The sequence below is a fragment of the Aquila chrysaetos genome, chromosome 5 (genome assembly GCF_900496995.4).
Source record: "Aquila chrysaetos chrysaetos chromosome 5, bAquChr1.4, whole genome shotgun sequence".
Classification (NCBI taxonomy): domain Eukaryota; kingdom Metazoa; phylum Chordata; class Aves; order Accipitriformes; family Accipitridae; genus Aquila; species Aquila chrysaetos.
Genome location: NC_044008.1, coordinates 72,243,861 through 72,807,137, shown reverse-complemented (window position 1 = coordinate 72,807,137; position 563,277 = coordinate 72,243,861). Strand labels below are relative to the sequence as shown.

General features: G+C 40.1%; 15 protein-coding genes, 1 long non-coding RNA gene and 2 other non-coding genes across 70 annotated transcripts; 11 read left to right on the top strand and 7 right to left on the bottom strand.

The window, feature by feature from the left end:
- Nucleotides 1–7,957: 7,957 nt before the first annotated feature.
- CACNG5 (calcium voltage-gated channel auxiliary subunit gamma 5) lies at nucleotides 7,958–28,214 on the top strand. Its single transcript, XM_030014462.1, has 8 exons — nucleotides 7,958–8,109; nucleotides 9,217–9,408; nucleotides 14,501–14,837; nucleotides 21,537–21,880; nucleotides 22,644–22,730; nucleotides 23,503–23,643; nucleotides 24,286–24,431; nucleotides 24,854–28,214. The coding sequence occupies exons 4-8, from the start codon at nucleotides 21,673–21,675 to the stop codon at nucleotides 25,109–25,111; spliced, it is 840 nt and encodes a 279-aa protein (XP_029870322.1). The 5' UTR covers nucleotides 7,958–8,109; nucleotides 9,217–9,408; nucleotides 14,501–14,837; nucleotides 21,537–21,672; the 3' UTR covers nucleotides 25,112–28,214.
- Nucleotides 28,215–50,447: 22,233 nt separating this feature from the next.
- On the top strand, nucleotides 50,448–104,776 carry CACNG4 (calcium voltage-gated channel auxiliary subunit gamma 4). Of its 2 annotated transcripts, XM_041123766.1 has the most exons (5): nucleotides 50,448–50,457; nucleotides 60,600–60,794; nucleotides 94,175–94,258; nucleotides 99,436–99,576; nucleotides 100,413–104,776. In XM_041123766.1, exons 2-5 carry the CDS (start codon nucleotides 60,641–60,643, stop codon nucleotides 100,949–100,951), a joined length of 918 nt encoding a protein of 305 aa, XP_040979700.1. In that variant the 5' UTR covers nucleotides 50,448–50,457; nucleotides 60,600–60,640; the 3' UTR covers nucleotides 100,952–104,776. The 2 variants fall into 2 exon arrangements, with proteins under 2 accessions (XP_040979700.1, XP_029870316.1); XM_030014456.1 differs by lacking the exon at nucleotides 50,448–50,457 and having other exon boundaries at nucleotides 60,471–60,794.
- A 4,492-nt stretch (nucleotides 104,777–109,268) lies between these two features.
- On the top strand, nucleotides 109,269–119,115 carry CACNG1 (calcium voltage-gated channel auxiliary subunit gamma 1). The gene is made up of 4 exons (XM_030014463.2): nucleotides 109,269–109,677; nucleotides 115,673–115,747; nucleotides 117,887–118,024; nucleotides 118,774–119,115. Exons 1-4 carry the CDS (start codon nucleotides 109,437–109,439, stop codon nucleotides 118,998–119,000), a joined length of 681 nt encoding a protein of 226 aa, XP_029870323.1. The 5' UTR covers nucleotides 109,269–109,436; the 3' UTR covers nucleotides 119,001–119,115.
- A 7,271-nt stretch (nucleotides 119,116–126,386) lies between these two features.
- On the bottom strand, nucleotides 126,387–218,418 carry HELZ (helicase with zinc finger). Of its 3 annotated transcripts, none has more exons than XM_030014430.2 (31): nucleotides 218,160–218,418; nucleotides 200,802–201,028; nucleotides 198,942–198,978; nucleotides 195,464–195,588; nucleotides 192,887–192,943; nucleotides 191,976–192,024; nucleotides 191,513–191,588; nucleotides 188,299–188,497; nucleotides 187,098–187,205; nucleotides 186,482–186,779; nucleotides 182,850–183,117; nucleotides 177,736–178,069; nucleotides 172,254–172,384; nucleotides 169,612–169,791; nucleotides 168,974–169,078; nucleotides 161,813–161,991; nucleotides 160,118–160,236; nucleotides 158,180–158,325; nucleotides 155,502–155,649; nucleotides 152,569–152,752; nucleotides 151,366–151,594; nucleotides 146,958–147,162; nucleotides 142,835–142,886; nucleotides 141,819–142,012; nucleotides 139,184–139,394; nucleotides 138,610–138,686; nucleotides 137,884–138,451; nucleotides 137,280–137,520; nucleotides 135,597–136,110; nucleotides 132,453–132,705; nucleotides 126,387–129,192 (listed from the first exon to the last, which is right to left on the bottom strand). In XM_030014430.2, exons 2-31 carry the CDS (start codon nucleotides 201,009–201,011, stop codon nucleotides 128,861–128,863), a joined length of 5,829 nt encoding a protein of 1,942 aa, XP_029870290.1. In that variant the 5' UTR covers nucleotides 201,012–201,028; nucleotides 218,160–218,418; the 3' UTR covers nucleotides 126,387–128,860. The 3 variants fall into 3 exon arrangements, with proteins under 3 accessions (XP_029870290.1, XP_029870291.1, XP_029870293.1); XM_030014431.2 differs by having other exon boundaries at nucleotides 168,974–169,075; XM_030014433.2 differs by lacking the exons at nucleotides 198,942–198,978; nucleotides 200,802–201,028.
- Nucleotides 218,419–225,434: 7,016 nt separating this feature from the next.
- On the bottom strand, nucleotides 225,435–234,962 carry PSMD12 (proteasome 26S subunit, non-ATPase 12). Of its 3 annotated transcripts, XR_005932330.1 has the most exons (12): nucleotides 234,767–234,962; nucleotides 232,913–232,972; nucleotides 232,541–232,669; nucleotides 231,014–231,121; nucleotides 229,950–230,054; nucleotides 229,355–229,504; nucleotides 229,050–229,184; nucleotides 228,374–228,486; nucleotides 227,811–227,985; nucleotides 227,212–227,289; nucleotides 226,334–226,433; nucleotides 225,779–225,876 (listed from the first exon to the last, which is right to left on the bottom strand). XR_005932330.1 is itself a non-coding variant. In XM_030014455.2 (11 exons), exons 1-11 carry the CDS (start codon nucleotides 234,872–234,874, stop codon nucleotides 225,667–225,669), a joined length of 1,371 nt encoding a protein of 456 aa, XP_029870315.1. In that variant the 5' UTR covers nucleotides 234,875–234,961; the 3' UTR covers nucleotides 225,435–225,666. The 3 variants fall into 3 exon arrangements, 1 of the variants encoding a protein (XP_029870315.1); XM_030014455.2 differs by lacking the exon at nucleotides 226,334–226,433 and having other exon boundaries at nucleotides 225,435–225,876; nucleotides 234,767–234,961; XR_003923397.2 differs by lacking the exon at nucleotides 226,334–226,433 and having other exon boundaries at nucleotides 227,212–227,344.
- A 1,750-nt stretch (nucleotides 234,963–236,712) lies between these two features.
- PITPNC1 (phosphatidylinositol transfer protein cytoplasmic 1) lies at nucleotides 236,713–329,605 on the top strand. 5 transcript variants are annotated; one of them, XM_030014461.2, is made up of 10 exons: nucleotides 236,713–236,782; nucleotides 279,137–279,285; nucleotides 283,025–283,113; nucleotides 283,547–283,554; nucleotides 295,316–295,387; nucleotides 307,583–307,678; nucleotides 316,954–317,109; nucleotides 317,842–317,905; nucleotides 322,033–322,151; nucleotides 325,122–325,365. In XM_030014461.2, the coding sequence occupies exons 1-10, from the start codon at nucleotides 236,729–236,731 to the stop codon at nucleotides 325,125–325,127; spliced, it is 813 nt and encodes a 270-aa protein (XP_029870321.1). In that variant the 5' UTR covers nucleotides 236,713–236,728; the 3' UTR covers nucleotides 325,128–325,365. The 5 variants fall into 5 exon arrangements, with proteins under 5 accessions (XP_029870321.1, XP_029870317.1, XP_040979231.1 ...); XM_041123297.1 differs by lacking the exons at nucleotides 236,713–236,782; nucleotides 322,033–322,151 and adding exons at nucleotides 238,830–239,543; nucleotides 248,246–248,284 and having other exon boundaries at nucleotides 325,122–329,605; XM_030014457.2 differs by lacking the exon at nucleotides 322,033–322,151 and having other exon boundaries at nucleotides 325,122–329,605.
- LOC115342360 lies at nucleotides 293,828–293,939 on the bottom strand. Its single transcript, XR_003923746.1, has one exon. It is a non-coding gene; the product is annotated as a U5 spliceosomal RNA (small nuclear RNA).
- Nucleotides 329,606–331,198: 1,593 nt separating the features above from the next.
- Nucleotides 331,199–344,110, top strand: NOL11 (nucleolar protein 11). Of its 2 annotated transcripts, none has more exons than XM_030014443.2 (18): nucleotides 331,199–331,382; nucleotides 332,732–332,845; nucleotides 333,720–333,776; nucleotides 334,384–334,529; nucleotides 334,795–334,852; nucleotides 335,398–335,536; nucleotides 335,935–336,132; nucleotides 336,857–336,933; nucleotides 337,684–337,807; nucleotides 338,465–338,568; nucleotides 338,836–338,913; nucleotides 339,595–339,779; nucleotides 340,037–340,162; nucleotides 341,115–341,336; nucleotides 341,852–341,930; nucleotides 343,007–343,099; nucleotides 343,407–343,514; nucleotides 343,813–344,110. In XM_030014443.2, exons 1-18 carry the CDS (start codon nucleotides 331,233–331,235, stop codon nucleotides 343,924–343,926), a joined length of 2,172 nt encoding a protein of 723 aa, XP_029870303.1. In that variant the 5' UTR covers nucleotides 331,199–331,232; the 3' UTR covers nucleotides 343,927–344,110. The 2 variants fall into 2 exon arrangements, with proteins under 2 accessions (XP_029870303.1, XP_040979227.1); XM_041123293.1 differs by lacking the exon at nucleotides 331,199–331,382 and adding an exon at nucleotides 331,423–331,989.
- Nucleotides 344,111–349,054: 4,944 nt separating this feature from the next.
- Nucleotides 349,055–406,354, top strand: BPTF (bromodomain PHD finger transcription factor). Of its 18 annotated transcripts, none has more exons than XM_030014415.2 (32): nucleotides 349,055–350,018; nucleotides 362,363–363,185; nucleotides 370,324–370,547; nucleotides 371,265–371,465; nucleotides 372,069–372,182; nucleotides 374,928–375,101; nucleotides 375,227–375,432; nucleotides 376,662–377,017; nucleotides 377,311–377,442; nucleotides 377,988–378,117; nucleotides 378,903–379,038; nucleotides 380,255–380,476; nucleotides 380,800–383,194; nucleotides 383,427–383,551; nucleotides 383,789–383,917; nucleotides 384,207–384,357; nucleotides 384,779–384,902; nucleotides 386,278–386,530; nucleotides 386,960–387,121; nucleotides 388,106–388,254; nucleotides 388,614–388,737; nucleotides 389,272–389,495; nucleotides 390,749–390,971; nucleotides 391,205–392,091; nucleotides 392,848–392,930; nucleotides 394,625–394,850; nucleotides 395,292–395,647; nucleotides 399,028–399,201; nucleotides 400,101–400,293; nucleotides 401,311–401,395; nucleotides 403,272–403,458; nucleotides 405,449–406,354. In XM_030014415.2, the coding sequence occupies exons 1-32, from the start codon at nucleotides 349,379–349,381 to the stop codon at nucleotides 405,483–405,485; spliced, it is 9,645 nt and encodes a 3,214-aa protein (XP_029870275.1). In that variant the 5' UTR covers nucleotides 349,055–349,378; the 3' UTR covers nucleotides 405,486–406,354. The 18 variants fall into 18 exon arrangements, with proteins under 18 accessions (XP_029870275.1, XP_029870276.1, XP_029870272.1 ...); XM_030014416.2 differs by having other exon boundaries at nucleotides 371,994–372,182; nucleotides 384,779–384,821; XM_030014412.2 differs by having other exon boundaries at nucleotides 371,994–372,182; nucleotides 388,614–388,722.
- A 3,637-nt stretch (nucleotides 406,355–409,991) lies between these two features.
- On the bottom strand, nucleotides 409,992–418,188 carry C5H17orf58 (chromosome 5 C17orf58 homolog). 4 transcript variants are annotated; one of them, XM_041123296.1, is made up of 5 exons: nucleotides 418,075–418,188; nucleotides 413,289–413,888; nucleotides 413,087–413,167; nucleotides 411,277–411,468; nucleotides 409,992–410,676 (listed from the first exon to the last, which is right to left on the bottom strand). In XM_041123296.1, the coding sequence occupies exons 2-5, from the start codon at nucleotides 413,491–413,493 to the stop codon at nucleotides 410,489–410,491; spliced, it is 666 nt and encodes a 221-aa protein (XP_040979230.1). In that variant the 5' UTR covers nucleotides 413,494–413,888; nucleotides 418,075–418,188; the 3' UTR covers nucleotides 409,992–410,488. The 4 variants fall into 4 exon arrangements, with proteins under 4 accessions (XP_040979230.1, XP_029870312.2, XP_029870314.1 ...); XM_030014452.2 differs by lacking the exon at nucleotides 418,075–418,188 and adding an exon at nucleotides 417,716–417,836; XM_030014454.2 differs by lacking the exon at nucleotides 418,075–418,188 and adding an exon at nucleotides 415,803–416,553.
- On the top strand, nucleotides 417,741–426,744 carry KPNA2 (karyopherin subunit alpha 2). 4 transcript variants are annotated; one of them, XM_041123294.1, is made up of 11 exons: nucleotides 417,741–417,854; nucleotides 421,148–421,263; nucleotides 421,361–421,498; nucleotides 421,919–422,007; nucleotides 422,851–423,119; nucleotides 424,281–424,375; nucleotides 424,464–424,727; nucleotides 425,381–425,614; nucleotides 425,701–425,883; nucleotides 425,992–426,141; nucleotides 426,251–426,744. In XM_041123294.1, the coding sequence occupies exons 2-11, from the start codon at nucleotides 421,189–421,191 to the stop codon at nucleotides 426,341–426,343; spliced, it is 1,590 nt and encodes a 529-aa protein (XP_040979228.1). In that variant the 5' UTR covers nucleotides 417,741–417,854; nucleotides 421,148–421,188; the 3' UTR covers nucleotides 426,344–426,744. The 4 variants fall into 4 exon arrangements, with proteins under 4 accessions (XP_040979228.1, XP_029870308.2, XP_029870310.1 ...); XM_030014448.2 differs by lacking the exon at nucleotides 417,741–417,854 and adding an exon at nucleotides 418,501–419,097; XM_030014450.2 differs by lacking the exon at nucleotides 417,741–417,854 and adding an exon at nucleotides 420,057–420,264.
- Nucleotides 418,138–418,210, bottom strand: TRNAR-CCG. The gene has a single exon. It is a non-coding gene; the product is annotated as a tRNA-Arg (tRNA).
- A 14,999-nt stretch (nucleotides 426,745–441,743) lies between the features above and the next one.
- SMURF2 (SMAD specific E3 ubiquitin protein ligase 2) lies at nucleotides 441,744–509,334 on the top strand. Of its 5 annotated transcripts, none has more exons than XR_005932565.1 (20): nucleotides 441,744–441,915; nucleotides 470,471–470,509; nucleotides 472,117–472,225; nucleotides 480,589–480,722; nucleotides 481,939–482,004; nucleotides 485,869–485,953; nucleotides 487,271–487,354; nucleotides 488,715–488,917; nucleotides 489,091–489,175; nucleotides 491,941–492,099; nucleotides 496,408–496,618; nucleotides 498,150–498,253; nucleotides 499,795–499,909; nucleotides 500,367–500,545; nucleotides 501,026–501,163; nucleotides 501,395–501,515; nucleotides 502,951–503,152; nucleotides 505,024–505,099; nucleotides 505,395–505,821; nucleotides 507,236–509,334. XR_005932565.1 is itself a non-coding variant. In XM_030014441.2 (19 exons), the coding sequence occupies exons 1-19, from the start codon at nucleotides 441,864–441,866 to the stop codon at nucleotides 505,492–505,494; spliced, it is 2,262 nt and encodes a 753-aa protein (XP_029870301.1). In that variant the 5' UTR covers nucleotides 441,744–441,863; the 3' UTR covers nucleotides 505,495–509,334. The 5 variants fall into 5 exon arrangements, 3 of the variants coding, with proteins under 3 accessions (XP_029870301.1, XP_040979914.1, XP_040979915.1); XR_005932564.1 differs by having other exon boundaries at nucleotides 505,395–507,023; XM_030014441.2 differs by having other exon boundaries at nucleotides 505,395–509,334.
- A 1,971-nt stretch (nucleotides 509,335–511,305) lies between these two features.
- Nucleotides 511,306–531,954, bottom strand: CEP95 (centrosomal protein 95). Of its 7 annotated transcripts, none has more exons than XM_030014434.2 (23): nucleotides 528,408–528,425; nucleotides 527,233–527,386; nucleotides 526,871–526,999; nucleotides 525,792–525,899; nucleotides 524,765–524,875; nucleotides 523,363–523,471; nucleotides 522,773–522,882; nucleotides 521,891–522,025; nucleotides 521,416–521,630; nucleotides 520,909–520,978; nucleotides 520,197–520,243; nucleotides 518,873–518,994; nucleotides 518,423–518,555; nucleotides 518,128–518,242; nucleotides 517,121–517,299; nucleotides 516,749–516,841; nucleotides 515,710–515,860; nucleotides 514,397–514,557; nucleotides 513,835–513,909; nucleotides 513,167–513,319; nucleotides 511,928–512,074; nucleotides 511,758–511,829; nucleotides 511,306–511,684 (listed from the first exon to the last, which is right to left on the bottom strand). In XM_030014434.2, exons 1-23 carry the CDS (start codon nucleotides 528,408–528,410, stop codon nucleotides 511,508–511,510), a joined length of 2,769 nt encoding a protein of 922 aa, XP_029870294.1. In that variant the 5' UTR covers nucleotides 528,411–528,425; the 3' UTR covers nucleotides 511,306–511,507. The 7 variants fall into 7 exon arrangements, with proteins under 7 accessions (XP_029870294.1, XP_029870295.1, XP_040979913.1 ...); XM_030014435.2 differs by having other exon boundaries at nucleotides 518,423–518,552; XM_041123979.1 differs by lacking the exons at nucleotides 527,233–527,386; nucleotides 528,408–528,425 and adding an exon at nucleotides 531,447–531,954.
- Nucleotides 528,709–529,717, top strand: LOC121233363. Its single transcript, XR_005932566.1, has 2 exons — nucleotides 528,709–529,034; nucleotides 529,449–529,717. It is a non-coding gene; the product is annotated as an uncharacterized LOC121233363 (long non-coding RNA).
- Nucleotides 531,955–532,222: 268 nt separating the features above from the next.
- On the top strand, nucleotides 532,223–539,508 carry DDX5 (DEAD-box helicase 5). 4 transcript variants are annotated; one of them, XR_005932560.1, is made up of 13 exons: nucleotides 532,223–532,377; nucleotides 533,930–534,095; nucleotides 534,242–534,338; nucleotides 534,424–534,557; nucleotides 534,680–534,745; nucleotides 535,199–535,340; nucleotides 535,419–535,579; nucleotides 535,756–535,928; nucleotides 536,130–536,240; nucleotides 536,489–536,550; nucleotides 536,629–536,688; nucleotides 537,584–537,718; nucleotides 537,941–538,044. XR_005932560.1 is itself a non-coding variant. In XM_030014189.2 (13 exons), exons 1-13 carry the CDS (start codon nucleotides 532,346–532,348, stop codon nucleotides 539,126–539,128), a joined length of 1,812 nt encoding a protein of 603 aa, XP_029870049.1. In that variant the 5' UTR covers nucleotides 532,223–532,345; the 3' UTR covers nucleotides 539,129–539,508. The 4 variants fall into 4 exon arrangements, 3 of the variants coding, with proteins under 3 accessions (XP_029870049.1, XP_040979908.1, XP_029870050.1); XM_030014189.2 differs by lacking the exon at nucleotides 537,584–537,718 and adding an exon at nucleotides 538,746–539,508 and having other exon boundaries at nucleotides 537,941–538,165; XM_030014190.1 differs by lacking the exon at nucleotides 537,584–537,718 and adding an exon at nucleotides 538,746–539,508 and having other exon boundaries at nucleotides 532,226–532,353; nucleotides 537,941–538,165.
- Nucleotides 539,509–542,182: 2,674 nt separating this feature from the next.
- Nucleotides 542,183–552,330, top strand: POLG2 (DNA polymerase gamma 2, accessory subunit). Of its 6 annotated transcripts, none has more exons than XM_041123977.1 (10): nucleotides 542,183–542,901; nucleotides 543,342–543,468; nucleotides 543,617–543,722; nucleotides 544,110–544,283; nucleotides 545,351–545,491; nucleotides 546,353–546,433; nucleotides 547,036–547,136; nucleotides 548,059–548,196; nucleotides 550,417–550,471; nucleotides 552,257–552,330. In XM_041123977.1, the coding sequence occupies exons 1-9, from the start codon at nucleotides 542,352–542,354 to the stop codon at nucleotides 550,454–550,456; spliced, it is 1,458 nt and encodes a 485-aa protein (XP_040979911.1). In that variant the 5' UTR covers nucleotides 542,183–542,351; the 3' UTR covers nucleotides 550,457–550,471; nucleotides 552,257–552,330. The 6 variants fall into 6 exon arrangements, 5 of the variants coding, with proteins under 5 accessions (XP_040979911.1, XP_040979910.1, XP_040979912.1 ...); XM_041123976.1 differs by lacking the exon at nucleotides 552,257–552,330 and adding an exon at nucleotides 550,952–551,418; XM_041123978.1 differs by lacking the exons at nucleotides 550,417–550,471; nucleotides 552,257–552,330 and adding an exon at nucleotides 550,598–550,625.
- On the bottom strand, nucleotides 549,415–554,759 carry MILR1 (mast cell immunoglobulin like receptor 1). 2 transcript variants are annotated; one of them, XM_030015547.2, is made up of 8 exons: nucleotides 554,553–554,759; nucleotides 554,419–554,463; nucleotides 553,293–553,580; nucleotides 552,675–552,959; nucleotides 552,045–552,158; nucleotides 551,499–551,588; nucleotides 550,357–550,419; nucleotides 549,415–550,003 (listed from the first exon to the last, which is right to left on the bottom strand). In XM_030015547.2, exons 1-8 carry the CDS (start codon nucleotides 554,584–554,586, stop codon nucleotides 549,951–549,953), a joined length of 972 nt encoding a protein of 323 aa, XP_029871407.1. In that variant the 5' UTR covers nucleotides 554,587–554,759; the 3' UTR covers nucleotides 549,415–549,950. The 2 variants fall into 2 exon arrangements, with proteins under 2 accessions (XP_029871407.1, XP_029871408.1); XM_030015548.2 differs by having other exon boundaries at nucleotides 549,415–550,000.
- Nucleotides 554,760–563,277: the final 8,518 nt, after the last annotated feature.

The following is a 563,277-nucleotide window of genomic DNA, read 5'->3' as shown; positions in this document are numbered from 1 at the left end:
GGAAAGGGGTCCTGCGAGCTCAGTACTGCCAGACCTGCATCTCCCACCACCTTGGCTGCTTAGGCAGGGGCTGGGTGGGATTTCATTCCCAGCCACGGCCTTCAGGTTGGACTCGGGAGTTGCGAGGGGAGCACTCGGCTCCCGAGATATACATCCTTGGGATGTTTGGACCTGTCAAGGCTCCTAATACCCTAATGATCGTTATCGATCAATACGAACAACGCGTCCTTTAAACCTCTCAGAAATGTTATCCCAAATGTTAACAAACTCTTTGCAGTCTCAATACCAGGCTCTTAAGGCAAAAAAAAAACCCCAAAACCTCAGCCTTTCGTAGCTCATCTCTGCTCTGCTTGCCAGCGAAGTGCCCAGATGGTGGGCGCACACGTGTCCCGCTCTCCGGCTGTGGCTCAACCAAACCACCGGCGGTACGGCAGCCGTTCACGGGGTCATCGGGTTTTCGGGTGAGACAGAACCTCATTAGATGAGAGTCTCTTAAAACCCTCCAGACTTGTCCCTGGGGAAAGGCAAGTCCGGCGGAGGTGTGCGTGGGTGGAAAATTACTCCAGCCTGACCCGAATATCGGTAACAGGCATCTGAGGAACTGGTGCTTTCGGAGCAAACTGGCTGCAGGTCGTCCTGCTCCTTTGCTGCCCCGGACGGGGGTGGAGAGGGACTCCTGGGTGAAAGGGAGGCAGCTTGTACAAACTGTGCATTTTTGTTCGACTTTTTCTAAGCAGGCAAGATTAGACTGGTGGTCCTTGGGAAAATTAAGAGTTAAAGGCTTCTGCAGGAGAGGCTGAATCTTTCCATGCCACCCGCATCCCATACAGGAGAGCATCTCTGTTGGGAACGCTTCCAGCGCCCAGCACTCTATAAATCACAGCAATTACTCGTGGCCACCACCTGCAGCTGAAGGCACGTCGTCCCTCTCCCAGCCCCAACTTCTCTTTAGAGATTTGGGTATTTGACTTAGAACTCTCAGAATATTTTTACAGACCTGGTACATGAGTTGCAAATATAACCATCTCCTCTGAGAGCTGCTAGGGTAGCTAAAATGATGACTGCATTAATTACAGCAAGGTAATTATAACCCCACCTGCTTCGGCAAACGCAACCTTTGCTGCTTGGCCGAAAAAAACCCTGAGTAAGCCCTGGGGAGCCGTGGTAAAGCTGACAAATCAACGAGGGGCCCACATCGGAAAAGCTCTTGCCACACGTGGATGGCTTGTCCTCAAAGGGATGTTTTCCCCAACTGCATCTGTCACTTGTCACCTTCCCAAAGTGATGCTAAACCCAAACAAATGGGGATCTGACCAGGAGAACAGGCGGTGGCAAGTCTGGACCCACAGAGTTACCTGCAAGGGTTTCTTTTTTGCTTTTTTTTCCCTGCTTTTCCCAAAGGAGGAGGTTGAAATGAGACAGATCTCATGGGAAATGAGTCAACGCTGTCTCCTTCTCAAGGGATTTGCCGCATTCGCTGCCAGGGTGACGGTGTCAGACACCAGCTGCCACTTCCAGTGTTCATTACTGGTCCCTGAGTCAGAGCCTGACATCCCACCTCAGGAGACGTTGCACAATCTGATGAAAGCGGGGAGGTGGAGGAGGGGGGAATTCCAAAACCAATGTAAAGTGCAATACCTGAGTGAGAAAAAAACAGCCACCCCCGCAATGGAAGTTTGCTTAGAAGTGTTTTAGATCTTATTCTCACCCAACAAGGCTGACAAAAATCTCCCATCTCTCTCTCTGCCACAGCAGAGCCTGTGATTCACATGCTGGGAATGCATTTCCCTTTCCTCAGAGGACACAGACCCTCTCCCCATAGCACAAGGGCTGAGCTGGGAGCAAAAATTCAGCTGTCCCCCAAAGGCAACAGCAACGTGGCCGTTTCCTGGGCTGGCGATGGGGCTGTTAACGTCACATAAAGTATTTGGCCCATGTGGCTGGATGTTGCAGCAGATAACGACGAAAGGCCTGACTCTGCCTCTCGGGAGCACGGGACGCACATGCTGTAGTTACTGAGGAGTATTGGGGTTACTGCAAATTTTCCGTTAAAGCCATTTTTGAAAGGAGCTGGGTTTTGGAAGGCTGGGAACACATACTGATGTTTCCTGCGTTAGTTTAATGAAAACTAATTCACGTCTGCCACCCCGCAGTGAGGCCAAGCCAGCGCTGCTCAGAGGGGTTTGCAATGCTCGTGGGGTTTTGCAGTACCCAGAGGGGTTTGCGATGCCCCTCGGGGTTTGCGATGCCCCTCGGTTCTACAAGACCGATGGCTTTGTCCTCGTTCATGCTTTTCCCACCCCTGCCCCCCGACTCTTGCGAGCTCCAGGTGTATGTGTGTGTTACAAATACCCAGGAAAGCGGAGATGCTCGGGGCATCGGGACGCTCAGATGTTTGTAGCAGCATTTCAGCTGCTGGGTTTGCCCAGGAAAGTCTGGTTTTCAGGGACTGGCCGTTTAGCGAACCTGTGCTTATTCCCTACTTGCCACTCACGTGGGGCTCCAGGAAGCACAGGTAACTGGGCAGCCTGGACACAAACCAGTTGTTTCTCAGGTTACAAACCAATGTTTGGTCCGCATCTCTGTTATTTTTCTTTCAGCCTTGAGGACTTGATCCATCATCCCTTATCTCGCTCTTCTATTCAGAGCACTTAATAAAACTCAGTGTCCATAACAGGGAGACTTCCGAATCCGTATAAAACACGCTGCAACAATCCATAGAAAACTTCATTAAAGCTTCAACATTTTCAGTGACACCTCCAGAAACACTCTTCTTTTAACAGGATTCATTTGCTTCTCTTGCAAGTGTAACCATATCTGAGACACTGATTCGGTGCGATTTCAGGAAAAATCCATCAGAAATGGTTATAAAAGCAACCAGCAGTGAGTGCAAGGGCAGAAGGAGGGAAAGAGCACAGGCCAGCGATGAGAGCATCCCAAAACTCCTTGGATCAGTTCCTGGTCCTTTTGGGATAAGTCATTTAGCATTCTTGTGCCTGATTGACACTAACATCATTAAAAGATTGGTAATGAATTTCAGTGCTATATAAATCACATGGAAAACTATTACCCTTAATACAAGCGTTACGAGGCTTTAATAATTAATGTCATCTAAACTGTTTTCCAAAACATGACCTTTTAAATCTGATTGCTGTAGCCAGAGCCATCCCTCATCCTGCAAGCAGCCTGTTTTCCAGCCAGCCTTGGTGGCTCCGATGGGGCCATGCTGGGGAAACTGGACGGGTCCCAGTCCCAGAGACCGGACGCAAAAGCGGGTGTATTGCCGGTACCTCCGCTCCTTTTGCAGCGGGTTAACAGCAAACGCCAGTAGTGAGACCAAACTTACTGCCAGCATCAATTCTAGCTTGTCTTACTGAAGGATGTGGCCCTCTCGGATGGTGACACGGTGGGACACGGGCACTTCATGCCCTTCCCAACCTCCTTCCCTCCGGCGGGGTGGACGCGCGAGCCGGGCAGGCTGGGACAGTGGTGCCTGCTGGGCGAGGGCTAAAGGATGCGACTGGCCAAGCTGCTGGGGCGAAACTCCTGAACTGGCACACCCTCGGCTTTTATTAGCCAATTTAGGCCCATATGATTGCAGAGGGTGTTTTATTTTAAATAAAGTGTATAACTTCCGTTCGCACGTGCGCCTTTGTTATTCCGTGAGTCAGAGCCTCTCGGGGAGGCTGCCTGCTGCGCTTTTTTTTTTTTTTTATAAGCTTTCGCACAGCATGTGGGTGCGGAGATAAAAATAATGTTGCACCTTTTCTTGCGCTTCCTCCCAAGCAGCGGCTCCAGGCGGAGGGATGTGCAGGAGAAACAGCAAACGGAGCTTCAGCTCCAACAGCCCACAGGAGTTAATTCCTTTAATTTAGTCATGGCACAAGCGGGATGTGAAAACTCTCCCCGGAGAGGGGAGAGTGGCTGGTGTTCTTTGGTGCCATGAGTTTTTCCTCTTTTCCTACCTGCAGCATTTGAAAGCTAAAAAAATAATAATGTTGCTGCTGGAATAAGGAGCAGATGTTGTACGAGCGTTTGCCGACTCCTGCCACATAACAGGTCCCGGCTGGAGCAGCCCATCCCAAGGTCGCATCCCACCTGCCCAGGAGCCGTGGGTGCCACGGCTGTGGATCCCAACCCCAGGCTGGTGATGCCAGTTTTGCTATCCAGTGCGAAATCTCTCCCACAAACACCCCCTTGTGGGAAGAGAAAATCTCAAAAGTCTCTCTAGCAAGTGGTTCCCAACCTTTGGTACCCCTGAGCAGCGTGCCGGGGTTGCTGCCCATCTCTCCCATGCTCCGGCATCTCCCCAAGCCTCCCCCCGGCCGTGCTGCCCACGAAACGACAAAAAATAGCAAGCGCCAAGGCAGCTGGCATGGAGCATCCATCACCTCCCACACAAGTCACAGCAGCTTCAGCATCGCGTCGCCAGTTCCTTGCATCTACCTGCTCTCTTTCCTCTTTCCTTGGGCAAACGCTCCAATTTCTGGCTGGTGCAGACTTTCCCTTCCTGTGCCCAAAACACTTCTTACAGCCTGATAAACAATTAAAATTGGTCGATAGCTGTTGTCCGACGGCGGACCAGAGCCACACGTGGGCTCGAGGGGCGGCTGCCCACGGCCCAGCTCATCCCGGGCTGCTTGCTGGGCAGATTTGCTGTCTGAATAATTCAGCAGGAATTAGAGGGAGTGGGAGGGGAGGCAAACCTGAGGTTTTCTATCAGTTCATGGCCCAGGTTGACAGGATCAGACCTTTTATGGTGTAATGTCCTGAGTGCCTTCAAGGTGACTTCTGCTGGAAGGGAAAAGAGCAGGGAAAAGGTTCCCTGCAGGTGTCACCTGCAGGAATTAAACACTTGTAGCCGAGGCAGGCCCTCAGCACCCCGCCGCACCGCTGACTGCCCTGGGAGAGCTGCTGTAAAGAATTGCTTCTGCTCTGGGCCATTAATGAAGCTTAAATCCCTCCTCACTAATAAGATTTGACCTTGGGTTCATCCTAAAAGCTGCCTGCTGAGGTGTCCATGGAGCTTCGTGCTTCCACACTGGTTCTGAATGTGGTATGAAAGGCTGCTCCGCCAGCACGTGGAGCTGCTCCGGCTGGGATAAACTCCAGCCTTGCAAGGGCTGGCACAGCTGCGTAACGTCCTGTGATGTGCAAGATCCCACCCGGCTTCACTCACCTCACCTGTGGCTGCGGCGAAGGATCCTCCTTCTCGAGGAGGAGAGAGCTCAGCAGGGAATAGTGAAAAGTGGGGAGGTCAAAGGGATGCTGCTCTGGAAATGCTGAGATGGCACCAGATGGTGTTATACTAAAAAAAAAAAAAACAAAAAAAAAAAACAAAACCCAAACCAAACCAAAACCAGCTGTTGCAGAATTTGGCCCCAAGTTTTGGAGGATGTTGAGAAGATGCCAAGTGCTAATTGTCCTGCCTGGGACAGCCACACTGAGCTCCTGGCCAGGAGAAGGGGTTGCCGCTTCATCGTCTTTTGCCATTAGCAGGGAGACAGGTGTTATGGGGAAGGAATTATGGATAGCTGCTAACGAGGTAGGAGAGTTTAGCTCTGCTTCTGGGGTTTTGGGAGGCATCACTGGTGCCCTCTTGCAGCCTGGCCCTGGCATGCCAGTGGGAAACGCTCCTGGTGCGAGTGCTGGCATCGTGCACGCGCTTCGCCCCGGTGGAACTTGCTGTATGAGACAAGCAGCAATGGAAAATCCACCCGAGTGTTTTAGCCTAAGTACATTTGCATAGAAGCAAAGGGGGCGGGGGAAAGAGACTGAAGCCCAAAATGTGTATTTCTAATTGATTATATGCATGGCTGCTGGGGGCCTCTTACACTGTAATGGTTAATTATGTCACTGGCTGTATGTGCTGCAGCCTTTATTCGTGTTGTATTCAAATAATCCTGCACAGTGCCCAGGCGGCTAATACAGCAGATTGCCTGTCTGGAGAAAAATGAAGGTCTGCTTTGTTTGGTTTCTTTTTTAAACAACATAGAGAAAAGAAAAATGATGAACAGCCAATTACTGTATTAAAATAATGTACCCTGACAGAACATGATGAATGTCCAGGTCTAACCTGCCTCCTGTAGCTGTTCGACTTTATTGGTAATTCCCTGCTGATTAGCTTCATCCCAGGGAAGCCTCCTCCTCCCTGGGGCTGCGTGGGGCCGGGGCTCCTGGAGGGCATCGCCTCTTCCACCGCCTTTTTCCAGTGCAGAATCCATTCTGCCCACCAAATCCCTGCTCTCTCCTTACCGTCCACCTCCTGATGGATTTGCTGCCTTCAATTCTTCCTCAAATGCGAATGAGAGGTACTGAATACCTTTGGGGGTTGTTTTGAGAGCTCCAGCTGCAAGGAAGGGTACACTGAAAAAACGTATCTTTGCAACGCCAGCCAGTTCTTCCTTAGGGGGCTGAGACATGAGCCTGGGAAAACATGCTGAATTCGCTATAATTTAAGTATCACTGTAATTTTGTGTGAAAGAACATATGCGGAGGTGCAGTCCCTCAAAGACAAATAACCAGTATGCTTTGGCTGCCAGCTGGGGTCCTACTGGGAGGCAGGTTTCCTCACTGGGGCTTCTCTGTATTAGGCTCCACCATGTTCTTGTTGAAGAAATCAAAACTTGTACATCTGCATCGGCTGCTATTATTTCTATAAATCAAAACAGAGCTCAACAAGCCAGAGCACATGGCTCCATTGACTTCAAACAAGCCACCCAACCAACACCTCCTCTGCATCTCATATCGCACTTTAATTTGAATTATTCTATTTAAGTTAGAATTGTTTTGCTAACTGAGGACGCCTCGGGCAGCGATGCGGCACGTTTTAGCCGGAGCGCTGGGAATCGGTGACCCAGTACTTATTAGAGGCTGAATTTATTAGACTTGTAATTAATACATTACTTTTGTTGTTTTCCTGCTGGCAGATCTCAGCAGTGCCTTCCCTGGGAGCCACCCTGCCGTCCTGCGCCGCTGCTGTCACTGCCCGGCTCCCTCCTGCAGGGACCCGGCTGGAGGAGCGACCCCGGCATGTGCAAAGCCCTTGCACGGAATAAGCTCTCGCTGCAGAAATTGCTGTGCAAATCCGAGCTCCAGGCGCTGCGATGGTGGCCGTGAGCCACCCTCGGCCCTGCTGCCTGGGCTGGCAGCTCACGTAGCAGGAGTTACCCGCACGGTGTGTGACCCTTTTCTTGTCCTTCCCGCCGGATCCAAGGAAGCGTCCCATTGCTGGCCACCTTGACGGAGCTGTGTCCTTATTCTTGGCTCTGTGGCTAATTTTCTATGTGTTTTGGCTGAATCACTCGGCCTGGCCGTGGTTTCCAGAGCCCACGGCATCTGCCCCTGCGTCCCTCTCTCCTTTAGCCCTGGCTTTCTCCCTGCCCTGGTCCCAGCCCTGCCAAGCTGGCTTTCTCCAGCACGCTGGCTTGCTGCCCTCCAGTCCTCCCCGCTGTCTGCCGCGTCCTCAGCTGTGGATTTGTTTGACACTGGTGGCTGGAGTCAGTTTTCCCTTCCCCAAATCCCAAATGAGTCGGGTCCTGGGAAGCGCAGCCCACCCGGTGCTGCTGCCCCAGCCAGTCCCACGCCGGGGGGGGGCCGTGTTTTTCCAGGTGGGGGGTGCAGAGGGGTTGGGGGGTGCGTGGAAGGGAGGATGCACAGAGGGGCAGGGGCAACGCTGGCTCCCACCCCAGCTCTGGTGGCGAACTGGAGCCCCGAGGGACTGGGGACAGACGGATGGAAACGGGGAGAAGGGAAAGGAGAGGACCAGAGGAAAAGAGGGGGGAATAGAGGGAAAGCGAGGGAATAAAGGGAAAGGGTGAAAGGAGAGGGAGGAACGGGGAAAGGCGGGATAGAGGGAAGGGGGGGGAGGAAGGAGGGGTGGATGGAGAAAGAGGGAGGGAGGGAAGGGGGAGGGAAGAAGGCGAGGATGGCTGAAGGGAGGGATGGCTGAAGGGAGGGAGGGAAAGGGGGCACGGAGGGAGGGCGAGGTGGGCTGTCCCCGCCGGCGCCATGTGATGCCCTCTCCTCCCCGGGCTCTCCCGGCCCTCCCCGGCGCGGAGCGGAGCGGAGCGGAGCGGAGCATCCCCGAGGCCGCCGGCCGCGGTGCCGGTGAGTACCGGGGGAGGGGGGGGAAGGCTCGGGGGGTCCCTTCCATGTCCCAGCCAGGCTGCCCCGGGGAGGGGGGGGAACGTAGTCTTGGAAGTGACTTCGGGGGAGGAGGAGGGGGTGTCCCGAATTGGGTGTAAAACCCTGAAAGTTTAAAGGGGGGGGTGGTTTGGGAGCCGCCGCCTGGGTGCGGAGCTTGAGGGCATATATTTCCATATTTTTCCATATCCCTCTCGGAGTCAGAGCCGGCTGTGCCCTCGGTAGCTCCCCCCGGGGTGGGGGGGGGGGCACCGGCAACCGGGCACCGGGGGGTGGGACAGAGGCACCGGGAGGGGACACGGGCACCAGGAGGGGACACCGGCACCCTGGAGGGGGGGACACCGGCACCGGGGCGGGGGGAACCGCCCCGGGCAGCAGCCGCCGCCCGGCCCCGGTAACGGAGCCCGGGTCCGCCGTGCCGAGGCGGTTCGCCCGGTTGCACCGTCCCCGCTCCACCGGGAACCGGGGTTTGTCGGAGCCCCGAGTGAAAGGCCCAGGTTGGGATTTAGCAGGTGGGGAGCCGGTAAATCATCGCAGGGGTTGTTGTCCCCCAGGCTGCTGGGACACAGAGGGCATCTCTTGGGCACTGGGAGCATCCCTCTCCTCACCGGTGACTTTGGAAGGTTGAGTGGGAAAAGGAAGCGTGTTTTTCACAGGGAATAGAAAGTCCGCTGGAAGTCAGGGGCTGCTGATGTTTTTCAGGGTGGTAAACCCCTCGGAGAAGGGAGTGGGAATTCAAGTGAGGCTATGTGAGAAAAACCTGACGTGGTTGTTAAGTGAAGTAAAGTAGAGGGAAAAAAAAAAACACCCAACAACAACAAAAAAAAAACATACCCAAAAACTGGATCATGTGTTACCATATGAACAGGCGAATGGGGACATGGAGCCTGCCTTCACTTCTCCACACTCTACTTATTCATATCCTGTGAAAGGTGGTGAAACATGAAATGTGGTATTTCAGCCGCCACGGCAGCGAGCAGAGAGGGTTTCTGACACACCGTTCGGCTGTTGATTAATTGCTTGGCATTTTGTAAAACTTCATCAGCCCCTGACGCGTGATGATTTTTGCAGCTTTTAGGGCTGGGTCTTCCAGGCGCGAAGCAGCTGAGGTTCCTCGGCGGTGTCCAGAGAGTGGCTCTGACCTGCAGCATCGCTGTCCCCACCGCTGTCCCCACCGTGTCCCTCGCACCCCCCAAACCTCCGTGGGGGAGAGGACAACAGAGGAGGCCTCGCCAGAGGTGGTAGGTGGTCTGCGTGGTGGAGGTGAGCCTTTGGGAAGGGCAGCAAGGGCATTGCGTTCGCTGAAAGCGGCACTAAAAAGGAGTATTTCGGCTGAAAAAGAGTGTTTCAGCTGAGTTTTGTACAGTAGCAGCGGGTGCCGGTGGCGTGAGCCGGGCAGGCAGCTTTGCTGGAGGAGCGTTCCCACATTTCCACCACTTCTGCCCTTTGGTTTCACAAGTGCCGTGCATTTGGGCTTCTTTCAGAGGCTCATCTGCTGCTGGATTTTTCAGGGCACTGGTTCAGTCTGTTGCATCGTGACCCACGTAAAAAGCCAAAGGGCAGGAGACTGGCTCTCAGCGCTCGTCCCGCTGCCATCGTGCCTTCCCTTGGCCGCCCTGCGGCTGCTCCACGTGGCATCCAGGGGACAGAAATGCTTCTGTGCATATATTTCCCCAGTCCCTTGCTGTATTATTGTAGCTGTTGAATATATTCATTGAGCTGAATGAATCCCCACCTGGCAGCATCCATACCGCAGCATTTGCAGCTTCAGCTTCATTTATGGAGAGGGAAGGGAATATAAAATACAAAAGGGAAATAATGCACAAGCCTGCAGAGGCTTCAACGGTATCGGCAAGCTGTGAGCTGCGCAAGTGTATGGCTGGAGAGAGCGCCGGGAGCTTTTCATAAGTCAGCTGGGAAGATTTAAAGCCCTGGTTTTAAGGTGGCATTTTTAAAATAACTAGATGATGGAGTCTAGGTCAAAAGTTATCTGGGAATCTTAATCTCACAGAAATTAAAGGGAACTGGGGTTCTAGGTGTGCTCTAGAAAGAGGATTTGGAATCAAATTCACGGCAATTTTGTTGCTGTATAGCCACAAACTTCTGACATTTATAGTAAAATATTTACTGGGAAAATGGAATTTGTCAGAGGATGACACTGATGCATCATCAAGCTTGGAAAATGGGCTGTTACAGATGAGTGGGCTTTGTGTCTGGTCCCTTCGGAAGATGGGACTTGCAGCTTTTCCTTTACTATGAGGGAGGTATTGTTGCTCATCAGTGAAAAACGTCATTAGAGCGGTACTCATGGCTGCACTGAGAGGGGGATTATTTGAGCACCACGGCAGATGGCATCCACTGACCCAAGACAACTTGCGGATAATTCATTTTCCCACCGGGTGCCCATCCAGTGCTGCTGGGTGACGTCCCCAGGGAGCAGAGGCTCAGGTCTGCCGGGGCAGGACCTCGCTCACCCTCGAAGCCCTACAAGTGGGCAGCCCCACGGCCCTGGCTTCTTCTCAGGGGACATTAAACGCTTGGTTACAACAGATGTCCCTTGTCTGTGTGGCAGCTCTGGCTGGGAATACCTCTGCTTGCTCAGAGAGGTGCGGTGGGTTATGTTTGGTAGATGTGGCCCAAGAGTGGGATTGCAGTGGGGTCCTGGACGGGCATCCGTGTCCCCCCACCTTCTTCCAGCCCCCAGGACAGCAGGGAGAGCAGAGCTGGGAGCACGGTGGGTAGAAACCTCCCCTTTTGTGGCAGTCAGAAAGTCAGGTGTAGATGGGAGGGGAGTCTCTGTATGGGTTTGGTTATTAAAAATTCAGCAACGGAGGTTGATAACATAACGTCAAGCCCAGGTGAGACTCACACAGGCATGTGATGGATTAGGAGGAGTTGAAGCTTCACCCAGTAGAGAATTAGTAAAACTGGGGGGGTGGGAAGCCCAGAAACAGCAACCATTGCTTAGACACATGCCGATAGGAAGAGTTTTCCAGTCTTCCCTTTCCCAGGGCAAAGTCACTCCCTGGGTGCCATGTCCCAAGCAAAAGCTGAGCCATCTGTTTGTAAGGATTAGCACTTCAGGGACTGGGATACAATATATCACAGAAGAAAAATGTTTTAACTATTTGGGAAATACTTAACCGAGGTGATGCTCAAGACACCGCAGACTGTACCGGAGCCAGGTGAGAAGCACTGATGTGGGGGCCCACGGCAGGTCCTGGCACAAGGTGGGATGGGAAATCCTGGAGCATCCTCCACCAGGCTCTCACGGAGGGACGGACCATGAACATCCCGCCTGCCTCACAGCTGAAAGCACGACTCGAAGCCCGTTGTCCGAGAGCCCTTCCAAAGACCACGGCAGGGTCTGGGTGAAGCCGCGGTGGGACTGGCGGCTTTCCCTTCATCTTCTGCCACCGTGCCTTTTACCCAAGTAAGGGTGGATGCTATCCCTTCCTACAGAAACAGAAAGCTTTGCCTTTGGCATTGCCAAAATACCTGACCCAAGCTGGGGCTCTGCTTTCATTTCTTGCCGTCCCCAGCTTCCCTCATGTCAGATTTCCCCTGGTTCCTGCTGCCATGGCAGCTCAGTGGTGGTGGCTCTTGCAGGGATGCTCAGAGCTGCACTGACTTTATATTCGATAGAAAACGGTCCTCTCCTGGGTGCTGTCGGGAGACCCTGGAAGCTGCAGACGGCCAGAAGCAACACAGCAAACTCAACCTAGAAAACTGAGTGATTTGGAAAGTGTTAAATCCTTCTGATGATGGAGTTGCTGCTTGGGAAGCAGCACGTCTCTCCTGAAGCACAGAAAAGGTGAGCTACAGGCAGGAAAGAAATTGGGACAAAACCGCCCTTTTCTGTACAACGACTTAAGGAGGGTGGGGATGGCTGAAGAAGAAAGCAATGTCAGCGTCATGTGTGTCAACTGTTCTACAGTTCTTACTGTAAAACAGCTTACAGACCGCATGGAGAAGAAAACATCAGGTCATTCTATAGGTGGTAGGAGAGGTGCTGCTGGGTGGGTGCCGCATGGTGATACAAAGGGACGGCGTGAAGAGGAGAGGGGTGTAGGTAAAGACCAGCTACACACAGTCAGGCCAAGTTTCACCTGGTAATGGGTGCTGGTCTGGGGGAAGGATGGAGAAAGAATGAGACCGAGTCTATTCCCTGCCCGTTCCCGCAGACTTTCCCAGCACATGGCTGCGCTTCTCCGTGCTGAGCAGGGCAGGCAGCCGATGTCCTTCCGAGGCCACGCTGGGCTTCGTACCAACCCGCGCTCCTCTGACCGGGCCATGCTCCCTGTGCCTGGGCTCAGGCTGCTTCGTGCCCTGCATGGTTTTTCCTACCCTGTCTGCTAGGACATTTACCATTAAATCCTGGAAATGGCAATGAATCTTGCTAAAATCAGGGCAGTAAAGACTTTAATATCTCCAATGATGTGTAAATGCTGATTATGTACTTTAAGATCACATAACCTGACTATTAAACCCAACAAGCTACACAAAGCAAAGACCTTTCCTATGTGAAGATGGGACCAAACTTCTGCAGCTGCTCAGCATCAGACCTGGAGAGCTTGTGCACCAAGACCCCACCACTGGCATCTGAGGAGTTGTGTCCCAAACTGCTTAAGCAAAGCTGGATGGAGCAGCCCTTGTGTTTGGTAACTGGGTTTAATGGCAGCCACGAATGGCACTTGGGTTATTAAGAAGTTTGCTTGAGGCATGGACGATACAGCCCTTCTCCGCTTTCTTTATGCCATCGTTTCAGTACTCAGAAGCTTTGCTGCAAAGCTGCTTTCTAAGTGGGGAAAGGGGAATGTAATCTCCCGGCCAACAAGGCATCTGCTTCATGCTAGCAATCGTGTTTAATCACGTCGAGGGGACGGTGGTCTCGGCGGCGGTGGCCGGCACGTGCAGCCTGCCCAACGTGCCGCTTGTCGGTGGCCTTCAGAGACGCCAACGGCGCTCGGGGGATTTCTTGCTTTCTCTCGTTTATCTCACTGCAAGTGTTCCTAAAACCACTCCAGCTGCCAGCGCTGGCGAGGAGAGCTGCAGTGGCAGGGGCAGAGCCGCGGTGGGCGCGGGTACGCGGGGCTCGCCTCTCTCCGCCACCGACACAGGGGAGGTGGAAGAGTTTTAATTAGCTCTTGATGCTATTTTTTACCTCCCAGCACTGCTTAATTTAGCTCAAGCTGTCATACACTGATGGTTAAGGGGAAAAGAAGAAAACGGGGGTGTTAGCCCCTCTCTGCTGAGCAGCTTGGCAGGAGCAGCCACATCTCCTGAAACCTGGGCTGCTAGCTGGGGCTTTTCTTAGACCTTCTGTAGCCATAAAAGTTTATTGCCCAGAGAAATTTCATGCGCTGGCATTCATAATACATGGCTCCTGCAGGGCTTGCGCTGCATTTGTAGGTTCTGTTCACACCCACTTCAGTTTAAACAACATAAATATCTTATGGAAAAGGCGCCTGAGATCTTCAATCATGCTGTGACCTGCCTTGCCGCTGGAAGGACACAGAGACCTTGAAAAGCTGTCATTGTGCAAGGAAGAGGTTTATTCTCCTCTCTGTAATATGCAAGGCCATTGCAGGACTTTGTGCCGTCTTAAATGACACGTGGAAGTGAACAAGAACCAACTGTTAAAAGATGTAATATTCCCTTAGGCCAGCCCAGCCTTGGTCCTGGTGTGAAGTGGATGCGGGCGGCTGAGCCAGCCGCTCTCCTCCAGCCATCGCATACGCCGTGAGATTACGTTGCCTTCGCTTATCCCTGCTGCTGGGTCTGCTCAGGCTCCTTCTGCACCAGCCAAGGTGAGCAGAGAGAAGGACTACGTCGAAGCCAGAAGAGGGTCACTGGATCGTCAGGTTACTGGAGTTTCTGTGTTTAGGATATAAAGTACAACCTGTAATGTACAGCACGCAGAGGTTAATAGGCAAGCACCGCTCCGCGCAGCACACAGCAATGAGATTTCTGCAGATCTTACAGCAAAGTCGCCAGCTGGTTTGCTTTGCAGCACTAGAAATCCCCCTTTTATTCTGCTTTTGTAGCTCTTCGCAGGGTATTGAAACCAGCAGTTTGACTCATGTCCCTGACTGCGAGCACTCTGACACGATGCAAGTAGGTGAATATTGTGCGTCGGCTTTGATATGCAGAGGGTGAGAGGGCATTGGGAAGGGCTCTGCGAAGGAAAGGGCTCAGCTATTGTTAGTGATGGAGACTTTGTGTGTGTATATATATAGTTTAGACCTGGAGAACTGGACTTGGGTGCATGGGCAATATTGCACGCTCAGAGCTTTAGCTCCTATTTCCCTCTTGAGAAATGCACTTCGTGTAACACTTCCCTACAAAACCACAGGGTAGGAGCTGCCGGCGCGTGGATGCGGAGCCGTGCCCGCCATCCGCCTGTCCCTGCGTCCCAGCCTCGTGCATCCCTCGTGTGAGTCGGTCGGAGGCGGAGAGCCGAGGCTGCGTCCTCTCCTACGGTCCAGGAGCTCTCCCGTGCCCGCTGCCAAAGCCACCCCGCTCCCAGCTCCTCCCAGAGCCGTCCAGCAGCCGAAACATCCATCGAGGACCCTCCTCGCTGTGACCCTTGCCTCGCGGTCGGTCTGCCAGAACGTGAGCTTCCCACCTTCGCAGCCAACGTCGCAGGTTTTCCGCTTCCCAAAGCGTCGCTTCAGCTGGGATTAAAAGAGGTAAGAGCCTTAAACACCAAGGAGAAAGGAGGCACGCAGGCGGGATGTGCTCTAGAAGAGGTTTGGGGGGGGATATTTGTGGATCCAGAAAGACCATGTGAATGAGCACTAGCTGTACGCACACCGGCTGTGCCAGCAGCCTGTGAGCCTGTACCAGGGAGGCTGTTCGGTCAATGATTTTATTTGTTGAAAGTTGCTGGCATCATCCAAAGCCATTAGTGTGAATGAGCTGGAGAGGAGCCATTGCCCCGGCGAGCACGGCGGCGCGGGCACGGCAGAGGCTGCCCGTTCGGGAAAGTGTCCGGTTAGAGGGCTGGGGAAATAAATCTCAGTTGCTGCTCCTTTGACCTTGGGTATATCATTTGATCTCCTTATATTTGGTGCTGGAGCTGAAGGTGGGCTCAGTTAATCAGTAACAACCATCCTTGCAAACCTGACCCAGGCAAAAAGGGCAGGTTTTGAGCAGACCACAGCAAAAAGGCTGCTGTATGGTAATGAAGGAGAGGGAAGAGCAGCCGTGGGTCAGCCCTGGGGGTTCACTAAGCAGGCTGTGGGTTCAGCAGAAAAATACGGTACTTTCTATATAACATTTCCTTCACTGTTGCACTGCCACAAAAGGATTTTTGATCAAGCTTAAAAAAATAACTTGGACAAGAATGAATCATGGGAAGTGCTAGGGAAAAGGGGAATTTCTCAGAAAAATTATGGAAGTCAAGTTTAAGAGAAAAAGCCCAACTCATAAAGTTAGTTAGTGGTAAGCATTACAGTGTGCTGCAGCCACACGTCATTTCTTCCAATTGTATTTCAGGTGTTCCTTGTGTCCGATGACAAGCAAAAAATTAACAGGTTTATGATTGCTGTGGCTCAATCTAGGTTTAAATAACTCATAACCAGCCATTTTTTTTTCTTTTTTTTGTTTTAAAAAAAAACCCCTCTCTGGAGAGCCTGTGAGCCCAGTGTGCTCAATTGATTCAATGCTCCTGTTTCTCTCCGGCTGTAATGGCAGTGCTGCGTGCGGGGCTGGCTGTGCAGCACCGCTGTTAGCAGCCGAGGGGAAGCTTTCAAGTCCAGTATTGATCCTTTCGAAGTTTATGGCTGCTTGTAGTCGCAGTTACTAGTGCTTGTTCAAACTGCCATGGGATGGACTGTTTCATTTCTTAATATCAGGCTAAACCTCCTCCACATCAGAAAGATTTATTCCTGTACTTAATTTTTCCGATACATAATTTCTCTCTCAGAAATCGAGCTGAAATTTCTATATGACACTAATGCAGCTCTGTAAAGCTGCCTTATATATTTCTGTCTTCCCATGTACCATGTGAGGTGGTGGGTGCCGGCAGCCCAGGACGGGGCTCCTGGGAGCCCTATGGACCAGCTCCGACACACGTCCCCTTCGGCCATTTCCCTCTCAGCGTACCAGCCCAGGAGATACTGCTCTTCTCTGCAGCCATCCCTGCTCTCCTTTAGCTATTGTATGGAAGCAGAGCAGCTTTGTGTTTCTCTCCTACCTGCGGTACACCTTTTCCAAGCTTCAGGAGGGGCTGGTGCTTCCCAAGCGGTAATTCCAAAACCAAAACTATATTTGCCAACCGCCCAGTTTTCCAGGTCAGGTTTGTGGAGCTGCTTCTCCTGGGTCCCCAAACGGAGCAGCGGGCACTGCCCACACCACCTCCTCCTCCTCCTCTCCTCTGCTGAGCTGCCTACGCCCGGCTGTGGCTAAAGTCATCTCACCGCGTGCTCCTCGCACCGGTAAAACCCCCTCTGCGAACCGATAGAGCATCAGTTCGAGTCAGCTGGACACAGGCTGCGTCTTGCACACTCTGTTTGATGACCGAAGCGTTTGCACCCTTTGGGAGCCCCGTAAGCTCAGTGGGAGCTTCTATGCCGTTTTGTGACCGCCTTTCTATTCCGTTGTGGTTATTAATGATCAAATCAGGCTTTTCTGGATTTGCCCACGAGGGAGGCAGGGTGACGTTGTGCTGTCTGAAGGAGGGTGACGACGCGGCGGTGGCCTCAGCCAGCTCCCTGGCACGGTCCTGCCTGCCCAAGCACTGCTGGCTCTGAAAAGTTCAGCTCTGAAAGAGCCACTCTCCTTGACCTATTTATTTTTGCCCACGTTCGTGGCCTGCGTTGCGTCCTGAGGAAGAGATCGTGCTGTTTGAAGGCCCTTTATTTTTAGGCAGCCCGATTTTCTTGTCGTAGCTTAGTGGGAGCTGATCCTTTCAGTTCAGCTCCATCACATCTCACGCTCTGTGTTCGCCTGCTCTTTCCCAGGTCCCCGAAGTTCTTTGTACATCGATCGCTCGCTCAGTGGTTTCCTACCCCCCCCTTCCACTGGGCTTCGTTCCTTCTCCTTTATGTTCTGCTCAGCCTCTCCCACTGCTCCAGGGCCATGGCTTAACCTCTGATTTCCCTCTGCCCTTGGCTTGCAGCAGGGACCAGGCTTTCACAACCGCAGAGGCAGGTCGCCAGGCTTGTCCTGGAGCCCAGCAGCCCTCCACAAACAAAACCTTCCCTCCCGTCTGCTCCGATAACCTTGGCAGTGCTTCCCCTCCTCACAAATGTCAGGAAATTGGAAATGATGCTCTAGCCACATAAAAAATCAATAGCTGCCTCCTTGGCCTGGCTTGGCCCTGTTCTTTCTACCTTTACCCAGGGCAGGAGGGAGCGTTGTTTTCCGCTGAACTCAGAGCAGTGATTTATTGACAGGACCCACCCTGTGCGGGCAGTTGACCGGCAATGTATTTATTTATCTCAGCCCATCCACGTAGCCCAGAGCGGTGGCTTGGGCTCGGTGTTAGGTCATGGAGGTGTGGGCTCAGAAATCTGGACCAGGATAATATTTTCTTTTTGTGACCATGGAGTAATAGGTAAGGACTTCAACACACTCCTAGATCTGGGTGAACTGCATTAGGAACAATGCCAATATTCATTTCATTTTCCGAAGGGGTCAGTCCCGGCGAGGGCCATGTGCAATTCCCATCAGAAGCTATGGCTCCAAGACAAAAAGAAATTCATTATGAGGACTGCAGATTACATTGCAGACTGCCTTTATTATTCCCTGGACTACTACCAGAAGGCACAGTGTGATTGAAGGAGCAGGAACAGTTCTAAGGTCCTATTTCTTGGAAATCTTTGGGGCTATATTGATTTAATTTAAAGTACAGCTACTTTTGGAAACCGAACAGCATCACCTTTTCAGCTGTAGGAAGCATAACACAATTGGTAAAGGTTACTGGGGACTAAATCCTTGCTGAAAATCAAGCCAGCTCCTGTTCGTGTCCTTGAAAAAATCTTTCTCTTGGGAGCCCTGCTAATTCTCCAGGCGCTGGACATAAGGGAAGGTTTGTTCCGAGCGGCTGCTCTGCACCATCACTGCCTCCTGTCCCCCACCGCATTGGGCTCGATTTGACGTGCCAGCAAGGCAGCAATAGGGATCACTCTCTAATGCATCTGTGATTACATGGAAATTGAAGTGTGAGCGAGAAAAGAAATGAGGCAATTGAGAGGCGTGACTCTGATGCCCGACCCCTCTCCCTGCTGCCAGTGTCACCCCAATGACCAATATAAATGATGCCAAATGGATATATTTTTCAGTGCCTGGAGTTGATAGGCAGCAAATCACAGGAAATACTTAGCTATTTCCCTCTGAATGGCTTTATCTGCACCTTCACACACTCCCTACTTTGATTTTTGGCTCCTTATTAACGAAAACTGTGCAGGAAGGATGGTTGTTGATGATACACAAGCCAAGAATAGACTCCAGCTCCTTTTACCATTTTGGCACCAAAATGTCAAGAGGGATGAGACACCTTGTAGTAAACGCTGTTCATTTTGAGGCAGCCACTAGATACTATGGCTCTGATTGAGTTAGGCAGAACTGATGAGCCAGAGGATCTGTGCTTTGCCTGGTCATATTGCTGGCTCAAATGGGATCTATAAAGAGATGGGAAATGGCATATCCCCATCCAGTGAAGGGGTAAAGTGGCGTCCTAATGTCTACAGCTCTGCCAGTCTCTCACCTTGACAGTAAGGTTGTCCTCAGGATATCAAGGTGCAGGGCTACCTTTGCAGGACGTGCTTCTCTGCCCCATAGCTACCAGTTTCTTCTTTAGCTGCTGCCTCCTAATTTCTCGGGAAAAACAAATCTGAGCATCTCCTCTGCGCATCTCGTTCCTCGCACCCCTGGCAGGGAGGTGTCCTTCCTGGTAACGCATCCTGCTTTTCTTGAGCTGAGGAAAACACTAAATAAGAACTTTAGAAATGAGGTTTCTTAGCAAAGCCAAAGGTGGAAAGCTTGCAGCAGCGTGAGCTGGAGCATTTGCTTGGGCTGTCTGTAAGCGACAGCACTCCCCTTCCCGTAGGTCGGTACCTTCTGGGAAACGGCTCAGTGTGAACGTAGGAAGAGCCAAATCCTTAATTTCATATGGGAGAGAATTGTCAGAGCTGTTGCAGCGCTTGAGGGTGCAAGTACATCTGCTTCCTACCAAGATGTACTTGTCTGCTTTGGACTCAGGGTAGGATGCGATAATAAAAGTCTCTCTCTCCCTTTCTCTCTTTCGCTCAAGAATTTGCAACTCTTTCAGCAGCATTCCCTGCTTTTCTCTCGTATTGCTGCCCAGAGCAGCGAGCTAAAGGTACAGACAGGCCTTGGGTGTTGCACCCATTCAGTAAACGCAGTTATTTGGACTCCACAGTAACTACAACTTTCCTTCACATCGATTTTGTATGAAACTCACTGCAAGATCAGCCCAGGACCGGGCTGTCGGGGACCTTGGTGCTTTGTATTTGTGCTATAGATGTGCCAGGGATGGGCCCTGCAAGAGCACAGAGCTCCTCGAGAGAGCCCGGCTCACGGGCGGTTCAGCTGCAAGAAATAACTATATCAGCATCGTCTGCTTGTATTAATCATGAGGGACCTATGGCAGAACGTTATCTTTGAAGGCTTTCAAGTGTAAAAGTGCAAGCTATGAGGGCTTTTGGCATCTCTGAGAGTCACTGTAAGCGAGTAAGTATTAATATATTCTCATCAGAGGTGCAAGAAAAAAAACCCTCCTCCAGTCCGCTCGCCGGCCAGACATGTCAGAACAGCGAGCTGTCATCTCCCGGCCCAGGCAGGAGCCGATTTAATCGCTAAATCCCACCACCTTTGCCACAGTGATAATAGCAACAAGACTTCTCTTCCCAAGAGCCCGTTCACCAACGCGTGCCGTGATAGCAGACACCGGCTGTGAGTACAGGCGTGATGGAGTTATTCCTGCATAGGTTCAAAAGCTGACGCCCGGGGAGACGTACGACATTCGTGCCCCCGGCTCTATTGTTTATCCATCATTATTTGGGGAATTGGTGTTTCAAATGAAACGTGTGCTTAGGAGGGCTCTGCCCTCCTTCCCAGGCAGTGGGACGCGGGTGCTCTGCCCCCAGCCTTCTCCCATTTGTTGTCCCTTGAAACTTCACGCGGCACGAACAAGCCTTGTGCAATTTTTAAGGGAGCCCAAGGAAGATGCATCCTGCTGCTACTGTGTTAAATTTGGTAGCTTTTGTTGTCTAGCTGGATTTACATTTTTTTTCCTTATTGTTTGCGGTGCCGAACAACGCAAAATGTGCCTTAGAAAATATACATGACAGGGCACTTCTCTGTGATTCATACTGCCTTTATAAAAGCAGTCAATAACGCTATCTGCCTCATTCCCACTCCCCAGAAAGCCATCTCTCCTGCGTATCTTTTCCTTCTTGCTTTTATTCCTCTAATCTTTCATTTCTGTGGCTTACAGCCCCCCCCCCCATATTAATTGCACTTTTTCTCTGCTGCACCAAGAGCTCTGATTTCTGGTGACATTTTATCAGTCTGCAGGGCACTGTGAGAACTGCTAAATTCCACAAATTAGCAAAAATAAAAGGAAAAAAAAAAAAAAAAGAAGATTCCATCTGTAAGCGACATGGGGATGAGGGAAGTTTTTTTCACCTCCTCCTTTAATGTTTGCCCAGGGCCTGACTGCAGCTCTTTGGCCCCATTTCCCTGCCTCCCCCTGAAGCACAAGCTGAGTTTGGACCAGTTCAGTGTGTGCGTTCAGCCGACACCGGCACTGGCAGCTCTGATCCAGCAAGCGCAATAAAAAGCAAAAAAAAAAAAAGGCAAGCTATTGCATCGCGCTGCTCTGCTTCGAGGCATTTGATGGTGTCAGCGTGCGTAAACGTAGCGTGGTTTTTGCAAAGTCGGGAGCTTGATCCCCCAATGGGTAATTCTACCTTGGAAGAGGAAAAAATGGCAATACTGGGGGGAGCGAGGTGGTGACTGGAGCTGCTCGGGAGCGGGTTTTGTTTCAGCAGCTGAAAGTATCTTTGACGATCCCTTAACACGGTGTCCGTGAGCCTCGACAGGCTCCTGTGCTTGCCCTTCGTGGGAGCGTTAGGTAAGGCTCTGAGGATGGCAGATGCCGCGGTTCGGCTACATCCTTGGGGAGACGCGTGCCAGGTTTGGCTGGTCAGCAGGAATTCACCTGCAGCAAATAAAACGGGAGCCGATGAGCTGCTCCCGGCCAGCCCATCCCGCACCGATCCCACCCCGGCGCCGGCACCCGGCGTTCGGCACATCCGCGAGCCCTCGGCCGGCGCGGGGCAGCAGTCGGGTGGGATTTGGTTCAAAGTCTCCATCTGTCAGGGCCCGCTGTGATTGTTTTAATGGCTTACTTATTTCAGCTCGACCTACATAAGCAATTAAGGGCAGAGGGCAAAGCTTTGACACATCCGTTCCCCCAAAAAGCCGTAGACGGCTCCGTGCTGACGGCCGCGTCCCCTCTCCCGGCAGCCGTCCCCATCCCAGCCTCGGTCCTTTATGCTGTTGGGAATGAGCGCCTGCGGCAGGAAGGCGCTGACCCTGCTCAGCAGCGTGTTCGCCGTCTGCGGCCTCGGCCTCCTGGGCATCTCCGTCAGCACCGACTACTGGCTCTACCTGGAGGAGGGCATCGTCCAGCCCCAAAACCAGACGGCGGAAATCAAACTGTCGCTGCATTCGGGGCTCTGGAGGGTCTGCTTTCTGGCAGGTATGGCCTCCCTCCCAAAAAACGTCCCCCCGCTAAGGTGATGTTCGCTGCGCGTCGGTGTCGTACCGTGGGAAAGGGCCAGGGAAAATAGGATTTTTAGAGGCTCTGACTATCTTTGCTTCCAAACTTAGGCACAACCTGAGTAACGCCGTCACTCCATGCCCAGCTTTAATGGTCAGATGGATAAATGTGCCTTTGCATGCAGGCTTTGGGTGAGTTTGCTGCTGCTGTGCCAGTCCCCGTTGTCCCCCGTCCCGCTCCATCCCAGCACTGCGGCCACAGCGCCTTGGGCAGCAGCTCAAAACTTTCCTTTTTGTCCCTGCAACATTTAGATTCAGGTCAGCTGGACCGTTCCCTCCATCCGCGCCAAGTTTGATGAAGCAACTTGGCTGCAGGGACGGAGTTGAACAAAACCCAAGGGAATGGGAATCTCAAAGTGACCGATCTGAAATGTCACGAAGTTTGAACTTCTGTTTTGAAAAAGTCAGGGGAGTGAGGAGCTCTGATACCACCCCGGGGTGACCTTAAACCCTCTGGCTTCAGGGTTCACGTTTTTGTGTACAAGGGAATCCTTTTGCACAAGGGAGATGGTAGTTAAGAGATGTCTTTCTTCAGCCCCAAACACTGACACCTAAGACACAAGCAGCACTAAAAAGCAAGATTGTTTTTACACGTGCACTGAAATCAATTTTAAAGCCACTCTCTCCCCCACCAAAAATAAACAAATACACTGCGGGTGTGATTTGGTGTCTGTTTGCTGCAGGTGAAGAGCGTGGCCGGTGCTTCACTATCGAATACGTCATGCCCATGAACATCCAGCTGACATCCGAATCCACAGTCAACGTCCTGAGTAAGTGGTCCGGTGGGGTCTTACCCTTTGCGTCCTGCAAAGCACCAAAGAGTCACTAGGGATCCCCCAAGAAATCCTCTTTGTGTCCTTGCCGAAGAAGCTCCTAGTTCCTCGACAGTGCTACCATGCAGGGATGCAACTACGTGTTTACTCTGTGGATTACCCAATGCGCTCCTAAGTTTTTGGGGACATCCCTTTCTAATGGCAGGATGCTCACAGAGGCTCTACGCCATACAATTTCCTGTCACTGGCTATTCAGCGCTGATGCTTATGGAAGTATTTGGCTTTATAGCCTCCTCTCTGTAATTTGCAGCTGTATTTATGCTGTAGCAGTCAATTTTACACATTACATGGTGGGATGAATTAAGGATGGAGCGTCACAGCTCTCACAGTGAATACTGCAGTCATTTCTGATTTAATAAATAGAAGTGTCCAGCAAACAGTTTTGCAGCGAAGCTAAAGAAAAGTGCAGGTTCCGATGTTTTTTCCTGTGTAAGACTTCACATAGAAACCCTCAGAAATGCAAACATCAGTAGACATTTCCGCAGCCAGCCAGAGTCACCTCTTTACTCAATTCATTAGCAAAGAGGGGAAGCCCTGCCAGGGGCTGGGGAGCAGCGCAGGGGCACCCACATTAACCAGGAGCGAGGAAGGGCACAACGTGGTCAGAGAGCAGCAGGGTTGGAGCCATCTCACCCAGCCGAGCCCATTTCTCAATGCTGTGTGGGGAGGATTGACCTGTTCTCGCTTTCCTCTGCTCCTCTCCCACCAGAGATGATCCGCTCGGCCACCCCCTTCCCTCTGGTCAGCCTCTTCTTCATGTTCATCGGCTTCATCCTGAGCAACATCGGCCACATTCGGCCTCACAGGACCATCCTCGCTTTCGTCTCGGGGATATTCTTCATCCTGTCAGGTGAGTTTTCCTAGCCAGCTTTTCTCCTGAAAATCCTTGAGCCTGGAACACATTTGCTTTCGTAGCTGCTGGTGCTCTCCTAACCCGCTGTGGTGGCTCCACGTCGGAGTCATCGCCCGCGGGGGCTCCTGGCTCGGCCCCGCAGCCTGCTTGGGCTTTGCAGGATGGAAAAATCATCCGGTGCAAAACTTGCTTGTGGCAGTGGCAAGGCGATGTGGGGGAAAGCACCCACAACCCCTGCAGGAGCAGCTGCTGGGGGAGAGGATGCCACTCATGGCACGTCGGTCACAGGAGAGATCCGAAACTTCAAACTGCTCAGTCGGGATGTTTCTACGTGAGACAAGTGAATGTTTTATTCATGGTGTTGTGCTAGTGTTAAACAAATAGCTGTGACAGCTGAGCTTTGAAGCCAGCTCCTACCCGGTGCACACAGACTTGCTTGAGCAGGTAACGGTTTGACTGAAATGAGAGGAGTGCCCTGGGCTAGCTCTGAAGGAAAACTGCCTCTTTCCCCAATTATTTCAAGCACACTTCCACAGTTTTACGCTTTCACCCACAAGTAAGGTCCTAAAGGAGGGCACTTCTTCGGCAGCTTCATCCCCGAAGCGTTTCCCACCATCTTTCTCCTTGGTTTCTCCCCAGGTCTGTCCCTGGTGGTGGGGCTGGTCCTCTACATATCCAGCATTAATGACGAGATGCTGAACAGGACCAAGGACTCGGAAACGTTCTTCAATTACAAATACGGATGGTCGTTTGCCTTCTCTGCCATCTCGTTCCTTCTCACAGAGGTACCCGGGAGCTCTCACATCCCTGTAATGAGTGTATCCTGTTCTCGGGGCGGGTATTGAGGCTGTGAGCAAAAAGAGGACTCCGATGGGGTTTAAGGGTAGGCTATGAGGGCAGATGGGTAATATAAAGTATGGTGGGAGACATATACAGCGGGGACAGTCCCCAGGCCTGGAGCACTGATGGGGCATTTGATCGCCATTTGATGCCAAGCACGGATGCAGAGGAGGAGGAGACTCGGTGGTGCCACCTTGTTTACTGCAGGGACCCGGGGCACAGGGCAGTGAAATGACTGTCCTCGAGAGCCCTTGTGCATCGTCAGTAGAGCAAAAAAAGGGATTTATATTTCTGTTCTGTTTTCGTGGCGGTGGAGAAGGCAGCCATCAGCAGGGTGAGCATCAGGCCGTGTCTCTCTCCCCTGCAGAGCGCCGGGGTGATGTCCGTTTACCTGTTCATGAAGCGATACACGGCCGAGGACATCTACCGACCTCACCCCGGCTTCTACCGTCCCCGTCTGAGCAACTGCTCCGACTACTCGGGGCAGTTCTTGCACCCGGACGCGTGGGCGCGGGGACGCAGCCCTTCGGATATCTCCAGCGAGGCGTCCCTGCAGATGAACAGTAACTACCCGGCTCTGCTCAAGTGTCCCGACTACGACCAGATGTCCTCGTCCCCGTGCTGAGCCCCGCCACCCCTGCGCCCGCTCCCACCCGAGCGCCCACACTCGCCGCGTCCTGGCTCCGTTTGTCATTTATTTTTTAGGCCACTCTTTCAGGGCAATTCTCTATTTATAGGAGCGTAAATATAACCAGGGAGATTGGTTATATAACCAATAATGTAACCTAGAGAATTGGGATATTTTCCTTTCTTTGGTTTTTGGGGGTTTTTTTTATTATTATTATTATTCCCTGCATAACTAAAAATCTCTCCAAAGTCCTCTTCTTTCAGCTCATCCCGCTGAGCAAACAGCAGTTCTGCCTGGGGGATAAATCCAGGGCTGGACTTGAGAGCAGAAAAAAGAAAATAGAGTAGAACTAAGGAAAAAAAAAAAAAAAAAAAGTGGGTTTTTTTTTGGTTTAGGTAGGCTGCAAAAGTTTGTGCATTTGCCTGTATCATTTAATTATAAGTTTACTGGCCTAAGTGCCTGCAGGCATAAAAGATTTGTGTAAATTTCCAAGAAATAGCCATTATTAGAAAAATATAAATTTTGTCTTGATTCAATATTTACTGATCGATATATCTCTTTGCTGGATATCACTTTTAACCAGGCTGTAACGGGAAATAGCCATCTTTCTCCTCTATACCTCAGCAGGCTTAGACACAAGCGGGTGGTTGTTTCTCTATGGCCACTTGCAAACTGTTGCTTAAATATCCCGTGTTAGACTGGAGGCATTAGAGCCCTGGGGTGTCTGGGCTGTTGGGGTGGCTCAGGCACCCACCCTTCCTTCGCCATCCCATAGACTGGAAGTCTGAAGAGTGACTGGGAGAATTTCAGTGCAGCGTTGAGTGGGAAACTACCTAAAATCTTCCCATAGGAAACATTAGGCGCAGGACTTAGGGGAAATTATGGCCAGAAGTGCAAGTTACTTTGGTGAAAGGCAAGATCCCAAATCGGTGTAAAGTGATGTAGTTGAAATTAATGGCACTAGTCCACTGTAGCAAAGTAGTTGGCTTATATTTCATTTTGACAAGAAAGTGGTATTTTAGCTGCTTTTTTTGTGTGTGCATGAACCTTATTTTGAGGTTTTCAGTTTTAAAATTTCATATGATGCTTTGGCATTTTGGTCTTAGAAGACTTGACAGCTGCCAGGGTGAGCGCATCACTCTGATTGAAAATGAAGGGCAGGGAGGAAAAAGCCGTGCTCCCTCGTGCGCTCCTGTGCAAGCCGTGACCTTGTCCCCTCGCAGGAGAAAGAGCTTTGTCCAAACTTTGTTTCTGTTCTTGTTATTTTAAACCTTTCTGAAAATTTCCTTTCTGTAAAACAAAACCTTCCAGGGATTCTTGGTATATTTGAGCTTGTTTTGTCTTACTGTAGTTGAAACAAATAGAATATACGCACTTTTAACCTCATTTGTAGCATACCATGTAATGAATGTTACAGCTCTTTTTAATTATTTATTATTTATTTATCATGTATTATTTATAAACTATTCCAAAATAGGGTCCAAGTCCTGGTGCAGCACCACTACTTGCGTCAACTCTGATGCCCATCCTGTGGGACCCCGTGTATATCCAGCCAACTCTTGAACAGGATTATTTCCTCTCCAGTCTCTTCAGATGAGCAAGTAATGTATATCTAGTGTCACTGATTCCTAATTTGCTATGTTTTAAAACCAGGGCATCTTTTTGTATACACAGTAGTATTTACCCTTAGTTTTTGTATTACCTTCAAGCATCTGTTTTCTCATTTTAAAACCCAGTTTGTAAGTGCTGTGTGACAGGTTCACTGCTGGGAAGGTTTAAGCATTAAAGCATAAACCAGCCCCACTATCCAGCGATAAAGCTTGCTGGCCCTTATCTGTTCACCCCAGCCAGATAAACCATCAGTTTTCTGCTGGGATCTCTATGTTCAGTGGGAATTATGCTCCAAGAAAGCACTGGAGTTCACACATCATGATCTTGCATTTGCAGAGCCCAATCTAATTTGCTGGGTTTGATGTTAGCGGTTTCTGGGGGCTCAGACACAGTTGCCTTTGCATCCTCCCCGTGATGGATCCTTTATATTCTCAGCCCTTCTTGGAAGAGGAAACCTTCAGGATCACCAAAATCACTGATGCTCAGAGGCGCGAGGGCTGTCCCACACAGCTACGTTCTCCCACGCTGGGGAGTCATTTAGTGCAGTTAATCCTGTGCAGCATCGTGAGACGTCCCTGTCCCCGAGTGGAATTTTCCTTTGTACTGATTAAATACAGAATAATTCATTTTATAAATTAAAATGTCTGCCTACATAAGCAGAAGAAATGGGAAAAAAAAAAAAAAATTCATACCTTCCTCAAGGCCCCAGAAGGTTTAGCAGAATCTAGGGGCAAATTAGGAAAGTAATTATTTCAATTCGTTGGAGAGATTCTCATCATGTGGCTGCATTTGTGAGCCCAGGAGTTCACACGTTCACCCAGTGAGCACAAGCCCTTTGTAAGTAAGTGCAGAACTGCCGAAAGAAATCTGTCAAAATAAGTGTTTGCTGTCGGTTCAGTAAATGCTGATTTGGGGCAGGAAAATGTGGTGCTTGGTAAAGCACGGGCAACAGTGGTTGTGCCACCGGGTGGTGTTGCTGTCCCTCTAACAGTGCCCGGTGTGGCAGCAGCTCTTGGCATGGATGACTGTGGGCCTCTAAATGCAAATATCACACTTTCCTTGACCGGGGAGAAACTTCTCCAGAGCCTCTGAGGCACGGAGACATGAGTGTGGCGTGGGCGAAGTGGTGGGGCGAGCTGCGGAGCCACCCTGCGAGGTCCTTCTCCCCCCAAGCATCATCCTGTGGTTGATGTTCTCCACAGCGATAAATGCTCAATAAATAGATGTAGTACCCTCTTAGGACACCTATTCATCATTTAAACACCTCTCCTAGTCATCTGGCATGGTTTCACCCCACCTTAGTCTCTGTTACACCACATCCTTCCCTCCTTGAGTAACACCGCCCAGTTGCCTCCTTTGGGCTCTCTCCCACCCCTGTTTCAGTGCTGGCATCCCGCTGTGTTCTTTCTGTGTCTGTTGCTTGGATTGTGATAAATAAAAAGTGAAGCTTGAAGATAAACTAGCAATTAAATTACAGGTTTAACCCCTATGAGGCTGAAGTCCCTAAATTTGCCCGATGGGATGAGTCAAGCTGCTCACGGGCCCGTAGGAAGGTAATTGCTCGTCTGACGCTTGGCAGAAAATTGTTTGCACTTAGAAGCAAAAAAAAAAAAAACAAAAAAACTCTTGTTTTGCATGAATGACTAATTTGTGTCAGACCCTTTATGCACGTGGCTGTGTCTGCTTGAACTATAGCGTTAGAGCAAATTACTGGGATTAAGGGTTAAATAAAAACCCGGCGCTGCCTGATCCACGCACAGTTCGCTGCTCCCTGGTGCAGCTCAGGACTGCAGCGGGCTGAAGCTTTTTCTGTCCCTGCCATCAGCCTCCCACGCGGCACATCCATCCATCCCACAGCCTGGGTGCCATATGGAGTTCACGGCACTGGGAGGAATGGATGGTAACTGAAGAAACTGCACGTGGGAGGCGAGCGAGCCCCCAGCCCGCTGGTTGGGAAGACGGGTGCTCTGAGACTTTCTCAGGGAATTCCTTGGAGCCACCCTCCCACCGTGTGTTTGGGGTTTTTTGAATTAAACAGCCCTTTTGTAAGCCCAGAGAGGTTTTTTCTTGCCTGTATGTCCCGGGACATGAAAGCTCCTCTCTGACAGCGTCTCCCCTCCCACCCCCAGGACATGCTCTCCTTGTTGCACCCTTACACCATGTCATTCCCATGGCCCCAGGTGTGATGGGGCCCTGGTGGGAACAGGTTCCATTTGCCCGTTAGGTAGAAGTGTCCTGAAAACCCTTATTGAATCATGAGGTATGGATGCAAGAGGTTCATTAGAGACCAATCAATCACGAGCAGTAATTAAGTAGCCAGGAATAATAAGGCTGTGCTGGGTCATGTCCCCCCCTCAGTTGCTGCTGGAGCAGCTTGTGGCTTCAGAGCCCTTTCTTGCACAATGGAAAAAAACCATCTCTCTAGATATAAACCTACATATAGGTATAGCTGAAATGCCCTGCAGTGCTGCTCCCCTTGCATCGATGTTGCTAGTGGACACGAGGAGCCGCCGGGAAGGTTAAGGTGAGGCAGGAGCTCCCACTGGGCAGTGACCCCCTCCGGGCAGGGATGCAGACCAAGAGCACGGCTGAGCTGGTTTGGCTGTTGGTGAAGGTGCTGCTGTGGCGAGGTGAGGTTTGGGCAGGTGTTTTGGGGCAACCTGGTCCTGCTCTTGCCCAGGAGGATGGCATGGAGCTGCTGGTTGGGAGGGGGAAGAGTAAATCCCTACAGCTGGGGAAGCCTCAGATGAACCCTGCTGTTGCCTTCTCTGGACACAGGACTGAAGACCTGTGCCCCTCCATCAGCTTTGAGCAGACAAGACCCAAAGGTATTTTATTAGGGTGGGTTTCAGCTACATATCACTGTGGCAGGGTAAAGAGCTGACTCAGGCACGGTGTACGCAGTTTGGGGGTTTCTAGTACACGGTGCTCTGTTCGCGAGTCCTTGTGTTGCATTATTAATGCTATTTGTCAGGGTTGTGTATTCATTTTCCCAAATGTGAGTTAGCCCCATGGGCTATTCAAGGTGTGCTAAGAAATTAAATAGTCTTATTCCTCCCTGCTGATAGCTTGTTAGCTGTGCAGAACCAGCATGTCTGTGGTGGGGATGCTGTGTGAACAGGAAAAATATTCACCCAAGTAAATACTCCTCCACTAATGAGAAGTAGCTGAGAGATATTTATTTTCTTCTTCTTCCTTCTTTATAAGACTTATTTATTTACATCCAATTTTTTTCCCCACTGCAAAAGATTGACATTCAAACCTAACTAGAAAAAACAGCCTTTTCCCTCCTCGCTTTCCTCGTCCCGTTGTAGGGCTGACTGGTGGGGTCTCCTTCACCCTGCTGCAGTATCCCTTGCTGCAGCATCCCTTGCTGCAGGGGCCGGGTTGCTCTGCCAGCATTCCCTCCCCGAGAGCCACATCGGCTCTTTTAACTTTTCTTTCTGCAAATTGGCTGCACCATAGCTGTCCCGTACATATTAAAGCTGTGACTCCTGGGGCAGGGAGCTGGGTGTCCCCAGCACCCCAGCTGCTCAGTGGGTGCCACCCCACATGCCCCACCATGGCCGGGATGCTCAGCTGACCTTTTCTCCCTGCACCACAGGGTTTCTGTCTATTGCCATTGTGTAGATATCAAATCTCAACATGTTCCCATGGATACAGTAGATTATAGAGAAGGAAGAGCTGCCTCTTTGCTTTATCTTCATGTAAGGTCTTATATACCTTAGATTTTGGATTACGGTGACCTCAGCAGGCAGTGGTTATAATGGGTAGGCGATGGCTGCAGCGATTACCATGTGTATCCTTAATTGCAAACCAGCCCCCCAGATGTAACCCTTGAAAGGAAAGGAGAGGTGGCTCTGGGCGGCGTGGGACTGCCCGTTGCCTGGCCCTCCCCGCGGCTGCAAAACGTGTGATTAGCAAAATATGTGCCCAGGTCACATTGATTTTAGTGACAGGCACTGCGGGGCTGAGTGCGCTCCTAAGTTGTGCCCCCGTGTCCCTATGGGTGATGCACGGAAGGGCCTTTAGCCGATTACTCACGCTGGCTTGTGCCACAAATGATTCCAGTGAAAATAGAGATGGATGAAGAAGAGATGACACTGTCAGCATTGCTGTCCTGCAGCCTGGTGCCCATCGCCGCAGCAGCTGCGGTCGGTGTGTAGCATCACGGTGCCAACATCCTTCTTGTTTTCACACTACTTCATCTTGGAGTCGCTGGCCAATTCAGTCTTCTAGTAAACTTTGTAGGGGAAACATTCTTTTTTTATATATATATTATTACAATTTGCAACACAGGAAAGCAGTATTTCAACCGCAAGATTAGCCCCGCTCTGCTGTGTTGCCAGACTCCTATCCCAAGGGCTGTATTTGAGGAATACATTGGCTCTAACTGGATGTTTTCAAGCCCTGAGCAGTTTGTACCGCAGTGTTCTGCAGGCTCTGTCCGGCATTTTTAATGAAACCATCTCGGAAATCCCCAAGCCTCACCCCTCTCTCCATTTCCAGTGAAAGGAGAAGTATTCACACACAAATTGTGATTAATGCGCCTTGAAAATACGCAGCGCCAGCATTCAAGGTTATTCCCCAATAAGCCATCATTTTTGTCATCAGCTCCAGATAAATCTTCTGGCTGTGATGAGATGCAGCTGCTTTTAATCTTTAATGTTAGGGCAGCGTGAATTCATTTTTCTAAGAGGCAAACCACGTGTGACTGGGGTGCAGAGAAGGTGTTTGATGACTTGGGCCCGCTCAGGTTCGCAGCTGCTTAAACTGAGGCTGATGCAGCCCAAAGGGCTGCGTGAGCCAGCGCGTTTGGGTTCTGTCTAAACTCCTCGTTTTGGAACAAAGTCCCTGTTACCCCAGCTAGTCCCAACTACCATCCAGCACCTATAAATCTGCATGTAGACAAATCCCCAGACCTGAGCTTCAGCTCTCCGTTGCTAATCAACGAAGAGCGTAGGCACGTGTTGAAATCCCTTGGACTCCAGCAGGATCCATCTCAGAGCCAAAATTCAGCCCGAGCGAAGCTCTGCTGAGCAAGAGCTGTCCTCGTGGGCATGTTTAAAAGCACCTGGTAGTTGGCTTCTGTGCTAGAGGAGCTGGAAGGCACAAAAGAGGAGATAGTAAAGAGACATGACCATAAATTCATTTTCCCTTAGTGATAACATCTTTAATGAGGTGCGTGTTCACGAAAATAGAACCCTGAGGTTCTTGCATCTGCCTGGCGTCTTGACACACACCGGCTTCCCGCTGCAACTTCAGGGGGAAAATCTGCCAAGAAAGCTGAAAGGTGTTATTTAATTAATAACAGCTAATTTGAATAAGTACCGAAATGTCACTCAGCTCCTCTGGAGGTGAGCTCGGTGATTTCACCTCCATGGGAAAACGGGAGGTTTCTGAAGCCAGGGACACTATCAGTGTCACGCACGCGAGCAAGGAGCAGCAGTGTCGTAAGTCTCAGCATGCTGTCATGTCAACGCAGGTCAGATCCTGCTCATTTCTTTACATTTAATAAGTAAATCTATGGTATTTAGATTTCGCATAACTGTGTGGGCCTTAATGCTGGTTTAATCTGTCTTCAGCTCAGCTCATCAAAGGCTGCTGTAAGTGAGGGGATAAATGAGGCATCCCGTGGCACTTGCCAAGGCTGCATCATGCCCAGCCAACATCTTACGTTGAAATAATACGGCTTTTAAAGCTGCCTTGCTGCAATACTAGACAAGTTCAAATATCTGAGTGAAAGCTCTTATTTACCCTTGAAAAGCAAATTGTGTTTTATTTTAGCAGGAATTACGGGGTCTGTTCCTTGAGAGAGCATCTCCAGTTCTTGCTGGGCTTAACGAACTTTGGAATGACCCGTGTTTGTCCAGGACAATAGGACTATATATTATTTAGTGTTGTTATTTATAATTTAGATAAACAGAGAAGGTCTCTCTAGCCATGGAGAATGAGTACATATAAAATCCCCTTCAAATTATTTATTTCCATATAAATTATGTACTGTCAAAACTGCTCTACTGATCTGAAGGTTAAAGGCTTCATCACAGAAATGTAGCAGCTCCCAGTCATTTCAATCAGAATGTGATTATTTACAGAAAAAAGCATCCTGGTGGTTGTGGATTTCCTACTGATCTGCTTCAGCAGCTCTGTCTGACTTTGAACAGTCGAAATAAACGAAATAAATAAAAATACAAACCTATGATTGTTCTATCTTCCCATAGAAAGTAGGTCATATCCCCAGCTGAGCTGTATTTTATTCATGTAAATACATTTTTGCAATTAAAAATGCAACAAAAACTACATTCATGTCAACAGAGCTGAGGCTGGTGAAACTGGGTTAGGGCTGATGCCCGGGCTTCCTCGGGCAAAGCCCTGCTGCCAGACAGGCAGGTCCCTCGCTCCTCTGCCACGGACCTGGGGCCCCAAACCACCAGTTTGGGAGCAGGAAAGTCAAGCAAATCAGGGGAGGAGTGAAAGCGCTTAAAACTCTCCAGATTGAGCTCCATATAGGAATAATTATGGCTGCTATTTTAAGAAGTTGTTTAATAATGTTAAACTGATGACAGCCTGAGATTATAACACTGCCACCTCCGCACTCCTGGGGGCTTTTTCTTTTCTCCTCCCCCCCCCAGCCCCCTATCAGCTCTGGTATATTTGTATTTTTCCAAGCCTGTGTTACCAATTGTCATTCTCAAAAGGCTCCTGAGCAAGCTGGGAATCACTTTGCACGAGAGGAGAAGACGAGGCATTGAAGTACAAGAGCCGTTAGCCCCTCTCCCGGTATGTACCTAGAGGGGGTCTATGAGTGCGTTCAGGAGCAACATCCACATTTTCATTTGGTCCAGTAAAATATTTGGGGGCAAATCAGAGCTGCTTCCGATGGGGCTGAGAGGTTGCCCTACAGGTACCATCCCGTGCAGTGACCCACGGCGTGCGTGGGGCTGCAGCCTGTGGGAAAACACCCTTCTGCAGTAAACTGTGGTTTGGCTGTCTCAGTTTCCCGATTTATAAAACAGAAATTGTATTATTGATTGACATGTTGGTACTTTGGGAAGTTTGGATGAAACGTGTTGCCCTTAGTATGCATACAGAAAATTAATAAAGTTTTTTCTGGAGGTTTAATGTTTCGTTTGCGCTGCATTGTGATTAGCTGAGCTCCTCTTGGCAGGATGCTCCCTGCCCAGTGCGGGGCTGTATCTTACCACTGCAACAGAAATTGGAGCTGCTTATAGAAACTACCGTAAGAGGGATGTCAGGGCTGTCTTGGGGACCTGCACCACCAGAAAAATGAGGAGCCTGAAACAGAGACAGAAGGAAAAAATGAGCTAGAAAGAATGGGGCTTTCTACCACATTTTCCTCTTTTTCTGGTACTTCATTTGTAATAAAAGCAAAAAAAAAAAAAAATAGGGTTAGGTCCAGCTGGCCTTTCTTTGAGAAAGAAGGTGGGAAGGTGATGCCCTGAAGTTCGAGAAGAGGAGGGTGTGAGGAGGGTTTCACAGCACCAAACCCAGCACCAAGGCTGGGGTCTGGCCAGCACCTCCTCTGCAGGTGTCAGTGGGTCAGTAATGGAGGGGAAGAAACTATTTCCTCTCTTTGACCAAGTCTGTTCTTGTTCCAGGTGATGCCATTGAGCTTTTGTATACTGGGGTTTGTCTTGTTTGGTTATTTCTCTTTGATGTCGTTGGGGGTGGAATTGTCCTTTCCATGCACAACGCCCTTTTCCAGCCAGCAAGGGACGGCCGTCCCTCCTGCTCCATGCTGTACAGGAAGCAGGAGGTTGGGAGGATTAAAATGCAATTTAAAGTACAGTGAAAACAGATCTGTCAACCTGTCCCATTTGCTTGAGGGTCTTTGGTTTTTGTTTGGTTGGGTTTTTTAAGATGTCAGGAAAGATGCTTGAAAATAAATTAGGTTTCATTTAGCTCAGAGTAACAATTAAAACTTGGAACGGTCAGGGCTTGTTTAGGTAAATCAATTAAAAGATTGGCACATAAATGATGTGTACCTTTGTCTTTCACTGTCCTAATCAGACCGGGATGCTCAAAGTTGAGGCCACTAATCCAACACGTGTTCCCACTGGCCAACCCTACAGCTGTCCTTTATGACCTTCTGCCTGGTCTCTAACCTGTGATATTACAGCCTTCTCCCTGAGGAGGTTTTCTCCTTCCTCTCTCCTCCTTTCTCCTTCTCTCTTCCAGTCTATTTCATTTAAAGCAATTTCATTCTGCATCTCCAAATTCATCCCCAGGAGTTTGAAGGAGCAGGCACGTCTCTCTGCCCGCCGGTAGCGCTTGAAGGCATCTGCACATCCCACCCCAGGGGCGATGGCTTTCCATCAGTGAGGTATCCCATGGGAAGGGTGCGAGCCTAATTCCAGTGGAGGGGATTGAAAAACTTTTAGGAAGTATGGTCCCTATTTCATACTCCCTCAGTGGTGGAGTTAACTTTTTTCACGATTTACAATGAAACTGGGACAAGGCACCAGCTATTTAAAACATCAGAAAGAAGCTGGGGAGAACACGGGTCATAGCGCAGAAGACATTGGACACAAGAGGACCCTTCAGTCCAGCAGGTGAAGACAGCGCTGGGCCAGAAGAAGCTGGAATAGGACAAAATCCAACCAAAAGTTACAACTGTTAAAGCGAAGCTCCTTGTCTTGGCTTCAGCCCTGCTTCGGTGCCGGTGTTAAGGCTCTTGGGCTGCTCACCGTGTCCTGGGCACGCAGCGAGATGTTCAGCAGCAGGCACGGGAAGACCAGCGGCTTCTGCGGCATCCCAGCTGCAGCGCTCATCGCATCAAATATTCACGATCCAAATGGATGCAGAGAGCTCCCCCAGCCCGCGACCGCCTCGCCGGCAGGTCGCACTCCTGACAGCCAGCATCAGATCTGTACTGGCTGCTCATCGGGAAGGACTTGAGGGACCTTCACTCACAAGGCTGAGGGAAGCCCCGCCGATTGAAATATTTAAGAGTAAGCAAGACAGTTCCCTAGTAACTACCCCAAAGAGACCAGTCCTGCCCTTGGCAGCTCTGTGTGGGCTTGCATCCGTAGCTGCAAGAGAGGAGCCTCCTAAAAGCAGCTCAACAGCTCCAAATGGCGATGGGCAACGCTTGCTGAACCATTTGCAGTGCGGGTATCGGACAGGGCTGTGTGACAGCACCCAGCATCACTAAACTGCTACCACCGGGGCCTCCCTCCCCTAACGTCCTTAGGGATTTCTCGCTCCAGAGAGGTTCTGTGCAAGGAGCTACAGTGAAAGCTGGGATAAAACCTGCTTCTCCTCCCCTTTCAGGGCGCAGGATCTCCTGCCTGCCCCTGCCCAACGCATCTCGCTGCCCGCGGGCTCGCCAGCGGCCAGGCTCCATGGACAAAACAGGGCGTCAGCATGTTCCTTGTGCTCCCTGCCCAGGTTATGCTGGTTTTCAGCACTGAAAATCCGTGATATTTGGTTTTCCCTTGCAAACCAGGGTAGCTGGATGCCAAGTGCCCAAGCGAGAGGTGCTGTCGCCGCTGGGACGAGAGGGGTGACAAGAGCCTGACGGGCCCTTCTGCCTGGCGTGGCTGTGAGTAACACTTTTGCCAGCTCCAGCGTTTGCGTTTGGCCCAGGCGGGGATGGATAATTAAATAACAGCCACAAGAGAATCCCCACCCATTCTTCCTTCATGAAAGACACAAAGTTCATCATTCATTCCAGAGACAGAAAAAGCTGAAAACCAGAAGGTGTAAAATGTGGTTTTATGAACATTTTCATCTTTTTTTTTTTTTTTGAGTTAAAAATTTTGCAGAATAAACGCGTGGAGCAGTTTCCACCCTGAGCTCATCATTGAGATGCTGAAACGTTGTGTTAGAGAGACTTTTTAACCTTCCCACACACACCCCCCTTAGGAGAAAAGGGCTTTTGGGGGGCTGGGGGGGGGGCCGGTCCCCGTAGCAGCATCTCAGCCTCCGCCGCTTGTTTCGCAGCTCCCTCTCCTGCTCCGACGGCGGAACAGCAGGGCGAGAAGGTGGGGAGTGTATCCCAGAAATTGCTTTTTCCACCTCCGGTGATCCTGTAAATCCTCCTCAGTGACACTGAGCCCCACTGTTAATTTCTGGGAGCACAGGCTGTTGAAAAAGCAGCTGAAACTCCTTCTGGAGAGGCAGCGGTGGTGTTGTCCTCTAGAAATTATGCTTCTCCTGCAGAAAGTATTTTTTTTAAACAGTAAAAACAGAGCTCAGAGTCCTCCCTTGGATGTAAATCCCATAGACTATCGGGATTTTGCCAGAGCAAAAATATTTTTTAAAAAACCCCAAAGCCTGAGGTAAGCTTAGCTAAAAAATATATGTGTGTAATACTGTTTAAGAGCAGAAAGGAATTAATATAACCCATTCGACACCAGGGAAAGGTGCTGCCGCAGCGGCACACGGGTGTGCGGCTGGAGCAATTAATACAGGCAAAGAAGTGTAAAGTCACTCGGCCGGTGACAAAAAGCGTTGCTCTGGGACCAAGCAGTGACGAAGAGGAAGTAACACCATCACCATCTCCGCGCAGCGCAACCGCTTTGGTCCTGCGCTGTCGCAGGCACGGTGCAATCTTTCGCGGATGCTCTCGCTCTGATATAAACCAGCCACGTTGCTGAATCAGCAGAAAACTGGGGCTGCTAGAGGGATGTGAAAAGATTTGTTAGGGAAACATACTTTCACAAGCAGTGAAACAACCAGAGCCTGGTTTCTGATGGCCATGTGGGTGGATTCGCTGATGCCTGGTGGAGATGCATTCCCACAGCAATCCAGGAAGGGGCATTAGCATCCTCATCTTCTTTCATCCAGCTGTTTGCAGTGACTTTGTAGCATTCTGATGTTGTTCCAGTTTGTATCCTACATCAAACTGAGACAGCTCAAAGGTTCAAAAGGTATGGAGCGAGACTGACAGGTTAATAGTCATGCAAAGTTACGGATACACAAACACGCACAGAGCCAGCATTGCGGACTGACCGCACAAACCACATTTTCTTAGGAAGGAACGGTTTAAAAAAAAAAAAAGCTGAAAGTTTTATGAATTCTTAGCAGACAGGGAAGATGCTGTGAATGGGAATACAATACGAAAGAGCTTTACGGCCAAATGAAGGACCATTAAAGTGCAGCTTGAGTAGTACCGTGTTTGAGCAGACAAAGAAGCCAAACAGGAGTGTGGGCTCGGAAAAAGGAAACGGAAAGCATAGAAGCAAAGGAGCCGCTTAAACCAGCATGGAGAAGGCAGAGGGAATAGGGGCAGCACCCAGTCCTGTGCTGGCAGTGGCAGAAAAAAGGGATCAGGAACTTTCTGGAAAAGAGGCAAAAACATAGCAGCAAATAACCAGGTAAAAGCTTTCCTGCAAGCCTGAGAACACACTGCATGGCTGGTCTCACCAATTCCAGCACGTCTTCTCCCCGCTCTGCCCCACACACCATGGAGGGCATCTTGGAGCTGAATAATTGATTTTGTTCTGTATTTTCCACTCTGAGTACCGGGTCTGGCAGGAAACCCTGGATGACATGCTGACTGCAGGTGTCAGGCTCCAGTTGCCAGATGCTGTCACATGCGATTACTGAAGACTTCAGTGTACCTGGACTTTCTGCGCTGTAGAAATGCTGCTTTTATGACATTCAGGAAAAAGGTATCTCACTCTTGCCTTTGTTTAGACATTGGGGATACTCTGTGTTTACACTGTTGGGTATGGGAAAGCAGAATAGGAGCAAATGCCCCAAAGGAGAAAGAGCCTGCCACGGGGAATATCCTGCCCTTCTCGGGGTCCATAGCTCCAGGACAGGAACTTTAACATATAGTAACGGAGCAGTTTTTATTCTGGCAAAAGAGATGTGTCGATAAACACCTCTTTGGTGCGATTTCTGGCAGCTGAACTTTGATTTGCGTGGCCTCTGCAACTACCTCGGGGATACAGCTACACATAACACATGGATTTTTGCTGATAAGAATTGAATGCTTCGGTGTGGACAGAATTGACCCCTTAGTAAATGCTGCCCTAATAAAAGCTGCCTTGCATCAGCCAGGCTGAACACTGGGCAGCTGAAGATGGGCTGCTCCTGCTTAAACTTGGACAGCCTGGGACATGGGGGTGAAGGGAAACAACCTGACCAAGTCATCTGACAAAGGCTGGAGGAGGGGGGACGGGACAGAAAATGTCCATCATGTACAAGAGCTGGGCGAGTGCATCCTCCCACATCCCACAGCGGCTCGCTGAGGAACAGGGCATGGCAGGAGGAGAGAGCTCAAAAAATTCCTTGTAAACTAAGGATGTGCTGAGACCAAGAATCCCCCCCGAGTTTTCCTGTTGTTATTTTGAAAAGAAAACAAATGAAAATGTTTTTTATTATTAAGAGAGCCTATCGCAGGAAGCTGAAGACCTCCTCAAAATCTGCTTGCATTATTAAAGGGAATGAATCATTAAATGCACCTTGAGATGCAGTCACAGGTATCAGGACAAATCAGTCCCCAGGAAAGAGAAGCATCAGCTGAGGGTTTTATTTGCAGCTCCTCTTCAGAGCAGTTTCGAGCTATGCAGGCCCCTGCTGCAGGAGGGCACGTGGTTCCCTTAATATTAATAACCCCCATGCAGCGCTTGGCAGCACACAGATCTCGAGCGATGGGGAAAGCTGCTGTTTTCTGTACAGAAACCATCATCCACGGAGGAGACCAGGGCTGGGTTTGAAACATAGCACACTCTCTTTGTAATGGTGCTAAAGGAAAAAAAAAAAAAAAAAAAAAAAAAAAAAAAGCACCAACTCTCAGCAATAAGATACATTAGCATGACAGATGGCTTGCAGAAAAAGAAAAACTAGGGGTTTGAGATTTGTGCTGACTGCTCCACAGAAAGGAACTATTCCAATTAGCATTTGTACAGAGTAATTGAGGAGCACTGAGAGTATCAACCCAATTTGCCGCCATTGTCGAGCAGTCATTGTTCTTGATTATTTTTCTCAACTATCCCTTCAGTCACAAGTATGGGACACAGAAAATTCCACTTTGGGTTTTGCCTTCCTGTGCCTGTATCCATTCTCCCCGCTCCCTTCCCGGGAGGGCACGCGAGGCGTGCCGAGCAGCTTTCCGGGCTGCGGCTCGCATCCCATCGGCAAAGGTAACGCAGCTTTCCTGGGTACCCGAGGTTATTCCTGCCTGGGTAAGCAAGTCCATCACGAAGCAAACATTGTGATTCATCAATATGGCTAAAGGCAACCGAGTTTTTAGCCATACGGCCATGTGCAGCTGTCATTTTGCATTGCTGTAATGCAAAACCAGCCTGGGCTTTCTCCGGAAGGAAATTCCTATTGCCATCAAATGTACCTGGGGGAAATGCCTCTCAGCACACGTGCTGGAAGCCACGGCCCTGGCACCCATCATTTATCTGTCTCCTTCTGTTTGTAAATTAGCCCTGAAATGCAAATGCTTTTTCTGCTTACCATATTTACGTGCTGTGGCTGCACCCCAGGCTCGGGGCCAGGGCATGGGGGAGCCAGAAACCAGCCCCTAACTGCAAAAATTCCTCCCCCTCATCCCTACCTACCAGACCTGCCCAAAGAAAAATGGGAAAATACTCTTCCATGGAATATTTCCATGGAAGTTATATCCTTTCAGGAACAGAAGGTGGCACACGAGTTTGCTTTGAGTGCCTGGCAGAAGTAGCTGTGATATTACTCAAAAGTTAAAAAGCATTTAATTTCTCGGTGCAGAGCGTGGCGGCGATGCCCACAGCCCGAGCCCAAGGCAGCAGCCCCGCAGCGAGGGAGGAGCTCTCGGGTTTACGGGCGCTTGGCACCGGGTCTGTATGGCAATGCCGGAAAGACAGCACCTTTCCCCTGGATGTGCTAACCTTGAAAACAGGCCTGTGTTTGTTAAAGTCTGTGCATTTCTATGCTAAAAAAAAGAGTATTTGCTATTTGTTAGCTTTTAGTGTTCAAGCTACAGGCATAGCAAAGAACTGGGCAAATCAGGACATGATAAAACCTTTCAATTTAAGACTTTTTTTTTCAGCGAGTGCTTCTTTTGTAAGGTGCCCGTGTAGACAGCACCTACTACACATCTGACAACAGATGATGGAACTAATCCTGACACGCTCCATGCAAGAGGCAGCACTCCAATGCAGGCAGAAGGAAACCACCTTTTTTTTTTTTTTTTTTTCCCCTAATGCATCTGCACAGGACAGTAATTTTTCCCAGTGCGGAAAAAGAGAAGACACCAAGATACCACTTCCCCACAGACAGCTTTGCCCCACGGGCTGCCGCAGACTCCGCCGAGGGCTGGAGCCGCAGCACCCACAGCAGCGGGTCTCGTTAGCAAAAAAGGGCAAAGCGAAGGCAGCACCCACGGGTGCTCAGCCTGCTGCGTCCTCCCAGCCCCGCTCAAAGCTCTGAGCTCGTCGGCGCTGGCAGCCTCACCTCGCGCGGTCCCCTGAGTTCTTGCTTGCTGTAGGCAGCCGGGTTTGCTTGCAGGCTCCGGTGGGATTTGGCCCCTTTAATTTGGGCTGAAGAGGTGGGAAGCGATAAAAGGTCTGCAGTGATCAGAGGGGCACCTGTGAAGGGTTTCTGCTCTGCCTGGGCAGAGCCGCGGCAGTCCTGCCTTGCTGGGTAGAGGAGGGCAATAGCTCAGGTAAGAGTCCTCCTCTCTGCTCTAGTATTGCTCCTTTTCAACTGGAATTGCTCTCATCTCCCTCTATCCTAAAATCTGATTTTTTTTCTCAGGAGCCTCTGCAGGCATCAGCAGAGGTCTCCTGCTGTGCCCAGTGGTGCTGGAGAACCTGCTGGGGCTGCAGGCTGAGCCTCTGCAGGAGAGCTTCTTGCCTAGGAGGAAAAAAAAAAAAAAGAAAAAAGTTAAACCGGGGTAGCAAACCCCATGTCTCGTGGTCTCAGCTGCTGTGAGGTCCAGGTCGTTTGGGCAGCTCTCTGTGCTGGACTGTGTCATGGGCCCAACGGGAAGGAAGAGGGTTTGTTGATGTGAAGGGCTTTAAGTGAAATGAAAGCTGCTATTTGTTAGCTTTAAAAGCCGTATTTTTGTGTTCCTGTCTTCACAAAAAAAGAAAAGCTCTCTGCATATGTATGTATAGACCACGTGTGGATAAAAATGAGAGATGTTGTCCCCTAAGCAGGAGCAGGGTGGGGGAGATGGGCCAGAGAAAATAATTATGGTCCTGGTGAGGAATACTTTGATTAAAAATATTAATGAGTTCCTCCAACTGTCAACCGGAGAATACTGTAATCAGGTGGTAAACTCCTGAGTGGACAAACCACACTGCTAATTCCTCTATCCATCTTCCGCTGCAGCAAAGCTTCTGTTACAGTTGGGATTTTCAGCTTTCACCTAATCATCGGGCTGCAGCTTGACATTGCTCATCACCCATTAATACTAGCTTTAACAAGAAAAGATGGTAAAAAATTGATGTCCCAAGAATCTAATTCCCTAGCTTCAGAAAAGTCTCTTTAGAATTTACATGTGGAGGGAGCTGCTGCTTCACCTCTGCTCTGTGGCAGGGCTAAACTGTCAGTCGTTCACCGAGAAATCAAATCTGGGGGCAAATCCAATTTTCAGGAACGTTTGGCTCCAGCTGCTGTCTCCCAGAACAGGGAATTTCACGCTTCCAGGTGATGATGTAAAACTCTGGTTGTGCTTTCTCTCCATACCAGGATACTATTTTTCTTTTGTTTATCTATGGCTTTTTCCAAATTCAGATGAAAGCCTTGAGCCTAGCATAGAGCCGGATCCTTTGAGATCCCTGGTGGAGGTTTTTGACCAAAACCCTTATTTCTTCAATGCCTGATCTTAATAACACGCATTGATATTATTAACAAATAAAGGTAAGTAACAAGCCTTCCCTACCCAAGTTAGACTAATTATTGGTAGTTCAAAACTTTAAAATGAAAGACAACTTTCCTACCCTGTATGTTTGGAAAATTGGTAGGCCATGCTCCATCTAGAGACAAACAAGACAGCGGTAGGGGTGTATCTTCTACTTGGTTCCCCACTAATATCCAATTTATAAGGAACATATTTAGCTGGGAATTGTTTTCAACTGAGGTGCATGGGTACTGGCAAAATGAGCTGTATTGCATTAATGTTCTCTTAAAGATTCAAAAGTGTTATGCAACAAAAAAATTGCCACTTCACACCACTTTTTTAATAGACTTTCTAATGTATACTTTAAAAAATAAAAAAAGCCTGGATTGTGGAGTTTTCTTCTCGAGCTGTCTAGGCTTGCTATCAGGAACAGCTTCAAAGCCATTTTTCTTTTCATATGCTTGTCTGGTGTGTCTAACTGAGCATGATTACTTTTTCCTAAATGAATAGGTAATTTTGCCTTATAAATAAGCAGAACACTAGGATTTTTTGTCTTTGACGCTATTGGGCTGAATCTCAGGATGGCTTAGTGTAGTGTGTGCTCATTATTTAATGAAATTTGTTTTGTGGGGTTTTTTCTTCTACCTGAATTTTTCTGGGTAATATATTTTTGCCATAGCGCATTCGAACACATTGAAATATTAATGAGGCAAGCAATGGCCCATTTCGATTGAAGTTTGCCATAATATGCAAGTAATCCTTCACAGGTCTCTTTTAGTAACAATGATGATGGAAACATCTAATTTTCTCCCCAGCCAAGTATTCTGGTTGGGTTTCAGTGTGTGACAGTTGTTAGCTACACAGTGGCTGAACTCATTACAACAACTGCTGGGAAAAGGGCTCTTGCTGGTGCATGAGTTCTTGATGCAAAACTGCTTTTTTGGGCCACGCACTCGCTTTTGGTCAAATTTCCAAGGCCCTCATTAAATAGATTACCTGCTAGAAAACCTAGACTGACTCATAAGATGGTGAAATGCTTTTATGGCCATAATGATTTCTGGTCCAAAGCTTGAAGTTTTGCCACCCCAACTTGGGCAGATGTCTGAGCTTTTCCTGGGACCAGCAGGGAGCCGAGGGTTGGATGGAAGATGAGACTTTGACTTGACGTGCCGAAGGGGTTCTGGGGGGATGTGCTGACCCCCCTCATCTCACTATGCGTTGCCTGGACCAGCTGCTGCCAGCTTGACGTTATTAGTAGAAGGCCCCCGAAATGAAGTTGCCTTTGGGGAACTTGCCTTAAAGGGTCAAGATGGAAAAAATGGAGCTCAAAAGCTGTCCGTGGAGTTCAGCGTCACTGGTGGGATGGCTCCTCGCTGCAGTTGCCAGCTCAGAACCGAGGGCAAGTGTCTGAAAGGAGGATGAATGCGCTATGGAGAGCTCAATCTCCTGGTTTTACAAGCGGTTGTGGTAGGACCTCTGCCAATGTCATGGCTTTCCTGGAGTCTCAAACCTGTCAGAGCTGCCTTCTAGGAAATGCAGCCTCCTTTGTGACCCCAGAGGAGAAAATAGGTTTTGAAGACATTAAGAGGCTCAGCGGCTTCAGAGTGAAGCTGTGAGAGCTCTGCATCACCTACAAACCCATTTTCCTTAGATCACTGACTTCTTTCAGGACTGTCAGGCTGGTTTGTGCTTAAGCTTTATTCAGACCTCGCAAGGAGAGATCCCTGTATCTGGGTGCGTTGCTGTGAACTTGGAGCAAAAGCTGTTTGGGTTGGGATGGCAATGCACACGCAAAGCCCTTTTCTGAAGCCCTGCCCGTGGGTTTGGTCTGCCAAGGGCTACGGTGAGGGGTGTCCCAGCCAGCGCTGGGTTATCCATTGGCACAACTGAATGAGAAGTAAATAAGATTGACTGTAGGCTGCGAATAAAGGTGCCAACAGCCTGAGGTCTTTGGGCTGCTTGAATTATGTATCAGGCCAGAGTCATTCTGCATTTTGTGCATGTTTTGGGAAGGCAGCAACCCCTCCAGGATCAAGGTGTGTGGCTGGGAGCGCTGCTCTTCTCTATGTAACCCCCAAGTCCTTTCCCCTGCTCTCTGTGCAGGGATGGAAAGCAAAAGGGAAGAAAAGCAAGGTGTGGATATCCCTGCTCCATCAGGGAAAATGGTTCTGAAAATAAACAGCTTCCCCAGGAGACAGGAATATGTCCAAATCCTGGAAATATGTATGTCACTGTAGCAAGTGTAAGCCCTGTTGGGGAGAGCCAGGGACCTCTTCTAACTCCTGGCTCCGCTGCTGATTTGCAATGAAAACGTGAGCCTCGAGAGGGTACCCGGAGAGGCACGTTTACGGGAGAAATCCCAGAGCTGAGGGGTCTGCAGGAGGACTTGGAAACCTTATACTCTTAAACCAGAGATCAGCAGCCATCCGTTCTTCCCAGAGCCACCAGTCTCTGGGTCAAGTGAGCTGCCATATTTCTTGCTTCCAATCTCTTTTGTTTTCCATTTGTCACTGCTGGCTGACTATTATGGAAATTATCGTGGTCCCGTTAGTACTGCGGATGCGTGGTACATGCGTCGCTGGGTTTGCAGAATTACCACAGGGATGAGCTGGCGAGTCGCTAGCATGTTTGAGCTGGTAGTTTGGCTCCAAAATTGTTGTCATTTCTTAAGCTGCTGTATGAGAGAGGGTCTCAATGTACTCATGGCAGAGACGCAAACACTCCACCTCCTTTCTCAGAATACCCTACACATGGACCTGGTTAAGGGATTTTTCTATATTTTCTTATACAAAGCCAGCTTTGTTTTTCTGCTGCTGGGCATGGGTCTTATTCTGGTCTCGTTTACACTGCTGTCAAGTGGAAGTAACCCCTCTGAAACCAGAATATAAAATGAAGCTCCTTGCCACGTTTACATATTCTACTCCTTACAGCATAATTTGTCCTAGTTTAAGTACTGAATGCCTTTGCAGGAATTTCATTATAAAGCGCAAGTTTTGTCAAGTGCATTCTGCTAGTTTTGCTGGAGGTTGCTAAGCATAGTCTATTTTTTCTGAATCCTTTGTACTGATAAGTATATTTGCCCATGCCACACACACACATAAAAAAAAAAAATACACCATGAGAGAAAATACAGCTTTGTGTCACGTTCCTGGAAAAAAAGACAGGTTGTTCTTGCCGGGGAAGAGCTTTCTGTACCAGGAAAACTATCTCCAGTGGATCTTTGGGATGCAAATATGGACAATGTGAGGGTAATTTGGAGGATCTCAGACTTCTTGCCCAATAGCACAGCAGTCAGTGCTGATAATTGATTTCAACCCACCTGTGAGATGAACACCTGCTGTGCAATATGGCCCTGCTAGCATTATTTCTCCCTGCATAGCTGGAGTAAAATCTCCATTGTTGACCACAAGATTGGGGGAATATTTGATAAAATCTGAACGACATCCTAGTGCAGTGTTAACAGTTCTGTTGCAATATGTTTTAAATACTTGCCTTGACACTTATGCATTTTTTGTGGATTTTTAATGGGCTTCTTTCTTTCTAAGCAAATTTAATTCCACTACTAAATAATTCATTTGGCCTCCAACCTGACTTGTGCTAATTACTCACGTGCTGAATGGGTTTTAAATCTTGTTTGGAAACACTATAGAGTTTATTGTCTTATTAAAAGCACCTAATGTGAGCTTTTCTTTTTCTTTTTCTTTTTTTCTTTTTTCTTTTTTTTTTTTTTTTTAAGGCTGCAATTGGTCTCTGGTGAAACCAAACAGATAATGCAATAATTTTTCACTAAACTAATTATCAGAGCGGAAGATGCTAATGTGTTTTGCCAACTGTGTCTCGTGTCTCCTTGGTTAACGTGCAGCATGGTCACGGCTGTTCAGCAAGACTTTACATCTCTGGAAGCAGAAAACGGAGGCTGAATTAAGCTCACCCCTTGCTCGCACTTTTGCAGCCATGTTAACGTGTTCAAGCTCTCGCCTCTGCCTGCACTTACAGTGTTAATCAAATGGGTTTTTTCTTCCACAGAGAACTTGCAGGGACATCATTTACCTGGATTCCTAAGGGTATTGGATTTCTGGGTTTCCTGCTTGCAAAGGTCCCAAGTACCCAATCTTCAAAAATTACACTTCTTCATCTGTGTTGGAAATTGAGGTACCCAAAGTCAATGACCATTTTTGAAAAAATTCATGAAATGTTTCTTCAAACATTGAAATAGGTCTCTGTGCACAAATATGTGTGATCCCAACCACATATATGTGCTGGGGTTGACACATATTACCAAGAATGACTTCTCATTTTCAATTAACTGCAGTATGCAACAAGGGTGGGCTTTAAAAAGTGACAAAACAAATTAAGAGTCTGCAGAAATCCTGCCCCTAGATGTGCAAAGCCTGCAAAAAGCCCTGAGTGCTGAGAAAAATGGCCTTTTTTTGGAAGAAAAAAATTAAGAGTGGAAGAAAAAAGTGAGGTTTCACCTTGAGCAAATGCAGCCTGTGCTTCTCTAGCTTTCCTCGGAGCAGGCTACATTTGAAAACAGAATTGCAGCTTTGGTAAGGGCTGGGATTTGCCCGTCTGATTGCTGTTACTCCCCAAAACAAATAAACAAGACACAATTATCTTTGAATGTTACCCAGGCTAATGTGTAGAACCGGCACTGGGGAGTAAAGAGTGGAGGACACCAGGCTAAAATCATTAATTGGTAATGGAGTTTGTATATTTGTCAACAAGACACTCAGCTTGGAGAGGTGAACAAAAAGCAAGCAAGCTGCAGAAAAACAAATGCATACCAAGCCTTGTCACTGATATTTATTTAGCAGCCTGTCACAAGCAGAAAATGTGGATCAAAGGTAGGAAAGTCAAGGAAGGAGCAGTTTCAGTCCAAGGCATCCGTTCTGCATTGCATCAGGGTTCACTTCTGGATCAGGGTATGTTCTGCCACATCGTGTTACATCAAGCGAGTTGTGAAATGATGGAGCCTAATGCAGAGTGAGTGTTGGGAATGGGAAGTAAAACAACAACCCGTTGTTTTCTTATTCATTACTCACCATGGGTTTGGGGGTTATCCAGGAACAGAGAAGCTGTTTTAAGCGAGGCGGGGAGTTAAGATTGCCAGACTGTGCTTGGTAAGAGAGCACTGCAAATTGCTTATGGGATTTGATGTTGTCCTATCCTGCCTCCAGAGCAAATCACGCTGGTAGGGGTTTGGGGTTTTCCTTTTTTAATTGTTGGAAAAACCTTTACAAAAGAACCCTTCACTTGAAATTTAAAAAAAAAAAAAAAGTAATTGTCTTTTTTTCTTCTTTCTACATTCTTTTTCTTCTTAGACTCAGATCATTTTACTGGGCTGCACCTTACCCTTACACAGCTAGAAATGTTGCTCCTGCCCTTGAGTGTGAACACACAGGGTAAGGCTCCTCGATCTCTGGTGATGGAGGTTGTGGTGTATCACTTCTCTGCTGGGGGTGCTGCTGGAGAGCTGTACGTTTCCCCTTTGGCCGCCTGAGCAGAGGTGACTGCTGGCCCCAAAGGACCTGCAGAGGTAACTGCCCTCAGAGGCGTTTTCTGCCAAGCAATCTGAATGGGAAGCTTAACCGGATAGGGAGAAGAGGTGGGAAAAGATGGTGGTGGGAACAACTGAGAGTGCAGAAAGAGACAAAATGCCAGTTGAGAAATAAGCATTGTTCAGCTATCAAAGAACAAAATGAACTGGCAATTCAACTCATAATTTTCACGTCTTTGCATCAGAAAATAATTTGGGAGGGGAATTGTATTAAATTATTGGAGTTCCTTTCAAAAGTTTTAATGGCAAATGCTCCTCTTCCTTCTTAGCCAACCCCATGCTAAGATGACGAATGATCAGTTAGAGAAATTGCAGCAAATAATGGAAACAACTGATTTATGATTTTTCTTATTGTACTCTGTCAAACAAAACCACTTTGTGTACCGAGCAGCTTAAGTGAGCATTGTTCCTTAAATTTAGCTCATCTGCATCCACTGAAGATGACTGTGCAGGTCTGTGTCTGGCAGCAACGAGCTGGCTTGGTGACTTCCCGCTTCCATTTGCGGCGCTGATGGAAGCACCGGCCACCTTAGCCGTTGAAGCTGTGGTTATTAATCACATCCTCCAGCTGTGGAGCCCTCCGGGCCACGCTCACGTGCAGGAGACATCACCTCCAGGATTAATTGGTATTGATGAACTTGCTTAGCAACCCCACGCCAACAGGCACCGATAGCTGGGGATGCTCAGCCTCCCCCATCCTTGGCCAAAAAGATCAACCCTGGGGCAGGGTAACCCCGAGGGACAGGAGGCAAACGAGGATGGGCTCGTGCGAGCCCCTCCGTGGCTACCGCTGTGTGGCGGCGGCAATGCAGGCTGCCCGGGTGTGCAGCAGTGGTGCCGTGGTTTATGTTTGAACCCTCTTTACCCTCGGTCTAAGCCTCGACTGGCAGCTCTAATACCCAGCTGTTGGCTAACCAGAGCCAACACCTCTGGTTTCAAAAATGTTTCTCGTGTTTCATTAAACTGATGGCTTTGGATAGGAATTGCAGCGGTAGTATGATCCACATGCCGACAGTGCCCCTGGAGACTCAGGCTGGGGATAATCAGATCCTTTTTATACTGCTAATAATTAACTATTAAAACAATTTACTAATGGATGTAGCAGCTTCTTTAAATGATGAGATATGGGCTTGATGCAAATATTAGCGAGTGCAAAGCCAGCCCGCATTATAGCCTGTTGAGGTCAGAATCTATTAGCCGTAATTCCTCTTAGCCTAAATTCTCTTCATCTATGGAGTTTTTCCTGCAGAAATTATTCAAAAACCTTCAAAAGCAGAGCTGCATGTGCTGTATGTACGTGGCATATGGCAATGTATGGTCTCATCCACCAAATGGAGGAGAGTGGGGTTTGTATAAACTCTACCCAAAAATACAGTAGTATTACCAAACATAGTAAGTTTATCAGATATTTTAGCAAAAAATGGATGAACTTTGTGTGCATGAATACACAAAATTATATTTACTGGCATGAATTGAATGGGTCTAATCAGAGCAATAGCTGTTGAATGGGTGTAACATTTATTAATTGAATATGGAAACTAGTTTTACCTGATTCTTTATTTTAATAGGCTTCCAGTATTTACACAACATAACTGTCATAGAAAGTTTAATTAGATATCTGAGATCTCCCAGATCTTGTCAAATTAATTCCTGAACTCCTGACGTTTCTGCAACAGTACTGTCCTAATTCTTCTTGTAGCATTTTCTTAAGAAGACTCTAGTAACTAACAGTCATGTTTGACAAACTAAAGATAAGCTGATATTTCTCTTGAAGAGATGACAGTTCCATTTTTCAAAAGAGAAGGAAGGGTTGCTCACTGTTTTACTTCCTGCAGCAGCAAAATTTTCAGATGTGGAACCGGCAAAACAAAGAGTTACTTGCTGTAGGTAAAGGGTTTTTTCTTTGCATCTAACCATTGCGCTTGGATGGAAAGGTCAGGTGTGTCAGAGACGGTTAAGGCTTTGAAGAAGACAGATGTGCGTACGCAGAAAGAACATAAAGGGGATAAGCAGAATAAGCAAAACTGGAAAGATCTGAGCTTTAAACTTCATTCTCCTATTGAAGTAATTTTTAGTGCTCTCCCCCACTGAGGAAAAAATGTCTTGCGGGGGGGGGGGAACCTGAAAAAATGGAATATTAAATATATTTTTTTGGCTATCTCAGCTGCTGGAATTACAACAGTGAAAATTACTCCAAGCTTTTAGCAACTGAGTAGAATCCACTTCACCTTTCTTTCCTCTCCAACCTCGTTTCTTCTCCAGCCCTGGGTTGGGATGGTGGGAACAATTGCTGGCTGTGCAACAAAAGTGGCGCGGGGAAATACACCCTGCAGGCTACAAGCCCAGAGAAGGGGGTGCGGGGTGTGCAGCCTGGACCTGGCTGTTCTCTTAGTCGCGGCAAGGCAGATTTCTATATAATAACTGAGCTGGGTTTGCTTAGATGTTTAGTAATGAAAACCTTCTGGGTTTAGCCTCCTGCCCATCCGAAGAGGGAGGGAGCCCCTGTGGTCCCCATACCATGTGGCCGGCACCGGGATCCTCTTGCAGGATGGCAAAAGCCTGGCATCCCCAGCCCTCTGTGTGCACGGTATTTTCGTCTTATTTTAAAATATCATTTGGGGAGGATGGTGTTGGACCACTTGCTCTACCCCATTACCGAAACCCACGAGGTCTATATGATATTTGCTCCGTTTAAGACCCTCTAATCAGGTGGGCATTACCTAGCGCTCTCCGGCATCTCGCGGCACCGTGGCTGCCAGCCGGGAAACCTCACGCCCTCTCCCACCTCCACGAGGCTGCGAGCGTGCAAAGAACTGTAAATAAAACAGTATGGTTTGTCTAAACAAGAAGAAAATCCCCAACATATAATTAGTTTATTGCAAATGGGAATGGCTTCTGGCACTTTCTTTCGCCAGGCTGCAGTCTGGGGTGTGTGTGGGTGTCTCGCATCAGCCGATACTCATTAAATAATCCTTTCCGCCCATGCTGCCCCGTTTGGTTTGTCTGCCTCGATGATGTTCCATGAGGGACTGATTTTGGAGATTGAAAAGCTTCTGCATCTTCTCATTACCCCTGCAATGTCCCCTCTGAGAGGGGATTTGAATTTCTGGTCCCTCACATGTAATCTTCGGTGTGCCATATTCACCACTTCTATTTATTTTCCATTTTAATGCTTGTAAGACTGGAATGGTCCTTTTTATAGAGGCATTACAGTTATGGGTAAAAAGTCAACATCTGCCAGCTTTTTCAGTAGAGATGCTGTGGGGTTTTTTTTTTTTCCTTGCTACCTAGAAACCGTTGTATTAATAGACATCTTAGTGGAATGCTTTCCTGTAAAAAATGTAAAAAGACAAAAACATTTTTGCTAGAATCATTCCCTAATAATGCAAAAAAAAGGGACCTGAGGTGGGATAGGGTGGGGAAGGACCAGACATTCATATTTTGGATTTCCAAGTTCCACGTAAGAACACGTACAAATTTCAAGAAAAGTAGGCACTTTAATGCAAAAAAAAAAAAAAAAAAAAAAAAAAAACCACCCAAAAAAAACCCCAAAAACCACCACTAAATCTCAGTTGAAAGCATGGTTTTCTTTCAAAAAAAAAAAAAAAAATTTCCACAGGACAAATTTAATGAGCCTAATCATGAAGTTTGACAGTAGATGTTGACCTTGTAATGGGTCTCTGCTATGTGAAAAGAGGTTATTTACAACCAGAAAAGCTGTTGTTATTCTTCATTCTACTAAGTAAATTGTAGTAGAATTACTCACATGATACCATTGTTGTGTGGAGCTCAATGGAAAGTTAATTCCTTTCAGGTTTTTGAAACCTTATCCTCATTCTTTAACAGTTTCCTCATGGAGAGATAAAAAAAAAAAAAAATCTAGTTGCATCAACGTACGTGTGATGAACCTAAAACAGTATCTAGAGATTTATCTATTGAATTTCCTAGCCCTATATTTACCGGATACAGCACAAAATAACACATTACTTATTTGTTAATTGAATTGAATAATTTTTCAACTGAGTCTCATGAGAGGAAAATTTTTTCTCCATTAGCAGAGCTAAAAGCACATGGAAAACCTATAGGTGTGTTCCAGCCCTTCTTTGCATAGATCACTCAGAAAATAGTGTCTTTTTAATAGTAGTGGCAGTAACCATCTAATAACCTGAATTAGGAAGGCTCTAGCAATTGGCAAGCGTTCTCTTTTTCTCCGTGTTAAATATTTTGGCAAGGCTTTTCACAACTCTGGCTGCTGCAATTTCTCGTCTTTCTTTTTTCAGAAAAAAAAGTTTCCGTTTTTCTTTTGAACTGATGAGACTTGCGCTCTCTTGGGCAAAACCTCCTGTCTCCTGGCCGCTCTTCGACAGCCCTTGAGAGCGGCGTTGGGCCAGCGCAGCACCGACCCGGTACCGTGAGCTTTGGTGGGTACAGCCTGGCGTTGACCCTGCACGTACCCGGGAAGGGAAAACCGAAACAGGAGCTCGGGGGCTGCAAGCCCGTGATTTTGCCCACTCCACCATGGGGATGGGTCTCTGCTGCTCCTCTGGTAACTCTTAGCTACTCTCGCACTTCCCAAACTGATGACAAGTCGTCAGCCCCTGGGGTAAGGGCAGCGTTTGGCACAGCCTCGGCACACCCCATCCATCACGGCGGGGATGCTGGTGGCACCGGTGATGCCACCTTGGCATGAGAACCACTGAAGGACTGCAAAGTCCCGCCAGACTGTCCAGAATTTTGCTAATCTCTTGCATATTCTTCTAATCATCCTTCTGAGAAGAGTTTCTTGGTGGGTGAAAAGAGAAGGTTGTGTTGGCTTGTGATCTTATTCTTTCAAGGTGTTTCTGACTTCTTTTTTGACAATTTCAAGTATGGGGGGGGGGGGGTTCTTTTGCATTGCTTTTGATTTGCAATAGATTGGCTGCTCTAGCAAAAGCCCTCCTACAAAATTTTCTGCATTTACAGTTTACTGCTAAATGCCTATTGTAGCGCTATTTGCCCCCCAAAAATCCACACCACCATGGGAGAAGCATTTAAACATAACCCGCAGATGTTACCGGCTAGACGTACTTAATCACTGTGTTGAGTGTAGAAACTTCGGCTTAAAGAGTACCAAGTTCAAACAATTTTATACATGGCATTAATAGGATGTAAAGCATTATGGGTCCTACCAGCTTTTCCTCCAGAGCTTTCTGTTACATTGGCATCACCGTTGGGACTCTGTGGAAAAAGAAAGGGAGGAGAGGAAACCCTTGGGACCTTACACTGATTAAAGATACTATCTTTGTCCCAAGGAGTTTATGGTTCAGCCATGGAGTAGGTGTTTGCTGAATAAGTAAGCGTGCTGTGACCTGGCCTTGAGCAGACAGGCAGCATTTGAGGTGTGAAGAGAGATAAAAATCAATAAATAGACCACTTACCATTTACTCAGCCCAAACAAAATACTTCATCGAGACGCTGGTGTAGCTTTAAAAAGTCATAGCACAAATTACGGTTCCACTGCAATGTGTATGGCAGGGTTTTATGGCATTCTCCTGGCCATATTTACAGCTCATGTAAAACACTATGTCAGGGTGTTTTGTTATTATCGCTACTGCTTTTCTTCCTCTCCTTCTCACTGATGCTATCGCATAATAGCCTGTGGAAAGGGGTTCCTGCCACTCCATGTACAGTTGCTAAATGAGCAAGAGGTGCACGGACTCTTCTGGCATTTATTCCACCTCAATCAGCTCGTGAATCGGGAGTGGGTTTAAAGTTCTGCTCTTCTTCTTGGCAAAACTCGCCCTTGGGTTCCCCTGTTTCTCACCTGCCATCTCCCCTCGCTTGCTGGTCTTTCTATCTGAGAAACTAATTGCATTCAATGGGGAGAAGAGCAATGAAATGAGAAATCCTTGACAGAGACAGGCTTAAAACCTCTCAGTTTAGATAATCTCAGTCCAGTGGAGATAGGAGTCTCACAGCAAAGCTTTGATTATATCAAATATCCATCTCCCAAGCCTGAGTCTATGGAAAAATTGCTCTTCAGACCCATAAGTGCTACAAACATCTGATCAAGAGCATGTTTTTGGTAACTTGTGCTCAGCACCAGAGACTGCAGTCCTAGCTATCGCAGCAGGCTGATCTAAAAGGATTTCCTGGTCTCTTCTGTAGGAAAAAAAAAAAAGAACTGGAGCACCGGGAAGATCAGATAAGCCTCATTCTTCTGGATGCTTGTTCGATCACTGACCTCTCAGAAGTAACGGCTAGCTTTAATTTTACCTTCCAATTTCCTTTCTTAGTAGACTGAGTGTTCATAAAACTTTTTCAAGGGAGCTGCTGGGGTGTGCTCCTGGAAGACCATCTCTCTGGTGAATAATCGGCTGAAATTCTAATGAGAAAATCCTTTCACTGGGCAACAGCCTTCCTACTCAAATGCTGCATTATCAGCTCAAAATTATTCAGGCAGATCTGAGGAATTTACTTTAGGCAGCTTAGGAGATAAATTCAGTGCAGCAAGTTATTGTGATTGATTTAAGTATTTAAGACTTACCTTAAAAACCTGTTTCACTCAATCCGCCTCCTAACACATTCCCATTGAAGCCCTTCTTTTCAGGTTAAAATGCAATCTGAGTGCAGCAAGCAATTTCCCTCTCACTGGCCAGGGGTAATTCTCCTCCATCCTCTGGGTTGCGCGGGTGATGCAGTGTTTCAGAGGCAATAACCTCCCCGATAGATTGCTTCATTTTACACTTCATGTGACTTCAGCGAGCTTCGCCGTGCCTCTCTGCTTATGGCACCTTCTCCCTTAGGTCTGAGAAGGAACATTTGTTTGAAAGAGGATTTATAATTTTTTTTTTTTTTTTTAAAAAGGACATTAAAGAGACTAATGTAGCTTTGTTTGTGGAGCGATTAGGAACTGGTGCTCCGGAGTCCTGGCAGTGATCAGCAGGATGCGCACACAAACGCGTGGGCTTGGAGAGAGCCCTCAGAAGTGCAATCCATCACGGTGACATCTGACTCCCTGTTTCATCTTTTAGTCTGTCTGAAGTTCGTGTATGGTTGTGTGGGGTAGCTGCGTGTGTGTTTGTGTGTATAGCATAAATAGCCTGTTGCTGGGCTGTTTACAGGTGCATAATTCTTTCTTAAAACTGCCTGGTAATGGGTGGAATGAGAAAACCTCAAAGGCATTTTTATTCCCTTTCCCCGCCCCGCTCATAGTACCATATTCCCAAGGAGAATTTGGATTTCCTTCCCAAGAACTAACGCAGCTCATTCCGGTAGCGCCTTGTCTGGATGAACCCTCAGTCAGCACACCCATTTCTCCACCATCAAAAAGATAGTGAGTTTTTTCACTGCACTCCTAGCAGGTCTCTTGTGCTAGAAACTTCCCATAGTGTCTCATCAGGATACTCTCTAAATCCTTTGAAACGTGATGCAAAATCAAGGCTCTAGTCCTATTAACCCCTTGTTCTTTCTCCCGCTCCCTTTTACACTTTAAACTCATGAGTAACCCCCACTCACACTTTTAATTCATACTCCAAATAATCTTTCACGTGGCCTTTCCAGCTGCAATGAATTTCCCAGCTCTTAGGACATGGACAAGAGGTAGGACTTGAGAGATGAAATTGCATGACAGGTAACGGGCACAGTGAACTTTAGATCTGTGAGATGTGTGCAATATTAGTTCATTCTGTAGCTGAATGTGAACGCTATTGATATTTAATATCTTACCAGGAGGGATGAGTATTTGAAGGACAAGCATTCATAATTTGCTTTGACATTTGACATGATCAAGCAAGTAAAGGAATAATATTCCGTTTCTCCATTGTCAAAAAGATAATGAGTTTCATAACCATTGGTATTATGGGAAAAATACAGCCAATGTAGTGTAAAATGTGTGAGAGCTGCTATATATTCTTCTATAAATTGTGTATATCGCGTTCTTTTGATGGCCCTATTCAAACACAGCATGCCTACCTTTTTAATTTTCTGGTTTGCTGTGCAAGTCTCTAGCAAAAGAGACTTTTTTTTTAAATGAAAAAAGTTTTCTTCAAATTATTTATAGAAAGAGCACTGCTGTCATCGAGTCTGTCTCATCATATCATTCTTAGGTATCAATTTCTAGGCTCAGATGACAAACCATAGCAGCTACTTTTCCAATAGCAGCATCTGGCTTCCTGGCAAACTCGAAATGCAGTTATCTGGAAAGCTTCAGAGTTGTTTCTGAGCACATTTTATTTATTAGAAAGCAGTTGTGTTGCTTTGCTTCCCATGACTAAGCCAAAGAATATTTAATATATTAAAAGGAATAATAGAATCGAGGCCAAACTGTTGTCCCTCAAGTGGCAAGAGAATGACAATATTTTTCCTTTAAGATGACCGTTTCTTCAGCTCTGAAGGACAACCTGAAACTATTCGTGCTGACCTCAGATGATCCTTTATAGGAGTAAAAGAGAAATTCAGCCTTATAACTCCTCGAACAAAATTCAACTTCACCTTTTTCTAGACTCAGCTCTCCGAAATGTGATGGTGACTCCTCTGCCCACCTTCCCTTGCTGGAGGAAGCAGACCCTCCACACAGAGTGGGGTCCTCGGAGGTGAAAGACGCTATGTCCTTGCAATATACGACGAATGGTAATAGAAGGAACAGGTGAGGTACTGTACCAGCCCTCAGAAGAAGTGAATTCAGCCTTTGTTTTGCCACGGAATTTACGAGCTTGGCAAGTCATTTGGATCCAGCTCGGCAAAGGTCTCCTGATGTAGTTTGGTAGGTATCAAGCTAATCTGTAAGAGTTGATCCAAGGTATATGAAAATATAGTTCAATGAACTACTTTAATATTACTCCTTCTTAAACATAGCTGTGATGTAACTGATACCTTCTGCCACGTCCCGTACTCTTGCAAGGTTCTTTGGTCGGGCTGGAGATCTTTGCACTTGTGAAGCTCTGCTGCTGATGTGGTGAGTGGAATCGAATCCCACCACTGCCCTGTGTATAAAAGGACGTTATCTGACACCGTACAAAATGTATGAAACATTTCTTCAGTTCTTCATACATAGCATAATCTGAAGGAAATTATTAAGGATTATTTTTTCCTAGTATCAGCATTGAATTAGATAGGGAAGATATCAAGACCCACAGGAGATGACAACAGTCAATTATATAGATGTCCTTATAGCTTTAGGACATTCCTAGATGCTAAAATTCATTCTCACATGCATAGAGCTAAAAGCTGAGAAAGGACAAGGGAGGATGAAATATCTGTTCCAGGCTTTGATGACGGTTAGACTGTATCTACGTCAAAGGCTCTTTTTAATTGAAGTGATTATTTTCATTCTGAGAAGGAGCTCTCTTGAGTTTTTCTTGAGCAATTTCCAAAAGTTTCTTTTAGTGAAATTCTAGTGTTATTTTTCTAGATGATAGATTTAAAAAAAAAAAAAAGAAAGCCTAATCTATTAAAGTCAATGTGTTTGACACTTAGCAGCAGAAGCAGTAATGTTAAATGGTGACATCTTGCAGTTTTCTTCTGATACCAGTGGTGCCTCTGGGGCAGGATTTTATTAGTGACAGCTCTCACTGAATTCAGTTAAAGCCAAAGTTTCATCTCCAAAGTAACTGTTACTCAGTTCAGAAATGAAATGATCAGGCACGGGACTTCATTTGAAGCTTTGAACAGCAACATCAAGGAATCAAAACAATTCTGTTTCAAGCTTCTGCTTCTCCGGTGTAAAAAATATTTCTGGGTTTGGACACTCGCCCTTGCACGGTGTCGTCTGGGGCGGGGGGCTAAATTACAGGCAGAAGCTGTGGGGCTTTCTCTTCTCATTGCCGTGAGCTTCTGTCTCGGGTCTGAGCTTGGAACAATTGGGTCTTAATTCTGATTGAGGACAGAGGATGCTACTGCAGTGCAAAACACCCTGCCAAGGCTGCTTTACTGCTACATTCAATGGCAGTATTATAAGGCTGTATCATAAGCAAAGTCTGCAAATCAAAGGTTACGCGATGGGCAACCTTTACTACATACAGTGGGTCAGATAGCTTTCGCGTTTAAGAAGAGACTACATGCCTTTTTGCTATTGAAGAGCGTAAGCACTTTTGCCTTCCTTCCGCCACAAATGGAGATTATTCAATGGTTGGATTTAATGAATTCAAAATCCTTAGAAAATCACTAGAGCCAGACATCAATGTAAAATACTCCACCAGCTTTCAGTAGTGGAATATAATATTAGCTCTCCCACAATCTACTTCATGCATTTCAAAAGAATAGAGAACATTTTTAAACTAAAGAAGATAGCTTGGGCAGAAAATGATTGTCTGCCTTGGATGCTTCTCTGTAACCCTTTAGGAGCCTGAGTTATTTCTCACAGGGCAGTAGAAACAGAAACAGACGTTTTCTTTGCAAAAATGCGGGGGGGAGGAAGAGGAGCAAGAGATTTTATTAATAAATTCTGTTAATGTACTGTTACCTTGCACAATCAAGAGGGCTACGTGGGAGGGTTGCCCCAGGGCTGGTGGCTCTGAGCCCATGGAAGACCCTGCAGTTGGGTGTCCCCTTTCTGCTGGCAGAGGCTGCTGAGAACCCACCAGACCAACCGCCATTCATCCCATTTCTTGTTGCACGTCTGGACTGGGAGCACTTGAGGAGGATAATTCTCTGCCGAGTGGGAGCCCTGCCCCAGTTACGGCCCACCCAGCCCTTCCGCCGCTCCTCACCATGGAGAGCCAGCCATGAGCAGCTCTCTTAGGCAATACAGTAATACAAATAAATAATATTAATTAAGGCTCAATAGGTTTAAAAAGCTATGGAAATAGCTTCTCTCCTGCTGTTTCAGTATCTCATTTTCCCACTCTGTCCAAACCCCCAAAGCCCAGAGGTACAAACATATATTTTAAATGAGAAGTTTGTTGAACCTCATTAAACTTAAATGCTCGATCCAGTTTTGCTGAACGAGGCTTGGCTTTGCTTTTGAGTTTACCTGGCTTCATTCTTCCATCCCTAATGGAGACAGCCATTTAGAAGGTGATTTTGCAAAGGCACTGATAGACCTACAAACTACCGCTGAAAAGAAAAGCATAATTTACATGCTTAAACCCAGTATCTAACTTTGGAGCTCTTCTATGCTCATAGGCTTCACGTCTGAGCAATTTGCCGAGGTCTCTGTGAAATAAAGACCAGCTTTTAATTTGTATTTGCTTTTTGCTTTCCCAGTTTTTATGAAAAGGACGAGCAGCTGAAAAGCATCTCTGCGTTGGTATGCTGAGCAGTGGAGTCACACAAGCACCTGCAGCCATCCACGCACTGCTCGGGAAGAGCGCTGTATTTCTCGAGGTTTGTAGCTCTTGTCCTCCCACTCCCTAATTCATATACATAAAACTGGTGTGCTGCCACGTTCCCTCCACACAAATGCATTAGCTGATCAGGAAGGCTTCCCATTCATCTGGCTTGTCACTTGGATGAGGTGGAGGCAGGACCCACTTGTCAACTCGCGGTGATGAGAGTCAGGGGTGGAAGGCAGGATAACACGATAAAAAACGGTGTAGATATTTCTCCCCTTGGTTTTCCAAAGGAAAATATTTTCGGGTGCTGGATTCTCTCCATCCCCTTCCAAACAGGAGAAAACCAGCAACCCAAATACTTGCCTACAACCTCCTTGCGTAACTGATCGCAGAGGGAGGCTGCAGGAGGAAACCATGGCTAAACCCCCGCCTTTGCGGTAGCTCCCCGACGATGCGGGCACCCTCCTTGGGACCGCCACGCTTTGTCCCCACGTATTTGGCACCATTTCTGCCGTGATTTCCAGGGCGGCACAAGGGCGGTGTGCGTGACCCACCCGAGCGCGAGCAGCGAAAGGTGACGGAGCTTTGCACCCATCGGGCGGCCAACACCTTCCCGAGCTCCAGATGGATTTGGACCGGGCTTTTTTCCACGTGCGAGCTCCAGGGCCGGACTCCCACCCCCCTCACCCCTTCACCCACCCCCCGGCCAAGTGGCCACCCAGACGTGCCCCACGGCTCCCCCCCCCCCCCCCCCCCGGCAGAGCCCACCCACAGCCCACGAACAAAGCGATGCTCCAGCCCCACCGGGGGGTGGGGGGGGGGACACGACTGCGGACCGGGGGGGTTTCACCCGGAGGAGCGGCAGCACCACATCGGGGGGCCTATGTCTGTGTGTGTGTGTGTGTGTCCCCCTCCCGCCCCATCGCGGACGGGGGGGGGGGGGGGTCCGCGGCCGGCCAGCCCCTCCCTCCCCGGTGCGGCGGGGGCGCGGCTGGCGGCGGAGCCCGGCCCCGCGGCGGCGGCGAGCGGCTCCCCCCCCCTCCAACACACACACACACCCACCCCCCCCCCCGCCCCTTCCCCGTTCCCGCCGCCGTCTCCGTGTCCGTCCCCCCCCCCCCCCACCCGCCCCGTGACTCGGCTCCCTCCCGCGGGCGGGCGGCGGCGGCTGCCGGGCGGTGTCGTGCGGCCCCCCGCGCCCGTTGCGGGGACTATGAAGCACCATGGTGTGGTGTGACCGTGGCGTCCAAATGCTTCTGACTACGGTAGGCGCTTTCGCCGCCTTCAGCCTCATGGCCATCGCCATCGGCACCGACTACTGGCTTTACTCCAGCGCTCACATCTGCAACGGGACCAACATCACGGCGGACGAAGCGCAGGGGCCGCCGCGGAAGGCGAGGGGCGATCTCACGCATTCGGGGCTTTGGAGGATTTGCTGCCTCGAAGGTACCGGGAAAGGGGGGGGGGGGGGGGGGGAACACGCCGAGAAGCGGAGGGGGAAGCAACTTCCCCGGGGTCTGGGGGGGGGGGGGGGGGACACCGGCTGCGCTCCCGGAGCCACCGGGTAGAGCCCCAGGCGGAACCGGAGCCGCTGCCTCGGACACGGCCGAGGAGGAGGATGGCGTTACCGTGGCAACCGGCATCTCCGAGATTGCCATGGGAACAGGGCGGTGGGATGCGGAGCTCGGCCCGGGGGAGCTTTGCCCAACGGGGTGACCTCGCTCCGTGGACGTCCCCCCCCCGCCCTTTTCCCCCAGGGCTTCAGGGTTTTGGGGAGGGGGGGGGGGGTGTCCTGGCGGGGTTCGGGGCTTTTTTGGGGTGCATTTGAGCGCTGCAGGCTTGGGGGCTGGGGACACCCCCCCCCTCTCCCCGGGGCTTTGGCCTCAGGGGCTTTGGGGCTCAGCCACAGCTCTGGGGCAGGACGGTGGAAACCCAAGTTCCTCCCCGTCTACCCTCAGACAGAGACACCGGGAACCCGGTTGAAGGTGGCGTTGCCAGCGTTCAAGCGCTTCAGCGTGGACTCGGGGTTACTTAATACAGCCCAAGGGTCAGGCTGAATAGTATTAGCTGATCAAAAGATACATGTTTTAGTGGCTGAGATGGGTAGCAGGACACCCCGCTCCCCGCAGAGGCCAAACATGTGGCTCCTTCTCTGAAAATGGAGTTGTAGAGAAGGCGCGGCGGGTAACTGCCGGGACAAAGAAGCACATGGGTGTTTAGAGGATTTGGCACGGCAGATTGGAAAGCCCAGATGGGAAACAACATCTGTCAGCCGAGCGCGCGGAGCTCCGACCGTGGGAAACCGGCACGTCCCCAGGAAAGGGCCCCACGCCGCGGGCAGGCGCTGGCAGCGGGGGCCGGGGGCTGCGGTGGCTCTGAGCCCCCTCACCTGCTGGGTCCGTTCCCTCCGCACGAACAGCTAAGAGAGCCTCCGTGATGGTGGATGAAAGGGAGAGCGGAGAGGGAAGCCGTTGACTTTTGCCGAGCTGCTTTGTGGCTCATGGCGGGGTGGGGGTACGCTGGAGTCTTTCTTCCCACAGTAATGCACTTGGCATATCGGCTGCTGTGCACCTAATTCCATCAGCACAACTTAGCACACACGAACTTTACAAACCTGGTTTCCTGGTTTATTCTAACTGACAGACAGCTCAGCCCAGTCGAGCCCAGCTATAGTTCAGAGCCCAGCAGCTGTATTCGGAGGTTTTTTCCTCCCCAGAAAAGGCTGTAGCATGGTAGAAGCACCTCATCCTCACGTCTGTTCTCACCTTCTCCTTTTGCTAACAATTTGAGGCTACAGTGTAACATCATTTTTCTCTTAAAATACCAGATTTGCTACCGAGCAATAGTATGCATACGTAGAATAGCTGTAGGACAAGAAAATGTTTTTAGACAATAAAGAGAGTAAGAATTACCGAAATGTGAAGCTTTACGGGTAATAATAATGCTTGGCTTTATGACTCCTAAAGGAAATCTAACTCTCGGTATGGGCTTTTATGACACCTGGCAAATGAGGGCTTGCATCTGAGAGCTCCTGAGTTTGCTTGAGAGAGGCTGAGCATCTCCCACTTGAACCGAATCTTGTGATCTCCACCGAGCTTGTTCTAGTGTCTTCAGTTTCCGTTCTCCGTGGAAAATAAGTTTGTTTGCATCTTGCGGGAGTTGCTGAGCTTGATCTGCTAGACTGGGCCTGTCGTCTCTGGGAGAAATCCCTGAGTTTCCCAAAGTCAGGATTTCGGTATGGTCTTCCAGGAATCTCATTCATAGAAATGAAGTGCAGCTTTGACTGAAACTGGTGCAATTTTTGCCTTGATTTCAACTGGGCTTAAGTCAGAACTTATTTAAAAAAAAAAAAAAAGTCGTCAGTGAAGTCATGAGAAATGGGCAGCATCGCAAACAGTGCCCGGTAATGCTGGCTGATCTCCGGTCTCATTGCATCACTGGGGCAGCACCTTCCTGAGCACATTTTATTTGCGAGGCTATCTGTGGGAAAATTGCACCCAGCACTTGCGTGCAAGTGAACCTTGAGTCCTCATCAATTTAGGAGACGAAAAAGCATTTCATGGGACCCACCTATCCAACGGCAATTGAGCTGTTCTGCTCAAAATTCAAATGCTCGTAATCAAATTACAAAGTTAGAAATTTTAAAGTTGTCAAATATGTGCTAAGAATGGACAATTTGAGAAAGCTGTCATCTGTTCACAGATATGAGGAACAGAGACTACATTCTCTCCTACATTTTCAGTATGTTCTGTCTTTGTAAGATAAAATCTATAGAGACGTTAAAATATTCATGTTTTAAACCATATCATGGGACTTTGATTTCGACATGGAAAGGTTCCTTTGTTTCATAAAATAATAAAACCGTTTCTAGAAGCTGATTTAAAGCAACACCCCCTTGATTGTTTCAGAGCATCACTCCTTTGGAGTGGATGGGTCTTTTAGTAAAATCAACATAACAGTTGCAACTCTGAGGAGACACACAGCAAGAAAATAATTTCAGTTCTAGATTTTTGTACATGATTAAATAGTCTGGCTTCAAACCTATTTTTAAACCTCTTTTCGTGTTTTGGAGTAATACTTACAAAAACCTACTTGATTTATTTTAATGGTCTTAAGCACCATTTCACTCTTACCTCAAAAAGACAAATCTAAGACACAAATGTGCAAAAGCTGAAAATACCTTAAATGGCCTCTCAAATTGCTTTTGACATGAATAAAGCATTTCACGGAGTAAATTTCAGGTCAATTGAAATTTTCCATTAAAATGTTTCTCAACTAGATCCATAAAGCACCCTGTATGCTGGATTTTGAACAATCACCTGTTCAGTGTCCCCAATTCCAAGATTTCAAACAAAATTGTTGAAACAGAATGGAAAAGGATAGCCTTCTAATCAAATTATTAGGTGTTCCTCAATGTTTTCCTGTTTTTCTTCTTTAAGACAACATTTTACAACAAATTAGCTTTGTAATGATAACGGGAGTGATACAGTTTAGGGATCCAGCATATTATCTTTATTTGGAGCTGCAGTTGTCTTGGGGATGAAATCATGTTTCAGTACTAGGAGTCGATACTACTATGGAGCTTAGTCACTCAAGAAGTAGCATTAATGATACATCAGTCAAACTCCTGCCTGTATAACCCCAATTTTGTTCTTTTAGCGTGTTTGTCAAAGGTGGAGGTAGGAGGCTCATTGAGTGGATTTTAAATAATAGCAGTATTTCTGCGTGGATTTTTAAAACTTATATCCAAGGTAATTGCCTTGGGTAGGAAACTGTTTAAAATAATTCTTGGTATGAATGTGCGTGTAGCAGAAGTGGATGCGATTCGGCTGAGCCTCTGCAGTAAAATGGCCCAGGGGCTCCCTGGCAAAGCTGGTTTTTGGTTTTCTGGGGCCACGGCATCTACAATAACTGCAGTTTTGTCAGCTAAAGGTAAACTGTCACTGGAGTAAGAAGTTTCTGATGAAGCCCCTGTGCAGCCATCCACACCTGAGATCTGCACCCCAACCCACAAATTAATAATAAGAGCAAACCAGCCCCATGCCAAGTGGCTGCTCTTATGTCCCGTGTCCACACTCGAGCTATGGTAGTTGTCACAAGCTCTGGGTGTCTGTCAAGATGGTGCAGAGCAGAGTCTTGCAAACACAGCAAATGCTGTCTGTCTTATGAATAATCATTTCGTGGTCAAGCCAACCTGAGACAGAGAGATTAAACCACCATCATTTTCCAGCAGCCCCCATTCCTGTGGTAAATGTGCAGCACAACTGTGTAAACCTTGCACAGTTTTATTCTCAGGGAGGATCTGCTATTAAAATATTTGCCTAGGAAGAAAAAAAAAAAGGATTTTAAAAACACCACTTTATCCACTGAAACTGCTTATCTTGGTGAACAATCGTGCTGAAGTTAATAGGACAGCTCACAATAGAGAGCTCTGCAGGCTCTGTGACATCAAGATATGAAATCAAGTAATGTACTTGTAATTTAAATTTATTCAAGAGTATTTTATTAAACACTTCAGCATATGAATCTCTTAGAACCCATTGTGTCTACTGCTTTTAGTATTCCCTGTTTGCCATTTACTTTTCAAGTGGTGCAATTGGTTATTTAGTTCACGTGGAACCACGCGTCCTTCTTGACTGGGTGGTTGGAACATTTATAACTGGGAGGAAGGATCGAGTAAATCATTTATGACTTGAAAACTTGCACAAACGCACATTTGCACAATTATTTGCGAGTCTTCTGGCCTGGATGAATGCACACAAACATGGGAGCTGCAGCACGCGCATGCGCTGCTTCCATGGATACTCTTGAAAAACAAAATAAAAATGCTTATACAAATGTTTGAGGCAAGCAAATAAAGGAAGGCTGCTATCCATCAACACTGCAAATTCACAGCTCATCCAAAAAGAATGAATATTCTTTAGTATTCTCAAAGCAAAGCTGTGAAGTCCTAGCACCACCACTGTTTGTAATAAACTAAATACAATGCAGACTTTCTATTCAAATGCTATTACCAAAGTTTTATTTGTCAAAGAGCAAATGTTGTATCACTTTAATATCAGACATGACCTGCCTTGGAGGTTATATCCACAGGCATGTTAAGAGATGGCTGGTCTTCTCGTCTTTACAGACATGTGAGCCTATATTCCCACTGTGAAAGAAAGTAGCTGCAAATGGAGAATACACAAATGGGTGTCTCTGCCCTGAAAAGCTTATTCAGTGTATGCTGTAGCCTGCTTCTAGGACAATTTATACACAGTTTGTACATGCATTATAGGTCCCGAAGAGTGAACTTTCATCCATGAATATTTCAAAACAAATGTAAACACGTTAGAGAAGGACTTTTCTGAGATTCACCCCATGTTTTCATCCTTTCTTTCCATACATCCTACTCATACCATCTCCGTTTCCTTGGTAAAACACGTGCTGTTGAAAAAGTGCCTGTGCTGCACTCATTGCTTTTAAAAGCAGTTCTTAGAGCTCCAACGTCGTTTTTGCAACAGTGTTTGAAGCAGTGCAGTTTTGCCAGCAATTGATGGAGTGATTTTTGACAGCCTTTTAATGTTAATTTTTTTCAAAAGCATTCCATTTGCTAGAGAGAGTTTCTGAATTTGGAACAATCTTTAGGGATGCAGAGTTTAATCTCTTTGAAATATTGTCCATAGTATAGCATATTTTAAAGTACTGAGAAATTTTGTGCAGGAGGAACTGTCACCAGAAGATGGGTTAAGGCATTATCTATTCTCTTCCCAAATAAAAGAAGCACAGATCTCCTAAATGCACCTCTTCGAACATTTGTAACAGAGGGTCTCAAATGACCGTATTGATGTAACAAAACATCCATTCTTCCTGAGACGCTCTATGAAACAGGGATCTGAAGCTAATTGACTGAATATATGTCGCTTTAATGAATTAATTTGCTTTCTTGAACTCAATCTACTATATAGCCAGTAGGGAGCTATCAGGCTACAGGAAGGTTTTGGTTTTTTCTCCGTGGCTCTCAGCATGTCAGATATCCCAATGCAAAACTTAGAACCCAAAGACTTTCTGTGCATTAGCGATACTCCCCGAAGGCTGTAAACCAATGAAAGCACATTTGTAGTCCAGCTGTAAAGCTTCTTCATCTGTGCAAGATGTAGTGTGGATAATATTAATCTTACTAGGTTTCAGAAATGTTTTGTGAAGAGTCAAGGAGACATTGGGCTATACAAATAGGATACCTGTGGCTGTGTTGCGCTATAGTTACTTTTCTGTTCTGCTTATAATTATACTGCACATTGTAGGTGGTTGATAGATGGCATTTGTGGTAGTATCTGTCAGAGCCATAGTAAGCCATTTTGGGGTTCGTGGGGAGACCTCTGCAGTGTAATGTAATGTAGTCTTCGGGCTTCTTCCACCAGCCGGTACCTTTAACTGATGTGCAACCTTTCAGGCCAGGTTGGATGGGGCTTTGAGCAACCTGGTCTAGCGGAAGGTGTCCCTGCCCACGGCAGCGGGGTTGGAACTAGATGATCTTTAAGGTCCCTTCCAACCCAAACCGTTCTATGATTCTCTGATTCTGCCATGGGCTTTTATTACTCTTTTACCTATTGGCAGGAACTTGTAGCTGTTGCACCTCATCAGGGCTTGCCCTGCCTTCTGGCCCCTCTACTAACCATCACTGGTGTAAACTGGCAAAACAGGGAAATATGACAATGTATTTTTTTGTTCCTGTACGATTTCAAGACAGTAATTATTTCTTCGGTCTCTCCTGTCCCATTCGCTGGGTGACTCTGCGTTACTTCTGCCCAGGTCGTGCTGTCCAACCTGTAGCTTTGGTCAGAGTCTTGCCAGCCGCAAAACACATGAACCTTCTTAAAAAGCTGGGGAAAAAGGGGAGTATATCTGATATCTCCATTCTGTAGCCTTGTGTATCTTTACAGAAAGAGAGAAAAAAAGAAAAAATATTGGGAGGGGAGGCTAGTGCTTTCATCTCATTTTTAATTCTTTTGAGGAGGTAGGAGTACGTAGGTACTGAGTGCAATTTGAAGTCTGTTATTAATACCTCTCAGCACCCAGATATTTACTTGGTGTCTGTGTGGTTTGTGTGTCAGAGCTGAGCAGTGATTTCTGTATCGCCAAACGGGAAATGGAGAGGGAGGAGGAGGATGGACGGGCTTGTGGGTCTGGGCTTCGCTAGGTTTCCTGCCTGATTTGCGGCCAGTTACTTTATCTTTCTGCCCCTGACTAGGAGGGATAACTGTGCTTCCTTCCCACCCACTTTCCTCTCATACTAACAATAAAAGGGAAAAGAAGATGCGGAGAAACTGGGACATGGCGATAGGGCTGCCCAGCTCAGAGAAAGTGCGTGAACACTACTTTAACTGGGTTTGAAGCATTTTGCTTGCAACTTATGTTTTATACATGCAGTATTTTGTGTTTAAGCATGTCTTCCTTGAGGGACAGGATTACGTCTGATTCTCCACCTACGTAAATTTAACTGCTTTCTAGGAAGGCGGTGGAATTATGCCAATATGAAGCCAATATAAGAGAAGGGATCATAGATCTGTCCCTTCAATTGGACCTTTTCCTGCTGGTCCTTCTTTACTGAGCCAAGACTCATCTTGGGAAATAAATCTTATGATGGAACTGAAAAACTGGTCCTGCTTCCAAACATTACTTTGTGCTTATCTTCATTTTAGATTTCTGTTTACTGGTATTTATTATGTCGCAGACTTATGGTTCAGCATCCAAATTCTTACCAACAGATGGCAAGGCAGGATGCACAGGAGTAGTAAAATAAACAGGATAAATGCACAACTGCCCATATGTCTGAGAGGCTGATACACATTTATGACTTCAGAACAAAAGGATGTTTTCAGTAGACAGCTCCAGTGCTGTGCAGGGCTTCTCGCTGTTTTCTGCCTTGTCCTGAAGTCTCTCACTTCTTCAGCGTATTTTGATCAGTTAAATTACAATATATTTCATCCTCTCTCTTCTATTCCCAGATAGTTGTTTCCTTTGGTTATTTGTCTCCACTCCCAAAGTACATCAGTTCATTTTACCTTCAAAATTTTGCGGTGGAAGGTAGTTCTTTCCTGGGCTTTGGCTCATGTTTTTTCTTTCGGAGTGGTTGTTTTGGCTATTTTGAGGGGCACACAGAGGTGCTGGGGACCACAGCAATATTTGAGACGGTGACTTTCGCTATATAGGGATTTATTATAATATTAATGGTAAGTGGCCTCTCTAATATCTCAAAATAGCAAGCCTCAGGGCGAGCTGCCTGCAGGATGGATAGCCCAGCCTAGGCAGACTTTAGCTAGATTTCCCTTCAAATCTGGGGGCATTTTTGCCAGTTGTTGCATGTGTGTGTCAAACGCAGTGAAAGCATTGAAGCAGTTCTTGATTTAGCCTGGCAGATAGTCCAGCCCCTCTTTCTCCTCCTTCTTGTGGCATCCTGTTGTCTTAACATCTTTGTTCTCTTGCTCTTTTTGCCTTTCCTTGCTGAAATGTTATAACTTTCCTTCTGCTAAAAAGGTACCTTCTAAATTAGCTTTTCAATGACGGTGCGAGAGTCTTTCTTTAGGAAACTGGTAGATACTGCCCCAGGTAGAAATTTAGGATTTTTAATTTCTCTTCTTAACTCTCGAGCATCCCTGTGCCATCCTGCCAATGAAAAATGTATCATCATGTACTTGTCAAAGGTATGAAGTTTGGGATCTCTTTTCTCTACCTGTTTTACTTTGTTTCCCATGTGTTTATCCAGGCTCCTGCTTACTTTACAAACAGCACTGCAAGTTCTTCTTCAATAGAACTGAGTCATTTTTTGTCAAATGTTGTATGTGAAGGAACGCCAGATTGTAAACATGCGGTCATGATATTGAGAGACAGATGAAGGAAGAGCGCATTATGGAATTACAGTATTTCCTGTGCAGATTGCCAGGCCCTGACGATACAAATTAACCTCTTTTATTGTTCTTTTTCAAGCATTCCACCTTTTAATTGCTGTTTTGGAATTGTGCCACTTAGTTACGCCCTTTGAATCCTTCCCACTTAGGCAGTCCTGTTAGCTTGATAATGCCAACTATTTCAAAGATATTCAGAAGCAACAAGCATCCCCTGTTCGAGTGGGAGAGGTACCCAGTTCAGTGAGGAATTACCACCCTTGTTTAGCTGCCAGGATTTTTTTCAGATTTAGTTAATAACCATTTTTAAGTCACTGCCAATTCTCTACTGGAGGTTTTAGATCAGTTTTCTCCCATTTATTCATTTTAAATAATGCAATTTTGTGTAGAATATGGATGACTGAATATTTTCTCCTGTCCAAATATATAGCATTCAATAATGTTAGGATTGTTATTGTGTCTTACTTGCATCCCAGAGGCACAGTTTATCTATTGTTGCTGCAAGGCATTAAAAAGGAACCATGACATGTTGCAATTATGACTTGAAATAGGATCTTGCCAGAGGTACGTTGCCTAAATATAATCAAATCTAAAATACAACTTATTGCCTATACCTATCTTAAAGCTGTGCCTACCTATCTCATGGCTCACTGAGTATCAGTGACGGCTATTAGCGAGACACTGGATAATTTTGTTGTAAGAATTGCCATGCTGTTGGGTTTTTTTTAAAGCTCAGCCCCCAGCATTCAGCTGCCCACAAGCAAATGAAATAAGAAACTCTTAACGCTGGAAGACCTTGTGACTATTTAGACTGAGTTTTCAAAGGTAGCTATATATGAAAGTTAGTAATATTCCTTTGTATGTGACTCACTAATGGCAATAGTGGGCTTTAATCATCTTTGTCCAGTGGATCTTCTGAACTCAGGAAACATAAGCAATGCTCCTTTACATACTTGCATACATTTCAATGCAAAATTGGCTAGAGTTGGTTTCTTTGTTTGTTTTTAGCAGGCTGATGAAACAGCAAGTTGCATTATGTCGCATCACATTTTTATCCACATGGATCACGAACAGGGTCGAAGCCTGAACTCTGAACTCTGTTACTTGAGCCAGTGGAGTAAATAGCCCAAAACGGATTGTCATCCTCCAGATATGCCTCTGCTGATGGTGGGTAGGTTCTTTGTTGGCAGTTGTGAACCACCAAAACTTCAGGAACAAGGTTTCTGGTGCAGATTGCAGGGGGGAGAGCCCCAGACTCTTCATCTATTTCCTCCCAAATTTAACATCCCCTGGTCCCGCTCTGCCACCTGACGTACACCCAGCTGACAGCGGTTTATTCCGTGTAATTCAAGCTCGGCAGCAATATTAACGATTTCAATTGGGTTTTATTAGGGCAATTACCGGAAAACATCAGTACCAAGCAGAGCTATTCTAGACACGATAAAATATCAATTAATAAATCAGGGAGCTAAGTAACAGTTTGGAAATAGCTTCTTAAAACTAGAGTTGCTAACCCCAAGCAGTTGGGTGCTTATCTTTATCCTCCTGCCGGCAGGCAACAGAGCATCAGTTATTTGCCATTACAGCAATTTTGGGTTCACCAGCGTTCTCTTTGCAGACAGACCAACCTCTTCCAGACAGACCGGTAGGACGCAGACGGCCCCAGTCCAAAAGCCCCTCTTACATTTATGCATGCACTGAACCCAAGCCAATAAACCTGGCAAGAGGCTGAGTTTCTTGGCTCAGGCTTCGCGCTGCTTGGATCTGCCCACGCTGCGTTTGGATCAGAGCTGGTCCACGTCCCCCCAGCTCTGCCCACTGCGAAAACACATTTTTGTCTGTCGACAAAAGATGCTCCGAGATGATGAGTAGTCTTTTCAAAGACCGTAGCTTATGAACTGTAACCGTATTTCCAGTGAAGCTTTGCCTTCGAAGCTTACATTGCATTGGGAGTCAGTTTTTTCAATTTCATTTTTTAAGTTACGTAGGTGTTTCCAAAAATATTTATCCAAGACTATGCCACTATCTGCTAATCATGAGATTAAACACCCCGTGGTTCTCCTCAACAGAGTGAAGGTTTGCTTCAGAGGTCTGTAAGCGTTTCTCCTTTGCCCTGCACGTTTCGCTGTACTCTTGTCCTTACCTTTAGCGGTGGCAAATGCAGATGGATTTGGAGATGCTTTGGGATCCTTAAAGACGCAAGACCTGAAATAAAACACGTAGTATTTAGGAATAATGCTAGGGCTGTATTCACAGTATCACTATATTCATAATCACTAATTATAGCTGTTCGAACAATTCATTTGCAATGTCCCACTATGGTAGTACTTATTAAAATAGAATCCTCTTTATAGTTTGGCAGCAAATTAAGAAAGAAGGAAAATAGCTATCCCATTCCATCCGATGTGTTTGAAAGAGGTTTACCCTCATAACTTGCTTTCTAGGGATATTCCCCTTGTTTTTACTTGGACTCCTGGTCTGATTTTCAACGACTGACTTTGTGTCTCTTGGTAGCCAATTCCCAGTGACCTTTTTCCTCATTTTTTTTTTAATTTCTGTACATAAACGGCAGCGTTCTAGCTGGAGACAGCCTTTGGGCACAGCAGCAAAACCCCATAGAGAAGGAAAAACAGGCCAGATATTTTCCACCTGAATTCTAAGTCTTACCCAGGGCTTTGGCCACGCAAAGAGCCAACACGCTCGACTCTGCAGGATCAGGGGAGCGCTCACACGCAGAAGCTGGACGAAGGGCAAGTGGTTCAGGATCAGGGCCAGAGCCGGGCAGCCAGGACCTCGCCGTTGGCATCTCCAGGCGTCAGAGCTGGGTGCAGCTACTCCCACAGGTTTTCCCTTTTTCTGGCGTGACTGCTCTGCCCCGGGAGGGCTGAGCAAGTGGTTGCAGCTGGCCAGAATATGGGTACACAGTTCCTAATGCTGATTTCATAGCATTAATGTGCACCTGTTTTGGTGGCCAACTGGCACCGCGTTCAGCCTAAAATGTCTGTGTAAGCCCCGTATTAGAAGAGGCATAAGAATTAGCACGTATCAAACATGTCATTAGACACGTGCCTGGTAGACATAATGTAGGATAATGAATATGATCACAAGAATAAATTAATAACTGAAAATATTTCTTGTACGTATGCACACTTAAAACAGGATAAGAACTAAGTGACACTTGTGTCACCAGTTTATAATTAAAATGCAGTGCTTGAATGAAAATGTAAGCTTCAATTAGCCAGCACGACCCTGCTTCCGGCTTTACTTCCCACTGAAAAGCAACGATAACAAGCTCACATTTATTATCAGAGTTTTTCCTGGAGCTGTGCACTGAAACATGCTCACATCTGAGCCCTTTCACTGAAGACATTTTTTCGCTTCAGCAGTTTGGCATGCCATACAAAGGCTCTCTGATTTTTAGTGATGTTCACCTCCTCTTACATAAAAATGTTTTCTGTGCATATTATTTGGTTTTAGTTAAAGTCCAGGTGCACGGGTTACTGAAGAACCAAAAGGATGGCTCATCACATAGCACAATGGGTAATTATTGCTGAGCTTCACTGTATTGCACAGACAAATCCTTTCTTGGAGCTCAGCATTGTAGCTGTGAGAGAGAGAAAATACCTACGATCCAGCCCAAAGTCCTACAAGGGTAAGAATAGATCCTCTGGTACATGCTTTGCCCATTTAATTTTTAACTATCTCAAGGGACAGAGCTTCACAATTTTGTTTAGAGACACTATTTTGCATTTTAATTTCACCAGTGGGAAGTTAATACATCTATAAATTATGAGGTCTCATGTGTTCCCGTTTTCATCCCAGGAGTCTCGCTAGTTCTGCTTTTCGTAAAATGGTTAAATAATTCTCTGGGTTTGGCCCCCATTTAAGCCAAGATTTATCTTGATTTATGCATGATCCAGACAAAGTTTGGTGCTGCGTTGCCTCGGAATTGAGCTTGTGCTTTCTGGAAGACAGGGCAGGGTCCTTGGCTAGGCAGCCGAGCTCCCTGTGTAGGCAGGCAGGAAGAAAACCCAGCCTGGAAATGCCTTGAAAGAGCCATTCTGGAAATGTGTGTGCTGGGTGGGGACCTGCCCGTGTCAACTTGCAGCGGGGTTAATGCTCCGCTACATCTTGGCTCCTGCCCATCTATGCAATTTGGGTACCTGGCTCGGCGCTCCACGCAAGGGGCAATGCCATCCACCTGAGATCCGGATCCTTGAGGTGCCTCTCAAGAGCTGCTGACAGCGATGGTGCCTTTCCCAGACACTAATCTTGCCAATGCCAGAAAAAATAGGAACCTTTTAGTCTAGGACTTATTCAGCCTGAAGCGGTCTGTCATGAGGACATGCAGTAGGTGCTCAGCTAGAGATTTTTGCACCCTTCAAATTGGTCTACGTGTGGACAAGGCTACAGGAATAAGAGTCCAAAATCAGGCGGCTAGGGAATGCCCTTCTCAACCAGGGCTTAGGACAGCTGGTGAAAGGGATACAAACCCTAACCAGCCCCAAAATGTCAACATAGAGCAGTTGAGCCTCTGAAAGTCTAATTAAGGAATCTGTCCTCTCTGACGGAGATGGGACCAAATGTCCACATGGATATCTTTTGCAATGCCCCCTCCAATATTTTAAGCAATTTCTACAGGCAGAATTCTTGAAACGTAGGAGTGGATGTCAAGCCAGGATATCTCAACTCGGAATAGATATATGCTCTTAGCTTTGGGTCAGGCAGTGATGTGTGGTGTGGTTACAGCCCCCAGGGACTCTTCAAGTTGTAAAAACTACAAACCTTCTGGTTTTTCACTGGTGCTATTCACGTGGGACAGAGTGACCTCTCCAGAAAGCCTTTCCAACAGCAGCAGCAATCTCTCTCAACAGCGTTTAATAACTACCCATGGAGAAAATTACACTCTATTTAAAAGGCCAGAAAAATCATCTTCAGTTTAACTCTGCTGACTTTGGTAGAATTACACCAAAAATGAGTTTTGTCTGATATCCTTTCCCATACTAATGTTCAGTAGCTGGGCTGAAGAAGCCTTTCGAAGGCAGATTAAACAAGTCCAAATGGTGAAATATTCTTTTAATTTTCCTTCGCACACGTTATTTTAGGTGTAGCTTGGAACGCTGCCCTTACTAGAGGCATCCCTTTAAATATTTATACAGCATCAGTATGTAGCCACCTTCATACGTTTTTAATGATATGTTCCTTTTTAAATTAACCATTGGGTAACCCTGTTCTATAGCGTTCCATATTTTGGACTGCCTTTACGCTACCCTTGGATTTTTATTTATTTATTTCGCTGTGGAACAATGAAGATGTCAAGGCAAGGCCCAGGGGCACCGTGGAAATCAAATTCTTGGAGCACCGCTGCTGTTGCCATGGTGGACACGCACTCAATAGCACACTGTGCTGCTCTGCAAGCCAAGGGGATTAAAACCCCGGCTCCGCTGCTGGGCCATGTCAGTTCACCGCTGTTACAATGGAAGCTCTTCGTTTCCATAATTGTAGTTCCCAGGATCAGGGGGAAAAAAAATATTGAAGCAAATCCGAGCAAAGAGGGCAGGGCACTGTGAAGGGCCAGGAAAGGATATCTACTTTCTGAGGTTCTCCCTGGGAACCACAGTTGTGTCTGGCAGGTTTCTGGCTTTTCCAGAGGCTTTTCTCTTTCGCCTTCTCATTTTGTGTTAGTTAGTAAGATGCTACGGTACGCTGAGGTGAATAGGACAAAGCCTGACGCTGTCAACTGAGTCAAAGTTCTTTACTATTTCCTCAGCCCTGATTCAGGCTGATGAGTAAAAGGGTTGGCACAAGTCATGGGTTTTTATAACGGTGGGATTTATGAGTCTTGTTTAATTATACCACATTATCATCGCAAAATGATTTCTGCAGAAGCTGCTCATGGCTTGTTTCCATTCTGGTTTCCCTCTCTCCAAAGGGGACCGTAGGAGATGGCTGCACCATGAGATCACGGCCGCATAACCAAAAGCTTAGCGAAGCCTCGGCAGATTGACAAACAGCACATGCACCCCGGGTTTGGTAGGGAGATTGTTCCCCTGACAAAAACCAGAGACATCAGAGCTTGTCCTATGCCCTGTTACACTGAAAGCAAGAGCGAAATATTCCTGCACGCTGCTTTGCAAAGAAGAGTTGCACACTTTAGAGCTGAAATCCAACGTCTCCTTCTCTCGCCTGCTGAAGGAGCCGTATCCTGTACTTGTTTTGTAAGTAAGAGCTTCGGTTAAGTCAGTAGAGATTTTGTCTGAGGATAATGGGCTCGACGAAATACTGAAATGCAATTTCCCTGAGTTGCAGTGTATTGAAGAAAGAGATTGAGTCACAAGCAATCCCCTTCCAGCGACGGAGCTCAGTTCCTGCTGTACACATTGCTGAATCAGTCCGAGTAAGGATGTCACCCTCTCTTCTGCTGGCATATAAGATACTTTATAAAAAGCACAGGGGTATTTTCGTATCTTCCCTCCTATGAACTGAATCTGGTATGATTTGGCTCCAGCAGTGACTTGGTTTGCTCGGTTTTTAAATGTACTGGTAAAGGGACATTGTTTGCTCCAAACAAAAGCTGTCTGGGCTTGGCATTCCCAACGTGTGCCTCGGTAAAAGAAGCCAGGCAGCAGCCGAAGTACAATGAACTGCTCTCTTCCACCACGGGAAAGGCAAGGTATGGCCAAGCTTAAATCGTGCCGCTATTTGAGGTTCTTCTTTGGGTTGCAGAGGCAATTTTTTCTCAGTGTTTGCTGCAAATATGTTTAAATTTGCTCTGTTTTGGAGGCAAGTAGTCAATGCATCTGAAGTGCATATGTTGACATATGTTTCTTTTCACATGCTGTCCTCCATTCGTTTCATGTAGCAGATGCTCAGTTTACCACTTTAAATGTATTCTTATTTACTAGAAATTATTTTAGAAAATAGCTGTTTGGAACTAAACATTTCCAGCCCTTCTTCTGGGAGCTGCTTTTTGCAGCTGTCCTGTGTGGCTGCATGCAGATGTTGACAGGTTAATTTGCATTTGAAGAGCTGGATGCAGTGAGCTAAGCAAGGGTTTTTCTTCCCTGTCTCTGAAGGCAGTCACTTAAACGCTCCCTGCCAAATTTAGCCCTGATGCTACTCTTCTTAATTAACTAGAGCAACATCCAAGCTGAGTTTGGCCCATTGTTAGCTGGCCATTTATTCCAGGGTTGAATTAAGCCCCCTGACCGCGTAAAAGAAAGGCTCTTATTCTGAAAAATGATTGTACAAGAGTGAAACGCAAGGACAGTGCTAATCACAGCGAGGCGGTATGTACAAGCTGGTTTATCTGATTTCCACTATATTGTCCCATTGCCAGAAACTGCACGTCCAAACCTTCCAGCTGAGGTTTCTGGTTTACCTGGCTGCTGCATACTACTGGAGTCAGAAATGTTTTAGTAAGAAGGAAATCCTGCTATCAAGAAAAATGTTCAGCTTGCACTGCTTGATCCCCCTTCCTGGAGAGCACTCTTTGTTGTTGTTGTTGTGTGGGGTTTTTTCCCCTTAAAATAAGATTGCATAAAGACTTTCAGCACAAAGACCCAAATTTAGACTTCAGTCCTCCCACTGATAAAGAAAAAGGCAGAAGTCTTGATCCACAACCATGCTGTCAGCCTCTAGAAACTATTGCTTCTGGTCTTTCATGTACGTGATCCATCCACATTGCCTCAAAGCACGATTTAGCAGAGACCAAAAACTTTCATGCTGTAGCAGGGAGAAAAGCTAACATTCAAAGATCTGTAGCCCTGTCATGATCAAGGCCCGTACACTTTGCTTCCTCTTCATTTTCTTTTCTTTCCTTTGGATGTTAAAAACTGTCAAGAGAAGCTACCTCCAGCAGGTATTAGAGCACCGTACTGAACCTGCAGAAACATAGGAAGGTGTAATTAAAGTTGTCTCGGTTTTTTCCCACCTTCATTTCACCACACTTCTGTGCTTCCCAGCCATGTCCCTGCTGTGACCTGCTGTGGGCTCGTGCTGGTCTCGCTTCTCTCCCACAATCTGGATTTCAGCAATTTTCCAGTTTCCTCGTGCTGGTCTAACACAAGTTACAGCTGCAGCTGAGTTTTGCTGCACATCCCCCTGGCCAAGGCTGCCATGGGGACAAAGTTACCCACCTGAACTTTGGCAGTTTCGATGTCTACACGTAGGCGTTGTAATGAACACTAATAACACGTTGGACTCAGTCTGTGTTTTGGAGCATTCATGGCAAAATTCTTACTGGTGACAGTCAAGTACAAACTAATCCATCACCCCAACTGTGCATGGGCGCGGTATGAAAGACCGCTGGCACAGTGCGCTTTCTTAAAGCGTTTCCTCCGGTCCATCATTTGCATCATGCATGAAGATTTTCTTGCAGATATCTTTTTTTCTATGTAAGAACTTAAAGGGAGGGGATAGGAATAGAGAATGTTGCTGTTACACAGGCATGATTCAGGTACCCATGGCGACATGAGATCACTCCGCATTGTCACCAGCACAAGATTACCTTATACAAGAATAACTAAGAACTGAATTTTTGACCTTCAAGATTTTCTTATCTGTAAACATTGTAGGTGTATAGCAATGCAACCCAACTTGTCAACAACAAGAAATAAAAGAAAAATAAAACTAATTTAAAACCCCACAGTGACAGTAGAATAAATTCATGCATTTATCATTTCAGAGGTTCCCATCGCTCCTGCCTCTTTTCCTGGAAGGTTTAAATTATTAGATTTTTTTTTTTTTTTACATTATGTTTACTCTCCTAAGAATAGAATACAATTTACAGAAGCTCATATGGATGAAAAAGCATTTTCCTCTTGCGCTGCTGCTCACACAGTAAACACCTACAAACCTGCACCTTCCAGCTTTCCAAAACCTTGGTTCAAATGGTGTCAAATAAATTAATTCAATATTCAGAAATTTATTTTGAAATCCTTAAAAGAAAAAGGTTTATTACTTGAACTTTCACTTAAGAAATATCATGTGTCTCAGTGTTTGGTGCAAGACTTTATCTAGTCCAATTAAAGGGGCAGATTCTTCACAACACTTCCATGTGCAGCTGGTCCTGCCAGCGCTAGAATTGGAGATATTTGCATGAGAAAAGAGCCTTAAAGTGAAGAAATGCAGGATGAGGACCTAAGCTTACCATAACAGCTGGAAAGAACCTGGTAAAATGAAATTTGATAGCTGCTGCTGTAGATCCCCCAGGTTTTAAGCTTCCGAGGCAGAGGGTGATTTTTAAGCAGAATTTTAACTTGCACGTACATGAATTATTTCTAGTGACTTGCTCAAAAATAGCGATTTGAGCCTGACTCGCAAGGTACTTACACAGGGCTGGAGTGGGACCAGGCAGCCTGCCCATGCCTGGGAACACGAAACTTTCGGGTTTCACACCTGAACCAAATACCCGGCTTGGGTCTGGCGCTGCGGGCTGGGGACGCGCTCGCGGTGTCAGCGGGGAACGGCCGGAGTTTGGGGTCCAGACATCTCACTAAGGTCTGAGCCAGCGAGGCAGAGCCGTAGTTTGTTGCCGACAGAGGCTAACGGCAAAGTGCTGTCCCCCGGGAGCAGGGGAGCATCATGCTGCGTGACTCAGAGGCGCAGCTGAGTCACAGCCTCCCCTGGCTTCTCCTGTGATGGGAACGGGTTAGACGCCGTATTCAAGATTGTGCTTGAAGTCACGATCCAAATCATTGTGTTCAGGCTCCTCGTTTGCTTCACGGGGAGAAAGTATGTTGCACTTCTCAGAGAAGAAAAAGGAGACCGTAGTGCGAGAAAAGCAGCTCCTGGGTTCCCACTCACTAGAGCACTGTCGGAAAAAAAAAAAAAAATCCAACAAAAACCACCTTTAAAGCACGCGGGGATGGCAGTATCTCTGCTGGAGCCCCTCAGAAGCCAATGAAGGCACACCTGGCATAGCGAATATTCGCTGGTTAGCAGGACGCATCAGCTAAGATCGCCTGAGGCATGTGGAGCTGCTGCAGAAAAGCATTGACGTCTCATGAGGGTACGGCTCTCCTACTCGAGAGCAGCAGGAGCAGATCTGCAGAGGGCTTTAGGTGTTGCCATGCCTAAAAAGTAGAAACTCAGCCTACAAACCCCAGCGCCCTGGACAAGAAATGACACCAAAGAGCAGAGCTCGGGAGCTGGACCCTAACGGTGAGCGGGCTGGCATCAGACCTCAGCTTTGCAAACCCCCAGGGCCGGTGTTCCGGGCTGTGCTCATCCTGAGGATGGACATCACATTTATGAGTCCTCTGGCCAGAGTGACAGCAGAGCAGGCATGCATCGGTGCATCCCCCTCAGACGCTGGCGCTTCCCTTGCAGCACCGTTAGAGTTAAATGACACAGCAGATCCTCACTCTCCAGTAGGTATTTGCTGGCACATAACCCGGTGAATCCAGTCTATGGAGCGTGAGTGATCTATAGTCACTAGGCAAACTTTCTCAAGAGCTTATTTAGGAGAGAAAGCCCTGATGCATCGGCAGCGCTGTGTGCAGGAGAGCTGCTGGAGCCAGTTGATATCTCGACACGACTGAGTATTTTTAGAGCCATCCTATGGTGCAGGATTTTTAACTTCCATTTCACAGCCCTTGAAGCCTGGCAAACTTTCATTAACATTTGATGCCTTGAAGTCATGCGAGGTCTGGGGGAAAAGGGAGGGGAAGGAGGAAAAAGAAATATACCTTTTTGGAGCATGTAGTTTGCAAAGTTGCTGTGAAGCTTAGAAAAAGTCTCCAATCCCTCCTTGTTGTACCAGGTGCTTTTAAAGTACCCAAACCATTCAGAGAGCATAGCTAGAATCCCAAACTATGGCTGTGTGGGAGAGTCTTGCTTAATTAAAAGATAACTTAAGTTAACATGTTAAATACCTGGAGCCTCTCTGGCCCTTGGGGAGACTGAAGCACTTTTTAAACAGAGAGCTCCCCACCTTAGAAGGATTATGCCTCTCTTCTTCATCCATTATTAGGCAACTTTGCTAATATAGGGCTCTTTGATGCATAAATCCCCAAATTATTTATAAAAGTCATCATGCTTCCATCCTAGAGAGGAGAACCTGGGACACGGAGCAGTTAAAGGATTTGCTCCCAATTCCCACTGCACGCACTGCCATTTCTGCACAGCACAAGGTAAGGCTTTTCTACCCAAATTCATACACGGTGAAAACACTGCTTCCCTGGCTACAAGGCAGACTTTCAACTGGAAAATAAATTGATAGAAACCTTATTCCCCCCCCCCCCAAATACACACAGGTATACACACACAGAGAGTCTCTTTGCACACAACTGAGATTTTTCATAGGCTGAGGGAGCAGGAAGAAGAAACATATTTTTGTCTCTTTGGCAAAAATATATTGGCAGCATATCACTGAGTTGTAAAGATTGAGTAAGTACCAGAGCGTGGCCCCGTTATGAGAAGCTGGTTTTGGAAAGCTGCCCTTCGGCTGCCTGCACCCGTCTGCCAGGACCATTGCAGGGATGCTGCCCTGGGAGAGGGGGCTCAGCATGTGGGACCCCAAACAGCCCGTACAGGCTTCTGTGGAGGAAGAGGAGTTTGTAATACCTGGAACTGAGGAGCTGTCAGCTCTGCATCACACCAGATGAAGTGTCTGAAGGGGAGAGGAGCTGTAAATCTCCCCCTGTGCATGGCACCGTTCCCGGGCGGTCGGAGCCGCTGCCTGCCTCCTGAGCCGCATGCTTCTCGGGAGGTCTCGCCAAGGTGCTGACAAACTGGTCCTCTCCTGCTTTCAAAACTTGGGAGGAAATATAGTCCCCGAGATGCTGTTATACAAGGGCAGGGAGAAAGGTGGAGGACTGACGAGGGAGGGCTGTGAGGGAGTCAATGGCACAAGAGCCGGTGCAGCCGGGCAAGGGGGCACCTGCCTTTTGTCCAGTCTTCCCAGCAAAAGGAAAATTTCAGCTGTAAACCTTCCCAGATGCTTCCATGCCATCCTAGGACAGCAAAAAGCAATAAGCATTTCTGGTTACAATGGAAGATGTGCCTGATGCTGATAAGGGTTCGGATTATCAGATACATTATTTAAATCTAATTCTGAGTTCCCAGATTGGATTGCCCAAAGCTACCACCACCATTATCCTTCCCCAGTGCAGGTAGAGACATTTCATAGTAAAATGCAATTCTGAAATACTGAAAGTAAACTCAGGAATCTCGACCATAAAATATTTATGCATCTGTGCTTTAGTGCATTGTAGTTTTGCATGATATGCTTTGCTTTTCAAGACTGACTAGATTAAGGCACTTCTGATTCATTAAACACATTTTCCCAAATGCTCTTTCTACAAATATTGTTGGGCCATTGTGCTTTAGTTGTATTTATTAGCTGGTGTAACAAGGAAGTTACATCTTCCATAAACCTGAAAGGAACCTGCTTAAATATGTTGCTCTGAATCTCAGCAGAGAAGAAAACAGTTCTAATGAATAATTAAAGCTTAAAGAGGTCATGCTGCTTTTGCAGTCTCGTTTTTATTTGTCGCTGCTTAGTTTGCATTAGGAAACAGAAAGTTTCAGGTGCAGGAGCCAAATGAAATCTCTACTGCATGTGTTCATTTAAACAGATCTGTTTGGTAGCTGCCTCCATTTTTATACATTAGGTCATTTGTTAACTGTAATAATTTAAATCAGTCCTGGGAATTAAAAGTTTCAGGCTCTTAATTTTCATCAGGCAGTGGCTTTGTGCATCCCCTCGCCTTCTGTCAGCAGTACGAGCACCGACTCTTCGGCCGGGCAGGGCTGTGGATGCAGCAGAGCTGCTCGGGGAGGACCCAGGTCGCCATCTGGTCCCCGTCTCCACAGGCACCACCAATCTGCCAAGCTCCTGCTCTCCTCCTAGGCCCTCTCCTTGCCTCCGGCCACCCACCGCCCACCCTTCTCATCTCCTCCTCCTCCTCCTCGGCTCTCTCTCCCTCCCACTTTCTTCCAAGCCTCCCTTCCTCCTCCCCTGCAAACCACCTCCCGTTCCTCCCCGCTCTGCCCCAAAGCGCTCCTTTTCCTCCTCCTTTTTTTTGGCGCTGCTTTCTGCCTTCCTCCCCCGGCCCCTTATTCTCCCAGAGCCGCTCATCATTTTCCTTCCCCTCTCAACGCGCCCCAGTGAGACCAGTCTGCCCCATCTCCTACACGAGGCTGGCCGCAGGCAGGGACACGCCGTCCTGGCTGCCGAGGCACCCTCTGCCACCAAATGCCAGAGACGCCCGACCCTGCCAGCACCTACCCTCCGGGAGGGTATGGCACCTTGCGGGTTGCACATACTGTTGGGAATCAGGAATAACCAAGTCAGTAATAATTCTAATTCAAGCTAAAGTCCTTCATATTTCCTTTATATTTTCTTGCAGGATATATTACAGTTGCAGAATATTTTTGTTCCTTTCGTTTTTTCACACCGGAACCTATTCTTTCTAACCAGCAGCTCTGTTGTTTGTTCCCAAGGTTAGACATTAGCCCTGAGTATTCAACTAGACAACACGGTCTCTTGGATGCACCGCACTAATCTCTGCTAGTGCAGTGTCTTTTCCACTAATACATCGTGCAGATGATTTGTGAAACCTTTGCCTTGCACGTCCCAAATCCAGCCATTAGCAGGGTTTGGCAGTTACGCCCCTTTCTCCTAACCTTTAGATTCCCCGTTTTCATCTGCCTTGTTTCAGTCCCGCGTCACTGATTGTGCATGATCGATCTCTAGAGGTTTAGCTTCTATGTATAACTCAACAAGCTGGCATAGAAATGAGGAAGACATGCTCCACAATAAATGCAGATCCAACTCAAGGTCAATGCATTATGAAGACAGACATATTGCAAGCATTCCCTTCAATTAAGATGATTTATGGAGTGAAATTTCCCTATTGCTTCTTCAATATCCAACTTTTTTTCTAAATGCCATCATCTTATGATGAATCACCATGGACTGAAGAGACATGGAATCATTGCAAGATTCCAGGAGTGTCCAAATATCCTGCATATTCCTAATCAGTTAACTAGTGAGCAGCTGTATCACTACTTTCCAGTCTCGCTTTTTTTCATTAAAAAAAACACTTTGTGGTGCATGAATGAGCCAAAAGAAGATTTCTAAAGAAAGAGTTCAGTTCTAGATGTCAGGTTAGAGACGTTCCCTGGTATTAGAGCAGACAATAATTCATTTTATGCAGAGAGGTAATTACGTGATGCCTTGTAAGCTTCTGCTACTTCAAGAGATCTCACAAGGAGTATCAATAATATGAACCATTTTTCTACGGACTAGATCTGGAGGATTTTTCCATTACGGAAGAAGACACCAGGTGCATCCTGTGCATGTTACCCCAAACATCCCCAAGGATTACCCAGGTCCTCATTCTGGAGAGTTGTTTCTTGGACTTTAGACTGCTGTATGACAACTGCAAACCTTGCCTGTTATGAAATGCGGATGTTTCGGGAACCTGAAAAAATGGCATTTTAAGAAGGCCTAAAAGTAGAAATTAAGAATGAGAAGGCAATAGCTCAAGGCTGCACATGTATGAAAGTTGAAGTGGCAGAAGATACAGGGAACAAAGCATCACCCATTAAACTGGGTATGTTCCATCTAGTTCAAGAACAGTATTCATTCCCCAGATGTGACCACGACTATGCCTCAAATTGTAAACTCAGTAGGGACTTTGAAGAAACATGAATGTCCATTTCCTTAAATTTCCTCCCCAGGTAGTGACGAGCCATGATACAGGCTTTATAGACATGCTGTGATCGTAAGAGGTGAAACCATCAAGCCCTGGTTGATCACTATGTTAATGAGGGAGAACTGATGACTTACTGAAGTAAGGAAAACCAGATGGATAAAAACCAAACTATCCCTTAAGGGAAACTTGATTCCAATTGTGCCAACACAGGAAAAAAGCACAGTTTGACAATGTGAAAATAAACACAATTTGTCATTTTGCAGCATATGAACACTTCATCAGACAAAATGACTCTCTGTTCTCAAAATTGCATCCGGTACAATTTGGCTTTTCAGCCCTCTCATAACAACTGATGGACTGGCAGCAATCTGCCTGAATGAGCAGTCTTTGTACCAGTGAATGTATGCCAGGGTCAAGAATATTGGGGAAAGAAAAGTGGATTTTGGTCCAAATCAAGATATACCTGAATCCTGGCTAGCATATAGGCCACCACAGCTTATTCCCACTGCTCTCTGAGGCGTTGGAGCGATGACGGCCACTGCGTACAGTTGTGAATAACAAGTTAGTCTCTGACCCATTGTGCCACAAGCACTGCTGGTTACTAAAGTACCTCTTCAAATTAAGGCATTTTGGACCAGAACGTAAGTAAGTGCTGGAAAATCGTTGGAGAATGACTTTCAGTTCAAAGCTCTGATGGGTGAAGATGCTCACCTAAGAAGCCAACACCAACTCCTCAAGTGTTAGACCAATTTTAGCTAAGGTAGAAAAGCCAGCTGCAGAACTCTAATGGAGGTTTCTATCCAAGCTCCAAATTCATTTAAAAAGGACGAGGACGATTGTATCAGCCACCCAGAAACAGCTTTGGCAAAATGGCAGCAGAGCAAAGTATGGAAATGGGTGGTGAGACAAACTTCTGGGCTGCCGGGATAAAGGACTGCGGCATGAGATGCAGGACGAGCCGAGGTGTGAAGGCAGAACACAGCAAGTGTGGGCCGTGGTGGTAGATAGAAAAGCAGACACAGAAAAGTGAGTTAACAACCCCATGACAACTAGAAATGTTGACAGTCTCTTGGGACTGAGCCAGGCATGGGAACGCTTGCCGTGGCAGGGCTAACTTAGCTCTGACTTGAAAATGTTCCTCAAGCAGCATCACCAACAGTGCCCCAAAAAAATCATGTCATACTCAGGTTGAGGAATTGCCCCCTATTTCCCTGTGCAGACGATTTACAAAATGCAAACTGAACATCAGGGCTGGAAGTATGTCAGTGTTTCTTCCTAGAAAACACAGTCATTCCCTCAATAAGCTCCATAAAAAGGAGCAACAAAAAAGACTAAAACAAGCCACAGAAGCCCCCCAAAATTTCCCCCCACTTTGCCATCCAAGCAGCAGCACAAGAGGGCACGGTTAATAAGGAGCAAACCGCAAATGGTAGTAGGAAGATCATCAGCAACGCACAGAGGGGCTACTAGGGATGCCTGAGCAGTGGTGGTAGAATAACACAGCACGCTCTTTTATCCGCTGCTTGGCTAAGGAAAGGCAGCTGGAAAAGGGGCAGGAGCATTGCTGAATAACTTCAGTCATGACTTCTGTGGCCAAAATGCTGATTTATGAGGGGAACACTCGAAGAAAATGGAAATTAAGTAGCTCAAAACAACATGTAACATACAATCAACTCTCTTACCTACTTTGCTGCTGTCCTACATTTCCCTGATACTATTGGTATTCACTGTGGTAGCACAAGGACACTTAGTACTTTTGGCAGCAGCTTTGTAATGACAGAAGAGAATTCAAAGGACAGCAGCCAGACACTGTGATGTGTTTTATTAGCTCCCAGATGTGCAGGTGAGGTGAATCTTCGGGAAATGAGTTTCGCTGCCACGGATTTTCTAACATCACTCAAGGTCTCAAATAAAATCTTATAATGGAACAAAAGGCTGTCATAGAATTTTTAAGTCATCTTTGGCAAAGCGTCTTTTCTACATCTGCTCATTTCGTACACAGAAGTACAAATGCACAGCATCTTTGATGATATTTGCCCAGCTGAAAACAGAAAGTCGGCTGCTGAGGCTGTATATACCCACGTGAATTATAACTGACTAAGCCTCTGTAGGCATTTCCCCGGATGACTTTCTGGTGTAGGTGATGCAGAATCTGGAGATGCTTTACCAGGCTGTACAAATTAGCATTCAGGTGTTACGTCCTGGATTGCCGCACGCCAAAATAATATCGCTCAAAGAGTGAAATTGTTCAAGCCAGAACTAGAAGTCACTACCCAACAGCAGACTTCTTCACCACCTAAGCAAGCTATGTCTTCTCCTGTGTGGCTAACTTCTTTGGGCAACGGTGAGCATCCACTAGTATCTGGAGGAGATCAGCTAAGGCACCACATCTGGGCCATGGGAAACTCAAGAGCGTTAGAAAAGAAAAAGGTGGGTCATGACGTGAAGGTCAAACTGCCCAAGCGGGAACCTCGCCGGTCGCTATTTGTGGCTGTGAAATTGGCACTCAGGACAGTGAAGATGGCTCTTCTGCAATGCGGAGCATGAGCTCCACTACAGTTTGAGACCACTGTAGAAAAAAGCAGTGCAAGGAATAGAGCAACACAACCTTCGTTCTGCGGGGATATGGTGAAAGGAGACGCTGTGATCCGCCTCCGCTTCCAACAGAGAGGGCTTTGTAGAGGAGCACCAAGGAGAGGCTGCAGACGGCAAAAGGCAATCAGGTCAGACACTGCCACAGTGCAGGCAAGTTGGGGAAAGCAGATTATAATATCCTAGAGTAAATACTTGAGAGTGGTGGTATAAAACAGTCTCTTCTCTCATAGAAAGTCTACGATAAATACAGGAGGGAGCATTAACTGCTGTACGAAGGTAAGAGAAGAAGTGGAGTGAGGTTAATGGTGGGACTGACCATGTCAAATGACTAGATAAACCGAGACCTGTTCCTAGAGAAAACACGCTTTTGCCAGACTTGAGGGGAATGGCGAGCGCTAAGAATAAAGGCCAGGGTGAGAGCGGAGCGCGATCCCCTGCCAACACCAGCTCATTTGCAAGTGCGTGGGCAGAAGCAGCTGCGAGCTGCTCCGGCGTGCATCTCCTCCCGCGCCGCTGCCGCCGGGACGGTCTGAGCCCTCGTGAGGTGTTAAACACACCGGGAAGGTGTTTTGCGTTTAAAAACGTTAAAGAGGAGCGAGATGGAGCAGGCAGCAAAAGCGACCGGTAGTTAAGCACGTGGCATCGAGGGGACTGATGAAAAGCTCTGAGCAGCGGAGGGTCTGTAGGCAGCGGAGGGGGAGGACTGGAAAAGGGGGAAATTCATGTCACAGCAGAAGATAAGAAAATAAGAGACTTGAGGAGGAGTTTTGCTTTGCCCACCAGACAATTGAAAATAGATCAAAAGAAGAACCCAAAGGGTTTGTTAGAGCTGACAGCTCCTAAGGAAGAAAGTGGGGCAAATTTCATACATTTCAACATTTTAAAATAATTTTCTTTTTGCCCGGGAAGTAGAGGGGGAGCAAACAAAGGGAGAAGACCAGAATCTGATGTCACTGTTACCGGATAAGACAGATTTGAGTCCGCTGCGCTGAAATCAGAATCTGGCCCTTAAGTAGGCAGCTCAGCTCCCCGCAATGAGAAACAAGTAAATTGAGTTACAGGATGAAAGAGAAAGAAGGAAAGGGCTTTTATGAGGAAAAATAAAAGAGCATTGTTTCGCTGTCTCAACACCTGTAGAGAAACATGGTTAAGATTCAGGATAAATTCCTTTTAAAGACTCAGCTGAGCTGAATTTGCTTTAGCCCGACTGTGACACACGCAGACAGCTAGTGCCGGTCAGCTGGTTTATGGTACCGTGCTAGCCCACAGTTGTGGGAATGGACTTCTAATCTTTTCAGGTCCTAAGCATCTTCTGAAGACAAGACCTACCCTGGCGAAAGTATGACAATAACCCCAGGTACTAGCAGTGCTCTTCATCAAATTCACCTTCAGGATGAAACAAAAATACAAACTGTCATATGGACAAATATTTCCCGGACTGGCAGGACTCAGGGGGTGTCAGACAGCGTCTGTCTCAAAAACAACCTATGCTTTGAAGTTCCCAGCTTCACGAGGCTGTCACAACAGCCAAACCTTTTTCAAAGGCAGACACCCAATAAACGTGTATTTAACCTCCCGAGGCTTCTTTCTCTGCTGGCTCCACCCTCCGTGGCGATGAAGGCAGCACTCCAGCAGCAATGTGGGGTAGCAAATTCACATGGGGTGTATTTTGCACACGACCTGCATCAATACTTCATGATTTCTTTTATAATGACAGCATTAAACGTCCTCTGGCAGAGGCTCACAGGATCTGTGCTCATTCAAGTAGCTTAAGGACAGGCTTGTGAAACTCTCAGCAAACAGCTGGAGACAAATAATCGAACTCGGGACAATTTAACATAGAAAGTGCCAAGTTACAGAAAAATATCTAATGCTGCTCCTTGTGGCCTGAGTGGAGAGCTCAGGACCGTAATAGTCCGTGTTTGACCAGCAGCACACCACAAAGTAAACAAAACCACAAAGCAGGTTTTGAAAGTAAAAGGAGGTGCACCACCCTTTCCTCTCTTCAAGGGTTATTTTAGGAGGAGAGGAATGAAGAGAAAAGGAAGTTAACTCGGCAGCTGCATGCACTGTTGTGTGTCAATCCAGTGAGACAGGGGAGTTGTACTGGTAGAAAATCAAAGAAATGAACATAGTGCACAGATAGACTCTGTGCTATAAATTTTGCGGAGAGGAACATTTTTTGGCATGTCTGATCTCCTTTGCTCACTATTGCTCAAATCACGCAGCAAAGATTTTCAGAACTTGTCAGCAGAGAAGTCTTCCTAAGGAAAAAAATATACAACTGTTTCTCTTCTCCCCTGGCAAAGTCCAGCGCTGACACACTCTCACTCACTATAAATAGAGGTTGTCCACTGTTGTCCGAGGGAAGTGTAAAGCCATGCCATTAAGGAAACCCAGTCCCACACAGCATGCTCAAATGGACACTGTGTTCAGGCAACTTCTGTTACGAGAGCCCCACTCTGCATGTCACGCTTTTCTTGTTGTCTGTGATGTTATCTGTCAGTCAGCCTTCTCTGTGCTGATATATTCAGAAAACTTGTCATTTAAACATTCAGATATTCAAGCGTTGCAGTAAATCAGGCTAACAGTTGGCTCCGGAACTGAAGCAGAGCATTTCATCACAGAATAGATGCAACAAGCAGAACCATTGGGCCAAATTTCCCATGGTTCCTTACTAACTGCCTTATTTTTAATACACGGTCAGGTCCTTGCAACTTGTATTCCCTGTATCTGCAAGCACTTGCCGTCAAATGATCTTGAAAATCATTTCCTTCCACATCTTCAAACCATCCCAGAAGACCCACATTTGCCCGAAAGAAATCAGCTGGTTAGTGGGATTTTTGGCCGGACAATTATGGGGTGTCTTTACCTGCCCGCAGGTAATTGCTGTAGCCACGCAACCACTTCTGCAGCTGACATTCATAACACTCATTCCATCAGTATAACCCCCCTCAGGAGAAAACCCTGCTTAACTCTATTAATAGCGTGCACGTGTGCGCACTAAGTATCTGTAGCTGCTCAAGAGCTACAAGAATGTGGCGTGTTGGCAGGGGAGAGTTTGATCCAAGGAGGTCACAATGTCTGGCGTCCCATGAGAAAACAAGAAAGGCTTCTCAACCAAGTCCCAAAACCGATGTTTTACTGCACGGTCTCCCCAGCAAGGGCAGGCGAGAGGGCTGGAAGATGAAATAGTTAACTGAGCAATAGCTCTGCAGAAGCTGTTGATGGAGAAGGAGGCAGCAGCTTGACCCATCTATCCTCATGTGTCTCCCACTGCTATCAGATATCGCCTCCCGTAAGCTCGTGCTCAGAGCAAGGAGACGAAAATTGCTATTGACAGAAGTACCCCGCAGACAAGGTCCTCTGCTGCAAAGCTGCTAGCGTCTTGCATGGTGGAAACCTATTTTAAATGACAACAGAACACTAATGTTATGGAAAGATCTTGTTGTATATAGTTCTCAGGATTAGGGGACGGAGAAAAGAAAAGTACAGCCTGCCTTGACAAATATTGTCAGACATTTAAGTGCTCTGTCTTCCAGTGCTGATTTGTGCAAACACTTCCAGGGCATCGGGGAATGTTGTCATTGATAAATACTAACCATGGCAAATGGTTGTTTCAAAGACATGGCTGATGGTATGGCCAACAGCAACGTGATCATGTAATACATGGCCACAAACAAAGTTAATAAGCAATTACATCCTATAGCATTAACTATCGCTTTCAGTCATCAAAAAATAAAACCCTAGTGAACAACTTTGCAATGGGACAGGCAGGATTATTAAAGGATTATTTGAGAAAGAGCAGGGAGAAGGTAGTATGTCATCAGAATTTGGGATCGCTACTTTGATTTACTGTTGAAAACTCTATGTACTTTGAGATCTCAAACCCCAAAACAAAGCTTAATCTTCATTTAGGCACTACAATTCCCTCCCTTATCACATTATCCGAGTACATCACACTCTAATTATAGTTATCTGAACAACACTTAGTGAGATTGGGAAGTACTAACCTTGTCGGAGAAGCCCTTGAATACAGAGTAAAACCAAGTCAGAAACAATTTTTAGTTTTTAAATGCCAGCTAAGTACGCTGCAACCAGTGGAAAGAAAATGTTCTTACACCATCAGCAACACTTCAGAAAATTTGTCCTCTTCATTATCATTAACCCAGTTCCTGAAGTCCTGGCTCAAAATTCAGAACAAAGTTATTATTATGAGGAAAATATTCATTATAATATTTGTATTTCTAAAAGCATCATTTAAAACATATTGGTAATCATTCAAAGAAAGGATTAGTACTTACAGCATCTCGGTGGGATACTATATCTTACTCTCAAGAGGTATCCAGAAGTGGTTCTCAATATTTTAGTATCTGTTAGGCAGTGATTGCAGTTTATTTATCCCTCTCTAGTGGGTACAGAAGTAGAAGTTAAATATTCCATCTTCCTCTCCAAAGTATATAAGGGACTGTATCCTCATACTCAAGCAAAGAAAAAAAATCTCTCTTCCACATCGGATCCTGGTGTGGAAAACAGCCCATGTGTGCCTTACTGAGCGTGGACCAGTGGTGACATTTGTCTACACGTTTCTTCAGGGCATTCTCTGTGAAGCCTTTGAGAAGAGCTTCAAGGAGTTCGGGTCCTGTGCAGATGCTGTAGAATAGTTGTTACCGAATTTAACTGAGGTGTTTCCTTTTCTGTCCCCTCTTCTGTTTCGTGGCTTTTATTCTTTTGCATTATTTTACATGCTAGGGCATGGAGCCGGGTATTTCACCAAATCTCAGTTTTGTTTTGTTTTTATTTTTTGTTTAAGTACAAGTCAGACTCTGCTGTTGTGCTTTTAAAGCTGACCACTGCTCCAGTAGCTTCCACCCAGCTAGTTTTCATTTTTCCCAAATCTGAGTTTCTAAGGCCATCGTTATGAAAAAAAGGTGTTGTTGCATTTCCTAGCAAGACTTTGTTTCTGACACTTTGTGGATTAAAAGAGCCCTCAATACCCTGTAGATAACCAGAGTTCTTGATAGCAACTTCAAGCCTCACTGAGAGTTTAATAAGCTGCTGCTGAGTTATATGACACCTGTTAAGTTTATGGAAAAAAATTATCCAGTCTGCTGCTGTTATTAGCTATCAAATACCATAGACACCAGAGAGGACCCTGAACCAATATCTATGATCTGAACTACAGCAAAAATATGGGGAAGAATATTTCAGGTTCCCAGGCTTTGCTACAGGTCCAAATTTCACAGTCATTGCTATTCCATAAAAAGTTGGCCAGAATGACCAATCTCAGTATTCCTAAAAACTGGAAATAGAAAGAAACTCTCAGGCTCGTCTAGAATTTTCTGTTTGGGGCTAATTGTGCTCTTTTTTCACCTCTGCTAGACTTGCTAATACTCTTTCCTGTGAAAGGCTACAGATATAAGCACCAGGAAATGAAGGTCTCCAACCATAAAAGAGGAAAAGCCCCGACACTGCTAATACCAACCCACCCTGTCCTGCTCAGGCATTTCAGTCCTGCGGTGGAAGGGATGGCTTCACGGCCTCCGTGTGAGAGAAAGTTCTGCTGAGGGGCTCATTTCATTGAGAAGTTTAATAACGTAAGGCCCGAGGCCAAAACCTTCCATCAATCCATCAGTGCTGCAAACACCAGAGGCTTGGGGAACATTTCAGTCTTGCAGACTTCTTGTCTCTTAACTGAGTTTCTGGAAGTGGGACATTTATTTGGGCTGTCGCCCACGTCCATGCTCTGTGAACATTCAAGTTCACAAAGCAGCCTTCGGTGGACAGAGCTGTCTCCTTCATGCATCTACGTGTTTGCAAAGAAGTTGTGGGAGCTCAGTTACCTGTGATATTTCTACTTGTGTATCAGCTCTGGATAAATTCAACCAACTACCTTAAAAGTTATTGGAGAAGTACATACAGACTGAGAGATGGCCCTACCTATACACACACAAGCACAGAGTCATTGAAAAGCCTCTTTCCATAGGAAATTAGGGTGAGAAGATTATTTAGACTTTTTCCTTAATGAATAGGAGACGATAAAAATCATACTCTGAATGTATTTCCTCTAAATTGGCACACCGTAATGAAGAGACTTAAAGAAATGACCAGCCAGTCTCAGAGGCCCTGTTATGCTGGGAGTGATTTAGTTTCGTTGCGTGAACCGCTGTAAAAATAAGCACTGGGATCCTTAAAATCTGAATTTTGGATTGCCTTGCTGGAGAGCCATCAGGAGCAACAAACCAGCTGATGGCAAACGGAGGGATGCACGGGCAAACATGCTTGGCAGGAGCAGCCCCAGCTGAAGTGCTCTCCTCCGCCTGGCAGACAGGACAGGTGTGTCACTTCCAGATGTGACGTGAGCCACTTACTTCTTGTTCACAGCCTTTGAAGTGCTGTGCAGAGAAAGGCTGAGTCGTTATCGCAATTAGAGTAGATACATCATTTACTGGAAGAATTAAATGCACTGTAGTAGCAAACCTGCAGTTGACACTCACAGGGTGCAATTGAAATCCTCCAGATTAGTAATTCTTTTGAGATCTTTGTAATCATCGGTAATAGGTAGTGAAATAAATCCACATTTATATCCTACAGACCGCAGCTGTGCTTCTGTTAAAGTAGTATTAACTGATGGTTTTTAAATCCTGCTGCCAGCTCGAGCTGTAAGCATCGAAACTCCTGTGCAGAGGATAACTCATCCTGGGTGATGTATGTTCCTGAGCTCGGAAGCGCTGGTTAATGAATAATGAAAGCACCGAGGCAGAATCACACCTCGGGGCTTTGCTCCTGCAGTAAGGGCTCTGGGGAGAGGTCCCTGTGCAGCTCGCTGTGCAACAGCGGTCTCAGCTACCCCACCTGCAGCTAAGGCTGGATGTGGCTATGGATAACCGTGATAGAAAATAATACAAAATACTAACATAAAGCTTTACCCAGATGGACAAAGTGCTGAACCTCACCTCGATCAGTCGAGCGAGCGGTTCATACGGCCAGCTCTGGCATTGCTCCGCCAGGTATCAGGAGTGCACTCTCGCACCCTGACTTACTGCGCAGGCTCCCAGTTAACTAAACAAATATGCCATTAAAAGCTGAGCCAACCTTGAGGGGGACATATGGGTTTAAATTACAGCAGGTAGAGATTTATGGACTTGTTTTCCGAGCCTAGAGAGTAACTGAAGAGGCCTCAGACGGTTCAACATTTACCAGCTCCGATAAGGGAAGCCAGCACTTCACTGGGGACGAGACAGGAGGGGTGATGGGCACCAGACTGGCACTTGGCTTCGCTGTGAAGCCCCAGCCATGGAGCAGGGACCCAGAGTGACAGTCACTCTAGGAACAAAAAGAAGCTTTGCGAATTTGGTATGCTTGTAAGGTAAGCACGGCACTGATAAAGTAAAGCACAGAGAGATTAAAAAACTCAAGAGAACGATATGACTGGCAGACTGAAGAAAAGAGCCCGGGAATCCTGGCTCTCCCTTCCTTCAGCTAGGCTTCAGCCCAATCTGACCAAAATTCATGACCGTAGAGATGGTTTCCTGATAGCATAAAAAAAATCAGTGACCAACCCTACAGGAGATTAATTTACTTATGCAGCCTGGGAGGAAAAGGAAATAAAGCACAGCTGCAGAAGCGCATTCACCTGGTTCCATTCCTTACATGTTATGTTTGCTTTGTTTTCATGTAGGAATCTACAAAGGACATTGCTTCCGAATCAACCACTTCCCTGAAGACAATGACTATGACCATGACAGCTCAGAATACCTTCTCCGTAAGTGAAAAGTAATACCTAATACACAGGATTAACAGACATGGCCAGAGAGACTTTCCTGGGTTTCTCTTCTGTAGAGGGCAGCCCAAGTCTTATCCATTGCAAGAGACTGGCCCAAACTGGGTGGCACAGAGCACTGGTGACATATGTCCAGTTCATGCTGCAGCTGACACAACCATGACCCTTGGGGACCCCCATTTCAAGGGTTTCCTTCAGCCAGGGCAACACTCATGATTGTGGTGGCCATTCTCTAAACATTATATGGAAAATTTTCAAATGAAAACTACAGCTATCATTCCCAGGTTGACGAGGATATTTTACAGAGGGAGTCTTTATCTGATTAGTGTATCAAACCAGGTTTGAGGAGTGGGTTCCAGCCCATTAGGAAGCTTTTCCTAATGCTTAAACCCAACCCTTCTGCAAGCTTCATCATTTGCAGCTGCTGAGCCACCTCCCCCTGCAGTGAAATTACTGCATTGTAGAAAGGAAGCTGAAATTTCTGCAGCTAACAGCAAAATCTCAGCATGAACATGGGCTGTGGCTTCCCTGCACGGACAGACAGCCATTGCTGCTCTGTGCTGGTGTGTAATCTGCCACAGAAGTAATTTCATCCACCAACCTGGTGCTTGAAATAAGGGCAATCGTTTCATCTCCTCCGGATGACCATTCGCTCTGCTGATAGGAAGTCTTGGAACCCGAGTGTGAAACTTCATGAATCCTGCAAAGTTTGAGTGAGATTTCCCCTTCCCCTGAGGACGTCTTGCCTAGTTATTCCTTTTGAACAAAAGAACTGACCAGCCAAGCTGAAAGCAGTGCCCTTTACCAGAGAAAGAAACTGCAGTTCACAAGGTGTTGGGAAAGCTTCAGGGAGCAATGAATGACACTGCTGGCTGATACACCCAGCAAGACAAAACACTCCTCCGTTACACTGCTATTAATTACCTGAAACACCACTTAAAGAACCACTCTGCCCTTCTGCTCACTTCTGGGAAACAACCTCTAGTTGCTAAGACAAGAAGAAAGAAAAAAAATCTCTGAAAAGTACGCTTTAGCAGAAAACCCAGATTTTTTTTTCATCTTTACTCTTGTCAATTCAGATCAGTCATAGCGCTTGGGTGACGTGATTTCAGCACTCAGGCAAAGGCAGGCTAGCAGAGTGTGAGCACAGCTGCATTTATCTCTCATACAAAGCCTTGGAACTAATGTTAAATTAATGCCAAGTCAGCTTTAGGAAAGAAACATCATTAGTAAAAGGACTGTAAAGGGAAGAGGAATTAAGTAGCATCTTGATAGAAGCGTATTATGCCGCCTTTATTTGGAGAAAAGGGAGAACTGGGAAAAACAGTCTACAGCTCCGCAGTAAAACATGAGATTGGTAAATTGTTTGTAAGTGTACTTGCGACTGGTGTTCCTAAAAGCTGTTTTCAACAGTGACTAAGTACAGACCTTAAAAACAAGTTGGTCGAACCCTTTACATCTTCTGCAAAATCAGTCTTCGGCTGCTCCCCCCGCAGAGGCGAGCTCATCCTCGCGTAGTCTGCACAGATAACAGGGCTCCTCTGCTGTAACTTTTATAAGAAAAACTGCAGCTCCACTTAAAATGCATACGGTTGATTTAGAGATTGCTGAAAGGTTATGTACCTAAATCCAGAAGAGATGAGCTCATACGTATATGTAATAGGGACCAAATCATTGTCTAAGACAAGAGGATATTTGCATCCTGTTTCAAAGGAGACGTGAGACCTTCCGTCCCATTTTTGCCCTCTGTGCAACACCTTTGCAACCTGCTGTCTCCGTATCATTCACCGGGCTTTTTAGCCGTTTCTTGGCACAAGATTCTCGGAGGGTCATGTTGGGGGTAACCCTTATTTTTCCTGTCTGGCTTAGACAGAGGCACCAACGCTGTCTGCATCTTGTGCTCCTGAAAGAGCAGCATGAGGGGTCTCAGCCTGCTCCACAGTGACCAACCTAATATAGGCTTCAGATAAATGTAAACATTTTGGTGCTAGCAGAATCAAGCCCTCGTTCAAAACCCTATTGAAGTCAGTGAAAAAATGACTGATTTTAGGAGACTTTGGTCCAGGGCGTGGGCAGGAGCAGGAGTTTGGGGTTTGCCCTTCGGCTTTCAGGCTGCTCCCTGCAAAACCAAGCGAACGACAGCCACAGTGACAACTAACACGTGCAAAGGAGCACAAAGAAGACCCCTGCTATTGAACCTTCCCCGTGACAACACACACCAATCTATCCGTCTTAATAAAATCCCCTTCACGTGTCTGTGTAGAGCCCCAGCACGCGGCAGGGGTATCGCTGCCGTGCACAGAAAGCCCATGCCGTCCCCAAGGCTGCCGCCCGCGTCGCCCAGCCGCCCACGTGTGCTCCAGCTTTCCTCCTCTCCTGCGTTTCTGCAGGCACGCAGAAACGAAGCTGCTCCGATCCAGCATTGCACGAAGCGCATGCACCTCTCCCTTTGCAGAAGAGGGGATTTCGGCCGTACTCATCCTCGCTGCGCGCGTGAGGCTGTCGGGGCTCTGCTGTGCTGCAAAAGCGCAGCCCTGAGGAGGGGGACTGGGGACCCCAATTCAGGGGCGTGTCTATACTTGCATGCACTTCTTCCCCACATACTGTAGCATCTCCTTTTTAAAGCCGTGTGCTTGGCTCCTGCCTTTCGGAGGAGAATAAAAGCACGAGCAGAGCGCCGGGGCTCGCAGCCCCGTGGGGAGGAGGAGGAGGACGGCATGCTGCGGCGCTTCACCGAAGGAGGTGTCACAACGCATAGCGGTGCAGAACAGCCGATGCAAACAGACAGGACGGTAAACAAGAAAAAAAAAAAAAAAAAGCGGGGGAGAAAGCAAAAACCAGATTGCCTTAATGTTTTTTGATGTGCTGTCATTTTATTACCAGTATCAGGAGACATATGTAAATTCTACATGGTACCTGTGAGCTTCCTTTTAAATTTCAGAGCTAAAAGTACACATTGTAGGAAAAAACATACTGTAGAGTTTTACAGGAAGATAACACTGTGTGTTTTGTTTCTCTTCACATTGATTACCTACTATAGAAAAATTATCTCTGGAGATTATTGCTACAAGTAGAACAACCCACCCCCCTATATTTGGCACGTCTGGCAAGTTCCTTCTGATGATATCACTGAAGCATTTTAGGATCATTCTTTGATTTAATAGAAATCATTACAAACAGCATGACCATAAAATACAGGACACAACAACCTGAAAGGATGGGCCACAGTAGATTTTAAGTCCGTGCTGCCTTTTGCCAGGGCACTAACAGACAGACAGTGATTTGGGGTGCCCTCATGTCCAGCAGCACAGAGACTGACATATTGAATCTTTTTCTAATAACTGACTAATAATTTTCTAAAAACTGACCCAAAAGTCGAAGCACTGTTACTTCATACCACACCCGTGGGGATACACCCAGGGCAACAGAACAGGCTCTCAGCACTCAACGGGCTTTGATCAGAGACCTTGCACCCTCATGGCTTGGATTTGCCAATTATTGCAAGACACTGTCTGAATAGTAATGCATCCGACTGAATTGGGTTTAGATCCGGTTAGAAAATGCCCCATCTGTAAAGGACGCGTGCAGCGACGTTGCCAGTTTTGGTAGAAGACGGACTTTTCTCGCCGTTGCGGATCGATACAGGCATAAGTTTCCCAGGCAGGGACTGTCTTTTTTGGTTTATGTTTGCACCATCCTAATTCGGGCTGGGCCCGTAGCTGGGGCTCCCGGGGGCTTTGCGGCGCACACAAAAGCCACGCTGTTATTAAACGCCCAGCCCTGTCCCTCTTGCAGTCAGTGGGAGTTTTGCCACCGGTTACCGGGGGAATCGTTAGGAAGCGATTCGCTAAATTGAGAACGCCACGGCCATCGAAAGTAAAATGAGAAAGCGTCAGCTGTAACATCTGGCCGTTTCTCCTCGGGAAACGGGTGCCGCTCGCTGTGCATGTCAGCCAGGAAGATGGCACCCGGGAGAGACCGCGTCGCTAATGGCACCGCGTCAGCAGATCGGTCCAGATGGTGGTTTTTTCTCCTCTCTCTTTTCTCTCACTCAGCCCTGGGGGTGCCCGTGTCCTCCCGGTGTGCTGTGGGGTTTCCACCCCGCTGTGAGAGCAGCCGCTGACCCCCACCCGCCTCGGGCATCCCCACGCCCTGGCACCCGCTCCCCCTGCCGCGACTCCCCTCCGCGCCTTCGCCTTTCCGTGGTCCCCACCTTTGGGGACCATTTGCTGTTTTCCGCAGCAGTATTCAGCACTTCGTCTCCCCTTCTTCAAAAAAAAAAATCCTCTCTGTATAACAGCAGAACTCGGAGCTCTGCCTTTCAGGAACGCCTACCAGCTTTTACCCCTTTGGTTTTTACAATACAGACATCTCTCTTCTTGTGCTTGTTTATTTTTTTCTCAGCACTTTTGTTGCCTCACTGCCGCTTCCCTTTTGATTGCTGCTTAGTCTCGTAGTGACCCAACTTTGAAAGCTGGCTTGAAGTGGTGTTTTAATTTTTTTTTCCGGGGATTTTATAGCCCACGCTGGTGAATGGACTGAAGTATACAGAATTTTAAATTACTCTACTTAGCTGTCAGGAAACTAAAAACAAACATCTGAGAGACACTTGTTAAAATTTCTTCCTTAGAAATCTGAAAGGTTTCAATGACCTTAATATTCAGCAAAAGAAAAAGGGGGTATTAGCTGTGCTCGCTGGCAACGTGAATGCTGCAGACTTCAAGAGCTGTAATTTGCTCACCTTGCACATGTACCAAGGAACAGATCCGTCTGCTCAAGCCATCCCTAAATGTTGTAGGGTTCACAGCCAGCTCATGAATTTTTCACTGCCGCTCCCTGCGTGATGCTGGGTCTTACTGTCACTTACCTCATCCTTTGCCAGAAATGTTCTGTACGTGGTGGCATCAGGTAACGGCGATAACGCCGGACTTCCTAGGAGAAAGCTCAAAAGATTTAAGCTACTCAGTTGAGAGGGTCTGTGCCACGTTGGCCACCTACCCCCGGCCTCGGCTCCCAAAAACACGCCCAGAAATGCAGAATCACTCATAATTCCAGCAAAAGCCAGGGGCTTTGAGACTTTGCAATCTCCACACTTGCACCCGAGGAGGCATCTGAAATCATTACTGTCCGTCTTGGTTTTCTACCTGTCTCCCCTCCAGGCATTGTCCGTGCCTCCAGTGTGTTCCCCATCCTAAGCACAATATTGCTGTTGCTGGGAGGACTCTGTGTCGGAGCAGGAAGGATTTACAACAGCAAAAACAATATTATTCTCAGCGCTGGGATTCTCTTTGTTGCGGCAGGTATGTTCTCCTTAAATTGAGTCCTTAAGTGCTGCCTTTTTAAACTGAACAGGACTGTGGAAAAGCTTGCTGGCAATTCTCTCCCTGTACCCCTTTCCCGGATCGAGGGCACTAGCAACATCACACTAGGCAAATTTCTTAAGACAAAAATATGTTTTTGAAGCTCTACAATAAGTATATTCTAGAAAAGCTTTTAGTTTTCCTGAAAAAGGAAGCTGAAGTCAGTAACAAGCAGGTTTTACACTATTTAAAATGTATTAAATGTTAGATGAAGCAGGTGTCTCTTACATCAAGGGCCTTTTTCTTTTCTTTTATATGATGGCAGAAAAGATTCACCTATGATAGGTGAGCCCATTTTTCACACTAGAAACTTCTGAGAGAGTCAGCCACATTGTTAATAGCTTTCCCTGAAGCTCGGATTAAGCATGCTGCATTTAGATGAAAATTCAGCAAGGTGGAAGAGAACTTATCTTGATCAAGGTGAACAGACATAGCCCTGAGCTCAAAATGTATTTTTATTATTATTCTGAATGTTAGAGTCCCACTAACAATATTAGCGAGCTCCCATATGCTACTTCTTTCCCACCATGGCAATGAAGAGATGGCAACAAATCCTGCTGAATATTTTGGGATCCACGCGAGCATATGTGACCCAGATGTGGATCTATTCTTTGTTTTTCAAGAATAAATGAAATCTTGAGATAAATGAAAGGGTACATAAATGTAATAAAATTTCCTGGTTATAAACTTTGAACCATTCAGGTCCAGAAAGTAACGTGGCTTGAATTTTGTCTTCCCAGCCACATAACCACTGATCTATGTTTTTCTCTCTCTAGGACTAAGTAATATCATAGGGATCATTGTCTACATATCAAGCAATGCAGGTGACCCAAGTGACAAGCGAGATGAGGACAAAAAGAACCATTACAACTATGGTTGGTCTTTTTATTTTGGAGCCTTGTCTTTTATTGTGGCCGAAACCATAGGCGTTCTGGCTGTGAACATTTATATTGAGAAGAACAAAGAGCTGAGGTTTAAGACCAAGAGGGAATTCCTTAAGACTTCTTCCAGTTCTCCTTATGCCAGGATGCCAAGTTATAGGTACAGGAGGCGGAGGTCCAGATCCAGTTCTCGATCTACAGAGCCTTCTCCATCTAGAGACATTTCTCCGGTTGGCATGAAGATAGCAAGCACCATTCCCATGAACGAAATTTCCATGTACACTCTTTCCAGAGAGCCTTTGAAGGTTACGACGGCTGCCAGCTACAACGCAGACCAAGAAGCCAGTTTTCTGCAGGTTCACAACTTCCTTCAGAAGGAATTTAAGGAGGGACTCCATGTCAACATGGTCAACAGGAGAACAACGCCTGTTTGAAGTACCTTCCTTCCTCGCAATTTTTTGAAGAAATACTGAAACAGAACGGATCTGTCATGAAAGAGAAGGAGTGATGTTAAAATACCCTCTCACCTCTTTAATTGTGACATGTGTTGAGGTAGCAAGTGGAGATCCTCTGGACCAACATAAAGATATTACATGCTCGTAGCTTTTTTTGAAGCTATTCGGAGTTTGTTTCTTTCAGTTCTTGGTGTCACGAGATGAAGGCAGTTCAGTTCATGTTCCTGCACTTCTGTAGTGTGTACAAAGTCTTGGAGAAACTGCAAAGGACTTGCCACCAGTGTGTTTTACAGGATTACAGAAAAATTGTTGTACGACTTTTTTTTTTCTAATATTGACATCCCTTAATACAAACTTGCAAATATAATTTATAACCAAGCCCAAGGATGGATACGAACTACTCATCAAGTGAGCCACTTTCCTTTGACACAGCATAAGCTTTGCCTCTTTCAAAAAAAAAAAAAAAAAAAAAAAAAAAAGAAAAAAAGAAAAAAAGAAAATATTTTTGAAGGCAACACTTTCTAAAACTGACCTGTGCTACTGAAACCGTAGAGCACCCACGTACTGAGCATTACAGACTCCCTGATGGGGTGGTAAGGGGGTCTCCCGTTTCTGGGTGTAAGGCGTCCCTCGGGGCAACGCAGGCGGGGGAGAAGAGGGTGGGTGCATCTTGAAACACCTAGAAAGGGAAGAATTAAAGTAGGTGGGACTTGAGCATATTTGCGAATATCATTTCTTGCCTAACATTTAGAAAACTTGAATTCTCATTTCGACTAGCCCTAGTGCCTGATCCGGCAAGGTGCTGAGTGCTGTCTGTCAGGAGCCCCTATAGACTACTTATAGCAAGAACGAGAAGCAGAGCCGAGCCGGGGTGGCCCGCGCAGGCGAAGCCGCCGGTTCCCTGCGACTGCATTCCTGTTTTCCTTACTGCTTCACAAGTGCAACACTAACGCTACTGGAAACTAAGATATCTAAGCAATGTGCGTAAGAAAATGAGAAGCTAATACGTTCGGACTAGCAAAACTTCCTGCAGCGATGGGAACGGAGTGTTAACAGAATGGATGACAACTTTGTATTTTTTAAAATAGAACAAAAATAATCACCGTTTATGAGATATTTATTAAACTCTTTTTATTATGAATAAGTGCCGCATGGTGCAAGGTATAGTTGCTTTTAGATGGAAATGATGGTTTGACCTAATTTAATTTATTTTGTAATGATGAATCTACTTACGTGCAGAGAGCCCACAGAAAACTCTATGCATCACCTAAGGGGGGAACTAATTTGTACCCTTTGCTTCTGTATGTTTCTAAAAAAACTCTGATTTTTTTTTTTCTTTTAAATTCCTGCTTTCATTTTTTACACTTAGGCTTGGAATCTCAAAGCTCGAGGGCCTGACTCAAAGGTAATTTAATTGAATAGTATTCATGTTGATTTTAGTGACCACTCGACCAAGCCATATGAGAATGCAGTACCCAATTCCCCTTGGATGAATTAGGTGCAGTGAGAGAGGAGCATCTAATTCCTGTAGATTCCTTTGAATATACCCGTCGTCTTTGCCCAGAAAATCTTGGCTACCAGAAGACTAGAGAAGTGGTGACAAGAAAAAAAATCATGAATTAGAAAGCTTGGCTCACTGATGGTGGGAGATCTCAGCCAAACTGTTAAAACCACTTTAGTCTTAATTTATCCTGCGATGGCCGCAGCATCAGTGACTCGGCGATGTTTAGGATACGAGGCTTTCAGCTAGTGGAACCAAGTCCTCCAGGGAAATCTCGGAGGAGCTGCCTTAACATCCCAAAAAAGCAAGTTGAACCCCCTCTGCCCCCCCAGGTAAACCCTGCTTAAGCCTCTCTCCTTGCAGGAACCAAGACACAATTCTCAATTTTAAATGAAAGTCTTCCCCTAGTCGCTGTCAAGCTCTGCCTAGCCCTCAGCCTGGCAGAGCGACATCGTTATTTTGGCAGAGGTGGGTTGGAGCCTTCATCCCTGCTTATTAAGAGTTTCCATTCAGGTTAAAACTCTGCTGGGATCCTTTTTCAAACCTCTGAACTCTGAGAGCTAAAGCGAATGGAGCAATGGGAACGATTTAAAAGTAGAAAATGTTGTGCTACTTTCTGTATCAACACACTATGGAGAAAAATGTTACACAAGCTTTTTAAAAAAATTCAAACAGAGGCAGACAAGAAAACTTTTTTACCTACTTTTCGGCTAGGACAACAAAAAAAGAGTTCTAAAATTATTAAAGTTCTTGATGAAAGGTTTTTTTTACAAGAATCTTTATGCTTTCAAACAATAAATTATTTCCTACTTTTTGAGACTTCGTAATATTAAAATACTTTGATTAGCTATGATAGAAGTAGAAGTTTGCAATGAAAAAAAAAACCTTCTGTCTCATTAGTGTGTCATACTAAGTGCTAATTAATTTACATCTAATTATAGTCAATGTATTTTTCAAGTGCAATTTCCCAGAACTATTTGTTTCCCACTGTGTTAATAAACTAATAGTTAGAAATAAGTCCTCATCCGTGTTTACTGTAATTAAGAATAAAACCATTCCCGTTAAAACCAGGAGTTAGATATAGGCTGTTTTTCTAAACTCATGTCCATCGAGCTGGAAGTCGACAGTGTGAGGTTTGCTTCGCGCTTTGGTTTTGTTCTTTTAATCATCATTCTCCAGTCAATGTGTTTAAAACCAACCACCTGATTCCAGCCAAAGCCCGAGGCTTTTCTACAGCCAGGGTCATACCTGCAGAGGCACGTGCAGTATTTTTGCACCACGTCGGCAAAAAACGTCTTGCCGAGCATTTCGGGATGTTCCTCTTTGCCAGAGCAGGGCTGGTTTCAGCGGCTCTCCGAGCGCGATGCCCCGCTTCGGTTCGAGCCGGAGCATCTGCTCTTTTTCCAGTAGGCACCTTTGAAAAATGGAGCTGGAGTATTCATGGGATGCTCATGGGACACAGGGTCTGGACAGGAACAAAGGCACAAGGAGATAACAGGGACCAGAGCTTTCGTCCTGCGGGAGAACGGGGGCTGCGATTTAGAACTCGTGGTCTACGTCAAATCGCAGCGCAGTAATTTGTTCAACCAAAGCAAAAAAATGTTGTTTCATTTGACAATTCCAGTAAAAAGCAATCCTTCAAAATTCAGTCTTTTCTTGTGGAAAACTTTGATTCTGACAAAACTGAAAAATTTGCAGCATTCCTACCCATGAACAGTGTCTTGCTCCATGGCTGATCTATCTTAACAGAATTAGATTGTGCCCGGACTTTGAAACCACTCAGTGATATTAAAAAAAAAAAAAAAAAAAAAAATCTGTTCTTTCACATTTCTCTGGCTTCCCTGGACAGCATCAAACACAAACTAGCCCCCCATTTCTCAACAAGGCCTGCAGATATCACCATCATATCATTAACAATAATAAGTCTTTTGGTATTATCCTATAACATACTGTAACAGCAGACCTAAAAAAAGAAAAAGCTATTGGATCAGATTCAATTTTCCGAAAACCAAAGTTTCAGGTATATCATCAGCTCTCTCTTCCTAGTTTCTCATACACAATAGGAGTAATAGGAGAAATCACTTCATATGCCCATACATGTAACAATAACCTATTTTTATATTTCCTTTTCTTTCTGTATGGATCACATATCCACAAGGGCTAATATATCATGTCCCTTGAGGTTACAGTTCTGTCTGCAGTTCTAAAGTGTTATTTCCACTGTGCTTCAGTTCTACTGGTATAATCACAACCATGTATAATGTACTTAATCCTTACTTTTTAAATAAACCATTTTAAATGTATTCATTTTTGTGTGGAGAAAGGTATATAGATTTTTAACTTCCAAATTCTCTGAGCTGAGATTTCTGTGTTTATTTTTTCACATTTCTACCTATTTTGATTGCAGCTGGGAATGTTACTGGAAGCCAATATAGCAGAGGAGAAAAAACTATTCTTGTGGTCTCACAGACCACAAAATCTCCAAGATAAGCTATCTTCACAATATTTCCAGTCATTTGGGTTAGAAACTAAGAAAAACCTTCTGGTTTCCAGCTTAAACTTGGCCCATATGAGACACACTCTGGTTTCAGTGCCGGGTTTGAGACTGGTATGGCGGCTAGAGGCACCACAAACCACCATCAAGAAAAATAAGCCAGCGTCTTCTGAAGTGCTAGCCCCGAGCATCTGCTTTGCCTCCACCTTTTGAGGTTTCACAGGAATTCACTTCCGAGCATCCTCCTCTCCCTGATCTTGTCCATTTTGCCTGAAGAAAGCTCGACCCTGCCTGCTGAAGCTCCACGAAAGCCTTGCTCTGATCACCGCCGTAAAATCCCGATGGTACGAGCGGTGCCGAACACGGGTTGGCAGTTCGGCAGCCTCTCGCCGCTCCCAGACACCCCGAACCGTCTCTGTATCAGAGACAGTATTTTGTCTTCAAATACTTCTTTTAACTTTACCTTCCCAGTTCCCAAGCCTCCAGATTGTCTTTAAAGATGAAGACTGCCTGCCTTTCTCTATCTGCCTGCCTCTCCCCGTACGTATGATCAATTGGCACGTCTGGAGGGAGGCAGGGGATTCATCTTTTCAAATGCCTCCGACATTTAGTAGTGACACCCAGTAGTGAAGCCATTTAAAGCTCAAGCCCAAAGCTGGTTGCCTTGAACTAAAATAAATAGAGGCCCTTCCCCCATTGCCGAGCAAGTCTGCGGGTAAATAGTGACCCCGCGAGCTGCGCCTGCCCCGCTGCGGACAGGGATCTGTTAAAAAGAGATGTTGTTTGAGGGGGAAGCAAAGACAGAGTCCTTAAGGCTTTGGAAAGTGGAAAAAGAGTCCAGTGAGGAGGATGTGGCATTTCCTCGGAATGAGAAAACTAACGAAATGGGAGGTGCCGAAAATAAAAGGGAATGAAGAGTGCTCTGCACCTGTCTGCAAAACGGCTCGTCTTACAGCCGCCGCCGCCTTCCTTCACCAGAGCCGAAGGGATCGCTTACCAAAACGGCACACCCGGCACGGCCGTCGGGTATTTTAAGAGAACGAAGCTGTGGCTCAGCCGCGCGGGCAGTGGCGGGGATGGCCAGCCCTGCCTGCGCTCCATGGGGCTGCTGCCGTGAAAAGGCTGGGCTGTGTGCGGCGGCGCGGGATCGCATCTCCTTCTTCACGCCCATGGGATTCTATTAAAAAAAAAAATTTAAAAAAACCCAACCAAAACACGCACGCACATTTTGCTCTTGCATTCAGTGATGGCAGGATTTCAGCCCCAGAATTAGGGAGCTTTTGGAGGGTGCCATCGGCAGCACTCCCAGGTATCGGCTATGCAGAGCTGACCGTGACCACGGTGGTCTCACCACACCGGGGCAATGCGGGCTCAGGAGCTTGAATATTGCTCAGGAGCTCTCATTTGAAGAAAACTGTTTGCTGAAGATGCATTTGACCTGCGAGGAGACCAGGCGCAATCTCCTCTGCTCTGGGTTATTCTCACCTGGGAAGGGTCTTCTGCGGAACATCGTTCTGCAAGAAGGGAACCACAGAATTTGGTTAATCTGGTTGTGGTAAATACTGAGGCTAGTCTGGAAGAAATACAGAAAGTGCAAGTGCTGGGGAGCAGAGCCAAGCCAATGCCTCTGCTAGGGAAAAAATAATGTAATAGTTGGTCTTGAGACACCTCCTTCAGCATTTTCTCCAGTAGAGAAACATAATTGTGTCTCTTACTCACTGCTGCTAAAGCGCAACTAATTGCAACCCTCCCTGCTTCCCAACAGGTCCTCATTAATAGTCTGTTTATATTTCATGTGATATTGATTTTTAAATGTGAATACTTGCCAGCTGACACAGGGAGACTGCAGGAACCATTCCTAGAGGATTAGGTATCGTGGTCTTCTGGATGTGCAGAAAACTTTTGGGGTTTCCCTTAGTCCTTTGCTCCTCCAGAAACCGGTTTTGTTTCTGCATTTGTCATTTGGGTGCAGCTCATCGATGCCCACCAGCCCCGCAGGGAGGGCAACTTCGCCTCCACACCGAGACAGGAGTTCCCCGGCTGGGGACAGACGCTCAGCCCATGGGCAGAGGAGCCTTTTGGCTCTCGCCACGGCGGTTGCAGGGGCCGCAAGCGGTGATCACCAAATACCTGCCAGCAGTCCCCAAAAACACACCGAGCCTGCGCTGGGAGGAGGAGGAGGCAGGAGCACCCTTGTGATGCAGCTACATCAGCTTACGTAGCAAAGCCACAGAGCCCATGGGGAGCAATAACCCCACAAAATAGTTTCTTTTCCCTTGGAACGGTGGCTCTAGGTCACTTTTTGGGGACTGGGGACAATGTTTCACCTCGGCTGCAGTAATGGGAGTTTTCAGTCTCCTGGCAAGCCGCTGCCGCTCACATTGAAGCTCATCGAAGCTCGTTCACACTCCCAGCTCCGCTCTGCAGGGGAAGGGAGGGAAGGAAGAATTTTTCCCTTCTGATTTCGCCTTAGTTGTTTCCGAGATATTAGTAGGAAACTCAAAACAAAACCAAACCCTGAGGAACTTAGCCAGATCAGAGGACCTAAATGAGAACAAAAAGCATGATTCTTGCCAACACTGGAAGAGACACAAACACCAACAAAAATACTAAGGGGTTCCCACCCCTGCAGTCCTTGTAGGTTGCAATTAGTCTAAAGCATGATCATTAGCACTTGCTTCCTCAGCATGCAGAACCTTGCTTTGTGCCCGTATTTGCAAAGTCACATTCCCTTTCCTCTGCCCAACTTGTGGAGGACCTGTGGAGTTTGTAGCATCAAGGAAGCGAAGTCAGGATGCAGCTCCTAAGATCGAGTGACGTCTAGAGAAATTTAACAAGAGACTAGTTCAAAAGAAAAGGCATTACATTTTTAATGCTTTCCTTTTCTGGTTTAAAGTCTGTTCCCTTCAGGTTTTTCCACTTTCACGAGAACTCTTGGTTCTGGTTTAAATGTAAATATTTCTCCCAGCCCCAACATGGCATATCGCGGTCCTACGCAAGGCTGCGAGCAGCTTCCTTCGGATGTGCCCGTGGCCTCTGGTCCCTGCCTTGCCCCATGTCCCCAGTGCCCTTCCCAGTCCCCTTCCCCTCTCATTCTGTACCACGTACCTTCGCTCTTTCCCAGAGCTCCCACCTCCCCGGCGGGACCGGGGCACCAGCTGCTGTACCGGGTTCAGACGTGTCACCCTGCTCCCCAGGGGGGTCCAAGCCAGCCCTGTCACACATCAAGCAGAGTGATGTTAACCCCTTTAAGTCATATTTCAATTACAGTTATTTTGGATCAATATTTTTTAACTTATTCTTTATTTTCTCTCCCTTTCCCACACTCCCCTTGCACCTTAACTCCTTGCTTCAGATTGTCCTCATTAATTTGAGCTGACACCTCTGCACCTTTATTTTGACATCAAATTGGGGTGTTCATAAAACAGGACTGGAGTAGCTTTGACATTATCTTGACGTGATAACATGATATTTGCAGCTTTCCACTGGCATTTTTTTTAACCATTCTTTTGACATTCAGGTACCGTCATCCTCCTCAGTTTGACATCGCAATTGTAATGTCATCTCCATAGTGGCCTCTGCATTGACATTATCATCAAGTTAGCTTTACGATCAGCTGAAATATCAAAGGGAAGGAGAGAGGTTGGTCCCAGCCCCAGCAATCTGGGTTCAGGGCGACAAAAGTCACTTCTGAAAGAAGGAAAGGATGTGCCGAGTGGGTGCTGGAGTTACCGTACGCATCGAGGCAAGCCTGGATGGTGGGAAAGCAAGCGAGCACTCGAGAGGTTTTGCATTAGAAAAAACAGGCACAAGGCCAAAAAAAAAAAAACAAACCACAACACCCAACCCAAACCCCGACTACTCGGAATACTTCAGGTTAGTTAAAATAATTATATTAAAAAAACCCAATAAAATAATTAAGCTTGCTCATTTTACCACGGCGCTCAGTTCTGGAGGGACGTCCAGCTCTGCCCTCCTCGCAGAGGCTGCCGCAAGCTGAAGGCGTAGGCGTGCAGTTTGCGGGCTCCGGGGCTATTAAACTATTTAGGATCAGACTGAACTCAGGCCCGGCGCTATTATAAACACAGATGTTTTTATAACCTCGCTGAAAAGTTAATCACCCTATTAATGCCTATTTCTGGGCATGCCGCAAGTCAAGAGATTACAGCCTTTGAACGGCGGCTGTAGCGACTCTGGGCGAGCGCCCGCTCGCTCGGCTCGTGGGAATCCAGAACAAACCGGGTGGGATGGGGCAGAAAGCTGAGCTCCGCCGGGCGCTGCTCTCGTTACGTGCATTAATAACCTCCTCGCTACGCTACGGCTGACACAGCCCAGCAGCTGTCTGCGGCCGCCCCGCTCTCCCCGGGCGGCGCGGAGCTGACATTTGCCGACGTTCAGATGCGCCAGGATTTCGAGAGACCTCGCGAATCACCCGCCGCGCTCCGCCGGGAGCACCGGTCTGGAGCGGGATGGACGAGAACAAACCCCTGAAGGTCCGGCTGACGTTCTCCGTGATCCTGGTTGGCGTCTCGCTCCTGTTTGCAGCCGTAGTGACTGACCACTGGGCCGTGCTGAGCCCCAAAGTGGAGGAATATAACGCCACCTGCGAAGCGGCTCATTTCGGGCTATGGCGACTCTGTACAAAGCGGATTTTTATGCAGGAGCAAGGTCCCAAAGAGAAGGGCTGTGGGCCGATAAGCCTGCCAGGAGGTAGGTGACCACCCACCAATGCACGGGAGAAAGCACCAGGCGGTCACGCCAGGCTTTGCTTAGGAGGTTGCAGGACGTGGCAGAAGGAAAACCAGGGTCCGTGTTCCCGCGGCACTTAATTTGGCGTGGGGCTGCATGGGGCTGTTTTCATGCTGGTCTGCAAACACACCTCGTTGTCATCTCTCTTGCTGTAAGTGCGCGCCGTGTTGCCTTGCGCGTCCGTTTGTGACCATGTTTGAGTCTCCTGTGCGACAACGACAGTGGCAGGGAGAAGGGGAGGAGGATCGGACACAGTGGCAATCGCAGAGTGAAATTGGGATGGAGGAAGTTTTGCTGACATCAGCCAAGGGTCCCGCAGCACGAGGGCACGCTGACGGCAGCGGGCAAGAAAGAGGATTTATGGGTCCAGAATACATAGCTGGATCTGGAAATCCTAAAGATCCAGCTTTCACGGCTGGCATTAGGTTATCTCCAAGCTATTTCAGTAACAACCGTTCCTCAGGGCAGGGAGGAACAGGGACCTGCAGTATGCTTTGCCAACTTCCAAAAAAAAAAAAAAAAAAAGTCATAAACTGAGTTTGAAGCAATTTCTCAACGACTTACTGAGCCTCCTCACCTCTCGGCAGAGGCTGCCCGGTCCCACACGCGTCTCCACCACGGGCTCCTGCGGTGCAATCGATAGGGAGGGCAGCGGGGGAGCGGGCACGGCTGCTTTCCGGGAAGACCGTTACATTCCCATGGTAAAAGGAGCTCATTATGTTTTTGCTGATCGCAAAGTCAGCAACATTCGCGCCATATGCACTAATACACTCCCTCCGTGACTGAGCTCCGCTGCTTTTTTAGAAGGCTCACAGGGTACTGGATGCTTTCCAGAACAGAAATAACAGGATTGCCTTCACGTTAGACTCGCTGCTTGAAATGAAATATATATGTTAACACATATTTGAAAATTTCCTGTGAAAAATCTTACTGCCTGGGCTCACTGTGTATTCCCTGTATTACCGCAATTCTTTATCACTTTGGCCAAATTACGTGTTCTGAAGAGAGGAGCTCAGCCTCGGCGTTTGGATCTGCCTCTAACCAAATTTGGGAGTGTGTCATCCATACACTTAATGTCTCTCATGAAGGTGCTTACGAGCCTAGAAACATATTCCTCACTGTACGCCTTTCCTCGCACGCAGAGGAAAACTCCCACAAAATGAAAAACAATAGAAATTGGTGGATAAACACCCAAAATTGCACAACCGCGGGGTAAATATAAAACTCATAAATATCCAGCTGTCTGCAAAAAGCAGATTCGCAGGCAGGGCAGCATGAAAGCAGCTACTATCTTTGACAGACATCAGCATGTGCTTGCATGGGCGTTGAATCGTGTCCCAGCGTTGCTGTTCTGGCGGGCACAGCAAATAACTGGGTGGTGATGGAGGGGCTGAGGCACCCGCCCCACCCCAGAGGTGGTTTTCCAGTTTTTAAAGATATTTGGGAATTTGGTTGACATCCTGTGTCATAATCAGCATCCGAGGTTTCAAAGGGTGAAATGTGCACCTGAGTTATAATATAAATATTTTAATCCCCGTTTTACTGACGCGGGGAAGACAGCGTGGGTTGGAGGGGGGAGAGCGCAGCCCCCGCGGATCCGGGCTGCTGAACGATGCTGCGTCCACACGGCTCGCGTTAGATTGATTTCACACTTCTGGTAAGAGATGTCGGCAGGGAAACACCGGGGTTGTGAAACCTGCAGCCGTCGAGAAAATGGGAATGAACAAACATGCAGTAAAAGAGCAGATGTGGGCACTGGTTTTCCTGAAAATCATGACACATAACCAGACATTACTGCCAGGACTGGAAAAGAAACATAAGAATTTATCACTGCATTAATAACCATTTACCAGTCACTCCCTGAGGAGGAAATGGATGGCACAATTAACATTATTTATTAGGTTTTGAGCTCAGCACAGTGCAAAATGGGGAGGATGACTTGGCTCGCAGTCCACAAAGCAGGACTGTGATTTAGGCAGAGCTTTAAAATTTTACAGCGCTCTTCCGAGGATGTTGACAAATTGGAAAGGGTTCAGCATCCTGCTGTAAGAAATAAAAAGATCAGGGAAATGGCTGTTAAAACCAGGCAAATTCAGATTAATATTGAGACGTTTTTAGCTGTGGTCAGTGGGCACCGGGGCAGTTTACTACCGGCTGTAAACCGAGTTCGCCTTCACTGCCAGTAACTCCGGCGTAGGTGCTGCCCTACCAAGCGTGCTCTTGTGTGCCTGCACGCTGGGCAGCAGCAGCGGGGATGCTCTGCAGCTGCGTGGGGTTAAAGAGGTCCTTGTCGATACGGGAACCTGAGTTCAGGCAACCGGAGAGGAAAAGCGCTCGAGCAAACGGGTTATCGGCAGGGCTGTCTCGTACAAGAGACTCACTCTGCAAGACCGGTATGAAATTAAATCGTTTGGAGACACCGTCTCCAAAACTCCGTGTGTGTCAAAGGCCTTCTCCTGGCTCGCCGGCCAGGTCGGAGCCCAAGGTCTGGCCCCGTCCACCGCTCAGCCCTCACCTGAACACCTCCTCTAAACACAGCAGCAAGTCCTGCCTCCCAAACTTAACGCAAGCGGAATCCAGGTTTTTTTCCAACCATCCAGCCTGCCACAAAACCCCGCACGCTAGCGTCCACCTCAGGTTCAAGAGCAAGGCGGGCTCCAGCCCCTTCCCAGCCCGTCACCCCAACGCCCACGGGTGACAGCTGCCACCTCAAACTCCGCACGGCCCGAACCTCTCGCGCCCTTCTTCTTCCCCCACGAGGTCTCCGCATTGCAGACCCCCAAAGGTTCAACCGTAGTCCGATGGGATCGCGCTTCCGACGGGATCCGGCCCTGTGGCAGCGAGCGGCACACGAGAGGTTGGCTCTGCACGAGTAGAGGGAAGATGAATTGGCCCGTTTGCCCCCCCCCCGCACAGCGGTCCTCCAGGAATGGTGGGTTTGAAGGAAAGGGACCAGGAGGGCTGTCAGGGCGGGTGACCTGGCAGGGGGAGGACGCCGCGTGATAAACCACGGTACAACCCTGAAGTTCACGCGAGCCGTAACGCACAAAGCCCCTGGACTGTTCCCATCAGCACACTGAGGTGACCTCGTGGCAGAGATAATGCAATCAGGGGTGGAGAGAAACAGAGATTACCACACAGTTTTCATCCATTATAAAACCCATTTTAAATCCTATCCATTATGTAAATGCGGTGTGACACAAATGGGCTTTTCTCTTATTCATGATGGCACCAGAGAGGTATTGAAGTGCCTCAGTTCTCTTGAATAACAGGGAGCCTTGTTGAAACAGATATTCCCAGCTCAGCAGAGCACTGAAGCACGTTTAAAACAATATATCATTTCACCAAAAACAATCTAGTTGTATTTTTCAGCAATAAATGCATTTGCCAAAAACATCTCCCCTAGAGCCAACCCACTTCTGTGATAACCCCATTCATCATACCTTGGCAGAGCTTTGCTATAAGCCACAAGACACAGAGGCAGCACTTTTCCTGCAGACAAGTCCATCTCTAAAAGAAGGTTTTGTGTGCGCCCCTTGGGATGAGCCTTCACGGACCGGAGGGTGGACCGGGCTGGTTTGGTTCACCTGCAATGGACACGAAGCTGTGCCGTGTCCCCCATCGCACCACGTCCAGATGGCTTCACCTTGGGCTTTGTACAGTCAACATGCCTGGGGACTCCTTTGAGTTCAGGCTTTTCAGCGAATTAATTAAAAGCCAAATGAAACAATCCAAAATAAAGTGTCCCAGTTTCATCCCATCTCCCTCCCCTTTAGCACAGGAGCCAAAGGATCCCCAAACTGGGATCACCAGACATGATGCTCAGCCTCGGCCACCACTCAGTCGCTGGCAGAGGCACACAACCTCCGATCTGGGGTTCAAAATTTGTAATTTCAGTCATAGAGGTCTGAGTTCAAATGTTTCCTCCAGTCGTTTGTAAGGATAATAAAGAACAGGTCAGGAGATGCCAGAGCTGAACATTAGCCTAGTCTCCAGCAAGGAGAAGCTACAGACGAAATAAAAGTCAGCTTATAAAATTAAGTAGATAAGACGGTCTCAAAGGAATCTTCCACTAACGGGCCCAAAAACGCTGCTTTACAATTGCCTATCTCCTGGGAGACAGAAAATAAATCCTCCTTGAATCAGTAACTCCAACATCTGCCATTTACATAACAGGAAAAAAACCACAAGAACCAACAGGTAACGTACAGTACGCTGGTGCCTTCTTGCCACTAGAAATTAATGCTGTAAATAACCACCAAAATGCACAATGTGCAGAAACCCGCAGTGCACCCTGCGTGCTCCTGCACCCGGGACCTGGCTCGGGCTTTTCCCCCGGGACCTGCGCTGGGGCAGCCTGTCCCAGCCTGGATGCTGGAGAGGACCACAGAGTCCTCCCAGACTTTCTCCCAGCATCTCCTGCAAACTGGTGCTAAAACTCCGTTACTTAATGGACGAGAGATGCTGGTGTTAACCACGTGGCCCCTTGCTGCGGGCAGCGCCTGTATTTTGTGCAATCTTGGCACGATTTCCCGGTCTGACGGGAGTCCAACCTGGGGTGCAGGAGGGGTGCTGGGCAGGCGCTGAGCGTGTCCTCTCCAGCCCGGTTCAGCAGAATAGCGCAATCAGAGCTGGCGCTGCTCGACACGTCTCTGCGATTGCACCCTTCCAGCCAAATTCCTGGCGAGCAACTGTTCTCCCAGCTCCGCACCCCTTCAAACCCTCAATTAAATCAGTTATAAATAGCGAGAACACCCTCCACCCTAACCCTGCTGCTGCCAAAGCTTCGAGTCAGCAGGTCCTCACCAGACCCTTCCCCATCCCGCCGAGACGCTGAGGCTGAAAGCCTCCTCTCTATCTATTGAGAGCAATGACATCGTTTCGCTGGCTGACTCCCACTTAGGCTGAGTACGAAACGATATCGTGGCCATCGAGAGACTCAGCTAAAACTTCTCCCAGTATGCCCCTGCTCCACAATCTTGATCCCTGTTCACTTCATAACCACTCTATAAATACCCCATGTACCTGGCAGCGTGCTCACTTTTAAGTCCGGACAGAGGAACTTCATAAAGTTCCTGCTATCTAACTCTGCTAGCTTATCAAATTAACTTAATAGACCGCTCTGATGGGAGCGAACTTCGGTAAAGCCAGGTTGCGCGAGAGCCTCTTTGCCCTTGACGCGAACGGCTTTGATCAGCCTTCCCTTCCCCGCACAACGGTTTGCGGCTTCCGATAGCTTTTGTCTTTTTTTACTGGCAGCCAAAAAAAGGCCCTTAGTGTCCCTATCGTAGTAAAACACCACGTGCTTTGCTGCGTTCCAGCAGCCTCATCTCTCGGACCCCCCCCGTAGCGTGGTGACACCCCCTGCCCACGCAGCAAACACCCCCGCGGCTGCTCCCCGCCGCCAGCCGCTGCCACGCAGGGCTCTGCGAGCCGGAGGAGGGAAGAGCCAGGAGAAGGTGGATGCGGACACTCCATCCTCCCTTTTTTGGAGTCCAAGCTCGCCCCAGGAGCGGTGACCCTCCTACCGATGCCGCTACGGAGCGGGTTGGCGGTGGCGAGGGGAGGCGAGCCGAGATGTCCCATCGCCACGAAATACAGCTACACGGAGAGGCAGGAACGTGTGACGGCCAAAGACAGAATGAGAGAAATGATCTGTAATTCATATTTTCGATAGATGAGCAATCAGCGTGCAAAGCTCTTGGAGGGAGCAGCCCACAAAAGGTATCGGGGGGGCTTCAGCCTTGTCCGTGCTGGAGCCGGTGGCCTGGCATGTTCGTGCCACTCACCTGCTCCCGAATAAAACAGATCCAACTCCAATTTCTCGGTATCACCAAGGGTAGGGAACCTTAAAAACATTGCAAATTTGATACATCAATAAAAAGCAAATTCTGTTTTACTACATTTTATCAGAAGTTTCCAAGCACACAAAATTACATTTCCTTTTCTCTTTCAGAACACAACTGCTCCTACTTCAAGCACTTCACTCCAGGACAGAGCTCGGAGATATTTGAAGTAACCACCCAGAAAGGTAAGAATGATCCTGAAAAATATTTTCCTAACTGAAGTGCATACAAGATCTCAGGGAAAGGGGTTCCCAAAATGCGGGTTCAACCCTGGTTCCACTGAAAGCAGTAGAGGAATTTCTATCGGATACCACCAGCTGGGAAAAATGTAAAAAAAAAAATGCTCTGAACAAGGCCAACTTCCTGGGAAGAATAATTTTTATATACGATCACATTCATAAGTGTGATTTTACTTAAAGTTGTCCCACAAATATATAACAATGTCAATGCACATGAAAACTGCAAAAAGTCTTTTCAGCCTAAAAATTACTTTACAACATTGGCACTATCCGCGACACACTGAGCCTTTGCCATCGAAGGAAGAAGACATTAATAAAATCTAAATTAATAAATCCTACCCCAAGCAGAGTCTTGACCCTGAAAAGAAGTACAGAGACTCTGTGAAGACCATTAGGAATTTTATGCTTCATATTGATTTTATATGAAAGTCATGTAAAGAGCAGGGTGATCAATGGAAGGAAGGAACAGAGATCCTACAAAGACACACACAGTCAGCGTTTACAAAGCATGGATTTTTGAAAACACTCTTTCACAGACAAATTCCATGTTTCTAAGAAGTCCCTGATAAAGCCAAATATTTTTAGCACTCATCTGATGCACTCCCCTCTCTTCCTCATCCTCTTATTAACGACAAATTCCTTTCTAGTTTGCCACACGACATATTTTGCTGTAGAGTAAGTGAACTGATGATTACGTTACACATATTAAACAATCTGCTTTGCTTCCCATGGAAATTATAATGGTGGAAAGCCCTGCACAGAAGTTTTCTAAAAGAGCAGTTTCCTAAGACAGAAAAGACTGGGAATTTTAAGTGGCTAGAAGAGCATATATCTGAACTACCTGCTTTTGCTCATTTATACTATCAGATCCAGCCATCTGATCTTAAAAATGCACCCAATGCCGCCTTAGTCATTTCAGAAAAAAAATCAGGAAGAATTTCTTTTCTTTGGAGCAAAAGCAAAAGCTTAAGCCCCAGCAAAAGATTTTACATTGAAACGAACTCTTTCAGGCAGTTCCAGCACATAGTAAAGAGAAACATTATTAAGGAAACATAATTAAGGAAATTATAATAAAACAGTGGTATGAAAAGCAATGAGAACAAAGACTGATCTGCTGTTCCCTTTCGCAGAAATAGCTACATTTTGATGGGAGCTAATTAGTAACAGGCAAAAAAATTCTTCATGATTTTGCCTGGGAGATATTTTTTTTTAAATGGCTTGAAAGGCAAATATCATCAGGCACTATGATGTTCACGCATGGCTACATGTGTTAAATATTAAACTAATCTGAAAACGAATGCAATATGTAAATGAAGGCCTGAATTATTCAATTAGCAATTTTTCCCCTCCATTCAGGCACTGAAGTGTGCTTCAGCTGGGGGAAGTGTCCAGCGCACATCTTAGCTGGCTTAGCAAAAACCAGGACATTTTATGGAGGATTTAATCCTATGCCCTGAAGAAGCTGGGTTTTCACAGAGCTGGAAATCATTGTCTTTAAAAAAAAAAAAAAAAAAAGTACTATGCAACACTTCACCTCTGGCCTCCTGCCTGCTTTGCCTGCTCAGATTTTGAGCCCTATGGAACATACAGCTGTCTTTCTGCATCGCTACAACATCGGCACCATGCGCGGGGGCCTTGTCGGGGCTCTGCAACACAGACGTGGAATAAAAATAGCCTAGAGCCGTCCATTTACTCTGAGAGCCGAGTGTGGAGTGATGGAAGAAACGAGAGCGTGGAGCCCAGTAAGGCTTCAACAATAACATCGATGCAGCAGAGCTAAAACGACTCCAGCCTAGAGCTTCATCTGACCAACAGAGGTGCCATTTGCTCTTTCTGTAAGCGTTCAGAAAGCGTTCCCTCCTCCTGCTCTCTTTTTATACCCTTCGCGTTCAAAAGGTACATGGCCAATACTTGCCGCTGCTTTTATCTGAGGGAAATACTCAATTCACCAAAGCCACCTCTCCGCAGCAGCAAGGAGGATACATATTTCTCGGGGTGACCTACTGCAAAGTCACCACAGCTGATGGGAGCATGCTCAAAATTTGCATACATTTGCATTTTTTGGTGTTTGTTTTGCTTTGGCAGAATACAGCATTTCAGCTGCAGCCATTGCCATCTTCAGCGTTGGCTTTGCAATCATCGGAACAATCTGCGTCCTCTTATCCTTCAGGAAGAAGATGGACTATCTGCTGAAGCCAGCATCCATGTTCTACACCTTCGCAGGTAGGAGGCTCGGTGCTCACATACTTGCACTCAATTCATGGGACAACGCAGAGAAATTTAGATAGATCCTGGGAGGATGGAGACACTTCTAAAAATGCCCTGAAAGCGGAGTTTTCTTCCTAGCCACAGTCAGACTGCAAGTCCCTATGCGGTGCCCCAGCTGAACATGTCCTGCTTAGCAAGCATCACCCAGCAGCTTGTCCGTGTTTTCTCCAACTACCTTTAAAAGGGGCATTTCTAGCATATTCAGTGCCAGCCCCAGTCTAAGCCAGGTACATACACTATTCTGTCTCATTTATTAAGACTCAAACCAAAGAAACAGCTGATCCAGGCCCAAAATACACAGCTGTCTCCCAAACCCACGAAGACCGCATTTTTACACGAGCTCGTAATACCTTGACGCATCACAGCGACTGAAAGACAGAGGTGCAAATTGTCACCTCAATAAAAAGCTTACTCAACCTTTGGAAAAGCTCCCTAGGGAATGCAATTATTCCTCCACCACTTTGAGTTTCCCATCCAAGCCTGCCTAAAAGATCACACTCAACAAGTCACCGGCTGACTTGGACGGCCTGCGGTATAGCAGAGCTCTAAGCAGCTGCGAGCGTTGGTTCCTTCACACATCGAAGTCGGTGACTCACCTGCGAATGTCACTGCAATTCCTGTATGCAAAAAGACAGATGAGGTGGTTAATTAAGGATGAAAAATTGACAGGTGGTTATTCAACCCACTGCTCCTATCTCCTCCAGGTCTCTGCATCATCATTTCTGTTGAAGTCATGAGACAATCTGTGAAGAGGATGATTGACAGCAAGGAGACGGTCTGGATTGAGTACAGTTACTCCTGGTCCTTCGCCTGTGCCTGCGCCTCCTTCGTCCTGCTCTTCATCTGCGGCATCGCCCTCCTCCTGATCGCGCTGCCTCGCTTCCCCCAGAACCCCTGGGAGACCTGCATGGATGCAGAACCGGAGCACTGATGTTCCCAGCACCCATGAAAAAAAATCCAGAAAGCGTTCTGAAAAGATTTGTATTTTGTAAAATGTCTGGGTCTCACTATACAACGTGCACTCCATTAACAAAGTCATTACTGAACCAAGGCATGTTCAATTGTAATTATTGCTTGCTTTTTTTTTTTCCCCCCCCCCCCTTTTTTTTTTTTTTAAGAAAGCAGAAAGAGCATTCAGCACCAGCGTGGGTCGTGGGTGAACGGCACTGCTCTGTGCCAATTTGGGGATGCCCTGTGCTGATGCGGTTTGGGGAAAATCTGTGTGTGAGACAGCTCGTGCCACAAAGACAGCTTGCTTAGGGAGATGATGTTGGGTGTAGATCCGTGAGGGGTATCGGGCTTTTACACCTCACTTGGTCAGAGAGAGACAGTGAGAAATTTTAGCTCTCGGGGAAGTCTGTTTCCCCATTCATGCCGTACTCCCCTACCTCCCTAAGAAGGGTTAGCTCACCACTCTGGACTAAGTTGGAGATCCTTATGCTATTCTATTAAACTGTTAAAATTTGGGGGGGTGGAAAGACCAACAAAAAAAAAACAAAAACAATTTTGCCTAGCATTGGGATAAAAATTTCTCCTACAATTTCATACCCTGCAGTTCCATTCTTTTGAATTAAGCACGAAAAACCCGCAAGATACATTGGTTTTGTTCTGCTTAAACTTCAATGGCAAAGCCAAGGAGTACTGAACATTAAGAGCGATATTTTCCTTCAATAAAAAGCATAATCTTCCAGTACCATGATTTTCTGGAAAATGATTTTGACGGATGAATCACTTGGCCCATCAAATTCTGCTAGGTCCAGAATGACAGTGTAATTCTGGATGGTATTTACTGTACAGAGTTCTCATTTGTTCCTTGTGAATGGGCTTTTTAAGAATACCGCACTTTGCTCACTGCATACGTGTATATAAAACTACATTTTAGGAAAAAATCCTTCGTAGCTGCAAAGAAGGAAAGACAGACTAAACCACCCAGGAGAGTCAGCCCTGAAAATACAAAAGTACATCGCTGTTTATGCATGCCTGAAGGAATGTACACCCGAGGCATCGCCGATGGGGGATGCTGCGGAGGCTGGTCGTCGCAGAGTCCTCGCAGGGCTCTGCTGCGGCCGCCTGCAGCACTGGGGAGGGACTGGGGGTCCCCCAGTTCCACGTGCTCACCCAGCCCCTCCAGTCAAGCCCTTTGCACCATCACAGTCCCACAGCACTAAGACATTGAGTGTCTTTTTTTTTTTTTTTTTTTTTTTACAGTTCAGTTTGCAGATTCTGCTCAGCATTTCCCCCCCCCCCCCCACCCGCCCCAAGTAGGAAAACGTATGTTTTACATTGTGTTTTTTTCACCCGATAATTTAAAAAGCAGGAGAAAAGGAAGCTGAAGTGTCCTTCCCTGCACGCTCAGCTGTCCACAATTCTAAAGAAAAACAGAATTTGGAATGGAAACTTTCTGATAAATTTGAAGAGATCTGAAATCATGACACGTTCAAGCATTTCAAGGAATTGCCCAGCAATTTTGTGCTGGTACGAGGGGCTGCCCATGGCCCTGCTGTCAGCCAGACCCCGTCCAGGCACGCTGAGCCCCAGCAGCCCCCAGTCAGACTCAGGCACGTCTCCATTTTCCCATCAGTAGAGTGGCAGTGAGAACAGAAGCCTTTTGTGAAGTTGCATTAATATTTTTCAAGCTCTTTGAAGTTGAAAAGCACTACAAATAACACATATATTATGAAGTTTTGGGATAAAGCATTCATTGGTGCTCAGATCTGAGCATGAGCTTGGGAACTCTTGCCTGTCTCTCATCATGAGAGACAACTGCAAGTCTTCAAGTTGTCACCGAACCACTGTGAAATGCTAAATGGTTTCAAAATCTTATTTTTGGGTACAGAGCTGACATTCTTAATTTGCATTTTCATTGTTCGGGAAAACAGAGGCTAGTTTCTAGGGATCCTTCATACGCGACAACAGAAAGGAAAGTAGCTGGTGTGACCCCTGCGGTGGCTGATCCCAGGTTGGAATATCCAAACATACGCAACGCAGATTAATCTAAGCAAAGCAGCCGGCAGGCACAAAGGCATTCCTAGCTCAGGCATCACCATCAAAATGACCTCACCTTGGACATGCAACAGGTTGAGGTAAGCGAGGTTTGGGGACGTGGGTCTGAGTTCATCACTCCGTGCTTTTCTGAAGCACCATCCCTCTCTTGCAATGCTTCTTCTGGGACAAAGTAATTTCTAGGTGGCTTCTTATCCTGATGGGCCAATTTGTTGTTCAGCCAAGGAGCTGCTTACTCCCTTTCATGATATTCAAGAGCAAAACGTACATATTTGAGATAAACAGATCCTGGAAGGTCTCGCCCATCTCATGCGTGCTCCCGCTTGTGTCAGGGCTGAACCGCTTCGTCCAAGCCCCAGTGAGGGCAACGGAAAGATTCCCAGTGAGTGCAGGGGTTTGGCCTGGATCCAGAGGTTTTACAGCCTCCCTGGACTCACTTTAGTCACGAGGCAGAGAAAACACACAGCTCACAGCAGCGAGACCCTACATCCACAGACAGCAACTCGGGCAGCTGAGCTAGATATCTCCTAAAGCTCCTAAACTCGCTGAGCTTTATTCTCTGTCTGCTCAAAGTTGAGGCTTTTTGATCATTCGCTACTTCATATGGTCCCCGGAAGACTGAGAAGCATGCGGATGACTTCATTTTCTTTTTCCAGGTATTAAGAAATGCTGATGAGGGACCCGTCCGTTAAATTGGTCATTGGTATTCACAGTGGGAAAGGCGCTGCTCCTACAGCAGGTTTGTTCTGCCATATCTAAATCTCTCTGCCAGGGAGCCGCTAATGTTTTTTGAGAGAGTTAATGAAAGTAATTGGCCTTCATAAAGGAAAAAGAATATAATGTTGGGGGCGAGGGGAAGCTGTAAGCAGTTTCAGTTTTCATTCTCTCAACTGAGCAAATAGCACGGAATGGCCACCAAAACTTCAGGAACATAGCATGAAAACGTGAAAGAAAACGTCCTCGCTGGTAGGGACTCATCAGAGAGAAACAGGGATGGGAACCCAGCTGCTACACAACCAACAGGAGCACACGCGGGTTTGGGACACGGCCAAGGAACCGAGTGGGAAACACGCACCAGAGAGAAGAAAAGGCAAATTAATTTGCAGCACAAGGAACTACCACCAGCCACCATGAAATCCTGAGCGTTGGTCCTGCCACTACCAGACCCATGGACACCGTCGGTCAGGGATCCCTTGGGCACATGCCATTTGCCACTCCAAAAACCAACATCACTGCCCATCCCCTCCCCACGGCACCCACACCGAGGTGCCCCGGGGCATCGCACATGACAGGGTATTGCGAGATTTCGGTTGCTGAAGTCTGCCCACTGCACTGCAAAGCCCAAGTGTTAAATCACAGAGCCAACGCAACAGAAGACGTGAAGTTTTTTTATGTTAAGAGTAAGATTTGCCGTTAGGCACAAGGCGCGGAGAGAATCTGCTTCCCTTATTTTTAAATGCTGTGTTGTGTGAATTTAATGTGCAGAAAAGGTGCCAGACTAACAACCCTGAAGAACAAAACGGCCTGTTTAGCAAGCAGCTAGCTGAGCTCTCCAAAGAGCGTTTATCTGCAAAGCGGTACCGCAGCAGTAACCACCCAGCCCCAGCCAGGCGGGGGACAAAGAGCTCGCCCCGAGCTCGCACGTCGGCCGCGTTTACAGCACGCGAGGGAGCACAGACGGGCGCACGCGGCGAGGGTTTCATTCAGAAATCTTGGTACAAACCCCTACTCTTCCCTTAGTCCATGCCTGAAAAGGGCCAGCACGTTCACGACGCTCGGGGGTTCGACCACCTTGGCATGTAGTTTACAAAGGCACAGGTATACTTAGCTACTTCTTTTTTTTCCGCTGATCCCCTTCCACTCTGTCGCTTCCTTGTGGCCCTCACCTCTTTTTTCTCCTTGCTTTGACAGTTGTGGAAATGATTTCCAGAAAGTCCCAAAGATCTGAGAATTTTTCTCCCCCTGCAGTGAGATCCTTGGCCCCGCTGCAGAGGGGCACCTTCTCTCCTGGGCTTGATAGCTCTTGAGGAACATACCCGATACAAGAGGTCATCAACATGGAGAGACGGCTGTTCGCAGCGCTACATCCCGCCAGCCCCGGGGAGGGCCTTGGAGATTAACACCGAGCCCTTGGGCTCCATCAGTGTGCTAAAGTCAGACATTTGCATGCCAGGAACCTGACCGATGTGCAGAAACTGTTCATAGAATAAAGCTCAGTTTAACCTTCATTTAAAATAAGCTTCCACTTTCCACAGCAGCACAATGCCCCTTTGAATGTTGCATTATTTTTAAATACTGGAGTATTAGGCGGCTCTGTACCATAAACTGCACACACAACAATAGGACCTGTTTTAAATGCACCCATTAAATTATTTAAATTATTTCCCCTTTCCATCATCACTAAGGGGCAGGAAAAGAGCATCACATCTTTGTTTTGACTGAAGTAGAAGATGAGATCGTTCTTGCTTTGTCATACTTGATAGATGTTCTAGCTCCACTGAAGCTATTGAACATAAATTCAAGCCACAGAGACATCACATACGCACACTTTGCATCTAGACAGTGAGCTGCTTTTCTGCTTTCTACAAAGAAATGCTGAGAAGGGAATAAACTGATTTCTGGCCTACTTTCTTTTTAATAGAACCAGCAGCGCAAGTCTGTTTCGGCAGGGCTGCACCCCAGGGCGCCGGTTCGGCTTTGTGCCCGCTACCACTGGTCTCACGGAGAACACCGCGATGGCTTTACAGCTGGTCTCGTGAAAGTATTTGCCCTTCAGGAGGGAGCAAGTCTTACGGAAAATGGACTGACAACATCTTCTAACTAGTCTTGGGTAATTCAGATCACAGAGCGTTTTCTGTAATTTATCAGAAGCATCTATTAAACCTTAATGAGGTAAAAAACTTTTTCAACATTTCTCAACTACAGCTGAAGTTGCCAAAAAAACCCCCACGCCGAACTGACATTTCCATCACATTTGTTGTAAATCCTTTTACTTATTTTGAATGAAAGGGAAAAAAAAAAACTAGAATTATTCAATCCTTGCTCCCTGACACAACTAACAAAAAGATACTGGCACAAGTATTGCTATGCCAACAGAAATAGCCCATATTTCATGCCAAGGAATATGATGTGCAAATTTTTATAGGCACCATAGATGATCACCATCCGTCTTGACAAGTTAATTGTCTGCAGTTTTTCTAGGAAAACAAAACTTAAAAAACTAACAAAACAAATGAAATTAGTTGAACGATGATATGGGCAGAGCATGAAGCATCATGGGTTTACTGCTCTGGAAATGTGCGGATTCTGATATGCTTGAGTTCACTCCAAAAAGAAAATTTAGAGTGGTCAAAGACACTGCTCTCAGTCCTGCTTATAGCAGCAATGTTACATACATAGCAAAAGAACTGCTTACGGAGCATGATCTCTGCAAAAAAAACCCAGCTGAACTTGACAAATCTGGGAACAAAACATTAATTAATCACAGTAGGGAATAGTACTCACAGGGTTTGTAAAGTCCATGGCAGTAATCACATACTGCTAAGGGTCAGTAATGCCATAGCTGAAGTCAACGGCGGTATTCACATACTGCTAAGGGTCAGTAATGCCACAGCCCATACAATTAAGTAAAACAGTACAAGTTATACTAGATGACAACTTCCAGAAGAAAATATGGATGCAAGGACTTTGGTTCTAACTAGCCAGCTTTTATGCATAAAAGGTATTTATTAGCTGTACTGTGGGAACACTTAAGGCTGCCATTTGAATAGCAGCTAAGCATTGTAAAGGGTGAAGATTTATGCTAGACAGAAGGGAGAGGGGAATTGTCCCTATGACATGCTCTCGGTTACGAGCAGCTTGACGCTGTGGACAGATCCGAGAACGCATCCCCAGGTGGATCCACTCACTTAAGCGTCATACCCAGAAGGGAGACCAGCACCTTGCAGAAGAGCCTGTGGCAGCCAGAGAACTAACGAAGTGGGACAGGGACGTACCTCGAAAGCTCTGCCCGAGACCCTGGCTGCAGCGGAGCTCTTCTCAAAAACAGGGCGATGCCTGCAGGCAGGAAAGGCAGGAGCGAACCCGGCACGCTGTGGACAAGCACGTTCACATCCCACGCCATAACAAAGTCTACCCAGGACGCCAGAGCGAAGTACTATACCCTCAAAAGGTGTAAACGTTATTTCAGAATCCATCTCCAAGTTACCTCAGCGCTCATGGAAGAGAGCAGCATCTCCTTCGGTGTCTTTTTCTGACTTAGTAAGGCCAAGTTTAAAGCTCACAGTTTCCTAAGAATTCAGTCTTCAAATATATACAAGGAAACCTACCAGCTGCATTCACTAAGAAACTTTTTAAAGGGTAGAAGCTCTATTTGAAATGCAAAAAAAAGTTTAATTTTTTAGAGTCCAAATAATTTTTTTAAATCTTTCTCTCAATTCTTTATTAGTTCTTAACACCACACTGACAACCTCCCATGAGACATCCAGATTTTTCTCATGAAAAACTGGAATTAAAGAAAATAAAACCAGAACTTATTCTTAGTATTAAATACAAGCTTCTAAATTTAGATCTGGATGACCTTGTCATTTAAATTTTCCACAAACAATGGTGGTTTATTCCTGGACAAGGAGCACGGGATTTGGCATCAATTGTATTTTTAAGTATAAAAAAGTCAAGGAGCCAAATACTCAATTGATGTATATGCCCAAACCTCCAGTAGTTTCCTCTGAGTCGAGACAATTTATACAAACCAAACTCCTAATTTTGAATTTTCACTGTAACTGCAACAGCTCCATATTAACAAAGTAGCCCAAGCCAGTGCCTGCTGGAGCCATCTGTAAGGCTTAATTTGATTTCAATAAGAGTTCGATTAAAGCCCTAGAAGAGTTTACAATACAGTTTGGGTTTTTGGGTTTTTTTGACATCTACGACTTCAATTAACATTGGATGATTTGCTCTAAAAAAAAAAGATTCCAGTCAGGGCTATATAGAAGACATTCCAAAACAAATAATCTTTTGGAAAAAAATTAACTCTAAGAAATGTACCTGATTCATGCTAAACATTTCCAAAGCTGATAGTCAGAAGTTCTCTACCATACCATCCTCAAACTCCGGGGTGAGAGCACTTATGAAAATTTATAACCAAAACCAGCAGGGATTTTCATAAAGTTACAGAAGTGAAATTGTAAGTCAGAGAGAAAATGCTCCTTTATCCATAATATTTTCAGTGTAGATAAAATGCCAGCGTAAAACAGAATAAATTGTGGTGAGATGTGACCATCTCCCCCTTAACTAATTGACAGATAGCAGTAAATTAACAAGTGATGTTTATTAGTTTAATATTCAAATATGGTGAACAGAATCAAAAGACTGCTCCATATAAATGAGTGATTTTGAAACCCCTGAAATTACAATGCCGACTCGGCGAAGTGAAGTGCATTTGAACCCTACCTCTCCTCTGTCATAGCCTTGCACATCTCATCAAGAACTCTCACAGACTACAACGTTCAGGCACACAGATTCTTCTTCTCTCAGAGCAGTGCCAGGTGCTCTGTGGAGGAGAACTGGCACAGTTCTGCGGAAATAAAAAGACTGAGGCTAACTTACACTGAGCACACGCCCGGCCCTTGCAAATGAATTTCCCATGGACCTATTTCTGCAGCCGTCAGCTTGGCAAAAAACCATTTAACAGTATTTTTGCTTGATTCAAGGTTGCAGAATTTGGCCTCTACTCATTTTTGGGTCCTCTTGATTTGATGCCATATGCTGAAGTGCTAAGCATAACTTGGCAGGGGCTTTCCCCTCCCCCAGCATCTTTTGTTTGGTATAGACATTAGGAAATAAATTAATGAGTTACGCATGCTTTTCTTTACAGCAAAGAGAAGGAAAAAGTTTTTCAGATAAGTTTCTGAATCATAAACCAGCAAAGATTTATAATAAAAAATTTATATGCAAACCTCTGCAGTGTACTGAGTTTAAATCAACCCCATTACATAAAGACCTTTGCCTTAAAACATGAAGTCAAATGCAAAAAAACCCCTGATTGTAACCAGAGCAAAAATCTGATTGAATACAGCAGCAGCCACTGCTCATTAGTAAGGTGTCCCATGGACAGCTGTAAGAAGTCTGAAATCACCCTACACAGCTCTAAAATTTTAATTCTTGTATGTAATAAGCGGAAGAATACTGCAACTATACCCAGCTCAGTCCCTGTAAAATATTTAAAGTTATTTCAAGTGTAAAAGGAGGACTACTTATCTGGAGGAACTACACAAACACCCTCTCTATCTCCCCAGCTGCAAAAGTATGAACAGTGTGCAAGACCAGAAACCTTTATGGACAAAGTTTATCTTCTGAGTTTATCTTCTGAGTTTTCATTCACACTTGTTTCTTTAATTTTTAAATAGCCCAGAATTTCAATTTTTTTTTTCAGTTTGTATTCCTAAAGGGCCAGGTTTGTGGAGAAATTAGCAGAACTCATAGAGATCAATAACCTGGTAACCATTCTTATCCCCAAAAGATTTAGATTAATTTGGATACAGCTTTGACAAACATTAAATCTCTTCTTTAATGATGTTCCTCAAACAAAACAGTTAGCAAAATATCTGAATTTCCTTGTATAATGTCACATTTTAATGTAAACATCAAATAATGTACCAAAAGTTTTACCGGGGGGGAGGAAAAAAAAAAAAATTAAAGCGGCACAATTCTTTATACCACTGGAGAAGGGGGGGAGGAAAAAGCCAGATTACAAACATTTACACATGCATAGTGGAAAAAAAACTTAAACAAACAAACAAAAAAGTATTTTACTAAATTCACGCATTTTTTTTAAAATAGTTATTAAATCTACTAAGCACCAACATACCTAAAAATTTATTTTCAGCTTCATGATTCATTTAAAAAACCTATCAAATTAACTTTTCAAACAAGCTTATATTACTAGCTTGTCCAAAAATAAAATGTAGAGTTTTTTGTTTTTTTGTTTTTTTTGGGGGGGAGGGGGTGTTTTTTTTTTGTTTTGTTTTGTTTTTTGTTTTTTTTTTTGTGGGGTTTTTTTATTGTTTTTTTTTAAAGTATACCAATACTTTTTATCTGAATGTTTCCAAACAATGGCATAGGTGTCTGCAAAGAATGCCTTTACTTTACCCTACAGTGGATGGAAAATACAATACCACATCATACAGAATCTAAAACTATAAAAGTCTGAGAATGCAGCATCCCTTCACAAAAAAGCTGATAAAACTGAAAGTATTTAGAAGATGCTGCACCTTTATTAAAAAAAAAAAAAATTAAATGAATTTAAGCAGAAATAACATACATTTTTACATTAACTGGCCATTTCTGGTACAGAAACCCAGCATAGTATGCTAATGTTATTGAATAAATGTAAATGCTACTTACAATCTTCTTAAATACAATTTAGACAAACTTTTTTTTTTTCCTTTTTTTCTTTTTTCTTTTTTTTTTTCCTTTTTTAAAGTTGTACAGGTAACCTCTCAGCTGCTAGTTTAATGCAACATATCATTAACATTACACAAATTAAAAAATAACATGTGTGTGTTTTCCTACAGAAAAGCTTCCAAAAAACCGACCCACATCAAAAAATGCAAAATAATGGAATATAATTAAAAAAATTAGTTGCAAGTCTAGCAGCAAAGCAATTAAGTGAGGATATATTTACTAATATAAACAAAGGGAATATTTGCAACTACAGGTGAAGCCCCAACTATCTTAGATCTACTGACACAAATAAAAATTAAATTCTCTCTAAAAAAAATAATCTGATTATTTAAAATAGGAGTAAAAGCCATTGCTACCTGATGAACTACCTAGGCTAAGTTCCTGAAACAAAGACAAAGGGTCGCTATTCTTTTTTGTCTGCTCAGGAGGAGGTTTGGGCTTTGGCGGAGCCCGCAGAGCACTTGCGTAGGACATGACCGGCTTGCTCCCACCAGCGTTCTGCTGGCTGTTGCTGTTCGACTCGACGATCTGCTTGTTGGGCATGAGAGGTGGGAACTGGCCAAGATGTTGTAGTACGCTGTAGTTGAAGGAATTGGATAGCTGTATGTTCTCGGCCTTCAGGTGTTCCTCTGGGGGCTTGACCGTCTTCGGTGGAGCTGTGAAAGGAGTAACCAGAGTTTGTCTAAATGAACAGCTCTGACTTAGGACATCTATCTATAGCAACCTCAAGGCAAGTCCGGAGGGGTACTGAAACTACTTCTCGTAACCTTCCCCCACCCAGTTTTCTGTGTTTAGTCACTCTGGGTCCTAGGAAATTTCCTATTATTAAGTTATCCAGCTTCATTTCCAGCTACTGGATCTTGTATTATCCTTGTCAGCAATGCCAAGAACACTGACATTATTAAACGTATTCTCCATGCGCGCATACCTACAGAGTTCGTAACACTGAACCTGCAATTCTGCACAGGCGGATTTAGCAGATGCACTGAAGGTAAGCTGCTTCAGAATGGGATATACTCTAATTTAAACACTTTATCCACTGAGACAGCACAAAGAGTATTTCATTCTTCTTGCTTTATAGCTTAATAGGCTAAAATTAAAGTTTACAGCACCATATATAATTCATTCTCAAACAGCAATTCAGACTCTTGAATGCCAACCAACTAATCATTGATATTTGAGTCTGAATGCATTCCTGCTAATTGATATGTTCTTGCTCCACATTTAACAACTCCTATAACTACCAGAAAAAATGGTGCTTTAAACCATAGGTATAAAACCACTTTCAAGTGAATTTCCTGAATCCTAAGGAGGTATCTTACTTTTGTCTGGAGAATTCTGCTGTTGTCTTACATAGCTAGAGAAACTCTACACTGAAATGCAGGTATACGTTCTATCTAAAATAGGCGAGGAGTTAGGCAACAGATACATTCTGTAATTATTTCAATCTTTAAATGTATAATGTTATTTTTAAAGTGCACATACAAAAATGTACCATCGAATGAGTACAAAAGTAGAAAAACATAAAGTAGAAAAACATAAAGTATATAGTTAAGTTTCTCACTGGAAGCGTCACACACAGGCTTTTGGTTTTGACAAAGTACACTGGGGGCAGGGGGGGTGGTGGTGCAAAATCCAACCGGTAGAAGAATGAATATGGAAAGAACATAAGCAAAACAGTTTTGCTAGGGTTGTTACGATTAAAAAAACCACCCTAGAACACAAGCAAAAAAAGTCTCCCAAAAATAACTGTAGCACTCAAGAGAAGACAAGTAATGAGAAGCAGGGCCAGAGGTGAAAGCTATGTGTGGTCGAGGTGTCTACCAGAAGAAAAAATATGAAATAAACACCTTGAATAAGGACTTAAATAATTTTCCTTCTATCAACAGAAAAAGCAATGTAAATCAAGTCTTCAGATTGCAATTTTGGAAAGTGCCTGCGTATAACAATACTGAGCAATTCACAGCAGCTCTCCTTGCACTCCATAAATCCACGTTGATATAACCCAATACTTGTGCCGCAGCGCCATTTCTGATGTACAGGAAATATAAGCCCTTGAACGGTCTGGTGTCATGATTGCTCACTCTCAGGCAATGAATACAGGCACAGGACTAGTTCATAGCATCTCATTCTCATGGGTTTTTATTTCATGGATAAAAATCAATAGTAACCAGAAACACTGAAGTTACTGGTCATTAACCCTTAGCACTATAAAACGCATTTGGGCTTTAAATATGATCATCATAGCCAGTGAGCTGTAAATGCAGAAAAGCACAGCAGCCATAAAAATGGAGATTTGTTTGCATGAACTATTAGATACAGGGCAATGTTGCGTATACATTTATTTACAAAACAGAAACCATGCTTAACTACAATAAAAAATATTTTCATAGCAAATGCAGATACTAGTCAAAACTTGCCCCCTTCATTCAGGATTTATTATTTGACAGCAAATGTATAGATATGGTCCGTTTTACATACACACATTTACTCTGAGGATTTTACTCACATGTTCTTAACCTCTACATTAAAGCAAAGAAATGTGGTATCAGCTGATCCCAACGTAATTTTGCCAGGGCTCCTGAGCTCCTATTAGATAACCACAGAGTCTAGAGAGCAACTTCAGAGATGAATGCCACTCTTGATGACACATAATATCACGCATTCAGCTCCTTGATTTTCAGTAAAAATATAAATAGATTGAAGGAGGTGCCCGGAACTTGAAGGTTTGAACTTAGCACAAAAGGTGCTGCCATAAGTATGGTTTTGTAAAATAACGTTTTCATGCTTTGTAAATGAAAATGCACATTAGGAACTTAACTCTTGAGTGCTGTCGGTGATATAAACTGCTTTGTTTCCATTCAGCCTACACTGCATGTTTCTACTTCACAATTACTATACTATGAAATTACAAGATATTTCAGGTTTATAAAATTTGTCCAAAAGCAATTAGATCTTTTAAGGGCAATAAAACCAGCTTATAAATATTTTTTCACATTATTAAATGTTTTTAATATTTGCACTGGAGGATTGTTCATATTTTTATTAATTTTTATTTTAATTATCCTTGGAGATCCTTAAAGCAAAATCATGGAGAAGAAACTGTACTATCCTGGTAATTTTGTTTTTCACAAACATTAAAATATGGAGAACAGAAGAATAGCTGCACTGCTCCAACACTCTACTTGCAGCTTTTTTTAATCACTGAAAAGTTAATTTAGTTTCTCTCTGCTAAATCAATCAGCAGAGAGATTGCTACTACCACCAGGGAAGCCAGGTTCCAGTGTGATTCTTCCACGGTGAGAGTTTAAACTTCATCATTACTTTGATGAAGTACCAGAATTTACTAGGAAATACACTGAGATTACTAATTCAGTTTATGTTGTTTCTCCCCCAGACAGTAATATCAACAAGAAATATCAAGGATTCTGAAAACAAATAATCTATCTTGCAAATAAATCCCACCAGTTACCTTAGCTCCTTTTAGCAAAAACTCAGTTGCACTTCAACCCACTGTAACAGAATATGTGGGTTTACTAGAACTTTTGTGAGAAGACTAAGCAGTGTTGCTTTTTGTAGACGAGGAATACCCAACAGTATTCTTCCTTGGACATCAGCAATGTAACCGAATGTTAACAAGATAGCAAATGAAAACAGGATTATTCTAAGCAAACCTTTAACTACCAAAACAATGAATATTTCAAAAAATCTTTGCTTAAATTAGTTTCAGGATTTGAAGAGACAGCAGAAAACATTTTGTGAAAATTAAAAAACAAAATAAAACAAAACAAAACAAACCCAAACACAACCAACAACCAACCAACCCTTTCATTTAGACTTGCTCACTCCAGCCTAAATAGTCTACTTAATGGAGCAGACAGAGAGGCAGAGAAGCAAACATCACGTCTGTACCTACCTAACAACTCCCGGGGTGGAACTGCTCTGTTGGCTCCATTGCATGGAATGTTTGGGTATGGGGCAGAGGAGGAGGAGTTTATCCACAACTCAGGTGATGAATAGTTGAAAGATGACTGGTTACTGTGGTCCTGAAGCTCTTTACACTGACCAAGACTGTCTTGAGGAGTGCTTAATTCTTCAGAACAAGCCTGGACTGAACTAGAGGAAATTCTTCTTTGGTACAACGGCCTGCCTGGTCCTCTTGGTTCATACTGTGAACAAAAAAACAAAACAAAAAAGAGGCCTTTTGCTCCTTTTATTCAACTGTATGTATCAAATACCATTTTTCCATCCAATTTTTTTCCCTGCAATGCCTTACAAATAAAAAAAAAAGTCCCTTGCATTTAGAAAAAAAAAAAAAAAAAACTAATACATTTCAAGTTATATGTTGTATATTGCAGTCACTGATAATGTATTTTAATCACACAAACCAGATGCAGAATTTTAAAGGAAGTGCAAAAAGTGTCAACTGAGATTCCTTAATTTTTCTCAACCTTTACATCTCACACTCCTACGTGGGAGATGTATCACATAGTGAGGAGGAAGATACCCAGCATTTACAAATGAAGCAAAGGAAGCACAGAAACATACAAGAGCAAGAGAAAATGTCCAATTACAATGTAGAGAGGAAAAAAATGGCTTTTAGTTTCCGAAGGACAAATAAGTGACTTGTATACCAGGATCTGGGGAAGCCTGATACATTTGTATACTGGATTTTGTGTACATACACACAAAACAGGAGAAATAATGCAGAGAATTTTATCTGAAACCACAGAAATTACTTGCTTCCAAAAACCCTGTAGGTCATGTACATGAAAATGGCAGGAGGTCCATTAGTTAACCTGTTGGCTTGAAGAGTTCAGATTTAAGGACACTCTAAACTTTCTCAAGATTCAAAGTAAGTCTGTTGTATTACAGTTTATATATTTTTTTTTAAAAATAAACACAGTATTTGCTCCCTTCTGCACTGTACTAACAAGAGCACAAATAACAGAAGAGTCGTAGAAGTAAATCTGTATCTGGCAAAGGGAAAAGTAAACATCCTAATGAAACGTCATAAAAAATTAGCTAAATGAACGTCAAATAACTTGCTTGCAATGCCCCAATATTGTTATTATATCATCCACAAAAAACAGACAGGGGAAAAAGAGACTGCATGAAAGAAAACTGTAATATCTCATTATAGCCACCACACTATTATGATATATCAATGGAACAGCACTTAGATATCCTGTCACTCTACTCTCTTGAGGATCTTCTTCAACAACAAAAACAACAAAATTCAGAAATTACTGCCTGAATCACAACCAAAAGTATATTTTTTATTGAGTTTAATGGGCAATTTTGGTAAGCAATCAGGAAGTTATCAAAGTTGTGGACACTTGCAAGTCGAGGACCAGACAGAATAACTTAAGCATTCCCTTTGATATGCAGTTCAAATCTGGTTTGACTAAACACATGCAAATGCTTTCAAGTATCAAGTCAATGACCAGTTATAAATGGTGATTGAGAAAAAAGTTTAGTAAGGATACTAAAAGTCATGACATCTCCCCTGATACCTGCCTTATATGAGGGATCTCTGTTAAAAATACACCTAAAACTGCATTTTTTTTTTTGCATTTCTTTGTGTATTCAGTCCTACCTACCAGCTGAACTAGCAGTCTTGGAAACTTTACAAGCAAGTCTCTGCCTTCTAACACTTTCACTGTATTTGGCATTTCTGTCACATATTTTGAAAGGAAGAAGAAATAAGAACTAAAATGAATTTGCACTAATTACATAAAGGCTCACTCTATTTGTCTTCAGATAGCCGGAGCTGTCACAAACTCTATAGTAATATTTATTAGTTTATTACTGCTGAAAAGCCATTGTTCCTATGTCCCGCTGCACCGACGGCCATTAACCGTTGTCACAAAGTACTAGATTTTATACAAGGTGGTATGGCTTAATGGACCGAGACATAGAATTTCTAAATGTCTATAAAACCAAACCTTACTACAGCTCTAGCTGGGCCTGAGGACTCCATTAACCTCTCTGGATCCGTATAAGACAGAAACTTGTAAAATGCACTGGAATTCAATTTTAGTTATTTTGCTCAGGCACATAAACTAAATATTTTCCATTTTCAGAAGTCGAAAGACAATTAAATATGCATTATGTAGGACAGCAATGAGCAGGGATACCCCCACATCTTCTGTAAAAACCTTGACAGAAATGCATCACAGAACAAGCCACTTAACTTTATGTACAAATATTGGATTACACACAGTCAGTGCAAGATTATGTGAGAATATTAATTCTGACATTCCTGGAATACAACCTGGCTCCAGCATACTCCATGTCTACATATCATACACTCCTTAGCACTCCAGATTCCAACAGGGATTAAAAACTCCTGCTCAAAACGTGACCTGTCCTAGCTATATGTTCTTGCATAGTCTGCATCCCATAACACACACCCTTAAGAGTCCAGAATAAAAAAGATCGAGAGGGACAGAGCTAGCTCTGGTGTGGCAGGGTTTGCGCTGGACCCAGATTCATGCAGCGCAGCTGGATATCTCTGCACTGATTTCCACCAGTTTGAGCCCCCAAAATACACAGCATGGCTTTACACAGAATTATCTCAGGCCAGCTGGGATTTATTAAATCAGGTTTTGTACCCTGTTGAAACAACTGTACTGCTCTGGTCTCAAGTTTGTACGAAAAGTAACTCAACCATATTCAGTTTAATACTGAGCCAACTGGCTGGCTTATTCAAGCTGACTTTCCAGAGAGTCATTTCATGAGTTTTCACCTGGGGTACAGTTAATTTGCACTCCAGATAAATGGCATGCAGATAATAGAGCAATGATTGCAAGAAAACTCAGAGTAACATTCAAAAAGCCAAGACCTCCTGTTTAGTACAGAAAATGTTATACCTGCAGTGATGAGAACCACAAATACGCACAGGATGAACAGAGAAGATGTAGAGAAAATTTTTACCTCACAGAAATTCCCAGTGTGAGCTTTTAATACGTGAGGTATTTTGCACTCATAACCACTTCAAAATAAAATTTGATATTAAAATGACATGACAGTTGCATATGCAGACAAAAATGCCTACCTCTTCTAAGCTGTGGAGCGAAGAAGCAGATACTGCTCGAGATGCGAGTGGATGAAATGGCTCCTGACCGACTGCATGCTGATGATTCTGTATTTGTATAAAAGGGTTTTGTTGCGACCTATGGGGCAATGGAGGTATACCATAATGAAAGCCCTGCCCCATAAGGTGATTCTGCTGCAGGTTAGCATAAGTCCACGATCCATCAGGTTGCAGGTATTTCAAGGGAGATGGGGTTATATGTTCAGATGGCATTGAGAAAGGGGGATTGTATATTTGGGGTAAATGCTGCTGAAATGCTGGGTTACTGGGTATTTCAATGTCTCTGTTGTTTTCAGTGAAGTTAGGAAAGTGACCACTGTGGTTAGAGTTGCAGGAAGGAGAAGGGAGTGCTGGTGGGCTTCTGGGCTGAACTTGTCTGTATTGCAACAGTCTTGACTGAGGGGGTGGCATTTCAGCTAAGTCCCGACTTTCACTTTGATCACGGTGTGACAGTTCTCTGAGCAAATCCTGGAATCTGTATTGACAGAACAAATGTATCAAGAAAAAGAAAAAATGTTTTGCTGAAATCCCACTCTTTTTGAGGTGGAGAAAACTCAAAGCACAAAACACTGAATTTAAATATACTCATCTTTGCGCTTACTGACCCTAACTTCAAAGGATATGACTGTGAGCAATCAGAAATTAGGCACAAGAGGATTAATTGGATGAAATACCTACCTGAATCATCTCAAAGTTTTAATAACTCTTGAGATTTCCTTTTCAGTCAGAAGAATAAATTTTTGTTATCTCTTAAGAGACAACTAAGGTAAGGATTTCCTGCTTTATTACACAAAGTAAAAAACTTCACATAGTTAAAGAAAATTTTAACCCCTTAAAAGGCAAAAACCAGAACAATCAGAGATTCCCCTCACTTGCACAATATACTTCCAAATTTCTTCAAAAGGTCAAGAATATTCAATTCAGCACTTCACAGAGTCAGATAAGAGAGCATTTAGATGCTTTACCATGGCTACAACAAATCAGATGGAAAATAAAGCATAGTGGGAGATGACAGTAAACAGAGGCAATTTAAAAATCCAGCCTTTACAATATACATGATTAAAGCTGATGACCACTGGAACCATTTTTCTGTTTATGTTCAACAGCTTCCTTTCTTGCCCCCTAATGCTCCATCTCAAATATAAGCTTTTTTTTTTTTTTTTTTTTTTTTTTCCAATCTGCTTTTAAAAGCAAAGGCTTTTTGAATAGGAAGAAAAATTTCAGTTTTATTGGGAGCAGTGTTTGGGGAGGGGTTGGTTTGTTTCTTTTCAAGCACATAAATCTGAGACTGCTAATTCAATTTGAAGAATTTACAACTTAAATAGGCCTTAACTACACTCAGACACCTCTTTTATAAATACAAGGTTGTTACTCTCTACCCATTCCTTATTCCATAAATACAGCACTGAAAAGCTCCATAAAAGTATTTTTTCCACTACAGCTTTACTACCCAATATACTAACAGAATAAAGCATAACACATAATAAAAGCATAGTTGTAAGTCAGCCTGCTGACTATTTTAACCTTCATAATAACAGCAGCAAAAAGCAATACCTTTAAGTGTCTTGCACTTGATCACAGTGTTACAGATAGGTGCCCACTGCTCAATTTTATACAAGCTCTGATGACTCAGTAAACAAATACCTTGAATATGTTGCCTCTGTTTCATCTTCTGTATTACTGGCAAGTTTCCAGTTTGCCCTAACTTGCTGCTGTTGATGCAATCCAATTGGTTGCTGAGGAAGATGTGGTAGATGAGGATGGTGATGGTGTTGATATGGAATAGTGCCTTGACTGAGATAGGCATTATGTTCATTCCATTGCTGTAACCTGGCTTGTTGTTGCTGCCTTATTGTTTCCAAAGCTACATTTCCATGCATACGATCTATAAAAATAGTTTTAAAAAAAAAATTTATCTAATGCCCCTTTTTAAAGATCTTTATGTCAGAAAAAAAAGAAAACTTTTTATACAGTATATTCCAGGGCCTATTAGATACTAACTGCATTGCAGTGTATAACCTGGTTATTTAAATCATATGGAAAATCATATAAACATGAATCTTCTAATAAAGTGCTGAATATTCAAACATGCCTCAAGCAGCAAATTATGCTCAATGACATTACTTATGGAAACTAACCCAACAATGACCCAGTTCAGAGCAATTTGCCTGAAAAGGTAAATACCTCCTTCATTTTCACTTCAATGTAGTTATAATTGCACACTCTGAATTTAAATAAAGTCACCTACCTAAAGTGTCCCCTAATGGCATTCCTGATGGACTCTCTTCAATGAAGTTGTTCAAGTGGGTTGGCAGAACAGGGTTGTGCTGTGCAATAGGCCTCAAAGGATTACTGACTTCTTGTAACATAGGTGGGGGGTGTTGTTCTGAAATCACGGCATCTACAGCAGGAGAATGTGGTCGGTGGGGAATTGGATTATTAAAAAAAGATTGGCTGGGGCCTGCCTGGTAAGCAGGGGAAAGCTGCGAAGGTTGTGGAGGCTGCTGATTCAAGTGATTATGCTGCTGAACTACCTGGCTTTGCTGGGGTGGCATTTGGTTTTGTTGTTCAGGCAAATGATTTTGTTGTTGACTTAAAAGGTTTTGCTGCTGTTGCAGAGGATACGGCTGCCTTGGTATCTGTGACAGGTGCTGGAAGTGGCGATTGGGAACTGCATACTGTGAGTGGGGTGGGGTGAGATGTAGATTCAGCTGCCTGGGGTTAAGATTATCTTTGCGATGAAATTTAGCATTAGGATAGCCAACACCGGAACGGGACTCTGGGCTCCTATTCTGAGGATTTGCTTCTAACTCAACCTAGAAAAAGAGAATGAAAAACTTTGAAAATTCACATAAAAAACCCCAAACAAAAAACATGTCAGTAATGAATAAATTCATTAAAAGAAAGAATATTAAAAAAAACAAACAAACAAACAAACAAAAACACCAAAAAAACCCAAACAAGACAAACACACCTGCTTGGATTCCAGAGGTTTCTTCTCAGGTGTTCGAATTTTATTGATTTCAGGTCCAGCAGTGTTTTCACTTTTACCTAAAAACATTCAAGAAATTAATTAGTTTAAATGGAAAAAAAGATTATCTTGGTGTTGGTTTTTTTCCAGGCACAGGAAAATTTAGGCTTATTAGTATAGCATTTACAGCATCACAGCTGTTTAATATAATTTACCCAAATAACACTTTTCCTTTAATCTTTGCACGTTGTTCATTAATCATCACTAAGTAGTTCTTCCAACTTGCAAATAACATCAGCAGTAGTTACCAGTGGACTGCAGAACAGAGACAGACCAATTACACCCTCAACACACACCCCCCCCAACTTTGATTACTTCCTCCTCTAAATCTCACGCTATCTTAATTATTCTATTTGTAATGGCAAATCGCAGGTTATTTCCCCAACTCTGTAGATCCCTCAATGTCACTTAAAAGAGAGAAAGAAAGAAAAAAAAAAAATCCTTTCCACAATACCCTATGTAAAGTACAAACTCCCTCAAAACAGAACTAATTTGCAATGCAATTTCAACAACTAACCATTTCGACTTTGTTCATGTTGCTCCTTGTCTTGATGCTGAAGCTGCTGCTGTTGTCCTACGCTAACTGGTGAATGATGTCCCAGGCCATAAGGTATAGGAGACCCACGCCCATGTGCCTGTAACAGGTTCATATTATATGCCATAGCTGCTTGATGAGTAATGATTCGAGGGTCAACTGCAAACCTACCCTGATACCCCGTCCATGGTACCTACATAATTTAAAAAAAAAAAAAAAAAAAAAAGATGCAATCTGTTAAGGTACATTGAAGGAAGTAACGTAATGAGCACACTGGTATTAGGTCAGTAACAAGCAGTTTTCCATGCATCAGATGACCTGATAGACTAACACACAACTACAGGTGGTGCTGGAAAGGGAGAGCAATAAGGGCTGGCCTAGCAGCGAGGGGAAATGAGCAAAGATTTTGGAGGACTACCCTGGGCAAAAAAATTTTGTATCAAAGCCCATTCTTGTTTCAGTGGTTTCAAAATTCAGAGAGAAAAGACTGATGGACAAACTGTATTTTAATAAACTTGATATTAATCTCTTCTCTAAATAAATAGAAGTGGGTGAAGTTCAAAGAAAATAAAAAGCCCTTTCTCCTGGTAGTTAAAAGAGACATTAGGCTATGTCTCAGGGGGGAAACAGAGAGAAGCCTCTAACCTGAGAAATTCTTTATGGTCCTCTTACCACCCAGTGTTGTAATCATGTAACACAGAATGAGAGGGCATACCATACCTCTGCACCCACAAGACACTTAATGAAGTTAACAGGACTATTGGTAAAATCAAGGGACTATCCGTATATTAAGAATGATAGGGCCACTCCAAAGTGTCTATGCTATGTGACACATGTATTGCAGATCATCTTCCTAAATATTTGAAGTAAAACCCACCTCCTGAAAGCATGTTAAAAAGTCAGGAATTTTTACAACATTTTAATTTTTATTCCTAAAAGGAATGCAAACGAAGACCGCTCTGGATGAAATTAGTTCATCCTCACCCTGTAGGGAATTTATTAAAAGGAGGAAAATGTATGAATAAGAGGAGAGTGCATGGAAAGTAATCATCAACACTCAGGCTGACAAAGCATCCTTTAGTGATGACAGCAGACAACCTCCTCATGTTTTTACCTTGGATACGGAAACTGCCTTAAACAAAGCAAAGACATCATTTTATCTTACATGAACATAAACACATTTTACTTCAGACCCTACTTGTTTAAAGTTTAACAACCTTCATGCAATTCTTTTTTCAAATTAGTATTTGCCCTTGAAATGTGCACTTTGAACTTTAGCTTTAGGCTACTATTGCATCTGTACAATCTCAGATCATCTCCAACAAGCTTCTTTTCAAAAGCAGCTGTCTCATTAGTACCTCACTCTTCCCACTTAATTATTTAAAAACCCATCCTCAGGGAAGGTGGGGTCAAAATACTTATTTTTAATATATTTCTTTTGATTGGAAATACATAAAAATATATTAACCTTGGAACAATAAGACAGAACTTTTTAAATTACCTTAGTTTGATATTAATATAACATGATCGAGCATGACAAAGATAAAGCTGCTGGCCTTCCCATTGCATTTAATTTTATCCATCAAATGCAGATTTCTAATAAGCTAGGAAAAAGGAAAATTCCTTGACCTAGCAAAGAAAACCAACCTATAGCTGCCAGTTGATCCGAGACATACAACTGAAACTAGAGTTCCTACAGCAAGTCCCCTATACAGCATCCATAACCTAAATTACCCTAGAGGACTCATAATTATTAAAAAACAATTAACTGTATGCCCACATTTAGCATTATGAATGGAATTAAACACATGTGCACGTATGGGTTCCATGTCCTTCCTACAGTCTTCAGGAGCTGCGTACAACACATATATATTACTCCACAACATCGCTTCTGCAGCCTTTGTTCTTTCCTCCCCATTTTCCTCCCGGAATATGTGACTGTGAAGGTTAGAAATAAAGCAGAGACTGCTTCTTTAATTTGTGTAAGTTTTGGTGGGATAGATTTATTTGCAATGCAGAATTCCCTACATAAATGTAGCCTAAAAGACCTGATTAGGGATCTTCATTGTGTTCTCAAATGCCATTAAGGAAAGGGATTGGAGAGGAAACTGGTTCACTGTGAGGTTCTGGAAGGGGAAAACATCCCATTATGCTTATTTTTCTTATCACTTCACTTCAGACACCTTCCACTGCAGACATTGGAAGCTGGTAATTTAAACTGTATCAAGCTGATAAAGAGAAACAAGCTCCATCTGAATCGCCTATGTCTCTGCAATGATTAAGAACTGAACTAGGCAACTAATTCAGATGCAGGTATCTCAAGTCAGATGAGATGGATTCCACTGGTATGCCTAAACCTAGAGCTGAGAAAATACACCAAATTACGTGAACATGAAATTGCTTTTAGGCTGCCTGGAGTTATTTGTGGGAGCCATGCTTTTAAGTCCCCATTTTCTGGTGATGCTCTGCACGGCCACTCCTAAAGCCAGCTAAGCCCACATATTTGAAGTAAAGTGCTGAAAAAGCTTGCAAAATATTCACTAACTGATTTTGCCATTCATTCTTGTACATACAATAATTGGGGGGGAGGGGGGGGGAACAGAAAATGAATTCTTACAGGCAAAGGCACAGACATGACCATATTTCCTCCATAGACAGCAGGTACATATAGAATACTTGTCCCAGTGTGTGGATCTATCCTTTGAACAGGACTTGGAGATTTCCCCAGATTGGGGTGAGGTCCCAGAGGAGGAGGGGGAGGAGTATATGCTCGGATAGGATTTCCGATTAGAACAGAAGGATTGGGCTGAACTGAAAAGAAAAAAAAAAATACATACAAAAAAAGAAGATACATCCACAAAAAGAATATGAGGAAGACTCTTTCTTTCTTTTTTCATCCTAATAGCGTCTATCTTTATAAAGCATGTGTGCAACTCTCTAATACCATAGGTCTGATACACCAAGAGAAAGCATTAATCAAATTCCTGTATCCCATTTCAAAAACCTGAAGAGGCAGAAAATACGAGTTGAGATACAGAAGAACAGGTAGCTGGTAACTGCATTAATGAAAGAATGTCCCAAACTAATTAAATACGCTGACAGTCAGAGCAGCTGTTAAACACTGCATCAAAAACTAGAATCATCCTCCTTTCTTTAGCAGGGAAGACAAGCTTTAAATTAATGCTTTTCAAATTAATAACAAAATTAAGCTATTGCATGCTACCTTGCAAAAGTATAATCAGTAATATCTGCATGTATGACAGCACAATTTAAGTTCAAAGTACATCATAAAGCACTGCATGCAACATAATGTCCTAACTCTCTTAGTGCAAATACACTGGTACAGTATTTTACATTATGACTTTCAAACACAGCCACTTCTAAGAGGCCAACAACTATGCTGTGTTAAGGCTCTAAAGTCAGTGCACAACACCTATAAAGGGATAGCCTCGGAAATACCTAATGTCCACTTAACAGTCTACAATCCGTTTCCCAAATGCACGCAAGTAGTAAATGGCTTTCAAATAGAGAAGAAACCAGATACTCAATTTATGTCAAATGACTATCAACTTCACTGAAGTCAAATCAGTGTGAGCTCAGAGGAATTCCTTCAGTAACAGCAGAGATACTTACCAATTCCATCAGGTGGGAAATGGTCATTCTGGCTATGATGATGGACCTTGCCCTTTAAAGGGAGAAACAGTAATAGTAAGGCTTTGCATTCTTACATAAACCAAAGCTTTTTATTTCAAGTGAACATTGTAATTAAATACAAAACAGAGCTGGAAAGAAGTTAGCCCAACATTTTGTTCTTACACATTCAACTGTCCAGTTCCACCACCTGACTATGAATTCATGAAGTTGGACATTAAATACCACTAAATCAATTAGCCAATGGGTCATTACCAGTCCCTCTGGGGATACTCTCTCCCAAGGCCTGTTTTCAGATGCAAGGAGAGTTAACAGCAAGCTACTTCTTTCTCATCATTTTATTTCCCGCTGTCTCACTTCTTTTAGAAGCAGCACCCAGTACTAACGTAACCCTCAGTATTCGTCTTCCGTGGCAGCTCCTAGTGGAAGCATGATGCATTTTCTTCTCCAGGTTTCAGCTCAAGAACCCTGGAGACAAAGCAGCTGCCACCAGTTTTACTCAATTGCTCACCCAGACTCATCAGACATTGCCTCCCTACCCCATCTCGTGTACCTGCTTCTGGACTTTGACCCCTTAGTGACTGCTCCCCCAGCACTACAACACAGTAGAGTCAAGAACAAGAGTACTCTGGGGAAACTCTTTTTCCTTGGTGAATTGTACATTAGAATAGAGGTTAACAGAACTGAGTTATCCCTCCTACGTGCTCATGAGTTTACAGCATCAACCAATTAGTTAATATTCATAAACTGCGAGCACATATTCAAATGCTGGTATGCTCTTAAGTCTTTTGCAGGATAGGCATACCTTACTTAATCTGGAGCTAAGTACATTCACAAATTTAAAATAAATCTAAAAACCTTTTGATGCTGCAAAACTTTTCTTGCCCAGGAGATAAGTCTAGGCAGTTTTCCAGCAGCCTGAGCAAATTAGTCAGGGTACAAAGACAGGTTGTTTGACAATGCTGACCCATGCATAAACCACGTTGAAGAACTGGTCTCTGAATTTTCCTCTCGTTTTAAAAATGAATTATTGAAAAATAAAATAATAATTGCTTTTCATTGCAGTACTTAAACAAAAGAAACCTGAAGAAACCTGTTTATTCACTAAAGAGAGCAAGATTCAATCTAAAAATGTAGAGTAGCTACACGCCTTAATCACTCACGGTTAGTACAAGGCATTTCTGTATCTGTCATGCTGTCAGTTAGCATCAAGCTGTATGTGCAGAAGTCTAACAAGTCTCTGTTCTACCTAACATACTTGTTTTTTATAGGTGCTATACTTTTTGAACTGAAATAGCAAATAATTACATAAATTCGTAAGAAGAGCTGTCCTGTTGAACAGGAGCTTCAGCACGCAACAGTATCAGATTGGTAAATATAAGTCACCTGGGGCCATTTGTAAGTTGGGGAAGAGAGGTGCTGGCTTTGTCTTTTTCTTTTAATAGTTTTGACGGCTTAATGACTTTATAATAGTCTATTATTAACTTAACCATTATCGTTTCTCAAAGATATCCACATCAAGGTTCGTTTCCCTACCCATCTACAAAATACCCACATCTACACTTTAACGGATGGCGATTGAGAGCGCTGGAGCACAGATACACTCGGTGTCCTCTAAAAACTTGCTCCACCTTCAGACTATAAAAATCCACATTACATAAAGGCACTTAGAGGAAACTCAGACCAAGATTTGGGTGACTTCAGGCAGTTAACAGCCTTGTCACTCCTAGGATCCCCCTTTAGTTAACAGAGAGAAGGGAGTAGTCTCCAGAGACTAATTCAGACCTGTGGCCCTCACTGACTGTATAAAATGTCTAGGGCAACGATGCACCTCGATTAAGCGCCTGAATCCAGGCCAAAAAGCTGCAGCACAGGCAGTGAGCAGGAGGTAGGAAGTGTAAAAATTCAAAGCCTAATTTACTGTACGCTAACTACCCTGCGGGAAGCTCCAAGTTCTGAAAACTTTCCGTTTCCACATCATCACCTTTAATAAAGGCTGTGCGCATTCAACTCTGCTGCCCCTTCCGCGCTTCCACCATCCCCAGCCAAGCCACACAAAGGCAGGTGAAGGCAGATGCCCTCAGACAGAGCTGCCAAGAAGCCCAGCGGCCCACAGCTAGCCAGTTCCATATTAGCTGTTGGCTTCTCAGAGAGACAGGACTGAAACTTTTTTTCTTCTTTAAAAAATAAACAGCAAACAGGTTTTTAATGTCCTTACATAAATCCAAGACCAATTCTGCTGAGTAAGAAGGTGACATTTTTAGAAAATCACTTTTTACCACATGTGAAAAACAAGCCCTGAACTGCATGGATCTCCACAAACTCACCACAAAACACCGTATCGGAGGCTGTTCTCATTTTTTCACTACAAAATACACCAGCACTAGGTTTTTACTCTTTCATCTTTTAATGTTAAATATTGTACTCAGAAGTCTAAAATAAGCAAAACTAACCATCTGCTTTTAAAACTTGAGCAAAAGGAAATATATCACTTATCACAGCCATTTTCTGTGTGTGTTTGAGAGTATTACCTGCTCGCTTTACTTCTGTTACTGCATATGCTAGCTGTCAATTGTATTCAGAGGGAAGAGATTTTATTATAATTACGATATAGGTGGATAAAACACTTAAGATCTTAAGCTGAAAATACAGTGCTGGCAGTTTGAAAGTGTCTCTTCTGATTTCTACAGCATGAGTGCTTAGTTTACTAACAAACTGGAAGAAAAATAAACAGACTATTCACAGGACTCTCACTCCCCACAAACCCCCCCCCTTCCTTTTTTTTTTTTTAATGTACTATACCTGCATTTTCAAATACTTTTCTTTCATTTTAGGAAACAAAAAATATTAACAGTGATGTTCCATTATTAAAGAAAACACATTCAAGGCTGAAGCACTCATGAAAAATGAGAGTGCAGCAACGACTTTAAAGACAATAATTTTTTAATTTATGGGTTTCTGTAAGCCTAGTGTTTTGACACATGACTAGATGCTTTAGAAATCTGGTGTTTGTTTCAGAAAGTAATGCATCTTGAGGAAGAAACCAAATGTTCTCACTTACAAACTCTCTTTTGGGAAGGACTGCCAAAGGGAAGGCTTTCCTTTTTGTAAAGTTAAATGAAATTTTTATGACAGGTTTTTTAAGTGATACACCCTGCAACAAAAATGCAAAGCTATGGAAAAGACATACATTTCTTCCTTCTTGTACAACAGAATTCATCACAAAGCTGACAACCTGCATTTTAGTTGCATCTCTAAACACAATTTAATTAAATTATAACTCAAATGATTTTGAAATAAACTACAGAGAACTATTAAAACAGAATCAATTACTAATATTTCACTCCCCAAAAAAGCTCCAAAATTTAGTGTTATTCTTTATCATCCTAAGGAAGCTATGTATTTTCATCACTTCTTTACGTGATTTTATAAAAACGGCTGACAAAATTACCGCTGAGTGGTAATTTCATCTCTCTGCCCTTTTGAGGCTAATGAAATCTGGTCTTCTGAAGGACATTTTCAATGATCTAATCTAGGCAATATACTGTTCTACAACATATTTTTAATTAAATCAAACAATTATCTTACATAAGTCCCTGAATTTTAAATGCGCTTTTTAGATCAAACCAAATCACTTTTGGCTATTATTTTGTTGTTTCCTTATACTCCTTGCCACTGTCTATATCAGCCTGTTGTTTCTCAGGGTACAGTCAGAGCACAAGCTGCTTGGGACAGGGATTGCCTCTTGTTCAGATGGTTTAATCTGGCTTATCTAAATAGTGAGGCCAAGATCCATTGTTGAAGTTCGTCAGCGTCATTGCAACACAGTCAGTGAACATGCCAGAGTGACCCAAGGTATGCTTAGTAAGGAAACAAGGCTTGGACAACCCCAAGCTATACTGCTAAATACTGTATTATAATACAAGTCTAGAGCTTTCACTTGAAAATGCTGAGGATCCTTCTGAAATTTGCTTTCATATCTGATTGCACTGATGCCATTTTAAAACAAACAGCTTGTTCCATAAATCTTTTATATCATTTCTCAAAAGGCATTTCTACATTCACTTCCACTTTGTGGCAAAATTCATCATCAGTAAAACATTACCTTTGGTGGTGACTGCTGTTGTTTGGTGGTATTCGCTGAATGTTGATGCCGAAGAGCTCGGGGGATAAATTCAGGAGCCAATGGGTTCAACACGTAAGTTTTCTTTAACTCCAAAGCTTCCAACTGAGCTTTGATCTGTTCAAATGTGATACCGTGGAGACTTTCATTCTCATGACACAGGGCAATAAACCTTTCCCAAAATTTCCTATGGAAACAATTTTTAGAAACAATGAAAAGGAGTAAGACTCGATGGCTGTTGTTAAAATTAAAACAGATTTAATATAACTCTGTGGCATTTTTATTTTTTGTGTATGCTCATTTTACACACCAAGCCATCCACCCTGCAACCTGATCCACGCATCTGAACCCCACAGCATAATGCAAAGCTCCCCAGTCATTTAAAATGGACGTATGGGTCTGTCGTATATCAGATCACAGCACGGGGTGTGTATCACATATAGTATTAATATCATGGACAGGTCTAATTTGGAACTTTTTCCTAGAAAAAACACCCACAGTGAACACAACGCTTAAAATTCTGGAAAGTATGTGATTTATGGAATTTATTAAAGCTCAAAGTGTCACAGGGATTATATAGATTCTCAGTCCCAGAAGATGCCGAAAAGATTCTATGAATTTAGGCAGATCATTCAATTCCAGTGTCACAAATACCAAAGTTGAGATATACCCTCCAAACTACTCTTGTGGAACACTTTAGAGTCACATGAAGATTAACATGTCAGGAGTATCTAGAGGGCCTTTGAGAGCCTCTGGTGGAAAACAAATAAAACTATAAATTTTATTGCGTGTTAGGTATTTCTGTAACATATCGAAGAAATTTCAAGCCAGAAAGACAACTGTCAGAAGACACATGACTTTCTCTATGAAAATTCAGTATCCAACTTTTTGGAGGGTGGAGAGGTTATTTAAACCATGTAATAAACATTCTTACCTGTCTTCTGCTTTCTCATGACATGTCTTTCTATTGCTTATAAAAAAAGCCTTTACATTTTTAATATCCACAGCGGGATCTATACAAAAATTTTATAATGATTATATTTTTTTTAACCTCAAAAAAACCCTCACTTTTTGGGTGAAGTTACTCAAGCTTAAAAGATATTTAACTATGTCTGAAGATGCCACTTTAAAAAAAAAATCTGATTGAGCTGTTCTCTTTCAAAAAAAAAAAACATCAAAAGTAATGGAAGTTATTGAAAAAGGGTATTAAAAAGACAATGATCTTAAAGGTGTGCTTGACTATAACTCATTCTAGTTCACCCTTCAGTAATAAGGTCTGGCCTATAAGCAAGCATTGTTATTTCCCCAAAAGCTGTAAAATGAGAGATTGCTGCACACTAATTTTAACAGCAGTGTCACATTTTGCTGAGTAGCTGGCTTTGTGGAAAAGAATAAATGTCTTTCTTGCAAGAATACCGTAATGTTACTGATGTATTTAAGAATTCAAAATAGTTTTCCCTAAAAGCCCATATTCTGTTGTGATTTTATAGAGGCAAGAAATGCTCTTTTAAAATTCAGGATGCAAGATGGCCCTTTTTCTGCATTTTGCTGTAAGCCAAATATATCTTGCAAGGTTTTAAGTGAGGATTAAAAAACCAAAATGAAATACTTCACTGAGATGCTTTAATGATGGAACTCCCTCTGATTAATCAATTCAGTCACCAAACCTACTGCCAAGTACCATAAATCCACTGAGACCCATCCACTTTTGCTTAAAATGCCCCAAGGAGTGTCTCTACACATGGAACACTTGTACTGGGGTGTAAGAACAGAGAATAAAATACTGCTGTCTGTCTCTTACAGTGTGCTCTGGAGTTTAAAGGGAGTGTCTGCCAAAACAGCCCTGTCTAGTCCGGTTGTAACACACAGAAATGTAATGATTACCCTGGGCATACTTCACAAAGCTCTCTACAACTATCATTACAGAGTCTTGACTCATTTTGACAGGTATTAGAATATTTATAAAATTCATGTACTCTCTAAACTTTTTTGAGGTCTGTTTTTTCCTAACGAAATGTCACTTCTTTCAGACTTCTATACTCCTGTTGTACTAAAAAAGAACCATCTTTCTAGCAGCATGCCTGAGCCCCTCCAGCACTATTTTCAAAGAATGAATGTTCAATTATTCAGTGAAACAAGACAATGGTGTATTAAAGGGAAAGCTTGAGATAAATCTTAATAAAGCTCCAGTGCTCCTTGTTTCTTAATTATCTTTTTGTTTTATAATTTTGAACAGCTATACATATATAAACAGCTGCTAGTCTTCAAAAGGCAAACTCAATCCCTAACTGCCAAGACTGTAACTTATGTATCATGCTGATAGCCTATACTTTTATTTTAGTAAGGTTTTGCATGCCCTATTTCAGATATTTTGAAGGAGCTATACTTGGAGAAACTGCTGAGCCCCCACATTTGAAAACTGGGTCCCCTATAGGTATCTAATTTAAAACCTCAGCACTCAAGCTTAATGTGAAAATTCAAGATATTATCTTCCTCACTGGGATTTAGAGAGAATATGACACATGGTCATTCTCCAACAAAAGCTGTATTTATAGACAGATGGTTAAAGAACCGGTAATGGTCCTAGGTGTTAGCTAGACTAACTAGGGATTAACTAACTGTCTGACTTAGGTAACACTGCACATTCTGAACACCAATGTAGGGAAGAGAAACAAAATTTATCAACTAAGAGTAATTTCTGAAGAAGCAGTAAGAGAAATCTCAGTCAGCACAGCATGGCAACCCCTACAGCTAAGTCATATATCTCTGCAGCCCAAGTTGATGAACTAGAGACTGCACCGGCAGACTATAACAGACACTCATCATTTGTGGATCGAGTGCTTGGGAGGCACGGAGCTCCTTCTCCTCAGTTAGTTACATAAACGAGGTCATGTCTAAAAAAACCAAGCAGGTAATGGGAGAAGTAAAATAAAACCACAACCATTATTTCTCTTTTAGTAAGATATTATTAGCAGTTTAGAGCAGATCACTGTATTAACGTACGGATACTACTGACATGTCCCCAGCAGATAAGTGGTTAAATTCAGGTTATATTTCATAAATGCAGCAAACAAAGGTTTGGCTTCCATTTGGGTTTTTCAATTCTAATCTGTTAAAACCACATCCATTTTCAATACAGTAGAAGAATACTTCTCAGGAAAGTAGAATACAACATAGATATAACAACTGACTAATACATATTTTTAGCTTTATTTTAATAATGTAGTCGGTGCAGTGTTTCCTCTCTTTGAGAAATAAGCCTCAGGGTTTATCTCTTATCATCTCAACATTTCAGCTTTTCCATCAAAAAAGAAACCTTTAAAGAACAAGAACTTGGTATCCTTAACATCAGTGTTTGTGTATCTTAGCATTTTTCACATTTCTTCATTTAGGTCTATAAAAAGTAAATTCACTCAAATCTTAGCAAGATTTTTCCTAGTGTCATGAAGACATACAAAAACATAAATAATTGTTTTCAAGTCTTCTACCTTCATATGACTGCCATAATATTCAACTTTAAAATACTACATTACATCACGATTTTTAACTCCAAATTATATATTACTTTTATTTATACATTAAATTGTAACAGGTATAATAAAAAAAAAACCACTAGAAAATAAAATGAAGCATCTTCAATTGTTACTGTCAAGTAAAAATTAGAGCAACTATAAATACATTAAAAGACAGTTTATCAATGACCTGGTGGTAGATACCTCACACTTCTTCTCTGTAGGCTGTTTTACATGGTGACACCGTGACTTTGGATAAGAGGGTAAAACCAGAACAAAACAAAACAAGAAAAACAAACAAACAAACAAAAAAAACAACAAAAAAAGCCAGACTTGTCCACCCCTAAAGGATATTAAAACGCTCTGCCTCTCATCTGTAGTGGTTTTCTTTGCTATCATTGAGGACAAAAAAAAAAAAAAAAAAAAAAAAGTCGCCACTCTTCCCTGTCAGCAAGACTTATTAATCGGGGGACAGAGCGGCCCTTGCACAACTGCATGGTTCCAGCTCCAGAGGAGATTTGGTAGTTGGCACCACAGGTATTTCTGCGGCACAGACCGCGACTGCTCCGTCTACGGAGGGCTACAACTGCCTGCTGTGCCTGAGGGGCGAGCTGCAGCAGCACACTTTGGACAAGCCTGCAGGTTCAAGCCTCCGCAAGAGTTGGGAACACAACTGATGCTTTACCATCTTTATGGTATTTCCATGGATATAACTGTGAAGAACTTCAATTTCATTATACAGTTATTTTAAGGGTTTAAATACATTGTGTCTTGCTTGGCACCTAAAAGAACATCCATCATTTTATTAAATCCATTAGTCATAGATAAACACGTTTTCTAGTATCCTTAGCCATGATTAAGGAACAAATATAAAGTACCTGCATCTTCCAATGGAACATAAAGCAATAGGATCGCCCACCACAGCTACCAGGGATTGTGCTCTTGTAATGGCAGTGTTGAGAAGTTTGTAATTAGACAGAAAACCATAATCCAAGTCTTCTGTTGAATCCTCCAGTAACTGCTCTTTCCTTTTAATTGGTGTTTGCTTATGTTTGCATGTATGCCGTGTTCGTACTGTGCTGAGAAACAAAACTCTAAACTGTTTTCCTAAAATGAAACAAAAAACAAATATCTGAGATAATTGTCACTATTTCTGCTAGTAACACAATCAGACCACTGCACTTGCCAGCCAGATTTCACACCTAGATATTCTGAAGAACTGATAGCTACCTTTAACATGAAGAGCTTTATGCAAGAATAATAAGATTTAAAAATTTTAAAAGATGCACTATAAATAGCATATTCTATTACAAGAATATTTCCTCTTTAAAAAACTTATTTTTCATCTTGATATTAATCACTCCAGAACTTTCTGAAATGCTTATTACCTTTACAACATTGCCAATCAGCTAATAACAAATCTTGGACTTATTTATTCTACCTTAAAAAAAAAAAAAAAAAAAGAGTTCTGGACATTCTTGTTTCGTAATTTAAAATTTCTCAAATATACGAATATCTACCATGAAAAAACAGAACACACCACTCACTGTCACTCAGTTACTTTATTATCTTCCTTTGTTTATTACTGACTAAAAGTGCAGCCTAGCAACAGGCTACACCTACACAAAATTCTTGTTATCAGTGTGATTCCAGGAACAAATACCTAAATTTGTGGACCCCTTTTTACAGTCTATTCCACAAATACAAAAATCAGTAAACATTTTGAGACGAAAGTCTTGTTACATTTTTATTTGGAACTCTGTTTTTCCCCTTATGATAAAAATCCATCAGTTTTCACATTTTTCACTCCATCAGTCTATTTTTTAAGTAACCTTGAACTTAATTTTGAAAAAAGATAAATCCCACATCCATGAGTTTATTGCTTTGGTATTCAATGTTGGAATAACATCTCATCAGCATATTTGCCAGTTTCATTTTGATACATTGGTTTTTATGGGCTGTATCACAGCTCTCCTTTTGTTCTGATCGTTTTAAGATTATTTTTGTAAGTCTTACTTAACTTCACCAGTCACACTTTTCATTTCCTTAGCGTATCTTTGAGACGTATCACTATTACTTACCCTGAACATTTAGCACTCTCTCTACGCTGACATCAGACAGTCTTTTTTTCCGAAGTTCAGCCCGAATTCTGAACACTTGATCAGCATAAGGTGTTACAACACCTATACTGCCATCATCCAATTTGCCCCAGGCAACAGGCCATTTTCTTCTTAATTCTTCAACACGTTCTACTACTTCAAACACCTTAAAAGAAAGTCAGAATTCTTAAAAGCATGTTCCACTGAAGATCATTCTTTGATATGGAAAGAGAATTTGAATTTTAAAACTCACAGTATTACGTAGCCTTACTGAACAAGCAGTAATACTATTGCATTCTATGGTGCTACTCTAATATATCACGTATTAAAACAATGTATTTACTATACAGTACCTTTTTTTAATCTTGAAATAAAAGTTTGCCCACAACAATGTCACCTTTAAAGTACATGCTGGGAAATTATACTAATAGCCTTCATTTTCATGCTTACGTTCTTATGAAAACGTCGAGTGCAGTGGGACCTTTCTTATCATACTTTATCTAATTTCCTTAAGTAAATATACTGCCTAAATAGGGATTATTTTATTTTTATTCTGGATTTTATATATGTCATATTACAGTTTGATAACTCTAGAAAGAGAATATGTATATCAGACCACAATCACTTCCCATTCCAAAGAATACCATCAGGAGTTTCAGATTATTCATCAACTGCTAGCTCATCTATATGAAATACTATTAAGTGTGCTACCTGAGAAGACTAATGAGTAATAAAAACTGAAAACCTCCTCCTGTGAGGAGACAGGCTCAAGGTAACCTTCTGCCAAAAAGCACCAGGCATAGCAGCTTCTGTTTCAACACACTGAATAGAGATACTGCACTATAGAAGGTATTTCTGAATAACTTTATGGAAGGTTTGCGTTCCTTTCTGTGTTCCTTTTTCTTTTTTTTTTTTTTTTTTAACATTTACATTCAATATGTCATTCAAAAAATGTCAATATGTTATTCAATAAATATTTGTCCAGCTATTGAAGGCATGATAATTGATGAATGCAGTTTTCCTATGGCATCACAAATGCAAGCTCGGCCTCTTAATGGAAGCTAGGCAGATAGTCTTTCCTACAAAAACCTCAAGTATTCTTAACTTTCTTCCCTTCCTTGTTCATCCAGTTATCTTTGGCTGTGGGAAAGGGGTGGTAAAAATAAATGTAATGGTCTTAGCTTTTATATTATCTCTTCTGCAAATTGGTAAGTTGGAATTCTAGGGACTTTTATGGACATTTCAGGAACATGAAAAGTGATATAAATCACAATGGGTATGTACAGTAGTATAAAGCATAGTAGTTCCCAGCTGCTAAAAATGTTGTTTCATGTTGACTTCTTAGATCTTAGATCTGCTTATATGACACACACTCTCATTTCAGGATGTATTTTTTAAAAATGAATCTAAACGGGAACAGTTTATTGAAAAACTTAGGGAAAAAGCTAGTTCTACTGACAAAGGACATTAGAATAAACTTTGATATCTATAAAAACTGTAGCACAAATATAATGATCCTTTGCAGGTATTTTGGCAAGCTTCTCTGAAAGCATATAGCTTCTGGATATGTATTTAGAATTAACACCATATAGGGAAATTTTAGAATTAAGACCAAAAGGGGAAAGTGTATTTTCCAGATTAATATTTAATATAGGCACCAATGAACCATAAGATGCCCCAATGCAAATGTCCATTAAGGGTCAAACAGCAAAAATCTCCCTCATCATCTGAATTTCAGTTTTTCGTGTTGGTGTTTAAGCAGCTGTTGTCCTTCATTTCTGCCTGTAGCTATTAATGACTCACAATTTTCAGACAGTTACTTGGCTACTGAAGATATTTTTAGGTTTTTTTACAACTTTTTTTAAATGGCAAAGCAATCCAAGTAGATTAATGAAAGTAGTCAGGTGCCTTCAGTTTTTTGCAGTGATGTGTCCAGAAGTCATTGGAGCTTCTTATTTAAGTAGATATTCTAATACAACAAAGAATGCATAACACATGCAGCATAATAACAACAAACAAGTTAAAAATTGTGCATCAGATGAACTGCACCATGATCAGAAGGGGAAACACAGACAGCTCTGCAGTGCTTCATAATAAACACTGCTGCTACATTGCAACCTAACTTCAGTTAAAGTTCCTCATAAGTTTACAAAAATTAGTGATATTTCTTTGTTTTTCTTTAAATGTCAAGGACGTTTCTTAAGACATCTTTTTGGTGGGGAAAAAAAAAAAAAAAGAGTTGGGTCAACCCTCCTCTAACTGGGAAAAGGTATGTTCCACTATGAAAACTATTATCAAGTTGGGGTGGGGTGGGGGTGTGAGTTTGGGTTTTGTTTGGTTTTGTGGGTTTTGATTTATTTTGTTTTTAACTCAAGGGAAGGAATGAGAATGAAAGTAGCTTTTGAAGAATACAAATAAATCTATGTGAAACAAACATATTGACAATAAGTTCTCACCTAAAAAAAAAAAAAATCTCATCTGCACATCATCAGTTAGACACTGATCCTAAACATATTACAGCAAACATGAAATGTTACTCCAGAGGACTCTTATCTGAGTGGGAACATTTCTACAACAGGCTAAGAAATCTAAGTTTTACTTCAAATTGCAGTTACTCTCAGTTGCTAAGATACATCCATCAGAATGTCACAAAAATTATCAGGAAAGACATCCTAAAGAATGAGCCTGAGAGAACTATATGAAGCTTACAATTTGCAAAGAAAAAAAGAAGATAAATTAGTGGAAATGTTTACTACAATTGCAATGTTCACTAATTCATATTTAGCAAACTCCATGTTCCGCTCTCCTAGTAGAGGACAGTTGACGTCTTCCACCTACACTGAGCATAAACCAATAAATTTGGGGGCAGTGGAGCTTTAAGAAAACAATCAAGAATAAAGGCAAAGAAGAGTTACCTCTGCATTATTGTAAAAAGCTGTACTATTTTTTTCTTGCACATCTTCTCCACGTGCTGTGAAGAAAGTCAAAGGGTAGAAATCTTTGTGTGCTGGCTGCTTTCCACTTGCCATCAATTTGCCTTCATAGAAAAGTTCAGATGTATAACTGTAACAAGGCAAAACAGAATAAAATGTGGAGTCTACATATGAGCTCAGTGATAAAATATGGAATCACAAAATAATTCATAAGGAAAACAGAACCACTGATTACTCTTTGGCATCTTCAAGTGATTTCTCTGAACAGATACTTCCATACTACAAATGGAGCAGAAGGCACTAAAAATATGCTTTTCCAACACTTCTTCTACAAAGGCAGTATTTTCTTCTAATCTAAAGCTCGACAAAGTTATGAACATTCTCACTAACGTTTCACGCAGAAGTTCTGGTGGCTTGAAATTGGGCAAAAGGAACACTTCTGTCTGGCATCGGTTATTCCCCAGGCTGGCTGGACAATGAGCCTGCTTACATCAGTTAAGAGTTGTTGAACTTGGAAGACAAATTTACTAAAGATTTCATGTGTACTGAACACAATGCAGGGCAAGCGTCCAGCTTTCAAGCAAGCTTTTCCACTGTGACTTCTACTCCAGACTAAGCTATGTTACTAGTCGTCAGAAGCACAACCAGAACATACTTCCTCTGCTGGCAGCAGCCATTATAGCAGCTAGCTGACTGAAAAAGAAATGAGGCAAGAACTACTTCCATGGTGAAAATAGGAGGGAGGAAGGCAAACTGAATGGAAGAAGACAAAAAGCCAGCAAGACGAGACTGCAGATTACTATAAGTAGTACTGTAAGCACTGTATACTAGTGCATGGACAATAGAGCTAAACTAATGTACTGGCTTTCATTAATTAGTGAATTCTGGTATAACCTAACTTTTGAATGCTCAGCCTCCAACCTTAATGTTCTTCGCATATAGCTCTGTGGATGCAGTAACGTGACTGCAGCCTGACATGAAGACAACAAAAGCAGGAGACTGAAGTCAGTGGGCCCACCAAGTTCTTCCAGGCTTCCAACTACTGTAGCTTAACATGTAAATAACTGGTCAAGGAAAAGCTAAAGAAACTAGTCTGCTACCAAATCATCATCACACAACTGCAGCCCACTACTAACCAGAACTGGCTTACACAATACTATCCTGAAGAATATGGAACTCTTCTGTGGATTGAGTTGCACCAGTCCACTGCTGTCAATGAGCAAATTAATTTCTTTTACTAATTAATTTCTTCTGCAAATTTATTCTTAGTAACAAGTTCTCATTAAACAATAAACCACCCTTTCTACAAGGACTGTTTTTTCCAATTACAGCTCCAAAGTCAGGCTGAACTAATGGCTTGTTCTTTCCTTAACTTCTGTTGGTCTCTTTGCTTCAGTGAGGTAGGTATGATTAATGAGCCCACCATGAACCATCTTCCTGCACTTACTTCTGTCTTAAGTGCCATGGTCCCATTTGTCAGGGGAAATTCCATGTTATAAAAAAAAGTAGACCTGAGAGTCTCCTAAATGGACCACCGTCAGAGTATTTAGCAGGTTTCACTTCACACAGCAATACTTTCTAGTGGAATTAGGCACACTGGACTGTCACTAGACAGCCGACTAGCCCCAGTGGTATTTCTGCAATCCTTACTTCTGTGTTCAACACAGTGGATCTTTCTAGGAACTCACTGTCTGAACTCCAACTTCTGAAGTGAATTTTCATGGTCTTTGAGAAAAATTTCATGGAAGTGATCTCTAACCAAAAGCTGAAACGATCCCTTCCTTTTCAGATTCTCTCTCATTTCAAACTTATAATTTCAAGAAATGTGTAAGAAATTTAGCATCACTCAGTCTATAATTACAAAGTCCATAAAATGAAGACAGATCGAGCTGTGTAACAAAGTATGTTACATTCTCACTTCAGATTCCCCAGAGCACTTAAATACTTCTGCTTTTGCTTTGAACACAGTGATAACCTAATTAGTATGACTGGATACCAACATAATATTCCTCAGTACATATTTGAGCCAGGATTTAAACTTTAGCATTTTTCCCCATGATTGCACTTATTCTTTCTAGCACAGCTCATGGATGAGCTCATTACACTAGCAGCCATTAGTTTATCATAGCATAAAAATGCAAACCCACTGATTAATGTGTCTTGAAAGAAGTAATAAAAGACGACAACAGGAAAGAAACATGCCCAAAATTCGACCTATTTTTTTCTGTTCATAGTTGTATATCTGTACATTCCTTACATTGCACATAGCTTACCGTTCCAAGATAATCCACCCCAGTAATTCTAAAATTCTGACAAGAGTTCAAAGAAACACAGATCCTGTATAATATACTGCGTAACTGTTAAAAAGGGAAAGTTAGCTCTTCTTTGGCTTAGTGTGCAAGTCTTGCAGCCAAAGCATCCCCACCTGAATGAGGGGTCTGTAATACAACTAACTGAATCCCTGGCGTCTGCTCTAGGAGACGGAATTTCAACCTGGTAACAAAGAATTACTCTACTAATTAACTTTGAAACAACTAAGATTTCATTACAGAAACACGTAACGCTTCTCTCTTCATTCAGCTGTGCTTGGCTCAAGAGTTGTTTTGTTCACTCACACCAGTCAAAGAAACGCATGATACAGTGAAAAAGTTCACACCTACTTGATGATAGCTTCATGGGAGCGATAGTTCTCACACAGCAAGATCCTGCATGGAAATTCTGCAGGGTAGTGCTCATAGAGCCGATCAAGCAATGAAACATGAAGGTTTCTTTCCCTGGCAAATTCACTGTAGACAAAAGGACTGAGCTGTAATAGACACACACATACAAAGAAAATGTAACTAAACATGTGGACTTGAAATTTCATGCTCCCAACATAGGTAATTTGCATCAAAACAAAAATGAAACCTCACTTTTACTGTACATTCATAGTTGGAAGACATATACCATGGCTATTCCATAGAATGCCCATTCCTACTGTAAAAGTGACAAAAGACCAGCATGCCCTTAAAGGAACAATAAAACATTCAATAACTATGTAAGGAGGAGAGAAGAACCCTTATATCTAAGTTTTTTCTTTGTGGCTTGCACAGATGAATAACTCAAAGCAGAGAGCTGTTTGACACAAAAAAAAAAAAAAAAAAAAAAAAAAGGCGTTTTGAATGAGATTACACCATTACTCTGACAATCACTTTACAGTTAAGTTACTACCACAAATAGTACAGATCAGAAAATACAGAAATTTGTAACACAATTTTAAGAAGTTAAATGGAAAGTCACTGGAAAAACTAAAACCCAAGCAGCCTATTTACTGTTACACTAAACTACTCCTGGGCTTGTTTGACAATAAAAACACCACCTATTACAGCAAGAAAAACAGAACCAAAGATGATGAAAAAAGATTTTGAAAATAAAATTTTAGAATGTAGAAATTAAGCCAATCTGTTTTGTCATTCTGAATACATGTGATTCAGATTCTGAGTTTCATTTCAGATAACTATTAGTTTTAGAAATTTAAATACTGGATACCTCAGAGAGTAGCTTCTGTAAGAACCTGAGCTATAGAACAGCTCTTTACACACGTAGCCTGAGACACACAGGCCAAGTCAAGACTCTGGCCATCCAGCTGGGCTGATGCAATCTCGCCTGAAGTGGTAAGAATTCCAATCTCTTAAGAAGCACTTTTGAGATCTGTATTTAAAAAGCACTATCCCAGTCCTTGGGATTACTATTATCGTGACTTGAAATGGTCTAGTAGTATTAAATCATAGGTGGCAACACCTATGTAATTACTACCTATAGTAACAGTTTATTACTATAAGCAATACTCTATCGATATTGTGAAATGTCAAGAGAATTAAAGGCAGATCTATAAAAACAAATTTATCTGGCCTAAATCAACAAAGCAAGTAAAGTTACTTTTCCAAGCATGCTTTCTCATGCCTACAGGTTACAAAATGACATGCATAATCAGCATTTTAAACTCTGCTAAGCTCTTTAAACCAAGCAATTCCTAGGCACATAACATAAAGGCACTGGTTAGTTCCCGTTTCCTGCTTCTAACTTGTTCAAATCCTTACCAGACTGTGATGCTTCTAATTAAAAAAAAGTTGTCTAAATCATAATACACATTCTCCATATTCTTCAATTCTTTCAAAAATCAACAAGGAATACCAGTCACAAAAAGCAGGAGAAACTCCTACCCTGACTGTAATAACTATCCCCATATCTTATGCAAATAACATCCCTTGAATTTTCCTTGGCTTCCCCATCTGTTGTATGACCAGTAAAATTTATGCATCTCCCTCTTCAAAATGAAATTTTACTTGCATATAGTTCAGTGGTCGAGCGGGCCCAAGTATGTTCTAGCACACATTTCCTATGTAACCTTGAACAACTGACATGCTTTTTGCCTCAATTCCCTTATTGTAAAATGGAGACAACAGCATATTCTCACTTAGCAGAAATACTGTGAGTCTATGTTAGAGATTATGAGGTATTCACATACCACAGAAATTTGGAGCAGATAAATAACTTAAATATATAAACACAAATATTACATATATGCACTTTACCTTCAAAAACTTTATAGCTCTTACCTGCATATGGTCTCCAGCCAAGACAATTCTTGTGTTTTTATTAGCTAATGCTAGAGGCATAATAGTTTCGCACTCCATAGCTTGTGCAGCTTCATCTAACAGAATGTGTGTAAAAAACCCTGTAAAACAGAGAGATCAGCAAATAAATGAAACTTGAAATATGATAAAATACACAGTGATAACAATACAAGATATTGTACTGGAAGTTCTTCATTTTGATAGTAACCAAAACTAGAAAAAATTCAGTATGGCTTATACAAATAGATTTCTAGCATCTACTTAAAAATGACACAATTTTCAAACCCATCAGATGACCAACAGCAGTCAACTGATTGCTAGTGACAATTGCAGCAGCCTACAGATCTGCCTCCTCCTCCTGATACATATGAAGTTAAACAAGTGTTTTATCTGAGCTCTCCTTATACCAAGAGGAAATGTCTCTTGGCAGACCTCCCTCAGTAGGTTTCTCAAATTTGAAAATCTTTTCATCACCATAAGGCTTGAAGAGCTTTGAACAATGACAATGAAAAGGACCTCCTCACGTACTTGAGTCCTATTAATTATTTCATATACTAAATTTCCCATTAAAATTGCACACATACCTGAGCACTTTGCTGGTTATGGGCTTTAAGGAATGTCGGGGAGAAAAAAGGAACAGAAGTTGAAGGAAAATTTAAATTCAATCTTATGACAATATTGGACCAAAAGGTTTGCTGGGTGGGTGGGAATCTATGCACTGGATAACATGCACTTGAAAAAAACTGGGCCACAGTAGACTTTTATTTTATGAAATGTAAATTCAGGATAGGCATAGAAGAGAAATGGTTTTATACGCTGATATATATTAAGGTTTAAAACAAAGTATTAGGGGACTTAGTCTAACATCCAATTAAGATTATACACATAAAAATGTAGCAATTTTATTTGGAAAACATGAATTTCATACAGCTGCACACACATTATTATGGCATGACTGTACGCAGCTCATTGCCAAACAAAGCAGTTACTTCCATCTAAAGACCTGAAAATATTTACCATAAATTCCATTTCTCTATTGCAGTTTTCTCTATTGCAACAAATGCCTAAACATAGCCATAAAAAACTAACCATAACAACTTCTGTAAAGAAATTCCACCGTCTCCAAAAAGCAGGTGGATTTCATTTGGAGATCAAGAAAACAATAAACCCTAAGCAGCCTCTGCCCCCCAAAAATCAGTCTAATATATTTCAGTTTAGAAAACAACCCTAGAATTATCATGTTAACATAGCATGGGCTTGTATGTGTGGGAGTTGTTTGCAAAGCTAAATAATTCACAAAACAAGAAAAAAAGCTCTCTGTGTGTATTTATGCTTACATGCTCCACTGAATAATGACCTTAATGAGCGTAAGATTCAAAGTCAGAATCTCAAACAGAATCTTCCCTCTTGGATCTCAGAAACACCAGATCATAGATAGTACTGCTTCTTTATTTAATTTTTTTTTTAAGTAAGGAAAAAACAGAATAAGCAAAAGGTTAATTTGAATGCCAGCAGTTTACAGCTTTGTAAGAAACATTTATTCATAAAAAAAGATAAGATGATCATTGTTTACTGTTTTTATTTTTTAACAGTTCAAAGAACTGGATAAGGAACTGACACTGGTAAGAGGAAGATAATTCTCAAGCATGGACACTTCTTGTTTAGAAACTGTCTTACCTGGTTCAAGATCCAGTTGACATAGATACTGTGATGTATTTAAAGTAACAACTACTACTCGTTGCTTAAGAATGTCTTCTTTCTGTGGCATCTGAAAGGTGGAATGTGTGCTTGAAATCAAACAGTACTGATGCACAACTGGGTGGACAGTCTTTACCCAGCGATTTCGGAAATATACCCTAGAAAAGAAAAAGGGGGCTTATTTTCTATACAGTTTGAACACAGTGAAAGCCTAATATTTCAAATGCTAATATCCTGTTTTCTGGTAAATAAATGTAATTTTCAGGAAGCAAAACATCACAACTATGCAGAATTACATGCCAAAATATGCTAAAATGTCTTGGATTTACCTTCCATTATTTGCTGCAGTGCAACACTACAGACATGAACAGTTACCAAGGATTAATTCACATATGGAAATCTGCAAATTCTTCATATGTTTAAGTACTGCGACCTTCACATCAATGTCTAAGCCATTTTAAACTATGAGTAAAGTCATTTTAAAGAAATAGTTCCTCAGCTGAAATATAAATATAGCCCATAGTCTTGGAATTGACAGAGCTGCAGTGGTCTGCACATTTCATCAACTGCAGCCACAGGATCTTTAAAAAAAAATTTCAAAAGACATTAATAAAATCCTGTACTTCCTTTTACACATACTATGTGTCTTCGGAGTTCTAAGATCCAGACAGGAAGTATATTCATCTTTTTATCATGCAGGGCCATAATTATGATACACTGTATAAAAGAATTAGAAAACAGTGCCAAAAAGGATGGCTAGAGTCTAAAAATATCAGGACATTGTCAGCAAAGTACTGGACTTCAAATATCTTTCCATGACACGTAAGATAATTTTAATCACCATATCATGAGATCAGTGATGAATTTTTCTTAAACAGTGACGAAATGTTACGGCCAGTCTAGCTAAATGGAAGAGGAACAGGGAAGACACAAAGACTATGCCCCAGAAAACAGTATAAATAACTCCACAGAGGTATATAGAAATACAACAAAGCACACCAGCTGAGGATCTGGATAAAGATGTCAAAGGGCTTCTCTATGGGGTGTTCCTCAAAAAATATAATCCATACCAAGTAAGAACTGTGAATCTAAAGTGGAACCTTTAAACTACAGGAAACTATTGTACAGATATTAATATTTAAAGTTATTTTCACTTATTTCCAAAGCAAATTAAGATGAAATGATTTAAACTAATTTCAGCTCTAAATATGGGACTTAATGCTGTGTGATTTAACTATTCATTATTTATTTTCTCCTGCACCCATGTTACAAATCCCAAATCATTAATTAAGCATTTGGAAGAGTGTAATTATGTACCTAAGTGCAAAACAAGATTGCACTGGCTGGACTTCGGATAGCACATGTCCACCCACATTTGAAAATTACAGCTCAGTTCCATATAACGTGAGAGAAACAATTATTAGGATTACAATAAATTTGGTTTGTGACAATACAATGTCCATTTTGGACAATAAGCACAAAATGAAATGCAGAGAGGTGCAAAGGCACTGCAGTATTCCAAATGGCTTTTAAATTTCACAACACAACCAACCAAAATTGAGACTGTGACCACAGGTTACTCCAGTTAAGACTGGTTTCAGTGCAGGAGCAAGCAACACGCTCCTGAGTCATTCTCAGAACAAGAACCTTCTAATGTTACCCCAATATATTTATTTCTTATCAGCCATCAAACTGATAAGCTTTATTTGATAAACTGTTATTATATCAATGTAACAACACAAAGTCATGGCCTAACAGCTAGAACAAGGTAGTAGGAGCAAGATAATCCCTGCTCTATTTATCCCAGCCATTCAGTCAGCTTTCATACGATTCAGTTTCTCAATCTTAACTGAGGGTAATACTTACCTACCATCTCACAGGAGTACTGTGAGGATTAATGAGTTTATTGTGAGTTTATGTTTGTAAAGCACTTTGAGATTCTTAGATGAAAGGTGCTATTGAAATGCAAAATATTATGGTTATTAGTCATTATTATACCATGCACTGTCTTTTATTACAAAAATTCAACTATGTGTGACTCACAGATTGGCTGACAGCATTTCAAACTGCATTGCTGCTTACCCATTAATTTCTTTTATTTTGATGTGAGATCAAAACGGTATCCCAGAGCTATTATTCACCACTGGCATAAAAGCACCTGACAGATGTGACTACTTCGAAAGTGTCGTGATATAAGTAAGCCACACTGAAGGAGGGACTTCTTTCTCAGGTGCAATTTGGGCTAATAAAATCTCCTGTAATTTCATTATTAGGTTGAGGGGTTTTTTCTTAAAGTTGGAGGAACCCACTACAAAAATGGGTTTTACCAGCTTAACACAAATCATAACGTTTCACCCTGCAGCATACCCTTAACTTCTGATTAAACAAGCGACTAACCTTCTAATCTTAATACCTGCATAAGCAAAGTACCTGAATGCCAGCAGAGCTGGGCAGTTACTAATCAAAACATTCATCAGTACCTGCAACACATTCTGTTAGTGTGCAGCTACAGGTACAAAGATGAGCAAAAACTGTACCTACAAAACCAAAACCAGCCATAGCTCCCATGAAAGTGTATTTTCTCACATCATGTGCCTCACATCAAGACTTTAATTCTGGAGAAATTAAAACGTTGAAGAGTAAGATCTACCCAAACCATAGGCAGTGAAATTACTAGCAAATACATAGAGAAGCACATTGAAATGGAAATCCCAGAAGATTATGGATTAGGGACTCTTATCTTCTGCAAACAAAAGCACTGAATATATCCACTGTACTTACTAATGCTGAGTTAACAGGTACAGAATCTGCATTTTGCGGGAAAATTCATACCACCTTTATCTCTAAATGTGGCATCTGGCTGTCTACAACAAAAGTCTTCATTTCTGTAGACCTCTAGCCAATAAGCCAAAGAATGGAACTGTCAGCTAACCTATGTTTCCATCAATTTTCCAGCCATTACGTCGAAAAAGAAATTTGCCCAAATATTTCTATTAAATGTTAGTCAAACTGTGTATTTCCTAATCTTTCATGTTTTGCTTCCATTGATAAAGTTCCATCAAAGTATCCATTTGTACAATAGGCTATTTGCAAAAGTAGTGAATTTGTATCAGTAATTAAGATTCACAATCATTTTCTTGTTCATGTTTCAGGCTGTGATAGCTCCTAAATCACTTAAAATACACTTTCTAAAAGTTAATAAAAGGGGACTCTAGAGTCAGAACCTCTGAGGGAGGCTAAACAGAGTTTCATTTGCACTCCTGTCCTACAAAAGTGACTTCTGCTTCTCATGACTCCTTACAACAGAGTGAATGGGGACTAAATCTAAGTTCTTCAAAACTTCTTTTCCCTGTTCTGAACTGGAAAACACTAACTCCTCCCAGTTCTTGATAAAAAGGCCAGGATTCTCCCTTGAGACTGTGCTCCAAAGAACTCTTGGATAAACTCCAATCCCAGCTCCTCAGATTTTGTGCAGTTATTTCTCACCTGAAATCCCTCAAGCAAAAAGAACACAGAAGCTTAGAGGAAAAAGAATCCAGCAGTCTTATTTCATGCCTCTGTTAAAAGACCATAAAAAAAAAAAAAACAAACCCAAAACTAAGTAGTCCCAAGAAGCCTAAAGAAAACTTTAAAAGCACCTGATTTCCCTCTTCCATTTCTTTTGATCCACCTCCAAAGAGAGGCTCATTCTCACGAACAAGCATGTTCCTTGGGATGCAGAAAACATGTGAAGAATCTGTCTTACAACCTGAAAGTTAGCTTTTTTAATCAATCTTCCTTTGAGGATGGCATAAGATAGAAGCTAGAGTTTAAAAAAAAAAAGGGGGGGGGGGGGCAGGGGTTGGCTAAAGAGGCATTTATTTTATAAACTAACATTTGATAATATAAATTAATACCATTTTCGGTACAAGAACTTTACTCCAGGCAATTTGGAAAAAAGGGCAATGGTCCTTTAAAACCTGTTGGGTTTTTTGTTTGGGTTGTTGTATGGTTTTCTTAATTCAAACTCTAGTTTGCTCTGACTGATTTAATTTTTATAGTCTGGGTATCTCCTGAAACTAGCAGCCACGTACTAACGCTACCTGGTTTCAGGCCACATGCAGTACTTACACATGTATGTTACAATCAAAATATTTTAAAAATGAACTGGAGAGGTTTCAGCTGAGATATATTAAACAGAATCAACTTATTTTCTGAGATTGCTGAACTGATAGTCAGCAATAACATGTTTAGGAATAAATGAAGATAAAAATATTAAAAACACAGATAAAAGCAGTATCAACCCCCTTCCTTTTCCCCTAGTATTACATACAAACCCAGCATATGGATACAGCTAAATTTGAAAAATGCAAGTAAAATAATAGTAATAAACAGCAGATAACTCAACCACTGCATGCCCAGAAACATACACAGAAACTGCTGCTATCTGTTTCCTAGGTCTTGACTGGAGTTTTTAGGGGACGGTGATGATCTGAAGTATATAGCTACAGTGCCTACACCTCAGCAGCCTACGTCCTGAATACTCTAGCAGTTGATGGAGAGAGACAAGCACATCCGCGGAGTAAAAGGGTATACAAATTAGGAGCCAATTACTACCTCTTACGGCTAAAAGTGCCTGCTTCTCCACACTTAAAACCAAGTGTCTTAGCAGCTAACAGAAGCACCTAATCAAAGGCTCTTTCCTCCTAACTGTAAGTTAGGATTGGGGTTTTTTCTTTCAGAAACACTTCTGCATTAGTTTACGTAAGTACAACAAAATTGTTTCGGTGTCAAGTTTCTTCAGTAGGAGTCAGGTTTTGGAATGTGCCTCTAATACAGTTGAATCATCTAATCAAACCCAGGGGCATTTTTTTTTTCCTCTGTACGAATTTGTTTATGGGCATGAGGACTATGAGAATTTGGCCTTCAGGCTTCATTGGTTATTTTATTTAGGTGCAGAACTTAGACTCAACATAAATTCTCCCTGTTTGTTCTGACTTTGCATTTTCCAAAGGGCATAGAAAGTTATTTTGTTAGGAAAAAATATGAATTTATAACATGATATTTAAACAAAAAACCTCAAACTCTAGGCTTCAAACTTTTATGTCGCATCATGGACAGGATAATTTATTTACTGTACATTTTACCCACAGAAATTTACAGAAATGTTTACACAGTTCTCAGTACTCAATCAATGTTAAATAGTTAAGCTTTCCTTCTTTAAAAACAACATAAATATTATGGTGCTCCCCACTAAGCTATGGAAACATTTTTAGCAAGGATACTATTCAGCCAACTCCTCACTTGTAGAGTAAATAAGGAAAAAAATCTAAAGCAAACTGTTCAGCCATTTAGAAACACATCAAACTCTGCAAGTAGCACATCCAGCTTTGATAATTAACTGCTGCTACTCCACTTGATGTTTCCTTTAAACTATTGCAAGAGGCTCAGAGCACACTGTTTAAACTAACAGCAATGATTTTAATTTGAAAATATATCTTGACAAGAGTCAGTAAGAAAGGTAACAGATCCATAACTAATTTTATGCTAGGAGTCTCACATAGCTCTAGCTTTCGACTCAGATAAATTGACCCTTTAACTCCTGCCAGATCAGGTCAACATGCAGTTGGCTTTCAAACAACATATGCTTCTCAATTATATGTAATATATTTTTATTTGAAAACATATATACTTGTGGATCCATAAATATATATACACAATTCCAGAGGTGCCTCCATTTTCTTAAACTTTTACTTTTTATAGTGCTATCATGACTATTTCAACAGTATCATACAATCTACAGCAGCACTTTCTGAAGGCTTCATAACAAATACTATGACAATTATACTTAAATTCAAACATTCAGTGACTTTTAAATTATATGCTGTAATTTTCTTGGCAAATATGTATATATATTTTAACCATAAGAAAAATACCACTTTTGTTTATGTATGTTTTTTGTAAGTATTTCTGAGACTGGACTATATAGTTGAATACAGCATGTAAAAGAAGGTAGCAAAAGCCTGGCAACCACAATAAAACTGTATTTAACTCCTTGCCCTGTTAAATCACACTTCAATATTCCTGCAAGTGTCAATTACACACATTTTTTCCCACCACAAAATTAAGACACTATAATGTTTTTCATCACAAAGTGCTTTACAAATCACCTCAAGACAATCTGTGTTAAAATACAACCAGATCAAAGGTAACTTTTCAAAAATAAGCTGCCTTCTTTTCCTTGGCCAGATTCTCAGTGTCTGTAAAATGTCACATGGCAACTAAAGCCAGCAAACCTAAGAGAATTTACACCTGTTGTAAATCTACCCCTTTCACATAACTTCATTGGCTTTACTGACATTGTATAAAATAAAAGTCCAGAATGGCTTTTAATAACTAGCAAGTAAACAGAGTCATTTTCTTAATAATATAATAAAAACTCACACACTGGCATTCAGAAAATGATGCCCATAATTTAAAACATATATACCAAGCTAGCAGTATACAGTATATATTGTGATTATTGTGCAAAATATTCCCAGGAGCAGGTTTCTGCCCATAAATAAATCCTCCTTAACTATTTCTATGCAAGTTGACCCTCCTTGCTCAAAGTTTCCACCTCTTCTTCATTTTGTTCCTTAACTAATTTCCCCAAAATATCACGGTAAGTAGATTTAACCACATATACGATGACTTCAAACTGGCTTATCAGAAGAGGCCAAACTACTTTCACATGATTCTCTAAATATGTAGCTCCTATGACATCAAAATTTTTCTTCAAAAAGCCAGGTGGGTAGCCCCAGTTTCCAAATTATCATTGTAAGTGTGAGTCAAAATTTTCTGGAATTAAAATACAATTAAAGTCCATTTTATTTTATCATAGTAGCTTTTAGAGGAGCATATCAAAAGTTTGCTCATTAGGAAAGACACATTTATCAATAGAATAATAAAAGCTTAAAAAAGGATGTCTTTATTTTTATTTAACAAATGACCCAAAATTATGTTGACAAAGTTTCATGTTCCTTTTAGTCTATGTTTTTAAAAGCACTGCTGGTAACGCCAATATGCTTTTATGTTTTAAAAGTTCTTTAACCTTTTTTTATAGACACCTTTTCTTAAGAATAGTATTTTATAGATACATAATAAGCCTTAAAAAAATACCTGAGAGGTCTTGCCTGGGGATTGCCTGCTTCTACATATGGATGTAAATAATCCTTTATGTAGAGATCAGCAGCACTATTAGAATGGGTGCAAATGAGAATCCTGCTGGAATAAATGGTGCAAATAAAAAAGCAATGAAGAAACAGAAAACAATTCAAAGCAGTAGAATACAAAAAAAAGGAAACAGTGGCCATCTTCCTGCACATTTGTCTTAATGAAACTAGTCACTAACCTATTGTAGCTTGCATGATTCAGCCCTTTAACTCAAATCCTTCAGTTATGAAAAGATTTAAAGTTCAAAACAGTTTTTCAATAATTATTTTGTGATTATTAATCTAGACTTGATTTTAAGTAAGGAACAGCTTTTATTATCTAGCATACTGCAAAATTTTCCAAGTCGAGCACATCACAGTCATTCTACATATTGTCAATTTTAATTAGTTTTGTTCTAAATGGAAAATACAGGCTAAGACTATAAAATTACTTTATCATTCAAAACAATGACGGATGGCTTGGGTTTTGTTTGTTTTTAAGCTGGATGGAAATTCTATATTTCTACCTTTCACTTGAATTCAAGTAAAAAAATTACATCTTCTCTGCTAATCAAGTATCGCTCTACATTTAGTGCCCCATCTCACCTAGTATCCTGTTGTTGGAGTATGTGCTTGACTGCCTGAGCCAGAGTGAACGTTTTTCCTGTCCCATAGGGACCGATGATAAGAACAGGAGGCAGTTGTATTGAAAGTGGAGTAGTGATAGCCAGAACAGCCTCTTTCTGCTTAGCATTTAGTCGAGGGTCCAACTGCTCATCCCATTGTCTGTACAAAAGGAGGCAACAGAGTTTAAAAACAGAAGCTGTGACAATCCACTGCCAGTCAGAAATGAAATGAGCTAAGATTTCAAAAACTTTAAAGAAATTAAAGAGCCTATATGATACTGTCTTGATTGTATCATTCTGAGGCACACTGAAACAAATCAACCAATCTAGCAAAACAATCACATGCTTTAAATCACAAAAAAATTGTATTTGCAATAAATCGGTTGGTTTACATTTTGTCGGGTTTTTTTCCAAAAGGAATCTATCTCTCAATTACATTATCTCACCTAACAATCATTAACCTGCATAGTACACATTTTTGAAAAAGTATATGCTGCACCATCATCTGATAACAAAAGCAAGTAGACAATGATTTTCTACTATTACTATGCAAAATGTAACACTGGTTATGTTTCTTCCCTGCCGTATTTACATTGTCAACTTTAAAAGTCAACAGTTATAAAACCCCAAGGTTTGGTAAAAATGATCTACTAAGAAATTAAAAAATAATTAAAAAACTAATGGCTACCGATTAACTACAAACTTCCCTTTTTTTTTTTTTTTTTTTTTTTTTGAGATCATTAAGGCACATACCTCTAATGGGAAAGCAGTCCAAAAAAAAAGGATTTTTGCTGTAACCAACTAGTGATACCAGCATTACGAGGAAGATGCTTTCAGAAAATTCCAATGAGCACAGGTTTTTTTTTAATATTCCCACTGACAGATTTAAAAGTAGACATGCATAGTAAAAAACACCTGTCACTGCTGCACATATGGCCATACTTTAGTAATGTGATCTGCTTTGGTGCAAGCACTGTGCTGCTCACAGGCTGGGAAAGTTTCTCTTCAGTAGTAGATAGCAACAGGGAATAACATCAAGAGGGAATTGACTGAATTCCTAACTTCTAAGGCAGCTATGAACAACAAGCTGGCAGGAGACTAAGAAATACTGGAAAGTAATAGGGACATAAAACAAAAACAGAAGAAAAACAGACACAAAGACAGTTTTGAGTCAGTCAGAAGTACTGATTCTCAAGGCAGGGCAAACCAAGCCACCAGATGGAAAAAAACATGCTTATTACACTGACTTAATCTGAACTACAACCATTATATATCATTTATGTATATAAAAAATAGAAAACATTATACAAATAAAATTTTATCAACTACAACTGATGTGTAAATTTCTGTAAATATAAATTTCTTGACAGAAAACAGAGAAGATAAATTTCTAGCTTACTTGACTTACCTTATTTTTATTGAAATCACTGCTTACTTCCAAACTATTCTTAAACACTATTTCCTTGTAAGATTCACTCAAAACTTAACTAAGTCAGTGAACAGATTGTCCTTGACCTCCATTAGCTTTGTAGTATAACTCTATGCAAGACCTGTTCCCTCCTTTCTGGCCATACTGTCAAAGCTTTGATGCACGCAGCAATCATCCTCACCCAGAACACTGCTCCCACCCTTCTATCATTTCTGTTCTTCCGACACTTCCAAAGACAAACTAAAATTTTTCCAGTAATTTTTGTCTTACGTTATCTTGCTGTCTCAGCTTTCTGGCCAGATCACTTTCCTTTTAATCCTTGAGCTATCGTCTGATTTGTACTGCATCACAATCACACTCTTAATTCTCACCTTCAAGACACCACACATGCTGCACAGGCTATCAGTTCCACATACCTCTCATTTCCCTGGTTTCTAAGTACAGAAACCTCATGCCTCTTTTTATCCTTCCCTATGCAGCAAGAATACTGACCATATTCCCTGAGCAACACAGCCCCCCATTTCTCCTCCATAAGTTTCCTCTTCGAGACAAACTATTTTCACTGCATCACTGCATCAGCCTTAAGTTTCTTTAAAAGTATTTATATGACATAGGGGCTTATAGTTTCATAAAGGAAACTGTAAGATATGTATACAAAGAATCTCAGGACTGCTTGCAAGTGCAATGCTGGTCCTTCTAAGACTCGTTCCCACGCCTTTCTTACTCATCCCCCTCAGTGATATGTCCAAACGTGGGCTCATTGCATCAAACTCAAAAAGTACTAATAGATCAATTCTTGCAAATAGGAGTCTGCATGCTTCAGATCCTGCACAGCAAACTCCTTGTAACTGGTATTTACATTCCTATAAAGTATCATGCATATTTTCGGTGAAGAACAGCAGAACAGGAAATAACAATAGCAGATTTGTTTTCTACAGCTACAATACAACTGCAATGCCTACAAAACTACAGCTCAACCGCAGGGAAAACCAATCAACAGATTCCAGTCCTCAGAGGATCACTTTTCTTGTTTTATTTAGAACAGTTTCACTCCCATCTCTGAACCATCTTCACCATTAATGAAGAGCAAGGCATGTTTCCTGTTCTAGGACAGATTTCAGCCATCTGTTATGAGAAATTCAGTACTGCATTACCACACAATCTTTGATATTAAAGTGTTTGCATTTTTGTACCTGTTGGGACTCCAGGGTATGGTGGGAGTCATGCTGACATCTGGAAACAAAATACTGTTGTCCTTAATCCTGTCCAAGGCATAATGCATTTCACAGAGGGGTAAGCGATTTAACTGAAACTGAAGTTCAACCTGCAGTACAAAAATGAATGAATAAATGAAGAGGTGAAACAAAAATGATTAATTTAGAAAACACTTGATAGACTTTGCTGTATATGATACTTTTTTATCTTCCTGCAAACTACTGACTCTCAGAAGAAAGCAAACATCATTCAATCAAAAGATGTGCAATAAAATTCACTTGCTCCTTTTTTTTGTTTGTTTTGAAACAAAGACAAATACAGCATTTCTCTAAGGTAATTTTGTTGTTTGACTTTTAAGATTAGATTCCACTGTAGTTTCAGAAAAAAAATTAAAGGGAAAACATTATTGGAATTATTTTTTTAATACAAAAAATACTCCTGGAAAATATTATTGTCCTAATATATTGTTTTTACAAATATAAGCTTCCATCCCTTATTGTAAGGGCAACCTCAAAAAAGTGACAGGCCAGAAATTTTTACAGATCAACAGATGACATAAATCATATGTGTGACCAGCAGAGATAAACCCCAAACATTATTTATTTCTAATCAAACATTCAGGAATAATATAACTTGTCATTTATGTTCAATAATTAGGACTCTCCAAAAGTTAATTTCTAACTATTAGTTGCTTATCAATACATTAATTTTTTTGTTCTCTCAATTACTTGTGTTTTAATGCTAGTAAATAAAAGATAATGCCAACAAAATTCTGGTACAAAGCCAAAAACAACCTGCAGAGCACGTTAACATCCCTGATTAAATTCAGAACTGAACAATGGATAGTGAAATTAGTTTATACATACATATACTAAAAGAGCAAAGAGAAAAATACATTCTGAATTTGAACACAGGATAAAAGCAGCTCCTGGGGAAACAATTCATAAAACCAGTTCACTCAGATTATCATTTACAAGTATTTAAATTTGAAAATATTAATCTCTCCAAAAACAAATGAATCTGATCAGAGCATTGTGCCAAAGAACTACATGTTAACAACTAACACAGAAGCCTTTATACAAAATTTGACACAGATTTGCACTAATATAAAACAGCATAAAACACCCAAAGCTGCTGAAGAACTTCAAGTGCCCAACATACATTTTTATTTTTTTTCAAAGCATTGCTATCTATCTCTAAATATTTATGTAATTACTGTGCTACAGCTCTAATGAGTATTTGTGATTAAGTAAGAGTAAATAAGTACCTTTCTGAGATTTACCATGAACTGTGAGCATGCTTACAAACAGCCAGCTAAATTACTGCAATCTGCCTAGAAAAGTACCCTTCATTTACCTGGAAAGCATACCAGTAATATTTAAAATTTCTATGATCATCTTTACTGATAGCTGTCACAACCACCTTACAGAAGCTGGTTCTGTACTACCAATTAACAGATGAGAAAGATAGAGTAAAGACGAGCTGAAGCTGGTACATCAGCCCCATCACACCACTGAAGAGACAGGGCAAACCTGCGGTCAAGCACCCCATGTCATCCCAGAGAAACACCACAGAGGAGACAGTCATTCTAAATGTACCCCCGTGCCCAAAGCAAAAATCTCAGATCTATTAATCTTCTCCTCTAGCACTCACTGATTCTCTGTTAGTCAGTCCATTATTACTTAATCACTAATCTCATGATAATTATTGCTACCAACCAGAAAGTTCAACAAACACAAAGCAATACTAGAATATATTTTTGTAATTATCTTTTCTGACAACTTATATAAAGACTTTAAAGAGTCCCTGTCAGCTAAAATAAGTTTTCCTTATATACTACAAACAAAAACCAATTTGTTGTATTAAAGATTCCTGTGGTTATCAAAATAAGACAGCAAACTTGGGGGGGGAAAAAAAGAAAAAAAAAGAGTAGAAAGCAGACAATCACTTCTCTAAACACGACAGGCCTCATTCAAAGCCATACAAACTTCTCTCATGAACCTTCTCCTACGGCAGAGGATTTCTCCTGTGGAGGAATAATTCAGCCTTCTAGATTTAACTCCTTGTTGGACCTGACACTCCTTTATCTGCCTACAAAGTCACTTCCTACCACAGGGATCACACCTGTAAAAACTGTCTTGTGCACCAGTAATGTTTACTACTTGAAGATCACCTCCTTCAAAAGGATTTGCAACACACAGCTCTTAGCATTTCCTTTTCTTTAGTATATTTAAATATTAAACTGTTCCCATTATTATGTAGCATGTAAAATCAACACTAGCTCTGCTGTAAATAAACAATGTTTGCTTGTATCAGTGCAGAATGCAGCCATTAACTTCCAGTCTCTGGCAGATATAAAGACGTTAAATATTCGTCTCGACTATCACAATTCACAGCAAGACAACCATAACTCTGAAGAAAAGGGCAGTTACAAATCTGTACAATGTTAAGCACGGAGTTCACTAAAGTGACTGTAACTGCTAGGAAAACTTTTTTTAAATAGGGCACACGACCGTTTCAGAATTGTTTTTTCCCACTGTTCCACCGTGTAGTTGATGCCTATCCACTACCTTAGTAAATACACCCGTCTTCAAAGCAGTGGTTTAGCACCTGTCAAGAATGACAGCGCCAGCTCACCCTGCCCCAGGGAAAGCTCAAGCTTCCTCCCAAAGCTCTGTCCTACCCGGCTCTATCCAGTGCCGATTTGTCCGCCCAACCACATCCCGCAGATGTTTGGAAACAGACGTCTGCACAAATGGCAGTGGTCCCAACCTCACAGTTTGATCTATACAGGAAAAATATCTTTGCTCAGACAGACCCAAGGCTAACAAAAGACCACCCAATATAACAATGATAATTTAGATGCAGAAAAACTGTGATGCTCATCTGAGTGACACTTTAATAGCCCCTTCTGGGAGTCCAAGCAAGGTGCCTAGCATTAAATACCTCTTACTATCTACCTGCATTCACCACTTTCTTTAACAGCTTGTGATTTGTTTTGGTTTTAATCCAGTTTGGATTGAATCAAACAGTTATATCTGCTGTTGCAGAGTACTGAATGAGGCCATCTGTGAAGGAGAGGCATATAACCCGCTTTAATATCTATTCCACAATAAGAAAACAGTGGGAAAGGAAGTTAATCCATTGCCAGTTTCACAGAAGAGGACACAGAACAGAGTAACCACTCCAAAAATAAAACAGTCGCATGTTAGTTTGGTCACCAAAAAGAGCAGCAGCCAAGAGGGTTTAAAGCACCAGTTCACTCCGACCCCCTTCATGAATGGTGCACTTGATAAAAGCAGAACTGTGTATTTATTATAGTTAACCCAGGACAACAGGCAAACAAATGATCGGGAAGTTTGAGATGAATTATTAGAAAAGGAAAGGAAGCAAGCCACCTAACTTATCTAAAACCTACAGAAATAAAAGCAATTTTGTTAACCTTTAAGAATCACTTAGGGAATACTAACTCCACTGAAGACAACAGCAAAATTTCCAGCATCTTTAATAAAAATGCTATACATCCAAGTTATAATATACTCAGTTCTAACCTGAGGATCCCTTTCCAAATTTTCAGTCAATATTTTATCAGAAAAAATTTCATCACAATTAAAACTCATTAAAATATAGGTAACACTTTAAGGATTTGACCACCAGTTCACTGATATATGTATGAAGTACTGAATGATTTTACAAATAACTTTAGGACCCAATTTTTAATGCAGAATAGATTTGCTGCCTCAGGCAAAGTTTTGTTAAGACGCTCAAAGAAAAATAAGCCAGTTACTGTAGACCCAGCTCATTTTGCATTCCGGTGGAGTTTCTGATAGAATCAATTAGTGAGTTTAATTATTGTTTTAAGAAAACAAACACAAAGCCAGGAGCCCAGAACAACGTAAGTCTTCCCAGACCAATTATCCATGTTAAATTAAGACATTAGCATTCTTGCATATGTTTCCCCAAAACAAAATGAATGGGAGGAGATAATCGTTTGGTGAAAATGCATTCATTTAAAGCAATTCCAGTGACCTTAATTTCAGGTTATTTCTGTTTGGTAACAAGATCAATCACAAGGTCTACAGCAGACACACTGGGGATGGGTGAGGAGTTTAAGTATTTAACTTAACTAGAGCTTTGTCTTCCCTTACATGCATTTACATCTAATGCACTATCTTGTTTGCAAACTACACAACATTAAAAAAAAAAGTATCCTCACCCATTTCACATTAACTGCAAGGTAAACAAAAGCTTGATCTTACTGCCAACTGAATTTTCTCTAGCAAAAGTGTTATAACTCCTCACTTTGTGACTGAATGCCTCCAGGACAGATAAATATCTGTCTTGGATATAAGTGTCAGCAGAGTGAGAGTCATGGAGGCAAGTATTATCATTCTGAAACAGAGGATATATACAATAAAAAGTATTTATTCACCTTCCTCATGCCTCCATCTACCAACCCTCATCATCTTCATCAAGGAAATACTGTAAGTTGAAGACTTTTCCACTGAAGGACAATATTCCTTTTGTTCTGAAATGGGCACAGAAAGAGCACAAGGCCCATTCATAACCTCAACAGACCTTATTAAAAATTAATTGCACCTCAGGCCTAGGAACAAACAGTGGAATCCACAATGACACAAACAAAAAGAATGAGAAGATACAAAAATAATGAGAAGATACAAAATAAAGAGTCCAAGGTGCAAGTTATCAAAGACTGAGTTCTAGCTGGCTATGTCAAGAGCAGCAGAGATTTTTTTATTTATTTTTTTAAAGAGAAAAAACACAGGAATAGAAAACTCCCTACTTTGACTTCATTAAGAAAAAGGTTCCCGAAGTCTCTGTTGACAAACAGCTATGATGCACAGAACAATGAAAGCCACATCAGAGAGACTAAGCTGGAGAAAAGTCCAGGCAGCAGGAGTAAGCAATATATTCAGTGATTTTAGAATGAGGGGAGAGGGTGGGTAGGTCTGGTGGAAGAAAGCCCATGAACTACCCACAAACACCTACCTGCAGGAAAATAAAAATAAGACAAAGCTTTCCTTTACAAGTCCATACAGAGAGAACTTTGTATTTGAACCAGAGACATAAAAACAACGTCCAAGACAACTTACAAATCACACTCTCAAAACCGTAAGATATACCAGTAAAAATCTGCAAGCAATGCCTAATCAACTCAGAAGAATTTTGCCAGAAATGAAATTCATTAAATGTATTTTTACTCTGTAAAAGTTCTAAAATATTAATTTATTTTCCAATTAATAAGACTTACATATACACACACACGAATATTTATGTATAAAAAGACTTCACCTATCTGAAATTCTCATCTGTGTTCTACTTTGTGTTTGATGACTAATAAAATTCCTTTTCATATCTTCAAGCAATTGCTTTGGGTGGAGCCAAAACAGACACAATCCAAACAGTTCCCATACCAAAACCACTTCCACTCTGACTTACCTGCATTTCACAATCCGCCCGAAGATTAAGTTCTTCGCAGCATTCCCTGGATACCCTCAAGAAGATATAATCCTTTGTTTTCTCCTCAATAGCTGCTTCATAAACCTTCTCTTTGGTTCCTTGGGTCTGTACTGACTTCTCTTTAGTGACAGGCAATAAATAAACAGCATTGACTTTGGTCATCACCAGCCGTCCAGCCAAAGTGTCTTCCGAAAGCGTTTCAGTGAGTTTAAAGCGGCCAAAAAGTTGTCCATTTTGGGCATACTTTGCACCTCCAGAAACACCAGTGAGCATGAAGCTTGCTACAATCTGCAATTGCACTTTTATGTTGAACCTAAGTAAGAAAGCATCAAGTCAGTGCAGAAAAATGCTCTCAGATGCAGAAATTTCATGCAGACTGAAGATTCACTGCCTTACATTTTGAATATATAACCTTTAAACATAAACAAGTAAACAGCCAAACTGGCCCTTCCTAAGTATGTAGATGTCAAATGGTCACACATTTTCCTTTTGATTATGGCCTATAGAACGTATATTCAAAAGAAACAACATCTATGAAGCTTAAAAAAAGAACCTGCACAAGAGAGAATCAAATACTAGATTTTCTGAGACCTGAATAAATTTAGGGTGAACTAGAGTTGCTCTGCATGTCCCAAAGCAGTAAAAATTTCTATTTAAATAGTTTATAAGCTTATATTAGGTATTCAAGGAGAGATGTGCAGGCAAAGAGCAGAGTAAGAGTCCTATTTATTTCATGTACCTCTTCCAGGCTGGCTGCACACTAAGGATGGTAATCTACACCTTAAAAGGCAAATGGTATTATACCTACAATTCAGAGGGATTGATTAAAATGCTTCGAAAAAAACAGAATGTATGCATTAAAATAAGATAATTTTATTTGAAATGAGGGAATGGCATCACAGGCTCAGCCATTTAAACCATCCATCCACAGAATTCCTATTAGCAGCAAGTTCCTCCTGTAATCAGACTTAAATTCATTCTTTGTAGTTAGCATTTTCTAGAAGTCACATGCATAACCTATTAGAGTGACTTATTAGCACACTTTATTGACCTCTCACCAATATATACTAATCTCCTCCTAGAGCGTTTGGTTGTTTGTTTTTGGTTTTTTGGTTTTTTTTTAAACAGATTGCTTCAACCTGGTTTTATAAAGAACAAAAGGGGGAAAAAGTTTGTCACACTAACAATATTCAGTTCTCATCAGTGACTTTTTCCTGAATTTGCAACAAATTACAGAAAAAAAAAAAAAGTAAAAACCAAAGGTATTCACAAATGAAATAAAATCTCTTGGAAAAAAACTCATTTTCTTACAATACTTTTCGTAGTCATACTGTTTTTATTTGATCTGTTCTTGTAATTTCTATTTTAACCTAATGAACTGGTAATTTATCGTTTAAGCCCTGTAGTGTCAATAATCATAAACCCACAAGAATAAAATCCAACATTTTAGCTCACTTGGTAATTAAACCTCTACCAAACCAATCAAAAAAATTTTTTTCATATCTGGCAAATCATGAGTCTTGCACAAAAACTGCAAGTTTGCCCCCTTGTGGTAATAGTTTCTTCTTTACATAATATGGGTATTAAGTCAGATCTAAATTTCACACTCCTCCACTCTCAAAAAGCAAGAGATGTCTTCTTACTGAATATGGATTTGTTTGGTTCATCAGTAACCACAAAGGTTACTGCACAAGCTACAATTAAAGCAATGAGTCAAAAGCATGTACTTCAGGGAGCGCACTAGAATTAAGTGTAATCCTTCCACACGTGCTAAAAACAAACAAACAAAAAAAACAAACCACAAAAAAACCCCAAGCTTTCTTCTACACAAGCGCTGCACTATTCCAAAGCAGCTATCAGCAAGTTAGCAACTTCTAAAACAGCTCATATCTCATTCAGATGATTGTTAAAATACTACATAAAACATTTAACACAGTAACCAAGAGCTCAGCATTATTACTAAGACACAATCATTTGCTATTGTGAATTTATTTTCTTAAAACTTTCCTAAAGTTGAATCTCTATACTGCTGAACATGCATTAGCTCATTCTCAAATTCGGATTTGTAAAAACAGGCTGGAAAACAGTATTATTGCCATTCTGAGACAAGGCACAAGTTGGTGTCTTTGTAAATGACTAAACTGAATCTGCTGAGCTGAAGGGAATCTAAAGTTTAGAGATTATCAAGCAATTTCCATTGAGTAAGCTGACACCTTCTGGCAAACTGTTAAACTACAAAATCCTCTGAGGATTAGATTTTTAAAAAATCAGAAGCTGCTTCTTTCATCCATTCCTCACCCCTGCTTTGCAGGTTTATACAAAATAAGCTTCTCAGTCAGGCTTATACAAATTGAACCAACAAAAACTTACATCTCCTCCTAAGCACTGCAAAACCCCAGCCTAATTGCAGTGTTAATGAAACTAGCAAAAAAAAAAAAAAAATCCTGTTCTTCATATTTAAAAACACAGAAATTAAAGAAAGACTTCATAAATCATTAATCCATCCAGTGCCAACGTAAACAATAAACTCCCAAAAGGCAAACAAAGCTATTCTGAACAAAGCCCCATATAACAATTTCTTAAAAGTATGTTCAGCACATTTCCTCTTAGATTTATACATGCAGAGTTCAGAAAGGGTGTGCAGTGTGACACCTACCTATGAATTGATGAATGTAAGACACAGTAATGACAAAAGCAAATTTATTTTCCATCAGAGCCAGTATTTTAAGTTTTCACAGCCTTGAGGATAAATCTGCTCTATAATTCTAGTAGCAGACAGTGTACTGCATGGAAGGAGCTATATGTCACCTCACACACTTTAATGTTCGTACAAGAAAACACACAGTAAGTTCTAGCCACTCTAACAATTGTATGCTGGTTTTCTTTTGAATGTCCAAGAGAGAAAGGAAGAGTTTAAAAACCATCAATGGATGTATGTAAGGCAAAACTTTACAAAACCAAACTAGCATATAGATCAGAACGTTGTTTTGCTTTTACTTCTAGAGTATGTTTGCATTTGGAAATTAGACAGCAGTGGCTCCTTTATTCTAATCTTTATTACTCTATTTTGTGATGTACTCATGTGGAGTCATTTTTATAAATGCCTCTTGAAATATTAGAAAAAACATGATTTAAAAGTAAAGCTCTCTGAGACTATCTAGAATGAACTGCCTCATAACCAAGTTCAAGACTTTTTAAAGCCACTGCAACCTTCATCCAAAACTTTTCAGTAGTTCCTCTCAGGTGATCCCACGGTGAAGTCCGAAACAGTATTTTCTGAGAAAGTGAGAAATCATCAACGTTCTTAAAACCCAACAATTGACTCCAATCTGAACTGCAGACACTCATATTATTCCAGTCTTGTCATAAGAGACCATGTTGACAACCCTACTACTTTTACAATATACATAGACAAACCCATTAGAGAGCAGCAGCTCATCAACATTTTCACTCACGGCACCACTTCAGAGGTATTACAACCCACTTGCATTTGTATTTCTGGGCCCATTTCTAGGCTTGCAACCCTGACACTTCACTAGAGAATACAAAGTGTGTGATCTTAGCCACTGAGGATCAGAAAAGTGTGCTAGTTCGAGCCTTGTTGCAATAAAGTGGGTCAGCTACAAGATCAAACGAGTATTTCTGTCATCAACACTGTCAAAACAGGAGATCTCAAGAACATTACTAAATCTTACTTTTATTAATCTACTAGACAGGAAGACAAGCAATAACTTATCGCTGCACCAAACTGTCCAAAGGGGAAGTGTTACACACAGGACACACTTACTATTCTTTCATTTCTACAGGCATGCTGCTCCTTGGTTTCCTGTGAGGCATGAGTGTAATTCTCAAGGTGAAAATTCACTCAGTAAAAATACTGTTTACTTATATATCATATTTCATAATGTTTACTTTAAGCCCACTTTTGTTTTAAAAAGCCTTAGAAAAGTCAGCCTGATTATAAATATGCATGATGGAGAGTATTTCTGTATGCTGAAAAGTGTTCAAGCTTGATTCCTCCGCGTGTTAGATTCCAGCTCAAGAGCAGAGCACAGCAGCAATGAAAGATATGAAGAAAAATAGTTCAAATATACTGCCCTTCATTTGAGAGACAAAAAAGAAATGAAACCATTTTTCTGCTTTAAAAGCATTAGAAATACCACTACTCAATAGCATTGTCTTCCTAAATTCTAGAGGGCTGATTCAGCTGAACTTCTGTAGCTCCAGGAGGGGTTAGTCTTAAAAAGACATTTCTAATTTGGAACTTAAGGAATTGATAGAAGTAAATTTGCTACCAAATCAGGTTAAGGGGAAGTTATACCTTTTTGACTTTCCATTCTGAGTAGTGCAACACTTTAAAACTCTTTCGTACCACATGAGTGCAGGCAAAATTTTTAACCACAAATACCAAACTACAGAAAAAAGGCCCCGTGAGAGTCTGTACATGGGAAGCTCACATCTTTTTCCTAACTCGGTATTGTTCATGCAGCTAATCCAGTTTGGTAATATGTACATAATACCTAAAGATAGAACAAAACAAACAAAGTATACTATATGCCTTTTATTAGGAACTTTTATTCAGAAGCTGGGTTTACTATATTTATTCTCTAAATAGGCTGAAAGTCAGCTGCCACATCATCATAAGATCAGAGTTTGATCCACCCACAAGTCAATGTTTTATACAAAGATTTCATATATTACTTTGCTATAATCTACTTTCACCAAGGAACAAAAATATGATCCTATTATTAATATCTTTTTGTATGGAGCACCAAAAAACTATAAACAAAAATAATTATTACCCAGACATTAACAAAACATTGTACAGCAGCTGTTTAGTGCCTCCAACTGTAAGCAGAGACTGATATGTACTATTTGTTTTAAATGAGTTATCAGTAAATTATATTTGTTAAGTGATAGTGACCTTTATCAAAAGTTACTATTTCCAGACTCATATTCAAATTCATTTCAAAGAAACAGGAAGACTTAGTATCTTAGACAAGCATGTAGGTTTAATGAAAAAAGTTGCCATCCTTATTTTAATAGGACAGCAAGAAATACCTAAGAAATATTTTTATAAAGGTATCACTTACTTGCTAACTTCCTTATACTGCGCTATTTCCTCAATATAAAGGAGGTCATGTAGCCGTGACTGATAGTTGGTCTTGGTCAATGATTTGTCCAGGACAGATTGTGTAAATAGCTGGTCAGCAGACAGAGGGATTTGGTATCTGGTAAGAAGGCTCTTCTCCAATTCAGTAGTTTCATTAGGCTCAAATTCTACAATAGTCTTAGAAGTAGAATCCCAACGCTTAGCTGTGGTTAGTAGCTGTTGCCGTGCATGCATCAGGTATTCAAGATCTGGATGTAGATAAATAATAGGGAAAGGAAGTGAGTTCAAACTCCACACGTGTTTGGTTTTTATTAACAAAAAAAAAAAGAAAGAAAACACAAACCCAAAACAAAACACACAACACCCTCCCCCCCAAAATACAAAAAACCACCACCACTACTAAAAATAAACCCATTAGAGATAATGAACTAAATGTAGGTAAGAGTCTCCTCTGCAGACCACAGCTTTAGTAAGTTCATTTCTAGTACTTACCATCCCTACTTTTCAGGTATACACAGAGAGCAAGCAGGCTCTCAAACAATATCAGAAAATAAAATATTCTATAGATAGCAAACAGAATTAATACAGACAAACAAGGAAAGCACTTATATGTTTATAATCACAAGTAACTTTGAAGGACTTGACATCGCAATATGCTTTCAAAGCCTAACTGCAACACCACTTCATTTCAAAAACATAAAGTAGTGAAGAATCTTACAGTATATACTATAAAATGTAGAATGTAATAAAAACAAATTCTTAAACTAGCTGGTAAGAAACCATTAAATTTGCAACACCGTGAAAGGCTTTAAAAAAACTCTGCAGTACCATAACAGGTGTATTCTGCAGACAGTTGCATTATATAGCTAAAGTTAGATCGCTAGGCAAAACTTTGGAAATGTAACCTAACATTATATAAAGTTAGAAAATGAAAAGGAAATTAATTTTTCAGTATACCCTAATTTCAGGGACCACATAGCTTAAATGAGAAACGGAAGACCAAGCACTGTCTACAGCCATCCATTAACACCGCAAAAACACTATGACAACAGTGCATCAGTTAACAGAATTGCAGTTAAACTGCAGTGCTGAAAATATTTGGCATTTATAGTGAAGCTCTGGTATCTTAATGTATTATCTCCGAGTAAGATTTAAGATGGGTATCCAGGGTATCACACCAACGCTGAAAAAAGTGCAAAAAAGACATTTTCAAACTCACATTAAATACTTAACATCATCTTCACTGTCTTTATTCTAAATAGAAGGAAAACAGCTTTTTCCTCCAGCAAAAGAAATCGCAGTTCAGCTTGACTATGACTACAGGAACACAGCTTATCTTACTTGCTAATCTCATGTGTTCACTAAGAAGCCACATTTAAGTATCTACCTCGAGCCGGAACCATATTAGTAGCTACAGCTGCATGGCAAGAAAAAGTCCATGTTTGTGTGGTTTCTGGGTTTTAAATCATGTCACCATAAATGAAGCTTTCGCTGGTACTAACCATACCACAGATCACAAAAGCTCAGTAATTATGCTGGGCTTGAGTCCTTGTTTGCTAGAAAGACAGCCATTTAATTCCCAGCACTGGAGAGGCTTCCACTGGAAGCCTGACATAAACAGTTCCCGGCACAGATTGCGCATATGGTGACCCTTTCTTAAAGAGCATTTTGTACATCCTCAGCGCACAGAAAACTTCTCTTAGTTCTCTTTTTCCATAGCAAATAATGATTTCAAAATGCATAATGGAAGCTCCTCCACTAAGATATTTTAATGTTGACCTTTCTTTCCTGCCCAGATACCTAGACAGGACCCTGAATTACATGCAAAGGTAGAGACCTCAGGCATCTTTCTGTTTGAAAAGCACTTCCATGAGATCCCAATTCATATATACCAAAAGTAAAAGAAACAACGGAATTGGACACACATCCAGCCAATCCATAGTTATCCCTTTCACTTGCCTGCTTACACACTTCTTAGATTACCTTAGCAAAAAGCCCCAGATATTGTACTTACATTTATCTGTAAAGCACCTAGCACTCTCTTCATTTGAAATAAGTATTAGTAACAACCTGCTTGAAGACTTCAGCATGCCTCTGCACACAGACAAGCAATGTGTGAAAAAGGAAGTATCAGTAACTAATGCTAGAGAGTACCATCTCAACTTCATCCATCACTTTCACGTGGACTTGAATTGGCTCTTCCTTGTATCGCTTTGGTTAGTAGTTAGTTTAAGCCAACAAGGACCCAAGGCCATAGATTGATTTGACAGTAACTCTGACTTTGCCAATAAGTTATGGCTTGGTTCTCTTGATCTTAAACAGGTTTACAGTAAAAGGACACCTGTTCTCCACAACCTCAATGTCTTAAGAAGCCTGTCAGCTGTAATTATCCACATTGTTACATGGAGATCATATAATAGTTCCTGAAAAGACCATAACCTTGCTTCTAAGCACAGTTTCTCGTTCACAATGCAATATTCTCTGCTTCAAGAGACTTTACAACTTGTACAGTCTTCCTGCTCTTGGCTACAAGTACTTGGGTCATCTGGAAAGTTCACGATCTTTGGTATTTGCTATTTATGGTTTCTTTTTGTTAATGTTGCAAATGTTAACCTGTTATATGAAAATAAAGGCCAGGAACAGAAAACTGCTGTTTTCTTAGTTTCATCTTTTTTCCTTCTTTTTCGTTTTTCTTCCTCCTGCTGACATCCCAGTGCTACAATTCTGTTTCTTTGCTGTTTGTATCTCTCAAATTTTCCATAAAAAATTACCATACTCTATCCTACCCCCTTGCTTGCTGCCGAGGGACCTATATTTAGCTCTCTTAATCTTTTAACGATAAATCAAAGTGCTTCCTTCTTTTCTGCACCTCTTCAAACATCTTTCAATTTGTTGACATCTTTCTGATAATGAGTTATTATTTCAGGTTTGAACTGAGAGGCACAGACCAGATTCATAAACAGAATACAACCCTTAAAGTAACATGTAATTAATTATTTTTTTTTACTTGAACACGCACAAAAATAGTTACACTTTCTTTACATTTTCAAAATTCATGTCAACAGCAATTCATTGAGTTACAAGCCTATACTTTGCCTCTTGCCTCTGACAACCCTAGTCAGTTATTGCAAGGGGAGGAGAGAAAAACAAACCAACCAACCAACCACAAAAACAACCAGCTTCTCAGATAGTCTGCTTTAATCAATTAATGAATTACCAGGTGTATTCTTACACAGAAACACTTCATCTCCCTACTGACCTTTTCTATGTGCTTAACATTTTCATCAATACAGGAACTACTATAAAAACATAAAGATACTTTAACTTCCGGTGCTGCCTTCAGACACATTCCAAACTAGAAACTCCCAGCATTTTGGCAAGATTTAGGAGCCATATCCCAACACCAAGTAATAGTCATACTCCAGTTATCTGCCTTCAGACCCTCTGAAGCTTTTGTCCCCTATTTATATTCATACATATGATGAACATAACATACAGTAAAAGACATTCATTAGCTGTAAATACAGATGCTGTTCTGCCCAAAAACGTGAAAAGGAAAGAGATGGCATGAAAGATTTCCACTATTCAACAAAAAAAATTTTAATACAATACCTTCAGTTGAAGCAGCATCAATCATTACTCGTTGCATGAGGACTGGTTCTAATCCAAAGTCAAACACAACAGTTTGGCGAAAAGTTCCAAAGATTTCTGTGTTAAAGGCTATACTGACTTTGTATATATAATGATCTATTCCGTTCTGGACCATCTTTCCTCCTATCCATTCCTGACAGTTTTCTGGAACTTCTTGTGATACCTGGGTAGTGCTGTCTCCAGCAGATATTGCAACTATACTAAAATGTGGACGATGGGCATCATAAAGCAATGCCACTCGATACAGCATTCTTGCAGGCTATAAAAAAAATGCAAAGGTTGAAATGAGAGTATGTTGGAAAACTGAAATTATTTCAGAAATATCTTCATTTGCAATCAGATAATAAGAACTTATAAGAACTCTCAACTTCTCAGAGCAGGCACAAGTCCTGCCTACTTTCCAGAAATCTGGATACATAATCGCCAGAGCTGCTGGGAAAAGGGGGGGGGGGGGGGGATGGTGCTAGGAAGTTTCTCTATTTTAAGAACAATTACGCAATTGAAATCTTAATCGTAAAAGGTTATGGGCTGCATTCTAGTTATTACTGACTCGCTTTCGAAAGATAAGTAGTCCTACCTTACAAGTGAGAGCAAATGTCCATGTCTGATGAGACTTTTTGGTGGTGACAGTTACCGATAGCTCAGGATTATGTTCTACTCTCACTCCTTCTACACATTCACTAAGCTGGATTAAAAGAAAAAGAAGGTAACATTAAACTTCTACAGGCAGTATCAAAATAAAAACATTCAGGAAAAGGTAGTATTTTTTAACAGAAAGTGGAAAGAATGGTTTCCTAGATTGTGCAGGATTGATGCAAGTCCTGCGCAGGAATTAATGAAAATATGTGCTAATTCAGAGAGACAAGCAAGCCAAATCTACTAGATCATACTGTGTAAGTGACGAATATAACCATTTAAGGACGATTAACCACAGGACTTGATTTTCAAAAACCAACTTAATTGTAAATGTTTAAAGTAGAACAGGACTTCGTTTGGAAAGAAGGATCTGATACAATGAGGCCCAAAGACTGCATTTCCAGAAGACCCCAGATCTCACTGACATCAATGAGACTACTAGAGACACCAGGAAACTAGAATCAGGCTTTCTACTCATTAATGCGTTTTGCAGGAAGTCCACTCTTCCCAGATTTTAATCAACAATAGATGGACCGAAAACTCCTTAGGGTCAGTGGTAAGTCGAGCTGGTCGAATGCTGCAAAAACGTTCTTTGGAATTCCAAAAACAGCTGCTAAGTTTGATCATATCCATACCCCACACTCTTCAGTATTCAAACTTTTTTGAACATTTGGGGGATTGGCTGTTCTTCATACAAGTGCCTGCAGCTGCAGGCAAAGAAAAGGAGCCATGCACAAACAAGAGTATTCTCCACTAAGTTGCGAAAGCTTCGCCATTTATTGTTCTCCAGTTTAAAAGTTCTGCCACCTAGTCAAGGAACAGGAACAATACCATGAGACTTGGCTGACCCATCCTGGACTGGGAATAGTAAATATGCAAAATGAACAAGCTGTGATTAACCCACAAGCTGTAATTCACAGACTCTACTGAATTCCTGAAAAGAACAAGTACATTTGCAGAAATCAGTCTAAGTCTCTGGTATCTTTGTAAGAAGACATAGGGCAGGATGGAAAGGGGAGCAAATTGGTTGGACAATTTCTTGGTAAGGAGTAATTCGACCAGCTCTGATAGTAAGGGCCAAAAACAGGCTCATCTGTTAGTTTTAAATATAAGCACATAGGGAAGTAGTATATTTTCCTTACCACTTTCTCAGGAGATAACGAATTCATCCATTTCTCAATCAAGGTTTCCATATAACTGCCCGAACATTGTTTGTTTTCCTTCTGCTGTTTTAATCTGATCAAGCGGGAAGCATATCGTTTTTGCCATTCTGTTAGCTCTTCCTGGGAATGTGCTGAAGTACATTGTGCACCGTACCTGCAGATCCCTTGCTCTAAAAATCTACATAAAATAGGAAAAACGATTATGCCTTGAACTTTTCGCTCTCCAATTAAAAAAAGAAATTTATCAAAATTTTACTTTTAAAGCCAGAAGGACATTCTTTAAGTCTCTCTCACAGAACTACAGGAGTTTAGTCCATGTGAACCTATTGGGAAATATATACATGTACACAGCATTTTGTAAGAGAGGCAGCAGCCTCTCTTACTGCAAAGTCCAGAAAAGTATATCAAATTTCTTTGAAACATAGGGGGACAGAAGTCTTCTTAAGAAATTTCCAGCTTCAAAGAAGAAAGAATCAAGTATTTGTACAGCAACAACACAATGAGATCATGGACCACCCCTGAAATAACTATGCACTGTATTAATATGAATAAAACACTGTTAATCATGGGCAAAGGGAAGATACAGCATAATTTCCTCCAATAGTTACGTTATTAGCTGATAAATACTCATTCAGCAGTTTTTCCTGGAGCAACACTGACATCACATGGTCCTTTCTGCTAAATACACCTACACAGAAACCATCTCTCAAGGAAAAGGTTTAATCCTCTTCTTTGTAAATGGTGGATCCATCTAAAAGGATCTATTTTTGCAGAGGTTAAGGATTTGTTGAAGTAGTACATTTTTCATTTAATGGCATGTGCTGATGCATCAAAATTAATGATATTCCAAATGCGTGTATACAATTTAAGCTTTCTAGTTCTCAGAATTTACTGCAAGCCTGGGCAAATGCCTGTATAACTTGGGAACTATTTTTATAATTAAACTTTGTATTAAACTTATAAAACACAAGGCAGTAGCTGCACCTTCATCATTTTTCAAAACTGAAGCACTTAAAAAATAGATGACAAAATCAATAATAAAATGGGGGGTGAGTAAGTTCTGAAGGTACTAAGAAAGTATTGGATACACAGCATAAACATCAGGACAGGAGGCTGGTTTTTTTGTTTGTTTTGCATAAGAATACTATAAAGAGTTAATGTAAGAATCACATTTACTATAAATAAAGCCAGACAGGCTGATCTCTGTCAGGATATTAAGTTTATAGAAACTCTGTAAATATAACTATATTTTAATTTCATGTGGATATCTTATGTATATACTTATATTAAGAATCTCTTCCTACAGTGATGATTTACTGTAAAAAAGAAAGGATGCACCAAGACTAAATTAATACAGCAAGTCAGGACTCCACATCATTGATGAACACAGCAGAAGGGGATCAGTGACTGAATAACCTTTCCATAGTAAATGTATTATGTAATGTAATGTGAATTAGAATGTGAACTTTGAGCTATGTGACAAAAACAAGTAACACCTGACTATGACATGAAAACCTCGTAGCAAAAGTACCTGGATATCTAGGCCACACTTGTATCAGCAGTTGTAATTTGATTTAGCATACACTCTTCCTTTAAGAAAAGTTTAAGTATTTAAAGGTTTGAGTGCCCAAACTGTAAATAAAATAAGCATGATATATATCACAATGTTATTAAAGGCATTCTCAAACTATATTACTTAATATATTTTAAATGAAAATATTTTTCTTGGCAGTCAATTTCAGTATTTTTATTGTAAATTTTCCAATTCACCATTGCATTAGAATGCTAAAGTACAATTATGATTTTCATGGCCCAAAGTAGATGGAGTGCAAGCATAAAAAATTGTTGACCTGTTCTTATTAGCCACATAGCAGATTTAAAATCAAGTGGGTTTCCTTTCCATTAATAGGAAAGCATATTACTTTAAAATTTGTCATCATTATGCAAGTCTTCCAACTTCTCATTGTTCATACTTTTAACAGACACTTTCTTTCTCATTTTTAGTTTAATACCTCCTGCAATTCCATAGCTTCATTATCTAGAATAAATATGCTGTACTCCTACTGCTTTATGGCATACAGGGGAAAAATAAACCACAGCTTCAAAAATTTGTATTCAGTACCTGTAACTGCCTCCTCATAAGGAACTAAAAATCTTTAGTCCATGGTCAGAATGATACTGTTCATATGGATTTGCTGAGTAAGGCACATCCTTCTCATCGTAAGGGTTAACAGTGTGCATAAAGCTAATTACAGCTTTAGTGGAAAAATGTTTCAGAGCAATGGCTGGAAACATAGCATAGATGTTACTCAACAGAAAATCATCGTGAGCTAAAAACTGTAAATATCTGCTTTTTAAAAATTGCTGAATATGCACCAGATATAATAAAAGTCAACGAGAGTTGCCAAGATTTAGCATCTCTAGAAAATCATGCCAAAAGTAGCTCAAATTCAGCTATTAAGTCATGTCATTTAAAAAGCAGGTCAGATTCCTGCTCATGTTTTTAAAATAATTTATTTGCATCAGTTACATATATGGCAGAATGAAGTGCATAATGATGGTTCCTCCCCATATATATTAATACAATTTTACGTAAGTAATGACAATTAACACCACAAACTACAGGCAATATTGAGTAGACAACTGAAAAAGACAAGGAGGAGAAACTCCAATACAAGCCATTGGATCTTCAGCAAGGCAATCCACCTCTGTGTATTTGAGCTTATGCAAAATGGAAATAATGAAATCCAGAGGGAAATTTTACAAATTTTTTTTATCCAAAGACAAAGCCCATCTATCAACAAAGCCCATTATATCTGAAGGCATGGACCCTATCTGCTGTCAAAGCACACCTCACTGTGCTTCAGTTTGCTAACACTGTTGTCTGTGGGAACTTTTCACATCTCTGAAATTATACAAATTAGAAAACGTAAGGGAAAAAGACAGATGTTGACTTGTTGCTAGAAAAATGGTCCTCAAACCACTTTCTTATAAAATGGAATCACTAGCTCCATTTTCATAAACTGAAGTGCTTCTGGATAAACTGACCCTTCCAAAAATCTGTGAACAAATCAACTCCTGTTCTAACAAGTACCTTCATTTTCCTGACCTCTTAATCATTCTATCAGCAGCTAAATAAAAGAGGAAACATTATGATCCCTTGGAGGATGTTGATATAAAGCAATGACTTTACCTTTTACATAGCGTATATTCTTCACTGCTTGTGACTCCCCTGGGTGGTGGGCGGAACTGCCAGCCATCCCGGGACCCTGCAGAGTAGTCAAAACTTAGGTCATGTTTCTAATTGCCAAGTATTTCTGAGTCAGATAGTAACTGTCCAGGGAACCATATCTCTAAACATCAACCCAAAGTGTATTTGTACACAAGCAAAATTATCCACCAAAAATTTATTTAGAACAAAGGTCAGTTTCAAACAATTTGTAGAATGGAGCAGGCTCTGATACAGCTCTTTGACCAATAAATAGAAACTTCTGTCTCCAAATTCAATGACGAGATAATTCTACTTCAGTCCCTAGGGCTCATCATAATAGCCAAGCCCCTTTTTTGCTTTTTGACTACTATGCAGTCCTGAGCATCCAGCAGAATCCAAGTCTTCTTGCTACAAAATGAAGTAGCTTTAGAATTGAGTTACATACCTTCTTCTAAATCTTCTACATGATATCCTGATGTTACTTTACCAGCTGCCTACAGTTATAAAAAAAAAAAAAAAAACACACACAATTATAAAGGAACACAAAACAATTTCATCAACAAGAACTGCTTTGGCTTCTTTGCTGTCAAGATGTGTTTTAGAAAAACCAATACAAAAATATTAATCAGAAGTCTGAAACCACTTCTAATGACAAACATGAATTTCACATTAACCTAACAACTGGACTGCAGCCGTTGATAAATGGAATTCTGACGGGAACACTGAGTCCACTCATTGTTAGAAGAAAATTTCAGAGATTTTTACAAGACCAAATTCCACCCTGTGATCATTTTATTGTGGACTGCAGTGAAGTTTTTAAAAGGCCAAAAGTCTAAACTCTTCCCGAGATGTCTTTCAGCTTTAAAATCTACATGAAAAATAAAGCCCAAATCAATGACAAACCATAAGGAAAATTAAAAAAAAAAAAAAAAAAAAGTGGCAATTTAATCAATAGATATGACAGATTAACCTCTAATACAAAAAAGGTGACTGAGAAGGCCTTATATTTGTTAACCAATTTCTTAAGTCATGTTTATTACTTCAGAATAATTTCCAACAGAGAAAAATACAATAAATAAATAAATAAATAAATAAAACAGATCTAAATGCTTTGAATTCTTTCTACTTGCTAATTCAAGAAAGTAGCATCTTTCTCTATTTTCTCATAAGTCATGCAAGGTTGTGATCAAAGGCTCCTGAATAGGTAGGTGGTAAAGACTGAAAGACCAGTGGAAACAATAATGTTTGAACCAGTGTGTTCCTAGTGAGCCCGGATCTCCTGGGACACATGAAAACAAGCCTTTCAGCTGTTTCAGGTACTGCTCATTATTTTCCCAATAATACGTTCGTTATTACCTCTGTTTCAGCAAGAAGTGTTTTCAGTCGTGTCAGATCTTTAGTTACCATCCCGTTCTGGGGGGAGAAAGAATATGAATGCATCAAACACATAAACCTTCACATGCATTAAACTACAGCAACTAAATTAATTTCCCCCCGCACCACCACCAAGGTGAAGGGCAAGAAGGAAAAATGAGTTTGACTTATAATGCACAATTTAAAATGACATACTACATAACACTGAGCAAACATTACAGTGAAAAAGGGAATTCTACACCGGCCAAAACCAGCACCAGATTTACAGCAAGTATCAATACAGGACAATGCACAAGAGCAGCATATGTAGAGAACAATTTGGGGAAAAAAAATTTATGAAGTTTAGCTGCTACGCAAGACAAATATCAATAGCTACAATACTTATTGATTGCTATCCTCCAGAACAGTACTCTACATGCACAGTAGTCATGGGGGCACTATAGCCCAATGGACAAGGACTCAGGAGATCTATACTCTATATCAGCTTGGCTACTGGCATGCTGGGTGACCTTAGGCAAGTCACTTCACCTCTCCGTGCCTCAGTTTCCCATGTGCAAAATGGGGACAGTGATACTGACCATCTTCACAGAGCACTTTGTAAGCTACTGATGAAAAGCACTATACAGGAGCCATATGCTATGGTTACTGAAACACTTCGGCTCTAAAGGAATTAATGTAATAAACTTTCATTGCTGTTGCAGTGATGGATTCATTTCTTCTTAAGGATCTAATTTACAGATTACTAATTTCTACAGTCTCATAACTTTCTGCTCTGATGTAGACAATGTACTTTTTGGAGTTTTCACTAAAAAGAAAAGATTAGCCATGCAACTAAAAATAATTGTATATTCAAGTACATCTTAAGTAAAAATCTTTCAAAATTGAACTTATCTGAAATATATAGCTAAGTGTAACAATTTCACACTCATGTAAGTTGAAACTTTGATTAAAGGAACCCAGACCTGTGGTTTTTATTTCAATAATCTCTTGCAGAAATTTAATTAAGTGCTACTACATCTGTTAGAATTCTCCACATTTTGACTATGATACTGAGCAGCAGCAATTACTCTCTTTGCTGAAAACTTAACGCACTCAACAATTCTCACACTTAGGTTTTTTTCAAAATTATTTTTCACTTCAGCAGAAGGCTGCAAATTGAACCTGTTGAGCTTAAACATATTAAGAGCGTAAAAATGTTACCAAGAATCATTTTCTTAAGTCACTGGGGAGGAAACTGGATGGATTCCAATTCTTTAATAAATTCATTCCAAAACTTTGTTTCATTTCTTCTCTCAGACAACGGCACAAGTCAGTAAATCAGCCAATTTTAATATTCCTACCGAAAACAACTGTGTCTAACAACCTAAAGCTTATAAAAACCTCTCAAACTCTACTTTGAGACAACACTCTGGAATTATATATGAAGCTACCTTTATTTGCACAACAATAGCTCAAAACAAGGGCACTGTACATTTCCTGCGATAAGGAGCTTTTGGCTATTTTACTAATTTTTCCTGAAGGCAAGCTTCCTTCAGCCTCACCAGGAATTTTTCAATGAAACATTTTTTCATTAGAAAACACCAGCTAAACAAAGAAAAAAAACTCCTCTTTATGTAAAAATAGCCAATGGCAGGGCGGAAGGGAATTCAGGATATACACCAGACAGACAAACAGAACTCCCTCTCGAAAACAACCTACTGATTAAGTTAAGCACCAAGATATAGGAGACATGATCCAATTTCAAGGTAACAGATTCTCCTACAACAGTTTCTGATGTCACTTACACATTCCTCATGGTCTGACCAGAGCTGCTCTTGTCTGTGCTATGACCACATTTCTGGATTTAGCATCACCACCAGTTCACGGTGATGAACTGCATGCTATTTAATCTCGATTACAGAAATAAAAAGGACACTATTCTTTGCAGACTTATATATGTCCCTAATTTTCCCCATATCAGTAGTCCCGTAAGACTCAGAACAGTTACTTACATGTATAGGGTTAAAAGCATCTTTGCAAGTTTTGACAGTTCAAGGGTAAAATAGAAGCTTTGAACTCAAACCTTTATCTTCGTCTTGAAATGCAAAGCTTTTTTTTTTTTCCTGAAAAGCTTTTCATGCTGTCTTACAACTTATCATGGGCCAGTTATTTAGAAGTCCTATTAGTTATTTTTCTGCTTTAATGGCTCAACTTCCTGAAGTACATACAAAATGGTGTCAGGTGCAACTTAAAAAAAGTAAGCAAAAGTTTGAGATTTACATTATTCTAGTCAATGGCACAAATATGCAAATTCTTTTGCATTCCCTGAGGATTCAGAGCCAACAACAAAAAAACTTTTCAAAATCGTAACAACTCTGAAACACTGGTAATGCAACAACCTAGGTATCCTGATGACACATGCGTGCCCATACACTTATCTTTGTCTTTTTCACGCAAATCATTTTTGTTGCAACCTGCCAGTCAAACATATGGTCAGAAGTTTGTTATTAAACACATTTTAAAAAAAAGGAAATAGAAAACTGCTTTTTAAATTATGTAGATTGCAGCAAACCCACTTACCAGTGATTCACCCATCAGTGATTTGGAAAGAACATTAGACACAATTTGCAGCTTCCCTTTAAGATGCATGCAGCAAAGCACTGCACGGAAAGATCCATCTCCCTTGGCCAGCCCCTCTCCCAGCACTGCAACACAAATCAGCAATTATTGGCTTCATCACAGTATGCATTTAAATAAACTATATACAGTTTTCCTTCACCTTTAAGGTGAAAATAAAGCCTGAAACTTGGGTTGAATCCATGGCTTCTTAGAAAGACAAGTCTTGGATGTAAAGGAAAAATTACTTGCTCTTGTCCAATATTAACTTGAAACTTGTCTCCCACCAGCTAAGAAATGCTGTACACGAGCTCAAAAAAGGTTGTAATGTTTACATGCTAAAATAGACAAAAATTAAATATAGGAAGGGTAAATTCAAATATCTGACAAAGACACAAAGGACCTCCTCTTCACAGTAAGGGTAAGGAAAAAAAAGCAACCAACAACCTCTCAGTAACACAAACATGCTCAGGAAGATCCATTCATGCTCACAAAAAGCATGCCCTGTCGTTTCCAAATATAGCTAACCTCCTCGTGGTCAATTCCTGCTACTTTAAAAGGGCTTTTATTCACTTACGCTGTAAAGTGCAGGGGTATAGGAACGATTGTTTGAGTACAGAAATTTACAGGCTCCATGTAACAGAAAACTTTCCTAATGCTTTCTAGCACTGGATCAGATAGCTAGCCACACAGACACTTTCATTGACACTTCCAATAGTGAAAGGATTTATTTCACGATATATACGTGCTTCAGACAAGCAGGAACAACACTTAATCATATAAATATTACCTGTCCAATAAACGAAATGCCAGAGACTAAAAAGCTAGTAAGCTTAGCATGTGAGTTGAAAAGAAGGCTGGACAGTTGTTTAAAATTACAGAATTATAACATATATTACTGTTATTGCAGGCAACATCAACATCTGTGTTGATACTGCTACTCATGCAGATGCAAACAGCTCCTGTTAGTGCTACAGGAATTTTACATTCACCACAACTTCAGGATTACATTTTCGAATAATAAATCAAAACTCCTCACTCAATAGACGTTCACATGGTTAACAGAAATTGCATGAAAGACTAAAGAAAAAAATAGTCCCACAAAACATTTACATAAAAACAACTAGACATCTCTTCAAAATGAAATGGTAACTAAATCCTGTTTATAAAGTGCCTCAAAGATTAGTCTGAATTCACTACTCTGATGATACTGACCACATTTCCAAAAATAGAGCTTACTTCCCAAATCAGAAGCAGCAGTGCCAGAAATAGCTTTAACATGTCTGACAGTTTGCTATTTTAACCTCAAAGACTAGATGTCCAATTATGATATTTCATATTATTAACTGCATAGTATCACCAAGCTAAAACATACAGTTGCACATAAAAAGTTACACCACATTAACCAGTAACTTTTGGTAAAGATTTGTGGAATAATTTAACAGATTGTAAGTTACCGACATTCCTTGTAACAGTGTAAGCAGCATACTATGAAGAACATTTATTTCTCCAGCTATTCCAAACTGTACTTATCATTCAGGTTAAAATAAAACACTGTCATAGGTATGCAACATGTCAAGTCTTGTAAAAGGCAGAACAGCAGCTTGAATAAAACTTTGTCTATTAAATTGTGAGTACCAAGGAAGTGTGAGTATCAGGTAGTCCATACTAAGGTTGTTTCTTCCCAAGGATATTTCAAACAAAACTAAAACTAAGACCTTTCAGGATCATATATGCAGATACTCTAAACTGTCAGATGCTGGGCTACAATTGATAACAGCACATCATGAGGAACCACAAACAAATACTTCATTCATATAGTCATAAAAATACAAGGGGTATATACAAATATATATAGACACACACACAATATTTTTATATACATACATAAATATGGCATCAGTAAGTTGAAAAATGTCCTTAGTTTTAGATCTGGAGAAAATATTTGCAGAACATGCTGGCATGAATTAAGGAAATTAATATTAAACTGGACACTATTTCTTTGTTATTAATATACATTTGAAACCTGTTTTCTCTACTTAAAAAAAAAAAAAAAAGGTAGAGATCAGCGCTCCTATTCCACCCACTCCTATGCCCGTCCAGTGAGAGAAGAAAAATAGTTAACATGACAGTTCCTTTGAGATACTGGTAACTGACACATATGCCAAGACAAAGTTTCACAAATGAATGTCACCCATCTACGCCTATGACAAACCCATCAAATCTCATCAATGAGAACGGTATTCATTAAACAGCATTCTCCCTCCTACCTCCTTTAACCATCATTCATCTTTCCATATGTGTCTCTCTCGCTTTTATTTGCCATCATGAAAGACAACTGCGAGGTTAGTCAGAATATTACACCCTTCGCATATACCAACATTTAAAAGAAGCAGCTTTAAAAAAAAATCCAGATTATTTAAGAATGTTCAGCCTTTTTTAAATTTGTTAAACTTTCATTTTACACCTACAGAAAGCAAGTTTACTTTTCTTAGTTATGTTTTGTGGACCTTCACAAGCAGGCTGCAGAGCCCCACAAATTCCCCAGACTATGACTGGAGTATCTATGAAGACAAACGCATTTTAAAAAAGAAAGAAAAAAAAACCACACACCAAAAACAGACAAACAAAAACCACACAAAACCAGAAAGGAATGATTTAAAGATTATCATTGCTAGCACAGGAATGTCAGAATAGTTTATCACACAGTCTGTGTAAGAAAACTGTGGTTTGAAGAAACTTCCTTTAAAATTCAAGAGTAGCTAAGGAACTAAAAACCTGAAAGGTGGGATCTACCCACCTTTTCTTTCCAAATCTAACTGATAAGCTCTGTTCCAACGCTTACCAAACTCAGTGAAGAGTTCTCAGTGAGTGCGCTCTACATGAATAACAGAACACTAGGAAGGATTGTTAATTCCTTTAAAAATACCCCGACTGAACAAGGCAGTGAAACATGAAAGGCTCAACTTCAATGTGACACATGCACATTTGGAAGCTTTAACAAATAGGAATAAATATAAGTACATCATCTTGATTTTCTCTGAATCAAGTCCCAAAATGCAAACCAAAATATCCACCATATCCCTAGGAAGAAAGACGGAACAATCAGCTGTCTTTATCTTCACAAGAATCCTAACACTATCAATTCATCCTACACTTGTATACCAAAATATCTATTAGCCAAATAGCACCACTGTGCCAAAGACATGCATTTGAGTTCTGGTACTTGAATACAAGTTACAAAATAGTGAGATCTCTCGGGGGTGGGGGTGGGGTGGGGGGGTGGGGGGTGGAAGTGGAAAAAGTATTATATAGCAGATACATTAATTTTAACTAGGAAGAAAAACGTTAGCAAACTAACAAATCTGGGCATCAGTTTTAAAAATTCAGACAACTGACTGCAATTTATAACACTATGTAATAAAGAAAGAAATAAGCATACCATGCCTACAGTCTTCATCTGCTTGCCCATACTTTTTCTGAAAGGTAAAACATGAAAAGTTTAAAAATAGCATTATTCCAGTTAGCATAAACAACTACATGCTTGAATTACGAGCTTCTTAAAACTTTTTAGAATCCATTACCTCGTCTTTTCCTGGGTGGAACATGTAAAGAACATCAGTCACATGTCTAATATAATATAATTAATTTTTAGAATGCTGACTTTTTCTCAAATTCTCAGCAAATGAACATTTTAAAAGAGGAACACGAATGGGGAAAGGTATATGTTTTATATGTGTTTGTAGGTGGCTCAAACCCAGGAAAAAAAAAAAACTGTAATTATTTTTTTTAAACTTGTACTAATATGGTGCTGTTGAAATCTGTGGTATGTATTTTATACTCTGTCTTATCAGTGGTGATTTTAAAAACTACTTGGTTTAGTAAAACAAGAAAGAAAATCTGGAATTTTTTTTTCTTTTTCTTTTTTTTACTTATAAGCCTTCAAGTATCTATATAATTGAAGTCTTTAATAGGAAGGTTTTGATTACAAGTATTTTTCCAAATCCCCTGAAGACTTACTGCAATAATTTCTCTATGATGAACATCCAGATAGGTGCCTCACAGGATTTTCAAAAGCATCCAGGTCAGAAACGTATTAAGTACTGCTAAGCGTCTATCTGCATATTGGCCTATGTAAATAATTTTGAGAAGTCAAGTCTGTAGTAACACAACTTCCATTAAAAAAAATCCTAGTTATTTCTGAATCTCTTCCCTGAGGAGCCATAAGATAGGTCACATCTTAATTTAAGAAGTTTCCCAATCCTTGTTTTGCACACTGAATGGTCCAATTCAGCTATCTGTTTAAAGAATGCTTAAAAATGCTCCATAATCAGATGGGCAAGATTTATCTTAAAGCTGCTGAGCAAAGTCTTACAACTTGACCAAACTTTTTCCACATGGGATGAAACTGTTCATATCCAATACATTAAGATTTGAGATGGACAAGGCCCTTGTAAATCTGTAATAACATTTCTAAAACAGAAAGGTAAGGAAAATGGTAGGTGCATTAAGCAGATTGTAGATTTATTCTTAAGCACTGTAATGTCCGTTCCTTTAAGAAACTGTAGGGCTCTGATGCTTTAAAGGAAGGACATGAATTTGGCAATGGGATCACCTATAATTTAGGGTTATGCCTCTGTAAAGGTTTGTAAATGCAAGGCAAAAGATCCCAGTTTTCACGTTTCCATTAAAAATCTGCCAGAGCCTAAAAGTTACATCTTTCACCAGATATGCTCTAGCCTAGCCATGGAAAACTAATATATTATCAAGTATTAAAAGACTAATGTTAAGTCTATGCAAATGGAGCTAAATTAGGTAGGAACTGGCTAGCTGAATTCTGACATTTCTTAACTTTGTTTTTGAGTGTTTAGATTTGCAACCTTAAATTTCATACTCTTTAATGATAAGGTAATTTGGTATGTAATTCAGCATAACTGGTCAAACATAACACCCTAAAACCTGATTTTTTGCCTTCCTAGAATATATTTAAGAAAAAAAAAAAACCACACCACAAACTTGTTTTTTTTTTTTTTTTGTTTTTTTTTTTTTTAAGTATTTTACTTCATTCTTTTAGAGAACTGTGATTCAGACCCAGACTACTTAGAGGTCCCAATCCTGAAAAATAAACAGATCAGGGAAACCTGCAAGACAGAAGCCTCATATATGCTTTAGCAAGAGAGATTCTGTGGCAAACCAACATGCCAATCACAGCAAAACTCTGAATTTTATTTAAATCTTGACGGTACAAGATATTTGATTGTTCTTTCCAGTTCACTAGATACTATTAAAGAGTCACACTCACAAGTTGTAAAAAGGAAGCAATTCTATACAGAAGAGTCTCGATTTTGATGCGGTCGATTTCTGCCTGGCATGCCTCCGGGAGGTGAGCTGGGGGGTACTGGCTGAGGGAAAGGAGAGCCTCTGTGCAATGCTTCACTGCCACTTCATAATCCTGCTGCTTAAGAGATTCACATGCTTGTTCACATGACTTCTCTGGTCTTCTGTCTGCCATGACTCAGGGACAGAATCCTAGAGTGGGGGCAGAGGGGATGATAAAATGTTGGTTAGCTGTATAATGGCAGTGACAATTTGCCAACCAACTTCCATTCCCATCTCAAGGTGCTGTATCACATCCCCTTCATTTTATGCCATTCGCATTTCCTATCCCAAGCTTTCTCACTAACCTACCTCTTCCCAGTCTTTTGTCCATCGCTCCCAGCTCTCGCTTTTGAGTATAATTCAGGAAAGTATTTAAGCCCATGACTGATTTTAAGAATAGAAGTAGTGGTTTCAAATTTAAAGTCAGCATGGATTTAAGCACTTTGCTACATAGAGGCTTTTGGGTCTTCACTGGCAATGTGATCTTTGCTTTGGAAGCAATACAACTCATCCGCCAACTGCTCTTTCTCCGAGCCTGCAGCCATTTACTCCAAGACACCTTTCTCTTCAAAGCACTTCTCACCTACGCTCAGGGGAAGGAGCCGCTCTCTCCGGCTGGGTGAAGCACAACAGGGATGCACAAGGATGAATGAGAAAGAACAGGAGGTCAACAGGAAACCACTTGTCTCTTCCTTCAGTTGATTTATTTCCATTTAAGTCTGAGAAAGTCTAGATACCCCTGCCACACCAACACCTTTATGCAGAACTTCGGGGGCGGGGGGTCGAAACAGTTTTTATTAAAATCTGTATACAAGACAGACAACAGTACCTGCCAATAAACTGAGACAAATGGTTATCCACAATCTAAAGCACCAACAGAAAAGCAAAGCACTTCTATAATCCATGTCTACATTCTCCCTTCATTGACATAATATTTAAATAGATGATACACATCCCTAGAGACATTGTACTTTAAAGCTCACTTCACAAAAATGTGTTCTGGTAACTGAAAGAGGAAAAAACATGACTTCTCATTTTCATTTTTAGCAAGCAGCATACTATCAGTATTTGTGATTATATATCAACTATTGTGATTGTCTCAAATAACTATCTTTAGCCCACTTTCACTGCTAAAAACTTCCTTTGTACTTGGTATTTTTAAGTGTTTAACCAAACTAAGGTAAAGTAACTTCAAGAAGTTAATCAGAAGGTCAAATAAATGCATTTCCTTATATGAAAAATAATTCACTATCCCACTTTTCTCTTTTCCCACTTTTGTCTTCTCTAACATATGCCTAAGCCAATATACAGTAGAAATGTAAACAAGACTTTTCATATATTATGTGACAGTGTTCTATCTGTTCCCTTCCATTCTTAAAATTTTATTTTCAGTATCAATACAGAAATATAAAGAAATATAGATTTTTCAAGACAATTTTGACTTAAACCACCTTTCCTTTTACACCATTTATATAAAAATGTCTTGTACAACAATATATCTTCCCAAAAATGAAGGAACACAAGCATGGATATTTTGCAGTTATCCCGATACAAATCTGTGACATATGCCTCTTTCTTAATAATGACCTTGCAAAATATTGCCTCATTCATCCAGATATTTCTTTTTCTGCTAGAAATGAGTTCTCATTTTCAATCAGAATAGGAACAAGCAAGTAGATTTTGCATTTCCATACATAAGAGTAAATTCATTCATGAAGTAATTCTATTAACATTAAAGACACTCAGCTGGCTCACTTAAGCACATATTTTCAATTATATAAGTGTTATGTATTCTTAAGCTGTTTATGCAAGGATCCTTTCTTGCTACTTGATTTCCATTTCACTAACATTTTAGGCCACAGCGAATTTTACAAATCTAGGATGTGGTTCAATAGTAATACAATAGTTGATGTTTTTCTCACGTACATTCTGTTTTCCTCCTAAGGGACTGAAAGAGAGGATTTCATGAACTCTGCTGTACTTCTGATTTCCTCACTTCCTGGCTGACATGTAACCAAAATTCCTTTGACCAAAAGTCTGAGCAGAGCTTCTGTGTGTTTATTCCTGAAGAACTGATTATACACAGATCCCAGCATAACTGACCTGGCCAGCATAACTGACAGGCATTTGAAAGCTATGTTATCCAGCCCTTCTTCTCCAACAGGGCACCATGTAAAAGAAAAACATGTTACTTATCAATTGTCTTACGCTGGCTGTTTTGAGAAATATTGAACTAGTCTGTTTGAGGAAAAGCTGTATTTTAGATGCCCAGCAGTGACCTACTGTACTGCAAAGGCCACACAATTTCTCTGGTCAACTTGAAGACTTAGAGAGCACTTCAGAGGACATAACTGACCCTAAGCAAAAACCTGTGGATTAAGTTAAGTGGAGCCAAGAGAAGTCCAGACCAGGCTGTTTGGATAACTGGGCTAAACTGAGACACACTATCGGTATTTCAGAGTGTAATTAAAAAAACCTCTGAAGTCACAGTATATGGGACACAGTGATAGATAAGGAGCTGCGGCAGTGTAATTTAAAAAAAAAAAAAAATCTAATCCTAACAAAGAAAACCAGTATGTGGAAAATGATACATTCAGGCTCTCAGATTTCATTTCAATTCCATTTATATCTATGCATGCAGACACAAACATGCACATTTACTGGGTATTTGCACCATCTACTTCAGACTCCAATCCAGGTGCTCTAAACTGTTCCTTGGAGGCACTTGGCTCTTCCTGCTGACTCTTTAAAAACCCATGCTCCTAGCTGCAGTCCCCTCGGCTGTGCCTAAATTAGCAACTGAGACTAGATTATGTGAATGCGAATTACAACCATGTTTTCCTAAAATCTAGTCTATTGTAGTACCTGACCTACCCATGTTTAAAATTATTTCAGAACAGTTAAAATATTAACAGCCAAGAAACGGAGACACTTGTCAAAGGAAATTTGAGTTTTATAAAAGTTTATTTTCAAAAATTTCAAATGTAAAACTGGATTTTCTACATGCACGCCAAGAGTAGAAATTATTACAGATCAGCACTGAAAGCTAAAGCGTCACAAGGTCTGTGCTATACTCCCAACTCTCTGCAAAACTGAGCAAATTACTTATGTACTTCACTTACTCCATCTGTAAAACTGAGATTAAAATACTAAGCATGAAACAGAACAAATGTCAGGATTATTCATTTTCTCAAACTGGCCTGGAAAACCACATGCCAGAAGAGTTCTAAATTCAAATTTGAGTAACAATTTATTCGAACAGCAAAGTTTAATTCAACTTCAAAATTCTGAAAAAACAGTAAACAGGCATATTCTCACTATCTAAAGTTACACATCTAAAATAGGTGGACCTACCTTAGAAATACAGGCACAATGCCTTATCAACGGAGCCTTTATTATCAGTGGTCAATTCAAAGCATTTCTTAGCTTTGAATCATCTCACAGCAGCACCGCTGCCTACAGAAAGGCTCCCAATTTATGCACTCAAGTAAAATATTTAAGCCCAGTGCCTGTGAATTCCACCTGGTATGACAGTAAGCATCATGTTGACTAGAACACATACAGAAGTTTACACAACTCTTCTTCACTGGTTAATCCAGAAATCTAAGCCTGGCATTATAGTTTGTACCTCCAAAAAACTCCTGCCTTTAAGTAAAAGAAAACTTACTGATCTTACATTTCTTTGAAGGCCAAGTTGTGCTCAGCTTAGTTTCCACAAAATATCATTTAAAAGATCTGGTTAGTTCCAACTGGTGTAACTTAAACCTTGGTAGTTTTTTCAATGAACTACGAGCGATATTTTTTTTTTCCCCTACAACTAATGATTTTCAGGCTCAATATTCCTAATGAGTATTTCGCCTTCTTCCCAAAGGGATTTTGTAAACAAACATGAAAAGAGTAACTAAAATCTAATCTCCAAATAGTACTGTACGTTTCCCCTCCAGAAGTGCAGAGGGGGCTGGGAAAGGCAGAAGGCACAGCTTGAGGAGGAAGAGCGATAAACAATGTGATGTACACAGTCATTTATTTTCAAGTAAACACTATGCCTGCTTGGTGCACAGGAGGCTTTTGAAGCCACAGTCTGATGAGTCCAACTTCAAACTAAAAATCAGTGTAGGAGGAGAGAACATCGTGAACTAAAATTTTAGTGTTTCACAGTGGTTTAACTCATGACTGTGCACTTTCATGCTTCACAGCTTACCGATGTATTTTATGGAATCAAAGAGTCCATACATTAAGATAATGATAAGTTAAAGCATGTGACAGTTTCTAAAAAATTTCAAACAGATGCTTTTTCAATTCACTGTAAAGCATCTAGCCAGATAACTCTCGCTGTACTTCATAAACAAACAGATTAGAGGGCACAATGCTGTTCCTATTAATGTTATTGGCAAAATTCCCAATGTCTGCCAAGACAGAAGGATCAGATCCAAGGTCTCGCATGCCAAGCTGACAAACAGTAGACAAGTCAGTAAATATTTGCATATTTTAACCAGACATTAACATCTCTTGTAAAGATTTATGCTAAAGCAATGATGTTCAACTTGCAGTCCTACAGTGAGACTGGTAGGAATTTACTGTCAATTGAATATACTTCAAGAGCCGCATCCTGGGATTCACAAACTGAAGCAAATGAATGAGACCCATTGCCATGGGGAACACGCAGGGGAAGAGCCTCTCCAGCTGCCTCCCATTACAATCCATAACCCTTCAAACAGTTCTGCTGTGAGAAATAGGCACCCAAATATTCCTTGCCAAAGCTATTCAGCTGTGTCCTCCTGTTAACAGCCTACTGTATTGCAGGAAAGGAGAGGAGAAGAAGGGTTTGCCATTCCATTGCCTATTGCGGTCAAGCTGGCACAGGCTCAGAGAAAGCAGGGCAGGAATTCAACTCATCCTGCCCCTCTCTAAGGAAATGTGTGCGGTGACCACACTGTCGTTCCTAACCCTTTGTGATTTTTTAGCCCTTCTCACAAATTGGAAAAGCTGGCCACCAAACTGGACAGAAGTTTTAAACGTAATAAATTCAGGTAATACATCAAGAAAAGACAGCTGTTTTATCATAACTTCCCAGCAATTTCTTTTAAGAGGCAAGAAGAGACCTACTAAAACTATTTTTGAGGCTGGTTGCTCTGCCGTTGTTCCCCAGTAACTTCTGAACTTCAAGTCAATTGGAACTGAATTTCACAGAAGTCTAAAGGGTCTCAAAGATGCTGCAAGTTTTATGAAAAATATGTAACAAGACAGATAACAGAATCAGACTTTTTAGGTCCACCCAGGGAAAGGATGTTATAATTCAGCCTCTTATTGATACCAAGACATCAGTTACTGCCATGTGCCGCCATTTACCCAAGGAGAGAGAACGCTGTACCAAAATATCACTCACCAGTAGAAGAAAAACCTTATTTATCTTTCTTGCCCATAATGATAGAAGCCATAAACTGCATTCATTAACTTAACTGCTCAGGGATCCATCCAGTAGTTTCCAGGTTTCACTAAAGCAGTTTCCAAACTTTTCAGACTATAGACATTAGCAGTACGCATCACACAGCTTTTTGAAATTTGTTACTGAAAATTGAGATGTAAACAATACATATATGAAGGCCTCAAAAATTTGTTGTTTCCATAGTACAGAAAAGTAATATTTGTGAAGTTAGAAAGTTGCTACGGACACAATCCCTGTGACTGAAGAGTACTCTAGTTCCCTCTTACTCAAAATTATCAGGAAAAGACTGAGAAGATACTTTAATTTACACAGGTATGGAAAGATCTGGGGTCATTATTAATAATCTGGCTTAATTACAATACATTGAGTAAACTACACAATAAAAATTTTAGCTACTGTGAACATGCCAACATTATAGTTAAAAATGATGGGTCACTGAAATTCAACTATCAAGACTCCGCAAACAAACCACATTTGTCAGTCCACATACTAAAATAGGGAATAATAATACATTTTTCTACTGTTACATCATATTATACAGTTGCTCTGGCATCTCTAGTGATCCTATCCTGAGGCATGCTTGCACCTCTAGATGTTAGGTAATTGTTGTTGTAGTACTCCAAAATACCACTCAGGTACCTTTAGATTACTAAATTAAGATTAAACACCTATTTATTTTCCTTACCTATAGTGATAAAATAAACTTATCTTTGCCTTAAGACAAAAAAAGCATTTTATTCAAGCCTCCAGGAAGGAATAAAATACAGCTGCACAAAACACAGAAGCCACTTACAGACACACAGAAAGAATGCACTTTCCTAGTGTCATGACATACATCATAAACAATCCCACACTCAGAAATCATTTAATAAAATGAGAGTAGATAATGATAGTGCACTATACCAATGTGAAAGACTTAACAGAACAGAGAGAAAAACTATGGTGCATCTTTCATGTGCAAGGTGCAGAAAGGAATAATATAAAAGGTGCTTTGCTTTTTTTTATTTTAAGAAAAATATAACAGCAGAGATCTTATGCACTCATTTACTGCAATTATGGCTGAAGTCAGTAATATTAGTTATACACGGTGCTCAGAAATGTACTGCACACCTTACAGAACAAATACAAAAGTCTCCACCCTTGAGAGAGGACAATCTAATCAGTTTTCTGAAATAACTGAATTACTCTGGTTAATGTTGTACAACTCCAGGCAAAATGACCCTACTTTAAATTCCAAAAATGATGTTAAATCTGAAATGGAGCATACAGAATAAGGAAAGCTTATTTCAAGGTTTTATTATATAGCATAATAGCAGCAAGAACTTCTGCTACGTGGCCTCTAAGGAACATGATTTCATTGCTTGATTTCACTCAGGAAGGGCAAAAAACAGGAATTAAAAGGTTCATGATGCCCCCTACCATTAAATACTTAGATTAACCTTCCATGTTGACAAACCAAAGACAGCACCATAAATTGGGAGGACAAGTGATCTCTGGCCACATAAATGGAGCCTTGAGTCTGATCCTGTAAACTTGATGTATAGAATAAACACATCCACATTTACTGAAAAAGGAACAAGTGCCTGTGGGTGGTTTACCATTCACAGAACAATAGTAAGAAAAATATAGCAGCAATTGAAATTAAGAGCAAATGCCTTCCGTATGTGGATCCTCTGTTCTTTAAATCACTTTACACACATCACAGATAAGTAACAAGTTAGATTTCATTGCATGTCAGTTATGATTTCAGTACAGACACTTTATTAAGTGATTATTAACACCTTATTACCTTTACTAATCTCTTTTATTTTTGTTTTGGAAATAGCAGCAGAAAGAACAATCTATACAGCCAGCAGCAGCAACATTTACACATGCACAAACTGGCTATCTTTGGCTGAAAATCTGAAAATAACTCATGGCCTCAGCACTTGTAATGACCCCATCCACCACGTAAGTATCCCTAATATCTTCATTTCTTGACTTTAAAATGATCCTTTTTCCACACAGCTGTCTGAAAACATTACCTATCTTGATGAAACTAAGCAAAATACATGGCAAGTGAAAGCACAACATCTACTTGGTATGTACTCCCTTTGTCTGAAAGCCATCCGTAACTGACAGACACAAGATTCCTAGTTACACAAAGCAAATATATATACATACTGCATTCATTAAAATTACAGTACAAATACTACCACTTCGATACTCAAAGGTTGTGTAATGACAAAAGTATCTGTACAAGCTTATGTTGGCTCTCCTGTGTGTCTGCATTATGATATAGCCTTAACTGTATTAGTCACATACTACATTTTCCAAGGGCTACCTGGCAGAATGAGCAGGCACAACAGAGGCTGCCTGCTTAATGGACATCTAGTTAAATACTTCAGCATAGGGCCTAAGGCCTTATTTACTGCATGCTACTCAAATCGCATTCTCAGGACTGCATTTTAATGTTTTCATTAACTTTCAATAACGCTTACAAATACTGTGACCGAGCACTTCACAAGTATTAAGAAAATATCTTCACCCTTCTAACATAATTCCCATTTTACAAAGAATTAAGACATTAAAACACATTAAAGCCAAAAGTTCCTATAAACTTCTTACATTCTGATTAAGACAACTAAAAGTGATTTTTCCCCGTTATGCTCTGCCCTGTACTATATAGCCATTTATATGATCAAAGCAGAACACCCAGTGTCTGCAGAGTGACTTATGAGTATTCAGCATTTCTCTACATCACAACATGGGAGCGTTCATTAGAAATACAGAAAATGAAGTGTAGGAAAGACAGGGCTTAAGTATGATTTGCCTTTTTTTTTTTTTTTTTTGCTATTCGCTACTCCATTTCTGAACCACTTTCTAATCTATGCAGATAGTGAAACTGTATTCCAACAAACTGTATTAGCATTATAAAATAAATTATCTGTACCCACACATTATAGCCTCCCTTCTACTTCTTTCTTTCTAACACTAATATTTTTCAATCTCAATCTCCTTGTTCAGCCACATTTATTCTACATATCCTGCGAAAATCTGCATTTTGCACCTTCTGTTTAAATCCAGTCACTGCTTCCTCTGTGCTGCATGAAAGTAGAGCTGGTAGGAAAGAGGAACTGGCTATCGGGAGTACAGAAGGGGAATTCTCTGTGCTCTCATTTTTGTCCAGATCATACCAGGAAGGAATGCAGAAGCCCTAGCCTTCAAATTGGACAGAAATCCTATTTAGCTCAGGCTGAAGTATATTCACTGCAGGGATGATCTTTTAGATTTGTACTAAATGTTGATTTGACCAATGCTGAGCAGATTTTCACAGGGTTGATAACAAGTATATCCTTGGCAGAAATGTCATACTATACCATATCTCAACTTTTTACAAAGCAGAACTATAGGTCATTAGAATTCTTTTCTATTTTGTTCTGAACATAAAAATACATTTTTTGCTTAATTTTTAGTAGACTGAATCATGTTGGCAGAACCCTCCACTCCTTCCACAGAACCCAAAAAGTCAGACTGCAATAGACACCTACCATGGGAAATTTCAACCCAAATAATTAAAATTTGGCAAGTAATAACGAACTGAAATGAGGAGTATGTCATAGTAAGCACCAGGTAACATAATAATAGGTGGTGTTTCTGCCCCACCTAAAGTTCTTTTGGCTCCTTCATAGAAAATCTTCACGTAAACAATCTTTCATAATAACCGGTTAACAGCAGCAGTTTGTATTCCATATACCTATATATTCTTACTGCTTTTTGAGAGCAGAGTTTCTCACTCTTATCCAAGATGAGGGCATTTTAATTGAAATATTGTCCCATGGTTACCATTTTATCCCCATAACAACATCACCAATTACTTACTTTAAAAAAATGCATTAGAAAAGTAATTTAATCTTTGCTTCTCCTAATGAAATTTGCCAGAGAAAAACAAAGGGAAAAATCAGCACTGCACGACCAGCCAGCTCTCCGTGGAGCAGCACCAACCTACAAGTCTCAAACTCAAACACACTTTGCAAAGAATACAGTATTCATACTCTAAAAGCTGTTTTAAACCTCATAATCCACAACTTTATAAACTACTTGTAGCAGAACTTCCCTTTTAAACACTTGAATAACAGAACATGGCCATGTTTCTGAGTGTCTCTGCACATTTCTCATTATAGTGTTTAGTAATAATTTTGACCAAAAAAAAGTGAACACCATTAATCTTAAGGACTTACACAGTTATGCAATTACCAATATTCTTCTCCGCTGAGTCATAAGAAATGCCAAAAGTCCTTTCTGAGAAATGTCTGCTGTATGACATGTAGGTACATCTGTGTATGTGTGACTAAACATCTGTCACCTAATTTTCAAAATGCCAAGCAAGTACAAAACTGTGTTCCCAAGGAATGCAAAGCGGAGTCAAGGAAGATTCCCAAGCATCATTTCAACACAAAACACATAACAGAATGTTTACAAATGTATTTCATAAGTTTAAATGCAACACATATCACAAAGTTTTCCACGTGCTCATTGAATTTGCCACTAACACAGCACTGTCTTCAGACAGCACTTGACCACAGTTCATTTGCCAAAGTTCACCAATTTTATCAGACAGAATCAAAGTTAGCAGTTCCTAACTTTCAGTCTTGTGTTCAATTCACAGCTTCCTCTAATACAGCTGTATTTGGATTTCAGCAATAAAAGTATTTTTAAAATGAAGAAATTATTTCCTCACAGCATATCCCCTTTTGGAAAACCCTGTGCAAACTCCAAAGCTCAGTGGGTTCAATCCAAGTTTTCTCTTAACAGGGATATCATAGTGATGCTGAAACAGTCTTTCCTCAAATGTCAAACTTTGATTTTCATAGAGGACCTTTCTCCACTCTTGACATGTCCCAGTATTGCAAAGCAGCACACCCCTCTACAACTAGGAGACCTATCTGAAGAACACAGCTTTGATCACCAGTGCAAATGCAGATACTACAGGTATATATCACAGTTTTACAGTTGGATTAAAAAAAAAAAAAGCCCTATGTTCATTTTGTTTGACATGCAAAATACGAATCACTCTTTCAATCCATTCAAGAGGCAAAAGAATGTAAAAGTCTTCATGCTGAATATCAGTTATATTGCACAGGTATAGTGCACAGTTCACAAATCGAACATAGAAATAAGCCAGAAAGTTGTGTCACAAAACAGGAAAATCTTCTTTCAATATACCTCAGTCTTCATTGCAGCATTATAATGAACTTAAATTTATTATAGTAGTGAATAATACTGTGACTGAGTTTTTTCTTACGCATTTATACAGTGCTTAGCACAAAAGGGTCCTACCATAACAGATTTAATAACACAATCATGCCACCCACAGATACTCCAAACACATCTTTCCCCCAAACCATACCTGTTATGTAACTGCATATGATATTTTTGTGTGCTGTTTTGAAAGTTCAAAGCAATAACTAACCTCCACCACTAAAAATTGCTATCTTTCTTGGAAATAACCTTTGAAATTCGTTTTTACATGACTGTGCTTCAAATGGTTTGGCATAATATAGCTAAGCCTGATTTGGGGAGTTGTCTTCTAACTCTGTATTTTAATATTAACCCTTCTGTATCCGGATAATGCTTTTGTAACATCCCTGTGTCCTCTCCTCAAATGCACGAACATGACACTACCAATAGGTTCAATTTTTAGACCCCTCCTGGGAATAGAATATGGATTCCCAAGTTCTCCTCACACAGCAAACCCTATGGGCAACAACATAACTTGTATCCAACACACCACAAGTTCCCAATGGCATTCACCCTACTCATTCCTTTTGAAATGAACATTAGAGATTCAGTCACGTATTTTAAACCCCACTCAAAGAACAGACATCAGCAGGAATGAGTAACGATCCTACTGTGGTTAATGGCATAATTCTGACAAAACTTCGGAAGAAGAAAAGCGGTGTCTAGCCCAGCCAAACAAATATAAACAAAACTACAGCCAAGTAGTATCAGTCAGTTCAAACGACAAAACAAATGTCCTGGACCATTCCAAACATGTGAGTGTCTTAAGATATGGCCAGTGCAGTTACCTCAAAACCATCAGCACAAACAACTATAATCAAAAACATCACTTCAATAAAATACCCACAGCACTCGGCTACAACACTGTGTTAGCACAGATTCAGAAGTATGCTAAAAAAAAGCATTCCCCTTAATGACCTCCCTTTGTAGACAATGAGAAAAGCCCAACAAATTCTGGCTCCTGAGATGGCAGGGAAGCAGATGCAAGGCAGCTATCGTGGCTGGTCAACAGTATTTGGGAATCCCAGATAGCTGATGGGGAATTTAGTTGAAAGCAGCAAAGGAATATTACTTGGGAACAAAAGCACGCTGCCTGTCCCTGTCCCCCCCACATTATCCCAGGATAAAATGAAGTTTTCATTTACAAAAATACAGATTATCTTACATTAAGTAAGAAGCTACATAAGGAAGAAGCATTATTTTATATGCAGCCAAAACCACTATGCTTTTCATTTGTGGCATTCTCCATTTACTATATCCACAAAGATTTGCTACTTTCTTGGTCTGCTGATCCACTAAATATTTTCCAGCAAATTAAACACTCTTGCCGCATTACTAACAACCAAGATTCTCAAAAACAGCTCTTGTTGTGTTACGTATTTTGCTTTTGCCATGGGGTCTGAAGGGCTCTGAAAGATCTTCTAAGCATACTTAAGCAGTGTAATTTTTAGTGGTTTGATGAATCCAGTATTTTTGCTATATACAACTATGAAAAAAAAAAACCCAAACCTGGTGAAATTCACAGACTGAAAGATCATTTCTAAGTAACACTTACCCTAACTACCATAAAATCAGCTCAGACGAATCCACACACTGCTCACATTTCTATCCTCCAATTCCTGCCACTCCAACATTCAAAATTTCGTACCTAACATAATTCTACTATTCTTTTTCTTCCAGTGTTTAGTCATTACAGCTCTGAGAATCATTAGCCTTCCTTCTGCTTACAAAACAGGAGAGATCATGAAATTTATTTCCCCAAACCGCATATAAGCCAGAGATTAAAAACATCCACCTCAGTCACATCATTCTTCATGCAAGTGGTACTTCCTGAGACTAACAGAAACAAATCGCACAACAGTTTACAGTAACATATCCAAAACATCTCTTCACATAAAATCACTTACAAAAACTCTTGCTACCAATGCAGCAGCACTGTATACCTCCTGCTTCTTGGAAAAGCTCTATAGTTCAGTGTTGTTAATTCTAAATTACCTTCTTGCTAAAATACCAGTCTTCTAACATCTGACAAAGACTCCATGCCGCTTCGAAAATTTGATAGTTTGTACTCATTCAGAAGTAGGATGGGGCCATAGTAACCACTCAAACTTTTTAGTCATGAAATGGAACCTCCCAGTATAGTAAAACTACATTTAAGGAGGAAAAAGATTTAAATCCTTGATTTCTTATCTGGCTTTCCTGTCCAAAGTTTGCAATTTGGTATTTTGGAGGACTCTGAGAAAAGACTGGATAAATAACCAGCGCATTCCTATTAAATTTATGACAATGAATTTGCACAAAAAATTGTAGAGAAGTATTTGGATACTATGTTGTAGCCACATTAAGTATCCTTTAACTCCAACTAGCAGTGCAATAGAAATGCAACAGAAAAACAAATTCTCACCTATGGGTAATTACAATCCCCCTGCTTAAGTTCCTAAGCACTACTTCTGCTACAGTAATATTCACTTTTCTGTGTGTCTCAGACATGAGTGATTGCTTCTGGTTGAAGCCTCATGTTGCAAACATTTGTGTGAAGAGAAGACGAAAGCTCAGTAAGCAAGACTGGTTTTGAATAAGGAACTTGAGTTACATATCAATACCATCCTAATAAAATCACCAGAAGCTGGCCTGTTTCTGTGGAGCGGTCTGACCTTGCAGACTCCTAATTTCACTATCTATAAAGTTTAGTTATTTCCTTCCTCCTCCACCAAAATAAATACTAGGAGAAAACAAGTGTTTACTTTCCCAGTCAAAATCTCCAGAAGACCAAGCATTCCTTCATTTTTTCTAATTCCATACCAATGCCGTGTGCAAACTTCTAAAAAAGCAGTCTCTTCTTCCATATTCTCGCTCTTTTCTTCCTTGCTGAAAAAAGCATGACAATTGCAGAAGTCTACCAAAGGCAGTAAGAAATCAAACATACAAAGTACGATGTCTTTAAATGTATGTCACTGATATACATAAACACAAGCGCTGACTACTGCCAAAGGCCACAGAAGAAATAGCAAGACAAACAAGAACAAAAATAGGAAGGTCTTGTTTGTTCTGATAATCTAACCCCTAATACTTCCATTTAAAGGGGAAAAATACATATACCATGTAGTGATAATGGGATCTTGCCTTAGGACCTCAACAAAAGAGGTGAGAAATGATTAAACAGTTATGATACGCAAGCAGGGGAAGATCGGGAATACAAAATTTGCTATTTTCTCCCCCACAATGACCCACTAGCAACCTTGCACAAGGAGGAACACTGAGGATCTGCTTCCAGGAACAAGCCTTTAACAACGCTAGGAAAAACCCAAGGACAGGATTCACGTTTACTAGGATTCTTGGCCTACTGATCCCCAAGGCAGGGGGAATGCCAGCTGTCCAACTACTCTATCCCTAAGCTAGATCAGAATGACACCATCCTTCCTCCTTGTTCTCCAAGTCAGCTCCCACGGCTTTCCCTAGTTATTCAGGCTGTACACAGGGGACAGGATTTAAATGATTACAAAAGACTTTTCTAATTTAGATTTCACTCCTGCTACCAGACCTACTAGGTACCACCGACCTCAGGAGGGAATGCCAGTGAGGTGAAAGATTCAAGGCCTTTCAACTAACAATCTGAATTGCTCCAGCAATTGCTTCTGCCACTACTAAAATCAAAACACCTAGAATAAAGTGCAGGAGCAAATGTAAGATGGTAGTAAACAATGAATAAAAAGAAAAAAACCCACACTAAGTCAGAAAGAATATCCAGCTGTAATTGCAAAGGGGATTTTAGTAACAAAAATAATTGCCAACGACGGAGAAAATATTTCATCAGACTACTAAATTAACAGAGTTGGAAAACATTAGTAGTAGTATTGCCTAGCTCTTACATAGTCCCTTTCATCCACAGGCATCAAGACTCCTTACAAGTTGGTAAGATTCACTATTCCTATTTGAAATTCCTTCAAAAGGAAGCATCAACAGGTGAAGTGATTTGCATCAGGCTGTCCACTTCTCTCGAGCACTAGGCCTGTACCCTATCCACTTGGAAGTATTACCTTTTCAAACCTTCCAGACACTGTTACTTAGATTTTTTGAGATGGGTATTTCTCCATGAATCTAACCTTCAAGCAGAAGCCCTCTCCAAGCTACAACACTTCTCCTACTAATACAGATCCCAAAGCCCAGGAGCAACTTCTCTGAAACCAATGAGATTTCACAAAGGGAAAGGATCTTCCATGACAGATCAAGAAGCAAAACTGGGACAAATTACAGATTAAGATCCTGTTTCCACATCTCCTTTAATTTTTAGTCTGCTGGGGAGAGACTAAAACAAGCCACCTGCCCCCCCCCAACCCCCCCCCCCCAAAAAAAACAAAAACCCAACCAAAAAACCCCAACGAAACTAACTATTACAACCTTTCAAGTCCTAGAGCCATCACTTTAATAAGCCTCTTTCATAAAAAAATTCATCTGGCTCACTTAAAAAGGCACGGTGTCCATGTGAATTAAAGGAGGGGAAATACACACTGTACGTTTCATAAGTCAAAAAAATTCACAGAGGTGAGGAGTGATAATAGAAATGTGATTTCAGCTAGGAAAAAGAAAAGTAATTTCTGCTTTCATAACAAATTACAAAGAGAACTCAATTTTATCAGTAATAACACATAAAATATTCCTTCACTTGCCAATAAAGAAAAACTGTTCTGCTAATTAAAGTTCAACAAAAAAAGCTTAACTCAGCTTTCACCACTCACAGTTTCTTTGCTGTAAAAGCTAAGCCTACCAAAGTCTGATTGACCTAAGAGTGAATCCCTCGGTTTGCATCCCGAGGAGGGGGAGGGAAGGTGGTGGTCACTTGTACACTTTCCCCTCATCTAAGTTTCAACTGCACGTTCAAAATCAGCTCCTCGCTGCAAAGGACCAGCAAGCTGCCCAGCATCCCCAGACTATTCCAATCAAACAAGCTTTGCCATTGAAAAAAAAAAAAAAAAAACAAAAAACAAAACCCAGAGTTTTCATTCACAATCTGCTATGACTCAAGAGTACTGAAACAACTGAATTTAGAACACATTATTTTAAAACCTCCTTGTTCTACCAATCAGTCTTGGAAAATAATGCAAACTTGCCAAGTATCACTTCATTTAATTTGTTGGGGGGGGGGGGGGGGGTGTCTTAATATTACAAAGGAATATGTCTTTTCTTCATATAAATGAAAGGGGGGAATATTTTATCCTTTGCCTTGTTTAAATTATACTATTTATTAACAACAACAACATTAGAAGACCCCAACAATTCAAACCATCCCAACAAGACTAGCCATGATGCACTCAATCTGTCAATGGGGATATTCATTTTTAGGACACTTTTGTGTCTTACAGCTGAATTCTTTCACTTCTTCAATGAAAAGCAAAATATACTACGTTATTTTAAAACTTCATCTCAAGCTCGCTGTACCTCTGATAATGCAAAAATCCTATTACCTTGTGACCTCTTACTCAATTTGCCATTAACTGGAAAACAACTTTGCAACTGTTTCCCTGCAGTTAATTCTTAATTTCCATCAATGATATGTTTAATCATGTTACTACAATCAAACAACAGTTTGACTAACACGGCATTGAAGCCAAACAACTTCACTCATTTGGAAATTTTAATAAAAGGATGTGACCCACCCCAGGAGGGGTAATGTATATCCCTCCCCTACGTGGGGATCTGCCCTAAACATATATACATGTATATATAAATGTATCTATATGGTCTCTGTTGGGAGGACTGTATCGCAACCAGCAGTACAAACTCTCCTATTTTCAGTTTCACAACAGTTGCATCGTATAAAAGGCGATCTCAGGATCTGCGTTAGACCTCCCAACTTCTAGCCACTCGGCCCTGACAAAGCCTCCTGCAGAAGACAAAAAATAGAAGCTTATCTGCCATCCTTCAATTGCTCCGAGGGTTAATTTTACAACAGCTGGTAAATTATTTCAATTTATTTTTCCATCCTTCGACAAACCCTACCTAAACCTTTTTTTTTTTTTTTTTTTTTTACTTCTGTTTTATTATTGTTATTTCCTGGCTGTCCCTAGCCGTTCCCTCCCGCCCCGCCCGGTACAAAACCAAAGCTGACTCCCACCCCTCTCCGTGCGTCGTGTCCCCCCCCCCGCCACCTCCCTCCCTGACGGAGCACCCCCGGAGCCAGGGGAAGCCGGGGCTGTGCAAGGCATCTCGGCTCTCCAGGCTGGCCCCTCCGCCTGTCCCCGCTGTGCCGGGCGCAGGGCCGCCCCGGTCCGCCCGCCGGCGGCTGCGGGCCCCCGGGAGAGCGCGGCAGCCCCCGGGGCTCCGGCCGAGCCTGCCCGTAAACAGCCCCCGAGCGGCTGCCGCTGCAGGCCCCTCCGCAGACACAGGGCCCTCTCCAGCCGGCACCGCTCAGCCTCCGGCCCGGCCGGCAGCCCTCGTTCGACCGCTCGGCCGGCTGCGGGGCACCGAGGGTTCCCCGAGGCCTCCCCGGAGCTCTCACCAGCCGGGCCCGGCCGCCCCCGGCCCCCGCGGGGGGCGAATGGGGAAGTCCTGACTTACCTGTCATTACTTTCTACGCCATCTTGGATCCACTTGTCAACGTCCCCACAAAGCATTGTGGGAAAGCCCTCCCCCGCCCTCCTCCCGGCCCGGCGGCCAGCGGGGGAAGGCGGAGGGCGACGGGCCGCTCTGGACGGGACCGGCGACCGGGAACCGGGGACGGGACCCTCGGCCCCGTCCGCGACACGGCGGGATAAGGCGGCGGCTGACGGAGGGCAGCCCCAGGCTCCGGCCCGCAGCTCTCCCCTCACGCAGCGGCTGGAAACCGGCAACCTCGGGTTATTTTTCTCGTTGTTTTCTTTCTTTTCTGTTGGGGTTTTTTTGGTTTGGTTTTTTGTTTTTTGTTGTTTTTTTTTTCGCCCCCTCCCCTTTCTTGGGAATCGTGTCACTACCTCGACACGCACGCAGCAAGCGCCAAGCCCGCCGCGGAGAGACGCGCTGCGCGCCCGCGGAACCGGCGCGGACCGTCCTCCTTAAGGCAGGGTGTGAGGTGCGCACACGCGTAGAGAAGGTCCCGCCCGGTAAGCTGCGAGACGAGGTCCACCTGTGCTGAAAGTTTTTTTTTTTGGTTGTTTTTTTTTTTTTCTCGCGGTTATTCTACTGTTGTGGGAGGTTTTTTGGTGGTTTGTTGGGTTTTGGTTTTGTTTTGGGTTTTGTTTTTTTTTTTTTTTTTTAAAGTTACGGCCCTTAAACTTGCAGAAACCTGGGTCTGTGTGCGAAGGCTGCGGCCAGGTGATGGAACAGCTCGCGTTGTACATCGTGTTTTAAAAGCCCATCTGCTTTTGCTGAAGGACTGTCGGTAATGCGTTTCTGGCTGCGCATGAATCCCAGAAACTGCTTTGCATAACAGTTTTATTTTCATGGAGTAATCTTCCCTGTTAGCTGTGTTTTCAAAATGTTTGGCAATCAATTCTTAATACCTATGCTGTTTTGCAAACTGGCTTTTTCAAGGCGTTACTGGCTCAGCTGCCATGGATGGGTGCCCCTCGCTCTGCATAGGCCATCGTGCTTTAGGGCAAAGTGGCCGAGAAATTGGGGGAAAGCAGCTTGCTTTGGGATCTTAATAAAGTTTATCAACAAAACAGGATTTCAGTGTTTTTTAAAAACTTTTCCTTCTACTTTAATTAAAGTAAGATCCAGATCATTTTAGTATTGGATTTTCCTAAATACATTTATATTTAAATTTACACTTAACGCCTCCTAACTCTTTGAAGAATAACCACCAGCCAAGTCTCTGATGCATTGCCACTGCAAGAAGATACTTGTGCCCAAGAATATTTTCAATATTCATCAGCAATGCATTTATAAAGAGAGAGCTCCTTGCAAAAATGTAAATGCAGAAGGAAATAAAGAAATCCTTTGCATTTGCAGCCCCAGACTTAAATCAGTCCACTTTTTAACTCAACTTTATAAATACGGTTGGGAGTAGAGTTAACTGTTTCAGTGCCCTCCCAGAGGCCGTGCCAGAGGGGAGTGTCGTTGGTCCCAGCCTCAACCCAGGAGACGCCATTTCAGGAGGACAAAAACACTCCTGTGGAGCCTGCCGAAGGCCATCTCTGCTGGTCCCCAGTGAGGCTAAAGAGCGTGCTGGGACTCTTAAGTGTTCTCCATGGGCACTGTGCAAGGAAGGGGTCAGCTTTGGTAGATCAGATAAAGGTGAAACCATGTTAAGGATCTAACTAACTTTGTGTCTCATTCAGTCCAGATTGCTGAAGTAGAATTAGTCCTTTTGTTTTGGAGGTTGATTGTGTTTGGTTCCTAGTGAGCTTCTGTATTACTGATAAATTTTTCAGTTACAAGATGCAAGGAAGGTTTCCTTTAAAATAAATGATCATTTTAAAAAAGCAGTGGAAAATAGAATGAGTTTTATATGTGTGTATGTATCTAAAAATATGCATGTATCCTCTGGAGTTTAGTTTGGGGCAAGGCAGAAATTTGCTGGGTTTCTTTTTCACATAAGCTGTCATTCACTTTGGAGTCCATTTGTTCTGACAGTATTTCTTTATACTGTGCTAGGAAAAAAATTGTGTGGCTAGTGACCGAGTTATACAGGGAAGGATTTGTTCAATGACCGACACCATTTTTATTGCTATCAGTATCTATTGTTCTAAAGTTCCTAGATTGAAAGTACTGAAAGGCAAAGACTGCTGTAAAAAGATGGCAACCCTGCACTGTAGAAACAGTCCAGAAAGGAGCTGGGGAAAGACTATGGCAGCAGGGGAATCCCCCATCTCAAAAAAAGTGCTGTGTATAAAACACAACATGGAGACTGTGCCCTTACACCCACTGCTTTTTATGATCTTACTTAAATTAAACCTCTTAGCCCCCATATGAAGTAGGTTTTACTCTATTCTGTAGACTGGTTAATTGTATTGCAGAAACCCTCAGTGGACATGCCAGAGGCTACAGAGGGAGCCAGCAGCTTTGAGATGGGCTTGGCTGCCAAGCACTATTTTGTTCCAAGTACTGCCCCTGAGCCTGCAAGATTGGAGTAACTGTATTATTTCTATGTGGTGCCCCCTCCAAGCTCTTTTATAGTCTTCTTTACCAGATAGAAAGATGAGGACTGTTGGTCCAAAACAAATCTGGGCTCCAGGCACTCATTAACCTTGGAAATTCTGCTCAAAGTGCAAATTGTGCAGCAACTAGCCTAGAGGATGAGATTCCAAATCCAAAGGGCCTTAATGTAACTAAACTTCAGTTTCAGAGCCACTTCTATGGTAACAGCACAGAAGGCAGAGTATGCCACCAGCAACTGGTTATACACTCCATGGGAAGAAAAGAGGCTTCTTGTGGCTTTTATTGACATGTTTCAATACAGTATTAAAGGATAATTTAAGGAAATAACCTTATAATATTAGCTGCTACTGTGGGAGGGACTCCACGAGATGTCTCTTCTTCTCTCCTTGATGTGTATTACCTCAGTGGAAGCTGCAATTTTGGCTTCCAGTCTCTGCCATCAAACACATCATTCCCAACTCTACAGGCAGAGTTAACAAGCCCAGTCTTCACTCAGCATTGGGCTAGGCACAGAAACAGATGCGTTATGTGCTGACTACTGGCTTGCATTTCCAGAATTGTCCAGACTTCCCAAGCTCCTGGAATCCCCACGTGCTATGCTCACTAATGGGATTTCATGACAAGATGAGAGCTCACAGCACTAGGCTTCTGGTGAGGAATGTGGGTTTTTGCACTGGTTGCAGCACACTCTCTTTCTTTTGCCCAAGGAGACCAGGAGGAGCTGGTCACATGGAGTCTGGGAGCAGAAGAAAAGCGACAGTATATGTTGCAAATATAAGAAATGCCAAAGGCACAATGGGGAGGCATGAGATAGGAACAAAACCAATTAATGTCTGCTCAGCATCATGAGACTTCACGGGACTCAGATCCTCAAAAGCCTAACAGTGATATTTCCAGGGACTTGTTATAATGGTAAGATTAAAACAAAAAATGAAACAAAAAAAAACCCTCGAACGAATGCAGCAATACCAAATTCAATTCCACTTCTACATTTTTTAAGATTTCAAAACCTTTCAGATCCAAAAATTGCAATTTCCTGCTGGAAGTTTAGAAAGCCCAATCTCCCAGGGACCATTACTGCAAGGAAGCCCTGTACAGAAGGCACTAACACATCCAGCCTCCCTACCCTTAAGTCAGGATTCTGTAAATGATGACTGTTCACAGGACTTCTCCCTATTTTGTGAAGCTAGGAGCCATGCCCAGGTCCTTGGAGAATCTAGGCTTCTTGCCAAAAAACAGGAGTTTGAAAACCTGGGGCCACTCAGGGCTGCTAGGCTCCCTGCCACAAAGCTAAGATCTGAGCAGAGCTCTGAAAGGTGTGGCACAGATTCTGGAAGAGTTGGGAACTCTGAAACCCTCACTTGCTTCAAGGCTAATGGAGAGCTGTTAGCCAAAAAACCCTAGAGTCCTGGCTCGCCCATGAGCTGCACAATTGGAATCACAGCTATAGCTTGGTTTCTACATTATCAAAACAAAACTATTTTAATTATTTCAAACTTACACTGCTGCTTTTTTTATTTCTCAGACTTTTGCTTTCACAGGAAATTCAGAAAATCAATTTCCATTCTATGATAAAGTTCACTCCTGTTTCTGGGAACTGGCATTTCTTGAATTCCAATACAGAAAACACTATTTTCGATCAGCTCCACTCATGATGTCTAACTTCAGAATACAGGAAAAACCATTACAATTAACATGTACAAGTAATAAGCACATAATACATTCAGCACCGAACTGCCTCCCTGGCCCTGTAGCCTAACGTCCCAGCTGGCATTTTGAGCAGTTTTTACCTCTGAGAAAGAAAACAGGAGTCCTTTCTCAATAGAAGTTCCAGACTGATTGCAGTAATAGCAGCAATGTTTTTATTGTCTTAGCACACTGGACCTTTATAAATTTTTTTAACTCCCTCAGAAGCAGCAATCATGGGAAACTAACAGAAGTTAAGTGCTTTACCCTTTGCCACAAACAAGTCAGTGGTAGACTTGAGGTTAGATAGCAGCAGTAATTCTTAGTCTTACTAAACAATAAAGCAAACTGTTTCTAGGCATCCATTAATGTCTGATTATTAGGGTGAAGAGTAGCAAGTTTTGATTTTCCAGCATGAAAATTCCCCTGGAATTCCTCCAGAGTCCTCTAATGAATAGATGATCTCAGCTTTAATCTTACTTCATAATTATCCAAGGATAACATTTCTTCAGTGTGGACTCTTTAAACACATACAATTTCTAGAACAAGTAATATTCAAACTAATTCATTTTTCCTTTGATCCACAAAATGAGTGTTGAGAAGCAAACAGCAATAAGGGGATGTTGAGGGTACATTGAGGAGGTAGGAACTACAAAGTTCAGATTACTGCAATGGTTTGATCCCACATTGTCAAGATCAAAGATCTTCAATCTCAGTGCATTTTTTTAAGAAGCCAGCATGCCTTTATGTTGACCTTTAAATTGCTCATGGAGTTATATCTGACATATATCTGCATTCTTGAGATGAACTAACACCAAAAGTTAACAGCTTGTCTTTTTTCTTAGCAACCTGAACATGGCAACCTTCTCCAGAGAGACTCAAGATATACTCCTTTAATTTCCATTAATAGTAGCCTGCCAGCACACACACACACAAAAAAAAAAAAAAAAAAAAAAAAAAAAAAAAACACCCAACCAAAAATACAAAACTCCAGGCTAAATGAATACATTCTTTTCCACTTTTCCACTCACTCACTCACTCACTTGGCTTACCATACAGCCTAATAACACTACAATTTTGTTTTAAAACACCTCTTTTAACTTTGTGATGTGTGGGGAGGGAAACACTGAGGGATTCTTGCTTCGGGCCCCAAATACTAGGTACACAACAGGTGTATCTCACTCTGAGGACAAAGTAGGGAGTTTGCCTTGGGCAGTATGTTGTCAAACCAAGATGAAGGTGTTGGAATTGAACTCAGTGAGGACAAAAATCTGTTTCAGACCAAAAGGCAAAAAGCTTGATCATTGTGGATCTTTGGTATGAATACAGAGCATGAAAGTGAACCTTCATAATCCCTCTGAACTGAATTTTAAGGAGATACCTGGACTGTTGAAAGGTAAGAGTGCTTCCATGTCCTTTCCAATGCTGACAGCAAAAGGTAGTTGCGAGGGGAGAGAAACCACCTCCTCTTCCTCTCTCCAACAAACTCATGCTCTAAATGCAATCAAAGGCAGCAGAGAGGGGTATAGCTAGGCCAGAGAGGGAGCAGGATCCACAAGAACCCCAGAAAGTAGGGCCAGGGAACCAGTGAACCATTCCACTCTAGGATAAAAAGGAAAAGAGGGCTGGCTGGGGAAACAGGTCCAATATCTCTCATCTGGTAGAAGTGTCAGAGAGTCCATAATCTTAAATTGCTTGGGGTTAAAGATTCCAGACCAGATTTGCAAATGGAAGAAAAAGGTTTATGATAAGAACGGGGAGAGGCAAGTTCCCACTTGCCCTGATGACCCACTGTTGTCCTTCCTGATACCTCTTGCCTCAGTTTCCAGAAGATTGATTTTTTTCAATTGACAAGGTCAAAACTGAAGTTACCTTGTTCATCATCCTAGCAGCAGCCAGTTTTGCTCATGCTAGCTACTAAGGCTAGCCTCGCAAAGACCAGTACATCCCATTCTCAGATATGGTTGTGACAAGATTTTACACAACTCGTACAATTGGGATTATAATGCAATTTAGGAAGTTAGATGGTAAGCATTCTATGCGTTCTGAAGTCTGCTCCTCTTTCTCCCTTCCCTCACTGATAGTTCAGCTGCTTTTTTGTTGCCTAAATGCAGTAAGCTGGATTGGTATGGCTTGATAAAGTTACAAGCGTCTGAAATGACATTCCCAAGCTATGTCCAAAGTCTACATTTCAGATGCAAATCACTGCTTAGAAGCTTCCATCTTTTCCTGTCCCTTCACAGACCTCCCTCACTCAAAATCACTGTCTAAAGTTTCCTGACTTACTGTGTATTCACATGATAATTACCTGTGCTAAGAGTGTTAGTTTGAATGAAGTTCAGTGTGCTGTTAAAAAGATAGGATTTATATACATCTCAATACATCATTTACAATTATAGTGTCTACCCCACTAATTAGGAACAGAATAGTTAGTTATGGCTATCATTAAAAATCATTAAAAACCAGAGTAAATTCAATAAAATTCCATTGATTCTTACTATACTATTTGTGCTACTATTTTACTTTCTTAAAAAAAACAGAACAGGGACATGGGGAAAAGTCTACAGCTTCCCTCCATTACAAGTAGGTTAAAGCAAGTAGTAGGATGTTATCTTCTCTGTATATAACAGATTCAATTATGAGAAGCAGCAGCTTTGAAGGACTATCTTAGCTAATTGCATAATTGCTATTGTAGCCATCACAAACTGTAACGACAAAACAGTAAAAATTAGTGATTTGCACCAAGCAGAAAGGATTCAGGCAGATTTCCCAGTCAGTTCAGAATTAATTAATAAAGTCTATCTGTAGTCCCAAATCACAAGAAATAGCATTATTCTTAAGCATGAACATCCAGAATTTTGTTCAAACAGTATCTTGACATAACGTTACAACATTATCATTATAAATTACCTGAATGCATGCTATTGTAAAACCCTAGGATTTTATTATTTACAGTATATCCTCTCAATCACAGCCTCAAAAATAGTCCTGTAATGAAATAACCACAGAATGATGTGTTAGACAGGTAAAAGTATACATGGAAAAGAAGAAATCACAAGACTACTATTATACAGACAATACAGTTTTATTATGTTCTTTCACCAATTGTAGCAAAAACATTTAACAACTGAATGAATCATCAAGGGAACTTAATTGCCAACAGGAATTTCAGAATTATGTTCTAAAATTTAGACCAGGAAGGCTTGACAGGGAGAAAACAAACCATATACACACCATAATAATAGTCTCTATTATGAAGATTTAATGCCTTCTTTAAAAGCACTGAGATTATTGAGGCACCTTACTGCAGGTTATGTATCATCTCCTCTTTGGCAATGAGATGTGTGGTTTTGTTAACTAGGGCCATTAGTGAGTTGAGCTTGTGAGACCAGTCATTGAGTATGTTGTTTGGGTCCTTCGGCCTCTGAAAATTGATAATTCCTGCCAGCCTGTCTACTTTAGCAAAGATGGTCTTATTAACTACTAGGTTAGACAGGAACTCCTCCGATTCCTGTAAAGACAAACAGCACCAAGTCAAGAAAATAGCATTTTTATCTACAAAACGCCAGAATTCCTCCCAAACAGCATTAAAGCACAAGGAACAAGATTTTCTTTATACTTAACAAATACAGCTGTAGTAATATTGTACTTAAAAAAAACACACAATAATATTACACATTGGCACTGCAAGGTACTAGCACGATCTTCCCCCCCCCCCCCCCCATTTGACCTATATTTGATTATCTTTCATGAAATTAAAAGTTTCTAATGTACTACACCAACAGACTTTTACACTTTCGAGTACTTGGCTACAGAGATATCGGAACAAGCCGTCTGACAAGCAAGGCATAGGAAAATCCGTGTGAATTACTGACCGCTGTCAAAGAAGGTTTATTCCAAGTTTGTGGACAAGAGCAGATTTAATTAAAAGACAGTAGGGTAAAGCTTTTCATTTGCACTCGACATACCAATATGCCATGATGTATGAACCTTTTTGGAAAGCTCTTGAAAACACAAAGGGTGATGACAGCAAGACTACTCCACCCCGTGTTCTCAAAGTACAACCATCTATAAACAGGGACATTTAAAGGTGAGAAACCCTGTACCTTCAGTCAGTCTTAATCACCCATTGACAAGAACTTTTTAACACTGAAACGCAAGACAAGAAGTTCCAGCATTTAAATGAGACCTTGAATATAAATGAATTTTATGAGCAGCTTTTGCCTTACGGGCACATGCATCATGAAATTGAGTTCTGCCTGGATTAAAAAACAGTTTTCTAACTCCCATAAAGGCATGAAAATACACTCAGGTCTTCATATTGACTAGTAAAGTGACAAATATTCAGATTAATACTATTACTCCCAATAGACTTTTACACTACTTCTCATAAAAAGAACCCTATGAACTAAAGTTCAGTTAATGCTCCCTGTATATCACTATAACACACTTTGTTCTTCCTGTAAGAGCTGAAAAGCACTGGTAACACAAACAGGGGAATTAGACTAAGGATGAAGCCAGGAGAGCTGCAAGTATAATACAAAGACAGATATATACAGATACAATGATAGATACTATATCCATGAACATTCATAAACACACAAGTGTAAACCCTGAGAATTTTGTACCAAGCAGTGTATTTCTACAATGCTACTTCTTTCTGCATTGTCTGTAAAACAATGCAATGATGATCTACGGCATCACTTACAGAGCTTTTTAAGTTAAAAAGAGAAGTCAAATTAGAAGAAAATGTTACTCTGCTGCATACTTACATTATTGCCACAAACACATGTGCACATACACTTCCACATTCTTTATACAGAAGGATAAGCAAAGCAACACTTACATCAACGGAGAGATCCAGGAGCTGTGCCATTCTCTTCATTGTAATTCTGGTATAATATTTAGCCATTATTCTAATATTCTGGAATAAAAGTGTTCAGAGTAGAGGGTTATGTTCAAAAAATAATTGAAGCAGGCTGCAAAAATATAAAAGTCAATGTTAAAAGCAGATTAGGAGCTGTAGTGCTCTAACGGCAGTCCAGCATAAGGTACGTGAGGGAGTTGTGAACAGACAGTTCTTTTGCTTGTAAAAGGTATAAAAGTCTCTACATGACAAATTATTAAGTAACGAAATCAACTAATTATGAATTTAATACAAAGCACAACTTTCAAATTTCTACTCTATTGAAATGTGAATGCTAAATCTCACACTTTGAGTGCAGTATGCTCTTTTTTCTGGCAACTGTGCCAAATACCTATCTATAATAAAGATACACAAGCAAATAAAATGTTGAAAATATAACACAATGGAAAAGGCAATTTATCTGATGCTTTACTATATACTTCTTCTGTTTCTCTTTGTAACTAAAATATGGCAAGCGAAAAGCATTTTTAGTTGAGGCACTGAATATATAGCTAATGCTTAAAGACAGCCATACTTACATGTTCCACAACTCTATTTTTTAAATCTTTCCATCTCTTTTCACCTTCCTCTGTACAGCCAAAAACATCTGTTGCAGGACTGTCAAGGGATCCTTCTCTCAATTCTTTCCCGTATTCTTCAACTAGGGCAGTCCATCGCATCAATTCCATGGTGGTAAATAGTTTTAGGAGGTCTCTAAATGGTTTAGTAAAGTTGATTTACAATCCTGTATTAATAAGGCTCATTTCATACTTAAATAGATCAAAGAAATAATGTTAAATGTTTTAATTTTATTACTGTTAATATTCATTGTTCTTCATGAATATACTCTGTAATACTTCACGGTATCGGGGGCAGCTCAAGTCAGACTGTGTTTCTAATAAATATCTTTCTCTTATAAAGAAACACTTATTTTAACGTAGAACTTGCACAATCATGAAAATTTTGCAGTATTTTTCATACAGCATTAAATTCTGAGATGCTTACAGCAGACTTAGCATAAAGGGACTTCACTTGCACAGTTGATTTGAGAGAGACTTTTTTTTTTTTTACCTAAGAATTGTTTATTAGAAAGAATACTTACTTATACTTTGGGATTTCTTCTAGCTTTTTGTCACTACTAATTCTGTGCACCAAATCAGATTGTTCGTTGTCGTAAGGTGAAAGAATAACATAAAGAACAACGCTCTTCAGTGCCTGTTTAAGAGGAAAGAGTGTGGTTTTTTCCCATAATTAAACAGAGGAATTGAAAACACTGCTCACAGTGCTTAAGAGTTTCACACGTAAAAGGCTTAAGCCCAATGTATTAAGAAGTTAAGGTGAAATTGATGTCATCTTGCAGAAATGAACCTTCATTCAAAGTGATACATTTAAATTGATTCAGGTCAACTAAAATTCTAGTATTTAAAATAAATACATGAAAAAGAATCTTTTGAAATACATAATATCTGTTGTGCATACACAACAGTATCAATTAGACCACACTTGCACAGCTGTTTTTCATTTCTGCACTTGTACAAAACAGACAAGACATTCTCAAGATTTCAAAGACAATATAATGATGATGTTAGTTATAAATATTCATTTGAAATCAACTTTATTATATCTGGTTTTAACTAACTAATTTGTTAATATAGCCATTTAAAAAAATTAAGAACAACAGACTGATGAGCTATTTAATCTGCTGTGAATTGATCTGGTAATGAAATGGCTACTTGCCACATGAAAATACAGACATTTTCTAGGTAATGTTTTTTTACCTGCTGCCACTTTTCACTTTCAGCCTGGATACATGGAGTATCATAAATGGCTCTGTAGTGCTTACAGATGGAGAGGTAGGAGCCTTCATGTTGATCCAGCTGGATCATTAAGTTGTAGTATTTCAACTTTAGTTTCTGAAACAGTATCAAACAGCAAAATTAATACAGCTCCATGAATCATGTAAATGAAATCCAACTCAATCCCAGAAAACAGAGGGATTCAAATATACTTGGACCTGAAGACGGGCATGTCAGATTAAAATTGGGATGGGGTGGGGAGAAAGAGAAATCCTCCAATGACTTACTTCTGTGTTTTCTTCTTGAAAAAATTTTGTATTAATTTTTTTGCTGATAATTTGAGTCCGTATATAGTCTTTTACAGCTAGACAGAGTCTCATCTGCTCCAAGATAAATTCTACACGTTCTTTCTTTTCCATTGAACCATAGGTTTCCACCTAAAATGAAAAGGTAACTATTTCATACTGTCAAAGTCAAATCAAGTGAAGTCATAACTACACAAGAAGAGTGGGAGATTGTCAGGGGAGGAAAACAAAACAAAACAAAACAGAAAAAACAGCTATTCCAGAGCAAGTGAAAATGGAGAAAAGGTTATTCCATTTTAAATCATAGCCCCCACTTACACCAGAATAATCCACTAACACTAAACTCAATGCGCTACCTAGAGAATTGAGATCTGTTTTCCAAATAGGAAAAATTCTATGTAACCTAACCATGAGACTAACAAAAGCGGTTAAAACCGAATTACACTTCCCTAATAACAGTTAATCTAATTCCAGGCATTTCTGCAGATGTACCTGATTAAGTTTCTAAACAATAATCTAAGAGCAGTCAGAATTAACTTTCATTGCTGACGCAATTTTGAGTTACAAGGCATGTTACCTGCAATTCTTGCAGAATAGAGGCAGCCTCTTTCACTTCCCCATTCTGTTCTTTTATTGTTGCAAGTGTCTTTGTCAGGCGAGCACGTTCAATTTCCACATATATCTGAAATCAGAAGTAGTAGTTTAAAAATTGGAATTTTCTAAAGAAGAGTGCAAACTCTAAGACCACAACCCCACTAAGACATATATTTGATGTTTTCATAGAACCAATTAATTCCTTGCGTATCCATACACTCTACTGACACTATCCACAATATACACAAATAAAATATGAAGGATAGTTGACACAGCAGAAGTATTTGGACCAAATTAATCTAAAAAATAACGTCTAAATTCATCTGCCATTCTTTAAGCAAACATAAAAGGATGCGCACTGTGAATGAAGTATTAGGTATTTTGTCTGCTAAAATATACTGAAACAGATACAAAGTTAAGACTTTAATGGTTAATTTGTACTAAGTACTACCATTTGCATTATTTCACTAACTCCTAACCAGCCATAAATCAACAATACTTGATTACTTACAATTTAGATTAACTTTGAACAGACAAAAGCTGTAACATTAATACAGATTTGCCTTAATCCAGAATTGTTTATTTTCTTAAAGCAAAAGGAATATTATGTAAGTAATTAACTTGATGTAATGCTTTGATATCACCTGCTGGTTACCATAACTGTACGTAACACCTTGTAAGTGCAGGAGAAATTAAACTAAACTTGCCCATTTCTCTAACAATTTCAAATATGTAACATTTTAAAAAGCAAAAAATAAACGGCGTTTTAGAACTCTGAAATGTATTATTAATTATATTAATAATATATCCAAATATCTGCATAATGGAAATATGACCAGTGTTTCAGCGAATTATTTAAATATAAAATCTGGAAAATATTTGCAGTCTTTTGGAAAGAAATACACTACTTGGCTTCTCAGGTTAATTTAAAAATTACTTTTGCTCTTATTTGAACAAGATTAAAAAATGTTAAGAAGCTATGCTTTTAAAGAAGGTGAACATTTTTATTCTACCTTTTAGACATTCAGTCTTAAAACAAAATCTTACTTTTCCTTCTGTAACCATACGCAACGTGTCAATTAAGCGCAGTTTGACTGGTAAGTCTGTGATGTCTTCAACGTAAGTGCAGCACTGCTGGACCATTTTAGCAACTGCCTAGTACAATAACAGAAAAGAAGAACATACTGTGTTTTCAGATTTTGCAAATGCATTCAAACTATAACACTCAGAGATAAGTACTAGATAGTTTCATATCAAACTAAAGAGACTCATTTCAACGAAAAGCATGCAAGATACATCTCATTACTTTGGTTCATAAAAACATGTAAAATGATGCTACCAACTGATGCTAGAAGTCAAATGTGATGCTGTCCTGTCATTTCTTTCATCTCAGTTTTTCCCATGATATTCAAAGTAGTTCATCCTATGAGGTTCTCTCTTGAAAAGTAGTACTCCTCTTCTGCCAAATCCACACGACTCTCACACAGACTGGCAAAACTTGCCTGTTTGCCCTAAGACCTGCATGGCTAAAGGGAAGGTACATCTTCTCTTAAGTGTATGCACTAGCCATTCTCTTTAGGACACCTGTAGATTTTTCAGGAAGGACACCTGTAAATTTTTCAGGAAGGGAAGGAAGAGGGGTAATTATTTCTGACTGATGCTTTTCCATCTCTGCATATTCCCAAATAGGCACTAATAAGCTAGCATCCTTCAGTGGCAAGCACAGGTATTGGAGTATTTTCTTCTGGTAACAACACTGACAAAGCTGTTACAATTATTATTAAAATACCTACTTCTGGGAAAGAAAGAAAAAAAAAAAACAAACAGAATGAAACTTCTGGAAACTTCTTCCTCAAGAAGAAAATTCAGCTGAAATGACCCAAGTCTTCAACCACAGTTTGTTCAAGTTAGAGAACTAAACTGTACTCTACTTGTATACACACTCCTAAAGTTTCTGCACATTAAAAGGTAGCTAACCTTTTTCTTCCTAAAGCAATGATGCCTTTAAAATTACCTGTTGCTGACTTCTAATTAAGTCAAACTAAACACACAGTGTAATATATGTTGTACCTTCTTAAATGCAAGTGCTTTCAGCTATCCCAATAGCCGATTTCTCAGACAGAACTGCATTCCAGAGTACCACAGTTTCAAAAGCAAGTATGTAAAGCATACACTTTATTCGATCACAATAAATTACAATAACTCTGTTTAATGTACACCTCATGTGAACATGAAAAATTAAGAATACGTTTACAATACAGACTGCAGAAGAGTGTAAAGATGAACTACCATCTAAAAGCACTGGTATGCATGAAAGCAGAGAAGTCACAGCTGTGTTGCCAGGAACGGCAAGCTGGACCACACAGAGCTCAGGCACAAGGTGAAGACAAATTCCAGACCTCAGTTTCATTACTGGCCTTCATATGTCTAGCAAAAAATGTCAACAGAAGCTAATTACAATATATTCAGGCAGGTGCTACAAAGCCAGAAAAGTCCCTACCCACAAGGGGGAATTAGATATATAATACAGCTCAAAACGTAACTTCATTTTTTGTTTCAAAGGATTAAATTCACCTGTTTTAACTGACTTCTTCTCTTTGATAGGAGAATAATATTTTCATTAAGAGCATCCCAGTCTTTAGCTTCGTAACACATTTTCACTATAGCAACTAAGATACGGGATGTGGAGACCATGTCAGATGCCTGTAACAAACAAACAGCATATTAGTGATGGGATAAACAACCTGCAGACCTCTATCACTTGCACTTCTGTTATAGCAAGGGAAAAAAAAAGATTCTATCTAGCCTGTTGATTTTCTTTTTAAAGAAAAGAACAACAACAGAGAAAGACTGATACTCCAATTCCTTTCAGGACTTTAAGGCACTGGAACAAGGGCAGGGGGTAGGACAACCCAGCATAAATGTTGGACACCATACGCTACTTACCGTTCGTGTTTGTTTTTCCAAAGAGAGAAGGTTTTCAATTACTTCCTGCAATCTTCCTTCCTAATGTGATAGGCAAAGAATTATCACCATGAGCGAAGAACACAATTCAGTTTAAATTGAGAGTAGCTCTAATTGTCATGCAAGTAAAAACCATAAACGAGCCTGTACACTCACCTTTAAGTTTTTTTTTTCCTTAAAAAAATAAATATATATAGCACTAACTTTAAATATATGGTTCTACACACAGATTAAACTGGAAAAGTACTAGCTCCATTTTTGCCCAATACATGCTATAAGTTGTCTGTCTAGTGCAAGAAACCTAGCAAGTTTCAGACAGGTTTGGTTAGCTGAAATTCACCAAGCTAGATGGAAGACTGATCTTCCTAGCCAAAACAACACTTTAAGTGAGAACAGATACACAATTAGATACCTTGGCCAAAAAATTGGTTTACTATTACTTTCATCCACATTCATCATATCTTAATTAGAGCATATTTTCGAAAGCATAAACTACATGCTTTACAGCCTAAGCATGGAATTATAATAGTCCTGCTTTTTGGGTTTTGAGAATGATATTTGCCTTTGTTTAGAAGAGTTAAAGATACCACAACATACTTTTAGTCCTAAATTGTAATTCCTAGCAAATATCTTGTAAAAAAAATGTTAATGTGGGAGAATTTTTAACAGCCCACGGCAACTGTGAGGCTGCAAAAAAAGGTTAGAAACTAGAAAATTAGTAACAAAAAAGAGAAAATGAAATTTGTTTCTAAAACATACCTACCCTACTGAAATCTTTTAAACGATATATAATGGTTTGTAACGGATGTGCTCTTACTGCCACAAAAATTTACATGTTACGCAGCAATGAAACATGGTCATGGTGTCCAATACCTACGCAGAGCCGTGTTCATGGGATAAAACACCTGTGCCTACTCTCCATACAGTACAGTCTTAGTGTAAGATGCAATTTACTTATCTTAAGGCTACTGCCTTCAGAATTCTACAATATGCTATATAGTACAATGTGCCTATCGCAACGAGACACGCGGATCAAGCGGGGCATTTGCAGCATGTAAAGAATCAGATACCATCCTACTGGGACAGAACATAACAACAAATCCAATCTGTCTGTTCTGAGGTCCGAGACGCGTAAGAATCTCTATGCTACTGAACAAGTTCATAAAAGAAATCTTAAGATACACCATACGCATGATTACCTCCACGATCCCATCAGCAAGACAGTCTGCAGTCGCCTACGGCTGAGTGCACATACACGTTTGCTCGGCAGATGCCAGGCGCCCTATCAGCCTGCCGTGGCTCTGACCCTCCACTCCAGTCTCTCGGGGCACACACATAACCGAGTTAGAAGGACCCAAAGCGCTGCCTGTCTAACCTGGCAAAGGATCAATTACACGGAGGCAGCTCTGGCACACAGCAGTCCTAGGATGAACAAGCACCTACGTGTCTGCCCAGCCGCGCTGCCCTCGGAAAGTGGCAGCGGGCAAAAGCCATGTCCCTTCTGGTGAACTCGGGCCTTCCTATCCCCTTACCGGCGAGGCTGCACCCTGACATCTCCTCTCGCCTCCCTCCTGCCCACCATCCTTCTGCCCCCCCCTCCCCGTACACCGCCCATGAAATGGTGGAGCAGTCCCTACTTCCCTCCTTCCCCAACCTGGCACGGCAGGGCCCGAGCCCCGGACCCCTCAGCACCGGATCGGGTGACAAGAGGCGGCTGCCCGTCGCGCCGCACGCCCCCGTCCCCCCGCCACCGGGCCGCCTCCCCGAGCGCGGCCTAGCGCGCCCCACGCCATGACTCAGCCCATCCGCACCGCCGGCCTTTCCCCCTCCCCTCACCTGCGCCAGCCGCTCGCACTCGGGCAGCCGCTGGTCCACCGTCGCGCTGTAATCCACCTCCATTTTCACGATACGGCCATCGGCCCGCTCCGCGCCGCCCTCCGCCATCTCCCCGGCTCCGCTCCGCTCCGCGTCCCCCCTCGAACACACACCGGAAGCCAGCCGGGCCCTGCGCGCAGGCACGGCCGAGGGCAGCCCCGCGGAAGGACCCCGCCCCGCACTGCGCCAAACAGGCGCTTGCCGGAGCCACCTCAGCCCGCCTCAGGACCCGGGGCGGGGCGGGAAGGGAGGTGCCTGCTCTGAGGGGAGCGGCGGCCGCCGGCGGTTCTTGGCCTGCGGGCGGTCCCGGCGGCTGTTCCCGCCGCTGAGCCCCGGCCTGGCTCTCTTGGAGCAGTGTCCCGGGCTGAGGGGACCCCCCCACCGGCACCCAGGAAGGGGGAGGGTGGTGGTGGATGCGGGGCGGTGACTTCTCGTGGAGTCCAGTCACAGCCCTGGGCTTGCCCTGTGGCCTGCTGCCTCAGCAGGGGCGTGGGTTCTCTCAGCACGGTTGCCGCAGGCACGGTGTTGGTGGTGGCTTGTGTGTCAAAGAGCTTGAAACCTTGCTAGGGGCCTAGGGTGGGGGGTGGTGAGTCAGGAGGATCTTGGGTTTATGCTGTTTCCCCACGTTCTGAGAGAATCATGCCACGTTGACATGGCAGGCTGCACCGTGGTATGGCCTCGCTGGAGGATGCAGTGTGTGGTAGCTGGTGACTTCACCGTGGTGATTTCAGTGTATCTCGGGTTCCAGCCTTGAGTCATTTAATCACCTGGCATTGCTGGAGAGGTGAGGAAAAGATAGGAGACACAATGGGTTTTAAGAGCATAGAGATCCTGATCATAGCCAGTGTTGCACTGTGAACGTGTTTGATAAGCTGCTGTGAGGCATTGATGCAACACTTGACATTGTAGATTGCCATCATTTCCCATTCCAACACAATTTCATATGATAGAGAAGTTTTATTCACTGGAGAGACTCAATCATGTTGCAAGCAAACAACTCAGAAGGAAATAATGATCACTGAATGCCCTATGTCTTTGGTTGTTATTTAAGACTCCCAGAAAATTACCGTGAAATTACATTGTGTTGTTACTTTATGACCATACCACATACGTAACAACATGTTAATGTGTCAAAGGGGTATTTGAGATAACTATTTTAAATCTTTCACTTACAGAATTAAGACCTGAGTTACTACATCTGCTACACTGGTGTAAATATAGAGTAATTCAGTTAAGTGAATTCAGAGCTCTAATACTGATATACCGATATATGCTTTCCAATTAGCACAGAATAGACCATGGACTTTGAGTCACTTTCTGTTTGAACTCAAACTTGATTTTAAAAGTCCAGTAACAATTTATCCATTATCCTTAATAGGTTTTTAGTTATTAATTGACCTAAGTATTGAAAATACATGCATGTATCAGAAAGTGTATGAGTTGTTCTTTCCTAACCCTAGCCATTTACAAATTTTTACAGAGCTTTGACAATTTATTTTGAATTGTAAAATCTCATTCTTTTATTATCTCGTCGTAATATTAGTATAATTTTACAGTCAATGGATAGGGAGTGATGGCTTTCAGGGAAGTTAAAAGTTGGATTGAACATATTCCCATACACAGTAATTTTGGTTCAGACACTGAGTGAAACAGGAAGAAAATTAATGCATACTGCAACTGTTATCTTCCTTTACCTGCATGGCTATGCTGGGAGACGAGGAGGCAGCTTTTGCCTCCAATGTAGACTTCTTGAATGGCTAAAACTCCCCTAAATTCTTATTCAAAAGCCCTTACTAAAATACCTGAAGACTTTCGCTGTCTCTTATTATGAAGCAACATTTTACTGACACAAGTCCATCTGGAGTTAATGTTCAGCATGATTTAACATATGGGCTTTTTTCCCCTCCAGGTCAAAAATGAAAGATGCGTGAAAAATGCCTTATTTTTACAACTGATCATAGAAAGCGTGTTGCAGAGGTAAGAGTAATAGTTTCTGACAATCCACAGAAAACAAAGAACCAAAATTGAGGCAGGCATGCTTGGCAGAAACTTCCTGGCTAGCTGGAGCTAGAAGTTTTCTTTCTCAGCATGTCCCTTAGAAAGCATTTGGTGAGCATGCTTTGTAGAAAGTCCCAGGACAGTAGTCATAGTAGGGAGTTGTAAAGGATATTGGTAGGGTCACTATTTTTTTTCCCTCTGTGTGTGTGGAGGCAGCACAAGAGTGAGCTGTGCCTGTGGCAATAAGTATGGGGTGACTGAAGAATGTTTTGCTGTAGGTATGGGAAATAATTTTGGTTTCCATTTTGAGTAGCTTCTGGATTTGACACACTACTTTCTGCAAATCTGCATGCTTTGTTAGTTTAAACAAAGCTATAAGGTTTGGTTTATGTTGAAAGTACGTAACAGGTGATAAACTAGTTTAGGTCTTTCTCCTGTTTTTATTGAAATCGATGTCTTTGCCTATAATTGGGTAGCATCAAGGCTCTATGCAAAGAAGTTCAGGTTTTTTACACTGCTTTTCAGCAGAAATCCAGAGATACTGTTCCTAATGAATGACACTGCTAGCAAATCACTTAAAATAGAAGTAGGTGGTTTAGATCTGAATTTGGATTACCTCTCGTCTATAGGTAATATCACAGGTATTGCCTTGTTTTGGCTATTTTGCGTAGAAGTTTCAGGAAAATATACTACCAACATTATGAATTATAGCTACAGTTTGGGCATTTATAAATGGCTATTGTCAGATTTGAGATAGAAGACTCATTAACCACATTGTTCATACCTCAGCTGAAAATCCAGACTGTTATCAGAGCTCCCAGATTCTCTATTTCTTTGTGTAGGTGTTTGCACTTCACTGGAAAGGCAGGGTATGTGAAATATCGTGCCATTATTGCAATGGAATGGAAAGGTTGTTACCTCCACGAGATGGCACTGTGTCCTCAGCGGGCTAAAAATGAGACACACAGCTTGAAATGTACATTCAGAAGCAATGAAAGGCAAAGGGTTTTTTGCTCGCTCTTGTTATGAAACACACATTTCATTGTAGTCCTAAATTCATCTTTAACTGTCCCAGATATGAAATTTCATCACTTCTATTTTTGAAAATAATTTCTATTTAAATGCAGATGTATATTTTACCATTATCTGTACAGTGCCTTGTATTTTTGTATCAGTGTCACAGTGCTTCTCTGCGATACGTGCTTTATAGACGTTTAGAAGACAGGAGGAACAGCAATGTGAGCGTCTTATGATTTACCTGAGGTTGTGTCACAGTTTGGGGTTCTCAGCTGGTTTCAGAATTGGGTTCCTGTGCATGCAAGTTGTAACTTAATAATGGGTAAATTTCTCTGAAAAACACAAAACCCGAGTGTATTAAAAAACGATTTAACTACCAAATTGCCTACTAAGTAGGAAAAAAAAAAAAAAAAAAAAAGCCCTCCTAAAACGGTTCTGGCTTTATTGTTCAACTAGGAAGGAGGCACTTTTTCACTGAACTTTCAGCGTGGCATTTCCAAGTAAATAGCTGATAGGAAAAAAGAGTTTTATTTGTGTTGCAAAATCTGCCGGCTGATAACGAAGGGCTGACCGAAAGGGAAATGGGTGAGGCCTGCACATCCTGTGTTCTGTCCCCCCCTGCACGCTGTCCTTTCTTCTGCAAGGAGGGACGGGCGCGGAGACCTGGAGCTGGCTCCCCGGCGGTCTCACGGGGGCTCTCTTCTCTTACACCGCGTTGTAAATGCTTTGCAAGGTGCGTTGTCACACGTAGGGCAATAAACTTGTCCAAAAATCGAAAACTCTTCGCGGCAGAATTAATTTAAACCGCGATTTCTCCCGGGGCCCCCCTTTCCCGGGAGGCACCGCCGGGCGAAACCCGGAGCCCCCGCCCCTTCCACCCCGGGGTCCCGGGGCCGCCGCGGTCCGGCCACGCCGTTCTGTTAAACCCGCCCCCCCGCCCCGGCTCCCAGCCGCCCCCCCTCCTTCCTGCCGCCCCGCTGATGTCAGCCGCGCCCCCGCCGGGGCCGCCGCCGCCGCTGCAGCCGCTCCGCGCCCGCGGCTACAACGCGCCCGCGGCTGCGCCGGGGAAGCCGCGGCCGGCCGGATCGCCGCGCTAGCCCGCCCCGCAAGCGAGCACAGGCGGGAGCCGCGGCGGCCGCAGCCGCGTTGCGGTGGGGAGGTGGGAGCCGCGTTCGGCAGCCGGGGAAGGAAACGTTATAAAAAAGCCTTTGTCTTGGAAATCAGCATCTCATCTTTCCTGCCGCCCGACGTGCTGCCGGCGGTGGTGGAAAGCCACGTTTTTTCGGCTCATTTGTTCTTTTCGCCGCCCCAGGCATGTCTTGACATAGCTGCGAGAGACTGCCGTTTTCGTACACTTCCGACGGATGTCTTTGGCTGTAGCGATAGCGTTCGGGGTTTGAGACTCGGTAGCGTCTATCGGTGCGAGCGTGTGTGAAATTCTCATGATCGCAGTCTGAAGGAGGAAGAACTGGAAGAAAGGAGCAGTTGTGTTGGGTTTTTCTTCTTGCTGGGTCAGCCTTCCTGGATGGTTGCATTACTCTCTTGTGGACACATTGTCAAGCGCGTACAGAGGAGGCTTGAGTATTTTCTCCCGTGATTGGGTTTCGTCGTGATCATCGTGCAGAAATAACCACTTTTCTCCCAGTTTGCTGGTCCGCACTGAGGCAGCAGGAATATGCTCATGAAGGAGTACCGGATCTGTATGCCTTTGACAGTTGAAGAGGTAAGCTCCGCCACTGTTCGTGGTTAGGCTGTTACTTACCGAGGGTTTTGTCTTTCAAGGCGAGTTGAGGTTGTATTTGTTTTACTGAATATTTTTTCTTCGTGTAATGAACTTAGTCGGAGATGATTGGTTAGAGAGGAATGTTTTTATTGGAAAATGAGGGAATCCTGCGGGAACGAAGGTAACTTAAGTGTATCAAAAGCATTGTGTCGTCAAAGGATGGGTTATAAAGATTTTCCAGCCAGACTTGTAAGAAGAATCTTAGGCATATTTGCAAGGGAATGCTTTGTGCTGAAATCCTCTCTCTGTTGAAGCGTTTGTCCAAAACCCAGATTCTAAATATATCTTCACCTTTGCTTAAAATACCCTTGCAGATGAACATGGCCTGAAACTCGAGCACAGGTAGCGTAGGTAGGTGGTAATTTCTTAGTAAAACTTTTTTGTCATTTAAGGAAATGACTGAAAGTCAAGCCGCTCTGGCGATGCTCTAAACTCAGTGTTAGGAACATTATGCTTTTATTTATCTGCAAACACCCTACCTGCTCAATGTTGTAAGTAAGATAGTAACACCTACATGTAACACACGTGCTGTGTAGTTACTTGTGCATATAAATAGTGCTCGTCTATAGGTGCAATGGGTACCTACAGGCCTGATGGCATATGCAAACGAGGTGGTGCTTTCTGGTTTACAGCGTCTCTCTCGCACGTATTAAAAAAAAAAGGTAGGTGGTGTTTTCTGTAGCTATTTACGCTCTGGAAGCGGCCGTCGCAGAGGGGGAACGAGCCTGCCCTGGAACGCAGGCGCGGCCGAACCCGCAACCGCGCATCTTGCGCCGAGCTGGGCTCCCAAGTTTCTCTTCTCCTGCGGGCGCCGCCGGGGGGAGGTGCCCTCCTCGCGGCCGCCAGGGGGCGCCCCGCCCGCTGCCCCGCGGGGCGGCCGAGGGGGGGCAGAGGCTGCGGTCTGAGGGCGCGGGGCGGGGCGGGGCGGGGCGGGGGGCGGGGTCACAGCGCCCCGCCCCGCCCCGGGGCCCCTTCTGCGGCCGTGACCCACCGCGGGCTGGCTGCGGGCGGTGGTCGTGGGGCGGTCACGTTCAAGTGCAGAATGGTCCCCTTTCCGACCCCTCTCCCCCACGGTCATAACCAAATACGTCTACTTCGCGAGTTAATTTGTGCGTTTCTTGTTTCAGTAACGTCCAGGTGAGTGTTTTGCCGCACGATTTGTGTTTTGCAGTATGGGTAGAGGAGTCCTCACGTGTGAGATAGAGTAGTCATTTCAATGGTCTTTTTGTCTGTATCGTCGGATTTGGCAAATTAACAGTATTGTAAAACTGAGAATTGAAACTGCCAAAATACTTTAGGCTGCTCAGGAAATTCCTTCTTCTGGGAGCAGGACCTAAAAACACTGCTTACGCGTAGGTAAATAGGCATAGGTTTAATTTTAGCATTTTTCCAACCAAGTTATATAGTATGCTGAGCTATTGGATGACATTAGTCTTTTAATACATAATTTGATTTGTTTATTGTATTATCCTAATGTAGACAACATTTTATCCAAGCCAGTTCCTGATGTCCTCAGACTACCACACTTAGTTAATAACAGTCCATTATGTCATCAGAAGGGAGCAGATCTAATTTATTTTGAAAAATTATTGTTAAACAAGACTTCCAGATAGAGAAAAGTTCAAAAACCTCTCAAAACAGGAATGGCTGATGCGTAGTGAGGCAGAAGACGATGTTGGAAGTATTTTGTTCTCTAGAACGTTAACAGAATTAGTAAAGATACTCATGCATCTTGTAATTTCTCTTATGTTGAATGATCCATTATTTAATCCAAGAGCTGCAGCTGAGATGCCTTAATGAGAGACCTAGAACATGTCTGATATTTAGCATGAATTTCATTATTAATTATAAAATTAACTAGGACAAAATTGTGAAATTAGCAGATATCTTATTTTTGTTATACTATTTATATACTAAAAATATCCTGCACTGTATTTCTCATCGTGGTTCACCTTTGTGATGTTTGCTACAGTCTATGAAGGTGTTATCTTGTTTTACCTGTAGTTGCACATTAACTACCAATAATACATGAACTTTTTGGCGTCTGTGTAGAATAAGAAGGTGATGCGTTATGCAGTCATTAGGAGAACATCATGGGGCAATGCTCACCCTCCAAAAACCAAGAGCATTTTGGCTCTGAGAGGCCCAAACTGCCTTCTGCAAGGTGCTAAGTCACTCTGAAGTTCAGTGAGCTTTGACGGAAATGCAATTTCCAAAGGATATGCAATTTCTCACAGGATTGGGATGTTGGGCCCTGATCTACGATGGCACTTAGGTACCTAACTCGCATTGATGTTACTGGGAGTTAAGCACCTCAGTATTTTTGAGGTTGTAGGTTTCAACAGCTATCTGAAAAATGCAGTTCTTTCTTACGCAGCTGCATGGCTTCCTTTTTTTGTGCTGTTTTCCTTACTTAGACATTACAACTCTCTTTTTTTCCGCTGTTTGAAAGTTCTGGCTTTTGGCCTGTGCGCTTTATACGTACATTCAAAATAATTTCATTGAGCAGTTTTCTTTTTTAGCTCTCACTTGCCAGTTATCCATACATAGAAGTCTCACAACATGAATGAGAGAGAATTCCATCTTTAGTCTGTGGTGTTGTGTTGCCACCAAAAGCAGAGTGGCTTCCCATGTTATTCCTGTGAAAAGAATCAGGCACAGGAGGCAAAACAGAGTGTTAACTATGTCAGCCAAGCACCTGTACCCGGTCTTCTGTAGTCAGATTTTGTGTGTAATGTGAAAAAATGTGCATTAAAATGTTGCATAATGTCCAGTCAAGTAACTAGAAGTCATTACTTTGCACGTAAATAAATACGCACACAGCAGTATAGCAATTAGTACTACACTGGCTGACTATTATGACCTAAACTTATCTCTAGAGAAGAGTAAAAAACTGATAGATGTCCCCATAACAGCAACACTATCTCCAGGTTTGAAGAATTTCTGGCATTGTTGTGGATAGCAGATTCTGCATGGCTGGTCTTCATTAGCTACTGCAGATGGAGTTCTTGAGGCATTCTTGCATTGATTCACTTATTAGATAAGATACCCAAATATTTATGGCAGTTTTGTTTGTATACCTGTCAACTTGGAGGCCAAATGCTTTCTTGCAAATAAAACATTTCCTAAGAAATGTTGATTGCTACAGACTTAACTTGTTCCTGTGTATTTTGAGCTAGGATACAGGAGTCAGAGGTGCATCTTTTTTTCTTGTCCGTAAGCACCAGGAAAGACGGGTTGTTCCAAGAGTGCTTGCTGACATGCTGTGGCACTACGCTACAGTTCTTATTCAAGGCTGAGGCAAACTCATTTAAGCTGAATTTTTATTGACAGTTATTTAGGACTGTTACATATATATCGTTGCAAGCTGCCTGACCAGCTTTAAAATAATTTGAGGAAGGAAACATTATGTCAACTTGTAAGCAAAATAATAACAACTGCTGTAAGAACTTTGCAAGTTAGGTCAGAATGTAGCTGTTGGGTTGATGAAGCCAATACAATTGCCAATTAGAAGTCATTCTTTACTTAATTTGTGGTACTTCTGGGAGGCATGCATGCAAATTCAATCCTTTTGTTAACATTGACACCTTATAAACTGAAAAAAGCCATTTCTTTTCATTAATACATAAAGCAAGTAAAATCTGTTGCAGTAATTGCTTAGGATATGTCACCAATCTTCATCCCAGCTGCAATTAATAAATGAGCCTGCCTCTTGGTTATTTTTCCCCTTGCATTTTCATGTGTTCATTCTTACAAATAGTTTGTTACATCATATGAGAGAATATTATAATAGGCTGCATTGTGGTTTTTAAAATATCATCAGTTAAAAAACACATTCCTATGCAAGTGAAAAGAACACCAAGCAATTGGAAAGAGTGGAGATGCTAAAAAATCCTCAGACTTGGGTCTCATTGCAAATCGTAATTCCACAATTCTTCACAGGAAGGATTACATGGTTTTGTGCTTTTGAGATGCCTTTATCTGAAAACATAAAACAAATCTGGTAGGTTAGCATGTTACTGAACTTTTATTTTGGAAGAGGCAAAGTATAGTGAAGTTTACGATTTATGTGGAAAGTAATTAGGGGAATAGGTGGAAAGACATTTTTGCTGGATCCTCTTGAAAATGGAGTTGTTATTGCTGTAAAATGCTAATAAAGATGTGAAGGTAGGTTGTATATATTTAAAAGCTGAACATCAAATAAAATACAGTAGTCATCCTAGGGTTTTTTCCCTGGAAACAGGGATGACCGTGACCATTTCTATCAGTTCTGAACTGTACGTGTATGGCTAGTATCTAAAGTCCTAATAGGTCTTTCTTTCCTTTGTTCTTTATTTCAACCAAGGTTATCTCTGCTGAAGTTGGTGGAACTGCTCTCGTTCTAGGCTTTAAATAAAAGCTAAGTTTGATCTGTGGGGAGCACTGCCTGCATGAAGTGTGTAGGAGCAGCTGTATTGTCATGAATACAAACAAGCAGAGACCTGCAAAATGTCCGTAAATGTAGATCATGATTTTTCAACAAAAAGTCCTTTCAGCGTTAACAAATTCTGGGTTTAGAGGTGTTGGGCTTGCTCCTTCGTAAAAAATATCCATTGTTTAACTCTTGTTTCAAACATTATGAATTCTCCCAGTGTGGATTATTTACATAAAATTATTTCAACAACATATGTGTAAACAGTATTTGTGTTCTCTGAATCTTGTGTACATTTCTTCTTTAAAAGATTTCATAGTCTACTGTTTTGTGTACAAAGGGTACTTGTTATAACATGTTTTATTCAGACAGATTTAAAGCTCAATGAAAGCATTTGAGAAAGAGTTTTTATGCCCTGAGAGTTAGCAGGTGTTATGATATTTAGACATAACTATATGCATGTAGAATAGAAAAGCCTTTAGTAGGGTATAAAGTGTAAAATACATTTTCTCTAAACTACGGTTATCTAGTGCAGGACAAACTGCGTATACTCATCCTGCAGGTAATATAGATAGGTTGAATAATGGTCAGTTATGTATGCTTTTTTAATTTTCCAGCTATAACCACAGAATGTATTTTCAGGAATATGTAAATGTACGGAACATTTGAAAAAGTAGTATGTTGGCTGTAAGCAAGAGGACTATAAGCAAACATAAGGTGAAGTCAGCTTTTCAAATTTAATTCAATTTAATTACTTGTAAATAAAATACTAGTTGGACCATGTCATGACTATGACCTCTGCAGAAAAAGTTTATCTGGCCGTTTTGAGCTGAGGTTGTCCAGCAAAACTGGAGGCTTATTGTGCAATTTTAATTTAAACTATCAACAGCTATAATGCATCTGTAGTCTTACACTTAATCCTTTACAAGATAGTAAAATGCTATGAGAAGTAAAGGACTTTTTACTCTAGTTAATCATTCTTTCTGGATATGCCTTACGAGAACATCACCAGCCTTACCTTCTTTTTGCAATTAATACTGTGGAGGCACCGAAAGATTTGTCTGAGGAGTATTCAGAGTTAATTATCGATCTAGAAAAGCTCTTTACACCGTTATGAATATCTTTTTACCCTTCAAAAGAAATCATTGTGTAAGACTTTTGTTAGCAAACATACCTGATCTGGTCTTTTGTGGGCGGCCGTGTCTACTCACATCACAAGGCCCTCGCTACATACAGTGTGACCTTAAATTGACCTTAAAGCTTATGGACTAGGAAGCATCATTATAATGTTATAACAGATAAAATAGGTGAGAGAACAAACCAGAAGTTAACTTTTAGAACCAAATAAGAACAGCTATTTAATTTTCTTTTGATGCACAGTCTAGTTGTAAGAATGAACAGATGAAAGTGAGAGCTGCGTTTTACTGTGGGAAGAAAATAAATACCTTGCTTTAGCTTGACCTTCCTGTACTAGTTGTTGTCACCTAGAGAGCTATAAAAGCAAAGCAATGCAGATGTCAGATCTTTATTGAACTCCACAGTAAATAGAAGACCAAAAATATCCAATTTTCTCCTTTACTCCTGTTAGCACATTTCAATACAACTCTGTGAAAGAAACAAGACAACCTTTGTTCTTGAAGTTTCAGTGTAAATCATTAAAATAATCTTTCAGTGGAAAGGATTAGATATTACCCAAGGAACTCCAGACTCTGACATACTCCTCTCTCCTCCTCTCTTGCTCTGTCTCTTCCTGTCCCCACTTGTTTTCTCCAAAGTGTATATATATAGCAAATAATACTACACATTTGATTTGAAGGCTTTGTTGGCAAAATATAGGGCCCAGTTTTGCATTTCCCATAAAAGTATATGCAGCTTGTCAGTGTTTTAGGACATTTTCTAGCTAAAACACTCTGCAGAGCTTTGATGCTATCGAGAACTGCACCAAGTGTGTTTGTCTTTGAAGCATAATGTAGGTTGGGAAACAGAAGAACAGGGAGAAAAAGACACAGAATGTCAACACTGGCTTTTAAAACTTAGTGCTTTCTGGTTTTTTATTTTTTTGGGATGAACTTGAAGTTGCTGAGCGCATGAAGTTCTTGTAAGAGTTGGTGTGAACGCTAAATGATCAGTACTTCTGAAATTGTGGCCGCTTTTTTTTATGTACCTAATAATGAATGCCTGTATTAGCACCTTGAAGTTTGATAACTCTGACATGTCAAATATGTCTTCCCTTAGTCCAGTCTGTTTAATTTCCTCATCTGACTAATCATAAGGTTAGAAATAATATAATTATACCAATTTTCATGTGCTTTTTTTCTGACTGGACATGTTAAAAAATATTAGGTGATTTTTAGCCTTTGAAGTATATAAAGCCCTCCAGATTATAGGAAGATAAAGATTTCTGTAATAACTAGGAAAGGTTAAAAATTATATTTTCCTTCATGGGTATTCAGTTTAGTCTGACAGGCATTTGTATTGTTAAAATCTATTAGAGATCATGTTCTTTTGTACAAAAGGCTGCCTAGTCAGGTAATGGAAAACCCATAGTATGTAACAATGGTTCATTCATTCATGATATTCTTCTCTGTGACTAGTGAGCTGACAAATATGTTCCCCAGACTGTCTTTATAGAACTGAGTCAGTTGTGGATGCTGAAATACATGTGTGCTTTCCATCTTGAATGTCTAATCTAACACACAAGCAACCATTAAATACTATTAAGGATGGAGATAGATAATACACATGTGCAAACCATTGAAATATATTCAATAATTGTGGGTGAGGGATAATTATTTGTATCCTTGCTCATGGAAAACTTACTTGTCATGTAAAATTAATTTTTTTCAAATACTTACAATTTTCCTTATATTTTATCCTCGTCGTCTTTGGTTCATAGAGCATCTGTCATAACCAGCAGTATATTTTGTAAGACTTGATACCAAAATAAAGCAAATAGTGATGTTTCGTGCAGATTCGCTATGATAGCCCTCCAGTGCAGCCTGAAGAACTTTGTGTAGGAATATTGTGCACATATTTAAGTGAAATTACCAATGTCTGCATGCGTCTAGAAAGCAAGGAGAAAGGTACTCCCCAGGATTATTGACTAGGTTTAAAAAACAGTGAAGAAAAAGTAATTTAGATTTCAAGTTGGGTTAAGAGATGGGTTTACGGTCTGTAGGTGGAGGAAACTAGATTTGAACTTAACCTGTGTTTATATGTAACACTTTTAGTCTAGCCTTAGTCTTGTTTACCTCCTTCTCAGTTCATCATTTCTTCCCAATTTTGGTTATAAGTGGTCAGCCAATTTTGAACCCTTGGATATGTATTAAAATACTATTTTTAGTTTTATAAAGTATAATGCAGGGTGCTAAATTGTAGGAATGACATTTTAATGGCTTTTCTTGGAAAAAAAATATGTATCTTCCATGTTTTTCCTGTTTGTGGTCAGAAAATGCTGAAGCAGTTTTGGATTCTATTAGTTCTGTACTTTTACAGTTCTAAAGCTGGTTTTACATTGCACATTCCTAGCTTTTGCATATACTTAACTTGCGCACATACTTAATTTAAAGCACACCTAGTCACATGTCCTGAGTTGCATGCATAAATGTTTGCAGACTGGGTTTAGTAAAAGACTTGTTCGTATGCTCTCCAGAAAAATCATGGTCTCTATTTAGGGGTTTTTACTTGTCTGTTCTAAGATTAGTCTTGCCTAAGTCATTTAGGAATACTTAGGCTCTGTGGGAATTGTTTTCTGTGAGCATGCTGAGTATGCCTTATTTTCCATTTCATCACACTAAACGTCATATTAGGTTTAATGTGTTGCTCAATTAATGACTATGTTTAATTTTTTTTTCAGCAAAAATATTATTGCAATGTGTGACAAAATAATTATGTGATAATGACACTCCAGTGTGACACATACTGTTGCTCAATTGCTTGATTAACAATCAGTCACTGATGACAGTCAGAAACACAACTAATTATTGAATATATTTTCAGCTTTTTGCTCTCATTTTATATAAAAGTTATTAAAAAATGTAAAAATAACCTTTTGTGCTAGCATCACCACATTACTTGAAATGTTACAAAAATACTTAAGTCCACTGTGAACCAAAAAATTGTATTTATCAGAAAAATGAAGACGATGATTCTATTGATAAGCGTGACGTTCTTAACACATGCCAAGCTTGTATTTCTCCCGGTCATACCTAGATTTTTTTTTTTCTTTTAGTAGTTTCACTTGTCGGGCCCATTGAATACACTGATCCTGGTATGTATAATCTTATCTTCTGAAAGATGCTTGACAAATTTATCCAGCTATTTATCTGATTTTGTCAGGTTTTCTTTGAAAGTGCAAATCAGCTGACCTTTAAGTAATACTTTCATTGAAAGTGACTTGAAATAAGCCAAATGAAACATACGAAATGTACACATGATTACAGTCTTAAGTAACCTGCCTGCTTCTTTTTTCATGTAGACTTGATATAAAATTTATTTAAATCTTATTTCAGTGGATCAGCCCTTGTTTTGCTTCATTCTGTGTGAAAGGAACATCTTTCAGTGGATTTTAGACCATAGTAATACCAATGAGTTCTGTTGCTGATATCAGAGAGGCTGAGATTTCACCAAATATGTATGACAAAACACAGCATATTTTTAGAATAGAGATGTTGGGAATTTAAATTGCATTTTAGTTGCATGGTGCAAATCTAAAATAACTCCATTGACCTCAGTAGATTCATTCCAGACTTCTATCAATCTAATCAAAAGTGGACTTTAACCAGTGGCTATAAACCAAAAGAAAATGTAAATTTCTCAAATCTGTTGTTCTTATCAAGAAAGAAACCAAGCTGACGTTTCTAAATCTTTAGCATTCTTGCCTAACCTAAAAGACGTTTTCACATGGTTTGATTAAGGCCCCAGATTTGTGTCAAACCTATGATAATGTCTTTGAGCCTACGTAGAATTAAATGATTGCAGTCCTCGCACCGCAAAACTTGGCAGTAACCTCCTCGCTCTCAATTTTCAGTCCTAGCTTTGTAGAAACTCTGATTCTCTTGTCTTTCTCCCATTTTTGAGTCCTTGGTCATACTCCCAAATAAGGAAGCCTGGCCAACCACAGCAGGCATCTGGCCAGCTGGCAAAAATCTGCTGCTCAGAACAACAGCCTGCTGCTCTTGCTGTGCCTCAGTCTTGCAGAGAATAAGGAACTACACAGCAGACTAAAACAATTGATAATTCAACTCCCCTCCGAGTACTAAGCTCAGGCTTGAATCTTCGTATTCCCTCAGTTACCATGGTTCTTTGCACCCGGACTGGAGCTAAAGAGCACTGAGATCCAAAATCTCTCAACTGTTTTAGAGGGTTGCTAAGTTTATTTGCATTTCCAAACTGTTTGCTACTCAGTTAAGCCCAAGTTTTTTTGTTTGTTTTGCTTTTTGCTTTTTTCTTCCCCCCCTGTTAATTCAGTATAAAAACATGTTTCCGTATATTAAGGGGACTCTTACACATTTGGGATAGGTTGAGGTTTTTTTTTCCCAATTAACTTCAATGGAGGGAGAATAAAGCCTACTATAGGGATATTTTTTGTTAATTTGTTTTCCACTGTTCTGCTATAGCTTATTTTCTCCACTATCTCTGCTTTTTTCATGTCTGAACATGAACTTGCTCAGAGTCAACTGATGCTGAACTTCTAAATCTATTCTGAGTGGGTTTGAGATGAGGCAAACAACATTTTAGTGGAAATGTTATGTCATAGTAACAAATGCCTGTGGATTAGTTAGTTTATTTCCAGGACCTCATGGGCTATACATTGCTATTTATAATTTAACTTTCTCAAACAGCCATGACTGTGTTTATGTTACCATGGTGTTACTTGCCATACTTGAGGTTGGATAGTAAATGGTATAATTGAAAATAGATACTCCCACTGAAATAAGTGTAACAGGTGGTTATGTTTTTATTTAATCATGCTGCAAGCATAATACAAGTTAAATGTGGATACCTCTAACCTTGCCTTTTCACTAAGACATTTTCAGACATGCCAGTTTGTCTTTAGTGGCCAGAACTGGAGTAAACAACATGAGTGATTTGTCTTGTGACAGTCCAAGGAATGTCAGTGGCAATCAATGAGTATCCTTCACTTCAGATTTCAGAAAGCAAATGTTCTTATGAGGGAGACAAGGAGATACTCGGATGCAGGGGGGGAGGTCTATATCTCATCCTTCTTCTGGGGACCACAGTCTGGATAAAGCTCTAATTTCTTAAGAGCATTTGAGGAACAGTGATTGCTGTTCCCTTGTGATTTCATCATATTAGCCCTTTTACCTCATGTCATCTCTTAATTTCCTTCAGTCGTCCACCGTAAGGAATTGCATATCTGTTTTGAGGTCTGCCCTATCTTAATATTATGTGGCTTAGTTTGACTTTAGCTTACGCCCACCTTCCTGGTGATGGCAACACACATTCAAACCATCTCCCTCTCACAACCATAAGAATAGCTTTTGGTTAAATTTTGTCAACTTCCATAGAATAAGTTAAATGTTATATATATAATGTATACAAAATATGTAATACATAAATCATATAATATATAAATATATTTTATATGAATACATATTTTTTCATCCTTCAGAGTAAAAGGACAAACATATGGATATTATCCTAATTTCTCCTAAATATTTAGGCAGGAAAATAAAAGGATTGTAGATTTTTCTCTCAGAAATATTCTAAAATGTGAAAATTTAAAAAATTAAAAATAGCAGTATTGTTTCACACTCTCTACTTTCTGCAAAAAGTCACATGCCCAAGAGTAACCAAGTACGAACACTTCAGTCAGAATGCTATGGTTATTATCAAAGGCATTTGTAAAATATATTTTAATAGAACCATACAAAAGATACCTAATTGGTGCAATTGTATGAACAGTAAAGTGCAGAGTAGAGATTCTTGCATGAGTTCTGCATAGCAGTTTCCTGTTGAGGATTTTTGTACCTTTTTTAAAAGTAGCTGTCAGGCTTCCATATTTACTGTGTTAAGTTTTGTATCAACCAAAGGCTAGCTGGGTCCTCCAATTTTTCACATAGCTGTAAGGTATAAAATGAATTTTCATCAGCAGATGTTGTGTGCATACATAGATTTTCCTCTTGAACTCAGCTCAAGGTTGTTCCTCAGTTTTCCTTTTGCGTTTTGCCCAATGAATCCAATTTGCCCAATGAAAGCAAAGCCTGAAAAAAACCCCAGTGGATCATAAGGTGGTATGATTTGTCATATTTTGGTTTTAAGCTGGTTTACATTGGCTTGAAATGTTAATGTTATTTAAACCAGTATCACTTCCTGTGTATGCAAGACAGAGAGTCAGAGTTTACATGTTAGAGCTTTGCAAGGAGGTCCTTATAGCCTTTTACAAGCTTCTAGTAATTGCATTCCTTTCCACAGGTTGTTATACTTAACATCTTTGTAGGGCTTTTCCACATGTAAGAATTTTGGAAGTTAGACTTGCAAATTAACTGAGCCACTTTAGCTTTCTAGGCTTACCTTATAGGTAGCAGTTGGTTGACTTTATTGTTACAGAAAAGCTGAGGACATTCCCTAGGGCCACTAACAAACTTCCATGTAATGGTAAGTATGCAGTAAAGCATTAGTCTTTGAAGTATTCATGCATATTTAATGGTAAGGAAAAAAGAAGAAAACTCAGCCTTGTAGCCAATCCAAACCTTTGACAAGAACAGTGAGTTGAGAAAAAAAAGCATTGAGTTTGCAAGACATTTTTGGTCAGATGAAATAAAAAAATTCACTACTGAAGGTGATTAATACAAATTAGTAGATCACATCTGTTAAGAACTGTGTCATGGATCCATGAATCCAAATCGAAGTCCACTTTCAAGCTTGGGTTTTTAACTGTCTTGCTGACTTATCCCTGTTCATCTGGCCCTTCGCCTGGTCTTTTTGTAGATGTAGGACCTCTGCTTTCTTTTGGTGCTGGTACTGAGTCTCAAAGTCACAGAATCCTTGCCTAAACCTGTGGTGCCCTGGAGTTGCCTAAATCTCATCTAAAATAGACTGATCACCTGGGAAATAACTAACCAGCATTTCTAACCAGTGTAGCCCATGTGGGGACAACAGTAGGAGTCTTGAGTCAGACCCCTGTTTTAGCAAAGTCTTCATCAGTTACAGACCAGATTTTGTCTTGATGTTTATGAAAGATTTCCCATTGTGCGCTACCAGGCTTCATTTTGTTGAGGTTATATCTGGTTATTCTGTGCTTTTCTTAAACAGTTATCTATTAATATTCATTCTTAACAGTCACAATTCTCTGTGTGAAATTGTAGCATGAATTTCTAATTTTTGTGTTAGGGTTGATAGCTGGTTCCCGATATTGCCCCCCTCCCACCCCAAGTATTCATTTCTCTGGTATCTTGCTTCTTAACTCCAGGTTAGACAGTGCAGTGCAAATGTGCCATGACTCTTGGTCTAAAACAAGATTTTAACCCATTTTGTCAGCCAGAAGAAAATAAGTGAAAAGTAAGGGAACAAGGATGTATACAAAAGGCATTTTTCAGAGAACAGAATTTAATAAATAATAAGGTTGTATACCAATAGACAGAATTCACTTGCTCCATCAGGTGACAGTTAAAAGCATTTTTCATTTTTTTGCAACTGGAAATATAAGAAAGCTATGTAGGAAAAGAAATAGGCTTGCTGATTAATGAAAGCTTTGCCATTCTTTAAATATTTTGTCATGTAATCACTGACATTAAAATAATTACAGAACTGTTGGGGTACATTTTTGCCTTTCTTATTTTGCAAACCCTTATTTTTCTTTTGCGCTTCTGACACCTTCCAGTCGAGTTTCAGAGAAAAAGGACTTTCACTCGGTTTCATCGATGTAACAGTTCATCACCCCACTGATACATCTGTGTGCAAATTATTTGCATATGTCAGATTTAAACATACACAGTTTTGGAGGCACAGTAAACTTTGCAAGTTGACATATAAAGTTAGCCTCAGTAATTCAGCTGAAGATTTGGTCCCTTGTGTCCTTTCTGTAATTAGTGCATTTTATCTGCTTATGATATTCTAGAAAACAGGGAAAGAAAAATGGTATTATCAAAGTTTAAAAGATGTGGAGCATCAGCAGATGTTTTTTTACTCTTTCCCATACCTGCATATTGATACTAGTTTAAAATTATTTTTCTTAGGCTTCAAATATCAAATATTTCTTCATATTTTCCATTTATACTGATGAGATGAAAGGTTCAAAACTGATTAATTAAAGAGTTACTGGGTTTGTTCCTGCTAAATCTAGCACTTTTTTATAAACTCCAAAAATATATAAATTCTTCTGTGAATCATTTCTTGATGAAAACCAGTCTTTTAGTTTTTCCATCCAATGAAGTTGCTGAGGAGGTTCACGTTGGGGAGTTGCTGTCATGAAGATGCGAAGACTTGTGGGTGACATAAAGCCATTCTAACATACTAAGCGTGGGATCCTTTTCAGGCAGACTCTAAACAACTTCACAAATTAATCATTACCTTAAGGTAGGATGGCACTGTGGTGTGTATTGCATTTTCATAAGAATGAGAAATAACTAGCCCAAGATTGAAGGCTCATGTACTGTATTCCTAAGGTACCATGCACTCGTAATATGGGAGGTCTTGTTTCCTCTCAGTTGACCTTTTGAGATGTTTCTCTGTAATTTCACACTGTGAAGTTGTGTGTCCCTAGTAGTACATTCATATGTTTTCATAAGTAGAAGCAGTAACAGTAGCTGCATGATGTGGACTAACTAGTGTTAAACTGGGGACTGTTTGGTTCCTCTGTCTGTAGAAGGTCATGGTGAAGCCTGAATTTTCATCCCTGAATTCTTCCATCTGTCATGCGCTGAGGTGACCCTGTGGTGAATTTGGGCTAAAGAATTTTAAGCTGGTGTTCCAGGTGATCATTGCCACTGGGGTCAAGGAGATAAAGTTACTCAGCTTTTCACCTAATCAAGAGTTGCTCTTTAAGTGTTGCAGGCTGCAAGTGATCACTGTAACTCTGTATCCCCTTTGCTCTTGTGTTCTCTCATTTTTTTTCTTTGTTCTCTCTATAATATGCCTCCCACTCCCTCTTTTAAATCCTTTTTGTAGGAGGTTAATTACAAAAATGTAGCTTTCCATCCTTGTTGGGTTCAAGTTATCGTTTGTTCTTTTTATATATTGTTCATTGGGGATTTTTTTAATAAGTTATGGATGAGTATGCTACCGTCATTAATGAGTATGTTGAACACTTTAAGACCTAGCGCAAATTCCTCTGGGACTTCACTGGTGTCCTCTCTCCAGTGACAAAAATTACTTGTTTATTTTACTTTTAAACAATGATCTATCCATGTAAGGATGTTTCTTCTTATCTCATGGCTAATTTGTTTCTTTTAGAACATCTGGGGAGTGACCTTGGCCAAATGAGCTTTTGATATTGAATTGGCCCATATCAGCTAGGTCTGCTTTGTCTGCATACCTGTTGATCCCTTCAGAGACAGACTAAGACATGACTTTTTTTCACTAAAGCATGTTAACTTTCCCTCTATGTTTATGCATCCAAGCTGTGCTATTCACACTTTTTTTTTTTTTTTTTTGCTTGAGTATTAGGAATCACCCTTATACGCTCTTTCTCAGTTTTCTGTTCAATACGTTGAATTGATAGCAAATGAAAAGCATATGAAAAGCAAATTAATACAACTCCTGTCCTACTTGGTGAAAGTATAGAATTTTAATTTAATGCCAACACAATATATTGAATTAACTGTAAGTGCGAAGAGACAGAATTCCAGTTAGAGTACTAGCTGATATTTTTTTAGCATGGCTATCTGCTTTACTGCGTTTAAGCAGAAAACTTTGGTAGGGGATTTTTCCTTACTTTTATTTCAATGAATAGGTATTAAAAAAATTGACCATTTGGGAACTGCTTCTTAAAGAGAAAGGTAGCAATAATGCTAAAAATTAGGATTTCAGGGGGTTTATTAATATTTTTGGCAAGCAATATTTGTTAGTGGTGTGCAACAGTATTTCCATATTATATTATAAGTTGTTTTGCCAAGTGCTGGTTGGCAGTATGTCATGTTCCTTAGTTTCCATTTAGAGCTAAGTACTGATGGTTTTATCTCTGAAAGGAATTAACATTTGCTTTATTTTAGATACTAGCTCTTTTAGGATGCATATCATTTAAACTAATAGGATACTGTGTTATGAGGCATTATTCTTTTGTTTATCTGGGCTTTGTCATTGCCAGTAGCAAACACTGTTCTGCTGTTGTTTCATCACCACAGTCCTAGTTCATGCCCAATGCACACAGAACTGGCAGTCTTGAAAACAGAGATAAATTTCCACATCCATGGTTAACTTTGATTTGTTCTTACACTTTTGCTATAACCTCCTCTCACTGACTGTAAATCAGTAAGTGAAAAGCACACCATGTACACTGTCTGCAGCCAAGCATTTGATATGGTTGTAATTAATTGACAGCATTCCTATAGTATGCTGATAAGCAAGATTAGTGCCCTTTTCAGGTCCACTTTTACTCACAGTGAAGTCAGTGGGACTTTCCCTTCTTTTGCATTAAGAATGCAACAATATGATCCTAAGAGAATTTACTGAATGAAGAGCTGTGTATGAAATAGAAGACAAATTCTGTACTGAACTGCACTCTGTAGAACTCCATTGGCTTTAGGTAGAGTGGAAGAAAATGTAGTAATTTATCTATCGGTGGGAAATAAGGATATGTCTGCAGGCTTGTGAATTTTGAATTAAAGATTTAACTCAATTGTGGTGTCTTCGGATTGTAATAATACATTAAATTAGTTTGCAATATAATCAATGGACCAAGTTGATACTATGTTAAAAATTATAATTAAGACAGGTAGTTTTGTAGTAAGAAGGTACTAAATTGAAAATAAATTTTCTAAGGTGAGATCTAATGTAAAAAAGGAAGTAGTATTTTTGTGGACTACCAGCTACTGTCATGTAGAAGTCTTGTGGCCTTGGAAGACCAGATACATACTGAAAAACTTTCTATGACTTATTTCCATCTTTCACACTTACATAGGAGGTATATTGGTTGGGTGTAATGGTCAGAAAGAAGCAGGATCAGGAAAAAAAAAAGCGCATGATCAAATGCTGATGGCAACATAATAGCTGACCAGCATTTGAACAGAGCATAAGGTTTGCATTAAGAAGATATACTTTTAGGTTGTACATACTTAACATTTTGTTCCTGGAATGCTGAAGAACTCCCTGTTGCTATTTTGTATAACACAATGCCAGAAAAAAAATCACACCTGGTTTCATGATTCAAGCAAGTGCTCTTTGTCTTTCTCTCCCACAAAGCACTACAAGTAATTTTTGCATATGACAATCATATTTATGTGTTCTTTAACTCTGTTCTATGAGAGGACCAAATTACGTTAGAAAATTTGAACTGTTTCCTAGGGACTTGTGATAAAATTGTGGAACAGATGATTTAATAAATGATATATGATATGGACAAAATGGCACAAGATGAAACAAATGTTTGTCTGGTGAGTAGATTTCTAGGACAGATGAGCCTGGCTTGGTAAGCGCTAATACATTTTTCTTTTCTGGCACTTGTTGCTTTACTGCCTCTCATTACTTTGTTGCCTCATCTTCTTTAGCAAGTGAGTTAACAGTAAAAAAAATTCTTCATGTGGACCTCTGTTCTGGAACTTAGGCAATTTCATTGTCTTCTGTTGATAAAAGGACAGGTTTTAATATTAAAACCTGTCCTTTTCAGGAGAAAACCTATTTTTCCTCATAAGAAAATTAAAGCATCCCATGACTGCAAATGCGGGAATCCTAGCAGTCTCAGTTATGCTCCACATTCAAACAGGAATGACATCAATAGTTGTTGAGACCTTTTTGTTTTGCTGATCATGCTCTCCTGTAGTGGCTATAGTCCTGAAACTGATGGCCCATGGAAGCCTTCACTGTCAGTAATGGGGAAAATATGCAAATGTAATAACCTTCTGAATCATCTTTTATAAGGCATTACTGCAGTCTGAGACAGAATTACAATCCACCAAAACATGCAAATCACGTTTGTGTGAGTGACAGAGTGAGGGTGTCCCTGTGTTTAAATAGGGCATTACTCAAAATAGTACTATTCCAGCTTTCCATGGGAAAGTACTTTCTGTTCAGTGAGATGTTTTCTTTCTCTACCTAGTCATCAAAAACACCATCAATCCCCTTTCCAGTGAGGCAAGCTTCTGTGGAATGTGACGTTTGTTATTTCCCTTACCTGATAAGAGCTGTATACCTAGATTTATACAGAATGTTAATGCATACTTTTTTTTTTTTTTTTTAATGCTTGAAAAAGGGCTTGTTCAGGAGAACATAGCCCCAAAAAAATTGATTTCCTGGCTAGATGCAGGAAAGGTAAATTCAGTCTTTCTACTGTTTTTCAAGCACCTTAATGCAGAGAAGGAAATAGGAATGAGTCTGTTGGACTCATGAAATAGAGTATATGGTTGCAAATAATTCAGAGGTAACTTCCCGCTAGTACTTCTGCGTCTGTTGAAAAAAAGAACATTATTATAGTGCACAACTCTCAGATGAGGTTTCAGAATTTATATATTACAGTAATAGAATATACTGTGCATATTATAATCATGCTACCAATTTATTGAATGTTTTTGGTGGGATTAACAATGTAAAATTAAAATCTATATAGGCTATAAACATATTATTCAACCAGCTACCCTCCTGGATCTTCAGGCTTGATCTTCTTTTCTCTGCATGGATGGAATTTGTACAGGCATCAAAAATTTCATATTAATATATAGAACTGACTGTCGAACAAGATCCAGTCAACAGAGGTGATAAAACTTTTCCCCCCCCCAGTACTCAAAAGTGCAATTGCATCACAGATATATGATTGCATATTTGGATATAAAAAGAAGGTTTAAAATATTACAGAACACAGGAACTAATGTGTCATTTTATGTTACTTTACATGGCTTCAGTTTGTCATGTTAAATAAAATGTTCTTATTGTTACCTTTTTTTTTTTTTTTTTTTTTGCACTATGAGCTTAAATATTTAGGGTGAACCACCAATTCAGTTTGAAGTTCTAAAGGGGATGTGTTCATTGCAAGTATTAGTACCAGTGTATATGTCCTTCTGAACATCAAATTAATAGTTTGAGTCATGGAGGTTGAAAGGAATTTAAATGCTGCTTTAATGAGGACAGACACTAACATCTTTTGATACCTTGTATCGAATTTAAGTAGTATGCCTATCTGATATACTATTATAGTGGTGCCCGCTAGTGCTTCCATAATTATGGGCCTGTCAGCATTTCCATTACAAACCCCTATATTACGGCTGAAAATATCACTCCAGGATGAAGTTTTGTACAAAGGCTTTCAGCCTTGAACGAAGAAGCTTTCAAAATTAATTTCGCTGCTTCTCCAATTTAAAAAATGAAGTTTTGCTCTTGCTTACTCTACCCGGTATTAATGTCTTGTTTTCAGAAAAAAACCCCACAGGGTCAAAATACTGATGTTTGTTTCCTGTAGCATCAATATAACACATCCAAAAGATAAGAATTGAAAGCTGAATGCTTTTATTTAACCACAAAAAGGGGGGGGGGGGGGGGGGGAAGGCAGCACAAGCAGGAAAAAGTACATCTGTAAGCCGCCACTCTGAGTTCATACCCGCTTAATTTGCAACCTGTCTACAAAGATTTCAGTAGCCTATATGCTTTTTCATAGATTCCAAAACAGCAATGAAATTATAATTCTGTTTTTTATCAACATAGACTGGTTCAAAGATCATTATTTAAGGCTTCAAGGACAAGCACTTAGAATTAGGAGGTGCCAAAATTAACATTGCCCATATGTTTTGGTTTGCCTGCTTTTTGAATATATTTTCCATAAAACTGGCTCCTGGAAAGGCTGGGTGGTGCTCAAGTGACCACCATTTTTTCATTATGTAATTTTTTGTCTTCATTTCCAGTAACTTATTACCCATCTCTGAAGTTGGAACCACTGTCTATCATGGTTTGAGTGATGCTTATCATTGAAGTGTCTGAATGTTTTACTGAACATTAATCAATTTATTTTCTTTACACTTTTGTAAATGAAAAGGTTTTCTAATTTTGCAGATAGCAAACATCTGTATTGAGGTGAACATCTGTATTGAGACACAATAGTTGAAAATATTCACTTATTTTGAATATTTAACACTTGGAACCTGATTTTTCAGAGTGGAATTATATAGCCCATTTAAAACATGGTTCTCGTTGACTTTAGCTACTTTAGCTATCTGGTAAATATTTAGCATTTCTTTGAATCAGATCTCTTGTGTCAAGTGGGGTACCTAGATGATGAGGAACAAGGAGATAGCAATTGCTTGTGAAGAATTTGGTTTTAAGCGATTTACCTTGTGTTACCTAGATTTCTTAATTTCTCTAATTTCTCATCCTTATACATCACAACTGGGTACTGTTGTGCTGGTGATGCCCAGAGGATATGCGCTGATGTGGATTCTTCAATTCATATGACCTTGAGCTGGCACGGTTTTCTTTCCCAGTATGTTTTTCAGCTCTTCAGCAAATGGAGCAGAAGCCGTATGTAAAATCATCTACAATGCTACGCAACTACCTCAAATAGGGAGAAAAAGCGGTACGTGATTATTTAATTGTGCAATAGTGTTTATGTTCAAAAGTGCATTAATATCCAATAAGCCATCCATTACTTTTTTCATAACTCTTGAGTGCCTGGCCTTACAAGCTTGATAAGATTTCCTTAAGCATAGCTTTTGTTTGTAATTATTTGGGGGGCTTTTAAAACATGGTGAGGAAAAAAAGCTTGACTATATGGCCTCATGTGAGCCACTGTCTGTATTATCATCAGTGGTGGAACCTTGAGATGCGCTGCACAGACTTCTGCACTTGAGATAATGGAGGGTAATGGATAAAATAATGATATAAAATGTACGTGATGACATATGATAGAAGAGAATAAGCAATAGGAAAAAAAAGTGTGATAACGTACAAGGAAAACATCCTATATATAGTAGGATCTGTGAGAGGCTTGAGAGTGTGCAGTAGGAATATAATACTTTGATAATTCTTCTGGAAAGCTCTAAAAGCTTCTGTTGAGAATATGGAACTGTATTTGCAAAGGCTTAAATTTAAAGTTTTATATTTAGCCAAGGGGCTAAACAGGAGTAGATTGTCACGTGAACAGCGTAAGTATTTATGCAAAGACTATATGTCTGTTGAATTTCAAGTCCCTTTTCTAGCTCACTCTAGGCATGAGAGCCTTCCAAAGAAAAAAAATTACAACATTTATTTCCAATACAATGAATCTTTTTTATTTAATAATTACTATTATTCTTACCAGCAACTGAAATGTTCCTGAGCCATTTCGATTACGGCTTTCTAAGCCTAAAGTAGACACATTAAAACATACATGCAATTAAAATTTAGCAGAGTTGTTACCAACAAGAGAACAATCTCTTCCATTAGAAGTTGTCAGCAAGCTTAATGATAGGTAATCTGTTACTTTCTTGTACTTCAGATATGTATCTCTTCAATGTAAGTGGTTCATTTTCATATTACTGATGGCATAAATTTTAAATACGATTCTGTTAACAGAAAAATACTGCTACTTATTTACACAATATACTGCCTATGTCAATGTTAAAATAAATAGTTGATGGTAACATAAACTTGTGTTCTACTTAACTGGCAATGACCTGCTACAGTATCAACATCATTGCTAGTGATATAAACAGTACAGCTGGTAAATACACAACATATTCACTAAACTGGCTTCATTGGAATTACTGTCAGAACAATATTTTATTAAGTGAAACTGCCAGCTGCTTATGATATTTTAGGCCAGATTCATCAAGACAGTGGCCATCTTCAAGTCAAATACAGATCAGTAGGAGACGAGAATGGTTATTTGGTTTCAGTTATAAGCTCCTTTATCTTTTGTTCCAAAAAATAATAATAAAATAAAAGCAGAAGTTAAGAAGCAGCTAAGAGTATATGTACACTTCTGAGTGCAATACTGCAGTCAGTTATCTACACCTGGATTATCTGCAAATGTTAGCCTGGGTGTTGGAAACAATCTAGCCATGGTAGCACAGGGCAATTCAGCCAAACAAATTAGCCCACGCTGAGCTTGCACTGCAGTAAATGGCTGTATTATTTTTTATTATTTTCATGTTGTTTCATAGATGAATTATTTGCTAGTGCTTAAATCTCAGCTTCTTTCAGTATCGTCTTCGTATAACCTTCTAAAAACACACCTAATTTTTTATTTCAAGAAAACTTAAGGTTGTTCCACTGCTTCTCGCTTAATAGCTGTTCATACGGATCTTTAAGCTGATGGTGTTCTCTGAGAGGCTAAGATGAATTTCTTCCTATGTTCTAGTGTATTTCTGAAAGGACAAAATATTACACTTTTGTTCATGGGTTTGTATTCTTGCAGGGGCAATTGCAATTTTGGGAATTTCTACAAGGTTGTTGTGACATCTAGAAAATTATTTTGAAGCCAATATCCGATGGTAACCTGAGAATTCATTTAATGGCACTTTTTTCTTTCTGATGTCATTGGAAGGAGGAATGTCAGTCAGATGGTTTTAATGAAACATTTGATCTATGGATGAGTGGAGAGGCCAGCATGTCTCTGCAAGTTTCCCTTTGGGATTGCTTGCATTTCTAGACTTCAGAAAGTGCATATTGTGTTCTGCTGTTGCCCTGCATGCATGTCTTCACAAAGATGAAATAGTAATACCACAGTGACATCTTCCAGTTAATCACGTGGCAAACATACTATAATGTAGAAAACTGTTTCACATCATACTGACTTCACAAACGCCTTAGCTGCAAGGGTAAAAGCATCCATTTCGTAAAGATTGATAGTTTTGTGATATAAATATCACCAATAGATAGAAAAGGAAAGAAAATAATCTAAAAATGGAATAGCAAAGAACAGTATTTCAGCCCTGCGTGATTATCTTTAATAGTAAGTGGAAAACCAATACTAGTTTTAACTTCCTGATGTAATGAAATTACTGAATTATCCTTTCATTTCCACAGGTCAAAAAAAAATAAATCAGGAAATTTGATCCTTCCTAGGCATTTGTTCATATGAATGAATCTTAAGTCATTCTGTCTGTCTTTGCAAGAGGGAAGTCATTTTTTGAATAGTTGGGGCCATCAGGGCTTTGTGGCAGAGTAAAGGACTTAGAATAACAGTATAAATAGCAAGCCTCAAATTCAAACCTTCTGGCTATAGAAGAATATATTGTGTCTCTTTCTATGACTTATAGGAAAAATGTAAGGTCTTTTTTAAGAAAACAGCCTTACCAAATTAAGGCAGCGTACAGAAAGCTTGGTTTTCCAGTTTGTGCGAGCTCTGGCACAGAAAATGAAGTGACCTTCAGGGAGTCAGCTGCAGTTAGTGGATTATGAACCCAGTCCTATTGTTAGTGCAGCTCAAGAAGTCTCCTAAATTTTTTTTCAGGCCACCAAGAGGCCGTCGGATCTATAACGCTGTGTAGTGATCCTTTTTCTCGCTACCAAATTTTGTATATAAAAAAGAAGTTGAGGAAGGTGGAAGACTGATATGAGAGCTGGATCTGCTAGATTTGTACCAGTTGGCGTAAACCATGACACGCATTTGCTATATGTGGGATTCTCTGTGTTTGTTAAGGTACTATACCTGGGTAATATAGGAAAAAACTAGCAAAGATGAATCCAAGGCTGAAACTCTGACTTCATTTCCTCTCTCCCACACTTTATAATTCAGGTGCTATAATACAAATCTTCTCTTTGTTCTCGGTAACGCAGGAAGAACTAGGCAATGGGAATCCTCGGAGTTGTAAAAAAGCTCTGACTCTTCACTAAATTAAATTGAATTAAATACACTGTTTGTCCTTTTGGAAGGCTTATTTGGTTGTCAGATCTAAGCTTTTGTATTCTATGTTGATGGTCATTATGTGTTTGTGTGTTAGAAATTATTGGAAGAATAAGAAAATAAAGCAATAATCAGTCATGCTTCCCAGACTCTGTAGTTTTAATATCACCAAGTGCCATGGGAAAATGACATGAAAACACTGTATTGTCATCCAGCAGCCTTGAATGCAGTCTTGCATCTTTCCTTTCCCTAAATGAACTTTGTTTTGCAACACTAAGTCCTATTCTATGTTTAGGCCTCACTTTAAACATCTTAAATATTTTTGAATAGTATTTACTAATTTTGCAATTTAAAGAAACAAGTTGCAATCAAAAGTTTGTTTCGATTTTTTTAAACTTTTTTTTCCCCTTTTTGGCATTAAATATTATTTTTGAGACCACTGCGTTATCTGTTATATTTTATTGTAATACCTGGGGTGCTTTTTCCTTATAAAGTAACTTCATTTATGTGTCTTAGTTGTTTATTTGCTGTGAGTTTTTTGGACATCCAGGTTATATCAGGTAGCTGTTGAGCTATTCAGTATCATGATAACAGAATGGGCATGTGACAGGTTTAATACAGTCAACTAGAGTATACACTTTCAGCATATAAACCCATAACTGCTTGTACATAGGCATGCATCCCACTATGCTAGATTTCTTCCCACATATTGCCCTACTTGTCAGCATTTGTGCTCACAGCAAGACAACCATTTGGCTCCAACAGAAGTAACACTGCAAGCTTCCCACAGAGCCAAACTGATAGCTGGATCTCGGTGACAGTTGTGACCTGTTAAGACAGCAATTTCTCATTACCATCCTTTCAATCAAAAAGTAGAATTTTATGCATTAATTTATTTGTTTTTAACTAATTGTATGCAGCCTGGGTAGAAGAAAAGATTTGAGAAGTACTGTTTAGCCTGGTTGTCTGCGGTGGCAGGGACTGGCATTGGTAATCCAAGATTGGGAAGAAGTATATCAGATCAAGGAATATGCAGCTGAAGAATATGCCTACTCTGCTGTGACACTGTGTAGCTTTAATTTGTCTGTCTGAGGTGCTGTATAGCAGTTCAACCATGGCAGTGAGGAATTCAGAGTGCACTGCCTGCTAAGATAGCTATCTGCTTCTCAGGAGAATTGTGCAGTCCACACCGAGCACAAGGCAAAACAACAACAACAAAAAAGAGAAATAGAGAATTTACGTTTTAAAGTTGGATAGTTAACCATTGCCATTCTTTATATGTATTCATTCTATACAATGAATGTGAGAGAGGAAAGAGTGGGATACTATAAAGATTAACAAGTGGCAGGAAAGTGACAGTGTGGATCCTGCAGTAACAGTTTGCCATGAGCTCTCATTAAACCTATTCCTGAACTACCTAGCTAAAATATTCCTAGACAAGCTCCAAGCCCCAGGCCCTGCTTAAAATACCTCATTCCAGAGTTTTCCCTGTTTTGGGAACACCTAGTAGGTAGTGTGACATCTCCTGCCTCCCTTCCCTCCCCAAAAGTTTTCAAACGGGGAAGAGAGATTTGCATTAAAGCAGATCTGAGAAACAGTGCACTAGAGCACTTAAGTTTGTTAGATAGGAAATTCTTCAACATGCATTTGCCTACGCTTTGAGCTGTAGAATAAAGCACTGAGTATTCACATTAAAGTTTAGCATTATCTGGTTAACAAAACTGATAGTTCATAATGTTTTTAGAATAAAAAAATATTTCATAAAAATGTTTCACTGTCATGTGTCTGTAGAAATAGTAGAAACCAGTAGTGAGATTCATTCATGTTTTAATCTTTTTTTTCCGTCTTTTTCCTTAATTATACCTTTTTGTGTTTCCTGAGGAATAATTTACAGCCACATAGCATATGTCAAAGAATTCTATAAACTTGTCTGAATTCTTTATTTTTATGAAAAGTAGTAAGTTTATCAAACAAGCAGATGATGACCTAGAGGAAGGTCAAGCTATGTCAGCATGCAACAAGTTTGTGTTCTTGCTGTCTGTTCTTTCTGCATGCTATAAAAATTAAAAAATATATTAAACAAAGATCTTTCATTGGGTTGCCATTGCTACAGCAACCATTTCCTCTCTATAAGTTTGAACCAATGACTTGTTGGGAGTTTGTCGTTTGGGTAGTAGAAGGCCATGGGGTAGCAGGAAAGGAAGCAATGATACCTTTTTAACTCTATTTTTAGACTGCGGTGAGGGGGGGGTTGTTTAGCTTTTGTGTGCGTGTGGTTTTGTTCAGTTTTGGTTTTCTTTAATTATTGAGGTCTACAGCAGAATGCTGAAGATTAATTCTCTGACTTTTGTACAAAACCAGCTTTTTCTAATGTGCATGCATTTAGAGTCTTTGAGCTGTATGTTTTCCATTTTAAATGTTTGTCTTTGATAGCAGATTACAGCCCAGAGTACTTGCATAAACTGTAATCTCATGACTATCACAGAGCACTGTGCTGTGGTCTGAAGGACTGGAGGAAGAAAACCAGGTTCTCTATAAAGAGATCTTATCTATTTATACAGTTTGTTCTTATGGTTTTCAGCTTTATTCCCTGGTGCTACTGTACACCACGAACTCTTATACCCAAAGGATACGTTCCAAATGACGCAGCTGGCTCTATCTAATGAGGAAGTGGTTAACTTTGGAGTAGAAAGTGCAGAAAAGCTGTTTGTTCACTTACGTACAAAGCTCTCTGGAGGCAACAGGAGAGTCTTTCCATTGAACTCAACAGGATCTGTTCCAGCTGAAGTGGCCTTTTGGAAACTTCTCTGTAGCAGAAGGTTTGAACACCAAAGGAAATTCTTTGTGATGGAAAGATAGATACTCCCACTTACAAGTATTGAGGAATTGCTTTATCTGTTACTTGTGGTATACAAGCTACTTCAGAAGAGTGCGTAGTCCAGCACAGAACCAGGAACTACTCATTCTTCTGCTGTCACTGGTGATCATTACTGCTATTGCTGGTATGCAGCAGAAGTAGGGCAGGAATATCTGTCCTAGAAGAGTTTTCTAGTTTTCTGGTATGTTGTCAATGCTTCATTTGTAGCATTGGATTCTCTTACATGCTGCATATCTTCACTGATAAATTGCCAGCTATGATTTACAGCTCCTGCATAACAAGACTGTAGGTATCTCTGCAGAACACAGAGGTATTTATTTGCTGTATAAGCTCGAGAAATTATATCCCATTTAACCCAAGCATTATCACTTTAACTCTGTTAGTATGGGTAACTTCCTTAGAGGAAGGTAATTACCATACTGTGTGTATGCTTATAATGATGTGTTTTGACCATGTGAAGTTTTGAGGGATTATGTTTGGACCCTTATAAATGTTTGAGTTTTTAATGAAATTGTTGGCTTGCAGTCCTTCAGTTTACTGAATTCATCAGAATAGTTATGTTGTATTATTTATAATACATTATGGCAGACAGTATGCATTACTTTGATATCAGCTTTAAAATTTTCACTGGCATTTTGCAGATATAATTAAAAGTGCATGTGAAAGAACATTGCATTTGAGATTTCAGTGGCAGGATTCTTAAAATTCATGCACTATAAAGATAGAACATATTGTAAATGGTTTTATTTCTCTAATCTTCGTGAGTACGATGAAACTGTGTAATTCTTCTGTATTGGCTAATATCTGTAGTTTTGTTGTAGTTTTCTGTACCTCTCTCTGTACTGTTTCCAAGTTCTGTTCCAGAGGAGATGCTGGTTGTGTTTGTAATGTTCTAGACTTGCCTTACAGGATTTGTTTGGGATCTGACACTGGTCAGTAAAAACAGATAAGCACTGGTAGAATGCTTAGTGCTCTGACACCATCTGTCAAAAACATCTGGAGACCAAACAGCTTCACATTTCTGGATTATGATAAAATTTAATTAAGCCTATAGAGTACCTTGGCGGTAATTCTTTGCCTTCATCCTCCTTTTATTCTATATGTGGTATTGAAAGAATGTCTAATCTGGAAGTTTTGGAGTCTGTCAGTCAGGAATGTGGTCCTTCCTGGAAATTTTACTTAAACTTATGTGAGAGCTTCCATTCTCTCTTGTGCTGGAAAGCAGCAATTCTACTCATCTGTATATTGTAAAAGTACTTGCACCTTCAAGGTGGAAAAGTTTTAAATGAAAGGTTCTGTATTCTGTAATTAGTCTTTAGATGGCAGGCACATATTGTCTGGAGCATCCTCGCTTCTCCAGCATGTGCACTTTACATGTCACAGTTGCATTGTGTTCTGCACCAAACTTCAGGTTTCTTGCCCAAGGGTTTATCTGGCTGCAGTTTTGATTTTTCCATAAGTTAATAGCAAGCAAACAGATTTCTACCCTAACTGTACTTACTGCATTTATTAAAGACTTCATGCATGTAAAAAAGGTATCAGTGCAAAAGTTGTAAGTTGCTACAGTTGTGACTTATTTTAACATGGGGGGGGGGGATGTCACTTGCAGATTTATAGAGTAGGTACTTAATTTGCATATGTTTGTTTTAATGAACTAAAATGGAAAAATTGTATCTCCTTTTGGTATTAGTTTTGAGATTTCAGTGTATCTTAAAGATCTGGGACTGGGGAGGAAAGTATGTCTTCATTTCCTTCTTATATAATTCAAGTCTTGCTCTCATGTACTTCCTTTCATTACGTGACTTTAGATAACCTTAATATCTTCATCACCCTAATCTCTAGGTTAGATGCAGAGATGCAGGAGTGACCTCAACTATTTGCAGACACAGAATTGTATCTAACATTATTTTTATCTTCAGGATGCAGGCATAAAACAAGTACAGTTTAAAAATCAAATTGAAGTCAGTTTTATTTTAGAGGATCAAAAAGTAAGATGAAGTATTTGTGATAATGAAATGAAATAATCTGGACTGTGACCATATTTTTGTTTCACTGGGAATAGCAAACAAGATTTCACTTTCTTTTGAATAAGATATCAGAAAGCAGGTTGGATTAGTCTTGTTCAGCTTGTAAATAGTAAGTACTAAATTCTGATACTCAGGTTTTTTTCATTTTAGATTGTGTATCCTAAGAAAGTTGGGGTTTTTTTTTCATATTTATAAGCAGAATTCTATTGCCTAAAATGCATCATAAGGGACTTGCTTGCAAAAAAATGTAACAGCAGAATTATTCCCCTCTGTGATTCTGACAAAGTTTATGGAATCCTTTGTAGTCTTTTTGGTGCTTCTAAACTCAAAGTTTACAGGCAATTTTTTTTTTTTTTTTTCTGAAAGCATCAAATTCTCTGTACTTGAAAGTTATGTTTTGGTATGAGAGAGATTTTTATAAGTCGCAAAAATGAGTAATTACTGAAGAAGAGTAATTACAGAAAAGAAGCCTGAGGGGAAAGAAGTTCTACTTAAACATTAAGCAAATACCATTAGCCATGTGAAAAGAGAAAAATAATTTCTAAAAGCATGAATAGATGCACACGTGTTTGGTCCATTTATAGTTAAAGATAAACCTAACTCCCAAGTCCATTTCTGCACTCTGTTGAATTTTGAAAGGGTCAAAGGTTGTATGCAACTCTGAATACTCCCAGCTGAAACTGAGCTGAATCAAAATAAAGAATTTTTTAAAAATCCTGCACTTCAGAGAAGTTAACCTTTATGTTCAAACTCAGCTTTGTGGCTCAAGCCCTTTGATGCATTGCATTGTCTGGCTGTCCACAGCGCTTCCTTTCTCTAACCAACAAAAATGTGTTTAATATGCATGGCACACAAGTTTAGTTTCTCCTCTTTTTTTCCCCAAATGTTGTTTATTTTAATGAAAAAACACATAAGAGTTTTTACTGTCTGGTTTAATAAAGCAAGCTTCTCAATCACCATCACTAATCCATAGAGAATGTTACTTTTCACTGTGATCGAAACAGATTCATGTGTCGCCCTGTGTGTACGGCTAGTGCATGCTGCTGAAAAGAGATCAGTGACAGTGATCAAGAAGGAAGCCTACATTTTTCCATTCTGACTTTTCTTGGAAAATCTGAAATGGAAATAGTATTTTCCTGGAATATCAGGAAAAGAGTTTGGGTTATTAAAAAAACTTTAGTAACCTCTACAAAAATTATGTTGAAGTCTTACTTCATTTTACTACATTCTAAGTTAAAATTTTAAGAGATATACTAAACAGCTCCTTGAGCTTCAGCCTTCAAATTAACTACGATCTTGTGAATGAACTGTGGTTAACAAATAAAATATGCTTTTGTATTGACTTAGAAAAAACATCAGTAGTATTTGATAGCTATCAAACCAGTTTTGCACTGTAGGGCAGAGTGAATTGTGCCTGAAAAGCAATAAGCTGTAATTAAGGCATGGCATATTTGTGGCTCAGTCAGAGGCAGATACTCATAAATAGGGAACAGTAGATGTGAAGAGTGTTTCTGTATGCATTACTGGCAGACTGGTTATAAGTGGTCAAGCGACATAGTAAGTCCCTTGTAACTGTGCTTTCTGGTTTTGTGAACAGAGGACGTTTTAGCTTCCTGAAAATTTATATGCATCCTTTGTAGGAAATATATGTATCTTCATAAATGTAAATAATATAATATTATCAGTATTGATGTAAAAAATACATAGTGTAAATAGTTGAAAAATTTAACCAGCTGACTCATGTAAAATATTATTAATAAAAACTTATTCTTAAAAATTGTATGAGTTTGTACACTCAGGATAAACAGCTGGCTTTTTTCAATAGCACAGCTGGTGTACAAACATAAAATTACTACCATTTGAACAGGACAAGCTATATTTGGCAAAACATTTGCATGAAAGCTGAAAATTTTGCAACTTAATTTTCATTTATTTTAATTGTCATTGTACACCAAGCTGGACCTGCTCCTATTGATTTCAGTATCGCTCATTTAGGTTGTAAGCCATTATGTGCCAGGATACTGTAAATTTAGAGTAGGCCGTGTTTCTTTAGCTGAAAATACTAGAGGAGGATACTGTCTGTCTGAACATCGAATGCATTGTTGCTGAACTGTCATTCACAGGAATTTAAACAGATAAAGTATCTTAAGCATGTAGTTTATTCCTTGAAAACGCAAAGCAAACATGAAAGCAGTAAGAATTGCACTTCACAGCATGTAAAAGTCAACTGTTCCTGCTGCAACCGTTTGTAGGGCTACAAAAGCATGTTCCCATGAATTTGGGCAATACTAAAGAAGACTGCTGATTCAAGGCAGCAGATGTGTAGCGCATTGTGAATCACAGATGCGTGCAGGAATTAATTGAAAGAAAAATTCCAAGCTCAACTCAAAACTTTAACGAGTCAGATTCTTTATATATTACCAGGGTAAGTAACATTTATACCACTAATTGACTTGTATGATTTTCTAGGGCCTCAAATCATACAACAGTGCATCATATTTACATTCAAATTCTAAAGCCTTCTATAGACCTTGTTCATCTGGTTGGTTTTTTAAATGAAATTACTTTAAACCATTCATTGTATGCTAGTTCAGAAAGTACTGTTGCATTCCTGACAGCTCATTCTGTGTTTTCCTGTCTTAGCTTTAATTTAGTCTAAGGATTACTAGACAGGCAAATTACTACACAGGCAAGGTCTGTTCCCTCATTTGTATTGTGATGAAGCAATGGACATCCTGTAACAGTGACAGCATTTTGGCAGAATTTTAATCTTTACTATTCTATTGGTGTAGAAAGTTTTACACAGATTACTGTCCTGAGCAGTGATGGCATTAATCACATAAAATCATCTGTAGACAAAATAACCCTTTGAAATATTTAACATTAATTCTCTTGCATCTGTTATTTCTCCCACTGATTGTTAGTGAATACCATCTTGATTTCTCATATGGCTTCTCTTTCTTCTGTGCACATTTTTTCTCATTGCTGGTCTTTTCTGTGTTGCCTTACTCAATTCAGATGCTTCCTACAACTGATTTTCAAGACAAACTACACCTCTAATATGTTTAAACCTAAAGACAAAATGACACTTGGAACTATGGCACTCACTTATCTGTAGCACCGCACTAATAATCTGTAATTGGATAAGGTCACTCGTGTACATTTTTAGCATTATTCCTTCTTGTAACAAGTCAATCCTTCTGTTGTTTCAGAAGGTTGATTGACCTTTTCTATAGGTAAAAAGAGATTTGCTTTTTAAGACAATAATTTAGACAGCTACCATTGCTTCTGGAGCTACTTGCTCATAGTTGTGCCTCAGGGACAGACAGTTTAAAATAACAGTTCATAAAAACTTCTTTGTGCTTAGGATGTTTCTCCATGGCAAGCGGAATGCAGTGCAAAGGTGCCTAGTTTGTTCTAAACTTCTTAGCTTACAAACTGTAAGTCAAATAATGTATTCATGTAGGCTCCACACTGCTATTCAGCCATGCTCAAGGAGGCTTAATATCGATTAGGTGGTAGTCTGGGTATCTCTGTAAGGCACTACACCGGGCTATTAGAACACACACTTTCTGCATTCTCTGTTTACTCTTCATGCTTTCCTTGCAGATTTTCCCAGCAGTCGAAAACAGCAGTACTCTTTTCACATGACCCTAGCCCACAATGTGGTTATTTTACCAGGAAAATAACTATTTTGGAAATATAAACTGCTACCTTCACACTGGTAATTTATGCTGCATAAGAGAGACTTCCAAGTTCAAATTTACAATTAGTTTATTTTCTCCCTGCACATGGCTATCTAGGCAAAGAGAATGATTATTTCAGTGGCAAAAGGTTTTCTAACTCTGCAACGATTACAAGTCTGACTAATTTCCCTCCATAGCAATGTCCTGCCTTAAAACCTTGAGGTGGTGGTTAAGGAGATATTCACTTCTATTGCTTGCAAAGTAGTAGCTCTGAAAGCCTGAAGTCCAACTGAAACAAAACCAAAACAGCCAAAAACCTAATTCAGAAAGCAGGCCAAGTAGAAGCCCAGTACATGAAATCCACCAGTACATGAAACTGATATCAAATACCAGCACATTGTGCATTCCTCTGTGCTAGTTAAAACCAATCTAGGAATGTTAATAACAAGGAAAAGAAATCACCTTGTCAGAACCTGGAGCTTGTGTCATGCAAAAGATTTTCTAAATTATTCTTAATAGCTATGAATCATCATCTACACAAGTATGGTGATCAGAAGGCACAATCTTGGTGCTCTATCAGCCAGTGTTGTAATTGCCCACATGTGAGGACCCTGCTTTAACCTCCAGATGAGCACGAGGATGCATTAGGCTTCACCCATTTCAGAAGGCAGACGGAATGACGTCTAATAACAATAATAGCATGAGGGATTTATAGTCATTGAGTGAGATAAGAGAAACCACTTCTGTTTTAAGTAATTACTGTTTAGACTTTTTAAAAAAATTACAAAAGTGTCTTGTGGTAAAAACACTGAGCTAGAAATCACTAGATTGAGGCTGAATTCCCTGTTCTATCACAGACATCTTTTTTTAAGGTTGAGATACTAATTTCTGTTTCAATTAATCAGATATAAGGCTAATGTTTTCTTTGCTTGTCTTCAATACCTAATTGTAAACTTTTCATATTTATGGCAATGCGGGGCTTAGGTCTTGATCGAGACCTGAAAACAATGCTTTCTAACATAAAAACAAAACACACAATAGGAAACTTCAGTGTAACCTCCTAAACAATGATATTTACTCAAGCAAGTACATTTTCAAACAAGTAATTCCAGACATAAAGTATCTCTGTAAAATTGCTGTTAAGAGATTGCTTGGAGTGACAGGCTATGCATGTTTGGACAAGTAACTTACCTGAAGATCACCATGCTTGTCTCATGGTGGTACTTCGAGGAGTAATCAGAACCTGTTTTAAATAATTCTAAACATGGACATTATTATACAAGTGCTGAATAATATTCCTATTAATCATTTTAGTAAAAAAAATTGCCTGAAATGAAGTGTTGGAACACATTCACCAAGGAGCACATAAAGAGTCTTCCAAAGACTACAACTTGAAAATAGATCAGAAACATATCAGTCAGTTTTAAGATTGTTTTCTGTTAATGAGACAGCATTCTATAAATTGGAATTCCTTTATCAAATTGCTACTATTCTGCTATAATCAATGTCCTTGGATTCAGTGTAGCTAGACAGATACAACTGATGATGAGGTTGATTCATTGTATTTTCTTGCTAGAAGTAAATCTTTATGAAATTGAGGTCAATGACAGAACACCTATTGCCTTCAATGGAGGCAGGATTTTGCCCTTTATATCTGCCTCTGCAAAGGAGCATATTTGTGCATAAGTACAGATCTGTTTCAGTTTAGTTGTTGCTGGTTTTCTTTTTTCCTGTTTTACCTTTGCAGTTTTCTGAGGACAAGACTAGAAACCACTGGCATGTTTTAGCATGAATCACTGTGTGAAAAATACTTTCCATTGTCAAAATGCAGTGTGCTGAACAATCATTACCTCTAATAGGTATAAAAGACATTAGGCATCTTCTGGACTCCAGCTTCTAACTGCAGGGAGGGATCTCACTACTGACTTAGAACAATAAATTACATAAATTGAAATGGCAGCACCATCCCTGATGGTTTAGTCTAGTTATAGAAAAGTAAATGTAGATGAAAGGGTTCAACAATTCTTTTGAATATGAGAATTGCCATATAAGATGAAGCCAATGATAAATCTGTTGCATCTTCTGTGAGCATTCAGATAAGAACTTCAAGGAATGGTATAAAAATTTCAGATTATGGATAGCTTTGGCATAATTTCTCCTTTGAGAGAATGTTACTTTTTACCTTTCACATGAAGTTTGAGAGGTTGTGCTCTAAGACTAGTATTAGATCAAAAACTGAGCAATAGTCAGTCAAGCTGAAAAAAATTCAGACCTGTTTGTACAAGAAGAAGAATCTTCTGCTGAAGACAATGGGAGTTCTACAAATGAAAGATGTGTAAGGGTGGACCACTTTTTTTTTTTTTTTTTTTTTTTAACTTCCGCTCCCCCCCCCCCCCCCCCTGCTTTTCCTTATATCTCAAAAACACCTAAAAAGTGATTCTGGTCTCACTTATAACTTTAAACAAAATCAGATTGACCGTCATTATGCTGTTGCTAACATAAACCTTGCTTCTTGTATGACTAAACTCCCAATAGGCAAACACCATCTGCCTGTTGAAGGAAAAGAGAAGTCACCACTGAGACAATGTCTAACTCATTAGGAGTTGAGAAACATCAAGTTCACTACAAAAGCTACGTAGCAATATCCTTAGAAATCTCTAACTCCACATTCAGTGCATTTGTTTATCGAAGCTTTTCCTTTGATATTGAAGAAATTTTCCCCAATTAAACTGAAGAGTTTTCAAAGAAAGAGCTTTTCTCCAGAACCAAATTCAGATCAGGTGCCACTGCATGAAATTTTACTGACTGTCTTCCTTGAAACAGTATATGGTCTTGTTTTACAGCTAAGAACACGGAAATTCAGATTGTGATAGAGCAACATAAATAATAGTAGCTCATCAGTTTACCCTTGCAGGAATAATTAATATTGTTTACTGTTGTAAAATGTTTAAGTGATACTTCTCCACAATATTGATAGGAACTTAGAAAAAGCTGTGACTTTTTTTCCAGGCATTTACATTTCAGCAAGTTCTAAATGACACATCTTTGCTTTGGATTTTATTCATGTAAATTTTATTCATGTAAATGTTATGGATGCCCCATCCCTGGAAGTGTTCAAGGCCGGGTTGGATGGGGCTTTGAGCAACCTGGTCTAGTGGAAGGTGTCCCTGCCCATGGCAGGAGCATTGGAACTAAATGATCTTTAAGGTGCCTTCCAACACAAACCATTCTATGATTCTAAATATAAGCATACACTTTTAAAAAAGTTATTTTATCTGAAATAAGAGTTGTGTACTCTCTGGTTTAGTAAAGTGCTGTAATTCTGGAAGTTAACTCTTTTTTCATCCTGCTCTAGAATGGTACTAAAATTTTATAAACTAGATAAAAACAAATGAATGGTGCACAAAGGAGCTAAGTTAGCTTCTTTAAAGTACATGTGAAAGTATGTTTCTTTTGCAGAATACAGCTGCTTGCTAGCAGGACTGCACAGTCATTTCGATAGTTATGAAAGGTGGATATTTCCAGTTGACTGGTGTCAGATCCATAGGTATGGAAAGTCATCATCTGCTACATCATAGCAGTAGGATTCCTACAGAAGAGCTGTCCAGCACCAATTGTGGTGCCTTCTGTTTTCTTCAGCGTATCCCAAGTGAGAAGCACCACACTGAGCTGCCTTGGATACCTTCTGTGAGATCTTAGGTATAATTGGAGTGTGGGTGATTTTGAGTCTCATTGGAGACGTAGAACCTTTCTTGAAGCACTAACTGTGCAACATCTGTAAAGCAATTTCTGTTTGACAACACTGATCATCATCTGAAGAGTGCAACGGGTATGCAGCTTAGCCTCTCTTAACCGTGTACTCAGATTGATTTACAGTCTTTGTGATTTGATATTTTGTTAGCGTTTTATGGTAGTACGGGTCCATGAAAGAACAAGTCTCTGTTATAAAAACATGTGGTGTTGATATAGGTAGATATCTCTGATTCATGATGCTGGAGCAAATGAATGCTTTAGTACAACCCCATTGTTAGTTGTCAGTGTGAACATACATTCATTTTGATGTTTCTGAGCCAATATTTCCAGCAGAAACTGGGATGTCTGTATTTGACCATTAAAACTGAGAGCAAAATTGCAAAGGAGTACATGAAAGTAGGAAATCAAAGCATGCAGTGATATGTGCAATTATGAAACACTTTTCAGAGATGTCAATGGCAACTAAAAGCCATAACTTTATGGGATAACAAAAATCTCAATAGAGATCTCAATAGAAATATTGGCTTTATGGCAAATTGTAATTCCTCTCCCCTCTGCTCGCCTAACCTTTTCATGTTCCACAGGCTATAAATTACTGAGCTCTTTCTTTCCATTAGAAGATAAGCACCTTATCACCTTTCCTCTTTTCTAACATCCTTATCACTCCACAGGCAGTAAGCATCTTTACTCTCAGGTGGTCTAATTGATACATATCTAATTAAAAGCAAAGCATTTTTTCGCAACTTGCATTCAGCTTTGAAGTATGTTGCTTTGATTTCAGACCTGAAGAATAGATTCATGTGCCTGAAAGTTCTCCTTTTTCCAACTGTACTAGCTGATCAAATAAAATATACTACCTCTGTCCACAAACTTTACCTTGCTTGTGTACCATTGCATTCATTTATTGTTAGTGAAAAAGAGAAGACAATTGTTCATTGAACTAGTTAAAAGGTATGTGTAAGCACTGCAGCCCTTCAGAGCCTTGAAGATTAGGACAAAATGTTCAAATATGGTGAGACAGAGAAAAACAGGATTCAGTAGAGACTAAGGTAGATGATTAGCAAGAAAAATAATTTTAGGACTTATCTCTTAAACAGGGACATTTTGTGTGAAAGAGGTACCAGAGATGAGAGAGCTGAATACATAGTCTGGAGATAGTGCCAGCATCAAATTGTTTAAATAGCATTATTCTACTCATCATTTTAGTGAATGTCTTAGGAATATTTCTAGGTAGTGAGAGAGCAGATTCTCCAAAGTTATATAGGATATAGAGAGGAAAAAATGATCTTTCTAATATAAAAAAAAAAAAAAAAGCCATCAATCCTCTCTTAGTTATGAGTAGACAGGTGTCGTCGTTTAACCCCAGCCAGCAACTAAGCACCACGCAGCCGCTCAGTCACTCCCCCCACCCAGTGGGATGGGGGAGAAAATCGGGAAAAAGAGGCAAAACCCACGGGTTGAGATAAGAACAGTTTAATAGAACAGAAAAGAAGAAACTAATAATGATAACACTAATAAAATGACAACAGCAATAATGAAAGGATTGGAATGTACAAATGATGCGCAGTGCAATTGCTCACCACCCGCCCACCAGCACCCCACTAGTCCCCCGAGCCGCGATTCGCTGCCCCACTCCCCCCAGTTCCTATACTAGATGGGACGTCACACGGTATGGAATACCCTGTTGGGCAGTTTGGGTCAGGTGCCCTGGCTGTGTCCTGTGCCAACTTCTTGTGCCCCTCCAGCTTTCTCGCTGGCTGGGCATGAGAAGCTGAAAAATCCTTGACATTAGTCTAAACACTACTTAGCAACAACTGAAAACATCAGTGTTATCAACATTCTTCACATACTGAACTCAAAACAGCACAGTACCAGCTACTAGGAAGACAGTTAACTCTATCCCAGCTGAAACCAGGACAAAAGGAGAGGAAGAAACATGTACATAACGCTGAAATTTCCAGGCAGTTCTAATTTGCATAGCTGGCACTTATGTAGAGATTTAATATTTTTCAAAAGTTACAAGGGTCACACAATTAATTGACCTGACCCACATGATATTTGCTGATTTTATGATAACTATATAACTGTTTGGTTTTGTTGGTTTTTTTTCCCCAGTCCTCTTTTTTACTAGTTCCAAAAAGTTTTAAGAGTGGGTTATGTTCTTCACTGTGAGGAGATGTTTGAAGAAAAGTAATGGGAAAAAAAAAATCCACTGAAATTACCTAATTAGAGGAAAAGAAAATAGATCCAAGGTACATCATCCTTCCCCTGGAGCACCCTTTTGCCCCTAAAGAACCTTTTTATAAACTTGAGGCATTTTTAGTACTTTCAAATTATCTGCTGAAAGGCGCTTTTTTGATGCAAATCATTTGATTCGCTGTTGTAGTGTGTGGCTGGCAAGGAAGGAGGAGGTGTCCATTCAGTGCTAGGAGAAGGGAAATCCCTGTCCTCTAAGCAAATGATCCTGCAAGATGCAAGTTCTAAATTTCTCACCTTCTTGTGGCCTGCCTGCTGCAGGGGAATGAAATGGGGTGATGTGGAATATAAAAACTTCTGTAGGGAGCCCTCCATGATCCTATTCCTTATCATTTTGTTTAGTAAGACTCTCTTGTTGGTATTTGTTAATAAGGTTTGTGATGGTTTGGGGGTTTTTTTCCCCAGCTAATTGCTCTTTTGATTTGGGCTTTTGGGGCTTTTTAAAGTATGTGATAAGATTGCTGGTTATAATATGTAATAACCACAAGAATCTCGTAGAGTTTTCTGAGGTCAGACTGTCACTGTGCTTTTGTTTGCTTATGCTGAGCTAGTACTTGGCAGCTTGTGTAGTAGTAGCTCAGCCATTCTCTAAATTAACAGGTTGTTCTTTGTATTTGAAGTGATTGATGTGATTGAAGTGATTAGCATGTATATGCCTAAATATACTCTGGGGGAGAGAGGGATCCAAATGGAGAAAACTGGATAGGTCCAAAGACAGTTTGTTATAAGAACCGTAGTACGTTTAAGAATGTGGAAAGGACTTAAATGAGAATAAAATCTCAGACCAGAAAATGTATGGAAAAGTACAATTTTACTCTAAAATCTTTGCTAATGAAGGTTCACGGATATACTTTTTGTTATATTTCTCTGGAGGCAAAAGCCCTGATGTAGATGCAGACATACAGAGGAAAAAAAATCAATTGCCAGTACAACAATTTATTTTTCTGTGATAGCAGTGTTGGGTCAACCCTCCTGGGTTTTGACTTCCTAAGTAACTCAGGAGCCTATAGAAAAAGGATAATTTAAGTGCTTAAATCCACTTTAATAATATTACCAAATCACTCATCTCAAACTTCTTTTCTGAAGGACTTAGAGTCTACATAGCTTTTTTTCGTAAGAGCTGGTACTCCTATTTCTGCAAATCAGCAGTTGCTATCCTGAATCTTTTTGCAGGGCTTTGTTATTTGGCACATGTTGGCATGACAGGGGAATCCTGTCTCCCACAGAACTTTTAGAGTTCACCTGCCGGTTATAATCCCCTTGCATGCCAGCACACGGAAGCAGTAGATTAATTGTTTATTTATTATTAACTTACATATTTACAAATATAGTAAAAAAAGTAAAGGACTGACCTGATTCTTCACAAATGTATACACACGGGTTTTGTTATTTTTTTTTCCACAAGTGACACCCTGGACTTAATAAGATAGCAGGAGGACCCTGACTCATAGATCTAAATGAAACTGCAAAATACTGTTCTTGCCCTTGAACTACCTTTTATTTGCACATACTGCTGTATCATTGTATGACATTGGCTTTTGCATACACGTGTATTACATAAAGCTAATACATTGTTCTTGATTTTGCTTTGCAGTACAGAATTGGACAGCTGTACATGATAAGCAAGCATAGCCATGAGCAAAGTGACCGAGGTGAAGGTGTGGAAGTGGTGCAGAATGAACCCTATGAAGATCCAAACCATGGCAATGGTCAGCTAACAGAAAAACGCGTCTATCTCAACAGGCAAGTGCAATAAAACGGTTTCTCTCAGAATGGGCTGCACTAAAATTTTGCAGGAATATCGCTTCTAGGCAATAGCCTTTCTGTTTCAAGTAGAATATGTTCCCATGAATACATGTTGCTTCCTTGTAGCTGCAGGAAGAAGGAGGGTGGGATAGATCAGTGGCTTGAAATAGAGAGATTAGTTGTCATTTCTTCTATAATATCTTTTCCAAGAGAAAGAATTATAACTTTAAGTTAAGGATGTACTGAAAATCAGAACTTTTTTCTTTTATGCTTAACTGTTTGTCATTTTGTTTTCCAAAATTGGGGGAGGGAAGCCAAAAACTAAAAACCAGAAACAACAGACACCCCACTCCCAAAAAAACCCCAAAACTCACAGATCAGAGGTGGTTATATATATATATATATATATATATATATATATATATATATTTGTGTCCTATGAAATATATTGCTCAATCTGTTCCCATTTTTACTACTGCTGATCTAATTGAGTATTACTGCTTTTCTGAAGCTCTTCTGTTCCCCTGGGCCTGCTTCGTTTTATTAAACTTATGCTCTGCAGCATTTCGTAGTGGGAATAGAAACACTATAGCTATTACTTCTACATTGCAAGTTACTCCGCTGCAAACCTGACATATCTAGCCTTAACTCAGGCTAAATTGAATCACCAGTAATGTTGCGCGTGCCCACACACACACGAGTCCACTAATATATATGTTGCCAACATTTAATATTATTATGATTGTAACTGTTCTCTTGCAGGCTAGATACAGGACTTGGGAAAAATCAATACATGTGTTCCTGTTGTAGAGCTCCCAGAAGTTGTGGGGTTTTTAATGTTTCTGGATATTTCTTTCCTTCGTGTTAAAAAGAGATAAGGTTTTAAGCACTGAAGAGCATATTCAGAATTACCACTTTAGGGTAATTCAGAATAATCACAAGGACTGTGTCCTAGAAGGCACGTACAATACATACTTAGGAAGCATGTAGTTTCTGGTAGTGCAGGCAATGAAATAAAGGATCTCTTACCCAAAGACAGGTACAAACATTGACCAAGAAGATCTGTGTGCCTACAACTTGGGAAGTTTACGTAAAACTGGTGGATGTTTGAAGTCAGGCTCATTGAGTTTAATGATAATTATGAATACTCCTTGATAATCATCATCGGATTTGCTATTTGAATCTGGTTTTGGTGTCACAATACCACCAGATATTTCAGTACTATTAAAGCTTTGTGGAAAGGATCAGCAGGTTTTCAGGCAACTATGGATGTTGCTGGGAGGCCAGGATCTCTCTGGAAGTCTTCGTTCAAGGAGACATGCTGCCATACAAGATGATCTGAAAACTTCTCCTCTGCCTGCCTTCCCTGATGAACAGGACTCCTTACACCAGCACAGTTCTCTCCCCCATCTTTTCTTCTTCTGGGGTCCACCACCCTAATAAACTTGCTAGCTTTGCTTCACTTTATTTTGCTCTGGACTGATCTCTCCTGAAGAAATTTGAGTTTATATATTTCAGTGATGGTTTCTTGGAAAGATTTGTGCATTATTTTCATTTACCTTTTCTTGCCTGCTAATACTTTAATTCTTGCAGAGGGTCTTCTTGCTTAGCAACGGTTTCAGCTGGACTGCCTTTAAGAAACACTTCCTCCCTGTGTGCTGAAAGACTGAACTTCATCCGGGGAAGGAAGAAATTAAAAAAAAAAAAAAAAAAAAAAAAAGTGATCCACAGATACCTGTGCTGCTAAAATAGAAATGCTGTAGTTTCTTTCCCTGAGCGGACCCTTGGAACAATTAATGTGTGTCTATGACTGTGACTTGCTGGCAACTCTGAGTATCAAGTGTGTTTTGCTCATAAAATTATTTGCTTTGGAGATGTGTTGTACCAACGAAGATAGGTAGACAGGCAAATACACTAAAAACAACAATAACAACCAAAAAAAAGTGCAAAATGAGCAGCTGTATGTTAACAAAGACATTACTAGTAAAATTTTCTAGTGTCAGTGTAAGCTTTAGTTACATTCAGAATTGTTTACTGCCCCTTCTCTCCTGCTGGAGCATTGTTTTCAGAAGCTGAAATCTCATCCTCTGGTATTTATCATTTAATAGGCATCAGAGTAAAGTTTAGCAGGGGTAAGGGAGGGAGCAGAGAGATAGTCATAACAAGACACTGACAGAGGCTGACAAAAGATCTGATACAGTGAAGTTTCTTATGCAGTATGTAAAATGTGGCTTAAAAGACTGTACACAAAAAGGTTTATGTAAAGAAAAGAATCTGGGTTTGAGCAATGTCATCAAAGAGCAAAAGTCAACGCACTTGACTTTGAATCTTTAGATAATGTACTAACATCTGCATTTTGCCTCTGGACAAATACAATGTTTATGTGTAGCTAGATCATGGTTAAATAAGCCTTAGTGATCCAAACTCTGTATTTTCCTCAGAAATTTGCTAATATGGAAAGGTAATTTACTTTCTGCACACAGTTATCTGAACATAACTGTTTCAAACATTTACACTTGGGAAACTGATGTTTGAAAGCATCTACTTTAGTTCAGTAAAGATTCAGTCTTAGGCTGGGTGATCTGCTCGACACATTGCCAGACTAACACAATTTTAACTGAGTCTCTGAAGTAGAGTGATATTTGTGGTCTCCAAAAGTCTGCCTGCCTTTGAGTGACTAGTACTGCATCTTTGTTACTGGCAGCTTCAGTGATTATAATTGATGTCATTAAGAAAGGGTTGAAAGATGAATTTTCACGAACTTGCCTTCTTTTTAAAAATGTATGTTGGCTGAAAGATGAATTTTCACGAACTTGCCGCCTTTTTAAAAATGTATGTTTGTTCATCACTTCTTTGGTACCCTGGGTGACCAGAGCTCTGGAAATGAGGCACGCAAAATCCATGGTAAAGAAAATGCTCCTCCTCTTCCATAGTATTATTTAATTACCCTTTAATGATCTTTCCATGTGCTGTATGCACATCTTCCATCTCTTATTCTACTGCTGTTGTACCACCGCATTGATAAGTTCTCTTGGCAGATTGAGGTCTGAGCTATGACATCGGTTCCATTAATTCTCTTCACTTTTGTGATTTACTTTTCCCATCAGCAAAATGGGACTAATACCACCTACCAGCCTCACAGAAGTGTTTTGAGTGATTTGTTAATTTTAATATAAAAGCTTCCTACTCAAGAGTTGGTGTTGGTAGTGTGGGAAAAACTGCGCACTAGGTGACTTGAACGTAAGGGTTTGTGTGCCAGCAGAGAACACGGAGGAAGAAGAAACAGTCTCTAAGAAGAAATAATGGAATCAGGATCGAGGTGGACTGAAATCACATATTTACTCATGACCTCTTGTTAGAGAGTGCCTCCCTGTGGTTAAGGATACTGTGCAACAGTTACACCTTGTATGGTCTAACCTGCCGAGTTCATCCAAGACCAAAGGTTTGAGGCCATAAATTCTTGAAATCTGCAACCTCAATTTAAATCTGATCAGAGGTTATTGCACTGGCACCATATTGCTCACTTTGAGAGGGGAACAAACAGACTTGGTTTCATATATGCTTGTGGAGAAAGCTGAGACAGAATGCACAGTCATGAGCTGAGATGTGAAGTATAGGTATTGCTGTATCCTTTGAAACACATGTCAAATTATGAGCACATTTGGAAGTATCTTCTTTTCTACAATACTCACAAGTCAGAACATACTCTAATTTTATATTTTCTTTTTATTTTCAGCAAACTGCCTAGCTGGGCTAGAGCAGTTGTTCCCAAAATATTTTATGTTACAGAGAAGGCTTGGAATTATTATCCTTATACAATCACAGGTAAGGAATAAAGCAGAAATTATTATTGATGTGTACTTTTTGGATAGGTTAGCTTATCTTCAGAAGCTCCAAGTTAAATATTGAGCCACAGATACCAAGTTTCTTTAACAACTCCTGTTGAACTGCATATATTTTTCCATCTTATGTTAACTGATATCAGGAAATAGAGATTATAGACTACGGATAGGTAAAAACTGGAGTGTTGTATCTGTGTAATTTTTTCCTTGCAAAGAAAACATCAGGTGCTTAGATTCTCTGCTGACTTGTACCCTTTATTGTCCCATAGACTTCAGTCAAATATAAATCAGCAAATTTTTTTATTATTAATGCATGTTTACTGTAAGGATCTTGCATCATTGTTTTATTTCACATTTCTTTTTTTTTTCTTTTCTCTCATCATTCTTTTTTTTACAAATGGACAATTGGAAATCAGAATACACAGTAAGTTTTTCTTCCTCTTTTTATTCTAAAGATAGAATAATTATGTGAAATATAGTAGTGGAATCCAAACTGATTCCTTCTTAATATAACTAATACATAATGCATTCAATAGTGGAACTTTATTTTAGCTATTTGTTTAAGAAATTTAAGGTTAAATTTGAAGTATTTCTGTGGGGATCCTATAAATTATTTACCTTATTTTTTTATCACTTCAAAATAATTTCATCTATTTTTAGTCACTGACTGTAACAAAGAGAAGCTTCTATAAAACAGGGCAAGGCTTTTAAGGTTCCAGTTATTACGTGGAGACATGAGAACATATTTTATTTTATTTATTGTTTTATTAACTTATAAAATGCTCATCTCTGGTATAGTATCTGGGAAACTGTACAATTTGTAGACAAAATTAAACATAATCTGGGCACAGTGCCCAGAAAAATCAACTCTTCCCTCTAGCAGAGCTAAGGCAAAATATAGCATATAAATCATGAGAAAAATTGTTTTAAATGTGCTGGCCTTAATAATATACAGTAAGTTTTCAGCAGCCTTTGGAAGATGAGGAGGAGATGGTGAGGACATTCCAGGTGAAGGGGCCTTTGAGAAACTCCTGCCTTGATTTAGTTTGAACTTCTGACTGCAGATAAAGCATAATCTACTTGTTTTTCTTAACTCTGCAGTGCTCAAAATGTTTGTGCAGATTTTTTTAAAACCAGTAAAGCATACAGAGGGGAAAAATATTTTAATGTGGTAAATGTGAAAGAGAAAAAATAAAGGTTTTTAAGGGCTCAGCTCTGAAAGCTGGAGACTTAGAGTTGAAACTGTGATAACTAAGTTTAAAAATCCAAAGTACCAAACTGTGCTTTTCAATATGTACTGAAGATATTTATTACATATTCTGCTTTGTTTCATGTTTAAAATTCATTTGGTTGTCAGAGGAAACCCAAATGTCCCATAACGGACAGTAGTAATGAGGGGACAGATTCTTAGCTGTTTTTGTAGGAAGATAGCTTCAGTAGGGCCTATCACAGTTTACATTAATTAAGGCTTTACCCTTCGATAACAGGTTTAATCTTAGGCTGGGAAGATGACATGCTATGTTGCATCACTGTCTGTTACTTACACTCTGTTGTATATTTTTTTCTTTAACTGAAAATCAATTTGGATTTTTTAAAGCAATTTTTTTTTCTTTAACCAAAAGAGACAAGTAGGAATGATTAAAGGGGTGGTAGCAGACAGAAATACATGTCTGAATTTGAAATGCAATATATTATCTAAAACCAAATAGCAGCGCTGTACTCGTAGAATTTGAATCAAGAGGTGATCTTTATCTAATCTGATGAGACAACACCTGGAACACATTTTGGTGAAGGTCTGTAGAAGGTATACAGCTACAGAGATGTTCAAGAGCATCAGCAAAAAAGATTGCAGGGTTGAAGAGACTTGTAAAAAAAATTAAATTGGTCTACAAATGTAGAAGGTAGGCAAAACAGTCACTAAGTGACGGTATAACTGCCTATGGGATTTGGGGACTAGTTATTCACCATGGTGCAAGGAAACAGAACTAGAAATATTGCGATGAGATTAAGGAGACTGTACTTCAGACAAAAATCTAAAATATATTTTAATGGAGCTCATAGACTATGATATTATGTTCAAGGGAAATAGAGAAAGTGCCTTTGCTTCAAACTGTTGAATCTAGAACAAAAATGTTAAATATACCTCTGAGAATAATTCCTATCCCTGTCTGGAATATTTCTCTAAATTTTGATCTTGTATATTCATTAGAGAATTCTAAAAGAAAGAATAAACCCACAGACTTTGCCCAAAATATGCAAGATAGCTTGGAAACCCTGTTCTTAAAAATCGTAAATTTCCCCCAAAGGGTCTCTGGGACATCCTAAGAATTAAATTCAGCCTCATTTCAAGGAAAACTGATTCTAAAGGTAGGCCAATCATTGAATAAATAAAGCGTAATCTTATGAAGTCAAGTACATACTGCTGTGTAGTTTGTTCACGCCTTACTTAACCTCGTAAGTTTCACTCTAAATAAAGAGCAAGGATGTTAAAGGCTCAGTAGTGCTATTTCAGTTAGTGATTTGGAAGAGGACGTGAACAACAGACTGAATCTTGCTGATAGTCTTAAGGTTTTTCAATTGTAAAATATGAAGGCTGTTGAAAATTTACATTCAAGCATATACACTAGCATTCAGAGATTCAATGCAGAATAATTTCATCAGTCTGGTTTTCCTGTGCAATATTATGGATTTCATAAATATGACCTTCTTAAGGACCTGAAATTAGGACATCTAAGAAAAAAAGCTTGGCAGGCATTGAAAATAATTTCTAGAATATTGTTCTCTGCAATGGTGGTATAAAAAGCCAAGAGTGATTGGATGCATGAAAACAGGAATGGAAATTAGAGTGTCATGATGTTAGTACTCTATAATCTGGGTCCAGTTATGATGGCATCTGCTTTAAGGAATGGTATTTGTTACACAGCAAACCCCTAAATTTGACAGCAAACAGCAGGTCTACTACCAAGTCTTGACAACTGTATTAATAATATGTAAAGCAAACGACACACTTAAGATAATGAGCTTAACAGAACTATTGCAGAAGTGATGCTTTTGTAGTGTATAATATGTGAAATATTGTAATGTCAGGAGAGCATTTTAAAATCTACACTATGCTGTTTGTGGAGGAGGGCCTCATTAAAACTACAATACAAAAGACTTCCTATCAGGAAGATGAGACGTGGGTAATGTCCCAAGAAATGCCGTATCAAAGCTTGAGCTAATCTTTGCAAGCTTCCTGCTGACATTGAGAGGGAGGAGGAAGTAGAAAAAATACTTTCGAAGCTGAAGCCAAAGGAAGTCATCCAGATTTGGGGGTACTATTTAGAGAATAAGATACTCTATAAAGTTCAAACCCTTGTTTTAGTGGCTGGGGCATTACTTAAGAACTGTATATGAGAAAGTCTCTTAAACTTAGAACAGGAGTTGCTTTGGTTTTGATCTTGTAATTAGAAACCTGACAAGATATCTTGCTAAAATAAATGTTTAATTTTTATTCATAAGTTCATTTAATATTGTGATTAGGTTGATGTTAAGCTCATAAATTTGGGATACTGTATTTGGGAGACAGCTGAAAGGGAGCCCTATAGAAGTAACTCCTAGCGTTTCTCCTCTATGACTGATTACAGGACTTGGGTACTGGTGAGTGCCTCCTGTCGAGCTACACATGCTATTGGGGAATGGGTGTTGCTAGCTGCTGGCTTTTAGAAAGAATTCCTTTGCTAGTGACAGGCTGAAGCCTTTTTCACTTGGAGGATGGAGGAAAGATGCCTTGCAGCTCTCCACAAACCCTTATGTGCCAGCTTGTAACAGTATTTGTAAATATGTATCTTTAGTGTAAAATGTTTATGCTATTCTTAGATATGTGGACAAGAATGAACTTTCAGGAGGCTTTCTTATTTTCTTTCTGAGGTTGTCCAGCTAGGTTAGAAATAATTAACTAGAAAGCAAACCTGTCTTTACTGCAAACCAAACAAAAAAGGATTGCACAGACAGAACTAAGTTTCTTTACCTGCATTGGGATATTGTTAGACAATAAGCAGCACAGAGCAAATATCTTTTTGACCTGTTCAAGTGACAGTTGAGATTCTGGACAAGAAGAGAGGAGCCTCAAGCAAACAAATAATCAAATCAGAAATGTATGGTGATTAAACCATAGTACAAAAAATTCATATGATCAAAGTACACTGACAGTGAGCCTAACGAAGTTTAGCTATCAAGTTGGAGTACAAATAGGTTAGGAAAAATACAAACAGAATTTAAGCAAACTCTTCTGAGTTTGAAGGTGCAGTTCAGTTGTTTACCAGGGATAATTTCAAATAGTTTTGCTGTCTGATCTGAACAGCTTCAGTGTTGTTAACAATACTTCAATTCTGGGGCAGAAATTTAAAAACAGCTGGATAAATTTTTTTTAATGCATAATTTATGGCCAATTGTTAGTTTCACAATTATAAGTATATAAAGCAAAATAAACACTAAAAATGACATGTTTTACTCTCTGCAAGGAGGAAGAGAATTATTTCAACCTGCCAATGTCTCAAATTAACTTAGGAGTAGGATATAAATTCAAAATATTTATGAAAAACAGTTACGGAACAGAAAGCAGGAGACAACGATTCCTTTGATGATGGATCACAATGACACTAATTCTTCTACAGCAAATGACTGAGGCAAATAAAATTATTTCATCTGGTATGTGTCAAGGCCCCAGAGTGATATTTGCTAAATGTTCCATTATTGACCTGCTGGTTTCTGATTACTTCTGAGAACAGGCATGTTTTGTCCTTCACTTAGACAGCTGCCAGTTTATCCATAAAGTAAATTATGTGGAAGGAATGTTTTTGTAATTGTTATTTTTATAAGGAGATGACTTGAGAAGGAAAAAAGTTGTGTCAGGTAAACATTGCAAGGAATCTGTAGAGTTTTTTTCCTGTGTTCTCTTTATCTGATTACTAGTGCTTGAAATTTGGATGTAACCTATCACAAGGTGCACAAACCTTTCTCCAGCTTGAGTATATGAAGAGTCTGCATCAGAAATGCAACAGAATCTGTGTTGCAGGATTAGGGCCTAATACAAGGTTACTACCAAAATTTCTCCTCTTTCACTACCTAACTTAGAAGATAGGCTAACTGGTGACATTACTCTAGTAAAACACATATTTCGTTCCTTTAGAGATTCTAGCAAAAGAAAGGACCTCTGTAGTATTTATAAGAAACAAATAATATATTTTTAGAAAGCTGCAAACCTGTATTGTTATTTAATAGCTTAATCTCATTGAAACAGAGTAAATCAAACTGCTTGGGAGAATTCCTTTTTTCTACCACTAGCTTATTATAAAACAACCCAAACCCCTCTCTGATTCATGGGACTGTCATTTTCACTTGTGCACACCGCTTCTCACTTGCGATCTTCCTCAATAAACGGGTTACTGTTCCCATGTATCAAAGAAGGAGATCCTAAGGGAAGGCAGAAACAGAGATAAGTGCTGAGTTTCATAGTGGTTGGAGGCAACTTGTTAGTCAAATGTTTCATCCTCAAGTTACTGTATGTAATACAAAAAAATTGTAGGTTTTTTTCTGAGCTTGTTTATGAAAATTTAACTCCCTTGGATATTTTCAAGCCTTTTTTTTTTTTTTTTTGCATTGTTCTTACTCTTTCTGCTCAAAGGCACTTTTTCTGCTCTTTGCCACCTTCCTGTGCTTGTCTTGCTTTCCAAATTCACCTCCCTCTCATTGAGTCACATCTTCCAAATCCTGTCGTCACCCTGCCCAGCCCTTTCCATCTATTCTCTTCCAGCTTTGTCATCCTGATTGATGCTAGCTTGTGTAGTAAGTAACCTGTATCACGTAGTAGCTCTGTGTGCTCCCATGCAGTGCTTTCCAGAGTATTCTGAAGGTAGTCGGTAACATGGTGGCCATTTTCCAAAAAATTTTGAATTTTCAAGTAAAGAAGCTCTATTCTTCCTGTAAATAGCCGAAGGAAATACTCTAATTTAAAACATGCTGTAGAGATATCACTATATTATCTTCACATATCTTGTTGCATATAAACTGTAGAGACAACATCTTCTTATCCATACCCATATGTGATTTTGATTTTTCTCCCTCATACAGGTCTCTCTGGTCTGTCTTCACCATTGTCCAGAGGCATTGGCAATCTCCCATGTTACATCCCTCCTCCCATTCCATCCATCCTTCTTATTTGTAAATGCCCCCTATTGTTCCAGGGCTGGTGTGTATGTGTCTGCCTGTCTTCCCTCCTTGCCCCTTGCTGTGCTGGGCATTCCCTCCTGCCTCAGTAAGTCTGGGCACCTTCCACTACCCCAGAGTCCCCACTTCTCCTTTGCCTATTAAGGAGAAGTAGGGACTCCATTTGTCTTTTCCGGGTTTTTGATCTTCAATAAAGAAACGCTGTTGTTACCCACCGACTACCAAAACAGTGCCCAAAAATTTTGAGTTACAAGGATGTGGTATCTAGAAGTTACCCCATTAAAATCTGATTTTGCTTGGCCAGTCTCATCTCATTGTAGCAGTTACTGTGTTCTTTACCTCTAGGCTCCATGGAGATTGCTCTGTAAAGGATCCAGTTCCACCTGTGTTGCCAAAATAATGGATATGTGACCATATTAAAAAAAAAAAAAAAAAATCATCAGTCTGAAAAGTGGTGGGAGATCAGAGAGAACATTTACATGCCATGTCTGCCTCTCCAGGCTTTAATGTTAAGATTTAGGGGGATATGCCTCTGCTGCTTAAAAAAGTGGGATTAATTTTTACTGTACAAAAATAACTCCCAAGGATTGTGGATTAATGTTCACAAGGAGCAGAAGTGAAGTGCAATGGTGAGGTCTCTAGCAGTTCTTCAAACGTTCTGCAGAAAGAAACCAAATGGAAAATGAAACTAGCTAAAACGGTATTGATGAAATAGCACTCAGTCATACAAAGCGGGTTACAGAGGGTAAAGAAACCTTTCTCAGTTACCCTCTCTCCACCCTATTTACTGGCAACTATAGTAATTCCTGCAGCCACCTCGGGCGTAATTACTATGGGAAGGTTATTTTTACAGTCCTCCCCATAAAACGATTGTAAAACACCATATGTGTTTGACTGTCTCTTTAAGACTTTGGCAAGTGTTTTGGCATACTTAGGTTCTACTCTGTTCTTGTAAGTGTTGCTTATTGCTATGGCAACACTAATCAATCATCATGCTAAAAATAGGCCCTTCGTTTTTCAAGAGGTTATCTGTAGTGAATTGAAAATGCAACTGCGGTCTGTGTTTTCCGTATGCTGCTTTCATTTCACTTTATTTTAATCTGGAAATACCCATGCTTATGTGTGGTGATTACTATTACAGACTCTAGCTATTTCACTGGTTACTGTCTTAAGCCTTACACCTCTCCTGGTTCTTCCAAAAGGAGTGCCAAATGTAGAAAGTTTAAGAAAACATGCAAACAAAAAAATCCAGAATATTCTCCTTATTTGTTTTTAAGTGTCACAGGTGTACTGGATTATAACAATTTTTTAAGGAGTTTATAACACATCTAAAAAATCTGGAGGTGACAATAGAAAAGACGCCTCCTTTGAGAGCTTTACACAAAGAAACCTTATAACTGAAGACAGTAGGACTCTGAAGATTTTGTCCTATTATGTAGAATTTAAGTGTAATTTCAAGTTAAAGATTCAATTGGCCACTATTTTTTTTTCAAAGAGGAACCTTGCAAACTGTAGAGATAGTGAGATGGAAAACTGAAAACTGCCCTGTACATTCCTGCGTGTGCTCAGTGTATCGATTGGCTGCCAGGTTTGTGCTGGAAGAACACACACCCCCGGGGGAGGCAGAGCAGAAAGGGAGTGGTGCTTTGGAGGAAAAAAAAAAAAAAAAAGATTACTAAACGGTTTATTACCTACCATTCACTCCCAAGTTTGATTCTGACTGTTGCATAACACTTTTAATCCCCAGCTAAGTAAATAAGCAGCCACTTAAGGAGGGGAGAAAAACCCAACAACTTCTTGCATGATGAATAATAGTCTTTTGAATGATGCATAAACAGTTTTCTGGTTCTGCCAGAGCCCTCTGCCAGTTAGTCAGACTGCAGCTGATGAATCATGAGACACATTCTGTGAAATGTTCAGAAATTTGGACCCTGCTAAGTGTTTCTGGAAGCCAGTGAGACCCCCCATAGCTGGTAAAACAGTGGTTGTCCATCAGTTGAGTTTCTGAGAGATGTGTTTGCAATGGAGTACTTTTTGGTGAATTTTAGTTTTCATTTGGGGTAAATTCATGTCACCATTTATAATCTCCAATTAGATTGTTATAGTCCTTGCCTTTATACTAAATACACTGGGAGGTTGACTTTTGATAGCTTTGTGCAAAATAAGACTTTCTGCTCTCTAATGAGGTGGCTTGAGGTAAATGGCACTTATGATTCTTCTTTTATAATACTTTGAAGATCCTTAGTCTTTTCATAATGTTTCTTTTTTGAAATACAAGATTAGAAGATCTCTTTTTTTAATTAGAGTTTAGATTCTGGGTCACAGGAAACAACTAGATTCAAGCAGTGGCTTGCTGAAGTGCTACAGGCAGCCTAACGTAAGCCTTAAGTTCAGTATATGAAATGGCTGTATTTTCAAAGTATCATGATCTGACTCATTGCTGGTAAACTCTAGACAGTGATTGAAAATGGTGGGTATTTTTTAATAGCAAGGTAAAAAGGAAATCTGGCATTTGGCTTCATTCAAAATTTCATCTGAAACTGTAGCCATGCTTCAAATTAACAGCACAAAAGTTTTTTGTATTTTGCATTTTTGTCCTCCACTGTACCTGAAACTGTGACCTAGAGGCTACTATTTTGATAAAGAAAAATGGTTTTGAGTATTGAAAAATGTACTCCATCCAACAACTCCTGAATTTCTATAGTTAGATCATAAGTAAAGATACTTTAATCGGAACCAGGGATGAGGAACTGCTTTGGTAAGGGTGTTAGCTGTAAATGTGGAAGATGCTATACTGAAGTTCCTTCTGTCAATGGAGTTTTCAAACCTGACAATGGGACCATGAGAGCAGCACCAGGTCTTGTGGTGGACCTTGCTACTACTTAAAAGAGCTGGGAGAACTGCACTGCCCAGAGCTGTTAAAGTCAGCATAGTCAGAGCAGTTTCCATAGCCACTGAGGTTTCCGACAAACCACTAGACTCAGACTGTATAACTTAAAAGTTTGCAAACTCACAAAGCTCGGACCTAGATACTTGGTCTGCTCAAGCATTATAGTCTTGATGACCTTTCCACTAGTGATAGATCATTGATGTCATTCTGTTTTCTGTTTTTATCAATTACTAGATGTTATTTAAGGAGTGTTGATTTTGTGTAATTGTGTAGCAAAGCAAATTAAATTTTGGTCTTCAGATCAAGAGGGCAGATACTTAACACACACTAACATGTAAGTAAATCATGGCCTAGAGCAGCAACCTTGAAATATGCAGACGCGATGCTAGTAAACTGTGTTTTCCTAACAACTGTTCTAAACAATTAGTATATCGTAGATGGTATGGCATACATCTCTACTATTTTCAGTGAAAATGTTTCTAAAAGCTGTTGCTCAGACCTAAGCATTGAGTCCTCAGTAGTGCAGTACCAGTTACTGCAATTCAGTAAGCAGTACTAGTAACTGCTGATAAAATATTAAATGAAAGTCTCCTCTCATTTCCTCAAGGATGCTCTCCCACAGGATGCCCATATGCAGAGGTCTAGGTTGTTGTCAGCAAGAGCTCTGTACACCTGGACCGTGACCCCTGTAGTTATACATTTTTGTAAAATACAAGGCTGCTATGCACTAAATTTCTGATATCAATAACCCATGTTTTTAGCACCCTAGCACCTATGTAGTTATTTTCCAAATGCTTGAAAAACTGTGCAGTAGATGTCTGTCATTAGGTTATACACTTTTTTTTTAATCTGCTTTTCATAATCCACCTCCAGTGGTAATTTACTTTTCAACCCTCCATGTTCTCCTGCAAACACGAAAAACAACTAGAATGTTGGTTTATGCCATTTGAATATGAATCCTCTGAGTGACATCAAATGTTGTTTTAGGACATGGTGGTACCCCTGTGTCTCCTGGGTCATTCCCTATTTTTTTTGTAACATCACATTTACAACTTTCCTTACTCCAGGAATATTTGATTGAAGAATTCTTTTAATCAAGCCCTTTTATTCATTTCTTCTTCCAGATAACACAAATGTAGTTCAAGGATGTTCATTCCAACTTTTGGTTAATTTTTGAGGTAAAAATTAGAACCTTATGGCAAACCTTGGCTTTTTTTTCCCTTCCCAAGTTCTCTCCCTGTAGTGCCTACTGTTTGCCAAGGCTTTTGCGTGCAGATGCCTTTGGGTGTCTGTCAGAATAGGGGGAACATACTGAGATACACAGTGAAACCTCAACTGAGAGAATATCTGGATTTTTTTGGTGTTAATCTGTATTACAAGATCCCCAGTTCTGACAGACTGCTTATAAATATCGCATGTTTTCAGCTGGCATTTCCTGAGATGTATACATAGGAAACGTTTAATTGCCCACGAAATATAGGTAATAGGAGCTAGTAGACCTGTCATTGAACTTGCCCCATCCTGCACTCCACATACTGCTAATTTTTTTTTTTTAATTTTTTTTTTCCTCCCACTTATTCACTCAATGAACAAGTTGCATAGCTGAGAATAGTCACAGTTTAGGTTGGATTGAAACTCGTAAACTTGCTACTCCACAGAAATCTTTAATAAAAGGCAAAACATTTGTAAGATCTGAAGAGAAGCCTGTGTGGTCTGGGCATCTGCAGGAGCAACATGTAACATGGGAGTATTTCATTATGTTAATGGTGACACAGTTTGACCAGAAGCCTTCCATGGCACCAGAATCTTATTTTGGCAAAACTTTCTCACTCATTTTTTCAACAAGGATTGATTCTAGATGTGCTTATTCAATAGTAGATATCCTATGATCAGAAGGCGATTGAACAATGACTTGTTGGGTGATATCCAAGGAATCAGGAATATATTTTCTGCAGTCTCAAAGGAGCTGGCTTCACATTTCAATTTTGTTGCACTACAGCTGGCCCTCTAAATCACCTCTTTTCTTAGTCATCAGCCCCTCCCTTAGAAGAACTCTGAATTTGATCAAGTCCAAACTTGGACCAACAGCAATGTGAACACTGAGGCATCATAATGTCCTCATTGTATAATCTGTATGTACAGCACATTAGTCATAGTCTTTACAAAGACACTTTGCCATAGGGTATTAGTGATGCATCATACAAGGAACTGGCACTTCAGTTTCACTGGCAGTTAATGCAAGAAAAGACTTGATGACTAGTAGTAAAGATGCTGATCTAGTATCCTTCTGAGTTTGTTAGCTACTCTATCTGCCTGTTTGAAAGAAGAACTGTAAAATGCTAAAGAAAGATATTTGAAATATTTTTTCAACTGGAATTATGTTGCCTGGTATTATAAATTCTAGTCTTGATAAGCCAACTAAATTGAGCAATCGACAGAAAAATAAATTTATTCCCATGTAAAATACAGAAATATTATCTTAAATAGAAAAATATTTGTGCATTCTTAATTTTATTGCATTATTACCTAAAGATTGATTTGGGTTTAGTATAAAAGAATTTCCACAGCAGCTCATAATCCATCTTAATTTCATTAATAGGAAATTATGCTAAAATTCATTTCTTACTGAAAATTAGAAAAAACCCTCACGCATCAAAGCATTGTTGTCCATTTGGTTAGCACCTGCAGCTAGTGAAGTGTCCTTGACTTATTTTAGATGGGGGATAGACTAATCTATGATGAGGAATATCTGGTTGCTCTCGATCTTAGTGAAGTGAATTTATAGTAAGACATTCAGGACATTTGTACTCTTACAAATAGCAAGCATGAAAACTTTTGTATCTAGCTATTCCAGAGTACTTACAGTAATTTATTTATATCTTCATTATAATATTCAACTTTTAGCTAGAATCTCGACATCTCTTCAGAATCATAAAAACCTTTGCTATTATGTTCTGTGTACGTTTACTTTTTTTCCTTGAAGTAATCTGAAGAAAAATAAGAAAGCTGATAACAAACAGGATGTACTGAATGTCAGCTGATGAAGCAAGGCATGTTTTTTATGTCAAACATTTTTCTTTTGTTGCAGTGTTCATTTTTGCCTAAATTCTCCATTCATATAGAGACAAAATACGAGGACAACAAAGGAAGCAATGACAGTGTAAGTATGATGGCTTTTGCAAAATTTGATCTAATCCTTTTAGTTAATCACGGTCTATCTCTGGGGGTTGTAGGTCTTTCAGTCTGGGAAAAAGACCTAATCAGGCTTGTATCGTTGCACCTATGTGGGTGTCCTGTTCATTAAGCAGCTTGTCAGCTTGCAGAGTTGTTACCTCTAAAGCACCATGAAATTAAAGATTCGTGTACATAACTTCCCTTCTGCATCTCACATTCTACTTGTTACTTCTCTAAACACAACATAATTTACATATGTGAATTTAGTCCTGATGAATATTTATGGAGACTAAAAAGATTACTCTTTTTTTTGTGTGTGTGTGTGTGTAATTGTATTCTACTTTATCTGTTTCACATTATTCTTTATGAGTAAAGGGGGTTGAATTCAAAGGATCTGTTAGGAAGAGCAAACAGGAAACTAAACAATGGTCAGAGATGAGAGATCCCGGTAAACAACTTCAAGGGAACAATGGCTGGGCTATTGAGGTGATGCTTTTGGCAATCACCAGAAGTTAAAAAGTTCTCAGAGTTAAGAGCTTAGCGATGAAAAGGATAATAATTAGCTATGCAAAGTCCTTTGTAGAGGAAGGGTGGGAGCGAGTAGCCAAGCCGCTGCTGATCAGGAGATGCTCTGGAATAGAAGGCAGGAGGTCAGTAGGACTTTGTTGCCCTGACAGGGAGCAAAGCAGAGTCATACAACTTGCAAGAAAAGAATAACATTCAATAAAGCCAGGCATGTAAAGATTCAACCCTTGGATTAATACACAAATAGGTTTCCCCGTACGGGCCACCAAAAAAGGACTCTGGTGGGCTGACCCTGGCTGGATGCCAGGTGCCCACCAAAGCTGCTCTATCGCTCCCCTCCTCTGCTGGACAGGCGAGAGAAAATATAACAAAAGGCTCGTGGGTCAAGATAAGGACAGGGAGAGATCACTCAGCAATTACTGTCACAGGCAAAACAGACTTGACTTGGGGAAATAGTTTCATTTTTTACCAATCAAATCAGAGCAGGGTAATGAGAAATAAAACCAAATCTTAAAACACCTTCTCCCTACCCCTCCTTCTTCCTGGGCACAGCTTCATTCCTGAATTCTCTACCTCCCTGCCCCCAGCAGCACAGGGGGATGGAGAATGGGGGTTGGGGTCAGTTCGTCACACATTGTCTCTGCCGCTCCTTCCTCCTCAGGGGGAGGACTCCTCACTCTTCCCTGCTCCAGCGTGGGGTCCCTCCCATGGGGACAGTGCTCCACGAACTTCTCCAACATGAGTCCTTCCCACAGGCTGTGGTTCTTCACAAACTGCTCCAGCGTGGGTCCCTTCCACGGGCTGCAGTCCTTCAGGCACAGACTGCTCCAGCGTGGGTCCCCCGAAGGGTCACCAGTCCTGCCAGCAAACCTGCTCCAGCGTGGGCTCCTCTCTCCACAGGTCCTGCCAGGAGTCTGCTCCAACGCAGGCTTCCCACGGGGTCACAGCCTTCTTCGGGCATCCCCCTGCTCCGGTGTGGGGTCCTCCACGGGCTGCAGGTGGAGATCTGCTCCACCGTGGACCTCCCTGGGCTGCAGGGGGACAGCCTGCCTCACCAGGGTCTTCCCCACAGGCTGCAGGGGAATCTCTGCTCTGGCGCCTGGAGCATCTCCTCCCCCTCCTTCTTCACTGACCTGGGGGTCTGCAGGGTTGTTGCTCTCACATATTCTCATTTCTTTCTCCAGCTGCAGTTGCTGTTATGCAGGGATTTTTCCCCCCTTCTTAAATCTGTTATCCCAGAGGCGCTACCGCCGCTGTTGATGGGCTCGGCCTTGGCCAGCAGCAGGTTCCTCCTGGAGCCGGCCGGCATTGGCTCTGTCGGACATGGGGGAAGCTTCTAGCAGCTTCTCACAGCAGCCACCCCTGTAACCCCCCTGCTACCAAAACCTTGCCACGCAAACCCAATACATATATGTTTCATTTTGGTACACTTCAAACAGTCATTTGCTGCAGACTTATGGGAAGAAGTTTCTTGTAGGTGTGAAATACAGGTTAAAATGTCTGGAAACTTGATCTGTAATACAGAGACCTAATGAAGGAGTGTTTAAACTCATTCTTGAGAAAGAAGGCAGTAAAGCAGATTTTTTAAGGGGTCTGAGACACAAAGCCTTTCAGTTTCCAGGGGTGTCCCTCTAGCAGCCTTTTTAAGGTTGAAGTGTTCTGTTCTCCAGATGGGAGGTACATTTCCCTAACTGCCTTGAGCCTGCGTGTTAATAAAGCTGACAGCTGTTGCACTGCTTATGGCAGAATAATTACATGTAAAAGAACAAGGTATAATTCTGAATAGTGCTTTTGGCATACAGACACTTTCCCAATGGGAACATGACAGAGATCATCTATTAGCCACCAGATACCAATAACTTTCAGTCACTGCTAGTCTAAGCCAGATCAGTGAGAGAGGAAAACAAAGAAGTGTATTACAATACCAACTATATGAACGTTATGTAATTTATGCACTCTTTAATGTTCACCTCTGCTTTTTGGCAGCACTTTAATTCAGAGCAAGCCCACACCTTTGGTTTAGGGAAGGTGCAGACTAGTCTTCTGGTACATTATAATGTCAGCAGTGGGAAGACACATTCTGTACTGATGCCTAACAGAGGAAAAACTGAAGCTATTTAATCAGTGAATTTTCAGGTTTTTTTCTGTGTGTCAGCTTTGTGGCTAAAATACTATGAATCAAGCCCTGAACAGTACCCAACCAGTGAATTTAAGGTGAAAGTAACATAGGTAGGATACTCAGATGATGTAAATCAAAGAATCTCTACTCTGCTTGAATCCAGCTCTTCAAAAGTAATTTCTACCAGAGTGCCAGTGGGGTAATATTATATTACCTTTATATTGTGGTACCTGAGTCACAGACTAGGCAAGTGTTTACCAAGATTAACAGATTTAATTGGCCCTTACTTGAACTGAGGAGGAGAAAGAGAAGCTGAATTAGAGGACTGCACTCCAGCCCTAATTTCCATGATTTTGTAATTCTGAGAGCTATGCTATTGACTAGTGTGAACACAATAAACCAGTGGAAGATCTAGAGTTTTTGCTGTTGATCCAGTGACATTGATCTGGTGACACAGATGTGGCTGGTACAGCACTGAAATGCTGGAAGGTTAGTAAATACGGAGAGACGTGATTGAGCCGGTGGAGAGATTTCTGTTAAACCAAACAACTTGGAACTAGGACTGAGAGTTGATCTTGTTTCTATCACTCAATAAGTAGGCTTAAACCCCACTTAAGAAAATGTGAAGTGTATTTCTCCTTCATATCAGGCAAGTTTAGATTAAATTTCACTATGTTTGCTCAGTCAGAAAACAGCAGGAAACATAGCATCTATTTCTATAGATTTCCATAGATACACTGCATTTTTCTTCATCGCGACTGTCAAGCTTGACTGATGAAGAAATAATTAATCCAAAAAATACTTCTGTAAATTTTGCAGTTGTAATACAAGATATACTGAATGAATATTAATATTACAGTAAGGAGGGTAATAGTACGTGTCTGATTTTAACTCAACCATTTCTAAATACATTTTTTGAGATCATACAGGTTTTTTGAAATCTTTGAACCCTGATCTGTTCTTCATTTCCATGCTATCTAATAAAGTAGATATTGATTGTGAAAAGCAATAATTAGATATGAGGGTACTAAAGCTAATTCTATTGATGAGCGGAAGAAAGCAATATAAATGTTCTGGGGTTCCTGTTGTCATTTAGCAGGCTAGTATGTTATTAGAATTATTTTATTTAACATGTTACATTGTCTAGTAAAATTCTACCTAATTACTGCAATATATCTTGATGCAAAAGTCCTGCCTTTTTCCTCCCAATTGTCATGATAGAAGAAACTAGTGAAAGATAATGATACCTGCTTTGGAACTTGATTTTTCTATGTCTTAGATGTCCTAGTGTTTCCTAGGCTTTGTCATCATTTTAACCTATTTTAAATGTGCTTAAAGCACTATTGTTCTTATTTGTTTAAGTTTGCACTTGATTTGCAAAAAAAATAGAAACATTACCAGAAAGTACAATGGACAATAAAACCCTTTATTTAGATAAAACGTTGTGTAGATGATAGTATTGCAGTACCATAAATCCATCTAGTTGTGATTTGTAGTGCTAAAGCGCAGCTGATTTTGCTGTATTGCATCTAGACGTTCGCATGGCAACTCTCTCCTTAGAAAAACAGAATCAGTGTTGGATGAGCATGTTAGTACATCAAATATTGTCACTGCTACCTTGCAGCTTTGTAGCTTCATTAGTAGTGTTAGAAACTAGACCAATGAGTCAGGCCATTCAGTGTTTCCTTTTATGGGTCTTTTAAGAAGTAAACTTGTTAGTTTAAAGAGAAATTTTATTTTTATTTTACTTTTAGAAATTCCATTTTGTAATTTAAAATAAAAATTAGAATGTTTTATAAAATGTAAATGACACTGTAGGTGGTATCTGTAGAGTATGTGAAAATACTGCTTCCCTATTGCATCTTTAGCTGCTTATGTAAGTCAAGGTTGCAGTGGGAACTGCTGGGAAGAGGGAAGTGCAGGTGCCTACACCAGAGAGCTTCAGTGAACACAGACAAGCTATAAAAGTGCATATTAATCACGCAGTGCACACTTTTTTTCCCCTAAGAAAAATTAGCAATTAGGGAATTTGAATATAGATACACAAAGTCTATGTTTTGAGTATTAAAACCACAAGTTAAATACAAGAAAATTCTTAAGGTTATCTAATTAATGAAATGGTCGGAAATCACAGGCAGGAGTGGTATAACTTATCGCTTGTTTGTGAATAAATTATTAGTCTGTGGTTTTCATGAGCAGACTTTGTTAACCTCTTTTTTTATTTGAACAGATATTATTTTCTTTTAACAGTCTATTGATTGGTCAGTATTTATGTCACATAAGGCTAATTTTATTCTAAATGGTGTATTGCTCTCACTTTTCTCCCATCTCTGTTCTTACCCTTTCAGTGTACAGTACAGACACACATTTTGGGTTTTTTTTATTTTAGTGGGAAATGTACCAACTTAGGCTTTCTCTTGATTACAAAGGATCCACCACATGGCTCTAGTAGATATTGTAATCAATGCACAGTGATCTTATGCACTGCAGCTCCGTGTCTACTCTTGCATGCCACAGTCTAGTCCTGGTGAAAATTTCTAAAAAGCAGTCTGTAGCTTAAGGTAGAGGAAGGGTAGAGTGAAGGCACTGTTCAAGCAAATCACTGAATTACAGAGACATTTCAGTTTTCCTGTTTGTTGCAGAAGGATCATTATGTTTGACCGGTTTTTGTTGGTTTGCTTTGTTTTGTTTTTTAGTCACAAAATTAATTTCTGCTTATACTTGGGAAGTGAATTTTTGCTGTCTGATAGTGCCTGGGGAAAGTAAAAAAAGTACAGCTTGTAAAAATGATCCAATAGTTGTCAATAATGGAAATTCACTGTATGTAACAGTGCCTTGCTCTTTGTAGCATAACATTTTGCTCTGGAAAACTCAATGGCTGGATCCTGATTATTAAAGAATAACATGCAAAATCTTAAAATAACTTATTCTTTCTTTTTGTTAAAGGGCCATGATATATATTAGCAAGAATAACATTATTGTCAAGGGTAATGAAGGTGTGGAGTCAAGATTTCGAGGCAGAGTTGTATTTCAAGATTGCAAAGTATGGGTATCATTGGGCAAGTTTTTGTAAGTGTATGGCTCAGTAATGCTGATAAAGTCATGGGAGTTACAACATTAATTCTTTGTCAATCAAGAGAAAAATATATTATCAAAGTGTTTCTTGCCTTTCAGAGATAATATAGTGTTGAAAATGCATGTCTCAGAATGACCATTTGCCAAATGAAAACAAGAGGTAGTTCTGTATTCCATATAGTTATAAATTAACACCAGTATCATTTGACACATTAATAGCTTGAGCACACTAAAACCAGCCAGCTAATAGCAGATACTATTTGATATGCTACCTAAGTAAATTGCAGTGCCATCATTTAAAGTTAGAAAATCCTTTCTTGATGGTGAGTTCTAATTCTGCAGCCCTACAAGTGATGCTTCATCATGCTTTATGCTTAGTGTGTATTTCTGAAGTGTTGGTTGTGAAACATTTGACTAAAGTAAAATAAATTTTAGGTATGGCCAGCTAAGAAGAAAAGCCATTTCTAGTTTTGCTGGTTTTAGGGTGGTTTTTTCCTCTTATTTTTGTCTCCTATTTTAGTAACATAGAACTAGGTTGTAACAAACTTCAATATAGCATATGTAAATTAAATTTAAATTTGCTATTTAAGGAAACAGCCATGAAACACTGATTTCAGCTGAAATGGATTCAGCTGTGCCCTGGCTTAGCCTTACTGCACCACAGGATATCATCCTGTAAATTTTCTAAAGGATGGCTAGGCATCACTGCAAAACATGTCAAAATCAAAGCTAGGGTCACTTTTAGGGATGATTTTATTTGCACCTGGACTTTTTCTGCATGATGGTCTTGAGTATCTGTTTGTGTCCTGTATAATTTGCAATGAAAAATCTTGATTTTTGTGAAGCTTTCCCCCTCTAATAAGTCTCAAAAAATACAGGCAAACAAGTGGAGAGTTTAGCCTAAAATTCCTTCTGTGTGAAGAGCTCTCTTTTTGTTGAACATAACTACAAACAGTATGTCCCAAGCACATATGGCTATCACAGAACATTAGATAAGGCCCATACTGACAGAGAGTGTGAACAAGTATTGTGGTTGTGCCTCTACTTTTTGATTTTTCTAAATGAACTGCTGAAGTTAATTAGTAAATCTAGCACTTGAAATAGATGTGACTTAAAAAAAAACTAATCCCAGTAAATATTATTGATAGTCTAGTATGGTCTTGGAAGCATAGCTACTTTGGCATAATTACATAAAAATACATTTCTCTGTTCAGAAAGTACAAATCTAAATGAGATATTTTATAAGAGATGGAATAATAGAGGAGTCGTGACATGGAGATAAAAGGAGCAGGGAGCAACGCTGCTGATAAATATGTAACTGCCTCTTCCACTCGGCAGCAGACAGTGATATTCCCATGCCGTTCAGTGAGCCAAATTTACTGCTCTCAGGGACAGATTCAATCTTTTTCCATAGAAGAATTGCTCCCCATTATGTGTGTCCACATAAATAATTTTAGCCAGTGAACAGGTTTGAAATTGGTCAATTCCTGTAATCTTCGCCCAAGTAAATCTCAGAAGTAAATTAATGGACTTTGCGGGTAACTGAGGTTGGAACGTGAGTTACCAAAAAGTTATACGCTGAATAAAACTCCATACATCAAGTTCTAAGTAGGTGTTCTTTTATTTTAGACCAAATTTTCCTTCAGAAAAATGAAAGTTAAAGTGGACCAGATGACACAGCCTGCTAAAGGATGCTGTAATAATAAATTGGATACTAGCCAGTAGTTCTGACGATGGCAATCTAAGGAGATGAGAATTTCAAGGTGGAGAGTAGGTTTTGTGCCAGAGTTTACCTTTTTTAATAGGAGGAAAAAAAAAAAAAAAAGGATCATTCTTGCAGTCCTTACTGCAATTATACCTCTAACTTTCACATACTATGAAATCTAGATTTAAACCATCCTACAAATGATGGATACATATGTATTCTGCTCACAGAAAGCGCTCGTCATCATATAAATTGCTAAACACCTGCAAGCTGCATAGCTAGACTACATTTCAGGGGTGGGAGAAAATAGAGAGAAAACCCCAAAACTTCAGTGAAATATCAATATTTGAATTAAAAAAGAAGGATATATGTTGCATATATGCATTTAAGCTTGGGAACTCTTCTAGCTGAGTACTGTATTTTTTGCATTTTCTTGAAGCTCGATGACAATGAGTGATCAATATAATAGTGAGAAAGGCAGAGATAAATTTAATTTCATTTCAAATTCTAATGTTTAAAGATATTTTTGTCATGCCATTCATGTCATAGCCTGCCTATCCCACTAAGATGTCATCTTGTGATATCCAGCTACTGCAAAGTTAAGATTTAAGTTCATAGGGATGCCTGTTGGCTTTGTTGGCAGGGCAGGGAATGGGGAGGCAGAGAGGGAAGAACAATGCTTTCAGGCATAGATGTTAACTCAAAGAAGGATTTAATGGAAGAGGAAATTTGATTTATAGGAGAAATTCTCATCTTAATAAATTACATTTATGCATTGAACAATGTAGTCATTTTGGATTCAGTTTGTAGATAGGCACAGGTGTCTGATTACTTAGCATATGGAATAATAATCATGTTTGCTACCGTATTACCTGCCTGTAATTAATTTAGGAGTGCTCTGCTTTTTTGGGAAAAAAAATCTTTTAGCTCTTATCTGTTTAATTTCTCTGCCTTAGCTGCATTTCTCAGCAATGGCTGACTATCTGGATCTAACATAACAAGTAAGGAAAACATAGTGATCTTGTCTCACCCAAAGCCTTACAAGGGACGGAAAAAATAGCTTTCAGAAAAAAACACACCCGTTTCCAAACTTGTTTGTTTATAGTGTGGAATTTTCTATATAGGTTGCCTTATCACTTTCATCTCTAACAACTTGTCTTTATTTCTAAGTTGACCTGTTATTTAACTGTTTCCACAGGAAATTTTGTCCTGTATGTATTAGTGTTTAAAATGTAAATTAGCTGCCTTCTGACCACAAACTCCTTGTATCTAGGCTGGTAAAAAAAAAACATTTTGTAGTAAAGACAGAGACGGACAACTTTCCAGCTGGTAATCCCTTGAATACCTTCTTTGCTCTTGATAGAAAAAAAACATCACAAGAGAGAATCATATATTATGAAACAAAGCCAGGCCAAACAAGCACAGATTTGACCCTCAGAGTCTTAGTAGTACAGATGAGTGAGGAGTTTGCCAGTGTGAATGTACTTAATGGATTCAGCAGAGTCTGGCTTTATACTATTTACATCTAAACCAAGTTAGCTGTGGTGATTTTCCATAAAAGTTAAATTTTGGATTACATACATCTGAATGAGGTTGAAGCCAACAACTTAGCCTGAAGATAGAAGAAAAAGAAGAATGGGAAAGGAGCTTGTAGAAAAAAGATATTAAATTTGTTGTTGGCTTACCATCATCTCATAACCTGACTTTCTGTTCTGGCTTTGGCTACAAGGCAAAGAGAAGTCACTAGCAAAGTATCTGCTAGGACATGTCATTGTAGGTCATGAGGAAAATGAAGGAAAGATTTTTAAATATAGCTGCACTTATATTTCTGCAGTATCCTGTATGGTCTTTCTTTCCTGAGGTACTAGAATCATCTGCCAGGGTTTTTTTTGAAAATTTTCCCAAAAGAAACTATTGACAATTGTAAAGATGACCCAATTAAAACCTTTCTTCCACTTTTTGTCATTCTGTGGGTGAATTAGTCTAAATAATGATTCATTCCTCTTAGAAAGTGGAAATGTATGAATGTTTGTCTGTTGTAAAAAAGCTGTCACCACCACCACCCCCCCCCCCAAAAAAAATCACAGCAAAAAACGACGCTTCAGCCTGAATGTCTTTGTTTTCTATTTGATCATGTATTTCAATCTCAATTAATTACTTGGCTTCCAAATGTAAAGCCTGTCCATTTCTTTCCACTATAATATTTAATATTCTGCCTTTCTACATCATCTTCTTAAGGATACAGATTGTTCTCACCATTCATTTTCTGCACATTTGCAAATACAGTTGCACAGATTGGGAGCCTTATGCTTCTTTTCGTGGCCTTTAATCTCTTCCTTTAAAACTTTTAAATTTCTCTAGTCTTTTTGATCACAAATGCAATAAACCCATCCTCCCTACAGGTTTTAAGACAATCCCAGATTATGTGGCTAGGAGAGGCAATAAGAGAATTAGAGCTAAGAAATCAGTCTTGTTCTCTAATGACTTCCTATTTTCTACTGCTGATAGAATGAGAAGATTAAATCTCTATCTGCAAATCTTGTGAGGACAATCTAAGAAGGGGAGAAGCATAAATGATTAGACAACGACTTCTGCCAGCAAAGGGAAGCGAGAATGTCATTCAACAAACTTTTGGAATGGAGGAAATGGTCAGAGATAGCCTAAGCGGCAAATAAGGCATAGTTGAAATGGTTGAAAAATTCCTCCTGGTTTTGACAGATTGGCAAAGGCATCTGTCATCCCCACTTCTATCAAAGCATTTTAAAGAGAGAAGAAGAATTTAAGACTATATTACTTAGAGGTGCAATGTGTGGATCAAGCCTGTAACAGAGCAGGGCACATTTCTTCACATCAGATATTGGGTAACAGTCCCAATTTAGGTCCTTGCAAATGTGCAGAGATGTGCATGTGCTTAAATATATTAGGCTTGTATTTAAACCTCGTACTGATTCAGAGCCTCAGCTGACCTGATAATGTCCATTTAAGAGAAATCTCCAATATTTTATTTAAAGCTCAGAGATTATGGTGAAATGCATATTGTTCCAGAAATAGTTCAGCTGATTTCATCGAGGGCCTGCTCTGTTTATCTGAATTTGTTTAGGAAAAAAGCAAGCGAGGAAGCTTATAAAAAGTGACCTATATTATATATAGAAAACATAACAGTTGTTTAAAAAAATGTACCCCAATTCGAAGAAAGAGCACAACAGGAGAAGGACCTCTCAGCTCAAATCTGTTCAAATAATCAACATAATTTTTTGCAAAACAAGGATTGGAGTAGGAAAATAAGTACACAAATAAAAACAGACTGGAGTTTCCCTTTGTTCTGTTCTTCTGCAGTTGCAGACATGTTAACATTTTATACCCAGTTCAGTAAGCATTCAGTGTTGCCTGTTTTATTCCAGTACTGTTAACTACCAAGACAAGTTAAAACTGTAGAGTCAAACTTCAGCTTTTCATTTATTTGAATTATGATTTCCTGAGCAATGTTCTCCTTATCAGCTGGTATACTTGCTCATTGTAGTCCCTTGCTCACTTTGAATGCTTTAAATGGGCAGCCACATTTCTTTCAGAAATAATAAAGTAGCATTCTTGTTACTGAATAGTTGCTGGCATTTTGTATTTTTAAGTGTTCCTCTAGGATGAAATGAAATGAAACGAAATTAAATTAACAGAGCATTCACTACATTTATTTAAAAAAAAAAAAGAAAACAAAAATATTTATGCTTTCTGGAAACCTTAGCTATAGAACATTGTGCCCCAAAGGAAAAAACACATCGTTAGCTTGTTATTGATCTTGACAGTGTATGCACATCTTCCCTGAATTTTGTGGCACTAATTCATGATAGCCTTTTAACTAGTCACTATTTCCAAGTCCCAGAATCATGAGTAGAAATTTATTGCAGACATAGCATAAGCCACATGGGTCACTAAGATGCCTAAATGATTAAATTATGGACACAGAAGTATACTACGCTGCAGATGCAAATGACCTGCATTTTCAAAATACACCCATCATTTGCCTTGCATAGAACAAAAGACTTGGTATTCAAAACCAGGTCCTAAAGGATTAAAATGAAAATAAGCTCTATGTGTGCACAGATGGATAGTGGAAGTTTCCAGCTTCCACTGAGGGCAGTTCAACCAAAATTTTGATTCTCGGCATAACAGCAACTTAGCCTGACTAGTTCACACAAAACACCTGCATTTCATTATTGTCCCTAGCGTGGAAAGGCTGGAAACACCCAAAGTCCAGAAAGTCAGGTTTTTTACACAGTGATGGAATCTAGTTCAAAGATTAGAGAACACAATAAAACCAATCCTAGTTATTGACTTTACCGTTTGTGACTGAAGTCTCCATTCCAAAAAGCACAAGGAAGAACAGCGGTGTGAGCAGTTAGTACTGAAAACGATGTGTTGTATTTAACAGTCCACTGTCTCTTGATCTGACATAGTGGATTGTTCCCCAAAAAAGTCTGTGGCATAATTCATTCAAACTGTTGTTAATCTTGCTTAGGAATACCTTGCTCATATATGATCTTGAGAACACCCGTTTTCTTCCCTTTGATGTCTGCAGTAGGCTAGAGAATGTGACTGTGTCCCTCCAAAAACTTCAGCATCTTACATCAGAAGCTGTTCAGGCGCAAGCCTGAAATACGTTATGTTGCACAAGTCATTGAAACCGCTTGTAACCATTATTCCAGGTGGATTTTGTAAGGGTGTTGTTCTGTTACAGTGTTGTATTCCTTTAACTCTTGCAGATTTTTGACAAAGAAGCTAAAGATTTGGAGCGAGAAGTCTGCTTTATTGATATTGCCAGTGATGAAATTCCTGAGCGCTATTACAAAGAATCAGAGGTAAGAGACAACTTGATTGTGAAATGGTGAAGAAGGGAATGTAAAAGGCTGCAGGAAAGCCTTGATAGGAATCAAAACAATCTTATTTTGGTACAAAATCTTGCTGGTCGGTAGTATTTAAAAAGCTTTCGCTTAGAGGGGAAGCAGATAGCAACTTCTCTGTCTAGATTGTCTGACACTTTCTTTTGCAGATGATTCCTCCAACCTTTTGAAATGCTTTCATACCCTTATCAGAACATATCCTGTACCAGACCTTTGATACTCAGCTGAATGCGTTCAAAGTAGAAAAGGACTTTTCTTTGAATCTTGAAGCTCAGTTAAGTGTTTCCAGGTCTGAGCAGTTTTAAACATTACTGTTGTCCTTATTTGCATCCCGCCCCAATTAATAAGTCATGCAAAGTGCCTAAGCCCAGGCAAAGGACAGATATGCTGCAGCGAGAATTGGGTTGATGCACAGTTGCTCAGGGGCGACCATGACAGGAGACCAAGAGGGACTGAAGTATACTACATACTGCAGTAAATCTGCCAAAAAACTTCAATGGCAGGAGACACATTCACTCTCTTAAAATTCCCTTGGAAATTGCTCCCATGTATATTTGATAGTGCACATCTCTGAAGAGCATGTTTCTTTTAGGTCAATGCAATTCACTGTCTGGAAATCAGCAGCCACCATGCAAATGAAGATGAGGTCTCAATGTTTTAACCTCAGACTTGAAAAATGATGGTTCATAACGAGTAGCTAGAGAGGAACGATCAAATCTATGCTTGCATTTAATTTTGGAGATATGGTTTGCCTCTGGAGCCAAGTATATATTCATAGCTGGCAATGAGTATGGCAGCTGTTTGACTATACAAAACGAGACTACATAATCATTTTTAGGATAGAAAATGAAGACTTGCCAATGAATATATTTCTATACCATAGGAGACATGATTTTCAGACTAAAAAAGTCAGGTACTTGTTATCTTCCATTTATAGATCCTATTTCACATTTTATGTACGGATCATAAAACATAATTGGGTATATAGTAGAATGAAAGATAATTTTATTAGTTTCTTTAGATAATGAAATCCATCTGTTTCATACCAAAAATTACATAACACCTCATGAAACAGCTTATTGGTCCCATCATCTTATCTGAATTCCACGGTCTTCTGGTTCCATTTAGGAATGACTGCTGCTATTGAACGGGTCAGTATTTGACTGTGTTTTACAGAAATCACGTAAGATTTTTCATCTCAGTGTGTGCACTTCCAGTAATTGTAAACATGAAGGTAACATCTAGCTTTTCAGCTTTCCGTACCATTTTTAATAGCCAATTATTAAGCATAATTTCCATATGATTAATCATATGATATAGAAAACCAGCCTCATGTTACGTGAGAAGATAATTTCAGGGTCTTTGTGTTGTTATTTCAAAGACAAATCTAGAGACCTGATTCCAAGCAAAATGGAATTTTATATGGGTTTAAACAACAAAAATAGCGCAGCATCTGTTGTTTTTTCTGTACTGATGGATGATTTGTATGTTGGCTACCAAATTCTGTTTCAGAATTCATACAAAATAGAGAGAACACCTTAGCATTTAACTGTGCACATACTGTAATTGATATTGAATAAATAATAGTCGAATTCACTATCTTCCAAAGTTTACAAACTATTGGGTTTTTATGCTACCATATGAACATGAAGCCAAATTCCCATTTCTGATGAGGCCTCTTACATAATTTAGGGACTATAAAAAGAGTTTAAATGTTTGTAACTGTAATTTCCGTCTGTTTTCAGTCAGAACAGCATAAAAAAGTAACTATGTAAATGAGAAACGGTCCGTGTTTTCCAAATAACAGTTTCAGAGATAACTGAAAACCATTTACTGTAAGCTTTAGATAGGTATTTTAGTTACACTAATAACAACAATTTGGCTGCTTTTAGATCATTTAATCTGAATTGATACTAAGTTTAAAGATTAAAAGTGAAGTACAATCCTCAGGATTTAAGAATTAGATCCCACGGGATAAGTGTTCTGACTCCCATCCAGAAAGTCCAATGAGAATGATTTTTAACTTCAGGCATGTTAGTAATCTCTTCATTTCAATGGATCTTTCACATGCTTAAAATTAAGCAGGTTCTGTATCAGGGTCAGCATACTTAGCAGCTTCTAGAAATGATCTTTAAATTTCTTTTATATCCGGAGAAAAGTGCATCCCTCTTCAATTAAAAATATACTTCAGTTTTTAACAGCAAATTTCATTATTTAGTTGTATTACTGTATATTAGAGAGGTAACTTAAATAATGTAAACCTTTTACACACTACTTCTTCAACTGCTTGCTCTTTGTTAGTGCTTATGAGCCTGCTTGCAGATGGGACGATTTCTGATATGATCAGACAGCACTAATTCCATAGTTGCTATTAAGCTAGTATTTGTGTTTTCCATTATTTTTAGCTTTAAAGCACTCAGTTATCCTTCATAAACTGTTTGGGTCAATATCATAAGTTTTTCAGAGCCCTCTGTATGAAAAGACCCTTTCTACAATATGACTGCGACCTTTCTTTGAGTTAGTGCATCAGATAACTCATTGATTATAACAGAATGAACCACAGCAGCTTTAGTGTTGTTTTTCTCATTTATATAAACAGAAGATATGGTTGTGTATGTATTACACCAGTATCATCAACAGAGGTAATAATATTACAGTTACCACAGGCGGGTTCAGGAGATATCCAAGGGACCCACAGCATCAGGCTCAGTACAAACAAGTGAAGCAACCGTTCTCTGCTTCCTAGCACCTATGATCTAAAAAATTATTTTTCAGTTGCCCTGACATGAATCTTATAAACAGATCTATATTCTTCCTTCCATTGTAACTTACATAATAATGTTTCACACATAAATAGACAAAATGTATAAAACATCTTCATATGTATAATATTTGATTTGAATTGCATAGCTCATTTTGGCTTGTGCTGGTACTGATGAGAGAGGAAAAGCATTCCATGAAAATGTCATGACAGTTGAAGGGAAAGTGATTGAATTCAACTTTGTGTATATCTGCTTTTTCTCTCCTTCTAAATATCAACTAAAATTGAAAAGTAAAAAATACAGTTAGCTGGAGGCTTACGGATAGCTGTTGTTACATTGAGGAACACTTTAAAGGAACCTCTGCCAATAATACTGAGTGATCTCTTGACCAGAATCATCCAAGTGATTTGAATTCCCTTAAGAATAGAGGGCTTATCTGTCAGTGTATGCACAAAAGGACTTAAATCACCGAGTAAACAGTGAATCAGAAGACAGTTGTTAGCTATTACAAACACATACACAGAGTCCAATTCTGTCTTCCATGGAGGTATACTGATTTCTGCTGTCAAAAGATTTGCCTTTGTAGAAGACTGGAGGAGGTATAACTGCAGCAATTCTGGGTATTCCAAAGCAGATGACTTAAAATTAACTTAATGACCATCTACAAACTTCATTGTGAAGTAGCCACCAGAATACTTAGCAGTGCTGCCACATCTTATATAATTTTTTTTATTTTTTTTTTTTTTTACAAGCATGGCCCTAAAAATCTTTAAACCTGTAAGAAGTTTAAATGTGAGGTTCCAAATTGAGAAGGCTTGAATCTAGATCCAAGCTAACAGGTTTGCCTGTTATTCTGTAAGGACTCACATATGTTTCCAAATCTGAATGTACATGGTACATTGAATACAAATTTTTTACTTCTGTATAAAGAATGTACAAGCCTACAGGTAAGAGTAGTTGTACGTTCTGTAAAGTAATTTCCTTGTGACTTTACCGTCAATGAATATATATCACCAGCCATCACGTATTCCCAATATAGACATATATATTTATCTGGATTGTAGAAAAGAATAAAACTGAGCTATGCTGAAGAGTGAGGGCCTCAAGTGAATCATTCACTGAAATGAAATATCTACTGTAGATGTGAGCTACTGAGCAAAATGTTCTTTGTGAACATATTCAAGTTCTCAAAATTTAACAGTGTTTCATTTCCTGTTTATAACAAAGCAGTTTAGAGTCGGACAAATGGAATAAACTTTTAAGTTACCTCCAAACAGAAAGATTTCATGCAGCTGCTGCAGTTTTCTTCTTCAATTGCTGGCTTCTTTCACTTTAACACAGCTGCACTGTAATAGGTCCAGCTTACTACTGTCCAGGTGCTTTCAGAATAACAAAAACTCTATCACGTTACAGAGCCAGAAAATTATGGTAGTTGAAATAATACAGCTGGCTCAGCCCCCACAGTGAATGTGTGCAACATGTCAGTACAGTAGTTCAGTAAGTACAGGGCATAGCAAAAACAGATGAAAATTTCCTTTTCCTTACTAACTTCACTTGTGAGCTTATATAAAGGCTGGCTGGTTTATCATATTTTAACACCTCAGAACTGTCCCAATATTTACAATTCTTACGTATTTAGCTGGGTCTTCCAGAAAATACATTTTAATGGAAATTCAAAGGGACTAAAAAAGATGTCTTTAAAAAATTACTCCACATAGATGTCTATAGTAGCATCTTTACATCAACAAATCTTTCCAGAGCCCTGGCTATATAAGCTGAAATCCAAAACCTAGCAACTACAGCTGATGGTGAAATGCCAGATCACATATATTAAAACCATGAAGGCTTGGTTCTGAAATTTAAGATCAAACAAAATGGTCTTCAGCTTAAAGGGGAAAAAAAATTGACTGCACTTCAAAAGCACGATGGTGGAATATATTGCAATAGGAGTCTGAAAAAATGAATCCATGCATTAAAAGGAAGGAAGGAAGAATCTGTTTCTGGGACATCTGAGTACCTTCCAGTAAGAGGATAGGATGCATGGCATAAGCATAATGCACTTTCATCTCTGGAGAGCATATTCAGCTTGGGGATCTTTTTCCATGCTAAAATGGCCGTACAAGCAGCAAGTAATTTTTGAGACAGATCGGTGACAAGGCTAACAAGATGTTCTGTGCAGGCTTCCAGCATACAGACAAAGGAGGTGTTGCCAGCTGCAGAATAGTATGGCATCTTCAAATCATGCCTGATACCACAGCAAAGCTAAGGGAAAGCATATCCATTCAGATTTGGAAGTTTTCTGTAAACAATGAATTGATTTCATTATTTAAGTAAAAAATAACATTTCAGAATTAAATATGAAAAGGCATTGCAACAACCCAGTGCTATATTGTCAACACATTGGTGCTTGCCTCCTGGAAAGGGGGTTATAATTCCACGTCTGATGCCCATGACATCTGCAATCCATGAGGAAGGTTAAGTAAAGAAATGCTAAATAATGGAATCTCCAACAATAAGCATGTTGACCCAGGACCCGCCAGACATGGTGTAAATGAGTAACACTGGGAGAATGCTGTGTTAGAAACCATATCCATCACACTGTGGCTTTTATTTTATTTTATTTTATTTTATTGTGTTTTTACATTTTATTCTCAAATAAGCCCAACTCATGGGTAATGATGTTTATGCTATGTTAGCAGAAGTGCTATTTTTAAATCACTCTGCACCTGGCAATAATGTATTGCAAATACAGGGTAGGTTTTGCTCTTCTGTAGCAAAAGGATTTGCCAGATGGGCTTTCCTAATAAATTGTGTCTGATAAAAGGACGAGAAGGTTATTTAAACAAAAAGATTTTAGCTATGCCATTACATTTAAAACAGATTGAGGATTTTGCCAGTAGATAAATTAAGGGGAAAACAGTGAATAGACACAGTATTCTTTGGATTATGGCTTCTCTAGAAAGGAAGGCATGGGTGGCTAAAAGCAAAAATAAGGCACACAAAAAACTAATGGTGTAAATAATAACCTAAAAATGGGGTCAGACCAAAGATCAGCTTGCCCAGTTTCTAGTCACTGACAGAAGTGTTTCAAACACAAGCCACAATTCCTGCCTAGAGCAAGCTTCTTCACTCTAGCCTGGTGCCTCTGGTATGTTTTGCAAATTGCCATACCTTTCACAGGAGGAGTAAGGAACGGCCATGATCGGTACAGACAGGTGCTCAGCGCTTCCTCCTGGGACCTGGAGAGATGCGAGCATGGCACATGAGTCTAATTTGTTCTATCTGACTAACCTAATCAGTGAGCTACAGCATGAAAGCCAGGAGGAGCAGCAGTGCTGTGTACCAATATTATTTCTACTTGCATTTAATAGAAAATTATCATCCCTGCTTAATTTTTTTTTTTTTTTTTTTTTTTTTTTTTTTTTTCAGAAGGACCTTATATGCCTAATTGCAGAAAGGATTCCAGGCTGTGGATCTTAATCTGGCAATTTGAAGCCATGAGTTAGGCACATAAAATAATTCTAGGTTGTGGGTTTCATGTCAAATTTCTCATTGATTTCAGTGGGCTTTGGATCAGTCCTGGTCACACCAAAGGTCCTTCTGGCGTGGTGTGCTCCCTGTGGCTGTGGCCAATAGCAGACCTATGAAAGGTGTAAATATATGCAAAATATAGAGATAAACATAGAGATTCTTCCCCTAAATACTTCCTCTTATGAACCATAGCACAAGCAATTGCTGAGCCAGAATTTGTGTCTTTCTAAAATAGTCCAAGACCTTTTTAAACACCTACTTTTTTAGCATCCAGGTAAAAAGCCCAGTGATGTTAGTTTTACTTACAATAACAACTCACCTCTGTAAAACACTCATGCCGTTTGAATTAATGGCCAGAGATTAAACTGTCAAGTTCACTTTGCTTAATGTTGCTGTGTATCTTACATCCCACTACTCAGTTTACAGGCAATCTTTGAGTTTTAGCTCACTTGAGCAAGCACTCAATAAAATCTTTAACATCTTGATCTTTCATACAGCAGTCTGGAAATCTATTCCTCTGAATTTTTTCTGTTTCCTGGCTTCCATTCATCGGTCTACAGTTTTATAGTATCAATATGTTAATGTTTCCAGAAAGGCAGGAATTTCCATAAAAGCTATTAGGTATATAAGGTGCCCATACTGTCCATCATTGCCTGGCTCTTTGCTTGAAACTGTCCAGCCAATTTGTGACTAAACATCATGTCCTTCAAGAAAGATGCCATCTCTGGGCACCGTTAAAGGAATTTGCAGCTGAAAGTGATGTCACAGATGAATTGCATTGCAGGAGGTGGATTATTTGTGGGCCACCAATTTAAGAATTATTTCCACTGTGAATCCCCTTGCCTGTTGTGTTAACTTCACAAAAACAAAACAAACCAAAACACTGCTTTCACAGCATCCAGAGGGTTCTTGCAGTTTGAACAAGACACAAGTTTTATGCATGACTGAGCAGTCATGCAGGGTAGCAGTTCATTATTTAATTTTTATTTATAAATTCTGAATACTTGATACTGACTCAAATTCATTACATTAAATCCCTTTGGACTGCATTGAAGTTATTCCATTATAGATCTGGTTATCGCTGAAGAGATATAAAGTATAACTCTCGGTATTATTAAAGTGCGTATCTGAAACGCTTAATCAAGACAATGGCTCCATCACACTAGCACCTTATGTGTATGCAAGAAACAGCAGACCCTTCCTTGCTTGAAACTATTTTCCTTTTTAGAAATACTTATTTTACACTGGAATATTTTGGTGGAATATTTGAAATCATATTTTCTGTAATTATTTCCTTATTCAAGGAACCACCTACTAGAATTTTACATCTTTCTGAATATTATGTCTTCATTCTTCCCGTTGTTGTTGTTGTTGTAGAATTTTATATCTTTCTGAATATTATGTCTTTGTTGTTGTTGTTGTTGTTGTTGTTGTTGTCATTATATTGATTGCTTCAGGCAATGATCAGTTATAAAACAACTCTTTCAACCAGAAAATATCTAGATCAATCTGAGGTCAAGCTTTACTGAGTGAGAAGATTGGCAACAGCATGTGACTATGAGTTGTGATACACAGTGGTATGTCACTCTGATATATGATGACGCCGAATTGTTTTTTATGGTGATTTAACATTGAAACCTTATTATACTGCGAGCTTGAAGTTTCTATTTAGAAAAGAATATGTCAGCAATAAAAGCAATGACTTTCACAGGGAAGAAAGACTATCACCTCATTAGAGCTTTGTAAAGAAGCTTTAATGACAGAGCTCCAGTTTATAGGTAAAATCAGAAGCTAAGTCAGGAGATAACTAAACATTAGAAAAAAGGAACGCTGCATGATATAGAAGCTCATACTGAATGAAAGAAAATGAAGATCAGAGTGGTCTTATCAATTTTTTCTTAGTTTTTCTCCTGATTGTCTTCCATTTAGTGCATAATTTAAGCACATAGTTAAATACATGTTTAACTGCTTTTATAACAAAGGATGGATTTAAAAGATCTTCCCAGATCTCAGCTTTGGGAAGGGCAACACAGGTGAGCACTGGTGGTTATTCTTAAAGACAGATTTTAGAAGATCCACTATGAATCTACTGAAACTACATTATTTTCAAGTTTTAAAAAGCAATGCTTAACTGTAAATTATTTCTATTTACAAGATGTAATTAGCAGGATTGGACATAAAGTGAAATGAGATTATACCAATATAGAAAATAACTCCTTGATAGATAAAACTGTAACTTGTACAGATAAAAGTAAACTTTAAAGATGAACTAATGTCCTTACTTTTTTTTTGGTCTTGCTGTTGTAATTTCAACACCAATTTATTTGATTTTCCAGTTCGTAAAAGAGAGACAGAGTCAAAATTAGTGTTTTGCTCATAACTCGGTTATAATCAGAAATGGCTAAATTGGAGGAGTTTCATATTTAGCTGGCCACCTGAATATACAAGTTCACTTAAAATTGAAAATGGCTTTGTCAGGGTCACATCAGTGTTGATGTGTCAAAGCTGAAAGTGGACATGATTTCAGGAAGACAGGCATGGGTAGAAATTACTAGTAAGTCACACTGAGAGAGTATTGGTAAAGCAAGCTCTGAAGAAGCAACATTTTTTTTCCAAAGGCCATAAATAACACTTGGAGTGCGTTGTATTGTAATGACTTGCAATAACATATTTTCCTGTAGCAGAAAATGTCCTAGATGATATGATTGTCAAAGCATCTCCAAGAATATGCTGCCATCAATTCACTGGCTGTGTTGGATAAAAGGCAGGATTGGATTTTAGTATATCCTAGTGCCTATTTAAGTCAAATTCATATTACTTTTTCATAATGTTTATTAGCATGTTTGCATATTTTATGTCTTAACAAAACATTTACTTTAGCAAACTGACGAACAGGACTTCCTCTCTTGCGTTTCCCAGTATGTTTCCTTTGTTTTGCAGGATCCTAAATATTTCAAGTCACAGAAGACTGGGAGAGGCCAATTAAAAGAAGGCTGGAGAGAGACACATCAGCCAATTATGTGTTCCTACAAACTCGTGACTGTGAAATTTGAAGTCTGGGGACTTCAAACCAGAGTAGAGCAATTTGTACACAAGGTCAGTGAAACAGGACCTGTTTCTTATCCTTCACATAAGCAGAACTTGAGTACTACCCAGCACAGGAATGTAACTTTGGCTGTGTAGAAGCTAGGGAGCTCAGCCGAATCTGCTTTCAGACCTCGAGCAGAGCCAAAGAGTTCACCTCTGGGTATAAAATTGACAAAGCCTGGAGCTGCTCAGGTCTAAGGTTGAGAAAAACTATCAATAATGTTTTCAATACTGTGATAAATATATGAGCTAAAGTATTTACGAGTATACATGAGTACCGTACATGTAGCAATGGTGTGCAGAATTTCTTACAAACAGGTAGTGGAAGTTTTCCAATCAGACTACAAAAAAATTAATTAATTAATGGCATAACAACCAAATGGTAATATTTTTCAGAGTATTGACCTTCCACATGTTTAAAAAACTTAACAAGGAAAAAGAAGAGTTCTGGAACATCTGATTGCCCAAAGATTAATGGATTTTGTACACATTCCCAAATGGCTTCCCATGCTACTCAAAGCCATGCTGATGTGATCCAGTGTTGGCAATAGATCCACTTCACGTGGGAGGTTGGACTACAAGACCTTCAGAGCCAGTATATCTGACTCTCTAGGGCATGTTTTTTCAGACACAAAACTGTCAGAACATTTTTCACTTTAAATCACTTTGAAAGACAACAGTGTTACTTTTCTAGAATGTTTTGTTGCTGCAGAGGTATTTACCCTTTCCCTTGTTTCGCAGGTAGTCAGAGACATACTATTGATTGGTCACCGGCAGGCTTTTGCCTGGGTTGATGAGTGGTACGGTAAGTATTCTCGAAATTTAGCCCATTTAAAAGGGCTTGCCATGGTTTAACCCCAGCTGGCAATTAAGCACCACACAGCTGTTCGCTCAGTTCCCGCCCCCCCCCCCCCCCCCCCCCCCCAGTGGGATGGGGGAGAAAATCAGGGAAAACAAACATAAAACTTATGGGTTGAGGTAAAGAGTTTAATAGGACAGAAAGGGAAGGGAATATACTAATACTACTAATAATAGAATATACAAAACAAGTGATGCACAGTACAATTGCTCGCCACCTGCTGACTGATGCCCAGCCAATCCCCGAGCCATGGTGCCTCCGGTGAACTTCCCCCAGTTTATATACTGGGCATGATGCCACATGGTATGGAATACCCCTTTGGCTCGTTTGGGTCAGCTGTCCTGGCTGTGTCCCCTCCCAGTTCCTCGTGCACTCCCAGCTTCTGCTGGCAGGGCAGTATGAGAAGCTGAAAAGTCCTTGACTTAGTATAAACGCTGCTTAGCAACAACTAAAACTTCGGTGTGTTGTCAACATTATTCTCATCCTAAATCCAAAACACAGCACTATATTAGCTACTAAGAAGAAAATTAACTTTATTCCAGCCAAAACCAGGAGAGGGCTGATGCAAAGCTTAAGACAATTAACAACAGATTTCCATTTGCTTTCATGGATCATCAGGCCCTAGTATAAGTAGTTCCTGAAAGAGATGGAACTATGTTCAGTTTCTCTGGAACATACGGAGCTCATTTACAGCAGGTTCTTTGTAACAAGAGTAGGCTGTATTTTAGGCAGCCAGTAGGCAGCATACAGGGATCCTTTACATCCCATGCATCTCAGCGTATATGCATAGGCAGATAGAAGCTGCCCCTGCCAAGAGTCATCTATATGGAGAACCACATGCAGGTTTGACTAAAGCTTCTTATCAAGACTGCATTAACATGCAGTCATTTCCATACTGCAAACTCCTAAGGCCTCTAATCCAACACAATTTCAGCTTTTTAGGAAAGTTTTAAACTGCTAATGTGGATTGCAATAAAGGAAAGATGGAGCTCTAATGTCCTTTCTGAAAAATGGATATAAACATAAAGTCTACTGGGTCTGATTCAACAGCAGCTGCATGCAAAAAAGCTGTTCTGAATCCATGAACCAGCTGTAGGAATGGGCACTTTCAACAGTAGAGAGTAATCTGAATATCAAAACAGCCAATTACATTTTATAAAATAAGCTCACAGGGTTTGTGCTTTTTACATGTATTTTTGGTAAGATGTATCCATAATCATAGATACTTGTAGAACGGTTTCTAGGACATTCCTGTAACATATAATAGGAATTTGGGTATATCTTTAGAATGTTTATTTAGACCTTCCTTAAGCTTCAGGAAACACCGTTTTGAGCATATCATGGATAAGAATGACACCTGTCTTTCATCAAAACTCAGAAACATTCTGCATTGCTTAGGAATAATCAACTAGCCCAGCTGGTGCAAACACACACATCTTCAGTGACTTCATAAACCTGCATAATTTTACACTAGAATCTAACAACAAACTCGTTGTGCTGATTTTTTGAAAATAGAGAAAAATTTGCTTTTGAAATCACAATGTTCTTATAAATTTAATACCACATGAAAATCTTGCGCTGTAATGATCATAAAAATACTGACATCTACTAAACTTATCTTCTATTTTGGGATAGCCATAAACTAGTGAGAGAATTTTGTATCCAGTGAGAAAGAGTTCTTAAGAGATTTTTTTTTTTCCATTTTTTTACCTGAAATACAGTGATCCGTTATTTTCCCTGTACGAACGAAGTCAGGGAAACTGTTGACTTCAAATAAAGAAGCCTGACTTCATGTAAAAATTGAGCCCACAAATTTCCCCACATCTACCCAAAATATCTATTGAAGTGCGACATAAAGAAATGTTACTGGGAAGCAGAGATTCATCTGCACTTTAGCAGAGTTATTGATAATGATAACAATTAAGTGGTCATGAAGTTAAACATACGGAATAGGTTTAGCCCCAAATCATCATTTAACCACAGATTTTCCCATCTAAACTCTGAATGCACCCTGTCAAAAATACTCTTTCCACAAATTAAATACTGTGATACACAATTATCTTGTGGATTTTTACTGTTACGTGAGTCTTTTTACTAAATAATATAGTGTCCTTTTAGAACTTAATTGTCAGGCTAAGTACAAAACCTAAAAAATCTGGACTTAAAATAGATATGAATAAAGGCTAAGTATATAGCAAGATTTATTAAAAAAAGCAAGTGCAGAAAGTTAGTTTAGGTAACTGTGTGCTGTTGTCTGCAGCCCTTATACCACTGCATTGTTCTGAAGTTGGTAAGACTTGCTGACTAGAAACTGAGTATTTCATTACCCAAAATGAGTGAGTTCCAATTTGTATACATCCAGTTCAATTTAATACATATGGTCTGTAAAACTCTTGTGGTACTGCTCTTGACATGTTTATGTGTGTAGGCAGAGTTTTTCAAAAATACAGTTTTTGAAGTGTCTGTGTGCCTTCAATGTGTCTATTACCATCTTTTAAAATAAAATTTTGAGAAGGACTTGGAGCTGATGCTAGTCAGCTAAACTGAATCAAATAATCAGTGTAATAAAATCAATTATTAAATGACATGTTATGTTGTGGATATTACTGACTGATTACTGTTACTGATACTGTAAGTATGAATGTGTCTTGTCATTAAATTTACTAAACTGTATTTAGCTTTATTATTAAGAAAATCTGTTTTCACAGTGTTACTTACTAATTAAGAGCATGTTCTCTGCTTGGCAAAGTGCATCCTTAGCATGTTATTGACATGGCTTATGAGCTTGTTTTTCATTCCAGATAACAGTAAAAGGAAAAGACTAAAAGAGTATGAGTTAATAGTATTCCATGTTTCCTTTTGATCAAAATTTTAGACTGCATATCATTTTCACTGATGAAATATTACATTGTGCTACTAATATAATAGCTAAAGTTATATCTTTCCTTAAAAGCTGTCTCGTAAAATGCAGCAAGAGCCTCACATCACATAACAAGCAGTGGTGTGATACAGGAATTTGCAAATCCAAGTGGCACATAATAAACTTGAGAAAAATTACAGCCTCAAGAACAAAAACACAGTGTATGTTACCAAAAGGGGTACATGTTTGCAAGTATAGTGTGCTAATAAAATGCTATTTAAGTTCTATGAGTAAAAAGTTGATGGCTATTTTCATGAAGCTCTGAAGTTATCAAGCCGTTGTAAAGAACAGACCAGAAATCTGACAGCCTTCATGTTCAGTTACACCTTACTCTCAAGTAGATTTATTGAAAGCATGGGAATACTCAGAAGAGTAAGGTCACAAGTCATTTAATTGGATTCTTTATGTTTTTACTGGAAGTGTGGTTTATGACAAATCTTTCTAAAAGCTGTAATAATTGCTTAGAGTTACATAGCAAGCACCTAACAGATTATGCACTAGTTTGACAACATCAGGCATGCCTAGACAATGATAAATGATCCTATTGGTAGAATCAGCCTGATTTGTAGAATATTTCTAATTCTTGTAATTCATTAAATTGCTTGAGGCTTACAAAACTGAACGTGTTCACTATTAATTCACTTTACCAGTATAATTAAGTGTTAGTTTCTGGAATCTAAGCTGATGTGTGCTCTAACAGTAAGAACGTTTGCTGGTTATGAGATGTACTATGCAAATATAACATAAAATCTTTTTGAAAGTGCCTGGAAAGGTAAGTAAGTGTTTATAATATTTCTGTACCTATCCTTTATTCCAAGGGATCTTCTAAAATCTTTTTAGAAGATCTTGGCCTTTGCCAAGGCCTGCACTTCAATACTTTTTGCCTACCTTATGTTACACGGAAACTCCTAAACAATTTCCACTCCTTCCTGTTCTCTGACTCCCTTTGACTTAACCTTCTTACACCTTCCTTGGCTGATATAACTACCTTTATGAGTCGGTTTTCATAAAGCTAGTTGCTCCATGCTTTTTTTTAAATCCTTTTTTGGCTTCTGCTAAAAGACTATGTGTTCCTAGAACCTTCTCCTTAAAAAAAAAAAATAAGTTTGCACTGAAACAATGGAAAATGCCAACAATTTTGAACTTTTTACAGATATGACTATGGATGATGTTCGAGAATACGAGAAAAATATGCATGAAAAAACCAACATTAAAGTTTGCAACCAACATTCATCTACTGTGGATGAAATAGAGAGCCATGCCAAAGCAAGAGTATGTTGATTTTTAAAGCATATTGCCCATCATCAGCTCATAGGCCTGCACAAATCAGAGAAGAGCAACCAACTGATCTTGCTGACCAGTCAGTGGAATTTGGGGGAAGTTTTGCTTCAGTAGGAACAAAATCTTTCTCCATGAAGTGCAATCCTGCCTTTTGTTTGCACTGTAAACTGCCACTGATGTAAGGAAGGGTAGGGTTAGGCTCATATACAGCTCCCTGTCTTCCAGGAAAACACAATTCTTAAATTTCAGTTGGATGCATAAAGAGGAAGTTAAATCGGAGTTTTACTTTCTACTATTTGAATAGTTTAAAAATGCAGAACTTTCAGAGTGCTTCAGTCAAAAAGTCAGGAACATGGGGAGTGGAAAATTTCTACGGGACTGATAAAATTGTTTGCTTCACCAGGAAAAAAGAAAAAAAGCTAATGAATTATTCACTCTTTTCAAACTAATTTTAATGTTGTCATTCATTAGCTACCAGCAAGGTGAGTATATACTTTGGAAGTATATAACAGCAGTTTGTGGAGAAGGGCAGATTTCTGTGTAGGTTCTTTGATTCAGATTCTGGAAATTTCATAAAGTATTAAAGTTTCTAATTTGGGCACCTCAAGTAGAGGCCTAAAGTTAGAAATTACTACTATCTGCAAGTAGAAAAGATGCAGTGATATTTGCTTTTGAAGTGTTGTTATTATTCCTTTATTTCTACTAACTGCACTGTAGAACTCAGTGATGGTTTTACTAATGTAATGGGTGTGGGCCAAGGCCTGAAGGGTTTGAAGTCTTTCCTTTGTTCTTACTCAGTAAAAATTGTCACCAGCTTGAGAAGATGTTGTCCAAATAATAACCAGGAAGGTAGTTCTTGTGTTTGTAATGCTGCAGCTCCACTGACGTCAAGGTTACTCCTTAGCTGAGCAGTAACTTGAGAATCAGTTTTGACTTTGGCTCTACACTTTAGGATTTGGCTTTGAAAGAAGTCTGCCATCCTTAGTTCCCGTGTGGAAAAAGTGCCATTGAGGTCAGAACAGAATTTGACATTAGTGGAAAAAAATAGAGTGTGAGCCTTCTTAGCTCAGGGTAAGGACTGGTTTTACTTGAGTGTATATCAGAACAGAAGGGAATTTAAAGTGAGTATAAGCTAAAAAGCAAAAGTCAACTGAAGGGACAGTAAGTATTTCATGTCTGAATTTAAAATGAACAGTCTTGGAGGCTACCACTTAGCAAGACTTCAATCAGTCTTCACTTCAGTGGCTAGTAAACTGAGGAATCTTCCTGTCCTCTTTCACTTTCATTTATCCAAGACAACTTTTGTTTCACGTTGTACGGAAGTCCTCAATCAAAAATAGCTGAAATGAATGCATGGGCTCCCTTTGATGTCAGGGTGCTTTTAAACCCTTTGAGTTCAGAAGCGCTACACACACTGTTATAGGGTGTGAAAATGTAAAACAGCAAAACAGGTTCAAATCTGTCTCCAGCACAAGTAGGTACAGTTCCTCTGAGACCATCTGTTTATTTCCACCGCTTATCGCAGATTTGAAAACGGCTTAGTCCTCACTCCTAATAACTGGCAATGCAGGCTGAAAAGGTCCCTGGAATGTTGTCTGCAGGGAAGAAAAAAGGCAGCTGGCAACATGCATGCTTTTGTTTATTTAATATGATGTTGTAATACAACATAAAGCTTCTTCTACATAACATTTGCAGCCAATGCTACAGATGCATGCAGCTGGGTAATATTAAAAAGTATCCATGGACTGAAAGTACAGGATTTTATCATACATATGGTAAGCACCATTGCCAGTCCCGTGTCTCAGAGACCCAAATGTGCAAGAATTTTAAATTTATTAAAATGCTAGTGTTTTTATTTCTCATTTTTTGAGCTTTCAGAGCTCAAAGAATCTATAAAATGGTTTAATTAAATACTTCACATTTACAAACTTTTAACATGACGTTCACTGAAAACCATAAAATTTATTTCATTTGGCTCAGTGGACTTCTTGCAGGCAATGTAGACTTGAAGCAGCAGGTTTCAGAATTGTCTTGCTGATTTTTTTGCTCAAATTACCAGTTTGTAGCAGATGTCATTCGTTTGGGATTTTATCGAAAAAGTTTTGCCCAGCTCAGCTCAGAGCACATCTATGCTGGGATCGCTCTGCCCTCTTGTGGGTTTCTACAGCACTGTGACACATTTGTCACCTGCATGAGAAGACTTCCACTGCTTTCTGTGGACCCGATTTTCCCTTGCAAAGTGGATTTAACCTCTCATGTCATTTTGCCTCTATTTTGCAGGGAGTTAAGCAGTGGATTTGTCAGTTGGCCGTAAATGTTTAAGTGCAGATTCTGGATGGAAAAGTTGGAAAGCATGTTGTGGCTTTATCAAGTGAGAGGGAATTCCTTAGGCTTTATTAGTAGAAAAGCAAAACGGCCTCAGTTATGTGCATGCAGGTGCAACTAGAAGTCAGTAGAAGCTGTGCATGGCGGGAGAGAGAATTTTTCATCCCTTGGTAATTACAGTAGACAAACAAACCGATGACAACCCTTTACTCATTCATGCTCATAATCTAAATGAAAAAAAAAAAACCTATCAGTTTTATCTTTTTTGAAGTTCTGAAAAATTCTACTTGCTGACTGTGTATCTAAATGTATTCTTTAATTGCCTGTGAAATAGCTTGGTTTTTCCAGCAATTACAGAGGTAGCAATCTTTATTCAGTTCAGACCCAGGCAGAAGAAGAACCATTAGTATGTGATTAATGTACTTAACTTCATTTCCTTTACGTTGGCCGCTTATTGTACTCCAATCAATGCCTTACAATAGGAAGGTATTCATGTGGAGAATCACTTAATGATATGCATGATAAGCAATCATTCCCTGATTTAGAATGTGGATGGAAGTAGTTTAACTGAGTTAATGAAATGATCATTTGAAATGATTGTAACTTGCCTTTATCTTTCCTTCCTTCTTGTTGAAGACATGACAATGGATGAAGTCCGAGAGTTTGAACGAGCAACTCAGGAAGCTACCAACAAGAAGATTGGGGTTTTCCCACCTGCAATATCTATCTCTAACATTTCCATGCCTTCTTCAACCCGCAGTGCTCCATCTAGTGCTCCATCAACTCCTCTCTCCACAGATGCTCCTGAATTCCTAACAGTTCCCAAAGACCGGCCTCGGAAAAAGTCTGCTCCAGAAACTCTCACTCTTCCAGATCCAGCGAAAAAAAACCTTTAAATTAACCCAGCATGTTTCCTCCTGATAAGCCATGTCTACCACAGCAAGAGTGACGTAACTCAATTTCTACAAAGGTCATGGTGGTGTGTTGGTTGTTTTTTTGCTTAAAATAATCTTACTGCTGTGGAAAGGTTACTTCTTTCCTCAGACTTGATCCTTAAAACCTTCAGAGAAATGCATGCAAGAGAACGTAGTTTATATATTCCTAAAGTAGTGTTTCAAGCCATATGGTGCATCTTACTGACATACAATGAAACAGTCTGAGGGGAACCCTATAAAAGAAAATAAATCTTTCTGTAGCAGTATTCTACCTACAAATCCTCATCTAGGTCATAGCATTTATAATTAGGAGTAGGTATTTAGTAAAGCTGCCAAGGACTTCTGAGGCAAATTAGTGCCAATTAGAATGCAGGGTTAACAGAAAAAAACCCCTCCCATTTTCTTCTTTTATAGCCAATTTTAAAATCCTTCCTACTCTCAGGCTTCTCCTGTGTATTCATAAACCTTTGACCTGTAACTCATTGTACTTGAACACCAACAGCAATCACTCAGATTCACATTTTGCTTAATATGACTCAGGATTTGGGGCTTAGCTAGCAAACAAAACTTTTCAAACCTAAAATATCACTGTATTGAAGCCCCAATTGTAATTAATTATACTGACTTTGAGGCCACTGAATTATTTCTATCTTGCACAGGATTTGTAAAAGAAACCACCTATTTCTTGTAGATAATGTATTTTAATAGCTCTCCCCTGTCCTTTTGTGATCTCTTAAGTCTGTCTTGGTGTTCATCAATGGCGTTCCATGTGTAAGATTGAAAAAAAGCAGCTAAATTGAGCCAGTTGAGAAGCAAAGCCAATGAATTCTGTCTTTTTCTCACTGGAAGAAGAGTGGTAGTTACGCTGTAAGACCTTGAATGTAAAGGAAAGAAAATACAGGACTCCTTTTTCTTTCCTGCCTCGCATCTTTCCTAAACAGCACAATCTCCGCTAACAGAAAGCCGGTTCCAGGCTTTACCATCATCTAGGGAAGGGGTGAACAAAATCAGTCACTTTAAAAAGCAAATGAATCGTGGGGCTGCTCAGTCCCGTGTAGGGTGACGTTAAGGAAACAGAAGTGCTCTTCCTGGTCTGTGTGTGAAATCACTCTTCAATCTCAGGAATTAAAACGTATAAAAGGATGTATCCCAGTAGGGAAGTGTAGATTGTGGAAGGAGGAGAAAAATAAATAGCAGAAATGGCCTCTTCCTTCCTTCCTTTTCAAAATGCAAGCTCAGTGAGAAACTTTCCCCGCTGACCCCCATTTGGGGTACTTTGTTCTCTTTCATACAAAATGCTACTTCGTGAATGCTGTCAGTATCTATCTCTGTTGGTAGCTGTAGTAGACTTTAAATAAGCCGCTGTTCAATTCCCCCTGAATGATAGCTGTTACACAAATCATATGATCGAAGTGGGTGATACTTTGTACCAATGGTGACATGGTACATAGATTTAATAAAAAAAAAAAAAAAAAAAAAGTCCTTCAGAGCTGAACTACCATTGAATAATGAACAATCAGTTCAGGGATGGCCTTTTACCTGGACGGGACATTTGTGCCATCTTCTCAGCACAATGCTGTGATTTGACTGGCTTAAATGCACTGAACTTCTCAATGGCTGTAGATCCAGTAGAAGTTACATTGAATGTGTGATATTTATAGGGTAGTTTTAGGAGCAGGAGAAGTAATTCCACTGCCAACCTGCACTGAAAACAAGTGTGTATTTGTTTGATAGTTAAAATCCTGTAGCTAGCAAAATCCGGGAGCTCTCTGTAGGTTAGCTGTGGTCTGACTTCATGCACTCTCCCACTTGCTGTCCATGTTTTGCTTTGCTTTTCTTCTCAGAGCTAGTAATTCTGTGTGATTAGTAAACTAATGGGTGATGATTGTTTTGTTTAAAAAGGAGCCGCTGTAATGATGCAAACAAAACTTTCCTGCATTAGTTTATGATTTCAGCTTAAAAAGTGTGCAGATTATATATTAATGAATATAACTGGTCTAATCTTTTTACTACTATTATTTATTTAGTAGCAAGATTGGAACATTGGCAGAGAAGGGAAACCTTTGAAAACATAACATATTGTTTGGTTGTTTTTTCATTTCCTGAATTTGACCTATATAGAAATGGTTTAGGTCTGCTCCACCTGAAAGTCTATTTTTCAATTATTTTTTTCTTTGTCAAAGAAAAATTTGCTCAGCTCTAGTCATAATGTCCTTGTGCTTACATGTTACTGTTTCTATATACATTTTGGCATCTGGGTTTGACACAGATTAATAGACCAAAGCAGTCATACCTTTACTCATATGTAACTGATTGATTTCCAATCCCACGTGGATACATTAATTGTCATTATTAAGTAGGTTTGAGGATAAGGGATGTATGAAAGTTATTAACATACCTGAATAGGACACATCTTAATAGCTGCATGACAGAGGTGTAGGAGAAAGACACCGATCATGTCATGTTAAAAATGACAGGCTGCTCAATGCTGTGTCTCGGTCTGCACGTGCTGCTGCTGTAGCCCTTCCACCGAGCAGCGCTGTTCTCGAGGAGTCCCAGATTTGTTGACCCGACAGCCTGAATTCACTGTTGGCCACAACAAGGATCACGATCAGCCACATCACCTCCATGTTGCTTCCTAATGAAGGCAAATAAAAAGATCTGTAATGTTTCGTTGCTTTGGATAAGAAATACCCCAGGCTTTTCATTGCCTGCGTAAGTACCCTCTGCTGTGTTCTGCTTTGCTTTCCCCACCCATTTGGTCAAGGTGATCTTCAAATATCTTCTTCTGTTTTGCTTGGTTGGTTGGTTTTAAGGTACGGTAACTTTTTCTAGAATATTCCCAGCAAACACTCAAAACCACACAAAACTAAATGAAAAGGAAGGCCTGAATACTTCAGTATAACATCTTGAGGCAAAGGGGTTGTTTTCATTACAGATTTTTTTCACAGGGCTTTCTGCTGTATTTTCAAACATGTTTGTTAGGAGAAAGAGAGCATTTTGCAGGTGTTCATCACTTCTTTCACAGAAATAAATGGCGTGACTATTTAGTGAGTGCATCTTCAGAGTATGGTGCCACACAGCAAAGGTGAATAGTCGCAGTAGCCGTGTTCCTATTCTCTGCCACAGTGACTGAAGTATTGCAGGATACAGCTCTGCTAGGGCTTGACAAGGAATTTTCCATCAAGGAGAATACAGTTTAGGGCAAATAATGTGATTAATTTGTCTGGCTTTCTATTAAAACCTCCCCCCAGCTTTGCTTGTACTTTTATGTATTTCATGTAGAACAATCATTACAAAATAACTGGCAATTCATTGCAGTCTTTAGAAGGGTAGGTCTCCTAATAAATTAAAAAGGAGGGTATCCATAAAGACTATGAGGAGCAGCACATTCCTGAAACAGATACTTAATGGGATTTCTTAATGAATGTAATGGTTAATTTTGTAAATGACTGGATAAATCCTATGGAAAGAAACTATTTGACTTATTCTTTGGCTTTTTTGATTATTCTGGAAGGTGATTTTGTGACATCTAGTAGCCAATTTGCATTAATTGCTGCTGTAGAGATTTTGAAATGAAAATATTTGTTCCTTGAATTTTAGTTTGTAACAAGGCCGCTATATTTTGTTAAAACTGCTTTGAAGCTTGCTGCACTATAACTTAAAAATAATGTGCTATCATTTGAAATAAGCCAAATGTATATGCTTTTTTATGAATTAGTGAGTGCAGTAAGAGAGAATTCATGATCTTGTCAATAGGAGCTTTTCTGTTTCCATTGTTTGGACTTGGTTTTATATGTGTAAGTTAAAATAGCTAAGTAAGTCTAACAATGTTTTGCTTTAAATGAACAGCATGGTCATTGAATTACAATCTCCTGTAGTTTTGTGGTGTCACTAAAACAGGTTTCATTGTTTTATTTCATTTCTGTGAGAATTCCAGGTGACTCTGAGTGTCCGGTAATTCATTTCTTTTATTTAGAGCGATGATGGCTATCAAAGAAGGACCAAGTTTTGAAATGGAAATGTGCATGTTAAAGAATGCAAGGCTCAGCAGGAGAATTTGATTGTCATATTTCTCATTCATATCACTTAGTTTCTGATTTTTCCAAGTTATTTATTATTTTTAATATTGTATTTTCCCTTCCATTTTGTTGTAAATAAACTACCAACAATTATTCTTTACAATTGTGGCTGTTTTCTTTTACTAGGTCTCCTCTAGCAAGGAACATACCCATTAGCGTTTCTACCTCCAGCTCTACAAGTCACTTCCTCAAACTTAAATCGCACAAAGAATTGGCTTTGCAAGGAAAATTTAAACCACTTAAAACATCTACAAGGTTTTGTTGTGCCTCAGCTTTTTACAGATTTTATCAGGGCAGGTGCCCCATCAGTCTGGTGCTAGCCCATTCATTTGTAAATGACCACTTGGTTAAGAAGGAAGTGTTTCAGTAGGGAATGTAAGTCTCTGTGCAGGGTTTGGCAGCCCAGCGTTGTAGTAAATAACACTGGAAAAGAGACCACTCAAAACCTCTCAGACTTGTCTACAAGTCATTTAATTTTAGTCAACAGAAATTTCACAGGTACAATGATTCTTTAAGCATTTTAAGTAGAGGCTTACTCCGTAGAAATAAAGCTTCCTCTGCACCAGAAAACTGGTGGTCGCATATTCAGTATAGAAATGCTTCAAAACCGCGCGTGGAACGGGACACGAGGAACAAACATAGACCTAGAAAATATTTAAGGCAGAAACCACGCAGCCCTGCCCGACCAGTAAGAGCCCCTCGGTGTCAGCGTGCTGGGGCCGTGCCCCGCGGACAGCCGGACCCCGGCCGAGGCCTTGCCGCCAAAGTGCGGTCGCGACTGTCCTCCGGGAGCTGGAATGACGGCTGGGTTCTCCAGCAGGCAGATACGCCACTGGCAAGACCCCGAAATTCCAGTGCTGGCAACACGTGCTTCCCAACAGCGGACAACAGCTAGCCCAGTAACACGTCCAACGGTCGGACCTGGCCTGACTTGATCTCTTGGTGGTTTGGTTTGACTTGATGTTTTGTTACGGTTTGGGCTTGTGTTGCTAGGGCTTCATTAAAATTTGCACGCAAATAAAATACTAACGCATGAAAATGCATCATAAATCGGTTAAAATCCTGGACCTGACCCTACTGCTGCTAAAATTGTTGGAGTTGCATTGCGCTCTTGCATGGGGAAAAAATTCCACCCTTTATTCTTTACAAAAATGAGGCATCTCATAGGCAGAAATACATTTAATTAGTCTTAAAACCAGCCACGTTTTATTGTGTAGATGCAAAACTAGAAGCCTTTTACCTAATTGTCCCTGTGCTAGCCTGCACATAAATGACACCTCTTCAGAACACTGGTTGAGGCAACGATCCAATTAATACCATGCACGAAATGCACTGGGAACACCTGAACAGGGGAAATCCTAAATGCCGTTGACAGTCCCGCTTTGTAACGGTGTTCCGAAAAATCAATGGCTCTTCTTGGATTTTATAGAGTTTAAAACGTTTGGAACGCATCGGATTTTTACGTCCTTTGCGAGTGCCAGCTGACAAAGCCTCCCCACTCCTCCAGGGGGAAGAGGCAGAGCTGGCACAGTCCCGACCCGGCAGAGCACGACCACACGATAGCGGCGCACCAAGTCGCGACGCCAAGTTTCCCGCTCGTGGGCGCCGCGCCCGGAAACTCCCGAACGGCCTCGGCCTTTTCCGCTGCCTGTGGACGGCGGCGCATGCGCGGTGTGCCGCCCCGGCGAGCGGCCCGTGCCAAGTCTCGCGAGAGGCGGGGGCTCGCCAAGATGGCGGCGCTGTGCGAGAGCTTCACGCTGTGCGGTTTGGGTCCCAGCGGCGGCGTCGGCCTTGGCGGCGGCCTCCTGGCGCTGGAGCCGGGCCCCGACCCCGACCACGTCCTGCTCACCGACCGCGGCAGGACGGCCACGCTCTTTAAGGTAACGGCCCGGCCCGGCCCCGGCCGCTCCTCCTCGGGAGGCGTCGCTGCTGCCGTCGGGCAGCCTCGGCCTGTGGGAGAGTCCCCGGGCAGGGCCTCGGTGGCGGCGGCGGCACCTCAGGGCCGCTCTCCCTCCGGCCCGGCCGGAGGACGGCTGGGCCCGCCTGTCACCGGGCGCCCCCCCCCCGCCTCCCCTCGCCCCGTCTTGTCCCGCCCGGCCGCAGGCCGCCATCCCTCGGCTGGAGGCGGGACCGCCGGCGGGGAGGAGCGGCGCTGGCTTCGGGGAGTGGGGGCCCGGTCCTGCCCGGCCCAGTCCAGTCCTGCCCAGTCCAGCCCTGCTCACCTGCGCTCCTCCGCTGTCCCCCGGCCCGTCTGCCAGCGGAGCGGGTGTCGGCTTAGGAGGTTGCTTGCATATTTGTCCTCTTGTTGATTTTCTCTCTCCGTTCCCCATTCCAAGACATACTTCCATCCCGAAGCTGCAGGGTACCTGACGTTTCCTTACAGTAGCCAGGGTGATGTGCGTTTTGTCCGGCTGTCAGTTTTGTGTCAGCTGCCTCACTGTTGGCTGGAGGATGAAAGATTTTAGTTTGCAGCACTTGAAGTTAAAAGTATGTTCTGGTGTCTTTTAATGTATGCGTCTATTTCAGTAGAGCATAGTAAGAAATTTTAGGAAAATATTTGGGGTTTTTGTCTTTAATTGGCTTTCACATTCATGGGGCTAGGGATTGTATCTTAGTGGATTCACGATACAGCCTCCTTTGGGTTGTTTAGTCCCACTGCTGAGGCCATACACGAGAACATAAATATGTTGGTAAATACGCCCAGTGTAGCCCTAGGCCAAGGAGAGGGGGTTGAGTACCCTCAGAGCAGCCAGATGCAAATCATACATAAACACGAGTTTAGACAGTAAAATTCATTGCTCTTGGTCTCAATAACTTACACTAAAATAGGAAGAGAAAAAGCGCGGTTCCATGCATGATTGTATTAGTGAGTAAAAGTAACTTACACTAGTGATTAAAAGTAATGTCTTCACTTTGGAAAAGCCATGCGTTATACCTGTGCTTTGTGGCATAAACCTATCTGACTATTACAGGTCAAAGTTATTTCTCGTGTCGAAAGAAATAATTTCTAATTAATGTAGAGTTCTTTCATGTTACTCTAAAATTTTTGGTATTAAAGTGAGAAACAGGAATGCTCAAGCGGAAGTTCTGAGTATAGCAGTTTCCATATTTTAATATTCTCATTCAAATCAGATGTGGCTACCTTGCATTTGCATTCTGTCATGGGAAAAATCCCCAAAGTGTACCATGCTATATTTTAATTACAGTGCCTTTGTTCTGACTCTTCTAGGTTTCAGATCAGAAGCCACTAGGTTGTTGGTCAGTTAAACATGGGCAGATTATCACATGTCCGGTTGTATGCAACTTTGAAACTCATGAATATATAGCTGTTCATGATGACAAGGTGAGATCCTTTATCTTTTCTTAATGGGAAAAAAGGATATAGTGAGTCTTTTAAGTGAGTGTCAATAGGGAAGAAATCAGCGGTGCTACGTTTTTGGTTAAATGTAAACGTACGGAGCTCTCACCACCCTCTCGCAGTTCAGGTTATCTCTGTTCTTTGAGAGGACAGGAATGTGCAGTTCTACGGCTGCACAGTGTTCTTTTGTTAGCTACGTGAAGATCATCTGTGCTGAGCACCAGTTATGCAGTAGCCTTTTGAAAACGGAAGCGTTCTGTGTGAAGAATGCCTCATGCATGCATTCTCGAAGGATAAATGATTTGTTGCAGACTGGTTGACATTTAGAACTGCATGGTTATGGTACTGAAGTGGTTAAAATAGTTCATACCTGCATCCTTGTTTTTCTGCTTATATTTTACAGTTAAACATTTCCTGTTTGTGTACTTGTAGTGTTTCCTCAGCATGTGCTGAACCTTTGGCTTTTTTTAATTGTTGCTCATGAAATATCTTTCCTGACCTTTCATTGTTCTCCTTGAAACATTCTCTTCCAGATCAGGTCATCTGTATCTTAATCTGCCTCCATCACTTTGATCTACTTTTATTGAGAATTCTGCTGTATCTTTTTCCTTAACCTTACTCTTTCCTATCCTCCCTTTCCAATTCAAGATTTCTGAGCTTGGTTTGTGTTCCTGTCATCCCTGCTTCAGCTTCTTCCCATGCAAATTTCCCTGGGTCAGTTTCCGCTAAGGTTACTCTGAATACTTTCTGTATATTTTCCTCCCGTGTTTCAGTGACACTCAATTGCTCGTGTTTTGCGTGCTGAAAAGTCTATATATTCTTGTTTTACTGTGCTTAAAAAATGATGCTTCTCTTAAAGGTTTTAAGAATATGGAAGAACAAAGATATTAACTTGGACAAAGTATTTAAAGCAACGGTAAGTCTCTTGCGTATGTTCACTTTTGTGTTAACATTTTGAATCCTGGTGGAGGGAAGAGTTGCTAATTTTCATAGTACTAGTAATATTATATTTTAGCTGACCATTGTCTTAACTTGCACTTCGTGATGTTCTGGAATATTGCAAGAAATCCACTTGGACTGAGAGACTTGATCATCAAAGTATTATTCTTAAAATTATTTGTATCCCAAGTCCAGAGTTTCAGAGGACTTTCTTTAAAGATGGTGAATTACATTCAAATGTAGATTTTTCTGTTCTGCTGCTGGATGTGTTAAACAGCGCTTTGTGTTGTGCTGTATAGCAGTTGTTAGAACTCCTTACCCTCAATTATGGTTTTTCTGATATGATTCAGAAGTGTGATGCTCATTGGGACGGTTTCCTGGCTTTTTGTTGGTAGTGATCTGCGACATTCATAGCATTTCACAAAATGGGCATCTACTAGACCTATGTTATTAGGACTCTTACAGGTTCATCTTTTTTCTGTTACTCGTTTATTGAAAGAACTAAAAAAAAAAAAATCACTGATGAAACACTTAGCTTTCAAGGTAATGTACTGAAAAACATACAAATTTTTTTTTCCATATAGCTTTCAGCTGATGTATACAGAATACATTCACTACCCAATGGAGGGCCAGTGGTACTATTCAAAGGAGGTGGTGTTCGAACTTTAGATGTCCTTTTGGAAGCCCCACAACAAGAAATTGAAAACGTTATCTCGGACGAAGTCATCAAGTAAGTGACACAACTTTATGAAGTTTGCTTCTTGCTCAGAGGAATTGATGATGATGAAAGTTGTTCCCTTTTTTGAGGGAGTAGGAGAGAAATCTGAAGACCAGGATCTTGGGGTTGGGTGGGTTTTTCCAACACATTGTTTTTAAAATCTTAAAATTATTTATACAGATAGCCTAAAAATTAGAGGCCGCCTAAGGAATAGTGATATGACTTTAGGTGTAAGTCCTAGAATTTAGAAGACATTCATACAGCTTTCTGATTTTAGGTGGAGTGAAGCTTTTATGGAAGGCCAACAACCTGTCTTAATTTTTACTACTGAGAAAGTGAGTCGAATACTTTTTTAAAAAACTTTCATAGCAGCAAATCTAAGTGCTTTTTCTAAAATCCATCACCTGTTTCATTGGATTTTAAGAGCTTTTAGTGAAATCATTATCCTGATTTAATCAATATCCAATATATGTATTGTTTCTGATACAACAGTTAAATTGAAGTTGGGTTGCTTTCAGGGCTGAGGAGCCTGATTAAGATTAAATACAGTAGGCGATTGTGTGACTCTTCATTGACCTCAAATACTTGCTCATTGTGAAGAACTTATTAAATAGGATTTATGTTTTAAAAAAAAAGAGTTATACATGAATCTGTCTTTATTTAAATGCTTCTCCTTGTGAATCCAACTGTTTCATCAAATTAGCATTTTCTTTACATGCTTGAGTCTGCAAACTTTTCTGAATTAGGCTGTATGTCTTATAGAAAACACAAATTCCTAATTTTGCTTAACTTTCAAAGTTAATCATTACCAATATCTGAATTTCTGTTATCTCTTCTTTGTGTAAATTAAAGGAAAACTTTATTTTCTTTTTTGTTTTAGGATGGGGATTTTTTTGTCTACGTACAGAAACTTAAGATGAATAGTCTACACAGATATAAGCTTGAACAACAGGAATTATCTAAACCACTGAGCTTCACGGCCTATATAAAAAATCAAATAATCACACTTCTGTGTTTGTGTAAGTTAATTCTCTAACGGGATGTGATAATAAAGCAAAGAATTGTATGGAAGGACATAAAATGTTGACATTTATTAATTACTGTTTAACATTTTTTAGCTCTTTAAGCTTTCATAAAACAGCTAGTGGTAGAAGTTGTAATTAAATCTTCCTGATATTTTAATGGCTGCAAGGGCTGACCGTTCCTAAGTGTTACGACTTGTACGTTGCAGATCTTGTGCTAGCTATACTTTTATTTTGCTGCTTTGCATCATAACATGTCCCTTAAATATCCTGTATTATTTCTTCTTTCAGCACTCGCTGGATTTTGTTCTCTTTGGATGTCCTCTTGCCATATCATATCAAATATTTTTTCCACAATAATAGATGATAAAAGCATCATCACTTTTCTTTGACAGATTCCAATGACTCTGTGTACAAGGTTCTGATACCTCTGCAGCAAAATACTGAAGAGGAAGAGCAAATTTTGTCCAAGTCACTACTACTAAACCTTTCGGTATCTGGAAGTGTTCTGAAAGGAACTTCTTTTGTTGTTCTTGATAAAGACCACGTTGCGGTATTAGGAAGTCTAGCTGCATCTGGTGAAGAATCCAAAGGTAACTTGAAAAATCAGATTAAGATGTTGTAAGGTCTAAAATTTCCTTAGGCAAAGCACTAAGCAGGAAATAGTGCAAATAAAATGTTAGTTGACTCTTGAAACTAGTTCGTAGTTGAGCTGTGCTGTTCAGAGCACTAGCCAAAAGATAACCTTTACCAGTGAACCGCGTAGTGTGTTGCAGGACTATACTCGCTGTTGTGTTTCAGTATTTGGTTGCATGCTGTTTGTGAAACAAAGTTGAGAACATGCAGCGAGAGAACTCGTGGATGGAGGGCAATTAAAAGGAGGACTTGGACACTTGTAAAAGGACCTTTGTGGGGAAACAGACCTAATGTCTGCTAAGAAATCAGTGTCTAAAATAAGTAAAATAAACACTTCAGTCTCATGCCTAAACTTCCGAAGTGTGGGATCACCGAAATTTAAGCCACTGATCGTGGCATTTTATGACAAAATGTTCTTCCTGACTGGAAGCCACACTGGCTGCTGTCCCTCTTGCCAGAGCTTCTTGTTTAAAGCTCTTCACTGGAAAACTTACTCATCTTTAAGTATTTTTCTTGAGATCTAACCTGAAGGACTTGGTTCCTAATGTTGAATACATTACTGACTGAGCTATTTTGAAACAGTTGTTTCTATTTCCTCAACTCTTTTTAACTGAAAGTAGCAAAGGCAAATGTAGCATTTCTGTTGCTTTTTGGGTAATACCTGTCTCTTATTTTCCCTAGAGTGCCTAACAATATGGAATACAAAATTTCAGACGTTGCAAACTTCAAAGGAACTGCCTCTGGGAACCAGTGGACAAGTAAGTTCAATCTTTAATTTGTGGTCCATAAGCTTTGTGCATTTGGCGTGATAGCAGTGAAGAGACTGGTGGGCTTCAGAGTTCTGCTTCTGTCTGGAAGAGCAGTGAATGCCAGCTTCTGAGATAAAGCTAATATTGACCCATTGATGAGCTATTTTTGTCAGAATCTTTAGCAGGACAATGGTGGCCTATGGCAATTTCTTTTATAATTCAGTACCTTTTCACTTCTGATGGTCTTGATTATTTGATGAGAATGAAATGGCTAATTAAACAGAAAACCCAGCCAGTATCAATTCTGTTGAGATGCCTTGCAATTGATGGTCTAAATGATCTCTGCATCTCCCTAAATAGCATTTCAAGATGTTCACGTGTCAACTGATAAGTAAACTGACACCTAAGTAATAAATGCGCTAGTGAAATAGATCAGCTGACTGGTGTTTTCTTAAAATTGCACAAGAGGGAATGTAAAAAATAAAACTATCAAGTGGACTTAATGCCTCGGAGCAGCCACTGTACTTTAAGACATCCCTGGAAAATACTCAACAGAACGCTTCTTATTTCGTATTGTATTTAAAATCAACAGTTAATGAAGGTCTGCTAACAAGTGTTAAACCTACCGAAAATAGTTTAAAATAATCTGATTGCTAACTTTTAGTTGAATTTTGCAGTAAGGAGTTAAACATCAGCTTGTGCAGTAACACACTTTCTCTGCTCATCTCCTCATTAATGATATGTTTTAATATTTTTTAGTTGTGGTGTTATGAGGAAAAATTTTTTTTTACTCATGGGAAAGTGTTAACAGTGATTATGTACAAGTGTGAAACGTCATCTTTGGCAGCTGCTGTGGGAAAGCTCAAGGACAGTCAAACCCCTGGTAAGAATTTTTATAATTACAGCGAAAAGTTCTTGTAAAAGGAAAACTTCTGAAATTGTGTAAAAATTACTTTACTACAGTCCTATAAAATCAATTGAATCTAAACAGCTTGAAGTAACCTAACACTGTATTCTGTTCCTAGCTGTTTAAATTTGCTGTTGCTGAGAACAGCAAAGCACACAAATGTCTGAATTTATTGTGGCTTCACTTAGCCTGGGTTGTCATTCAAATACTGGCATTACTGAAAGTACTGGAATGCTAGCTATGAATACTGAAGGCAAAATGAAGTGCTATCTCCTATAAATTATTTTCAGAGAGTTTGTGATTAGATTGGGCAAATTCAAACCTTAGTTTGTAAACTTTAGTTTAAAATTGTGCTGTCGTAGTCTCTTTAATTTAGCATTGCACTGGTAAAATGTTGTTGCAAGTAATGCTCACCATAAATTGTGTAATAACTTATTTCTTTTCCTCCCAGAGGCTAAATGGAAAAACAGTAATACCTGCTGCTGAGATAAAACTGGAAACTTTTTTAGCATAAAATGACTTGGATTATACTTTAGAAAATAACTATTAGTATAAGAAGTTGATATAATATCTATACTTTAATAAATATGCTTTAAGTGTTACCTTCATAAAGTTTCATTTTTGTGTTCACAGATGTGTCTTCATTTGTGAACTGGAATACCCTTGGAGATGAAGAGCTGGTGGTTTCCCTTCAGTCACAGCAGTCTGTAGCTCTAAAATCTGAGTCCAAAATGACTGTAAGTTAGCATTAGGAGCAAGTGAGGTTTTTGTTTTGTTTCTCTTGCATCTTCCCCATGCTGCTACTTTTACTTTTAGGTGTTGTAGCAGAAGGAAATTTCACTTTGTATTTGTCACTCATTGTTTCTAACGCTGTTTCTGGCATTGGACTACCCAGTTACTAATTGTGATCTGTGCAGCAAGTTGTCACGTGAAGTTCCTGCTTATCTTGACTGAAACCCTTCAATATATACCAGCTGAATAGTAACTTTTGTTTTTCTTTATAGTTAAGATCAAAAAGGAACACGGTTGCTAAAGTACAGCCAGATACCTTATCAGTTGGGCAGCTCTTGCTAAATCTAAAAGTAAGTAAACCAAATAACCTGAAGTAGTGTTTTAGACACTCTCAGAATACTCTAGTTGTCTCTTAAGCTATTCATCTTTCCATGTCCTCTTGCACGTATCAAGTTGACAAAGCTGCCTTAAACAGGTGAGTTGGAGGATATTGTTATTACTGTGCTAGAACAGTAAATTAGGTGGGAGGATATTTCACCTGAACTCTGCTTTTTTTTAAGCTTTTTTAGGTTCTTATTTTATGGCTTTAATTTTGTTGAAGACATTTTGGATCTAGAAAGTAGGAATGCTAGGAATTCCACTGCAAATATAGCAATAAGCTGTTTAGTTCCTTTCTAAAACTTGCTGCAAGTGTTATGATGCTTCAAGTTGCATCCCTTCCTGTGTGAACGTACCTATAGTTTACCTGTGGCTGGACATCTTGATAGTGTTACTGAAGTAAGAGGCAAATAATCCCTGAGCAATTATTGAAAAATACTGCTTACCTGAGTTCAGAGTGAGTAATTACCCTCAACTGGTGCTCTCATGCTTGAGAGAGACTATCAAAACGCAGAGTGGTGAGGGGGTTTTTTGTAAATTTTTTTGGCTTGAATTCCAAAATACTTCTGTTTCTACTTGGTCTAATTAGTAATAGTACAGTTCTCAAACCTATGCCTTGTACTTCTGAGTTGCACAGTATTTGCTGTTTTCAGGACGCTTCTACAACTGCATTTGAAGATGAATTGAGACAATTGATGTCAAAAGCACAGATGCCAGATTTCCAAGCTACCATTGGATGTGTAATAACTGCTCTTATAAACAGATGTAAAACAAATCCAAAGTACTACCCTCGAAATTTCCTGCTACAGATAGTCCAAACCCGAGACTTGTCTTACAGGTGATGATTCTGCATTTTTTAATTATAAGGAATAGTCTTTAAAAGTAAAAAAAAAAAAGTAGAAATCCAGTTCTTTATAAAGCATTCTTGAATTATCAGAATTTACTGTCAAAGGTGCTTATGCTTATTTTCTGATGAAGCTCACACTTCCCAGATGGATTTTTTGTGTAAAACAAGATTAATACTTCTGCATTAGTTGTCAATGTAGTTTTCAGTGGGTATGAACTATGCAGCCTATTCTTTTCATATTCTTGCAGTTTATGTCCAGATTTAATGGCTGTTGCTTTGGAGAAAAAAGATGTGCATCTCTTACAAATCTGCTTACAACGGTTTCCAGATATTCCTGAAGAAATTACTTATGCTTGCTTGAAAGTATTTTTAAGGCAAGTTGGAATCACTCTTTTTTTTTTTTCTTTTTTTTTCTTCTTCACCAAACCAAACCCCTTAATGAAAAGCTGTGTGTTGCCAAGAATGGCTTTAATTTTATAGATGAGCAACTAATACTGTGCATTAAATTCTTAATTCTGACTACAATGTATGTTGCAGTCTTGCAGACTGACAAACTTTTTACAAGATGTCTGTTGCATATGTTAATTCTAAAAACTATGTAAATGGTAATTAAATGAACATGCCTTTTGGTAACACTGCCAGCTTGAATGGCATTCGCATCCTTCTACATATATTGTTACAACTATCTGTTTACTGTGCAACAGACTTAATTGGGAGCTTACCTGGGGTAAGAACGACCCCCCCCACAATTCTTCTAAGTTCACGACAAAAATGGTTTTCATATTCCAAAAAGGATGAAATTTTAGGTAGGCACTGTAACCAAAAGACAAGACTGTTGTAACCGTTCCTCTAGGCTTCCAGAGCAAAAAGGATTTTTTTTTTTATTGGAAACATCTGATCTATTTAATTTCATACCTTAGAATTGTCAAATACTTTCTAAAATACTATTTCTAAATATTAGGAAAATCAAAACTGTCTTATGGGTTGAAGCAGTCCCACTAATTTCAGAATACAATAACAGTCTTGAATGGGGTGTAACCTTTAAATCAGCCTATGACTGAACACCTATGAATGTCTAATAATACAGTAACTCACATTGCTGGAATAAGAGCAGTACATGTATTGTTCAAGGTTAATAATTACAAAATATTAACTGTTCTGTCATGTCCTTTATTCATTCTGCAAGACTTTATATTTCAGTATATGTTTTCACTTTTATAGTAAGTTTCAAAGAGTTCATAGTATGTGCTACTGTTGGGTTGATGGCATTGTTGATTTTAAAGCTAATAATTAAAAGTATTAAATGTCTGAAATTTTCTTCTACAGCATTAGTGAAGCCTATCTTCAAAGAATAGATGTGAATCTAGAATCTGTAATCTGTTACATTGATATTGAATTCAATAATAAAGAAGTTAAGACTGAAATTGTAGAAAATGGTTTCAATGCAGAGCTGGAACAAGACATCTGGGATACTAAAATCACAAAGGAAACCCATCTGACGTCTGATGGTGAATTCTGTCCTGTTGGACCACAGAAGGCAGCGTTATTGTATCCTCTGTATGTTTTAATGAAGGAAAGTCAGTGCATTGTATGTGATGTGAATGTTTTTATATTTAGTATTACTAAAAGACATATCTTCTGTTACTGTTGAAAATTTCTGAGAAGTTCCAATAAGAGAAGTTCCTACTCCGTAAAAAATTGTTTAGAATATAAATAGAAACAATTAACTTCTAGAAAGCATCTACACAAATTTCATTATTACAATATTGCAAAAGTGTAATGAAACTTTGTCTATTCAAGAGAAAATAGCATCAATGATTTTGATGTTTGCCTGTTGAAACACATTAGCCAGTTACATACTTGCAGTAAACAGAACTGTTCAAGCTGTGTTGTGATATTTCAGTAGCTGTATATATTTCATGACAGAAATAAGGGAGATTCAAAAAGCTGAAATAGGACCTCTCTCAAAGAACCTAGAGAAATATTTTAACTAGAATTCACTTCCGTTTGTAGAAACTGGTATTTTCTTCCTGCCATTTTATTTCCTTAATAGTACTGCACAGAAATGCTGTTCTCCATTCAGCTTACAGTGAAACATTTCTTTTGCCTCATCTGAAAAACCTTCCAGCTCAGCAAGCTGTTGTAAGTATGTTAAAATCAAAGACCTTAAAAACCCTTATTATTTTGCGGGGAGGGAAAGGGAAGAGTTTTTCAATTGTATATCAGAAACTTGCCACTCTTACTGGAGTCCGAATCACAAACTAATGCATGAAAATGAAGTTAGGATGCCTAATAAGATTTAATGTTAATGAATGTCACGTTTTTTTCCACTTACATATGGAACTTTTATTAATTTTTTTAGTCCTTGCTTATTTTGAAAATGTAAATAAGAACCCCCTTTGTGACCCAGCCTACTTGGAAAATGTTCATATTTTGTTAGCAAGTATAGTACCTTTTCTTGATTTGGATACTTTTTAAGAAAGGAATGAGACATGCTAATTTAGTCAATTGCATCAGAAACAGAAGTTTAGAAAATATGAGAAACAAACTGTACACTGTGTAAAGTGCTAAATGTAATACAAATCAAACTCAACTATTAAATCTCAGATCCTCTCAGTTAAAAAAAACAAAAAACCATACTCCCCTGTCCCTCAAAACCTTAAATGTAACTTCAAGAACTGCATGTACCATAGTACCTAAGCATGCATGTGCTTTTCCAGTGATTCAAAAGACCCCACACATCAGAACAAAGCTGATCTTAGCACTGACCCATCTTCTTGATTTCATTCTTTGGAGAGAGAAAGAGTATTTGACTCAGAACAAGATGATGTTGACCTGATTCTGACCATTAGCAATTTATTGTTGCCTACTGAAAGTGAAACTGGGACTAAAATTGTTAATGTTGATACAGTTTATAGCAAAGTTCCTAGAAAAAGTCTGTGATTGAATTAAATTGCACTGACACAAGCACTGGAACAATGATTACCCCTGAATATAACTTTACACTGAATATTGCTGAGAATCTTCAAACACCTAGCTATAGATGGTGTAGGAGAACCATAAAACTTATTTTTAATGTATAGTGTACAGGCATCTATGTTGCTTTAAAAAATACGTTTAAAAAAAAAAAAACCTTACAAGTATTGCTGTGTGCAGGACAAAACTCCTGTCTTTTAAATGTTTGTCCTTCAAAAATATTCTGACTTTTCTATTTTTAGCTGTTTCTCAGGTATCTATACTACCTGTATGTGAAATGCAGTGAAAAAATTAATACCACTCTTCCTGGAATACGCTCTCCAACTATAAATCAGGTGAGAAGTTAGTTCTAAGAGTTGTACTTCATTCGGTTTCTGTGGTGTGTAACTTAGTGAGTACTTGTGAATATCAAGAATCAACTGAGATCTACATTCATTCTACAAAGTATTGTCTATTAATATAACCTGTATGAAGTCAAATGTGACACATTTTTTACGATCAGAAAATAAATATACTGCCTTAAAAGATGAAACTACACATTTTGCATTAGAAGTTAATGTTTCAGAGTTCAGCTTTTAAAGCAAAATCTGTGTCATTTGTGTATCATAAAATAGAAGTGTGCTTTTCTTTTTTTGCCTTCAGATTATGGATTGGATGTGCCTATTACTTGATGCTCAGTTCACAGTTATGGTGATGCTACCAGAAGCAAAAGAGTTGCTTTCAAACCTGCATAAGTTTGTGAGAGCCCAAGTAAGTTGCATCTTCTGGGATAATTATTTCATTTTAGTATGGATTTAGAATATGGGTGTTAATAAGGGATGGGCAGACAACAACAAATTATATAGTAAATCAGATGTCTGTTCTGCTCCGTATGCTGCTTCCTGAGCGTGAAATGGCAGTTGCCTCTCTTTCTCATTTTGATTTTTAAAAGCTACTGTATTTGTTTGGTTTAAACATCTGAAACTGTGCAGAGCCACAGGTAGTTCCACAGTATGAAAAGAATTAAGATTTATTTTACTGTAAATATCTTGTGTTTTCTTCTTTTCAGGTACGGTTCTACTCCGAACTCAACAAGATTGAAGGAAGTTTGCGAGAATTACAAAGACTTAACCACCAGAAAGACTCTCAGACATATTCTATTGAAGTGCTGGAACTTATTTGAATTTGAAATGAATTATTAACACATTTATTTTTTATTCATTCCTTTTATGATGAGGATGTATTAGCACTCCATATTGGGGATGTGAAAAGTTGTTTTCTACATAGGAGGAGCACGGTTACTCTTGTAGCTACATGGGAGTTGTAAGTTTGAAACTTGTGTATTAAAAGCTCTCTTTCTGACTGGATGAGAAGCTGGATGCTTGCTTATATTTTCAAGTATAATTTTGATATGTAATCATAAGAACTGCCCAAAATACCACATGACTCTTAGCAAAGAATTAGCAGGTTATTTGCAGTAAGGTTTCAACAGATGTTTCATCAAATGAATTGACATTTTTATTCTACTTGCTTCTTTTTTACTTAATAGTTGAAGTCTGATAAGAGTCTTCAGAGTTCTCTTATCTCCACTCAGGTTACGAACTATAGATGAACTCATTTGAGTTTGCTTCTTTGATTTTTCTATTTTTATGTTGTTTTTACTTTGTCCAAAGATGCCTTTGACATTACAGACCTGGCTTAAACAGGGAAGGTAGCTTAAGTGTAGGTGTGGGGTTGTTACCTAACTCACTGCTTTCTCTCTCCTATGTGTCATGGTATCACAACTAGTCAGTGTACTCTTTCATGCTTTCTTTTCCAGTGCAACCAGGTCCTCTTATGCTGCTTTAAAAAAAAAAAAAAAAAAAAAAAAAAAAGAGAGAGAGAGAAGGGAGGGGGCTGTGTGGCAGTTAGTAGTTAAATTCTTGAATGACAATCATCTAAAGCTGTTTTGATGCATCTCATATCTGACAAGACCACCTGCACCCAGAAGCTGCCTACAGCTAGGGAGAAGGAAGAGGTATACAGCAGGAACTAGACTCCTTCCTCAAATGAAGCAGCAAAGTGCAGTTTTTTAGTAGGATGTCTTGTTACAATCTTTATCTCAGAGGTTGCCATCAGCTGAAGATGACTGTTTTCTCAAGCAGAGAGACTGCTCCTCTAGAGCATGCTCTCCTGCACAGACTTGCAGAATCGAGTTAGTGGATTTCAGCATAATTAGCTGTACTTCAAGACTGCTGCTTTAGAAATTCTTGAAGCTTTCTGTTGTTGAAAGGTTGCATCCAAGATAGTTTCTGCTTTTTAAATACTCATTTCTTGAAATCTTGCGTATATACATTTGAAGCTTTGGGGGAAGGGGAGAGGAGCATAAAAATAACATTCAGGTAAAAATTAATGCTGTGGCCTTTGGAGCAAGTTTGATGTGTTTAAGCTGACCATGCAACTGGTAACTGCCAGCACAGCTCAGAGCAAGAATGGTATCTTGCCTGTTAGGTTGGAGCAAAGAACTAACGTAGCTGAAAATAACCTCTTTTTGGATAGTGATTTTTCTCCGATAGTGCTGACTTAAGCATATATGTCAGTGGACACAGAGGGGACGTCCAGTTTGATTTGGAGCAGAATGTTGGAAATCATTGTTTGAATAAAAGGCTCCTTAACCTTTGTCAGGTTAAACTTGCCTGAGAATGAACAACAGTATTATCTTCCTTTCTCTGGCTATAGCTAGAATGCAAGATTATTATGGCTGAAGTGCTAGATGCATAACTTACTGGACTTTGGCTGTATAACTTTGAAACAGCTGCACGCAGTTAAAAGCCTTAAGACTCTTTGGAAGTTGACATGTTCTAGTTGTATACGCTGTTATCAGAGGTCAGTACCAAATGTATGTAAAAGTAAAATTTAAAAAACACTAGAGTGGGCAGCTGAAGAATCATAGAGAGGGGTACTTCTTGGCACTGGCAGTAGTTGCTTTTAATTTTCTGGACAGGAAAACTTATCTCCAATTTGAAATAAGAACATTTGTGCCTCCATCAGTGTGTTTTCTCCAAGGACATTTTCAAAGAGTGAACACCTCAACTTAAGTTAACCTCATCTATGCTGCTTGTTCTATACAGCTTGAATTTTAGCATTTCAAAGTGTATCTTAGCTCTAGATTTGTTTTGACTGTCCCTTTACAAAAAAAAGTGACGAACTGAAGTTTTATGAAAGCAACACTTGTTGAAGGTATTACAGGTATAAGCATCTATTGAATTGTACTTCTGATTAGGTGTTCACTTAAAACTGACTTGTTATAAGCTACCTACAGATCTGAATATTCATCTAAATGAAAGCTTATCTGGGATAGGGGAAAATGGGACAGATAAGCATAATGGTAGATTTCATGAGATGTAGTATAAAATGGATGGTTAGGGCCAGAGGCCTTCAGAGAAGATAGACTTAATACATGTTCAGAATAGTAAATAAGATGTTAAAAACTTATTTTTACTAATAATGTGATTGAATATTAATATAATTCAGCATATTAGTATGTTGATATGCTTTGGTTTTCATTATACTAAATAAAATGGTAATATTGAATTACACCAGCAAAAGGCATGTATGCCCTTGCTTCCCTGACTGACTTAATTTAGTCTACAGCTGAGCTCTAGTCTAACATTACTCAGCAACTCCTTGGTGTCTTATAAATGTACATGTAACTGGATTCTAGAGCTGAATACTTGAATTTAATGCCTAATACATGTTATGAAATAATTTGGAGGGAAGGACTGGACAAAAGCAGCTCAATAATTTAAGCAAGAGCATATACTCACTTATTAATGCCATCCAGCTGTAGGTTCTTGAGTTCTTTCCCTTACCCTTGGAGAAAGCAACCCATCCAGACAACAGCTTGGAACAACTAGGCTATTCATCTTCTCCAAAGTGCCTTTTGAAAGGAGTCTTTCTCTCCGTCTGTCTTGAGTATGGAGGCAGTGTACGGCCTCCTACCTAAAATTCCTTTTCCCGCTGTATTCAGTTCACTTACAAGTACGCTCATTTAACTATACCAGCAGACTCAAAATAGAAACTTCAGCTTCTTAATGGAGATATGTTTTGTTCTTAGGAGTGGACATGGGTAGGTGAGTAGGTTAAGGGGTTACGGTTGGTTTCTCTGTACTGAGCAAAGCTGTGTGTTGGAAAGGACTAATTTATAGTCCTGACTCCTGAAAGTTTACATCCCCCTCTATGCATCCATTTCTCCACCTATAAAATTAAAATTCTTTGTCCTATTCAGTAAGCGCTTCCACATCAACAACTGATGTCTCTTAATCCTATCTCTTATTTAAGATTTGAGGTATTCTGGTTCATAGTATTAAAAAGCAAATGATTATTAGTACCTTTGATCTACTACAGGTACACAAAATCCACAGTAGAGATATTAACACTCTCCTAATGCTACAGGCTCTGTAGGTATCAGTGCAGAAGATAGATGAGGTCTCTCTGCTGGATTCTCAATGAATGTATAGATGGCAGGATTCACAAGTGTTTTGTCCAAGATCACAGAGAGAGGTAGTGAAATAACCTACCTCAAAACATGTATCCCTATATTCATGTATTTAAAGAGTTACCATAATCCTTTGCAAACTTGTAAGAGGTTGCAACAATTAGCCTGACCTAAGCAATCTAAAGGTAACTTTGAAAGATTCAGAATACAAATTGAGTATAAAGGTGTAAATGGGGTTAGGCAATGTTGTCTACTACTGTTGCTGTGTCTGTATCATACTGTGTCTAGAACATGGCTCTGAGCCTGTGCAGCTGCACCACTGAATATAAAAGAGTGCAACTGAATATAAAAGAGATACAGATAAAAAGCTGCATGTAAGAGTGCAAATTGGGCTAAACCCTGCTGCCTGGTGCCATTGTGACATTGTTGCACGCTTGACACAAACCCACAAACCTGTGGCAAATGAGGTTCTCAGCCTGAGCAACAAGTTCACAAACAAAAGGCACTTCAAAAATTACTATAGAAGAATGCAAATTACACATTGGACATGTAACTGGCATGCTTATGGCATGACCAGTATTTCATCGTACCTCACAGAGAAGCATAAGCAAGGGAATGAGAGAAAATGAAAATGCGAACCACTTATTTGCTAACAATAAGACTTCAGACTCTCAGGGATCCCACAGCTGTGTAGCTTTAGCCATGGAAAGAGGGCTGGTTGTAAGAAGTGCAAGACGTTTGCATGCCTTGGGCTGGCTTTCAGTTTGTACTGTTTTTGTTCAGGAAACTGATACCCTGAATTCAAGTGGTGGCATTAGAAACCCAACTGTGCAATTAGTTTCTGTAGATTTTTAGTCCTTTGGGGACTTTGCAAATGGGATAACGAGAGGAAATACAAAATAGGTGAAGCCTATCTCCCTTTCGTAGGGAACTGCAGACACAGCAGTTCCGAGAAAGTAGATGGACAAAAATGCAAAGGGTGGGGCCCTATGTGATCTCCTCAGTCGACTTTGCTTTATCACGACCCTGGCTAGGTAACGGTGAGCTTTAAGAGGGTCTTAATTTCCGCATCGTGCGTGAAGATTTAAACCATGGCAAGAGATTAACATGACAGTGGTCAAGGGGGCCTGCTTGGAGCTGGGGGCGGGCGGCCGCTGCCTCAGGGCGGTGAAGGAGGGAAACCTCTCCTGAGGGGTAGACCTGGTGGCTCTGGTTTTGGCGGGCGCTGTGGCGGGAGGGGAGAGCCCCGCAATGAGCCCCTGCCCGGGGCGGAGGGGAGGGCAGAGCCGAGCCGAGCCCGTCGCCTACCTGCGCTCACAGCTGTCCCCTGCAGTGGTGCGGCGGCCGGCTGAAGCAGCCGTGGGACTCGGAGCTGAGGGGCGGCAGCCCGAGGGGCTCTGGGAGAGAGGACCGGTAACGGGCGTCGCTGTTCAGGTGTGGGGAGACGGTGAGGCCGAGGGGGACCCGGGGAGGAGGGGTGTGGGGAGGAGGTTGGCGGTTGTGGCGCAGCTTCAGCCACCGGCGGGGGAGCGCGGCGGGGCGCCCCGGGAGCGCCCGGCGCCGGGGCTGAGGGGGAGCCTCGTGGTGGGCGGCGGTGGCCGGGCAGCGCCTCGTGGCAGGTGGCGGTAAGAGCTAGGGTGGGGGTAAGGGGGGCAGACTGCGTGCCGGTGGAGGGGAGAGCGGCCAAGAGAGCGCGGAGGAAAGCGGCGGTGGGGCGGGCAGGGGCCGGGCAGCGCGGCGGGGAGCAGCCGGGGAGGAGGGAGGGGGGGGGGGGGAAGCGCGGAGCCGCCCCAGCGCGCCGGCTCCAACATGGCTCTCGCGGCTGGCGGTGGCGGCGCCCCCTGGCGGCGGCAGGCGGGCGCGGCCGGTCACGTGAGGCGCTCGGGGCCTGCTGCCGCCGCCGCTTCCCCCAGTCAGAGCGGAGCGAGCCGAGGCAGAGACGAAGAAACAAGATGGCGGCCGGTGGCGATCCGGAGCGGGACGCCGGCAATTCGGATTGAGCCCTCGGCCCTCACAGCTCGGCGGCCCCCCCCCTCCCCGGCCCGGATCCCTCGCAGGGGGGGGAGCTTCCCCGTAGCCGCCTGTCCGGACTCCGAGCGCCCTCCCGAGCCTTCCTTCCCCCTCCCTTCCCCCCCCCCCCCTCGGCCAGCGCCCAGAGATGCGGGGCCGGCGAGGCAGGCCGCCCAAGCAGCAGCAGCCGGCGGCGGCCACCGCTCAGGCGAGCTCCCCGGCTCCGCCCGCCCCGGCGGGCCCCATCGGGGGGCTGAGGTCCCGGCAGCGGGGCAGCAGCCGCGGCAGGTGGGCGACCTCGGCCCAGGCGGAGACGGCGGGGCCCAAGCAGAAGGGAGCCGGGGCTGCCCAGGCCTCTTCCCCCGCCACCGCCTCCCCCAGGGGGGGCAGCAAGAGGAAGGGAGGCAGCGGCAGCAGCAGCACCCCTGGTGGGGGAGGCAGCAGCGGTAAGGGTAGGGGCAGGGCTGGGGCTGGAGGAGCAGGGGGAGGAGGCGGAGGAGGCAGCTGCAACAGCCAAGGCAGGGCTGCCTCGTCCAGGAGGAGCATCAGCAAAGTGGTGTACGATGATCATGAGAGTGAAGAGGAGGAGGAGAGCATGGTGTCCGAGGAGGAAGAGGAGGGAGACCCCGAGGATAACCAGGACTCCGAGGAGGAAGAGGAGGAGGAGATAATGGAGGAGGAGGACGACGACGACTCTGACTACCCCGAAGAGATGGAGGATGAAGACGATGCCAGTTATTGCACTGAGAGCAGCTTCAGGAGCCACAGCACCTACAGCAGCACCCCAGGTAGAGAGTCAGTGGGATGAACTAAAACAAGTCGAGGGCACCCCACATGCTCCCTCTAGGTTTGCAAATACAGTCCGCACGCATTCTTCCTCCCATGCGTGTGTGTAAGGGATGCCTGCAAGCACTCACAGGGAGAGAGGGGTATGCAAATTAACGACTGGCAACCCCACGGATGCAGGGAACGTTAGAGATGCTTACAAACACATGCACTGAGAGGAGGGAGGGAGGGAGGGCAGTACAGGCTGTAACAAGGGGATGCTTTGCAAATATGCATGGAGATTCTGGTGACTGCAGAAATGCGTGATACACCAGAACGTGTTGCAAACAATGTCAAAAGTGTACGGAGCGTTCACTTAATATTTAAAAACAAGGGAAACGGGATGCATGCCTTGCAAAGAGGTCCTTTCAAATATATACAGGAAAGGATGGCTTGTGCTTGCAAATATAACTTGATGTTGAAAGGAAGCACATGCAACTTGAACTGGCCTAAAAAAAAAAAAACCAAAAAACCATAAACACTGAAAATTTTCAGGCTCTTGAAATCAGAGGTGTAACTGGATCCAGCATTTACTGGCTTTAAGACAAAACTAGCTTTCCAAGGAGGGAAATGAGGTGCATTGTTCAAAATGGAGATTGCATTGTTATAGTTTGGGGAAAAGTGCACAGGGCCTCATTGCAAGGGTGTAAACCTAGTTTTAGTTAAACACAAAGATTAAAAGGTGGAGGTTGAGTCAGAAGTCTTGGGTTTAAATACTGCATTTATCTTAAGATATGGCAACCTTTAAAACTCATTGGGGTTAAAACTCGTTAAACATAATTGTGATTTTTTTTTTTAACCTCTAGTGGCAAATTTGGGCTCAAATTTTTAAGGCCTGCACTTCTGTTTGTCCTTAATTAGTTCATTAACCATGTGGGTTTCAAGCTTCAAAAATTCTTTTATCTAAACTTAAGCACTTTGGATTTATTTGAATTAATTCCAGAAAGGAGTTCAAGCTTATTTATTTTATTATTATTATTATTATTATTATTATTATTATTATTATTATTATTATTATTATTATTATTATTATTATTATTTAGGTGTCTGAACCAGGAGAGTAGTTAAACTCAGGGATAACCTAGGAGTGTTTCTGAATTGGGCTACAGGGTAACAGACACTGCTGTTGTACAAGTATTTGGCCAGTTTGGAAGGGGGGAGGAACAGGTTGTTGATGTAAATGCATTGCATCTTAATTAAAAAACGAGTGTAGTTCTGAGTAGTTAGCTGACGACTTTTAAAAAGGGGGAAGTACTGCCTACTAAATGTGTCATTTGTTTTTATTTTGGTGAGTTAATGGTATCAGCTCATTATGTGACTTCATAATAGTCCTTTAAAAAACTCTGTATGTCTGTCTATATATTTTTTAATCTATATCCATATGCTCAGGAACCTAAATGAATCAAAATAAGTACATACATTACTAAATGAATTTAATTTAGAGATACTTTTTTTAAGGTGTTAGTTTACCTGTTGCAGGGATGTCCTGCAATCAAATTGAAATTTTTGAATATTTATTACTTTAAAGATTGAGGTCTGGCTTTACAGAAGACAAAAACTCTGAAGTACTCCCTTGACTTTTAACTCTTTATTTTCTGCTTAGTTGTGGTAACTTTAATTTTTATTACTGGGGGGGGAGCGGTTTTTGTCAGGGAAAGAATATTTTTATGATTTTAATTGGCTAGGTCAGGAAAATATTTTTTACATGAGCATCCAGGTTTAAAATTAATTCTACAGAGTATGGGTGTATTCAATTTTTGAAATGTACTTAAGTGTTTTGGCAAATAACAAGATACCTCTGTGTGCATTGTTGTGCAAGTGTAGACAGGTTTTACGTGGTATTTAGGTGTATCAGAAACCATTTTGATAATTTACATGTTTATTTCTCATTTGGTCAGGGTAACTTCAGTTAACTTTTTAAAGATAAGTTTAAGTGTAAGCATTTTCATCCTTATGTGCCTTTTTTTTTTTAATACTGAGTATTTGATAGTTAAACATCTGTGTTGTTATTTTGGCAATTTACTGGCAGTTGTCATTAGTTCAGTATTTGCCTAAAGGTCTCCCTCCCTCCTTCCCTCTCTCCCAGATATGCTGTTGCCCTTTTTCAAAGAAAGTACAAACTTTTCATTCAGTCAGTTCTGTCTGTCTTGTTTCTGCTGAACAAATATCTACGTTGTGAGCACTGCTACGCAGTGGTGGCACTAATTGAAATCTTAGTCTTATCATAATCCAGGAAGAGATACTTGACATTAGAACAGCATTAATAGGCAAGGAGAAGATTCACCTAACCTCAGTATCTCTTTATCTGACAGTAGCCAGTGCAGAGAAGAGTGTTAAGAATAGGGCAAGCATAGAGGGATATGTCTCCAGAGTTCCTTCATGGGCTCCAGTGCTCTTTGACTCAGGTGCATGCTGAGCCAGAATTGGTCTTTAGCTATGTTTAGGTACGGTGTTTTTTCTTTCATATATTTGTCTTCAAACTGACAAGTTGTAATACACAGTGACAAAGTTCCTGTGGTTAACTGGAGGGCTTGAAGGAGTGTCTCCTCTATTGTTTTAAACTAGCCCCTGACAGAATCGTGCAGTGCCCGCTGGGTTTTTTCTACTAGAAGAGATGATGAACAATGTTTCTCTACTTACCTTCCCTCAATCACGTGTAGCCTGAATCACTGCTACTTTCAGGATGTAGTCTTGGGGGCTGAAGAGTTTATTTTTTTGAGAGCAGGGTATTGAAAAAATGCAATCCCAGTCAAACTCTCTTACCAACCAAGACTCTTTACACATAAATCACATCCCACTTAAATGGGTGACAGACTTTTTACAGTTTTTTCAAACTTACATTGAACAATGAATTAAAAGATCACAATGCTATGTCTCTAGCCAAGAAAGGCTCAATTTTGTGCTCAGCAGGGAAGTTTACAATATATCTTGAACTTGAATGTAGGAGTAGTTTTTTACTATATTATTATTCAAGTATTTAAAGAAGCAAAATCTTAGGAATGGTAAAATGCCTTTGATGTAACGCTTAAAAATGGTACAGTGAAAACTTATTGTGTGAATGCATATGAGGTTTATCATTGCTTTTTTTTCTGCTGGACAGACTTTTGGTAGAGAGATTTTGTGTGTGTGAGTAATGTCCCTTCTCTCTTGTTTATTTGTATCCCCAGAAGGTAGATGTACTTGTAGGATAGGTATTCTTTATATCTTGTATCACTAAACATTTTTGCCATTACCTGTCCACTCCAAGTTCTACTTTAGGTTTGTCACAATTGCATTATAGATACCAAGTATATTCCATACGTTGAAGAATTTTAAAAGAAGGATTTAATCAAGATGCCTAGAAGTCCTTCATTTTTTTCTGTTTCTTGTTTTTGTCAAAAACTTGGAAAACTAGCTTTAGGACGAGTTATACATCTAGATTTTGGCTGAGATAATCGTCAGTCTGTCTAACAAGCAAATGCACAACAGTAGAGTTGTGAGCCAAAAGATTTGTCTTAAAAGTACATTAATAAAATTTTTAGATGGATTTTGCTAGTCTGTGAGCATTTACAGTGATTGACCATCACTTCTGTTAACCAGTTACTTCACCAGTGTGCTTTTATTTTCAGAGTGCAAGAATTTAACTGGAAACAAGGTGCTGCATTTTGTGTCTGTAGAAATTTTATATCTTAACACGTTTTCATGCTCATGAAGAACTCTAAGTGGAGACATTGAGATATGACAGTAAAATATGCAACCTCTTTTGTCTGTCATGTGAGAAGATTTACCAGCCTCCCAAACATCTTACCTAGGGTACCCTGTTCTCTAAATTAAATCTGGCATGCTTTTATTTTACCATTTAGTAATCTGAACTTTGATTTCTACTCTAGAGGAACTATCACAAGTTCATCATGCCAGTCATCAAAAATGTAGGAGAGAGTCCTAGCAAAGAAATTGTGTAGAAGGCCAAACGAGTAAATCTGTGGCTGATTCTGTTGTATTGACATGCAAATTTGCCGTTTATCTGAAGAGATCGTTTGTCACTTCAGTCATCTAAGAAGCTCTGTGCAGCAAATACTGTACCTTTATCAAAGTATGTATGTTGTAAAAGGTAGCATAATTTGATGTACTGCAGATGAGTTGATTGTGCAAACTTTTTTTGTAGGTCTGCAGTAAAATTCCATAGCCAACTATTGTATTGCATAGAACTGGTGTTAGGTGAATAAATGTGGATTTTACATTGGGCTGGCTTTCAGGGCTCACTAACTTCTGAAATTAGTTACAACTTGCCCTGAGTGTGCCCCAACTAAGAAATCTGTCTGTCAGGATGTTCCTGAAAATCGTTATGTTAGTACTACTTTTCTTTGCCTGCGTTCTAGGCACAAAAGGGTTGTGCCTCTGAGTACTTCTGAGAATGACAATGTGGGATCTTATTTGCTACTTGTCTTGCATTAGCTATCCAGATGTTAAAATGATGCCTTAGAATATAGGGGGGTTGTATTCCTGGCTCCTACTGAGAGTGTACTGATGCCCTAATGTTGAGAAATGAAATTCTTAATGTAAAATCAGTAGAGAAGGTTAGTTTGATTTAGAAGTGTACTACTGGCAGGTGTACAAACTGAAAAAATAAACAGCCAAAAGTTTTAAAGTTTTAAAACAGTTTTTCAAGAACATAAAGACCTAGTTTTGTGCAATGCAAGGCAGTAGTCAAAATTAACTTAGGAGCATGTTGAGAATTTCTGTGATATGAGTGGTCTCAGGAAGGTGCTCTCAAGATCTAGTCTAGTAACCGGTTATTTTTTCGTTTGTGCTTCAACTTCCAAAGCTTTTGTGGTGCTTGGAATGTCTCATTTTTAATGTTGGCTTAGATTTTAAGTTTAATCTGGTTTGTCATTGGTTTTTTTTTTTTCTTTTTCCAGGCAAAATAAATAAATTTAGGTTAGGTACGATTGTTGCAGAGCAATATTCAAATTGGAGCTGCACTTACAAGTAGTTACAAATGCATCTTACTGTTCAGAAAATTTTTCTGGAGGAGATTATTTGACTTGTGAATATTAGAAACATGTTGATTGTCATGTTGGCATTTTTTAAAGGGAAAAAAAGTGTTTTGTATAAGTCAAAGCCTTTAATTTTGGCCCATCCCAAGAAAAAGATTTGGATTTTTCTATTTTGGTACTGCTTTTCATAATATATTCTTATTTTATGTTAAACTGATTCATTTTACTGCTTTTTCTTCTTTGGTGTAAGCTGAGCAAATGCTCTCTCAAGAGGTTGACTTTTAATTAAGGAACCAGTTTGGATATTGCTGTGACAAACATGTAGCTACATTCAGTTTATGCATTCTCCTGTGGAGAAAAAAAAAAAGGAAAAAAAGGAATGAAAAAACACAAAAAATGTTCTCTTATGCATTTTCATCAGTGTTTTCAGTTTTCTCAGTGATATCTAACAAGAACTTGTGTGTTGCTGTACATTCTCATTTGATACTTGCCTGGTGCAAAGCAGTAATGTGGGACAGCAAATGTCTGATTCTTGTATGTTTATTAAAACCAAACAAAAACAGGACAGTCTTAGTGAGTTTAGGAGGGTAGTCAAGGGCCAAAATTTCCAGGAGGAAGGAAAACATAGGAGACAGCATGTTCTCTAAGGAGTACTCATGCTTTCAGGACATCATATAACTGCCAATTGGTCTTTATGTTGAGAAGTTTCTGTAGTGATTCATGATGTGGAAAACAAAACCAACCCAGTTCTATTTTACTGAAGATGGACTTTTATGTAAGAGTAGTGTAGTTTGACTTGACTTGTGGAACTTGAAGCCAAAAATTAATCTCTTATGGAGGCAAATTTGAAGTCTTTTCACTTGCTGGGTCAATTTTGTGAAGTGCGCCTGTGGGGGGGGTGTTTTATATTCCGCCCCCCCGTAACAGATCACTGATGTATCTGAAACTCGTTGGTCTGTCTTTTCTTTCCCCTATACTCTATCAAGTTTGTCTCCACTGCAACTGTGAACAGGAACTCTAAGCTGGAGTCTTAGTGCCCAAGTGCTGAGAAATTATGAGGAAGGGAAAGTTTAGAGAAGAGAAATGAGACCAGTTGCAAGCTTTCTAATCAAGAAATGCTGGAATCAGTATTTATTTTTTAGGTCATACCAGTGCAGCTACCATTCTCGCCCTGTTTAAACAAGACAGTGGTTCTGGCAGAGTATTAGTTATGTAGGACCTCCATCCACCAGTCCATTACTTGAAATATGTTTGGCTGAAAGGCTATGTTTACTAGTACTGTACATCTGGAGTGAAGGCATATGTAACAAGTGAGACAAGGCAAAACCAGATTTTTGTCATTTTTGTTAGGCTGCATGGGTATGGTAATTAGAATACAAATGAAGCACAAAGAGCATGAAAGTCTTATTTAGTCATAGTAGAACCTTTCTGTATTCTGGACATTGGCGTAAATAGTTCATTTAGATACTCTGTTTTAAAATTGTCTACATAAACCAGAAGATATGTTAAAGATGGTTAAAGTATTTTTAAGTTCCATATCCTCTTGTGGTAAAGAGTTAAAGTATAGATGTGATTTTCCCTTTTCTTCTTCATTTCTGTGAATGAAAATGGAGACAAGCTTTTTGGTCCTTTTATACTCCATTTCTAAATTTTGAAAGGGTCAGCATTTGAACCAAATAGGTTGAATAGATGGAAATTTAAAAAAAAAAAAAAAGCAAGGGTTTGGTTGTTTTAAGTGCTTCAGTAAATTCTGGTTTTGGGTGCTCAGCCTGTTATTTCAGTTCAGTAACTTCATTTTATTTCAAGTATCATTAGTGTGTTTTGCTTAAATATTTGTAATATAAATTATTTTAATAGATTATGGTAAGTGTAGACTATAATTATCAATATCTATAATTAAATGTGCTATGTGAATAAAATTGTTTACTCTTTAATCTTAATTACAGGCAGCTCTTCAACTAGAGAATTCAAAATAGGGAGAGGCAACCATTGCAGACTACTTCATCACTTTTGGAGACAACTAGTGAAGGAATGTGATTTAAAAGAAGTGTATGCTAGATAGAAGTATAATGCTGAGACACTCAAGATGATCTGGATCCTGTAAATAGTCCAATCGTGGCAGCAGAAGGCTATTGGCAGATCAATTTATCCTTCCAAATAAAGCTATGGAATTTGAATGGCATAGAAGTGGACATTTTATCTCTTTGTACTGGGTCAAACTTGAAGGTGGAATTTGATTCAGGGATTTGGTTAATATGCAGAAACGATCTTAGAAGTATACAATTTACGTGTAATAAAACTTAAGTCCATTTTGGGAAACTTCAGTATGAGTAAACCGTCTTTCTTTAATTGAGAGTAGATACATCTAGATTCAATTTAAAGTCCAGTCAGTTAGGTGGTGGTGGTGCTTAAACTAGAAGTAACTCATGCTAGTACACCTGCTCTGGAATCGTCTTGATGTTTTTTGTTTGATACAAAGTAGTACATATTGCATTTTCTACTTAAAAAAAAAAAAGTGCTGCTACGAGAAGAGATTTCCACAAATGGGAAATTATTCAAATTGTAAAAATGATTTATCCAAAATTATTTAAACTATACCAAGATAAATTGAAAAAAATTAATGGCAGTAGGTGATGTAGTAATACAAAGTTAAGGAAAGAGAGCAACAGTGTAATTGTGTTGACTGTTCAATGTGGTCATTGCACTGAATTTGTTACACTATTTCACTTCCGTATATTATTTGAAATACATATTAATGTAGTGCACATATGTAGTGTCCCAAATCAAAATAACTCTTTGTTATTGTGTAATCATCAGTTGTATAGTCTACACAAGCTTGCACTTCTCTCTTAAATATTTAAATTGAGGTCATTAAATTGATTATTTTTTAATCAATTTAATTAAATTTCAGTTAACACTTCTCACAGATAGTACTGAAAATTCCCTGTGGAGCGCAAAATCCATGACAAATGACAACAAATAAAAAAAAAACCAAACAAGTTGTCAAATCCCGGAATCTCTAAAATAATTAAAAGTAAAATAAAATAATTTGAACATGCAAATGTTTGAAGAGACCAAAGTTGTTTGCTTTGGGGGTTTAGGTTTTTTGTCTGCCAGTGAATGTCAGATTCAAGCATTGGACAACTTGCCTTGTAGAAAAGAGATTTTCCTTGAAAGTGAAGAGCTTGGAAAGTTGGATACATTTATTGTAGGAAAAGTCTTTCCAAAATTTGAGGGATTTTTTTGTGTATATGAAGAACAGTTGGGTAAACATGAACTGTGATCTTCAAAAACCTTCACAGAAGTTGAAACTGCTTCTAAGTAGTGTGAGCTGTATGGGTTGTCAGCACGCTGCAGATAATTAGCAATGAAGAAATTGTTATTACGAGAATCACAAATGAGCCTGGAGTCAAAACTGCCTTTCTTCAGCTGTCTGAGCTAGTGGCAAGGGAGGGGATTATCCACTCAACCAGTAGAATACAAAAATTTCAACTCAAAACAGAGACTATAGCACTTTGACATCATTATGTCGTATTCAATTGGCCTACACTTTTAATTTAAGTTCAACAGTTGTTTAGAATGCTTCAAGATTTATGGGCACCTTGGCAGAGAATGTCCATCTTTTTCCCTGGAGATTAGACTGCTTGGTTTTGTTGGTTTGGTTTGGTTTGCGGCGGGGGGGGGGCGGTGTTTTTCAAAGGTATCTGTAGTGTTTCTTGAGATTGCAGTTGATGCATCAAACAGTAATATGTTTAAGCACAAATTGCTTGGAATTTCTGAATTTCCAAATCACACACTGTGATTCTCTTCTTGACTTCAAGTTCTGTTCAGCCTGGGTACAGCAAATACCAACAACAAATTGAAAGTGAAATTGAAAAAAAAACCAACCCAAACAAACTTAGAAAGATTTGACATACTATGCCACCAAGTCATTCAAGAAAAATATGTCTGGGTACCATTTCTTTCTAAAATATTCTGCATCTTTGAATACTTCCCTTTTTAAGGAATCTGGAAACCAGATTATATGCAGCGCAGAATTGTTCAAAGCAGTTTGGTGTCCTAAAAGAGAAACGATTTGAGCTCTTGAGATGTGGTGTGTGATTTACAGTATGAATTGGGAGTGTTGAGTGATCCAATATAGTAACTGCCGCATAGCATGAGGCATAACACAAAGTAGTGGACAAATGAAGCATATATTTTATAATGCATATGGTTTTCCTTACTGTCTAAACTATTAGTTTTACAATTACTTTTGAAATTTCTGTACTTTATACCAAAGCAAACATGAAAATATGTAAATTGATTTAAATAGAAATGAAGAGTGGTGTGAATAATGCAGTCACACGGTTACATTGTACTTGCCCCAAAGTACAAATCTTTATTATGGGATTGTGACATACTTTGTATCCTGACAACACATTTATTCTAGACCTCTAATTGTACCAATATACTTCCTTTGTAAGAGGAAGTGTTAGGGAATGTTTTTAACTTTTTCAGAAAATATTAGGAATGCCTTGTTTTAAGGTTCTTTTTTTGCTTCGCCTGTTATTTTGATGTAACAAAAACACCAGCATTTATCTCTAGTGAAAGAGACATCAACAAAAGCAGTATATGGGGAGTCTGGTTTTTTTCAATGAAGGATAAAAGCAATGCACAGGACATTAGAATTTTGTTCTCAGAGTAGAAGATCTCAACAAATGAGAGGAAATAAGGAGTCTGCTTCTTTCAGCAGTGTTCCTTCATTCTAGTTTATCTTTGCCTGAAATTACTGCAGGGGGTTTGTCACTTCTGATTAATTTAGGTAAACCAGGGTTATCGTTCTTGCTGCTTTCTTTCTTGAAGGGCTGTTTCTTTTATGGCTTTACTGTGTGACAGACATGTTTTTCTGCTACAATTGCAAACACAGAAAAGATTCATAGTTTATAGCTCTGCCAGCTTTTTGTGATATTTGGACTCTCTGAAGGCCATTAGTGATTTCAGAATATCTGTTCTGCATTGTTGTTGTCTTGCATGACTGCCTACTAGGACTAGTTCTATGGTGTTCTGCAATACTGAAGGAAGCTTCAGGACCCTAAAGTAGTTTAATCTGTGAGTGCACACGTGTGTTTTTTGCTTTGGGGTCTTTTAATTAAACCAACTCTGGTTTATCCATGTATGATTTTGGATCATGATGGTAGAAAAGTTGGGTTTAATCTGGATATTTCTTGCTGTAAGAATGCTTGCTTTGTGCCTGGCTGTGAAACTCCTGTGTTTTTGTGTGTTTGCCATGATTAAACATTTTCCACTGATTTATGCAGGAGCATATTGGAAGACAGTCATACAAGCATTCTTTCATTTTCCACAGTCAGAACTCAAACTTAACTAAACTTGGAAATTTATTTTTATATGCAGATGATGTTGACCCATTACTTCTGTAATGGAAACATCTGGCAGTTCATATTCTATATTGTTTCAGAGTGTCTAATTTGTTGCATAAGATTTCATTCTTTAAAGTTTGAGAGGGAAAGATGTATCTGGTGTCATCTTGCCATACTAGCTCAGTGACTGATTTATTTTTCTTCTGGAATCATTTGGCAAACTGTCTATTATGCATCAAGATGTTTCTTAAAGGTAGCTTTTCTTTTAGGTAACTTTTTTTTCCCTTATCAGTGCATTAAAGTTTTAACGATGGTGTTTTTGGATTCAGCAGGATCTGTCTTTGGGTATCTGCCTGCCTTAGCAGGACTTTCCCACCCCCATTAGACTTATATCCTGTATTTATGAGAGTATTGGAGGGAGTAGGGTGAGTTGAACAAATGCAACAAACAGAGAACCATTTCCTCTTAATGGTAACATCCAAGATAACTGGAACTTACTTTATCTCTTAATTTTCTTGAACCAGTGGGGGGGGGGGGGCTGTTATGCACAGAATTTGATCAAAAAATTATTAATGTGAAATTTAAAATTCCAGGATACTGTTGTGTTACTCTTTAGTTTCAAATGACACAATGCATAGTATGTGTCACTTTTTATTAGAGTGTGCATATGAAATTGCTGTTACAGACAGCTTAATTTTTCCTTTGGATTTTCTCTGTGAATAAATTGTATCCTGCCGACCACTTCTCTGTGTAGAATTGATAATTATGAAATTTAGTTGTTCACCAGAATCTTAATATGCTTGCCAGAGGACCTAAAAACGTGTTCATCTCAGTTCTTGGTTTTAAACCAAGATGATTGTTTTATGATTAGTTTATGAGATTGTCTAAACTTGATTAAGTTTGGTTTTTTTTTTTAAAGGAAGTAGGTTTAATGAGTGCATCCTAATACTTTAACTGATAGCTGCAAAACAGTTGCATTTAGCTGGATACTGTTTCGTTACTTCGATAGAAGATTGAAATATTTTGTCTGTCTAGTAGTGCCATGTACAGAAATTCGCCTCTTCTGTTTTTCCTTCTGCTCGGCATCAAGGATAGTGGAATTAAAGGCAAGAAAGTTAGCATCTCACCTGAATTAGCATCTGAGACTGATTAATTACGCTCAGTGTCTTTTCTTTTAGGTAGTGAAACAGCTCTTCAGATTAGCTTTTTGTATTAGTCTTTTTCTGTCCATAATTCTACCTCCTTCTCATTCTGTGGGTATCTCTCCTGTTTTATTGAAGCACGGGCATGGTTTTTTTGTTTGCTTCTTTTGAAAAATTGGGAGTTCCTGAAACATTTTCATAAAACATCACATTTAACTTTTGTTTCTGGCTTGTAGGTATCCAGGAGAAATATTCTAGTTAGAAAGCAGTGGACAAAGTGATTTAGGTGCTCTTTTGCATTTTAATTTGCTTGAAATTGATGTCCCAAGGCATCTGCTTGAAATAATCTTTCTTGTATACTATTGCTGGACAGGAGAATAGCTTGCAATATTTTAATACAAAATATCTGTTGTTTGAAGCTTGATGCTTCAAGTTTAAAGTTAAAATTCCAAGAAGGAATGATAAACTAGTCATGCTGAATAAAAATGGGGAAAATTTCTAAATTAATATTTTGGCTGAGGGAAATGTTTTTTTAACTAATTTAAACAATTGAAATTCTAGATGTCATTTTAAAGATTGAGTAGATGTATTTTATATGGAAAATGCAACTGCTGTGAGTGTTTAAAGCAAAACTTCAGATATCTTGTGTGTTTATTTTCATACTGTTAATTAAAGTATAAGATTATTAGCTGAATTACCACATTTATGAAATGTGAAGATGTGAATCCTTAGTCTGCGATAGTTTAGAAAGTTTGACGCAGTCATTGATGATAGGTGTTTAAACATTTTGACCTGTGAATGGCAAAATTCTTATTGTTGTTTTTTATTCCAGGTAGGAGAAGACAAAGAGTGCATCGTCCTCGTTCTCCAATATTGGAAGAAAAAGATATCCCACCCTTGGAGTTTCCTAAATCCTCAGAGGACTTAATGGTGCCTAGTGAGCATATAATGAATGTTATTGCCATCTATGAGGTACTAAGGAACTTTGGCACTGTTTTACGCCTCTCTCCTTTTCGTTTTGAGGACTTCTGTGCTGCTCTGGTAAGTCAAGAGCAGTGCACACTTATGGCTGAGATGCATATAGTGCTTTTAAAAGCAGTTTTACGTGAAGAAGACACTTCAAATACTACCTTTGGACCTGCTGACCTCAAAGATAGCGTTAATTCCACTTTGTATTTCATAGATGGAATGACGTGGCCAGAGGTTCTTCGGGTATATTGTGAGAGTGACAAGGAATACCATCATGTTCTTCCTTACCAAGAGACAGAGGACTATCCTTATGGACCAGTAGAGAATAAAATCAAAGTTCTGCAGTTCTTAGTGGATCAGTTTCTTACAACAAACATTGCACGTGAAGAGTTAATGTCAGAAGGTGTTATTCAGTATGATGATCATTGTAGGGTTTGTCACAAACTTGGGGATTTGCTTTGCTGTGAAACTTGTTCAGCTGTGTACCATTTGGAGTGCGTGAAACCACCTCTTGAAGAGGTACCAGAAGATGAATGGCAGTGTGAAGTCTGCGTAGCACATAAGGTGCCTGGAGTAACTGACTGTGTTGCTGAAATCCAAAAAAATAAACCATACATTCGACATGAACCTATTGGATATGACAGGCATAGACGAAAATATTGGTTCCTGAACAGAAGAATCATTATGTAAGTAAACTAATAATTGAGTATTTTCTGAACAATAATATTGCATTGAATGTAATTTTTAATATATTCTGTAAGTTATTGTTGCCATCTTAAAATGGTTTTTTCTTTAGATAAGACTATTGCTTGCTGTTTTGTAAGTAGATTTCTAAAAACCATGTAATTCATCAGTTTTCCTCAAAATAAGTATTCTCATGATCTATAAATAAAAAAGGGGAAGAAACCCAGTGCTTCCGGCTTAATATTAATGTGCCTAAAACACATGAATGTGAGGAAGAGAAAGGGAATTTTAATGACAACTCTCCAGTTTCTTGTAGAAGTTACTGAAAGGTAGTTAAACTCTCTTTGTGATCACATGGTGTATAGGACACTAGTTTCAGTTACTATCACCTGCTTAGATAGTATTTGGCTGTTAGATACTGGTGCTGGTTTGATAGTCTGCCTTTGAAGCTAAGACTTTCAGAGGCATTTAAAGGTATTCACCATATCTATTAACTAGAAATGCAAAAAGTGTTGTATGTGAACACTTCTATAGGTGTAAACAAAGTGAAAATAGCAAGAAATGCCTGTCTTTGGGTGATCTACTTTGTATGTTTAACACAATTTCCTGTTACTGGTTGGTCTTGAGATACTAATGTATCTCAAAACATTAAGAATAATCAAACTCTTGTTAGTGAGGGCACTGTGCCCTGGTTTTTTACCTGAAAAATTGAATCTGAAATTACAAAAATACTTCTACATTTTTCACAGGAAAATAGCTAAAGGCTGGTTTTTCTTATAAAAGACTGTTCTTGTGTAATTGTTCTCATAATGGAGGAGAAATAGTATTTAAGTGAAATCAATGGTATTGTTAACTTAGGAAAAATAAAGAGATTTTACTAGATTTCTTGAAGTACAATTTTCCATTCAGTATTATGGAGAAAATAAGCCACAGCTGGATACCTTAACAGAATTTCATACAAAACAGATTACAGTGAGTGTTAAGATATTAGCCAGTGTCTTTAAAAGGCATTGTGAGGACTGTTGATGGTGTTACGTCTTGCAAACAAGACACTTCTAAGGACTTGCTTTAGTCCTTTAAAATATAGTGCTCTTTCTCTAATGTTTTGTTAGCTGATGCTTTAAGTATTATCGCTGCTCTGTTTCCTGTGTTCTTTTTTCACACTTGTAAAAAAAGAGTCCATGTTTGATTATTTTTAGTTTCTCTGGGTTATAAATGCCACAGTAGTGTCAAGTACTGTTAGGATTTCAGTAGGCAAATTATTTGTTTCAGAAATCATAAACCAAGTTTTATGAATGTAAGCTTTGTATCTTAATTGGGATTTATTTGAAGAGAAAATCAGTATTCCACTTCAAGTCAAAATAGATGAGAACTGTAAACAATACAGTAAAAGGAAAATTTTTACTGGATTTTCCATTTTACTGATTTTTCGATAGTGATTAAAATATTTCAAAACATAAATAGAAAAGTATTTTTATGTTTACAAAGACAAGAAGAAATGCAATTCATCCATTAATTGTTTCCTGACTTTCTTTTGTATTATTATGCGGATCATCTAGGTTGAAAGGTCTTTCCGTGCTAGTCGCTATCCTTCCTGTTGCCATTAGACATCATGCCTCCTGCTAGTGTAAATGTACCTGTGCATGCTTCCAAAATGAGTTCTTTCTGAAGTATGTGGTTTGGATTAAAAATTATTCAAATCCTCCTGATGGAATTGGAAGAAAAACCAGATAGACAGTTTTTCTGGTAGATCTGCAGCAGCAGTACTTTTTAACAGTGCAGTGTGGGATGTACAGAACCAACTAATTCCACTAGACTTTTCATAGAACTTTGACATAATTAAACTTATGCATAATGTGCCTTAAAACTTTATGCTAAAGCCACTTCGTAAGGGGACAGAAGTATTTACTACATAACTAAATTCCAGGGATATACAACTTTAATAATTCACATAGATGTTAAACTTCGTACTTTAAGTTTTTAATGCCCTTTAGATTCAGTAAGCATGCTGTATTGCAAACCCAACCATTTTGCATATATATACTGAACGAGATCAAACCACACCTGATGTCTCGGATAACTAAAGGATAACTTAAAGGATAACTGCCAAATGGTAAAACGTGAGATTCGTGAAATGATATTAACATATCAACTTTATTGAGATGAATAGAGTGTGTTTACCAATGCCATGTGATCAAATATATCAGAGGAAGCTAATAGATCTCAAAATAATCTGCATGAACACCAACTTGAAATCTTGCCCAGGGGGATTAGAGAACTGAAATCCTAAATTCTTGCAGTTTTTTTGTTTTGCAAAGGGGTTTTTAGGACTTTTTACTTATTCTCCCCTCCCCTCTTGTAAATGTTATAAATCAATCATACAGCTGGTTTTGCCATCTTCTAAAGGGTTTTGTAGACTTGTTGTTACTCACTGATACTTTTATTTCCATGGTCATCACTTGCTGAGGGTAATAAGCCTTGTTTAAGCCCATCATTGTGGTTTTGTTTCTCTTTTCCACCTCTTCTGTTTTACAAAGATGGAAAAGTGGACACTGAGGAGGTCTCCTCTCATACATCCCCATTACCAAACATCAACAAGATTTTAAAAAAGGGGGAGGGGGGCAAGAGAAAATTAATTTTGTTCTTGTTTTAAGCCGTTAACAAATTTAGAATTATGTCTCTGGGTCAGTTGCATTTGTTTTGCTTGTGAAGGTTATTTCTGCAGGTTAACAAGTCAGGAAATATAGGACTTTGACTTTTATTCTCCTAGTAAACTGCTGTGTTTTAATGAGTTCTCTCTCTAGAAATATTGAGATGCTTTGGATTTGTCAAATGTATATGAAAGAAGATAATGAAACATTCGTTGACTTTCATGTTGATAGCAGAAATAAGACACAAATTGTTATTCCTGAGTTGTATGTATCTTCCTCGATGGTCAAAAACAGTTTTAGCTTTTATTCTGCAAGATTTATCGCGCTGTTTATGTTCTTAATGGGTCCTCCTCTATTTTCTACAATTTATTGAAAAGGTTTCGGATCTTCATTTGAATAGATTAATAAATTTACTGAATTCTTCAGTTTCTAATTGTATCAGCATGGAATTCAGGAAGGGATGTATCTACTTTGCTATTACTTGACTTGAAAGTTTCTAGCACCTTCCATGCTGTCATTTTTATCAGTCTTAAAACTTGCCTCTAAAGCCTGCTAGTGAACAGTTCCTGGCAGTGAAGGAGGCTGAAAGAGGTAGGGAATAGTCTTGTGATTCTTTCTCCCTTGCTTGGCCTCACTTAGTGTATGTGACTCAACTGACTCCCCTGGAGACTTAAGTAGACCTCTCCAGCACCAAGCTGGCAAATCTGTCTGGCTTGTCAGAGAAAAACACTGGGAATTGGTCCCTGTGTAGACTTGCATCTTTCCATCTTCTTTTTGTGATAGCCTCTCTGATTTCTTCAAAGGGTAAAAGTAGTGTCCCTTTAGCCTACACAAGAAGATGTTCAGGGAAAGTCAGCTTAAACCTTTTAATTGTTAATTTAAATCTTAACTAACTTTGTCAAAGTGGATCGCATAGAATGCTTTCTGTGGTAGTTCTTTGACTGTTAGTGAGGCAGTAATAAGCACTCCAAGGCTTCCACTGGCATACACCTGAATCTTGAAAATTTTCAAGTCTGACCAAATATGAGTTTCATGTAAGCATACATAACAGCAAGCTTGTGACATTTCATTTTTCGTCTGTGCTTTTGTCAAAATGCTAATTCCTGAACTTCTTTTACTAAGGTTTGTGATAGCCTTGAATTCAAGAGAAATCTGTGCTCAAAACCCTATATAAATGAAGTAGAAGGGAAATCAAATACTCTTGTATAACCTCATTGTCCATTTCTAGATTATTATCTGAGCAGTTCTTTAATGGGTAGGACTCAAATTTGTTGTGGTTTAACCCCAGCCAGCAACTAAGTACCATGCAGCTGCTCACTCACTTCTCCCCTACCCAATGGGATGGGGGAGAGAATCGGGGGGGAGGGAAGTAAAACTCATGGGTTGAGATAAGAACAGTTTAATAGAACAGAAAGGAAGAAAATAATAATGATAATAATATGACAATAATACTAATAAAAGAATTGGAATATACAAAGCAAGTGATGCACAATGCAATTGCTCACCACTCGCAGACCGATGCCCAGTTAGTTCCCGAGCAGCGATTCCCCCCGCAGGCCAACTCCCCCCAGTTTATATACTGGGCATGATGTCACATGGTATGGAATATCCCTTTGGCCAGTTTGGGTCAGCTGCTCTGGCTGTGTCCCCTCCCAACTTCTTGTGTCCCTCCAGCCTTCTTGCTGGCTGGGCACGAGAGGCTGAAAAATCCTTGACTTTAGACTAAACATTACTTAGCAACAACTGAAAACATCAGTGTGTTATCAACATTATTCTCATACTAAATCCAAAACATAACACTATACCAGCTGCTAGAAAGAAAATTAACTATCCCAGCTGAAAGCAGGACAGAATCATACATGGAAAGATTAATTAGCTCTAAGTGCCTTCTGCAGAATACTCTCTCTTTGTGGTCTAGTATCTTGATTCTTCAGTGTGCCTCTGGGTTTTACTGGCCTGTAATATAGCATACCTTTGCTGGTACTGAAGGCTTTTTCTTGAGTTATATAGGGAAATTGAAGATAACAGTTAATTGCTTTTCAGTCCAATGGAACCTTGTAACACTAGAATAGGAAGAACTGATGGGAAAGGAAAAGACAGATGCTTCTTGGGATTTTGAGGTGACATACATACGCACCCTGGATGCATTAGCATAGCTGTAGCAGTTTCAGATTTGCTAAATGGGAGGAGACAGTGGAAAAAGAAGAAAACACTTGGATTATCACCATTGAAATTCAAGCAGGGTGTACAAGCCTCTACACCTGAGCTGCTTGTCTGGCAAATGGGTACTAGCACAGCCTTACATCATGGAATGATGAGACTATATAAAGTGTTCATATTGTTGCATATCTAGGTCATATAAGAAGATGTATAAATGGCATATCTATCTAGCACATAATTGTGTAATGAGCTAGGGGTTCAAAATGAAAAGTTAAAGTTCCCTTTTTGGTGAGCTAAGAAATAATTAAAGTATAAACTTAGCAACAGCATTATATTCTGCAGTCATGTTTGTAAGGAGCAGAGCAGCCTTACAATTGCTGCTCTGCCAGTATCTTGCTCTCACCACTTCCATTGGTCATTTGCCATGGAAAATTCAGAAGGCATACTTTTCCCTGTCCTTTTTAGTTAAGCATTTTGTTTTGTCCTTTTCTTTCCTCTTGCTATATAAAGCTGTATTCTTGCATTCTCATCTCCCCTTCCATCTTAGTTTTTGGGTGTTTGCCTTTATCTTCCTTTTCTGTGCCTTTTGTTCACAAACAATAATAAAGGTGCTGCCATTCCTATTATTGTTAATAAGTAACTTTCTTGGTTTAGAGGAAACATGGTTTAAATAACAATTTTTCTTCAACGTGGAAGTCTGCAGGCATAGAATATTCCATAGAGTCAAATGATTGTCAGTGTTCAGCTGTTACTTTTTGATGTGTAGTATGTGGGCGGTCTTCCTGAGCAAACTTGTCAAACTTAACCATGCTAACCTGTTAAAACTAATGGAAAGTTACTGGTAGCCTAGAGGAGTAAATGGGTAAAGTAGAATTAGTTACTTTTCATGAGCAGAGGCCTTTGTGAGAGAAATGATAGTATTTCTTTGCAATACGCCAGGTTAGAATTAATTACTTTTCATGAGCAAAGGCCTTTATGAGAGAAATTATAGTATTTCTTTGCAATATGCCAGGTTTTATCATCAAAACCAAAAGTCTGTTTTGTAGTACTGGTTGTGACAAATTAGTAGTTGAATTTTGAGTAATGTCGCCATTATTAAGTTCATAACATTTTATTTTAGTAGTATTATGATTGAGTTGCAAATATTACAGTTGTTTCATAAATAGAGTGTGGAAAATAGTAGATAGATGATGATCAAGTTGCCTTGCGGTTTGGCTTTCTGAATATCTGAGGCCAGTTTTTACCATCTTCAATGTATAAGCCATGTGGAGGCAGCCAGTAGAGAGGAACACAAAACAAACCTTACAAGGGTAGATCTTTCAAACTACAGTCAGCTTTTCATTCCTATTGACGACTTGCTTTAGGATTATTGGTGAGCCATAAGTCTGTAATGCTTTTACAGGTAGCACAAGTGTAGCAGTAGTTTAGCTCCTCTTCCACATGAAGGCCAGGCTGATAAATCATTGTGTCACCCCATATGGTGTTGACGGTATTGGGAGTGCTAGGGTGTGTTGCGGAAATGAGCGGTCCTGCCCACAGCCAGCCTGGATCTGGCTGCTGCTGCTGAACCGGACCTAACAAGCCAAGGTGAAACCAAGCAGCCTTCTGCAGAACCACTTGAAGCGTCCTCCTTGTGCTCTCCAGCACTCTGGGGGAGCCTGTTACCCGAGATGTTTATGGAGCTCACTTGTGTCTGGTGGCCCTGTTGAGATGCTTTTGACACTGTGGTCCTCCAGTAGTTTTATTTAGGCTCATGGTGTCATGGAGTAGCCCAGATAAAAAAATATGGAAATCCCTTGATATTTTAAAGGATCATACTATGATTCTTTTGTCCCTTACTGGTGCTCTCACAGGTGAATGCCATGGAGATGCTAATGTAAAATATTTTATGAATGTCACATTCTATGGTTTGAATTTCTTAACAGCTATTTCCTGAATATGCAGTGAGAAACACTGCCCTTTATGGATTCTGGAGCCATGCCCTCTTTTGCAAATTGTTTGGGACTTAGTAGTAGATTACTGGTTACAGTAATAGTAAATGTAATGAAAATAAACCTTGTTGCCAGATTGGACAAACCAGTTTTAAGGATACTTTTCAAAAGCTTTCCTGAGGAAGTTGTCATGAGAACTTCTGAGGGGATGAAGAAAGGGAGGGAAATGAGAAGGGAGTATTTGGATACTAAACTGTGCATCTGACTGTCCTCATGTGATTTGTTTGTTCATGCTCGGGTGTTGGCATTTAATAGTTCTCTGCAAAAACTAGGCTGATACCAATTTTTGTCATTTGCCCAGATATTTTAAAATTAACGTTTTTAAAATACTCTTTCAGAGAGGAAGATTCAGAAAGTGAGAAGGATAAGAAAATCTGGTACTATAGCACAAAGATCCAGCTGGCAGAGTTAATTGAATGCCTAGACAAAGATTACTGGGAAGCTGACCTATGCAAAACTCTGGAAGAAATGCGTGAAGAAGTTCATCGGCACATGGATGTGACGGAAGACCTTACTAATAAAGCAAGGGGCAACAACAAGTCTTTCCTTTCTGCAGCAAATGGTAAGAATATTTTGTTTAATGGGAATAGATGTTGCATGTTGAATCAAATACTTGTTTATTTTACTATAAGAAGTTTATAGAAGTTGATGGAGAAGCATCATGAAGGTACCAGCATGGCTATGTAGTGCTGACTTCTTGTACGACTATGTAACATGTATTCCAGGATGTCCTGAATGAGTCAGATTCTTGATATGCTTAGGGTGTGCCAGATTGTGATCATTCCAGATGTTGGAGTGGAGCTGTGTTAACTGTCAAATGTTTCTTGATGTACTTTTATATATGTATGTATATAACTCCTCATAAACAGTTAACAATCCAATGGGAGTTGGAGTGGCAAAAATATTAGAGCTCCAATATTATCGAAAATGTGGAAGAATGCATATCTCCTCTGCAGTTGCCCACCATCTTAATTTATCTACCTTGGAGCAATAAATAGCAATATAAATCTGAAGGTTTGAACTTTGGTTCTAGGGAAGACGTGAAGATTAAATATTCAGGTTTAAAAATTTATTTAAGTCATCACTATATAAATGCATAACTTGGAGAAATCAATAATTAAATCTTTGGAATTGTTTCTGCTAAGTGGGGAAAAGCAGTAAGAAGTTGGAAGTTATCTTTTGTCTCATTGAACAGAAGTAGTATTTATGTTATTTCTGCTCAGTGTCTCTGTAGGCAGTGGTTTGTTCTTTACTGATGACAACATACTTTCTATTGTAGACGAAATTTTGGACATTATCAGAGCAAGAAAAGGAGAAACAGTGGAAGATAAAAACACAGCAGATGATGAAGCAGAAAAGGCCAAAAGTGACGTTGATAATGACCAGGCAGATGCTGAGAGAGGCAAGGAAGAATCGGGAGACCAAGATAAAACTGAGGAAACACCCAATGAGCAAGATGCAGAAAAAGTGAAAACAGAAGGTAAAGCACAGTCAGTTTCTTTAACAACTTCATTTAAGTAAAGTTAATCTTTAGTTAAGATCCTCACATTTCTTTGTTAATGTGATTTTACTTTTTTTTTTTGTATGATTCTCTAAGTTATTTTTTAAATAATAGGTGATATTTGTCAGTTCCTTTGTGGTTGTATATTTGTTGTTAAGTAATTTCTCCAATTTTCCTACTTTTCAAGTTAAATACAGCTAGCTTGTAGACACCTTGGCTTGAGGTACAGGTGGCACTTACAGGTTATGATCAACGCGTTTGTAGTAAGCAATATTACAACATTTTTAACATTGTTTTCCTCATCAGAATTAAATAGTTTGTTCTTTGATTCTGAGACAATACTATCTCATAGCAAAAGAAAAAAAAGGTGGGAAAAGCTCAATGTTTTTCAGCATTATCAAACAGACAAACAAAGCTGCTGAAGTTGCTTTCTATGGACGATGCCAAATGACATCCTAAGACATACTAAAGAATATCCCTAAAGTTTTGTTGTGCATTTTACTATAGAGGCAACAGTCGTTGGGGATAAAAGTAACTCTGTGACATCAAGCACTGATGACAACAACACAAATCCTTCTGCAGGAGAGACTAGTTGCTCTGAAGGGAAGAACGCAATGGGGTGTCAGTCAGAAACCCTTGATAGCAACAACGTGGCAGAGAAGAAGGTGGCATCAGAGCTCCCTCAGGAACTCTCAGGTACAGAAGGCACTGTTACCAATGCCTCTGTAATTTGGGGAATCTGTTAAGTTTTTCTATCTGGTTTGTCCACTAAAACCATTCACAGCGTATATCACTCATGCTGTTTGCTTGCAGTGCCATCCTTTACTGCTACGTTGTCATTAACATTTCAAAGTTAATTTTCTTGCAACTAGTGCTTGAAATTTGTGGCCCTCCGTGACATTAGCATTTGTTTCCATGCCTTCCAAAGATGACTATGGCTAAGCTTTTTATGTTCTATTTTCTGTATATTTTATTTTTCCATAGTGATCCATAATGATTGTTAGCATCTTATCAAAGTTTATTTCAAATTCTAATTTGCAGCTGGCTTGTTTATTATTTTAACTTCTCATTTACTGTATAAATTACTAACAAACAAAGTATTTTCATTTATGTGAGTAAACCATTGCACTGAAATGTCAAGATTAAAATTGCCATGCTAGGAATTTTAAACAGATTTCAGAATTGCAAGCACAGAGGCTCTTGTATTTTAACATGTTTTGTTCTGCCACCTCAGTGATTCAAAAGTAGTAATATACACTATTTAATTAAAAAAACCCAAACAAACAAACAAAACAAAACAAAAAAACCCTAAAAACCAAATAACCGAACTTTAGATTTAGGAATAAATGGGACTTGATTAGGTGTAACATAAATTATCAGAATACTATTTTAGAATGAAATTCTCTTACATTTAGAATTATATTCTATTGCAAGCTTTACTATATAACCAAATGTTATTCTAAACATCCGATTACTGTTAAAAATCATCAGAATGTTATTTCCAGTTCTTAAAAATCTAAAAATATTCTAATCCGTGATGTAGCCATACTCAGTATGTCATATTTTTAAAAAGTGGTAGTAAACGTTTTCTCTCCTACAGAGATAGTTCTCCATTCAGATACAGATTGCAGTTCTTGAACTTGAAAACGTGAATGCATCCAAACCTTGTAATAAACTTTGTTAATAGGAAGAGAAAATGAAAGTTGAGATTAATCCATAATCTGGAAGCCTCATAATATACTTTTTTAAGGCAGAAAATGTCTTAGTACATGGGACAAAAAGCATACTTTTTAGATATTTGACCAAATATTTTTGCCTGTTCTCATATTTTTATTCCATTTTAAAGTTAAAATAACTGTATAGAGGTTTAACGGAAAAGATACATATCCTATAACTTTGTTCCAGACATATTTATGGATTTGTATTTTATTTTAAAGATTCACTTATATATTTATCATTATTTCTTTATTATACTTTCACAGGTACTTTTCTCCTTCCAAAGCTTCTAGCTTATTTTTAAATTAGTGGGCTCTTTCTGTGTGTGTGTGTGGAGGGGGTTCTTCAAGTCTAATTTACTGCATTCACAGTGATAACTTGTATTCCTATTATGAAATTTTAGTTTGAGACACTCATTTCAGAGGGAGGGAGAGATACTGAACCAGTACCAGTGAGGCAGCTACCGCCAAAGAGGGGGAAAATAAGAGTAAAATGCAAAGCTAGGCAAGAATGTGTCTGTCACCATCCTTGTTAAATGCAATTTGGATATGAGTTTTTTATTAAGAGTCTACTCTGGGTGCTTCCACTCTCCTGCAAACAGCAGGCATGGCAAATTATTCCATTTTTCCTCTTAGTAAAAAGGGAAATGGATCGAACAGTGGTGGTCACCCACTTGGCAAAGCCAGAGATCAAGATGCATTCAGGTTAGGGATCTTCTAAGAATCCCAGAATATTTACCTAATCATCTTTCTTCTAGGAGTGAATATTTCACAAAAAGGAGGTTTTGTTCTGTCACCTTTCTTAATCACAACAGAATCCCTGATGTTTTGGAAGAATTCTAGAAATAGAAAAATGTTGTATTTTTTTAAACAGCTAAGCCGTGTCTCTTGTACAAAATCAAGACGACGTTGTTTTCAGGGATGGTGGTTTGTTCTTACTGGGAAGCTGGAGTGATTTATTTCTAGGTAGCTGCCATTCACTGATGCTGTAGTCAAAAGATCGTACTCGTGCAGTACACCTTAGCAACAGTGAGGTGGCAATAACGTCCACAGCTGTCGAGACAGACAGTGACAAGGACAACTGAGGACCAAGAACCCATTTATCTTACTGAGCTTGAAGCAACATCTAGACCCATCAGATTGTAAGAAAGAGGCTGATATTTTAAGTTTGCAGAGGAGGAGTTTAGGTTATAGAGTGGTGCCAATTGAACTGAAATTTGGGGAATTCCTCAGAATTAATGTGCTGAAGAAGAGACAATCAAAGACTCAGTGGAAACCTGGAGGGGAACTGAAAGGTGTATGCTTTGAGGAACAGCTAAAGCACAAGAAAAATCAAAAGAGATAAAATCATAGAAGCTGCAGGAAGACCAAATTTCATGAAATTTGCATTCTAAAAGCAAAACAAAGTCTCAGGAGAGGGTTCTCTGTGTGTACATCTATAGAAAAAAAATTGTCTTGTATTTAAAATGTATTCATATTTCATCCAAGTATGAATTTCAGTCCTCTAGAGCTGTAAAAGTTGAAACTGCTTGAAACGGAACAAAAAATACTTTCATGGATACAGTGCTCTGGAGGGAATTAATATTTTATGGCTATTTCTTTCCAGTCCAGCAAAAGACATTCGTCTGACTTTTTTTATCTTTTTTTGATGAGATATTTAAAACTAGAAAAAATTGCATTGATCCAATTCAAAAGAAAAATTAAAAGTGAAGTTGTTCTTTTGTAGAAGAAACTGGTCAGATGATCCCTAGCAACAGTAGCAGTGCCTCTGCTGCACCTCTACAGTCAGATGTTGAAAACAGCAACAGTAGTGAGTTGGGCTCTGGGCAGAATGACTCCATTAAGACGCCTGATGATGCTGAAAATGCAGAGAGGGGATCCCAGACTTCAGAGGACATAGGTAACAATAGTAATAATAGTGTCTCTAATTTTATGCATCTTTTCTTTTTACTTTATAACTCCCATACCTCAATAGAAAACTTCCAAATTTTAAGTTTGTTTTAAAAGCCTTTTTTTCCTGGGCAGGAGAGAAATCTAATGGTGAAAGAAGTGATTCTCCAGGCGCAGGGAAAGGCACGCCAGGTTCGACGCGAATGCTCACAAGATTACGAAATCCAGATAGCAAGTTGAGCCAGATGAAAAGCCAGCAGGTTGCTGCTGCAGCACATGAAGCAAATAAGTTATATAAAGAAGGCAGAGAGGTTTGTGCACATCTTGGAAAACTCAAAGAAGTACGAAAACTGTTTTAGAAAACTGATAATCTTTTTAAAAATAAAAAAGTGATTTTGGCAGACTGTGGAGGTACTTAAAAATAAAAGTAGTGATAATAAATTAGCAAATGGTGAAATTGTAATATCACAGGAACCTTTTTTTCTTTCCTCTCCTTTGCTCTTGCTCTCTTAGTTGCTATCTACAGAGTGGTATGACAGTGACCCAGTGCACCTCCTTTCCTTTAACGTGCTGGTCATAAAAGTTAGAGAATTGTTCACTATATAGCCAGTAATAAGTTATACGCATTTTCTCCCACTTCTGCCTTCAAATCTCTCAGAACTGGTGTGTCAAAACTACAACTTTACAGTGGTTTGTGTTTGATTATTGTTTGAATTTCTAGGTAATAGCCACATTTCCAGTTCATAACAAACCTGTCTGGCAGAGTATGGTCATTTAAAGACAATCACTGCAAAATTGTAGCACTGCTTGATGCAGATGCAAATGAAATCTCTCCAAATGTCTGCCAGTTGGTATAAAATTTTTGTAATTTTTTGTATGGCTGTAGGTTGTTTGTTGGTTTTTTGATGGTTTGGGGTTTTGGGTTGGGTTTTTTGTTTCTGTTTTTTTTTTTTTTTTAAGTAGCCCAGCTTCTCCAGGAAGGAAGTGTTTGAATGTGAAGAGTTTGTTGCAGTTAGTTGTCTGCATGTCGTTTGGTGTGTTAATTTTATTTTTGTTAACTGGTTTTCCTTGTAAGTTAGCATTTAGCGTATTTATTCACAAATGTCTCAAATTTGGAACTGTTATGAGTAATTAGTGATCTTATCCATGCCATGTTTTCAAAGTCAAAGATACTTGTTTGCTTAGCTACATGTATGAATTCTGTGATTTACCAAGGAGGGGTTTCACAGAAAGCTTACTTAAGTTCAGTGAAGCTGTTTTCCCAAAGCTGTCTCTCTCAGTAGGCATAATTCAGAGCAGCAAAACGGTTTCCTGTTTGACTTCCTGAGGAGCCTGGATGGCACTTTTTTTAATGTTAAAGTTGATCTTTGGGAATATCCTACCTCTGTATACAATCAGTGATGAAGTACATATATTTAGTCTGTTGGATAAACAGTTATTTGCTTCTACAAATTGATGCAAGGTATTTTTATTATTTTGTATATAGCCAGTTGAAGCCTAAATCATAAATAAGTAAATAGAAATACTTGAAACTTAAGTAAATCTTTAAAATCATTCTTTCTTTCACAAGGTTCTGGTGGTCAACTCTCAAGGTGAAGTCTCCCGAATGAACACAAAGAAGGAAGTTGTGATGAAAGGAAATATCAACAATTATTTCAAATTAGGGCAAGAGGGGAAGTATCGTGTTTATCATAATCAGTATGCCACTAATTCATTCGCATTGAACAAGCACCAGCACAGGGAGGACCATGACAAGAGACGACATCTCTCTCATAAATTCTGTCTGACTCCTGCTGGAGAGTTCAAATGGAATGGGTCTGTACATGGGTCCAAAGTTCTTACCATATCCACTTTGAGGCTAACTATTATTCAGCTAGAAAACAATATCCCGGCATCATTCCTTCACCCTAACTGGGCTTCCCACAGGTAAATTAATAAATGAAAATATATGTTCTCTTGTTTTACTTGGATTTTTGCTAACTATTAATAAGCAGTGGTCTTTGTTTTTTCAAATCAGTGATTTTTCAAGCACCATGCTTCAGTATATTAAAATATAAGATAACATGTGTGTGTTTTCTGATGGATGGGTAAAAGGATTGCACATTTGAGTAAAGTATTCTAATATAGGAGGTTTTATCCTACCGTTAAATCTTGTTAACGTAGCATGCTGTATTAGTGCATGTATATGTTTCAGGTTTTTATGTTTTTTTCCAATTTAGGTCTAACTGGATTAAGGCTGTTCAGATGTGCAGCAAACCTAGAGAATTTGCACTAGCGCTGGCTATATTGGAATGTGCAATTAAACCAGTTGTCATGCTGCCAATCTGGCGGGAATCATTGGGGCACACTAGGTAAAATAAACATGAAAATATTTTTGAATATGAGAACTTTACTTTGTTTTACAATTACTAGTTCCTCGAAGCCTATAAGAATTATGTTTAAATTTAGTCAGTCATTCAGCACTTGAAGTGGTTTTTTCTCAACCAGAAACACTAAAAATACATAACAAGATTTTTATAGTGTCGTTGCTTCTGCAAAGCAAGTTTGTTTTCTTCATCTGAGCCACAGTCGCAAAGTGATTAAACTTTGGGAGACTAGAAGAGCAAATTTCAACACACTTAGTTCAGTGGAGTCTGTCTTGTCTCTCATTGTATCATAGAAGCAGAAATGAGATGTCTGACGTTCGACAGTTGCTGGCAGCTGTGTTTGTCTTACTGAAATAGCCAAGAAAAGTAGTGTTCCTGTTGCAAGTAATACAAATAACCTGATACTGGGCATTCCTCTTAGCTTCAGATACTTAAAATTATTCAAAGGGCTAGTATATGCTGTTGCTTGACTTCTTTATATTTGCTTACAAGATCCTGTACTTAAATGCACTTAAATCTATATGTATTAGATTACGCAGAATGACAGCAATCGAAAGAGAAGAAAAGGAGAAAGTGAAAAAAAAAGAGAGAAAACAAGAAGAAGAAGAAACAATGCAGCAAGCTACATGGGTGAAATATACATTTCCTGTCAAACATCAGGTAAGGTTTTCTTTTGTGTGAAGAACAAACAAAATACAGAAATTGTTGATTTCTTACTCTTCTTCTTTTTTTATTTTAAACTTAAAATTTTAATGTCATTGCGTTCCTTCCTGCCATTGGAGTAGGAACCATGTCCACGTATTCAAGCACATAATCTTGGTCTGAACTAAATTTGACATGTATTATGCTCTTAGTGACACTGCCTGAGTTGACAGATGTTTGTCTGCAAAATGCAGCCTTTCCTAATGGAAGGGTTCTAGATGGTTATTGGAATCTTGTCTGTATGTCTGTCCCTGTCCAGTGCTCCCTTCCCATCCCCACTCTCCCCCACAAAAAACAACTAGCCTAGCTGCCTTTAATTTGGAATGTTATCTAATATGATGGGAACTACTATAGAAATCTCTTTATATTCTCCTGCAGTAGATATTAAATACTTTTGTTGGAGTAGTTCTTTGCTCTAAATTTGTTTTAACAAAGATACAGGTTGATTCAAAAACTTGTATAATCTTCCAGCTTTTAGGTAAATAGATTCTCACTGTTACATGAAATAAATATGGGGTTTATATGTTACTATGATAGAAGCAATTTAATTATCAGCAGATATATCTTTAATTTTAGATAGTAACTTATTTCACAAATATACTTCAACTTGCTTGAAAAAGTCTGTAAATTAAAGATTTTGGTTTTTTTTTTTTTTAAATAATCTTAGGGTTTAAAATGAATGTATACATTAATAATGCAGCAAATAGCACCATTAAAACTACTATTTTAAAAATATTTAACAGGTTTGGAAGCAAAAAGGAGAGGAATATAGAGTGACGGGATATGGTGGCTGGAGCTGGATTAGTAAAACACATGTCCACAGGTTTATGCCCAAACTGCCTGGAAATACTAACGCAAATTACAGAAAGTTGCTACCAAGTAAGTGTCTGCATTGCTTACGTTTTTTTTAATAACTAACATGCTGCTTTTTATTGCTTATTCAGTTAATTATTTGCATGTGATATTTCTTATGTAGACTTTGATACAAATAGTGTTCCAGAGAAGCATTTGTGGATATCTGCTAATCTTAGTCAATATAACCAGTTGTCATAGACATTTTTAGCTACATTAAATTGTTTCAGTTATGAAGCTGTGTGTAATATTTGTACAGCTTTGTATAGCCTTATGTAAATTAAAGGTAGATAAAAATTATGTAGATAATCACAAGCAAAAATTAACATCTAAAATACTGGTGTATATATACACTTCTTCTCCCCCCCCCCCCATTGACAGAATACTATTAATCAATTTTATCTGGGAACAACAGTTTTATAAGGGAAAAGAAATTTATTTCTCTAGAAAGTTCAAAACACACCTTCTCGCTTATTTGTTCCAAGGATTTATATTAAAAAAGAAAAATTTTGCACAGTTGACTTTTAGAATGCATCCTGAACTGTACGAGTCATATCTATAATAAATTTAATCTTGAGTTTTCTTTTAAAATTTAGAAAATGGTGGCCCACCCTACATTACATATCAAAATTATTTATTTCCTCACATATTGATGTATGCTCTGTTGCTTTTAACTGGACCAAACACAAAATGGATGCTGCTGCTTTTGTTGTTGTCTATATGATTGTTAATTAGATTTATCTTGCCTTTTGTATTGCCATTAATAGCCACTACAGTGTTAAGCACAAAGTCATTTGAATACCAATGTCCATTCTAGATTAACTGTAGAAATGAAAATTATGAAAAATTATGTGTGAATTTTCAGAGTCTGAATTAATATGCTCTTAATAAGCTGGGTTTTCAGAAAGTGGTATTTAGTTTCCTGAAAAACAGGGGGTGGGGGGGTGGTGTTGGTTTGGGGTTTTGGTTTGTTTTTTTTTAAAAAGCTGAACATGGACTCCTGAAAAAAAAAAAAACCAAAGTAAATGAAACAGTTTTATCTCTGGTGGGCTTTTAGTTTTTTGGTTTTTTTATGCAGTATTGCACTAAGCTTAATCTATGACATTACCATTGTATACTTAATTCTATTTCTGACTTTCTCTAATGTGTGAATGATTTGAGAGGTAAACTAACATACATTAAAATGTAGCAGAGTATAAAAAATATTCTGAATAATTGAAACCATTTAATTCATTGTTAATAGCAAAGAGCGAAGATGAAAAATGCAACTTGGATAAAAGAAAAGGTCCAGTTAAGGTAAAAATAGAGAAAGACAGAACAAAGGATTCTCATGATCTGCAAGCAAAAGACAAAGCAGATGTTTCAGAAACCTTGGAGAAAGTACAAGTGAAAGAAGAAAAGTCACGTGAAGAAAAAGTAGAAGTTAATACAACTTCTGAAAAATTAGATCATGCAAAAGACAAAGGTGATATACATAAGTTATTTTAAAACTAGCTGTTAGTTACAACATTGCATTCGTAAAAGCATAGGACCTCAGAAATAACTGTTGAAAAACTGTGTAACAGATTTTGTCAAGACACTTAAAATGTCTCAGTGAAGTGATTGCTTATTGTCCCATGTAGTAGTGTCTGAAGTTTTTGTTCCCTTTTTCTTGAAATCTATTAATATGCTAAAAAGTCCATTTATTTCTTAGTACTTAATGTAAGTACAGGTAAAACCACATGTAAAAACATAGTTTGGCATTCACTGTTAAGGGAGCTTACTGATTCAGATTTTTCTTCTTCACAGTGGAAAAAGAAATCGATGGTGAAAATGATAAAGTCATCAAAGAAGAACCTATGGATGTAGATGATGTGAAAATTGAATCCCCAATAAAAGATGAAGATAGTCATTGTAAGCTGGATATAATCAATGTCAGTGAGGGATTTCATTTAAGGACTTGCTACAAAAGGAAAGTAAAATCATCAAAATTAGATGGACTACTTGAGAGGCGAATAAAACAGTTTACACTGGAAGAAAAACAACGTCTAGAAAGGATGAAACTGGAGGCTAGTGCTAAAACTGTAGGCATTCGATCTGTAAGCCCCCAGAAAAACATAGATGAGCTACAAATGAGAAAAGTAAAAGAAGGAAGCCAGTTTCATGTGTCTTCCCAAGATCAAACCTATATGTCAGATAAGACCCAAATCGAAGATGCAGAACAGAACTGCTTGCCCATCAGCAAAACTGGTGAGCTAGATGAACCCTCTTTGCCTTTAACAAACAGGCTATCAAAAAGAGAAGGCCAGCGACTGGATGAAGACTCACCTCAGTCCTCTGAAGGTGAAAGCTCCATTCAGAATGATAGTAAAGAAAACAACCCTGAACCTATGACTGCTGATAAGTGTCAAGGACAAGATGCTCTTGGAGAGTCTGAGAGTTCCTTTGTGGATGGCTTGAAACAAACAAATGCAGAAGGTAGAATCAAATGGGATGTTTCGGAAACGAGCGAAAAACCTTTGAAACAAAAACTACCTAATACCAGAGTATCTCAGCATGAACGTGAAAACTTAGAGCCAGTGGTAACTGAAAGCAGCTGTAGAAAAGATGCTCTGGCCATTCTTGAAAAAACAGATTCAGAAGGGAATTCTGAACAGCAGAGCAAAGATCCAGAAAACAATTGTATGATAAAAAGCCATATTGAACCAACATCCTCTCAAGAAAGTGAAATGGAGGAAGAAATTGCTCCAGGAAAGACTGAAAGTAAATCTGAAAACAAGATTATATTTCACCAAAAATCAGTTAGTAAAGATCTAGAACCATTTAAAACAGAGCTAATTTCTGAAAGAAACCTTGCAAGTCAAACTCTGGAACACATGGATGGGGCAGAAGTTGATGAGGATTTACTGAGCTCTAAACTAACTGAGGCTAACGGTCAAAAGAGAGGTCAGGAACTGAAAGTAGAAACAAGTACCATAAACAAGTATCTTGATCAGACAAATCGAAATAGTATTACTGACAAAAAGAATAATAAAGATGAAGAAGCTGAGACAGAAAAATCAGCATTTCAAATGAATGGAAAAGACAATGACATTAAAGTATTATCAAATGATGACTGCTTAGGTAAAGATACCTGTGAAACTAAGGCAGGGGGTGATATTGAACCAAAAGTTAATAATATTAATAAATCCATTCCGGAACATGAAATAAAACCACTGACTTTTAAGGAATCTTCAGTAAAACCATTCATGAATGGTGACATCATGGTAGAGGACACAAAGGACAAAAATAATGTGGACCCTAAGTCACGTCTGCAGAGTTCACCTGAGTTTGAATCTGGAGAGGGTCTTCAGCCACCAGATGAAATTCCCAAGCAGAAAACTGAAGAAAACCAGCTTCATCCTGAGAGATCTGCCTTTGTTGGCACTGCTTCCATGCCAACGCATACTGTCTGTAAAGAAAATAACCTGACTAGTGAAACAGAATCTATGGAAACTGAAGCAATTGAGGATAAGAAAGTTGCTCCATCGCCTGTAACCTCATGTGAGGAATCTAGCTTGAGTAGTGACTTTGCTGATCAGAATGGTGTACAGACATATAAAATGGAAAATATTAATGGAGAAAGTAAAATAAAAACTGTTATTACTGAAGTGACTACCACAACATCAACTGTGTCTACAGAATCCAAAACTGTGTTTAAAGTTGCAGAGACTGTAGCTTCTAACGATGAGAAAACAACAGTAGTATCATCTACAGAAAATTGTGCCATATCCACTGTAACTACCACCACTACTGTAACTAAGTTTACCACTCCAGCTACAGACAGTAACGTTGATGTCATTTCTGTACAAGAGCATAGTAAAACAGTGGTTACAACAACAGTAACCGATTCACTGACCACCCCAGAAGGCACACTGGTGACTTCCATGACTGTCAGCAAAGAATATTCTACAAAAGACAAAGTGAAGTTAATGAAATTTGCAAGACCCAAAAAAACTCGTTCTGGAACTGCCTTACCATCTTATAGAAAATTTGTTACCAAAAGCAGTAAAAAAAGCATATTTGTTTTACCCAATGATGACTTAAAAAAGCTGGCCAGAAAAGGAGGCATCAGAGAAGTTCCCTATTTCAATTACAATGCAAAGCCTGCCTTGGATATCTGGCCATATCCATCCCCAAGGCCAACTTTTGGGATCACTTGGAGGTACATACTTCACATTTTTGAGGAAAAGTTAAGGATGTGGTGAAATTAATTGAATTTTAAAATACAAGTGATATACATGTTTGTGCCCAAACATGCAAATTTTGCTATTCATTGTTCAATAATTTTCTATATTGTTCGTTAAAGGTAGAATGGAAAACCTTTGTCCCATTGGTTTGATTAGGTATTTTAAATACATATTGATTTTAAAATATAATTAATACTCTGTTGTTAGGTACCGACTTCAAACAGTAAAATCATTGGCTGGAGTGAGCCTTATGTTGCGGTTATTGTGGGCATGTCTCAAATGGGATGATATGGCAGCAAAAGCTCCACCTGGGGGAGGAACTACACGTACAGGTATTATTTATTTACATTTCTGGGTTTCTTAATGCAAAAGCTCTTGCTGTTAATTTTGAGTATTACACTCATTCCAAGCATTTTTGTAAAGGCTTGATGTTAGCTATCACATTTGAATTTTTTTAGTCAACAGTTTGTAGTAGTTGCTGTTTCTTTACCTTGAGTATATTGGGTTGATTGGAGATTTAGCTGCTTTTTTTTTTCTGTTGTTAACGTATTGGGACTAATTTGTTGTAGAAACATCTGAAACTGAAATTACAACAACAGAAATAATCAAGCGAAGAGATGTTGGTCCATATGGAATCCGGTCAGAGTACTGTATAAGAAAAATTATTTGTCCCATTGGTGTACCAGAGGCTCCAAAAGGTATGTTTGTTTATACATTTTTTTCTGCTTCCCGTAAGTTCCTACAGAAATTAAGGTAACTGGATCTTTGTTAATTCAGACCATCAAGGGAGCAAATATAGCTTGACACAAACTATTCATTCGCCTGTTTGAAACAAGTAATGCATTTAACAAACTGACATGATTTATCTGAATCTGAAAGGCCTTCCTGTTTATAAAATGAGACTGAAAGAGGCACTGAATCTTGGTTTACACTTTAATTTTGTTTTATGATTGAGCTTAACATGTGTGTTTTGACTGTTCTCTAAAGAAACTCCAACACCCCAGAGGAAGGGACTGCGATCAAGTGCACTAAGGCCGAAAAGGCCAGAAACACCCAAGCAAACGGGCCCAGTTATAATTGAAAGTTGGGTAGCAGAGGAGGAATTGGAACTATGGGAGATCAGGGCATTTGCTGAAAGGTAAATGAACTCAAATGAGCTTTTAAAGAAAGCAGTTTTAGTGTGCGTGTCTGTGTGTTAAAAGTTCCCCCTAGAGAACACAAACTCGCTAGCTACAATCAATAAAAGCAGATCTGTGTTGCATTTTTACTGTGCCTTTTGATAATGATAGTCAAGCTTAAAGTTGTAAAGCTAACCTATTTGCTGGTACCAAAACTAATTTATGCAGATCTTAAAGATTTGTTAGAACTGGTATTCTATTAATTTTTCCATGCTTATGAACTGATCATTGTTGTATGCTAAAAGGCTATTATTATGATGTATGATCTTCAGTTTTGACGTTTGTTCTTATAAGCACCATTAAACTGGATAAAATGAAATCCAGTTTGATGGTTGGATTTTACGTGGTAGTATAACTTACTTTTGGTTGTGTCTTTGGCAGGGTGGAGAAGGAAAAGGCACAGGCAGTTGAACAACAGGCTAAGGTTAGTGAACAGAAGAAGGCAGAGGAATTCAAGGCCCAATTGGAGGCTCAACTAAAACACCAACGATTGGCTGCCCAGCAGGTGGGGGAGCTATTGGTAGTCCCACCTGTCAGCAACTATGCACTGGTAGACCACATGCATTAGAATATGAGAAACAAAGTTTATCCCTATCTTACACCATTTTTGAAACAGGGTTAAAGCAAAGATTTGTTTTCGATTGCCTTCCCCCCCCCAGTTTATAACACTTTAAAAAGGTATAGTTTGTTTCCATTTTAAAAGAAGGCTGAGAAGCACCAGTCTCCAGGTAAGGTCAGCAGTGTTCTATGGTGTAATGGAAAGCTGCCTTGGTATATAGCTGACTTGGGAATACAACTGCATTTATCCTTCATGCTTCAATCAAATTGAATCTTTTGATTTTATCCTATCTTAAGTAGGCTGAGTGAAGCCCATTGATAATTTTATGTAAATATATATAGATATGTATGTATAGATGTAAGTGTGCATGTATGTATAAATGTATGCAATTAAAATTAGGAAACCCAATGCCATGTTGGTATTTCACATACATTATTAATAATTGTGCTTTTTTCCAAGTTACTCCTTTTTCATTTCATCTTTCCTGAAGAAAACACATTACTAGTGAACAAGTGTTTCTGATTCGGGGGCATTACCACAATATAATGCTAACCAAATGCTGAAATTTAAATTAATAAATACAGAGGTAATTCCAGTAAGATAGGGAAGAATGTTAGATTATTTGGAATTCTAAAAGAGCTTACTGATACTATCCCTTCACATAGTGGCTCTCTAAATTAAATGCACCTTCTTGACAGTTACAGCACAGAAGGTTGCTGGGTAAGGTAAGGGATTTTGAACTAATTTTTTTAAGCAGGCTGCAAACTGGATTTACAGTTAAAAGAATAATTTTTAAAATTACATTCTTAATGGTGAAGTAGAATGATACAGTCTCTTTACTTTTTTTCTGTAACTGAGAGGATCTTGGTGCAGGCAGCTCTAAACTTAGGAATGCTAGTAGTAAACTCTGTGTTAATGATGATGTGCCACTTACTGACACAGACGCAGGCTGTATGCACGTGATCAAAGCCAAATATAGATGGATATTTTTCAAAGTTTTTTAACCTTTCAGATTAATCTGAGACTTATTAATAAGTTTTCTTTAAAGTAAAATGTGCAGTGAAATTAACATAAGCAGAGGATTTTAAAGACACTATAAAGGAAAATTTCTGGCTGTGTACTATAAGCAGAGTTGTAGTTCTTCAGGTCAAGGAGTCTCGTGTTATAGGGTCCGCAAGCACCTTATTTTTCAATTCTTCACAACTTGAACTAAAATCCTACCAGAGTCCTTTATTTTTCAATACTGGGAAGACAGCATTTATTGTACAAAATCTGAAAATGCTAATTATCCCTTCGTTCCATTTTTTTCTAAATTCTGTAGAAACGGCTGGAACAGCAGAAGCAAATACCTGCAGCAGGTGTGGCCCCCGCAGTCACTACAGCCAGCAGCACTGCAACTACTGTCTCAACACCACAGAAAGTTGTGGTGGGCCCTTTAGCAGGCCCAGTCCCCACTGGAACCAAAGTAGTACTTACTACAAAAGTGGGTTCTCCAGCTACAGTAACATTCCAGCAGAACAAGAATTTCCATCAGACTTTTGCTACTTGGGTTAAACAAGGCCAATCTTCAACAGGTAAGTAGCCATTTATCATGGAAAGAACATGTGCTGGAGTTCATCCTATATATGGAATCTATATCTTCTCCAGAATATATAGCATTATTACGTTTCTTGTTATCTTTGCTCTTAACTCTCTTGCTAAGTCAGCAGGACATTTCTGAGATAATACCTGTCTAATTTTTCTTTATTCAGACTTGCTAGGTAGTCTTATTTCTGACCTGTCTCATTTGCTACTGACAGTTGTTGTACTAGTAATCGTTGATAATGAAAGCATTCTATGCTGTAACATACTGTTCCAAAAAAGAATCTTTACCAAAGAAAGCATGACGCATTCAAAAATTATTGTAAAAATAATCCTGTAGTTTGCTGTTTCATACTTGAAAATAGTCATTTCATTGACTAATTATTCTGCTCTAAAACTGACTGTTCTGTGTACCTCAATAGCCACTAGCACAGCTGCCACTTCAGCCACAACCATTGCCAGCACAGGGCAGACCTTCCAGATCTCAGGCAGTCCAGTAACGATGGCAGGGAAAGTGATAACTAAGCTGCCACTCCCTGCAAACAGCAAGATTGTTGCCGTCAATGTGCCATCAACTCAAGGAGGTAGGGGAAAGGGAACTGAATTAAAAATGTATTCCAGCTTGCTGATTAATTCTCCATTGACACTATTTTCCCAGTGAAGTAAACTGTGACTTGAAGGGGGAAAAAATATTTTTTCTTATATATATATATCCAAGTTTCTAGAGCTTGTTCCCCCGGTATTGCATATTTGTGTCTGTAGAGGAAAAATGCAAGTTTTTTGCCTATAGATTATTCTGCGTTTCATAGTACAAAATTAGAAGCTTTATTTTTAACAATGTGGAATGAAGCATGCTTTTTTGTTGTTGTTGTTATCTAAATTATACATCAACAAAACAACTTTCTTCACAAAAAAAAGCTGCTGTTCTTGGTTAATGCCTACATCGGCTCTTCACTGATGAGCAAGAGTTTGGCTCCAAACTAAGATTAGTGTTTTTTCTTCTTGCCTCAAGAAGAGGACTTAATATTTTGAGATTTGTGAATGTATATTGAACAGAAAAGCTCAATTCTCTGTCTCCGTTATACTTAGCATCTGAGGAAATCATGAAGGCTACTAGTTGTGTATTAAAATTCATTAGGTGACAGGAAAAGCATTACCCATTTTCTTCAGCACTACAAGCTCGTAGGTGAAAGGTGTTCAAACTGGTCTCCTACATTTTAAATTAATCAGATTATAGCTTTTAATGGTTGTATAATACTAATTTGTGGCACCCTGTCAATGCAAGGAGTTATTTGCAGTTACCATCAAATTGATCTTTGTGAAGATTCACTCTTTCCTTAATCTCTTCTAAAATACCTATTTCTTAACTTAAAATGTGGTTGGACTATCGACAAAGTATAATGCTGCTTCTTTTTACAATGTGACAAAGGCTCTCCCAAGAAGTGTTGAAAGATTCAAAGGTGTTCTAGAAACCTGGAGACTGATTTCTAAATGCCACCCTGGAGTTGCATTTATTTCTTTTGATGGCAATTATGTCATTAATGAATTCTCAATTTTTCTTTAATTAGGTGTTGTTCAAGTTCAGCAAAAGGTATTGGGTATCATTCCATCGACTACAGGTGCGAGTCAAACGTTTACTTCATTCCAGCCAAGGACAGCAACTGTAACCATTAGGCCAAATACCACAGGGACATTAGGAACAACCACCACTTCACAAGTAAGATGTTTTTCTGATTATTTACTGCAAAAAATATGGGTGCATATATTTTAAGTTATTGGCAGGTACTAAAAGTTCTGTCTAGTCACCTTTCAATGTTTTTAGCTTATCTCAGCAATAGTGTTTATGGATCCTTTATTCCAAGGAGGTACAACAACTTTCTCCAGTTGAAAAAATTAGTAGTTTAGAGCTTGGTAAGCCTTAGTGATGTCAGCATAGATGCAAAAATATTGGATCTGCTTGCATCTTGTAATTTCTTACTATATTTAAAAACAAACAAACAAACAAATGAAACTTCAGGGCATATCCTAGTGGCTTTTTTCACAAGTTACATATGCTCTCCATTTTGGTGTATGTAGGTAGTGCAAGGGACACCACTTCGCCCTGGTATGACGGTAATACGGACACCACTTCAGCAGTCAACGCTTGGAAAGACCATCATTCGAACACCTGTAGTGGTGCAACAAGGTATTCTTCCAGCCAGTAGGTTCATTTTAATATTTAAATTTCCAGTGTGAAATCCATGGTTTGTTTCTTCACAAATACTTTCTGTATCATATATACCAAAGCAAAGATACCTCATTTTGACTTCTAACAAGTGCCTTTTCTGGCTTTTGAATGTATCAGTTGCAGGCTTTGTCAGTGTTGTTCATCATTGACACTGGGAAATCTAGTACTTATTTTTAAGTCCATGCATTTGAAAACAAACAAAAAAGTTTAGAATAATTGTGCATTGAGAAAGCCTTTTTTTTTTTTTTTTTTTCTTTAAAGGCAAGCTAAGTGTTTGAAGTACTCTGCAAGTATCTGAATTGAATTAAAATAGAAAACATTTTGCAGACATTTTTCAGTCAACCACACAGACAAATGGCTCGTAAAGAAAAATTATGTGCAAACTGCAGTGTTTGCTGCACTTGTCTGATTATACACTATTGCAAGTTGTTGTGACTCGGAGGTTTGCTGTGCTAATGGTTAAAATGTTGGAAACGTGTTTCTTTATCACAAATTCTTCTCTTGCAGGTCAGACACAGCAAGTGGTGACTCAAATAATCAGGGGTCAGCCTGTCTCAACAGCGGTTTCTAGTACCAGCACAGCTTCTTCCAGTGCTGGACAGAAGACCGTCACAAGTCCTGGAACACCACCTCAGCAAATACAGCCACAAGCCACATCGCAGCCCCCTCGCCCTCAGCAGGGACAAGTGAAACTTACTATGGCCCAACTCACACAACTAACACAAGGACAGGTAAAATATTTTACAGCCTCTGGGCATGGAAATGTACTTAAGATACATCTTATCAAGCCTTTGGATTTCAGCAGTGTAGTGTAACTGCTCATAAACTTATGTTTTGGCCTTCTTTTAGGATGACCAATTAGCATAATTACAGACTGAAAGAAGCTTAACTACTATATGTAAAGTTTTAAATATCACTTCCTGTTGTATTCCCCAGTAATATAACTAGCATCAGGAAAGTTTAGCAATATGGAAAAAAGCCTTCACATTAATAGCAGTAAGGGACACAATTAATTTGTACAGCCTATTTTGTAGACCTTCAGAGCATAATGTTCGTTCCCTGTCTTTTGGTTTTATGTGAGGATTTAGTTTTCATTCATGTCATCCAGAGTCTCAGAGGAAAAATTACAGTATCTGGAACTGGAGGAAGAAAAAAGTTTTTACAGCTTCTGCTCAGATCATGGAGGTCTGTTGGCAAAAAATAAGTTGAGTCAAGCATAGGGTAAAAATAGACGTCTGTGAGTTACCACAATATTCTTCAAATTATAAGTAATATATATAAATGATTGTAATGTGCAGGCTGCTTGTAGCCAGATAAGATTTTTATATGTGGAACAAGACTCAGAGTTCATTTCGACAACTAAAGACTTGGAAGGATTTTTGCAGGGATCTTATTCTGTTTGATGGGTTCACAAAATGTGGAGTTATGCATCTAGGTGTTGGGACAATAGCCTAGCTTCTCCATCACTGAGTTGAGAGTCATGTCATGAGCTGCCTAAGTGTCAGCTTAACCTACAGAAATTCACAATACTTTACAAACTGAACAGTCAGTCATGAAAGCTCACAGTTGGGTAGGATCTGATATGTGGTTAGGAAATATTTTCAGGGCAGAGAACTTTTACACAAACTGTTGGGATTCTTGAGAAAGTAATTAATAGTATGTCTAAAATTACCCATGCTCTGTATTGCCTGTAAATTCTAGGAACAAAGATGTTTTATTTTAGCTGCTTTCTGGCTAGGGTTCTTGTCAATATTTGAATGAAAATACATGTAACTAACTCCAACTCAGTAATCTGTTGTTGATAGAATTGTGAAAGAGTATTTTAGTATTTCATGATCTCAAATGCTAGTTTTGGATTTTAGGAATATGGTATATGGTAAAAGTATTGAATTCTGAAATCCAAACTCTAATTCTTCTGATTTTCAGTGAAGTCTGTCTAAGAATTATATCACTGATACATCAATATTAACTTTTTTTTTTTTAGGGTGGCAGTCAAGGATTAACTGTGGTAATTCAGGGACAAGGTCAAACTACTGGTCAATTACAATTAATCCCTCAGGGTGTGACTGTAATACCTGGTCCAGGACAACAGCTTATGCAAGCAGCTATGCCAAATGGTACAATTCAGAGATTTCTTTTCACCCCACTACCAGCAGCGGCTACTACAGCTAGCACAACTACAACAACAGTTTCTACTTCAACCTCGGGTAAGCATTGTTCTGTTCAGCAGAAAAAAAGCTTCAATTTCAGTTGCATGGGAGTTTTTATGCAGTTGGAGATGGTCTGTTATTACAGTATACTTGTTGGAAGTGTATTACAAGCTTAGAAATCTCTTGAATTTCTGTATAGAGCTTTACAGTAATTCTAAAAGGTTCAAATTAGTAAGGCTCATAGACGTGTCATTTGAAATGAATAGAATACTTGTTTTTATCCTTCACAGCTACAGGGGAACAGAAGCAAGCTCTACAGGCACAGCCAACATCAGCGCTGCCACCGATTCAGCCACAGCCTCAGAGCCAGCAGCAAGCCCAGCCTCAAGTGCAGAATCAGAGTACTCAGCCTGTGCCGCTGGCCCAGCCACAGGCACCGCAGCCAGCACTTCAGCCTGAAACTCAGACCCAGCCTGAATCTCAGACTCCGACATCTGTTGACTCTCCAGTCACACCTGAAGCACAATCGTCTAAATCTCCAGTTCAGTCTCCAGCACAGACCCAGGCTCAAGGGCAATCTCCAGTGCAAGTCCAGAGTCAGCCGCAGACTGCAATCCTTCCACAAGGCCAGTCCCAAGTCCAGCCTCAGCAACCAGCTCAGGTGCAGACTACAACCCAACAACAGATTCAGATGCAGCCCCATGCTCCCACACAAATTCAAGCTCAGCTGCAGCAATCACAACCTCAGGTTCAGACTTCGGTCTCAACCCTTCCAACTACTCAAAGTTTAAATCAGGTTCCTGTGCAATCCCCAACTCGTCCTCCGCTGCAACTTCAGCAGCCTCCAACAAAAGTTATTACAGTGCCTCAGCTTCAGCAACAAGTCCAAGTTCTCTCTCAGCTTCAGTCACATGTTGTGGCTCAGATACAAGCCCAACAAGGCAGTGTGCCCCAGCAGATCAAGCTTCAGTTACCTATTCAGATCCAACAAACTAGCCCAGTACAGGCTCACCAGATTCAGAATGTGGTAACAGTTCAAGCAGCTAGTGTTCAGGAGCAGCTGCAGAGAGTTCAGCAGCTCAGGGAGCAGCAACAGAAGAAAAAGCAGCAACAGATAGAAATTAAACGTGAGCACACCCTTCAGGCTTCTAATCAAAGTGACATTATCCAGAAACAGGTAAAGTTAACAGAAGGAAATTAAAATTTAATGATTGAAACAAAGCTCATTTTAAATGCCTGTTCTTGTTAACAATGTTAATACATTTGATAGGCAGTTAATTTGATTCTTTCAAAGTTAGTGTACGATTGCTTTTAGCAATTTAATTAAATATTCTAAGTTAATTCAGCACATCAAGTCAATTGTACCCTGTTTGCAGTCTTCTGGCACCTTGATTCAACTTACCACTAGCTGCTGGGACAATATATCTTTATTCTCAGTTCAGGAAAGATAGGTTATAGATAGGAGAGCTGATGTTCAGAACACATGTACAGTACTTTCATTGCCTGCTGTAGGAAACTGAGATTTCAAAGAGGTATCTGAAATGTAATGTTGTTGGATGGCTGCAGGGCTCAAAAAAAAAAATACATACATATATATATATATGTATATAATGGACTCTTACCGTTTTTTTAAATAAAACAACCAGTCACTGAAGAAATACTGTCAATTTACATTTAGTCCCTAGTTTTAAACTCGACATAAGCAAAATATCCTACTCCGGGGTGGGGTGGTGGTGGTGTTCATTTTCAATTTTCAAATAATTGCTTTAAACAAGCATTGGCCCTCTGATAAAATCAGTTTTATTTTGTCACTTACTGAAATAACACTTTAATTTTTTCTTTAACTTAAAAAATGTCCTGGTTCTCCCAGTAATATTATCAAATACTGGCTGAAGTTTTCATATTTTATTTTGGATTCTGTATCATCCTACAGGTGGTTATGAAACAGAATGCTGTCATAGAACACTTGAAACAGAAGAAGACACTGACTCCAGCTGAGAGGGAAGAAAATCAGAGGTGAATGTGCATCATAGTGCATCTTTAGATGTGAAAGTTTTACATTTATAACATCTTTTAATGGTGGTATAATAAAACACTGGTTTGTAAAAACCTTAAAGAAATTTTGCTGTTTTAAAATTGGTTAAAGTAACACTCAAAAATAACTTTCATAATGATGTTCTTAACTTTAAGTAATTGAATCCTGTATATTCTCAATTTTATTTTGATTGTATGTTTTTAAAGTGAAACGTTGTATTGCATGTGTTTGGAGCTGGCCACAGTTTTTAAATTCAAGGTAAAAACCATCCTTAAAGGAGCACAGAATGGAGAATGAATGGTTCTGTTGAAAAAAAGCCTGGTTTTTGTTTGTCCTTTATCGTGGCAGTTTATTTCCATTCTTGTCCACTGTACATCCCACTCTACAGAAGCAATTGAAGAGTTGGAAGATAGTGCTATTCAACAAACTAGGAGATTTTATGTTTGAAGTGGCTAAACACAAATTTGGAGTGCTTGTCGTTTGTCTTAGGGTTATTTTGACTCCTTTTCACTCATGCAGTTGCTTCAATTGGATAATCACAAGTGTGTGTGTTGTCAGATAGTAAGGAAAAGAATAGTGTTTTTTATAAAATTTTGATCATCAACTCAGAGGACAAGCTTAGTTGATTTCAACAATATCGCTAGGTGCTACTCGCTTAATGGTCACAATTGCATAAAGAATAAGATGTCTTGTCATATACTCTTCATTTAATGGTGTCAGCCAAATTGGTATTTAGACTGACAGAAGTCCAATTAAAAATTAAAAAAGAGAGAGAGAGTTCTAACTAGCATCAAAATACAGGTGTGTATCAGAAGACAGTATGTCTGAGCCTGAGACTACAGAGTTAGCAGCAGCTACCTGTCCCAGCCATTGCTATTTTGTTGTTTGCTTTCAGCTTATATGTCAATGGGGGTTATTTTTCATGGTCACTCTGGCAACAAAAGCGTTTAATTTTCTGGTGGGTTTGAAATAGAATGGGAGCGGAAAAGTAAATTCAGAAGAACCAAAATACATTCATTTTCTAATTGAAATATCAAGCAAAATAAATGAAAATTGCAGAACAAGTGAGCAGGAAAAGAGATTGACAGTTGAGTGTACAACAAGCAGATGAAAAATTAATCCTGAGTTGTCATTAGTGAAGAATTTGGGAACTGTTTTATAGTGAATTCTCTACACTGAAAAATATTTGTCAGTCCTTATGCCAAAACACAAAAACTTAGTAATGGTCACTGGAAGGTGGAAATGTATGTTTGAGAAGAAGTTACAGGCTTCCAACTTGCTTTTATCTTATATCAGAATAAAAAAAATCCAGCCTCTTTCAAGCATGTTTGTGAAAACTGAATTGAGTGAAAATATCTCTCAGCGTACTGAAGCGTAAGCTTTGTTAGGAGTTTTTTAGGGGAAGGGGAGGAACAATTAGTACTCTCATCAGTTAAATGAAATGGGGACTGGCCCTCTTGAGCCTAACTAGGGACTCGATCTCTCCTAGTGGTGTTCCAGTAAATAAGTATGAGTGGGAGCAATGCGTGTTACTAAATTTACCTTCTACGTCTTAAGAAATGTAGTAATTTAGCTTGCAACTTGTAGAGACTGGAGAGCTAAACGATTCTGCATTCTCAACTGGGGATAAATAGGCAGCTCAGCACAATGTACTTTTTCTTTATTTCTTCCCCAGAATGATTGTGTGCAACCAAGTGATGAAATATATTCTGGATAAGATAGACAAAGAAGAAAAACAGGCAGCTAAGAAACGAAAGCGAGAAGAGAGTGTGGAACAGAAGCGTAGTAAACAGAATGCTACTAAACTCTCAGCTCTGCTTTTCAAGCATAAAGAACAGCTGAAAGCTGAAATATTGAAAAAAAGAGCACTTCTGGACAAAGATCTACAAATTGAAGTGCAGGTATGGACAGTTATTCTCAAAGACTCATTTGATTTTAAAGCTGGGGAGCACATTTCTCTGTTAATCTTTAATTTATCTCTTTGCTAAGTAAGATTTTAAGGAAACATACAGGAAGAAGTTCTGGTAGTGGACGCATGGATCTCTGCAAAGCTAGTATATGTCCTTTTTATGCTTCTTGGTTTTCATCTGGACTGAAATTACCTTGTTTCCTGAAACAGCTTCTGATAAATTACAGCTAGTTGGGTCATAGCAGGCCAAGAGTGTCATCACTAATGTTATGTGAATTGTAGGTTAAGCACATTAAAAAATTTGCATATTTGCAAAATGGTTTTAATTATTTTGTTTTGGTTAAGCATGGGATTTATGTCTAGACTTAAATCCTGTCCTGTAATAACCATATGAAGTGCCTCCCTCTCTATTTATTCATTTAATCTACTTCAGGAGGAGCTAAAGAAAGACTTGACTAAAATTAAGAAAGAAAAAGAAAAAGCCCAGGCAGCTGCAGCTGCAGCAGCAGCCGCAGCTGCTGCAGCCGCAGCTGCAGCCGCTGCACCACCACCACCACCGCCACCACTGCCACCACCACCACCACCACAGCAACATGCAGCCAGCGTCACCTCCTCCTCCTCCACCACAGTCCCAATGCCAGTATCCTCCCAGAAGAGAAAGAGAGATGAGGAGAAAGATTCGTCAGCTTCCAAGTCCAAGAAAAAGAAAATGATTTCTACTACCTCAAAGGAAACGAAGAAGGACACAAAGCTTTACTGCATCTGTAAAACGCCTTATGATGAGTCTAAGTGAGTAGTGAATGCCATAGCCTTTTACTGTGTATTCTTAGCTTTAGGTTTAGTATTTAGCTGTTAGTGCAAGGTAGTTCTAGAATTGGAGATAGCGTATCAGGTGTTATTGCAGTGATCACTAAGGTATAAAGAATAAAGTCTCTGTTTTCCACTAGCAGTTACAAAACTATTAACATACTTGATCTATACTATTAATGTACATGTTTTATATTTCTACTTGTTTGCATGTTTCCATTGTATGACCTTTCTGTCTCACATGCACATACTCTTTTTTCTTTTTTTTCCTCCGCTCTGTTATTCTTTCTTTTGCCGTTTTGCCTCTGCCTCAGAAGCAAGTGACAATTTGGTTTGAGCAATTTCTTGTGAACAAGTAGTTGATGTTCTTTAGAAATAGCTTTGGTACCGTCTTCCAATAAATGACTTTTTTTTTGTAAGTCAATAGCCAGTAAAGAGGGTTCCAAGTTACTGGACTGCAGTTCGCTTTGGACAATGTTTCAGGTAGAAATGGTTTCCATGTGTTGTAATTTATATCCCAGGGTTGATAAAAAAATGAATATGTAAGCATTTGACAAAGTGAAAACTGCAGTCCTCTGTAGTTTGATTCTGACTGTGAATGAGGAAAAATATTTATGCTATGTACAAAGCTTGTGAAGAAATTTAGTAAGTGGTGGAGTGGAAGATTAGTGGATTGCAGGGGGATAGTGTTATGCATTCCTGCTTAAGCTAGAAGTGACTAACATCAGTAGTTAGTAATGGTTAACATCTGATAGCTGTGTAGAGATGTATGTAAAATAAATTTGACTTCAGACCGATTCTAAGTATGTATCTGCTCAACCAGTGACAATACCAAAAAGTATTAATTGGTGCCATTTGGTGGTGGTTTAAATGCTGATAACAGAAAGAAACCATAGAGGTGGAGTAGTGCTTTCACTCCAGGAATGGCTCTTCATTCCAAATTTAGAGCCAGGACTAGAGGACCTCTTGAGGTTCCTTCTACCCTTTTTTGGATTTTAATTTTTTTTTTTTTTTTTTTTTTTTAATGAAGTTGAGGTCTTTTTCACCTTGGTTGTTCAGTAGCTCTGACCGTTACATCGGTGTGGGAAATTGGACCGCTCTCTGTGCTGCCATTACTGTAGAAATAGCAGACTTCTGACGCCCTGGTTGGTAATTCATTATTACTCCTAAGGGATGTCACCAGTCTCACTTAAAGAACGAACGTTGTGTTAGGCTTTCTGTCATCCAGTAAATTTAGGAGGATACCCTGTTCTTATTTTGTTGTAATACCGAACAAAGGTCTGTGTACTGCTTCTGTTGTTAGTAAGTAATAGAACTGTCACAAAAATAAGATGAACAAATTCCATGAGCAAAAGGATTTGATTGTCAGACTAACTCTTTTTGTTGACTCTAGTGGGCATTTGATTAAGCTGATGAAAAATGTGGTCATAGAGTGAATTTTGGTGGTCTGAATTGAACTGTGCTTAAATGCACAGAATAAAACTTGAAGAAAATGAAATGTTAATAACTTAGTAGTATCCTTAGCAATATGATGCAGTTCTGCTGCTTTGCTTTTTGTGAATTTTAAATTTTATGTTCTTACAAATGATGACTCTACTGTTGAACTACATTATCCTTTCACTGTTTGGAAAGGGATTAGTCAAGTTTTAAAAGAGTTTTCTGGTAAACTTTTTTTTTTTTTTTTTCACACATATATATATATATAGGCATCAGATACTCCTCTTTGTGCTAGTGTCTCTTTTCTACTTCAGAAAAGATAGATGTGCTGCTTGAAAAGCTAATTTGTTGTATATTATGAATACCCTATGCATTTTTTAGGATGTAGTAAATCCTCAAAAGTTATTCCATGTTGTGTATTTTATTGCAAGTCTTTTACATTTAGTTCTCATTTGTGATACTCCAGGGTTATAGGCATTTGCTCGTTGTTTTCAGGATGGTCAGTAAGGGTATCTTTCTAAGATTCCTACTTAGATTCCAACTTAATTGTTAAAGCATAATGTGACACCTGTTCCACATTGTAGTGGCAGGGTTTAGCATCTATACCAGGACATAAATGTGCTTCCAGATAACTGGGATCAAACAGACACAGTCCCTCTTGGGAAGAGGACACAGGCCGAATAGTTGTTGACAGTTGTCAGAAGGAGCTATATCTATCCGTTCTTTATGGAAGGTTGGGTTGTGTGGTTTTTTTATTTATTTATTTATTTATTTATTTTATTTTATTTTTAGGATTTGCCTGACTGAAAATTAAGAGGAAAGGCAGGATCTGAGTATGTGGGACGTATGCAGAGGCCCAAGAAATTAGAGATGTTTGTTTTGTGGAACATGTGCTAGCTACTGTCCTGTTGCTAGTGTGTAGTGTCCAGTGGGTGGTGCTTGCAGACTGACAAACTAGGATGGTGGAAATTCATACAGCAGCACGTGGCAGGTGGTTGGTGGTCTCCAAAATCTAGGAAGGTCGAGGTTCTGAGTCAGCTTGCTTTTGCTTAGGCAGAGAGAATGGATGTGTAACTTCGCCCATCTGGTTGATTGTCACTAGTCATAGGTATGTTTTGAGATATCCATACACAAAATGTCAAACATCCTTGCATAATATTTTACAGTTTTGTCACATCATTCTGTGCAAGGTCCCATTCACATGATTCTGTACCTGGTTCCCTTCACTTCGTGTCATACCATATCTGGTTCCGTCACATAGTTGTGTCTGAGAGTAGACATTATTCTCTGAAGAATGGTCCACATTCCAATTTTGAGTAGTTTAATAATATCTGTTTTTCAGTGCGCGCCCACCCCCCCAAAAAAAACAATTAAAATTATGACAACTATGTCCTGACCCCATTTTCTTTCGTATCATGTTATACCAATATGTATTCCACACATGGCTGGTATGCATGTTCTTCGTAGTATACTTGTAACTCCTAGTTGGTGTTTGCGCTTTGCTTTTGTTTTTTAAATTAACTGAGACCTACATTTTCAAATCTTAAGGAAATGTTTCAGTGGCTTTTGAGCTATGGTTTTGAAAATGTAAATCTTTTTCTTTGGCCTTGTCTTTTTGTGCCTTTTACAGTTTTTCACACATACATTGGAGACACATTTTTAGCCCAGTTTTGTCAAAGTCTGGTTACATATTGATGTGCATTTTAATGAACTGTCAATTTAAAATTGGCCCAAGTGACCTTACTGACAGTATAGCTGCAGCATGAGATGTTAGTTTATAAGGATAGAATGCTAGGAAGCAGGGAAACTGAGACAGAAAATTGAAGTAGGCCAGCAAGAAAGTGCATCAGAGAGAAATGCAGGGAAAAGTGCCATGCCATTTGAAATGACAATTACATTGTCATTTTCATTGTGAATACTTTTAGGTTCTATATTGGCTGTGATCTTTGTACTAACTGGTATCATGGAGAATGTGTTGGCATCACAGAAAAGGAGGCTAAGAAAATGGATGTGTACATCTGTAATGATTGTAAACGGGCACAAGAGGGCAGCAGTGAGGAATTGTACTGTATCTGCAGAACACCTTATGATGAGTCACAGTGAGTTCTGATAAGAACCTCTTATTTAATGTTTAGGTAGCAAACTGCTCTGACTGTGGTTACCTGTTCCTTGCAAAGAAAAAAGAAGTTATTCTGCATATGTTGTATTCATTCGTAATACAAATTGCTTTTCAGTAATTGTCTTCCTCTCCAAAATGTTTCTGTACAGTAAATGTTTAGGAAAAGTGAAGCTTTCAGGGTGGAAAAATGTGTTGGGGTTTTGTTTGTTTGCTTGCTTTTAAAAACCAAAACCGTGTACTTTAAATTGGGTTTGATTTTTTTGGTTTTGTTTTTTTTTCTTTTTTTAACAAGGGATGGTTAGAAAGATTAAAAGACAAATGTAGTATTTAGTGGATTTTTTTTGTGCTTTAGTCTGATCTGGATAGAAGGCATAATTCTGGTATGGGGGTATATGGTTGGTATCTTTTACTGTAAGGCTTTGTGTCATAGAATACCCCTTCTGTATTCAACTACAAGACTGAAGCTTCCATATGAATAATGTTTGTATGGAGTGAAACAAGAGCCCTAGTTGTAGTCCAGCATGCACAAAATGTATCTTGAATTGCTCTGGAACACTGGTTGGGTGAGACTTCTGGCATTATACTGTTCCTTTCAACTCTAAAGCAGAGGAATGATTTTTGAAGTATTGATTGCTTGAAAGTGCCTAGTATAAATTTTAGGAACTAATTTTGAAATGGTCTGTAATGTAGTCTGTTTGTAAATACAAAAGCAGTTTGAATAGTGTAATTAGAATTTGTCAGTCTGAAATATCAAGTTACACTGTTGTATTTAATCATGACAAGTATCTGCTTGTGTGCAGGGGATTGCAGGTTTATGCATTTAAATGTAACCTTTAAATTAAATAGATCAGGTCGCTAACACTTTTTTGGATCTTGCAGATTTTACATTGGCTGCGACCGATGTCAGAACTGGTATCATGGGCGCTGTGTTGGCATTTTACAAAGTGAGGCAGATCTCATTGATGAATATGTGTGTCCACAATGTCAGTCCACAGAAGATGCCATGACTGTACTCAGTCCACTAACTGATAAAGATTATGAAGGTTTAAGAAGAGTGCTACGTTCCTTACAGGTGAGAATAAGGATTGCAGCAAAGTGGAGTGCTTTATTATTGTATGGGACATAACTAGTGGGCCCTGGAGTAGGTTTTGATTTCTCTTCCAGTTGTTTGAGACTTTTTTTAAAAGGAAATAGCAATGCTTTTTTTTTTTTTTTTTTTTTTTTTTTTTGTGAGAAATGCCGCTTTGCCAGCTGCAAACTTGATAGGCATTATTGTGCCGAGGAATATTTACAGTAATTAGTATATCACTGCTTCTGAGTTAGTGAAACTAAACAATCTCTTCAATGGAAGGCTTTTAAAGGAAGCAGGTTTACTTAAAATACCAAAAGGCAGAGTATTAGCCTAACTGAACAGGATGTAGAAGATGCAACGTTCTGTTCTCAGATTAGTTTTATGTGATTTCTGATCTACGCTTCTGCACTTCAGTCTCAGAGTTACTAATCTTAGTAGCGTTCTCACAGAAAATTGTTACCAGCATGTAAATGATGGCATCCTGACAAAAAGAATTACATCAGTCTGTTACAGTATATTTCTAGTTTATCTGTCACTCCCAAATATGCCTTTTCTGCTCTAACTGTAAGGAATTTTCAATAATTTTGGTGAAATAATTGCGTGGTAACAGCAATCCTAAAAGGGTAATACTTTGCATTGTTCTGCATTTTACAGACATGTATGAAAACAAATTAAAGTACTTGAAGGTGAAAACAGCAGCCCATTTCTGGGTGTGAAGTGCCAAGCACTCCGTAAATGCATTACATACCTTTCTATGCAGCCTGTTTAGCACAGTATCCTGTTGTGTCTGAATTTCACACTGTTTCCTGTTTTGAAGACCAACTACTCCATTGTTGACACTGAAGTTTAAAACTTCAGACAGTCATCAAATGAGTACTAGTTACCTTTTCATGTAACACTGCACTTTAAGTTCAACTCTAGGCCCAAGCAGATAAAAGTATAATGAAAATGTTTAGCTACTAAATAGTGCTAATTTAACTTCATTTTTTTTGTAATTATATCTTGTTTTCCTGACAGGCTCACAAGATGGCATGGCCATTCCTAGAACCAGTAGACCCCAATGATGCGCCAGATTATTATGGTGTTATTAAAGAACCAATGGGTAAGTGTTTCTGAGCAATACCATGAGTGAGTGGATTTGGATTTTTGAGTATCAAATTAATTACCTGCTGACTATTTCCATGCCGGGATCTTAAAGATATGTTTTGCAGAATACACAGTTTGGGGAGTCAGGCAAACAGAGACAACGTGATTTCTCATTGATACGTGTAAAAGTTCATGAGGCTTAATATATCTACTTCTAGGCTGACTCCTTAACCCTAAATACTGTCAGTCTAATGTATAAAATGTGAAATTCAGTGCAGCAGTAGGACAGAATTCCTGTTTTTAAATTACTAACTTTATTTCAAGAGGACAATTTTGCTACATTTTGCTTTGCTTGGTTTTTTTTCCTGTCCTTTTCTGCATCAGTTCCTCCTACAAAGCGTGGGGTATGTACTCTAGAGTCTGAGGAGGAAGTGGTACTAATACATTTAAGTGTGATGTGCAACTTAAGATGGAGTTTAAAATTATCTTCATCTGACTTGATAGTGTACTAAATTTTGTATTATATGCAATTTGTCTTTCAAGCTATATGAACAAGAATTGATTCAAATGTTACGTATGTGGGGGAAAGTGGAAGAAGAGATGCCGCAGCTTTACAGTGTTTTACTCTGATTTTATTAGACCTTACCAGTTAGCTAGGAATAAACTAGATAAACATTTGAATGTGAAACCTCTTGGGAAAATCTACCTCCTGCCAGAAATGGTGTTGCTAAATATTATTCCTTTCCTTCCAGTTATTGAACGAATACCTTTTCATATGTGTAAATGAGAGCTAGTGCATCATTTGAGCTTTCCCACCTACTCCTTACTGATCCTAAAAATAGGAAAGTTAAATTTTGTGTCTTGGCAAAATTGTAGTATGCTGACTGAAAACAATATTTTGCTTAGAAATTTTGTCCTTGTCTGTTCTGAAGTTTTGGATTGTGCCATTATGAAAATGCTGAACAACAACTATTCCATAATTGATGGGTTAAAGTTTAAAAGAAAAGGTCAAATAATAATAATATAATTAAGCATATGATGATTGGATGAAATAAACAAAAGCGCATTTAGCTCTTTCTGGCTTAACTAGCAGGAAAATACACTTGTAAGTATACAAGTAAATAAATGTAAAATACACTAGGTAATCCAGGCCCATTTATGTTTGTTTTCAAACATTCTGGCAATACTGGCATTTCAAAATAAGCACTTTAAGGGCATTTTCCAAGGGCAGGTCATTGTTTTTCTAGCTAAAAGTACCACTATACATTTAGACAGCTATATTTGTAATTGGCACTTCTCTTTCCTTTCCCTCTTTTTAATTTACATTTGCATTAAAATAGGACAATTACAGCTTACTTCACCATTCGGTCTCATTAATGTGTCCAGTCAGTAAGAATGAGAGCACTAGCATTTTGCATGATCCTGCAATTGAAATCTCTTTCATCTGTGCCATGTGGTAGTGTGTATATGCCCATGGAAATTGATAATTCATTCAAAGCAAGTCATGAATTCAAATAAATAATCAGAAGGTTTAGATAGCCATTACATGTACACATATGACTCTTGGTCTCAGTGAGGGTTGTAAAGAAAATAAAGTACAAGTAGCTGAATCCATTGTCTGACTTCCCCCCCGCCCTGAATTTCTTCAGAAAAAGCAAAAGACCCAAGTTTTCCAGGGTCATTTTGATATTTGCATTTTAATTTAGCTGCACACAACATATTCATGCATAAGTGTTTAATTCTGAAGGAGACCTACTGGTGTCACCACCTCACAACCAGCATTTCTGGAAAAGCAACTAGCCTAGATAGGCTTCATTTCCTGCAATCTGAGAATGTGAACTTCTGTTGAGGATGAAAATGTCTCATTTTAATAATCTTTGGTTTCTTTAAAGACCTTGCCACCATGGAAGAAAGAATACTGAAACGTTACTACAAAAAGGTCACGGAGTTTGTGGCAGATATGACCAAAATTTTTGATAACTGTCGTTACTACAATCCAAGTGACTCCCCTTTTTACCAATGTGCAGAAGTTCTTGAATCGTTCTTTGTACAGAAACTAAAAGGATTTAAGGCAAGCAGGTAAGCTAAAGTGTTCCTAATCATAGATGTTCTGTTGTCCCCTAAAATCTCCTTAATGCTTTTACAAGCTTACCTTGCATTCATACAGGGATTTGCCTCTCCATGCACTTTCCTGGACAGCTGCTTTTCTTTTAAAGGGGGGGAAAAAAAAAAAAAATCTGTTCTATAATAACCAGCTGTCATTTTCTGTCAAAATGAAGGCTTAAATATTATTTTTGGAGGTTACTTTCTAATGTTTGTTCAAAATGAGTTGTTAGGTGGAAATTTGGGCAGTATCATAAATGTAGAAAATTTGAATGGCACTTTAAGTCATTGCTGCAGAAAACCTAATGAGAATAATTTCTGATCAGGACAAATACGGTGTTCTGAGTTCTGATAATGTTCTACTGTGCAGTACATACTTTTCAGATGCTAAAAAGAGACAATCCTTCAGTGAAGCTGATAATCCGATGAAAGAAATTAAAATACTTTAGTTTTTCCTACTTCTCTCATCTTTTTATAACTTACCATATTTGAAACAGAGGGAAGAAGTAAGGTTTAAAGTAGGATATGGAAAACTAAACACAACTGAAAATTTACTGTTTAATAAAGAACATGCAACTCTACTACAATTTTTTTTATTGCTGGCCTGTTCTGTCTAGTAGCACGTACATGGGAGTTGTATGGCACTAGTCAAATTATAATGTGGTATTTAGTACAGCTGTTCCTAAAACCGGCTTACTGAAAACACCAACAGAGTGCACAGATTTCTCCTGCATCACTGCTGTATTCCAACATAAGCCAACTGTAACTGAGTTACAAATGTTGGATGCCTTTCAGCATTACTCAGAAATTGTATATGTATAGTAGTTAACTTTGTCCATCCGATTGTAACAGTCAAAACTGTAACAGACTGGTAGCCTAAGATATTGATGCAGGATTATATCCATTTGTAATTAACTAAATTGAAAGCTTCACTTTATATCCAGTGTTGTGGAAGCTGTCTAATTTTCTGTATATGAATGGAGGATTGATAAGATGAGATGAGATCAAACAAATTAGTCTAGCATTTTTCTTTCCAATTTAATACTGTATTAATGATTTTTATCAGGTAGTTTTTAACTCATGTTTCTGTCATCTTGCTTTAGCTGGTTATCCAGCATTCACTGTGCTTACACAATAATTTCATTGCTGCATCTTATTTGTTATTGTTTTTCATTTATACCATCCATGTTCTTTCTTTTCTTGCAGATTGTGATATCTTTAGTCTGAACTTTTTAACTGGAATCAGAGCTGGATGTTGGGGTCACTTTCTTTTATTGTACAATTTGATGACATTAAACTGCCCTAAAAATCCAGATCATTTGTCTAAAAAGTAAATATTGTTGGGTTTTTGGTTTTTGTTACCAGCAGTCGTACTGGTAAACATAACTGTATTAACAAAAAAAAATTGTCCAATTCCTCAAATACTGTATTGAGAAAAATGAAAAATTCATCTTGGAAACCATGTATTTTATTGTTTTATTTTCGGTCACTAATAAAACTGTGAACGTCAAAGAGGAGTTTTGCTGAACTCTGATTAGCAAAAATGTGATTTTTAACATGCCTGTTCAGTTTTTTCTATTAAGTTAATCCAAAGACTTCTTGAATAAATTTAAGCAAAGTATACCTTATTATAAATATTCAAAATTAAAAAATGTCTTTTTGCTTTCCTTTTGATGGACTACTATTATGTAAATATGAGAGCAAAACTGATTTCAGGCATTTTGGAATATTCCAGTGACACACTGCATTTTACAAGTACTGAAATATTTGTATACTGTAGGAGAAAATGTGCTTAAAATTCAGAGAGAATTCTTTTAAGTGGTCTTTTTTCTGAGAGGGAAAAAATAAATGGAAGCAACATGGTGGTAATTCCCTCATTGTGATTTACCCTTGGCAACACCTTGCAGCAACTGTGTTCTCCAAAATGAAGGGTGCTTAATTCTTCACTTTCTTCTGTATTCTGCAGGTCCCATAACAACAAACTGCAGTCTACAGCTTCTTAGAGTTCAGCGTGTTAACCTAACACACGAGCAAGAATCTGGTTGTCTGAAAATTTTTAATTAAGAAGCCAGATGTTTTTAGTCAGGTTATCCTGACAAGACTTGATGTAAACTGCGTTTTTATTGGTCACAACAGTCAAATTATATTCTTGGCTTATTTTGTCCAAAGGACAAAGAAATAAAAATCAGCAGCACCACTTTCTTGTCAAGATCAAATTGTTGTACTATTGTGGCAGAAGCAGGAAAACTTTGTTTTGTTGAAGGAGAGAGAGAAAGAGAGCAAGAAAAAAGATACAGTAAATGGGGTCACGTTTAACTCCATGGAAATGCCACGTCTGTTCTTCAGTGAAGAAGCTGGTTTAAAGTCCACACAGAAAACTTTGACTGTATTTATTTATTGTTGCAAAAAAGACGCTTTTTTATTGCTGCCCTCATTTGTCAGCTAATTATTTTTTCTTATAAAATCCAGCCCCGGTTACATGTAATCCATTCTGTATCTTAACATGATTCCTGTAGGTAAAAGTACAAGAAGACCTCTAGATGTCTTTTCTTTCTATGAAAGGAGCTGCTATGTACACATGTGCACACACACAGAACTGGGAATCAACAATGAGTTTATCATTCATGGTAGATAAAAACAATTAAGCTTGCATAAAAGTTGGGCTAAGTGGTCATGGACTACAGACTCTGTTGCCTTGAATATAACAGTACAATTTGTCATTTACTCTGCACCAGACTGAAATGAGTAAAATCTATTTGAAGGTATCTTGTTTGTAAACATTTGTCAGATTCTAATTTTTTTCTTTTGTATTAAAATTCAAAATATGGATGTATATGAAACAAAATAAATGGAGATAATTGTTCTCCCCACAGATGTAGGTGTCTTTGAGTGTGCGCTAATATGTTTGTAACACTTCGGGGATCTGTTCAGAACGATAGATATTTCAGGTAATAGGGGAGGGAAGTGGCCAGGGAGATCTGACTTCGTTTTGCTCCAAAGGTAGTGTTTACTACGTTTCATCCGTAAGCACCTGTTATCCCTTTATAAAATTTCTACAGTGGTGCCAAAATTACTGTAACAGATAACGTGGTAGGAAGTATTTTGTGAAATGTCACCGCCCACTGCTGAATTAAGTGATGTTTTGCCAAGTACTCTAGGAATGTAAAGTACCACGTGTAATGATGTCTTTGAAAGGCATTCTGCACTGCTTCATTGTTTCCTGTGTGAGGAGTGCTACTACGAGGGATAAAGTGAAGTCACAAGAAGATGCAAATTGCAGATGACAGTGCTATTTCTTTCCGATCTATCACTTTCACATTGCGTATATAAATTACTTGCTCATATTACCTGTCTGTAGTTAATCAGCCATGGTTTGTATGCGGCTCTTCAACCATTTGACTAGCTTTTGCACTAATTCACAGTTAACTTCTGTTCTACAGTGATCCGGGGTTTACCCGATTGATGGATAAGCTCCTTTTGGGTTTAACCTCACACCTTGCTATGCAAGAACCTCTTCTGTTATTTTTCTTAAAAAGATGTTGCTACTGACCACACTTTCTTACACTTACAGGCTCAGGTGTACAGGTTCTTCTGGGGTAATTTTATCTAATAAAAACCCGTGGTTTTTTGTACATACAACTGTTGTCATTTAACCTATATGTGAAAATTAAAAATAATTGTTCAATGTGAAAACAATAATCCATTTATGCTTCTTAAAGTTAAAGAAGAGTAGTTGCGTTTAGGTTATGTTGTCCTTTGACGTTTAAAAAAAAATGCTGCATATTGTATGCATTGTGTTTTTAATGCAACAAGGAAAAAATCTCAACTTTTAACAGCATTTGAACATATCCTGCATCTCATCAAAACTTCACAGTATTTCTGTACTATTTATTCATATATAAATATATATGACATGATTTAAAAGTTTCCTACCTGTAGGCAATAGATTGCTATGTTTTTAACAAATTGTGGCAAACTGAAGAGTACTTTTTTGTACCTTATAGGACACATCATCCTAGACAAATAAAGTAATGTGTTTGACATTGATTTGGTGGTGTTTCTAATGAAACATTTGATAACGTTATCATATATAGGTCTTGGCATTACCAGATTATATATAACTACCAGTTAATCAGGTTGATTAGGGAAATAATCTATACCTACAATTTAATTGTGCTGAGAGCGTTTTTTAGTGTTTTCAGTTGTCGTTGAGGTACTTTTCTCCATTTATTAGTGGTGATCTTTTATAGTTAAATGATGTTACTGAAAATACATCACTCGTAATTAATACCCACCTTCCTTAAAAGCGTGTTAAGTTCGTAAGACTTGTGATCTCTGTTCAGTCATCCTCCTCTTTGTGTTTTTATAAATTATTGCAACGTTTGTTTCAAAGTGGTCATATATTGTAACACAGATTTTGATAACGTGCACTGTACCAGCTTGATTTTCTTTTTGTCTTCTCAAACAAATTTGAAGTAATTATCCTTGGCCTAGATTTAGTTCCTGCAAAAGTTAGTGGGGATTTAAAGTTGAATAAAAAGTTGGGCTTACCCAAAAGCCTCGCGTAAACCCCTGGAGAGACAGGAAGACAACAATATTCCTGTACACCTGGATTTCTGTGTATTGGCTGCAGAATTTTCATGCTTATCCTGCTGGGGAAAGAATGATTTACTGTAATGTATCAAAATTACCGTGGCAGCTATTCCACGTAAGTGCCATCTTCTTTTCAGTGTGGTTAATGCTGTGAGGTTTTTGTAATAGTGAGTGCAAGACTGTGGTAATCCACTTGATCTAGGAATATTTTTTTTCATCAGTACATTAGTTAGCATGTGATAACACTGGTAAAAAGAAAGAATGGTCATTAGGCTCCTGCTCCAGCTGTATTTCAGTTAAGCTGTGAAATACAGTGGCTTGTTGCTCAGCTGTTGTGGTAACATTTTAAGGAGCAACCTCTCAAGCAAGAAAGGAAAGGTAGGAGGACTTTGTAATGCAAAAAGAGAACACAGAATAAATTGTTCTTCGGGCTTGCTTCTAGAGTAATAGCTGTATCAGAGAGTGGTGCAGATGTTGTGTGTCAGTTATTGGCATTTTACTCAGGCTTTGGATATCATTAGCACTGATATACTATCACTTATCTCTTCCGAGAGACAATCAAAATGAGATATAGCTGTGGATGTTATTTTTGTACCCACACTTTGCCTGTCTTGGATTACGATAATGTCTTGGGGGCAGCAAAGGGCGCTTCATTGCTGTTCTGGGCAAATGGATGACTGTAGGATTTGCTGGTTAGTCCCTGGCCTTCAGTTGAAAATAGAAACAAAGAAGCTTGAGATCCACATGCAACCCTTCCTCCTTCCTTCTCCTGTCCCTCCCAGTACACTCCAGTGCTTTGATTCACTGCCAGGAACAGTCATTCTGCCAAATCAAAAGCCCCCTCAAAGTCTCTCAGGAAAATTCCATCTATATGTGCTGCACTCCATGCAAAATCTTTCATGTAACAAAAGTGAGACAGTATATTTTTTAGATGGGCACAAGCTACAAATATATTTCTGTCCATTAGTAACAGCCTTTTGGGTCCCAAAATATATGATGTTTGCTCTTGGTATTTGGCTTCTATTCTCTGTATCAAGAAATACTCCATACAGTATGACATATCGCCCATCCACTACTCCATAGCTTTTCAGTGACACTAAATCAAGCTGCAGACATGTATGATGGGTAGAATTGTGTTAGAACTGCCTTTGCTTCAAAACAGAAGATGTTTATAGAAGCCACTGCTTCCTGTTTGACATCACATCATATATATCACTGTGTATATATATATGTTGTTTTTTTTTAAGCTAGACATCATTTTCCCATTTTTTTAATATAAATATAGATCTTAAAATCCCCAGCTGACTTGTCAAACAGGGAAATGCCTTTGTTTGATATCATTACATAAGCTTTTTGGATCTTCCAGAACCCAGGAGACAGTGAACCCAGAACCCCATGAACATTTTACTAGTTTCTTTTAAAGACTTACGATTTGTGAATACTGACTCTTGGAATAGCAAACACTAAGATCCCCTTTACAGCAGTTTCATAGCTTCTTGCATCCCACCACATTAAAGTTACTAAAAAATTGTATCTTTGATTCAAAAAGAAACTTTACTGATGTGCAAGTACAAACTTGGTAATATTTCTCCTGGGAAAATGACATTTAGTACACAGTTCTAGGACTGAACTTTTAAGGGACAGACAGTGTAACCAGGCATACAAAATGTGCATGCAATTGCGTGCTCATTTTGCATTCCTTGGCATGAACTTGCACCGTTATTCGTAAGCCTAATTGGGCATTTGTGTTGTGCAGTTACTTGATTTGCTTTCAGTTGGTGTATTCAAATACTCAAAATAATTACGTAGCTATTTTGTATGCTTCATGTGAAAATCCAGCTCTGTTTGAAGAATGATGCGATTTTTAAAAGTCATATGGACATGTTTGAGGACACCAAAACAATACAAATGCTATGTAGTTTTGTTGGTTTCTTTTGAATAAAATGCATGTAATACTTTAGGCAGAATTGTGTGAAAACACAGTGGACATCCTCTATAGATAAAGCTATGGTATCATCTAACATTCATTCAAGGTTAAGGGTTTGAAAGTGCAGTTACTTTTTGTGGACCTAGAACAACATCTGCAGAATTTTACTTTACAATTACTACAGATTATTAGGTGTACGTTACAAGAGGGGAGGCAATAATAACCTGTGGCTCTGAAAACAGCTGGAGCAAATTCATGACCATTTAACATTCCCTAGACTGACTTTTGTGCTAAACTTCACAATATATCTGTACCTCGTCAAGACATTCAGTTAGCGTTTGCTAAAGCGCAAAAGCAAGTGTCGTATCGCAACCACTTTCAGAGGTGAGGAGAACTAACCGCCCGCTGTTGCTAAACCATGGCCAGGTTTATTCTGGTAGATGAATTCTGCTGCTGTCTGTATCCTAGACGGAGGTTACTGGAGCCTTATCTACATTTAGTGTGAGCCGCTTGCACTGTGCGATCCCTCTTCCTATTGAATCTCTTCACGTAGCTGCTGCTGCTTCTAAGCAAGCCATCCCCCGGCCTCAGGCGCCCTCGCAGGAACTGCAGCAGGTTTGCAGGGATCTGTCGTCTCTTGTGGTAGATCCGACCCATCACAATGTATCTGCTGCCTGCAAAATAAACGAGACTTCTGTGCTGTGAAGAAAGCATGGATTCATTCGCTACACTCGCTCTATGGGCAACAGATTTGTGAACAGATGGGAAGTTGTACCCTGCAGAAATATATCCTGAACGTGTGGCTTAGTACAGCGGCACCCTGAGCTTCAGTGGGACTTGTGGGTTGTGCTCGCATGGAAATAACGATTTACTATGTTGTACTGCAATTACAAGCTTTTTTGGGGAAATACTGGTGTTTGATAAACTTGCATTTAGAAGGCAAACTGGACTACTTACAAAGCCATCATCTTAAGCTCCTGCCTTTTTTTTTTTTTTTTTTTTTCCTCAAACCTGAAAACTCTTGCAATCATTTTGGAACTGGATAAAGTTAAGAAAGGACTACGCTGCTACCTGACTTCTTCACACAGTTGGTTCTCTTCTGAAAATTTAGAGAAACTGGGAGGGAAAAAGCCCTCCAGTTTAACAGTAAATAGGGGTTTTTTTTCTTTTCAAAATACCACAACAATGCAGGATAAGCCTATTAAACTAGGGCAGACTAAAATTGCACTGCATGCAGGAGGAATAGTGGAATGGATTTAGCTGGAATTATTTACCAAGTTTAAAGTCTGGACATGGTTTACTGCAGTTTAAAGTATCCAAAACTAGAATGTGAACTCGAAAGAAGAAGCCATCAGGAGTAATGTACAGGCGACTCATCTTGTATAATCCATCGCTGTTTACCAAAAGCGTAATCAAGTGGATTCCATTCCCCACTCTTTCCATGTTATAAACAATTCCATTCACTGCTGTTTTAAGGGAGGGGGGGAAAAAAAAAAAAAGCAAGCATCAGATTACATATTTTGGTGGCAACTCAGGATATATGTGAAGGCTCTCATTTAAAATGCTGTAAAGTAAGCATCAGCAGAAATTCTTCGGCTCAGTAGTGGGCAGCCTTGGAAGTAGGTTCCTTCAGATAATCATATTTGATGAGGTCATCACCTTAGTTTTTGCTGAGTTACTAACCTTCTTATGCTTTACAGGTCTGAGCTGTTTCTCAGTCAAGTTTATAAGATGTTGCAAAATAAAGTGATGGTTTTAGTACTGTTTTCCATCCCAATATAGAAAAAGTGGACATATTTACCTAACAAAGTAAAATTTTCAAATGTAAAACTTCACAATGAAGTACAAAGCTAACCTGCTAATGAAACGCTTCAGCTTTTGAAAGACAAGGCCCTTGTCATACCAAGCAGCAAGGGCACCAAGTAGGCAGGGTTCTACACCCAGACAATCACTTCATGCTGTCCACCCAATTTCTGGTTTTAACAAGTGCTGAGCTGACTGCAGGAATCGGAAAACAACAAACGCGTTAGGCAGTTAAGGCAAATAGGACTTCTATAACTGGTGTGACACCTGCCTCATTGAGTGAGAACTTTGATTCATTCACTTATTCTTTAATCTGCACTGTAAATGTAAAGAAACGAAAACCTCTCTCTAATCACTGCAACAGAACCTTGGCTGATCTGTTGCTCAGACTGTCTTTTTCCTACCCATCTCTTTCAATTTAAGAGATCAATGAGACCCCTATTTGTTACAGGCTGAAATAACAAAGGTTGGGTCGCTATAAGGCCTGCGTTTGACAGGAATGCATGAGAGTGATAAAAAATAAAGACTATAGCATTTGTAGAAAGCACTTCCTGACTTCTCCATTTAGAGAAAACAGATGTCTTGTAACGTGTTTATATTCTACAAATGGAAACATCTGTTACCACTAGGCGTGTATTTTGCTTATCTCTTAAAATACTGTGAGAAAAAGTTGGTATCTATTTTACAACTTCATAAGCGCAAGGCAAGATTTCAGTCAGAAAATGAGTGCTCTTAAACAGTCAGTACAAAAATGCCAGGCTATTTTCTACCATCTTTAGCTACATCAACTTGGACACAAGGACTAAAGACATTGAGTCCTAAGGAACATCAAGGAGAATCCTCTATAGAGAGAGGGTCACAGTTTTATTTTTGTTTGATTCTCCATTTTATTTTCATTTGAAACTTTAGCCCCTAAAATCACAAACTCGCTCTAAATAGTAAGAGGTAAGTAACACAGCTACAATGTTTAATCTTAAAGAGTATCTAAACCAATTGGTCTTTTCGGTTCCGTTGACCAACAGCAAGAACGCTCTCTTCTTCCGAGTGAAAAGTAGAGGAAACGGAAAAAAGAGCAATACTAGCCCAAGGCAAGGAAAGGGTAATGTAAGACTTGGTCCTGTTTGTCATAGTACATTTATAAACAGCTGCGATGGGTTCTTTTAGCGTACTTGGTAATTATTTAACATACTCAGTGAAACAGTATCTTAAAAGCATGTCAGTAACAGATGAACAACCGCAGTCTATGCTTTGTCTCTGTGGTTCACGGAGGACACAACTTACCGAATTCACTCGCACAGTAGGCCTCCACTTCGTCTCTCTCTTTCCTGCACTCGGTCAGACATGCCTTTTCCTTATCAGCATCTAGAACAGGCACATAGACTGAGGGACAGCAACGGGTCCTTTTGGGTATTCCATCCAAATTATGCCACCCAACCTTTGGAAAGCTCAGGGTATCCCTTGCCAGAGCAGCCTATCCCCTTACCTTTCTTCAGCGCACTGAAGTGGTACGGCAAGCTGGATGACTGGCGGTTGGTGACCCAGGAGGGTTTGGTGATCTTTTTGAAGGGATCAGTATGTTTATAGGGGATTATCTTGCCTGGTCGGTTGAAGTGATCCAGCGTGTTAGGATCATCTGACTCCACTGCTCCAGAGTTTGGAAAAGGATAAGCCTCCACTAAGGATGTCATCTTTTGATAGGAAGATGCTGCGTGATGGAAGTGAGCTGACACGCTGTTGGCAGCCTCAGCCAGCCGTCTATCCGCGTGCTTTCTGTTTGCGTGGTTGAAGTCAAAGGTGGCAGGAGAAGGCCCTTCAGTTGGGCTCTCCAGAGCCAGAGCCCCTCCATACTGCAAAAGACATTTCCTCAGCCCTGTGCTGTTTTCTACAGAAGGTTTGGTGCGTTTCTTTTTGTCTGACAAGAGGGAGATGATTTCAGGAGGTTTTGGCCAGCGTTCCGTGTGATTCTCTCTGGTGCTGCTGGTGCCCCAGGCTGGCAGTTTGACTTGGCCAGGTGCAGCGTCTGCTGAACTATAAGCATCTTTGCTGAGAGTCTGACTGGGTTTCTCAGCATAGGGCAGGGATCCTACATACAAAAAAAAAAAGGAGAGAGCGAATTAGCATTTTAATTTTTTTATTCCATGAATAGGAAGTGTCTGGCAGATTTGCGGCTCTAGTCCGTTATTGAGGCCTTCAACAATCAGACAATGTAACTAATAAGTAGTTCAACAGATGAAATATAGTAGAGCTCCTCATTCTTCTCTACTCAGATATAGAAAGCCCAGTACAGAGAATGCAGCTGTGTGAGCAAAACACAGGAGATTTGCATTTTTACTTTATTATTGTTGCAAATTAAAAACATGTATAAACAAACCCTCTTCTCAAAAGCCTGAATCTCTAGGGAGCATCTGAGGAAACAAGGTTCACATTGCCATTTGGGATGCTTGTTTAAAAGACCCTGACAACAGAACTATTTGGTTTTCCCATCCATAGGACGCCTCATTGACAATGTCATCTGGACTCTTCAGTGGCTTTGGGCTTTGAACGCTACTAAAAAGATCTTTATCCACAGTTTTGGGTCTCTGACTTTTACACTAGAGTTGTATAGTAGCAATACCATAGTCTGGTAGCTAGGCTATTGCTGCTGAGTAACAATTATTTCAAGGCTTTTCTTAAGTTGAGAGGACAATGAGAAAGACAGGAAGTGTCTGGGAACCTAGTGAAAAATGGAAAGGCTTAATGACATTGTTCACGCAAGCTGGACAGTTACAGAGGCCTTCATTTATACCTTCACCTTGATCACTTGGACCTCACAGATTAAAATGACCTTCCGTTTAGCCTGGGAAGAGAGAAATTTTCTTGCAGTTAATTTTCCTTTTACTTTAGTCCTTCACTGCATGCCTTTAGTTAGCCAGCACAGTTTTAAAACAGTTCACCCACACACAGCCGCCGTCTGGGTGTTCACTGTCTGTGGTTAGCATCGTGTAGGAGGCTGATCCTAACTCCTTATGTGAAAAGAGATATTTGACATACACAGATGAACAACGTCCTGGTTTATCTTCTATAACTGACTCAACTGCTGACCTTGCCACTTCTCCCCCTTCGCTCTCACCAGCTGCTGTCATGGGAAAGATTCCCTGATATTTGGGCTGGCCACACATAAAGTCAAAAGAATGTCCATGAAGAAAGGGGTGGAAGAAGTCCAAGCTAAAGAAAGCAATAGGCAAGGGTGTTTTGGAGATGGTTCAATATGAATCTGTGAACTCTGAACAGGTGTTTTGGACTTGGTTTTGTAAGTATACTTTTCTACCAGTTTATCGTGCCTTCTCAGTCATGGATCATAACAAGAAATAGTTCATTTTTCTCTGCTTAATCTGTTCAGGACCTTGAGGTTCATTCCCCTATACCAGCATATTTCTGTCTAGCTCTCGCAACTTAAGAAATACAACTACAACATAATCAGCTCCTGGACTTCTCTTTCCCAATGGAATAGATGTGTATCTTATTTCTGTACCATCAATGAGGTACTAAAAAAAAAAAGAAAAACAAAAATCTGTTTAGGACAGCTTGCTGCAGACACATGCGACAGCACAGAGCATGTTGAAATAAATTAGAAATCTGGAGTTTACAGGTGAGAGGAAGGAGACTAAAAGGGAAAAGTCACATACAAATAAAAAATCTCAGATGCAGAAGCAAGTCAAACTTCAATTGCTGAATGACGGCTAGCTGGATACATGGCACCAGCTAGCTGCCTGCTTTTGGCAGGTGCTCTTAATTCTTTCAAATGCTGACAAATCAAATATTGCAGTTTACACTCCCATCCCACAAACATCTTGAAATGTTTCTTTCCTGAACCCTTATGTGATTACTGCTACCATTTGCTAAAAAGACTACAGCTGAAGAGGGCTGCTCAGGCAAGAATTTGTAGTAATGTGTTTAGCCTCCCCTGATACCAAAGGCAAATATACCCCAGCCCCACTATCAATGTTAACAGACTTACCGGCCACTGAGCTGGAAGGTGATCTAATGACAAAGCAGAGGAGCCAGAACACTTTGGTTGTCATTTTGAAGTAAAGTTTTTCCAGACTCAAAATGAACTGGAGTCTTTTATGCCCTTCCCCCGATTCATGCTAATGAGAGGCAGCCTTAGGGGAAACAGGAATCACTCACTGGACAACCCACTGGAGCAAGACCAAGCTGCTGCCGTCCCCGCTAGCCTCCCACTACCCCTGCTTAGGAGGAATGCGCACGGACACCCCCCTTCCCCATATACACACAAGTCTATACCGCCTGCAGTCACCTGTGTTTCCGTGAATAACATATGGATATATGTTTTTAGCAACAGATTTTTATTTTGGGGGAAGGTCTTGCTTCCTATGGGATTTTGTAGAGAAAATCATACAGAACAAATATGGGTTTACTCTCTATGGAGAACTACATTATAAAGTGCAATTGATAGATGCTGGAACATGCATCACCTCTGCAATTCAGTGTCTGTAAATGATGTGTGTTACAATGAAACATATTTAGGTATTTCTGGCCATCTCCACTCATGCAGCTGGTAATCTCTTTTAGTTTAAGGAACCCTTTCCAGTGATTCTTTTCAGACTGAAAAATGCAATAGTTGCTGTCCAGTCCAAGGTAAAGCTCTGCTGACCCCAGATACAGCTTTATTTTTAAATCTGTATTTGCTAACATGAAGAACTCTGCAAATTTTCACGCACAAAGCCCATCCTGAATTAAGTAGGCTTATTTCTATGTTCCCAGTTGAAATGGGTGACCTTATTGCTAGACAAGATTTCCATTGTGACAGTTTATCTCACTAACTGCTACTGGATGTTGTGAAAGTTAGTGAACTCATTCATGACTTTAAGGTGCGATGAACAACTTAAAAACCCCATAAAAGCACTATATCCCAGCTCCCGAAACCCACCCCCCCAACAGAAAATCTACTCCTCAGTAATGACCCTGTCATGCGGTCCAGGTATTGCCTACTTCAAATACTGTTTGTTGTGTAATGCCGTAATTAAGCAGTTTAATAGAATTCTTAAAAGTTCAGGGCTTTATCTCAAGCAGCTATGGGTGAAGATACAGAAAATTAGTCAGAATAGTATGCAAAATAAATGAAATTTTAACACATCTGTTAGTGTGTTAAATTTCTGCTGCAGCATTTATTTATCTTTATTTTTCCTCTGTTATTTTAAACACTTTAATTCCAAAAGTATCCCAAGATAGCTACTACGGAAATAGGAATTTAAACTAAGGATGAAGTGAGCTCATATGTTGCTTTTGTACCTCATCTCCCGCTCAACCAGCGTGCGTACCCGCAGCAAGGGAGAGAAGTCAGGACGAGGGTTGTGCTGAGGATGGATGGATGGATGGATGCAGGCGTGAGCGTCCTGCAGACCTTCTGTGCTCCAGGGAGTTTTCTGTTTAAATTAGCTGGTAGCGTAACTCAACCTGTATTAATGTATGACTGTATCTGCATTAATGAGTTTCTCCAGGCTCTTTACTTGGACAGGATCTTGATTAGGAGGACAGTCGGAGCGTTTGGAGTATTTCTACCGTTCAAGAAGCTACAGGCACGCCAGCAGCAGCGCAGAGCGGGGAAAAGCTTTCCCGCTCTGAGGAAAACAGGGACCGAGAGCGCAATGGCCACGTCCTAGTCCCAGAGACTGCAGACAGCTGCGCTGGGCAGGAGTTACACTTACAGCCTCAGCTTCCCTCGCGTGTTTATTACCACAACGGCTCTGGAGGACTCCACGGTGCGAGACCCAGAGACGCGACCCCCCGCCGGGACACTGGCGACGGCCCCCGCTCCCCGGCCAGCCCGCCCTCACGGCCGCCCCCGGCGCCTGGAGGAGAACTAACCGCCCGCCCGCGCGCTCCTGTGGGGCAGCCGGGGACACTCACCCGCCACACGGCTGCGTCTGCGGCGGCCAAGGCGACGCCCGCTCCGGCCCCGTCCTCCTGTCAGAGGGTACGGGCCCCGGGGCTGAGGCGCAGGATCCCCGCGGGAAGGAGGGAGACGGAGGAGGCGGCACCGGGCTCGGTGGCGCCTGGGAAGGGCCGCGGTGGTGGCGGCGGGCAGGGCGGGCGCCCCGCTGACGGGGTGGCGGTTGCGGCGGGGGGAATTTGAGGCCGCGCCTGGGGCTCGTTCCCGGCGGCAGAGCGGGTTGCTGGCTCCGTTTCGGCTCTTCCCCGGTGGCTGCGGCGGCGCGGCTAAAAGTGTTTTGAGGTGGGAGCGGTGCGGGTAGGCGATAATAACGTACTGCGCTGCGCGGCAGGAGACGGCCGGGCAGCCTCCGCGCTGGATCCACAAAACGTCTGCGGTACGACCCAGATGGGACTCGAACCCACAATCCCCAGCTCCGGAGGCTGATGCCTTATCCATTAGGCCACTGGGTCACCCAGCAAAAGCTGCGAGCGCCGCGCAGTAAGAGCCCCGCCCGGCCGGCGCTGGCTCCGCCCCTAAGCGAGTTTTCACGTTCTCCCTGCTCGTGACCAGCAGGCCCCGCCCTCCCGTTCCTTGCCCCTCCCCTCCAGGGCTCCGCCCGCCCCGCCCCACCCTCCTTGCACACCATTGGGCCTGGCGCTGACCTCCCTGACGGGCCTCGAGGCCCCGCCCTTCAACGTCACGCGAACCCGAGCTGCCGCTGCCTTCAGGGGGTGGGCTCGTGCTCTCAGCCCCCCTCCCGCGTCGCGCGGGCGCGCGGCCTGTCACGCGGGGCCGTCACCCTCCGTCCCTCAGGCGCGTCCCCGCCTCAGGCGATCCGCTTCCAGCCACAGCCGCCCTTCTCCCGGGACCCTCGCCTTTAAACCCTTCCCCTCACGGGTCTCCCCACGTCCGGCTTCGCGCCGCCTTCCCGCCCCTGCCGCTGGCTCCTGAGCCGCGCTGCCCTTAGCTCCGCTGCCTCCCGTCGGCTCCACGCGCGGCTTCCTCCCCTCGCGGCCCTTGTTCCCTCTCCCCGTTACCTCAGCCCCAGCTTAGCCACTGTGGGGTCGTTCGCCCCCAGGCTGTCCAGCCTCCCTCCACCCCTCTGTGGCTTTCCCGTACTGATAGCGGCCCCTCAAGCCGTGACACCTCCCTCCCGCCCCATGGCACGTTCACCCCGTGTCGGCCTGCAGCACCTCGCACGCGGCCACCTCGAGCTCTCCCTGCCCTGGAACACCCATCCCCGCACTCTCCTTGTCTCCTTCGTGCAGGTTACGCTGCTCCAGACAGCGCGCTTCCCGGCAATTCATGACCCGGCGGACTTCCTTCACACAGGCCCTCCGATCCTTCTGCGCACCAGGTGTTTTACCTCGATTTCTACTTTTGAGCTGCTCTTTTTCTGTCAGACTAGCCCCTTTCAGTATCTCTGTTTGTGAATGATGCGCTTTCTCTTCTCTTGACTTCCCTACTCCTGCTTAAATGTTCTTGTGATGTTTTTATTTTACAAAGCTCGGAACTGTAAGGCCCAAAAACCGCTATGTAAAATGTGACTGGTAGTTCCTCCTCTGCATACATCTTTGTCAACTACTGTGTGCATCTACAGATCAGTATAAATGGTTTAATGTAATGGTTTAACACACAGATGTATCAATGTGCGTCTCCGATGCTTCTTTGCCCTGAATTTTATATTATACGTGTGGAAATGCCTGAATTGCTGGCAGAGTCATGTTTTTCCCCCCAGGTTTTACGGTTTGAATTACATCTCCTGTGAAACAGGGTCTCCTTTTGTATTCCGTCCCTTGCAAATAGGCCAAACCCATCTGAAACACTCCCCAATCTGTTGATTTGCTGGACATGCCACAGAGGCAGGCATACTTTTTTTGTCATTCGGTACGATTTAGTTTTGATCTGTCCAGATTGCTGTTGAATTGCTTTCAACTGCAATCTCACATCCCGTGTTCTTTAAATTCCTGGAGACCACGTTTCTCGGGGACAATGCAGGGAGTCTCAGGAAAAGCCTGCGGTGACCTGACGGTTACTGAGGTAGAAATTAGGCTGTATGCGAAGAAAAGGCATGTCACTGCCCCAAACCGCTCAGAGCCTGAAAAATCTCCCTTTTCTCACCCCATCGGGGGGTGCAAACCTCCCCCCGGCCATCCTACTCTCGTTCCCCGGCTGAGCCGCCCCCCGCCCCCGCTGTGAAACTACAAATCCCGGCATGCCGTGCGCCGTCTCCCGGCGAGCTGCTGAGGCGGGAGCCCCGCGGTCTTGCCTGTACCGTCCCTGCGCGTTGAATGCCGGGAGTTGTAGTGTCGAGGCGGGGACGGGTATTTGAATACGTGACTCCCGGTCTGGCTCTTCCGGGAGCACGGTGGAGATTCGTTTCCCCTTCCTCGCGAGACGAGCTGCATTTCAAACCGGCCAATCAGAAGGTTGCTATGGCTCGAACTGGCCAATGGCAGGGCGAGGGCGCGGGAAATTTAAATCCCGCCTGGAGCGGCCGGCGGCAGTGGCGGTGTGCTCGCAGGTTGGGAGCGGCGCGGCGGCGGGAGGACGGCGGCGGCTTGTGCGCGGATCCCGCAGCGGAGGTGGCCGGCTGCGGGGGCGGGAAGGAAGGGAAGGGAAGGGAAGGGGAGCCTGTGGCAGCGGTCGAGCCGTGTATGGGGCAGCGGGGGTGCAGGCCGTGCGTTGGGCTGTCAGAAGGGACTGGGCTCCGCCGGCGGTAGGGCAGGTCGGCAGTCCGTACGGGGGCGGGGGGGGCTCTCCGGAGCCTTTCGGCTCTCCACGGTCATAGGCCACTGCATGGAATGGGGCGTCCCAGAGCAGGCTGTGTGTTGCGGCTGAGTTGTGGCCGAAATGAAGCCGGTCCTTATGCACTGGGTCACCTCGGAGCTGGCCAAGGTGCGGGGGCCTGCCTCCTTAGCAGCGTAGCTGCTACTACGTGCCGCTGGCTGCATCGGTACAGCAACCACCCCCCCATCCCCCGGGAGGGGTCTTCCCAGTACGGGATCTCGCTGTTCCCATCAAAAGGGGTCGGGGTGGGACTGGGTGGGGGTGCCTGTGCAGTATAGGTATATGACACAGTGAAAATAGTGTTTAAAAGTATGTGCGCTGCCTATAGGAAGGAAAACCAATATTGCTCCTAAAAACAATGACTCTGATAATGTTTGTGGCTGGAAGTGCCTTAAAACAATGTATGCGTGTTTAACTGCTTTTGCGTTAGTGCTATAACTTACTGTGACATCTAGGTGTTTAAAGAGGCAGCTGTTAAGATACTAGTATCTTTGATAAAGTCAGGGGCTGTTATTGTATCCCATATGGACAAATGTCTCTCATTCTCAAGTATTGATCCCAGTTTTTAAATTTAACTCTTGTGGAGTAAACTTGCTGTTTATTTGCTCTGTTTTCAGGCTTGTTTTTACCTGTTTCTCTCAAAAATCTAATAAGCAAGATGTCTACTAACGAGAATGCCAATACAGCAGCAGCTCGACTAAACAGATTCAAGAACAAAGGAAAGGATACTACAGTGAGTATTTTGATGCAATTAGTACTTTACCTAGCCATCATCTCTTTAAACATGAGTTGTAAAAGCCAAGAATTTACTATGAATGTATATCCTCCAGGAAATGAGAAGGCGGCGTATTGAAGTCAATGTAGAGCTGAGGAAAGCTAAGAAAGATGACCAGATGCTTAAAAGAAGAAATGTTAGCACTTTACCAGATGATGCCACTTCTCCCCTTCAGGAAAATAGGAGCAATCAGGTAAGGAGGTACTTTGAACAGGCATGCTCGGAGGTCTTGCAATATAAGCTCACGCAGCCACGCTAGTAGGAATTCCTTCTCATGTGGGGGACAGCACTGCTACATATGCATTACCATCTTAAGTCTGTACTACCAACTCTAATGGACAACACTCAAAATGTAGTTTAGCCAGTTGTGTTTAAGCCTAGTATAAGAGTGGTATGAAGCACTTAATTAAAAAAAAGCTTTCAGTAGTTCAGATAACTGTAGACAAAGCTGCAGCTGATGAGGTTTTGGAGTATCACATAGTGGTACAATCCTTTATTAAAAGGAAGTGGTTGTAAACTGGGGTCTATTCATAGTATTGTATAGAAGGCCTCTGTGGTCATGAAGACACATGCCTCTCTCAACAAAGCATTCATGTAACTTTTTATTGTACAGGTTTCAGCACACTGGTCAGTTGAAGAAATAGTCAGAGGAGTTAATAGTAATAATATGGAGCTTCAGCTACAGGCTACTCAAGCTGCCAGGTAAGGAGTTTAGAGGTAACCAATTCAGCTGTGCAAGCCAGTAACTAGACAAGGTAAAAGAATTGGCTTATGAGTGTAAGTGTCTGCTTATGGCAGCAGCTGTGGCTCTTATCAGACAGTATTTCAACAAACACCTGAGTCAACCTTATATACAATGTTTAGGTACACTTAACTTAGTCATAATTTTATTGAAGCCATGTGGCTTTTGAATATTTGAAGTGCCTGAACGTTTTACTAGGAAGTAGTAATTCTTTCCAGTGGTTTTGAGGTGGCAAAATAAACAGTAGTCCATCTTAGAGTTGTAGGAGTAATAATAGTAAACCCTTTGTTATAGCAAAATAAGATATCTTTAAACTGTTAATAACTGACTGCAATATTTGAGTGCAGTGATCTACCTTAGAATAATGTGAACAGTAGATGACTGGGGCTTGAAGTATGCCAAGTTTCCTTTCTCTTTCCAAATCTAAAATCTCTTTTTGCAAGCTTGTATATTGCTGCAGTGCTGCTTCTGGCAGTCATTAACCTCTCTCTGCTGAGAAACCTCTAGCAATTCAGATGTATTATGACTCTTGCATGTCTGCTTTATTTCAGAGTCTGAACAGAACCTCTCATGTAGCGAAGACATGCCAAAACTAATATTAACAGAGGTTAAGGAAGCTAGCGTTCAGCTTGTCTGTAGCTTGTCTGTATTTTTCCTTTGTGTTGTGTTGCATTGCCTTCTCTGAATGTTAAGGCAATGCTAAACATTTTCTTTTTTAAAATATGGATCTTTTTAGACTATTTAATCTGTTGTTCAGATCTCTGCAAGCAAAAATAATGCTTTCTGTTTGTCTTCCTCCTTAGGAAACTCCTCTCAAGAGAGAAGCAGCCCCCAATAGACAACATAATTCGGGCTGGTTTGATTCCAAAGTTTGTCTCCTTCTTGGGTAGAGCAGACTGTAGTCCTATTCAGTTTGAATCTGCCTGGGCGCTTACCAACATTGCTTCTGGCACGTCGGAGCAAACAAAGGCGGTAGTAGATGGAGGGGCCATTCCAGCCTTTATTTCACTACTGGCCTCTCCCCATACTCACATTAGTGAACAGGCTGTGTGGGCATTAGGAAATATTGCAGGTATGTCAATATGCTAGACAACTCTATTTCAGACCTTATTTAAGATAGGAGGACATTACTACTTACATGTCATGCAGCATGCTGAGCTTCTTGGGAGTTCTGCTTTAATGGTTTTCAAGTAAAGACATGCTCTGCAATGTAGAGTATGTTACAGACAATTCTTTATCTTCAGACCTGGTATAAGAGGTCTTATGCAATCCCTGGCAACCTGTGGGTTGGATTATGCGGATTGCTTCCATATTTCAGTTCAGTTTTGACAGAGCTATATAACCATGCTACAACATAGGGCTTTTTAACATATCTCACTTGATGTTTTTGTGACTTATCAGTGAGCTCTGCTCTGTGTGTTGACTAGAAGGGGGAAGGGAGGAAGCAGATGGCTCACATAATTGTGTATGTGATGGCCAATAATCCTTGCTTTGAAGCAGCTACTTACTGATGTGAAAGTACTATATACTGACGTTTCTCATGCACCTTTCAGGATTATGTGATCTGCCAGTGTTGGATCCCATTCTTAGAAAAAAAAACTGGTCAAAATTAATAAAATAGTTAAATATTTAATTTGCTGTATTGTTTCCAACAGCTCTGCCTTAGAGAACAGTGAATATTCAAAATATTGAGCTCAATAATGAGCTCAATAGAAGCCTTGTTTGATTGGAGTTTTCTTAAAGTTTGTCCTTACAGTTTTTTAAACTCAGTTATAAGGTACTTTTGTACTTGCAGTAGAAGAATTCAAACTTTGACATTCCATCAGCATTATACTATAAAACTCAGTCATGCAACCAATGATTATAATGCATTTGAAGTCCCATATTATGGGAAGAGCTCTGTTCTAGTGGTAGGGCTTAGATAGGTTTTCAAAGAAACATGCAAGTCCCTGCTTGGTTATGAACTCTAAGACAAGCTGTATAGAAAACATATGTTAAATTACCTTTTTTTTTTTCCAACAGAAAAAAAATTAAGCTCAGTGGCTTAATTAGAAAAACACATGCTTGTCATATGACTTAACCATGGCAGTAGTTCTTTTGTCCTGTTTTTTCTTCTTATTTTATCTAGCCCTTATTAAGCAGTAGAAGAATTCATCCTCTAACACATAATGATTCTGTATGCACATGTCCCTCTATTCTGGTCTTCACCTGGCTATTTTTCTTGTTTTCTCAGGGGATGGCTCTGCCTATAGAGATCTCGTTATTAAATTTGGTGCAATTGAGCCGCTGCTGAGTCTACTAGCTGTTCCTGATCTCTCTTCCCTGGCTGTAAGTGCGCAGTATGATTCAAGTTACAATTACTAATAAGTGAGTAAAAGAGCTCAAGTATGCTAATCTTTTATTGCAACTCTTGCAGTCTGGATATTTACGCAATGTTACTTGGACCCTCTCAAACCTGTGTCGTAATAAGAATCCTGCACCACCCATAGAAGCTATTGAGCAGATTCTTCCAACTCTTGTTCGCCTCTTGCACCATGATGATCATGAGGTGTTAGCAGACACATGCTGGGCACTTTCCTATCTAACAGATGGTTCCAATGACAGGATAGAAGTTGTAGTGAAAACTGGATTGGTGCCCCAACTTGTGAAACTCCTGGGATGTAGTGAACTGCCAATAATGGTAAGCTATCAGACATGCAGATTGCTGTTGCTTAATTTGAGTTGTGAATAAAACTGCAGATCGAATAGGGTCCATTTAACTGAATGGTTCTTTTCATACCTAAATTGGATGCTTGTTCTAGGTTTTGTGTGGGTCAGACTTGAGCTTCTATCTTGCCTGGAGACTGCCCCATATGAGACATAGACTATTGCTGTTGATGACTATCAAGCTTCTTTACTTAATCATTGGATTTAACACACAGGCCAGACCAGCAGTCAACATCCTTTAGAGCTTGCTTTAAACTACTGTTGCAAATCCAAATCCCAGGGACAGTGTTTAGAAGCTCTGTGCATGCTATAGTACAATAGTACTATATATATATACTATATATATACCTTTATAGTACAATAAAACTGCATTGGTACTTAAATGATTTTCCTAAGCTCTGTTGTGGGTAGTTGTTTGCAGATTGGCCTTGGAAGGTGTGCAGTCTTAGCATGCTTAATGTCTGAAAATGTAATGCTAATGAGGAGCTTAAAACTCACCAGTACACAGCATATCATGCTGTTAACTGGGAAGACTAGAGTGGAGGGACATCAAATATGGCTGTACTTGTTCAAACACAGATTAGATGATACCAGTTTTCCTAAGTACTATGTTCATATTTGTTTCAGACTCCTTCATTAAGAGCCATAGGAAACATTGTTACTGGTACTGATGAACAGACACAGATTGTTATTGACTCGGGAGCACTATCTGTTTTTCCAAGTCTCCTTTCTCATCACAAAAACAACATTCAGAAAGAAGCAGCATGGACTATGTCCAACATCACTGCTGGGCGTCAGGATCAGATTCAGCGAGTTGTAGACCATGGTCTTGTGCCTTATCTCATTGGTATTCTGAGGAAGGTAAAGAAAAACTGTATTTACTATGTTGAGGCTTTGGCTATTACTACTACTATCTGTGTTCAAATACCCTGCTTTTACCTTCACAGGGGGATTTCAAATCTCAAAAAGAAGCTGTGTGGGCTGTGACTAACTACACAAGTGGTGGAACAATTGACCAGATCGTGTATCTCGTTCAGGCTGGTGTTGTTGAACCCCTACTGAATCTCCTCTCAGCTAAAGACAGCAAAACTGTGCTAGTTATCCTGGATGCTATTTCTAATATCTTCTTGGTATGTGGATGCAGTATATTCAATCATTGTCCACGTTGTTGCTAATGGTTCTCCAGTAGTTGGTGCCAGATCTCCTTCCTGAGGTTATTCCATGCTTATCTGTTGCAGGCTGCTGAGAAGATTAATGAGACTGAAAAACTTTGCCTCATGATTGAGGAGTGTGGGGGTCTAGACAAAATTGAAGCTCTCCAGTCGCATGAAAATGAACAAGTGTACAAAGCCTCATCCACCCTGATTGAGAAATATTTCTCAGCAGAAGTAAGTGGCTGCAGGATAACATGTTTTTCCCCACTTATTTTCTATTCTAGCACTGACTACTAGGTTAAAATGCTACTGCTCTTTCAAAACTCTTTTCTTTTTCTTCTAGGAGGAGGAAGACCAAAATGTTGTACCAGAATCTACTGCTGCCAGCTACACTTTCCAAATTCAGGGCAATACTCCAGATACTTTCAACTTCTAGATCTTGCACATATTGCAACCACCTACAAGTCATTTGGCACACAAATGACTGCCACCTCTTTGTCTTAATAGTTCCTCTTGTTTTTACTGTGGTTTTTATGTGACCTGTAGCACTTTGTCCAACTGAAACATACTTGAACAGTTCACAACTGTACATATTATGTGAATTTCTAACTGTAAACTTCATTCTTTGACATACTTGTAAATACTTCTTCTCTTTCTGGCTCTTACCATTCCTGCCAGGGATAAGGATATAAGTGGGCAATACCGGCTTCTCACAAAGCATGAGCCACTACTTTGCAAACCTCTTCATAACCTATTACATTCTGCATAACCTATTGCTGTAATCAATACACTGAGTAGGCTTCCAAAGAGGATTTATATTTGATGTTCAATAAAGTGATATCAATACATCAAACTGAACTGTCAGTTGCTCTCTTAAGGTGACTGATAAGTATATTTAATCAAAAATGTGTAATGGCAAGAATGCAGGTCTAAACAATGAGAGATTCAATGCTGAAGATGGTGGTTTTAAAACAGCTTAGTCACCCCAAGCTCTGACTTCTGCATGCAGCTGCCTTCTGTTAGTGCAGAACAAATGAATTGCTGCTTATCTCTAGATATCTCTTACAGAAATCTGGTTTGTTCTACCCTGTTCCTAACTCAGCTAAACTATCTTCTGCCTTTTGGAGAAATATTTGAAGACTGTAGTAGTAGTACTTAACTGCAAGGATTAGTGTGGAGGAGGGGTAAGTTAACCAATTGTAAGTATGTTCAGGTAGCCTTAGCTTAGGAAATGCTTTGGAGCAGTTGTCTGCTCTAGAGAGCAAAAATGAAGGCCTCATCTTGGAATCGATTGTCCCTTTACTTCTAAAATGACTCTGCCTCTAAATGTGGTTGTGTAGGGTGAGGATTTGGGGGGGGGGGGGGTAGTGGGTGGAGAGGAAGAACTGTAGTCCGGTTTTCCAGCTTTCTGGAACAACTTGATTGATTTCATTAAATGGAACAACCTAGGACTCCCTAACTATATTGACTCAGCTCTCTGAGCTTCTGTAGCTGTTACAATGGTGCAGGAGCGGTCAGTTTTTCATAGCTAGGTTTTGCATAAGCATGACTTATATCTGAAACATAGCATGGCACTTCAGTTATTAATAAAAGGGAGAGGTGGGGGGGGAGACCTAGTGTGTAGGCAATTCTCCCAGAGCTCCCATAGGCTGCTTCTGCCTTTTTGGGGGGGGAGGGGAATAAAAACCCAAACAAATACAAAACAAATAAAACCCTTGTACTTTAAGTGAACCTGATACAATAATTGCCACTAGTCTGCTTGTGTGCTTTCATGTCTATTTTAAAGTGTATATGCATATGTAAGTGGATTGGGTGTAACTCTTTAATTTCTTCATTAAGAATACTTGATCTTAAAAGGACATTCTTTCTAAGCCTATCTTATGATTCTCATATACTGCTACTGAAGACTTCTTTAAATGAGTTATTGTTAATGTTGGAAGATGTCACTCTCACTTCCATTATTGTGGTGCAAGTCTACTACTACCTATTTCACACTTGCTTGCAAAAATGGTACCCTCCCTAACTGGAAGCTGATGATCTACATATGCACCCACATGACTTCCCTGTGCAAGCTACTAGCTTGGATCTTAGGTACTGCTGGATAGTGATAATGTTCAAAAGGTAGCAGATAACTTGTCTGCATATACATTCATGTCTCTTCTTATGGTTAGCAGCAATAATGTTTCCTGCAGAGCAATCACTTGTGAACTCACCTACATAAACATACTTCTGCTGGGCTATTTAAGCCATTTGAGTTCTTCCATCCAGCTCAGAACATGATTGTGAGACACTTATATTGCTGTCACTGGTGTATCAACAGAGTTGCAGTTTTTACATGTTACAAAAGATATCGTCTTGCAAAAATCACACTATCCTGAGCTGGTTAGTGATGACTTTATACTTTTGACTGTTACTTTAACTGCTTTTTCTTTACCCCAGAACAAAGCTGCAGCAAGTAATAAGCTTTACCATAGAGTCTTTAAAGACTCTAATCAGACCAATGGCTATTGTAACTCTATTGCATCTTCTGCCTGAGAAGTTGTTGTCAGTGTTGCTAACCTTCTGCCTCTGTGCCTGTGCTGCCAAATGAAGGGTAAGACTGAACCGTGGTTGCGGCATGTTCCCAGCCCTGCCTGCCTTCTGTACTAATGGGAGAGACTGCAGGTGGCACCCAGCACCTGCAGAAGAAGCTGTAGACAGTGCCAGACTGAGGAGCAGAACGCGAGTCTAACACCACAGATACTGCAACACCCTTGGGACCAGATTCTGGTATTATCTTAGTAGTACACATGCAAAGTGGAAAGAACCATCTGCCTTGTAATGCTGAAGCCTTTAATGTTCTGGGGTGAAAAACAACCAAATAGGGCTTTTATGTATCTGCAGTGAAGCCTCATGTGTCCTTTGCTTTGTTGTCAAACGTCCAACTTTGACCTAAAAGCATCAGTTAGAAAAGCATGATTTTCTGTGTAATGGTCTGTAGGGAACTGAAAGACTTAACCTACATAAAAGCAGTTATGCTAAGTCAGCTTTAATAAGTTAAATCGTTGCTTCCACGTACTTTGTTTGTGGGTTTATAAGGGTAACGACACAATGACTTGTGAAACATAATTTGGAATTCTTGAGTAATCTCCAGTTTTCTAACTCTGTAAAATATCTCATCTTCCTGTAGAGGGTGCTACAGGCAGCCTCACAGTCTCGTTTGCTTCTAAGAGGTTGATGTGGAGTTTCATCCAGCCTGGACCACTCAGGTATGATGTACTTTATTTTCCTATTAAGAAAATACTGCGAGGAAATCCATCGGAACACCTCTTGTAGTTACAGAAAACATCTCTGTGCTAATTCCCGAGTATTTAATTAGATTAGATATTGAATATAAGGTATAATCTTTTAAAAGTGGTATGTCAGGGTACTGTCACTTTAAAGCACAACTTGCTTTAATTGCTTTTTAGCATATATGTAGTTAATTTGACTTTTTTATCTTTGTAAAGGGGATGAGAATGCAGAACACTTGTTGAATAGCGTTATCTCTACTTTTTTTTACTGAAGTACTTCTTTCAGAATTATCTAATATATTGAGTTAATAATAGAACACTGCAAATTCTTCTCTAGATGCCTGACAGCTCAGTGGCTTAATAATTAACTTTCTGGGGACCGACACTTTGTTTTTATCCAAGAAAAATGTGTTCAACCTATCCACTATTGAGCCCTGTTCTTGGCAGCACCTATTTCCACAAGCAACAATCTACAGTGATTATGAGTAAGTGACTGGAGTGAGTCACTCCTTATTCTAAGAAAATGCAAACTGTTTCTGAGGTTAGGATCACAGTCACCCGTTAGGCTGTGTCTTTAGCTTAAAAAAGTGGTAGAAGCAAAAAGGGAGAGGAAAATTGTTATTGCTCCTGGTTCTTGGTTAGTTAGTTGGGTGGCTTGTTTTGGTTTTTTTTCTGTGTTGCCCAGCCACATTTAAGAGCTAGCCTTCTCTATTTGGTAAATGCCTAATTCAGGACAAGGGCTGGAATAAATGTCTGGTGGCCTACCTGTCAGTCTGCCAACTCTTCTGTGCTGAAAGCAACAATAACAGACCCCTGCTGACATCAACTGGCTTGGAATGCAGTTATTGCTAATGCTATTTTATCTGTGGAGTGATGGCAAGATTTCAGTCTAAGATCTCAGGAAACGTAACCACCACTGAAATTCTGATGCTAGGAGATGCTGCTTGTGTGATTGCTTCCACTTGCTGTTTCCAAAGATGCTACGCTCTGAAAGAAGAGCAGAAGCTTTGCAGTCCTGTTGTTCAATAGCATGTCCGCTCACTTTCCACTACAGGAAGAACAGTTTAAACTGTGGAAAGCTAGAAATGGTTATATTAGGAGCAATCTATTTCCCTGTGATTTAGACTGAAATATTCTCTTAAGTGAACCTGCTTCCTGCTACCCTATACAGAATGATTTAAATTGCACAGAACTACAGTGGTATATCAGCAAAAAGGAACAGCTGTAAGTTTACAGGAAAAGGAATTCATTAGCCAACAATATTTCACAGATCTCTTCTGTTTCTAAATCCATTTTACAGCAGAGCAAACTGAGATACAAGTTATCCACAGATGTTCAAAAAGTAGCTGGTAGAATTAACCTGGAGCCTGGGAATCCTGATGTCCATTCCTCTAGTTAACCCATGGCGCCTCTGGTCACGATTATCCTTTTGCTTGAAGACAGGATTATCCTAGGGTTATTGAATCTCCTTTGTGACAAGGTATGACATAACATTTAAGCACAGGTCTAAACTTTTGGAATGTGTGTAATTTGGGGAAAGTACTGTTATTCAAAACAGAAGTAATTAATGAAGGTTAATTGTGACTGGTGATATCTGGCCTATAGAGGAAAATGTTGGCACTTTCACTTAAAACCTAACAGGAAACACATTAACCCTTTGGTCTGAGTTAAAAACTTAAGCTTGACTCGCCTTCAGGGTACTGTGTTAGGAGAGAAGTCTGAGAGAGAATTAGGTGACCCCTCCTAAGGTTGGGAGGAGTGTACCCAACCCAGATGCAAATTTCAGGAAAAAAGCATTCACAAGAACATTCAAGCTACAAATGTGCAAAGTTGTTCATTGTGTTTGGAAAACACTTCTGTCTTATTGATCCACGGCATGGCACTGATAGGGGTCAGGCAGAAACTCAGCATGTAAACAGCTAAGAAAGAATTGATTTGCTGTGAGTTTCGTAGCACTTCATATGGAATAAGGGTCACTGGATTCCAGTCCTTTTCTGACTGCAGAGCACTGTCTGTCTCAGACTGGCTCCAGGAAATGGACGCTCTTCCGCAGAAGCCAGAAGATTTCGTGGAAGAGCCGTGGCCTGTTTCCAGGTTGCAGTTCACCCACTGCCCTAGGGAGTGTCATTAGCAGGAGGGAAGTGAAGTTGGGGTTTAAAAGGATGAGGAGAGGAGAGAAAAATTAAAGCAGGGTGGAGAAAAATTCTGTTAATTCTTATTAAGCAGAACTTGCTTGACCACATTAAAACGTTGTGCTAATCATTTAAATAAAACAATGGACCAAATCCAGAAGTGATGTATAAATCATACATCAGAAAGGGAGTTTCAACTGACTGACATACTAAAAGCAAAATCAATGGCACTGATTTCACTGCAGAAGAGGTTGGATTACACCTATGAGCTCAACAAAAGAGGCAGTATAATGAGGAAGCGTTCCACTTCATTTTGTATCTTTCTCAATTTGCATTGCAATGTGAAATGAAAATCATGAGGTCATTTTCTGAAGGTGTGATTTTTAGAGAGAGAGAGAGAGAGAGAGATAAAAATAGTGGAGATCTGCCTAATTTGTTATCTGTAACAGATTGCTTTCTGTACAGGTTCACAGTGGTAAAATAGCTATAATACCAGGAGTATGTAATAATGCTCTGTGGGCATGTGGAAGATTGGATGTACAAAGTTATCAGAAAATCTTGAATAATCTCCAAGGCACATTTCTACCATCCAAATCACTTCATTTTTACCCACTATATGAAACAGATGTAAAAATAGCTCTTTCATCAGTGGATTGCTACACATATTTGGGCTGCAGAGGTTCAATTCTGTTCAAAGCAATACTGTGAAATCATTTGCAGAATGTTGCTGTTAATCAGAAGCAGCAATTTAATGTTACGTATCCATCTCTCCTCCCACCCCCAGCTCCCCTTCCCAATTCTGAGCAGGAAACGACACTTGGACAGAGCTCAGCGTACTAACTTTCTGGATAGACTCTCTAGGAATGAGGAGGGACTTGAATTCTCTCCATATGTCATTTCCTTTCCCCTGATGGCTAAAAAACCCCATTGCTGCAGTCCATATAACTTACAATAGAGAGAACATTACCAATATAGGAAAATAAAGGCAGGGGGGATGGGACAGACAGGACATCCACATTCCATTTCTGAAGAACTGCTTTGCAAAATTTGACTTGAATTAAGCAGGAATCTTTCTTCTGTGTAGAAAGATTGTTTTATACCGTTCCTAAAATCGAAGCTATTACCCCATCTGTACTTAAGTGTATATCAACACCTGCAGTCTGTGGCCAGGCATGGATTAGAAAAGGAAAATGTTAAGTAGAGGAGGAACAGTAACAACTGCATGAGATTTAAATTAAGTCAGGAAGGGAAAAACAGAGGTGATTGAGGAAGACTGACAATGGGGATCTAATAATTTCTAATAAAACCGATTTTAACAGCAAATAATCCTAGAAATTACTTAAGAAAAATTAGATTAGCCCACTCCTACAACCAGCTTTTGTGCAGACTACCTTTAAAAACTTTTCTGTTCATTATAACCAATAGCGTGTGCACTTAACACTGCTGCAAAATACAAAATTTCATCTGCTATATTGCACAGTGGATTTGCAGCTGTCAACAGAATTCAGTGTGCCATAGTTAGAAACAAAAAAAGAAACCTACAGGAATAAGCATGACAAAAAAAACCCAAAAAAACATTTTAACTAAATGGAAAGCTTACTTCCTTGTAGCCAACCAACTGTGTATTAGACTCAAATTGGAACATAAGGTATTTCTAGTAATATAATCCAAATGTTTGTTAAATTTGTAGCAACCAAACTGTGCAAGGCACTTTGCAGAACAAATGAGAGATGACATTTGCTCAAAAAAACCTGAATTTTGCAATCAGTGAATGAGTATATATGTATTTAGGGGCTAGATGTATCTGCTTGTAGGATGATTACATCTGATCCCAGAACCAAGACCTTGCATCTTTTATTAGACATATTGCCCCTGAATTCTGCTGCGAAAAAGAAAAGAAAAAAACCACCTTTCCTCCAGTTCTATTTTTAAAGGGTTTCAAGAGTGGAATAAAAGAATGATTCAAGACACATGGTGACAGATTTTGCTTTAGGTTACTTTTAGCACTTCACTAGACCCACTAACCTACTTAAATATCTGTGCTGTTCTTATCTGGCATGCAACCTTGCTTTATCATTTTTAGGATGAAATAATTTTAGAGATAACTGTATCTTAAATCCTCTCAAATTGATTTCACAGTGGACTCGTGGGTGATTCTGTTAAAAGAAAGCTCTAAAGAAGCTAGTACAGATTGTGGATGGGTTAGGTATGTCTGCAGTTCAGAAAGTGTTAGGAATTGGATAAAAAAAAGAGGGATTGTTGTGTTTATTGAACCTACAAATGCTTTTGTGTCACGATTGATCTTATTTATAGATTTAGTTTTCATGTAGCATGTTTATAAACGTCTACAGACTTGTTAATGTAAGACAAAGCAGAATGCTTCCAAAGCTTGCTAGTCTGGGTTCTTTTCCGTAATTCACAAAACTGTGTGAATATACGTGGTATGCACATTTTAAGACAGCTCATTCTGAGTCTTAGTCATTGTTTCCCCATGGCAGAAAACAACCTTGTGGGGTTAAGGCTTTGTTAGCTATTTTTGTCTCTGAACCTCGCAGATTCAATTACCTGTAGCAGTACACAATATTGTTATAATTCAATAAATGTCCTGGAATTAATCTTGTCTCTTGAACGGAAATCTTTGGAAGCAACCTCTATGAGACACATGGAAAATCTTCCACTTGCGTGAAGAAACACAGAAAATCAGAACTACCAGGTGAGGGCTGTTTCAACCAGTTTACACTGCCCCAAGATGCTTGCTGTCTCTGCCAAAATTAGATGGGTAGAGGAGTGTGTTGCCAGCCTCATTGCCTATCTATATCAGTATTTGTCCCTAATAGCCACAGTCCCCGCAACAGATTGGAATGGGATAAATTCGTCCTCTTGAAAACTTCATCTTAAGCCCTGACGTGGAATTCTGTAAAGTTAGGAACGTGAGGTTTTAATCCCTGAATATCTAGGTAAGTAACAATGGCGAATAAGAACAAGCTAATTATGCCAAAGAATTAAGGCTTATCAGATAATGTTCTAGGGCTTTTTGGGAGCCAGGAAAGCATCTCTGCTTTCCTTGGCTGCATGTATGGAAGGTGCATCATAAAACATTTTTTACTTCTTCCAAAGCATTAAATAGTGGCTGTGGCCCAAGCAGGATGTTAACTAGGCAGACCAAGAGATTGATTTAACATGGCAGCTACCTTCGAATGTATCACTGTTGATCAACAGTGTCTAAGGGGTGAATTTATAGCAGCAGGACTGAGTCAGCTTTTGGCATCACTGTCAGTGGCACCCTGCTTTCAGCATCAGCATAATTAAGACTCAGAGAGACTTACAATATAGAAGATTTTACAGCTCATCTTTTGCAGGCAACAGAATTGTTATTTCAAATTGATTCTGGGCCACGGAGGATAAGAAAGATTAGAGAAGGTTTGGTATTCCTTTAGTGGCTAAATAATATGGCTTGGTCGAAAACAGTGCTGTATGTCAACTCTCTTAAATACTTGTTTGGGCTGACAGTCTTCCTAATAACACTTCATTTGTCTAAGCTGCATACCACTGGGACAAATACGCACCGTCTCCAGTTGAATCAGATAATATCCCGAGACAGATGTTGTAGTACAGTAGTAAAGTTAAAATCTTGATACATGTCACTCAGAGGAGACTGTTTTGTAACTGTCTTATTCTGTAAGGTCTTTTATGAACCTATTTATATCAGCCAAATAAATCTAAGGATGAGATTCTACAGTTGCTTCATTCACAAAGCAACACGAGAAAGTCCTGCAGAGCGGTTGCACGAGGGAACATGTGGCTCTTCAGGAAACCTTAGTAATTTCAGTTGGAATACTTAGCATGTAGCTCTCAAAGCGCTTGACAAAGCCAGTCATCCGAGAGTCTGGTAAAGAAATTGTATTATCAACGGTATTTTATGGATAAATAAGTGGAAATCATGGAAGAATAAAGGAAATACTTTTCAGAAAGAGACCTTCTTTTTGGCCTAGGACTTTTGAAGACCTAGTTTGTACTTTCAGTCAACATTCCCATCAATTTTGAATGTAAGACAAATCAGGGAAAATATCTTAGGCCCAAGATACTTCACTGTGCTTAAAGACTGAAGCTGGGCTCTGCCCTTTGTGCTGGGCTGTTAAAAATGCTGTGCAAAGCCTGTCATTGGGTTATGGGTTGTGAGACACTGTACATTGAACAGCAGAGAACAGTGGTGACTTCAGCTAGGCAGCAGGGCTGGGGCTGGAACATGGGTATAGCCTCCAGTCTTTTACCCAAGCGCTAGGACATGGTTTCTCATGATAGAATTACCTCTTTTAGAAACTGAATTTTAGCCTCTGGCTAGTAATAAAATGCAATGCATCTATATATTCTGTGTTCAATGCTTGTCTCTTTAAAATCTGCCTTTTTTCTTCTTATAAAGTTGCATTAGGATAGTGCTGTCCTGCAGGACATGATGAGGAAATAACATGGCTAAAGAACTGCATGGAATATCTATGCATCAGTTACTAATCTGTTCTGGATGGATGGACTTAAAAGTTATCTTAGTGACTAACCACTGGAAAATCCTGTGATATGGGAGCTCATGCATTTTTTTGTAGCCACAGCTGCAGTCATTTCCCTTCAGAGACACATCATTTCCCCAAGACACATCCTGTCTCAGAGGGCTATGGTGTCTGCTGCTCCAAGCTTCTGTCCCCTTTTTCGGTAGCCAGCATATGGGTGGAGATTTCCTTCCTAGTTTCTTCTCCTGAAAAGCTTCATCTCAAGCTCCAGCTTGAGAAATGGATTGAATGTTGACCTCTTGCATAAACATTGTCTCTGCATGCCAAAGGGAGACTTAGTGAGAACCAGAGCCCCTGTCTAGACATGTTTCTTCATCATGTAACTCTGATAGGTATGCCTTCCATTGCTGGGTTAACTCTCTTTGTCTCTGAGTAGTAACGGTGCCAGAGTTAAACCAGATATTTAAGCATGTGCATCTGAATACTTTAATGTAGTTTGTTCACTAGCAACGCAAACAATGCTGCAGTCTGATAACTTTCATAATGTGCAAAGGGAAATAAGGAATCTTGTACAAAATGAAACTATCTATTCCTGTTCTTTCTTCCTGAAGTGCAGAAGCACTTTATACATGACTTTGGTAGGGTTTGATCCTTTTGTGCAGAAGAGCAGCAGGGAAGATAACAGAAAGCCTCATGGAGGACAGAATTCTATTCCGGAACAGGACAGAAATGTGATGTATCTGCAATGAATTTGGGAAGTACTTTTGCTACAGTAAGAAGTTATGATTGGATTAGAGAAGGATTAGAAGAAAAACCTGTGCCAAAGCAGCAGACTAAGAGCATGATGCCTGTTGCAAGCAAAGATGTTGATGGAGCAGGGCAAGGCTGCTGATCTAGTCTAATGGCTAGATATTACCGAGTAGTGTGTTGGGACATCAATGTAGATAAGGCCTACTTGTTATTAGGGACTGTATTAACACGATAAGAGGAAGTCTTTGCTTTGAAGACCCTTGCTGTTAATGGTGGAAAATGGCTTGGGAGAGACAGTACATGCTAGTGAAAAATACATCGCAGGCAAACAAACTCAGGCGTCTTTAAAATGATGCTTTGCAAAGTGATAAATAGGAATGCTTTGAAAGGGAACGAGTTAATCAGGCAAATTAAGAGTCAGGGAACACTGGTGGTATAAATATTCATCATTTTTCACAATTTCTTTTTTTTTAATTTAGCTTTTTTTTGTCAACATTAACAAAGCTTTGCCAAAAAAAAAAGAAATATATTGATGCGATAAGAAAGGGAAGAAACTTTTGTGAATATTTCAAATTTATTACTTTTCAGATGAAATTGGACCTGATAAGTTTAAATCCTAATGGGGTAGCCTAGCTACATACTGCTGTAATACTTTTCTTCTCAGAACTACACTATTAGGTGGCAAAAATAGGCATTTAGCTTTAACGGTTGCACATACAAGGGAAATACATCATAGAGAAAAAGGAAACGGAGGTGTCATTCTCTTCTGAACAACCCTGCCTTTAACTGCATGATCTCTAGGGGTGGTGTCTATAATTCAGCCACAACAGGCTCTGGGAAATTTATTAAATGACGACTGGTAGAAAGAAATACAATCTAGATAATTTTCAATATCTTTATTTTTTTAAATTGTCTCAGGAAAATAGTTTTAACCTTTCAATTTACTCACAAAAGCTTAATAATAGGGGCAGAACTCTCTTGCTTTCTTGATATCATCACAGAAGCTGGGGAAGAATGTGATATAACACCAGCCAGCTCTCATTACTGCTGAAAGAATGTGGTGTGATTAAACCTCTATACCGAAAGAAATGGAATGTAATTCTTAAATGTTGATTTGCTTTCAACACATACCACATGCTGAGGAATGAGTTTCCAGTGTACTCTTCCGTTTCTAAAGATGGAGAGGACCTCACTTCCAAAAAATTAACTACAACTGTCCTCTTCTGAAAATGAACACTATTTGGTTAAAGAAGTTTGTTCACGTTTCCCAGTGTCCAAAACCACTAAATCCTTGGAGACATATCTATGAATGCAAAGCCTTCTTCTTCCTATTGGGAAACTGAAGAAATCAAAGCCCTTTTTTTGTGCAGCCATAGAACAAAGGAAGTTTTTGTATTTCTAAATACTTCTTCAAAAGTTTCACTAATATGATACCAACTATTAAATTATTTTGTCCTTATGGACTCCTCTACAACCCTGTCGGTGTCCTAGGGATGCCTGAGCTTACCCCTTTTCTATACATTTCACCCAACCCTTGAGACTGTGCCTCAGTTGCTAACTTCTGGCTGAAGACGACTGGATGGGACTCCCTCCCGAGTCCAGCAGCGAGGCTGTCATCCAAAAGTGAGCTTCGGTGTGATGCAGGGCACTCCCTTCCCTCTGGATCTGAGCTAGCTACCTCATCTTGAAAGGATTTGTTGCTCAATGATATCAGCCTAGAGTGAAACACGGATCACTTGTCAGCAGTTAGTGATGATATTTGCTTGCTTATCTCGCAAGATCAGCACCGTAAAGCATGAAACCTCTTTTCACCCTTGAAATGGAACTGCATAGACAAAATTTACTGTAAACTGTTGGCTTCTAAAACCTAAAGCAGGATCAGCAAGATATCTGTTCCATTAATCTGAGAATATTTTGAGAACTTGGGGGATAGCACTGGCACAAGAAACTCGGGCTCATAACATTTTGTGTGGAATTCTTTTGTTGGAAAAGCAGCACTTTTCGATCATTGGGTACTGTCAGCATCTTTGGTCTCCTACATTCGCTGCTGTTCTTGGTGCTTTGCAAGACTGCCTGACCTCTGCTCGCTGCAGATCTTGCACAGATCCCTCACGGAGCTGTTTGTCTTAAATTCTGCTTGTCAATTCTACTCAGTGAAGGGGAGCAATGAATAAAAATCCTGATTTCCCTACAGAATTGGGAGATACAATGGGAGAGAAACATGTGTAGGACATCCAAGGTGCAGTCGCTGTAATGCTTATACAAAGCCAGAAGGGAAGAAGCGAGCGGTTTGCATCTGGTGTGTTTGTCTAGCCAAGTGCAACCTGATCTAGTTCATTTCTACCTACGTTAGTCAAGAGAGGACATAGTCCTGACCTAAATGGGACACGTACCATGCCTGCAGGTGCTAATGAGAGCTAAACCCCCTCTTCTCTCACCCTATTAAATACATACCTACTGTATAGGACTTTCCTATGTGTCACGGATGCATTTTGGATGTATTAGTAAAAAGGCTCAAGTCATGTAGGTTATTTAAAAATAAACACACACAATCAAATATTGCACATATTTAAAAAAAATGCACGACAGTAGCAGCAATCTTGCAGCCCATGTGTTTTATAGTCTGTCAATTAATTAGAACTGTCAATCAATGCTCTAACACTTGCAATATATCACAGTATTTTCACTGAAAGGTGAGCAGCCTGTCCAAAAATCTTAGAAAAATTTATAGTTCAGCAAGTTGATTTCTGAAAAGCAGTATGAAACTAATTATACTTCATGACCTTTAAAATACACCTTTAATGAAAGCGTTAAAATGTTCATATACCTACTGAGCAATGAAATACTATATTTAATCCCAGTAGTTGTGGGTTTTTTTAAATATTGGCATTGCAATTAATGTCTGACACACTAGTTATCCATTGGAAAGAGATCACGTAGCAAGAGTACTATGTTTAACATAACATTAAATACTTTCGTCAAATTATATCGGAATTATTGAATGCTAGGTCCAGAGTGTGCTGCAAGACCCCAGAAACAAATAATCATCACCTTAGGAAAAATCTAGAATAACCTAGAAATATGTTAAGTATGTGAAAAGTGGCTTCATATTTTGTTTTTCTATTCAGTTCAGCAGTGGCCAGATAATGTTGCAATATTTGCAAACTATCAGACATTTGCTTTTTATAGTTGGTTTTAGAAAAGGATAATGACCTGGCTGTGTGAATTTGCAACAGATTGAAACTTTAATAGTATGACCTTCAATTATGAAGACTGATTTTTCTTCTTCTTTTTTTTTTTTTTTAAATGCAGGAATCAGGACACCTGGAATGTCTTTGAGGTGTGTGTGAATTTACATAACTATTATAAAGTAACTTTTTAACTGTTTCAGTGCAGCATATAAGCCATAAAATCAGCAGATATATTGTGTCTGTGTTTTGTAGTAAGTGAAGTTTAGGCTTTACTTGTTTCAAATTCTCTTTGCTTGAAATAGCGGCTAAGCAATGAATCAGCACTTTCTCTTGTGCTCTGCCTATGCTGTAAAGAAAGGTTTGTTTCTAACGTTTGCTTGCTTTGTGTTAAACAGGCAATTGCACGGCCAACAGACACAGTCCTGTGCGAGGAAGGGACCCCAGGTCCTGATCCCAGGACTCCACTGCTCCCGGGTGAAGTGACATTGGAACAGCAGTGCCACCACAGCAGGAACCATTGAAAATTTCCACCTGGAAGAACCTGGTGCTTAAGACACACTTTCGGAGGAAGGAGATGTGAGTCCGCACGTACCCGCTGTGGGGAGGGGTCTCATTTTAAGGGAGGAAAGCTTTGAGAACCACTTCCAATGCCTTCAGTGGGAAAAAATCAGTTCCTCGCCCCAGATTTGATCTAATGAGGCCTCAGCTCTGAGCTCAGTCAAGATGGGACCACTCCAGACACGCTTACAGCTCAGTTCTGTGTACGTAACTTCAGATGGTAAACCTCCTAGGCTGTGTAGAAGCTACATTATAAACTCTGTGAAGCACAGGTCATCTTTTCATCCCACGTTTGGATCCTGATCCGTAGGCTGGATCCTAATCTATGACTACCCGTGTGATAATACTTTACAGGTTGCCTCAGCAGGAAGAAGCCAGTGCAATGAGAGGACTGAATGAGCACAGAGTGTTAGTAAGGTTGTTAGTGAGAATAGGTGTGTGGTTTATTAGCTCAGTCTTCTAAGGTAAACTTTACCGTGGCCATCTTCGTAGCTTTTCTGGGAGCTATTCCCACCCTTCAGAGGCCCCTTTGACCCTGCAGAAATCCACCCGTGACTCCGCTGCAGCGTGGAGCTCCCCTCGCTCAAAGCGTGCTGCATTGCTGGGAAAACTCTGGAAAGTCACCTTTTCTCTGGGATGGGAGTTAAATTAGGCCACACGGCGTGGATGCAAGGGTTTTGTTTTTTTTTTTTTAATTTTTTTTATTTTGAGAACGGCAGCTCACAGAACCGGGCTGCCGATTTCCACAAAGCGTGGATAGTAAGTGAATCGGTCCAAAGTTTAACAGTTTCCACGGCCAGTCTGTCACACCCTACCCCACGCAAAACGCCACCCCGGACCAGCAGCACTCCTTGAGCGACCACCCCACGGCTCTGAATTCTCACCCCTACGGTCTTTTCCCATTTGTACCGTTAATTCTCCCGTCCCAACCACCCCCCCAACTTCACTGCCACCTTCCTCCCCGTCTCCCCCCTCCTCTCCCTCCCAGCCATGGCAATCCACCCCCGTTGTTCCCGTCCCTCCCTCAGCTCTCCCGGGGAGGACCCCAAGCGTCGACGCCACCTGACGCGGTTCCCCCTTCGGCATCCCCGGGCAGACCCCCGAGGCGGGGCGGACTCCCCCTGCCCGGCGAGGGGGAGGGAGGGCGGCCTCCCCCGGGGGGGCAGGCCGGGCCGAGCCGGGGGAGGGGAGACGAGGCGAGACGGCCGCCTGTCCGCCCGCCGTGCAACCTCCGTCCCCGGCTTTGTTGTGCTCGCCGCCCGGACCCCGGGCCGAGGGGGCGGGGAAGCTGAGGGAAGGGAAGCGGGGAAGGCGGCCGCGTCTCCTCCTCCTCCGCCTCTTCCTCGGCCCCGGCCCCGCTCATGGCGACGCTGGGCACATCCGGGCTTCTCCTCCTCCTCCGGCGGCCGCCGCCGCCGCTGCCCTGAGCGCCCAGCCCGACTCCATTAGCGCCTCCCCCCCCCCCCCCCCTCCTCCTCCTCCCCCGTCTCCCTTCCCGGACCCAGAGGCAGGGGGAGCCCCGGGCAAGGCAGCGCCGAGCCCGCCGAGGACATGTCCAACCAAGGGGCCCGGCGGAACGGGCCCGTCAAGCTGCGACTGACAGGTGAGGCTGAGCGGGCAGGCTCCGCCGGGGCCTGCCACCCGCCCGCCCTCCCGCCCGGCCGGCGGGGCTGTTCGGGCCGCCGTGTCGGGCAGGAGGGAGGGAAGAGCAGCGGGGTCTCGGCGGCGAGCGCGAAGCCCGGCCTCCCGGGGGAGCGGGTGTGAGGAGAGCCCAGCTGTGGAGAGGCGGGAGCGGGCTCCCTCCATGTGTCTTTGAGGTTGAACCTGGGGCCGGAGGAGTCCCTCAGGCCTCGGGAGGAGAGCGGGGGGGGGGGGGGGGTCGGGGTACGACGGAGGCGGTGAGCTCTCGTCTCCGGAACAACATGTCTTTGCGGGCTCCGGGGCGGGGGTGCCGCCCGCCCGCCCTCACCGCCCGGCCCGGCCCGGCCCGGCCCCGGGCCCGGGCCCCCCGCAGCCCGCCGGGGGTCTCCAGGCGTGGGGGAGGCGGCCGGGGTAAACTTCAGGCACGGGGGCACCTTCTCCTCTTCCTCCGCACCCCAGCTATTTTTGTTGGGTGTTGGTTTTTGGTTTTTTTTTGGTCCCCTTCGTCTTCTCAGTGTAAACTCGAAAGAAACTGTCACACTCTTTGTTTTGATCTCTTTGTTTATTGTTTTTTGTTGCTTTGGGTTTTTGGTTTTGGTTTTTTTTTTTTTTTTTTTTAAACCAACTTCCTCAGTTAAGATTGTACACAGTTCGTTTGGTAAAGCGCCTTTACGCTGCCCTCTTTCAGAAGACCACTTGACCTCTAATATTATTTTAAAATATCATAAAAACTGTTCACCTGCGTGCTGGGAAGGAAAATAAGTTGGTTTTGAATACTTAAAAGTATGTTCTTTTCCGTATAAGAACCCAGGTAAACAGGTTTGGAGGAAAAACCTTGGAAGTTCTGCTAGAGCTTTCTTAAAAAAAAAAAAAAAATACAGGAGTCTTTCAAGAAAAGAGCTAGTTCAAAGTATTGTAAGCCCCCAGCAAATAAATGATATTTTGTGTTCTAAAGTGTCAGTGCATGAAGGTAAGCGATTAGAAAATAACAGATAACACTGTGAATACTCTTCTTTGCATATAGTGTATTGAACCAGCTTGCAAAACAAACATTTTTAAAAATACTGAAAGAGTTGATATATTTACTTTAGGTGCATGAGAAATATTTCCAGTTTAATGCCTATTAAAGAGGTGTTTTCATACTTATTTTTCAAAGTATGCTATTTTTACAGGGAAAGTAAAATGTATCTGGTTATGTTTTACTTTGGAAATACTTGGACTAAATTTGTAATCTAGTTTTCATGGAGATTTGTGAGTGTCTATATATTACACTTAGAAATAAAACTCTTAACATAAGCATAGCTGGGACTGATGCATGAAACAGTGCTGCCTTGTTTTTACAGAGTGTTTTGTAGCTTTCTCTTCAGGTTATTGCTTTATGATGCAGCACTTTAATACTTTTTTTCCTGAGCAGTGAGTGCTCAGACTTGCTTATCTTTGAAACATTAAAAATGGTCTGTAGCCTTATGTAAAAGCATGGAAAGTACTGTTTAGGGAGTTGTCTCTTTCACCTTTGGATTTTGTGTTCCAATTTGTTTCATATTTATTTTATTTTTATTAAGGTTTAAGCATATAATGAAACTGTGTCTGTGACAATATAAGTATGTTATGGGGAGTGTGATTGTGAGCAAGAAATAGGCAGTAGCTTTACATACGGAGTTTTAGTTGAGCAGTCAGTCCCCAAAAGAAGCAGGTACAATCTTAAGGAACGTTTCTGAGGGGTTTTTTGTCATCGTATATTTTAGGAAGGGAATATGCAGAGCATGGGACGCTGGCAAAATTGTCTTTCTAGGGACTCTTCCAGGGTTAGCAGCTCTTGCAGTTGCTGAGTACCAGTTCTGTTACTTGGAAGTTTATATGAAACATTGGCCTATTTCTCGAGTTAAAAAGGCTTGAAGTATTTTATGCTTTAGCTAATTGTGAGTTGTTTCACATAAGGTCATTTGTTGTAAGGAAGCTTTACATGTTTAAGAAAAATACTGAATTTTATTAATTCAGCTGACATGTTGTCAGTTCTTGCCTAGGAATAGTTTTAAGTGTTCTGCGTGGTTTTGATTACCCTTTTTGATTGGAAAAGCAGTTTGAGGGCTCTTGAATTCTAAAACTGTTTGGAATTAAAAGAATCTGTATATCCAGTGTTTTTAAAAGTTTATTCTTGAACTGACAAATGCTATTTAATCTTAATTTTCTTTGGCTGTATGAAACTAGCAGTCTTCTGTTTTGGCTTGAATATTTATAGGATTAATTCTGCAATCATGGTATAATACTTATCTTTTCTGTTCATTATCTCTAAATTAGATGGTATAGATTAAAAAATGAATTTCAAGAACTGGATTCAATTAGCAGTTTTTCAGGACATAAACATTAAAGGTTTAGATGGAAAACATTGTTTTGACTGACTGGATAAATGACAGGGTAATGTTTGATGTGAGTCCAAGAACTGATCTGGAGCTAGTGCCCAACTTCTCAGTCCATCTTGAGGAGCCAAATAAAATATTTAACCTAGGTCTCATTTTGCAAAAAAGGTTGATTCTTTGTTGGGACCCTAAGAAAGTTCTGAGAAATGTTTGGCATACCTTTACACTAAGTGTTTAACAGTTTATTTAGGTCTGGGTTCCATAACAGAGAAAAACCACAGCGGTGGCATACTTCTAGTAAGTTTTTATTTAGTTTGCAGTGCATCTGTGTTATACATTTCTTATAAAAGGTTATTCTTTTGCTCCTAGGTTTAGTTGTCTCGTAAATATCACTGGAATCTTTAGTGATACGTATGTCGATGCATTTTGCACAACCTTGAGCTAGTAAATTGGTGGATAATTGTTAAAACCCAAATATTATGCCTTCCGATGATATTTCATCTCTAGTATGAGGCGCAAGTGCTTGTTTCTGATTAAAATATAGGCAATGTAATTTAAGTTAGCTAAAGTCTAGAATTGCACTAGTCTTCTCCAAGATTTATCTTAGCAGCTTGTAATAACATTATCCCAGGAATCCCTAATATAAGGAAAATCCCTTCAACTGTGACATTTGTAGCACCATTTTATCTAGTCCTATCCCGAGTACATCTGACTTGTACAAAAGCTGCAAGTGCAGTCATCCCCTTCCGTTCTTACTGTGATTTTTCTCAGTGTTGTGTTGAATTTGTGGATTTGTAAATATACTATACTCTTGGGCAGAATGCACTCTTCTTTCTTCCACCCCCCATATTGAATTGCATTAAACTTATATTCTTCAGAAAACTGAGAAATGACCGTTGCTTTCGGTTGCTCAGTAAATATTTTATGTCCTAATCTGTGAATTATGTGACATTAAAATAGTTACATTTGACTGCTTTCACTTACGATATCAATGACAGTTCTCTGAATGAAGTCCATAGGGCTCTTTTTATCAAGTAGAAAGACGTATTTTAAAATCAATTTGAAGTCTGAAGAACTACATGGGCACTAGAATATATTGAGTTGTATAAAGGTGAGCACATGAATTTATTTAGTTCATGTGTTAGAGCTAGCGTTTGTGTCGGAATAGTTAACAAGTAAAGACACTTTGATAGCCACAAAGCACAGTTACACTGTATTGTAAAAAGTGGTAATAAATATCCCGTGGATAAAACTGGAATGAGCTGGAAGAGTGGTGTTGGTAAAGAATCAGAGGTAGGCCTGAAGAGTTGTTAGATCTGGTTTTCTTCCTCCTTACTACTGTAAGGTTTTAGGTTTCCTGGCAGAGGTTGCTAATTAGGGAAATAAAAGCGCTGGATCTTGTGTTGTAGAAAATAGACAGCATCTCATCTTCTGTCCTACTATTCTCTTGTTGATTTTACTGTCTATTCATTCCTTAGAGTACAAAGGTGGTACTGTACTATAAGGTTATAGTGTTGAAGGAAGAAGGTGCTAATTTTTTTTATCAGTTCCTAGAAACTCTTGTGATGTTAATAATTTTTCTCAAGAAAGATATGTATTATTTAGAAAAAGCCAGAATATTCTTGAGTTTTGCAAAACAGTGTGGAATCTCCAAACCTGTTTTTTGCAGTGGATAAATCTAACAGTTAATACAATCGAAAACAGCGGTTAACCAAAATTCTGAATTCTCATTAGTGTTGTTGGAAGCGGGACTGAAATTTATGGATAGTGGAGCTGCGTTGTAGGAACAGCATTACTGATTGATAAAGTAGCTACCTGTATTTTTAAGTAGCAAGGATATGGTTTCACAGTTGACTTAAATCGTAGTGCAATTTTAGGTCAGTTTAAAATCTGAGTGCTGTTTCTTTTTACTCTTTGTAGTCCCTGGCTTCACTTTTCTAGGCCTTCCCTTCTGTTGACTCCAGCAACTGTGTAGCTATTTGATGAGCTCAAAGCTAATCCTACCAAGAAAAAAATGGGGTTTTTGCATTGAAGGAGAGGGATGCACATGAGAAGCTGAAAAGAGGGCAGGACTGCCTCCTTTACCAGCAACCTATAGTTAGATAGGCTTTGGTCAACAATAAAACAATGGGGTTCCTTCATGTAAGGTGTATTTGACTTAATGACACACGACTTACCAAAAACTAGTACTTAAGAAATTAGAATCAATAAATTACATAGTAGGTGGATTAAACTGGTGCCGTCTTAAAGTAAATAGGCATGTGTCTAATCAGATTGTATAGGGATTGATGGATGCTTGGCCCTCAATATTTTCATCAAAGTATGAAGTGTGTGTGTATATATGCTTTTTATATATACAGTATATAGTTATAGATATTTGTGTACATATTAATCAGTTGTGGATCACAGGGACACCAAAGAATTGCAGTAAACAACTGAGCAGCTGTATGGAGCGGTCTCAACTGCTTGTTTCAACAGGATCAGCTTATATGACAAAGTTTTATTCGTCTGGGTATAAAATCAGGTATCAGTGTTCAAGGATATGTAATGGGGTATTATGGCAAGGAAAAAGATCAAAAAGGGTTTGGGGGAGGAAATCATAGTAGGAAAACAGTTCTACAGGAGCAAAAAGGCCCAATATTCATCTTTGGTTGTAGAATCAGGAAAGCATCGAGTAGAAGCGAGTACAGGATTTACGTGTGTAGGTAACATGGGACATAGGCAGGAGACGTATGGAAAATCTGCAGTCAGTCCTAATGTTAATGTTTAAGAAAATAAAGCTTTTGGGGAAAAAATAAAAGCAAAACCCTGGGGGTGGAAAAATAGCGAGTAATTTTTAGAATGTACTTTTCAGTTACATTTAAAGAGTTTAAGCTGTCCCATAATGTCTGTCTGCAAGGCTGAACTTAGCTAAGTAACTCAGCTAGTGGTGATAAATTATTTTCTATTTTCTTTTTTCTTTTTTGTTTGTTAATCACACTGAAAATCTGATCAGGCCCCAGATGAAGACATTTTGTCGTCTTTATGTTCCTAAGGTGAATGGGTTGATCCCTAAAAGAAGACAGCTTTTAATGTTTTGTTCTATCTCATGGCCTTTGAAGTGTGTCCTTGCTTTGCCATCTTACTTAAAATGGCATCTCGCTATTGGGCCAGACCTTGCGAGTGTTTAAAAATGTGGATGATTTCTTTGGGTGTCTTCCCTCTTCTCATTGCAATAATGAGATGACCTAACTTCTGACTTGGCTTAATGGCATGAGTACATTACTACGCAGGCTATTACGTGCATGCTTTAATATGTAAAATGTAAATACTCATGACACGTGCAATGTCTGAGATCATTCCAGTGACTTCTGAGGGGCTGGTAGGGATTAATCTCAATAATGTTAGACAATGCATATAAAAGTAGCTACTGTGCAGGTCTGCTATTAGCAAAGCACGTTTCCTATTTGGGAAAGAGGATCAAAATCTTGAGGGACATTTGACGGTAGCATATTCAAGGAAGCAAACTGTTGACTTTTTCTTGCTACTTAAACTTTAAATACTTTCAATGAAAGCATAGATAAGAATGCTTGTAACTTTAAAGAAATCTTCATCTGTAGATAACAAAGCTCAGGACAAAATTGGCTAAGCATTATCATCTGAGTTTAAGTGGGGAGACTGATACGGAATGGAGAGTAGACATGCTCAAGATCATAAAAAGGATAAACCATGTAAAGCTGGGATTTAGAGCCACTACCTTTTGACTTTCTGCCCATGAACATTGTTTCTCTTGAGTTTAAGTCCACAGTAAACATGGTTCTGCTTTGGGCCTTCTGCGACTATGCATTTGGGATGATTTGGGTTCAGTTCTCTCTTACGTGCTGTATTTGTGATGCAGCACCATCAGCTGTATTTTAGCATCCTGCAGATTCTTGGCAATTACTTTTTTCCTACTTCAAAATACTTTTTTTGCTGTTGCTCAGGCAAATTAGACTAGGAGGACTGATATCCCCAAAAGTGAGTAAAAAGTATTGCTTAGATGAAGTGTTATTCACATTTTCAAAATTCTGAAAGTGAAAGAAAAAGTAGCGGTATGTGAGTTTATGTGGCTTTATCCTGTTGTTAATTTTCTGGAATGACTCTTGGCCAGTACATATTTAACACAATTTAACCAGGATTGTTTTTGTGCAGAAAGGGAAAGTCACTCCAAGCATGGCTTTGGTATTGTCAGTGTAAACTGGTTCAATGCATCCTTTCTATAATGAATTAATTTAAGTTGTTTCAAATATGCAGAGCATGTACAGACTATGTAATTTACAGGTCACAGTAAAAATATGTACCCAGATTCTACTATTCATGCTTAAATTAGCATGTGTGATGCCATCTTGCCACAAACATTAGAGTGACAATGCCATAGTAAGGCTTTCCAACCCGCAGCACTGTTTTTTGGGATGCACACATCCCTCCGCTCCATCCCATGCTGTCAGATGGGGTGGGCTGAGGAATATATCCAATTTAAAATCAACCTCTTCCTCTGGTCCCGCTTTTTAACTGGGTGTAGAGGAGGACTGTTGTGGGTTGTCGTGTGTGTGTGTGAGGGTGGTGGCTTAAGTCAGCCAGGTGTTTGCAGAACAGCACACTGTTGGTGGGATTGGAGCGCGTATCTTGGCTGATCCCATGAAATAGTTTTAAACAAGTGACATATACTAATTTTCATTCTGCCTTGACCCAGATTTTAATATTAGTGATGGAGTTAAATGGAGTCATAACTAATATATCTGTAATGATACTTCTTTTTAACATACCTAACTATTTGATTCAGAGTTTATATATAGATGCATACATAAATTCAATTATAGATGCAGTTGTGCTTAATCAAAGGTGGGAATCTGTATCAGTAATACTAGAGGCATTTTCTGAAAGCTTGAGCCGACTTGGTGATTTCTTTGTAATACAAATAAAGACCAGGCTGTGTGCTTCTAAAACTGCATATGGTAAAACATCTGCTTTGTGCATATCATAGGACATGAAGAATGTGGACAGAGTATACTCAAAGTTTGCTGTTTTATTTTAGTAAAAGGTAGTCTACTACCTTTGCAATTACTTTTCATGGAAAACATGTAAATGTATTAAAATGAATCCTCTTATTCTTGGTGGAAGAAGGAAGATCTTACCTCCTTCAGAGTATTTATAAACGTGGCTGGTTAAAAAAAAAAAAAATCCTTAAATGTGCAAAGGAACTAAACATATCCAGATAAAATGCATAGAATTACATTCATGCTTAACTGTCTGGGATTAGAAATTCATAGCATTAATTGTGCCAAGCATTTAGGTGTCCTTATGACAAATAATTCTTCAGTTGAACTTTTAACATAAAATTTTCACCATATGTTGTTCTGAAATGATTAATTTATGATGTGTATAAATATTTATTTTCAGAGAAAAAGCTCTCGCCCACTATTTTGCCTGATGGATTTATTAAAATAACGGTTTATAGCTCTGTATAGAAGACTATATGCAGGACTAAATGAGTAGTAGCATTGTGCCTAGGTGTAGTTAATATTAAGATATCCTCCTCTTTGTTTAGCAGCAAAATAAGTACTTCTGTCCTAATTTATAAAAGGTGATACCAGATGTGATAGAAGAAACTTTATAAAGGTGGAGCTGGTGTAGGCAGGTGTTGTCATTTGGAGGCAGAAGGGGTCATTTGTAAAGATGAAACAGGACAGAGTGGGGCAAAAGTGTTCAAGAGCCAGCCAGAGGAGCTGAGCTGACGCAGGAACATGAAGGCACTATAAGTATACCAGGTTTTGTGTCACCTTATAGTGGAAGCAGAGAACAAATGCGGGTTCCTGTGCTTGGGCTAAAACATACAGAAGTCTCTCCTGTGTTTCATGCTGCTGATTGCAATATTGCTCTTAGCCGAGTAATAATGATTGCATTTTCAATGTGAAGATCTGAAGATACCGAGTGTTTCTCTTCCTCATGCTAATATTAATACATGTATTTTAAGAGATACAAAATACATGTGTTGCTAAGTACTCCATTTAAATGGATGTGAAGGACCTGGTCCTCCTGTATGCTGGAGAGCATTTGCTCAGCATTACTCAGTATGAAATTAAAAATGATTGGCTTCTTTAAGCCTGGGTTCACAGTGTATGACACATTAATTGACCAAACTTTAAAGAAGGGTATAATGCATGTCAAAGTGGAAATTTTCTGGGTCTTTTATTTAGAGGATTCTAGTAGAAAGTTCAAAAAATGTTTTATACTGCTATTGCAGAAGCTTCTTTGTAATTGAAGCCTGTGAACAGCTGTGAAAATTTTAAGTGCCATCTTTTATAATTTCAAATAGGTCCTATACGTGGTGTTTCTAAATGTCTGACTAGCAATTCTGGATGTTTGGTAAAGCACAAGGTGTTGGTGAACAGAATCTTCAAATGTATATATCATACATTATAACAATGAGGTGATCAAGTATGGATGCGTGGAATGGGGAAAAATTCCTGTTGAAGTCTGTTCAAGCTAATTAATGCCGCTGCACAGGGGAAATGCCCCTGTGTTCTTACAGAAGCAAATGCTATTTGTAAATTCAAGATGCCGTGCAATAATTCCAGTTTGTCTTAAATAGCTGGATATGTGCTTTTTGTCAAAAAGTTAAAGGGTTTGTATCTTTGTTATTGTACTAATGCAGGAGTGGCCAAGATTTATCCTGAAGTTGTGATGTCATGTAATGTTGTATCCCTTTTGTGAACATCTTTCATGCTTGGGATTTCTACTTAAGAACTGGGTCAAAGGGTGACTTAAAATGTTGTTGGTTTCTGCTTTTTTCTGCAACAGGAAAAGAGAAGGCCTTTAAGGAAAAAGTGACTTACAGTAATTTTCAGTAGTACATGCATCGTGCCTGGCTTGTCATAAAATAAAGTATTTGTGTAGTGTTCTCTCCCTTCCTTAAGCAGTTCCCACAGTTCATGATGTTCTCTCAATACATGTCTTACACAGAGGTGGTAAAAGCAGGTTAAAATTTCTGTAGGCCCATCTACAAGGATAGACAATAAAGTTTTTGGTTCCCCTTCCTAATGGCAAGTGGTTATTCTGCCTGAGGAGGTACTATATATTTATATTTATCTATGTCTCACTTGCTTCTGTGGCCAAAAGATCATGAAGAAATTTCTGTTCATTTGTGAAATCTGAATGTGGCATTGTGAATATGTGCCTTGGATTTCCTCATTACAATATTTATCATTTTTCCTGAAAGTTTCTTTCCTCTGGTGAATTGTTCATCCTGTAGAATAAGTCAGCTATTTCCTGTGTATCAGCATAATGTAACTTAATCTACACTGGGTAGTACTTCAGACCCATTCAAAAGCTTTTTAGTTTTTATAAGTTTATTGAAATTTAGAAACTTCACTCTCCACATTTAAGTAGTTCTTCCTAGTGTGGTCCAAGACTAGAGATGCACTTGTTCTGCACCCACCCTGTGTCACTGTGATGGAGTAGCAGTAAATGAAAAGAAAAATTGTCCCCGGTCAACCCGACCCTTCTGAATGTTGACATTCGCACTTCAGCAGCATGACGAATAGGAGCACTGTTTCCTGCAGTTGCTTCTACCTCATGTAATTTGAACACAATTTTGATTTGCTTTGTCTGAACATCTTTGCTTTTTATTCGCTGTCAGTGGAATTTATAATTGTAGTTGAACTTGCAGTACCAGGTTGGAGCTCGTAATGCCAACTATAGTTAGCACTTCCCATTACAAGACTGTCTTTTCAGTTGCTGTTAAGCAGCCTGCTAACACTGAAATTTTTTATGCTGAGTAGCTAAATTGGGCTGAATTTACTTGGGGAAGATTCTGTTAAAATTAAACCAAATTCAAGAATGAGATTAAAAGTATGTTGCACATGTTCTAAAAATCCTTTGTTCTTGTGAATCCTTTATTCTTGGGCAGGAACGCTATCAAACAGGGACGTGGTAATAGGCAGATGTCTCTGTATTGGCCAAGTAAGAATTAGTACACGGTTTAACAAATGGCTGGGGACAGGACTTGATCTCATCCTGTTAATGCTAAACTCAGCGGTGCGCTCCCAGTGTGAAGAGAGGCATTAACTAAAATGCAGAGGGTTCAAAAGTTGGATGAGGGTGGAGGAGAAGGGAGTGACCTGGAACAGGGAACTGTCCGGGACAAATGGGCGGGTGGTGGGGACCGATTTTTGGCAGGACAAGGCGCTGGGGATCTTTTGGTGCCCAGACTCTAGTGTTGCAGCAATGAACATGACACAGGGTCACAGGGGCAGCCTGGATTCTCCTGTTTCCAAACTTTTTAACACTTGGCTTTGTAACCAGGGAATGCTGTTGCTGCACGTGCTATGTTATTGTTAGGGATTCGAGTGTGTTGCTTGGAAGAAGTTGTCATCTACAGCAGAGGTGCTTTATAAGAATTTAACATGTGTAACAAATGCAAAGAATGTAAGCAGTTACACAGTTGGATAGAGGACAGAAGTTTAAAAACAAACAGGAAAAAACACCCACCCCAAAATTTCTCCCATCTGTTCCTTTGCTCCACATGTTCATCACCTTGATCCTATATAGAAGAAATAGGGAATTAAGAGCTGGCTTCTAAGTGGCCATGATTCAGAACATAATTCTAAGAAAAGCTTGCAGATAAGATCAGGATTACTCCTTACATGTAAAACAAAAGGAATTCTTCAGCTCTTAGCAAACATGAGAATTTTTTTTTTTTTCAATTCTTGATAATAAGAAATGTGATGTCTTCGTCACTTCATTAATGCTAGTATTTTCTTGCTTTAAAAGCGAGAACTTTCCGTTAAGTAATATGTGATAATAATTGAATTATGTAGTTTTTGATGTTTCCTTGGCTAATTGAAATGCCATCTATTCACAAAGGTTTTGGAGTTACAAATAATATTTTTTTCAGATAAGTGTTATTTGCTATTGATGAGTTAGTTGCCTGAAAGATTTGACCTTTTTTAGTTAGAGCCAATACAAATACGTTAAATATCAAATGGACAGAGAAGGCTATGGCAGTCATCATTTGTGTACTCTGATGGATCTTGGATTGTATGTAAAGATTTCTCTGTAGAAGAGGGGAGTCTAATTTTACGCAGTTTGTCACCACTGGACAGGAACAGTTTGCTGTGTTAGTGGATTGATATAATATACTGTGCTTTGTTTATACTGAGTTGCCTGTGCTGTGAAAAACTTTGATTTTCATTCTGTATATTAAACACACACACACGAGTCTGCAAAAGAGTTTAAACAGTGAAGAAACAAATCAGAAACTACATTCAGTGGGCAGGTGTATCTCCAGCAAGAGAAAGGCCTGATGTTCTATTTGAAGTTTCTTCTAGAGGCCTATTCAGAAAATGGCTATATATAGACAAAGTGAGGAGAAGTTTTAAGTGTGCTGTGAGATGTATGATTTTTTTAGTCAACTGAAAATAAATGAACTGATACAATGTGAAACTGCAAGGTTTCATTGTGAGTAAACTTACACTTAATATTGTGTAACCGTGAAGAAAAGTGAGCTTTTTAAACTGTTTTCATATTTGTACAGTGTTAAGCATTTGTTGATGCTTAACAGTGCTTCTCTTTTTTCCCCCCAATGTTTGATACAACACTGAAACAAAGTCTGCTCCTATGAAGATGTCTTTTCCCAGAAGGTGCTCATTTTCACACCGTCTTGAGCTTTGGGCAATTATAAAGCTATTAAATACTTGATTTTTTTTTTTTTTTTTTTTCCCCCAGCTGATCCCCCTTGTCATTATTTAAGGTCTGTGAAAGCCCTGACTACTTCCAGGGAGTTGTTCAGGAGTCCCTGTGATGTTACTGTCCTGAACTTTCCAGAGTTAGTGGTCTGTTTCTTTTTCAGATATACACTACGTGCGTCACCTTGGGCTGAAATAAATATCTGTTTATCAGCTTAATAGTGAGTTGTCAGAGTTTGAGAGGTGAGGTGTATCTTTGTTGTTTTAAGACTATCAACTTAAATAGCTGAAGGATAGAGAACAATTTCCATCAGATACGGTGTTAACTATTCCATGGAATTACCTTTTTCTAACAAGACTTTTTTGCATTTGCACACATATGCATGTTTGGTTTGTTTGGTTTTTTTTGAAGGGCATGCTTTCTTCATTGTATTTGGCTGTTTTTTTAACTTTTTAATTAAAGTATTTACAATATAGTTATTTTTGTTATAGTGAACTGTTTTATTGTTTCAGAAGTGAATGAATCATATATTCTGGGTTATTTTTTCCTGGCAAATATTTTTCTTTAATGATTGCTCAGGGCTAGCTTAAATTGTACCAGTGAATAATACTTGAAAAACAGTATCTGATTCATCATTTCAAATGCTACAATGAAAAACCTTGTGAAAACATATATATAGGTCTTTTTCCTTTTAGTTGTGAGAACAATGCCTTTACAGGGGACTAGACTGGCTATGTAGCTGTTGTAGGGCAATGAAATAATACTGCTTCTCAATTCTGTTATTTGTTCAGACTGCATCTCAATTTCCTAAAATCCCAAGATCTTGTTCTATTTCCTAGGTTCCTTTCCTCTGTCCCACCTGGAAGAACAGGTACTGGCTCTGCAGCTGAGGTTGCAGCAGGCGGTTCCAGATTCGTGGCCCCTTTGCAAGGGCAGGGTGGTTGCAGTAGATGTGCAGTTACTGGGGTGGGGATGTTCTGCAAATCCCCAAAGAGTTGCTTTGATTGCCTGTAGATAGGTGCGCCCTGTATGTAACTGCATCATAGCAATCGTGTCACGTAGGTTTGCTATATCACTATCAACTGCTCTAAATTATTTTTTCCCTGCACTGATGAATTTCTTGTGTTTTGCATCCTCTTGTTTTACGAACTTCCTACAACTTTTCTCATTCATACCATGTGTTAGCAATGCTGCGTGCAGTCCTCCCTCTAGATTCTAGAACTAATCTGTGCTACCTATAGCATAAACGATCTCCAGTTCTTTCCTATGTGGAGTTCGTGCTCTTGATTTCTTATTTATTTTACTATTTTTTTTCCTGTCTGAAACCAGTCAAGACATCAGCCTGTTTTGAATGTTGTATGGATATTGTCATGAAGACAGATGCTAGCAGGGATCCTCAGCTAGCCTACAAGTAGGCAAATACAGTTAAATTTAGTTTTGGCAACAAATGTAGCAGAAGATGACCATAGGGTAGTGTGGAACCTGCTGACAGTAAATGGCCTTTGCATATTGAATCATGGTGTCTGACTGGTCTTCCAAGTAAGTCCCAGGTAGAAGAGTCCAGGTGCGCTTCCTCGACTGCTCAGCATGAATTAACAAAGTCAGATTTGAATGCTAGAGATGAGTAAGCAGCTCCACAGCCCCCTGAAAATGGAAAAGAAGAGACGGATGTAAATACTCTGTGTTTTTTTGTTAGCGGAGTGGATGCATTCTCATCTTTTTGTTTATTATACAGAGTTTTAAAAAATTTGGAAGACTAAAAGTATCAAGAGAGTATCTAATGGGTGGGTATGTGTTTCTGTGAACACAGTGAGCTTTTTAAAGTGCAGTAGGAATTCTGGGCAGTGTATAAAACCTAAAAAGAGTGAGTCTACTTTTTTGCATCCGTATAACTGATTTATGTAATCTAGAATGTAAAGACTTAAGTTCTGGTAGATTTTGTTTAGGAGTAAAAATGTCGTACGCAAATTGTTTTTTCATATGTTTCCCAGATTCTCTGTAGGTAGGTTTAAAAAAACCAAAACAAAAACCCAACACACCACATATTTTCTCTGTTGCCCCTACCCTTTTAAGCTGCTGTCCAGACAAATATTTATAAACAGAAAGTAATGCAGTTTCTTTTGCATGCACAAAGCCCTGGGGAAAACGAGGAAATGTTTTAGTGTGTGTGAGGCGTTTAATACTTTGTTTTGCTCTGATTTATCTTTCAAAGAGCTGTGGAGGCCTGCCTAAAAAACTAGAATGCACTCCCTGTGAGCTTATATTACCTTTGTTTAAAATAGTCAAACCTCTACTGCTGAAACTCAGGAATTCATGGACAGAATGACTAGAACAGCAAATATGACTTTAAAAAAATGTGGTTATTGGATAAACTGGTATGAGCCCAGCTGCTGTGGATAAATTGATTTTGCTGTTGCTTTAAATCTATGATGTGTTGGTATTTTGGCAGAGTAAGAAAAACAAGGATATTAGAAAGTAATTTACTGCACTGGGATTAGTAAAGAGTGTTCTGTTTCTATGACTGGGGCAGAACAGGATGGTTTAGATGTGTCTGATAAACAGGACGAGGTCTAGTCTGACAGCTGGCAACAATAGCTTTTGCTCAAAGTCAGGTGTACTAAATTAGCAAATCTATTACAAGGATACAGGAGAAATCTCACAGAAGACAGCCTTGTAGGCAGAAGTGTTGCCAAATGGGAAATGATTCATCGTCTCTGAATGGGATGAGCACTGAGCAGAAGCAGTTTAAACCTCAGACTGCTTTGGCTCATAAACCACCAAATATGCGATTAACACTTTATCTTCTCCAATCCTGTGTTTTTTATTGTCTCCTGAGCAGCAGTCTATATTTAGGATCAAAATCTATGTGACTCACTTGTTTGTTCTAATTTCTCTTTTGTAAGCTTGAATGTGTTTAGGTACTTTTTTGACTTTTAGTTAAATAACAAAATGTTTGCATGCATCCTAAAAGCATTCCCATCTTGTGACCCTTTGGCAATATCACCTTTTAGCGAGGACTGTTACGTGTCTGGAGTGCAAACATGAAATGAGTGACGCTGGCAGAACTTGGTGAACTGACTTAGTATAGTTTATTTGCTTATATTTAGTGAAAATACATGATTAGCTGGAGATGTAGTTTGATGTAGTGTGCCAGTTCCAAGGCGATCACTGCATTTTAATTTTTAGTATTTTAAAAGCTTGTATCTATTTAACATTGACAATGCCACTCATAGTCTACAATGCACAAAGATAAACAGGAAATATATTTGTGAATTCTTAAATTTAGTTAATAATCAATGCAGAAAGGAGGTACAGTTTACAAAGCTAGTGGAAGGAATGTAAAAGGGGAAAAGGCGTGTGCCCTCTTTGTTCCTTCATTGTTGATGTAGCTGATCAGAGTTTTAGCATGTCTCTGGTCTTGTTTTAATATAAATTGTCGTATTGGCTTGAACATACATAGATGATGGAGAAACTAAAGGAATTAGGTCATTGGAAGGTGTTCTGTATTAAATAATTGAGATGTAAGAAGATAGTTGTGAGAGGAAAAATTATATTATTTGGTAAGTTAATATATTGTTTAGCAAATAATTGTATTTGGGGGGGCCTGGAATAGCACTCAATTAGCAATAGAGATATCCAGGGAGCCGTGTGCCTAGGAAACAAATGTAAAGGTTCCTCTGGAAAACTGGGGCTGCTTTTACCTTGCACGTGCAACCACGTAAGAAATAGTAGAAACCAGGAGAAGTGGTATTTTGTATAACGCTTTGTGAGTGGAGCTGAAAGAGGCTGAGGGTTTCTAGAGTGAAAGGCATCAGAGTAAGTGAGGGCTTTCCATTTCTGTGTCCCCTCAAAATCCCCATTGTGTCCACTCAGCCTCGTAACTGGTGTTTGAGATCGATGGAAATACTTGCATGCTCATTACGTTTGAAAGCCATTCTGCCTTTGTAAATGACTAGCAATAAAATATCCTCTAACTTCTTGGAAATACATTCTTGGATTTTTATGCATTTGCTATACTGCTAGGAGTATTGATTCACAGTGTTATAGTTTTTACATTAATGTAATCAGCTTTATACTCCTCTTTTCAGTCTCACCTGCTTCCCATTATCTTTCTTAGTCTTCACTCTCTACTGCTTATTATCTTCTACCATGTGCTCCTCTTTCTCCAAAAAAATTCTTGTCTTTTCACTACTTGAACATTGCATCTTCCTAAAAGATTTCTGAAGTTGTAGTTTAAATTGCATGGTAAGCTTTTTGGGGCAAGATTCTTTATTTTCACGTATTGACGAGCTATTTAATCTGAATCTCTTGGTGTTCTGTTTCTTTAAAATCTCTTTTATCTTATTTCTTACAGTAGTATATAAATTGTACTGATTTGACTAAATAATTTAAGCAACTTGTCTAAAAACAAAGCAAAACAAGAAAAACATGGCTTTAACATAAGTTGCTTTACTTTTGTTGAAATAAATAGGATTGCTCATCCAATTAGCTCATCTCTGTTTAACAGCACCAGCTTCTTAAACTGTTTGGATTTGTACTGTAGAACACATCTGTTTACACAGAGAAACTAAACTGAATCTGTTCATATTAAAGGACTGCAATAATTTAACTAAATCAGTTTATAAATTGTGTAGTCTATTGATATAATTAGTTCCTGGAGATGAGGCTTCATGGTTATCTGAGGGGGGAAAAAGACTGGACTGAAGTACATGGGAATTTTAATAACGTATGAATGGTGATGTCTTGGTTTTCTGTACGTACTTTCTTTAAGCAGCTGGCATTTTCCCCACTTACATGGTATTGCATTTCTGCAAGTAAAGACAGAATTATGTAATCAGAGGCATAAGCTTAGTAACCAGGTAAAGGTGTGTATATAGTCCACACATTTTTCTGCTGACCCTTTTTTTTTTTTTTTTTTTTTTTTGGCAGAAGCCAAACCGTCAAGTTCTAGAGAGAGGGGCAGTTTCCAGAGTTGAAAGCGTTCCACTAAAACCAATTTTCCCCCCAAAAGTAAATATAGGGACTTTGTGCTTAAATATCTCAACTGCATTAAAGGAGGAAGAGGCAGGATCCACATATTATCGGGCAGACGGATCAGAATCCGTGTCTGAAGTTGTGGATGTTGATGGTAATGCAGAAGGATGTAAAGAGTGCATCACTCATCTGTATTCCCCCATATAATATGATTTCAGTACATCAGGTGTAGTAGTAAAACAAAAGTGTGCTGAACTAGGAGTTTACATTAAAGGCAGATGCTTAATTAGTGATTTTTGCTAGTGATAGTATCAAAATCATGATTGTCATGAACTCTTTAACATTAAGGTTATTTTATTAGGGAATGATTTTTTTAAAAATTACTCAAATATTTCAAGTTATATATTTGAAATGCCAGAATTGACTTTTTTTCCCCCCTAATGAAAGTTGTCACCTTAGGTGGTGTTGTGTTTTAGGAATTGTTTCTTATAAAGCAGCTGACAGTCCTTCTGTTAGTGTTGGTAAAACTAATATTTACAGCATTTTGCTGAAGAGTGGCATGAGAGTTACTCATGAAGGGTAAATGATGTGCATGCTTTTGGTGTGTCCTTTTTTTTTTTTTTTCTTTGGTGGTTCTTTTCCTTTCACCTCTTCCCAGAAAAGCCCCAGCAGTAGCAGTGTCCCCCAGGATCATGTCTGTAGTGGAGACAGAATTTTGAGACTTCCTGTTTAAATCAAGTGTGTGACTGTGTCCGGACAGAGATGGCAGTGGTCCTGCAGTCTGGAAAGCTGCTGGTATCTACAATTCCTGATACCCAGGAGTCTGGGTTAGTTGCAGGTGCCTCTTGTCTGAAGCCCTTTTTAAAATTCAGGGCATTTTTGTCTGGTTGGTAATTAGATCATGAATTTCTTTTGTTGTTGCTTCTACTAGAGATTATTCAGACGGTGGAGAGTTCTACTGCAGTGAAACAAATCCGAGGGCTCTGCTTCTGGTTAGCGTGTTTTTCCCCCAGCACATTTTCAGAGGTGTACGAAATACATCAGATGGAACAGAGCTATAATTTGTTTCTTGTGTTAGCTCCCCTCCCCGCCGTCCCCTGCCCTGTTCCTATCAAAACAAGTTGAGAAATACATGGGTAAATTTCCATGTTACCTTTTTTATTTACCCATCCTTCAGAGGAAGAATCCTGTGCTCTCTTAAGTATTTTGCAAGTTGATAATTTTGGACTAATCACTACTGTCTAAACTGGGTGTTGGTTAAAAAGTAGCTGCTGGGATTTCAAACAACTCTTTAAGGATTGACGTAAGATTTTAGAACAGTGATTCATAAGAGTATCCCCTTTTCTTTGCCTGAGCTCTTAAATACTATTTTATTTCTGTATTTCTAGGATAATTGAGTTAATACTTGTAATAGAGTTTACTTCACTCACACTTGCATATAATAACCACCTCTGCAGGTTTGAGATTAGTTAATCTTGCTAATGTTACTTTAAATTTTTTTAAAATGGGTGTTACGTTTTTAGTACTGCAGGAAGATAAAATAATAAAAAAGTAATTGAGAGGATCATACAGCAAAGCTGGTGAGTTCATTTATCTTTAATGGATTTCTGTTTCCCACCCTGATTTTGTTTACTGGAATACAATTTTATGCTTACTACAAATGTGAGAAGCAGAACAGATAACTTTGAAATTGGTCTGAAAATTGATCTTTGACTGCTGACTTTTTTTTTAGTATTCTAATAGCTGCTAAATTAAAGCTATGCTGTTTCCTCCCTCCCTCCCCACCCCAAGTGACCAGCATAGTATTCAGTCTTTGTAAGCGGTGTATTTATGATGACTTCATGGTACAGTAGCGGTTTTTCAGATGTTGAAAAATGGACGAGATGCGAGGGTTAGGCCATTTTACAGTAGGGTGGAGAAGTGAAGTGGAATTTCTAGTGTATGAAAGTTATGCATTAGAAACATCCTGGCTGGTCTGAGAGGCTCCATCCACACTAAACCAGGAAATGCAAATATTCGCAATAGCCTTTGTTTTCTTAAAGTTTCCCACGTGTTACTTCTGCTGCTTTTTCACTGTTTGAGGCTGTGACTGAAGCCCTAGTTTACACAGAGCCCTGATGGGGATGGTTTAATCCTGTATCATTCAGATTTAATTTGCATATTTGGTATATAGCTAAAAAAAAGGCAAAACAAAAACAACTTAAGGTTTTGCATCTACATATTCCTTTTCACTGGTTATGATCTCCATAAAAGAGACTTGTAAAACTTCATGGTAAGATTTGAAATACTTGGGGAGGGTTGCTACCTTCATTGCAAAAGTGGCAGCATAATTTCTTTCCTTTACCTCCTGACAGGCGTATCAAATAAACTGGACACATGAATAGAGTTGGTGACGTGTGTGGCAGTAAGCCCATCGCTGAATGAATCTAGGAAATGTGAATGCATTAGTTGCTTGAAGGAAGAATTCAATGGTGTGGGGAGTTTTGTGTTTTGTTTTACTTTTGGCTTGGAGTGGAATAAGGGAGGAGAAGTGGAAAGGGAAGCCTTTTGTTTACAGTAGAACAATACTGTGAAGTAGACATCATGATGTTAAAACAGGAGTCTAAACATGGCAAATCTAGGCAGACTCCATCTGGCCATGTCCACAAGTCATTCAGACATCCCCGGCACAGACTGCAGGAGTCTTGAGTCGCTGTCGTGTCATCTTCCCCTTACAGGAATTTAAAATAGCCTTGGAGACTCTGTCCCAGAATTTTATTATTGCATGAGATGAATGATTTATTGGCTTAACTGTTTATATTCAGTGATGCAATGCATCTTTATTAACATTTCTTCTGTGATAAATGCGTGATGTTTTAATATTGAATTGTAATCTCCATGAGTTATATTACATGCAAGTAATATGGGTCTAGAATACTAAATCCAGTCAAAGCACAACCTACTCTTATAGACAGAATTTAATACAGTGAATCTGTGGGAAAGAAAAATGTAGTGTTACTAAGTTAGTTTCTGGCATATTGTGCAGTGATTTAAAGTATATTGCATTATTAGGACATTTTTCACTTCTGGGTAGTCCATACTGCTGTTTGGTGCTTGAATGCAGGTTATTGTTTAGTCCCAGAGGAATAATTGTGATTTGTTGAGACAGATTTCCAACTGACAATGCTTATAAGCAGGTGCACATGATTGTTTGAAATGGGTTTCATTTTACATGCAGTATATTAAGGATTTAGCATCTGGCTTGTGTTGAAGTAAAACTTGCAGAAATGTGTTCATGGGACAATTTAGAATTTTTACAATTATTAAAGGAAATTCTGGTTACAGGTGCTTTTCTAGGACTAAGGTTATCCTAACATGTATTTTAGGAGTTTATTTTAAAGCTGTCTACCTTGTGTTTGGCTATCAGCCTAGCAATAATGCTTTTATATGTCACTTAGAACAAGTTTTGAATTTTTTTTTTTTCAACCCGACAGGTTAGTATTTAATAGCACTTTAAAAATTCATTAGTACTTCTGAATCGTTCTAACGCATATTCCTAGTAAGACAGTTAGAATTGGTACATGATTCTAAATTTGCATTAATTTTAAACTAGGTTTATAATTCTGAAAGAGAACTGGTAATTAGTTTCCTACCAGTATGAACTGTAAGTGTACATGGTAAGATAGCTGTGCTTGTTGAAGAAGTTACCATCCCTTCCAAGTTGTCCTGGCTCCCATAGCTCTGAGGGCAGAAGGGATCATGTTATGCATTTCCTAATTCACATCAGAAAAAGGTATCTAGATGAAACAGCTAGTGATGGTGGTTTGAGGTTTACCTGGCTGCTCCAGAAGACACTGCAGCTCTTTCCTGCTGCAGAACCATAGATCTAGGCAATGGTGGAGAGTGTTTACATTTAATCTAATCCAGCAGAGTATGTCTGAAATCGGCATCAGTCTGTCCGGTGTCCTTGGATGAACTGGGCTTCCCTGTGCATGTCATATGGCACCTTTGTCTCGGCGTGTGCTGCCTCTATACTGGTCCCAGAAGAGGGTGGTGTTTGGAGTTTTAATTTGAGTAGCACTGAATTTCAGATAAAGTATTGGGGAAAATAATTAAACCTTTTTAAGAAAGGTATGCCAGCCTCTCTGTTTGTACATGTTTGGTACTAACTAGTTTAGAGCTCGTTAGATTATTCTAAATTTCTAGTGCTTTGTGAGACTCAGAGCAGCTGTCAGTACGTAAAATAGAGCAGCCTCGGAGCAGTTGTGTGTATACTTGTAAGAGAAATGCTTTTTTCAGTGTTTTAATTCTGTCCTTCTGAGTGTGCTTTGGGAAATAGAAAATAAAACTCCATCTGAATGTTTAAGGTTAAGGTTGTGTCTCTGAAAACCTGAAGGGTGTTAGCTGGTTATTTTGGTATCCTGATGGCAAAATCTGCTTTTTAACTTTTTTTTTTTGTAATTTTAATGAAATAGATGTCTCAAAGTGCAAAACAGAGACAGGAGGAAAAATGAGCTGTTTGCATTAAAATGAAAATATTGGGGGGGGGGGGGGTGTATTTTGTTTTTAGAGCTGAAAAACTCCTGGGTATGGAGTGTACTTTTCCAGTGCAACTGCAAGTTGCCATCAGGAAGGTAGTCTGGCTAATCCTCCCTCATTTGCAGCCATGTGCTTCTGCCACTTCCTTCGCATTATATCTACGGCTGGTGTGACTGCAGGATAAGTCAATGCAGCTCTTGGAGCCAATGGCAAACTAATCCATCTCCCCAGAAGGTTAGTTTTCTGTTAAGCCAGTTCAGCTTCCTGATCTACCTTGCATCCATATGATTGCTAGACCTGATATGAGAGAGGAACAGCTGCAGGCCTCTTTATTGTTAGGTGCAACGTGAAACCCTCCAGCTCCTGTTGATCAGTGATCATGGTTAGAATAATGGTCAGCTGCAGCGTTCTTATCCATTTCATGTTTCAATACCTTCTTTACTCAAAACCCCTGCGCACCTGTAAAACATGTGTTTGTTAGGTTTGCCTATCTTTGTGTGTCCCTCCTTGACAATAATCAATCACAATCTTCTAAAATGCATGAATTTAATTAACTGAAAGTAAATTCTTAGTTTATGATCATGTTCTGTCACTTAGTTTGTTCATCTGCAGAAAAAACACCTTTCAACAGAAATGAAAATTGAAAGGAAATGAAAGTGAAAAAAATCAGGAGAGATTAATTGTAAAACCAAATTTAATGTGAGTAGTTGGGATAAACAATTTTATTTCAAAACCTTAATTGAGGAAGCTGTTACCTCAACAGCTGTACTTGCAAATCTGTATGGCGTTACTTACAGCTCTTTGTTTGATGAATAGTTGAAGACCTCCTGTTTTATATCTCCCCATGTGGGAATTTAGGCAGGTCCAAGGAGGGAATGCAGGCAGAAAAATTTCAGTTTCTCGGTAGCGTGCCAACAATGGAAGAAAACAGTAGGAATTTGTTAGAAATGTTTAAAGTATTGAGCTATCCTGCTGGAACCTGTGCACGGTGTGCTGTTTGCCCGTTGTTTTTCTAAAATAAATAAGTAAATTTATGAAGAGTTTTATACAACGTGGAGAAAAGTACGTCGTGTCAGCAATAGGTTCAAACACCCCAAGCAATTTCTGGGTCCCAGGGGCAGCCATCCGAAGGCGAGGAGGGGCCTGTGTGTGCGTTCATTTGTCTCCCTCCCTCTCCCTCCCCCAAGCAGGCTCATTCCAATCAGCAGTGTAATAGGAATGCAACCACAGTCTGGAGGAGGAAGGGGAATTTTTGGCAAGGAGAGGCAGAGCAGTTGGGAGCTTTATTCAGATTAAAGCATAGACGACCATTCATTATCAGTACAACACACATTAGCAACAGCATAGCATTGTGTTTCTACAGCTGGGACTTATTTTAGTGATTGTATTGCGCTGCGCATTACATGCAAACAACTGGGATCTGATCACAAAAAGCAATGCTAATGGCTTTCATTAAAAGATGGTGTTTCTGTAGGGGGAAGAAAGCCTTGTCTTCAAAATGAACTATTGTGGTAAAAATTGATAGGCAGCCTGTCCTTCTCCTCGCTATCCCATGTGTTACATATGTCCTGGAACAAGCACTTTTTCTGGAGAAAAACCCTTGGGGAAAGAAAAAAACCAACAGGAATTATAATGTTAGAACTGTTGGTTGGATTCAGAAGGCTGAACTAGTTTTTCTACGGTGATGACACATGAAAAGCCAGAAGATTAGTAAACATAATCTTAGCTTTGGACCCAGTCCTTTTCTTCCCCCTATAAACTCAGGGCTGTCTGTTGACACAGTATTGGTTGGTTATGGGTGTCTGACATGAGATGGGAGGGCGTTTTCTTACTAAGTCACGTAATGAGTTTTAATTGTGTCGATTATGTGTTTCTGCTTCTTCAGCTGGTGTGCTTGCTTCCATGGACATTTACGATTACTTTTTATTTTCTTACTTGCCTTCCTGTGTGTTTCACTGATAACAGTGAAAATTTTTTACTTAAGATAGCGTAAGCAATATTATTTTTTAATATAGAAATTTTAAACCCACTATATTTCTACTGTGATCATCTACAAGAGTAGCCCTGAGGTGCTCGTACCTCGTGTTGCTGGGTTCAAACACACTTAAACCTTGTAATTTGTAATAAATCAAGAGACACGTTATAACAGATGAGAGTGTACAAACATACAGGTGACATAACACTAAAATGTACCTATGAGTACGAAGGAATGTGGTGAACAAATTGTCTATAAGCAGTTTGATACAAGTTGGAAATACTTGTGAGGGTTGAATACAAGATCACTACGCTTAAACGTCCAAGTTCCTTAAATTCAGATAACATTTTCTTTCTCAATGTTGCCTTCCTCAACGCTCATCCTAGGTCTGTTATCCAGCCATTGAAGGTGAATAGGATCATTGAAGGCTCTTAGATCATCTCTAAGATATGGCGATTCTGTGAAATCTCATAGCTCTTTATGACTTTTTACTTGTTTTCATTCCAAACTTCCTACAATGGCACTCTCCTTTCCACTTCATGTTGTTCTCCCTTTCAGTATGGAGACCTTGTGTTATAGATATACTCACTATTCAGAAATAAACATACTTTTAAATACTTATATAAAATAGTGGTAATGTGTAATATAGGGTACCTTCCATAACAACAGTTTGATGTCCTAAAAAGTTTGATTTTTCTGTAAAAGTGATTCCAAAGTAAAAAGCAGTCGTAACAAGAGTTCCTCAGTAACTAGCAAAAAGAGTAAGAGGAATTCAGAAAATGAGATAAATATTTATCTTTCTATAAAATTCACATTTTCAATAATCGTAGTTCCTTTCAATTTTTTTGTGGGTTCAAACAATTATTTCATCCCCCTCTATAATTGCATGTAAATTTTAATAGCTAACACATAAATTAGATTACAGGAGTTTGGGGATATTAAATATTTTGCATTTACTTGCAATAGTTAAATTGTTTTTCAGTAAACCATTCTTTGTCAGTCACTGGAGTAACAAATCGGAAATAGGAAATTGGCAAACATGATTCACTTAATTCCTATTTTTGAGTATTTGAGAACTATGTGTAGCAAAGCAGTCATGGAAGGAGACTAGGTAGCTTATAATATTATGCTGTTTTCAGGTGTCTGTGAACTGACCTGAGTAGCATATGTTAGAATGAGATCATAAGGTGTGATAAAAAGATATTTAATGAGCGTATAGTATATAAAACTGATGTGCATGTTTGTCTTGGCACGTATATATTGTTCCTTCATATTGGAATATTAATGTTCTCTTTTCTGTAGACTACCCAGGAAGTCTGTAATAAATACAAAACATAGCTATCCACTGACTCATTGATACTTTGTAATAAATATTTTATCTACATATGTGTACTAGAAGCCATTATTGTCTTTTGATGATGCACTTATGGTACAATGCTCCACCCCCCTTTTTTTTTCCCCAAACTAATGTCGATATATACAGGCATTGGTTTGTATTCTAGTTTCTGGAAACCTTCAGTGCAAATTTAAATAGCTTAACTTTTTTTTTGTTTAAAAATAATTTTAATAAAAAGTGTTTTAAACCAAGAACGTGGAAATAACAAATAACCTTCTTCAGTGCCCTTGTGCCTTTAGAGTATCTATTAATGGTGCAACTCCACAGATCTGATAATGATGTGGGTTTGGGTCCAGAACCATCAGCATTCGAACTTGGCTTTGTCAAAGAAAATAAATCTTGCTATGGTTCTTTCTGGGTTTTGAATCTTTAGCTCAAATTTGACATAGGATAGAGGCTTCAAAGATAATTAAGTGCCGTGAGTTTTATGCGGATTGTTGCCTGGATAAAGAGGAGACCCTAGCAGTGACCTGAAATGAGAGGAAAAAGCTGCAGCAAGAGATCCCATGTTGCTAGACCACCGCTCTCTGCGTGGGAGAGTGTCTGTCTAAATGCTTTACCGGTGGGAAAAGCCTCAGCTATAGCTTTCAGTCAACCATAAAACATAAATCCATAGGAAACCAAACTTCCTTAGTTTTATTCTCAAGGAACTACTAATCAGTTGGTTATCAGAATATTCAGAATAGGTTTTAATACAGTGTTGAAACTGTTAGAAAAGTGGAGCATAAACTCTGGTACTTTTCCCACCAGCGGGAAAAGTTTTGTCCAAAAAAAGTCTTGAGGTAGATTAGAGCTCTGTGCATGGCGGAAGATTGTTTCACTTAGAATTGAGCTGATGCTCCTGGGACCTGGGCTTTTTCACCTAGAAATACCTGGCAGAGAGGGTGTTGTTAATGGAAGATTTCTCAGCGTCTCTCCTGTTTTGTTAACCTGACAAAGCCAGAGTGGGTTGACATGTGACTTTCCTTAAATGTGGTTACTAGAGAGGGAAATCTTGAGCCAAAAATATTAGTTTGTTCACTCATGGCTAATTGTTGGGGAAACGGTTATTAGTCTGTATGTTGTGCATGTGCCCAATCTTATAAAAATGAGACTTCAGTTAAATTGCACTGGCAGGCTTGCTTAGTATTTTGAAAAGAAGTGTTTATAATTAGTTAGCCTTGCAATTTCTCTCTCAAAAGACTAGTCAAACATCTTATTTTGGACATTATACAATTTCAGGAACATACTGTATGGGTCACTGTGCTATAGATGAATTTTTCCTGAACTGTTGGATTTAAAGCCTTCAGCTTCACTTGACGCTTCCCGTTTCTTGTAATGGGTGAAATTGTGCAAATAAATATATCCTTTGAGATATTTTTAAAAAGTGGCCATCTGTATAAGCATCTATTTTACTTAAAGTTTTTCACCACTAGATGAAAGGTGGCAGATGAGCAGTAACCTGTTTCAGTTCTTGGGTGAGTGGTGTCTTTTGACAACTGAGGCTGAGGACGTTCTTGGTGTAATAAAATCTTAAGGAACTGCAGAAGCATTTTTCTAAGTTTGTCTTATCTGTTCCTTTAAATGTCTTTTAAGTTGTTATCAATTGTATGGATAGAGTAGACTTTAAGTTGCTGGGCACATGGAAGTCTTTAGTAACTGTGGGTTTTTATTACACCATCCTGAGGACTTTATTTGAATGTTTCGTGGAGCAGACGGTGATGTGACAATCTGTTTCTTATACATGCTTGAACTCCAGGTATCAGAAATACCTAAAATGTTTGGTTCTCTATTAGTATTTTACTACTGTTGGCTGCTTACAGTGGAATTATTGCGTGAAAATCCCTTAAACAGAGCTCTGCTTTAGGATTACCATTATGTCTTTGAATGGAGAGAAACAATTTTTTTTACCTTTATCATCTTTCTAAAAAAACCCAAAACTAATAACCACCTGGAACCAGGCAATTTTTTTTCAGGTTAACAGTATTGTTATTAGCACCCCTCTGCATCAAACTAATATGCTGAAACTTCCCTGGGAGCTTATATATACCTTTCCTGTGGTATATGTCAATGTGCAGGGGATTGTTTTATGACTACTTGTAGTCATTAATAGGTGTCCCCTTCTGTTTTATGGAGGACCAAAACTCATTAGACCCGAGTAGAGTTTTACCTAGATTTTCCAGTGCTGAATTCCCATGGAAAGCAGTTTCACTAAAATCACCTATCTTTATGAACATAAAAATTGGGAAAACATTAATTCCATTGATTTAGAATAATATGTAACTTTGACTGTGCTAGCATGCAGAACTATTCAGGATGGTGCTTTTCTGCCCTGACCGTGGAAATCTCCATGACAGTGCTCATGGACTACCTCTGTTTACTTTTATTTAAAAGTATTTTTATGTAAAAGAAATTGGAGAATCGGTAGCCCTGCAGGATCAGTTTGAGAATATTCTATGGGGGAAAGCATGACCAATTTTGTTTGGTTTTAGGTGGTGTCTGTGGGATGTGATTATTGGATGCACTTTTCTGTCTTTGCATTTCCTGGTAGTCATAAATACTGGCGATCTCATAGAAAAAACATCCAAGGGAATCATACACTGAGGAGTCTTCTGCAGCATTGGTTCCAACCGAATACCTCTTCCCCACCCCCACTTTTTTTTATATTTTGTACTAGCTGTGGGAATTCACACATTCACTTAATACCCAAGAATCCTTTTGGGTTATCAGTAAATATTTTAATGTTTCACAGGGGAATCTAGTATTTCCTGCTTACTAAACCTGTGATAATAGATAAGCCTATGTCATTGAACAGTGGTGCATTTTGTAAGAAGTCTTCTGTGTATACCTTGGCATCTTTATATGAAATTTGTCCCCTTTGACCTTTTATTTATTTATTTATTTAAATCTACTCTGTTCTCATATGAGATTGTCAACTAAAAATACCAAGGGGAAAACAAACGCAAGTGTTCCTCCCTTTTAATTTAAACAAGAAAGCCTGAAACAATTATCAGCTTCTACAAATAAAACATATCTTTGGAGCCATCAAAACTGGCATTAGAAGAAGTTGGTCTAGTCCACCCAAATGTTTCTCAGGTAAAACCTTCTATTTAGCTACCCCACAGGATAACAGAAAAGCCTGGACTGCCTGCCTAATGCACTATTTTTTACGGTCAAGGAAGCTTTTGCTCGTCTGTGGAACTGAGCATAAGACGCTGTTTGTGTAACAGCACTAATTTTACTGGCGCAATTGTTTGTGCCACTGTATGGTGACCTAGTTAGAAATGGTCCAGTTCCCTCACTAGGTAAACACAGAGTTGGCAAAACCATTGAGAGAAAAAAAAAATTTGCACGTGAAACTATTGCCTGAGGAAACCACTACCATATCAGTTCCACTATAACCTACCTAAAGGTAAATTGCCAAAAGATGACACTTCTGGCTCAGCTTTCAGGAATTATTTTACATGACAATATAAATTATGTAGGAGCACAATTCGTTTATGTTAATTCATTTTATTTTGAGCTTGATTTTCTGGAATGCTGGACAAGTAAAGTAACTTTTTTAAAAGTTGCGAATCAGTAACTTAATTTTCTATTTCTGTTTTTCTTACAGTACTGTGTGCAAAAAACTTGGTGAAAAAGGATTTTTTCCGTAAGTAGCTGTTAAAGTTTTATTTGTTTATAGATGGGATAAATATTTTGCAGGTGCTGTACATCAGTGTTTGCACATGATCGTTGTATTAAGATATTTGCATTAAGGGGGCTGAGGGCTTTGATGTTTTCACACCATTTTATTTCAGGGCTTCTAATTTTTTCTTAGGTGACACTTGTCACATAATAATTAAAACACTGACACACTCTCTCTGTTTTTGATGGGAGTGGGAAACAAATTTACTCTCTCAGACAAATTACATGTTTTTCAATTAGTGCCACATATTTATTAAAATGTTTTTCATATAAGAACTTTTTGTCCAGCAGACAGATGTACATCTTAATTATTAATAATCCTGTCATAATACTCACCTACTCTGAAATTATATTTTAATGAATTTTAATAATGTTTTGAAAGAAGTGCTAAGAGGTGGATGAAGGAGACAGAAAGGAATGTTATTGGCTGTGTAGGCATGCACACGCAGATCACCTGCCTGCCGCCTCTCACGTGGGAGTAGGAAGAATTTGAAAGATCAGACCTGAACTTTATATCTTGATTTCTGTATTGATTGCACGTTTTCAGGTGTTTAACAGTTTAATAATGCCTAAAAAAACCCCTCAAGACTTGAAATCTGTGATGCACTTCTGTACTGAAGTGTAAATCTCACAAGGTCCTGTTCCTCCCCTTCCTCACGTGCTTTGCCTTTATCCCCACATGCTTGTCTGACACTTGTCTTGAGCCACTCTGCTGCTTGACTCATGAGTCACCTGAGGAAGTGGAACTGGTACAAAACTTGAGCTACAGAAAATGTGAATAATGTTTCACCACCTTAGTTCCTTCAGCTGACTCACTGGGGACTCAGATGAGGGGAGGAATTAGTACGAGAGGAAAAAGGGATAGAACCGCATGACTAGGGGCTTTAGTGGTGGGACCATCCCTTTTGGTGTCGGTTAATAGGTTGGTTAGAATAGCAGTTGCAGTAGAGCTAATTGTAGGCAGCTCTGGTCCTGCTGCTTTCCCGTCCTCAGCTGTGTAGCCCAGCATTGTCTTTGTAATGTTTTTTGTTGATCAGCTGAGCCTACGTTGAGTGTTTTTGAGGTACTAAGCTAGCAGAAAGTGAAGTTGAAAGCTAGCAGAAGACAAAGTGGAGTTGAAAAGCGAGAATAATCTGCTATAGATGGTTTCCTGTAGTACCAATAACAACCAAAATCATGATTATAATGAATCTTAAAAATAGGAAGAATGTTAATCTGTTTTCTCTGCCTTTTGCTGAGTTCTTTGTATACTGAGAATTTACTCGGTATTAGGAAGTTTTCAGAATTAGGAAGATTAAGGTGTTCAGATTTTTTTCTCCCCAACGTGTTTGACTTGCGTAACTTTTTCTTGATCTGTATCAGTGAAATAAATTGCTATTTCTGTGCTTCGTATGTCATGTTATTCCCATTCGTTAAATATGGCTCTCATTTAGGACTAAAAGGCAACTTCAAATAAAATAGTAAAAAAAACAAAAAAAAACCAAAAAAAAACCTCCAAAAAACCAGTGCAATGATATGGGACTTTAAAGCATCCTGATCCATTTGCTAGCTTTTTTCTTTTCCTCCTCTTAGGACTTCCTGATCCATTTGCTAAGGTTGTGGTTGACGGATCTGGCCAATGCCATTCTACAGATACTGTGAAGAATACACTTGATCCAAAATGGAATCAGCATTATGACCTGTAGGTGGTAACAGTGATAACCAAAGGTTTGAAGTGAAATCCTCTAAAGTACACAGACATTGTCAGATGTTCATAATATTGTCCTATTTACAGCTTGGAAAATATCCCAGAGTTTATTAGTTTGAGTGAAAAATACATGTGTCAAAATACCACTTTCTCATTACCCTCAAAATCTAAACACTACACTTGGTTTTCTAGTGATGATGTCTGCAACATGCTTTATATGTACTATAGCATTATTTTATTGTAATATTTTCATGTTAACACTTCTGTAAAATGTAGCAAAAAATTGACAATATTTCCCTCAAACCGCTCTTCTTTTCACGCTGTTTTTGTCTGTTGCAGTGCTACTGTGTCTTTTCTCCTGTATGCCTCTTGTTCAGTTTTCTCTCCTTTATGTCATTTTCTATCCCAAATGTTCTTCTCACTATAAATTGTTCTGTTGTTATCATCACTTGAGCATCTTTCAGTGCTTTTGAGCAATATAATCAGTATGGCATGTATATGTCATGTTTCTCCTGTCTTTCTAAAGCATAGAATATTCTGTATAATATAAGTCATTAAAGCTTTTATTTTTTATATAGGTTTCTTTGTGCATGCTTTATTTTCCCTATCTTTTATCCTTCTATTCTTTATCTTTTTCCTTGGGATGGAAGATGAGGAAGAGAAGTGAATAGTTTTGCCTCATTGTATTCTCCTTTCTTTCTAAGGCATTGTTCTGATCTCTAACTTTTTTTTCCGTGGCTCCATTTCCTATCTATATTATTAGAAATTGCTTGAGCATATTTATATTGGCTTTGGACATCACCAAACATAGAGCAAATCAAGTGTTAGTAACAGAGAATTTCTTGTGTCCCCTTTTCCCAGTGAAGAAAAGCAGCTTGATAGGTCTTTCAGCAGAATGTGGAAGGCCTGGTTTAAAGTGATGTCTTCACCTCCTCGTTATTTGAGTATCCAAGACTAAATATGTGAAGTCATTGTTCATTATGTTTTAGTGCGGTATACAAAACATTTTTATTACTACTTAACAAAATATCATTGGCAGTTTAGTGAAATAATAGCACTTTCCCTGAGGAAAGCTATATCCTTATAGTTTTATTCAAACTCAGTCCAAGCTTAGATTCTGCATGTGAGACTAATTCATATTCATTAGAAAAATGGATATAAAACAAGTTTAAGTTCATGTAGAAGGAATGGCTCTTCTTCATATTTGAAGAATTCTAAGTTAATTTGATTTCTTAATTTTATTAAAACAGTCAAAATGTTGATTCGTCTAGAATGCAGATTTCAGACCTCTGCCCTTCTGTGTCCTCTTCAAGGTTGACCATCCATCTAGCTTGAACGATTCCCCCCCCCCCCCCCCCCCAGCAGTTAATACTCAGCGCAGTGTCCTAATGGTGAAATTCGAGAGTAGATTGCACTGATATTGCAGCTTGCTGCCACCAAAAATGGAAAGCCCCCTTTCTCTCCTGTTTCAACCCCTTTCCCAATTTACTGCATGTGTTCATGCTGCTTCTCTTGCCCTGGCTCCATCTGGCTTCTGGGTAAATGGATTCAATTCACTTAACCCACAGGAAGGTAGCTGGCAGGGGAAAAAAAAGTGCAGGTAATTCTTTGCCAATTGGGTTGCCTTGGGTCAGTAACGGTGTGACTGCATTAGCGTGTTAGCTTGCATCAGGAGTGAGCTTTTGTAGGGAGTCTCTTGATCATCCCCACTTGCTGTGTCGCGGCTTCCTTCGTGAAGTGGTCTTAGCGTACGTGAACCCCACTGCATTGGATGAAGCTGAACCACAAGGTGCATCCCCTGAGTACCACCGATGCTCTCCTGCTGCTGACAGGAACTGAAGTTGACAGGATCAGACAAGAGCTAAAGAAAAATCCCTGAAATGTGAGCACAGACTTTTATTTAGTTAGGTGGTTCCATTAATGAGCATTAATGCATTGCTTTTACGGGGATAAAAGAAGAGTAAGGTGGAATGTGCTGCCAGCATGACTGAGTGTAAAGCCTTCCTGTAATCTTTGTACAGGTTAGGGAAGGGATACTTTTGAAGAAGGAATGGTAGGCCATCATTGGCAGTTGTCTGCTACTAAATTCTGTGTTGCAAATGTCAGCGGTTCCCTGCGTCTTCCCCAGTATCTGCCAGTGTCTTGGCGTTTGAAGTGCTGTGGTGACAATGCAAGTAAGCAGTTGACAGGAGTGGGTCTTAAGGGATGCTAAGTGCTTCATGGGCTAATGACTTGGAGACTTGGTTGCCTTCTGGAGAATAGAAGGAGCAGAGGACATGGGAAATGAGGGAGGATGTTAATATGGAACGAGAGTAATGGAAAAAAATAGTAAAATCTTTAGAAAAAATTCCTTTCTGGTTATAATTTTGAAGGAAGGGTGAAGAGAAAGCATTTTGACGTTCTATGGAATAAGTCATGGTTGTATCTGGATACTGTAGTTGTCTTAGCTTTGAAGCAAGACTGTGATTGCAGTCCACAACATATAAAAAGCAGAGAGAGAAATGGGGTTTCTGGCAGAATGTTTTGCTCAGGCAGATTTTGAGGCATCTCTTGTTGGATTGTCCCAAGGAATTTAGACCTGCATGAAATACTTTTTTTGTGTATGTGGTTTTTTGGTTTTGGTTTGTTCTTCTTTTTTGGGGAAGAAGATCCCTAAAAAAACTAGATTTTGTTTAGTTAGGATATTATTTTCAATACAATTACTTGTCCTGTAGGGAAAACTACTTTGTTTGATTCTGGCAGCTGAATTCCCTGATGACAGAAGTATACACAGCATTCCTAATTCAAAGTAAAATTTTGCTTTATGTCAGGCCTTGTAATTTGAAAATAATCCTTTCCCTCTCAAAATTTTCTTCATAATCATTTAACCCCCTTTATTGTCTTGCCTGTTATTCCTTACTCTACAGAGATTTATTTCCATTTATAAAAATCACTCACCTAGTCTTCAGTTCCTATTTAAAACAGCAGCAAAAGATCAGATCTCTTTGACACGACAACTTACTGCCTGGCTTTTACCTTAAGGTAACTTTTTACTGTAATATACCTGGTGTCAGGTGTCAGCTCTTCCACTGCACCAGATATTAAGATATTAACTTTTACTTTTGAAAAAAGAACCACAGAAAAATAATAGGAATAGTAACTACCCTACTGCTAAGCACCTGATGGCAAACCTCATAGATTACAGAACTTAATCTGTCTTCTCATCCTTTGAAAATAGTAGGGTTTTTAAACTTTCTAATGTTTACCCTAACAACACACCATTGCATGGGAACACTAGTCTCTGCCTTATGACGCTTCCACTGTTACAGGAAATGCTTTGCACACCAAGGATAACAGATGGAGTCTCAGTGGCAGCTTGCCTGCTCCTGCTACCACACAGCGTAGGAAATCAACCAGAGGAAGGTGCTGTTATATAGAATTTTATAAAAGAAAAATCCTGCTTTTTTTTTCCTAGCGTGAAGGTTTCTGTTGGTTTTTAAATAACCGTAATAGGCTTATGTGCAGTAAAACTGTCTCTTGGCTGTGTTAGGCTGGTTGAAGTGTCCCCAGCCTGGAATTTGTATAGCAGGTTAACACTGCTGCTAATTAACAGTCTCGTGTATCATGTGATGGCATATGCAAATAGCACAGTAAGATGGATCTGTTGTGATATATTTATGCAATACTGTCTGAATTAAGTTGCTAATTCTAAGGGAATTTTGTGGCTTGCTAACCTGATTCAGCATAATAGATACTCTGTTGTATAAGATTTTTTTTTTAAAAAGACTTCTGCAGCGTTACAAAGAACAAAAAAGGTTTTGCTTTTGCCTTACATGGTTCTTAATTCAGATATTAGCATGAAAGGAAGCAGTTGAATTAGTTAGTTGCTTAGATTCTTCAGCCTAGATGGGGGCGGGGGGGGGGGGGGGGGGAGTCTGGGAGGCTTTCCAGAAAGAAATTGCCAAATAGTTGCTGTCTGGATGCAGTTTAATGTCAGTAAAATACCATGCTTGCCCTGGATGTGTTCCCCTTCCTTATTTTGAGTCTTGTTTGTGTTTTCCCTATTGTTCAGGCCTTTCCTCAAAGCTTTGAATAACCAGACTTAACACATTTACAGACCTCCTCCATTCAAAGCACTTAAACACCACCTAAACCAGCAGTTCTGAAACTTAACAAATCCCCTTTTTCTCTTCCTTCCCCTTTCTTCCATTCTGTGATAGCATAGATCTCTCCTACAGCCTTCCCACTCTCACCTGTGCCTACTCCAGCCCTCCTCAGCAGCCTCTGCCCTTAACGCATAGCAAGTCCTATGGTCTATTTATCTCTAGAAGATATTGGTACCATGATCTCCACCAAAACCTAGTCCTGGTCCCATCTTCACTCCGTGCCCTTCAAATGTGCACCCCATGGCATTAGCATGGACTTGTTGCTCTCCTTTGTTATACCTCTCAAATGTAACGTCACCCAACTTCTGCAACTCCTCCTCTTCCCAAAATCTCCTCACTGCAGGTTCTAGTGCTGTTTGGTGCCTTCACGTTCTCGAGCCCCTGCGCTGCCCTGGCAGAATCACCTTTCTCCTCCAACCCTCCAACTCTACTTTGCCTAGTTATTGCTAATGATCCTGGATTTTAATCAGGGAGAGAAGGCAACAGCTCTGCTTAGTCCTGGTTTAGACAATCCTATCCTAGATTAGACTCCTAAAGAGCCGTCAAACAGCTCCTTGCAACAGCTTTGCCTTCTTGACATGGTTGTTTAGACCAGTTTGATGAAGCTGATGCCCTTTGCATTTAGCGTGAAAGCATTTCTGGGTCACGTTTGGCCCATATCAGCAGATCTGGCCTTTCCAGCTCAAGCCCATCAGGCGTACAAGTCTTTGCGGAACATCTTAGGTGGGTCTGTTAGGAACATCTGGAGTAGAAGCCCACCTTGCTTGCTGTTTGCTTGGTGCAGCTGCTTTTACAGTGTCTTGTAGGCTCAGCTCAACGTTGAGCTGGGTAGCACTGGGGAGGAGAAAGGAGCAGGCAGTCAGTGCCACGTGTCTATGCTGTGTTCCTGTCTAAGCCACAGCCTCTGGGTGGTTCTCTTCTGACCATCCCAGAGGTTCAAACACCCTGCAGTTGCTACCAGAGATGACAGCAATGTCAGAGTGAAGGAAGAGAGAAGAGGAAAAAATCAGGATGATATTTTTCATTGTGTCTCTTCACACCTTCTTCTCCCCCAATTTGAAAACAGTGGATATCTCAAAGCATAACACTACCATTACATTAGAAAAATTTCAGAAACGGGAAAGTGGAGAAACAAAGTAAGTAATTTTTCCAGGTCATAAAAAGAGTCTATGTGACAGCATGGATTAGAAATAGGGAATTCCTGGCTTCCAAGCCTGGGTTCATACCTCTTGATGTTCCATTTTTCTCTTTCTGGAGGGAGTACATCTGGCTTGTGATCAGGAAGAGGTGTGTTTTTTCAGGAATTTTTTTTTTCCCCACTTTCTTCATTCTGCTTTTCTCTACCAAGCTGAACTCTTCAGGGAAAATGTATATAATGCCATGGGGATGAAAAGTCACTTGATGCCAAACCTTCCTGAGTGGTATATTGGCTCAGAAGGAAATACCACCTTGGCAAAGATAATTTTATTTAGACAAAGTAACAATTGTCCCTGTGTTTTAAAATTTCATTAAAATATTTTAGAGGTTTCCAGTATGGCATATACTTGATTTTTGTTTAGCAGTGGAAGTGCTAAGAGTAGGCATTTTTCTTAAAATTTCCAAACACACAGTTCTTATGCAGAGCCCTAATTTCACAGATTCAGGAAATATGGGAGTTAACAAAATGTATATGGAAATTGAATTTCCAGGTTTTCACTTCATTAATACTAATCCTGTTATCTCTGTTGAAGTACTGAAGCTGTGAAATAGATATTACTGATAGGGTAGAGTTAAAAAAAAAAAAAACCCTCCAAGAACTTTTAATTATGAGGAGGAAGAGAGAGGCATCCAACAAAATGGTGTTTTCGTGGTTTTTGTTTCTGGGTGTTTTTGGTGTGTTGTTTTGGTTTTTTTTAAACTTACTCATTTTATTTTTTGGAACATTCTTTTTTAATAACAAAATAAAATTCCTAGCTCAGGCTTTTATGTTGGAACTTTATTGCCAGATGATGTAAAACAAATGTAACTTATCCACCAAATGAATTGGAAATGTCAGCTTGTCCTACCGTCACTCTCTAAATGCAACCATGTATTTTCATGCCTCAAATTATGCAGAAATATAGATGAAACATCGTGCTATAAAGCCAACTAGCAGTTACTGAACTATTTGTTTTCTTCCTTTGGAAAAAAAAAAAAGGACATTTTTATTTGGAATATGCAGCTTGTCTTGCTTACTTCCTTTAAATGTGTGAATCAGTCAGGTTTTCTGGTGCAAAAATCAGAGTAGGTTACAGTAGTAATATAGAAGTTCTCACCTGTTTGGTATGGATGGCTTACTGTCTGCATCTCAACCAGGAGAACCTCACCCTGAAATGTTACAGTAATTCTTGGAAACTGTGTTGTATATTCAGCTGTTCTACATATTATTCAAACTGTTCTGTTATGAAATTGTGTTTAACCATATACCTTTGACTTTTTTAAAGCAACAAGGAAAACTGGAAAATTCAAGACAGGTCATGATAAGTCTTTATTTTTAAGTGCACCTAACTTGTTTTCATAAGAATTTATTTTAAGTACATGAAACATTGTAGACTGCAAATGTGCACGTGAATACCCATCTTCATCTCTCGTTTCTTTACGCAAAATTGGCATTGTCAAGGTTGTAAGGCCAAAAACCTGACCTATATTATGCAATCAGTTTACTACTCAAAAAACTTGGGGTTTTTTTTGTGTGAAGTTTGTGTTTTGTTTGTTTGTTTTAAATGTGCACTGGTTATTTTAAGCCATGCTCATGGGTATGTGCCTACAATTAGGCTTTTCTGTCTTCTACTTCTTGGGTCAGTCCCTGTCTGCAGGTGGGAAAAAGAAGTTGTCAAAGCTCTGCTTTTTGGAAAAGGAAAAATGGGAGCAGTGTTAATTGAGAACTTACCTGATCACAGCTACAATTTTAAGCCATGACAGTTAGTTCAATTGTTTGGTTTGCCAACCTTGACAGTATCATTTCTATCTTTATGAAAATATTAAGATGTTTTAAAGCCGATGAAGTCTCAGTCAGTGGGGGAGATGTATTGGTTGAGTTTGTTTGATCAGTTTTCCTTCAAAAACAAACAAAAAAGCACTTGGAACTAAATTGCAGAAGGCCAGAATTTGTGGTCTGAGAAGGGAGAACTACAAGCAGTTCTTGGGATCTAAGCCATAGTTACAAATTCATTTTCTTCAACTTGAAATAACTATAATAATTCAGTATTGGCAATAGCTGATTTGTCTTAGGTGTTTTGAAATTGTCCTCCTAAAGTTTTGAAAACAAAAACTAGCTCACAAAGTAATTGCTTCTGAAGAACAAAGCTTCAAACAAAAAAGCAAAACCAGAATAGCCTACAGTGTCCATGTTTCCCCAAGTCAGTGAAATGCAGATCTAGGTTTTGCAAACCATTTCCATGGTAATGCTGCAAGGAGGCAGTCCACATGTGAGCAGGGGGCAGGAGGGGAATGTGGCACATCTCAGCTAAAATGCTGTGTGATCTGTTTGTAATGGGTCATATTCGTAACATGTAATGTATGTTATAAACAGGGACTTTATGAAGCTTTCTTAATAGTAAATTAGCTTCCCTAAGATCTGTTAACTGCAGATGTGTAACTAGGTTTGCCTTATATTTTCCCTGAGTGCTCAGAAGAGCTCTAAATGAGGGTGACTTGCATTGCCAGCGGTTGGAAGAGTAGCCTGAAAAGCAGCGGCCGATGAAGTGCTGCAAAAGGATGCTAAACTCATAGTTTCTGTCCTGGCATTTGAACCGCTCTGCCTGCTAGCGCTGCTCACAAACACATGCTGCCACGAGCATTGCCATTCTTTTTGGTTAGGCTGAGCATAGGCATGAATCTAAGCATGTTTGTAGCTGTTCGAAGAGATGCGGTCACCGGGCCAGCCAGCAGCCTGGTCATGTTACTGTTTTAAACTGATTTTGGTAGACTTTGGATTTACATGAATGCCTTTGTCCAGAATCAGGATTTTAGATTAGTTTGTATTCAAGTAAACTCCTTCATAAGACATGCTTTCATTAAAGTATAATGTGTACATTTTATCTGAAGATGACTTACTCTCTCTTGCCAATACAGTATGTGTTAAATTTTTAATGTAATGGTTGATAATCTTTTTTTTCCCCAAGGTGATTTCTGGAGCATCTTCAAAGTATTCAGTAAGTGCCATTCACAGTACTGTTTTTCCACATTTTTCAGATATATTGGGAAGTCGGATTCAATAACAATCAGTGTGTGGAATCACAAGAAAATTCATAAAAAGCAGGGAGCTGGTTTTCTGGGTTGTGTGAGACTTCTTTCAAACGCAATCAACCGCCTTAAAGACACTGGTTGTAAGTAAGCTAAAGACTAGAGTTTCTTCTCTTTCAGACCAAACTTTCATGCACAGACTTTTGAAGAGTGACAGTTAATTGCATTTTTGTTGTTTTTTATAAAGCTTGTATATTCCAATTGTTTTCGTAGTTTGTAACGGTGTTTTGTGGCTGAGGATAGCATGAGTAGGTTAGAGAATGTAACTTACCTTTGGCTTTTCAACTCCTTTACCCTGTTACCATAGACGGTGGTAACTTTAGTGCCGCAGTCTGGTTGTGGATTGTCAAGACTGAACTTACTGTGTTGGAATTCCAAAGGAAGACAGATTCTAATTACCTTCAAGTTATCTTTTTATTACCTTTAAAAATGTAAGTCTTAAGGGGTAAACGAAAGGGTAAATCTATCCTGAAGCCAAATTTGTAGTTTCAAAATGAATGGGCCTTCAAAATTAATTAGTAAATTTTGTCGTAAGATATTAAGTGCTTTATAACACTTCAAGCACTTTGTATTTACTTTTTCAGAAGTTAATTAACATGTAAGATGCTGTTTTCTCATTATCCTAGTGGGTGCCATTTACTTTTGAACAAAATTTGGCACACTGTTTGTGATGGAAAAGTAGTGCTTGGCTATACAGATAATTTGGAAAAAAAAAAAAAAAAAAAGAAAAAGTGACATTCTGGTAGAGAAGCACTGTGATTTTACCTTCAATAACAAGTTCCTTGGTGATAAAGGCATAATTAAAGTTCTCATTTTTAAATATTTATCACTAGATCAGTGCTTCAGTGCATTGTGCTTTGCTCAGTTTATGAATTTCTACCTATTTAGTGCGGAACATGTGGACTGATGCTGCAGGTTAGCTCAGTGCTGTAGTAATGTGAGTGTTGAACTAGAAGCACATTATGACAGTGGCTGGTCTTCACAAGGGAAGAGAGTTCAAAATACTTCTTACAATCACTTTAGACATCCAATCTAGGATAATGTTATTTCCTCTTCATCCAAAGAGCTTTGTAAGGTAGGAAAAATGTTACAGCAAAAGCACTCTAGTCTTGTTTTCCGATTTAAAATTACAAAAAAAGCAGTCTTGGCTGAAGATTTTTAGTTTTGCTTCCCTTCCCCAATCTTTTGAAGTTTTAACTATCTTACACTAGGCTGAATTTGTTCTGATGGTACTTCAGTGTGGCTTTCAAAGGCAGCAAAATATTGTATGACTTAATGCTTTGTGTCCTTGTTTTGTAGATCAGAGATTGGATCTGTGCAAGCTTGGGCCAAATGACAACGATACTGTTAGAGGACAGATAGTAGGTAAGTAAGGGTTTTGTTCTTTTAGTTCTCTTGGAGCTTCATAGTAGCTATAGAAATACCCTTCCTAGATGTCAGTTTTCTGTACTGAATTTTTTTTTTTTTTTTTTTTTTTTCCAAATTCAGTGTCTAGTGCCAGAGCCATTTGGACCTCAAGCTAGAAGTGTGTATGTAGAGAATTAAAAACAAACAAACAAACAACAAAACAAAACTACCCCCAAAACCCCAAAACAAACCCCTCCAAATATTATTATAAGTGTTGGGACAGATAAGACCATAGATAATACAAAATTTATTTAGAAAGTTTGTAAGTTTTTAATTTCACTCCAAAGATTAGTGACAGTTAGAGCCTGAACTCCCTGTGAAAAACTGACTACAAATTTCTTGGCCGTTGAGAGTTCCAGCAAAGCTGTGCTTCCTGTAGGTTTTGCAAAAGGGTAAAACATCTTGCTGCAACAGGAGTGAATTGCTGTCTGGGATGACTTGCTCAATTCAATTTGTGTTTTCACGGGTTATTAACAAGTCTGTCACCAATCTCAGTAACTGTGCTTTGTCATTCTGCTAACTCATAAACCTTAAATAACTTAAGAATTAAAAAGAAGCTGGCAAATTGAAAAACAAGTATCCACAACCAACTTCATAAACACTCTCTTTCTGGTGGATTTTAAGTTGTTTCAGAAGGCAGCATTTCTAGTAGGTCATTTAAGAAGTCAAAGAAAAGTTGGCCAGGATAAGGAGGTCTTTATTTTTATGGCAAGATGTTAATGAGAATATTTGGACGGGGGGAAGAAAAGTGAATTTGCATGCTCAGTTTTATGTTCAATTCCTAGTTCAAATAATATCCAAGCAGCATTCTTGTTTTTTCAGCCAGGGAAAACTATTGAAATATCAGTCAGCAAATAAGGGCTTCAGTGCATTTGTTTGCTTTCCTCAAAGTGCTCTGTTGAATAATAGCTGTGACTTTACCTCTTTATGTTGCTTTAACCATCTGTCTAGCATCTGATCTGCGAGTGTTTGCACAGTATTAAGATAAGAGTGAGGTGGCACAGGAGAGTCAAATGATGGTAGAAATGTGGAATTGTAAGTGCATTGCTGACACTTCAGACCATTCTTGAATATTAAATTTTCCATGTGAGCTTGCACAGAAGAGTAGAGGTCGTTTTTCTAGGGTGTGTTATGCTGCCAGTTTGGTTTGGGTTTTGGTTTTGCTCCAGTATACTTGTTCCTTGATCATCCATGCTGTATGCATGCGATTTTGTTTGTGGGGTTTCTTTTAAGAGGAGACTTAAGCTCAGCTGATGGGAGAGCTTGTTCAGGGTCTGCTCAGAGCAGCAGAGATCCGCTCTGCCCACAGCAGTCCTTCAGGCATGACACTAGCAGGGACTGTACCCTCACACCATGACGTGCTCTCATGCTGCCCTCCAGAGTATGCAACATGCATCCTTGTCATCATGACTTAGAATGCTAGCATTAATTAAACAAGAAAAAAAAACAACCCAACACCCAAAGGTGCGACCAAGAAAGGTCTCAAGGCTATTGGGATGCCAGATGGGAAGCCTGGGGCAAATACCATGCAGTGTGGACATGGCAAATACGCTTCAGAGATAACTAGTTGTCAGAGATAACTAGTCAGCGGTGTGGGCATAAACTAGACTGACCACTTGCCTTAACCTGATGTGGTCATGGAAAGTGGTATAGCCAAAGCAGCATTAGCTCTTTTGGCATGCTGCTGGGGCTCTCTGTAATTAGCAGGAGCTGCTGGATCGTGCATTGAACCTAGAAAAAACACAGCTTGTCAGGTTACAGAGGAGACTGAGAACAAATCTGCATGTTCTGCTTTCCGCAGTTATCATCAGAAAGGTCATGTTTCCTCAGTCATGGCTGTGTTTTAATTTAATGCATCCTTGGTAAGATTCCAGAGACTTCTGTCTTTTTGTATTTAAGTTGTCATTATTAATCTCCTTATATTTTAATCTTTCTTCAGTAATGCAATTTTGTTGAATGGGTGAGTGAGCCTAAGTACAACTAGATGATTCCACTGCAGTAGTTACATGGTGGAGAAATCTTGATTTAAAGTAAGAAGACAGAATTTATAAATATACTCTCAGTCCTTTTAATGATAAACTGGCTTAAATTAAGAGGCTATGCAAGACTGGAAAACAATATTAAAATGTAATTGATACCTTCAGCAGGTGATAACCTTACAAATCAAGTGCACAGTGGGTATGCCTTTATAATTTGGGACAGGGAGCAAGGGGATCTTTATCTCAAATACTGGGGGTTATCTTCAAAGGGGGGAAGAAAAGGGGACGCTTGTGAGTAGTGGATGCAAAGGGCACCTGAACTGTGTCTTAATCTTGCAGCTCTCTTCTGTGCCACCATTTTATTTCTGATGTGGCGGTGCAGAAAAAATGAGTCCTTACTCATTACAAAATGAAGCCGTGCACAAATTTTGGTCCTCACATAGGCAAAGAGGAGGTAATTGCCTTTGTTTAGTTTCATTTTTGTCTGTGTGTATTGCTTGCCAAACCTTGCCTACATGCGACAATGTGAACTTGTAATGTGTGGGTTTGTTGCAGAATAAATATATTATCTAAGATTTTGTTTTGGTTGAAATTAAATTTAAGGTGTCTTTTGCTCTAAGAAGTTGCTTTGTAACGTTAGTGTTCATGGAAGACTAGGAGTCAGTATTGATTAGGAATAAAGCAAGCAGATACTGCAGGGCTCCCTGAGTTAGTCTGTTGAAGGCCCCAGTTCCTAAGCTTCAAAACATGTTGTTGTTGTTGAAGATTTGGATTCTCTGGCAAAAACTGCCAGTACTACTACATCTTTTTTAACTTTGCGATCTTGACAAAAGTTTGGTTGTGTCTAGGTTAAGGTCTGTAAGTTTACTTCACTGCATACATAAATAGGACTTGAAGACTGTTGTCCAGAGGTACAGTAGTGCCACCTCAAGAAATACGTGCCACAGCACGTATTTAGCTTTTTAAGCAATCATTTTATTGTTAAACGCAAAACAAAACATCAAAAAAAACCCCCAACCCCACAGGAACACAAGTGTCATAAATTATCAGGTTGGACATTTGCAAATTATGATACCAGGAACAAAAGCTGCCTAAAAAATCTTTGGTTTCATAATTGTAGTACAAAAGCTTGAGGCATAAATATCCATTACAATGAAACATGTAAAAAAATAAAAAATTTAAAAAAAAAAAAAAAGTAACACAGTTTTGCTGAGGGCAGTAGGGGCTTTTCAGGGTGCCGAGTGCTGCTTTGTGTGAGAGCTGCATTTGACTTCTTACCACTGGTGTTTGAAAGTAGCCAATAAACCAGACGCATAGTGCTTCTCGCAGTTAAATTTTGCCTGGTTTTGTGTGTGTGCGTGTGTGTACATGTGTGTGAATCCCAAGTGCACACAAAATACAGAAGAAGGAGCAAAATCATACAGGAATTTCTTTCTTTAGCTCTTTCTATTAGCAGTTCTCCAGTTAGCCGTGCAAGTGTGGCACTAGCACTGTCCTGCTTGCTGTCCCAGCCGTGCGTGAGGTTAGTCACCCTGCTGCCGCCAGACGAGTGTCACAGTCCGTCCATCTCGTACTGAGAAAAGTTAATGACAGCTTCACAGTTAACTTCCTTTTCTGCCTTAACTTGCATTCATATTCTTTAAGCTAACTTCTTTGAAGTAAGATGTAGAGAATTACATGTGTGAAAATATACAGTTTCTGTGTAACTCTGATTTGTGGGAAGGAAAAAATATCCAGAACATGGTTCAGCTTAGTACTCCCAAGTTGTACCATTTCTCTTTCAAATATAACTAATTTGCATGCAGATGTCATATCTTTAATAATTCTTTTATTATCTTAATAGTAAGTCTTCAGTCCAGAGACCGAATAGGCACAGGAGGACAAGTTGTGGATTGCAGTCGGTTATTTGATAATGATTTACCAGATGGGTAAGCCGGCATCACTGTGACGTAAATACAAATACAGCTCATACCACAGACTTTTGCAGTAATGGAAGTCAGTGTTCAAATAGGTTAATTTATTTTTATTCTCGCACTTAGAGTTCTACAGTTTTGAATTTAGGAGCAGGAGATAAGTCAGCTAGGATACACAGAACAGTTAAGAGTTTGACCCTTGTCTTGTCTCTTCTTGGAAAACGGGAGGTGGCATATATGAGTAAATGCATTAAAAAATATACTTGTCTAAGAAAACATATGTCTTTCAAATTATAGAACTGATAAACTAATATAATGTTAACTCACAGCCAGCAAACTGACTTTATCCATATAGTAGTTTTGTAGCAAGGTAGTGAACACACAGGCCTGGCTGCCTTCTACAGCGCTGTGCAGAGGTATACACTACTAAAAAAATGGATCACTTTTTCTTCTATGTAAATCATAGTGAAGAAAACATGATTGGAAAAGGTAATGGAGCCTGAGTTCTTGCTGTATTTACCTGCCAAAGGCTGGGTTTAGGATTTTGATTTGTCCCTGTGAGAGTTAATGACATCATTAACACCTAAACCAGTTTTGCGAATACAGAAAAATGCTCTGTTTTAGGTTCTGGTGCTGTCATCAACTTTTTCAGAGCAAACACAGACCTTCTGAATGTGATTCTTGGCAGGTAAAGACAGGAGAAACTGATTTTTCAGATGATGAATTTTGAAACGTAAATTATCATCTAAGTCCTAAACAGCATTCTTTTGTTAATTTGTAGTCTGGAGAAGTCAAAAAACTTTTTTGAAAAATGCTTTTAAATTTTCACTTCAAAATATTCCTTGTATAAATATTGCTTACTTAATTGTATAACTGCAAAGCTAGCTGTATAGCCTCGTGTATTTTGGAGTGCAAAAGTAATAATAATTAAAAAGTCATGTTATTCGAAGGTGACTTTTTAATGAAAGCAAGTAGTACGTGAAGATACTATGAAAGCACTTATTAGAATCAGTGGTCAAAAGAAGTTAAATGCATTATTAAACATGATGTTTTCAAGAATTTTCTTTATATGGCTGTTTGGATTTAACTAGAATTCAAATAGTTATCGAACATGAAGGTGTGATACTGTTAATGATATGCCTGGTTCTAAGGGAAGAATATGTAAAATCAATTCTGAGTTGAACTTTCAGTTGTTTCCTGTTACCTTGTTCAGCTAACATGATTCATAATAGTGTAAGTCTTCCTGAGTTGGAACTTATGTTGGAAACATTTTGTGCCCTGGTTTCCTGGAAATACCACTCATGGCCTTATCTCTCGATGTCTGAATTCTAGGTGGGAGGAGCGGAGGACTGCTTCTGGAAGGATCCAGTATTTAAATCATATTACACGAACAACTCAGTGGGAGCGACCAACACGGTAAGAAATTATTTAGGAGACTGTGCATATGATGAGGTTCGCTTGCTGACCAGGAGCACTGAGCACAAGCGATTCTAAATGGCCCTAGTGGGTATTCAGCTTTCCTCCTAGTCACTCCAGAAATGCTGTATGCTTTTCTTCTCTAACATCCTACTTCTTCAGTCTGCCTAATATTTAACCCGGAAGAATCACTTTGTTTTCTTGTAGAGCTGCTGTGGTAGAACTCTATAAATACAGACATTACAATGTGCAGACATCGTAAGGGATGAAGAAAAGAGAACATGAATAGCTGACAGACGTTGTTTATGTACGTGCTATGACCATGTAATCCAGAACTTTTAAAGCTGATTGTTACAGAGCATGTTTTGAAATCATGACAATCACCTTTTCTAATAACCATAGATGTGTGTTGCAAAGCTGTTCCTCAAACCAGTTTTGCTGTTACGTGAATTGTAGACAGTGTCATTGCATATTTTTCAGACTTTTCTGCAGACCGTCTGTGCCTGCGGACTGTCTCTTCCATCCTCAATAAATATTATTCCAGTCTCTGTATGGATATATTTGAATTAAAATAATCTGTACTGTTAACGCTGCCAGCTCTGATATATATTTGCAGTTTTCAAGTGAGTGAAGGTACTGAACAGCTTTTTAATTTACCTATCTGTATTTTTCCTGGTATGTTAAAACACCTATTCTAAGCTCTAGACGCATTTACAGTAGAAAAACAGATGCAAAATATATAGTTTGTTTTGCGATTTCCTGTGTCCTTATCAAGCCCCCTTTAACCCATTTTAAATCCTTTTGAAAGCAGCATTGAGATATGAAACCACATAATTCAATGTTTCCTCTTGCAGTCAAGCTCTCAAGAACAACTGTTTTTTATCTTGCTTAGCCCTTTTTCACCATCCTCGCATAATAACCTTCCTTAAAAATTAGAAGGAATAACAAGGCCTGATCACTTCCTCAGCCCTATGAAGGCAAGGCGAGAAAGTTTGGGCAGTATGCTGCTCATTAAAAAAAAAAAAAAAAAAATTATTTTACTCTCCGCACTCTGTTTTTTTTTTAAGGTGAGAACTGCTTATGTGATCATTTGATATGATCTTGATCCTGCAGCATCATATACGAAGTGTCAGGTCAGACCCTAATATAGGTGAGGAGGTTTACTAATTACTCTGGGATGAACCAGTGGGAGCAAATAGAAGCTTTCTGCCTGTCATCGAGGTATCCTGCTCGACAAATCAACTGCTCAGTTCTGCCATCCACAAAGATTTCCTGAGAGCCCTCAGATGAAGCTTCCATAAAGTGTGTTGTGTAGTCCCGTGTCCAGTCAGCAATGCGATTTTCACCTTTTTCCCCACAGGCCAGCATCTGAATACTCCAGTCCAGGCAGACCGCTGAGCTGTTTTGTGGACGAGAACACTCCAATTACAGGAACGAACGGTGCGACCTGTGGGCAGTCGTCAGATCCCCGGCTGGCGGAGAGGAGAGTCAGGTCACAGAGGCACAGAAATTACATGAGCAGGACACACTTGCACACTCCTCCTGATTTACCTGAAGGATATGGTATGAAAATTAAAATTTTTTAATTGTAGGTCTCCCAAGAAACTGGGAAAATGGGTTGTGTCTTCTCCTCATATGTAAGATCCTTTTGGTTCCTTAGTTTGGGGAAATCAGTCTGTGAGTTTTTGTATTGCATTTTTTGTTCTTATAGGTATTAATTTATTTTGATTTCACAGAGCAAAGGACGACTCAGCAAGGTCAGGTCTATTTTCTGCATACTCAGACTGGTGTTAGCACGTGGCATGATCCAAGAGTACCTAGGTAAGAAACGATGGAAGTATCCTTAAGGTGTCAAATCAAAATAGTTTAAGCAGTACTCTCCTCAGAGTTTTCTCTAGTATTATATTTCTGACTCTTGGCCCCTAATATATCATTTTAACACGTCATTCATCAAAGTAAATTAGTCTCTCTTCCTCAGTCCTTCAAGTTGTTATTTTAATGCAAGGATGGAAAATCAAGAAATAAATTACAGTGCTGTTTTCAAAACAGGTATAGTTAACTGATTATAGATCTTGCATGTGAATTATAGCCAAGTCCAGGTTTTAATACTCTGCAAAATAATGAAACAAAAAGTAGGATCTGAGCACTTGCAAAAATTTAGGTTTATCGAGATACTTCAGTAAAAACTGGGTTGGTTTTGGTTTTTAATTCAGGTTTTCGAATTTAACAAGACCCGAGAAATTGGCAGCATATATTTATGAAGAACAAACTTGGTGACAAATAGGCTAGACAAATTGGGATCATTTTTGGTGGAGGAGCAGATGAAGGCGAGAACCTGGAAAATCTAGTGGATGACCCTTGTATGTTTAGACACACTGTTTGCAGTGAACTACAGTCTCATAATTGAATTAGCTTAAATTTACTTGTCTGCGAGAATTAATTGTCTTATGGTCAGACTACCAAACGTAATTTACTCAAGGAATGGGAAACTTGGTACATTTTGAAGAAACTAATTGGAGGCACTGGGTCATAAAAAGCCTAGAAGCTGAAATGGCAAGTTGTGCTTGAAGTGCCAGGATGTTGGGTTTTTTTAAAAAAGGAAGAAAAAAAGGGAGTTTTTTTACATTTCAGTATGGTAGCAAGCATCTAAAAATGCACAAACTTTTTTATAGCAGGTTTCCTGTTACAGAGCAGAAATGAATATTTTTTTTTTTAATAATGCTCTAACATGGATATTCCTAGAGTAATCATACATGCTTTCAAGCATCTCATTAGCAGCATATAAATGGGAAAGAATTTGGGGGAGAGGGGCAAACGGGTAGAGAAGCTGAGAGAGACTGACCTGTGATTAAAATACTCAAACTGCTATTTCTGTTGCAGCTATCTCAACACTTAAGAGAAAATAAATCCAAAGTGTCCTTTTAGTTTAGTGTCCTTATTTACACAATACACCTGTGTACATATTGTACACGATTGTACACGTGATTATTTCTGATGTGTTTGAAAGGAAGGAACGATAACAGAAATTATTGTTAGCTTCTGATTGTTCTTTAAAAAAAACCCCAAGAAATCCTGTTGAAAATTATTACCTCCTAAAGTCTGTGGATGGTGTTGTAAAATAGCGTGTGTGATTTGAAATTAGCAGCCAGTGTTGGCATTTATGAGAACTGTAGCAACTTTGTCAGTTGCTGCTGGTGTTCGTTCCCATGGAAATGGATATCCCAGGAAGGATAAAGCACCTCATGGCCATAACTTCATTGTATTTTCGAATGATTCTTTTGTTTTTATTACTGCTTTTGTGTTACAAGAATATGCTTTGCTTTGATGTGTTATCTGCAGACTTGAGGGTGCAATACAGCTGGTAGTTGTGCATTAGGAAGTCTGTGATTTGCGTATTATGAAAAACTAGAAACTAGACTTCTCTAAAAAAATTATATTAAGATCTTATTAAGTTTGTGATGTAATAGCTCTGTATGAAATCTAAGTTAGCACTGCTCTTAGGTGTGGCAGCAGAAACTGCATGAGTGTCTCTGAGAACAAAATTTGGCTGTTTGCATGATGATAGAGTTTATGTCATTTCTAAGGAATATTGTATTTTTATGCTAATGTGCCACAGTCATTTAGTAAATAAAAATAAGCCCTACAGTTCAGCAGCAGTGTGTATATGGGTAATATCAGCAGAAGTTCAATCCCAGAGCCTTGTATTTCCATTAGTGGCTTCTCAGCCTTTTGAGTCCCTGCAGACGGCATCTTTTTAGCCATTCTGTCCCTCTGCTCTTTCCTCGCCTCAACTCACATGATACTGGGAGATCTGAAGACTTACACCTTTAAAAAGAGCTGCACTTGACAGTGTGAGGTATTTGAGGTGTGAATTACATACATGAAAAATCAGTAAGTGTACATTTTTGAAGACTAGTATTTGTTTTCAGTGAACCTCTGGAATGAATCCGCATCTTCCTCGTTTCAGCAGAATTTTCTTGAGACCCATTAAGCTATCTCTGCATTGGTCAGGGCAGAGCTGAGTCATTGTTCATATAGTATTTTATTTGAAATATTTTGTTAAGACAGTTGTTTGCTTTCCACTAGCACTTGGGGTTTTGGGGCAAAACCACCTGTGCTATACACACATATCCCATGTGTAATTCTTCATGGAAAGTATAACTCTTCAGAAATATAGTTTTGTTTTGTAGGAGTTTTTAAAGTGTGATTCAGAGTTCCTTACATGACTAATGTTGTTTTAAAAATGCTTTCTGTCAGAATAGCTGTAGAACTGCAATTCCATTTTGGCAAATATGGCAATGGTCTTTATTTTTGTTTTAAGCCTGTATTAATGTAACATTTGAAGTTAGTTTGTAAAAATGAAGGTTATTTGATAAGAAATTTTTTTCCCCGCAGCATGTGTTCTGGGGTGTGTGTTTTTTCTTTGGTGGGCTTGCACCTTGGGAGTAGAGATTCCAGCTGAACAGATCAAGTTTCTGAAACAATACATTTTCTCAGACTTCATGGAATTGTTCTGTTACATTTACGCTTGTTTGGCTCAGAGGCCAAATGCTGAGGTATTTTTCATTTTATATTTGTTTTCACAGGGATCTTAGCAACATCAATTGTGAAGAGCTTGGTCCACTGCCTCCTGGATGGGAGATCCGAAATACAGCAACAGGCAGAGTTTATTTTGTTGACCATAACAACAGGACAACGCAGTTTACAGATCCACGGCTATCTGCTAACTTGCATTTAGTCTTAAAGTAAGTCTAAAGTCTCCGGCACGTGTTGAGTGTAATAGAGGAAAGAAAGTGACTCTTGAGGGGTGCTAGATTTTATATCAAGATGTGTTCTGCCATTCAGTAGTTTTTAAAGTATAGTAGCGGTGTTCTTTAACACACTACCAAGTTACTCTGTTACATAGCAAAGACGACAGGTTTGATTGCTCTGGGGGAAAAAAAAATCTCTAGCAGTATTTAGGCAGGAATGTGGCTATTGTGATGCCAAGAGTTGGGGGCAGCAGTTGGGGCAGCAAGTGCTATCCGGTGGAAAAGATGGGCCCGTAGAATTTTTTCTAACAGCAAGAGAGACACTTTCTTTCCTTTTCTTTATACTTCGTACTACTTTCAGTTATGGAGAATTTGTTTTCAAACATGAGGTTGCATTCGATAGCCAGCGGTGTGAAATACTGATGAGTTAGGCGAGGGCGCATAAGTGTCCAACTATTCTCCTGGAATAAAGGAGAAATAATTCAGCACCTACCTTCAGTTTTAGAGTAAGACTAGTTGAGATGTTCTCAAAATAAGACACCAATAATTTAACTCAGATTTTTTTTTTTTACAAAAAGAATAAAATAAAATAGGAACTGTATTTTTTCTGCCTTATCCCATTCTCGTATAGCACTTTTAAAAAGAGAAGGGGAAACTCAAAAGAATTCTGGCTTTTTTTTTTTTATTCCCTAGGCAGTTATTTCACACTGGGGGATTTTCTACTAAAAATGGAAACCAAAAAGGAAACAATTTTTTTTTTTTTTTTTTTTCCCGCCCAAGCTGTTTGGGAGTTTGTATTGTTTCTCCTACTAACACCTTTTAATACTCTTGGGAAACACCGGTAAAGTATTGAGTAGGTGTTAAGTGGAAGAAACAATGAAGAGTTGGTTAGATAGAAAGCCATGCAGCCCTGGGCAAGGAGTAAGTAGGAGGAATAGTCCTTTTAAGGAAGTGAAGCATTGGGAAGAAAAGCTGAAGAAAAGAATAATGGGAACAAACACTGAAAAGACAAAACCGAGGAATGGAAAGAATATCCAGGAGGTCAACATATCTTTTGTGTAATACATAAAAGCTGGCTAGCCTTTGTCTGCCCAATATATATTTGAACTTAACACCCCAAGAGGGGGAAGAATCTAATTATTGACAAATATGTATTTTATACATAACCAATGATTTCTCTAAACATGTATATTACAGAATTTCAGTAAGCTCCCATCATCCAGACAATTTTGATTCTTTTTTTTTTTTAATTTAAAACAAAGAAATCGCTACTAATTCTAGCTGAATTTAGATTGGTAGTTTCAAATGAACGTGATCTTGAAAAAAACTTGCCAGTGGAGAAGCATGTTCATGTTTGAAACACAGAAAAGTTCATTAAATTAATTCAGATGTAGATATTTTAGCTGCAGAAAAACTTCAGACCCTCTTAGCTACAGCAGTGCACTTCTTAAACTGTAGAAAATTCAGTTAACTGGACTATATTTGAAAAACTGTCCTTCACAGGTAGGTTTACTTTTAAATGGCAGTAGGGTCATAGTGGCTAGTTCTACATGTATTGTGGAGGACAAATACATAGCTAGCTTTGTTATCTGGAAAATCCAATTTGACTTTCAAGTTCCAGAATCACAGAACCATTTTGCATTTCTTTAAGTTTAAAGTACTGCTACAGTGTGCTTAAGTTTTTCATTTGTACATCTGTCTTTCATTAGGGAAGGATTTCAGAAATTCAACCGACAGTGTCATCAGCAAAGTCTGCTGCCTGATAAATCTTCTCTGGTGTTTATTCTTTTATTGCACCAAACAGGATATGTGAAAGCTTCTCCCCACCCCCTTAAGCCCACCTCCTTATTTGTTCTTTAAAAAAAAAAAAAGCGCCCCCCCCCCCCCCCCAAAAAACCAAACCACAAGCCAACCTAGTTTGCCTTAGGCCTGTCATTTTGTAAATTATCTGAGAAATAAGTTTAGTATTTGGGTGGGATGGGTGTGATAGTGTTTTAGGTTCAAAGGCATAATAAAAAGTTTAGTCTCAGTGATACTGACTTTTCTGTTGAGCTGAGTAAAGCAGTTTGTTCTTCCAGTGATGACATTATAAGTTATAAAAATAATCAAACTTGTTACCCAGTTCTGTTTTAAAGTATTGGCCAAGAGTTTGTGATAGGTTTTGATAGTTATGGCACCTGAAAAGTACTTAGCTATATCCTTAAAGCACTGTACAGAATCAAGCCTAGTCATTCAGCTGTGAAAACAAACTAAGAAATTAGATTTAATTACTTTAAGCACTGCAGATGGTTTAGCTAATACTGCACTGATTATTTTTAGTCTAATATGGAGGATGACATTTTATTTTTCTCCTCCTAGTACTGCCCTATTTTAGATTGGTTTAATTTGATGCATAGATCTTAAGTTCATGCTCATTTCAGAGATTACATTTTCTTTAAGACTGACATTGACGAGCTTTGTGTTTAGGGGACTGTGTCTTTTTTACTCTTAAAGGTAGTATATACTAAAGTGAGCATGCGTTCATAATTACGACCTTCTTGGTAGGCATGTACAAGGAATATTTTTTCAGATACTCGTCCTTATGGGATTAGAAAGTTCAGAAGATAGAACAAAGATTTTGCTTTAATTTGTATATCAAGTAAATACAGTTTAAGTGAGATTCATATTTAAAACTAATCACAAGTGAAAAGAAATTACCATGCACATAGCACAAATGACAGAGCCATATTCTGGAACCACATCGAGTGTGTGTCTCTAAACTATTGTCGTGACTTGGTTTCTCAGGAATGACTTAAAATAACTGTAGTTTATTGTAAGACTAATGTGATCAGCTTGAGAATAAAGTTAAGGTAGCCTTATTTAAAAAAAAAAACCAACAATGAAAAAACAAGCAAACAACAAAACACAGTGAAACAAACAAAAATCAATTAAGCTAATGTCTGAATTTCTGCATCCTAGGGCGTAGTAACAAAGTAGGATTTCTGTGCATTATTCCCTCCTTAGAGCCCAGGAGTAAAGAGGTATTATTATTAATATTAAGCTTTGAGTTATTGCTGAAGTGATCTAAAATGTGTGCCATTGCAGGGGTTTCTAAATGTTAGGCTTGTAAGACTACTGATAAAGATTTCCTGGTCACCTGGTGTTGGTTTCCTCTAAGGGTCAGTTGTGCAAAATTGCTTGAAATAGAAGGTTTGCAAATAACAGAATAGCTGTCAGAACCACAAGGCAAACTGGGAACACCCCCGCTCCTTTTTTAATTGCTAATTTTGAGTGTTCCTGTAGTAAAAGCCTGCTGGAGATGAATTTGGTTGGCCAGGAGAGCCTTCTAGTAGACCTCGTTTCAAAACGGACAACAGGTTGAAATTTTAAAATATATTAAAAATGTGTTTGGTTCCATGTAATATTTTTTGGTCTTTGATGTTGAAAAAACCCCAATTTATTAACATTCCACTGGAAAACATTCTGAATTGTAACCTTTCTTATTTATCCATTAAATTTAGGGTATTCTTATGTGTTCCACACAGAGATATTCTTCTCGTGGTTTAGGTAAAATACAGCTTTTATCCTGTGTTGTTTGGAAATGCCATACTAAAAAGCTAAAATATCCACTTATGACACAAGAGAGGACATCTCTGCAACACGATTAATTTACTTTTCCTAGTAAGAAGTTAGGTTTACAAAATCTCTTAGAATTGCTAGTAAAAATACTTATTTATCTGTGCCAATTAGTTACATGTGAACTCCCACATTCCTGTGGTCCAGACTAGGCCAGGTACAAGGGACAAGGTCCTTGCCAAGCTGCCAGTACAAACATCTTTTTGTAAGCTTACTCTTTTTCAGACAAGCCATTTAAAACAGACTATGGTATTGACTGTAGATTAGAGGCATAGTGTTTGGCAGATCCCTGAATTTTAAAATGGAGGAAGGCAAAACATGCAAAGGAAATAGGGAAATGGTATCTGAGAAATTCAGTGTCAGCAGCTTAGCAGTAAAATTGTATGGATAATACCTTATTATATAGTGCTATAACCTTTTACATACTTTGTAGAGTAGTACTAATAGAAATAACAAACCCTAAAAACAACTGATAGTTGCCAAGAAAGACAGAAGCGTATGTCTTCAGTCAGGATAAAATCTCTGAATTTATTTTTTACTGGACCCGAACATTTTTACCGTAATCACACTAATAATCATAGTAAATTGAAAGTAGCTTAGTTACAAAGACTTAACCTTTAAGAAAAGTCTCAAGAAAACAGGGGATGTATGACTTGAATATCTGCAAACAGCTGTGTTTGTTTCTAGCCGCCAGAATCAACTTAAAGATCAGCAACACCAGCAGCAGCAGCAGGTAGTGTCCCTGTGTCAGCTTCCAGATGAGGCAGAGTGTCTGACTGTGCCAAGGTACAAGCGAGACCTAGTGCAGAAACTCAAGATCCTGAGGCAAGAGCTGTCACAGCAGCAACCTCAAGCTGGCCATTGTCGTATTGAGGTCTCCAGGGAAGAGATTTTTGAGGTAATTTGAGAATTTGACCCATTTCTTAACATTGAGGGAAGGGGAGGAGGGTTGTTCACAACTGTCTAAAGAAGTCATTCAGTTAGATGAAATCTTGAAGTCTGGAGTTAAAGCTGGAATTTTACCGGTGGCAAATGGGAAGAGGAAGTATTTCAAGGGGATGTTAAGAGCAGTTGTGTACTTAAAGTAGATGTATTTACCCTGTAGTGAAAAAGAAAAATGAGGAAAGCGTTCCCTGTGGCTGGAGATGTACAGACTGTGGCAGGGACTGAGGAAGGAGTCCAAGCACTTCATGTATTTGGAGATACTGTCTCACTTCTTCCTTGAATATTAATGTCTGTTACAGAGGGAATGTTACAAATGGAAAACCAAACAATTACTAGTGATCTTTGATCTATTGTAACTTAAGTAAAATTACTATTGAACAGCATTCATCTTTGGAGTTTGGATTACTGAGCATTCATCTGAATTCTGGTTGATGGGGGTTTTTTTTCTTCTTTTTTTTTTCTTCCCAGAACCAGACCAATTTTATGAATTGTCTAGGCTTCTGAATGACCAGAGATGCCCATGCCCACAGTGGGATATCTGCATTTTATTTTGTGACATAAACACAGTTATAATTCATTGGCTTTTTCTGGAGAACAGTCTGTCTTCTTGAGAACTTTATCACCCATCCCCTCCATCCCCGTTGCATTTTTACCACACCCACAATCTTGATAGCCCCACTGTGTTGTCACAGTTTTTCCCAGCGAAGAAAGATTTGTGTTGGTCTTCCCTTTGGAGACAGTCAAATCGGGTCATAATCAACTAAAGAAAAGGAGGAAAGGCTGGTGTACAGAAGTGAAAATTACTATGTTCTTGTTCTGAAAACTAAGTCGAGTATGTTGGGTCCCAGGCACACCCACCTTTTCTGTTCTGCAAAGCCAAAGATTAGAGCACCCATACTGGACATAAATAAAAACTAGAAAATTTGGGTTTAATTCCTTTTTTAAAATTAGCATTTGTTTTATCTCCTTCAGCTTTCTTTTTGTGTTTTTTTGGTGAAGTCTTACCAATAGAGGAATAGTTCTGTAGATTTACTGGGATGGCATTGATGCTTCTGTTCTTGAGATGCTTCTTGAAGGTTTGCACATGTGTTATACCCAGAGTAGAAGCTCCACTGTTGGCTTTTCAGACTACAAAAATTGTGAGCCTTTACGCAAAACAAAAGGAGTTTACTGACACAAATTTTAATTTTGTATAAGTTATGTGAGAATGAGAGAGAGAATGTTCTGATCACTGTACACCTCTGGCAATTTAACAGAAGGTGGTGGTTCTCACGTATCTGTTTTATTTGACAAGTGTTATCATATTTGTAGAAAACTAAGTAACAGTCTGTGATTTGAGAAACTGGTTAGTATCTAGGAAAATAGTATCCCCTTTAATAGTACCTCCTTCAGACTTGGAGTCTGAGACTTCCTTCATTTCTAATAAACAGTTGTAGCTTCTTGTCTGTAAATAGCAGTTAAAAGAAAGTGTTATGTGTTTACAGGAGTCCTACAGGCAAGTGATGAAGATGAGGCCAAAAGACCTGTGGAAACGATTAATGATAAAATTTCGTGGTGAGGAAGGCCTTGATTATGGAGGTGTTGCCAGGTAAACAGTCGGTCCTCTGTTTCTTCCCCCGCACCCCAGCCACACCAACTACACTTGTGCTTTGAATCCTAAGCCAGCCTAGTATCAACTCTGTTTCTTTTTACATTATTCTTATTTATTTCTGTAATACATTGTATGTCAGAAGAATATGTATTTTCAGATAGTCTTTTAAAGAAAAAACTGCATCAAAATAACCCTCATTTATTGGAAATAAATCAAAATGCATGTTACAGATCACATCAGACATCTATCATATATGTGAGACAGGCTTTTGGTATCTGTTGAAATTACCATATTTTTCTTTGGTTAGTAAAGCTTGGGTATCTGAGAATTTATACCACTAAATACTTGGCTTTGTGGCAGAACTTTGATCAAAAATAAGCTTTATTGCAAATTGTCACTACTGTTTGAAGCAAAATGTTAAAAACTAGCAGTTAGTATGCAACTTAAGCCTGTCAATAGTCTGAGGTTATTTTTCTTTTGCTTATAAAAAGTGACATTTATTGATTGTATGAAGATGTTCTTCACATTTTAAAACAGTGTTAGGAATTTTATTGGCCAATTGCACAGATGCTGGTTTACTTCACTGAAAATATTCCCCACCTCTGGCATGTGGATCTATTCTCTCTAAATGAGTGTGACTCATTTAGGAGTATTCATTGTTTGCATTGAATTGCATTTTTTTACCATTAGTATTCATTTCAAAGTACAGACAATGTTCCCAAACATCCCTTCTGCATCTGTAGTCGGTGTGTGGCAAGTAACCGCTGGAACCTAGGCTGTTACGTTGCATGTGTCTTCATGAGTTTGCAAATGGCCAGTAGAGTTTTCACTTCATCCATTCCTAAATATTTTAACATGCTAATTAGCCATAACTAGTAAAACAGTCTTGTTGAATCAACTACTATTAATTGTTTGATGATAATAATAGCGTTTCAAATAAAGAAGTTACAGATGGTATTGTGCACTATCTTTCAAAGTATCTGCTAGTATTTTTCAGCGTGGGTTTTGTTTCTAGTCTGTATGCCATGGAGCCTTTGCTATCTTCCATACATGAATACAGGAAGACCAAGCTAGAAAGTGTTACAGTTTTTGCAATTCTTAGACCCATTATTTACTGATTTGTGAACGTGTGATTAAAACTTTAACTAAATATATCCATTACCTGAAGACGGTTTATATTAAAAGCTTCAAATTGAACATATCTGTAGTATAGTCAATAGAATACGTAGTGTCTTGTCTTTAGTGTGTAATGGATGATGGAGAATCATAGTCAGAAACTCTCTTGGAAATAAGTAACCTGGAGAAAAATCTTGGAAGGCTGAGAAATACATCAGCTGTCAGGTGCTGTCAGGTGCTGTGCAGTTACTGAGCCAGTAAAAATAATTCCGGTTTCAGCCTTATCTAAGCATGTTCAGAGATAACTTCCTTCACATTTATGTTTAACAGTAGGATTAAAAAAATCATACTATTTTGAAAAGATTCTCAGTGTTGGAATGCATTTGTCTAAAGTACACAATAAATTATTTTATTTTCTTCAGGGAGTGGCTCTACCTATTGTCACATGAAATGTTGAATCCATATTATGGTCTCTTCCAATATTCCCGAGATGATATCTATACACTGCAAATCAACCCAGACTCTGCAGTCAACCCGGTATGACTGGTAACATGAGTTCTGTAAAAGATCATTTTGTGACTAAAAAATAAATACATCTGGAGTGTGTTCTAGACTTAGGAACCCAATTCTCACATTAGTATTGCTAGAGACTGAATTTGTGCAATAATATGATAATTTCTTTTTAGTACTGATCAAAGAAACTTCTCAAATGTGTTCTTAATTTTCTGTAAGATGTCAATTTATGTTTCCTTTGGGAGAATTTAAGTTTATTTTGATTCTTAGTAGTAAGTCTTCTGGATGGGAAGCAATACACTCAATTTACTGTGTATAAAAACAAACAAAACAGAAAGCTCTGGATAGGGTTTTGGTTTTTGGGTTTGGGATTGGTTTTTTTTTTTTCTTTTCTTTGTATTGAAGTATTATTTCATATTCAGCAGATATAACCTGGAGGTCTTAGTTAGCTGAATGGCTTGGTCTCTTCTTTCTATTCTAGGAACACTTATCATATTTCCATTTTGTTGGACGGATAATGGGGATGGCTGTTTTTCATGGACACTATATTGATGGGGGCTTCACGTTGCCTTTCTATAAGCAGTTGCTAGGGAAGCCAATTACTTTGGATGATATGGAATTGGTTGACCCTGATCTGCATAACAGCTTAGTCTGGATACTGTATGTATTGTGTATTATATCTCACAATGTTAGAATTCTGTCTCGGTTAACACGTGATAATGTTCCTAAATCCAGTTGAAAAGAAATGAAATGTATTTTGATCTGCTCAGGCAGATTTAAGAAACATGTTTCTTGTACAATCCAGCTTCTTTAAGGCTTAACATGCTCAAGGTATTCAAATTTGGGGGGCGGGGAGGGGAGATAAATGATTACTGAACTGTAAAGTGCTCGGCTCATAAATTTTAGTTTATTTATTTTGCCTATTTTTAACAGTGACATGTTTTTAAAATATAACATTGAAACTTTGATAATGGTTTTACATTTTTACTATGTTATATTTTATGTTCACCTTTTGCTTCCAAGCAGTAATTTGAAATGCTATTGAAAAACTAAATTGTGATGTCTGTCAGATATATTATGGCTGTAATATGTTTGCAGAATATGTTTTTGCTGAGTCACTTGCTTCTTTCTTTCCACCAGTGAGAATGATATCACAGGAGTCTTGGACCATACGTTTTGTGTAGAACACAACGCATACGGGGAAATTATTCAACATGAACTGAAACCCAACGGCAAAAGCATCCCCGTGACGGAGGAAAACAAAAAGGAGTATGTCAGGTACATGAATACCTTTTCCAAAGTTTTTATTTCCTGTGGTGGGGAGGAACTTTTACTTATTTGATGTAATTGACAGTGTTATGTTGTTGGTTTTTTTCTAAGGGTAGTAGTGCAGTGGTGGTGTTGTGTGTATTCCTGTCAGTAAGGCCATTTTTTTTTTTGGCTGGATAAATTGCAGGTTTATTGTATTTGAATACAACTTTCACAAAACCAATTTGCACTTGCTTGCAGACTTTATGTAAACTGGCGATTTTTACGAGGAATTGAAGCTCAGTTTCTGGCTCTACAGAAGGGATTTAATGAAGTAATCCCACAACATCTGCTGAAGACATTTGATGAGAAAGAGTTAGAGGTCAGTCCACTAATGTTACGTTATGTCGTCAAGCGTAACAATAAAAGCCTGAGGCATTCTTCTGAGACTGAGTAACGTGCGAAGTTGTATCCCCGGTGCTTTAGGGGTTTGCAGGTGCGCCATTGCAAGAAATACAGTTAGTATAAGAGGTTACCAGGTCACGCAGCCACTGAGACTGCGTGTACCTTCCACTGAGAGCTATGAGAAGGTTTCTCCAGGCAACATTTCATAACAACTGCAGAAGTGGTAGAAAAGGAGACCCTCTCCTATACCTGAAAACCCAGCTGAACCTACTGAGAAGTATCTGCAGTGACCTCAGATTGTTTCAGAGAGAGTTACTCCAGCAGAGGTGGTGGTGCATATTTCTCATGGTACAGTTTCACAATATTAATTCAGTGCTGCCAGGAAAATAGGCTGTCACTCCCTTCCACCTCCCACCGCTTGCTCCCAGCCCTTCCAGTGCGCTGCACTGACTTTGGTGTCAGGCAGCTATGTGGTTTTGCAGAGCTGAGTTGTGCCAGACTAAATTGGCCCTGTAAATACAGCGTAAGGAAAGGTGCTGCCTGGCACTGTCACTGACAAATGTGCTACAAAATGTCAAGATTGGCATCCAAACAATATGCTCTCAAGGCAAATCCCATAGATCCCAAGCTTGTTTTAAAACTGAAATCTAATATACAGTCTGTTAGCCGTGGAGCTGAGGTTTTTGCCATATAAAATGGCCACAAGGTAAATTATTCTGTTCACTGTACTAGAATGTCAGTGATTGCTTTTCTTTTATCCTGAATATTCTCACTCAACAGCAGTGAGCCAGCCATCCTGTTAACCTAGAATCATTTTGTGGATGCAGAATAAGAAAGGGGAAGATCCAGTCTTCTTACTCACTAGAAAATGTTTTCGTAATCATATTCCTGTTGAGCTTAAACTGATCCATTGTGGATCTCCATTTTAGAAGCGCTGAAAGCTCTTCATCAGGAGAGAAGTCTGATTTGTATTACACGTGTTGTATGACAAGAACAAGATTACTTTTGAGGGTCCAGAGTTGGACCAGCCAAACCACACCCTCAGCTATACTCTGGAAAGAAATAGAGTTCAAATGTGAATTATGCATGCACTTTCACACATGGGTAGAACCTGTGCTTCTGTTATTTAATTGACAGGTCAAGACACTTTCGTATAAGCTTATGGAACAGTTGATTTTTATTTTTTTTAATTTGAATTGAGGCCATTTGAAAAATGGATTGTGTACAAAGGTAAGATTTAAAAAAAAAAGAGTTATACTTCTGCAGTGCTTAAGATTAGTGAGAGGTTATAATTTGCCTTTGGTATAAAATCTGTCGTTTTTTCAAATTCAGTTATTCATCATTTAGCTAGTTCCAAACCCATTTTTATGTTTATCAATGCTGAAATACTTGATTATATTTTAAATTTACAGCTCATCATTTGTGGACTGGGAAAAATTGATGTTAATGACTGGAAGGCAAATACGAGGTTAAAACACTGTACCCCAGACAGCAACATCGTGAAATGGTTCTGGAAAGCTGTGGAGTTTTTTGATGAAGAGAGGAGAGCGCGACTTCTCCAGTTTGTGACTGGCTCATCCAGAGTGCCTCTGCAGGGCTTCAAGGCATTACAAGGTAAGTTTCTCCAGAAGTAACTGCAAATGCCTGTGCTTGGAGGAAGCAATAGGACACATCACAGAAACATTAGCTGAAAATGAGGCTGGTTGGCTGCAACGTGACTTTTTAAGTGTGATTTTTAATGGTCTGATGAATAACAATCACAAATAGTCTTTTGTGTGTGTTTATTACCTTGGTATTCAGCTGTAAATGGCTCTTTTGTTTCAGTTATGTGCTTCCTTCTCTGGCAAGAAGTTCTGACCAGTGGAGATCTTAGTGGGATTCTCCTCCTGGTTTTCCTAGAAGCCTGTTCTTTAATTTCTATCTTTTACAAGCCCTCGTCACCTGTACAGCTCCGGGACCAGAAAACACCAACATGCAGTGTTCTTGTGATTCTGACAGCAGAGGCACATCGTAATGCTGACTACTCTTACTGTAAGAGTAACATAATCACAGGCAGCACAGGCATCAGAAACGATCACCTTAATTACTGACATGTCTTCTGAACTTCAGTTGAAGCTCTGGGTCTCTGTTGTAGCAGCTCTGGCTGCAACCCATGCTGCTTTGTTAACACAGTAGTTATCCTATTTTACCCTCTCACAAGATGAGAGAAAACTGCCCAGGGGAAACATTGACCATAAGTCATTTTAACAGGTAGAAGACTCCAGCAGAACACAAATGCTATGATAACAGCTGCTATGTACAAAAGCCAGTTGCTGTAGAGATTTCTTCTATCTGATAACGAAGGGATAATGAAGAAGCCCTCATTTTCTTTTTCCTCCATTCTTGAGTTCTGAAGTGTTCAGGAGCTTTAGAAGCTCAGGAATATTGAGGGGTTTTTAAGGCTCTAGTTACTTTAAGCCAAGTATGGTACTTGTAAGTGATAAGCATTTAAATAATATTGCAAAGGGTGGAGGGACTTGTTTAGGCAAACTGTGTAACTGTTAACCACCTCAGAACAGTTACAAGTAACATTAACCTTACTATTGATCTGCATACTGTTACTGTAACGGACTGAGCTGTCTGGAGGGTGGTAATGGAAGTAATGCCACTTTAACGTCATCTGCCCTGCAAGTTTTAGTATGACTATACTAGTAAAACAAGTATTTCTGTGAGCAAATGAAGCCTGCTTTCCTACCGATTTGAACGTGAAGGTTGTCATGTTTTAGACCGAGTTGTACTACTAACACAGCACAACAAGCTCTCATTCTTATTTAACAGCAGAGAGTCCCCATTAGAAAGACTGACCCTGTGGATTATATTCTTTAATGTCTCTCTACTCGGGCAAGAATTCCAGTTTTGCTAAGGTTAGGGCATTTATAACCTCTTCTGTCCTTTGTGAAATCGTCAATGTATACTAAGTCTAAAAGACTGCTGTGCTGCAGTCTTTTTGCTTTAGCAGAGAGATTAAGGGGATCTCTATATAGTCAGATTAATTTAATAAAATTTTAAGAAGTTGGTATTGTGACTCCTCTATCGAATCTGAATGGAACTGGCCACTACTTAAGACCTGTTACAAAATGAGGACAGATACAGCTGCCTAAGTTTTGTTCCTCAGGAAGGGTGAGAGAACTTAAATTCAAAACTGTTAGAATTATATCGTACACTGTGTAAGACAGGCATTTTATTCTTCCTTATCAATGCTTTGTTCTTGTTTATCTCTCAGTGGTTTAAATAGCTGCATGGTTATCTTGTGTGGGTGGAGGGGAGGAATCTGTCTGATAGGTGCTCTTTGTTCTAATTTTTTTCCTGCCTGTTTATGATTTCAGCTTTCCTTGTGCATAGCTTCTCTTTTTTTATGGTTTTAGTTACTTTTTTTGTTGTTGAAGGGCAAAGACATTTCATATTATGCAGTACAGTAGTAGTAGAGATCTTTTCTGGATTTTCAGGTGCTGCAGGCCCACGACTATTTACAATACACCAGATTGATGCCAGCACTAACAATTTGCCGAAAGCTCATACCTGGTAAGACTTTTTCGGGTCTCTGTTGTGATATATAGAATAAGACCAATTTGCTGTCTCTATATTTTGAGCAGTCTTCCCCCCCCGCCCCCTTTTCTGACATAACAAATGCTATCTATTACAGAGTCATAAAGGTGTGAAAACTAGAGATTGCTTTTATTTATATGAAGTTCTGTTGGCCTTGTTAAGTATTGCTTTGTCATTGTTTCAAGTACATTAAATGAAGTGTAACAGAACTTTGCTAGGTGATGCCTGAAGTTCCAGATAGCTGAAACTTTTCTGCCTTCTGTCCACACAGCTTTAACCGAATAGACATTCCTCCTTACGAAAGCTATGACAAGCTATACGAGAAGCTGCTAACTGCCATTGAAGAAACATGTGGGTTTGCTGTGGAATGACCCTTCACAGGCTTACCTGAGACTCTATTTATACTCCTGTCAGCCAGAAAGCCCTTCCCTCAGCCAAGACTCAAGAGATGCTTGAAATACAGGAAACTTTCCCTTTTCTACACTAGGACACTGGGAGGGAAAGGACAACTTTGGAATTTTTTTTAATTTTTTTTTTTTTTTTTTATTTCAAGAAAATAGGTTCTGTGGTTCCTGCCATAGGATCATTCAGCTGCTATTAAAAACTAATATCTTGAACATACAGAATGCTGACTTTTCCTACATTTCAACAGTTAAGCAGTATTCTATACTTAAAGACTACTACTATTTTTGTAAAAGGTAATCTATTATATTTGCCTACCTGATTTCTATTCTCAGATACCAAGACACAACTTCAGCAGTCGGTACAAGTCACGTTTCAGCCTGTTTTAAATGTATGATACTGAACAGCACCTATACCTGCTATTTTTGGAAAAAATATTTTGGATTATTCTAACTTCACATAAAATTGGCTGAAAGAATCATTAATCTTTTTAATTAAAGCCACTTACATGTTAACTGCATTTTCTTATAGTAAAAACATTATATTCTGCAATGTAAATTCAACGTAAATGTTACCACAGGGGGCTTTTTTATATTTTTCAAGCATGAATTACAAATACAATGTTTTGGGGTCCTATTTATATCACTTGTCAGATTCCTTAAACAAAATTTCTAGTGTGAGTGACACATACTGTATTTGGTACAGTACTTGTGTTAACATGTGGAATAGACCTTTTTTAATGAACAGTAGACGTTTTGATTTTTTTAAAACAGCATTTTTCTAACAAGTCTGTCAAGAGTATTTTTTGTTGCTTTTGACTTTAAATTTAAACACTGCATTTTTCAACTTTTTAAGCATGCTGATGAGGTGATATTTGACAGCAGAAGCCTGTCAGCAGTTCGTTTCAGAACCCATCCTGTCCAGTCAACCAAAGTTTGTTTGAATGCAGCCAAATCACATTATATATTTCTTGATGCTAAAGATTTATCAGGTAAAACATGTTGTAATCTTTGTCTAGCTGCTCGTGACATGTGGGTTTAAGTTACAACTAAGGAAAAATGGTGTATTAAGTGAAATATGTGTAATGTGCTTTGAAAATGAGGTTTTACAAGCACATAATTTATTGATTGTAGGGATGGAAGTAAGTATATATATGAATTATAACATGGGTTGATCTCTTCAAAGGGGAATAAAATGCACTACCAGTAGAGGGAACTGAACTTTGAAGTTAGTTTGGAAATTTTCAGTTAAGATCTGTATGATCTGCTTGTGGTGTGTAGATAAATCAGTCTGCTTAAGAGATGGTGGCATTCTCCTCTCAGCGGTGAAAATATTTGGAGTAAGTAGTGGTTTTTTCCAATCAGTGTTGTGTTTTTTTAACTTAGGTTACAGTTAATCATCAAATCTGCACTATTTTTACACTGCCAATGAGAAGAAAGTCAAGGGTATTGAAAATGCTAAAAGAATGGGATGTAAAGAGCTGTTCCATTTTTGCAGTGTAAGTCACACAGTGAACTAGCTAATTTTCTGTCTGTTCTATGGAGCTTGAACTTAATTTTGTTCTGCCAAATCTGACTGCCACAGTGAGTAAACTACTACTGGATGTTGTGTATTAGAATAGTGGGCAATGGACTACTTTTGTAGAATTGTGGTAAGAATCTGGTGAGCCAAATCCACATGTTCATTTGATTATTTTTTTTTTTTGTACAGCTGTTGCTGGAAGGTTTTTTTCTAAGAGACTTACTTCCCATTCTGAGCTGGCTGCAGAGATGAGGCTACTTAGGGATGTAAACATAAAGCCAAGAGACTTACTTTGACAGCCAGGTTTGAAATATATCAGACCCTTTTTTTCTTCATTTCAAGGGACTGTTGCACTCATGTAAAATGGCTGGTACCTTTGCATCTACAGTTGGGATCCTTAATTCACGGCTTTCAGATAATGCTGTTACCAGAGAAGCTACCACTACATCTGTCCAGCTTGCTTGGGAGAGCAAAGTAGGAAGTAGGTTGTTGCCCAGTGTGTTTCTTACTCAGTACTGCTGCCTGTGGTTGGGACCACTGCTTTAGACACTCCCAAAGACCTCTTCTCACCCCCCTGCAAGTTTTAAGGTGTGATGTGAATTACTATTTCCAGAGACTTTACAGAGACAGGTTCTTCTGACCACTGTTCACAGGATAGATGCTCCAGTGCTGTATAAGTGGGGTTTTTTTGGTTTGGGGTTGGTTGTTGTTCCCCCCCCCCCCCCCCCCCCCCCCCTCCCCGTTCTTGCTCAGGCTACGGCTGCAGCCTCCCTGGTCATGAAACATGAAAAATGTAAAATCCAGTTTGATCCAGCTTTTGGGAGAAGTCAGGACTCTGTTAGGTGATTCAAGGGGGAAGGTATGCTGCTGTTCCCTTTGCACCAGACAGCTCACCTCAGCATTATTTAAAGACTGTCTCTGTAGTGTCTCCTCACCACATCATCTATGCCCACCTCCCAGGAACCTTCTCCCTGTCAGCCTACGTAGGCTGGTAGATTTATTGAACGCATAGTTATGGCCACCCTTATGTCATAAAAGCATTTTTGAGGAGGGAGGATATGAGCTCTGCAGAATATAGACTCTAGATCAGCTGATAAATACCATTCATTTTCACAGCAGCCTTAGCAGCATATCTGTTTGTTCTACCAAACATTTTGGTATAGCATAGAGAATTTTTTTTTAACTGCCACAGATAAATATTGTAAATTTAATATATTACAGGCAAAACTAGACACATCTACATTTGTCTTTCCATAGCTGACAGATGAGGATGAATATACCAAGTATTTTGAGTGCCTTTCTACCTTCATAATGACTGAGAGCTTTAACTAAAGCACCTCATCACCTAGTCAGATGTTTATCTGAAAATGTTAAAGGGTTGATTCCTTTGCAAAATTTTGTTTCAAGATCATGTCAGCTACTTTCCCCTCAAAAAGGTGCTAAGCCTAATATTGCATTTTAACCTTGGACTTTCACCCCATGATTAATGTGAATATTTATTTCAATGTGTCCCTCTTACTGGGTTTTACTTTATCCAGTCTTTAGTTGTTTTAGAGAGATGTCACATCATGGTTTTATGCTGTTGCTTTTCATTATGAATGTTTAATTATGAACAGTGACTTTTGTAGATTTCAAATATACAGTACACAGTTGAGTTTCAGAGGATTTAATTTCTCGGTGTAAAGAGTTTTGTAATGGTGCTTTGTACAGTATGTATTCTAATTTTTTTTTTTGCACATAGTTTCAGTTTCCCTAAACTGATTTATTTGTACCAAATTTTTGTGTTGTACTAAAGTCCAGAGCACACAAGCTGTTTTTAAATTCTTGTCCTACAACACTACATCTGTATTGAACTTCTGGTGCGTTTAAACTGGCTGCATTGATGGAAGTAAAAGCTTTGCTTCTATATCATAAGTATGCATCATACAGCTTAATGTAGCATGCTACAATTGCTTCAGATTTTAAACAGCACCATATAGTTAACAGGTGCCATTTGTTGTACTTTACACTATGTAGTAGGTTTCTGGCTCTACCACATCCTCAGAGCTTTGTCTGTAGTTGTAATTAGTTTATACAAGTGTAATTACTCCTCCACAAACTGACAGTTCTTAGTTTATCATTTCCATTGTATTTATTACAGAGTGTTTTAGCATTGGTATCATTGTATTTTCACCCAGCTGTTACATGAGCTTTAACAAAAAAAAATCTGTATAAAATGGTTTTTAAGTACTTAATGTATGTACCCATGCAGAAGTTGAGCAATAAATTGTATGCTGTTTGCACTGTCACAGCATCAATGGTTTTAAAAATTTTAAGAAGTTTTTCTTAATTAAATATTTACTTTAAAGTGTAACAATATAATTTCTAAGTAACTTTGTTTCAGGAGAAAATACTTAAAACTTGTTGTCTTTCTACATGCTGTTACCTACAGTAAGGATTGTGCTAAATGTTCTAGTCAAATGAATAAGGTCTTACTTTTGGCTTTCATGTAATAGTGTACACATGTCTTGGCAAGGACTTTATCTCAGCATTGGTGAACAGATGTCTTCTCTCAAAATTCAGCAAAGCTAAACCATTTTCCTTAAGGGAAGAAAAAAGGTAAATAAATTTGGTAAATAACTTGATCAAATTTAACAAGTAACTGGTAAATATTGTCCCTTAGATAAAGGCTTCAAATTAGCCAGGCTTATAGCAACTCCCTGGAAAGCGTTGTTCAGAAAATCAGGGTGTGGGTTTCTGTTTTTGTGGAGGCTTTTTGTTGTGTGTTTCTGGGGTTTGGTTTTGGTTTGTTTTTTTTAAGTGAGGTATATCATGCTCTAACTGCTAGCTGTTTTGTTTAAAGCAGCTGCTGGGGGCTTTTTTTCCTGCTTTGTTCTTTTTTCTTTTTCTTCTCAATGCATGAGTCCTAATTCATTGAGTGTGTTGTCTCTTATAGAATTGACACCATCTCATGGTAAGTTTTAAATACTGTATATACAATGCAATTAATTCCAGTATTTTTATATCACTTCTCACACATGCAATTTTAAGCAAGAACGCTGCTAGTAGAGCCTGTTTAAAATTACACTTTAGTTCATCCTCATTACCAAGATAAAATAAACTATTTAAAAATTGCAATTTGTTCAAGTGGGGGGTGGGGAAATATATCAGTAATGGGCTTCACTAATTATCAGCTTCATTTTGCGTAGTCTGTTCTCAGTTGAAGTATTCATCCCTCTGTGTTTGCATCTTATAGGGCCTGTAATGCAGGGCTGCTGAAACATGAATTTTCTACTAAACAACATAGTCTTTATAGCACATGATGATTCTACACAGATAGGTGTAGTACCTACTGTCAGCTCCTACTCTGCCTAGAAGCAGACCTTACAACCTGAAGTAAGGTAAAAGCTGAATGTTGGAATTTTTAATCACTACTTACTCTAGCTTCACACTGACAGAACTGGAACTAATCTGCTTTTCCCTAAATAAACCTAAACATGGTAGTAACTGCAAGTACCCTTGCAAAACTTTTGTCCAAATAATCTGCTGCTAAGAGCAAACATCGTTGTTATTGCCTGTCCATTTGTATATAGCATTGCTATGACTCCCTTTTGAAAAAGATCTATTGAAACAAACCTTTGCTTGTTTACATGTTGTCTTTATGTAGTTTTGAAAACCCTGTGTGAAATCCAACAATTGCAATACCTACAGCAACCTACAGAGCATACACCAATTAGTATAGCCCTGTTGAAAATAATTAGCAATGCTGTCCAGAGGTCCTTCCCAGGTTTCAGTTCTTGCAGAAGCTTATATTTTACTGCTTTAGAAGAATGTTGTTTTCTATTTCAGACTACTTTTTCCAATACATTTGTAGCATAGGAAGTAGTACTTCATATGCTTTGCCATTAACCAAGTCAGCAACACCAAAATTGTAAACATAGTATGCATACATAGCCCTCCCTTGCTTAAATATATTTAAATCACTGATTTTTATGTCAGGTTTATTGCAGGCATTCGCAAACTTGTCCTTTCACAGGAAACTTGAACCACTGATGTTCTTTTAAAGATCTTCTTGTTCTTTGTGAGCTTTCCAATCCAGTAATTTCTGGCTAATGGTGTTAGTGTGGCTTTTCAACTCCAGCAACTACAACTAGCACAGGTGTAGTGGAGGCTTAACCTTCAACTGTTCACTACACTAACTTCACTAAAGCACACTGACTTCATCCCACTTCCTTTGTGTGGAGCTCAACATTGTGTCAGCCTTGCTAAGAAGGGAGAAAGTAGTTCAAACACTTTATTGGTGATCATAAAAGTGCTGTGGAGATCCCAGATACCAGCAGCTACACCTCTGACACGTCAAAACAACAGACCAGGTATTTTGGAGAAAAACAGCCACACACCATCTTCCTCATACAGCAGCTCTCAAAGATTCTCATCATCTTAGCCAGAGAGAACTGCAATGATAGTTACCTTAAGTAAGTCTTACAAGAAATGGCTTTTGCTATACTGAAAGGAAGCCATCTGAAGTCTAGATTTCAGTCTGTCTGCTTCTAGTTCTTGAAAAAAGGTGTCATCATCACTTTGCATTATTGCTGCTTGCAGTTGCTGTATTTCCTTTTCCATCCTTGATCTTAATTCTCTTTTTGTTTTCTGTAGCATCTAAAGAAAATACAGACATTAGCACAGCATGTAAAAAGAAAAAAGACATTTACACAAAATTAAAAATACTTACTTGTGCTTGTGCTTTCTCTCTGGTTTGGATTTCTTGGCGTTCTTGAGATAAAGCTTCTGCTAGCATGGAAAACTAAAGCATAACATGTGTATGAGTTGAACCAATTAAAGGAAGGAAAGACTTCTAGTGTAAAAAAATATTAACAGTCTTTAATGCAGATTAAGCCTTACCTGATCTTTGTAATAGTTCTCCATAGACTCCAACTCATTTTGATGCGCTCTCCTTTGCTCAGCATGCTTCTCTTGAGCATATGCTCTCAGGTCCTTCAGTCTTTGCTTCTGAATTTCTAAGCCTTCTTCAAATAATTTTTTAAATATCTGCCAGCAATTAAAAAAGCAAACCTAAAACTTTCCCAGAAGCTTTTAAGTACACATCTACATTTTTCAGCTGCTTTATCTCCTGACAGAATGGTGATCACATGAAGATGCATCATTGCCCATGAAAAAGTACACAGTGTTGTATCTAGTAACAGTGCTACAGATACAGCTGAGCTGTATTGGTTTTACTCATTTAGCTGAAATTCTGATAGATAAAATAAATGTTTCACATCAGTTCAGTGATATGACTAAGAAAGGGGCTAGAACAGCAAACGTATTTTACATTTTTTAAATCACTTCAGGCAACCTGGCAATGCAAGCCAGGGTCTTTGAACACTGTGGTTTACAGCCCACCCTGTGTTCTGTTGTTTAACTTCAGGACCTTCATCCAGATTTCCAATAGCAGGAAATCCAGCCTGTACTCAGGCTTTCCATTTGTACAAAAGAACACTTACCAGCTACAGTGCAGCTTGAGGCAAACAGTTCTCAAATCACTAATAGTGGATTACACACTAAACTTCTAGTCTTTTGTTTTAAAAGGTGAAAATTGTGTATCTACTCTTGCGAAGTGTAATAACTCTACTTGCTTCTCTTAGCTGGTGTCCAGCCCTAATTAGAGATCATATCTGTCAAAAAGTCCACTTTGTTTAACTGAATAACAAAGCTGTCTTTTTGATCAGTTTCCTTAACTGAAGATTTAGATTGTTTTCTTTGGATAGTAACTATAGGAACAACTTCTTAATCCTACTGTTTCTGAAAACTCATTTCCCCAATTTCTCATGTTACCAGCCCTGTTTTTCCATACTGTTACTTCACCCTTTCTCTCCTTCTCTTAACCCCATAAAGCATCCTTTCTTGTTTTACAGTGGTTTGCCCTAAACTCTATCAGTGTTTCCAAAGAAGGAACCTTCTCATCTGTAGCCTTGACCACTTGTGACCAACCATTTAGTCCTGGCTCCTAAGCTCTGTTCACTTAACTTGCTGTCTGGCTACTTGTGCCATCATTTGAACCACCAGACTATGGGTCCTCAGCACTAGGGTCCAAACAAAAAAAGAATTCCACACTTGCAGAGAAAGACATCTTGTCCTTACCCTTTCTTCCCGTGTCCTAGCCCGCATCATCTTGGCACGCAGCTGAACCCGGTAATCTTCATAATATTTCCTGGCTCGAGCAACTTGCTGGCGTTTCTCTCTCACTTTATTCTGAGCCCATTTCTGTCGGCAGATACGTTGCTTAAATTCTTGCTAAATGGAGAACAGTAGCTGTAAGACCACCAAGCTTCCAAGAGATATTGCTGCAGTCAAAGCTTTGTTAATCATTGCTAAATAAACAGGGTTCTTTACTAAGGACCTTCTCCCTACCCCAATTTTACACCGCATTTATGGTTTAAAGCTTTAGTCACCACTGATTTAGTAAAGTGGTACCATCAAGAGCACTATATAATTAAGGAATCAACATTGCCATGGTAGCTGTGTTTTTACCAGCAACACCAGGAGCCTAAAGTTTCTCCTTCTTGCACATGCTTAGAATTTGTTTGCACTTTTAAAGCAACAGTGCAGTATAATCATAATATTCCATTCCCATGAGCTCAGTAGCCACACAGCAAACAGATTACATGGCATTAGAGACCACAGCTACTCAAGAGGCATAAAATTGTTGTAAGATAAAAAGCCACTTTCATGGACCAGGGAATATGCATTCTAACTAGCTCAACATGAAATTTTTATATTACATATCAAATAGCCTTCAAAGAACATACCAGTCTCTTGTTATGGTCTTGATCTTTTTTAATAATTGCAACAAGAAGCTCATGCTTCTTCAGAGCTTGTTGAACCTGGAGATTTAAAAAAAGCTAATTACTTCCATCATTCTGCAGGACAGGCACTTGTGGGTAGGAGTATTAACCATTGCCCCTCTGCTATGTTTTGGTTTTTATGTTGAGAGTTCCCAACTTTTGTATCTTGTAACTAACTTTTAGTTTAAAAGACTGTTCAGAATTAGCACTTGAAACTACAAAATGCTTTTAAAAAAGTAATAGCAATCCTAGACAGTACTAGATAAACTAGTATAAAAAAATGAACATTATATTCAAGTGGCTGATAAGAAGTTGAACCCACATGTCTAGATATGTACGTTCCTATTTAACCAAGCTCAGGTATACATCCTTTCATATTGTGCTTTGGATGTGCATGTACCCTATCTATGCCGCATACAAATTGTTAGGATGATTTTATTGTGCAATACAAACTGATGACTGCTGACTGTTCTGTCAGAGGTACTATCCCTGCTGACACTTAGAAGGTAAGAATAAGAATGCTTACTTCATTTTGGAGTTTTGGTCTAGTTTTGCCAGAAGCTGCCTTAAGTTGTTCAGTATGTGCAAGCTGCTGCTGCCACATTTTATTCATAGTATGGTGGGAAATATGTAGGTGGGGAAACTCTTCCAGTAGCTGAAATAGGAGGTCATTGTCTCTTACTTTCACTACAAGGTAAAGACAGATGTAAGCAATAAATTCCTGGAGAATACATTTAGTGGTAAATTCTTCCAGACAGTGTCAGCCTAAGTTATGAAATATTTTAGATTGAACACTATATAAAAAAGTACCATGCTGCTGTTATGATGTCAGGCTAAACCCAGCAGAACTGTCAGTACAGCAGCAGAGAAAGTAATCTCAAGTTTTTGTTGTTTTTATTTGGTTTTTCTTTCTGTTGAAGAACTGCTTTTATAGTTATTTCCCTCCCACCACCGCATCCAATTAAGACAGGTATCCCCTTCTTTCTTCAAATGGTTCTGACCATCATTAATCAGTGATTTCTTTCTCTCTCTCTCTCATTGGTTGCAGCAACTTAAATAATGCTCATACAGCAGTAGTAATGACAGATCCAGGTCAAGTAAACAGGTGTAAAATAAACTGATTTGCAACCAGCTAATTCCCATTACATCTTTGATCTTTCTGGCAGGAAAAGATGATGGGGAAATGAAACAAATGGGTATTAACCAAGTATATGCCCTTTAAACACTGGAAAAAATAAGGCAGTGTACCTGAGCAACATTCAGATATGTAGGGGATTATACCATGATCTTATACATAAGCATGCACAATGCTGTTTACCAAAACTGAGCCTGTGATTTGCATGTTGGCTGTTCTTGGAGCAACACTTGCTCAGCAAAACCAGTGGCAGCATTAACACCACCAGGGCAGGGTCTTGAAAGGAAAATTATAGCAATTGACAGATTCTGCTCTAATACTTGTACATGGCTCAGCACCAGTCTGCTCAAGCCAAAGGCCCAATTTTAAATCTGATACATGCTCACAAAAAAAAAAAAAAAAGACTGAGCTCACACTATAGTAGAGCAAGGATAGGAGCAGCAGTAATGGAAACAAGCCTTGAAAATAATCCAAGGGATTTTAAGGAGGTAGCAAATGGGTCACAGTTTTGATCATGCATTAGTGGTTTACATTTACTTAAAGCATTATCTTCCCTAACAAAAATCCAGACATATAGAGGTCATAAGAAGGGAAAATGCTACAGCTGACTGGTATATGTTGGACTGATGCCTTTATTCTTGGAGTTCAACACATGCTTTCAAAAGATGCCAGTTTTCCACCAAGTATAGTTTTGCAGTTCTTACTTGGAGCTGCTTTCTTTGGCTTCGCAGTCCCTCGTTTTGGAATCCACTGGCTGTATTTGGGATTCCGAGGTGTGGTTTTTCTAGAATAAACTTTCACTGGCTGAGGCATTTTTGGAGGTTCTTTAAAGATGTTTTCTTTGTATTCTTGTTCCTTAGGAGCAGATGTAAAACAGATGGAGAACAGGTATGAGAAGGGAAAGACTGATAGATCACATAGTTTGGGTATCAGAACTTAAATGTCTTTGAAACTTTAGAATGAGAATTTGGACGTATTGAATTGGATTCTACAGAAGGCCAGAATTTACCAAATGCAGGTCAGGGTTCAAATAAAGGTTAAATCTCACTATTGCATAACATCAGCTCTTCTGCAGCACTTAACACTACTGCAGCAGCCTATGGACTGCTTCTGCAAAGGTTGTGAAAAGGGCCAGTGCAGCCTACAGTAGTATGACAGAGCTTTTCAGCTTAGGCTCTTTGCTGTTCCAATAGTATGTAAGAAAGTAGCAAAAACCCCTTTGCCATATTCATAACATTAGAGAATCATGCTTGCACAAACCCAAATTTTAAAGTAGCTAAAAAGACTATGACAATATTAAGCAGATTGCCTACAGTGTACAGGGGCTCCAACCTTATTAACCTAGCTGTTCAGGATGTGTGTTTGTGAAGTGCCATCTGTGGAGAAGTTTACGACAGTCTGTGGAAGCTATCTACTTGCTCACTTATCTTTAATTCTATAAATCTGAGTGTCTTGAAGTTACCACTTCATGTGAAAAGCATGGTGGTTAAGTTACCCATAAGAACAGGTTATTGTTAGAAGTGTTAAAATGCCTAAGACTACTTGTCCCTTGGTTCTACCTATCTCAGGAAAAGCTGTCCTTCCATTTACTAGTTTAATAATATACAGTGCTGTAGCTATGACACTGGAAGTCAAGGAGGTTTTGTACCCAAAAGACATATCCAGTGTCTAGACAGATCATCTAGACAAATTTCAAACAAAAAAACAAAACACAACCAACAGTCACCACAGTGCATCACATACCATTTCCTTGATGACTTCTCTGAGCTTGGAAAGTCTGAGCCTTTCCCTAGCTTCATAAATTCTTAGTTCATCTTCATAAGCTTTAGCAACCATCTAGAAAATAAAAATAAGAGGACTTTTCAGAGAAAATAATCAGTCCATATGACCACCTCATTAACTTGTTCAGTGTATAGGGCAAAGTAGCTTCTTCTACTTTAAACTCTTTTGTTGCAAAATTTGGGGTTTAAGTCTTGTTCCTCAGCAGTCTACAGATACAACAGTACAAAATTACTGAAGTAGGCCAGATCCCGCCATTAAGTAAGAGCATTCAGTTTTAATGCTTTTAGTATAACTGTTGGCAAAAGTGACCAATAGGTCTAACCTAGAAATTACCTTTGCTTTTTTTGTTCTTTCATCCCTTTCTTTTTGCAGCTGGCTGCGTAATTTCCTTATTTGGCCTGTTCGGCTACTGCAAAGTTTATCTTCCAACTCAGAAAAGAGTTGATGCTGAGATGAGGGTGAGGGTGGAGAAAGGGATCGTGGCCTGCTTGGGTACCTTAGATGTGGTATGTCTGTAAGGAAAGGCAATTCATTGAGTACCTAACCTGAAACAAAAAAAAACCTCCAGCCAAACAAAAGGAAAAAAGCCCCCAAAACCCCATACAGCATAGGAGTCAAAAAGTTTAGTGCCAATTAAGTCATAAAAAGCTAAAGCCTTTGCCTTCAGATTTATCCCTGCCCCAAATCACAAATTTTAGGGTTTATATAACAGTAAAGGTGCCAGGAGATATTCAAGATGGGAAAGGAAAAAGCAGCAAAGACAACTGAAGGTAGCTCAAGGGCAGAGACTGTCTATATGCCAGGGTCACAAACAGCTCCATCTTGCAATATAATGTTGTGCATGTGGATTAGATCAAGATATATGATAGCTTTATAGCCTGCTGTACATATAGGGTGGTTATTTAATCATATTGCCACCAACACACACACACTGTACAATATGGTTGTAAGATGCCCAGATGTACATGCTTGTGTTCAGCACAGAAGAATCTGCAGTGAAGTGTATTGTGAATAGACCCTCATTTCAGAATCGCAGTCCTATCAATGAGCTTGCATTCTGTCCCTCCCCCCACTTTCTGTATATTTTTTTTGTGCAGCTGTGTTTGCCTTGTATTTTTAGTAAAGTTTTACTGTAGCTATTTAAGTGTTGAATGGGAACTTAATTGTAATTATTACTGTTGCTTAGGTTTGGATCCAAGACAAAATGTAAGTGAACCAACAATACAAGATGTAGTAACTAACTAGGAGTAGTTCAGTGTACTCAGCTTTACATGAGAAGTTGTTGGGTTTTTTTTATATTCCTTTCCATCCTAACACTTAAGTGACATAAGAATTGTTACCTCGTTCAGCTTTCCTTCGGTGATAATCCATGACGCTGTCACTGTGCTGAGACAGGTTGTCTTCATCTGTCAACTCTTCTTCTCCAGTGTGCCCACCCAAAGCTCTCTTTAACATCTATTGGATAGATTTTTTGAGGGGTCAGGTTCAGTAGTTCATTCAAAATTTAGAACTGTCTGAAGTCAGGTGTTAGTTGCAGATTTCCTTTTCATCAATATTAATTTATATTCTGGTTCTCTCCACTATCATTACTAAGGCTAGTGTGCTCAGATACAACAAAGAATAGATTTCACTTACAGAATCTAGTTCATTTAACCTGTGAGAGAGTTTTTCTGACACTTTATGAAGCTCTTGCTCAGATAGCTTTTCCTTTGTTGTTCTAGGGGAAAGAGACTCTTCAAGCGAATCGGGGGTGGAATTTTCATATCTGCTAAAACAGAAAACAGATTTCATTTCTATTCTAAAAACTTGAAGATAAGCATTACCTCATATAATTCCAGTTCACTTTTTGCATGAGTGCATTTTTATAGGATTAAGTAGAAGCTGAATGTGTAAATGCCTATATATGCATTTTCTTAAATACAGCTATGTCAGGAGAAACAGGAATTCTTTCTGTTAAAATTAATCTTTCACTGTCATACAGCCAAGGAGGAAGAGATCTTGGGGGGGGGGAGGGGCAAGGGGGCACCTGGGTGGCCATGTATATAGAAGTGCTAGCTTGGCTCAGTACCAAAAAACTGAACTTGCCTTTTCTTTCTAGACAAATATCTAGATTCAGGTCTTGAAGTCCATGTTACTTCTTCAGCATGTAGTGAGAGTTTTTGATGTAAAGAGGAAGCAGATGTAGAAGTCCCATATACCCAAGGAACCTAGGAAAATTAGTAAATTAAGATTTTTAAGATCTTCACAGCAAAGCTCAGAAATGCCACAGATCATGTGAGTAGAGAGATCCTACAACAGCTTTTATAGGAAAAGCATCTCAAACCCTATGATTATATATATAAAGTAGTTATATGTCCAGATCCCTGACTGAAGATAGTGTGCTTTAGAGAATTAGATGTATAAAGAAGTATACAAGATCAGTTCAAGAATCATCTACAGCTAAACCACTGAATCAGAAGAACAAGGTCTAGGTTAAGTTATATGAGTATCCCTACATACTACCTCATTAGCCTGGGACTAATGCCAAGTAATGCAAGTAAGCTGAACCTCACTGAGTATAGACTAAGCTGCAATTCACAGCAAACTAAAAGAAACCCCTTATGTCTTCATGCCATTTAGTTACACTGGTTTAGTACTGCCTGGTAACTTATCTGTTCAAACTGGAGTAATTTGGGGTTGGCATGCATGTACTTGCAAACACACCAGTGGAAAATGAGTTTTAAACAGCGACAATGTTTTAAACAGACAATGTAGCACTAAAGGCTGTTGAAACTATTGGAACAAATGAAGTCTGTGAGTACCTCTTGTGGTTGCAGAAGGCAAAGTAAGTGTTTTCCAGAGCAAGGAACTTCCTATACAGACATGTTTCTACAAGCACAGAATGGCATCTGCTGATCAATTTGTGGGTTTTGCATTATTCAGTTTTTGAAAAGCAAAGGACAATGCAAGGAAATAAAATGAAAGAATACAGCCAGGCAGTTTAGTGATCTTTAGGAAAGGAGCAAAATCTGAATTTTATTGGTATGAACAACCCCAGAAAAAACAAAATTCTTACTAATTTAGAATACTGATACACTTCAGAGAAAGGATATCACTGTACTCTTGCATTTTATACATCTTTGATTAAACCCAAGATAACTAGTAACTGGTTGGTTGTGATAAATTAGAACTCTACAGGTATTGGCACATACTTCTTGGAGCAAACACCTCCAGAAAGAACTGATATGACTTACAAACTGTACATAGTCATAGTCTAGCAACATTGCATCACTGATTGTATATTGAAGAAAGCAAGCCAAAAGCAGGTTTGAAAAAAGCGCAGAAGTGCCATAGGATATCAGGAGAATTAAGCAAAAATCCAAAAATATTGACTGAACTTCAACAAATAAGGTAAATATGCAGCATCTACCTTTGCCACATTGTCCTCAGCATCATTTGATACCACCTTGTCTCCCACTGCAGAAGCAGATGACAGATAAATGTTAGTTGATAGCATAGACTGCACTGTGCCTACTAATGTGGAGAACAAGTAACAAAAGATGTGATCCATGGCCTTTGGATCCAAATTATTCAAAGAGAACAGAATGACAAACCAGCTGTGGTTACACAGTTGTGACATTCATTTTGGTAATTTCTCAAGGTTTAAATGTTCAGTGTCATGGGAATGCTATGGAAACTAGAAAGGTAACCAGTGTTTCCCAGGCAACAGAGAAAAATAAGCACTGAAAACTAGCTTCTAAACCTTTTCTACAATAGCAGTTAATGGCTTTTTCCTAGAGTTGAAACTGGCTTGTTTGGTCCGTGTTTCTCTGCTCAGAATAAGCTCAGGCATGGGAGTTATCTGCTAGAACAGATTTCTGTAGTGTAGGCACATCTTAACTGGATTCACTAAGAAAGGAGTTGAACTGGGGACACAGATTCTTTTACTCTTAAGCTGTTCACTCTGCTGGAGAAACCTATTTTTGTTTCTCTATAAAACAGAGATAGAAATATGAACTTGCAGCTGAATAAAAAAAAATGCAGTAGTAGTTTCAAAACCATGTTTCTTGTAGTGCCAATAAAAATAAATGCAACATTTGACACTTAAGAGTTACCCTATAGGAAGCAAAATTCTCTCTCACCAGGGATTTTCCTTGATAGAGGAAGACTATCAGAAACATCTTCAGGTTTTTGTGTAAGTGACTTTTCAAGCTGAAATAAAAAGCAACATGTTTTCTATAAATTCGCAGGAGAGTGTTGACAGGAAGGTCATACATTAGGTTTGTAGGAAGGTCATACATTAGGATTGTCTGCATATGGAAAAATCAATGCTGATTTTATAGATAAATAAAAATACACTATAATTATCTTGTTTACTATATTGTAAACTGTACGGTTACATTGATTATGGAGATGTGTATGTATAAAATAAACACATCCCTCTAACTTCCTCTGTGGACACTAAGTGAAGAATGAATCCACAATCAAAAATTCTTTGAACTGAAGATAAAATCTGACACATTCAGAAGCATTCTTCAGAGACCAACTACTCGCATTCTGTAAGTATACTAGAAGGTTTTAAAATGAAAGCAGTATTGATTACTTAAAAAAAAATATATATATATCTCAAACGACACGTTTTTACTTACAGTAGGAATTTTCATTCCTTGACTGTTAGCCGAAGCTGCTAACTGGCTGTCTGAGCTGTGATAATCTCTCCATCCAGGATAATGAGGTCTGGCTTCCAAAGGTTGAAATGGTGGTAGCAAAGGAATAGCTTGCTGTATAGGCTCCCCAAGTTTTCTAGCACTGGCACTCAAACTCTCTTTTTGAGGTTCAGTAGTATGAACAGACTCCATTGATCCTTAAGAGACAAATACGAAGAACTTGAAGTTTAAGTGTTATCTGTGAAAGCAGAATGTTAGTTTTGTATATTGTCCATACATATTAAATTAGAAGTATCTAAATATCTAAAGTATAAAATTTCTGAAAAGGATTTATTTATTTCAAAATATAGCTAAAGTGTTTCTATCCATGACTGAAGTTCTTCTCTATACTACCTTAGTACCCTACACCTGTTACTCAAAATCAGGTAGATTAGCTGTCAGAAGAATGAATACTCACCATCTTTCTTTTCCATTACAATGGCCCTTTCAGTTTCAGAGAACTCTCTAGGTAATGTTGCAATAGCCTCTGAGTTTTTAGATTCTTCCACTCCCTTGTCCTTTTCTGCTGGTAGCAACTCAGGCAACTGGTATTCTAGAAGTGGTATTTGAAGAAGATTAAATTAAGAACAATAAAGCATCTTGCTATGAACTCTTTAGATGGACCATTTTCATGTTTGGTATGTTAATAACTTGATATTAACAATCCATACTATGATCAAAATAGGTCTGTTAAATTCCTACTTGTAATTCTATTAAATAAAAAAATTCATAATTCACAATATTTCTTTATGCCTCTACTTGGAGAGATTAATCACCTTTAAGAATAGGAATATTTTTATAGGAAAATAGGAATGGACTCCATTTAAGTAGTCTACACATTATTTGTTCCAGAACCACCCATTATGTTTTTTAAATGGCACACACTCCTAACAAGTCTTCTTTAAGAATGAACTTACTAGTCTCTTTACAGTCTTAAATAATACATTTTATACTGCAATAAATAAATTAAAGGCTTCATAAATCTTTTATTCTATTGAACAAAATAAAATGCCTTTGTAGGGAGAACTGAATTAGAAGTCGAACAACAAACCTTTATCCAGATAATGTAACTCAGGAGTCATGAAAAATAGGGTCTGGAATACTTTAAGAAAGCTACATTTTAACTTCAGCAAGATTAACTACAGGTATATTTACTTATTGTGGTTTGGGGTTTTTTGTAAAATAAGAGTTCAAAACAAAGTATTTGTCTGAAGGAAATAACTTTATAAAAAGAGAAATAAAAAAAGCCTAGAAATGTTACTACAGGGTAGTCTGAGATTTTTTTTTCACCCGAGCTCACCTTCCTCTCTCTTGGAAAATGAATGAGCAGTATCTCCAAGTCTAATTAATTCACTGGTAGATTCTGATCCATCTACATCACCAGATGGAACAAAAAATTCTGACTGGGACCTAAGAGGAACATAAAGCCATAAAGTATTTACTCTAAAAGTCTTTGCCGCTTCAGTCCACAAGATGGAGCTGCAGAAGAGTGGCAACTCTACTACAGGTAGCTGGCTATTGCAGTGTAGGGTGTAAGAGACCAGCTTCTACAAAACAAGCCAATGTATAAATCATGAAGACAAATCGAATGCAGTTTAACTAAAATACAATCATTTAAAAATGAGACAAAGTTTTCAACTTGTTTCATTCCACATGTAAAGTAAACTTAAAACAAAATGCCATCAGCACTCTTCAAGAGCAAAAAAGTTCTGGATCTAATTTTAGCCCTCTTGCTGCCCAGCTAAAGGAGAAAGTTACCTCACATTCCATTTGACATATGTAATCAGTACATTTCCTACTTGCATACTATTAAAACCCTACTAGTTTCTCTACAGGTACACAAAAAGATAGTCAATCACTGTCAATGCAAATATTCAGTATAGTTCTTACCCTTCAACTGATGAGACTATTGAAGGTTGCATAAGTTGACCAGCATTGCTTTCCAGCTGCTCTTGAGATGCAATTTGAATTTCATTATTGGATAGCACATTTGCCTCATCTGTTAATAATCAAGGGGCAATTATTTTCAGGAAAACTACTTCTACCTATTAACTAACAGGCATTATTGCCAATATCATCAAAACAGTTTAAGTGTAATAAAACATTATAATGATGATATCTAAAATGATGACATGCAATGCCCCCCCTTGGGGGGGGGGCAACTTTTATGGCAAGTTTTGGAAAACAATACAACTATCATATAACCTATTGTTTCAATAATAAATAACCCGTTTCTTCTTCCTCAAAATAATTAAATCCTGTACTTACAACTAGGAAATTGGAGCCACTAACACCTATTGGGTAGCAGCATGGCAGTCAGAGAAAGGAAAAGCACAAGTACAGGCACTGAAAATTGCTACTGCCCTCTTTCTGCCATTCACACTGAAATAGGACAGGAGGCAACTGTCTCAGCCACCAAGTGCTCTCCCCTTTACTCACAGGGTGCAACAGCCAGTGATGACAGTTCTTATCAGCTCTAAGATAGGAAGACCAGTACTCAGTCTGCAGTTACAGTAATGCCTCTGAAGAGCTGAGCCGCTTCTCTTCCCCTGTTTAGCATTTTCCTCAAAATGGCCCCTGCCATGGATCTGCTCCCAAGACCCACTTCACAGGAAAGATTAAGTCATCCCCTTGTTTGTCTCCTGGTAAGTAAAAGCAATGTATGCTCACTGTTCCAATTACAGTCAACATTCCCCTCCCTGAATCCTAACCATAAATCATTCGACTAACAAGTTGAAAAGCAACATACTAACAGAGGATGAATTGTCTGGAGTAGGCTTCTGCCACAAGAATGAAGCAGAAAGATTATGTTCTCCAATTCTTGCCTTTCAACCAGTTTTGGGGAAAATAAATTATCTATTTTTAATCATTATTGTTTCTGAAAATAAGGAATGTAAATACTCAGTTTAGCCACTGAAACTTCCTTCCCCCATGGTCAGTTTCAGTCTTTCTACTCTTCTGCATTGTCAAGGCTATAAATAAGACAAACCACCAAATAAGTCTTTGCTACATTGGAAACACCTTGGATATCCCAAAACAAGGCTTCACAAAGCTTGTATCTTCTAATGGATTCATTCCCTATAGCTGCTAGTGAGGAGAACAGCAAAGAAACAGTGTTTACTTATTATGGGAGCTCTATTCCATCCATGAACACCAATAACTATGGTCATGAGAACCTAACAAAGCCCTCAGCAAGCTAACTTGATAGCAGACAAACAGAAGTAAGCGGTCCATAATAAAATATAGTAGTAGCAGAACTTAATACCTTAAACTAGGACATCTGTCTACTCACCTCCATTCTGAGAAGATTCACTGGCTTCTTCTGTAAGATACTCTAACAAACCATCAAATATTTCAAGGAGGTTTCTGATAGATTCCCTTTCTCCTTTTACAATGTTCTCACCTGAAGAGAAGGTACTGCTACATATTAATAATTAGTACTTGGCAGAAGAAAAATTCTCAAAAGCAGAACTTTTCTGGACAAGAGTGCTTGGAAATTTTTGTGAAGCTGTCAGCTCAGAAGACAACTGGTCACTTATTTATGGTTATGTACATAAGCTTAAGGCATCCTAAAAGTTTCCTGAAGTTGCATATTTTCAATTCTAATAATTGAAAGTTTATTGATGCTAGACCTGCTTACACACACACAGAAAAAAATCAAGGATATTTTCAGGGATAGTTGGTACTTAATCTTTTCTTATACATACTAGCTACGGCATGAACCAAGTCTGTGGACTGGCAGGCAGGATTAACAAATACCAGCCATACACTACAGGTACCAAATTAGAAAGATATTTCATATCAAGCACGCAGTTTTCATTCTTTGCAGGCTATGTTATGCGAGACTGTACATATGAATACTCAATGAAAGCTATTATCTGTGTACAAAGGACAGACACAACATGGTTCAAGTCTTCACTCACTGACTTTTTAAAACTCAATAACAAGTTTGAAATTCAAGGCTCATGTTTTAAAACCCAGTCTCCAAGCTTGACCTGTATATAGAAAAACACTGAACCAGTAACAGACTTCAGGAAACACTTTAGCAGACAAGTGAAGTATGATTGATTGCTAACTTTAACATTTCTTACAGGTCTGTGTCATACAAGATGGCTCTTATTTGTTCTCTGCTTGCTGTTTAAATTTATAACCTGATGTCAGAGGCAAGGGTTTAGTGTTTTGATGACATTCACTACAGGAAAAAGACCTTTCATCCAAGTATGAAAGTATGCTTTATAACATATGGTTCTTATAAAGTGTTTAAATTAAGCCACACAGATATTCAGCTGGTGTTTGTCCACATTAAAATGACTACTTACCAGTGATGTGCGACAAGCTGACCTGCAAATAGTCCAATGCCAGGGAATCTATTACCGCTTGTATATTATGTGCATCATCCTCTTGGCTTCTAGGAGTAGCTATGAAATCTATTTAAAATAAATACTAGATTTTAGCTATCTAAATGGATAGCTTATTGCAGATGTTTTGGCTAAAGAACTTGAACTTTCACTTACAAGTTAGTATTTTTTCTAATACCTTGTGTACTTGGTGAAACGCCCAAATATCATATGGTTGTATGAAATCTTTCATAAATACTGAGTACAAACTTAGAACACCCACTGGAAGTTGTGAGGATTTTATCAGCTGAATTATTGAACTCAAGAACAGAGACTAAAGTACTTTAATTCCTTCACACACATCTAGTTCAGATCATCAAATTGGAATTGCAGTTTGTCTTTAGATCACTTCTTCCCCTGTCAGTGACCAGCTGGACTGCAATACATTCTACTTAATTGGGAGCAACATTATTTTTAGTTCTGGGCTTATATTTAACAGGACTTCTACCACCAATAGCTGCCAGTTACCTCTTGCAGTTACCTTCTGCAAGTAGGAGTCTGGACACTTCCGAAATGCAACAGTTTACCATAAAGCAAACAAATACATAATTGCATAGGCCTTGCTTATTATTGTCACTGAAGTCAAATGAAGTTGGCTTAAACCAGAGTTAAATCACAGCTTAGCTCTTGACAGACTATAAGTATTAAGCATTTTATGAGAACAGGCTTCAGTATTAACACTATTTTAAGAGAAATGAGCCAATTCACACCCTTCAAAGGTACTGTGCCTATGTATGGCTTTCAAGACCTAATTCACAATAGAAAAAGTTTTGCTGTAGCTATAGTAGTGAACTCCCCTCATAGCTGCCATTCATAGCAGTCAAAAAAAATTGGCCAATATTACTTAAGTCTTCTTAAAGAATTACAATCTTATGTTTGTCTTCGGAAGGATACAAATACATTAAAACCCCTACACCTGCAATAAGTTTTGCAAACTTGAATTTGTTCATTACAAAATATAGAGCCAAAAAAATAAGCAGGTTTACAAATTACATTCTCACCTGGTACTTTTTCTCCTAAGATTGACTCATAAAGACAAACAAACACATCAGCACCACATTCAGAGAGATGCTTTATCTGCTGGTTTATGTGACAGCTCCTTAAAAGATCATTGGCAACATCAACCCAATCTATTAGGAAGTAAAACATATTAATGTCAGAACTGAAAGACACAGAAATAAAGACATGGTTAGTTACAGTGCAAGATGAAGCCTGTTTAAGTGTCTTTGACTCCACCATATGTGGTCAATCCCAGTCATGCTATCCCAATCATCAAAAACACTGAACATGTTGTATGCTTTCTGCTCCATGCCCTGTTTACTTCAGATGGAAACATGGACAGAGAGTAAGGAATGATACACACCGGCATCTTGTTCAAGTACACAGTCACAGCACAACTGGACTTGAGAGCTGAAGGGTACTGAAGGGCCACAGGCTGGGGAGATGACTTTTTCTTCCACATAATAGAAAGCAAATTTCATCTGGCTGCATAACCAGGAATTCCAAACCTTGAAGGACTTGACAAAATAAGCTTTGATACATCTTTTGTAAAAAATCAGAAATTATGTATACTTTTTTGAAAAACATGAGCTTCTCTCTTACAAACCCAGTTTCCCTAATACTCTTAGGCAATGACAACACTGCTAATATAAGTGTTCTTCATGAAAGCTAAATTCAAGGACTACTTTTATTAGTTTGCTGTTTAGGGATTACAATACAGAGCTGGTCCCACCAACTTCATGCTATGTTGAGTACAACGAGATATGTGCATAAACAGCCTTATTTTCCCAAAACTTTGAATCTTGAATTCAAAGTCCTTTGAAGTATACATATCCTCTATCATCATCTTTGTCACCCAACTCAAACATCAACTTGGAAGAAAACTAAAAAAGTCTTCAGGTCTGTTAGTCTGTAATCTCTTAAGGTCAGATCTTCCCCCTCCGTGTTACTTTTGCAAACAAAACAGTATTTTAACAAGTATTATCAAGGACTTCAAATTACTAGAGAAGGGATAAGTCATCTTTGGAAGAAAAAAGTATATAATTACTACAATAGAAATTAATTCGTACAATTTTTACTCTTCTGTACACAGAGTGTTACTTTTCCATTGCTCTATAGTCTTCCCTCAGTTCCAGAAATCACTTTACCCTAACATCTTAATAGTCTCAGGTGCATGAAAGGTTAAAGCAGCATCTCGTACATTTCAGACTGACATGTCTTAGGAACTTCTGTTACAGTTCCTCTCCAGCTATATCGATTTAAGAGTATCACGGAGGGGGAAAGAAGGTTAAAATAAAGAGCTTAAAAAGCCACCACACAAGAAAAGGACACCTTTAAGGAAAAGCACGTCTGAGTAAAGTGGACAGTGTTAGCAATACGAGCAGCAGGAGGATGACAAGGTAGAGGGGAGAAAACAGGCAGCTCGCCACCTTGCCTCCCCCGCCCCTTCAGGCCACGAAGGCTGGCTGCTGTTCCTCCGAGACCCAGACCCGCACCCGCCCCACCGCAAGGCCCCACAGGGCGGCGGGGACGCCCCACCATCTAGCCCCAGCGGCGGAGGCAGCGAATTCGGGAGGGAAGAGGCGCCCGACGATCTCCTCAGGAGCCCCCGGCCCCCCCTACCTCTCTCCTCAGCACTGCCCATGGCACGGCGCCTCGCGCCCCAACGGACGGCAGGCACAGCCCCGCCCCGGGGAATTTAAATAGCCCCTCTCGGCTTTCTCCGCGTTGATTGGGCAGGCTACGCCGGAAGGGGCGTGCCTGCGCGGCGGAAAGGCCCCGCCCCCGCCCACCGGGCGTTGTTTTCTTCAAGCATCCGCCGGCGTTACTGTTGTGGGCTGTGGAGGGGACGGTCGTCATGGAAACGGGGGGGGGGAAGAGAGAGCGCCTCTGCCTCAAAGCCACGCCGCAGCGCGGGTCACGTGGCCTTCCCCTCCCCCGCTTCCTGGTGCAGCCACCGCGCCTCTGTCACGTGACGGGCGCCCCTCGCCGCGGCGTGTAGGGCCCCGCCGGCCTCCCGGGGGGCTGGGGTCTCCCCGCGTCCACGACCCCGGTCCCTGTGCGCTGAGCTCCCCCGGGCAGGACCGGGGTCTGGCCGGGGACAAGCGTTTCGGTTGCTGAGGGCGGCTGGCGGTGTAAAATGGCGGCGCGATAAACGCCGGGCCCGTCAGGCGGCGGTGGGGGTTTGCCCGGGGTGGTTCCGCCTTCGTCACCCTTTCAGGGAGACGGTTGTTGGCGTTTTCACAAGCAAAATGAGGTGGGGAGAGGGCTGGTCTCCGGCGGGGGAAGGTTCTAGCACTTGACCTTGCAGGCCCGGCGTGGGGGTGTTTGTTTCCATTAACGGGGTTGTCCTACGGATGGAGAGCGGGGGATGCGGGTTTGCTTGGGAACGCGGGGTAACGTGACAGCCTCTGAGCGTGATACGGGAGCGTTAGAGCCTTTATGAGAAGTAAGATTTTATAAGGTTTTGTCTAGTGAAACTTCCTGTGCTAGCTGCTAGCATACAGGTTTTTGGAGACAGTGGATGGTGAAAGCGTATTATATCTTCCTTACTGAGCAGTGGTATTCCGTGCTCCTTAGGAATTCCGGAATTTCTGTGTTGCATCAAGTCACACAGAACTAGAAATAATGGTGCCCCTTATCCTTAAACTCCTGGAGCGTGACAGAAGCAGCAGAGATCCCAGTTACGACTAAGAACAATGACTGGCAGCAAGTAAACATCAGTGATAATGTTAACTCTAACAGTCTATGGCCATAACTTGTAGATATTTAATCCAAATGCACATACTGCTTTAATAAAAGAGCTTTTGTGCATATAAGCAAATCCATATCAGTATTACCAAAATTAATACTAGAACATGGATTTCGGTTTGATACATACCCAGCTCTGCAAAGCTGCATTGATTTGCTTCTCATGTTGCTTCAAAGTAAGAAGAGAACACGGGAAGATCAATGATGTTTAACTTACAGGGGTGGAACACAAAAACGTGGAAGTTTTTTTGAGAGGAAATCAAAAGGAGTTACGTGCAGACTAAACACGTGCAGGCGAGACCAGGATGAGGTTTTTGGTCTTTTCAATTCTTCAAAACCTTAGCAAGGTTAAACAGCACAGAAACAGGAACCACGAAGTTACAGACAAACAAAAAGACCAAAATAAGCTGTGTTAAGCTAAATGTAATAGGCAAGAAGAAGAAAAGATCAACAATTTGCTATTTTCACAGCCTTTGCAGAAACCTTTTTCAGACCGCCAGAAGCAGGAAGCCTATAGGGTCAGTAGATATAGGGCATTAAAAGGAGTGTTTGGGGAGAAAAACCTTTAACAAGCTACATTAAATCAGTAACCCCATACTGAAAAAAAATGGGGAGGATCCTCTATTAGAAATTTGCAGGGATAGTATTAATGAACCTACTCAATTTGAAGTGCTACTAAAAGAACAAATTAATACTAAGAAAAAGTGATTGATCGGGGTGGTATTCCAGATTGCTGAGGGGGGAACACCTGTGGCTATTCATAAACAAAGATAAGCCTAACTTAAGTGTTACTTTTGAGGAAGAGATCATGGAAACATCTAGGACTATTCTTTGAAAACCTTGCTCCATTCTTAGCAACAATCAAAAAGAAGGAAAAAAAATCATTAGGAAATAATACACAACAGATCAAAAACATCTTTATGCCTTCACTATGTAAATCTGTATGGGGCCCAGATCTTGAATACTGTGTGCATTTCTTGCCAATAAAGAGAAAATGGCAAGGATCATCAGAAGTGTGGAATTGCTTTTAAAGGCAAAAGAATTAGATAGACTGCAACTTTGGTTTACAAAGGAGGTGACTTACAAGGTATTAAAGTCCACAAAGTGTATAAATAAATAGAAAATTATAACTCACCATTTTTAGTAACTCTTTTTGTTTTGTGCCCCTTGTTCTTACCAGGCAACGTGTTGAAAATTAAAGGAAATGTTTTTCTGGTAGTGTACAATTAAACTGTAAAACACATTGTCACGGTATCTTAGAAGCTAAGAGCATAAATAGAACAAAAATGGGAAGAAATGGCCATCAAATACAGTTAAGTTATTTTTGTCTCAGAAAAGCCTTAAAGCACGGATTGCTAGAAGGTGGGAGGATATAAACTGAGAGTGTTGTTATGGCACTTCTCCTTCCTTATGTTGTTTTCATTTGCATTTGCCACTGCTTGAAACAGGTGGTCTGCAATATGGCTGCTTATATTTACGCTTCAAGCTCCACCTTTTCCTTTGTGTGCTTAAAGCCTCAGGTAGCAAGACATTCTTGTTATTCCTCAGGCTAGCAAAGCTGGGCAGGTAAGCACCACAGTACCCGCTTCAGGTATTTGATCGTTTATTATATGTGTGCTTTCTAAACAGCCCAGTCCTTCAGTGCACTGGTGCACTTCTTGTGACCTTTGAATTGCTTTACTAGCCCTGTTGTGGAATTTGAAAAGATAAAAATAGTTAACTGTTTCCAATCCCATGTATTTAGTATTTATAAAAGGCAATGGGTAAGAGTCTAAAAGCACTGGTCAAAGTAGCATTTAATAATCTGCTATTACGATTGTGTCCAACCTGTTGTCACCGTGAGGATCTGCACATCTAACTCCTTTAGCCTCTCGAAAATCCCAGGTGGGCGTGCAGCTGAATCTACCATTCCTTCAAGTATCAGTTATTAGTTAAAACGTGGCAACTCCACTTGAGCCTGGGTTTTCTCCGTTGGAGCACTTGCAGGAGGCTTTCCACAAACAGTTCACACCCCTCTTAAGCATCTGTGAGGCTTTGAGCTCGGGGAACTTCACCGTGAGCCCCAGCCAGGACCAAACTGAAGCACGCTGCCTCACCGCTGCTCCTGCACGCCAGCCAGGAGCCGAGCGGCTCTCTGGGCAGACAAAGCGGGAGGCCGAAAGGCATCAGGCCGCCACTTAGCAAAGGCTGGGAAGGGAGAAATCCCCGTTCCCGTCAGGCCAAGGGCGATTCGCGGCCCACGGGCGCGCCGAGGGATAGGCCTCAGCCAGGCGACGAGTCGGCGCCATTAGGCCGCGGCCCGCCGCCCGCTCTGCGCAGGCGCAGCCGCTCGCGCCTTTCCCTGCGTGGGGGTGGGGGAAGCACGGGCCCCTCCGGGCGGGGCGCTGCGGGCAGTGACGGCGGCGGAGGCCACGCCTCTAAGGAGGAGGGGAACTTCCGGCCGCGAGCGCAGAAGCCGGTCAGTCGGCCGAGCCGAGGTCCCGCCCACAGGGGAAGGGGGCGGGGATTCCGGCCAGTTCGGGCCGCTTACATAACAGAAGGGGCGGGTTCTGCGCCTGCGTCACCAGCCGGTTCCCAGCAGCTCCCGCGGCCCCCCTATATAACCGGCATCCGGGCGGTGAGGCGCTCTACATTCGGTGGCCCCCACCAACGGCGTCGGATCCTGTCCTACCTTTCGACACACGTTTTAAGTGACCGGGATCGTCTCGCCCACCGCCACCATCACCATGCCCGGGTATTCCAGCGACAGGGATAGAGGGTGAGTCCGGGGGCCCGGCCGGCGCTAGCCGCCGCCAGCGTCCGGACTCTTAGACCGACTGTGGGGTTCTGGTGGTTGTTGGTGGTTTGGTTTCTTTTTTTTTTTTTAAGCCGTTTAAAATGGCGGCGAGTCGCGGGCGTTGGGCCCTGGAGCCCTTCTCCTCAGCTCTTGCCTTCTGGAGGTCTCCGGAGCTTCGCGAGGGGAGGCCGGGGGAGGGGAACTGGCTTTAGGAGCTCTTGGCGATGGCGGCCGCTGTGCGTGGGTGGCTGTACGGTCTGGGACGGGGCTGGGTCCATCCGCCTCAGCGCAGCCCCCGCTTGTGTGTAGCCGCTTAGGAGGGGCGCGGGTGGTTTTTTGTGGCGGGGAAAAGGGACTCGCCCCCCCAACCCCCTCCGGGGAGGTACCCCCGAGTACGGATGGTCCACGCAGAGCTCGATTCTCCCCCCTCCCCCCCCCACCCCCAGTGGGGGTGGGCTAGGGAGCGGCGGGCTGGCTGGAGGTTTGTGGGTCAGTGGGTTGGCCGGGCGCTTCGTCGATGCCGAAGGCTTGGGGAGCTCTCGGTAGGGCGGTTCCCTTTTCCTCCCTTCCCCCTCACAAGGGACGGCGGCTCTGGCTGTTGCTGGCAGAAGCCGGCCGGCTCCCGCTTTGTGTTGTGTAAGCGGATGTTAATGGCCGGCCCCGCCATGCGGTGACTGAGGGGAAATCAAAATGCCGGCTGCTGCTGCCTTTGTTCCTCCTCCTCCTCCTCCTCCTCCCCCCGCCCAGCTCAGACTCTAAAATGGCAGCGGCTGGAAAATGTGGCGTAGACAGAAATGAGAGACAAAGGAAACAGCGCTGGCAGGAAACAGCGGCCACTCTGGGAGCGCTGTGTTGTGCTGGGAAGGATCGCTCCCAGCGCCTTGCCCGGGCAAAATTGGGGAGCAATCGGGGCGGGGGAGGGAGCCCCAGGCTCGGATCCAGTTTAGCGGTCCTCAGCGCAGGGTTTAGCGTTGCTTCGAGCTGCGCCTCGGGGCTGCCAGGAGAGGCTTCGAGACGAGCCTTTTCTGAATGCAGGGACCGAATCTAAAACGCTAATGTAAAATGCACTGCTTCATAAAAAAATCGTTATTGAGAGAAGTCTTATCTTTTGAGATGCAAGAAAGCGGTTTATGGGAAAGTTATCCCAAGGTTTCGTAACTGCCCCTGCCCACTTTCTGCAGGCTGACACACAATGGGAGTGTCACTTGGGTGGGAAACCATTTTGAGCATGGGGTAATACAAAGGTGTTAATGTCCTTACTTTGCCGTTGTTGTGACTTGCTAATAGGCCTAACAGTTTCATTTTAAGAAGACTGCGAAGATATGTGTTACCTTAGCTTCTGAATATGAATTGTAGCTAGGCAGATTGTGGCATCTGCAGCTTAAGTATGTTTTTTGAAGTTTTGGTATCCTGTAGGTGGGGTTTATAAATCTGAATTGTAAAGCTACAGATAGATACCGTGGAGATAGTGGTTAAGCTGTATAAGAGGACCAAAATGTTCCTTTGGATTCTATGTTATGATCTTCTTCTCCAGGTTTGGAGCCCCCCGTTTTGGAGGAAGTAGAGGTGGACCTCTTTCTGGAAAGAAATTTGGAAACCCTGGGGAAAAACTTACAAAAAAGAAATGGAATTTAGATGAGCTGCCCAAATTTGAGAAGAACTTCTATCAAGAACATCCTGATGTAGTGAGACGTACTGTGGTATGTACCCTAGCTCATGCAAAAGTAAACAAATAAGTGCAAACATGCTGAGGGTCATGGGGCCCAACAGGTCTGGATGGGGTAACTTAAAAGATAACTTTGCTATCAAACCTTATTTCTAATAATGGGGCTTTTTTGTCTTGCAGCAAGAAGTTGAACAGTATAGATCAAGCAAAGAAGTCACAGTTAGGGGCCATAACTGTCCAAAACCGATTATAAACTTCTATGAAGCTAACTTTCCTGGTAAGTGAAGACTAGCTTATTGGTTGCTCTTCTAGGCTTGATTAAGACAAAGTCTAAGCTAATAAGTTTCAATTTTTTCTTCAAGCAAATGTTATGGAAGTAATTCAGAGGCAGAACTTCACTGAACCAACTGCTATTCAAGCACAAGGATGGCCTGTTGCATTGAGTGGATTGGATATGGTTGGAGTGGCACAGACTGGATCAGGGAAAACACTGTCTGTAAGTTTTGATTGTAGCCTGGAATACTGCTGGATTTCAGCAGTGAAAGTATGGCCTGGCATAATGCAGGCTGAACACTTCTGGGAAGAGATTGTAATGAAACTTTTCTTTCTTCCAAACAGTACTTGTTGCCTGCTATTGTGCATATAAATCACCAGCCATTCCTGGAGCGAGGAGATGGACCTATTGTGAGTATTCCTAAATGAAAGGGGATCTTAATTTCTAGAGAATGTGATTGTATTTTTTTTTTACAATCCCAATTGTCTATGCTCATAAGAGTCCATAGCTGTATTGTGTTTCTCTGTATGACTAAAGTGGTTCCATGTTTTGGTAGTCTCCCAAGAACATCCTACAAGCTCTGGTTGGATTGTCCTTAAAATTGTGCAGAACAGGGCAACATGTCCCATTTTGGAAACTGCTGTCCCCTGGAAGCTAGTGACTTTCAGATACCGTACCACATAGGTCAGTGTTTGGTGGTAACTGAGATGCTAGGTAATTTGGTTTGCTGGTTTGGGCGACTTAAATCCACTTTAGTCATTCTGGCACTGAAGGAATATATGACAACCTTCCCACTTAAGACTAGTTTCAGACTGGAAGCTTCAAATAGGTATTGAACTAAAAGCTGGGCATCTTCTTTCCAGTGTCTTGTGCTGGCACCAACTCGTGAACTGGCTCAACAAGTGCAGCAGGTAGCTGCTGAATATAGCAGAGCATGTCGTTTGAAGTCTACATGTATTTATGGAGGTGCTCCAAAGGGACCACAGATTCGTGACTTAGAAAGAGGTATGGATAAGCCTTGATGCATCTCTGTATGAGGCAATGTGAAAACTACTTAAGCTGACTTTACTGCTTGGTTTTTAGGTGTGGAAATCTGCATTGCAACACCTGGAAGACTTATAGACTTCTTAGAAGCTGGGAAGACCAATCTCAGGAGGTGTACTTACCTTGTCCTTGATGAAGCTGACAGGATGCTTGACATGGGATTTGAACCTCAGATCAGAAAAATTGTGGATCAGATAAGAGTGAGTATAAATGGTTCATGCATTTATCACTATTGCAGAAATAAATGCCACTATGCTCATTAAAGCAAGGGCAGAGCAATTAACTTTTTCAGGCTTGCCTGGGGAGACTTTTTTTTTGATTGGGCATTTGGCTTGACTGTCTATTGATCTTGTACTGACCTAATCTCCTTCTCTAGCCTGACAGGCAAACTCTGATGTGGAGTGCCACATGGCCAAAGGAAGTAAGGCAGCTGGCTGAAGACTTTTTGAAAGAATATGTACACATCAACATTGGTGCATTAGAACTAAGTGCAAATCACAACATTCTTCAGATTGTGGATGTGTGTCATGATGTAGAGAAAGATGACAAGTAAGTAGTCAGTGGGGGCAAAGCATTCAAGTTGTTTTTTAATGGTTAGTTTTAGCTTATGAACTGTGGAATGAATTTGTCTTGATGTATTTTGGACACCAGTCTGAGACCGCTAAAAAAAAATTTAAAAAATCAGGCTGTTAAAACTGAACTTGCATAGTACAAATCAGTCCCAGCTCTAACCATCATCTCTTTTAATAGGCTTATTCGTTTGATGGAAGAAATAATGAGTGAGAAGGAAAACAAAACCATTGTTTTTGTGGAAACCAAAAGACGGTGTGATGATCTTACCAGGAAAATGAGGAGAGATGGGTGAGTCTAATAGCTTGAACTTCAGTGAGCTACCTTAATAGTATGAGCATGCTCTTGATTCTTCATGAGTGACCACTTTAACTATGGTATCAAAACTGTCAAATACAGTGACACCAGGTGTCAGTTAAAATGCTAAAACTTAACTCTAGAAGCCCTTCGGAATTTGCCAGTAGTGCCAGTTGCCCTGTCTTTGACTAACAAAGCCACTCAAGGAATGGTCTGAGGTCAATCAAGTTCTGTATTTTCAGGTGGCCAGCAATGGGTATTCATGGTGATAAAAGTCAGCAGGAGCGTGACTGGGTTCTAAATGGTGAGTATTTTGGCAATTTCTGCAAGCATATGATCTGTGTTACTTAATGAAGAAACTGATGAGTTGCTTGTGTTACAGAATTCAAACATGGAAAAGCACCAATCCTGATTGCTACAGATGTTGCATCCAGAGGTCTAGGTTAGTACAACTCGTAATGCCAGTTGCCCAAAGCTATTTAAAGAAAGTCTATTGCTTTCTTTAACCTCTGCATTTTTCTAAGTTTTCTTCACATAAAGGTGCAGTCTTTGTGGCAAGGCCTAGGCATGACAATCGGAGGACTCGAGGGGGATGGAGGACTAGTGGAAATGATCGGCTGGCTGCTTCCAGTCAAATAGAGAGGTGAAAGCTGAGAGCATTGTGTGCCAGTAATCTTCAAAAGGCAAAGATCATCCTTTAAACTACTACCCCATAAACTGTTCTCTCATGAAATAAGCAGTTTCATTCACAGTTCACTTTGCCCTGGTATTTCTCTTCTCTCCATGCTTTGCATGATTTGCCATGGTGCAGTACTGTTAAGTTTTGTGCATACTGTCTGCTGTGATCTGTGGGTCTTTGAATTTCAGTGAGTTTGCTGAAATGTCGAAGAAAATAATTACAAACTTCAATGTTCAATGAAATTTTTTTTCAACCATGAAATGGAGAGAGCAGCTTTAAAATGTACTAAGCCTTGTACAAATTGGTGAGTACTGGCACATGAAATCTGAGAAAAAGTCCACCTCTCACTTTAGCAAGTGGGGCAGGAAAGCAATGGCTTTTCAAATGCCTTTGAAAGTCGAAGTTCCTCCACCTATACATAGTCGTCATGTCGAGACCTGCCAGAGAGAGACACATTCTCAAGTGAACCCTGGCTTCTTGGAAGCGCTTGCCTAGACGAGACACAGTGCATAAAAACAACTTGGTGACTTTGGGGGGACAGGTATGTTTTTCTTGCAGCTGCGGTTCAAAGGTCTTGGCAAGACGAGCAGTGTGGCCCCTTTTTTTTGAGCTTCTAATGAGTGTGTATGTGAAGGACCTTGTATGTTTTTACTCTAAGGTCCTCAAATGAGCACATGAAGAGGCTGCTGTGAGCTTTAGTGGCCCTACTGCAAGAAGCATTCAGATGTCACTTGATGATTTGTAAAGGGGACTCTTGAGTTGGGAATGACAAGCAAATGCATACTCCTTTATGGTAAGGTTTTGGATCACAGGGTGGGTGATGAGACGGGAACAGACGGAGTGTGCATAACTTTCTCTTCCACAATACTCATGCAGAAATGGATGATTCTAACACTGTTCTTTGCAGCCATTATTTCCGTTAAAAGTACTATTGTCTAATGTTTATCTTCGATTTGGCTGTTGTGGTGTGCAAAACTTTGTACCTTGCTTTTTGCCACACTGCAACACTTTACAGATGTGGAAGATGTGAAATTTGTCATCAATTATGACTACCCTAACTCCTCAGAGGACTATATCCACCGAATTGGACGAACTGCCCGCAGTACCAAAACAGGCACAGCATACACATTCTTTACTCCTAACAATATTAAGCAAGTAAATGACCTCATCTCTGTGCTTCGGGAGGCTAATCAAGCCATCAACCCCAAATTGCTTCAGTTGATTGAAGACAGAGGTTCAGGTAAGTACTGTTCTTGACCACAGTGCATAGCTTTCCTCTTGGAACAAAATGGAAACTCAAATTCCACCCCCAACCTCGCTCCAAAATGGATGTGGAAGGTGGTTTAGCTACCAGTTACGGTGACCTGAAAAGGTATTTATTAACACCAATACCAAAGAACAACACCCCCCTCCCCACTCATGCTGTGGTGCACCTATGGCTACTGCTGGCCAAAGATGCGCTTCTGTTTGCTCTGAAATAAAACACTTCAGGGCTCAGTTTTGTGGCCGTCTCGTATGACTACGAAAGATGGATGCAAGTGTCCTATTGGCAAGATAAAAGTGACTTTTTGCCTTGATGCTGCCACTTGTATTACAGGGGAGAGTATATGACTCTTCTCATAGGTCAGACACAGCTTTCTGTATCAAAAGAGTCTTCATCTAACTAGAGTCCAGTTAACAACTGGAAAGCTTTTATAGTAGGTTTGCCTTGCTGGGCCAGAGAAGGAAGGATTTTCCTCTTACTAGCTGAACTCATTTGGTGGTATGTAAAACGCAGCCTTTATGATACATATATAACTATGTCTTGTCTTTTTTAATAGGTCGTTCCCGAGGTGATCGACGTGACAGATATTCTGCGGGCAAAAGGGGTGGATTTAGTAGTTTTAGAGAGAGGGAGAACTTTGAGAGAAACTATGGTGCACTAGGAAAGAGAGACTTTGGAGCAAAAACTCAAAATGGGGCCTACAGTGCCCAAAGTTTCAGTAATGGAACTCCTTTTGGAAATGGCTTTGCAGCTGCAGGCATGCAAGCTGGCTTCAGGGCTGGTAACCCTGCAGGAGCTTACCAGAATGGCTATGATCAGCAGTATGGAAGTAATATTGCAAATATGCACAATGGCATGAACCAACAGCAGTATGCATATCCTGCCACTGGTGCTGCTCCTATGATAGGTTACCCAATGCCGACAAGTTATTCTCAATAACTTAGTGTATTTAAATGTCTCAGTTTTTCATAATTGCTCTTTATATTGTGTGTTATCAAAACAGGATAGTTATTTAAGAAATGGGAAATGCAGAAATGACTGCAGTGCAGCAGTAATTATGGTGCACTTTTTCGCTATTTAAGTTGAATATTTCTCTACATTCCTGAAACAATTTTTAGTTTTTTGTACTAGAAAATGCAGACAGTGTTTTCAAAGTAAATGTACAGTGATTTGAAATACAGTAACAGAAGGCAGTGCATGGCCTTCCAATAAAGATATTTGAAGACCGAATTTTCTTTCAGATGGCAATTTTCTCAACATGTGCACAACTTTACATTAATGGAATGTCAAATGTTTTTATATTAAATTCTAGAAAGGTTTCTCAACTGTGTCTGATTAAACATTTAAGCTTATACAAAAACCAGCCTTGCCTTGATTGGGCTAGATTGCTTAGCATGGCAGGCTCTGCTTCGATGGGGAAGAAAACTAAAGCTGGCTTCTAAGCAACTGTTGGAAACAGTACTCTTCCTTGTCTCACTAGTGTAGGGCCAGTTTTTGGAAAAGATCCGCTGGAGTAATGGTGTAGCTGGAAGTCTTGCTAACCAAAACTCTGCAGTGGTGTTGCTAGTGAGCTGCTACAAGTGTAGGAAGCTTTTTGCAGCACTGAAACTGTTGCCTTCACAGGAGCATATGTGCAGACTAGGCTTGAGTGTAATGTATCTACAGCTGTCAGGCCTTGTGAGTTAGCATGCAGGCTTACTATGAGCTTCAGAGAAATGGGAAGATCTTAGTATTAAAACTTCAAATTATACTTAAACTGGTATTGAGCAGTGATTTCTTTATGGAAGTGGGGGGAGGGAAGTGGGCTGTTGATCCATGAATGTACTTCATGGATTTTTTACAAGACCTGTAGTACATGCAAATGTCTCTGTAATCTGCTGAGCAAAGCAACTCCTTTATGAGGAGTGTAGCTGGAATAATACTTGATCCTGGGGTTAAAGTACTTAATGCTTTCAAGTATGGTATATTAAAATTCCAGTTAATACTGACTTTTCAGTTCCTTCCTCTCACTTGTTTACCAGTAACAATGATTAGTTTCAGGTTTAACTGCTTAACTACTACAGCTTAATGTATTCAAGGTTGAATCTGCAAGAATCAAGGCAAGATTCTGTCTAGGTTATTTTTAATGCAAGTCAGACTTTCTTTTACACTTTAGATCTTTTTGCTAGTCCATGCTTAGCTCTTGGTGATTGTTTTCCTCTGAGGCTCAGCTTATGATGTTCTTAACAGCAGCCGAATCTTTCTCTTAATTATGTATTTCTGCCTTTTCTGTGGAGTTCTATCACTTGACAGTACTTTTGTGATCATTTGCTGTTGCTATGAGAACTTCAGCTGGACTCCTGAAATGCTACTGCACTTGAGTCTAAAACTGCAGTTGGCAATGTGGGAAAGAGTCTCTTTAATCAGCTTTGGAACATTCCCCTTGCCCAGTGCCATCAATCTTGAAGACAAGGAAGTAGATGATTATTTATCTTTGAAATATGACATGTTAATTGCTAAGTTTCTAGTTCAGTTGCCTGAAACAAAATGCATGGAAAGCCTGTTTCTCTCTTAAAAACTTTTTCTACATATACCTTTTTTAGTATAACTCCTAGCTTGTGAATTAAAATTAACAGACTGTAGTCTTTAACAGTCATGCAAAGAACAAATAGCCTCTTTCTCCCTTTAGGTGGGAGATAAGCACCAACCACATTGGTTGAAGTGAAACCCAGATAGGTGTTGCAAGTCATATTGGTTGGGAGTGTGCTTTGGAAATTTGTATCAGGAAATTGTGGGAAGAGATGCACCTTGTGACTCTTCAGTACAGGTTTTTCAAGGTTGTAAATTCTTGTTGAAGTTAAGTGTAATTATGTGACCAAATCTGCTACCTTCAGAAGCTGAAGTAACTTTAAGCCTCAAAAGTTCTGTCTTCCTTCTAGATGTGCAATGTGGGTTACGGGAGTGCTATTTTTGAGGTTGGTTTTCTTTTTTAATTTTTTCTCAAGCAGTAAGGCACAACTCTGGAAAAACAGGACCATGGCTTTGAATTTTTTTTGTCTGGTGGTGTTCCTAAATGACCATCATCTAGGGGAAGTGTTCCCTGAGAGGGGAGGGTCTTGCTCAGTGTAAGGTGGGCACTCTTCTTAACATTTGCACATAAAAAGATGCAAAAAGCTTTGAGAATGTTATCAGACCTGCTCTGGTAGAAGTGAGCTCATGGCAAATCTGCCTGAGAAAGTTGTACCTAGCAGTACTTTTTCACCTAGGAGCAGCACCTCCTCCAGCTGGCCCAGGTGCCTACTAAGGTCTTGCCTTTTCAATTCTCTGTCGGTCCTTCTGGCCTGTGGGTCAGATTCGTGCAATAAAGAACCAATGCTGAGATTATTCCAACTCATTGGGACTTCACATACATTAATCTTGCGTGGCAGCCAGCTCGCAGAATGGTTCCTCCTCTTTAGGCTCCACCTTCTGGCACTGGTACAAAACCGTGATGAAGCACGTATGGAAATTTCCACTGCTCGGCTGTCGGGCTGCTCTGCCAGCTGCGAACTTGAGCAGGGTTGGGGAGCAGAGGTGCCTCGGCCAGCCCTCTCAGCAGAAGGTACCGCAGTGACGTGTTACCTCGAACTCTTGCTTTCTGGTTGGAAAGCTTTTATGTTGCTTCAGACCATACAAAGCGATGTGGAGCTGCTCCGATGAGAACTGTACGGGCTTTTCCCACAGAAATCCTCCCTGTGTAGCTGTAATGTGTTCCTAATGACAGCAAAGGGTAGGGTCCTTCTCACAGCCTCGTCCGAGGGAGCTCCGGGCTGCCGTGTCCGGGAGGGGGAGGCCAGACGCTGCCTCCTGACACGTGCAGCCTCAGCCGCGGGAAGGCCGGAATCCCGGCTTGCCGTGGCCGTGGCTGGTCTGACGGGCACGGAACACCGGCGGCCGCGCGTCCCGCCCCGGGCCGCAGGCGAGCGGCCACCCCTGAGGAGAAAGAAACGGTGCGGGGGGGGGGGGGGGGGGGGGGAAGGAGGCAGCAGGCCGCGGCGTGCCAGCGCGCATGCGCGGCCACCGTCTTCCCGCTCGCTCTTGGCAGGCCGCGCGCCAGCCCCGCTTCCTGCGCGCGCGGGGCGTGGCGCATGCGCAGTGCCCGCAGCGTCCCCTCCCGCCATGAGGGAGGAGGGAGGCGAGGAAGATGGCGCTGGGCTGCCGCCAAGGGGGTCGGTGGTGCGGCCGCGCTCCCCTGGGGCGGTCCGTGCTGAGGCGGCGGCCGCCCGCCGCGCGAGTCGCGGAGGAGGTGGAAGCCGGATCCCCGGCGCGGCCCTACGCTGCGGCGGCCGGCGGCGATGATGGGGCGGCGAGCGGGGAGGAGCTGCTGGAGGTGTGCTGGCGGCGGCACTTCCTGCGGGGCGGCGCGGAGCCGCGGCCGGCGCTGCCCTGGCGCGCCTACCTCAGCGGCTGTCACCCGGGCTTCGGGCCGCTGGGCGTGGCGCTGCGGGGCAACCTGGCGGCCCAGTGGTGGGACTCGGCGCTGGCTTTCCGGGAGCAGGTGTTCGCCGTGGATGCCCCGCTCCACCGCCCGCCCGCCGCCGGCTCTCCGCGGGCCGGGCAGGGTCTCCGGCTGCTGCACTCGGAGACGCTGCGCGAAGCCCTCCGGGGCAGGGGCTGTAGCCAGGAGCCGGGCGGACCGTCTCTGGAAGAAGTGCTAGGGAGCGCGGGGACGCTTCGTGAGAGCCTGCTGCCCGGTAGGTGCCTCGTCCGTCAGCGCAGGGGTGAGGCTGTTCTCCGGAGAGATCTGGACAGCCTGCTGGCGTTTTTCTTGCGGGGAGCGAAGCAGCTGCACTTAAGGGAATTTTCCAGTTGCGTTAGCGCGCTGGGAAGGTTTCTTCTGCGTGCCGTGAGTTTGTGTCCTTTTCAGGGACCTGAGCGGCGTGAACGCCGAAGTGCGCATCGGATGCTTTCCGTTGTAATTAGGGGAAAGGCACATTAAAATCACAGTTGCTAAAGTACCCGGAGGAATCGGGCTACAGACTGCTGAGCTAATCTCTGCAAAACATTAACGCTAGTGGGACTCCACATATAAACAGTACGGCTATCATATGTGCTACATTCGCTCTCGGTAGAATTAAAAAAAATAACATTTTTTTCCTGCGGCTACTAAAATTAGCTGTTTGTCTTTCGACAGGTGCCTTGGCACAATATGTTAGCTGCATAGAATTGGTGAACAAAAGACTGCCTTGTGGCCTTGCTCAAATTGGAGTATGCTTTCACTCTATTCCAGAAAGTGAACAACACAACAAAAACCTTGCAAGGTAGAGTAATAGAGAGATTAATCCTTTTCCATACTTAAGCCAACTGTTTGCACTTGTTTCACTTTTGGATTATTTTTGAATACTGTCTCTTGCTTTTTCCCTGTTATTTTTGAAGGAGTTAACTTGCTGACCTTGCTATTGTTTAAAGAATAGGCGAAAGGACCACGTCTTTGCTTGCATGGTTTAGTTCTCCCAGAACTGCAGGACAGTGGCTCGATTACTGGTTACGCCAGAGGCTCCAATGGTGGAGAAAGGTAACAGCAGTGTAGCCATGGGAAATCTTGGCCTGCTCCTTTATATTTTAGAGAGAGGGGGGATTAGACACCCTGGTCGGTCTTATGGTGTTATATTGCTAGCCTGTTCTTGTCACTGAAATACATATATTTCTCGTGAGAAACCGAAAAACTACTTCAGTTTATGACAAGCCTGTTAAGTAGTTTATAATGTGACTTGCAGAAGGGCAAATGTTTTGTCTTTTTAAGTGATTTGAGATCAAAATGCTGTAAAACAACAAAGAGATTTGGGCTGTAATTTCTAAAAATCCTTTGCTGAAAATCACAGACCAGCTTGCATTACAGACTTGGTTTTTGTAGTTAATGCAGCACGTACAGTAGTGATCATCTCATATGTTTTATTTTCAGTTTGCAGTAGGCCCATCTAACTTCAGCAGCAGTGACTTTCAGGACGAAGAAGGAAGAAGAGGATTTAATTTACATTACAGATTTCCTTGGGGGACAGAAACAATAGAAACATTGAAGAACCTTGGTGATACTGAACTGTTACAGATGTATCCAGGGGATAGCTCAAAATTACTTGTAAGGTTTACTGTATTAAAAATCTTTTCTGATAAAGATGATAACGTGTGAGAGAAATGGTTTCTTTGCTGGTCGACTTGCTTAGCATGTGACTGTCTTTTTATTCTCTTGTAAAAGCAGTACAGTTGATACTCTGTAGTCAGACCTTTGTTTTCAAAAGCAGATAAAATCGCGTTTTGGAGTTTTTTTGCAAGGAGTTAATTCTTTGAAAATAGAAATGAGCTACGTTGACAAGACAGCTGTTTCAGCTGCATAGCCTTTACCTGTATCTGTGAGTAGGTGTCAAGACAAAGTCAGTCTGTGTTTTGCAGTGTTAAGTTTGCATCAAAAAGAACCTGTAAATGTTTTTTCTTTCTGTAGCTTGTCCAATTCCATATATGTAGAAGTTAATGCGGATTAATGGATTATAAACACTGCAAATGGCTTTATAGAAGTTGCCACACTCAGAAGGGGGAATGGGCTAGAGGAAAACCTTTCCACTGAATATATTGGAGAGGGACAAACTTCTAGTGAATGGCAATGTTTGAAAAGTCAGGCTGAACAGATAAAAGGAGCGTAACTTGGTATTTTACCAGCAAATTGCAACCTTCTCCTCCTCATGACAGTCCTGTCTGTCTTTCCTGGTTTTGCAGCTTATTTGTATACAGAAGGCAGAAGACTGTAACGTAACCTACAAAACTGTGGGTTACGTAGTTGTTTTGGGTTTGCGTGGCAGGCTTTTTGGTGGGGACGGATCCTTGTGGTCTCTTGGAAGTCATCTAGAAACCTCTGAAAGAAAATGCAGAGTTTCGAGTATATTGGCCATAGGTTTAAATTTATGATCAGAGAGGCAGGACAAGAAAATAATCCCATCCTGCTCTGATCTTCTGCTTTCCCCAGTGTTACAATCTTACCTAGTTACTCTTACGCTTTTAAGATGGCTGGTAACTTTTAAAAATATATGTCTGATTGTATTTTAAATGTAATAAGGGTGCTTGAGCTCAATGCTTCATTATACTTTTAAAGTAAACAAAAGGCTTTTGGGGACAGTCTTTGAGGTACACCTTTGCGGGTTTTTTCCTCTTCAGGGCCGAGATGGAAGGAAGAATGTTATTCCTCATGTTCTGTCTGTGAGCGGAAATCTGGACCGAGGAGTATTAGCATATCTCTTTGATTCTCTACAGCTAGCTGAGAACCCATTAACAAAAAAGAAAAATTCACAGAGAAAGGTAACTTTCTATAGAAAGTGTAAGGAAGGATGGATGATGGAAGGCAGGGATAGGTCAAAGTACAAAGCCCACAGACAATGTGGTAAATTCAAGCATGGAAATACCTCCCTTTTCCACATGGCTATCTTCTGTTCCCTTCCCCCAACAGATGCAGACAGAATGCCTCTCACTGGTAGCAATAGGCTGGCCCCATGGGACTGCCTCTGCAGTCCTTTTCACCCACATAAGCAATTTTTCTCTCATTCTGAGGTCACCTTTCCTGTTTTACCTTCTTTCTCTCTGATGAGTAGGTAGGCTCTTGCCTTGCAAGTGATGAAGGAGTCAAGAGGAACTGGAATGTAGCTGCTGTGCATGGGAAAGAGGAGTTTGCCTCTTCTGGCAGCATTTGAAGGTTGCTGAGAAGAGTAGAAAAAGTGGGTCGTGGGTGGTAGTGGGGTATTTCCCCAAGGACCATCATTATTCCCACTTTTACCCTGGTTTTCTGGAGTTAGAGTACTAGCCTTCAGACAGCACTTGTTAGTCAAACAGTCGTTTGGTCTTTAAGACCAGGCAGTAGACTGGATGGTAACTGTCTGCTGGGCTGTCTCTGATCACTCTGGCTTCAATAAAGATGATGGAGCTCTGCTAACAAAACTTCGTCTCTTTTCTGGGCCAAAATGGAGTAATTTCTGCCATGCTAATCTAGCTGGCATGTGTGCTAGTTATATAAAATACAGCTTTTAATTCAGGATTGTGCTATGAGAAATTTCTTGCATGTTTAGAACCTTAATTTCGGTGAAAAAAATGTAATATTTCCTAGTTCTGTTTAGAATTTCACACTAAATGCATTTAGTAATCTGTTGCTTTTTGTAAAATTATTAGGTACTTAAGCTTCATCCTTGCTTAGCACCTCTTAAAGTGGCCTTGGATGTAGGAAAAGGTCCAACAACAGAGCTGAGACAGGTAGGTTGTAAGAAAGTATTTTAATTTTGAGCACTGACTCTCCATGTAACCTTCTGTTACAATTCAGACACTGTTTATGTTGGGGAAAATCATGCTGCTACTTTGATTCTCAGAGATTCATGGTTGTACTTATTTCACAGTGCTGCTGTGCAGCTTGTGAGTTGTAGCCAAAGAAGACCACTGCAGACAGTGGGTAGTAGATGCCTGCCTTGCATTAACACACTGCTTTCAGTACTATTAGAGTTGATAACTTGTTCCATGCGAAATGAAGGAAAATAAATAATACAAGCCCTCTCAGCTTCTGGATCTTTCAGAATCATCTTAACACATGGGTCACATCTTCAGAAGGATTTTTAAAAAGTTTTTAAGTCAGTCATTAAGCTGGTCCCCACAGAAGGGGGGAAACTTACATTGGCATGTTTTTAAATATAAATGGAGATTTAATTGCCAGGCTGCTTTCTACTTTGAGATTATTTCAGCCAGAAAATTAACACCAGCTAGGAATGCTAATACCACACATGCTAGAATTTTAGTGGTTTCTTTGTATAGGATTTCAAGCCCTCGAAGACTGTCTTTTAACATTTGTTTTTAAATAAACACAGGTTTGTCAAGGATTGTTCAATGAACTGTCAGAAAACAGAATTTCCGTATGGCCGGGTTATCTTGAAACCATGCAAGTATCTATGGAACAGCTTTATACAAAGTAAGGAGAAACAGTCTTTTGTAAATTAAACTATGAAGGTGAAAGATGACTTTCTGTGGACTAGCGAAAATATGCCTGTTTTCAGTAAGAAGTCATCGAGTGCAGTAACCACATGACTGAAGGCATGTATCCCAAACTATAAACTTGGATTCAATTAGCTTTATTACAAAGAGCAATTTCAGATAGTTCATTTTTAAAATTAAGTGAAGTATAAGCCTTTCACATGTTATTGTTGTTTCTCTGGAACTGTAAAATGCCTTTTAGAGACTCTCCTATTGAAAATACATTTCATAGGATGAGTCATAAGCTTGTAGAACTGTTTCCCACACTCACCCCCCATTTTTGCATCTGGATTGGTTCTGTTTCATTCTTAAGTACTATTTCAAATAGCACACTGTGTCTAGTCTTGAACTTAAAAGTTCTTCCAAGTCTGGAACCATTACTTTAGTGTATGTGATGGAATTATTTGTGCAGATAAAAACTGCTATTCCAATTGAGGGCTTCATATATGATATGTTGATCAGGAGTGAATTTTGAGCATATCGCTGCTCATGTCAGCGGATCTTGAGCATAGTGATGAGTATTTTTTCCTGAGAGAAAATAAATAAGACTATTTGTTCTGTGCAGTAGTCTTCAAAGTGAGTCTGGCTATTAAATAACAGAAGAAAGATATATTCCGCTTCTACAAAAATACTCTTGTAATAGGTCAGCAAATAACATTCTTATGTACTACAGTAACTAAATAATTTAAAGAAATGTAATCAGGAAAGCAAGGAATGGCAACAAGAAAACTGGTGTCTTCACACTGGACTTAGTGCAGTATAGCAAAAATAAGTATTTACAGTTTATGGTCATTTGTACATAACTTATCTGAGTTTTTTGTACACCAAAAGCAGTAACAGGTGTGCTCTTTTCTTTGTAGGTACGATGAGATGAGTGTTCTCTTCATGGTCTTGATAACTGATGCCACTCTAGAGAATGGAGTGGTCCAGCTGAGAAGCAGAGACACCACCATGAAGGAAATGATGCACATTTCTAGGCTGAAAGACTTTTTAACTAAGTATGTAACATCAGCCAAAAATGTGTAAACTTAAATTAATTGAATAAAAGGAATTTCTTAAACATCTGTGCCTGAACTTGCTTCTACAGTGTCATGGACTCAGTGGTTTCTCTGCAAATGGTTCTGCTAAAACTTGGTGGTGCATGTGTTTTCTGTCAAATCTAGACCATCTAGGTCTTCCAGGTTACCTTGAAAAGAGGGAAGAGACAAACTTGTCCCTCATTAGCAGGGCTAACTGTATTCTTTTTCATGTCTTCAGTTTTACTATCTAATTGAAAATACTCCATCCTAGCCTAAAAGTTCATCTTTCATCTGTGTATTGCTGACACAATTATGGTCTCTGCTGGAAAATGGCATTTTATATAAAAGACTTCAAAATCTTAAATTTTTAATAACATCAGTATTTTTGTACTGTTTGTAGGAATGTATGTTAATCACATGGCCCCAGTTCTTCAACATTTAAGCTACTTCATCTTGCACTTGATAAACATAAAAATCAGAAGTACATTATCAAGAGTAACAGATGAAATAGAAATAAATTGTAGTTTTTGACAAGCATTTTTGTGGATGGAAAATGGCTGTACATAGAAAATGGTGGGAAAAGGCTAATGTATGACCATATTTATGCTGTACCCAAGTGTTGTAGTCAAAACCAGATACAGGAGTTTGCATTGATATGAACTTGATTCTGATCTTCTGTAGACTTACTATGCGTGTACAGCTTGTTAAGTCACTGTATTAAAGTGCTTTAAGGTGTATGCAGCAAGGCATGCAGCCACAGATAGTCATCAGTGTCATGAAACACAAGAACTTGCCTTAAAAATGTCTTCTGTTAACATGGTGCTTATTTAACTATGTACGGGTTATTTGTAGGAATAATATTAATTGCTGCATAGTGCAATGCTAGATATAATGCAAGGTTAGCATAGTGTGACTGCATGACTTACTGAACTCGTGGAATTCTACATAAGCGGGCTATGGAATGACATTAAAAGAACCCAGGAACATCTAAGAAACGGCCTATAGCAGGATGGAGAATTTGTTTTGGAGTTAACTGTCCCAAAAATTAATTTTAGCATCCTATGCCTACTCTGAGAGCTGAAGTAATGTTGAACTGAGAAATAGCCATCCTTGCTGCTAGGTAACAGCAGGTAGCAGGTACAGAGGCCAAAGATGGATCCTCTAGTGTGTGCCTAAGAGGACAACACAGTTGGGATTTTTTTTTTTTTTAATACTTGACTAAAGCCTTTTGATTATCTTATATTTGCATACAATCCAGTTTTTACTTCAGGAGAGTTGTTAAATGTACAGGAACTTGGGTCTGGGTGAAAGCTTTACATCATTTATTCCTTTCTGTTTATTAATCAGATGCATATAAAGCCAGACTTTATATTGTGTCCTGTAGGATCTTACCTGACAGTGATTGCACTGTTTTGTTTCATTTTGGTTTTTATGGTGCTCTTTGGGGAATAAGCTGCTGTTTGTCTAATGGGATTGCTATTGGAGTCTTTGTTAATTCCAATTTTTATCTGTTCTGCTTTTTCTTTTAAATTGAAGTCTTCAGAGATTATGACTTGGGAGTTTTGCTTGCTAGTAAAGAATGAGCTATATTGTCTGTCTACAAAATAATTAGGCCAGGAAACTACTATCTAAACATCATCTCTGTGCAGACTTGGTGGTATTTAAGATATCTGAGGACAGAAAGTTTCTTTAAAAATATGTGATTAAGTTAATCACGAGATCTTACCTTGTACTCAATGTCTGATGAAGACCTTTGAATAGACTGTAGCACATGCCGCCTTCTCTGCTAAAAGGCAGAATAACATAATTTACAATTCCTTTTTTTGGTACAGAGGCACAACAGAAGAATTAATATACCATCAGCAACTTGGTCACTAATAACGTCTCCTGCGTGGTTTCATAATGAGGCCGTTGAATTTTTGGATCATAGGATGGTGATAGGCTTTTTACTTGGGGTTTTTTGTTTGCTTTTTTCCCCTCAAAATTAAGTCTTAAAGTTATTTTAATTTCTCTGTAGTAAGCAAGCAGTTTTGGTATGTAACTGCTACTATCTAAACCCTGCCTCCCCCCCAAGCAAAATCCCCCCAAAACATATTTGTGCACATCAGATGCTCCAATATTATAGCTTAATGTTTTCACCTTTTTCATCTTCTCTTCTAATAACAGAAAAGTTGACATATTCTTCTTCTGGTTTAACAGGCTCTGTATTAAAGATGATGAACAGCAGTTAACTCAATGACAAGAGACTGACCAGATGGGGTTTTTGGTTTTGTTTTTTGTTTTTAATAATCTTGAAACAAAGCAGCGAGATTCCATATTGAATACATGCTTTCTGTAGCGTTCATGGGCCTTATCAGATGTATTGTCACTGTCCTTGCAGGCTATGTGGGTAGAGTGCTGATTGATATCTGGCATGAGCAGCTGCACAGAGCACTGAGCTAACACAGCAGAGCAGCCAGGATTCTACCTGCCTGCTACATGAACAGGAAGGCAGATTTGTTCGGAGATAATTACTCCCCTTTTGATATTTAGAAACAGGAAACAATACCTTTGCTGTTGGTTTGTTTTGGAGGTTTCTTTTTTGCTTGAAAATACTGACATTCATGTATAAGGCAAATTACAAGATAATAATAGCATCTTGGCTTTCATGTGATGTCTTCATTATTGTGTATTTTCTGCAATTGAAGTTGTACAATGTCTTAACTTAGGTCAGTTGCTTTGCTCATAACTTCAGTTTGAACTGACTTTGAGACTTGTCAAAGTTAAGAAACATGGAATAAAGAACTCCTGTGTACTGAGCAATATTGAACAGATGCAGGAGCTATGTAAGTTTTATTTTTCTACAACATGCATATAGCCCACTTTTGTTTCTTAGTAAATGGGCATGGCATCTCTGATCTACTTAACTGTCTTTTAATTTTGTTTTCCTTATAATGGCTACTTCAATCCTCACCATGAGTTACCAAATGCAATTCTTCATTTTACTTCTGTTTACAGTAGATTTTTTTATAGAACTTCAATTAAGTTAACTGGTTGCAGTTTTGGCTGCGTGGCTGACAGGTAGTGCCAAATATGGACCCTGAGGGACTTCAAATAATGCCTCTGCCAGGCATGGTCAGTAGTAGTAGTAGCTCACTGAGTGACAGTAGGTGTCCCCTTCTGCTGCTTTTGCAGTACCTGAAGAAATTTGCCCATAATAGCTACAAATAGTATAATAGCATTCTTCAACTAAACCCCCACAAGTAAGTTTCATGACTGCATGGGGAGTAACATGAACTTACCAATCTCTGTGTATATGACGTAGTCCTCAGGCTCTTCTGCATTTGTTGTTGAAGTAAAGCCAGTTGAGGACCTAGTAGACTTAAATATTTCTGCAAATTGTAAAAGAAAAACAAACATATGCCTGTATACATATATCAGTTTTTCTTAGAGGGAAATAAACAGCTCCATGATATTTTTTGAATTCTTGGAGATCTCATAAAATGTTATTTTCATGGTAAAAATTACTCCTTAACCAAGGGTATTTTTAACAGAATTTCCTTTCTTTACTAAGAACTGTGAGGTCCAATTCCTTCCAACATTTATGTGTATTAAATTAGATGTTGCTTTGCTTCCCCCATCGCAGACCTGCCATCTAAAACATAGCTCTGAGGTTTTGCTTTGTCAGTGTCTTGTTAAGTTGCCTGTGCTGGTTAAGAGGACACTTGACAACATCCTAAAATACGAAGTGCTTAACTCTACTCGTCAATACCCTTTAGTGTGTAAATATCATGTTACAACATAAATGAGCACCTCTGGAAAATGAAACAGACATTCAAATAACTCACTTGCTTTATATGAAGGAATTATGAAAAATGGAATTGCCAGAGCGAATCCTATTATGAATAGTAGCAATATCAGCCCAAGAGAAATGATCAAAGGTTGAGAATGGCTTCTCTCTTCTGCAAAAAAGAAAAAAAAAAAAAGGTGTTTATGCAATGAAATGTTGTTTCATAAGTACTTTCTGTAAATTAAAAACAAGACTTTGCATTTCTTTCAGCTTTTGGATTAACTGTGGTTAATGTAACTACTCAGGAGAGTCCCAAGTGCACACTGCCACAGAAGAAGGAAGGGAACTTGCTGGTGCCAGTAGACTCTCTTTCATAGGGCCAGAGAGAAAAATGGAACCAGATTCTCCCCAAGGTGGAGCAAGGTGGACCAGGGGTGTCTTGCAAAAGTCAATCTTTTACAGTCATCCTTCATGGTCACTTGAACTTCTACTAATACCTAGGCTGCATGGAATTCTATCTTTTTCCATTAATTTAAAAAAAATATTTTTTTTATTGTAAAAAAATATATTTTGAACATTACATTGCATGAACAAAATTTCTGGCTAAAAAACTTGCATTGTTACAACATTCTGAATTTTGTGTGGTCCCCGTTTATCGACAGTGGTAAAATGTTTCATACATGCATACCTGCTAATGTAAAGTTGAAACTGTTGCTGTATTTTGTATTATTGCGAAAGCTATTTTCAGCTCTGCATTTATAGGTTCCAAAGTCACTAGAGGAATTCATAAATAGAAAAATCACAGCTGCTTCCCTCTTCTGCATCTTCACTGGGGGAGAGATGCTTTTTCTTCCTTTGAAGAACATGTATGTGATAGGAAGAGAGCCATTTTCCGAGAGACAAGACAGGGTCACATTCTGGCCTTCCTTTGCTTGAGAGGTGGGTGAGCTCAGCATGGGTTTGGAAATTGGCTCTGTAAAAAGAAAACTGAAAAGACTGCATCACTGAGTACAGGACAAGCTCCAAAGCAAGACTTGGAGTTAAGCAGCAACATTGGCAAATGAGACAGGCATCAAGGATGGAGGGCTCAGTGAGCCAGATCAGAATAGCACTGCCGACTCCTAAGGAAATAATAGCCATTTGCAGTAAAGTTCAGCTCCGCGATTGAGGCAGGCATACAGTGCAATCCAAAACAGTACCTGCCGCAAACAAAACCCTGACTCCTGCTGCTGCAGATACATTGCATCAGACATGGCTATGTGCCCCTGAAATACAATGTGCTGAGAAGGTATACAGCAAGACATACCTTTAAGGGTGAAGTTGAGACTGTTGCTGTATTTTCCACCACCGGAGATGTTATCCTCGGCTTTGCATTTGTATTCACCCACATCACTGGCAGAGTTGATAGTCAGGTTAAACAAACCGGGGGTCAAGTCTGGCCTATTTAAAGTGGATATCTTCTGATTGTGTTTAAACAATATGTATCTGACAGGTGGAGTTCCAGAGTCTGAATGGCAGGAGAGGCTCACGTTCTGGTTCATCACTACATTCAAAGTCCCCTGAACAGGTATGAGCCTGGGATTGGACAGCATCTCTGGAAAGAAGAAACTTCTGAGTGAATTCACTGCACCTATCATCCAAGAAACTCTCAGGTTTTTCCCAAAATATGTTGAGGACCAGGCTATACTTATTTCTGTTGAAATAGGGGCTTACATTTTTTTCTGCTTCCAGTAGCGGGCAACACAACTTTATATTTTTCAAAATCACTATGCAGCTTGAAACACTTGATGAAAAATGCATGTCTTCATACAAAAGAGAGCATATACACACAAAGCCAACAGATATATCCAGATGAACCAAGAAAAAAACTTTTGAACTATAGCAGCAATGAAAATAATAGAAGTATAAAATATAAATATTATGGGACATTAATTGTAGGAGAAAGTAACCTTATATGCTAGTTGAGAGGTAGTATGTGAATCTGAAAGTAAAAATGGTATTTTATTTGTGGCTGTAAACAGGCAGAATTAACCTTGTGTAAGTAGATTGAACTTCTGAATAGTAGCAGCAGGAGCCTTGATGGTCTATCAAATTAGTTTGCTTTTGTGATATTTTACAAATAAATCTGTAATAAAAACTTGTAAGGTCTTTTCATAGAAAATGGTAATAAACTAGTCATGACTAAGATAAGTTATGACACTTCTAGAAAGGAAAAAGTTTTAACAACTTAAAGTAATTTTGACTGTACATACATGTCAGCAAAGAGATAGTTAGCTTTGTATAGCAACTTGTAAACTGCCTCGCTGCACAGACAGGGGTGACAGATTTAATTTTACATGAAGGTTTTGGACATTTTTAAATCCCTCCCCCATTTTCTTGTTAACAGTTGATTTCAGCACATATCCCAAAATCAAAAAAAAAAGAGAACCTACCTTTGCCATTTGTAGTAGTTTTCTGAATCTGCTGAGACATTTGAACTAAGAGAAGAAAAGAAAGCTTTCAGACAAGAAACAATGGTTCTTGTTTAGAAGATTTGTAATATGTAAGAAGTATGTCCTTGGCTTACGGTAGGAAAACAGCAGAACTGTGAGAAAAAACATTCTCTTGATACTGCACAAGACAGCTGGTGGAGTTACATTAATGAGATCTTTGAGGAGTGGCTCTACGGGTTGAGGAAGTCCTAGTGCTGATCTTCACTGATGTTTGTGTAAAGACTTTTGTCATATTCCACTTATATTTAGCCTATGGCAGACAGAGCAGCGAGCAGCAGAAAAAGCTGTGGAGTGACGAACAGCAGTTCGGGATACAGCTCAATGTTACATAGAGTTGTTCTAAGATGTAGCTGACCAAATCAGCGGTTTTCCATGTGAGAGAGCTGTGTGGTAGAACCGTGCTGCCATGCAGTATACAAGACTGTATATAATTTTTCTAGCACTGTTCTTGTAAGGGAATGAGTTCACTGATTCATATCAAACAGTCACACAGTTGCTAAAGATAATGCAAGTGATCGTATGGCTGAGACTAAGGTAGTATGTGGTAGTGGTTTTTTTAGCAGCAATATAATTAAAAAAAAATTGTCAAAAAAAAAAGCATCAAATCTATAGAAGTTTTAAGATGCTAATAAATATTTATAGCTAGCCAGCTTGTTAGGGAAATACTTTGGTCAAACTTCAAATACTAAGCTGTGAGGAAGTCAGATCTTGTACTAGAAGGTACAAATCTCATCACGAACTTGAGTTCAACACCACTGCGGAAATAAATTTGATGACTAATTTGATTATCTAATCAGTAATACAAAGCTACATGATTACAGTAAGTAGATGTTCTTTATTTGCCATCCTCCAGGCAAAGTAAATGTAATCTTTAGCTATATATGGGCATTGCCGTCTGAAGAACCCTAGGCCCTGTCGTGTGTGAAGAAGTAACTACTTCTACAGAATGAGAATGCCTTAAAAGTTTTGTTGTAATCCTTGCCTTATTTCTTATTTCTTTGTCTCCGGTTTCTGAAGGTAACAAGATGAGGCCCTACAGAGTCTGTCCGCTCCTCTGTAATACAAAATCCCTCTGAAAGCCTGGTGTGTTGCAGCATGGTAGTTTCCTCACAGAATTTTGTGTGCAACTTCCTTCCTCGTTTTTTTTCCCTCTGCTTTCTTTTAAGACAGCGTCCACCCTGCCCTCACAAATGTTTCTTATGAGGAAGTGCTGACAGCTAACCACGAGTGTGGACTATTTTTTTTTTGCAGCTGGCAGGAAGCGTCTTTAAAAATGCAGCTGTCACGAGAAGAACTGGGAGCGTTCGTGGGCTTTCCTGTTGTGGGACCCTGGTCTTTGTCAGAAAAACCACAAAAAAAGTCCTTAAGACGCTCGCAGCCGGGTGATGGAGGCGGCGAGGTGTCCCGAAAGCCGCGAAGGAGCCCGCTGTCTCGGCCTCCTGTCAGGAGGAGGAGGCGGCGGCGGCGGCGGCGGCGGCGGCTGTGGCGCGAAGCGATTTGGCGGTACTCTGCCTCTCCCCGTGCTTGCGGGAGGTGAGGAGGGCTGGGCCCCCCTCCTGTCCCCTGAGGCGCAGGCAGGGCGGCTTGGCCCGGCCCGGCCCGGTGTGTGAAGGCGGGAGGGGCTGCGGACAGCCGGCTGCTTCAGGCACAGCCGGCGGCGGCCTGTGGAGGGTACGCGGAGCCGTTAAGCCGCCGACGGTCTCTCATTCCTCCTGCTCTGTAAAGCCCCTGAGGGGCTGGCTGATGTTGCTCACGGGGAAGCGAACGCTTTTCTTTTTGCAAGAAGCCGATTCATTTTGTGTGTGGGTAATGGCGAATAGTTGTTGCGAGCTGTGAATTTATCTGTGCCTTTTAAAAAAGAACAGTTTGGCTGTCACCAGGATCTCTCCTGTAGAGCAGCTCTAAATGGCGTGTGTGCAGAGAGCTGGCTTGGTTCCCTCAGGGTGCGTGGCCTGGGTATCTAGGGAAGAACAAGTGCTTGTTCAAAGCGCTGGTCTCTATCTAGGAAGTGAGGAGAGCTCTTCCAGAAGAGTTTGTGCTTTTTTTGGCTGGTTTGGACTCTGCCGAGCAACGCTGCGCTCTCTCTTCCCTTGGGTGGAGGTCGCGTAGTTCAGTGCATCTGTGTCCTCAGTGTTTGTTTTGGGTTTGGTTTTGTTTGTTTTGTTTTCCTGGAAATTGGAGTTTAGGGTCTGAAATAGGAGGGAATATGTTTCTTTTGACACGTCCCATCCATCTCAGTTATACATGTATGATTATGAGGAAGAACTGTGTTTCATTTAACTGTCCAATACTTGGGCCTAGCTGTTTCATCTGCTCAAATATCTGTTTACTGTTCAACTTTTATAATTGCTTTGCAGAGCATTGATAGAGACACTTCCTATGTAAAAAGATTTTTGAACCGTTACAATAGGATTTGGTAGCTGAGGCTTACTGACAAAGTTTGTATGAAATCCACACTGCAATTGCTAGGTCACCACTAGGGGAGTAATAAAGTGTACTGGTTAGAAAATGAGACTTCAGATGAAGTTCATAATGTAAATGATTAAGTTAGGTTGATATAAAGAAGCTTCTAGAAAGATTTACTTGACTACTCAGTCCTATAGGGCAAGGAAGGGCTGGATATACTGGAATTTTGTTAAAGTATAATCTAACAGACTGTGTATACTCATGGGAGCTGTGCGTGGCAATAATGCATTATTATTCTCAAGCACTGCTCTTGAAATAATGCTTTTAATTTCTGCTGGTTTATGTGGATATAATTGTGATGAGTATTCAACAGATCTGAAGGTGGATAGCATCTTTATGGCAGCTTTGTAAAAGGCTTTAAGGCAGTATTTTTCTACAACATGCACTTCAAGTGTCCCAAAATTAAGAGAATGAGCTTCATTAAATCCTGTAGTATTACTCTGAGACAAAATGTAACTGTTTTATTTTGCCCTTCAGCAAGGAGAACAGCATCCATATTGTCCATATGAAACAGGGAAAAAAGACAAAATTAGCCCTTGGCATTACATTTCTGTAGAGGTGTTGAATATTGACTTTAACTTCAAATGCTAACTAGCTCATTAGTCTCTTAAAGAGTGTCCTGGATAGCAGTAAATGAAGTTTACTTCCATATTGATTGTTTTTCTGGCAGAGTTGGCCATTGACTTTGGACTAATATGATGTTGATTTGTTCAGCATGTATATGTAGAGTGTTACAGCATGAGTAAGATATTGTGCAAGCTTGGAGTTCCCTTTTTATTAGATTTACAAATTTCCTGCCTGGAGTTAATGTGGTTGTACATGTAAGAAGAAATGAATAAATTTAGCAAAGAGTAATGAACAGAAATGACCCAGGCAAAACAAGTAAGTTAAAAAGCCTGAAAGGGAGATGATTGTGCTGTGACAATATTCTGCTTCAAGCAAGCAGGTGGACAAGAATAAAAGCCAAACTGAGCTTTCATTCACAAGGTCAATTCTTTGACTTGAGAATGAAAACAGTGTGAGATAGCATTCTGTAGTAAGGCTGTGAAGGCTTCACACTGTATCTGTCCTATCATAAGCTTCCAGGGAAATTTGCATGTTTCAGCAGAATTATTGAAGTTTTTCCCAGTCCCAGTTTCTCATCCTGAGAGGTCCTCCATTCTGGAAGAGCGTCTGCTACAGTAGAAGTCTGCAGAAGGTTTGCTAGAAATCACCATATACTGACAGTTATGTCTGGTGATGAATTAAATTAAACAGTTCTGTTTTGTCTGCAGAAGGGTTTTACTGATATAGCTAGATCATCACGGAATACCAAATTTTACACTCCTACTCAAAATGGCTGTGGTGGCAAGTCTGCTGTTTATTTTAACTACTTGGTCTTTAACTACTACTAGAGGACACGTAAGAGTAGAAGAGGAAAGGATCTTTTCTATATGCATAGTTAAGATATCTTTAAATTTCTTGCAGTGATCCTCAGGTTCTGGTGAGAATTTTAATGTAGTGAATGGTTTTCAATGAACTGCAATTTGCAAGGAACATGTCAGCAGGTGAAAGGAAGTTTTGCGTACCCAATTTGATTAATCTAGCAGCTCCCAAATACCCCAAAGATGAAATATGTTAAAATGGTATGTCCTCCTTCTGACTCCTCTCCTCCTCCCCCCAAAAAAAGGAAAAAGAAAGAAAAAACTTTTCATGAGACACCGAAAACTGGAGTTAGTAATGCATTTCTCTTGGGATAAATTCTGACATCACTGTCTGAAAAGTGTTCCAGACAAATGTGTTCAGGATTTGCTGTAAGAATACTATAGGTTGAAAAATATAGAGTACTTACTTAGTCAGCCTTCTTTACAAACACATAGAGGTAATTTTAACTTTTTTCTGCTGCTTAACCTCTGATAAAAATTAAGGTCTTTTTTTTACTTTGAATACTTAACATACTAAATGAAAAAAGTGTTGAAAAAAAAAATACACCTGTCAGGACTATATTTGTTTTTCAGCCCTTTCCAAACTTCTGTTTGTATACTCTGAGGGGTGTCTGCATCTTTGTGCGTCCTAACCAGAAGTTATATGAGTAGCAGCAACGGCTGTTTGTGGACACCTGCTGCAGATCAGGAAGCAGATAAATTCTTCCTCTTGGTTTGTGTAAAGTCTGCTGAAAGATCTTCTGTCGACTTGGATCAGCTTGTAGAGTGATTACCAACTGAATTTTACTTGTGAAACTGATGTGGTATAATCCTTGGAGAATCACCAAGCAATAAAAAAACAATGGGAATGTACAGAAAAATGTTTCCAGAATTAATTCCCTCTCCAGCCAGAAGGTTGTGACCTTTTCTCTGGCACTGTCCATACTCTGTGATGAATATTATTGCAGAGCTTGAGGCTGTTTTTCTGCTGCATCCAGAAATACTGGACGTTAAGCAAAACAAGTGCAAATTCTGGTATGTTGCCAGATAAGCACACTGTGTGATAGTGACCCAGTCTGTGATGTCTGTAACTAAACTGAGGAACTTGTTAACCCAGTAGAAGACAACAATTAAAAGTGTCCTCAAGGTGTAGAATCAGTCACTTATGCACGCTACTGGAAGAGAGAAAGTTTGAGAGGTGGTATCAGAGACCATGATCATAATGTAAACCAACAAATAGATTTCACACCTCTGAAAGAAGGAATTTCTCTCCTTTTGTCTGAATGAATTTCTAAGGTACATGGAAGTGTGTGCTGCATGAAATACAAGTCAAGACTTCCAATTCCTAGTTTTCTTTTCAATGTTGCACCATATTGGCAAGGAAGCGTAAAGCCAAATAGTAATAATTAGCTCCTGTTGTATTCAAAAGAAAAATTTCAGTGTGAAAGCCTCAGTGATATTCTCTCGTTATCAGCTTCCTAACCAGGAACTTTTCGAGATCTGATTTATATTGCCATTTGGAGGAGGTGTTGGATGTCAGTAATCATAGGTTTGATCGCGAAAGAGAGAAGTGAGGGAACTACAGCGTGCTTCGCTGTAGTGGTCATCTCCCAGTAGAGGGTGCCATTGTTAAATGCAATTTATTCCGAGAAGCACAAACTTCCGGCAATCTGGAGTTTCTGTAAATTGTAGAACTTCTAGACTTCCGAAAAAACCAATGTTCATTTCTTTAATGTTCTTTTCAAATAGTCAAATCCAGGGATAAAATTGTTTTTTTATTCTTCTCTAGAGAGGTATAAAGAGACCCTTTTAAAATAAAGACAAACGATGCAAATGTCCCACATTCAAGAGAAGACAATATACCCCAAAAATATATGTGGAAAAAACTCAGTTCATTCACGGTTCACCAGGGATTTGCCTAGACTTGTGAAAACAGCAAAGTTTGTTCTAATTCTGTTATCTATGAGTATACCGAAAGAGGAAGTGATAATTAAGCAAAATAGTTCACAGTTGTAAGGAACCAAAATGATTAAATGATTATATGCATCAGGGATTGGGGCATTAGAAATGAGAACTGCTTTTCTATTTTTGATTTAGTTACTGGAAAGCTTGTGTTGACTTCAATATAGATGGACACAGATCTCTGGATTTTTATAAATTTTTAAATAAAATGTAGACAATCCCAAACACTTGTAGATACACTTCTATAGCAATTAACTGTTTTTAAAATCAGTGAACTTATACAAGAAATTATGTGGAGCCTCCATTATCAGCGACAAGATTTGATGACCCCAGAATATTGTGTTAAGATAAATAATCTGTCAGTAAATCAGTGAGATAGAACTTGAAGACAACACATGTAGACACTTATCTTTTCTGAAGAAAGTGAAACTCCCATCAGGAATGGGCATTTGAGACCAGGAGACAAAGTTTAGGGGCCCCATAAGATTTGCTGGGATCAGCGTCTGGTCTGTGAGGAAGTAAGATGTCAGTCCTAAAGACCGGCACTGCGGTGTGCTCTTTACTGTCATGCTAGCCAGATGGAGAGCAAGTGAAAACAGCTGAAATGTGGTGTGAACTCCTAGTTTCCTTTCCTGTCATAAGGGACTGGCTGAAAACATTGTATTTGCAGAGGGAAAAATTTGAAAATCTTATTCAGCATTTTGCCCTTGGTTAGGAAAACAGGCTTTGCCTCTGATTTTAGGCAAAGCTCTGTTCAGATGACAGAGCTGATGGTTGTTAGGAAATGTCATATGTAAACAAGTAGCAGGGGACCCAGCCAGCAGAAACAGGGATCATGAATTCCCAGATGAGCACAGCTTTAATGTTTAAGGATCCGATTCATTGAGCAGTAGATTAAATGTAATGATTCCCGTAGCTTTCAAAGGGCATTGCATCAGATATTATAATGACTATTCTGTTTGGTTCAGAAGGTGTGTTGCATTTTTGAGGTCAATCCTACTTTTCCCACAAATATAATAGGAACTGAATAGAGTTCTTTGTATGATGTATATTAGAATAACTTTGTCTGATCTTACGTATTATTACATAATTATTACGTAAAACATTATCTTGAGAGATTACAGTAAGAAGCCTGTTAGGGAAATACGCAGCTGTATTACTGGCACAGGTACTTTTAAGTTTAAATTCTTTAAGTCAATCTGATTTCTGGTTTAACAATGGAAGATGGTCTCAAGCCATTCTTTTGCGTTTGAAATGCTTTTCTCCCAATTTTCATGATAGTTTGGCTTAAATTCCTGCAGTTGAATTTACTTCTTGGATTTTGGTCAATATCAGTTAGATTTTCCTCTCCAGGGCAATGTTGAGGGCTTATCAAGAATATGACAGTCTAATCAGCCTGTGAGATCTTATGGAACACACTTCACTTGGGAGTGACATCTCACAACAGCCTCAGGTTTTGGCACCATTAAACCTTACTCCTTACCTAGTTCATCCTAAAGGCTGGCCTTTCCACCTCCATCTGAAACTCGCCTGGTTCTGAACTCAACCATATTGGCTCACTCTGAAGGATATTGGCCCACACTCTCTTTCTCCTTTCCTTGCTATGGCTAAGAGGAGAGCCTTTGCCCCCCGTGGGAAAGACTGGTGTGGTTTTGCTGAGCTTTGTAGGTCCTGCTGAATTCTTTTATAGGGAAAGGGGGAAGGGGGAAATCTCCTTCCTTCCTATTTTTTATTATCAATAGCAAAAGTTGATCTACCTTTGTTCTCCACCTGCCATGTGTCCTCCTCCTCTTTTCCTTTACCTGGCTCTGGAGACCATTGTTGGCAACTAGCCAAACCATCAGTCTTTTGTTGGTGGTGTATTTCAAACAGACTGGATTAAGCAGAACAAATGCTATTGCTAGTTAACCAGCTTACTTCTTAGTCATTAATTGATATGACTATTGTGCCATTCTGTACTCCCTCCCTGCAAAACAGCTAGATAGATGCTTGCTCATATTGCCGATACATTGTTAAACAGAAGAGTGTTTCCCTCCTGTTTCCTTTTGCAAAATACCATGCTTATGTGTGTAATACAAGCATTAAAGTACACTTATGGCTTTAAACTATTGTTTTGGGGAAAAAAATACAGTTTTCATTGACCCCAGGAGAAAAAAAAAAGGGGGTTTCATATAAACAGTGAAGCTTATGAGAACTGTATGTCTCATTTATAGGCTTTTGTGAATGTATTTAGTATTGTTTTAAGCAGTGTTTTAACAAGCCTGGAAAATGTCGCTGGAAGTAAAGGAAAGCATTGACTCTGTCTACAAAGGAAAGAACCTAAGGGATTAAGAGTTGAGCACTTGATTTTCAAGAATAACTAAATCACTGCTTAGGGAGTTGTGGGACCCACAACTTGAGAAACACTTTTTGAAGGGCATGATTTCAACTCACTTTATCAAGCCTATAGACTGAGTCAGTGTTAGGGCTCAAGTGGAATGACTTAAGTCTGACTTAAAAGTGGACTGATAAACCAAGAAAGGAATACCCTGAACAACTGAAAGGTACTGAACATTGAATTCCCAAAAGTTACAGTGTAAATTTTTTCTGGAAAAATGAAATTGGTGCTTAAATCTGCCACTTCTGCATTGTCAGGTTATTTAAGTTTAAAAGCACATTCATACAAAAAAATGAAAGTAAGAAAAGTAGAAGAGGAGAGATGGGGACAGGACAGTATCTCTGTAGTCCTCTTGCTTTCCTTGTTCTGCCCATCTCTGTCATCCTCTCCCTATTTGAATATCAAGAAACTGGTCATGGTAATGAGATTATGGATAATGATTGCATTTTACTTTTCTTCACAGCTAGTCTCCTTCAGAACAATTCCATCTAATCAAAGCTGATGGCTACTGATCTGCTTGTGTTTAGACTTTCTTTAGGCTTTTTACTTTCTTTAGGCTTTCATCCATAATCAGAAAACCCCCTCCATTTC

Coding starts and splice junctions, on each gene's coding strand:
- C5H17orf58 (XM_030014454.2), bottom strand. CDS start 415,866: ATGACAACCAAAGTGTTCTGGCTCCTCTGCTTTGTCATTAGATCACCT. Junction 413,889..415,802: donor ACCTTCCAGCTCAGTGGCCG/GTAAGTCTGTTA, acceptor TTTTGTATGTAG/GATCCCTGCCCTATGCTGAG. Junction 410,677..411,276: donor ATGTCCAGACTTTAAACTTG/GTAAATAATTCC, acceptor TTTATTTTGCAG/GCAGCAGATACATTGTGATG.
- PSMD12 (XM_030014455.2), bottom strand. CDS start 234,874: ATGGCGGAGGGCGGCGCGGAGCGGGCCGATGGCCGTATCGTGAAAATG. Junction 231,122..232,540: donor GAAGAAGTCAGTTAAAACAG/GTGAATTTAATC, acceptor TTATTGTACTAG/GCAGTTGCTAAAATGGTCCA. Junction 225,877..227,211: donor TCCTGGATCTCTCCGTTGAT/GTAAGTGTTGCT, acceptor TTGTCTTTACAG/GAATCGGAGGAGTTCCTGTC.
- CACNG4 (XM_030014456.1), top strand. CDS start 60,572: ATGGTGTGGTGTGACCGTGGCGTCCAAATGCTTCTGACTACGGTAGGC. Junction 94,259..99,435: donor CAGCTCAGAATACCTTCTCC/GTAAGTGAAAAG, acceptor TCTCCCCTCCAG/GCATTGTCCGTGCCTCCAGT. Junction 99,577..100,412: donor GATTCTCTTTGTTGCGGCAG/GTATGTTCTCCT, acceptor TTCTCTCTCTAG/GACTAAGTAATATCATAGGG.
- MILR1 (XM_030015547.2), bottom strand. CDS start 554,586: ATGTTTTTTCTCACAGTTCTGCTGTTTTCCTACC. Junction 552,159..552,674: donor TTTCAACTTTACATTAGCAG/GTATGCATGTAT, acceptor TCTTTTTTGCAG/AAGAGAGAAGCCATTCTCAA. Junction 550,004..550,356: donor TAGAAGAGAAGATGAAAAAG/GTGAAAACATTA, acceptor TCTGCCTTTTAG/CAGAGAAGGCGGCATGTGCT.
- POLG2 (XM_041123977.1), top strand. CDS start 542,352: ATGGCGCTGGGCTGCCGCCAAGGGGGTCGGTGGTGCGGCCGCGCTCCC. Junction 543,469..543,616: donor CACAACAAAAACCTTGCAAG/GTAGAGTAATAG, acceptor TATTGTTTAAAG/AATAGGCGAAAGGACCACGT. Junction 543,723..544,109: donor GGCTCCAATGGTGGAGAAAG/GTAACAGCAGTG, acceptor TTTTATTTTCAG/TTTGCAGTAGGCCCATCTAA.
- SMURF2 (XM_030014441.2), top strand. CDS start 441,864: ATGTCCAACCAAGGGGCCCGGCGGAACGGGCCCGTCAAGCTGCGACTG. Junction 485,954..487,270: donor GATAATGATTTACCAGATGG/GTAAGCCGGCAT, acceptor TCTGAATTCTAG/GTGGGAGGAGCGGAGGACTG. Junction 492,100..496,407: donor AACTTGCATTTAGTCTTAAA/GTAAGTCTAAAG, acceptor GTTTGTTTCTAG/CCGCCAGAATCAACTTAAAG.
- NOL11 (XM_030014443.2), top strand. CDS start 331,233: ATGGCGGCGCTGTGCGAGAGCTTCACGCTGTGCGGTTTGGGTCCCAGC. Junction 333,777..334,383: donor ACAAAGTATTTAAAGCAACG/GTAAGTCTCTTG, acceptor TTTTCCATATAG/CTTTCAGCTGATGTATACAG. Junction 340,163..341,114: donor TGCTTGAAAGTATTTTTAAG/GCAAGTTGGAAT, acceptor TTTCTTCTACAG/CATTAGTGAAGCCTATCTTC.
- CEP95 (XM_030014434.2), bottom strand. Junction 525,900..526,870: donor CTTAGGAGAAAAAGTACCAG/GTGAGAATGTAA, acceptor TATTTTAAATAG/ATTTCATAGCTACTCCTAGA. Junction 518,556..518,872: donor TATTTGTCTAGAAAGAAAAG/GCAAGTTCAGTT, acceptor TTTCTGTTTTAG/CAGATATGAAAATTCCACCC.
- DDX5 (XM_030014189.2), top strand. CDS start 532,346: ATGCCCGGGTATTCCAGCGACAGGGATAGAGG. Junction 534,096..534,241: donor ATGTAGTGAGACGTACTGTG/GTATGTACCCTA, acceptor TTTGTCTTGCAG/CAAGAAGTTGAACAGTATAG. Junction 534,339..534,423: donor CTATGAAGCTAACTTTCCTG/GTAAGTGAAGAC, acceptor TTTTTCTTCAAG/CAAATGTTATGGAAGTAATT.
- HELZ (XM_030014430.2), bottom strand. CDS start 201,011: ATGGCAGACAGAAGACCAGAGAAGTCATGTGAACAAGCATGTGAATCT. Junction 160,237..161,812: donor TCAACTGGATCTTGAACCAG/GTAAGACAGTTT, acceptor TCTGTTTTACAG/GGTTTTTTACACACATTCTG. Junction 152,753..155,501: donor CTTTTTACAATAATGCAGAG/GTAACTCTTCTT, acceptor CTTTCTTTTAAG/GTGTTTGAAGTAGTAGAACG.
- CACNG1 (XM_030014463.2), top strand. CDS start 109,437: ATGGACGAGAACAAACCCCTGAAGGTCCGGCTGACGTTCTCCGTGATC. Junction 109,678..115,672: donor GCCGATAAGCCTGCCAGGAG/GTAGGTGACCAC, acceptor TTTCTCTTTCAG/AACACAACTGCTCCTACTTC. Junction 115,748..117,886: donor TGAAGTAACCACCCAGAAAG/GTAAGAATGATC, acceptor TTGCTTTGGCAG/AATACAGCATTTCAGCTGCA.
- KPNA2 (XM_030014448.2), top strand. CDS start 419,046: ATGACCCGGCGGACTTCCTTCACACAGGCCCTCCGATCCTTCTGCGCA. Junction 422,008..422,850: donor CAGGCTACTCAAGCTGCCAG/GTAAGGAGTTTA, acceptor CTTCCTCCTTAG/GAAACTCCTCTCAAGAGAGA. Junction 424,728..425,380: donor GTAGTGAACTGCCAATAATG/GTAAGCTATCAG, acceptor TATTTGTTTCAG/ACTCCTTCATTAAGAGCCAT.
- PITPNC1 (XM_030014457.2), top strand. CDS start 236,729: ATGCGTGAAAAATGCCTTATTTTTACAACTGATCATAGAAAGCGTGTT. Junction 279,286..283,024: donor AAACGCGTCTATCTCAACAG/GCAAGTGCAATA, acceptor TTTTATTTTCAG/CAAACTGCCTAGCTGGGCTA. Junction 317,906..325,121: donor CTGGGTTGATGAGTGGTACG/GTAAGTATTCTC, acceptor TTCTTGTTGAAG/ACATGACAATGGATGAAGTC.
- BPTF (XM_030014410.2), top strand. CDS start 349,379: ATGCGGGGCCGGCGAGGCAGGCCGCCCAAGCAGCAGCAGCCGGCGGCG. Junction 392,931..394,624: donor GAGAGGGAAGAAAATCAGAG/GTGAATGTGCAT, acceptor TTTCTTCCCCAG/AATGATTGTGTGCAACCAAG. Junction 401,396..403,271: donor TGTTATTAAAGAACCAATGG/GTAAGTGTTTCT, acceptor GTTTCTTTAAAG/ACCTTGCCACCATGGAAGAA.
- CACNG5 (XM_030014462.1), top strand. CDS start 21,673: ATGCTGTTGGGAATGAGCGCCTGCGGCAGGAAGGCGCTGACCCTGCTC. Junction 22,731..23,502: donor ATCCACAGTCAACGTCCTGA/GTAAGTGGTCCG, acceptor CTCTCCCACCAG/AGATGATCCGCTCGGCCACC. Junction 23,644..24,285: donor GATATTCTTCATCCTGTCAG/GTGAGTTTTCCT, acceptor GTTTCTCCCCAG/GTCTGTCCCTGGTGGTGGGG.